General features: G+C 45.8%; 3 protein-coding genes across 6 annotated transcripts; 1 reads left to right on the plus strand and 2 right to left on the minus strand.

Annotated features, from left to right (window-relative positions):
• Nucleotides 1–636: 636 nt before the first annotated feature.
• On the minus strand, nt 637–484,337 carry HAUS2 (HAUS augmin like complex subunit 2). Of its 3 annotated transcripts, XM_069638781.1 has the most exons (8): nt 159,546–159,636; nt 135,974–136,024; nt 135,506–135,719; nt 134,101–134,193; nt 120,237–120,306; nt 58,798–58,930; nt 6,467–6,575; nt 637–2,979 (listed from the first exon to the last, which is right to left on the minus strand). In XM_069638781.1, exons 3-8 carry the CDS (start codon nt 135,506–135,508, stop codon nt 2,794–2,796), a joined length of 594 nt encoding a protein of 197 aa, XP_069494882.1. In that variant the 5' UTR covers nt 135,509–135,719; nt 135,974–136,024; nt 159,546–159,636; the 3' UTR covers nt 637–2,793. The 3 variants fall into 3 exon arrangements, with proteins under 3 accessions (XP_069494882.1, XP_069494880.1, XP_069494879.1); XM_069638779.1 differs by lacking the exons at nt 135,506–135,719; nt 135,974–136,024; nt 159,546–159,636 and adding an exon at nt 483,972–484,337; XM_069638778.1 differs by lacking the exons at nt 135,506–135,719; nt 135,974–136,024 and having other exon boundaries at nt 159,546–159,758.
• On the minus strand, nt 263,696–265,427 carry CFDP1 (craniofacial development protein 1). Its single transcript, XM_069638777.1, has one exon. The coding sequence runs from the start codon at nt 265,166–265,168 to the stop codon at nt 264,311–264,313; it is 858 nt and encodes a 285-aa protein (XP_069494878.1). The 5' UTR covers nt 265,169–265,427; the 3' UTR covers nt 263,696–264,310.
• LRRC57 (leucine rich repeat containing 57) lies at nt 265,832–479,640 on the plus strand. Of its 2 annotated transcripts, XM_069638776.1 has the most exons (6): nt 265,832–265,962; nt 331,574–331,746; nt 385,206–385,341; nt 407,699–407,967; nt 460,049–460,234; nt 473,026–479,640. In XM_069638776.1, exons 2-6 carry the CDS (start codon nt 331,663–331,665, stop codon nt 473,065–473,067), a joined length of 717 nt encoding a protein of 238 aa, XP_069494877.1. In that variant the 5' UTR covers nt 265,832–265,962; nt 331,574–331,662; the 3' UTR covers nt 473,068–479,640. The 2 variants fall into 2 exon arrangements, with proteins under 2 accessions (XP_069494877.1, XP_069494876.1); XM_069638775.1 differs by lacking the exons at nt 265,832–265,962; nt 331,574–331,746; nt 385,206–385,341; nt 460,049–460,234; nt 473,026–479,640 and adding an exon at nt 434,347–436,987 and having other exon boundaries at nt 407,866–407,967.
• Nucleotides 484,338–576,716: the final 92,379 nt, after the last annotated feature.

Here is a 576,716-nt window from a genome sequence, read left to right on the forward strand (position 1 = left end):
TCCACCAACACTTAATACAGTAGGACTGAGAATACTACGAACCAACATTCAATAGGAGACCAGCAGAATAAAATAATTAATAGAATTTAAGAGTCATTTATACACCCAACAGAGTAAGAATTATGTATGTGTGTGAGAGTGAGTGCACGAACCAAAGACGCAACATGAAGCGTGAGAGTCGTATGCAATATTATCGTTTTAAAAAAACATTGTGCTGTAATAATGTCATTGAAAAAAATAAGAGTGCTTAATTTAAGTATTGTGATCCGATTAAAATAATGACATTTAAAAATATCGCTCCTAAAAATAAAAAATTGTCGGAAATAATCCATGTGCTGGAGACGGGGAAATCAAATATTGGTTATTTTTTTGAGTCCTTAAGTGAATAGAGCAGAGGATGTCATAGCGATTAACCAAGCAGTGCAGCTGTAAACCGTGTGGTGGAAATGTGTAACTGCTTACACAAGCGAGATAGGAATTGCACCTCTTCAGCCAGAGGCAAGCCTGCTCCAGGAAGAGAGATTTACGACCACAGATGCCTGCTGCTTTACAGCCCCATTTCCAAAGGTAAGAAGGGGCCATCTTACATGAAATACAGAGTTTCAGGCTAGTGAGATAACGCGTGCAGCATCGGCCTTTACTGTGATGTCATTATTATTTTATTTTTTTTTAAATTTGAAAAGTCTACAGTTTTAACATATGTAAAAACGTTTGTTTCAATTCTACTGACATTACACCAAACTCCTCCAAAACCAATAGCTCTTCACATCAAGGAAAAGAAGAAGGCAGATCAGAAACAAAGAAAAGAATACATCAGCCAGTTTGTACACAACATGCAAGAAATCAATTCATTCTCTGTTCATTTTCACCAAAACACAGAATTGAATCTTGAAATCACGGCTCAAAACGGGCATTTCAGAAGTGCATCTAGATAGTTTGTAATTGCGCCAACGTGTTTTGCATTTGCGCCAGATGAAATCTTAAGCCACCAAGTGAACACATCATCATCTAAGGGAGCAGTTATTTAACATTGTTCACAGATTTTATGACCGTAGAAACAGAATGGAATACATGAACTCACAGAAGGGAAGAAAGCAGTTGCTCTACTATCTACTAACCCTTTCAGGGGGACACCCCCGAACCCCTGCCGTCCCCCTCTAGTCCTCCCTCACCACCACTTGGCCACAATATTCTTGTTGAAACAGAATGCAGAACGACATAATGTGCCTTAGAACAACATTATGTGCCACGATTATTACATTCCTGCATTATTTTTTGTCGGCGTTTCTGTGAACAATGTTTTGGGCAACGATATCACTGGCTACCAAGTCAAACCTGGGTATGCAGGATTTACCAAATATTTAGGAACGAGAAACGTGGAAGTAAGATTGAGAATCTATGACCTGATCTCAACAAAATAATACAAAAAACGCTCTGAACCGCCATCTTCTGTTTAAACGAACATTGACTCACAACAACCTGGGCATGCATTGCCCGCCCCCACAATTCCCTAGGAATTCCACACAGTGGACGTTAAACCTGGTATAGTGAGCAAGATGTCAAACGGAGCATGGAGCACAGCAGTCTCTTGCTAGCTGTAGCGCCTCGTCACACCTCGAACCTCTGCTCTTAAATGCAACATGGCACAGGAAGGGGAAATGCTAGTGGATCCCTCCCCTTGATGCATAACCCATCTGAGGTTGCGTCAAAAGACCAGTTCATCAGCTGTGCATGTGGAGTGAACAAACGCCTCAAACCTACGAAGGGAAGAGATATTCTCCTCGGCATTGGATGCAGGCTACCAGAAAATTGCAAAATGCATTTCCGAAAAACATTTTTGAAAAAAGAAATAACGTTTATATTTGTCGTTAAACCTTTGGCCATTTGCCAAATTGTTTAGGTCTTTGGCCTGACAAATCACACCCAGACCCAAATCCTAAAGACATAAGGTAAGTAGTATATGTAACAAACTCTTGGATACGAATGTAAACCCAAAATAATACTATATGATAAACATTTTATATAATGTTTGGTGCATCATGAACTATAGCCCAAAGAAATTATTAAAAAGATAGAAACTAAACAAGCATCTTACAATACAATGGAAAAACTTATTGTGTTAACATTAGAAAGCTATGGAAGAGTTACAGTAAAGATAATAATTCAACTCCATTTGTACAGTTTTGAGTGCATGATGCTAAAGTAGGTACGAGTGCTCATAGGCATGAAACGTACCCATCATCAGCCATAAGGGTTAGCCTTAGTTATCAGGACGTCATGGGTACTAAAATACGAACACAAATACTCTGCATGGCAAATCTAGTGCTATAGAAATAGCTTATTACAGTTCAGTGCAGCTCACTCTGCAGGGTCCAATGAAACCAATGGCCATATTAGACTAAGCAGCTGGAAAGTATTCAGATTAACTGGACACATTTTTTCAAGCCAGCCACAGCTCTGTGGTAGTTTAAGATTGCAAATTCAACCAATATGTTTAATGCATAATATACATGTATATATGTTAGCTAAAGGTCAGACAACTGGTTTAAAAAATTTAGATTTCAAAAACATTTATTTTACTGCCAAACACTCATTGCGGAATGCCAGTCCGTTGCCACAAAGGTACCCTAATCCTAGCTGACCCATCTCTCAGATTTTCATTCTGGTTGAAAACCGGGAGTCCTTCACAAGAAGGGATGCCGATAACCACAAAAAGGTTCATGTTGGACATCAAGAATACCGGCGATGCCTAAAGTCGTGGGCATGCTAGTAAAGAAGCGTAAAAGCCCTGTGTCAGTGGCTGAAGCTCTCCTGAGACAAACACGTAGAACTCATGTCCGTAGTGCTCCAAATAGACTCCAGGTTGAGTTTAAATATCCCATTCTGGATCTCACTCTGGCGAGCTCTCCACTTTATTATCTGCTCGGCCTGCTCTTCCAGCTCAGTCTCCAGTGTTTCCATTTTCACCAGAGAGTTGTCCTAGAATAAGAAGGGGGACAATGGTTAACTAGAGATCTGTTTGTCAAAGTTGGCTTTTTACAAAATGGGACGATGTACAAAACGCAACCTTTCAAGAACACCTGGAAAATTTAAGAAGCATTTGAATTTCTAAGAGTTAAAGGTAAAACAGATAGTCATAAATAATATAAGCTTAGGTTGAATAGCTTGTACTGATTGCATTTAAATACATGGGCTACGATTAGATTATCCCCCATTTGATTGAGAATAATGAGTATAAAAATATTGAAGAAATCTCTAATAGCAATCTGCATAAAAATTCAAATAAATCCTGATAGGTTTACCTGTGCACTGAAACAGCAATTCTGTTCCCTTTGCCCCTGCACAAATAAAGCAATTCTGATTTTCCTGTGCATTTAAAAAGCTATTCCGAGTATTTACGTGCCTGCTAAAGAGCCCTCCGGATCTATTTATCTGTGTGCTAAAAGCAATTCTGATCTATTTGCACATTTCAAAAAACAATCTTGATCCATTTGCCTGTGCATTTAAAAAGCGACTCTGATATATGGGCCCGTTTGTTAAGCAAAAGGAAAGGCCTGTGTACACAGGCTAATGTGCGTAAAGGAAGACATTTTCAAAGTGTAAATCTATTGTGTGGTGTACTTTAACGTTAATTTAGATTCATAAACATTGTTTTTGTATAGGATCTTGCACCTTTTAGGTGGAGGAGTAGCAACCCCAAACAAAATCTTCTTTAAGCTGGTCTCTCCAGCAGATAAACATCGTTCAAAAAGTGCAGGGATCAGCAGAGCAAGATTCCTCCTTCGCAGCCAACACAATAAAATGAAAGGATATTGCCATCCTGGCCCCTTTCCTTGGGTGTCCTGTTCAAAAGCTCATTCTGGACAAGAAGGACTTGCATTCTGCTGATGCTTAAAGATTGCCAAGTACCACACTATTACAATCATCCGATTTTTTGGGCAAAGGCTTTGAGAAAATGGCCATCTCCCAACTCCTTGGATCAGTGAGGACCATTGCCTGCTTAGTGAGCACCAATCTTGGCTAAGGCACTATAAAGATGATCACAACCATCCATCTTTGCATGAAGGACAAGCACATTTAGATGGCAGTTGTCCTGCCATCCTTTCTTGGGTGGTCTCTGGTCAATTACAGCCCAGTCTGGCCTAGACGTATGCCCTTGGGTATGGGCTTGCACATACTGGAATCCCATCACATTGCAGGCCGATTGCTCTGCTGTTTGCTGCGGGACTGCCTCCTAGGTCTTCATTGTAAATTTTAGTGTCATGCTCTGCTCGGACTGTGGGTCATTATGCCTCCTCACTTGGTCGGGGCCCGGTCATTGATAGATTTTGTGGTTTCTGGCTGGAGTGTGTTTTGCCCACGTTTCCACATACAAATATTTTTTCACGGACCCATCAAAGGTAAAGAAATGTCATACGTCTGCTTAAGAGCGAGCACCCCAAGAATGCATACGCTTCAAAAGGATAGTAATATAAAACTGAAAATCTGGTACCAGGTGCCCTGAAATACCAATCTACCTGCTTTCCATACCCACTCACAGTACACGTCCAATACACTACAACCTGTGATACATGCCTGACATAAGGGCCACAACCTTTAGAAAAATGGTAGGAAGTGGTTACAGACAAATAGGAGACATGATCTTGGAGTCCAATCATAACTGCTTTCCTGAAAGTAACGCCACTCTCCACGGCTGGTTCAGGGCCTATTAAACAGGGCGTGGAGCGCCACATCCTTGTGGCACCAGCTAGAACGGCCAGCATGACAATGCAGCAGGCAATCAATGGAGCGATGAAATCATTCACACAATTTAAGACTCACTTGTAGGTACGAGACAGACTGGCATACCTACACATTGGACATTGGGTCCTGCATTATGCGAAGGACGCAGCACACAAAAGCTTTTAACATTTGAGAAGGCTACTCGGGTCGCAAAGCACAACATCATCAAAGTTGTGGAACAGCAGACAAGATTGGGATTCCTGTCAAAATGGTAAACAATATTGTGTAAATCTATTTACGATTTTCATGGCACCAATGGTGAAAAGATTTGATTACATTTAATGTTAATATGCAAAATAAGGACGCATAGCACAAAGGGATTTCAGAGTGGTATTTGGTTATTTCCATTGCATAAAATGTTCCAACAGCAGTGACACGTTTTGGAAGCAATGGTATGGTGGACATATCCAGTACTGAAAGTCTTCTGGAAAGAAATTCTTAGTGCGTAATAATGTTAAGGGCTTCCAGCTATATGAAGATACAGAGATAATCTTGGATCTCAGATTAAAATACTATATTTAATCATCTTCAGAATGGCATCTTTTAATTAGAATATGAAAACTAGACGCGGCATGCAAACTTCTCTGCCACCATTGAAGCATTTGGCAGGCATCCATACATGGCTGGTCACCCCATTCAAAGTTTCCAAGTCGAATATTTAAGATACAGATTCCGCTCAGAAATCTCAAAACATCATTAGTACCCGGGCTGGCAGAGCCAGCGAATCCGATAGCTAGGAACGTGGGCTTGAACTGTTGGTACAAGTCCACGTTCCAAGCCGCCCCAAGGCCACCCCCACACCCCCGCCGCCATCTTCCCTCCGTCCCACTCTTTTTTCCCCCTCCCCCACCCTCTTTACTTGCCTTATTTCGACAGTGGCCGGTGCCGTATCCGCTCCTTTCCTTCACCTCGCCCAGGCCGCCATGGAAAAGGAACAGGAGCTCAGTGTGGAGCCCACCTTACCTTTCCATGGTGGCCATCTTGGAAAAGGATTTTCCTTCCTACAGCAGGACATCGCGCACATCCAGTTGTAGGAAGGAGAATTTAGTACTGCTGGCAACCGGGGGTGCTAATGGCCTTCATCCCCCATTCCAGGGGCTGTAACAGGGGTAATGGCCCAGAGCCCTAGTTATCGCCACATTCAAGCATCCAGCCAGATCTGGTATTGTCATGCTCTTCCTTCATTCCAAGGCAGGTAGAACTAATGACCATATATGACTTCATTGTTTTCATTTTACACAAAAGGTGTCTGCCACCAACCAATTACATCATAGCTAACTACTGTAAGGAGAAAACATATGGGCAGTGTGTGTTGGGACACCCTATCCAAGAGAGGGTCTCACATGGTACACATCAGCATTGCATCCCTGATGAGGCCTCAAATCAGGAGTCATCAGGGGGAAAGTGTTGGTGAACCATCAAAGGTACAGGGCCTCTAACCAGAGGTAAATAGGACTTTTCCAGACACGAATGCCAATTCAGAATAGTGCCCACACAGTACGACTAAAGCATCAACTGTTTGTACTGTGAAACAGACAAAATGTAAGATGCAACATAAATTAACAAGCCAATCATTTTAGAAGCCAGACAATTTGGTACACTGACTGATGCTGTGAATTACACACACACAAAAAAGAAAGAAATACATAAATAAATAAATAGCTATATCAGGATCTGTGCTCACCATATTTCTCATACACTCGTCTATTTTAGGAATTGTTCGGACTGTCTTCAGATACTCTTCAAGTTTCTCAACGAAGGTCATTGCCAATGTTAGTAGCTCCACAACGTCTCTGGACAAAAATAATAGACATATGCCCGTTTTTAATACAATTCACTCATTTTTAGTATACAAAATAAGAAATAAATGCAGAAATTTGTATAAACAAGACAGCAACTGTGGAGGAATTGCAGCAAATATCTGAAGAAACATTTCAATCTCGGATGCAAACTTACGCCTTTTTTCCCTGACAAAAGGGACTGGGATGGATAAAAAAAAAAGGTCGATGTGGCTGTAGCAAAAGAACACTCAAAAATACAAAAAAGCATTGGCAAATCCAGCAGGTCCTACTTTGTTCGAATGTGTGTTAGTTTTGGTTTATGGATAGGCAGAATGTTGGATGGATGCGTGTGTGTCTAGATGTATGAGATTAGGAGTGAGATTCTTTAGATGGATGCGCGATGTCAATGGCTGGATGTGTGGGCTCTGAAGAATTCCTCTGCCTGTCCTTAGTGGCGAATGGTGATGCTGGGAAGATTCACTGCAATCACACGGTGAATGAACTGGGCACATCAATAAGCAACCCAGTTGCACTAATTAGATTCAATGTCAAAAAACATGTATTATATATGTTCCCGCTGGGATCATTCAAGTAATTCAAACAATGTACAGTAAATTTTCATTTTCTCAATTTATGTGAAAAACAGATGTATTTTACATCATACACAAATTCAATTGATTCAACAAACTCTGTCAAAGATAAAAGATACAAGTTTCTCCTTCACCCGACAAATATACATTTGTATTCAACACATCTTTCTCAACGAAAAAACAAATTTGTAACAAAATTCATGAAATGAGTCCCAATATTGGAGTTGACAAATTGTTCGGTGTTAATATGACAATTGTCCCCTCTTCTCAACTACACGTTTCGGGCGATAAATGCCCTTCTTCAGGTTATAAATATTGGGTGATCGTACTTTCTATCTCTCCTGCAATTAATTATAAAGAAAAGTTCAATCAGTGTGGTAATTATAATTGCGTGGATATAAGTACTGGATGACTTAAAGGTATATAGTGGCACTAACCTTAGTGATGGGCCTGGAGTGTAGTCCAAATGTTTACATTCAGGTGGATTACGAAGTCACTGAAAAATATGTGTATATCAGTGTCAGACAAGAGTCAAAGGGCGTGTGGCTCAGGGGGAGTAAGCGCCAAAACCTAGCACTGGGTCCCCCTGTCGCCACACAGGATTCAATTTAATATAGTAAGTAACTTAAAGAATATAATCGGTTTACCTAAAATTACGTGACAGTAATCAGTCTGATTAAATCAGTAGTGAAGGCTCAATAGATTTGCGATGTACTGGGTAGTTATGCCATTCCCTTCCTGTAACATATATTATATGTATAATTCAGGGGTTGTTCATATTATTAAATTCATCAGATATAACTAGTTGAAAGAGATGCAGCCTACCTGTCTTGTAGTCAGTGTGCCCCCGTTCTACCCGGTGTGTTTTTCTGCTCGCTCACTTAAATCACATGTGAGCGAGTGTTATATGCAATTCTCTGTTAACAATAACAAAGTAAAGTATCAGGTTCATAAACACTCCAAGTGTCACTTTCAACATAAATTGTACGTATGGAGCCCTTAACGTCTATGTACTTCATTGTATTGGTCTTCCGATCGATACCCTCCTCAATGAATGCCTCCTCCGCTAGCTTTCCCCCGCCGTCTCGGTAAAGGAAACGCAGATTCCACGAGACTGCTTCCTTCTAAATGTCCTATTGTTTCAATGGCCGCTCGAATTCGGGTGCCATCTTAGAATGGCCTAAAGCGCTATTCATTCTATGAGTGCCGCTATCATATTTGGTATATTGGTACTTCTGAAGGTACTCAAATTAAAGGTAACTTTGACATGTTGTTGAAACCTTTAAGCTCAAACTTCTACATTTGAAATTGTATATGGTAAATCGATTTAACAAAGAAATATATATTAACACTGTGTGTTGGATCTCGGGTAACTTATTTCAGGAATCATACTCTTAAGCACGGTAGTTAAGCTCAGAATCTAAAGGGTGTAAGACCCACATTCTTGATGTTGATGAATTCATACAAAGGGCACAGTAATGTAAATTACATATACAATTACATCACGGGTTGTTTGAACCACATTCACCCAGTTAAAGTAAAATATTACTGTCACATCAGTTCCCACACAATTTAAAATCTCACAGAAAACAATTCAAATCCCAATCCATATTCATTCCCCGAGGATACATCAAGTTTCTCGATCCCAAAGACCTCCCTCTGTTGTAACAGTTTCATCAAATTCCCCCCTCTTCTCGGGAGTTTCACCGATTCAAGAATAACAAATTTCATTTGTGCAATGGTATGTCCTTTTGCGATTAAATGTTGTGCAACAGGTGATTTGGTAGAACAATTCCTTACATTTGATTTATGTTCCACCCATCTAACTTTGGCTTTTCTACTAGTAAGTCCCACATAGTATATGCCACAAGGGCATTTTATTCCATATATTACATTTCTTGTGTCACACGATGTGTGCAGTAGTGGAATTTATTTTGCCACTGTGCGGATGGCAGATGGAATCACCTTTCAATACATTATTGCAGCAATTACAATTATTGCACGTTAGTGTACCCCTGTATGTCTTTTTCGCTTTTGTTTTTTGTGTGAAATCAGATTTAATTAGGTGGTCTTTCAACGACCTACTCTTGCTGTAAGCGAATAATGGAGGGGTTGGGAATAATTTTTCAAGTGTTGAATCCAACACAAGCACCTCCCAATTTTTTTAATGATATTTTTAATTTTGCTACTTTGTTGTGAATAAGTGGTAACATACACCATCTCATCTTCTTTTGATTTTACTTTGGGCTTAAGAGTCACTGTTCTTGGAGTCTCCTTCACCGTCGAGTAATGCTCAGACAGAACTGGCTCACTGTATCCTCTTTTTATAAATTTACCTTTTAGCTCCATTGATTTAGTCTCAGAGTCTTCTTCCTCAGAAATGATCCGCCTATACCGTTAAAATTGACTCACGGGTATACTGGTGATAGTTTTCCTAGGATGAAAACTTGTAGCCAAAGGTAAACTGTTCCCGTCGGTTTCTTTAGCATAGATTGTTGTGGCCAATTTGTCAATTTTCCAATATATCTTAACATCCAAGTCAGTCTTGCTGATCTTATGTGTAAACTTGATTCTTGGTGCCAATGCATTCATGTAAACAAAAAATTCCTGGATTTCATCTTCAGTCCCTTGCCAAATTCCAAATAGGTCATCAATAAACCTAGTAAGGCATTTCAGCTTGTTGTTCCTTAGTGGCGAATGGTGCCATCACTAATGGTGCATAGTGCCCAAGATTCCCAGTTACATGTGCAAGAAAGCCTCTAGCTCCTGTTATTCTTGGCATTTTGGGACTTTTTTCCACTATAAACACTATACACAGAATTACAAGAAATATTTGGGTACTGGAAGGCTCCCACGCATGAAACTGGGAATCTTGAGCGCTCTGCAGGAGCCAGACCATTGTTGGGAAGGGCAGATGACCATCCCACACACCCAAGCAGTTTAGAATAAGGTAAAGGCTGTGAGATGTAAAATAAGACACCATGGGGTAGTGGGTGCTCTTAAATCCTTTACACAACCATATTATTGCATGCTTTGTAGACAGTGCACATGCAGGAACAAACACCATCTTAGATATTAGCAGCCAGATTAGAACACAAGACGCAAATGTGGCGAAGCAGCCAGAATCGTAGGTCTAGGCGGCAAACACAGGGAAAGGAATAGGTTGCATCCCAGGCACTGATGAGAAAGGCCAGACCCGCACAGATCCATAAACCCTTAATTATCCTAAAAGTTGCCGGTCTTCATGCTCTCGGAAGAATGTGCCCTGAAAGGCCACTGGGAGAGGGCCAAGCGTCTCTGTACGATACAATACCACGTGAAGGAGGGCACAGGCCTCCGGCCCCCACCAGTACCAATTCTAAGTTATAGTACCCGAATGCCCTAGTCTTAAGGCCTCAAAATTCCAAGGTACCAGCCAGCCCAAGACAACTAATCATAAACCTGTTAGACCCCTGATCGATCAAGAAAGATCAGAAAGCAGGACTTTCTTCCTTCACTTCTGGGTCACGTGATTTGTGCTGTGAGGTGCAGAGAGGGATAAAATTATAGCCCAGAAAGAGGGTGGAAGACCTTGGAGAGGTGCCGGCCTGTCTGGGATCGAGTGAAGTTTGAGAATTCGTATGACCTTGGCTTTTCCCTCTAGCCCAGGTCTGCTTGTACCACGTGCAGTGCTACATAGACAGATGTATTGTTTTGTTTGGACCTAATTGCCAATTAGCCGCTACCCCATGACAGATGACGAATGCAGCATCACCCATATTGAAGAAGATGGATAGAAGGGGCTGGGACCGATGACCTAGCATCCTCTATGGAGCAGGAGGCCTATGTATAGTGTCTCACCAACCGGCCATGTGGGTTTCTACTGTACGTACAGCAGCAGCGGGATTCTCCCACGTGCAAATGATCAGATGATGAAAGATGTCAATCAGCAAAGGCTGATGTACATCTTTCTAGTGACCGACTGCCTCTAGAAAGGCTCAGTGCACAGCTGAGCCAGAGGAGCAACCAGGGTACTGCTGATGGTGGAAAGGGTGCTTAATGATAAATCATTCATGAAAAACACTCCCATCTAAACCACACAGAGCAGGAAACGTCTACAGAGAGAGGGCTAGCGCCACATAAAGGTAGGGCAGATGGGAGTGTGGGTGCTTGGGGAGGAGTATCTTTGTAGCAGGCTGGAGAGGGACAAGAAAGGAGAGGTGGTTGCAAAGAAGCAAAGTGGGGTGGGGGTGGAGGTTTAGGTTTGTATTTGTATTTATTACTTATATCGCATGCCGAACCCTGGGGTAACTGGGCGCTTGAGAGTATAAGTTACAGTTATAAAACAGGTATACAGGTTATACAGATAAGCAACGGTAAATAGGACCCTGGTTACAGCAGGGTCGGAATATGAGGTGCACAGGTGGAAATGCAATAGTGGACCCTGGTTACAGTAGGGTCAAGGCACAGGAGGCAGCTAGCCTCTTACTTAGAAGGGCTGTTGCTTAACCAGGTTTTTATGCCAGGTTTGAAGGTGAGGAAGGAAGATTCCGGTTTGAGGGTAGTGGGGATAGCATTCCAGCGTTTGGCAGCTTGAACTGGGAAGCTTGCGCCACCTGCTGATTTTAGGCTGTATCTTGGGATCACTAGGTTTGAGGAGTGAGAAGATCTGGTGATGCGTGTGGGTTGGTAGGGGCAGAGTTTATCTGCTAGGTATTTCGGGGCAAAGTTAGTGAGGCATTTGTGCGGGATGGCTAGAGTGCGTAGGGTGATTCTGTCCCGGATGGGCAGCCAGTTGGCGTTTCGTCTATGTGTGGAGATGTGGCAGGATCTCGGTAGACCGAGTGCTGCTCTTAGTGAATTATTCTGAAGCACCTGGAGTTTAAGTTGTGTTCCGAGGTGCCGAGGAATAGTGCGTTGCAATAATCAATTTTAGAAAGAGCGAGTGCTCTGATCAGCGTTAAGCAGCTGCTTGTGGATAAGAAAGACTTGCAACTATAGATCAGGTTGTTTGTGTAAGATGTGGAGGTTGCAATACTACTTTGAGGGAAAGAGTCGAGTCAAGATAAACCCCCAAGGTTTTTATCTCTTTGGAGACGCTGATTGTGTTGTTGTCAATGACGAAAGAGGAGTATATGCTATCGAGTTTGTCCAGGCATGCCTGAGTGCCTACAATCATCAGCTCTGTCTTTCTCGTCATTGAGACAAAGGCCGTTGTCGGCCATCCAGGCTTGACTTTCAAGATAGATAGCGTTGAGCAGTTTGGAGTCGTGGTCATAGCAGCCAGTAAGGGGGGTGAGGACTTGAGTGTCGTCAGCATAATTAGTGTAAACACCCAGTTTGTCTAGGCGGTCGAAGAGGAGCTTCGTGAAGATATTATATAAAGTGGGTGACGCACAAGAGCCTTGTGCGACGCCACACAATTGATTGATTGATATTTTATTTCTATCGCGCTTGTACACAAGTGTTTCAGAGCGCAACAAGGCAAGGGAGGGGAACAGGGGAGAACAAAACAGCGATCTTACTAGGCCCAGTGACATTGAGAACGCGCAAGTGCATGGGAGAGGGGGGAGGGGGAAAGTGCATGGAAGGGGGGAGAGGTGGAAAGTGCGAAGCAGAGGAGAAACAGATAAATAACAATAAATAAATAATAAAGGCAACAAACAGTGGTAATGCAGCCAGCAATTTGCAAGTGCTAGGTTTAAGGCAGCAGACAGGGTAGGTCCGATAAGTGCAGGAAGAAAAAGGGGGGGCTGTATGGGTACAGATACAGACCTCAGTGCAAGGGGTGGCCCGGAGGCAGTGCAGGAGGGTGACAGGATGAGCAGGTACCTGGGCCCAAAAGACAGAGGGTGGCCAGGTGCACGGTGCCAAGAGAGAACAGATCAGCAGGGGACAGGGGGAGCGAAGGCAGAAGAAAAGAGGAAGGTCTTGAGGTGCTTCCGGAACCGGAGATGGTTCTCCTCAAGTTTTAGAGTGGCAGGGAGGCTGTTCCAGAGGGAGGCCCCAGTCCAGACAGATCTACCCCCATCTTGTTTCTTAGAAAAACGACTGACCCTGAGTGAGTTGGAGGTAGAGGAGCGAAGAGCTCGAGAGGGGAGGTATTTGAGAGGGATAGCTGAAGGTATTTTAGCCCCAGGCACAATATCGGAGTTGGCTCTGCGGAGGGTGAAAAGACTCTAGTGGTTCGGTCTGCTAGGAAGGATTTGATCCAATCGGATGCGTTGGAGGAGAATGCTGCAGCAGTGGACAGGTGTTTGGCAAAGATTTGGTGGTCGACGAGGTCAAAGGCCGCCGATAGGTCGAGCAATAGAAGGATTGCTAGTTTACCTTTGTCCTTTGCCTCGTCCATTTGGATCTTTAGGTCTAAGAGGGCTGTCTTGATCCCGTGTCTAGGTCTGAATCCGGACTGTCTAAGACCGAGGAGGTCTCATCTAAGTGTTTCTGGATTTGCAGATATGCCACGCGATCCAGAATTTTTAGGAGGAAAGGGACAGTAGTGATGGGCCTATAGTTGGTGGGGATGTTTGGGTCAAGATTGGCTTTCTTTAGTAGTGGCATGACCCAAGCTTCCTTGAGATTTTGGGGTGCCTGGTTGGAGGCGAATGAGGAGTTGATCACAGTGGTGATGATGGGGGCTAGGATTTTAGCTCCTTCCTTGATGATAGTGGCCGGGCAGACATCTCCTTGGCAGTGTGAGAGTTTTAGGCTTTTGATGATGTTTTCGACTTTCTTGGGTGTTACTTGCGAGAAGGAGAAGGGAGGACAGGGGGGGGCTGTTTTATCATGGTTGAGGTTAGATGATTGGTGGTCCTTGTGGAGACTTGCTTTTTTAGCTTTGATTTTGTTTTGGAGAAGGGTGATTTTGTCTGCAAGGGCTTGCTGTATTTTAGTGCACCATTCTGCATTTTTGATGCAGTCCTGGGTGGGGGGTGCCGGGGACTCAAGCTCTTTTAGGATTCTAAATAATTCCTTGGTTCTGGAGTTGGCATTTTGGATTCTAGTATCGTAGGTATGTTTTTTAGCTGACAGGATGGCAGTTTTGTATGTCGTGGATGCTAACGTGAACGTTGTTCTATTAGAGGTTGAGGATGTTTTGCGCCAGGTGGCTTCAGCGGCTTTTTGTAGTTCTGAGGCTTTTCAGTTCACGGGTAAACCATTTCTTGAGGTGGGCCTGGGGCTTAGGTTTCCTGAGTTTGAGGGGGGCAGCAATGTCGAGAGCTGACTTGAGGGTGTTGTAATAAAGATTGACCAGGTATGTTGGGTTAAGGTTATTGACTTTGGATTCGTCGAGAATATTTTTGATGAGAGGTTGGAGGCTGTCTATGGAGATGTTTCGGCAGTTTCTGGCTAGTGATGGAGGTTCTATGTTGGCTTTGGTTGGGGAGGGTCCAGGGATGGAGAACTGGATGAGGTGGTGATCGGACCATGCAACAGGTTAATTTTGGGTGATGGCGATGGAAAAGTTGAGGTCAGCAATCCAGGCCAGTGTTCTGCCTTTGGAATGGGTAGGAGTGGAGATTCTGTGCGCAAAACCAAGGTTGGAGATAGTTAGCCAATGATAGGGCATGTGGGTCATTGGGTTCATGGAAACCGAGGTTTAGGTCACCAAGGAGGATAGTTTTAGATGTGAGTTTAGTATGGGTGGAGAGGAGATCAAGGATGTCGCTCTCGAATGCGGGTGCCGGGCCGGGGAGCCGGTAGACAAGATGCATGAGTATTGTGGTGGAGGGTGTCAGTGATAGTTTCACAGACAGGAGTTCAGCAGATTGGAGGCTGGTTTGGGGTATGGCTCTGAGTGCTAGGTGGGATTTGGCGATGAAGGCCACTCCCCCGCCTTTGTTGGAAGTTCTATCGGCTCTGATGATGGTGTAGCCTTCAGGTAATGCTAGGGAGAGAGCAAGGCCTGCTGCCTGGTGAAGCCAGGTTTCAGTGACTGCTAGAAAATCCAGGCTGTTGAAGATGATGAGGTCAGAGATCTGAGACATGTGCCACAAGGGAGCGAGCATTGATGAGGGGCCCTTTGATGTTTTTGGGTGGTGGCAGGGGATTTGAGATTTTACTGGGCGCATGGGGAGGCGGATGAGTGGTGGGACTGGGTATATTCTTGGGCTTAGCTGTAACTCGCTGTTTGATAAACGGTGTACCAAGTCTTTGGTTCCGGATGTGGAGAGGGAGTGGGATAAGAGTGTTGTGGGTCGTGAGGCGTAGTGAAGTATCCATTCAGAGGGGCCGAGTGAGTCTGCATGGGCTATGGGAGGTGTAATAAAGGGATAGGGGGGTTTAGGTAAGTGTAGAGTGGATTGAATGCAGTTTGGGGATGCTGGTGTCGCTGGGTGAACTAAAGGTAAGAGAGAGGCAAGGGCCAACGTGGCTCTGTGGAAGGAGGACATGGTGGACTGCTATGGGTGGGTGGTGTAACAATAGCCTGACTTTAAGACTAGCAGGAGGACAGTGAATACAGTAGACTGGTTACAGGCTGGCAAAGGGCAATGCATACAATAGACTGATGTCAAGACTGGCGAGGACAATTAGAACAGTGGGCTGGTTTCGAGGCTAGCAGAGGGACAATGCATACAGTAGACTGGTTGCAGGCTGGCAAAGGGTAATGCATACAGTAGATTGGTTATAGAACAATTGGACAAGTGTGAGGATAATTCTGAAGAGACAGCGTTTTAGGGTTTGAGCATGCTGAAAAGGCACGGTGGAGGTATGGCCTAGTAGATGGGGGGGGGGGTGATCGGTGGGCCTAGTGCATACGGTAACCTCAATATCAGGCGTATCATATGTTATGTTATTACAATTTATAAAGCGCACGGTCGCCCAAAGGCATCATGGCGCTACAAAGGAAGCTGCTCGGTCGAGGAAAGACCAATGGAGAGGCCGGAAATTAAAACAGGTAAGTTTTCAAAGCTCTTCTAAAACCAAGGTGGTCCGCAGTGGCTTTAAGTAGCGGGTGGAGGCTGTTCCAAAGTTTGGGAGCGGCAATAGAAAACGCTCTGCCGCCAAGCCTTTCCCGATTAGCTCTAGGAACAGTAAGACGGTTAGAGGTCGCGGAGCGGAGATCCCGATCCGGTATGTATCTAACAAATTTAGACTGTAAAAATTCGGCACCCTGGCCGTGAATAGCCCGGTGGACGATGCACGAAGACTTGAAATGAATTTGCTGCTTCACCGGCAGCCAGTGAAGTTGGCGTAACACTGGCGTGATGTGAGCCCCATAGGGACAGCCAGTGGCTAACCTGGCTGCAAGGCTGCATATGTATGCAAGCGCGAGGCCAAGGTTACATGCAGAGAGCGACATATGGTATTGCATAGTAGACAGGGAGTGGCTAGGCGTATTCAGATCTTACCCACATGATCTGGTCGCTAAGGTCCTTAGGATCACATGCAATGTCCGATCCTATGGGAGGTCTGTCAGGGAGGGGGACGTGCCTCGTGCTCGACTGGTGAAGACAGGCAGAGACAGGCCCTTTTGCTCGCCCTTCTGCGTAGGGCTTCCTCTCGGCGGCTTCCGCCCATCGGTGATGGTTGGATATGGTCCTGCTCAGCCAATCCGTGGCTGTGCAGGTGGTCAGGCAGGAAGTCAGGCGTAAAACGGCATCGGCCTTGTGAAGGAGACAGCGGCCGTTGACCACATTGCACACAATATGGAATAATAGTGCAATCGGTCGGATGCAGGCTTAGGGTTGTGCGGATGTAAGAGAATTGCACAAATTACCTTTGTAGGCCGGGAATTGAATATTGAAGCTGTTGGTTCGTGGAATGGTATGCACAGCTTTCAGGTCGCTGTTGCATCAGAAAATGCTCTTCATCAGGTTACAGAGAACCCGAGTTGAGGGGGCAGGGGTGACAGGAGCTGAGTGGAGGGAGGATTGACATAGGAGTGGAGAGGGAATGGCGATTGAGGTGCAGAGTGGAGAAGCAGGAAGGGTGATGGGGGCGGACAATTGGGTGATGGGCAGACAATTGATCGAAGTCCTCAGTTAAGAGTGGAGTGCCTGGGCAGACTCCCAGTAGGGTGCTGGCGATATGCTGGATAGCCAATCTTAGGATAACAGCGAGATGCTCGAAGGTGTGGTGTTCCGGGAGGCTGCCAGGCGCTCCACTCCTAACTAAGGACCACTGCCAATTGTCTGCCTTGATAAAGACTACGGTCGAAACGCGCGTCGGCTTTTGTTTCACCTTCATCTAGCATACATTTCTGGACATGTGATCCATGTTTGTTACCACATTAAAATCTGTACTGATGACAACCAATCAGGAGTCACTTTTTTGCATTAATTCCAAAAAAGCTGACAACTCAGAATGGAAGATTACAACCAGTGGTTAACAACCAACAGCCAGGGCTACTACTAAACAAGGTTTGTCACACCATTCAGTAACTAACCCCTTGGGAACTTTGGAGTTCTGGTTCCCGGACAAACAAAGTGCCAGGTCATAGGCTATACTACAACCACCAACTAAAACTTGCCGGTTGCGCAGGGGACCGTTTTCACCTCAAACTCGAACCTTCTGAACTTGCTTAAATTATAGGTTGGACGGCACAATTTGGGAAAAACTGGTTTAAAAAGCTATACATTTTGCAACCACTTCTGTAGGCGAATATATATAAAAAAAAATCCAATATATGGATGTCAGGTCACTAACTGTATAAGAGAGCATTGTACAACAGGATCACAGTATCGCTGCCCAAATATAGGTCAGTATTGCCACTTAACAAATCTGATTGTAGTGCTGTCCATATTATAGGCCAGCACTGTTGCTATAAAACATAAAATAGCATTGCATTGTAAAATGCAGTCTGTGCCCGAGTATATGCCAGGATTGCCACTGTAAAACGCTTCCATGCTAATGCTCAGGGAATGAGTTCAAAAAGCAACACTTTCTTTTGTTCAATGAACGTCTGCAATTTGCTATTACAACTCTTGTGTATGGAAGGCCACGTGGTATAAAGGCTAGTAATCATTTCCTCTTGGCTCTCCCGCATATGGTCTACTTTTCAAAAGGTGGAAGAAAAATGACACACGTTATGTCACTTCATCCGATGTTGACGTGTGGTAATCTAGAACAACATGTAGGCACCTCCTGATTCTGTTAAGTGATACAACTCGCCAAGAGCCTGGAGACCAACTCCGTTGTGTGCTATATAAATGCCTTTAACGCTAACATCGTGTTTGTCTAAATACAAAAGTTAGTGGACGATTGCTTACGTCAGGCTACATGTAAAGCGTGCATTTGAAAGACTATGACTCGAAGCAGTGAGACAACTCATGCATGCAAGTCACAACTTGGACCCAAGCGGGTGTAAAGGATGTGAGCAATACTTCTCTAAAAGCTATAAGCAGAATGTGCATACTTGGAGGAATTGGGTCCCCCACAAATAATGCGCCACCTGTTCGCAGAAGTGAAAGCTCAGTTAACACACACACACAGCGAATATGAGAAGTAACATTAAGTTGATGGCTGTGTGTGCAGTTTCCTGCCCAGCATTCCTCGCATGGCGACAGAATAATATTTTGCCTGTCTTTTTCTAACGGTTGGTTGGCTGAAAATGCGTAAGGGGGCAATTTTAAAATATCTGGGGGTTGGAGGGCACTTACCTACAGCTGGGAATAAGTCTTTGGACCTATAACTACTATGAGAGATACCGGCAGCAGCACATCCAATAGTGTGCATGCACATACGAACACAAACCCACACACTGCTCGAACTGTCTTGCATTCATAGGACACACTGACATTGATTGCCACCCAGCGTTCCCACAGCGATGCTGGTAACCGTGCTGTGCCACTTGCTCCTGTTGGAACACCAATCCGGCCGGGGCACCAGTCAGCCAGCAAGAACACAGACCGACTGCATGGCGGGAAGGGAAGGGCCGCATTACACAAAAGGTTTACCACCTCAGTGGCACAGACATTGCGAGACCGTGTTGGAAAAGTGTGTGCGTGTGGGGAGGGTGCATGGGAGGCTCTTAAAAAAACAAAAATAACCGGGCTTGCTACAGCACCTCCTTGTAGGTCCTAGTAAGCTACATTGTCACAGAAATAAAGAAAGGAATGAAGAATTTGGTCAACCATGGGAAGCCATTATGGATTGGAAACTTTGCTGTATGCAGTTTGAAAACAAGCCGTAAGCAACAACAAGCACAGTGTAATACAACACTAAGGTGGAAATAGACTATGCCAAGCAGCCAGGGAAGACGACATGCTTTTCAAAATCATGTTTCACGAAGCTTCAAACTACTTAGACGACACTGCTGGCGCTTATAAAATTGCCGCTGCCGGAAAGGAGCTTTCGGCAGGATGCACTAGTCATGTTTCGAGCAGCGGGTGTACCTCTATATATACACACACTCACACCTGGAAAATAAATACGCCAGGGGATACTCTCTAGCCAGACTTAAAGGTGTGTGCAAGACTCTCATCCACCCCAATCAAAGAAGCCGAAGTAAGAATTCAGCAATTAAAAAAAGTTAGGAGAAAATAAAAAACAAAAATGCGAAAAAAGACAATCGTAAAAACCCATAAGTGACACATAGGGAGGCCAGGGGCCAGATTACAGAAACTCTGCACCGATGCAAGTGCAAAGTTTGCACGTTATTGGCACTTGGGCAATGTTTGCCCAATTTTTTTAAAACAATGGGACGCTTTAAAGAACCATTGCACCTCAGCAAGTGCAGTTTGCCATATAAAAATTGCCCTAGTGCAAAAAAGATGCATTTTCACTACGTTATTGCCCTGATACAAAAATGCATCAAAAATGTATCTTTTTTGCCACTAGTGCAATTTTAGCCCTTGTGCTTTTTATATGCCAAACTGCACTTGCCAAGTTACAATGATTTTTAAATGTGTCCCAGTGTTTGAAAAAATAGGGCAAACCTTGCCCTAGTGCTAATACCGTGCAACCTTTGCACTTGCACTGGTGCAAAGTTTCTATAATTTAGCCCCAGCAATCCACTCCACATAAAACACAAAAGCCCAGCCAGTGCAAAATGAAGGTGATTGTGCTTTTAAAAAGCAGTGGCGCGCACGAACACCAATATAAGCTAACAGTATTTTTAAAAAACCATATATTGATATGCACTTATGTGGCACTTTTTGAAATGTGTGTAGATTTGCTGTAGGCGCCATATCCTGCAGGGTGTCCGTGGTGCCAGGACATCGGCGACACACAGCAGCAGAACCCTGCGCTTCACGCCAGCTGTTTTTCGCATTACTAAATCCATAGTTATCGAAAATCCACCTAGCAGAACAAGCTACAACCGAGTACATGGATATAGACGTCCATCATTAGAACCTCAATATTTCAAGCCCAGGGTACGACCTGGACTGGTTTTCAGGGCATATAAGCAACACCACATAAACCTGTGGCCATAGTCTCCTGGATTCGACGCAGGGGAAATGCAACCAGCATAGACCGTAGCAATAATGATAACACGAGAACAGCAGGACACTTCAGAGTCAACTTAGTTTCCGGCTTACCACTTGTCAGCTCTATTTAACAGCTGATGTTCTTTGGCCGAAAAACACAGTAGTGTTGACTATTTTTTTATCACCAGTTCATATTCTTAACACTGTCAATTTGTGCATGGTTATGTACTGTATGATATGCATTACTTACCGTAAAAGCATTTCTGATGATTGTATCTGCTTAGATTCACATGCTGTGCATATAGTCCGACATCCAGTGGTAACTGCGGAGTATTGCATCTTGTCTTTCAAGAATCTTAAGGGGACATCGACATGGGCATGCCTGTAACACTATCCCTAATGTGACGTGTAGTGTACCCAAAATCACCCACGCATCGAGGTTCTCCGATTGTATTTTTTCTGCCGTGAGGGAGCCTTATGACTATCGTGAGTGAGTACAGAAAAGACAGAAAAAGTAAAAAGACTATGTTCCTTCCAACCGAGCGGGGAGGAAGGGTGGGCGCATGTGAATCTAAGCAGATACAATCATCAGAAATGCTTTTACAGTAAGTAATGCATGTCTTCTGATGCCTGTTCATCTGCTTACAATCACATGCTGTGCATAGACAAGCGAGCAGTACCTGGAGTTGGAGGTGGGTTGTGAGAAGGAACAGTAGTGAAAAGAGGTCTTAGTACTGCTTGTCCCACCTGAGAATCAGACCTAGAATGAGTGTCTAGGCAATAGTGTTTTGTAAAGGTGTGTACAGAACTCCAGGTTGTCAATTTGCAGATGGACTCTAGGGGAACATTTGCAATGAATGCTATGGAAGCCCCAGTGCCTTGAGTAGAGTGTGCTCTAGGCTTGAAGGGCAGTTCTCTCTTAGCAAGAGCGTAGCAGAGTGTGATGTAATTGACAATCCACTTTGAGATGGCTGACTTAGAGACAGGATCTCCTCCTCTACCAGCCGCCACTGAAACGAAAAACTAGTTCGTCTTCCTTACTCGTTGCGTTCTTTCCAGGTAAAACATGACTGCCCTGCGTACATCTCGTGTGTACAGGCTTCTTTCCGCCACGTTGGAGGGGTTCTGGAAGAAAGTTGGCAGTTCTATGGACTGGTTCACATGGAACTTGGAAATAAAACCATCTAACTGCAAAGATGACCAATGCCCAGCACAATTCATCAAGGATGCTGCTAGGGACATAGCACCTTTCGTTACCAAACTTATTAATGCTTCCTTCACATCCGGCACAATACCCAGCAATCTTAAGGAATCTTGGGTACTCCCTCTTCTTAAAAAACAAACGTTAGACCCTGCTATACCGACCAACTGCAGGCCCATCACCACGGTACCATTCTTTCCGGCCACTACACGGCACAGAAACGGCTCTTATTTATCTTAAAGCCCAAATAGACAAATTAAGAGACAATGGAAAGCTTGCATTACTCCTCCTCCTCCTCCTCCTCCTCCTGGACCTGTCGGCGGCATTCGATTTGGTGGACCACAATGTCTTATGTAGCTACCTGGTCTCAGCTGCTCACTTCTCCAGCGAGGCCATAGCATGGATACAATCCTTCCTCAGTGACCGAACCATGAGGGTCTTCTCGCTCTCTGCAGCCGCGGACCCCATCACTTGCAGAGTGCCCCAGGGCTCATGTGTTTCTCCAACCCTGTACAATATATTACCAAGCCCCTGTTTGACGAGTTGGACCCTCGGGGTATCACCTACACAAACTATGCAGATGATACCCAGATCCTCCTACCACTTACCGGGGACCACTGTACGGATTTAGCATTGGTGAATGGAATTTACAGCATTGTTCAGACATGGATAGCTTGAGAGCTTCTTATCCTGGGTTCCGCAGCTCTCCTTACTAGACTTGACACAAACTACTCATCATTCATCATTGATAGGAACCTTATCAAGGTCGCCAAGGAAGTAATTAGGTTTTTACTTGGACTCCACCCGAACATTCACTAAACAGGTAAACGCCCTAGCCTCCTCGACAGCATACACATGCAAACTAATTAGAGCTAGTAAACGCTTCCTCTCAGCCAACAGTTGCATGACCCTAGCTAGAGCCCTCATTTTATCTTGACTAGACTACTGCAATGCCCTATACATTGGAATGAACAAATACATTACCAACAAAATACAGATACTCCAAAACAATCCCCTTAGAGCTGCACTTAGTATCTCTACGAAAGAACATATTTCTGAAACAAGAAGAAAATACAAGTGGCTATCCACACTGGAGAAAATTAAACTAAAACAGCCTCCCTCATCCATAAAAGCTTAAACAAAGTACCACAATATCTAACAAAGATTTTCTAGAAAAATATCTACTGGACCCACGAGACTAGTCAACTCTAACTGCCTGCAAGTGCCTCACTTTAAACTATCCACTATTGGAGGCACAGGTTTCCCAGTTAAAGCAGCTCAACTATGGAACTCACTACCCACCACACTCAGAATGGACAAACCTTCACTAAATTCAGCCAAAATGTAATTATATAGCTCTTAGAGAATGCAGACTAATGAACTTATAGAACTCAACTTCATGTGTAAATAACTGTACATTTCTTCTGTATATTGAATGCCTATTGTGTCCCACCACTGCCTATTGCATGTACTATACACTAATAATTACTAGATAGATGTTTTTGCCATTGCTTTGTAACCGATGTATCCTGTGTACTAAGCTGTATGACTTATTGCCTGCGCCCTGATACCTTCGGGTCTGGCGCTCTGTTAAAGATAGCGTCCCTAAAGCGCTGAGTACCTGAACTTCCGGTAGTTGATCGTGGTGAGGTCGCCAGGCTGTCCGATAGATGACTGCAGAAGACCGCGGTCCCCCCAGCCGGTATCGAGGATAGCAGCGCCAGGATGGGGCGCGCCGTGACCCATAGGTGTGCCCCCTATGACAGGTAAGTGGCGATGTGGTAACACTTTGCCCCCTACCAGAAAGGCCAGGAGCCCCAGGTTTCCAGGGAAAACAGCGATAGAAATCACAGACCAGGCGGGGAGCATGCACATAACTACGGGGTTCCCAAGTAGGATCACAGGCGGGGTAGCCCCTCCAGTCCACCAAGTACTGGAGAACCCCACGCCTTATGCGTGAATCGCAAATCTCCCGTACCTCAAATTCAGGGGACCCCCGGACATCAACAGGTGCAGGACGGGGGAAAGACCGGCCAAAAGTGTCAACCACGTATGGCTTCAAAAGGGAGACATGGAAAACTGGATGCACCCGCCATGTCTGAGGCAACTGCAAACGAAATGCCACAGCAGACAGGCGCCTAGTAATCCTGAATGGGCCAAAATATCGGGGGGCCAATTTGGTGGGCAAATTACGTATGGGAAGATGTTTGGAGGACAACCAAACCAAATCCCCCACCTGGAAAGCGGGTTCCGGGGCCCTCCCCTTATCAGCCTGTCGCTTCATCTGTGCCTGTGCCTCTGCCAAGGTACTGCGAGCCAAGGAGTGTTGATCCTGGATGGAAGAGACGAGCTGATCAGCAGAGGGAACTGCGCTAGAAGGTACAGGACAAAAGGGCACCAGTCTAGGATGCAAACCAGACAAACAGAAAAATGGACTCAGGCCTGTAGCAGAATGAACCGTGTTGTTGTAGGAGACCTCAGCAAAAATCAGATGCGACTTCCGGTTAGATTGAGTGGCATTGGCAAAACAGCGAAGGTACTGTTCCAGAGTCTGGCTGGTCCTTTCAGTCTGGCCGTTGGTGTGAGGATGATAACCAGAACTGAGTGCGCGATGAATGCCGAGATGGCTACACAATTGGCGCCAAAAAGACGACAAAAACTGAGACCCTCGGTCGGATATGATCTTTTCCAGTAAGCCGTGTAGTTTATATATCTCCTGAAGAAATGCCAACGCCATCTGTGAAGCAGTGGGAATCTTAGGAAATGGAACAAAATGGGCTGCCTTGGAAAAACAGTCTACTACGACCAAGATACAGGTATATCCTTCTGATGGAGGGAGTTCCACGATGAAATCAACCGTAATGGTGCGCCATGGGTAAGGAGGAATCTCAGTGGGATGCAGCAATCCCAGGGACCTCTTCCTAGCTTCACCTGAGCACACACAGGACAGCTCTTGACATAACGGTCAACATCACCGGCCCAGCCCGGCCACCAGAACTGTCTAGATATCAGTTCTTGAGTTGCTCTCACTCCACGATGGCCACCTACTCGGGAGTCGTGAAACCCATGAAGTGTACAAGAGTCCGGAGTGCGGTCGTGGGGATATACAGTCTGTTCCGGAAGAAAAGCAGCCCATTTTCTTCAGTAACCTGAGAATGTCTCAGGAGGCCTTCCCGAGCAGGATCAGAACTTGTGTCCTGTAGAATCTTCTGAAGATGAGGCGAAAGTGTGAACAGAAAATGCCTTGGGGATATTAGTGGCTCATCCCTGTACTGACTTCTCACGTCTGTATCCAGAGATCGAGACAAGGCATCGGCCTTCAAGTTCTGAGCACTGGGGATGTACGTAATACGAAAGTCATAGTGAGAGAAAAAGAAGGCCCATCGGGCTTGACAAGAGGTTCGGCACTGAAGAGACTTCAAATACTGTAGGTTTCGGTGATCAGTACGTACTTCCACAGAATGCCGGCCCCCAAGGAGATGGTGTCTCCATACTTCAAACGCAGCTTTTATGGCCAACAATTCCTTTTCGATTACTGCGTAATTTCGTTCGCTAGGAGTGAGCTTGCGAGAAAAATATGCCACAGGGTGTTCCAAATCAGTTTCAGGTTCCTTCTGCAAGAGAACTGCACCAACAGCGAAATCGGAGGCGTCGGCCTCCACAATGTACGGCATTACATCATTAGGATGACGCAAAATGGGAGCAGTGCTAAAGGCTTGTTTCAAGATGTTAAAAGCCTTGGTGGCCTGAGAACTCCAGAGAAAGGGCGCTTTGCTGCTGGTTAATTGAGTTAAAGGAACCGTGAGTTGAGAAAAGTGGGGTATGAATTGCCGATAAAAGTTCGCAAATCCCAAGAATCGTTGAAGGGACTTCAGATCGGAGGGTTGAGTCCAGTCCTGAATGGCTTGTATCTTGGCTGGATCCATGAAGATTCCTGTGCCACTGATCACGTAACCCAGAAACTCCATTTTTTCCTGATGAAAAGAACATTTCTCAGCCTTAACGTACAGTTGGTTCTGGGACAAACGTCGAAGCACCTCTCGGACATGTTCCACATGTTGCTTCAGGTAGACAGAGAAAATGAGAATATCATCAAGGTACACCCAAACTGATATCCCGATCAAGTCGCCAAAGACGTTGTCCATGAAACGCTGAAAAACAGCCGGGGCATTACATAACCCGAATGGCATGACCCGGTACTCGTAATGCCCGAAAGGGGTCTTAAAAGCCGTCTTCCATTCGTCTCCTTCTTTAATTCGAATTAAATGATAAGCGCCCCGCAGATCCAACTTGGTGAAAACTTGGGCAGCTCGAAGGGATTCCATGATGCTCCGAATTAAAGGCAATGGATATTTATCCTTTCGTGTGATATTGTTTAACTGACGATAGTTTATACAGGGTCGTAGGGTTCCTTCTTTCTTTTTCACAAAAAACAACGGGAAACCAGCTGGTGACTTTGAGGGAGTAATGTATCCCTTCCTGATGCAGTCTGACAGGTATTCTTGAAGGACCATCTTCTCAGTAAGGGACAAGGCATATACCTTCCCATGAGGTATCATAAAACCAGGTACCAGTTCTATAGAACAGTCAAAGACTCGATGAGGAGGCAGTGGTATGTCTTCGGGTTCGGAAAACACGGTTTGAAATTCGGAGTATTCCTGTGGGACAGACAACAGGGAACAAAACCCAGGAGGACCGGTACCCCTCGTGAGGGGTATGGAGGAGATCTCCTTTCTTGACACGCCGGGTGAACAACAATCCTGGAGACAATGAGCAGAGGAGAAATCCAGAGTGCGAGCTCCCCAATCGATGGTTGGATTATGGTGAAGAAGCCAGGGCAAACCTAATACCACAGGATAGGAGGGTGACCTGATGACATCCAAGGCGATTCTCTCCCCATGTTCTCTAATCTGGATATGTAGACACATGGTTTGTTGACGAATCGGACCAGAAGATAAAGGGGTCCCATCGATCACCTCGACGGGCAGGACACTTCTCCGGGCGAACAGGGGTATTCCATGACAGACTGCAAACGTCTCATCTATGTAATTTCTATGTAACCTCTACCTCCTTGTCAAACCATGATAGCTTGATCTTCACAACCAGTAGAACAGCCGGTTGCATGGGCTGGAACGAGGTATTGTAATTGGAAAGGACTAAGTACGAGTCTGGACCTGTCGTTGCCCTTCCTACTGACGACAGGCCTTCTAGTTTTCCGACTTCCTTTGTGGGCGTAGAGGACAGGTACTCAAGAAATGCCCAGCAGCCCCACAGTATAAACAAAGTCTTAGACTTCTTCTGCGTTTTCGTTCTGCTTCAGAGAGCGGACCCCTAACGGCTCCCAACTGCATGGGTTCTGGACCTGGGTCCGAAGACCCGGAATTTCCGGCCTAAGCGTTGGGTGGTCTTGTGAACATCCGTTCAGCTCGTCGTCTCTCACCCCTCCGTTCTGCCAATCTGTGGTCTATACGCAACACCTGTTCGATTAATTGCTGTAGGGTGTCTGGCTCTGGAATATGCAGTAATTCGTCCTTATACTCCTCTCTCAAAACTCTTCGAAAAAAGGTTTTTTGAGTTATCTCAGGCCACTGGAAGTCGGTTGCCAATTGACGGAAACGACCAATGTAGGCTATTATATCCATAGAACCTTGTTTCAGATCCATCAATTGGTTCTGGGCTGTGGAGGCCAGATTTGGTGATTGAAATACCTCCAAAAACGCTTTTTCAAAAGCTACAAAGTCATTGAGTATGGGGCTATTGGCGGACACCAAGGGGGCAGCCCACGCCAGGGCATTCCCAGTCAGATTTCCCAGAATATATCCTATCTTGGCTTTGTCTGAATTGAAGTAGGAGGCTCTGAAGAGGAAATGTATTCTGCAGTGGTTGCAAAACTCTACCACAGGTCTTGAATCTCCGCCAAACTTGATGGGCGTGGTCTGGGACATAGCTCCTTCTCCCTGAGGTGCTGCCCCAGCGGATTGCGACACCATTTGTCTTAGACCAATGTTCTCTTGACGGAGTGCTGTCATTTCGGCCCGAAGAACTAGCATCTCCTCCTGGAGATCTTGAACCTCATCCATCTCGGAGTCGGAAGGGAGGCGTCTCAATCTGTTAAAGATAGCGTCCCTAGGGCGCTGAGTACCTGAACTTCCGGTAGTTGATCGTGGTGAGGTCGCCAGGCTGTCCGATAGATGACTGCAGAAGACCGCGCTCCCCCCAGCCGGTATCGAGGATAGCAGCGCCAGGATGGGGCGCGCCGTGACCCATAGGTGTGCCCCCTATGACAGGTAAGTGGCGATGTGGTAACACGCGCATAATAAATATCAAACAAATGTAGGCGCAAATCTCGGATGAGTGGGAAGAACCACCTTATCTCTGAATTGCAACGAAAGGATGTAGCACAGAAAGGGCCTGTAGTTAATCGACTCTTCTTATGGAAGTGATAGCTACTAGGAAGGCAGTCTTATAGGTAAGATCCTTTAGACTTGCCATATGCATGGGTTCAAAAGGAAAACTCATAAATCTAGTCAACACCACATTTAGGTCCCATCTAGGAGCCGGGTTAGAAATGGGAGGATGAATCCTCTTACCCCTTCCATGAAAGCCTTAATAACTGATATCTTACACCAAGACACCTTTTGTTGTGACTTAGTCTAGGCCGAGAGAGCAGCTAAGTGAACTATTAGTGAGTTGAAAACCAGGCCTGAGTCAGGTACAGTACAATGTGGGTAGGAGAGCAGTCAATGGGGTTGACGCTTTTGGATTTGCACCATATGATAAAGCGCTTCCATTTACTGCAGTAGCAATATCGGGTGTTAGATTTCTTCGCCTCCCTAAGTATGTCCATGCATCTCTGAGGAAGTCGCAGGTGTCCGAACTCTATGACCTCAGGAGCCAGGCCGCCAAGTTCAGAGTTTGCGGGCATGAGTGAAGTGTCTCCCCCTTGTCCTGCGATAACATGTTGTATGGGCAAGGTAGTTTCATTGGAGGGGAGAGGGACATCTCCATCAGATGCAAGAACCAGGGTTTGCGGGCCCACATGGGTGCCACCAATATCATGGTGACTGGTTCCTGGTGCATCTTTTGCAGAAGCTTGTTGAGTAGGGGAGTCGGAAGGTTGGGCGGATAGCGTAAACAAATTTCCCTGACCAGGTTTATCCAGAGACCGTTCCCTTGATCGGTTCTGGGGGTACCTGGAGGCGTAATCTTGGCATTGAGCCTTCTCTAGAGTTGCGAACAAGTCGATCTCTGTGAAGCCCCATTCTGCGCAAATGCTTGAGACAATGGGCCTCATTACGAGTCCGACGGGAGCTGTGCCGGAAAAAGCGGCAGGCTGATGCCGGACCGGTAATTCCATTCAACCTTCGTGATTGCCGGAATCACCAGGGAATTACAACCCCGGTGACCCGGTAATTCTGGAGGCGGAATTCTGTTAAACCCCATTCCCATGGAGTCCCCTAGGACTCCATGGGTATGGGGACCATGGAAACACCGGTTCCGTCTATGACAGAGCCGGTGATTCCATGTCCGCCTGCAGGACTTGGAATCAGCCGGTCCAGAAACAACAGTGGCAGATTTACTGCCACCGTCGTTTCCGGACCGGCTGACTTGTAATGAGGCCCAATGTCTTCGTGTAATTGCCATTCGTACTTTACAGGCAGAGGAAAATCTCTGCTGAGCACGTCCACCAGAAGATGGAGTTCCCCTGGAACATGTTGTGACAATAGGAACCTGTGTTTGAGTGCCAATTTCCAAATGTTCTGAGACATTTTGGACAGCCCTGGAGAATGAGTGCCCCCTTGCTTGTTCAGATAGTGCATGGCTATAGTGCTGTGTGAGGATCAGAAACGTCTTCCCCTGCAGTTGGGTCTGAAAGGCTTTCAGTGCTTTGAACACGGCTAACAGTTCCAACAGGTTTATGTGGTTGGCTGCTATCTCTGGCGACCAAACGCTGTGCGTCGTCTGCTGATGCAGGTGAGCCCCCAAACCCTGTGAGAGATGCGTCCATTGTGAGAGTGGCTTCTATTGCGGGGGTGGTGAAGGATTTCCCCTTAAAGAGGTTTTCCCTTCTACCACCACTGCAGAGAGAGAACGAGGGCTGGTGAGACAACCACTAGATCGTCCCATTGTCCGCTGGCCTGACACCACTGGCTGTTGAGCCACTCTTGCATGGGGCGCATACACAAATGCGTGTGAGGAACAAGTAAATGCAGGACGCCATCATTACTAACAGTCGCATGGCATTGCATACCATCACCTCGCGACTGGCTACATATTGAGGAATCTGAAACAGCATGTTTTGGACCCTCTCATTGGAGGGGAAGACAAGGCCGTCTTCTGTCTGAATTAATGCCCCTAGAAACGGCTTGACTAGACTGGGGTCTATGCTGGATTTATTCACGATGGAGAATCCTAGGCTGAATAAGAGGTGCATCGTCTTTTGAGTAGTCGACAGGCATGTTCCGTAGGAGTCCCCCGTTATGAGACAGTCGTCGAAGTAAGGATAAACCGGGATGGATAGTCTGCGCAGGTGTGCTGCTGCCACTGCAGCACCTTCATGAATACCCTTGGTGCTGAGGCAATGCCGAAGGGGAGTACCTTGAACTGATAGTGCTTGTCCTCTCATGAATCTGAGGTATTTTCTGTGTTTTGGCAACATTGAAATATGAAAGTATGCATCTTTAATGTCCAATGTTGCCCTGTAATCCCCCAGTGAGAGCAGGGGAATCAATTCCTGAAGTGTGACCATACAAAACTTTTTAGCTTTGACAAATTTGTTTGCTGGGCGCAAGTCTAGCACATGGCGCATGGTGAGATCCTTTTTGGGTACAAGGAAGTACACTGAATAAATACCCTTGTTTACCTGTAGTAGAGTGGGGACTTCTATGGTGCCCTTTTCCTGCAGGATCTCGACATCTAGCAGCAGGATGCGTAGGTGTTCCAGCGTCCGGCGTCTTGATCTTGGAGGTCTGAATTGAGGTGGTCGGCAAAACTCTATGCAGTACCCGTTGGCGACAGTCTTGAGTACCCACTGGTCTGTTATCCCCTCCCATGCTTGAAGGAATGATGTTGAACGTCCCCAGACCGGGGAGGCATGGGAGGGGGCTCGGATCTGTAGGTCATTTGTGACAAGGCCAGGCAGCCTCTGGGGGGTGACATTCCGGCCCCTTGCCTTTCCACGACCTTGTGCCCTAGGCGGATACGGGGTGGCGGAGCCGGACCCTTGTCTCGAGGACCAGTCGTTTCCTGAACTATACTGGTTGTGAGGGAAGCAAGACTGGCCACGTAAGGAACGCCAAGAACCATCACCTCTTTTCTGAAAAGGCCTCTGGGTAATCTGATCCAGGGTCTTGGGAGTGTTGTGCTCCTTCTAAGCCGTCTCAAGCGCCTCATCAACGGCTTTCCCGAACAAGTTGGTCTCCTCCACTATTAACCCTTCAAGTGCCATGGGTTTTTCCCCCCAGTGTCAAGGCCTTTTTTGGTAATTTCGGTATATCACCATTCAATGCCTTGTAACTGTTACATGAGATCTCTCGGCCAAATTCGGCCCCTTTTTTTCCAACATGTAGGCGGTCATAACGCCACCCAGGAATCTTAGGTTGCTGCAGGGGGGTGAGAGGAAATAACCAAAAAGTGGGAAAATGTGTTTTTTCAAAAAATGCCAATAAAATGATGTACAAAGAAGCCTATGTTTTTTTTCCTTGTAAGAGCTAGGAACAAATGGTGTGCTGTGCTGAATTCGACAATTTCCTGGCTTTCAAGAACAGGTTGAGTGGAAACGAATACACATTTATTTTGATGTGGTTATGAACCGTTTTGTGGGAGGTAGGCGATTTTGGCCATTTTTGCCAATTGGACAAGTATGGAGGGAAGGGAAGAAAAGGGTAGGAAAGCCAAATTGGAGGACAGAAAGGCATACATTTCTGAAAAGTAGACAAAATTCCAAGTTTAGGAAGGGGTGATTTGCGCAGGTCGGGCAACAACTAGGTAGAGTAAAATGCCATAGTTTGGTGGACATGGTTGGCTTGGTACGGCAATGGCTTCTATGAATTTTGAGAAAAACAATGCTCCGCTACATTTCCCTGACTCTTGCAGTTAGGAAAGCACACATTTTTTTGTAGTGTTTCACAAAACAAGCAATACCACAAGCCAAACACTGAGCCATGGTACACAGGAGTTTTATGCTTACGGCCTGAACAGACGCACTTAGCATGTGTAAATCAGGAAAACCAATTTGGTGAGGAACGGCAAGCATACATTTTCTGAAAGAGCACAGGCAGACCTTTTCAGGGGTAAGTGACTTGTGCAGGTTACAAAAGTGTATGGTGCCTAAGGCAGCGACTAAATATAGGGCACATTTGGGAAATGAAAGGGTTGTGTGACAAAGGGCACCAGAAAATGGGTCAAAACGTTATGAAAACCACACAAACACAACAAATGTCGTACCTTCCTGCTTTCACACAGGTGTCCCGATGAAAACGGTACCTCACATGTGTGGGTGCACCTACCTGGGTGCCAAGGGGAAAGCCTAAAAGATTCCTAACCCCAAGTCTGTTCCGACAGCGTGTTTCGGTGGGTGAGCTGGGTGAAATGTGTGGAAATCGGGGCTTTTTTATGCCTCATTTCTGGGTTTGCCGGGGTTTCTGGGTAATAAATTCTGGGCCGACTTGTGCAAGTCAGACCTCTGCGGATTCCCACGGGTGTCCTCTTTTCGGCTCGACGTGAAACTGAAGGTAATCCAGCCCCCTGGCAGTGAGAGGGGGGACCTCCCCCTCACATAGCCCAGGGGTTGGATTACTGTTTTGAGCGATCCATGCTTTGCATGGATCGCTCAAAACAGAGTGCCAAAAAGGACGAGATACTTCGTCCTTGGCACTTAAGGGGTTAATGACGCCTGGGTCTCTGGCTTAAAAACCATAATTCCTCAACCAGGCATGCCATTTCAGTAGGGTATCCTGGGCTGAAGTCCTGCCAGCTGTTTTATGCATCGTCCAAGATATTCTTGAGAATACCTGGATTGACTCGTTTGCCCTCAGCCACAATGGAAAGCAGGCGAGCCCGCCAACGGTTCAGGGACCTCTTGAAGGCCCTCTTGTAGCAGGTGCCATTGAACGTCGGCATAGCTAGCCAACAATTTGGTGTTGTTAGCTATGCGAGTGGAGAACGCTGTGGCAGTCTTGACCCTCTTCCCCAGTGTGTATAATCTTTAGCACTTCTTATCGGGTGGTGCTTCACCTGTGGAACGGGGCACCAGGGAATCTGGAGTAGCGTGACCCCTGATGTAGAGGGGGCTCAGAAAGGGAAGGGTGAAACAGTTTCTCGACTCTGGGATTCACAGCCCTGGTCTGAGCAGGTGTCAACGAGGGAGCCAGTCGTCTCTTGATATAATTCAAGCAAAGGTATAGCCTGGCTGGCCGGTGGCTTTTCCTTTAAGATGTCCTTGACAAAGTCCAAGTCTGGCACAGTTTCCAGAGTGGCAATCTGGAAATGTTTTTTTTTTTTTTAACTTCTTTTTATTGGTTTAACAACAAAGGAAAAATACATTCCCAACTCCCCCCGCTTCCCCCCCTCCCCTTGAAGGCAATTGCTTATGTCCGTGGTCCATTATCGCCATGGGCCACTCGCCAAAGTTGTTCAGTTCATAACAGAGAAACCGTTGTCTCGGCCACCCCCCCCCTCTCCCCTGGGAGTGGCCTCTCCTTGTCCGTGAACACATGTGTTGGCACCTTGGAGTTGTGTCTATATTATCCATTATTTGCTCCGGCCCCGGCCAGGCCGCCTCCTCCCCACTCACTGAGTTCCCTCTGGTCTGTATTCTGCCCCCGGGCATAGGGCATAGGACGGCCAGCCTGTCCTCCTTCCGAGTCATCAGAGTCACTCCTGTTGTTTTCCGCCCAGTCTCCGAAAAAGTCCTGCACCAGGGTGTTCCACGCCAGTATTCTGGCTCCGCTATTGCCTTCTCCCCTCTGTGTGGTTCTCGTCCAGACGGTCGTTTCCGCTATCGCCCATTTTTGTAGATCTGCCCACCAGCCCTCTGCCGAGGGTCCTTCACTCGTGTTCCATGCCATTGCTATGCGGCGCTTCGCCAGTATTGTCATCAGGTCTTTCATTTTTGCCACGTGTGCCATCTGCCTGTCCCCCCTCGGGAACAGGCCCAGTATATAAGACCTAGGTGACCAGGCCTGCATATGGATTCCTGCCGTCCTCGCCTTATTCTTCACCATATTCCAGAACTCTGTTATTTTGGGGCACGACCAGAACATGTGCACCATGTCTGCTTGTTCTTCCCGGCAGCGTGGGCAGCTGGGAGTTTGTCCTTTTCTTATCTTCATCATTCTTTTGGGAGTTAGGTATGCTCTATGGACTATGTAGATTTGCAGCTGCCTGAACCTGGCATTCCTAGAAACTTTTTTAGTGTATTGGAGGGTTCTATTCCATTCTCCTTCTTGGAAGGGCTGCTGGAGCTCCTCTTCCCACTTTGCCCGCACGTTCAGTATCTTCCTATTAGTGGTACCCAGTAGTTGCTCGTAGAGCCTGGACACGGTGTGTCCTCCTTCAGAAATGTCATACCAGGTGTCCAGCGCCCCCCCAGTATCCTCTGCCTCCGCCTCTGGCATGGTTCCCCACCTCTTCTTCATTGCTTGTACTAAGCTGTTATACAGGCTGAACTGGCCCTTGTGGACCTCTTGCTCCTCCACCAAGGACTGGAATCCGACCCACTGTCCTTCTTGCCACAGGTCCCCTATTTGGGCTACCCCCTTGTCCTCCCATTGTGCCCTGTACGTGGCCAGGCTTGTTATGCGGTTATCTACCAGACCCGCCAAGGGGATCTCTGTCTTGAGCAGGGGTCCTGCATGCCTTGCGTCTTCCAGGCTCTTTCCCATAGCGTTCGGCCCAGTTGGGCCATGTTAGGAAGAGCCCTAGCCTGGGCAGCTGGCATCCAGAGGAGTTCCCTCAGGTAGTATTGCCTGAGTGCTGTTCGGAGGAGAATTGCATCAATGGAGATGTCTTCTCCCAGCCATCTCACCACAAATTGGAGTTGTGCCGCTAGGTAGTAATACAAAAAGTCCGGGAGTTTGATGCCCCCCCCACTCGTGGCTCCTCTGTAATGTAGTCAGTGCTACCCTGTTTCTCCCCCCTCCCCACAGGAAGGTCCTCACCAGGTTGTGCAGGCGTTTAAAGAAAGCTCCCGGGATGTTGTAAGGGATATTGGTAAAGTAATATAGGAGCCGGGGCAGGACCGTCATCTTCAATAAGGCCGCTCGGCCTATCATCCTCAGCGGTAGGGTCTTCCAGAACTGCATAGCGTGCTCAATTTTGTTCAGGGCCGCCTGCGTGTTGGCTATGTGTGTGTCCGCGGTATTGTGGTGAATGTCCACCCCCAGGTATCTAAAGGTGGTCGGGGTCCATGTGAGGCCCAGGTGCGGCAGTTGATCTGGTGGCACTTTTCGCAGGCCCGCCAGGGGGAACAGTGAGGATTTCTCCCTGTTAATAGTGATTCCCGATAGTCTACCGAATGCCCCTAGTGCCTCTAGTAAATCTCGTAGGTGGGTGCGTGGGTTCTGGACGTAGAGCAGTATGTCGTCTGCGTAGATCGATATCTGGTGTGTCACCCCGTCGATCGCTATGCCCGTATCCATATAATCCGTTCTTAGGAAGACCGCGAATGGCTCCAAAGCTAGAATATATAACATTGGTGACAGCGGGCACCCTTGTTTCGTACCTCGCCCTATGCTCCATTCCCCGGAGACAAGCCTACCCGTCTTGACCCTTGCTCTCGGGTCTTTGTAGAGCAACTTTATCCATCGGAGGAACCCCTGCCCTATCCCAAAGTGGGTGAGTGCTCCCAAAAGCCAGTCCCAGCTCACCGAATCAAATGCTTTTATCGCATCTAGTGAAGCTACTGCGCACTCCCCCTCTACTTGGTTAGTCCTATCAATGACGTAATGGAGTCTCCGGAGATTCCATGTCGTGTTTCGTTCAGGTACATACCCTGTCTGGTCAGTGTGGATCAGGGTGGGTAGCACTCTCTTGAGCCGGTTAGCTAATGCCGCTGTCAGGATTTTGGAGTCCTGGTTTATCAGGGAAATTGGTCTATAGGACCCACACTCGAGGGGTGGTTTCCCTGGTTTAAGTATCGGCACTATAATGGATTCCGACATGCTATTCGGGAGCCTCCCTGTCTCATATGCCTCCTCTAATGTTTCCAGCAATCTAGGGGCTAAACTGTCTCTGTGCTTCTTATAGAATTCCCCCGGTAGCCCATCCGGCCCCGGGGTCTTCCCTGTCGGCAGTTGGGTGATTACTTCCGCCAGTTCCTCCACTGTGAGGGGGGCATCCAGCATTTGGGCCTGCTCCTCAGTGAGTTGCGGGAGCCTGATTTCCGCGAAGGCGTCCTCCAGGTCCCCCTCCTCCTCCTCTTGGACTTTTGTGTACAGCTTCTCGTAAAATTGCGAGAACACCGCGTTTATACCTTCCTGGGACCTTACCACCTCCCCTTGACTATTCTGGATTGCGTTAATTGGTTCCCGCTTGGTCTCCTGTTTGGTTAGCCAGGCCAGGAGCCTGCCGGGCTTATCCCCCTCTGCGTGCAGCCTCTGTATGTACTTCCCATAATCCAGGCGCCCTAGTCTTTCCCAAGTCACCATGCACTGTTGCCGCAGGGTGGTGAGGTCATCCTGCTCTCCTCCGATCTCCCCCGCCCGTTTCTCGGCCCTCGCAATCTGCCTTTCTAACCCGTCCAGTTGGGTTAGGGTTTCCCTCCCGAGTCCTCCTGTCTTCTCCATTGCCGCACCTCTGACCACCACCTTGAGGGCCTCCCAAATCGTCACCGTGCTGTCCACACTACCCGAGTTATGCTCAAAGTAGTCTTCTATCGTGCTTTGGATATGTTCCTGGAATTCCCCGTCCAGCAGTGCTTCTGCTCTTAGTTTCCATGTGGGCGTGGGGGCCCCCCTGTGTGTATGTGCCCATGTGACTCTCGGGGGCGTGATCAGACAGGGTTCGTGCATGTATATGTGCCCCAGTGAATTCGCCTAATGTTTCACTTCCTGTGAAAAGGTAATCAATCCGCGTGAATGTCCCATGCGGAGCACTGTAATGTGTGTATCCCCTTTCCCCCTCATGTACCTTCCTCCAGATGTCTTCCAGTTCCAGCTGATCCAGTATCTTCCGCAACCTCCGTGCTGGTGGCGCTGGTCGTCTGTGCCTTTCGTCCGACTTGTCTAGTCGGGGTTCCAGTGTGCAATTGTGGTCTCCAGCCCAGATGATCGTAGCGCTCCTGTACGGGGCCAGCCGGTGCGTGAGTGACTCAAAGAAGGCTGTTGCGTCATGATTGGGGGCATAGGTGTTCACCAGGCACACCTCCCGGTTCTCCAGCATTCCATGGACGATCAGGACCCTACCCTCAGTGTCTTTTTCCTGGTTGATGAGCTGGAATGGGGTGCTCGGGGCGATCCAGGTCATCACCCCCCTTGCGTAATTGGAGTACGGTGAGCTGTACATCTGACCTCCCCATTTTTTGGCCACTTTGGTTTGTTTTTCGACCGTCAGGTGCGTCTCTTGCAGCATTGCAACGTGGGCTCTCGTTTTATTTAACCAGGTGTAGACTCTCAGCCTCTTGACGTATGCATTTAGCCCTCTAACATTCCATGTGACGATGTTTAGGTCATCTCGGTTCTTGTGGGGCAGGTGTTAGTGGCCCTCTCTGTCCCATGGGCCGTACACTTTCCTGTCCTCTTGACGGGTCTCTTTCCGGAGGTCCTCGTCCCGCATCTTTTCCGTGGTATTTTGTGCGGTTCACACGTCCTCCATCCCCCGCGTTTCCCAGGGGTTTAGCTGTTCTTGCAGTTCTTGGATTCGTTTTTTCCCTGGTGTTTTCCTTCAGTGCGCTTCGCTGACCCCTGGCGCCGGGGTCCGCCTCACGTGTCCACCCTCCGTGCCTCTGCCGTGGTTTCTTAGTCTGCCATGTCCTTTTTCCCTCGTGCCTTCACCCCACGAACTTAACCTCCTAACAACTGTAACTAAAAACAACGTTAACAAACGCCCAGCCTCCCTCCCCCTGCTCGGGCCCCACCGTTCTCCAGGTGTCGCCTTCCTTCCCTCAGGCTTACTTGTCGCGGCGTAGTGCCTTAGAACTGGCACTATAAACATTGTCTCTGCTTGGGGTTCCTACTGTGGGTCTTGGCGGTCCAGTTCCAGAAGTCTTGTACTCCCAGTATGTTCTTGGTTTAGGCCTTGAACTCGTGAGCTGTTGGTTATCCTGCTCTTTCACTTTTTTACAGGGAGTATCCCTGTGTCTTCTCTCCCGTTTTGTCTAAGTTCGTTGCAGTGAAGTGGTGTAGCAACCTGCGGCTCGCTGAAGTGTTCCTCAGATTTTGTTTCGCCCAGTTCTGCCGGGCGCCCGGGTCTTGCGTTCCATCTTCAATCTCCTTCTCTGTCACGTCGGGGCGCCTCTCTGTTCCGTCTGTTCCCCTCTTCCGGCTGCGGGAACCCCTGTTGGTCCATCCACAGTTGGGCGTCCGCTGTGGTCTCAAAGATCTGTGTCCTTCCGTTATGTAGCACTTTGAGTTTAGCCGGGTATAGTAGCATGAACTTCACGCCCGCAGCCCTAAGGCAGTCTTTGGTCGGCCAGAACTGAGCTCTCTGCCTTTGCACTAGCACCGTGTAGTCGGGGTAGATGGTTATCCTGGCTCCATTCCGGGTTATGACTCCACCGTCTCTTGAGAACGCCAGGATTTTTTCCCTGTCTTTAAAGTTCATGATCTTCGCGATCATAGGCCTCGGTGGTGCCCCCGGGCGTGGTCTCTTGGTTAATGTTCTATGTGCCCTTTCCACAACGAAACCCTGGGACAGGGTCCCGGCACCCACCGCTTGGATCAGTAAGTTCTCAATGTAGTTCGTGGGATCTCTGCCTTCCTCCCCCTCCGGCAGCCCCACTATGCGTACATTGTTGCGTCTGGCCCTGCTTTCCGCGTCTTCGGCTCTGCGTTCTGATGCGTTCCAGTGCCTCTGACATTTGTGTTTGGGAGGCGGTCATGTCCGCTGTATTGCTCTGTACCTGTTGTTCTACCGTTGTCACTCTCTCTGCCAGGTTTCTCGTGTCCTGCCGAAGGAGCCCCACGTCTACGATTACTGCATCCAGCTTGCCTTCTATCGAGGTCTTTAGTGCTTCTATGGCCTCCAGGATGCTCCCTTCCACCTGTTTGATCTCTCTGTGCGCCACATGTGACGTTACCGTGTCCATTTCAGCTACCTCGGGCTGCTGATCCTCGTTCTTGCGGGCAAATGACTCCATGACCGTCTGCCTCCCCCTACCACGTCTTGGTTTGTCTGGCATGTTGGTTTCGGTTGCTGTATGCCAGTATGCGGGTCCTGCACATGCAGTTTCGTAGTGGTAGCCTGTCGTTGCTTGGGCCGGGGTCTGTACTATGGTCCTCCTCTCGTACGGATAGCCTCACACCGTCTTCCGTGGGGTGGTGTGCCCCTGGCTGTTTCTTCCATACGGGTGTATGTGGGAGTAGGCCCGCCCGTTGTGTGATTGGTGGCTCTTCCAGGGTCTCTGTCACGGCTGTTTGAGTGGGCTGGGCTCGGGTGTGGCCCTGCTGTCTGTCGCCGTCCGCCCCAGCGTGTGTTGGTGGAAACTGGCTCCCGCAGGGGCCCGTCACAGACGCGTCACTCTCCTCTTCAAGGGAGCGTCCACCGGTCCCCAGGTCGGGGCCGGACGCTCCGTTCACCCCCTTCGTCCTCTGGCCTCGGGGTCTGTTTTCCTTTCCCCGGCTGGGGCTCCTGGCGCCAGATTACTCAGGGGGTTTCCGCTGGAGCTCTCGGCGTCCTCACCTCCAGCCCCCCCTTGCTGTCTGTCAGGGGGGGGCGCACCTTCCAGTCCTCCGGCGCCGCTGCTGCCCGCCTGGTCCCTTTCCGTTCTGCCACGGCTTGTGCTGCGGTCTGTGGGCGTTCGGGCCTTCTCCGTCTATCTCGGTACAGCGCTGCGGCGCATATCTCGGTCTCCTTCCTTCTCCCGGGCGGCTCGATGGTCTTCACTGGGCTGGCTGTCCACCGGCGGCGCCCCCGGGTCCTGTCTTCCTTCCTCCTGCGCCCGCCTTCTTCTCGGTGGCGAGCGGCTGTTTCAGCGAGGCGCGTCCGCCATTTTGCGTGGTGGTGCCGCGTATCTCGCACTCTCCGTTTTCAGCCTTCTCAGTCCCGATTTTCCTCGGACTTTCTTCTGCTTGTTTGCTGGGCTTTTCGATGCATTCCCCAGCTTTTCCTCTATCGTTTTCCTTCTGTTTATGGCCTTTTTCCAGGATCTGTCTCCGGATCGAGTGGGAGCTCTCCAAGACTAGCTCACGCTCGCATGGCCGCCAAGCCACGCCCCGGCAATCTGGAAATGTTCTGCTGCCTTCCTTAATATAGCGTTAAACGCCATCTGATCGTCGACTGGAGAAGCCCGACGTCTGTAGTGGTTGGGGAGGGAGGTGGGGGGGAGGGGATTCCATGCATAACACGTCAGGGTCTGGTGTAGAGGTAGGTGATGCCCAAGGTAGCATGTCGACCTGCTGGTGGTCTCCCCAACCCGCTGCTGGGTCAGCGGGATCATCAGCAGAGTTCTCAAAGGGGTATTCATCCTGAACATACTGGTCTAGAGTGATCATCATCAGTGAGATCATAGACATCTTCCTCCTGAGGAGCATCAAAGGTCCTCTGAAATTTACCAACAGGAGTGAAAGGGCTCTCTTCAATCCACACATTTTTCCAGTCCATTACACCCCTCAAATTCCTCTCTGGTCCATGATGAGAAACCAGAGGAGTCCAGGGGAGGAAATGATTCTTCCTGCTCATCTTCCTCCCTAAAACGCAGAGATTTATCCCTTAATCCCGAAGAAAGTCACTGGGCTCTCAGAAAAGTCTTTGAGGCTCCGGCGGTTGTGACGCATCTTTGGGCAAGTCTTTAGGCCTTTCATTATATGTCGATGAGTCCTTTGCTATTTTTTTTGTCTTGTCGCCAAAATGATTTTAGCGATACTCGGTAATACTCAGGGTCATAGGGAGGTGCTTTGACTGGACCGACTGCTCTGCAGTAGTTTTTGGCGCAACCAGGCCCTTGTGCAGCGCCTTCTTTGGAGGTGTCTCAGCAGTCACGTGAATTTTGGTGGTAGCGCCCTTTGTTTTAGACTGCCCGGACGCATGCCGCTGCTCCCATTGCAGGGAGGGCTGCCGATCCCGAGGATAGGCAGGCACCGCCGAACTGTCCGGCGGGCCCATTGGTGTTTTGGAACGCTTTGACTGTACCGCCGAAGCCGGACCGGCGGTTGTGTGTTTAGTGTGGGAAGAATGTGCATCCATGTCACCGGGATGTACAGTTCCCACAACAGAGCTTCCGCCGCTCCGATCGGGCCCAGGGTCAGACGGGGAGCGAGAGCGCTCCGCTGTAAGGTCAATGGCTTCCGAATTGGAGCCTGGGTCGTCGCTAGCCCCTTCGTCACACTCAGCGGCGTCTGGGGAATAACTTCTTGGCTTGCGACATCCCGTAGGCTGCCCACCGCTTCACACAATGCTGCTTTAATGTCTTTGGGTGCAGGAGCTTACAAGCCGTACAGGCCGCCACGTTGTGGTCGAGGGGAAGACCCCATTACACTTAAGGCATTTGTCTCTCCACCGGAATTTTGCCTTGCAAGAAGGACAAAATCTAAATGGAGTCCTGTCCATAGCACAGGAATGAGATAGTGACGACAATACCCAGGGAACAAAGAGGGGGAAAAGGAAAGGCATTCTTAAACAGAAAATGTCCACCCTGACCCCACTCTCCCTACTGCGTAGGCCGGCCAGAAGGCCCGGCCACGTGGTCGGTAGCGCCGATTGGATCAACTGCTGTCGAAGGTCCGTAGCAGCAGGCTTCGGCAGAGGTACAGGAAACAGCCATAGAAGAAGTGACGGTAAGAACAAACGACCAACCGTTGCAAATATAACAATATTGCAATGTCTCTCGAAGTGCTCCGCATAAGGCGACCAGTAAACTGGACAGGGAAAAAAAAACAATCTGAGGGACCTCGACACGCAAGGGATTTTGGGGGTACACTACACGTCATATTAGGGATAGTGTTACAGGCACGCCCATGTCGACGTCCCCTTTCGATTCTCGAAAGACAAGATGCAATACTCTGCGGTTGCCACTGGATGTCCGACTATATACACTGCATGTGATTCTAAGCAGATTAACAAGCATCAGAAATACAGGTTATTTGTAGAATGTATTCCCTAGATGTTCTAAGGGTAGATACATGTTCACCGACTTGTAACCCCAGTCCAAATGACTGGACTGTACTCTTGTGTATTTTGTACAGATTTGTGTAAATGTGTCCTGCCGTTAAAAAACGAATTTGAAGATGACATACTCTTAGCATTAAAAGCTTTGGGGGCAAAAAGCTTCCTTTTGACCCACATAGATTCCGATTAATGTTTTCTCTTCATGTAGAGGCAGTACGATGAATGTATGTGATTTCAGTGGCCCTGATCATTATTATTATTATTATTATTACTGTTATTATTTCGTGGTGCCAGGACTACAGTACCTTCCAAGGTTGAACGGGACCTCCCGGCAATGCACGACTAGCTCCAATTTCACAAGGGGCACTTTCTACCTCGCGATAGTGTTAGCAGAGGAGGCTAGGGAAGACACCAGCACGACTACCAGACATGGATAACTAAGCCTTCTGCAATGCCCGTCATAGCCTACCATACAGCCTCTTATGCTAAGTAGCAGTATCTTCCCCCCCTCTTGCATCCTCCAGTTGTCTTCTTGGTACTATGTTTGTACCCATTTATAACAGGAGCCCAGGTCCTATAATTCCCGCCTCCAACGAAGGCTGATAGAAATACTCAAATAGTTGAAGCAAGTCGTCCTTTTGACTAGAAATAGTGCAAATGGCAATTTAACTAATGCCCCCGACCCTGCTACGTGATATTAGCGGCAACACAGGGCAATGGAAGATGCGCTTGAATTAACAAGGTCTAGACCAAATAGTTCAGTCCTCAAAAAGTGAGCTTAGTGAACATATATTGAAATTGGATTGCATGCTCATTTTGAAGCTCTTCCAATGCAACCGTCATCAGTAACATCTCTAGTATACATTTATAGAGGGTACCTTATGCATACTTCACATGCGAGCATTCAGACCTTGTTCCTGCTATATTCATAGAACATCACATTCCGTCACAGCCATTGAGTGGCTCAACTCCAAAGGATTAGCAGAGCACCGTCACTGGAGACACTAGGTCTCAGTCCTGGTGTTTCCTTACACAACCCATTACAATATGGGATTTCAGTTAAATTAGTTCAGTTGCTGCAGCCCATTGCTATTCCTTTCAAAAGGCATTTATTTGTAAAAGTAAAACCCAAACCTGGAACCCCAGTGTCATAAGTGACAAGAAGTCATTGTTCAACCCAGACCAAAAGGTGCACTATTGATGCATGCTCTCCAGTATTATCCTTCCGTCATGCCAGAGTCTGGTTGTTTTTTCCAGCTTCGGGGCCGCCCCAGTCAATGCAGAGCATTATGAGGGCGCAAAAGGGAACGACAGCTACAGTACTCAGTCCTGATATAGAGCAACTTGCAAGGCCCGTCACTATGAAGAATGGGTGGATACTCTTTGGAGTTATTTCCCATCCCTCCTATGGCATTTCAAGGATATGTGCTGGAACCCTTAGAGATCCACTGTTTGAGCCTGGCAAGGAGCACTCATCAGGGCTGAAACTATTTTTGAGAGAACCTTTAGCTCTGGGGTCTCCTTCCTCTCGCACAAACTAATCTCTTAAAGTGACCTTCCTAGAAAACACACCAGCACCCACATATCACATTTTCACAAACGCCACATGGAGGTTAAAAGACAGTACTTTAAAAAATAATGGGGTGATTCCACCATGAAATATAACCAGTCACCATCTGCCTTTCAACATATGAAACTACTTTCTTTACACATTAAATACAACCATCAGAATTCCCTTAATGAAAATACACAATTCTATAAAAGATAGCACAGTACAGTTGCCAGGTGATCTCCCTGCTAGAGCCCTTCGGTCTTCTAACTCAACTCTCTGCAGATCAGACGTTTTTTCAAGCAGAGAGTGTGGTGGTAGATCCCACTTTCCACAGGAGCCTCCCCCTAGAATGGCCTCCCTGCCCCTCCCAGGCTTGAGCTAAATCTCCTTAAGTTCCGGAAGCTTCTCAAGACCCTCTTCTTCCTACCCGCTTATCTGCTAATAGGTCTGCCTCTACTGCATTTTGACTGGCTGCCTGGTTTCCTTCCGACTCATACATGGCACCAGGCCCTCCCTGACAAGTCTACCCCAGTCTACCCTGACCCCCCCCACCCTCACCAATACAGCAATTCCCTCCCCCCTGTACTAGCTGGCGGGGCCTACACCCCTATTGAGCCCATCCAGCCCTGTCCTCAAATTAGCATGTGGCACTTCATTACCTGAATTCCCCTGGCACTTGCCCACCTGGCCTCTCCATAGCATTCTCGTAGCCCAGGGCTACCCCTTCTCCACCTGCACTTCCTTTCCCTCCTTAGCATTGGTGCGTTCCGCTCTGACCGGCACCTCCCCACCACCTCTCCCACCCCCCTGCACTTCTTACTGCACTTGCACGATCCAAATGAAGAGACCTTTTAGGACCGTTTTTTGTTTACTCATTAAGAGGACTATTCGAATTAGTTATTATAGAGGAAGGTCATTTGTATATTGGACTCTTGGGAGTAAGTAGGGTGTTTGATTTGGGATACCCATAAAGATCTTTCTTTTGGTAAGTCTGGTTACTTTGGTAAGGCTTGTTCTGTTTTTATAAGACTTTTATAAGACCCAGGGTTGGGATCAGGAAGCGTCTGCCTTCCCCATGCCAGTTGGGAGAAGACTTAAGCAGGGTTTCAGTGAGGGATCTGTAGGATTCTTCACATCATCCACTGCTTGACCTTGTGACAGATGGCGTTTGCTAGAGTCATAGTCATAGCGGCCCTCCATGGCGAGTAAGTGGTGGGTATCGTCTGCATACTTTTGAGAACTGAGCGCTAGTCTCAGTCAGCAGGTCAAAGTGGCTTGGTATAAATACTGAAAAGTGCTGGAGACGAGCAGGCCCCCTGGGAACTCTGCAACAGATGGTGACAGGATCTGAATGGAAACTGCCCCAGTGCACTGCTCTACCAGATAGAAAGGAGTAGATACATGAAATGGCTTGGCAAGAGCATCTGCCAACGCTTTGGAGAAGATGTCATGATCTAGCAGGTCAAAACGTTGCTGACCGATCCAGCAGCACCAAAAGACTGCACCCGTTATTGTCGACCATATGTAGCATATTTGTAAGTCCAGTAGGGCACTCTCGGTGCTGTAATGGGCCATGAAGCCGGACTGCCTAGGATGTTGGATAGAGTGCTGATCCAGAAAGCATTGGAAGTGCCTACTTGCGATTTTGTCCACCATCCTTGGTGATTGGTCTGAGGTTGGTGGCGTCTTCTGGACTGAGCCCAGCTTTTATGGGCAACAGTTACCTTATTGATACAGTAGGGAACACTATCGTGTTTGAATGAGGAGTTTACGAAACGTATGAGGAAAGGGACAAAGAGCGTTTTATTGTCCAGGATAAGCTTAAAAGGTAGGATGTCTGCAAGGCAGAAGGTGGAGTTCATGTTTGCAAGGGCATCCATTAGTTCTGAAGAGGTGGTGGTCTTGAAAGAGAAGTTTGGGTGTTCAACTGCCTGTTCCTGCACCACTCGGACCAACCCCAAGCTAGACAAATAGGTTGTTGAAATGTTGTGGTCAATACAGGAAATTCATTTTATTTATCCCATGCGGCTACACTTTTGTTTTTAAAGGCGCAATGTACCCGGGAGCAGTTTTTAATGGGCAAGACTATTGGTTCCTCTAGCGTTTTCCGAATTTTGAACAATTGTTTGGAAGAGTTCTTGGCTTTTGCCGTTTTATCATTTAAGAAGTTCAAAGAGTCATGAATGGCAGTTTTAGAGGTTTTTTCCAAAACCTTCCAAGCTATTTTATGGTAATCAGAATTTGATTTTAGTCAGACACATTGAGCTTGACAATTTTTATTTTTATCTTCAAGTGGGGTGTGAACTGTTACGCAAGTTAACATCTCTCACTGATCATTTTAAGTGGTGCAATTCTGTCAAACATCCAGGTCATATACAGCTTATAGGATGCTGCCAGAGCATTAGGGTAATCGTTGTCGGTGGTATCCCTCAGTAACAGGGTAATCCACTCCAAGAGGTCAGAGGAAGCAATTTATGTTTTTGAGATTCCTATTCCAGACTTTTTTTAATGGTTTAGGCTGCTTTAACTGTTGCGGAGTGTAGATTTGAGATTCAATGAAGGAATGGTCAGAACAAATGCATGGCCTGGTTTCTGCAATTCTGACGTCTAGGTTCCGACTGATTACCCAGTCAAGAGTTTAGCCCCGAATACAGGTGGGGGCCTGATTTGGCATGGCAATATCACAGTTATTTAGACTTGGTTCGAGATTGATTGTTTCCGGGTCTGAGGTCCCTCCACACCAGCGGTTTAATTCCCAGAGGACTAGCGTGGCGCGCCTAGTTCATTAAGGGGTTGCAGTATTTGGATGAGCAAGTCATTAAACTTTGGCATCTTATCTGGAGGGTGATACACCAGAAGAATATTGATACAGGAGGTGTGAGTAGTGGTGCACTTAAGGTGGAGGATCTCACACCCTGAACAGTTGATAGGGATTTCGTAAAGATGTCATTCTTCCCTGGCTAGAATAGCCACCCCACAAACCCCTTCCTCACCAGTTCGGTTCTGTGAGAACTGCATAGTTATCCGGCACCGTCAGATCAATTGTGGAGCAAAGTTTCTGTGACGCATAATAGGTAAATATTTGGTTCTAGTATATAAATTGTGTACATCAATGGCATGGGGGTTTAAGTGATCTTGCATTAAGGAGAGATGCCCGAAGAACGTTGTTGCGCTGGAAGGGATATTAGAAGTTTCTGCCCGATCGATACGGGCTATTGGCAGATTCACTCCATGATGTTCCGGAGTCTGCTGGGAGGTAGAGACCACCATGGGCTCATAGTCCAGTTGTATGGTCAGAGGGGTGGTCAAGCCAATCGGTTCTGTGATGGAGGAGGAAGGGAGAGCGGATGTTTCCCCTTTGTCCAAGGCAGAGGTAGCTAGCAAAGGAGCCGTGAGCTTTAGGATGGGTTTGCAAGGGGTACGGATATCTCTGATGTCCATTGATAGGTAGCGGAGGTCGGGTGCTGCCCTAATAGCATAGGTATTGGTGGGCATTGGGTTATTAGGTGCAGAGTTATCATCGCTGAATTCATTTAGATACTTATTAACAATAGCCTCACGCGCCGCTTCACCACTTTCTGGGATGCGAGGAGTAGGGAGCTTTGCGAGGGAACACCCATGGCTTATGTTTAAAGTGAGTATGCCAGGGTAGGTTTTGAAGGAGAGGTTGTTTCTTGGTAGTAGGATATCAGTTTCTGACCGGGGGCCTTGTGTGAGGAAGGAACAGAGGAAACAGCGAATAACTCTCCCAGCTAATCAGTAATCCCATGCCCCTTCATGCAGAGGGTGAGGGGGAAGGGAAGTGGTCAGAGTAATATGGACAAGGTTGAGGGGCACCTTCCCCTCCTCACTACACCCCGAAACCAGGTTTCAGCAGCCAAGCTCCTCCAGTAACCCAAACAAGTACAGCTGGACGCCATTAGGCGCGACGAAGTCTTGGCAATTTGCAAAAAACGAAAAAGAGCATTTTAGGAACATAAAAATCACCACAAAACCTCATATTTAAACATGTTTGTGATAATGACTGAAGCATGAAACCCTGCTGAGCAAATAACGCAAACATTTATTTTGTCACAACACTCACCCTAATAGTAAAATGTCTGAAAACCACAATCCAGGTGTACTATTTTGTACTTGCTTATGGGTAAGAAGCTTGTACTGTTCTGCGTGAGAGAAGGTGGTGTCATTTTCCTAACTCAGTACTCCAACAAAAATCCCCTGAAGCTCACCTCCAGGCAAGAGACACAGGAGAAAATCACTTGGGCTGCTTATGGGTGACAGATTTTGGAGACAGACCGTGGGCTGTGGGGGTAGTCTAGTGGGCCGGAACAGCACTACCGCAAGACATTTTGCAGAGCTCAGCTCTTCCTTGTTCCTGCCCAAATCCAATATTGCTTTAGATATTTAACAATGAGATGCCTCTGAGCTGCCTTTCAGGATCAAAGGTTGTGAAGAGAATGTGCATCTTCAAAGAGCAGTACTTTGAGAGGAGTAGAGAAGGAGGCAAACAAAACTCTTCAATAAGGGAGAAACTTTTCCATTTTTGTTTTTTTTAACTAAAAAAAGAAAAAATATATAGACGTACAAAAGATACAGAATTTGAGCCTTGCAATAGCACTGTCATTACTAGCGCCATATCAATGAACCACAAAGACTAACATCTTAACAAGGTTCCCATTCTGGAATTAGAACGGGGTCATGTAATCTTTTGGCTTGCCATGCGGTCATTGATGGAATACACTAAACGTCCCCACCCCAGTCATATAGTCTGCACTCTGTTATTCAATCACAGTGCTGTCATATAGTGGCAAGCCCTCATATACATAAGATATTATCCCTTGTAGATTGTCGATTCAGCTCTTAATTTAACTAGGAAAACAGGCTGAATATTTGTTCACTAATATCCAATCAAACAAAGACTCCTCCGTTGCAGCACATTCTAGTTGCCTTTTGTACGGACATCTGTTTGATGTTTGGTGAACCGCGGTCTACATCACAATTGAAATGTATCTCGTGGCTTGGCGTTATCCATTGTGAAAACATTGGTTGGCCGTTTATTGAACTGTATGATGTTTCAAAATGGTGGTCATGAAAATGAGTATTTTGTATTGGCAGCCTAGCCATTTTGTTATTAAACAGAAAGGTCGCACAGGACCCGTGTACATGCAACATGGTCTTGCATGGTCTTGCTAAATGGATCGTCTTGCTTCATCACAACGCTCAAAACCTCCTAGGAGTTTAGAAAAGACTTGGGGGCAAAGAACGGGGGTGGGCTAGAGAGAATTGTGGCCAAGGCATTCATGGCCACACAACATACCCAGATGGTAGGAGAACTTAAGAATCCACAGTAGCATATCAGCCACATGACAAACAAGTACCATAATACTAGTTGTTTACGAGGAAAGGCATGTGGAGCATAGCCTTCTTACTTGGCACGCAAAGTTTAGAGAATGCTGGAGAAAAGAATAGCGAAAAGAAAAGCAAGGAGAAGAACAAGAAAAGAAGAAAAGATAAAAACAAAACGGATGATGGCAGTGCTCCAGATAAGATTTTGAGGTGGGAGTATTTTACTCCCCATTTTTAAACTTTGGTAGTAAGACATGCATTACTCACCGTAATAGCTTTTCTGACGATTGCATCTGCTTAGATTCACATGCTGTGCATATGGTACGACATCCAGTGGTAACCGCTGAGTATTGCATCTTGTCTTACAAGGATCGAAAGGGGACTTCGGCATAGGCGTGTCTGTAACACTATCCCTATCGTGACCTGTAGTGTACTCAAAATCCCTCACGCATCGAGGTCCCTCCGATTATATTTATTCTGCTGTGAGGGAGCCCAATGACTATTGTGAGTACATAAAATAGAGAAAGTAGTAAGACGTCTTTGTTCCTTCCACCCGAGCCGGGAGGAAGGGTGGGCGCATGTGAATCTAAGCAGATACAATCATCAGAAATGCTATTACGGTGAGTAATGCATGTCTTCTGATGCTAATCTGCTTGCAATCACATGTTGTGCATAGACTAGCGAGCAGTACCCGGAGTAGGAGGTGGGGTGGAGGTGAAGTGCTTGAGACTTGCCTTATGCATAGGCTCAAAGGGAGACCCCATAAATCTAGTCAATACCACATTTAGGTCCCATCCGGGAGCCAGGTTAGAAATGGGGGGGGATAAATTCCTTTAACCCCTTCCATGAACTGGTACCTTCCACCATAACACCTTCTGTTGTGATGTAGTGTAAGCTGAAAGGGCAGCTATATGAACTTTCAGGGAATTGAAGACCAGATCTGAGTCTAAGTGAGTTAGGTACAACACAATCTGTGTAGGAGAGCAGTGAATTGGATTGATGCCCTTGGAGTAGCACCAGATAAAGCGTTTCCATTTACTGGAGTAGCAATATCGGGTGTTTGGTTTTCACGCCTCCCTAAGTATGTCCATGCATCTCTGAGGGAGTTGTAGGTGTCCGAACTCTATGACCTCAGGAGCCAGGCCACTAGATTCAGGGTTTGCGGGCATGGATGAAGCGTTTCTCCCTTGTCCTGAGATAACATATTGTACGGGCAAAGCATTCATTGGAGGAGATGGGGACCTCTCCATCAGATGAGGGAACCAGGGTTGGCGGGCCCACATGGGGGCAACCAATATCATGGTGACTGGTACCTGGTGCATCTTGTGCACAATCTTGTTAAGTAGGGGAGTCGAAGGGGGCATAAACAAATTTCCCTGACCATGCTATCCAGAGACCCTTTCCCTTGGAGCGGTTCTGGGGGTACCTGGAGGAAAAATCTTGGCATTGAGCGTTCTCCAGAGTTGCAAACAAGTCGATCTCTGGGAAGCCCCATAGCGCGAAAACATTGGAGACAATGTCTTTGTGTAGTCGCCATTCATACTCTATGGGCAGTAGGACGTCCCTGCTGAGCACGTCTGACCGAAGATTTGAGTTCCACTGGAACGTGTTGTGACAACAAGAAGATCTTGTGTTCGAGAGCCCATATCCAAATATTTTGGGACAACTTGGATAGCCCTGGAGAGTGTGTGCCCCCTTGTTTGTTCAGGTAGTACATGGCTGTGGTGCGGTCTGTCAAGATCAGGATTGTCTTCCCCTGTAACTGTGTCTGAAAGTCTTTCAGTGCTTTGAATACAGCTAATAGCTCTAACAGATTTATGTGGTTGGACGCTACTTGCAGGGACCACACGCTGTGCACCGTCTGCTGAAACAGGTGAGCCCCCACCAGCCCCGTGAGAAATGAGTCTGTCATCAGAGTGGCTTCTACTGCGGGGGTGGTGAAGGTTTTCCCGTTCAGGAGGTTTTCCCCCTTCACCACCACTGCAGAGAGAGAACGAGGGCTGGCGTGACAACTACCAGATCTTCCCATTGTCCGCTGGCCTGACACCACTGGCTGTTGAGCCACTCTTGCAGGGGACGCATGCTCAGACGCGCGTGAGGAACTAAGTAAATGCAGGACGCCATCATTCTTAACAGTTGCATGGCCTGGCGTACCGTCGCTTCCCGACTGGTTACAAACTGAGGGATCTGAAATAGCATGTTCTGAACCCTCTCGTTAGAGGGGAAGACGAGGCAGTCATTTGTCCGAATTAGAGCCCCCAGAAACTGTTTGACTTGACTGGGGTCTAAGCTGGATTTCCTCTAGTTGATGGAGAATCCCAGACTGAATAAGAGGTCTTCTGAGTGTTCAATAGGCATGTTCCGTAGGACTCCCCTGTTATGAGCCAGTCGTCGAGGGAAGGGTAAACCGGGACGGATAGTCTGCGCAGGTGCGCTGCTGCTACTGCCAGTACGTTTGCAAACACCCTTGGCGCCGAGGCAATGCCGAAGGGGAGTACTTTGAACTGATAGTGCTTGTCCGCTATCATGAACCTTAGGTATTTTCTGTGCGCTGGCAACATTGAAATATGAAAGTATGCATCTTTCATGTCCAGTGTTGCCATGTAACCCCCCTGTTTCAACAACGCGATCACTTCCTGTAAAGAGACCATACGAAACTTTTGAGGTTTGACAAATTTGTTTGCTGGGTGCAAGTCTAGCACAGGGCGCATGGGGAGATCCTTTTTAGGTACAAGGAAGTACACTGAATAAATACCCTTGTTTACCTGTAGAATAGGGACGACTTCTATGGCGCCCTTTCCTAGAAGGATCTCCACCTCTTGCAGTAGGATGTGCAGGTGTTCCAGAGTCAGGCGTCTTGATTTTGGCGGTCGGGTATACCCTTCCATGCAGCAAGGAAAGATGTTATACGCCCCTCAACCGGGGTGGTATGGGAGGTGACATGGATCTGCTGGTCATTTTTTACCTGAGGCTGGGGTACCTCTGGGGCGGAACCTCGGCCTATACCCTTTCAATGCCGCCGTGCACTGGGTGCATAGGTGGTGGTGGTATTAGACCCTTGTCCGAATTCCAGTTGTTCCCTGCACCATACTGGTTTTGGGGGGAGCGAGATTGCCTACGAAAGGACCGGCGAGAGCCGCTCCCTCTCTGTTGAGAAGGTTTCTGGGTAATCTGTTGAAGGGATTTGAGTATCTCATGTTCATTCTTGGCTGTTTCAAGTGCTTCGTCCACTGCCTTGCCAAACAAGTTGGTTTCCTCAACGGGTTTGTTTATTAAGGCTACCTGGGTCTCTGGCTTGAAACTGGAGTTCCTCAGCCAGGCATGCCGCTTGAGCAAAGTACCTTGTGCCAAGGTTCTTCCTGCCGTTTCAGCAGCGTATAGAGTGTTCTTAAGCACATTCTGATTCACTTGCTTGCCTTCTGATACAATGGACATAGGTTCAGGTACTTCTTGAAGGCCATCTAGCAGCAGGTTCCACTGGACGTCTGACCAATAGAGTGGTGTTATTGGCTATTCTGGTGGAGACGCAGCAGCCGTTGTGACCCTCTTCCCCAGTGCATATTGCCTTTTGGACTCTTTGTCAGGTGGTGCCTCTCATGTAGACAGGGGTACCCCAGCCAGTTTCCTAGTAGTGGTAACTACTAAAGAATCTGGAGAGGCATAGCCCTGTCAGGGCTGGCTAGAGTAGTGATCAGGAAGTGTTTGGCTGGAGTAGTAATCAGGAAGAGTTTGTACATAGAATTAACATTGTGGTTCCCCAAGTCAAGATGGAGAGAAAGAATTCTGATTGGTTTAAAGAACAATAGTATGTTTGGTTTGCCCGATTGGTGGATAGGATAATGGGTTGGATTCTTGGGAGGTGAGCAAGATTCTAAACTGCCTTTCATCCATAGTAATTCAGTGGCTGGTTGTGTATTAGTTAAGCTCCTTAAGTAAGGCCTTTCAGAGTTCAGAAAATTTACCAAAGAAGTAAGAAAATCGTTTGATGAGCTGGAGTGAACTAGAAGACATCAGGTGGGATCGTTCTTTTTAAAAGCTAAAAGATTTTCACACTGAACTTTCATCTTTCATAAGAAAACTTAAATGAGTTTTAAAGTTTACTGAGTGAAAAGACGTTTTACAGTTCTATTACAATAAGGAAACGCGTGTGAAGACTGTGCGCTCAAGTTTTAAAGTTGCTTACTGCATGAAAAGTGTTTCAAGACTGTTTTAACGCGTGCGCGAGTTCGCGTGACGTCAGTAACATTATGGAAGCGCGCGGGTATTCTGAGCGATAGAGCGCGTGTCCAAATGAATAGCGCGAGTGGTTTTTTAGCGCATGCACATTTTTAACGTGAGAGACGTTGCGTAAGAAAGCACGTGTTGGGTTGCGATAGAGCTCAAGTCCATTTTTTAACTAAGCGGGAGTTGTTTTGAACGCGTGTACAATTTTTAAGTGAGTGACGTTGCGTATAACCACGTGTGTTCGGTAGCGATAGAGCGCGAGACCATTTTACTTAGCGCGAGTTGTATTTTAGCGAGCGTACACTTGTTTTCACGCGTGCGTGTATTTGTTAATATGCGCTTGTGAATTTTATACGCGAGGACAATTTTTTACGTCTTGTGATTGTGTGTTTATCGCAAACGCGTGTCAAGAAAGAAACTATGCGTTCGTATGTGTAAAAAGAAAAGGTTCACACGCAGAAGGAGAGCAGCATTCAAGAAAGTTTATGAGTTTCTATTTGATGTAATTTTTATGCAAAACGAATTCAATTCTTCAAAGAAAGTCTGCATTTCACAAAAGCATTTAAAACTCAAACTTCATAGAGTTAAAAGAACTTAAAAAGCAAAGAAGAATATCCAAATCTGTAAGGTGCTTGCAAGGGTCATTACTTTAGGACTCTAAAGAGACTTGAATGGCTTGAGACTATATGCACCAAGCATGATAATTGTTAAGATATTCCATACAGATAATTAACCTCCAAGTCTTATACAGAGGTTTAAGAGGTAATGAAGTTAAGAGTTTATTTTAAAATAAAATAAGCCATAGCATGACTCGCGTCGTGCCTGTCGGGGTTGGGGACAAACGCTGCGGATCGAGAACTCTCTGCCGTTAGGTCAGTGGCTTCCGTAACAGAGGCCTGGTCATCACTATAAGCCTCACCCCACCCCAATCACTCTCGGCTGCTGGAGAAGATTCGGCCTGCGACATGCCATAGGCCGTCCACCACTTCAGACGGCATTCCTTAATCGTCTTGGGACTGGAGTCGACAAGCCGCACAAGTTGCCAAGTTGTGGTTGAGGGGAAGACAGTTGTTGCCCCGACGGTGCTAGACTTTTCAGATATTTGGCCCTACACGAGGGGCAAAATCTAAATGTCGTCTTGTCCATAGCGTATGACAGGTAGAGCGATGACAAAACCAGGGAGCAAAGAGGAAAGGCATACTTGTAAAGAATATGGCCACCCTGACCCCACTCTCCCTACTGCAAAGGCTGGCCAGAAGGCCTGGCCACGTGTATGGCAGCGCCGCCAGATCAACAGGCGTCGAAAGTCTGCTGCAGTCTTCGGCATTGCACATGATTCAACCGTCGAAGTGACTTAACTGGACAAAATACCAAAGTCGATGATTAGAACAATAACGCTATCTCTAGTAAAAGCTCTGCATTAAGGTGACCAGTAATCTGTGTGGAAAAAAACAATCTGAGTGACCTCGACGCGTGAGGGATTTTGGGTACACTACACGTCAAGATGGGGATAGTGTTACAGACACCCCTATGCCGACATCCCCTTTCGATCCTCGTAAGACAAGATGCAATACTCCACGGTTACCACTGGATGTCGGACCGTATGCACTAAGCAGATTAACAAGCATCAGAAACGTGATTTCAATAGAGTAAAAATGACTTTCCACCTAAAATGTACGTGACATCCAGCCAACGTGTGCAAAAACTGTACAGAAATCCTTACCATGAGGCAGCTTTCTGCACTGCGACAGAATACACCTTTCAACATTATTTCTCTATAGTCTGGCTATTTGATCTCATGTATATATTTAAATGTTGAAAACACAAAAACTTAGTCAATTACATAGTAAAGCAACTGAATTGTATTGCTCATTTCCTGGAGCTATTACTACCTAATGATATGCCAATGTTATGATACAACACTGCAGAGATGAAGGGACTCCATGCTACATTCTATAACTAATCTCATGGCCAAATGGTTAATTATATATAGCTTTCGGCAAAGCGCTGTACATATAACATTTATCACAATTATCAAAAAACTGAAGTTGGTACACCTTTATCGACCTCGAAAGGATGAAGGGCTGGTTTGAGCCTTGCCGGGATTCAAACCTGCAACCTAAAGATCATGCACAGATCGCAGGAACAAGCACTCAACCGGCTGAGCTATCTTACTGGCCAACATCCTTCAGAGGTCGGTAAACTGAGTATCGACTGAGGTATAATAATGATATGATATGATATGGCATTTGTATATGGCAATCACAGTGCCTAGATGTTGGACGAACCATGTATATGTATATAAGAGCAGAAAGGGAGTTCCTGCCTGGTTATATGTGTACTAAATTTGATGATGTATACTACACTGGGTTAGCGAGAGAAAGGTCTCTTTAAACCGATAGTCTTTGAAAGAAATAGACTCAGTGTGGTCCAATGTTACCAAAAAGATTTTTAGAAAACAGTATTTAATAGAAAGTTACTCATTAAGAAATTATTTTCATAAAATGTTTTAGACCCAAACATTATATACATGATGAACAACAAAAACCAGTACAATAAATAAGCTCATTGAGTATATCACTCAAATGGTTTTATGCAACCCTTTTCTCTGCAGTGGTTTTGGATTACAACTCCCATGATCCTTTGACACCAATAGGATATGTCATTTGTTTCTCGGCCCGACAAGACAAGGGAGGGAGAACAGAAACAATCTTACTAGGCCTTGTGTCATTCAGATCGTGCACGTACGAGAACGAGTGGTGCAAGGGGAAAGTGGGGGTGCAAGGCAGAGGGGGAGGGGGAACAGGGCAGCAATGCTCTGAGGAAGTCCATCTAGGGTAGCACGACTCTGGATAGTGCAAGGAGAACAAGGCACTGTAGGGTTACAGTTACAGCCCCTAAGTTTGTGGTAGGCCCAGAGACAGTGCAAGGGTGACTGATCAAGAAAGAGCAGCAAGGTTCTGTAGACAGTGAGTTTTGGGGCGAAGGGAGAAAGGGAAGAGTCACTTTGAGGAGGTGCATCTGCTAGTGGGACTTCTTGGCGACATCCGAGATGTGAGGAGAGAGAGTAGAGTCGAAGATGACACCAAGGTATTTTGCCTCACAGGAAGGAAGGTGAAGGAAGAGGGCCCAAGGTGGGAGGTCAGAGTGAGAAAGGGAAAGCAGGGGCCCCAGCGAGAAGGATCTCCGTCTTACTGGCATTAAGGCAGAGATCTTTGGAGGCACACCAATCCTGAATCACAGAGAGACAGTTAGGAATGAGCGAGAGAAGAGAGGAGAGCCTGAAGGAGAGCAGAGTGTCATCCGCATAACACTGAAAGTTAGAGGAGAAGGTGACACCAAGGTATTTTGCCTCACAGGAAGGCGAAGGAAGAGGGCCCAAGGCGGGCAGCCAGAGTGAGAATCAGGTAGAGATTAGGTGGGCCAAAGGGGCCAATTGACTATACTGGTTAGGACTGATGGCAATCGTGGTCCAAACTATTATGAGGGTATTTATTGAGCACAAACCTAGCTTCAGGCAGCACGTGAGCTCTTTACAGTCATAGTCCAAAGCATCTCGAGAGCCAAATATTACAGACCCCTGTCCTAACTAGGTTACCCCCCAAACATCCCAAAACCTCTGTCTTCTCTGTGTATGCATCAGGTTTGCATCTCTCTTGCTCCTGCCTGAAAAGACTTTCGGCCCTATACGGTCTTCGAACTTGCCTGTGCTCTGAACAGTCTGCCATCATCCACTTCTCCTCGCAACACTACTCCCAGAGCTTCACTCTCATTCCTCTGCATAGTATCTTCTCCCTTAATCTCTCCCATACTGACTACATTGTAAATCTTCCTACTGGAATCTTCCTCTTCATAATCTCGCTCCTATCCAACATCATCTTCAGCATGTCCAATATCTAGTTCCATTTTCCTTTCACCAATCCGTTATACTCTAATAATCTTGTTAGTCTTCTTCACCAAGCCCTTATCCCTTTCCCTCTTCTGACACCATCTACACAACACACTTTTACACTTTAACCACCTCACCCATCTCCCTCACTGGGGTATGCTCTTTCTGTATTACTGTTTCTCCTTCGTCCCCAATGATAGGTGGTATCCCAGTCCTCATTGCACGTCACACTGATGGCCCAGTCCTTAACTCAAATTCTTGTTCCCCCTACTGAACGGTCAACCGAATCAGATTAATCCTTTATTTTCATAGGTTTCCATTCCTTCAAGCTCTGGACACACTCAAGACCACATTCTGTTCTGCTACAATAATATTCTTACTGCCAAAACCAGTCTCACTTTGTTACAAAACGTTACTTCTGATCTTTACTCTTTCCCGATCCCCACTGTGTAGATCTATTGGCTCTTCCTTTTGAACGGTAAACCTCCCCACGATTCTCTTCCAATACCACTAAAGCCAGTATCTATTTTGGGGGGGTTCTTTTGATTAAGCTATACTTGCTTAGGGTCTGGCCAGACCTCCAAACTCCCTGATGGCAGCTCCCCACAGGGCCGACAAATTCTGTTTTGCTAGCTTGCTTTACATGGGTTTTTATCCCTCTGCCTTTGTAGGTTGTCAAAGCACACTGCCGGTATGTGTGCTGTACAGATTGTGTCTTCTCTTGATTCGACTGTGACCCGCGGTTGCGTGGTGTGGCAAGGGGCCAGCCTAAATGCATTTGCATGCTGGTGGCCATTTTGGAATCTCCTTTAGCTTCTAACTGTGAAGGGACCATAGGCCTGCTTGCAGGGTTTGGGTTAGGTCTCATAACTACAAAGTGCCACAGAAAGGATTTAAATTCATTGTTTGTATTCGGTTTACATCTCTTACCAAGTATTTCTATACATTCCTGCATGATCTTGGACTTTTTGCCATGGGTCAGAGGATCCGAACACATCCACAAATCTGAACTATCATTTGAGTCACGGGCATTAAGTGTGATGGTTCATGGATGGCTTTGTCGGTCCAAAGACCTAGGGAATGTGATAAACAGAATCTTGAAAAGGTGCTACATAATTGATCCCATAGAAACAGTAAAGAATCAGTAAGGAGTTGAAACCGGAAAGGTGCCCAGAAGCCGAAACCATGTCAATCCCAAGAGGTGTTAAGAAACAGAAATATATGGAAAGTACATAGCGCTGAAAGAAATCTTACAAACGAAGACAGAATCTTGACTATAGAGTGAAAAATAGCGGTTTAGAAAAAGTCTCACAATTTGAACACCTGGTTGTCAATTTAGTTATTTGATTGGGAACAATCTGCCACTGGGACACCCATTTCTTTGTATTTGGCAATTAATGTTTGATCCAGGATTCGGTCTTCTATTGTAGGTTTGTGGTTTCACATGGATGAAGTAAGTATTAAGGTTTTGGACATCATTGATGCATGCATAACCTACAAACATTGTTTTGGGAAAAAAGTCACGCCCCATCCAAGTTACTCATAATCATCATAATAAGGAGGTTTCTGCCCCTCCACCCATCCATCCATCACCGGATATATTTGGTCTATTACTGCATGTCAAAAAGCCTTACTCCGACATCCAAAAAACAAAACGTGTAGAAGCACTTGGTAGAAAACTGAATCCCCAACAGACAGCTTAATCACTTACGTGTAGGTTTGCAATTGTATTTCTCAATGAATTGTAAATTTAAATCAATGTTAAATTTACTTGTAAGATGATGAAACATCATCATAACCTACATATAGTATGGTTACCTGTGATAGGTGGCTTCAATTGGCAGACTCTCCTGGCACTGGGGCTTTGCCAGCCTTTGTCTCAGGGACCTCTTCTCCTTCAGCACTGCCTCCAGGTGGCCATTCATTGCTTGCAGAGCATCACATTTCTGCCCTGAATTTGATTGATGAAGAAATAAGACATTCCCAGTCAGCGTGCAGAACTTGGGGTTCAGTTTCAACCAACTATCTGAGCTGTGCATAGAAAACTGAAGCTATTTCCTAACTGGAACCTGCATTCAAAGAGACAGGTTTAAATACTTTAAGCAGATTCACAACATTTCTCACATAGTAAAGACAAATAGAGTGATGCTCTTTCACAACCACCTAGTGGAATACATTTTGCAAAGATCAAGCCAAGATGCAAACCATGTGGAATCGGTTCCATGCGATATGTCCGAGTATTGAAGCCTGCATGCAAAAAAGATGTGATCATTTTCTGCTGATTTTGTGAAGCCTTCAATGTTTTCTCCATCCCACCCCTAAAGGCTATTCACCACCCACACTCTCCTGCGTTGGTGGGATTTACCTTGAAATACAGGGGGGTCATAACAGTTTGACTTAGAAAGACTGCTCAGAGCGGACTTTCTAAATCAATTTTTTGTTTTCCCTAAAGTGAAAATGATTTTTTCCACTTGGAACGGTGCAATCCAGTAGATGTGGGTTGCCGCAGGGTCAATTGCATCCTTGCTTCTCTAGGTGGCAATCTCCTCTATGAGACATTCCCTTGCCACTACATCCGTTATGCATCCACAACAAATTGAAAATCAAAAACATGCCTGCAAAATTGCTAAAACAACATTAGCGGATTCGATGGAGACGGCACAGATACTTGGCAAGGATTGAAAAACAGTAAATTCCTACTCAATTCAAGTGGCATAATAAATGTGTACCAGAGGCGGCTGAAGCATTGATCCTCTTTAGAGGTCGAAGCACCTCCTCCAAACAAATGCTAAACAACCAATTTCTGCAGTATCTATCTGTATAGTGTTTGGACAGAAGATACCAAAATGGAGCATTGACCAGGACCCCAGTATAACGCAATCTAGAAATATAGTGAAAAAGATCAGATGTGCATCAAGGTGCTTACTAACAGGTACTGCTTAAACATTCGGGAGATAAGGCAATAGAAGTGGCACAGACCATGAGAAGCTTGATTATTTGGCAGACAGTCCATTCTCCTGGGACAAGAAGAAATCGGGAGATTGCAGCTATTGACTGCAACCAATGAGTAGGACTACGAGCTTCTGTCAGGGAAATGAAGAGTGGAGCAGCAGGTTTGTGACAGGGCATGTAGTTTACTAAATGCACCCAGGCATCACTATCACTTGGTGCGGCTGAACCAATTGAAGCGGTTATTGCGGCTATCGGCTATTACAATGTGCCACTTCTAAACTAGTACTCCATTATATTATCCACTCCACTAGCCTCTAAAATAGAGCAACAGTAATTATTAATGAACTGCATCAGAACCAAGGCAACTTGTGCATTGTCTGAGCTGCTTACGTCACGACAGGATAAACACAAAGTATGAAAAATATTATCAGAAGAAACAATTGGTGTCAAAACTAGGAATTCCTGTATGGATGGAAGCGCTTTCATGTTGTTTCTGGGACTTTAGAGCAAACCAGACTGGATAAGGATCCCACTGGTTCAGTGGTCTGGAGACATTCAACTGGTCCATTCACAGAACCAGTGCAACGTATTGTTATCATTCTAGTGTCGAGAAGTCAGAAGCATCCAAGGGCGGCTTACTGGGTGGATTCAAACAAATGTTGCTATGTGCAAAGAGCATCATACATTCAAAGAAAGCCAATAGGTCATTGACGCAAGAATAGGAGTTTACCAAGGTTTGCATGCATATATAAACCCTTGCCCATGCCCCTGAAGGTCTTTGTGGCTGTAAACGGAGACCTTGAAGTTGCAGTGCTATAACTTGATCACCAGTCTGCCTGTTCCAGAATACCTCTCTCAAATTGCTTGGGAGCTTCTCCTGGAATCCACAGTTTAAAATTGCAAAGATGGGCAGTGACATAAGTTCGAAAGAGAAACAAGCTTTGATGAGCATTGTTCCTTGCAGTACCATCCACATAATGACTGCATAAGGAGTGGAAGACACAAGATCATCCGAAGGGAGCACTACACTGGAGGAACTGGGCTACTTCTAAATCACTTTTAAAAACGTGTGATGTCCAAACAGGCGTGTATGCACAATAGAGAGGAAAAGCGAAAGATTATTGTTATTAAGGTGCGGATGCAGCCTTTGAAGAAAAATAAGAACTCAATTCAAGGCCTCGGGAGGATAGCTTGAGGGCAACGTGCTCGCCTTGGAAGCAAGACGAGACGGAGCAACACAGGTTTGGTCCGCGCTTAAAAACCGCTGGGTATTAAGCACGATATAAATAACATGATATCATATAACACAAGGGTAGGGAAAATGCAGATTGTGTATACTTGGCATGGAGTGGTACAAAGCCTGGTATAAAATAAGCAGTGTTACATAGCAATTTGCTATATAATTCTCAAGGCTTGCTAATTAAATTGATACTAGTGTAAATTTTAGGTTAGTGTACTTAAATCTCATAGTGCCAGCTATATTTAATTTTATAAGGGATGGTGCATCATATTGATGAGCGAACACTTTCAAATGTACATGATCACAGGGCTAAATGCATTTGATGGGAAACCAAGTTCTGGGACCGGCTAGTTGCATAACCCATGGCAACTGTTGCTCCACCCATGGGCAGATTCCAAAACTCCTTGGCATTTTATCTCATCACCCCATTTACTTTACAGCAGCTACCCAGAAAGTGAGAGGTTTGCAAACTACAATATTCCATCTAGTTTTCCCAAATTCTCTGCCTGCTAGGCCATCCACTCTGCTTAGTCTTAATTTATTTCCTATGATGTAACAAACACAAAGTTAACTAGATAGGTATGCAAAGAAGCAATCCATAATTCCATCCAGTCTGTAGCTCTACACTGTATGGCAATGCAGTAAGTCTGTAGTTAGTCTCCAGAGCTTGCTTTGCTCAATGATTATGATTGCATTCAATATTAGCACTTGAGGGAGAGAGCTGGCCAATAAGGGTGCCAGGAAAGCTGACAGAATCAGCAAGAAACTGCCCGTATTTAATGCTGGGCAGCTCCGCCTCTGTCCAACCATCAACCTCTGGGAGGCGGTGCCCCAGACTGAGTAACCACTGGAGTGTCTCAACTCGGCCAGCCTGCCCACCAGAGCTCCCCAGCTTGCCTCCCTGACCACTCACCTGTGCACCTCCTGACAAACCACCTGGTCCTGGAAATAGTTTCCAATCACAGATATATGTGCAATTTCCTTTTAAGGGAAGCATGAATTGCGCAAAGTCTGGTTGCATTAAATACAAAATAAAGTTATCAGCACCCCAGAAGGCGGCTCTACCACTTTTGTTGGCGCACAGGGATGGAATGCTGCGCTTGGGCTTTAAGGCATTTACTGGCCCTGCACTTCTGTGAAAGTGGAAAAAGTTATCAATGACAGGCAAGGGCCATCTTTTTCTACACCTGAAGTTGACAATTACCCTAACCTGCTGCAACGCCACGCTACGTACTTGGTCTTCAGCTAGAACCTCCCTTTCACATGTTTACCTTTTTGGTTCATGAAACCTCTGAACTTCTTATTACACAGCAAATGATGGGTCAAGCATACAGTATACGGGACATGCCCTGTGCAACAATGACTATCTTGATGCACAGAGCATTGCAATAAAAACTATTTTCAGTGCCATTTTTCATATCTATGTGTTATTCATGCAGGTAACCTATACATTAAACAGGCACTCATCTTACTAATGTCATACTTCAGAGGTACATACAAATGCTGTTTTGTTGCTTATTTTATTTCTTGGGGATAAATAACTTCTGGTGACATTAAAAATATTAGTACACGATTGCTAATCAAATACATTTGTGTGCTAATAAAATTTTACTTAGCAAACACTAGTAATCCATTTTTGAAAAAGAATTTTAGGCCCATGCCTTGCAAAGCCATGGGGTGAGGAAAATGACTGTTGGTATTGCGAGTGGGAAAGGAACCCTCGTTAGGGAAATGACCTGGAATGTAAATGGTTGAGGTAAGATGGGTGGTCATGGGGTTGGAAAATGGAGGAGACACCCATGATCGGCACATATTTGAGGTGAGCTATGCAAGACAGTGAGCTGTAAAACAGTTTTCATTAAATTATCTAGGTTGACTAGCAATCCTTGATATGAAAACCCTCCCATTCTTGGGAGGTTCATGTGGGATGCCTGGCATTGGATGTCAATTTCAAATAGGAAAGCAAGTGGGATCAGAGTTCTAGAAAATGATTTCTCTTTCAAGATTTCCCTATGATCTACAGAAGATCCTTTTGGCATCCAGTGACCATATCAGTAGAATGTATATCATTTTTTGAAACTATAGGTATTCTAAATTCTCCCTGATCACCATTCAGCACTTTGCTCAGACTTCAGGACTGGATTTCGATTAGTAAAGAAACCGAATCCTAGATGTGCAAAGTTTCACCGATATTTGCGGCTCCAAGGGGGTACTTTCATATCAGAGAGTAAGTGGCAAATACTTATTTAAGATAACAGCCATCAAATGATTGCCACACATAGCTGCATGCATATTGGTTTATAGTGGGCTTCATAGTTAAGTGGTCATCAATGAAGAGATCCACCAGCCATAGTGTGAACATCCCTAAAGAGGAGCTCCCCACTGCATTTTCTGTATGGAGGCGGATCAGATGGGTTTCTTCCCAACAGGGACAGAGTTTTCAAAGTAAGGAAGAGGGCTTTTAGGGCATTTGGGTAGGAAGACCAGATGGCTTTAAGGCCTCACTTTGGGACTGAAAGTCAATAAAAGAGGTAAGAGTTGGAAGAGATTCTGCGTTGGGGCAGAATGTGAATGCAGGCAAAGATCACAGCTATCTCAGACGGTTGTTTTTGGGGTTTCAACTTATTTCTGGAGGGCCTGCCAAGATCCTGAATACTTGAATTGTGCTTCAGGGTCGGAGAGACTGGTTGTTAAAGAATTCTGACCTTAATACCAGGCTATAGCTTTCCTCCTTTGGCATATATGATAGTTATGTTCAATTGAATTTTACCATTCATTGTGGCTCCGATGTATTCTAGAATGGCTTTTTGTATAGATTTTAAACACATTCAATTCTCTTTGGGATTTGTAATAGTTGTGCTATGTAATGAAACATTAAAAAAAAAGGTAGCGACAGATTGACCAGAGATTTCTAAACTTGGGGCAGGGGAGAAGACAGAACACCCAGTTTGCTTAAAACCTGTCTCAGCCTTACAGTGCCCATCGGGATTCATTTAACAGGGACATATTGCCCAGCACAATTTTGCCTTTGAACCCTTGTTGACTGCTCAGCTCTCTTGAATTATAGTGTCTGTCCACAGTTACCTGGAAATATAGGGGCTTGCTACGTTTTCTGGAACTCTAGAGATCCAACAGTAATGTCAGCTCTCGAGGGATTCTCTACTCTTTTGGTCCCCTTTTGGAGGGATTAAGCACCATGCTTGCCCTGCCACGCCACAGTTTCATAGGCCCGGACCTCCGTGTGGAGATGAAGATCATGGCACCAAAGACCAACAAAGATGCCTCACTGCTCCTGGGAGAGTCCTGTCTGCCCTGACCCAGATGGGCTTAAAGATCGCAAAATCAATTTAGATTCAAAATTCAAACCTTGCCTAATTTTGTTGTAAATTCATCTGAAAGCCTTCCTGTGCCCATACAATTTGCCTTGCATACCCAGTTAACGATGGATGTGAATTGTATATGCTGCTTTGTTGGGCCCCTTACACTCTCCAGTGTGCTTTGCCCCCTTGAACATGGCCGCCAGCTCGTTGCCTTCTCCACCATGCAACTCAAGCATAGCCAAATACCTGCCTCTGCTGAAGGCTTATTGGCCTTCTTCAACATCATGTGTCCCTGCATTGTGGAACCGGCGGGTGAAACTGGCCCCAAAAAAAGACCATACACTAAGGCCTCCCTCCACCAATCTGGCCATGACCGGGCCTGGAAGGCCACGACCTCCTCAACCCCCATCACTTCACTGGGTCTGGCTGCCTCCCCACAATCCATTGCCCCTCCATGTATCTGCGTCCCACCCTACTGTGTGGGTATCTGCGTTTGTTGTGGTTGTGGCAGAAGAAGCTGCATCTGTTGCCATTGCAGCAGTACTGTGCTGTACCCTTGTTGCTGCGCCACTTGGATCGCCTGGGCTTGCTGCATCAAAGGACAGGTACAGGCTAGGTGCCCCATGTTCTGGCATATATAACAGCCCCGAAGACCCTATGACCTGACCATCTCTATTCCCCCACAGGAAACAAAACCCCCCCATGCATGTAATTCCCTTGTGGTGGGGGTCCCCATTGTGGAGTCTTTCGCAGCTGCATGTAACCCCCTTGTTGCGCTACACTCCCTGCGGGAACCCCCCCTCCCCCAACCCCGATGTGGCACAGGTCCCACTACTGCTGAGTCTGGCACGAGCATTGCTCCTTCCATTGTGCATTTTACCAATTTCTTTTGCACCAGTTTGCTTTCTGTCTTGGCAGCAGCATTGTCTGCCGCCTGCCTCTCGCTTTCCTGTTTTTGTTTACAATAATGCACTATCGTTGCCGGTATTTCGGGCCAACCTTCATCTTCGATACCCACTATTTTATGTAATGAGGTCTGTACTTCCAACAGCAGTCCTTTTATCAATATATGATAGAACAAGGCTATGCATTAATCCAAGGACCTTTGCATCCATAGGTCCTGTACCCGTTTTATATAATCTTCTGGATCATCATCGCTTTTCATTTTATGAGCCGTTACTGACCCTATGTCGTAGCGGTCAGGATAAATATTTCTCAGAACCTCCCAGACGTGTGCTCGGTAGTTGTTAAAGGGAGCTCTGTCATGGGCATTTGTGCTTAGTTCACCCCTTTGTACCCTTCCCGGTTCCATAGTTTGTCTGCCTGTTCCATGATGCAGCAAATAAACGTTTCATGTCCCCTACTGCTAATGTCACCCATGCCGTCTTCGAGTGCCTGTATAGATTTACTGGCCCCTGCTACGAGGGAGGGCAGACTAAATATTAGATTACCTCTGCCCATTGTTTGTCATGGCATGTAGTGCACGCCCCCCTCAACCATTCTGTGGTAATGGCATTACTAGTGTCTTTGGAACTATCCCACCTACTCTGATGGTCTGAGTCGATCCTATTTTCACCTTCACTATCCAACTGTGGAGAGAGGTTGAGCAGTCCCTGTAACGTCTGTCACTGTCCTGTTGCTTTCACTCTTTCCTCCCCCTCCTTGTTTTATCTGGTGGCCATTTGACACTGTACGCATCACTCCAGTCATCCCCCATCAGTCCTTTGTCTGAGCCTACATCGTCCACATCCTCTCCTGCTTCTTTCTTCCCCACTTCCTCCTCTTCATCTAGTTTGAATTGTATTCTCCCCAATAGCCACTCTTCTTGCGCAACTCCTCCATCACTCACTCGGCCTCACTGAATAATGCATCTACCTGTTGGCACGTATTCTTTTCTATGTCTGCTAGGCATTTCCTCTCTCCCCTTGTGTGCATGTCCTCCCGTCATTTTGTCATGGTCCCCTCCCCGAGTTTCTCACTGGGGGTTGGTGTACCATACTGTGGGTCGTAATGCTGGGTATAGCTCATAGGGTCATGGGGGGAGGGGCACCAAGAGCTCAGTCTGCTCCCTCCGTCTCCTCTTCATCCTTTTTCACTTGTTCCCCTTTTGTCTCATCCTATAGCTTCCACATCCCCAATATGTTCTATCTGCTTTTCAGCTTGGAGCCCTTGTATTTTGTTAACAGATACGAGAGCATATTTTCTATTATTTTACTGTCCTTCCCCCAGGCCATGCATGGAAGCACCGACCTGCAGTCACCTGGGCCCATTGGAAATAGTTTATCACGGTACTGGGGCAATTTATGGCACATGTGGTCCAGGGGGCGGTCTAGATTAGCCATTATTCCCCTACCTCTCTTTCTTTTTAACCCATCTACCCTGTGTTCTATTCCCTCCTTTCTTCCGTTACCCACACACTCACTCCAAACCAGGCCTACCTCAGCGTTCACTCTGGTGCTCTCCACAGGCCCAACTACTCACTCAGTGTTACCATCCTTCGGCCCCCTCCACATGCTCAATGTTCCCTTAGAGTAAGTATGCACCGTGTCTCCTCTTCGCCGTCTGCAAACACCCGCCGCTCCAATGCAAAGTGAAATAAACATGAGGCACCTCCTGGTGTTGATTCTTCAACCACAAGTCCACACGACAATACTAGCTACCACACAAGTGTCCCTTTCTATACCCCCAGAACAAGAAACACTCATAACGCCAACTCTAACCCAAATGACGCAACTGTACTATCACTGGTGTTACGCGCAACTCCCGTCTGACAGGGTTTGCCACACACTGTGCACCTCTCCTGCTCTGCACTGTTATAATGTCCTAAAGACCCTTGAGTCACCTCAGCACAAGCTTACCCCTCCCACTGAGTGCGGGTGGCACTCGGGACCAGGCAGACCTTAGTGAATTGCTTCTGCAGGGCCGCCTCTGTGTTGCCCGTTGGTCAGGTCTGTGGTCGCTGAACTCGCATCCCCAGGGAGCGCAGCTTGTATAGCCTCAGCTAAACGGCAGGACTGCGGATCTTGCTGGGGCCTCCAAAAATGTACTCTGGTCCTCCAATCCCACCATAGAAACTGGTGATCAAAAAGGAGCACACACACGGCAAGAAACAATGATTTTTATTACAGCTGGGCTAGCGCAAATCAAACAGAGCAGTGGACTGGAACCGATTAAGGAGAGCCCACGTCTGCACATACAGGGAACATATGGTTTATACTTTGAACACAATAGTCAAAGAATTACAAACAGTTGTAGCTCAAACTTCACATCTTGTTGCGGTTCCAAGGAGCTCATTGGTGAGGCCACATCATATCCTCAGAGCTACCGTATGGAAGAATAAGTTGATTGGTGCTAAGAGATCAACAGTGCCCTAACTCATTGTCTCCCCGTGTGGCGACACATCAATTCTCACCCCTCTCAGTAACAGTTTGCAATTAGTAAAATAACATTTTTGCTGACCGCTGCAAGTTTAATATACTGCCATTTGTCAGCACCATTCAGGAAAGAACACGAGGTACCCTGCTTCTGGTGGCAAGGGAGACATTCACACAGTAGCTGCTAGATATCAGCCTTCGCAAACCCTGCAGTATATACTCCAAATGCTGGACACCTCACAGGTACAGAAAAACTTACTGTTTGATTGGTCCTTTCAGGAACACCACTGTGTTCAGCTTCCCATTCCCAAAACCACCTGTCAATAGGCATTCAGGGCCATGTGAATGGTTAGCTGGCTTAGGTCCACTTCCCCTCTACCCCAGAGTGCCCGCAGGATTGGCTCGCTGTCTTGCTATTATACCACCCAGTGTTGTCTTAGCTGCTTCCGTCTGCCTGTGATGCGCAGCTTGGGCTCTGTCTTCCTCCTCCCCGGCCCCCGGGGTGGTGATCATGTGTTCAGAACAGGACTCCCCAGGCAGGGCCCTCGCTGGTGGCATCCCTGCTGAATGCATTTACCTTAATGATTTTCTCCCCATCTGGTACTAATTATGGAAAGGTCTCTCGGGCCAATAATACACACAATGTATGCCTAACCCCATGCTTCCCCGCGAGGTCTTCGCTCGCGGTGCGACTGCAGTTTGTGTTCCAATGTTTCCCCCAAATCTCCTATAGGATACCCAGCCCCCCCCTTGCTTATTTTCAGGGGTGGTAGGTGCATCCCCCAATCCAGCAGTGCATCCCCAATCCTCCGGCACTGAATTAGCACCTTCAATAGACATGCATGCAATTCATATGGCATTGTCTGGTAGCCAAAATGACCTCATTCTACACAGAATCCAGCTAAGCCTTGGTGTCTTGTTCGGGACAGACATTTGACATCATCTATTCAATTCCATACAGTCCTTGATTGCACATCTTCAGTACCATTCTGTTTTCACATAGGAAAACATTCTACATCAATCAGATGGATCCCGACGGTTCCAGTCCTTTCTGAACCCGAGAGGTAGCAGGGGATCATATTCGAAAAGGCCCTGCATTGGCTTATGTTCAGTGGTAGGAAGAAATATCAGGACTTCATTTCCTACCTTTAATGACACAAGTTTGGAGTTTTGGTAATTATTGGTTTGTCGTTTGTCCTGAACTTCCAATGTACGTTTACTGACCAAGTATCTGACAGACATTCTTTCCTCAGTCCTCGGGACAAATTGAGTATTGCCCAATGTGTCATTCTCCTGCTCCTCTTATCCACAGTGTTGCTTTTTGAGGACTTCAGAGGTTTCAACTGAAAGAGCAAAAACTCCATGGATGCCCGAAGAGCCTCACAGAAAAATAAGCCCAGGGATAGGTTTTTCCATCTTGATCTAATTTCCTCAAGATATACGTAAAACTTATCAAACCGTGCCAAAAAGTCTTTGAGGAGACCAACGTTCTCATGGTCTGGATTTTTGAGAAGAGTCTAAGTGCAGTCAAGAAGTTAACACTGTAGTGAGTTCGGATTTCTTTTTGCAATCCAACTGTTGACGTATGGTATCTGAAGCTTAGCGGCAGATTGAAGATTTACCAGGATATACTGGCTTTCGCTTTTTGAAGTCTCCAATGGTCCAACGCTGTACATGGCTATTCAACTAAATGGTAAGCAGAGAATAGGAAGAGGCTGGAGCAGTGTTTTAGGTATGTTGGCACCAGACCTCTTCCGACAAATGGGACACAATAATTCTATAGGTTGCTGTATATTCCAAACCCAAAAAGCTATGGCATCGTCCTGTGTCTTGGCCAAAATCAGATGTGCAGCTGTTAGGTAGGACTATAATGGTCTATAGCTACCTGTTTAAAGGGTTGGGTTACTAAGATTTCTCAATTTGCCATCTCAGTTTACATTCTAAAAGGCTATTCATGTTTTCAATGAAGAAGGGATATTGCCATCTTTAAGGGCGCAGAAGTAGACGTGAGACGCAAAAGGTGTCACGTTCGTGGGCATACACTTATTTAACAGAAAGTAAGGAAAAACCCTGTCTGTCCCCATCACCAAGGGGTTCCCTGCCTCAAACAAAACTAAGGATGGTGTCAAAATGTATGCAAAATGCTAGAAATCAGGGTGAGAGATCTGTAGACAGCCGTCTAGTTTTTTCATAGAACTTTTTATTGGCATTTATAACATATAACTGAACAAAGAAACCATAATTCCCCCCCGCCCCCAACATGCCCCGCCCTCCCACCCCCACTGGTCTTGATACATCACTATATTTCTCTCAAGTTCTGTCCATTATAGTGTCCTTACTTTACCCTACCCTCACCACCATCCACCCATTCTGCACATAGTCTCCGAGCTACCCCCTTCTCATTGTCCCTTACCCCAGATCATGCTAATCCCAGAAGCTTCATGCTACGCGGGCACCAAGCAGCCCTGGAATCTCGTTTGAGAAATTGCAACACGAAGTCCCAGTCCAAAAGAAACAATTGATACTCTCCTCTCAATGAATATGTCACCATCTCCAGTGCCGCTAACCTTCAAATCCTTCCTACCCATTCATGCTCCGTGGGCCCCTCCCTTGCCTTCCATTTCTGTGCTATCACCAGAGCCCCCGCCATCACCAAGATCACATATAGTTTCCTCTGAGCCTTCGTCCGTATCTTGTCTAGGGTACCATCCAGCCCCAACATAAATAACCCTGTGTTCACGCCCCCAATGGTATCAGTGCCCATCATGTCTCGCACCCCTTCACGAATCTTGAGCCAGAACGGAACCACATTTGGGCAGAGCCACCACACGTGTCCCCAGGTGCCCTCTTCCCCACACCCCCTCCAACATAAGGCGGTACCAGTTCCAGGCCGATATATTTTAGCTAACCTGTGGGGGGTGAGGTGCCACCAATACATCAGCTTCACCCAGATTTCTTGAAGTTGTAAAGAATTAGTCAGCCTGGGAATCCGCGTCCATAAGGATTGCCATTGCTCCAATGAAATTGTTTGCCCAGTTTCTTTCTCCCAATTAGTCATGAACCCCTCTTACCCACCTCCTCCCCCTCCTTGAGCAGCCTATATAGATCCCCCACAAGATGTTTGTCCCCTGTGTTAGTACAAACATATTTCTCGAATTGGGTAAGCTCCCTAGTGGCCGCCCCTTTTATAACAAGGTGTTGGGCCCAGTGTCTGAGCTGCAGATATCTGATTCGCTCCTTTTCCCTCACCCCGAAAGTGTTCTTGCAGTTATAGAAGTCCCTCACCTGCCTTCCTTCGTAAACATCCTTGAGGCACCTACAACCCCCCTCTTGCCACGCATCAAATCTGGATTCAGTCCGCAGCCCAGGGGTGAACTGAGGATTAGCAAAAATGGGTGTGAGAGGCGATGGGAAGGAAGTGAACTTAGATCTACGCACCGCTTCATCCCATTGCCTACCCACCAATTCCTCAATCGCACTGCAGTACATCCTCCTGGGTCTATCCTCCCGAGGCAGCCACAGAACCCCCTCCAGCCCGTAACTCACCACCGCTCTATCCATTTCCCTCCACACCTTCCCCCTGTCATCCTTCAACCAGTCGCGTAGTATCCGCAACTGGGCTGCCCCGGTAATAATTCACCATATCTGGTTCCCCCAAACCCCCCTTATTTCTAGGCGTTTGCATCAGCCTACTCGGAAGTCTAGGCTTCCTCGACCCCCATATGTATAGGCCTGAGTGAGCTTTCTCAATTTTCTAAAGAAAGGGGCTGGTACCCTGACAGGTAATGCCATAAATAAGTACAACAATTTTGGAAGAATAGCCATCTTTACGGCATTAACCCTGCCTAACCAGGACACAGCCAGTGGACCCCAGCCCAAAAGCAGCCCCTTGATTGTCCCCAATATCGGGAGATAATTTGCCTCGTACATTTGCTCTATCGTGCCCGTGATGACCGTCCCCAAATACCTTATTTGACCCTTCGCCCAGGCAAACTCGAAACTTTCCCTTAGTTCCTTCTCCACCCCAGGGGCTATCTGTAAGCACAACACCTCAGACTTACTTTTATTGATCCGTAGCCCTGCAATTCGACCAAATTCCCCAAAAACTCTGTCAACTGTCTCCAGAGATACTTTGGGGTTCGTTGGGGTTAGCAACATATCGTCCGCAAAGGCGGCCACCCTCTCCCCAAACATCACCCCTTTGATCTCACGATTAAGTCGGATTTTACTCAAGAGCGGGTCTAAATAAATAGCAAAAAGCAGCGGCGACAGCGGGCAGCCCTGCTTCGTGCCTCTAGATACAGCCACTGGATCGGACGCCTCCCCATTAATCATCAGGCGCAGTGTGGGATTACAATAGTTTGCCTCTATCCTACCCAGAAATCTGTCCCCGAAGCCCATCTAGCGCATGGTGGCAAAGAGAAAGCTCCACTCCACTCTGTCAAACGCTTTCTCAGCGTCAAGGGCCACCACAATAGCCTCTTTCCAATATGGGCAATCCTCCTGGTGTTATCGTGCATCTGCCTCCCCTTAATAAAACCAGACTGATCTTGCTCTACTAGGGATGGAAGAAGAGGTTTGAGCCTAGACGCCAAGATTTTAGTAAAGATCTTCGTGTCCAAGTTAATTAGTGATCCTACAGGCGACCCCGTACCGCAAGCAGTCTTGTTCTCTCAACAAGCTCACTCCTTGAACTTAATCACGGCAAACACTGAATACACGTGTGCACTTCGCGTCTACGTTTCCAAGGCGACCCGTTCAGGGACCGTTGCTGTATTCCCACAGTTCATCAATACGAGGTCCAACATCCTCCTCAGCTTCTCTCGGACCAGCATTTACACCGCCTCCGGTAGTCGATATGGCTTCAGGCATATGACGCGACCTGTGGTTGTCTGTATGTGTTTGCCGAGTGTTTGGCAGTGAAGAAGGAGAAGGAGAAGCTCTGTTACCCATACTCTCTGCTGGAGTCTGTTCTGGAGTCTGTTCTTTGTTTCTACAATTGGAACCCATAAGAACCACCCACAGACGCGGAGCGTAGTGGAGCGTTTGGCGAGTGTTCGCCAATGTGTGAACAAATGGACCTTGAAACATCAGGAGAATTGCATCCAAGAACACGGAGTAAGGTACGTGCATTAGATGACCTGGCTGAAAAGCAGCCTCTTATTTCATCATTAGTCACTACATCTATTCCAGCTAATATAAAGACTGCAATAAAAAGCATTGGAAAACAATGTAAAAAACTGCCAACAAACTTATGTTCCAACAAAATCTGTAAGACGATTACAAACGAAATGTTCTCACCCATCTCGCCAAGTGACTGCTCCTCACCGCTGTCGGGTGCTTGTGTGGCGTCTGGCGGGTCGCCGGTGGGTCTTGGGGAGGCGTGTGGTTGCCGCCGTGACTCCAGCACCCTCCGCGACGAGTTGCGCGCAGTCGTTGTGGCTGTGGCTGGTGATCGGCGCGGCCAGCGAGATGGGTGGTGCGGGGGAGGCGGGACAGGGGGGGGGGTGCAGGAGCCGCCTGCGCACGCTGAGTTGATGGCGAGCGCTGGCGAGGGCAGCCTCCATGCGGCGTGCCGCGGGCGAGAGGAATCTAGTTGTGGAGCGGGTGCGGGTGTCGAGCCTCCATGTTCCGCCGCGACCTCTTGGCGGGCGGCTCGGAGGGAGCGAGCGCGCGCCGGGCTCCATGGAGGCGAGGGGCTGCGAGATTAGCTTCCTGATGTGGGCGAAGACTGCCGGGAGTCTGGGCTGGCTCCGCGTGCAGCAGGCACAGAGAGCAGAGTTAACCCCCTGTTGCCTGGAGATGCGATAAGCCAAGTCGAAGAGCATGCATCCACGGAAAGGCCGAGGCAGTCGGGCCTCTGTGGAAAGCATGACATGGCTCAACAATTGGACCCTGAGATAAATCAGGCCGTTACCCTCTCCCCACCACTCTCAAACGAACAAAAATAAAGTGCCCATAACACTAAATGAAAATACACACATCGAATTAAAAAAAAAAAACATCAGCATAAAAAAGATGAATACTGGCGTAGATGATGGTCAAGAGAAAGGTTTGGAATCCTATGGTTTACAAAACCTGAAGAAACAGACAAAAAAAAGGTGTTAATCTACATCTGAGATCGGTACTCTAAGATGGCATTTCAATGGGAAACCTGCCCTTCTGGAAACGAGCAAAACCTCAAATAGTGGCAAAACCCAATTGATTAAAAATACTCATGAAGGCTCCATCTTAAAAACTGTGCTAAAGGAAAAAGACACTCCACTTAAAGGAAACGTGACTTCTGAAATAACAGATGATGACTTATTAACAAACACAGCGGAGATCATAGACATACAGAAAGAAAATTCAACCCCAGGGAAATCTAATGCTATGATCACTAACGCAGAGGAAAGTCTATATGAAATAAGTCGGAAAGAAAGTATAGCAAAACAAAGTGGAGAGAAAGTACAAAATGAGTCTTGGGCTCCCAAACGCCCCCGAATTCACTCACCTGAGAAAAATTCTCCCCAAAATATACTGAGCGATCTCTCAAATACAGCTAGTAAAGCACCTTGGACTAGCGATATTACAACCAAAGTCACGTCTGAACCAGAAAATCACAGACAAAAGTCTTTTGAAGAGAGAGAGATAAATAAACAACGTGCTTCAGAAATAAAAGCACTACAAGATCAAATTAAAACATTTTTACCACACACAAATAAAGGCCCAAAAGAAACTGTCATCAGAGGAAAACTCTTCATCCTCATCAGAGTACAGCCCAAATGAGAGTAACAGAAAAAAAAGGAATAAACCTACAAAGATGCAAAAATGGTACCACTTATGGAACAACAAATGAGATTAGGTGGCTAAAAGAGGCACAGGAAGCAATCATAGCATCTGTATCGATAACTATGGCTCCTTTTTTAAAACTGTATGAAACTCTAAACGAAAATCAACGAGATCAATCGACAATGATTGCCCTAATGAACAGTAAACTGATCTATGTGGAATCAGTCATAGACCATATTAAAGAAAAGCGAAGCCGAGAGAAAGAAATGGATGGAGTGGTCCTAAAAACATTGATTGATTTATTGCAAGATGCTAAAACCGACAAACATTATTTTTTAGAAGGGATTCGAGAAATTATTACAACTTTAGCCCCCCAACCAAAAAGGACCGACTTAAGACTGGGCTCCATGCGACAATGTACATGCGAAGAGCAAAGAGAGGTCCATCGTGCTCCATCTGCGATTGGATCTGAACCAAAATAGCCCGATGTACATGAAGACCAAGGAGTACCCGACACTATGCCCCTGAGCGTAAGATTAACCCCGAAACCAACACAAACCGAAAATGAAATGGGCCAAAATACTACATCTGAGATTGCCGAAAAATTGTCGAAAAATACAGATAAAGTAGCAACAAGTGCTTTTCCAATATTTAATCCTAATGCAAATAAGACGTCAGAAGTAGTAAAGACAAACAACACACAAAAGAAAGGCCAAAAAAGTACATGTAAAACAAAAAATGTGATCAGCAAAGAAAAGAAGAAGATATGCGGGTCAAGGAGTTTCTTGGGAAACGTAAAAGACACAGTGGAAGAAGAGCCGCTCAGTACCGTATCCTGTAGTAAACTTGTAGAGACCCACTCCCAGCTGATCTCAGAAAAGATCCAAACGGTCTCTGTGTCTTCAGAAGACGACAGTTCACAGGATGGAAGTATACAAGAACTTCTGGATTGCTCGGTATACGACGATGGAAATGTACAAACAAATGAAACACAGGAAAGAGTGATCATGGATTTCAATATATATGCAGTCAAAGAAGTATGCATTGATCCTAGGGTGTTAGATAAAGAAGATTTTTTAACCCCAAGTGAAAAACTAAAAAAAATGCACAGCCAAATACTCTGAATCAAAAGAACTGAAGGAATGCTCTTTACAGAAAGAAGCGCAATTTCCCAACCTGAATAACGCACAACAAAACGAAATAAGAAAGGAGATATGGCCTCTGAGTGAAAAACAAGGAAACTCCAGAACTACTGGCCCAAATCATAAATGGATGAAGCAAAAACCAAAACCACCAAAAAACACGGTTGTAACACTCGAAAAAAATGGCAAGAAATTCGGATGGACTGATACTAAATAGATCAGCAGTCATGAAACTCCTACAATACATTCCACAATTGAAAACAATAAATTCAGAAGAAATACTGACAGTAAGCTTCCCTGATGAAGCGCATGTCGATCTGGTAGAAATTGTGACGAACTCCGTGATACTTATTGTGCTAGAGGCTTATGAGAACTTTAGAGTACTGGGCTTTAAGATCTCAGAACCAGTAGATTGCCAAAACACCAATGAAAAACCAGGAACCAGTGAAAAAAACAAAACTCTGCTTTTCGAGAGAAAATTCTCCGAAGACGAAGGAATACACCATACTAAATCGAAAATTAAAAATAGAAAGCCAAATCAGAGAGAGAACTATCAGTATGATCAGAGTGATTTAGGTGGAAGAAAAAACACAACAAGATTGACTACAGAACCACCAAACAGAATATCTAAGGGAAATGGAAATGAGGAACAAATTCAAAGGCACGAAAAAGAGCATTTAGACAAAATAAAAATAACCATAAGAAGAAACCAAAAAATGGGTGAACCAACGAACCCACAACAAATAACAAAAGAGGACCCGAAATATTGGAATTGGCTAGCTCGCTCTCTTGCTACTAAACCAAAACTGTAGCCACCCAAAAAAGTCCACACTGACCAATGGAAAATAGGAAGCTGGAACACCAGAGGTTTCCGCCACCTTTTTAATGATTTCATTCCATCCTTAAACGAGCTAGACATAATATGCATACAAGAATCCTGGCTAAAAATAGCCCCATTTAAGGAAGGATTCACCGTGCTATGCAATCTCGCCAAAGGAAGCTCGCTTGGAAGACCATCTGCAGGTCCTTTAACACTAATCAAAAACGGGTCAGGAATAAAAGTGATTGAATCTATGAACATTAACCCGTACATACACGCAACAGTCATACAATTTCAGCTGGAAGCTCCAAAAGTCAAGCAAACCATGTTAATATTGAATGTATACTGGAATCCCTTAAACATCGAAGGTGAATGCTTCATAGACCAAATAAGGGAATGTTTGGATGAAAAAATAGAAGCATACAAAGAACTAAATATCATCATCTGTGGTGACCTCAACGCAGATTGCTTCGAAGAAAATTAAGTAACTCAAAGTGACACAAATCAAAAAAACGATCAAAAACGTAAACGTGGGAAAGTATGTAATGAAGAAATGGAAGCAAGGAGATTGCACAGATTAATGGTAATACGAAGGGAGATATACCGCCAGCAAAGACCTGGTCAAATGGCAATGTGAGCAATTCACTTGATTACATGTTTGTGTGCGAACGATTATTAGCGAAAACTCAAAGTTTCAGGATATCACCTTCAAACTACAGCGATCATGAACCAATTATCGCAGAATTTTCACATTGGGAAACTCGAATAAAGCAAATATGGGATGTAAAAATAGAGCTGGAACATGGCCTAAATCGCTTAAGGTTGAAAAAAAGTGACTTTGATACTGTACTAGAAAATCTAGAAAAGTGGCAATCTAAAGAAAAAATGTCTGTAGAATACGACACATCATTACAGATATTTAGACAAAGCTTTGGAAAATACACAAAATCAAGAACCAAAAAATTACATGTATATGATCCAGTAGTAGTGATACAAAAGAGACTAAGAAAAGATCTACGTGCATTAAAAAATGGAAAGAACAAAAAGGTACGAAAGAAATGTTTCAAAAAAGAAAACAAAAATACAAAAACTGGCAGAAAGCCCATAAATCACAATTGTTACAACAAGATGCAGAAGTCATGCAGAAAGCAATATCCAACGCAAATAGCAGGACATTATGGGACCTGCTAAATGACAAACAATCATCAGCAGCGCTCACGAATCCAATATCAGAAAATGTTAGGATGGAGCACTTTGCAAAATTGTTCAATGAGATATAAACATCGGATATGGAAAATAACACTAAAGAAGAAAAAACATGTCCCTGGGAAATTCAGTTCGATAAGGAGGAGATAAAGTCCCTAATTCTGAGAGCAAGCTCTTCAAGAGCTTATCGAACGCAGTGTTAAAAGAAGACCCAGAAAAATGGGCAATTTTCTGCGAAAGACTTTAAGAGAATTGTGAAACAGGGTCAAATACCAAAATCATGGAAGTCGGCCATCATCGTCCCAATTTCCAAAAAAGGTAACAGGATGGACCCTAAAACTATCGGCCAATACCCTACTAGATTGTGTTGGGAAAATCTTTGCCACTCTCTTGCTAAAACAATTGAAAACGTGGATCAAGGATTCAAATACATATGACAAAAGACAATCAGGCTTTGTTGAAAATGTGGGGTGTAATTTAAATCTCCTGATTCTTGGATTGATGAAAAGAAGAGCCTATACAAACAAACAAAAACTGTATATAGCTAGCATTGATTTACGGCAAGCATTTGATAGAGTGAAAAGAAGCCGTCTTTGGGAAAAACTGGCCTCTAAAGGTTGCCCTACAGATCTCTTGAAAGCCATCAAAGAACTGTATGCCAAAACCTCAATAAGAGTTAAATTAGATCAAGGCGGTAATCTATCCAAGGATATAAAAACAAAAGGCCTTAAACAAGGATGCCCGTTAGCAGCTACTTTGTTCTGCTTTTACATCGAAGACTTGCAATACTGCCTCGGAAACAGTAGGACTTTTCCACCTAGACTAAACTGCAGACCGGTCAACCATCTGCTTTATGCATACGACCTGATAATTTTAGATCACACACAAATTGGTCTACAAAGAGCTTTAAATCAGGTTGAAAAATATATAGAAAACAATGATCTAGAAATAAATGCAGATAAAACCGAAATATTAATATTCGGTGATAAAAGATGGAAAAAGACTAAAAATGAAGAATCGAAAGTTAACGAAACCTGGATAAAATCATGTGATGAAATGATATATCTGGGAATACAAGTAAGTGGAATAAAAAATGAAGAGCCCTTGAAAAGGATGCTAAAGGTAAAAACAAAACAGCTAACAGCCCAAGCTAACATCATCAATAAAAGATATGGTACATTTTCCCTTCGACCAGTGATAACAATCTACAGGCTTAAAGTAATTCCAACGTTGATATACGGAGCAGAAACTTGTATGAATATCCCAGAGAAGTTTTGGACCACTTTAGAAGGTCTGTTTCAGAAAAACATCTTACCGATACCGAAAGCAACTCCAATGACGGTAATTCGACACGAACTGGGCTTAACATCGCTATATTTACACATCCGCTACAATAAACTGATGTTGGATAGAAAAACAATGAGTAACCTGATGCCGCCCCAATTTGAAATATTTGGTAAATCCAATAACTACGAAGAAAAAGTAGTAGACTGGAAAAGAGAAAATGAACAAACTCTGACAGAATTTGTCCTCAAAACCCAAACATTAGCAGAAAATCCAACACCTGTAAAAAGAGCGCTTTGGGCTGAGGACTGGTCGAACACTGAAATGGAAAGAGCTCGGTCAAAAACCCATACACTCTTGAAATCCAATTGTGGGGTGATGACCATCATACCAGACTATTTGAGAAAGTTTCCAAATCCCAAACAAAGAGATCGGTTATTACGCTTCAGTTTGAATACCTTGCAAAACAAAACAACAAAGGCAAGATATACTAAAGAAAAAATATGCACAAAGTGCAGATTGTGCAAAAGAAGTGAAGAATCATTAAATCACTTAGTGTTATTCTGCACAGAACTGAGAGACCCGCGAAATTTGTACCTAACTAGTAATATCACTGACTTATGTGGCCTAGATGCGGAGAAATGGTGGAGTATAATTTATGCTTGCCAATCTCCAAAAATAAATTTTGCAACGGTCAAATTTCTAGAAAACACCCTTAAAAGGCTAGACCATATCGATGAAGGAAACGCATCGTAAATCGTGAATTGAATGGTCAAAAGGACGCGTTGTGTTGTGTTGATGTTCATTTTTTTATTGTGAATCACTAATCCAATTTTATCTTTATTACTTTTCTGAAAGACAAAACTTATTTTAAGTAGCCAACTTGAATGTGAACGGTTTTTTAGATTTAGTTTAGCCTACTCTGAACTTTCTAGTTTTTTTCTACTTTTGACCGCTGCTTTGTACTTGTTCGATGTTGATTTTGTTATGACAGATCTCTTTGCGAAATGAAATGCTTTACTGACTGTGAAAGGTTTGTAATTACACTTAATAAAAAAAAAAATTAAAAAAAAAAAAAAAAAAAAAGAGAGCGATCGGCCTATATGCCCCGCACGATGTAGGGTCTTTGCCCTGTTTAGGGAGCAGCACCACCTTCGCTTCCTCCATAGATGGGGTTATTCCTTTCCCTCCTCCGAAGGTATTATATAAAGCAAGCAGTCTCGGGGCCAGTACGTCCCTAAAGGTTTTATGGAAATCTGCCGTGAACCCATCTGGCCCAGGAGCTTTGCCGAGGGGAAGGGCCGCGATAGCCTTGTGCTCCTCCTCTATAGTTAGATCCTTCTCAAGCTCCTCCCTTTCTGCCACATCGACCCCGACAAGCTGACATCCTTCCAGGTACCTCCCCTGATCCCCTTCCACTGGGCTATCGCATCTATACACTTCCCCATAGTACCTCGCAAACTCCCTTTTGATCTCATGAGTCTCCATCACCTCCCTCCCCCGCCATCTTAATTCTCAGTATTGTTCTATCCTTCTCCTCACTCCTCAGCTTTCTTGCCAGCAACCTATCCGCCCTGTTCGCCTTCACATAATACTTCTGTTTAAGGTGCAGCAGAGCCTTCTCAGCCTTAGCCGAGACTATCGTATCCAACTGGCCCTTAATCACCCTGTACCTTCGCCTGGCCTCCGCGGAGGGTCTAACAGCCAGCTGCTGCATGATCACTTTCAACTTTGCCTCTAGATCCTCCTCCATCTTCCTGCATTCCCTCTCCCTCCTCGCCTTGATCCCAATAATCGCCCCTCTAATGGTGGCTTTAAAAGCATCCCATACTATCCCGGGGTCCATGCCCTCCGTAACATTCTTCTGAAAGAAGTGAACCATTTATTGTCGTAGCTCTTCCTGGAGCACCACATCCTTAAAAATATGAGAAGGGTACTTCCACTTCCATAGCCCCCCTGCCCGAGACGGCAGTGCAAGCTCCAACACAATCGGGGCATGGTCTGAAATCGAAATCGCGCCCACCTCAATTTCCCTGAGCTTTCCGACCAGAGCACGGGACAACCATACATAGTCTATCCTAGAGGCAGTTCTATGCACATGAGAGTAGAAGGTATACCTGCTATCATTACCCCTCTTTACCCGCCACGCGTCCACCAACGCCAGGTTCTCCATTTTGGACAGTAACTCACTGGAGGGTTTAGTCTGGGCATGAAAGATTCTCGTGCTCCTGTCCCTCGCCGGATCCCAGGCTAAGTTGAAATCCCCAAGTATTATGCTACCCTTAGCCGCCTTTTCCAGTTTACCCAACATACTTTGTATAAAGTGATCCTGCCCCGTGTTAGGCGCATATAGGGTAGCCACTGACCAAACCTCCCTGCCACTTGAAGGTTCAACACGAGGAACCTGCCTAAACCATATCGGGAAGAGCCTATAACCACAACCTCCAAACCATTTCTTAGGGCTATGAGGACCCCCCCTTCTTCCCTTGACCGTTCGATTGATGGATGCGGTCAAATCCCTTCAGCCTCACCCTCATTCTGTCCTTTTCTTGTATATGCGTTTTCTGAAGACTAATAATGTCAGGCTTTTCCCTCGCCAGCATGAGATCCATCTTTTTTCTCTTAACCGGTGAATTCAGACCCCTGACATTCAGGGACAAGATTTTCAACCCTTCACCCATTACCCAAAAACACCACGACTCCCCCTCCGACAAGACCAAGACCCATGCCCTGAAACCCCCCTCCAAACCCGTAAACCCCCCCCCCTCACTGGGTGAACACTGCCAGCCTCTAGCCACCCCGACCCTCTCCCTCGGGAGCAGTGCCACTTTCCCACCCCAGCGACCCCGTTGGCAGGTCATCCCTGACCCCTATGTAATCCACCATGACCCCAAACCTCCCCAGCCATTTCAACTGCAATTAAACACCCCTCCCCGGGTACCCCAAAGACCTATCAGAACATAACCCAGAAGTCAACTTGGCGACCCCCCCCTGCCTCTCCCCGCACACCCGCAGCCTCTCCCCCAGGGGGGACCCCCGCCGGGCCCTTCCTCCTCCTCACTTTCCTCCATTGATGTGACCCTTCTCTGTCTTCCGTCCAGCTCAAACACCAAGCCAAATGGAAAAGTCCACTTGTATTTCAGGCCCCTCTTCTGCAGCTCCTGCGTTATGGGACGCATCCGCCTCCTCTTATTGAGGGTAATAGCCAAGAGGTCCTGAAACAATTGAATCGATGACCCATTGAAGCCGATGGCATCCACCCCCCTTGCAGCCCTTAACATTTTCTCTTTTTGAGCGTACTCGTGCAGCGCCACTAGGACATCACGCGGTCGGGCACCGGGTTCATCCCTTCTGGGTCCCACTCTGTGAGCCCTGTCCACTCTGACCTCCTCCGGGCTCGAGACACCAGCAAGGGGAGCAAACAACAACCTCACCGTCGATAGGAGGTCTGAATCTGAGACAGACTCCGGTAAAAACTTTACTCTAATGTTGGCCCTCCTAGACCTATTCTCAAGATCCTCGGTTTGAAGCTCAAGGTTGTGAGTAGCGTTGGCCAGACTCTCCACCCATTCCTGCACTTTATGAGAGTCGTAATCTTGAAGGGCCCTTTCATTGGTGTCCAACCTTGAGCCCAGGTTGGTTAAGTCACTGCTCACTTCCCTTATCGCCCCTGCAAGTTCCTCCTTCATTTTGTCAAGTTGTCCTTGCATGACTCGAACCATCCTATCTCCAAAGGATTGAAAGCAGTCTTCCAGGAGCTTCTTTGTGACCCTTTCCTCCCCTTGTCCGTCTTCCAGGGCCCACCCCTCCTCGCTCCTGCTACTCTTTCATTTCCGCGGACTCCGCCCCCTCCTCCTTTCTCCATACCTTCTGTAGCGTCCCCTCCGGAGATTTCTTCTCACCTTTCGCCGGGGTCCCTGGCGCCTTTTCCTCTGTTTTTAAACATCCTTTCCCGCACTGAGACCACCCGGCACCACCACCTCCCTTGACCGAACCCAACACCACTCCCACGTACAGGCCTGTTTTCCCCACTCACCTCTGGGTCCTTATACCACGTACCCCCCAGGTGGCTGGAGCACAAGCACCCCCCCGCCGTGTGCGCAGTGAGTCTGGGGTGCTTATATCCTCTTGGAGATCTGATGCAATCTTACAATGGCCTGAGGCCTCTGAAGAAGATCCAGATTGCCATACTTGCCCCAATATATAGCACAAGGGCGGGGGCCCTAGGGCCAACTTCTCTGTACACTGCTGGCACACTCCTAGTATGACAAAGAGAGCGGAGGGGTGAGGGGCCAAGGAGCAGTCACAATACTCAAAGCTCCAAATGACTGTCACTTTTCCCCCACAAAAGTCTTCCTCCCACTGCCCTCCAACGATCTTCCCCTCTCACAAATTCGTAAGGCTGCTGCTCGATTCACAGCTATAGCTCCAGGCCTTCACCTGCAGCTGCTCCGCTTTGTGCTTCCCCAGCTGCAGGCTCCCCCTCCTCCCTCCAGTAAGAATAGAGCCCTGGGACGCCCACACACCAACTCCCGGCTTCCCGCAGGCTCTGGGGCAGCCACTTCCTTCACTGCCGAGAGCCCTTCTCAGCTGGAGTCCAGGAGCCCAGCCGCGATCCAAGGGTGCCCCAGGGGGCAAGGATATGTCTGGGCCGGCCCCGGCTCACCCGCGGGCCCCCGCCTCTCCGCCCGCGTTCCTTGCCCGCCGAGAACTCTCCAGGAGCTGCGCGCCTCCCTCTCGACTGCAGGGAGCCCCTCCTTCGTCCACCGCTGGGCCCGGGAGCGCTCGCTCTCACCGCTTGTCTCTTACCACTACCAGCGGGACCCGGGGATACCCCAGGGGGCCAAAGCAAGTCCAGGCCTGCCCCAGGACCCGCACGGATCCCTGCATCCTACCAGGCTGCACACCCCGGGTCCACCGCCGCGGGCTCCTCCTCCTGCACCAGCTCCACAGGCGCCATCCACTGGCCACACCACACGGCCTGATCACTCTGCGTCCCTCTTCCCGGCGTGGTCCCAACAATTATGACCAGGACAGGCCGGGCTCCGCCGCTCCGTCCTCCAAGCCCGTCTCACAACACCGGCAGGCTCCAACACTCCAGCCACCGGCACCAGCAGGTAGGGGCACCCGGGGAGGGGAACTGCTCCAATTAACCCACTTTTTTGGCTGGGAGCTCCAGGAGCGCCTTTAGCAGAGGGTGGTCTCTCCGGCGGCCATCTTGGATCCCCAGCTGTCTAGTTTTGAAGCTATTTTATTTTGCCTCCAAAACAATTTTTCACAGATGAATATATTTAAACATGTACAAGACTTTCGATAAGCACATATTTTTTTGGACAGACATTTCTTTTACAGGGGAAATACAGGTAAGTATCGTCCTCTACTGTTGTTGAGGAACAATTTCCACAGTGATGCACGAGTATGCAGTACAGGTAAGTAGTGACATAGAATTTTTACAGGATGTGACCCAGGACTGTGGTAGGTCCGGGGGTACTAAAACACAATAGTGTACACAACACTATCTATAAACACATATACACAGGGGTTGTGCCACAAAACATCGACACAGAGGTGTTTCGGCCAAATGGGGCTGGGTGAGAGCCCGAGGTGGTGGTGGCCTTCATCAGGATAATCACTTGATAGTGGTGCTGTCCGTATGGGTAATCCAGGGCATAAAATAAGCGGTATCGCATCGCAATTTGTGATACAATACTGCTGATTTGCGTTTTATTTAATTGATCATGTCGCACTAACTGCGATATGATTTTCGTGCATGCGTCTGTTTTCCATTCATTACTCTTAAGGCCTAACTTTTGTGCGCACAGCTTGAATGCGAGGAAGAGACTCCAGGGCTGAGCTGAAACAGTGTTTCAATGCATGTGCTCAGCCCGGGCACTAACGCACGTGCTACCATCATCTGAAGCGCATGGGCAGACGTGTCCATGTGTAGAGGCCCGGCAGCTCGACTCATTCAGCTTTCCAGTCATCGTGCGGGTAAGTAAGTACAGATTAAAGCAGGTTCCGTTAGTTATTTATATGGCTACAGCACTATTTCCTACCTTATTTAATCTAAGAAGCTGCTAAGGGAGGGGGCAGAGGGTCATGGGGGGGTGAGAAAGATCCATGTCAGCGCCATGTGTGAGGCGGATTTAAAAGCTCACATGAAACATTTGTTTTATGTATTATTTTTAACTATGTTCATTTTGGTTGTGGTCTAGGAACATGAACTGCTCGCACACAAGCATGCAGCGCAATTGAAACCCCTACTTCTCAGGCAGCCGGCTCATTGATGTTGCGCGTTTACAGCTGCTCTCTATAGCTCTTCCCTTCATTATTATTGTGTTGAGTGTCTGCATATTCGTCAGTGGCTCGGCAGAGGCTGATCTGGCTACGGCTGGCAGTGGGGTCTGCGTGCCTGAGGGAATGCAGGCCTTGGGCCATTCTAACTAATACCCTCCCGCTCAGCCCCTTTAGTATAATTAAGCAGCCTTCCTGCCTAAACACCATTGGGCTTTTTCTCCAGCCCAAGACTGCCCAGCGTGTAAGGCATGGAGCAGTTTGCTCCCTGCCGACTGACTGTGTAAGGTACGTTGGTATGGTTTTACTTCTTAGACTCCAAGTCTGGGTTCTCTTCGGGCCTGGCTGTTACAGAAGGGCTCGGCATGCAGTGCCTTTGACAATGCTGGGCTGCGGGAGAAAAGAGGCAGCCTGCAAACGTTGCACATGACTATTATTTTTTGGAAACCGAATCATGTAATCCGTGGTAGCGGCTTCCAAAGGTTAAGAGAAGACATTTTATATAATCTTACTTATTTTTATCTTAATTGCCCACAGTATAATACAGGCACTTCCAATATGTTATGGCCCAAAATCAGTGCTGCTGCTTTAATCAACTTGGGCAAGATACATATTTGTGCTGTTCCTGCTGTGATATAAATTGTGCCTTGAAATTACTTTGATCGTACCCTCTGCGCAACTGCACGTTATCAGTAAAGTTGGTGAAACCATGTTCCTGGCTCTTTTCCCCAATACCTACGGCTTGCATGGTAAATACCTCTTTAACATGTCTTAAATGTGGGGAGGATCAGCCATTGGGGTGAGAGCTACTAATTGACTGGGAAATCTTGCATATAGAAAATCCCACATATCTCCACGCAGCCAACATCTGCGAATACTGCCATGAGAACATGGAGAATAATTGCTTTTATGTAGTTTTTAAAATGTGTTTCACGTCATGAATAGCAACAACTCATTTTTTAAGGCCACATAACAATGCATTCTGGTACATGCAGTCTTCAATTAAGGATGGGGAACGTAAAGTGCGTGTGTGCATATTTTCTATATAAGTTGTTAGGTTGGTTTATCGTAATTTATATCCTTTAGAGTTAAGTGCTATGAAAGTATTATTTTAGTTATTGCACGACAAACGTTAACAAATAATCCTACCTTGCTGTACAAAAGCACCTGGTAAGCAATTCTTAAAATCGCACAATGGGTTACAGCACCGGCTTCAGCTCTTAAAGAAACCAGGCGATTCTGGCCAACTCATTTTCCCTCATTGTGCATTACCATTAAAAAAAGTGTGATTGTAGGCCCCTTTGCGTTTTGGCTTATTTTACTCCCAGCCCCAACCCTTGCTTGGGAGACGGGGGACACAGCAGGCAACTACACCTTTGCCGCTTTCAAAATCATCCCTGTAGAAAAGTAACATTCATTGTTGTGTCCTGCGATTCTGATTACATTTAAAATAAGGCTTTATGCCTGTAGGTTGTGTCAAGACTGGGAGGCTGTGTGCTGGCCAGGGGGCTGGGAATATATCCCACGAAATGCAGATAGCATTATGTGCACCCTGCCTGCCAATTCTGTGATGGTCAGTAGAACTCAGGGACACTGCTAATGGGTGCTGCTACTCGTGACGCAGGAGTCAAACTCTACAGAAAATGAGTGTGGCCTGTCGGACTCCTCCTTCCTCCAAGAACCACACTGTTGTCACTGACCTTTTTGTAGCCAGCTTCATGAACAAGTTCAATAAGAGCACACGGGGCCGAGCCACTGAACCATTTGAAGGATGGCAAGACTGTGCCTGATCACCTCGCCAAGGCTGCAGTGTTACCATTTATTTCTGCTCACCCAGTGCCGCATTTTACCACATGCCAACTATTCTGATAGTTTCACCCCCTCTCTACCTACTGTGCTTTATATCCGACCCACTCCTTAGTATCTAATGCGTTCATTGCATGTTTGTTTTTCACCAGATGGAAGTGAGAGAAAATGTTTGAGTATGGAGTGAGTAACACCAGTCAGAAGCATTTTCCTTCTCGTTTCACAGTAGGTCTCAGTGAAGTAACTGCATGAGAACAACTTAAACACTGTACTTAGTGTAAATGGACAATGGCGCATAGACATAAGCCTATGTGGCATCACTGCAATGGTAGATCAAAGCACATCTGAGATGCAAAAACTGTAGCAGGGAGCTTGCTGTCTTGGGGTATTTGTGTAGCCCCCATTCTTGTAGTGGCTAGGCAGTCCCTCTTCTGAATTGGACAAGGAGGTGAATGTAGCAGAGTACCATCTTTTCACTTGCAGCATTGTTATCATTTACTCCAGTATTTGTGGGTTTGAGATATGTAATAAACATTGTGGTAAGGGAGCCTTGAATTTGATGTAATGTCTTCTTCTCACCAATAATTTAACATTCTTGTACAACCAAGTTTCATGGTCCTACAAGACGTCATACATCACTGCGTCTCCTTGTTAAATCTCAAAAATAGTTTCTATAGTAAGCCTATTTTGTAGTCCCTAAAAAGGAAAAATAGTTTTTTTCCTCAAATAGCAATGATAGATAAGTGAGTGACATAGGAATTTAAATTAAGTTTCTATGAGTGAGCTGAGCAACAAATAATCTTCGTGGTCATGTGTACTGCAACAAGAAACATTTTAAAATCGCCAGGGTCTTTTTATGATATTAAAACGATGGGAGAGAGACCGATTTGCTCAAGATCACACAAGTTATTTAAGCAGCGAAGATGGAATTTGGGCCCAGCCTACACTTTGAGCACTGGACCGCTTTCACCTGTAGTTGCTTGCACAAATGTGTGCTAAGGTTACAAGCGAGATTTAACTGCAGTACAAGGCTAGAGAGTCAAGTTAGGTGGGATGCAGACAGGCAAGTTACGTATACAGCACAGGGCTGGTAAAAAATAAAATCAGTAGTTGCAGTTAAATTGCAAAGGCAGCACAGGGCTGAATAAGTCAAAATCAGTAGTTACAGGCTGGTTAAATTACATGTACGGCGCAGGGCTGAAAACGTCAAAATCGGGGGTTGCAGACAAGTTGGAATACGATAGCAGCATGAGGCTGCCAAGTCGCATTAGGTGGGTTGTGGGTAAGTTGAATTACAAGTACAGCACATGGCTGAAAAACGTAAAGATCTGTGGTTGTAAGAAAGATTACGACAGCATGAGGCTGTCACATTAAGTGGGTTGCTATCAAGTTACGTAAGCAACACAGGATAAAAGGAAATAAGGTGGTGTGGAATGGAATTTGGATAAGGGGATGACAAGCCAGGACGGTGCGAGATGAGTGCGTGAAGCAGGGAATGATCAGCTGCATACTTAACACTAACACGTAGTAACACTCTAGTGAAGATGCGTGGTCTCTATAGCCTTAGACGGGAGTCAACACACAGAATTAGTATGGGTTTGAAGTGTAGCAAACAAAATGCACACCCTCCTGGGGCCATACTACAGTGTGACTACTGTGTTGCAGCAGGCAGATGAGGAGAGCAACGGTGCGTGTATAGAACAATGAGCTAGGGTGGTTAATGAGAGACTGTGACTTGTCACACTGCTGGAACTGAGGTAAATAGTGATGTGGGCGTAACTTTATCACAGTCAGATAACGGAAAGAGTGATGTGAATTGGATGCTGGGTATCTCCCGGGAAAGCCACTCACATGGCGAATGGGGGCTGCATCAGTGAAACCAAGAGAATAATCAGATGTAGCATCACATGCCCGGGTCTCGAAGTTAATCGACAGACTGGAATGGTGGATGGCCCTTAAAGAAGGCTAATTGTTCTAAATAACTTAGTAATAAAATAAAAAGAATTGCGCACACACACACAAACTGTTAAGTGTTTATTGAGGTCTTGATGCAATTAACTGCTCGTCCCAATGAAAATAGTGACATCAAAATTGCTAATCAAAATATTTTTAATTAGCAATTTCGACTAATCAATTTTTTAAAACTAATTTATGCCTTGTAATCGTCTGCTATGGTGCAGCAGGGACGCTGTGCTCTGAGTCCTGTTATGGGTACCGGACTCTTAGAAGCATGTCAACCTGTGACATGATGGGACTCGTACAATTCAGGTCACTGAGGCCAATCAATACAGCCTAGGGTCTCTAGGAGCGATGCCTTTCAATGGCGACTGCACTCCTCGCGGCAATGGATATCCTGATGAAGGCCACCACCACCTCAGGCTCTCACCCAGCCCCATTTGGCCAAAACACCCGTGTCGATGTTTTGTGGCATAACCCCTGTGTATATGCGTTTATAGATAGTGTTGTGTACACTATTGTGTTTAGTACCCCCGGACCTACCACAGTCCTGGGTCGCACCCTGTAAAGATTCTATGTCACTACTTACCTGTACTGCATACTCGTGCATCACTGTGGAAATTAGTCCTCAACAACAGTAGAGGACGATACTTACCTGTATTTCCCCCTGTAAAAGAAATGTCCGTCTAAAAAACTTTTGTGCTTATCGAAAGTCTTGTAAATGTTTAAATATATTCATCTGTGCAAAATTGTTTTGGAGGCTAAATAAAATAGCTTCAAAACTCGACAGCTGTCTACAGATCTCTCACCCTGATTTCTAGCATTTTGCATACAGGTACCCTCCTGGGCATATCAGGACTCCACCAGGCGCCCTTTATATATTCTTGGTGTCAGAATGTCCATCAAAAGAAAAATATAGTGTACTGTCTTATGTCCCAAAACTATTTCCGTCCCTTACACATCAAAAGAAAACTATATAACTAGTTCCACCCTGAGACCAGAAAGGTGGTTCCTTCCTTCTGGATTGTCTTAGACTGTGATTGTTGGACTGTTTCGCTCTCCCTGGTCGTCACTAGGCCTTTAAATATAGTTCCACAGAGATTAAGGAAGGGGCAGGAGGGTCCCTCCCCAAACTCTTTCTTAGGCTCTCTTTCAATATTTCCAATGATATCTGTGGTTTTGCAAGAGGATAGCTCCCTCTCCACTTGGTATTCTCTCCCAGTTAAGTGGGTCCCAGGCCCCTTTCTCGGCTTAGAGTGTCAGTCACTTGTGCGTGGTTCGCTATCCTGCCAGGCAAGTCCTCTGGGATTCCTCAAGTACGGGTATGAGGACGATCACAATTCTTGCACGCTGCTTGTTCTCAACAGCTCGTTTTACCCCAGGGATCTCCTTTCCTCCGACTCCACACCCTCACAGTCTCAACAGGGTCTTTGCTCTGCCCCCTGCTTCGTATAGCAATTCCCAATTCATCAACACAATTTGCTTTAAGGATTCTCTCAACCCCAGCGGATTGCTCCTTACACTTGCTCCGCGGGTGGCTACTCTCTTCGGCGCTCAGCTTCTCTCACCCCTGGAAGTCATGTGGGGGTTCCACAGCCCTCGGTCCCCCACAGGTACCGCAGATCCTCCTTCCGCTCTTCAGCTCGCCACCGGATACAAGTTTCTCCCACTGTGGTTCTCGTCTCAGCTGTGTGCTCCACGGGAAAGCATCTGCTGTCTTGCCAGCGCCACGGTCTCCTTTGGTACCAGTTCTCTGCACACCAGCCCCTTCCAGCTAGCAGATCCCCCAGGGAGGATCAGACCACGAGAGAAGTCCTTCCTCACTTTTTATCTTTGGTTCATGTGTAGTTGAGAGCTAATATGTTCGCTTTGGTTCCGCAAAGGGCTCTTCAATCCTTTCTTCTTCAGGTCAGTACCTACAGAGCCATAGCTTTCCAAGTTTCCCTTACTCTTTCTCGTCAGTGTGTTTTTTCTCATACTGCTAGACAGGTCTACTCTGCATGAAGTAACATAGCTGAAACACTCCCATCCCCTTTACCTTCTCTTTCTACTCAAAAGGTGTGGGGAATGTGATGGGGGTAGATTGGCAGTTATACCGCGTTCTCCCAGGATAGTCTTCCCTTTGTCCACAGAGGGGGTTCCCTCTCATAGGATCCTCCCGTCGAGTACCATCCCCAGGGGGACTATCGGGTAGCAGCCTCAGCTAAAATAGAAGTGACAACATTAAGGGATTCGTCACATCTCACACCTTCCTACTTGGTTTTCAACTTCACATGGGATGCTTACTGTTGTAACGTGCTTGTGAGCATAGGCGGATGATTGTGATGTCATGTGGAATGTTATTGTGTGGATGAGAGCATGTTGGTGATGAGAGTTCCTAGCCTAGGCAGTTAGAGAGAGCCCCTGCCTGGGTGATGGGTGCCAGTTTATGTTCTATGTGTCCTATGTAACTAACTTAAGAAGATACTAATAAAGCTCAGAGGAATTTACTATGAAGACTAAGGTGATTACTTTGCAACAATGGCGACGAGGATGTTCTTCAAGAAGCCAAAGAACCTACATAGCAAAGCGAAATCAGAAGATTGGAGTAACCAGGCTGCTGCGGGGGGTGCAGCAAGAAGAAAGAAGAACACACTGCCCCCACCAAGTAAGTCCCATCACCCAGGGCAGGCATGTATCAGGGGCAAAGTATAAAGGGGTGAGCCTAGAGGGGTACCATGGAAGCATGAGGCGTGCCCAAAAGTAACAGTGGGACCTCAAGTAGTAGACCCTAAGCTCACGCTCATGTCCCTGGGACGGAAGGGAACAAGGAAAATATAATGGACTGGAGCATTTCTGAAGTACAGCTCCACCAAAGCCACTGGGGTTGAGAAATGGTGCCTGCCATGGTTAAGTCCTTAGGGCGAAGAGAAGCTACAGTAAGCCCCATGGTAATAAAGAACTGCCAAGCCCTGCATGAGAACAGCAGCGCACAATAACTGATATAATGTCCCAGGGGGGAAGTATGTTCAGCAACAGTGTCCGGATGGCCAATTGCACACAATTCACGAAAGAGACGTTGAGTAAACAAGTTGATTACCTGGGCAAGGGCAATTGAGGGGTGTTGTGCTTGCCAAGAGGTCCATAGCGTACCATCAGAGGAGGAGCATCCATTGGAAGAACAGAGCTCCGCTGCCCTTCTTGTCAAGAGCCCAATGATGACGGAATAGAAGCTGGCAGGCGGGTTGGTGATTGCTCTGAACGCCAGCCTCAATTGCTGGATAGGAAACTCAGCACCTACAAGGTCTAAGGAAGGGACCATGCTGTGCCGTCAGCGTCAACAAAGGGGGCGTGAGAACATGGGGATCCAGTCCAAGGATCATCAGGAATAAGTGTTCTAGCATCGCGACCACGGTAAACAGTAAACAGCAACCAAGGTGCGTGTGGGCAGTGCCGCGACAGAGAAAGAAGAAAGATGGTAGCGGGGGAGGGGTCATGCCTTCCAAAGTTGTTTTACATAGTAGCATATCTCTTTAGAGGTGCACCAATGTGGTGAGTGGGTGTCTGTGGTAGAAAGGGAGATGTGTTGTGATGTACTTTATGTGTATGTAGTGTCTCATGAAGAGAGGGAGATGTGTTGTAATGTGCTTGTGAGTGTAGGCGGACGATTGTGAGGTCATGTGGAATGTTATTGTGTGGATGAGAGAATGTTGGTGATGAGTGTTCCTAGCCTAGGCAGTTAGAGAGAGCCCCTGCCTGAGTGATGGGTGCCAGTGTCTGTGCTACGTGTCCTATGTAACTAGCTTAAGAAGATGCTAATAAAGCTCAGAGGAAATTACCATGAAGACTAAGGTGGTTACTTTATATTAGTACCCGGCAAGCTCTGTACACCGGGAATACTAGGTGTGGATTGGCTCTTTTCCGAGCCATACCACACGGTATTCCTGTGTACGTTAGTACGTCCCGGGTACTCTGCTCCCGGCGAGGGGTATGGCAGCCCCATAGCCAATGAGGAGGCTCAAAACGTGCCAATCCCCGCTCCAAGACTCCCCATGGCTGGTGACAGCCTTCGTCCCCCGCCGGGGACTCGGGTACGTTTTTTTCCCTCCACGCCCCTCCCCCGCAAACTAGCCCCTCCCCGCCCTGCCGACCCCACTTACTTTCCTTTTTTCTTCTTTTCTTGGGAGCGAATGCGCTGGAAACACTTCTGTTCCCAGCACGTCAGCTCCCGATGGCCGCCATGGAAAGGGAAAACGGACTAAGTTTTAGTTTTCCCTTTCCCGGTGGCCGTTTTTGTCACTTTTTTTTTTCCTGTTTCAAAACAGCCGCATTTCAAAACAGAAAAAAATGCCATTAATACCCCGGTCTAACAGGCCGGGGTACTAATGGCTATAAGACCCTTGGCGGTGGGCCAATACCGCCCACGGTAATGCCCCCGGGGCTTCACCAAGGCCCTTGGTACCGTGTCTTATTGCCACAATAATGGCGATGAGGATAACATTCCATGTGACATCACAATCACCCACCTACACTCACAAGCACATTACAACACATCTCCCTCTCATCATGAGATTACATATACAAAGGACACATATATATAAACAATGCCACAACACTTACCTCTAGGAGCAAGACCATTGCAAAGCGCAAGACTAAACTAGCATGCAGAGAGAAAACAAACAAACCTCTTGCCATGCCTCACCCTACTGGAAAACAATCACAGTCAGGACTTCACCAACGCTCCTCAATTGCAGGAAGGAACTAGAGATCACACTCTTCAAGGTGTAGCTAGAGGTTATTTAGGACCTGCTACTCTGTGGTATATACCACTCCTCTAGTATTGAATATCAATGCTACTAAAACCCATAACCTCCCTTCCACCGACCAATAGCAACCCTCATTTCCTTGTACAGTGCTCTGTTTACTATATATACCCAAATATAAAATACAAACATACTTAAATACAAGAGGCCAACAGAAAAATAATAACACATTGAGGGTAACAAAAAGGGGGTCCGCTTGTTTAATGCATATTAAAAACCATATACTAAAAAATAAAAATAAAAAAAGTTAGAGCACAAACCTGGCAAGAAGCAACGCTATTTATTACAGCTGGGTGAGCACAAATCAAACAGAATAGCTCTGATCGGGAGGCGGACATCTGAATGGACTATGACGAGTAGTTTCATAACATGAAATGCAATAGACAGCAGTAAAGAGAAACACTTGCAAGTTGAAGAATTAGTTTTTTCTGTGCTTCCCAGGGATTTGATTGATTTGCAATTTTCTCCTCCTCAATAGTTACATTAATTAGTAAAAACATCATTAGAGCAAACATTTAATAATTTCCCGTCACCTCACCATGTGGTACCACATTTTATTCATAACCCTCCCAGAATATCTTGTTATTAATGAACCAACATTTGTGCAGATCGTCAAAACTTTAATACACTGCCATTGGTCAGCACCGCTGAGAAAGGAACACAAGACACCCTGCACCAGGAGGGGGGAGGGTGGGCATTCACACAATACCAGTTAGATAATGACCTTCGAGAACTTTGTGGTAGATACTTTGAGCAGTCATGTGACCAGCACACTGGAACAGAGCCTCCCTCCCTGCTGCCGTGTACGGCGGCTCGTTTGGCTGACCATCTTGCAGTTACATCACCCTGTTCCAGTTGTGTTAATTCCAATGACGAGTAAATTGAGTGCCCCTCCACCCACTTTGCACATTCCTGTTGTTGTGGTCATGTGTTTTAAATTGAAAGTAACCAGATCCAGCCCGACCGAGGGATTCCTTACTACGCGTATTTGTATCCCTCCCCTCCTTTAGCCAATCATAGAGCAGTACTTTGGGCCAAGTTGTCATCCACTGTATCATCACCTCCTACCATTCCTGGTGAAGTCCTTTATAAAGTAGGTCTGTGGCTCAGAGTATCGGTATTCCCCATGTGGCCACCCCCACTGTGCATCTTCTTTACTCCCAATCAGTCCCAGAGTCTGGAAATGCCCAGTATACGGGACAAACCTTCTAGATGTGTCCTTCATTATAAAACAAAACTACAACAATTGGTTTGAGAAATGGTTCCTGAATGAGCTTTGGGACCCTAGCAAACAAAAAAATGTCCACTAATAAAATGTAACCGTGGTCTTGAAAATTATTTGGACTTTCCATGCCTAATCATCGCTGACACAAATAAGATTTGTCATTTTGCTACCGTTTCACTACACGGCTCCATAGAGTGGGGCTAACTCAACCGCAGCTAATTGTAAAACCTGAAACGAAAACGCTGCCCGTTTCTTATTTATCTGTCCACTATAGGAGTCTGTACTTAAATATCGTAATATTAGAAACATTGATGGTGAACTATGCTTATTTATCAAATCAAATGATGCTTGGGCACAGAGTGCAAGGTTTAGCTTTCCTGAGAAAGCATGGAGATTACAATGAATTTCCTCACATAGGAGGCTGTATAATTCGAATGCTTGGCTATTTTTTAAAACGGATGTTCTTCTGATAAGTTATGAAAAGTATTATTTTATAACCTTAAGCTATTGTAATTTGTGATAATGGTTTTGTTAATTCTAATACTGTGGATTTTCTATTGCAGTTTTGATGTTTTAGTATGGTATTTATATGTAATGTAAACAGTGTAACCTCTATGGTTTTGGCCCAAATTAAGTCTTATGATAACGGGGGTCTTACTGCAGACTGACGGTCACATGAAAATAAATACTTGGTGGTGAAACTTATTCAATGTGATCTACTCATTGAAGCCAAAAGGGTGAGGACTCTACAACAAAACACTAGCAATACGATATAGCATAAAGATCACTAGAACTGGTGTGAGGCATACCAGGTACCAAAATGTAAAAAAACTAAATTGTGATATATGTGCCCCAATTCTGCAAAATTATCAACAAGATGTCTTTGTTATCACAAATACCACGTTTCTGTTCTATTAAAACACTGTCATTCGTCTGGAAGTATGTCTGAAACTATCGCATGGATATTTTAATAAACCATGCGATTAGTAAACCTGTAAAATGTCAGTGCGCTTTTTGACTCAGTTCTTGGCTGAAAGAAGGAATTTGTTGAATACATTGTTAGATGTACGCTTTTCCATATTAGATTTCATCAGACTTGTTAAAACAGTGAGAATAAGGGTAGCACACTGCCATGCAGAATGCTTCATTATTTTTCAGTACTTCGAGTAACGGGTCCATCGAAACATGTTTCGCATGTTTGGTTTGGATGCAACGCCGATTATATCAAATTGATTTACACACAAAGAATACAATCCGATCTAAGTGAGATGGGGTTAAAAGTGTTGCCATGTTTGATCATACATTTCAATATTTGTCGTTTAACAATGGGGTGCATCCCCTTTGCTGGAAGAGGTTACTGCCACAGTTTACAACTAGGACCGTTCCACCCCCCACGCAGACCTCAAACCCCCTCATGCCCAACTATCAAATCTTTGCAGAGAAGTCCTAATTTTGGAGCAATTCTCCGGGACCCTTATTTTTTTTTAAGTATGCCTAGACTAGGGCTCTTTCCTTTTGTGGGTTCATGCAATATATATAATCATGCTCAGCTGCTTCAGAGGTAGCACAGGTAGGTAGGGTAGCACTATGAGATCTTTACAGCATTCATCGTTGGCCCCTTTCAGGATTGGACTGCCCGAGTTGAATCCTTGGGGCAGGTTCAGTTGGTCCACTTCTCATACTTAACGTGAACACTCAACAGAAGGTGCAATAGTTTAGTCAGGATGGGTTAAACCCCTATTGGTCCTAGGGATTGATCTATAAAGCAAAAGGGTGACACTTGAGCGTTCCATGTGGGAAATGTAGGAAAGGGAGTGACTATAGTGCATCAGGGGTCTCCTTTCTCTGCAAGATATTGGTCACCATCTGGATCTCTGCTGGATTTTGGTTTCCTTGCTCCAGGATTATATATCATCTAGTACGCTTCTTGAGAATCTCAACTTCTTCCTCAGCACTTCCTAGACGATCTCAGTTTTTTAGACCGGCAATACAGAAGAGGTTGCTCAATGGCAAGTATTTTACTATACTGTAAAATGGCACTGCTGCACGTTAAACATCAAAATGCTAACAGTCAAATAGCTTCCAAGTTGCAATCAAATTGGGAGCGGGTGGACTAGGGCAGGCATGCTCACCAACAGTTTCAAGGGGGCCCACTTTGTCCAGGGGTCACATTGATCAAAGACGACTCCCAAAAACACAAGGACCCGCAAAACAAAGCATTCATTGTCAGGATAGTGCGGTTCCCAAACTCCATATCCAGACTCCACAGTAAGCAAGTCATATTGATTAGACATGAAATTATGTCAAGCACATGAGAGGAATTTGGTAGTTCTGCCAAAGGAACATCGGTTGGCACCTGTGCCAAAAAGGTAATTTAACAAAATAATTTACAAAAATAAAATAAAACCAACATACACACACACACACACACACACCATTAGCAATACAGAAAAAAGGATGCAAATGTCCATTTGTAGAGCGACTTGAGAGTTCTCCCACAAGGAATAACTGTGAAAACGAAACTTTGCCAAAGCACTTGGAGCAAGCAAAACTGTCCAAACATGATGGGATTACATTTTTTTTAAACCCAAAAAATATATGCACGGGTTAGACAACTTCAAAGACTTGCATTTTATAACAAAATAGGCCAATGCCATGCATCAGGTGGCACTAGTGTGGCATTTGAAGCTACACTTGGACTATGATGGGGACACATGTACTTGTAAAGCAGTACAATATCCTACACGTGCGCGCTAGCTAGGTTGTGTGGGTCGATAACTCAGAAGGAAAGCACTCGCCACTACCATGAGGCCAACTTAGGCTTTGAAGGTTGGATGCATGTAAAACATTAAGTAGCGTGGATGACGTTAATAGGGCACCTAGTCCTGTAATGCTGCACCTTTAAAATAAAGTATTGATAACCTACCATTCAAAAGCTAAACAATCTTGTCTGTCAATGTTATGTGAACTTTTAAAGCGCACGGTCACCAGATGTATCTTGGCTCTAAGAAGGCGAGAGGGAGGAATACTAGTAGAAGGCCAAGCAGAGTTAGAATAGCAGGGTCTTCACAGATTTTCTAAACGCTAAATGGTTAGGCATAGCCTGAATCTTGGTGGCAGGTTGTTCCACAATTGAGCCGTGGCAACAGAAAAAGCGCGACCTCCAATCCTTTCACGACAGTATGGTGGGACCACCAACAGTTTGGCTGATGAGGAGCGCAGTGAACGGGATGGGAGATAGTGTACTAATTTGGGCTGGAGATATTCTGCCCCGTCCATGAAATGCTCGGTGAACAATGCAGAGACACAAACTCAACTCTCTGGCTAACAGGGAGCCAGTGTAAAGCATGCAGTACCGGGGTGATGCAAGTCCCACTGCGGGAGCCGGTCGCAGTGCGTGCAGCCAGATTTTGCAGGCGCTGAAGCCGCTGGATTAAGCCTTTAGGCTGCGCCAGATATAGTGAGTTACAGTAGTCCAGTCGACTGAGCACCATGTCAGCAACAACTGGGGGATGGAGAGAGACTGGTAGAAGCGGTAGAACCTTCTTCAGTATCTTAAGATGGAAATGACCCACTTTGCACACAGCTGAGACTTGGTCATTCATAGACAGTGAAGCAGAAAGGGTGATACCGAGATTCTTAACCTTTGTCACTGGGACAGGTAGATGACCCAGAAAAGAAGGCCAAAAGGTGGACACCGAGAATGAAGGATCAGGGGGGGGACCCACCACCATCACCTCGGTCTTGTCCCCATTCAACTTCAGCCAATTTAAGCCCATCCACTCACCTAAAGCAGTCAGGCACTGATGGAGGCGCGACCACACCCCAGTAGGACCTAGATCGAGACTCAGAAACTGGATGTCGTCGGCATAAGAATAGCATCTGACACGGAGGGAGCGGATGAGACAAATAAGAGGCCACATGTAAATGTTGAAGAGAATGGGCGACAAGGCAGAGCGTTGAGGGACATCACAAGCAAGGTGAAAAGCACAAGAAAGATAGGGAGGAAGAGAGAGCACCCGAGCACGGTCGGCAAGGAATGACGAAAACCAAGCTAGGACCTGACCTACAATCCCAATCTGGGACAGGCGGGTCCAGCAGGGTGGGGTGGTCGACAGTATCAAAGGCTGCTGAAAGGTCTAGCAAAATCAGTGCCCTCTCCATATCCCCACCCCACCCCACCAGCGTCAACTAACCTGGTCATGTCATCCTGAACCGATACCAGTACGCTTTCCGTGCCTCGACCAGGTGTCATGCTGCCTACCTCCAAGGAGCCAGGTCCGACCCAGCGACCCCAGAGGCAGGCATCATTTCCCCCAGGGGAGTGCCAGCGGGCCCAAGCTGGGGCCCTTTGGACGCAGTCCTGGCACCTTAGGCACCAGGCTCATGTTGGGCCTCTGTCCTGGCGCCTTAGGCGCCAGGCTCATAAAGCTAGACATGTGTTCAAGTGTTTTCATGTGCACTTACCTGATGCAGACCATGCTGCCACATCCGGGCCCTCTTGAGGCCTGAATGGAACTACTTTACCTGTGGGACTACTTTCCACCCGGGTGTGGTCGGGGAAGGATACACACCTGATCGGAGGAAGGATACACACTTGGGACTTCTTCCAAAGCTATTTTAACCACACCCGATCAGCAACTCACGCTTCGCGTTGTTCTGCTCCTCGCAGCTGGACGCTCACTGTGTCAGCTCCTGCATCTGGACTTCAGCCACGCCTGTCAGCATCCTGGGTCACCTGCAAAGGGAGACAAGAGACCTTACCAGCTAAATCTGCACCACGGAGACATCACCGACGATCCTGAAAGGGAAGGCATTATTTTTAAAAGCATTTTGTTACGATCGCTGCAGCGCTGCATTTCACTCACCTTTCCTGGGTTCCTCCATCTTCAGCAGCGATCATCCGGATACACAGCCACTTCCCAGAGCCTAGAGAAAAAGACAAGAATAAGAGGTGAGAGAAGGAAGGGAATAAGACTTACCTCATTTCGGGTCTTGCCGCTTCCAGGCATTTTCCGTACCCCAGCCCCTATGGGGAAAAAAGACAAAGACATTGAATGAGCGTATGCAAAGTCAGTTCCCGAGCGCTCATCCAGAACTAACCTGCCATTTACTGGAACTGCACGTTTCACTTCGGGTCGGTGCCATATCTCCGGCATTCCGAACACCGGCCCCTAAGGGGAAAAAAGACAAACATTAGCGCTTGCTGCAAAAAGACAATGAACATTATTATTAAGCTTGGACTTTTGAACTTGCAACAGAACTTTTACAGAGCCTTACCTGAATAGTCAAGCTTACCTGAACTCCCATCAATCCTCAATCCAGTGAAGTAACTGGGTTTCAACGCGCCCCTGCATCAGAAGCAGGATGGAGAGCTCATTCTTCCTGACCCTAAGGTGAGACTTCACAGGGAATCGTGGAAGGGTATCATGGTGGGTTGGAAGAGAGTGGGAGGATTGATCATAACTCAGTCAGTAGGTAATACTCCCTTTTCACGCACAGGGGAATATTCCTGCGAGCCGGAGAAGCCAGAGTAGAGGGCCCTTCCTGTCCATCTTCAGAGTCCTGCGCTTCACCATTGAAGAAGCATCAGCACTCGAAGCCAGACCTGCACCTCCATGGGAATCAGGTGAGCGTTACAGAACGCGAAGCCTACCCACAATTTCCCACCCGGGCGCTATGGAGACTTCCGAGACTGACCAGCTGGCCCAGCTTTTGGGGGAATTAGGGGCAGAGGTGCACTCAGCCCGCCAGGAGACTAACGCTCTCAAAAGAGAACTGATCTTATCCAAGGAAAGAACAGATGACCTAGCCAAAAGGTTATTACAGGCCCAGGCAGGGCACACTCCTTTACCTAATTCCGGAGACATTTCCACATCAATGGGTTTGAGTAACCCGGTACAAATTAATCTACCAGGACACATGACTTTGGCCCCGCCTGAACGTTTTGCGGGGGATCCCAAGAAATATGCCGTCTTTATGAACCAATGTCGTTTACACTTTCTACGCAGACCCGGAGCCTTCCCTAGCGACCAGACCAAGGTAGCCTTTATACTATCTTACCTCAGTGGCAGTGCTGCCGATTGGTCTATTCCATTGGTAAATCAGGATGATTCCATTCTCCAGAATTTTCAGGGCTTCCAGGCCAGCATGGAAAGGTTGTTCGCTCGACACTCTCAAGGACAGGCCCTTGATAACGAACTGCTATCCTTACGACAAGGTAATCAGGATCTTCTGTCCTACATAGCCACCTTTAACAGACTGGTTGTGGAAACTGGATGGCCAGAAAGCAAAAGGATCACATTGTTTCATCGAGGCCTGCGCGGAGAGCTTAAGGATGTTCTAGCTCAGATAGTAAACCCACCCCAGGTCTGCGCAGACTACATTGACTTGGTGGTTCAACTTGATCACAGACTTCAAAATAGAAAAGCAGATCGGTTCAAGTATGAAAACCGAGCACCGATCAAAACCCACGCTAACTCCAAGAATACCGACGTATCTGAACCTATGCAAATCGGTGGGGTTAAAGGACCATTAACGCAGAAAGAACGAGAGAGAAGGCGGCAAATGCAACTTTGTCTGTATTGCGGGACTTCCAGACACTTTCTTCGAAATTGTCCAGTTAAACCACTTAAGAAGGTGGTTGGAGCTACTGATAACGAATTAGTGACACCTGATTCGGGAAACGACCTAGCCCGGCAAGCGTAGGGGTCCGCTTGCCGAGCTTGAAAACTAACTCTTTGACCTCGCATTTTGTCATGCCAATGGTGCTTCTGGACCCAAAACAGCCTCAGCAGTTGCATGCTATAAAAGCATACATCGACAGTGGAGCTAGTGGAAGTTACATAGACCGTGAATTGGCTTTCAGGATTAAGCTTCCTCTCCGCCCGAAAGTAACCCAAGATGTCATTACTACAGTAGATGGAACCGAAATAGCCTCAGGGCCTGTAATGCATTCCACTGCTGAAGTGACACTGGTGGGACAGGATGGACATCGGGATGCAATCGTGTTTGATGTGATCAAGGCCCCACAATTAAAGTAATTCTTGGAATTCCTTGGTTAGAAACACATAATCCCAGAATTGACTGGCGAGCAAAGAAGATAAGTTTTCCTGATTGTGAACCAACTTGTTATCTAAGAAATCCAGCTATGGGTCTAGCCTCAGCAACTTCCACCCCTTTACAGCTACCGTCAGAATACCAAGAATTCCAAGACGTTTTTCAGAAAGAACAGGCTAACACATTACCTCCCCATCGGTCTTATGATTGCCAAATCGATCTGGTACCCAATGCTCAACTACCTTGTAGTAGGATTTATGCTCTTACGGAACCTGAGAACCTGCATTTGCGTCAGTATTTAGATCAGTACCTAGCCAATGGTTTTATTCGCCCGTCCAAGTCTCCTGTCTCTTCAGCTCTGTTCTTCGTGCCGAAAAAAGAAGGCGACCTTAGAACGTGTATAGACTATCGTGCCCTAAATCAAATAACGATTAAGAATCTAACGATTAAGAATCGTTATCCTCTGCCCTTGATCCCTGAGCTTATCGACCAGGTGAAAGACGCTTGTGTGTACACCAAGTTAGATCTCCGAGGAGCTTATCACCTGGTGCGCATAAAAGAAGGCAACGAATGGAAGACTGCATTCCGCACCAAGTTTGGGCTCTTCGAATATCAGGTGATGCCCTTCGGTTTGTGCAATGCACCTGCCGCTTTTCAGTACTTTATGAATGATGTTCTTCGGGAACTTATCGATGCCTGTGTCATTGTTTACATTGACGACATCCTGGTGTACTCTTCTTCAGAATCTGATCACAGAAAACATGTTAGGGCAGTTCTTGAGAAACTGCGCCAGCACAGATTATTTGCAAAACTCGAAAAATGCGTTTTTCATACCACAGAAGTTGAGTTTCTCGGATTCATCCTGACACCTCAAGGAGTCCGAATGGACTCGCGAAAGGTGGACGCCATCCTCAAATGGCCATCTTCAAGCTCGGTGAAGGGAGTTCAGAGCATGCTCGGCTTTGCCAATTTCTATCGAAGATTCATCCCGGAATTTCCCCGAACAGTCCAACCCATCACCGCTCTCCTAAAGAAAAACAAACGCTTTGAATGGACTCTTGAGGCCGAACAAGCCTTCCAGGACATGAAAACCAAATTCACCTCTGCACCTGTATTGAAGCACCCGCACCCAGATCTCCCGTACATAGTGGAAACCGATGCATCCAGTTCGGCCATGGGAGCTGTCCTGTCGCAAAGAGACCCAAAAACTAACCAACTACACCCAGTGGCCTTTTGGTCCAGAAAATGTTCTCCTCCTGAAATCAACTACGCAATCACCGATAAAGAGTTACTGGCCATCAAATCTGCTTTCAAGGCTTGGCGTCACTACCTTCTTGGGGCAAGACACACCATCACCGTAATTACGGACCACAGAAACTTACAGTATTTAAAAATGGCCAAAGCTCAATCTTCACGACAACTCCGATGGGCTCTATTCTTTGCAGAATTTGATTTTGTAATTACCTATCGCCCTGGCTGCAAGAATGGAAAAGCGGACGCCTTATCCCGGATTGGCATGGAAGAACCTAATTCGAGCTTAGAACCTGTGCCCATCATACCTGAGCAAAGAATCTCAGGCTTAACTTCATTGCAAACTATTGAGGATATCCAAACGCAAGTAAAACAACTTCTAGACTCTTCAACCTTACTGGAATGGAGTCAAAAGGGTCCTCATTACACCGTTAAGGATGACTTACCCTACTTCCAGGAACGGTTGTTTCTGCCAAGTAAAGAATTGCAAGAACTTGTTATTGCCCATCATCATGAATCTTTAATGGAAGGACACCCTGGTATCGCTAAAACGGAGGAAAAAATCAAACGCCACTTCTGGTGGCCTTCTTGGAGAAAAGACAAAGTCTTTTGTACGGTCTTGTGGAATTTGCGCCCAAAACAAGGCTCAAAAGAAAAGGCCAGCCGGCCTACTTCAACCCTTGGATATTCCACCGGCGCCATGGCACACCCTGTCAATGGACGTTATAACAGTTCTGCCTCCTTGTGCTGGTTACAACACAATCCTTGTAATTGTGGACCTATTCTCCAAAATGGCCCACTTTATCCCTTTAAAGGGTTTGCCTTCAGCTTCCACCTTGGCCAAGGAATTCCTGGAGAATATAGGTCGCATACATGGTTTCCCTTCCATATTAGTCTCGGATCGTGGAAGTCAATTTATCTCACATTTTTGGAAGAAGTGTTGCCAACTAGCACAAATAGATGTGCGGTTATCCACCAGCCACCACCCCCAGACCGACGGATAAACCGAGAGAACCAATCAGACTCTCGAGCAATATCTTCGGTGCATGTTACACCAATCCGAGTTAAATTGGAAAGACATCCTTTGGATCGCAGAATATGCATACAACAATTCAGTGCATTCTGGAACCGGACAAACCCCCTTTTATACTTTGTATGGTCACCATCCTCGGACCTCTGACCCTGGAAATGCCCGCAGTAAATCATCTGCATTCCACAATAACCCGAGCCTTCAAAGAAGCTGCAACTCATTTACAGCAAGCCAAGAAAAAGTATAAAGAAAACGCTGATTTGCACCGAAGTAAAACTCCTCCTTACCAAGTAGGAGACCAGGTATGGCTAGCAATTAAACATTTACCCCTCAAGGGCCCCCGAACCTTCAATCCCAGATTCATAGGACCTTATCCCATCAAAGCTATAATCAACCCAGTGGCCTTTAAACTGGACCTACCGTCCAACATGCGTATTCATCCAGTTTTTCATGCATCACTTTTGAAGCCAGTACAACCAGGAACCCGATTGTCCAAGCCTCCAGATCCAGTTCAAATTGAAGGGGAATTAGAATTCGAAGTTAAAGACATTTTAGACTCCAAGGTGGTAAAGTCGAAACTCTTCTATCTTGTAGACTGGAAGGGATATGGACCACAAGAGAGATCGTGGGAGCCTAGTAACCATGTCCACGCACCTCGATTAGTACAAAGGTTTCACCAGAGATTTCCGAACAAGCCCAAACCCCTGGAGGGAAGAACCTTGGGAGGGGCCTTGAAGGGGGGGTACTGTCATGATGCCTACCTCCAAGGAGCCAGGTCCGACCCAGTGACCCCAGAGGCAGGCATCATTTCCCCCAGGGGAGTGCCAGCGGACCCAAGCTGGGGCCCTTTGGACGCAGTCCTGGCGCCTTAGGCGCCAGGCTCATATTGGACCTCTGTCCTGGTGCCTTAGGCGCCAGGCTCATAAAGCTAGACATGTGTTCAAGTGTTTTCATGTGCACTTACCTGATGCAGACCATGCTGCCACATGCAGGCCCTCTTGAGGCCTGAATGGAACTACTTTACCTGTGGGACTACTTTCCACTCGGGTGTGGTCGGGGAAGGATACATACCTGATCGGGGGAAGGATACATACCTGATCGGAGGAAGGATACTCACTTGGGACTTCTTCCAAAGCTATTTAAACCACACCCGATCAGCAACTCACGCTTCGCGTTGTTCAGCTCCTCGCAGCTGGACGCTCACCTTGTCAGCTCCTGCATCTGGACTTCAGCCACGCCTGTCAGCATCCTGGGTCACCTGCAAAGGGAGACAAGAGACCTTACCAGCTAAATCTGCACCACGGAGACATCACTGACGATCCTGAAAGGGAAGACATTTTTAAAAGCATTTCGTTACGATCGCTGCAGCGCTGCATTTCACTCACCTTTCCTGGGTTCCTCCATCTTCAGCAGCGATCATCCGGATACACAGCCACTTCCCAGAGCCTAGAGAAAAAGACAAGAATAAGAGGTGAGAGAAGGAAGGGAATAAGACTTACCTCATTTCATTTCGGGTCTTGCCGCTTCCAGGCATTTTCCGGACCCCGGCCCCTATGGGGAAAAAATACAAAGACATTGAATGAGCGTATGCAAAGTCAGTTCCCGAGCGCTCATCCAGAACTAACCTGCCATTTACTGGAACCGGAACTGCACGTTTCACTTCGGGTCGGTGCCATATCTCCGGCATTCCGAACCCCGGCCCCTAAGGGGAAAAAAGACAAACATTAGCGCTTGCTGCAAAAAGACAATGAACATTATTATTAAGCTTGAACTTTTGAACTTGCAACAGAACTTTTACAGAGCCTTACCTGAATAGTCAAGCTTACCTGAACTCCCATCAATCCTCAATCCAGTGAAGTAACTGGGTTTCAACGCGCCCCTGCATCAGAAGCAGGATGGAGAGCTCATTCTTCCTGACCCTAAGGTGAGACTTCACGGGGAATCGTGGAAGGGTATCGTGGTGGGTTGGAAGAGAGTGGGAGGCTTGATCATAACTCAGTCAGTAGGTAATACTCCCTTTTCACGCACAGGGGAATATTCCTGCGAGCCGGAGAAGCCAGAGTAGAGGGCCCTTCCTGTCCATCTTCAGAGTCCTGCGATTCACCATTGAAGAAGCATCAGCACTCGAAGCCCGACCGGCGCCTCCGTGGGAATCAGGTGAGCGTTACACCAGGCCTAAAGCCGGATTGTGCAGAATCAAGCAGGGTAGATGACTCTAGAAAAGTGGAGAGAAGAGAGGAGACCAAAGATTCCAACAATTTCATAGGAAATGAGAGGAGGGAGATAGGACGGAAATTAGAAGGAAGAGAAGGGTCAAGCGAGGGCTTCTTCAAAAGGGGATCGCTGTGGCGATTTTAAGTTCAGCCGGGATAACCCCTGTCTGACAGGCAACCTTAACCAATGAGGTGAGTTCCATAGAGATGTCAGCAATTTTTTTCATGACTACTAATGGAACTATGTCCGATGGGGAGCTAGATTTAATGCGCTGTATTGCCCGCATAACTGTTTCCTCAGAGAACAATGGAAAGGTAGACCACTCTTACTTCCGGCGAACTACCCACAACAGTGTAGTCATCAGTTGCAGTGGCAGGCACCTGAGACGATTGGATAGTAGATCGAAAAGCCTCAATCTTAGATATAAAAAATTGGGCTAGAGAGTTACAGTGGTCCTGTGTCGAGGGGAGAGCAGGAGTGGTTTTCTCAGAGGAGGATAAAGATCTAACTGCTGAGAAAAGGGCCTTGGACTGGCAGAAGGCTGACTCTACCATCTGTTTGAAGTACAATTTATTTCCTTCACGGATATCAGAAAAGTAAGCAGCGGAATAGGTTTTGTATGGAGCTTTAGCATTGAGGTCATAGCTAATGCGCCACCTGCGTTCTGTCTGCTTAAGGTTAAGCCGGGCGGCTTTAAGTAGGGGGGTCAACCAGGGTTGAGAGGGAAGTCTGCGTGGTTGATGAGCCGACTAGAGGCAAATATGTCGGCAGCTTCACTCACAGAGTGTGATAATGTGGAGAATGAGGGATGATCATATTCCTGGTATTTACTTCTAACTAGTTTAAAAGAGCCCCTGTAGGTCTGCCGAATGCCAGCCCTGTTGCCAAACTTGCAATGGGCGGGTTTTAGATAGGGCAAGGTTGTTTTTTTTAGAGTACATGTGATCAGAAAATGGTCAGACCAAAAAATCTCCTCTACAGAAGAGACAGCCACCAAGCGGGCATTAGCAAACACAAGGTCTAAAATATTACCCAGTTTGTGGGTGGGTTCTATGACCAGTTGCTGAATGTTGAGATCATTTAAGCTAGTAAAAAAAAAAAAAACAATCGCAGGGGATCTAGACGGGTTACATTTAAGATTAAAATCGCCCAACACAATCAGGTTAGTATATTTTTGCAGGTGGTCAGCTACCAGGTCAACAAACGGGTCAAGAAACCCTACATATGAGCCAGGAGGGCAATATACAAGAAGAAGGCGATAGGTAGGGTGAGAAATGTTCATACATTTAACCAACAAGGCTTCCATATATCAAGAGCATGATTAAGGGTAAGTCTGGAGAGAGTATATTCAGATTTAAAAATAACTGCCACCTCACCACCAGCATGAGATGAGGGACGGTCAAGGTTGATTATCTTATAATTATTTGGAATAGCCTGCACCAATGCAGGCCCTGAGCTGTCTCAGAGCCATGTCTCCGTGATGCAGAAAAACTCTGGAAGACAATCTAACAGGATGACATGATTTTTCGGTGGTGTGCCTAGGTAGCTCATGAATCGGGTGAACTCCATACTGGTAAACGTTGGCCCATTATCTAATTTTTTATATCTCCGGAATGCCCCATGGCGAGAATATATTGTCCAGTTCCGGGATCCCGTGCTAGCCGCCGTAGAGGAGATCATGTGCACGAGAGGGGAAACAGGAAAACTCATCCATCACAACCATCCAGGGTGCTTTGAGCAGGTCTGACATTCTGAGCGGTTCAGGTTTGTTCGGTTTGGATGTGCATTAGTGGAGGCGACACTCATTTACCGTGTTTTCCACAGTTACATCCATCCCCAGGAACCACATGGTGTTTCTTATCTGCCGCTTGGTGGCCACCATGCCTCTGTGGGCTTCAAGTTCACGACTCACTGGCGGAGGTCAGAAGGTATGACTATGCGGCTCCAGTTGTGGGCCGTTCATGCCTCACCTGCATCAGCGGTTTTAACTCCTGCTGAACTATTCCTTGTACGACACATGTTTCATCCAGTCCTATTTCCCTCCGCCTTTAGGATGCTATGAGTTTTCTCACCTTCCTCACTATATTTTCTTTCAGATGCTGTTCTCTCACTTTGTCCGTTGTGATCAGCTTCGGGGGTCCTCGCTGTGCAAGGAAATGAATATACTCCTCTGCTGTTGAGGGCTGTCTCGTAATGTCTGGGAGTGCATGACGAGACGAAGTCTGCCAGGTTGTACTCTTTACCTGGCTTGAGAACCATTGTAAAATTGAAATCTTGCACCCTCAAATTTCATCTCTCGATGATTCTAGGAGGCATATTTAATTTAGGGTTTCTGTAAATGGTGACTAGAGCTTGATGGTCCATCACGATGGCAAGTGGGTTTCCCAGCAGAAATATTTGAAAATGTTCACAGGCCATTACAGCGGCTAGACCATCCTATTCTGGCTGGGAATATCTTATTTTCAACAGACAGACTTTTGGAGGCATAGTCAACAATTATCCTCGGGGTCACTCTGCCTAGTTGATGTTGCGCGAGAATCGTACCAAAACCCACCGGGCTGGCGTCCACAGTCAGTTCTGTGCACTTGGCAGAGTCGAAATAGGCAAAGTCTGCTGATGCAATTTCTTTCTTGATCTGATGGAAAGCCTCACATTCAGGGTCACACTGGAATTCCTTCCCTTGCCTGGTGCGCTCATCAGTGGAGAACTGCTGGTGGCAAAATCCTTCAGATACCAGCTGCAGTAGCTCACCAACCCTAGGAACGACCCAATTGCCATTCTTGGATCTGGGCTCATTCCTTTTTAAGAGAACAAGTGCCCGAAGAACTTGGTGTGTCTTCTGAAATCTCAGAGTGAACACTACCTGATAAGGCAGCACATACCCAATAAGTGCTACATCATATTTCTCTTTATCAACCCCGAAAACTAAAAAATGTAATCACTGTAGTTGAAACAGTTTATGTGGCGGATTACCCTCCGAATACTCTCCTGGAAGTTCTTGGCGGCGGATGATATGCCAAAGCGGAACCTTTTAGATCTGAAGGGATCTACGTGATCTGACATCGGCTGATTTTGCCACGGCCAGAAAGTTTGCATGAGAAAGGTGCGAACTAACAAAAGTGTGCATCTTTCTCATGCGAACACACGCACATACCCACACCCCCACCCACGACACCCCCCCACCCACAACATAAACAAACCCCACTTACCTTATTCACGCTGAGTCCCTGCGGCGCGAGTTCCCTTTCGCTTCCGTGATCGGGAACCGGCGCCACAGCGTCCTTTCTTTTTCCTCTTTTTAACAGAAGGATGCAGGGGCTCCTCCCGCAACCCCTGCTCACTATACTGTAAAGTATAGTGAGCGGGGCGATGCGGGGGACACCCCCGGAGCCCCAGTTCCTTTTTTTTACAATGCTACCACCAAAGGATCGAACTTTTGGTGTTCAAACCTTTGGTGGTAGCAATTTTAGATCTTATGGTTCATGCAAACCATTAGATTTGGTAAAAAAGTACAAACCCGATCTCAAGAGACCCAATTCATCAATTGGATCTAGTGATAACATTTGTACAGAGCAAGTTTAGAATATATCTTTGCGCCATTCAACAAGCTAATCAGGTCATCTAGATGCATGCCCGGATGCTGTTCCCATCAGATTGCCTCGTACGCCGAGGTGGATCTTGTCAAAATGACCATTGCTTCGGTACAGCAACCACATGCAAGGCTGTGAGACCGCATGCTGGCTCAATGATACTCCTCGTTCAACAGGCACTGAACCTCCTTTGCTACCTGTGGCTGTAGGTGAATGGGTATTCTATTCAGCTGCTCGGTCACGCGTGGCATTGGCTCGTCAACATGACGAGTCTCCCTGGAGGTATCCGCTATCCTTGAATAACGATGGCACATCATGCCTCACAGTATATGTCACAGTGGCAATGTGCATCTCAACAGGCGTGGGGCGACCTAGTACAGTGCTTCCTGCTACTTCCCCTTGGAGGATGTGCAGGTCTGCCTTTGTAGCTGAGAACGGTAGAACATTTTCCTTGTTTTCCGACAGGCCCCTTGGGCGCCCACTGAAGGACATTTAATTCTGAGGGTGTTGGTGTCTCATTTTGTGAAATTCTGCGACGCACATAATGTGCAGAGTGGCACCCGTGTCAATTACTAATTTGCCGGGGTGAGCCCGTATTTGAATGTCAATGTCTACTTCCGGGCTGTCACTACATCATATCATATAGACGTGTTGATCCCTTTCGCAGAGGGGAAGGCGATTTGCCTGATGTGGCTCATGTGGTCTCTTCTATGGATCAGAGTTTGCGTGTGGTACTCTGGTCTGGCAGTGCTCCCACTATTTCCTTGTGTTCGGCATGGTGGCGTGCTGCAAACCCTTGCCACGATTTGTTTTCCAACAGGTGGTGCAAGTGTGTCCAAAGGTGGGGCATCTCACTCCTTCCTCATGTGGAAAGGGGAGGCTGCATCTGTAACATTTTACAGTCGACACATACTTTCACAAAGTTACAACGGCCGTGCCTTTTTCTCTTCCCCACGAGTGATGCAATATGCCTGCTCTGCTGCAGGCTTCTTGTTTATTTCATCTGGGACGCCAGCAAATCAGCTCTGGCCTCGGTCCTGGCCATTTGCAGGATGGTGGCAAGCAGGAGAGGCTCAGAGAGTCGCTCTTTCTTAAGCAGTCGACAGGCTGCCTCTGATAAATTTGTAGTTTAATGGCTTCTTAATTTGTAAACTTGGGGAATTCACAGTGAGCTACCAACTTGCGAAATCGAGTCGCGAAAGTGTCCATACACTTGCCCGCCTGACAAGCTGTGTTGAAGGTGTCTCTCTCATGGTCCACGTTATGCTGGGGACCAGAATAAGTACTCAGCGCCCCCTTGACACCCTCTCATATGCCTGTATCATCAGGTAGGAATAAGGTCTTCAACTTTATCCCCTACCAGGTTAATTAGAAGCCTCCTTGCAAATGTCTGGCGAAGACTCACTGTGTGCCTTAAAAGCAGTTTTCAAACCGGCAGATATAGTGCTCCCATCATTGTCCAAGGACTTGCTGATCTCCCATGTCAAAACGAGCTGGTCGGATTTTTCCCCCCAAGATGGCCGCTGTGGAGTTAACACGCACTCCAGGTAGCTCCCGGCCAGATGATTTCTAAGGAGTACAATATAAGCAGAAACGTACAAGGAAAGCAGCACCAGGAAGCTGAGACGAGAGACCAGAAGCCCGCACTCAATACCCATCTGAATGAGAGGTGGAAAATTCAAGGCGGAGCACAAACTAAGTGCCCGAAGAAAAGTGTGCGGCAGCCGAAGCCCAGTGCGAACAGCACACAACCTGCCACCACTAAGGATCCAGGGAGCGGACGCTCAGTGGAGGACACTCAGTGGAGGGCAGCCGTGACAGTCGACCCGTCAGTGGGCGTGCCTCCAATGCACAAGTTGTGGAAGGTGAATTAAAGAGGAGTGTGCAGCTCAGATCGCCGTGAACTGCATTCGCAGGGAGTGTGTGTAGAGGAGTATGCGACAGATGCCTGGTGTCAGGAGTGGCATTGTAGCCCTGCACAGCGAGACCCTGCACGCCAGAGGATGCAGGGAGAGGAAAAACATCGGCAGCACTTGAGGCCTGCGGCAGGCACAGCGCCAGAAAGAGCGGACCAGAAATTACACCACCCCAGACCCAGAAATTAGCTGCAGTAAGCCGCGCAGGAGTGAGAGGAGCGGCATGGCCCAGACGGGAGTAATAGGGGGCCAGCCGGAGGACTGAGGCACCTCGCCCGCGGCTATACAGGTGAGCGGAGGGCACCCCAGATAAGCCGTAATAGCCTTGCACATAGGCGGGCAAAAGATCACACTGCCCCCTGGCGCCACTGTTAGCCATAACGGGTCGACACAAAGACTGCCCCATAGCTGGACAAGTTTAAAAAGGTACCCGCCCGCCCACATAGTGGGGTTCTAAAGTGAACAGGGCCCCTTTGCACAAGTCCGAGCCCCAGCCAGAAGAAAGCAGGACCCCTGAACACGGAGTAGAAGCAGAGGGACAGGAGACATAAGACCTCCGGGGGCAGAAGAGTCAAGGTGTGAGAGATAAGCTAAGGGGGCACTACTCAGACCCTGCGAGGAATAACGTCAAAGGAGGTTCAAGGCAGCCCCCTGAAAGCCAAAGCAGACACACACATGGGCAGGTAGAGGAGCGCACGATCCCAGGCGCCACAGCCTTAGTCAACGGGGCTAGGTGGAGGCTGACATGCGGCTAGATAAAGAGTCGGAAGGCAACTACATGCCCATGAAGCGGGCCTCAGGAGGATTAGGCTGGACCCCAGAAAAGAGTGAAAGAGGTGGCAGAGGAACAGAGGGCAATACCTCCGGAAGTGGAAGAGTCAAGGCCCAACAGTTGCCAAAGGGCCCCCACAGAGACAAATCCCAGTTAGGGCAAAGCAGAGAGATCTGAAGAGCTCCCGGTGCCACTACAGGCAAATAGAGTCAAATTGTCAAAATTCAAAGGAACTGAATTTGACAAAGGGGCATCAACAGAGAAAGAGCCAATGGAGGGTGGAGAGTGGTGCAAGCCAATTCCACTAAAGGGAGGAAACGGAAGGTAACTCAGACTACACCTCAGCAACGGGAGACCTTACCTGCAGATGCCAGGCCCGAAAGGCAGACAGGGCCACGGTCTGCTGCCACCTAAGAAAAGCAATAAGAAGGGTCAACTGGAGAGACTCTGGCGGAAGTCGGAGGGTGGGCAAGAGGATCCCTGCCAGGTGCATAGTGACGAAGAAGACACACAGGGGCCTGAGAAGATGGCTTTAAATAAGGAGTACCTGCAAAAGTGCCTCTATGGGATGGAGGAGGCGGACGACGTCATTCCAGCAACAACTCAGAAACTTGAAGGAAGAACTGAAGGAATCGCAGAAGGAAATCAGGGAGGACATTCATTCATTCATTCATTCATTCATTCATTCATTCATTCATTCATTCATTCATTCATTCATTCGGCAGCAGGGTGGATGAGAGAACAGGGCCTGTCTGAAGTGGAAAAAAAGCTTTGTCAAAACTCCATACTACTAGAACAAATGGCCACTGCCACGCATAACCTTGAAATACAGGCTGAAGACCTCGAAAACTGCTCGAGATGCTCCAATATTAGGATAAAAGGCCGATCAGTCTCGGTACAGGATAGGGAGTTGAAAGTAACCATTCAGCAATGCTTTGCCAATCTACTCATGGAGTGTACCCCTGAAGGGGTCTGGATAGACCAGGTTCATAGAGTGGGTCCAAAAAAAGAGTGGCGAAGGGAAAAGACCCAGAGATGTCCCAGCCGCCCTGGCATCCTATGAAGAAAAGGAGAAAATCCTGAGGGCTGCAAGGAGGTAAAACTACATTACGGTAAACATTCCCTTCAAAAAAGGAGGGCGTTGGGCCGGATCACGAAGAAGCTGCAGGAAAAGAAAATTCCATACAGTTGGACATTCCCCTTTGGCCTACACTTTCCGTGGGACAGCAGAGAATAACATCATGCTAAGAAGGAATGGCTGTACTCGGTACAGAGGAGGGGGCCAGGGGAGAGAGAGACGGAGCTCTACGAAGACAAGATATGAGCCAATGGGAGTGGTCTACTATCCAAGGGAAAAGGAAAGAATTTAAAAGGCCCAGGAAATGAAGCAGAAACACCCCAGAGGTAGCTGGGGCCGGTGAGCGGGGGAAGAGGATTGGCAAGGACTCAGTATCCTCATGTGAACATGGTGCCGGGCACGCTTGAGCCCTACAGAGTGGTAGTTTCTTTGGATGCCGAGTCAGACCTGGAAGGGAGGTGAGGGGGGAGGAGGGGTAAGGTAGCAGAGGAAGGGGGAGGGGCCAGGGTTGAGGGGGGGGGGAATTTAGAAACCACAATCTGAGGTTTACATCTACAATAGTAGTAGCTCATATCAGGGCCGTGGAAAGGAGAGACGAGCGAGGGTAAATAATTAATGGCAGGTGCTTTGCGGATATACTCCCATAATATCCGAGGTATGAATACCCCGATCAAACGGAGGAAGGCGTTGTTGCAGCTAAAGAGACATAACGCAGATATATTCTTGTTACAGGAGACACATCAAGAAAGAAGATAAACATAAAATAAAGATTCAGAACTACACGCAAATACGCCAGGCGAATGCTAGCAATAAAACAGATGATGGTGAGATTCAAAGATGCACTGGGCGCAAAAATTGGGGATACATTAGCTGACCGGAATGTTTTTGTACAGGTTCAATTAGAAGGGAGAGTTCACCATAGCCACCTTATATGCGCCAAACGCAGGACAAGACCCCTTCTTGTACCAAGTCACGGGGAAGTTGGAGCAGTTTGCTAAGGGGGAAATCCTGCTCACGGGGGATTTTAACATGACATGGGACCCGGTCGGGGACAATAGCGAACAGAATACGCTAAGAAGCACACACCCCTCACGAGCATTACGAGACAGAATAGATGACCTGGCTCTTAAAGATCTGTGGAAGGCAAAGAAAGGATCGGAGGCAGGGTTCACCTGGATTGAACTAGCTTGGGGGACCCCCGTATTACTCGGCACATTGCAGAATATAGACTTGGGCCCGATCTCCTTGTCGGACCATGCTGCAATGGCAATACAATTAGGGAATTTGAAGCCACTCAGTGCTCTGGTCAAGGAAGCTCCCGGGGGATCTCTTGAGAGATCCAGTGGTAAGAGAGACAGTGAGGGGGAAGATCGAGGAATAACGCCACATGAGAGATCCCACTCAGGAGCGTGTGGGATGCCATTACGGTGGTATTGGGTGGGGGCGGGGGGTGGGATTATCTCACTGAAAGCCCAAAAGCACAAAGAAAGAGACAGACTCGAAAAAGATTTGGCCGAAACACCGATACAGGCTCAAAAACTCTTAGCCAGTCAGAAAACCAAGGAGAAGTATAGGAAAGTAAAAAGAAGCACAGAGGCAATTGCGGCTGTTAAACACGGCAAAGTCTGAGAACGCACGACTAGGGCTTAAACAGAGATATTATGTCGCTGCCAAAAGCTAGCCGGGCTCCTGAAATAGAAGGGCCAGAGACACGTGACCAGCATACGATTAGCAGATGGGAATATGGTGACAGAAACAGACGGGATAAAACGGGCCTTTACGGCATATTCTAGAGAATTATACTCTACCGGGAACCTGGATATAACGAGAATACAGGCCTTCCTGAAAGGAATAGATCTGAATACAATTAAAGGCAGAAAAGAAAGGAGGGGTTAAATTACAGAAGATGAAGTGGAAAGAGCGATTAAAAATATGCCGAGCAACAAAGCCCCAGGGCCAGATGGCTATAACGGAGGCTTTTATAAGATCTTCTGCAAGGAGATAAAAGGGATCCTGACTAAATTATTCAATAACTTCAGGGAGGGCGGTGGACTATCGGGTTCCATGACAGAAGCAAAAGTGGTCTTATTCGAGAAACCGAATAAAGATCCCACCTGCTGCGGGTCATATAGGCCGATTGCACTACTAAATGCAGATTTCAAAATATAAACAGGGATCCTGGCGGATAGATTAAAAGAGGTGCTCCCGGGGATTGTAGGACAAGACCAATCCGGATTTATCAAGGGGAGACAAACCTGGGATAACACGAGGAGGGTAGCCCATTTGTTGGAGAAATTGAACATCAAGCAGATACCGGCTACTCTGGTCTCGTTGGACGCTGAGAAAGCCTTCGACAGGGTAAAGTGGCTATATCCGTTTCAGACCATGGAACTAATGGGGTTCGGGGGCACATTTATGCAAATGGTACGGGCAAGCTATGATAAACCCCAGATCCGTCTGGATGTGAATAATCGCATCTCGGAGGAAATCAGGGTGGGACAAGACAGGGATGCCCCCGTACCCTCACCTATATGCCCTATACCTGGAACCGCTACTAGTTGTAATTAGACAGAACCAGTCCATTAAAAGGTGTCCCATTTGGGGGTGGGGGAATCCCATAAAACAGCAGCGTATGCAGACGATATGTTAGTGACACTAGTAGACACGGAAAATTATATTCCCGCGCTGGTGACCACACTTAAAGAGCAAGAGGGGTTGTCGGGGCTGAAAATCAATATGGGGGAAGTCTAAGATGCTGGAGGTAGGCCTTTCGAAAGGGGCGTCTGAACGGATAAGAAGCATTTCCCCATTCCGTACAGCGAGAGGTCACCTAGTATACCTGGGAATAAAATTGACAAATACAGTAGAGGCTCTCTATAGGGTATATTTCCCAGAGCTTCTTAAACAGACGCAGGCCGTCTTCGCTAAATGGTCCCCGATGAACATCTCCTGGTTAGAAGAGTAAACACGGTAAAAATGGTGACCCTCCCAAGGATTTTTTATAGGTTCCACACCCTCCCCATAGCGATCCCGAACACATTTTTTGCAGCATTAAATAAGCGATGTCTGAATTTATTTGGCAGAATAAGCAGCTGAGTGTCTCCATGGATCTGATGAAGTCCCCAAGACATAGAGGTGGCTTGGGGCTCCCAAATATATAGCAATACTACAAAGCAGCACAGCTTCGAGTGGTCAGGGAACGGTTCTCAGGCGGCAATAACAAAATATGGGCCAGTATGGACAGGGCGGTGGCCGGGATGCCCCTAGAGGGCCTATTCTGGTTGCGAGGGAATGAGAGACCACTAACGGCCAGACACAGTAGAATCCTGTGCACAACCTGTAACATTTGGGACAGGAGAATTAAGAAAGGACACCTTTCATCTATGCCATCTCCCTTCACCCCACTGTTTGATAATCCAGCATTTACCCCAGGCATGGCGAAGGGTTCGTTCAAAAGCTGGAAAGAAAAGGGGTGTGTTAAGATTAGAGATATGATGGGGGATGAGGAGGTAATGTTCTTCATGGAATGTAAGGTGGAAGTGGGAATTGAGGAAGGGGAGGGACTGGAGTATCTCCAACTGAGACATTGGCTATGTCAGAAAGGAACATACCAAGCCGCAAACAGATCACTAACACACTTTAATACATTCCTTCCCACATGGGGGAAAAGCACCTAGTTGCAGACATAAAATATTGCAGGAAAGTCCTACTCCGGCACAATGGCCAACCCAGGAGGCATGGGAGGACATATTGGGAAGGGAAATAACCACAGACCATTGGGAGGAGTTATGGAGGAATATCCCGAAGCTCACCAGGTCACTGCAACTCCGGGAGGCCTGGTATAAAATGATGGTGCAATGGAATTATACCCCAGGAAGCAGCAGATGTTCAGATCAACATCAGAAGATTGCTGGAGGGGGTGCAAATGAGTCAGGGGACTGGGCACACATCTGGTGGAATTGCCCCAAGATAAAAGGGTACTGGGAGGAGATCTTAGAATGCTTACGAAACATTGTACCGATGTCCTGCCGCTTACATTACCAGAGATAATAGGTGGGCTATTGAGACCGGAACTTCACATAATTACGAAGCCTCAGAAGACAGCATGTACGACGGCCCCAATAGCCGCGTGGATGGTGATTGCAAAAGACTGGAAACAAACTTCTCGACCGGCAATTAGCAACTGGTTCCGCAAACTTTGGGACAAAGTGGCTATGGAATGGATTACCTATAGTGCCCAGGGTGATGCAGGCAGGTTTCAGCAGGAATCGGGGGGGAAATGTTACAGTTTCTGAAAAGTGACTTTGTTCAACAATGTTGCCCTCAGAACATTCGTGTACTAGATATGTATTGCTAAGGGTGGAAAGGTTGAAGCACATAGAAGCACGGACACGGCCTTGGAAGAAGCAAAGGGACGTTTTGGTTTCTCAAGGGGGTAGGGATGGAGGGGGGAATGTTATACCCGTTTAAGAAATGCCAATAAAAATACTGTTTAAAAAAATAATAATTTTAAAATTTTAAAAAAGGAGCTGGTCGGCAAATTGCATCTGCACTGGGCACTTCCTCATCTAGGTCCATCACTTTCCGACATTTCAAGGGTACATAAATGTCAAGGGTAGAGCAGTTATCAGGATAGCTTTCACTATTGACAGGTGCCATGATGTGAAAGGGTGGGGTGGAATGGGCTAAGCATATCCCACCTTTGTTGCCAATTTCGTGTTCCCTGAAAATGCAAAATTCAATATGGCCTGGAAACACTGTGTGCGCTGCTCATCTTGAGGGGAAAAAAAAGGTGCCATAAATCAAAATACAGAGACAGGTTCAATTGCTTCTTTCTTTAAATCTTCACGCGGGTCAACTGCGGAGCGTGGTAAAAAACCCTTGACCATGCGCGAGTGCACACATAACCCATTGGTCTCCGTATGTGCGTCACGGCTCCTCGTTGCACACACTTAACTGTGTCCTTCCCAGACACGACAGTGCAGGCGCCTGATCAGCTTCATCATCCGTATCTCGCTTTGCAGGAGGGGCAGAGCTAATGTGAAGCAGGGGGCTGCAGCAAATTAGGGCCGGAAGTGGCCTGCAGGCTTTATAACTAGTATCCCGGTCAACGCTCTAGAAATGTTCCACTGGGGTGTGCATGACAGAAATAATTACAATGCGCTGGAGGAAGCATGGACTGCCCGGTCAATGGGGTAGGTTATTGCGCCAAGCGCAAGGGGGCGATCCTCAAGCCACAGTTTGCATCAAAGGCTCCTGGAATCTTGGGGATGCAGGAGCAAGGGTAGAGGAAAGGTGAGAAAGATGATGCTCGCCTCAGGGGACAATGCAGAGCTATCTGTGCTCTCCAGCACTTGGTCTGCAGTCAAATACTGGAATGCTGCATCTCACAACTTAACCCGGCTAAAGGCTTGCATAGTTCCTGTTTTATCAGATGCCTAGGACAGATGGAGCGCAAGGAACAGCAGTGCCATCACATTGCAGTATTGCGCCCATGTCTGTGATCATGTTTTACCACTAGCTGACTCCCCAGTTTCCTCTTCTTCCCAGCCATGACCCCAAAACATCCAGAACCTGCTTAAGCAGAAAAGTTGCCCCGAGTGACTGGCAACAGCTAGCGCTCCCATACTCGTTTGACTGCCATCCGCTAGGCATGGCCTCAGCTAGCCTAGATATTCTGGAACCACATAGCAGCTCCAGCACCTCAAGACTGTACGAAGAGTTGCCAGATGGGTGAGAGCATGACAAGGAGCTGCAATTAATCCATGTCCACCGCCAAAACAATTGCAGCTCTTTAGTGGGTTTCTCAACATGTACATCATTTCTTACTCAAATGGTGAAAGAGATATTGCAGCCTGATACGTATTTTTAAAAAGGGACTAACGCACATCAATTTTGATTTTTTCTAAACCGAAATAGGTCAGGGGATGGGGAAAACAGGGCGAAAGGGGATATCACATAGCAAAAAAGGTACCATTCATGTGAACCGATTTTCTGAATTATAAATTAAACCAAATGTAGGACCATTTGGAATTTAAATTGCACTTCAGCACAGATGTAGCCCTTAGCTGTGGCTGCATGGTAGATCATGCCCAGTTCCATTTGTACTACACATACAGACATTAGACATCTGTACCTCCCTGCTAAGGACTTACGGAGGTAGAAAGGATGAGCGATGTCTGCAGTCTCCTGCTCCAGTCTCAGGAGCTCGAGTTCCAAGCTTTTCTACAACACAAAGAGAAGGCAGGGTTATTACCGAAACAGTTTATGCTAAAGATGAATATTACAATAAAATGTCAGAAAACTTTATAGTTAAGGTCATGGAGATAAATATTTGCAGTCTGTCCAATTGGTTACCGTAATTGTCAACTAATCACCACGTCTGTGCGCACTCTGTTCTTTAATTCATTAAGTGATGCCATGCGATGTAAACGTGCCAGCCTCCCTAGTCATAAACACAGTCACATGGAAATCTTACATCTTTATACTAAACAGTCATACAACCACACAGGGGTCAAATCATCAATTCAATATTAGCAGTTGGGATTCCAAAAGAATGCTCATTACAAAACAGACAGACTCACTTTTCTTGACAAAAGTATTTTATATTAAATGTCAGGATGGAGCAAGGACTAACTTGCCCTATGCTAAGGTGGGATTTCCCTACCTAAAGAAACTAAGGCTAATCTATGTCAGCAAATTCAACTTAAAAGTTTGTGTCCAAAACCTATACTTGCCCTCACAACTAAAGATCAATGTGTAGGGATGTCGGCACTAAATGAAATGGTGTTTTGAATAAAGTTCTGAGCTTCTTCCAGCTCTGGTTAGTTTCAACTTCCTAAAGTTCAAATAGTTCCACAAAAAGACTTGGGTTTTCGTGTGCAACACAATTCCAGGGTATCTCGGGGTTCACTTCCCCAAGTTCAATACACTTGACTTTCAACAATACTTTAGTTTCACTACTCCTTTAGACTCTGAACAGTTCAAACATATGCTTTCTTTCACTTATATTACACAGCCTGTGTTTCTTGGCTTCTCTTGGCTCTTGCCCAAGTTGGTCTAGGTACAGTTACTGGATCACACGGTCCACCCATTGGAGGCCATGCAACCAATAGCCCTTGGCACTTTGTGATGCTCTTGGTTTTCCATGACCAACACAGGTTTTCCACCTTGCATATGTGTCATTAATAAACATATGCTGTGGTTTCTCCTCGAGTGGCTTTGCCACAACTTGTATTCACTTTATTCTGTGTTGTATATCCTCTTCCACCACCTTGGTTTCACGTTGTTCATTCAAGTTCAGCAACTTGCCTTTCACACTTGCCTTCAACTTAATTCATAAGTATTCAAATTTCACACTTTGTTTTCACTTGGTTCATAATACCTTAGCGGCTTTCACTACTTCCGCCACAGCACATTTCACATTATTTCCATATTTTCTCTTTAGTTCGGTATTCAATATGTGATATTACACAAAATACTTGGCAACTTGCTCAAGATTTAATGTTCTCTCATTCGGGTTCCAAACCTCATTCTTATAAGTTTCAATTAAATCGTTAACAGCCAATGTCCAATTCCCGCGCCTCGAGTACCCCTGGATGAGTATACCATGCACTCAGCAGGGCTTGTCTGCTCCTCCGGGCACCTTCCTTCTGTTCTCCGGCTTCGACTTTGCTCCCGGGGACGAGTCGGGAGCTCCAGCGATCAGCACGCACCACCTGTGAACCCTGCGCCAGCAACCCATGGCTCTTTAGAGTCTTCCGTGTTATCCAGCTCCAACTGGGAACGCACGGCATTGGGGACAGCAGGGGCTCCGACCTCCTCACAACCCGTTCGGGTCTCCGTGCGGCTCTCAACCCTCTGTAGTACACAGCTTCCTCTGCACCAACCCCTCTCCAGCCTGCTGCTCGCCTAACAGCTGCAGCCTTCTCTCCAGGCAGGTTCTCTCCATGCCGCTGCTGGCCTCCCCTTTTAAGCACCTCTGGCCTGTCAATGGGTTGCAAGTGAGAGTCATTTGGCTGACCACAATTGTACCAATTAAATGAACATGCCCTACACCACATAAGTCATCTTCCTTGTCCCAGTACTATAGTGGTGAAATTGACTTGAAGTTTCCATTACTCCTAGTTGCCACTTCCCAGTCTTAAAGGCATACGATTGTGGGACAGTGGGTGTGTGTGGAAGGTATGAAGACGTGCAATACCTTATGAAGGTTGGGGGTATTACTCATTCTTATACGGGAAAGGGGAATACCATGTCTCACCTGAAGACTGCCTCTCCCCACTCCCGAGGTCACTCAACCCAGGTGATCCCCCCCCCTCAAAGATCCACCCCCAGGGTCAGGATCCAAAAGCGATGGCCTTTCCCTGGCCACCCGGGAGGAAGATCCAAGGGAAGTAGATGGGAGGATGCCCTCAGGTTCCTCAGAGCTGGTGTTAACAACTGAACAAATCCAAAACAATGAAAAACGGGTCAGACTACCGGCACTATTAGTTCTAGCCCCAGCACAATGTCCACATACAGCTTCTCACGCAGACGGACCGGAGCAGCTCCAACTGAGCGGACGATTCCACGGCACCCATCGCCCGATATAACAAAATTAAGCCCTGCACGTCCTAGGTGGCGTCCTTCGCAACACAGAGAACATCGAGCACTCGAGCCAGACTTTGCTCCCGAAACCCCAGGAACGAACGGCTAGACCAACACACGGAACACTGGAATAGCAATAGTCATGGGCGAGGCACCATCTGAAGAGATAGCAATGGTCCTATGAAACTACCAATTATCATCCCCGGCGGCACACACCGTAGGGGACATAGAAATAAAAACGGACAAAGGAGATCTTACCTACGGCCCAGAAGAAGGCAGCACGTCCCAAAGAGGAAAAATTACTGGATGCAACACTTAGGTGTACAGCAGTCCACACAACACCTTACGACTGATTCCATGACGTAGACCTAAGGCTAGGTCACCTTCGTGTCCGGCATCGGACCTCTTGGAGGTCATTAGAGAGGAATTATTTAACATACCTCGTTCCTAGCAACCAAAATTAAGAACATTTGCAGTGATTTTTCTATCCACACCTTTTTTGTGACTGAATGACTTTGTTCTTTTGCTACCTACATCTGTGTTACAGAAGCACATGTACTGTAAATACATGCACTAATGATGATTCTGTACACTGTATAAACATTGAACAGTGAGCTTCTCTATGTATGGTAACATTCTAGTTTGTTAATGTAATGACAAAATTAACTTAAAAAACGACTTACCAGCCCAATTAATAAAAGCTGTGAGATTTGAACCAGTAAACTGTCAGTATATTTGCATGTTTACTACAAAGAAACCTTGTTTAGGTGGTGAATGGGCCAACTAATGAAAGCCCCCAACAGAGAAATGGTTACTAAAAATCTCCTCATAAACGGTTAATGGGAGCTTCCAAATATGTGTGGCAGAACACCCCCGATGTTTCACAATGTCCACATACGACTTGTCTGAGTTGGTACAAAGTTAACATTTGCACGGGTGCTCACACAAAGCAGTGTGTGGGCAAAGTACCAAATCCAACATCTATGCAAATTATTTCATTGTACCAAATTATTATATGCCACTGACAAACCTAGTATATTCAGTTATGAGTCACACAATTCTAGTATATTCCTAGTTTCACTGGCTATTTTTATAAGTCCTAGTTACAGTATGGCCAGCTTCACAACTACAGGAGAGTCTAGATTGACAGAGTAGTAACACGAGGGGTCCAAGTGTTCTGGTTCTAAGCAGTGTCAAAAAATTGCCCTTAAGCTCAGGCCAAGCCAGCGATCAGCATTCCTAACCCGATTTGACCACATGCTGAATATCAGACAAAGTATAGCTGCAATACTGCTTTTGACCAGTAGATGCCACCATCACTCCAGGTTTTGGATGGCATCATCCGTCGCATACATTTAGAGTTACATGTGTTTTGTGATACTTTTGAAGGTGAAATATAATAAAGGCAATACAATGTTTGATTATTTTATCAAGCCTGGAAATTAGACAGAGAAACAAATCATGGATTCCCTTACAAAGAACAGAGTGATTGGAAAAGACATGGACCCAGTTTGATTTCGTTTTTAGATTTTAATATTTTTACTGAAGTCTATTTTTTGCATTATCAAATATATTATTTTAACACACTCCTAGCCTCGCTTAGCTAGAGAAGCTAGTCCTGTAACACGACCCCACAAGACCTGGCCAACCAATATCATGCATGCCTGCTCCATACCCTGGACCGGCATGCACCAATCAAGACACCCAGAACCCACAAACCTAACATCTTGTTTCCAGATGTTCTGCTTTTCTGTTGCGTGTAGTTACCCTAGAGACCACTTAGCACAACACACCGACCAAAAGTTCTTAAAGTCAGAGGTAATAACCCACATTCAGACCACTAGTTAGAATATAAATCGGCTCTTTACAGGCCCTTTTATTTACATATAGAATACATGCACACCACACTATAAATAAATATGGTTGACAATATCTAAATACATCAATAGGAATAGAAAAAGCACATCACATGTTAGAGTAGTTAAATAAGAGAGCTTCATCTCGGCCACCACAACATTACCCAGTCCCAAGGCAGGTAAGCAGAGAGATCACACGCACCAACAGGGTCTGGAGCAGAGCGTCCTCCCTCTAAACAAGACTTCTTCACCTGGGGTTCCAATTCTGAATCTACTACCTGGACACCCTCTCTTTCTTATGGGAAACAAGTCCCCGCCCAACTTAGGTTGCCAACCGTTCCCGGCCAAAGACGGACAGCAGGCATGGGGGCGCAGAGTGGAAAAACCCAGCTCGTCTCTCGCACGCTCATTCCCAGCCCCCTTGTCATAGCACCTGCATAACTAACTCCCTTCTTGGGTCGAACAATGCACCAGCTATCCTCCATAGTGCGCTCATCTGCTTCCAAATATAAACATTGCAACCGTAGCAGAACTCAGATCTGCAAATTGAATTCACAGAAGCATAGGCATCCATTAGGGTCATGGGGGTGAATGTCCAAAATGGATGCGCACCAGTGCCATGTTTTTTTTAATTCCTTTTCGCACATGCATTACACCAGAGTATCTTACGACGAAACGAAAGGGCCCTCAAACACTTTTGTACAAAACACCTCCCCAGGTAACTGCACAGCCCTGACCACGGCTGCCGATTCCTAAAAGAAAGCAGTAGTCACCCTCAAAGCTAAAGAATTATTCTCCAACGTTGGAGAGCTTGAAACCCCTATCTTGAGACTCTCCATACAAATATTAATGCTAAAAAAGCATTGCTTGATACCAAAGCCTCCACGTGAAATTCTCGCCATCATCCCAGTGGGGGTCTAGCCATCTCCACCTACATTTGTGTTCTGCCAAGTCTAGCAAGAGCAAGTTCTAGCCACCATTCTATCACTAAAACCCTCAAAATGCAAAGTTGACTCATGCCCAGCTCACTTAAAGAAGCTCTCCGCACCCACCATCACAGAGTTTGCCAATGCCTCCTTCCAGACCTGCAATGTGCCCGCGAGTATCAAGGAAGCCTAGATCACACTACTCCAAAAGAAAAATGTTAAACATTTTTAAAAAATAAAAGAAAAAGAAAAAAATAAATCAAACTAAAGAAAATGAATCCCTGGATGCCTCCATCCCCACCAATTACTGCCCTAATACCACAATCCCCTTCTTGGTTAAAATACGACTGCCTTGCCTACGCACAAGTCCAATAGATCCTTGAGCAAAATCACCTACTCGGAAACAGCCCTGCTTGACTTACTCCATATCAATACTATCCGTGATGCAGGCAACCTAGCCATCCCCCCTCCTACCAGATCTCTCAGCTGCGTTTGAGCTAGTGGACCACGATATCCTCTGCCAACACTTCTCTCTGGAAGCTACTTCTTGGATCAAATCAATCCTCAATGGGTGCAAATCTACAGTATTCATTGGTGATGCAGCAGCCAACCCCATCTCTGCTCTACTAGGTGTCCCGCAAGGCTCCTGCCTCTCACCCACACTTTAGTAAACCTTTATTTGATCTCCTAGATTCATTGGGGATTATCTACATTGCAGATGACACCCAAATAATCATCCCCTTCACTGGCAACCACGCCCAGGACACTGCCACAATCAACATAGTGTATAGCACTATCCATAACTGGATGGTCACCCACAACCTGTGCTTAAAATGAAAAAAAACTGGAGCTCCTCATTGTTGGCTCCCTCAAACGGCTAAGAAAACCTGGATGCAGCCTTTGCTACCTTCTACGCGGCTAGACTAACTTCCTTGAGCCTGCAATTGCTCTCACCAAACAATTGCCTCACACAAGCACTTATTCTCACCAAGCTGGACTACGTTTTACTGATGGGCACCTCAACAGCCAATTTGACCAAACTACAAATGTTGCAAAACAAAGTATAATGGCCACCCTAGGCCTAAAACGATCAGACCATATGTCTGCAACCAGATGCAAATCTCAATGGCTACCTATCAAAGCTTGTGCCGATTTTAAAACTGACTATTGCCCGCTGATGCATTTACAACGAGGCACCCCTCTAGCTCAACAACTGTATTACTCAAAAATTCCCAGTGCGCTCGTTAAGATCTAGCATCTCCTTGGTCACACCCAGTTTCCGAAACAAAAGAGCCGATGGAGTCAGTTTTTGCATTACGGCCCGTTCCTCTGGAACTCTCTTCCCATCAGAAATTAACAGTCTTACACTGCCTTACACTGCCTTCAAAAAGCACATACAAACTTGGTTGTTCGATAAATTTGACTATTTGAATAACATGTTTAACACAACTAAGGACTTTATCAAATTTACCTTTTATGCCTGTCTACTGCACCAAACGCTGGGATATCCTTGGGTTTGGGCGTTACAAAAATGTTATAAATAAAATATCTTGTGCGCTCTTTCACACCAGGTACAACAATAAAACTCAGCCACATCTCCTAGCCTTCTCCTTTCAGCTGCAAAGGGCACACCTGTTTTAAAGGTTCCTTAGCTACTTTTCATTTTTGGTCTGCTCCAGTCCCTTCTGTGAGGGGTCAGAAATGTGAGGCAGACAGCTTTGTGAAGGATGCCATTTTATAAAACTCAAAAGACTTGATACGCCTCACTGTCCCTAAACTGATAAGGATTTCCCTGCCTCAAATGAACTAAAGGAAAAACACTAACAAAAGGATGCTGTCCCTCACACTTGTGCATACAACAAAACTCAAGGTAACATATGGCAATTCAGATACAACATTAACAGTTATATTCAAGATCAAGTAAGGTTCTCTATGTAACCTGGGTGAGTCTCCCTTCCCCCAATTCAATCAGGATTTCAACCGAACATTCAAAAGAATAAGGAAATCCTGTCTTGCCAAAAAGTTCCAATAAGTCTCTCAATTGGACTGGCCCAACAGTTCAAAACGTTCAGCAAGTGTTCCCCTCGCTTTACTGCTGGTGGAGGACTCCACAGAACTGTTTCACAGAAAATAAATGTACTTCACAGTTCATCAGCATCAACAGAAATACTTCCGTTAGGACAACTCTGCAATAGTTTACAAAATACTTGTATCAGCAATGACTTCACAGCTAATCACAATATGCTTTTGAGGCCTTGCCACTACTTCAACACTTTTAACCATACCACAGTACTTCAATGACTTCCGCCTGGTCCACTCACCTGCCAGGTCTAAACTACAAGGTCCATTGTCCTGGTGTACTCCTCTGCCAGGACTAGAAAAACTACTACTGATTCTACAAGTACTCCAGTGGTTTCGGTTTATCTTCATAAAACTCAAAAGGACTTCCAATTTCATCAACAAGTTGGACTACTACTTCTGGGAAAACATGAGACACATTGGTGCGGTTTGTTCCACACTTCGATTGCCACATGCAATGCAGGTTATGTGCTTCTCCTCCTGACACCTTACTCTCGTTTTCTCAGTCTTGCATTACAAGTGCTGACAATGGCTTTTTCTTACTTCTGCTCCTCTTTGGCTTTAGGTCAGTTTCCCCATTACTTCTTTCTTCCTCCGACAATTATCTTTCTGCTTTACATCAGTTTGATATACTTCTGTTTCTGCCACTCTGCTCTTTTCCCATTAGTTCGATATTCAAAAAGACCAGTTTCGAGCCAGCGGGCGGTTACGGAGTGCTCCAGGGTCACAACACACAAGTTAACTGGGTTTGCAGTGCCTGTCCGCTTGCCTCACTGACTTCGGGTTCCAGGCTTCTCCAGCGCTGGGCGGCTGGGAAAACAGCCTTGCATAGTTTTATCTGGCCCACGCTGATCGAAACTATAGCATTGGGTGCTCCGAGGGCTCTGGTCGGCGGCCACCAGAGTATGCTGCTGCGTGACCTCTGCAACTACATTCTTCAGGGGGAAAGCTTGTACCAGTAACGGCCCCGCTGCATGATCTCTGCATCTCAGGTATCTGAAGGAAGAGACCCTCTGGGAACCGGCATCCGTAATGCAAACCACAGTAGTTCCGGCATCTCTACTCTCCTTCACCTGCAACTACAATGTGGAGCTACTCCAACCACTCCTACTCTTCTTTATGGCATGCACCCGAGGGGACCTTTTATGCCTCCCAGCTTCCCTCAGGTGTGGGTCATTAACCATATTAACTTGCAACATGCAATCTAGGGCCCCTAAATCCCTCTTTGTCCCAGTACATTTTTGCATCAGGGGACTTGAAGTCCCCAATGTTCAGATCGCTCCTTTTAAAGAGGATAATTGTTCACACATTTGTTTTTATTCTTAATTATCTTTTTAAAAAGAGTCTCACAAGATTATACTGAATGGCTTTGTTCTCTAGGGGAATTAGGACTCAGAATCTAATAGGTAAATATTCCTCTGCTGAACATGGGAGCCTTCACCTCTACATTTGGGGTTAACTTTGTAAAGAAGATTCTTACTCCCAAGCAGACTTTTCAATCATCAGGATAAATAGCGTTCTTTGACAGCAAGCCATTACATATTCTTCCTCCCCTGAAGAAGAATGCTGCGTCTCTCCCAACAGAGTTCTCCCACTCCCTTGGGCACCCTCTCTTCCTAGGTGATCCTCTAGGCTAACACCACCCACAGGGTCGGGGAATCAACCAGCAGCTGCCTTCCTCTGGCCACCCGGGAGGAGACTTTAGGTAGGGATTTTTTGAGGACTCTGCAGGATTCACCGCACTTCTTACACTCCCCCCTCAAATATTGTGCGACTTGTTAAGAGTCATTCCCATCTCAACCCTGGTAGCGCACCAAGTACCAGTCTTCACAAATCTGTTTTAGTAGCACTCTGACAATTCCAGCATATTGCCGGAAGCTATTTAGCACCTGCTTCTGCCCTAGGAGAGCCATGTTAGCATAAAACCAACAGCTAGCAGGCGCTACTTTTGGCTCCACAGGCCAACTGGAGCATTACAAACATGCATATTTGACATTAACCTTGAGTGTTTTAGAATGTAAATAAAGAAGAAATAGGACATATAGAGGATACATTTAAACATAATGGATCACACATAATGGGCAAAAAGTTAAAGGGTGCAGCTCATGTGAAAGTTAGATTTGAAGTCTGCAGAGTAGTCGCTCCTGGTTCTCCAGCAGTAGCTCCTGTCATCTGGATGATGTCCGACACCCAAGAGCTAGTTTTAGCGCCTGCTCCTCGAATCTGAATTTCGAGCACAGATTCACGGTTTCTAGTCTAGGTATAATCCCAGTTTGCAACGACACCAACATATGCAGTTTTACAACTTTTGTGTAGTTATGCAAACTGAGACCGACAACCCCAATATACTCCTAGTTTGACATTAGTAAGCGCTCCATTTCACTTTTGCAGTTTTCACATCGTCAATATATGCTGCAATTCCATTCAATGCAAGTTTATTCAAAACATACACTCCCATTTTCCCCCAGCACACTCCCAGTTTGCCCAACCTCAAAGATACTCAGAGTTTGGCAGTGTCTGTACATTCCTGTCAGGAGACGCAGGTCCATTATATTGCAGCCATTAACAGGTTTCGTTTCCACTCTTGGACCTTATCTAAAGTGCTTACCTTAATGGGACACAGTCAATAGTCCACCAGGGTTGTCTCCGCAACTCCACTATGGCGTTTGTCAAGCACAGCAAGATGGTGCCGCACATTGACGCCGAGCCATCTCTAGTTGAACAACACAAATTTGCAAAGAGGTTTCTCTGGTGGTTTACCACCCATGCTCAGGGAAAAGAAAGTCTTTTGGAAGAATGCCCAACTCTTAAAACTGCTACCCTAGTACAAGCTTTGCAATCAGATCACGGTTGTCGTTTCCCAGTTTAGAAGAGCCTCACGCTTTACACTCTGCAGCAGTCCTGCTAATCCCATCAGTCACAAGAGCTGGCCAGTTGTGGCCTGATGCACCACTTGCCTCTATTGCACCTTGTGAGATGAGGTGCAGGCTCTCCTCAACATCCCCATACTGCTTAGTCTGAATTTCAAGTTCTTTGCCCCAGAGCTACACTACACTATGGCACTGCCTATTCCCAGTGCTCCATGACTTTTGGGGACTCGGTCTGGCCTTCAACCCTTGGTGCTCCTACACGCTGGAAGTAGAGGTCTGCACATCTACATCACTACACAGTACATTCCTCATTGCTGCATGTCACTTTGCCCATGTTTTTAACTTCCCTTACAGTTTCCCATGTGTTTATATTCCGATTGTCAAAGTATGAGGTACTGGATTTTTCAAACTGATACTTACTGGGATTTTCAAAGTAAGTTTACTTTGGATAACAGATAATCCACATCCAACAATTCTAACCATACCACCATTTGTAAATCTACAGCTTTATTGTCCACATATAATAAAGAAAATGAATTACATAAAATGTCTAATTATAAAGCAAGGTACCCATCACATTAGCTCTTATTTGTACCTAGATTTCGAGCAGATACTTTTGCTAAATAAGGATCCAAGGCCAATGTAGGCACCATCGGGTTACCGCAGCATAAAGAAAGCAGGTCTTCATTGGTAAAACCCCTAATTTCGAAGGCCTAAAAATATCTTTTTTGCCCAGATTGCTGGATAAGAAGGCAAATATGATTGGTAATAAAGAGTAAATGCAACCTCTAATGGGAACAAGGGACAAAAACATTCCAAGAGGTCCTTCCCAGGCCAAATTCCACCAACAGACGCAATATTCAGTAAATTAAATCTAAAAAAGGTAAAATTACGAAACTCTGGCTCCATTTAATGCACCATAATAAATAGGGCTCAATTTGCGATCGGTTGTAAAGGATAGCACGTGCTCCATTAAAAGATTTAGCAAATGGAGCATGATCACTCACTCAGTCAAAATTTGCCCGCAAAAGGTTTTTCACTTGATTCTTACCATCCTCAGGCATATTGTCAGAAGGAAGAAACCAAGGGAGAACGTTGATACTAAGAAGACCACACTTACAGCTTGGTCAACAAAGGAATCATCATTGACCAGTCAGTCACTTAATAAAGCGTTCTTAATACCTTTTCTCAAAGATGCTGAATCGTTTAAGAAGGTAGAAACTCCCATCTAAAGAAGTAGGGATATTGTAATCCAAGTTTATTTTGCACCATATTAATTGCCTGTCGACGCTAGGAGAGGTATACTATAAAATGTTTAAACTTGAACTTGTTGAGATGGGCAAATACTTAGTGGGACGCCGGATACCCCAGCCATAAAGGGCAACAGATTGTGCATTGGCACAATAGTCACGAACTAGAAGAGCCAATGGTAGGGGAAATACGTTCTTTGAGTCTAACCAAGACCACTCACTGCGGACGTAAGTGCAGAGCATACTTTGCTAGGTGCACTTAGCCCTTCAAACCACTAGTAAAGCAAATACATATGTTTTAGATCAGGGTTCGAAATTGCTGGGAGCTATTTTACTCCTAGAGCCTGGATAGCTTGACACTAACAGCTACCAGGAGCTATGGCTCCTCAAGCCCGCCGATGTCATGTAAATATACTTATCCGAGATGAACTGTACGTCTGGGAATTTGCACAACAATTGCAATACTAAACCTCCAGAAGGCATGTAAAGCATGAATGGTCATATGTTCTGGACACAGTTACATCTCATTTGGAAGTTTCATTTATTGCATAATGTAGGTTAGCGCCTCAGTCTGCAGGAGATAAAAAGTGGTCAAGGTTGCATAACAGAAAAAGAGGTGGCAGCAGAGATAAAAACAGTGCGGCAGTAAAGCGACATTCACCGATTAATGCAGTAACAGATGAAGCAGTGGAGTAATGAAGTAGCAGCAAAGACTATATGCGAGGTAGTAGCAAAAAGGAAGAACTCACAGAAAAGAAACATTAAAGAAATGAGAAAACAATTCAAAGAGAACATAAAAAAGTGAAGACATGTAAAGCAACATAGCAAGAGGCCGAGGGCTCAACAGTAGCAGTCAGCAAAAAGGTACAAGTCATCGCAATGCAGCAATAGAAAGAGGGGTTCAAGGAACGCGCACTTTTGGGTGCATGCCACAGTTGGCAAAAAAGCAAGCTCAGCCATCTTTCAGGCTCTCCAGTCATGAGGTTGAACTTGAATAGCTCCTGGGTCACGATGAGCAATTCCTGGGCATAGAAAAATCCTGGCACCCAGGAGCTACTTCCAGCTCCTTCGCTATGAATTCCCATTTCGACCCCTGCTGTGATACAAACCTTGGTTTGACCATCATTGACAGAATTCAAGCATTCCTAATTGTGGTAGGGCGGGGGTCCACAAATGTGTTTCGATGCCCCTCAAATTTGCATTTCGTGTAGGGGTCATACTACTTGCGTGAGTATTTAAGGATTTCATTAAACGACTCTGGCTACCACTTGAAGCTAGAATTCAATTTGGGAAGGACTATTGTGCAGAAAGAAGTGGTATTAATTGCAACATTCCTCTTCACGGGCTAAGAAAATCTATTTGGCTAGGTAGAGTCTGGTCAACAAAGGGTAAAATATTGACTTTGCGGTGGCCACATACCTGTAATGAAACTATTTCTGGGACTATACCATGATTCTGGAATGCTCCACCTGTTGAATTTACACCCATGCCGTTTCTTATGGTTCGCCACATTTAAAAACCTTTTAATTTCCATAGGCCCCCAGGACTTTAGTTGGTGATTGAGGAGGTGGTTGATAGAAGTGGCCAGTGGCCTACTAGGGGTTTCTGTGCAGTCATTTCCTTTTTGTGTACTTCGATATTAATAGCTCGATTGTTTTTGTGGCTGTTGTGCAACAATCCGGTTGCCTGTGGGTTAGGTTCGTACATGACATTGTGTTTGTTTGGGTGTGCTACAGTTTAAATTAAACTTTTAAAACGAAAGAAAACAAACCAATTATATACCATATAGGAGAAAATTCATCAACACTTTAAAACCAATTTTACAAAATGATAAAATAGATAGCAATACATAGAAATGTCTTGCGCATTTAGAATACAATGCCATAACAGTTGATAACATCTTAAAAAGGTGTGTGCAAGACAGATAGAGGCACGGTCAATTACTAAATGCATTATAGTTTCAAACTCTAGTGAGCAGAAATCAAACATTTCTGCCATTACAACACGACTCCTTACATCAGTAATCTCCCTCGTAAAAAAAGAAAATTAAGTTTCAATCTAAAAACAAATTTCTAAAATCATGAAATGTCCGTTTTAATAAATATGGAGGAACCATATTGAAAGCCTTTATTTCCAACCTACAATGGTTTAAAAAGAACAAAATGATGCCCTATTGTCAAACCAATCGCTCTCAACTTTTTTTTTGTTTTTAACCTTGTCAGGTTGTGTCATCAAGGTATGAACCTTTTTAAATACCACAGTATTAAATGTTCTTAATATCCTGTTGACTTGACATCCATTCTTCAAAGAACTGCAAAAGGCACACGATCAGGATGAGGAAACGAGAAATTTTGAGCTTGGATACAATTTTCTACTTATGGGTATGTGGAACCCCCTGGGTGATGGGTGGAGTACCAACAGAACATACAATAAACATAGGCCATCTTACCTGGTCTATTTCTGCCTTAATGTCGAGAAGGTGCTCCAGTTCTGTAACATTTGTGAAGCAATGAGTCTCTCTCCTAGAGAAATCGAGCGCCTTCTGCGAGAATAAGAAATCAAAAGGATAAAGTGGTGCTGGCAATATCAAAGCGAGCATCTGTACTTGTAAAAGTATTTATAGGTATATTATGTCAACAAGTGCATAACATATCAACAAGGACTCATGCAAATACGAGTAGTTTTGAAGTATTTGCAGAACTGTAGAGTTGGGGCATGGTACTCAACTCACTGATACAGGCTGTGAACCATCATGACTATGTTATGTACTCATCACTTTATTAAAGGTTATGTTTGAACTACCAAAACACTCAAAAGCAAGGCTTTTACAGTACTTAACTGCATCTAGTATTACGCCTCCCCCCCAGCCTACAACATTACGACCAGTCAGTATAATTTCATTGATATACCATAGGTTAATCAAACTATAGGCATTTCATAACTCGTGTGTACAGAAGAAAATAATTACAATAAAACAGACTTTCACAATGCTAAAGAAGGTAAACCCAATGGTTAAAAACTAATGGCGCCATCGTCAGCAAAACAAAGGTCTACTTCGTTTCTGAAACATCAGTTGTACCATTTGTGGCAAACCCCGGGAATGTGTCCTTTCTACCAAAGGGGGAGCAACCCCTTTGGGATTTTAAGACTGGAAGATAAGCCTGCGACAATTAACACCCACTAAGTGAAAAGGAATACACAGGCACAGATGTTACGACACCTCACTTAAAAGCAGAGTCCCAAATGTTGTTATATGGGCAGCCATTTGTACTAAGCAAATACCCGGTTTACAGGACCAGCTACCACAATTGAGGAACAAACTCTTTGCAGTGACACGGATACTTGTGCGGGGCTCTGGAGTATTATTTTCTAGAAAGAGGGAAAGGATAAAATAAATATTTTGAACTCTACCAACAGGACGAGGCCTGAAAGAGAGAACCAAAGACAATTGGGTCAGGAACCAATCACCACAAGCCAAGAAAGGCAGAAGTAATGATTTCCAAGGCTAAGTTTATGTTTCCTTTGTTATCAGTGGTAGGGTCAGATACCAGGGTAGATCAGTACAGACGGAGGACTGTTTAAAAATCTTGCCAAGCACCAGTTTGTTCTTTTCTTTTGAAGCTCAGGAAAAACCACCATCATAGTTGCAGGGACAGGCGAGGCAGTCTTTCATTTATTAAAACTCCTACGTTTGAGCCATGGGTCCTTCCCAGTTTCCCATGTTTGACTCGGCTCACAGTACAATAAATACCATCACTGGGCCATCCATTTCCCATTGGCACACGACTTTACAAGAACAAGAAACTACTGCAAGCCTTAGCTTCAGAAGGTCTTTATATTAGAATACCACATACCATAAAATATCCCGTACTGTCCTTTTTCTACAAGACCAGGTTCGACAAATAGATTTGCCAACAGCATAACGGACTGAGAAATTATTGGTTTCTTTACAGAAGACACAGGCCTCCTTCAGTGTGTGGGCACACAAATACAAAATGTGTTCCTGTTTGAACATCTTGTAGTTCACAGCGACAGTGTTGGGAATACATACAAGTCCAATGATGAAAGCTGGAAAGGATAAACATTATCAAGTCACGGAATTGTTTAAACCCACGGCAGTGTCTGGTTATTCAAGCCTTATATGCAGTTCTTTGTAGTGGACCAGAGAAGACCATGCACTAGCTTAAGGAAATACGCCAATATGCTTACATTCATGTGTCTATTACTGAAGAACAAAAGCGTTTTGCTCGAAGCAGAGCATGTGTTATTGTAGGAATACAGAAACAAACGCATTATGCGGTGATAATGGAGAGAGCACTTACAAGGATCACGCAGCACTGTATTTTGAAACAGTCAAAAAGGGTTTACAAAAACTGCAACAAAAAAAAAAAACAATATATATATATATAATCATTCACAAACCTATGCAGCCAAGGTGGGTTAGTATTTTAGATATCAAGTTGGATTAAGCCCGAGGACATCATTAGAAATCATATATTGAGGGGAGCGGTGCCCATTTTAAACAGGGAATATGTACAAAAGGGTTACCAAAGCTAGTATTTGCTGGATTACAAGAGTCAAGTTGATATACATTGAAGGTCAGATTCAGCTCTGCTGTGGTAGATACAAAAAGGGCTTGGAGCAAGTGTCAGGATTGCGTATTAGCTCCGATCCAGGCTGTAGCACTGAGATTAATTATTAGTTTTGGTTATTAAATAACCTTTACAAAAGGAAAAAAAGAATTCTAAGAGACGAGATACAAAATCGAAATAGCAAAGATAAGTAATACATCAAAATAATTCCTCCAAGTCACATAAAATCTAACATTTTTACATACACAAATACTCAGTTCACACCAGAATGAATAAAACAGTGCAGATTTGTAAAAAAAGAGAAAAAAAAAACCTCGGTACACAGTTAAATACAGATATCAAAACAAAGCAATAGGTCATATTTACAGACATCAATATATGATTCTCTCTACTAAAATAATGTGCACACCTCAGAGGAAACGTAGTACTGCTATTTTTATCGAAACTGATTTACTATGCATCATGTCCCACCACAATGTATCCACATAGACTCTTTCTTGATTCAACACAAAGGGCCTGATTCACAGAACGTTTTCCAATGGCACTGCACCATTATAAAACACTTCCATGAATCAGGCCTAAAGTTTTTAAAGTGGTGAATACGCTCCGTCCTAAGGTCTGGGCACTAAAATGCAGGAAAGTTTCCTTAGAGTCAACCAGCCTACAAAACCGGCAGCATGACATGGATACTTATATTCTCACCTCGTATCGACATGATCTCCCTTGTCCTCGAAATGTTAAATCTGACCCTCCTGAAATCTTGGCGTCAATTCTGGTCTGGAAATCTTATTTAATAAGATGCCAGGCAGCCCATTTTTTTGGGTAGCAAACAATCTGTGAATACAATTTGAAGGCCAGTACTGGATCCACTGTTGTGGCCCAGTCATTATATTGCAGAAACCTTTGCACCTTTAGTTGATGTAATAAAAGGGTTTCAACTGTTGAACCCAATTTCGCAAAAGGGACAGAACACATTCTTCTTTTAGCGTTAATACTAAGCCTGGCTCTGAAACACCTTGACATAGCCCCTTACCTAATAGTGCATATAGGGATTTAGTCGGACTAGTATAGTTTCCGACACAGGGACAACCATCTCCATTCCACCATACGCTCAACAGATTGCAATCCCAGTTCATATCTAATTGCTGAGAGTGGAACGGATTTTGGTAGGCAGTATAGAATAGACCGCCAGATCAGGGCTTCAAATTTGTTCATCTCATCCCTTGCTCATACTGGAAACAGTTCAAGACCGTAGCACAATTGTGGTATGATATTTGCATAGTAAAAGTGCATCAATGGCAGCATTGAAAATGTGCCATATTTTGTATCAATTTTCTCATTTGCGAGATTAGTTTTTTTTTTACTTTCTAACACTTTTTTGGTTATCAAAAATAGGAAACCCCAAATACATCATAGAAGTCCTGAGAGCAATTTTTACATGATTCAGAAACCACACAAAGCCAATTGGCAAAGAACGTTTGCTTAGCTTCATCACTCAGTTTTTTTTGGATTCACTTTCAAACCATGTATTTATTAAATACAGTTATTGAACGTTGTAGGCCCTTTGGGCTATGGTCCAATAAAATGAAAACATCCGCATAAGCTGACCAGCATACTTTGTCCCCTCGATCATCAGTGGCACAAAGGCTGCCTCATCCAGTATTGTACCAGCATCAGCCATGAATAAATTAAATAAAGCTGGTGAAAAGATGCACCCTTGACTGAGGCCATTGGACGTGCATATAGTATGGGATAGAAGACCCTCTCTGTTCAGGCGAACTTGAATTTGGGACCCCTCATGCTGAATACAAAACACCTCCCGGTATGCTCAATTTTCTTTTATTTCCTCCAGAGTGTGGATCCATCAACCAAATCGAAGGCGAGGGATAGGTCCATAGCCGCCAGATATATCGGGGGTCCTTTCTCTTTCCAAGCAATACGTTGCATAGTGCGTATTAAGAGCCCACCAGCATCAGGACCCACTTGTCGTCTAAAACCTATTTGCTGCATCGAAAGAATGTTGTTCCTAAAACTCCAGTCCTCTACAGGTTTTAGAACAATACCCGAAAAGATTCCAGAATCAGCGTCCAATAAAGCGCTAATTAAGAGGACTGCACCCATCACTTTTTTTTTATAAATGGGACCACATTTGAAATGTGCATGGAGAGTGGTACACACCTAGTCAAAATGATGTTTTTAAATAGTAAGTAAAATGACTTAGCCCACAGATCAGGATTGCCTTTAAATGATGCATTTGTTAACCGATTGGGCCCTGCAGCTCTGGAAGCACTAGCCTTATTCATTTGTTTCTCAATATCCTCAATGATGAAATTAACATCCCTGGCGCAGTACTTTAGGCCTCCCAGATCTGGAGACGTCTGATCCCCATTTTCATAAATAGAGCCAGAATGCCCCGCCCACACCTCCTCAAAAATAGTATTACTTTGAGCTGTAGATTGTGTGATCTCCATGGCATGCACTAATGTCCAAAATTGCCTGGAGCTGCCATCTTTCAAGGCAGCAGTCATTTTTTCACTATCATTTTGGTACATACTTGTTTGATGTCCCATTTGCCAATTTTTCAGCTTTTGTTTTACCTTCCTAACCGCCTCATGTTTAAATTTATGTGAATTGGATGTTTTCCGAATCAGACGGATTTCTTTGCTACACATTTCTTTCTTAACTTGTACCGCAATGTCAAATACATATTTCATGCCTTTGACTTATGGGATTCGATACCGATCTTTTCACTGATTATTTGATTAGGGACTCAATTTAAAGGACCAAAGCAAGTATGGGTGAATATAGAGAATTTTTTATCCATAGTAGAGCCACAGAAATCAGCCATGAATAAAGTATATAATACGTTCCCCTGATGCCAGACAATTCTTGATTTGTTACTGTTCACGGTGAGCAGTACCTTATAGTATTTCCTAGGCACCCAAAGGGCGACTGAACAAAGCGACTTCCAGCATCTTGTGATCACTAAACTTGGTGTTTTCTATTTTAAACTCTTTTACATGATGAATTAGGGTTTTTGACATAAATATATAGTCAATAGTTGACATCCGCTTACCGTCTGTCCATGTAGTGGGGTCCTCAACAGTATCCTGTAGCGCATTTGTGGAATATAGGCCCCAATTTGTAAACACATCTTGCCAAATGTGTCCTTGAAGTATCTTTCTTTTGCACCCGGGGGACAACAATCATAAGCCCGACTCACGGGCAGAATCATTCACTCTTTGCATTTATATCGCCCGCTATAATTATCTGAGCCCCTGGTGTATTGAGCAACCAATAATCAGACCATTTATCTTTCTTAAGATCAAAAACCCATTTCTTATGGCAATTAACAGCCGGCCTCCCTCTCAACCCCTTAGTGGCTAATTCTGTTCGTACATCAAAACCATCTAATCACTGAGGAGTGGTCAACCATGTTTCTTGAACGCATATTATGGTATATTGACTTAACATGTGGCATAGTTCCAGGGAGGCACATACATTTGAGGAGCCTCTAGAGTTCCAAAAGGTCTCCTTAATATCATGGGTCTGTCTAAAGCTGGGTTTTTAAGACTTGAAGTTGGGAGATGGAATCTCGCAAACTGAGGGCAAGCCACCTCCAATTGTGATCCAGCTCTGCTCCCTGTGCACAACCCCCACCCCCCTGCTCTACCTCCCAGTCCCGTTTTTCTAACCTTAAGGGATCAATTTGTTTCCCCATGTTGCAGATTAGAGAACCCAGAGCTAAAATGTAGGAGATTGTATCCTAATTTGTTAAATTGGTTTATCTCTGATAATAATGCATCATAGATTACACAGGAGTGTAGGACCAGGCGCACATGATTGTACCAGTCAGGATGAAAAAGTAAATAAATATATGCTGTGGTAATGAGTCTAAGACTTGGGATTTCATTCAGGAGCGCTAATACTCTCCACCTATTCAGAGAGTCAAGACCACCATATCCTAATATGTAGTGCAGTATCACACTAGGATCATCCGGAAAGCATGGTTGCCTCCATTGAAAAGTGTTCAGGAGGCTGTTAAACATGACTTGGGAGCCCTCTACTCCCTCATAGCTGGGATACTTATCGTATATGGTACTGGTTGCTCCCCCGGCCTAAAGTCATTATGAGCATTACTACGACTTTGGCTATCGGGGTCCTTTGGAGCCATTTTGATTACATCATCTTTCACGCCAGTCCCATGCTTCTCAAAGCGCTAATTTCTTAAAGCTCCTGCAGTAGTTTAGTTCCAAGGATTGATCAGACATTAAGTGATTCAAAGGAATCCCCTTTAGCCCTTTTGGCAAAAGCAATTTCCCACCAGATACATCTTCTGTTAAGGGTGGTCCTGTTTTGACCCACTGGGCCATCATGCTTGCAACTGTTGTTTTGACCATTTTTTCCATCATCATTTTGGTACACATTTGACCCTCCCTCGGCCTACTAGTCTCAAGGGTTCTCCCTGGACCGATTTCGACACTAGTTCTAGGGTCACTCATCAGCCCTGTGTCAGTATCTTCTTCAGTACCCTCCATAGCCTCCCCCTTACCTTTTTCCTGTGTAAACAGGTTGTAAATTCCTTTTTTAGCATTGTGGTTTGCAGACTCGTTCCCCAACTTAGATTTGTTTTTCTTTTTTCCCCTTTGTGTTTCATGGCGTTTATCAGGGAGTCTGTGGCATCAGTGAGAAGACTCTGTGGTAGCCTGTTAATCTGAGAACAAGCCCCCCTCCCTCCTCCAGTTGTATTTTGCCACTAGTTATATTTTTGATGCAATCCTCTGCCTCGCTTGCTGAGGAACACTCAGAATTAATGTTAACAAGAGTCTCCGCAATCTCCTCCCTTACCAAATATCTCCAAGAGTTTCTGTGGGGTTTATTCATACCTTTACGGGGTCTGCGTTTTTCATTCTGGTCTGTCCTCTAGCTTTGTTTCTTTTACGGCCCTTTTTGTAGCACTGAGATTAATGAAATATGTCAGTGTTCATTGATGTAAACAGAGAAGATGGGGAACAAGGATAAGTAAATATCCTGATCCGAGGTAAATCTTACAATGTATGAACTGATGCAGCTGGCCATGGAGAGAGATGTTACTAGACTAAAGGTTCCTCGTTCTGAATAATGGCTGACATGAAGGGGTGGGGTTAAAAAGATGGGCTATTCTAATTCGTAACCATCCAGTGAATAGGAATTTGCCAGAATGTAACTTGCCTGCTACAAGGAACAACACGATATCGACAGGACCGTATAAGGAGTTCTGTTCTGCAGTGGGTAGATAATAGTTGGAGGATTCACTGTTGCTGAGGACTTGACAAGGATAGGATGACAATGACTGTGTTAAGAAATCACTTGCAGAATGGCGATTATTGGCAGCAGGGCAATTGGCGAGACAAATTGGCACTTTTAAAATTTATTTTTGTGCTTGAAAGAAATGCAGAGCCAGCTGATTTGTGTAAGGGTGTAAGGATGTTGTGGAACGCTGGGCCAGCTTTGGCTGTGATTTTTCATCGCATAAGTGACTCCATCGCAAGCCCGAGAGTGGGGGCAGCTGGAGGTGCAACAAGGCCTCCATATAAGGTGCGTACCAGGCATTTTTACGCATGAAAATCTTGTAAATACGACAGCTTTATTATTTTCCTGTGTACATTTACGCACTTTAGAGAAGAGTGAATTGCAAAAGTCTGGTTACTTGACAGAAACCAGAAGGCTTCTTTTGTTACTTGACAGAAACCAGAAGGCTTCTTTTGATTTGTATCTACATGGATGTAATTGCAGGCCATGGATAAACGCCTCTGAAACAGAATGTTTTCTCTGAAGCCTTAAAAAAAAAAAAAAAAAAAAAAAAAAAAAAAAAAGACACTGCACACTGTGATAAAAGGAATGGTTCATTTCCATAAACACAGTGCATATTTATTTTCCTAACATTTTACGATTGTAAAATTAATAAAATGGAAAACTAAGTTGCAATTGAGAATTAATATTTTGTAACAAATTATGCTTTTTTTCCCTGTAAAAGCAAAACAGTATTGCATAATTGTATTTTTCCAAAGTTCCTGTGCTTTGTGCATAATCATGCCGAGGCAGACCATTTTTTACACTTATAATTTACACTCCAATTCTAAAAAGAGTGTGTAAAATGATGAGTATGCATGGTTTACTTTACATACATTCAACCTTGCAGTCAATGGGGTAAATTGCTATAAATGGTTAGTGGCAGCATTCTTTGTTCATTGGGGAGCGATTGTCAATGCACCAATCACAAGTGTTCTAGCCTCTCAAATCTTCAAGACTACAATTAAAACATACCAAACCTGACTCTCGAGGAAGTGCAAGCGTTGTTCAAAAACAAACAAATGAAAGTTACATTTATAATTGAAATAGAAACTCAGCAAAACCGGTCCTTGTGATCATCCAGATAGGTATTTGACTTTATGTAGCGCTTCATGCATGGTTCGTCCAACATCTAGGCACGATGATTATTATCTAAGTTAACCGTCCTCTGAAGGATGTTAGCCAATAAGATAGCTTAGCCGGTTGAGCACTTGTTGCTGCAATATGTGCATGATCTGTAGGTTGCAGGTTTGAATCCCGGGAAGGCCAACTCAGCCTTTCATCTTTTCAAGTTCGATAAAAGAGTACAGACTTCGGTTTGATGATAATTGTGATCAATATGTTCCATGTACAAGCTTTGCCAAAAGCGCTATATAAATAACCATTTGACCATGAGATTAGATATATAATTTATCATGGAGTCCTTGCCTCTCTGAACTGTTGCATCATAACATTGGCATAGTTAGTTATAGCTCCAGGAAACAAGGACTTTAATTAAACATCAAAAGACAATTCTGATAACGAACCTCAAAACACACAATAGAAATCATGCTTCCTTTACTATGTAATTGACTAGGTTTTTGTGTTTTCTGCATTTAAATATATATAGGAGAGATCAAATGGCCAGATCTTAGAGAAATAATGAAAGTTGTATTCTGTCACAGTGTAGAAAGCTGCCGCATGGTAATGATTTCCATACAGTTTTTGCACATGTCGGCTGGATGATACATAAATTGTCCTCTCTTGCAAAGGAGAAAAATCATTTTTACTCTCTTAATATCACAGTTACTCTCAAAGTTTAAAGATAGGGAGTAAAATACTCCCACCTCAAAATCTTATCTGCAGCACTGGGTGCAACATACGAGTATGCAAACTTTGTTATCAATTTCACAGGTTTCATTTTCAATCATCGGTGGACTTTACACGTTTTAGAAGTGGTTCTAAGGGCACAGCGAATGGTTAAAATAAATACATTTCAAAAAGCTGCTTGGTCCCTGTATATTTGCATTTCTATGAATGGATAGTTTTTGCCCAGAGACAGGGGCAGAATATGCCAGCTGGACAGGTGCGATAACCCAATGAATATTGAGAGATTAGAAGTAGAGATTTATTTTACTTGCTTTTAGCAACTGTAACTTATCTTGTGACAGCCTTTTGGAATTAGAACTGACCAAGACTGCCAGATACAATCAGGGATGCCTGGTAAGAGTTTTTGGGGTAGTAGATATATTCTGGTTGCAAACGAGATAGCGTAGAAATACAATTTGACTGTTAATGGTGTGTACATGTTTCAAGTGACCTATTGTATGCTAAGCAAACATGATGTGTGTGTTTTTAGCACACCATTTTAGCATACAACTCCATTACCATCTGAATGCTTGATGCCAATGTGGGCAAAGGCTGAAGTTAATGAGTATCTTGTGTATTAGGTTTTAAGAACCTTTTAGAATACGGTATACATGTGGTTCATATTTTAGGTGTCAGATGATTCTAGAGGTCTAAAATTATGGTAAATATTTTGCATTGCAGACTGCCACAGTAAAGGATAAAGTCATGGGACATTTTTCATAACATCTAAAGATTATATCTATTTATATTTATTACAGTAATACATAAATTATCCTTCCCTACAACACCTTCCTAGAGACAGATGTAAAACTCATGTCCCATGACCAAGGGTGGTGGTTTCTGAAGCAAGAGTAGTGAAGAACATTGCCATGTCAGACTGCAAGTCCGTTCAAAGGTTTATCTCTTGAAAACCATCAATTTCAATCTTATACGAGGGAGGATTATCGATGGTAAGACTGAATGGACCACAGGATTTTTCCATACGGAAATTGTGTCACAGATTTAAGGCATCAATTAACACACAAGAAGCATGCTTCACCAGTATCCCATCTCAAGAGTCATACTGGAAGGCAAGACCCAATATTTTCAAAATTAAAGGTGAAAACAATTAGGTCTAAAGCCTGGCAGCTTATTTATACGTTAAATACAATACGCCTCAATAATTGGGTGCTTGTACTTAAACCCAGGATATCTAGCCCAGACTACCATGCAGTACAAGACCAACAAGGCTATCTGATGTCTTGGAGCACTTAATCTGTATTATGTGCAAAGTTGGGTAGCAGTGCAAATATGGAATTCTCTACTACAATCAAACGGGTAGTACAAGTTGGTCTCTATAGTTACCTTCCATACAGGACAACTAAAACACCCTAGATTGATAAAGTGTTGAAGAGGCGGATACTGATGTTGCAGAATCTATAAATGGCGAGGGAAATGCACAAAGGAAGCTTTTGTTATTCCATCTGTTTGGACCATAAACCATTATTGGCAAATCTTATAAGGATCTAGAGGTAAAATGCGACTCCTATCTGCAGAGCTCCCCAACAAATATTAGTGCGTAAACTGCCTGCTATGGACAATCTTCATTAGTTCTATATTTCCAGTCTTCATGATCATGTCCCTATGCTTACAGAATGCTTCGAAAAGGTGGATAACTGTACTAACAACAACATTTCACAGCAGGCAATTATCACATCATCTGCATGTTAATCACAAACATGTTCTTTGGCTACTATCCAATTAGCTACTACACCATGTATGAACGTGCTAAATAAAACTGGAGTGACAATATAGCCCCATATCACACTGGGCCTTAACCGTGTATGGTCAGAATGGTGCATAACCGCTTTATCATTTTTATGAGATTGTCTCAGATTCCATTTCCCCTTAGGACAGCCCAAAGCTCAAATCTACATAATGTGTCGAAGTAAACCAAGCTCCACAAAGTCAGGACATTGAACCCCCTTTTTAAGGGCTTCATACATTTGGATAATGAAATGCAACCTGAAAACCTGATTTATAGTGCGTGCTCATTTGCCTGCAAGGCCCCTAGTAACAAGGTGGTTGTAGTAGTAGTCATTTGTATAGCACCTTTATCCCATTAATATGGTCTCAACACACTTGTAGATGGTCCCTATATGAGCCTATGCTACATGATATTGGCGGTACGTGACTCCATAGCCAAGGCGATTAGCAACTACTTCAGGGAGAACCCCCCCGATCTTACCTCCACAGCAACAAGATGGGAAGCCATGAAGGCCGTAATCAGAGGGGAACTGATAGCTCAAGCGGCCGCATATACTAGGAGGCGCACCATGAATAGAAGCCAACTGGAGGAGGACATGAGGGAGGCCGATACGGCCCTGAAGCGAAAATGGTCACCTAAAGCGGCTAAAATGGTCAGACTAGCACGCACAAAGCTGGAAGCGCACTACGCAGAGGACACAGCCCAGACCCTGCTTCGGACCAAGCAGAGCTACTACGCGCACGGCAACAAAGCCAATAAATATCTGGTGAGCAAACTAGCCAAAACTTGCCAGCGGAAGCACATTATCGCACTGAGGGACACGACAGGCAGAACCCTGTACGGAGAAGGAGCGAAATTGCGGGTGGCGACAGCCCATCTCACCGACACCCTGACCTCAGCCCCACGCCCGCAGACGCTCCAGGAATATATAGCTGACCCCCGGCTCCCACACATCTCAGAGGCGAATAAAATTGCCCTGGAAGCTCCGATCGCACCCGAAGAGGTAGAGGAAGTGCTCAAAAACCTGAAGCCCAGCGCCCCTGGCCCTGACGGCTTCCCGCCAAGATTTTAACAAACTCTTCCGCCCCATGCTGCTACAGCCAATGACAGAACTATTTAACTCCTTTCGGGACTCGGGCACTATTACGCCATCTATGCAAAAATCTACCACGATCCTGTTGTTGAAACCCGGCAAAGACCCAAAGGAGTGTTTGTCGTAAAGACCGGTATCGCTGCTTAATGTGGACGCTAATGCATACTCTACTTAATGTGGACGCTAATGCATACTCTAAGGTGCTGGCGAACAGGCTGGCACAAATCCTCCCAACTATCATAGACCAGGACCAAGCGGGGTTCATCCGGGGGGAGGAGCACCATGGACAATATCCGTCGAGCGCTCAACCTCATTGAGGTTGCGACCCAGGAGCAGCGGGGGCTGGCGGTCCCGACTCTGGATGCCACCAAAGCATTTGACAGGGTGGACTGGAACCTCATGCGCCTTACCATGGAGGCATTCCGGTTTGGCCCGATATTCCAGAAAATGGTACTAGCAAACTACAAGGCCCCGAGAACTTTACTCCGCCTGAACCAGAAGACCTCAACCCCGATCCGGCTCTCTTGTGGGACGAGACAGGGCTGCCCGCTCTCTCTGCTGATCTTTGCTTTGGTTATGGAACCATTCGCCCAAAGGACACGTGCCAACGAGAGCATCAACGAGGGCTAGAAATAAATGGTGAACAATTCAAAATCTCCCTCTATGCCGACGATGTGATGTTCTCCCTCACCAACTGCCAATCCGCTCTGCCCGCTACCTTGGGAGGAGCTGAATGCCTTCGAGGGAGTAGCCGGATTCCAAGTGAACTACTCCAAATCAGAGGCCCTGGGCGTCAATCTGAGTGCTCCCCTCGTGGCCAGCCGCCAAACGCTCTGTCCACTTGCATGGAGCTCCTCCTCAACAACCTACCTGGGTATTCGCTTCACAGCCGATCCAAAACAGCTATACGCTGCTAACTTCCCCCCCCCGCTTTTCAAGGAACTGGAGGAGGACTTCCAACGTTGGGACAGCCAAGAAATCTCTCTATTGGGTCGGGTCACAGCGTGCAAAATGAATCGCCTCGCTAGACTGTTGTACCTGTGCTCCGCTCTCCCGATCCCCACCCCAAACAGGCCTTGGAACGCTTACAGAAGAAACTAGGGAAATGTCATGATGCCTACCCCGGATCAAGCCCATCAGCCCCGGGAGCGTAACGCTCACCGTGCCTGCAGTCAGCATCAAGTCTTCAGCCACGCCTGTCTCGAATCCAGAGCTCCTAGCAATAGAAGAAAGAAGAAGGAAAGGTTAGAAAACAGATATTTGAATCCTTACCTGAATTCCGGATCCATCACGTCTTCGAACTTGAAAAGGACATTATTCTACACGCGTCGCATCGCCAGCTGCAGCGCCACGCCATACTCACCAGTCCTCACAGCATTTTTCGATCCGGCATAGCCTCCATCATTTTCACCGCCGAATTCCACCATCTAGGGGACAAAAGAAACATAAGGTGAGCCGAAAAAGCCAACAAATACAACCTCTCCACCATAGACTTCCCTGATTAACAACCGGAGGCCTTATTCTGTAACAAACCGCAACTTCTTACGCCGCACCTGAAAGGAGGGAGAAACCAGCAATTTAAACACATGCATCTTTTGCCGGACAGTATTGGGTAATACAGACTCTTACCTGAACACCATCAGCTGCCACAAGACAATCTTCCCTTGGACCCAGCTCCAACACAAGAAAGGAATGTACAAGAGTGAACATCGGACATATTGAACTCTTTGAACTTTATACTTACGGGTTCTCGGCTGGAACCTCGGAGTCAATATTCATCCGGAACTCTTCCAACGCCATCAAACCAGTGAAGTAACTGGTATCTACGCACCCCTGCATTCCACGCAGGATGGAGAGCTCATCATTTACAAACATAAGGAGATTACTTCTACGGGTCAAGCAGACGAGGTTAGGCGGTCCAGTCCAGTCTGTCATCTCTGCACTACGCTTCATGTTGGAGAAGGTCGCAGCTGTCCGGGTCCGATCGACACCCCTGTGGGAGCCAGGTGAGCGTAACAGGAAATTCGTATGGAGGGGACGCAGAGCCAGGATGAACAAGCCAGATGCCAGCCACAGTTGCACTCTCTGCTGCATATCCCCATGTCCCCCCGGAGCCGAGAACCCCGGATGTTATAGTCAACCAAGGCGACCCTGGAAGCATGGGCATGGGCCCGACGGAGGAGGAAGGTCCCCAGGTGCTTGAGCCCTCTATCCCCGGTCATATGGAATCCCGACTTCAGACCGGGAATGGAGGCAGCCCACTTCAACCGTTGGACTAAAGGAGGCCTCCAAACCCTCTCCCAACTCTACGCCGCTAGCACCCCACTCAGCTTTGAGGAATGCAAAGCTCGCTTTCAGCTGACAGAAGGAGAGCGGTTTACATACATCCAACTCTGCCACTGGATATCACAGCCAGCGGTTCACCGGGGAGCTGCCCGGGACCTCCACCCCCTTGAACAGGCGCCAGTGGAAAAAACAGGTCTAGGCCAGATCACCAAACTGTACTGCCTCCTCCAACAGGACATGCTGCAGACCAGACCACCTTACATGTCCAGATGGGAAGCGGACTTGGGGCATCCCGTGGAAGATCAAACATGGGTGGAGATATGGTCCAGGATCAACTCAACATCCAGATGCGTCACAAACAGGGAGTGCGCCTTGAAGCTTCTCCACTGCTGGTATTACTCCCCGGTCCGCCTGCACCACTGCAACGCTGCTGTCGACCCGGGTTGCTGGGGACGCTGCGGCGAGCAGGGATCCTTCTTCCACATGTGGTGGGGATGCCCGACAGTTCAAGCCTTCTGGAAGGAGGTCCTGCAGATCACGGAAGACATCACTCAGCGTAAACTGCCGATGGACCCAGAGGTGGTCCTCCTTGGGGTGGCGAGCCCGGACTGCTATCCGAAAACAGGCCGATCCGCCAAACTGTTGACACATCTACTGCTGGCGGCAAAGATTACAGTGGCACGGAAGTGGAAGACACAGGAGGGCCCACTGCTAGCCCTCTGGTGGATAAAGGTCTGGGAGATCCTGGTGGCGGAGAAGGTCACAGCGGCAAAGGAGGGGGCACTTCACCGTTTCACTGACTGCTTGGCCCCAGTACTGGACTACCACTCCAAATTCCCGGCGCCAACATTCCAACCCCGCCTGGTGGCGCACTATCTGGGTCCCCTAAGCCCTGATGGGTCGCCAACCCACCAGAGCGCCACAGACTAAAAGGGATGGGGGAGGAGGGATTGCGGGAGGTGGTGGAGAATTTGCGGCAGACATACTAATGGTAAAGGGACTCACAATAACCTTGTAATGCATAAATAATGCTGTAACCGTGAAAAATAAAGTTGTTAAAAAATAAAAATAAAAAATTCAGCAATAAACCCATCGAAAAGACAACTGTCAATGAATGAACATTGTACTTCTGGTGGGATGGTAGCGTGTGAGCTGGTCCATGAGGAGTTCTGGTCCAGACACAGAGGGTGCGGTGAGTGATGCACATGGCTTTAAAAAATCAACAGTCAGCTGATAAGGAGCAAGTTTGGTAAGGTTACCCATCTGAGGCAGGTGTAACATGTTCTCTGGGTGAGAGGGCAAATGGGAGTCTGGCAGTGAATATTTGAATTCTTTGGAGTTTCCTAAGCTGGTGCCAGAGCACCTAGGTAGAGGGAGTTAGACTATTCCAAGCGGGAGAGGATGATGTCAAGGATTGCTGAGACTGCGTGGGTAAGAGTGATAATGTAATATTCACCTGAGGAGGTTTAGGTGGAAGTGGAAGGTTCTGGATACGGCATTGATGTGGTGGGAGAGTGATAGGTCTGAGTCTAGTGTACATCCAAGGTATTTTACAGATGTGGATGATGCAGGAGGGTTCTCCTAGGGAGTGTGGCCAGGGGAATCGGTTGAGGAAGGTGAGAGGGTTTGCTACATTTAAGGATTTCAGTTTTGCCAGGGTTGAGGAGGAGGTGGTTGGCCATCATCCATTGGTCGATTGCAGAAAGGCAAGAGGAGAGGTCTGGGCAGGGAGAGGCTGGCGTCTTCTGGATCTTGAGGATGATCTGGGTGTCATCTGCATAGTAATAGCAGATAAAGTTACGAAAGCGGATGAGTGCCGGGAGTGGACCAAGTTAGAGATTGAAGAGGACAGGTGAAAGGAAAGCTCCCTCTGGGGGCCCTTTTGGAACAGGGGGAGGAGAACGGAGGGGGGGGGAATGATTTGCAAGTGGATGGAGAGGAAGGAGGAGATCCATTTTAGAGCAGAGTGTCTGATGCCTAAAGAGTAGAGTCTGTCCGAGAGTATGGCATGGTCAATGGCGTTCAAGGCAGCGGATAGGTCAAGGAGGATCAGTGCAGCACATCCTTCCGAATATGCTGTGCTTTTTAAATCATCCGAAATGGACACAAGTGAGTATTCAGTTCCTCAAAGGGGTCTGAAGCCAGATTGAGATGGGTCAAGAAGGTTGTTAGTTTCTGTTAAGAGGCAGAGCTGTTTGTAAACTGAGTGGCCTAAGTGTTTCACAATGAAGTTGGTGTTGCCAGTAGTTGAAGGGAAGGAAGGGGTCGAGAGAATGTTTTTTGAGAAGGGGCTTGATGAAGTTTTGAAGGTCTCTGGTAAGATATTAGAGGAGAGATAATTGACTGTGCAACGCTGCCTGTACAGATTGTAGTTAGGATGTTCTTAAGAAGCGAGGAGGGACAGGATTACCACAGGACCCCGTGGGTGGGCTTTGTGTTCGAAGTTTGAGGAGCTCTGGGTGGGAAATACAGCTAGAAGAGGAGAGGACCGGTAGAGGAGGGGTGGGGCTAGGAAGAGGGGTAGCCAAAGCTTATTTAGAGAGATGAAGGAATGGTGTCTTTCAATAGAAATGTTGTAAAAGTGGTCAGACCAGCCCTACAGAAAATGGGTCTGACACTTTTGCTTCCTAAATATTGGCAAAAAATTCAAATAGGGAGTACAAATACTCCCAACAAAAATAGGAAAGACATGTAGAATCGTGCACCCTCGCTTTCACCCTCACAGCTCCATGGCTATGTTTGGACCAGAAGCGCACGTAGTACCACAAGAAGAAACTACGTCTTTCAATCAGGCAGTTAAAATAGTAAACATGCATCTTTTAATGTGCAGAGTTGGGAAGCTGAGTTGAGAAGCAGTCTGCAGCAGTCCAGCACAGGAGTCTGTCTACTGTGCTTGCAGTGTGAGGTGGAGCCTATATTTACCCACACCTACTGTGGAGAGGCGAGCTGAGTTGAGAAGCAGTCTGCAGCAGTCCGCTGCAGACGCGGAGTCGGAGCCACATGGAGCCCGACGTGAGACCACAGAAGTCTTCTAAACCCACGTGGCTGATGGCGTCGGGAAAGAGAGAGAGGAGAAAGTCGGAGTCAGCGATGAGACGGGCAAGGATGCCCCTCGACAAGTTCGAAGAGCCGGGTCACCCAGCTAAAATGAGCATGTCCTCGGTGACTGGAGAGCCCAGCATGCCAAGAGCCAAGCCCTCACCCCCTTCAGGGTTGGTTGATGGAGACCCGAACGCTACCAGTGAGAGAGTGGCCGGTGTGCAACTGAAGTCAAACGAGAGGATCCCGGCTTTAGGAAGTTCTGCCGGGATTCTGAGCATGTCACACTCGGCCTTAGCACAAGCAGAACCAGACTCTCCAGAAGTGGCAGCGTCTCAAACACTGATTACACCGATTACTGAGGGTGCACGGGTGGAAGAACTTACCGCCACGCCCTCCCCTGCAACCCCGGTTGGTCCCACTGCTGGCTTTCCGCTGTCTACCGGTAAGGCGAGTGGCGCCTGTGCGAGCTCGGTCGGAGGACGGTGCCCGCCTGACGCCAGGCGGAAGTCCAGTGGTGGTGGAAAGCAAGGTGCGGAGAGGGAGGCGGGACACCCGAACCAGCACAAAGGTGTTTGGGAAGTTGAAGGCAGCGCCCCCGCAAGTAAAAGTCCCCCAAGGGGCCACATCTGGTGTTGGGCTTGCCTAACAATCCGCCCATCGAAACAAGGGAGGTGTCCAATGTCCAAACCGAAAAAGGACAAAATTCAGAGTCCCCGTTTGGATGCTTTACATATATAGAGCCTCTCGCGGCTACGCGAAGACAGCAACAAATTCAAGAATCTCCGAAAACGAGAAGATTAAGTGACATTGCAGCCTCAATGCAGAAAGAGTCTCCAAATAAGAAACCAGACATGATAGCAATTATGTCAATTGTACTAGCACCATTCTGCAAGTTATACGAGGCAATTAAAGAGGATGTCAAAGACAACACCGCAATTTTATCAGATATGATAAGCAAATTGGCCAATGTGGAAAGCTATATCACCGCTGTAGAAGACCGAGTTACCCCCCAGCCTTTCAATTGGGAAAGCAAAATCATAATGCTGGAAAAGAAGATCGAAATCATGGAAGCCGTAAATAAGGAACAAACTAAACAAATCAGTAGTCTGAAGTCCAAATCCGAGGTGGCGCAGCCACAGCCAAAGAAAAAGGGAAACCCTCTGCCAACACCTTACATGGAGAAAAGGGAAGTCAACTCGGGCCAAACACAAAGAAAACAGTCCAAGTGCTATTGAATCAGACAGAGGAAATAAGCCCGATAAAAGACTTGAGCCAGGCCTGCGACCCATCGGAGATGATCTTCATCCAGTCGGGGCAGCAAAAAAAAAAAAAAAAAAAAAAAGGAGAAACACGTAAAACCAACTGAACGGTGGATGGACGATGGCGCAGCCAGATCGCCAAAAACCGCAGAGGAATTCATGGAGAGTTCCGATCTAATGAATATGTCCATACACGCAGAAAAGGAGCAAACAGAAACAAACAAAGATTCAAGAGACGTAGTGAAAATCAGTAAACCAGCTAAGCAAACAAAGGATCTGGATGGAGTAAACAGGGGGGCAGAAAAAGGGGCATGCTTCCAAAGAGCCTACCGCGCCACTGCCGGCAAATCCAAAAGGATTTTGAACCCAAAATTAGACACCAGTCAACGACAGAAAATATAAAGAACAAAGCAAAAGAAAACACCATAATAGAAAGCCCACGTAAAGAGATAGAGCAAAGATCCGAAAGGGTAAAACAAAAGAGCACTAAAGAGGAGATGAGTGTTTAAGCTGGAGTGGACACTGAAGGAGGATATTTGATCCTCAATAGACCTACAGTTTTGAACATAACTAAGAAAATGAAAACATAAAAAAAAAAAAATCAGAACGGAAGACCTTAAACTAGTAGAGCCATATCACAGGGAAAAGAGGGCAAAGGCCTTTCTACATCTTAAATCAGCAGGAATTCAACACATTGACCAACAGGCCTATGATGAAATCAAATCTTTGGGCTTCCGCCTGACGGAGTTAACCAGGATAAGGGATAAAAGGCCCCCCCCTCAAAGGGAAAGGCAGGACGTCCTAAACTACTAAAACACTATAAATCTAAGATGGAAGAGCCATATCGCCAAAACCGCTGGAATTACGCCAAGGAGCGGGACGCAACCCGAAAGGACTACTGCGACCCCAAATGGGAAGGAGTCCGAAAGAGAGATAGAAGCGGGAGGGGTAAAGAAACCCACGACGCAAGTTGGTCCCGAAACACTAGGGAGAACCGGGACAGGGACCATGGATATAGATCGGACTGCCCGAGCGGAGACAAGCATTGTGAGTCGCGGAGGGCCACAGTTGAAGAGCCAAGGAGAAACGATGAAAAGAAAGGAGCCCAGCCCAACAGCAAGGGGGTAGTATCGACTGAACGTAAAACAGGCCTGTGGAAATGGTTAACGCAAAGTTGGAACAAAAACACAGGAAAATAGCAAAGACCAGGGTCACCCAGCGTCCTTGAGAAAAATTACAGCATTGACGCGGAGAGGCCAGAAAAGGAATATTTCAGCTTGGGTTCTTGGAACACAAGGGCCACGTACATTTGACAACAGTCGGAGAGGTCGATTTGGGCGTCTACGACATATTATGCCTACAAGAAACGTGGTTGGTGGACAAGCCGGCCTTTGATGGCTATACTGTGGAAATCTCATCGGCGGTGAAAGGTCTGCTAGGTAGACCATCGTTCGGTCTCCTTGTGGCTATTAAAACAGGACAGGGGCTATCGGAACCAAGAAAATGGAAAGAGGCATACGAACTGCTGGTGGTTCTGACGTCATGGAGACAGTCGAATTACAGGAAGCAAGACTCGCACCCAAAGTCCCTAGCAATAGTAAACTGCTATTGGAACCCGCAACGGATGTCCACAAAAACATTCTGTACTAACATGAGCGCCACGATCGACCAGCTGTATGAGGAATTCGAGAGGATTGAAATCATAATTTGTGGCGATTTCAACGCAAAATGTATTGATCCGGGGACCACACAGCCGGGAACCGCGCAGGGGAGGGAGATAAAAGAAGCAGCTGGAGAACGAGGAAAGGCGTGGAATGAAGTCATCAGAGTAAGGAACATATAAAACGCAGCCTCTCTCTTCCCTTCACAATCAAACCTCCCAACGTGGGAACAAAATTCCTCAAAAGCGACAGTGTCTACATTTTTATTTCAGAGGGTCTCACAAGTGACATGAGGAGCTTCGAGGTCATAGAAACTCAAAGCGACCACAATTGACTAACTTGCACATGGCATCAGACCAAGCAAAGAATCTTACGAAATAGCTATCGAAGCTAACGCCCAAAGAACACAACTCAGGATAACTGAAGTTGATATTGTGAAAATCAAACAAGCTTGGGCCCAAAAGGTGAACAACAACAAGGCGAATAATATTGAAGACAGGCCAAACTACCTACCACTGTTACTGGCTTTTCGAATGCAGGCGACAAAAAACACCAGTAAACCAGACGCTGCAAGACACGCATTTGACAAAGCATTGGTCGATAAAAGAAAAGTGGTATGAAGATGGAAAAGAATAGCCAAAAAAATGAATGCTCGGAAAGATTGGGAGAAATGGAAGCAGGAAACAAAAGGGTACAAAAATTGGCGAAAACAGCACAGAGCACGCCAATACCAAAAGGACGCAGAGGAGATGATGGGCAAATTTAAATAAAAAAAATCCAGTGAGTTCTGGGGCCTAATAAAAGCAATGACCAACACACCAAGCTCCGTGCAGAGTAATGCTGTGCCTGAAGCAAGCTGGATATGGTACCTAACCACAGAATTTAAGAGCCCGGACAGAGCTGTGTATATGGAGAATCAACGGTCCAACACACCCTGGATAGATGTATCCGATCCAGCTGATATTGAAAGGACAATCAACAAATTGAAAATATCTAGAGCCCCGGGCCCGGATGGCCTAACAAACGTGGACCTCAAACTGTGCCCGAAGGAATGGTCGGAAGTGATCAGTAAGATCTTCGAGGAGTGCGGCAGGAAAAGAAATTATCCTGAAAACTTAGCTGAACGCGGTCATAGTTCCAATTTATAAGAAAGGAGCCTGAAGTGAGCCACAAAGTTACAGACCTATCGCCCTATTGGACATAATAGGGAAGATTTTCACAACTCACTTTCTCTCACATTTCTGAATCTGGGAACAAAACGGCCCATCGAAAGACTTCCTGCAAACGGGCTTCCAAAAAAAATGGCAGCACCTTGATCAACATTCTATTTTCGAACATCTTGAAAGCCAAAGTAAAGGAAGGGGCGCCTAAGATCTTTCTGGCTTTTGTGGACCCATCAAAGGCTTTTGATAGGATAGACAGGAACAAGCTATGGTCTAAACTTCAAACTTGGAATTGCCCAGAAGAGGTGAAGGACCCAATAAAAGCTCTTCATGCCGAGGCTAAAATCAGGGTGAAATTAAACCAACAGGGCACCTTATCCGAGGAGATTGAGGTAAACCAAGGCGTTAAGCAGGGGTATCCATTGGCCCCGGCCTTATTCATAGCGTTCCTGGGAGATTACAAGCACTCAGAAAGTAAAATAAGAGCATTTCCGCCTAAAATCGGAAAAGCAGATTCCACGCCTATTGTATGCGGATGACGTGATCCTGATCGATCAAACAAAAGTGGGGCTTCAACGCAAACTATCCAATTTGGTAAATTACATCAGTGAAAACAACCTTGAGATAAATAAATCGAAAACAAAGATCTTGGTTATAGAAAAAGGCCCAAGTCAAACGAAAAAAAATCAGTCATTGTTTCTCGATGACATCAAAATAGAAACTGTCAAGAGCATCAAATACCTGGGCGTTTTGATGGATAGTTCCGGAACGAACAGCGCATGGCAAAGTCAACTGTAGGAGAAAGCTAAGCGTCTGACCACACAAACAAGAGCAGTGGACAGGAAGTACGGAACATTTTCGCTAACGCCGGCGATAACCTTTTATAAAACAAAAGGTAGTGCCATCATTAGTTGACAGAACGGAGTCTTCATTGTACATACCGCGCCAGATATGGACAAAATTGGAGGGGTACGTATGGAAAACGCTGTTAGGTCTTCCGAAATCGACAGCTATGCCGGCGATCAGGAGAGAATAGGGCCTGGTATCCTTAGCGTCAATGGTGGATCAAAGCGCGGTGAGACTATTCTGGAAAATAATCATGTCTGACACTCTACGCACCTATGACATCCTGAGAGAAGAAATCGAAGCAGGAAAATGCACAGCCTTAAACAAATGGGCTACGGCTAGAAAAGAGAAGATGATCTAACACAAATAGCCTGCTCAGAAAAAGATCTGAGGGAAAACCAAGACCGCATTAAACAAAAAAATGGAAGAGTGGGATTGGATTATTACAGTGGAAAAAGCAGCTGGAAATAAACTTCTAACCCATTTACCTCCCACTTTCAACAGTCTGAAAAAAACCACAAAATTACTGTTTAAAATTCCCAGACAGAAAAAATGAGAATCTTGTTTCTGAAAGCCAGACTAAATCTGCTACCAACACGGGAGATCATAGCTATCCGCGAACCTAAGAGTCACAAGTCGCGTCGCCTGTGTGGAAACCAAGCAGTGACAGAATCTTTGAAACATCTAGTGATGGACTGTCCGAAAACCATGGAAAATCGAAAAACTTACCTCCGACCTTTGCTCGCCAACGCTTGGATCCTGGAGTCCGATGACTGGTGGAATAGACTGCTCTCAGGCGAAAAAACGAATTGGACGGTGGCCATGGCGAAGCTAATAGACTTAGCTATGAAAAAAATCAATTTACATGTGGCCTCAGAGCAAACAGACCAAAGAATTGAACCAGGATAGGGAATTACAAAAAGACGCAAATCCCCGGGGCGTGTCTACAATATTTACCCCGACTACGAGAAGATGGGCGGGTTGCGCGTGAAGACGTTCCCTAATGAAGGAAAAGCAAGCGCGAGGAAGTTTTGATAAAACTCCGTTTTTCTTATTGAGTAAAATTCAAATTTAAAAAAATAAATAAACAAAATGTGCATGAATAACTAGTAGAAAAGAAATATTACAAAAACTTCAGTTTTTCAGTTAAAACATTTTTACTCGCTTATAAAATACTCTCATTGGGAATTGGACTTACATTTTACTCCCAACTTTAAAAAATATGGAGTAAAATACTCCTGCTTCCAAATCTTACCAGGAGCACTATTTCAGACAGTGCGTCGCAAAGTCATTGGGAGTGAGGGGAGGCAGGGTTAACAGCGAGGCATCCTGAATTCTGTGATGATCATGTGCAGTTCCCGGCTAGGGTTACAGGAGCTGGAGATTCGGTTCCCATAGAAGGTTTTGGGGAGTTCTCATTTCTGTCCGGTAGGCCCTGGTCAGTCGTGCAAGAGAGGTTTTATTATGATGGGTAGGGTTGATCCTCTAAATCCGCTCCCGGCAATACTTTAGGGGTTTAAGGAATTTGAGGTGGGGAGGGAGGGTGTACCCCTTGGGATGGGGCCAGGTCTCCAAGGAGTATGTCTCGTCTTGAGTGAGACAGACGAGGGCACTGGAACACCAATGGCCAAAAAGGTCAACGGAAAGGGGGGTCCTTCATGGAGTGAGATAGCTGGGAGTGAACTTAGGAGGAAATTGGCCAGATCAGGTTTTATAGCGACTTTCTTCCAGAGAGGGACAGGGGAGGCCAACACCGATCCAATGCAGATATGGGTCAATAATTGCAAGGGATGTTAATGTTCACATGTTGAAAGATGAGGTATCTTACAGAATCCCACAAGCTGGATATCTTTTTAAATAACACTTAACAGCATCAATTATCTTAGATACAAAAGGACCCCAAAGAGCACAATCCGATTTAGACAGATCAATGGGGAACTCCAGTTGGCTCAGAGACTTTAAGAGACTTCTTGACAGAACTAGAAGTTAACATTTCAGAGCAGACCTACCACCACCAGTATAACTTTGATTGTCCAGCTCCTTGGATACCTCCTCAAGAATAATTTGCCTCGAGATTAACACAAACAAATGTTACTGTGTAATTTTCTTACATTATTTTCAGGATTAGCTTCAGACGAGTTGCCGAAGAACCAAAATCAGTCAAATTCCAAAAACTCTTCATGCGCAGACCTCTAAATGTGCACTCACCATTAGGCACTGATTAGCAATAAAGGACTTGGATGATTATGAAATGCTGTGCACGTCTGGGGAGAACCGAGAGGGCAAGTGACTTTATGCCTGCCTAATTAATCACTCTGACAATATTATCTGTCTTTTGAATCAATGAGCTGTCGGAGTCGAGTCCTAATCATTTTCTCTTAACAAAAATGGATGTGTGGATCAGAAACTTCCATTGGCTCCACATTTCTTAATCAGCTGGATAGACTACGGAATTGACCTTCAATGTATGCATAAACTTATTTTAGCAGTTAAACATTCCTTGTCAAAGCAAAAACAACATTTTTTGTATTCTTCCTGGTGACTCAACCTGCTACAAAAACATTAAGGTATACATTTTCGTGGCAAATTGCTCACGGGAAGAAATCACCTCTGGGGTAGATACCTTATCATAACTATTAAACTGTAATACTTGTGTTGTCCTATCATTTACGTATAAAGGTACTGCGTTTGGTAGGTTGCGGGTGAAAAAAACGAAAACTTCGTCCAGAATGTGTGCTCATATATTACATGGTGTATTAAGGTTTAACTTGGCTATCCAGGCTTTGTCTCGGTGACTGGAGGCCACGCTAAGGTTTCCGATAAGGCCAGCATATAATATGAAGGAAAATATAGCAAAGTGCCCATACTGGGAGAGGGGCATACCAATTGGACTACTGGGCATGATAAATTCAGTCCACTAGCCCAAAACACGTTTGGTACGTTCCCACGGACCTATACGAAAACGTTGACAGATCTAGGCTCATCTGTCAAACGCCAACTGGCTCCGTCACCCCAGCGAAGCTCACCTGACTCAGTGCTCCTGACCCGACACACTGCGTCAGCATTAGCGCCGCTGCAGAGGGTGGCACCGCGTCCCATGGATTGGAAGACGCCATCATTATCAAAACAAACAGCGCGCCACTTGGTATCTCTTATTAGAGGAACGGACCCATGCATGAGTCCGTATCACGTGACTCCCACGTTTACTTTCCCATTACTTGTTGACAATTAGCATGCGTGAAACACAACGTTCTAACTGGACAGAGGCTGGCTACCTTCCGTTGAATGTTCCCTTCCCGTGTCAGCTACTGGCGTTTGCAGACAAAAACGGCACTCTACTGTGCAACTCTGCATTTTTTTGTCATAGTTATAAACTTTTACTTCTTATGTTCAATGTTAAGCAAAAGACCTCACTATCCCTAGCTCTAATTCTCACTTGCAGTAAGAGAAACTTTTAACATATGCTATGTGAAGACCAGCGGCTCGGATTATGCTTTCTCTTTACTTAAATCTCGAGCAGCATTGTCAAGACCAGTGGCATCGCCAGGAATCACATTTAGGATGGGCACAGAGGGGACAAAGACAAAAGTAGGGGGGACCTATGAAAAGTAATGGTGTGACGTCACAAGCACTCATGCAGAGGGGCTTTTGTGCACACCAACTTCACACACCCCACTGTACCTCCCCACCCATCAGAATGCAGGCACGAAACCATTCAGTAACAAATGGCCCATCATTAGTTCTTTAGTGGACTACATTCTGATGGGAGGGGCTGCAAGCTGCTTGATCACTGCTCCCTTTGAGACAAAAGGAGTATGTATTTCTGTGTGATCTGCAGACATTTGCCTTAGTGTCACAAATAACAACAGGAACAGAGAACACAGTCACTGCTCTCCTTAGGTAGGGGAGGCACAAGGTGGGGTACAGGATTTCAGAGAGGGGGGCACTAGCGATGCCACTGGTCAAGACCCAAAGGCTTGTATTAATCTTCTCAATCTTTACTCATTCTCGAGCAGCATAAATCAAACTAAACTACATCAACACATCCAGACTACATTTCCCATACTGTCATTTGTGTGAAAGTTTCATTCTTTTGATGCCCATGAAATAACCAGACACGTGACTCCTTCCACCAATCATCACACACCATGTCCTTTATCCTCTATAACACTCTTAAGTCCTTCCTCTTTCTTTGCTGCTCGAGCAGCCAGTTAAGTACCCAACGTTATGTTTTTTACATTGTGTTATGCAGTAGTTTATTTGTTTAAGTGATTTTAACGTAGTTATAACAGCATAATCGCAGCGCGCACACAGGGTGTTCAGAAGGTTTGGCGGAGCATATCCGTGAGTGTAGGATTAGATTAGAATGCGAGCGAACGCGACGGGACGAACGTTCCGGCGATCGCATTAAGGATAGAGGGCACTGCTGTCACGGAAGTTGGAGGAGCACGATGGTGACTCTATAAGGGTTCCGGTGCTCCTAGTCAGTTACTTCCTTTGCAGAGTGACAGTTGGCCTTCATAGTAGAATCCCAGAGAGAGGTGGAAAGAAGATAGATTCCACAAAACGAAACTGGTCAATGAAGTCTCTGTTAGGGAGATAAGCAGGTCAGGCAGACCTGGGAAAAAGCGTGTAAACGATACGCTTGTGCCATCTTGTGGCCAAATAAGGCACAACACCCTTCCAAGGAGGAAAGGACATAACGCAAATAAAAGCTGATATCTGCCCTAAGAGCATACTGAGACGGGTACAGGCCCAAGACTCCTGGAATTGCATACTGTGGCATTACTGTCCCCTATACCCAGTGCCTTAAGTGGCACTACAAATCGAGCCCGGGCTCATTGAGGGGGCGTGGCCTAATGGGGGTCTTGATGGCCGGTTTGGCCACGCCCCCTTGACAAGCCCCGGCTCAATGGGCTACTGGCACCCCTGCCAGGCAGCCTTTTGTAGAGATTAGCACCCTCTCCCCTATAGGGGAGAGGGTGCTGATCTCTGCATTTATTTTGTATAGGCTTGCCTGGCAAGGGACAGCGCTCGCCTATTCAGCCTTAATGGTGGTGCTGCCCCACGCCAGCTGGGGAGGGGCAGCGTCACCATTAAGGCTGAAAGGGTGAGGCCACTGGAAGCAGAGGCCTTTTTCCTAAAGACAAACTCCCGCAAATCCGCGGGAGCTTCAGTATTTAGAAAGCAAGGCCTCTGCTTCCAGCGGCCTCACGTTTTCTCCATAATGGTGGCGCCGGCCCAGGTGCATCTCTTGATTAAAGGGATGCCTTGCAGGTGCGGCGCCACCATTATGGCTGAAAGGCATTTTTTCTGAAGCCTGAAGCTCTCGCACACGAGCGAGAGCTTCAGGCTGTAGAAAAAATGACTTTTCGTGTAGTGGCTGGGGCTGCCAGGGGAGATTAGTGGGCCCCGGCAGGGCCCCGCCTCAAAAACGAAATTTCGGAGCCTGCCGGGACCCAGCCCCGGCAGGCCCCGGCCCACTTAAAGCCCTGCCTATACCCAGCATGTCCAGCTCAAGCGAGGAAAGCAGGGCTCAAGTGAGCTAAATAAGACTACAGCCTGGCATGGGTGAGATACTGCCGCAAGCTCTGAGTCACTCCATGGGTCACAGTTCCCAACATATGGCAGTGATGGAGAACTGGCTGAAATTTTCCAAAGGGATGGAGGAGCTGGAGGGGATAAGGGGTACAGGAAAAGATAAACGGGGAAGGAAAAAAGCCAGCAAAGCAGAGAAAGGCAAGCCCCCCCCATGGGTCACCACGAAAGAGTAAGGGCAAGAGCAAGGCTACAAGCCGGAAAAGAAAACAACAGCGATGGCGTGATGATACTTCCGATACCTCATAGGGATATCACGAAGATGATTGGGATAGTCCATCATTGGAGGAGGTGGAAGTGATATCTTCGGAAGAAGATAAAGCTCCTAAGAAAAAGAGAAAAGAGGACAAAGAGGGGAACGGAGATGAATTTGATCCGCATTCACCCGAGGTCCGCAGAATGGAAACTGCCATTGAAGATTGCAGTATATATAAAGAAGAGGTTAAGAACACCGCTGGCAAAAGAAGCCAGGAACAAATTGAGGGCCGAATGCCCAAGGCCACACCTGCCAGAAGGGATCGCAGAGACCCCCGACATCAATGACTGCATGGTCACTTTCATGGGGAGATACGCGAAAGATATAAAGAAGGGATTAGACAGATTCTGGCGATCATGTCAGGACAGAATGTTGGATGTGGTTGGACCACTTGCTAAGATTATGGAGATGGCAGAAGAAGCGAAAGATAAGAGGGACTTATCGACCCGGCCATTCTATCAGGATGGACCCAGAGGGCTATATGCCTACTAAGTAACGCCAACAGTGCAATCATGGCGGAAAGGCAAAGGTCGATCTTAGTTAAGATTGACCCCAAATTGAGTGAGTTAGCCACATCGGAGGTAGCAGCTTCTGAGAAAGGGAAGCTCTTTGGTGACACTTTTATGAAAGAGCTGACAAAATTCGTCAACTCTTATGTGGCAATAGACAAAGCTCAAGCCTCGCTGAAGAGGGTATTCAGCAGATGGATTTTCGACAACGCTGGAAGATGCAGGGGCCACTCCTCCAGCCGTTTCTAGAATAACAGGTTCCAGAGTGACAGGGAGCACTGGAAACAGGGCAAAAGAAAACCTAATCTTTTCTTCCCGTCAAGAGGAAGAGGGCGAGGGTGGAGACACCCAAGAAACCAGCAACTACATAACAAAGGTGAGAAAAATTGAGTTAAGCGCAAGAGACAACAACACAAAATCCCACAGTAGGGGGGAGAGTAGCGAGTTGTGTAGAGAAATGGAGGTTAATTGCTTCAGAGGCTTGGTTCTAGGCACCGTACAGGGTTTCCACATAGACTGGATATGTTTACCAAGACAGGAGAAATGGCCGAAGTTACTGTGGCTCAGCACAGCAGACGAGGAGTTACTAGATACAGAAATAAGAGAGTTAGCACAGAAAGATGCTATAAAACAGGTAACAAACCTAGGAGACAGCTTCATAAGCAAAATGTTTGTAGTGAGAGGCTAATAATAAACTTAAGAAAACTAAACACGTTCATAGTTTACAGACACTTCAAAATGGAGGGCATACATTTTCCGAGAGACATCTTGCAACAAGGAGATTGGCTCATGAGAATAGATCTCAAAGACGCCTATTTGACCATACCCATGGCAGCGGAGCAACAGAAGTTTCGGAGGTTCCGCTGGCAAGGGCAAGTGTGGGAATTCACCTGCCCACCATTCGGCCTAGCATTATCCCCTTGTTGCTTCACGGAGGTGATGAAACCGATCGTGACTTTCCTCAGGGAGAGAGGGATCAGACTATTTATGTGGACGACATTTGTATAATGTGCCAGGACAAGGAGCTGATCAAGGAACAGATAGAAATTACAATAAATGTGTTACAACAGCTGGGATTCCTAATAAACTGGGCGAAGTCGAATCTACAAGCAGATCAGAACATGGAATTTCTGGGATTCAGATTAGATACAGTGCAGGGAACATTAAACCTCCCGCTGAGCAAGGTGAACGACATAAAGAAGGAGATACGGAACAGGCTGTCTTCAGAGACGATATCCCTGAAGGAGTTAGCGAGAGTAGTGGGATGACTAGATTCATCAATACAAGCGATATTTCAGGGATCCCTGTATTACAGGGCCTTCAGAGACTGAAAATACAACACCTCAGGAAGGGAGTATACTACGAAGAAAGGCTACCCTTGTCTATGGAGGCCAAAGAGGAACTGCAATGCTGGTTGCAGCACATGGATGCCTGGAATGGAAGGGCAATATTTGGCTCAACCCCGGACCTGATGATAGAGTCGGATGCCAGCAGGTGGGGATGGGGAGCCAGATGCAGAGCTCTGTCGACAGGGGGCAGATGATCAGGAGAAGAATTAAATCTCCACATAAATTGCCTAGAGCTTCTAACAGGATCCTTTGTGGTGAAATGCTGGACTCAGGAGAGGGCACGATGTTGCATACTCCTCAAGATGGACAATGTGTCAGCAGTAGGTTATATAAACAGACTGGGAGGCACAAAGTCAAGAATGCTAGCAATGCTAGCAAAAGAATTCTGGCATCTCTGCCTACAGAGAGGGATTTCAGTGACGGCAGAATATCTGCCTGGCCGTCAGAACGAGATGGCAGACGGGAACTCCAGATTCCTCAGAGATGCCAGCGACTGGAAGCTGGAAGAGAGTGTGTTCCAGGCACTGATGCAGAGATGGGGTCCATGCAGGACAGACCTTTTTGCGTCGAGGTTGAACAAGCAAATTACCCAGTTTTTCAGCTGGAGACCAAATGCGGAGGTGCAATAGATGCTTTTCTACAACAGTGGGGTCCGAGCACGGAATATGCCTTCCCTCCCTTCGCGATGATTGCGAGGACGTTAACGCAGGTGAGGAGGCAGAGGGTATCCATGATACTGATTACGCCAGATTGGAGGGGGCAAGCGTGGTTCCCGGACCTCCTAGAGATGGCCTACGACAATCCAATAGCATTGGCGAGATTAGATCTCATAGTGGGAGATCCCACAGGGGAAGGTCACCCTCTAGTGAAGTCAGACTGTCTGCGCTTCATTGCATGGGCAATTTCAGGAGAGCCTGGGCTAGGCCAGGATTATCAGAAGAAGCTGAACAGATTATCGACGAGGCTTGGGCACCTGGGACCAAGAAGGCATATAGGACACCCTGGTCAGGTTGGCACAGTTGGTGTGTGGCAAGGGACATGCATCCTGTTGGAACGGATGTAGTACATGTATTGAATTATTTGGCTCAGTTGGCAGTAAGGCATATAAAATGATTAATACAGCCCGATCAGCTATTATGGCGGGACACCCTAGATTTGAAGGGTTAGCCGCGGGTGAACATCCTTTAGTTTACAAACTGTTAAAAGGGGTTAGAACAATTAGACCTCCGAAACATAAATACGATCAGGTATGGAATTAGACAAAGTCTTAAAGAGGTTCTTATCATGGCCAGACAATGATGAACTATCTAGGAAGGCTCTATCAGCCAAGTTGACTATGTTATTATGCTTACTGTCATGCAAGAGGGTCTCAGATGTAAAAGCATTAGAGATTAATAGGAAGTCATTCTCAGGGCATACCTTTTGATATAGTGAAGAGAACTAAGACGTGGGTGAGATACATTTCTTACCAGGCTTTCCCAGGTCAACCGAAACTATGCCCAGTGAGATGCATTACAGAATATGAGTCCATGACTAGGGGAAGGAGACCCCCAGGGGTAAATCAATTGCTCATAGCCATAAGGAAACCGTTTGGGGCAGTAGCAAGGGCCACACTAGCAAGATGAATTAGATGGGTGATGACATAGGCTGGAGTAGACACAGATGCATGTGTGGCTCACTCAGTGAGAGGTGCATTGGCTTCTAAGGCTTTCCTGGCATGAACCTGACTAGAGGACATCATGAAGGCAGTGGACTGGTCGAATGAATCGACATTTAAGATCTTTTATTTTAAGCCAGTGGACAAAAATTGCTACGTTGGTGGTAAGAAAGCTTTAAACAAGCATAATACGAGCCTCCGTGTCTTGACATAGAATTCAGATTTTCCACACATTTGCTACAGAAAGTCATAATTCTATTAAAGACACAGAGGCGAAGGATAATCCCACCCAATAATCGATGTTGTAAATGTGAATGTACTGCATTCTGTGATGAACATTTTTAAAAAGATGATATTGTTGTCAAAAGATAAATGGGAAGGTTTTTCATGTCGATTACCAAACCTGAGGACATTACACTGAAATATGGTTTGTGTTTCAGGTTCTACGGTGGAGAACAAACCGAATGGTTCATGAGTTCATGGTTCATTAGAAGTATAAGGAATAAGGTTGGAGTTTACAGCGTTTACCAGTTGGGACGCAAAGTTGTTTTAAAGTTGGACAGACAAAGAAAGAGGAATGACTTAAGAGTGTTATAGAGGATAAAGGACATGGTGTGTGATTATTGGTGGAAGGAGTCACGTGTCTGGTTATTTCATGGACATCAAAAGCATGAAACTTTCACGCAAAAGACATTATGGGAAATGTAGTTTGGATGTGTTTATTTTTTGATGATGTCAAGTTTTGTTTGATTTATGCTGCTCGAGTTTGAGTAAAGATTGAGAAGCATATTCCTTTGCCTCTGTGTCTTTAATAGAATTATGACTTTCTGAAATGACGGTGTGGAAAATCTGAACTACAACTCATATAAAAAATTACACATTAGAAACTACAGTTCCCAAATACTGGGCCTCATTACGGGTCTGGTGGTAACCATGCCGGTGAAACCTGATTACGGGCACAGACCCAAGATAAACTGATGCAGCGAAGCAACCCAGGCCCACATAAGCTGCAGATTCAAGACTGGTACAGGCCCAAGAACCCTGCAAAAACCCACCAGCATATTAATGCACAGCTCCAGCAAAGAATTCGAGGTACCCCAGGCCAGCACGCAGTGGACAGCATCCAGCAAGGGCCAAGCAGTACAGAGTGTACTGAGAGCGGGTTTGGGAGGACTATCCCAAGGTAGGAGCTTGGTGGAGGACCTTATTACTTTCTCCAAAGGGATGGATGCCCTGAGGAGAGAAACCCCGGAGAGACACCGAGAGGGGCAAGGGGGAAGAAAGAAAGCCTGTAAAGCCTGCAGCATCTGGACCCCACCCGGGCACACCACGCAAGAGGAGAGGTGGTGAAAAAAGAGTGAGGTCATGGGTGAGTAGAGGCAAAGGATACACAGATGATGAGTCCTATTCAGAGGACTTGGAAGAGGAGGAGTGGGATGAGACATCTGAGGAAAGCTCAGACGAGCATAATACATCCACCTCAAACCCTCCTGACAAGCGTAAGGCTGCCAAGAAAAGGAAGAGACAAAGGGAGGAGGAAGAGATGGGTGAGGTATTCAACCCAGACTCTCTCATCCATCCCAGGTCGGTGGAGTGGGAGCCCCCACCAAGATTGCCAGTTACATAAAGAAGAGAATCCGTAACACCCTGGCTAAAGAAGCCAGGAGCAAACTACGGGCAGAATGCCCCAGGCCAGGCCCCAAGTGCCGGAAGGCATGGCGTAATGCCGGAAATTGATAAAAAGATGCTATCCTTCATGGGTCACTATGGCAGGGACATCAAGAAGGGGATAGATAGATCCTGGAGATCGTGCCAGAATAAAGTCCTAGATGTCCTAGGCCCGATAATAAAAATCTGGCAGATGACAGAAGCGGCAAGACAGCCAGAACAAAAAGTAGACCTGGAAATACTAGTGGGCAGGGTGCAGAGAGCAATATGCCTGCTCAGCAATGCTAACAATGCCCTGACAACTGAACAACAGAGGTCCATCCTCGTCAGGATAGACCCCAAAATGAGCGAACTAGCTACAGCAGAATCCACATCCAACAGTAGAGGAAAGCTGTTTGGGGATGCGTTCATTAGGGAAACGTCGAAGTTTGCAAATACTTATGCTGCAATACATAAGGCACAGGCATCATTGAAGAGAGCCTTTGGCCATAAGGTTTTCGGAAGGGCTGGCAGAGGAAGGGGTCGCTCAGCCAGCCGGTTCTCCTCGTACAGGCCCAACTACAATGCCAGAAATGACTGGAGAAATCAAGAAGGCCGCCAACCCAACCCCTTCTTTCAATCGAGAGGAAGGGGTAGAGGCAGAGGCTGGAGAGGCAATAACAGAGGACAAAAGGCAAACACAGGTGAGACTGGGCACAGACTTGCACAAGCACCCGGTGGTAGCAGAGGCCCCAGTGTTAGGGGGGAGAACAGCACAGTTCTTAGAACGGCGGAGAGAGCTATCAGGAGATACATGGGTCGAACAAATAGTACAGGGTTATTAGGCAAGGAAATAGCGGAACTAGAAAAGAAAGGTGCCATTGCTCTAGTGTCCAACTCCTCAAACAGGGTTGTGAGCAATATGTTCTTGGTCAAGGGCAAAAAGAAACAGAGACTAGTGATAAACTTGAGAAGCTTGAACACATTGATAGTATACAGGCAATTCAAGATGGAAGGCATCCATCTTTTAAGGGACATGTTGCAGAGGGAAGACTGGTTAGTCAGGATAGACCTCAAAGATGCATACCTGACGATCCCAATAGCGAAGGAATATCAGAGATTCCTACAATTTTGGTGAGGAGGCCAGAAGTGGGAGTTCACATGCCTCCCATTTGGTCTAGCATCAGCACCTTGGGACTTTACGAAGTTAACGCAGACAGTAGTGGGTCACATCAGGGAACAAGGCATCATGCTGATAGTATATTCAGACAATTTTTGTCTGATGGAACAAGATAGGAGGAGACTGGTACAACAATCAGAGAATGCAATCTGACTATTACAGGAGTTGGGCTACCTAATAAATTGGGATAAATCTGTGTTAGAACCGGTACTGATAATAGAGTTCCTGGGCTTCGTAATAGACATAAAGACAGCCAAGCTCAGTCTGCCGATAGACAAAGTGAATGCGATCAAGAAAGAGATCAGCTCAATAATAGCGAAAGAAGAGTTATCACTCAGGGAGCTAGCCAGACTAGTAGGGAGACTAACAACATCCATTCAGGCGATCTTCCCGGGGCCGCTACATTACAGAGCTCTTCAACGCCTAAAGATCCAACACCTGAGAAAAGGGTTAGCATACGAACAGAGAGTACCAATCTTCTCTGAGGTGAGGAAAGAACTATGGTGGTTTTTCAGACGCATGGAGGTCTGGAATAGGAGAGCAATATTTGGCTCATCCCCGGACCTCAACATAGAATCGGATGCCAGCCTCTGGGACTGGGGGGCCCATTGTGGAGGGATGACAATGGAAGGCAGGTGGTCAGGGAAGGAACTGGAGCTCCACATCCATTGTCTGGAGCTGATGGCGGGGTCCTTTGCAGTGAGATGCTGGATCCAGTACAAGGTGAACTGTTGCGTACTACTAAAGATGGACAACATCTCAGCAGTACGTTGCATAATCAGGCTGGGCGAGACAAAGTCCACAATGCTAGCAGAGCTGGCAAAGGATTTCTGGCACATGTGCCTGGAGAACAAGATCAGCATTACAGCAGAGTATCTCCCAGGTCTTCAGAAAAAAGTGGCAGACGGAATTCGAGACACCTGAGAGATGCCAGCGATTGGCACCTGGGCAGAACAGTATTTGCGTCCTTAATGGAAATGAGAGGAACATGCAAGACAGATCTGTTTGCATCCAGGTTGAACACTCAGCTGAAGCGTTTCTTCAGCTGAAGGCCGGATCCAATAGCAGAAGAAACAGAAGCAATTCTACAAGTGCGGGGACCGGACAAGAAATACACGTTCCCCCTATTTGCAATGATTCCGAGAGCGGTAGCACAAGTCAGGAGACAGCAGGTGACAATAGTTTTAGTAACGCCAGACCGGAGGAGTCAGGTATGGTTCTCGGACCTTCTCGAACTGTCAATCGACAAACCAATGGTGTTACCCCAGTTCAGGGAACTGATTCAGAATCCAGTGGGGGAGAATCACGCACTGAACCAGGAAGAGGAATTGAGACTGATTGTGTGGGCAATTTCTGGACAGCCTGACAAAGGTCAGGACTTTCGGGAGATGCTGAAAAATTCATTGAGGAAGCGTGGGCACAGGTACCCGAAAGGCCTACAGATTGGCCTGGGCAAGGTGGAGTTGTTACGCTCACCTGGCTCCCACAGAGGCGTCGATCTGGACTGGACTGCTGCGGTCTCCACCAATGTGACATGTAGGGCCGAGATGACGGACTGGACTGGCCCACCTAGCTTCGTTTGCTTGGCCCGTAGGAATATTCGTCTGCAAGTGGAGAAAGGGAATTAACCACCCGTGGAGTTGAGCGTAAATCCCCCCACCCCGCTGTTCTCCCCACTGATCACCTTGGATGTTCCCTCTTATAGTCTCACCTGATGATTTGAAAAGATGAGCTCTCCATCCTGCATTGAGCACAGGGGCGCGTAGATAACCAGTTGCTTCACTGGCTCGAAGGAATTGGTGAGTTCCAGGACAATATTGACTCCGATATTCCCGACAAGATGCCGTAAGTATGTAGTTCGTAAGAGTTCAAATGCCTGACTTTCATTCTTGTCCGATTCCTTGCAGGTTGCAGCTTGACCCTACTGAAGAGTTCCTCGTGGCAACCGGTAATGTTCTGGTAAGGATTTGTATTATCCAACACAGTTCGATAAAATAATGTCCATATGTAACCTGTTGCTTTCTCCCTTATTCAGGCGCTGAGGGAAAGTATGAAGTCTCAGGGAATAATGCCTCCGGCGGTAAAATCAGGTAAGTCTTTTGTGGTGAGGAGGGTTTCCCTTGTTAGTCCCTTGTTTCACCTTGCTGTCCTTTTGTTTCCCCTTAGGGGCCGGGGTTCGGCTAGGATGCAGTGGAAGCTGCGCCGACCCGTGAAGGAGAATAGTACCCCCGGTGGTAAAATCAGGAAGTCTTTGGGGGGTATTCCTCTGTGTATTCCCTTGGGTCACCTTGCTGTTCTTGTCTTCTCCTTAGGTGCCGGAGTGCGGCGGTAACATGCAGGAGGATGCAGTGAAATGTGAAGATGCTGCGAAGGCCGGTGAGTTCAGCGCGGCGCTGCAGCAGGTGAGGCGACGCGCATAAAATAACTTCTTTCTTCCAGCTCGAAGGCGCGATGGATCAGGAATTCAGGTAAGGATCAAAGGTATTGCTCTTGTTCTAACCTTTTCTACTTCTTTCTCCCTTTTTCTAGGAGCTCCAAACTCGAGGCGGACGTGGCAGATGACTGGATGCAGACTTGCAGGCACGGTGAGCGTTACGCTGCTGGATGCAGAATAACGCGAAGCGTGTGCTGCTATTCGGGCGTGGTTTAAATAGCCTCCAAAGTAGTCCCAGGTAAGTATTCCTCCCCAGCCCCAGCCGAGTAAAAAAATTGTCCCTAGGTAAAATAGTCCCTTCCAAGCCTCGTTTGGCTTGGAACTCTTGCAGCATGGTCTGCACCAGGTAAGTTTGCAGCATGGTCTGCATCAGGTAAATTTTAATCTATGAGCCTGGCGCCTATGGCGCCAGGCCTGACCCTCCATATGAGCCTTGCGCCATAGGCGCCAGGACTGCACCCATATAGCACCTAGCGGGGGTTGTTGGGCTTCCTTGGGGTAACTTGATGCCTGCTTCCGCGGTTGCTGGACTTGGTCTGGGTCCCCGGGGGTAGGCATCATGACAGGAGTAGCTGGTGTGTGGAACGGCATATACGAGCAGATGTAACACAGATAGTGAATTTCGTAGCGGCTCTGAAGCTCAGGACAAAGCATACAGAATGGTAAACACATGTAGATCAGCCATATATGCCGGTCACCCTAAGATAGAGAACGTGGCGGTAGGGGAAAACCCACTTGTATGTAGAATCCTCAGAGGAGTGAGACTTCTAAGACCACTGTTACCCAAATACTCACAGACATGGGACGTGAACACAGTCCTGAGTATGTTTAATAACTGGCCAGACAATGAACACTTGACAAGAAAAGCAATATTGGCAAAGCTCAATACACTGCTCTGCCTCCTTTAATCCTTCAGGGGTCACGTTTCACATTAACAAGAGATCTAAGACGGGTATCAGAATCGTTTCCTACTCAGCTTTTCCAGACCAACCTAAATTATGTCCAGTCCGGTGCCTGAAAAAGTACGAAGAGATGACGAGTACCGTTAGGGCTGCAGGAGTAACGCAATTGTTTATCTCACTAAGGAAACCATTCAAGGACATAGCAGGTACAACCCTAGCCAGATGGGTTAGATGGTGTATGCTGCAGGCAGACATTGACATTGGAATTTATGGGGTGCATTCCATTAGAGGAGCTATGTCGTCTAAGGCATATAACGCAGGAGCTAGGTTGGAAGACATCCTAAATGCAGCAGACTGGTCTAGGGAGTCAATGTGTAAACAATTTTACTTTAGACCAATAGAGGAGACGTCTGCGTTGGTGGTAGGTAATTTTTGAACAAGCATAATCCGAGCCTCCAGAGAATACTGATTTTTATGTAAAGTCAAGATTCTATTAAAGACACAGAGGCAAAGGATTATCCCACCCGAGCAATTGTTATATGGAATTTGGCACAGAAATGTAATACATATTTGGTGGTTTATGGTCTTTTTATCGAAAAGTTTGCAACGAAAAGAAAATGCATCGAAGGTTTTCCATCAAAATGTTTACCATTGAATGCATTTTTTGTAATATATTTTTTGGGGGGTTTGTCCCCCCAAACCCATTGTTTGTTACCATTACAAACCCACCCCATACAAAATTAATCCTTAAACCCACACAAACATACATTCGATGGGAAAAATGTAGTGCAAAATGTTCGATGGAATTCTTTTTGTTGTAAACTATTTCGATGGAAATACCAGATACCATATTTGGTATATAGAATTGGTGACAGTTATAGAGAATTGGTGACAGACATGTAATGCATATGACTTAAGAGATACTAAAGTGGTGAAGTTTTGTGGTGACATAACGATTACCCACCCTATCACAGCGAGCCTCAGTTTGTTGCTTGATTACTCTACAGGAACGGAGGTGAAGAATACAGGAACATGAACGGGGAAGAGAAGGCCAAGAATTATTGAGGCATCTACTGGTTAGGGTGCAGATGTTAAAGTTGGAGACAGATAAAGAAAGAGGAAGGATAGAGGAATGTAGAGGAAGATAAGAGACATCGGCCCTCATTAGGACTCCGGCGGAAAACCATGGTGCTATTAGCACCATGGTCGATGCCGGAGTCCGCCATGGCGGAATGGGGAATTACCACCCCATTCCAAGATTGGTGGGGTGGTAATTCCCCATGCCACCATGGCCCTTCCCCATTCCCATTTTTGCCCCATAGGGCATAATGGGAATGGGAAGGCGGTAAGTACGGTACCGCAAATTGCGGTACCGTACTTGCCTCGAAAGTCCCTTTGCGGGCCCCTACTTTAACGGCGCGACTAGACCAGCCGTTAAGGTCGGGTCCCGCAAAGGGACCTCGTAGTAAGGCGTTAAGGATTTAACAGCGCCAACACCTTTTACGGCGCCGTTAACCCCTTAACACCTGGGTCCTAATGAGGCCCATAGTGCGAGGAAATTGGTTTAAAATGTCACGTTGTTTAGTGGCCACATCAAAAATGGACTACACACAAAAAGACTATGGGCCTCATTACGAGTATGGAGATAGCCATGCCATTAATAAGGGCATGGCTGCCTCCATACCGGGTTCCAGTACCGGGTTCCTCCAATGAGGAGTTACCGGGCTATTCCAACCTTGGAGGACCCGGTAAGTCCTCATTGGAAAAACCCATCCCCATTCCCATTTGAGCCCCCATAGGGCTCAAAGGGAACGGGGAGGGAGCTAATAACGGACCTGTTAATAACGGGCCCGTTATTAGCTCCCTAGTCCCCTAGCGGGGCCCGCTAAAGATGCCTGGTTTTACCAGGCGTCCTTACCGGGTCGCGCAAAGGGCACCTTGTAATAGGGCGTCCCGTAATGAAGGGTGCCGGTCCCGTACCGGCACCCCTCATTACGGGAGCGCCTGCTTCGTAATGAGGCCCTATATTTGGGAAATGTTGTTTTTAATGTGTCATTTTATATATGCATTGTAATTGTTTTCAATGCTGCTTGAGTTTTAAGTAAAGAGAGAAAGCATATTCCTTTGCCTCTGTGTCTTTAATAGAATCTTGACTTTCCATAACATCAGTATTATGATTCAGGGGTAGCAACCTTTAAGTGTAATGGGGTGGTAGTGGGACGAACCATACAGCACAAACTTTGAACCAGGTGATGCATTGGTAAGTGACCACCGGAGTGACATCACAGGCATAAGCTCATGGGTGACGCACTGGTTAGCCTTGCCAAAATAATAACTAAAATGCGATGGATGGAATGTTTTAAATAAAATATAACTACTAGCATTGCGCTGGACAACCATACATTGGATTTTGGGGGCTTTAATTGGACTGGGGCTCCGTCTCCAAACATTGCCTTCAAGCAAGGGAGTCTCCAGCATTGCAAGAGTGTGTGGCGGGGGGGCGGGGGGGGAGTCTGAGCCACGAAAAAAGTCCTGCTATCCCCCCACCCCCATGTAGGGCACGCAGTTCCATTCTGTATCATTTGCACCCGTCCAATCAACTTTTTGGGTAACATTAGTGGCAGATGACATTTTAGCACATACACATAACAAAAAAAACTGCAGGACCATTATAGATGCAGGAAACTCATTTATTAGGGCTATGCGGGGCAACGTATATGCAAACCTTCTAATTTACGGATGGATTTCACCAACAGAAGTGATGTCACAGAAAAGGGCATTGCAAGGAGCATCATCAGTCTTTGATACTGGGAGGCACCATGAAAGTAACTTTAGAATAAGTTTCTATAAGTAAGCCCAGTGACAAACAACTTTGTGCTGCAAAATACCCAAATTGCACAATTATGATATATGGAGCAACTCTATAGTTATTAGTATTTTTTATGATAGCATTATATATATATATATACATATATTTAACATTAACATTAACATTTAAGGAACTGAACACATCTTCCCAGGTTTAGTTGATATAGATATTTATTACGGTTTTGCTTTGCATTTCATGTGCTTAAATAATACTTGATTTATTTCAATGCCTTGGAAGTAAACCACATTACATGATAAACTAGCCTTTCATAATAAACTAACTATACATCATAATAGAAATATGTTGAGCAATAGGGGTATGCCTTTAGTTTTATTCTCAACATTCTGCATGCAAAGTCACCATAGCATCATGTAGATTAATGTAGTCTAACAAATCCCCCCTGGGTTTTTAAGCCATAGACATTATTTCATAAAGCATGAGGCATTTTGCATTCTTCTCACATCTGATGACCCTCATTTACATTTTTTAAGGGACAGAACTCCCTGCTAATAGTCCCCCCTCCCTCCCATCAGTGCCTAATGGCTCCGTTTGTAGTGCTCTGTTGACACAGAGCAGTGTCAGGTCCTTGGACAACCGCTCTGCTGCCCAGCGCTCCTTGCGACATTGTCCTAACAATGAGACACCTCTCCCGTTCTGCACTCCAAACAGGAGAGGTGTCCCGATGCAAAATGTCCCAGTCTGGCTATTAAAAGAGCCATAGGGGCACCTCCCCACTCTGTCCGCCATGGTCTTCAAGTCTTCAACATGGCCTCTGCCTTCCCTGACTTGGCTTTCTAGAGGAGGAAATAAATGAAAATATGATGAGTGACAATACAGTTCTTCCCCATTAGATGTCACTATCGGCCAGAATCACATATTCATTTACACACATTTGCAATTAGGTTATGTGAAGGGACAAGTAGATAGAGTTTTTTCACAAGAAGCCATCTTTATTTAAATAATAAGGGCGAGAAAAATTACTCACTTTACCTAACCTAACAGGGATTTCCCTACTTATTAAACTAAGACTAAAGGATAATACTCTAAAAAGGGTTCTATCCCTCAGACTTCTACACATAACAAAACATACAGGTATTAGCGGTTCAAACGCAACAATATAATAATTATTTGCAAATATAACTTTATAACCAAAGTTCCTTGTAACCTGGGTAAGTTCCCCCTTCCCCAGGATTAAAGCAGGATTCTTAGATAAAAATTCCAGTCAAGAAAGTTCTTTGCAATATTCAAAGTCAGTTTGAAAATGCAATATAAAGTTCTCTTCACTTCATAAGCTTTCCAATTGGCACTTGGATCAATTGTGACAAAATTGTTCTCTTCCAATATGACAGTTTTCACAATGTTCTGCTTCAACAAAACCAAAAGACTTTTATCTCTCTTTGATTATTCAATATCTATCTCTTCATACACAATCAGAATGTGTCAGGATGAGTTTTATTACAGTTCAAATCATCACATTCCACTTTCCACCACAACCTTCAAGCACAATGCAATACTTCAATGTCTTCGTCCTGGTCCACTAACCGGCCAGGACTAACAACTAAAAAGTCCCTTTCCTGGTATACTTGCCTGCCAGGATAACAGTCAGGCTTCTACTACCAGTACTCAGGGGTGAGGTTTACTTCAAACTTCATAAAGGTCTTCAGCCTTCAACAACATTGCGGTTTATAACTTCTTTCAAAAGGACATTGATGCCTTTGTTCCACTGACTTATTTGCCACATACAATGCGAGTCAACTCCCTCTCCCCCTCAATAATGATTATAAGGAGGGCTTCTTTCCTGCCACCTTTGGGTTTCTTCTGATTCACCAATTATCTGCTGATAATGTTTTTTCTCCTGTTCAAGTATTGCCCCCTCTTTACTTTGGCAATGGTGAATATAGTCTTTGGTTTTCCCACTTCTCTTAATGTAAGAGTTATTCCAAAAAGACTTTAATTCATTATTTCTGTATTGAAAGTGTCTATTTCCAGACAGCAGTCTGTCACAGAGCGCCCTAGGGTCACCTTGCATAGGCAAACTCACTGGTCTTCTTCTGCACTTCCTACCAACCCACTGCTGGTTCAGCTTCTTCTTCCTGAGTTGGGATTTAAATGCTTGACTGCTCCGGTCACACCTCCAGAGCTCACGCCTTCTGTGCTGGGAGTCTGCTTTACTCCTCAAGCACTCTGATGCTCACCAATCACCAGAGCACCACACAGAACTGGGAGAGCTCCTCTTTCCGGCAGTACAGTCAGCCCCCACACCGGTTCCTGTTGTACGATCTCTGCACCTTAAAGTCATAACTTCTATGACTCTCTCAGGACCATAACGCTCTGTAAACATAGCAGCGTCCCTAATGTCATTGTGCCTGCTGTAGGGGAGGCATGGTATCACAAGTATGACACTGACACAAAAGGTACAATTTGTAAAACCTTTATTGAAGTTTCTGGGGTTGGAAACACTCCTACTTTGCCCTATAACTAAGATGGGAGTAGTCTTGACCATCAAACGACAGACAAAACAGTCCTAGTGGTGTCTGTCAAATCAAAATAGCCTATGCTAACAAAACCTAATGCCTGTCCTATCTCTTGTACAAAAAGTGTATAAAGGAGACATCTATGTAAAGGAAAAATCAGTGTTCAGAAGAATAAATATGGCTGAATCAGCTCTCCTCCCCAAGTTAGACCACACAGAGTATGGCGGACCCTGTAGGCAGGATGACACACTCTGGCTCGGGTTTCCAACACAATAAACAGTTCCAAAATGTGGATCGAGGTCTGCCTGGCCTTCAACGTCAAAGTCTCTCTTTCCAGACTTCCAAATAATGTTTCAACAAAAGGTTCATGCAGGGCCCCCTTGTTAGGAAAGATTTCTTAATTGTGGGTAATTTTCCTTCCTTGTGGCAACCCCTAAACTTTTTGCTGTTGTTTTCACCAAGATCTAGACTTTGCCAGAGAAGTGCAGCCTTCTGCCGCACTCCTCTGGGCTTTCGCTCCATTCTTACGGGGAAACTGACATGCCCTTAAGACAGTCAGTACCGGGAAACGTTGTTTTCCATAGTTCTTTTATCATGTTGCAGCTTTCGCGCAACATGACACAAGAGGGCACTGTAAGCTAAGTTACTGCTCTCTTGGGTCTCTAGTCTTCTACGGGCCCTAGATACTCTCTTGGGATTGTTAACGAATGGTGCAGGTGAATCACGGACGGGACTGGTGGCAGCGATCGTTTCTTTGTGTTTTTGAGCTGCTTTTGGCATTTAAGTGCGTTTCTCGCGCTTAGCCCAAAATGGTGGCCTGGCTCCCAAAATGGCTAGACCACGAGGCTCGTTGTCCTGTCCGCTGACCGTCTTGCCCCCTTCACCTTCCCCAGGTCGAGCCGACCCAGGGCCTTCCTTATTTGGGCATGTACTTTCCCGCGAAACACAGATGCTTTCGCGGGCTTCTACAGGCCTTGTGTGTGCCTCCAGGATGTGGGCTGGGGTGTCTGGTCCCAATACACATCCTGGGTGCCAGAGAGTCTAGGGTGGTGTGAATGCCTGGGACCTCTGTGGTCCGTGATAGGTCCACGTATGGTATGAGTGTTTTGTGAGCAGATCTCCCATTGGGTCCCCTCCGTTTTGGCGCGAAGGGAACCGTGGATAAGAGGGGGCTGGAAACACCACTACCATGTCGATCTCCTGAGTTCTCACGAACAAAGGAATACAGGAGCCAAGTATCCTGCAACCACAAGGCTGAACCGAGGAATCGCTGGTGACCCGCTGAAGGACTGCTCCTCTGCACTGCTGTCACTTGGTGAAACCGTTTCTACCTCTGATCGAACGAGAAAGCCTGTACTGGTACTTCGACCCTTGGAATAGTGGGAACAACTATTCTCAGCATCTTCACCATCTCCTGCACGTAAGCCTTCGGAAGTGTCTCTGGGCCATCCAGTGGACTGACCAGCCTACCCAGGAGTCTTGCTCTGTAACCGCCGTCAGGTTGTGTTGTATTACGAGTCCTTGTCACTCTCACACAATTCGTACACTTGGCATTCCCAGGTCTGAAGTGAGTAGTGCACATTTGGCTGAAATACACACGGCCGCTCCGTTGCCCTGCTGTGGTAACAAACTGTGCGGTTTCACTGCGTTTGGGACGTCCTCAACTCAACTTCTGCTGCTGCGGAATCTACACGACGCCGAGACGTCCCCTGCTCGTATCTGAGCCTGCCAGCACCGAAACTGACGCGGAGAAGCCTGGGTATGCCTGCATCGGGGACCGGTGAGTAGCATCGCTAGGAACTGGTCGCCCTCAGGCAGTAGCCCATAGCTTTTCCCCGCTGTGTCCAACAGCACGCCTTTCCGTACTCGCGCTCTGCTTCTGCCCACAGTGGAGGCTGCACTTGAGTCGCGGAGCTCTGTTCATCTTCATTTGTTCACCGAACTAAACTGCCTGATTCCCTCGAAGAGACTCCCCTTTTTGCCCATTGGCACCAACCTGTGCAGGTACTTTTGAGCACAAGGCACCACTCTTCGTATGGCTTGGACTTCCTTTTAGTTAGGTGCCTCTGAAGGCGGACTGGGTCTAATTATTATTCGCACTGCCTGTTTTCCTCCCCATCTAGGTGGTCTACACATTTTGTGCGTCTAACTCGTTAGACTCGTTTGTATTTGTATATATATTGTATTGGTTTGGTATGTGTTGGTTTACTTGAGTTTTATTGTGATTTCTCGCTACGGTCAATGTTACAAAGGCCTTGTAATAAATGTGTATATATTTTTAATATAACACCTGCTTGGAGTAATTTGTAAGTGTCCTTGCTTTGTGTGCTCATTGCGGGCTTTCAGTCACCCTCACCCCTCTTGAGACCTAGTCTTGACCGCCGCGATCGCTACCCTGATTGGTCTGGCTTGTCCAGAGGTTACCCTGTTCCAAGAACCTAGGCTGGCCTTCTGAACCTCTGCCCCTCCAGGACAGAGTTCAGAAATCCGTCTTAACACCCCTCTGTCGGGCTCAGACCTCTTCAGAACAAAGTTCATGTAGGATCCCTCGGTCAGGCGCAGACCTCTTCTGAACAATGTTCAACAAGACTTGCAAGGGGGCTCCCTTCCCCAAGCTTATTACACTTTGGGTCTCCCTCAGTCAGGTTCAGACCGGTTTCGGATGTCGAAGACTTACAAATGTGCATGGCTTTCTTTACAGACCTATGCTGGAATCCTTCGACTAAAAGTTCAAGGTTCAATTTTCACTCTCTCCTTCTCTAGGAGTTAATTTTGCTTACTTCGCTTTTGCAGTTCATTCGCCTTATCGTTGCAAACAATGCACCTTTCACAGAGACTTTCGCCGGACCACACTGTTACTCAGTTTCGCTGATTTCACAGCTCTCCTTAATTCAAAGTTCATTCACAGGTCTGCCTTTCTTGGCATCTAATCTACACGTGTGCACTCTTCATTTGCAATATAATGTTGCCACTTCAAACTTTCTTTAACATACACCGGTCTCTCAAGTCGCTTGCCAACTCACCGGCTGTGTGTGTTTCTTTCCTGGTTTTCTGATTTCCAATTCACAAGTCAAGGTTTGTACCACAGGCTTGGCCTCGCCTCCCCAACTCTGCAGCTCACCTGGCAGGGTCGCTGGCGCCCTTGAAACACAATGCAGCCTTCTGATGTGGGATCTGGCCTTCTCCACATGTCTTTCACAGCCTGTCGGAGGCAACAACCTCCAGTGGGGAAAGCTTGGGTTTTTTGACCCGCTGTTCAAGTCCCTTGGTCCGATGCTCTGCTGCAGTTGGTTTGCCTTCACCCAGGAAGTGCTGCTCATACTTGGCTTCTGCCGTGATCAGAGTGTGTCTCTGGGTTCTGCCTTTTATCCGTGGGAGGAGAGCTAATTGGTAGCAGGTGTATGCACTTAAAGTCAAGTGCCTGACCTTGTCTGACCTGATTAACGGGACATGTCCAGTACGATGTATGGAAGTTTGTCTTGTTACTCTCAGTCACCCTCTTCTTTGGCCCAGTGTTTGTGTAAAAAGGGTGTGGGTGAAGTTGGGACCTCAGAGAATCCCAAAAAATAGGATTGGTTAGACCAACAAAAAAGGGGGGAATATCGCGTCTCACCATCAGCTGCCTCACCTCCACTCCGAAGACCCCCCCACACAGGGGATCCTCCCACACTGGTCCACCCCCAGGGTCTGGATCCAAAGGCGATGGTCATGCCCTGGCCATCTGAGAGAGATCCCCGGGGACTAGCGGGTGATACACCCTCTAGTTTCTCACATACCCTTCCCCTATGCGATGTAGCCACATCAGTTTCCCAGGGAAACCGGGAAAGGAAATCAACAATCCCCTGTTCTTTACCTTTTCGGTGTTCCACAGTGAAACAGTAGGGTTGCAGGTCTAGGAACCATTGCATGACTCGAGGGTTAGAGTCCTTTCGCTGGCTTATCCACACTAATGGAGAATGATCTGTGATGAGTGTGAACTTCCTTCCTAGGAGATAGTATCTTAGATCGGTGATAGTCTATTTGATGGAAAGGGCCTCTAATTCTAACACAGAGTAGTTTTTTTCATATGGGAAGAGTTTTCGACTAGTGAATAGGATAGGGTGTTCTAATCTGTCACAAACTTGTGAAAAAACTGCTCCTAGCCCTGTAAGAGAGGCATCAGTTTGTAGCACAAACTATTTTGAAAAATCTACTACTTTTAGGATCGGGTTCTGGCACAGGGTTTGTTTTAAGCTGTTGTAACACACATCGTCCTTGTCAGTCCAATGAATCTTCTGGGCTTCTGCATTCTTTAATGTTAACTTAGCTGTTCTGGCCAAGAAATTAGGGATACAATGATGGTAATAACCGATTATCCCTAAGAATGCTCTGAGGTCTTTGTTGGTTTTAGACTTGGGGGTATCTACAACGACTTTCACTTTTTCTCGTTGAGGCTGGACACTGTCATTCCCAACAAAGAAGCTGAGGTATTTCACGGCTAATTGGTCCAGCTTACATTTGGATGGATTGGCAGTTAGGCCGGCTTCTCTGATGGTTCTCATAATAGCAAAGAAATGGAAAAGATGGTCTTCCCAGTCTTACTATAAATTACTATGTTGTCAATATATGCCCCACAGAAATCAGAGTAGGGCTGTAATATCCTGTCCATAAGCCATTGGAAAGTGGCAGGGGCCCTGTGTAAGGCAAAAGGGAGGACTTTGAATTGGAATATTCCCATGGGCGTTGAGAAAGCTGTCTTTTCCTTATAAGGTCCATTTACTGGGACCTGGCACTACCCCTTGGTTAAGTCTAGGGTTGATAGGAGGGTGGCATTTCCAAGTTTATCAATAAGTTTGTCAATGCGCGTCATGGGATAGGCATCGAAGTCGGAGATGGTGTTGACCTGTCAAAGTATATGCAAAACCTCCTTGAATGATCGGGGTTTGTGACCAATACAATAGAGGAGGACCATGGGCTTGAAGAAGGTTTGATAATATTTGCCCTTAGCATTTTGTTGACTTCCTCAACCACTGTCTAGGGGCTTCCAAGAGTCTATATGGTTTCAAATGGATCACTTTTCATTTTGGAGTTCTGATATAATGATAAGTGCCTTGCACTCTCCCTGGTTTCTCACAGAATACATCGGAGAATGTCATGACTAAATCTTTTAAGTCTCCTTGTTGTTGACTAGATAGCTCTTGGGGAATTAATTCAAAATTATCTATGTCCTCTGGTACCAAACAAGACAGTATTGTGGCAGTGGCTGCGGAAGGATTTTCTTTCCACTCTTTTAAGAGTTTTACATGGTAGAGGTGGGTCGTTTGTTTCCTGTCAGGTTGGGCTATTTTATAGGTACAGGTCGCTGTTCGCTCTAATACTTCATATGGCCCATACCACTTTGAGACAAACTTATTTTCAGAGGTAGGTAAGAGGACTAATACCTTTTGTCTTATAGAAAAAGATCTTAAGTTTACCTTTTTGTTGTAGGTGGAATTTAGTTGTGCTTGGGCTTTTTCCATGTGAGTATAGACTAGATTTCGAAAAAGGTTTCATATGCTCTCACAATCGGGTAGCTGTTTGTCAGAGGAAAATAGGTGCCTCGTCTCTTTCTTCCCAGGTCTCCCAAAGCATGTCTAGGACATCTCTTGGTTGTCTACTATAAAGTAGTGTGAAAGGAGAGAATCCGGTGAACACCTGAGGGGTCTTTCATACTGCAAATAGGGCCACGGAATTATACAATCCCAGTCCTTTCCATCCTCGTCTACCAACTTTCTTAGGATCATCTTAAGCGTTTTGTTAAATCTTTCTACCAGTCCGTCCGTTCAAGGGTGGTACACTGAGGTTCTCAAGGTGACAATATGGAGCAATTCCTTGACTTCACCCATGATTTTGCTCATAAAATTGGATGACTGATCCGTTAGAATTTCCTTGGGAAAACCAACCCTGGAAAAATATGACAATAGATGTTTTAAAATCTGTTGTGTTGTGTTGTTCCGCAAGGGAAATGCCTTTGGGTATCGGGTAGCATAATCAATGATTACGAGGACATATTTGTTACCCAGTCTAGAGGTTTCCAGCGGTCCAATGATATCCATCCCAATCCAAGAGAAAGGGACTTCAATTATACACAAAGGGTTCAAAGGGGCAGGTAAGGGAATATGTATACTAGTTTTCTGACATATTTCACATTTCTGAATGAAGTTCTTTATATCAGCATGGATACCTGGCCAGTAGTACATCCCACTGATGTGCGCCTCGGTCTTAGATTGTCCTAGGTGTCCCCCTGTCAAATGAGAATGTGCAGTCTCTAGCACGATCTTCCGATGGGTTTTGGGGATTAATAACTGAGTTTTACTTAGGCCTTCCGCAGAGGTTTCCTTTCTGTACAGTAATCCTTTCCTTAGGAAGAAAAAAGGACTCACCTGCAAGAAAGCCTCTGCGAGTGCCGGATCATTTCGCTGGGCGAAGGCTGGATCGGGAAGGATGGTAGGTTCTTCTTTCCTTTTTGCCTCTGTGGCAGATGGTTCATCAGCTTCCCCAAAGCCTAAGGTACCTCTCTCAGTTTCTTCTGGTTCACTCTCTATAAAAAAGGGAAATAGAGCCCTTTCAAGAATTCCCTGTGCAGTTCTGTCCCCACAGTGTACTTCAAATTGATTTTTGCCATGGTTCTGTAGGAGAACCTTTGTGTCTCCCCAGAAGTTGGGATCTGTGCCGCCCGCTAGGGCATCGAGGCCGAACTTCCAGGCCAGATTTTTGAGCCAATCTTATATAACACCCAGGAGGGGATATTAAGACTAAGTCTGTGGAAATCATTCCTCTTTTCCCTGGAGGGATTGTAGCTTCTCCCCTGCTACAGATATCAACGCCTATGGATTCTTTTGTGATGACAGAGGCATCTGAGGCTCTATGACTAAGCTTCTGGAATTTTAGGGTTCCCCAATTTGTCTCGATTGAGTCACATCCCACTCCATATGTAAGGTAGGCATGGTATCAAACAGTACGACAGACACAAGTGATCACAGTTCAAGGGTGTTTATTGAACTTCAATAGGATTTGAAAAACACCTATCTAATCCCAAATCTAAAGAAGGGAGCAAGCTGTGACCATCAAATAATAATAACGCAGTCCATAGTCAAGTCTGTCAAACTAAAAGGGCCTATACTAATAAACCTGTTGCCAATCCTTACTTCTAAATACAAATAGTGTGGGAAACAACGTTATGCACAAGAAAAGTGTTCAAGAAATTATATATCAGGATATTCGTTTCACTAGGCATGAGGATGCAGTTTAAAACTTCCACATCTGGACCTACTGTGCAAAAGTCTTTTTGCCATTCAAAGGGCCTCATTACGAGCTGGGCGGTAAGGGATTAGCGGCACCGGTAAGGGCACCGGTGCCGGTAATCCCTTACCGCCCTACTACGATGTCCCTTAGCGGGTCCCTCCCCTAACGCCTGGTTTTACCAGCCGTTAGGGGAGGGACCCGTTAAGGGACTTCAGAGCTAATAACGGTACCGCAATTTGCGGTACCGTTATTAGCCCCTTCCCCCTTCCCATTGAACCCTGTGGGGGCTGAAATGGGAATGGGGAATGGCTTTTTCAATGGGGACTTACTGGTCCCGCAAAGGTCAGAATAGACTGGTAAGTCCCCATTGAACGGGACCGGACACGGTACCGGTATTGGAGGTAGTCATGGCGCTAATAGCGCCATGACTACCTCCAACCTCGTAATGAGGCCCAAAGTCTCTTATTTCAGAGGGTCTGATGCAACACGACAAAACATTAAATTTCCTTTCTTCTCTGGATGTTCCCTTATACAACTTCTCAGGTGATTTACTGTTCACCCTGGGTCCCCCACCGGCAGGCTCAGACCTACTTTAACACAAAGCCTTCAATTGGTCTCCCTTTTCCAGGCTCGGACCACATTCAGGTATTTTTCCTGATTTTCTCTACTACATCAAAATCAAAGACCTTTGATCGTGCGCAGGATTTTGCTCGACCCGCCGCATGACCACTTCAATTCACATTTATTCATTTGTTTTTAATTGGTCTTCCTCCGCGGGCCTCGGACCAAATTTATCTACTTTTGTTACTTCTCAGCTGGATAACTTACAGAGACCTTCGACTGAGCACCCACGTGGTGCCGGACCACTCTCTCAAAGGTATTTTCACTTTCTTTAAAGTTAAAGCAGCCGTTCAACTTCATTTGCATCTCTTATCACATGCATTTTAACAATGTTCATTCCAGCGCTCGCCATACAATGTTACTGCTTGCAACCTTGGCTTCAAAACAGACCGGTCTTGTATCAGTCTCACCAACTCACCGGCTGTGTTGATTTCACTGAAGCTGCTTTGTTCTTGGTGCCAAGGACTGTACCACGGAGGCTGGTGATTCTTCCCGCCTAGATTATTGACCAGCAGGGCCCCAGGTATCTTTGACACACAATGCAGGGTTCTTCAGCCTGATTTCCTGGTTTTACGCTTCTATTCTCTAGGTCTCTGGAAAGTCACGGTTCCTTGTCGAAAATGTTTAATGGAATTTTCCTCCTTGCAATCCCCTTCAGTTTTGCTGTCTTTCCTCTCTTGCTCAGCTGCTATCTCAAAACTGCTGTTTCCTTGTGTGCTTTGCCTCGCTCAGAGTGTGCACTTGTGCTCTGCCTTTTATCCATGTGGGGAAGTGTAATGGAAGTCAGGTGTGTGTGATGATCAGTAATTGCCTCGCCTCGCATGACCATTGTATTGGGACACGTCAAGTATTCTGCCCAGATGTTAGTCTGTTTTCTCTCATAGCAGGCTGTCCGTGTTCATGTTGTAAAGGGAGGGGGGCAGAGTTCCTAAATATCCTACCTGGTAGGATGGGGTCAAGGTGTTACAAGGAAGGGGATACCGCGTCTCACCACCCAGTGTCTCACTCCCATTCCCCAAAGACCCCTCACCCAGGTGATCCTCCCACACTGGTCCACCCCCAGGAACTGGACCAAAAGCGATGGCTATGTCCTGGCCACCTGGATGACAGATCCCCGGGGACAGGTGGGTGAGACACCTTCTGGTTTCTCACAGAAACCACAGGCAAAAGGGGCCCAATGGCTTTTCTTTCCCGTATCTGTGCCACCATGCTAGTTTGCAGACACTTGCCTCCAGCCCTGCCTGTATATACAAATGCTTGCCAGTGTTTTCTATCGATTGTAAATACCACCAAAAAAAAGAAGAAATAGAGTGGAGATGCAAAAGCCACAACACCAAGACAAGCTGCTTACATGATGTACCAACGGTCCAAGCTAGCAAAGACAACCACAGCACCACAGACACAGGAGTGCAGCTGTGCACTGTGATGAATCTAGTTAATTCGTCCCTTCTTCCCAGGCGAGAGCCACCCCCTTTGAGGGTAGGGAGGTGAGCCTGCTAGTAAGACCCTCCCTAAAGGTCAGGGAAAGTGGGACATCACTGGGAGTGACTCCCTCTGTGGGACAAGGACTCCCCTTCCTTTAAGGAACTCCCTCCAAAGAACACAATTTCTGCCTATATGGGAGTAGAAGAAACTAAAGATATGACTATTTGGCCTGCAACCAAGACTGACTGCACATTTCTATTGGCACAAGGTAATGCTGGACACCCCTTTGATGTACACGAGCGTGACTATAGAGACAAAGAATCGTGAATTGAGAAGAGAGAATCCTATGCAGAGCCGAGCCTCTAGCATAATGATGTCCCGGACGGGGGAGAGCTGCACTAGGTCACAGAGTCTGCAGTAATGTGGAGAGAAGCGAGGAAGGATTGGAGATGCCAGAAGGCCGGCACCAAGGGAGGTAACACTGCTGAACAGGAGGACCATGTGCCCTCCCTGAACCTTGACATCTGTAGACTCAGATACTGGAGACTAGACAAGGATAGAGCAGGAAACAGGCGCCTAGGCACTTTGTTTAAAGTCATCTTTATTCAGATTCAAAAGACACCACAAGCAGCAGCACTGAGCTTCTAAAATCATCTTGCTTTTATATACTTTTGAGAATGATGCATCATTTCATACAATTTCAGAATACATCTCTGATTGGTTCCTTCAACTAAGAACAACTCCTACTTGTCTGTGATTGGCTGGCTTCACTGTCACATGACTTCATCTTGGCAAGCATGGGTTGACTGAAACCAAATCTGATAAGCTCGTGTGAGATACAGCCGGGCATCATTATAAATCCTTAAATGCCTGCCAAGAACCAGCTCTTATCTATTCCTTGAGGCCTGCGAATTCACTTGGCAGCTTATGCTGTATGAGTTCATCTTATTTGTTGCCAAGTAAGTGCTGTTCTGCCTAATTGGTAGCCTTCCCATGCTCCTTATCTGATTTACTATCAATCATTGTCTACTTTTCCTGCCAAGAAATTCTAAATACACCCACCAAACGTACATATCATAGTGAACTGCTGCCAAGAATATTCCATCATCTGCATGAATAAGGGCTTTTGACACCTGCACCCAAGACGCCATTTTGTCTCTGGCATCCATTTTAGAATCTATCTGAGCCTGTTCAGCCTAGAGACTCGGCCATGCTACCAATCTACTTTTGTACATAACTCATTTTCTATCCAGTTTTCAGACTACATTTTTACATATTCATAATGTGTGTGTAATACCTAAGACACCCTTTACTTCTTGGGTCATACTGACTCCAAAAAAGATATGTTGCCCTATATGCACTCCTTGTCTTCAAAAAGCACTATAATTCTGATGTTTGCAATACTGGAACCACTGATCAGCCCACCATGCCATCCGCACCCAGCTTGAGGGGGCGAGGGGTCTAGCACCTCCTCTACACTGCCAAACAAGAAACGGAGATGGGGAAACCAGCTTCCTTGGTGGCGTGACCACGGTGCAGCCATGGTCAGTCAGGGACCTGAGAAACAGCACCGAGACCAGGCGGGTACAGAGGGAAGAATCGTCAGTTTGGGGTACAACAAAAGGGAGTCTGCCGTGACGGGCAGCATTCAAGAAGCAGATGCTTATGGGCCAAGAATGCAGAGAAGTGAAGCAAACAGTCATAACCCAGCTGGGCTGCCAACCTGCTGGAGCATTCCAAGAGATACAGGTGGTACCAAGGTTGCCAAGGGAGTAGGGAGGCAAGCAGAGCCCCATGAACAGAAAGAAAGAGGGTTTTGGGAGCCTGAGAAACCAGAGAGATATTTATAAAGTGCACCGTCACCAGTGAGGGCATCATGGTGCTAACTGTGAGAGATAAGGCAGGAGAGGAAAGGTCAAAGGAGAGGGCCTAAAATAAGACAGTCTTTATAGCATGATGAAAAGAGAGATGGTCCTGAGTATTCAGCAGGTCCAAAGGCAGGGAGTTCCAGAGTCGGGCAGCCGCTGCCGAAAAGGCATGGCCCCTGGTCCTGGAACATTGGAAATGAGGGATCTGGATACGACAGAAAGAGGCAGAGCAAAAGGTATGGGATGGGCCATAAGGACAAAACTTTGCCTGTAAATACTCAGGCACAGTGCCATAAAAAGCATGATGGACAATGCATAATGCCTTAAATTCCACATGCTTGGCCACCGCAAGCCAGTGTAAAGGTGTCAGAATAGAGGAGGCTGAAAACCGGAATGCCGCCCCAGAGGCTACTGTGGCAGCCGTGTTCTGAAGAACCTGCAGGCGGCGGAGCAGATAAAGAGGTTGAGCCAAATATAGGGAGTTACAATAATCGTGTGATCCCAACACCACTGATTGACAAACCGAACTCACTTGTGGCCCAAAAGATCAGTGTGTTTAGATGGACTCCTCTAGATTGCCAATGCTACCCATCAACTGTGGAGTCGGCAGAGTTCCATCCTCTCCCCAGTGATCTTCAATCTATACATGGGGCCGCTAGGAGCCCTCCTGGCCACACACAACATCCACATCCATCAATACACTGACAACACACAACTATACCTCAAGATCGACTTCATCAAGGACATCCGTAGGCTCAAAACCTGCCTCTCGCTGATCCAGTCTTGGATGTCCAGTGCATACTTGAAGCTCAACCCCTCCAAGACCGAATGCCTACTCCTCGCCAACAACACTGAACACCCAGGCATACAGATCTGGCTATCATGAACTCTGAGGGAATCACACCCGAGCTCACCTCCTGTGCCACGTCCCTCGGCTTCCACATCGACTAACACCTCTCCTTCAAGACACACATAGCTAAGAAATCTCAGACAGCTTGGTATCAGCCCTCTCTTCTGTGAAATGTCAAGCCCTTCCTCTCTCCTTACAGCTTTAGATCCACTGTTCAAGCACTGGTCCTATTCCACCTGGATGGGGCAATGCACTCCTCAAAGGCCTCCCGTCATCCTCCCTTGTGCCACTGAGAGGTGTCCTACACATGGCAGCTGCACGCCTCATCAAGAGTCTACGCAGATACAACCACATCACCCCGGCTCTCATCAACCTTCACTGGGTCCCACTGCACACACAAATCACCTTCAAGTCCTGCTGCATCATCTATATGGCAGTCACCCTCAAGGTACTGTAAGGAAGGCATGGTATCAATTGTAAGACAGAAACCAAATATGATGCCTCACGGAACCACTATTAAATCTCAACTATTCTGAAAACTGGACCATAGGCCACGTGGGAGGCTGAAAGTGGAGGCTCAGTGTAGGTTATTCATATATCAACCTTATTTATTATCAAAAACGTTATTAATACTTATTTTCTTTAAAATTAGACATACAAATATTTCATGAACAAAAACTACATAATTAAACAACACTTTTCATTACAATTTGCATAGAAAATAGTACATATATCAAAAGACCAGTGCATAGTTTAATGTCTAAAATAAACCCTTTGTTCAGTGCAAAAGATTAAGAGGCCGATTCATGGAATTATTGTGCGCCGAAAATTTCAGCCAAGCATGAGAAAGCGTGCGAATCGCAGTGCCAGTGCAAAAATCGCAGCGAAACCCGCGCCCAACGATTCATGGAAGTCCGTGCGCGTGGAAATCCATGGGTGTGCGCCAAAATCCTGCTTGGCGCACGCTGGGGCACACGTCTTCAAACAGCATGCGCTAAGCGCACAGCGAAAGCGCACATAGCGCAGCGCACACAACAAAAGTAGGCGTAACACGGGGTGTGACATGCAGCATGGGGAACAACATGTGAAAATGTGGGCGTCACGGGGGAAGTACAGGAGGCAAGTGCGCGGAACGCCCACACGCTCACCTAAAACACGTATTCATGGAATCAAACGGGGCTAACACGTGCGCCATAAAAGACGCGCTAATCCGGAAACACGTATGGCAGCAGGAAGCAGGCGTACGTGGACCCGCGCAGCATAAAAGTGCGCGCAAACAACAAACAAGCTCAGACGCCAGGATGAATATACCGTTCCTAGCAGCAGTGGTCGTGGGATACCGCAGGAGGAGGAGGAGGAGGATAGTCAGGCCCAGAATTTTCACACCCAGAACCAGCCTTTTTGGGATACCTGATGACCAGGTGTATGGGAGGTACAGGTTTCCACCTCACATAATACTCGACCTGGTGAGCGTGTGGGAGGATGACCTCACATCACCCACCCTGTGCTCCCAAGCACTAAGCCCCCTGGAGAAGGTCCTCAATGTACTGCACTTCTTGGCCACTGGATCATTATGACTGCACGCCCATCAGTCCGCAGGCACATATACCTGCCCAGAACACCTGCAGAAAGGCAGGCTGTCGTCCAGGATTTTTACTGGGTGGCACACTTCCCCAAAGTGCTAGGTGCCATTGACTGCACCCATGTGGCTCTACGTCCTCACAGGGCATCTGAGCACATCTATAGAAACCGCAAGCACTGGCATTCCATCAACGTCCAGGTAGTATGTGATGCCAAGGGAATCATCACCTCAGTATATGCCAACTATCCAGGGTCCACCCACGACAGTTTCATTTACAGAATGTCAACCCTAAACCGGGACCTAGAAGCTGGGCGGCATGGCGATACATGGCTGCTTGGTGAGTATAAATACCACAGCACATGCATGCATGTCAGATACTGTGTAATGTCACAAACCCACTAATGATACCCATCACCACCTCCCCAGGGGACAGTGCCTACCCTCTGAGCACCCACATGATGACGCCAATTCAGAACCCCACCACGCCACCCGAGGTAAGATACAACACAGCCCACATTGCAACCCGGGGAACAGTGGAGCGCACATTCGGAGTGCTCAAGTCACGCTTTCGCTCCCTTGACCATTCTGGCAGGCAGCTGTTATACGCTCCCCCAGTAGTGTGCAGGATCATAGTGGCAGCATGTGTCCTGCACAACGTTGCAACACGCTGGGGCCTGCCGGTGGACATGGTGGTGCCCCCGCATCCCCAACCACATGCACGCCCGCTGCGCATGGGAGGGCAAAGGGCACGGGGTGAGGCAGCCTGTATGCAGCTGGTGGCTAATTACTTCACCTAAAATCACACCCCTGTGGAATGCACACAGCCCTGGCACATACCAGCTGACAATCAATGATGATGACATAAGGGACAGTCAACTGTCACAACCATACCAGCCTGAGATTGGTCACCTGGAAGTGTTACATTGTGTGCATCCCTACCTATACAAACACCACCAATGCTGTGTCATCAAAAGACACTTCTATGCTGCTAAATTCAGGACCCCCTTGCAAAATACAACATGACAACAGCGCCATGTCACCCAACCCCTGCCCAGCTCCACCACCCAACACACCATGGTATGTCATGCTATGTGAAAGCAAACAAAGCAATCCCCAAAGCCTGACACAAGTGTCACAAAGTACACTGTCCCTAATGGAAACTGGCCACACACAATATGCTCCCAGTAATGTAGAACTAACAACACACATGACCAAATACTTACCAACAATACAATGCAGCAACACAACCTCAAACATAGGAAAAACATGACAGTACTAAGTTAAAGTAGTCGTAGTCTTACAACCTGAATATGCCACCACATCTACCCCTTCCAACTGTAGTGTTGCGGCCTTCCACATTTGTCAGTGTACTGCATAGAACATGAACTCCATCTCCAAGTAGATGGCCTTGTGAAGATATGAGGAATGAACCTGCAAATTTGGAGGGAGACATGGAAGCACAAGCACATATCAATACACCATGCAGTGTACAATACAACAACAATATCCACTAGGAATGTATACACAGTATTGACTACAGACAGCCCACACAGCTCATGGGAGTCCAACGTCAGTGTGTAATTCACTGTCACTTGGGCACACCCTTTGCAAGCCCATGGAAACGGGAAGCAGGAGGGGTGTGTGTCTCACGAACCCAAGCATCTAACCCAAACTCAGGACAAGCCTGCATGTGCCCAGCTGGAATACAGTGGATGCCCACGGGAGCCACACAAGGCAACACACTGTAAAAAGATTTAAAAAATCAAAAATCAAAAATCAGAAATGGCCATGTGGGGGTCAGGGGGGGAGGCCACCCAGGAGGTCCGAGGACATGGTGCGCACCAACAGCCACCTGTGTGGATGTTGGGGGAAAAAAAACACCTCCATGGGCTCATGGCCTGCACGGCTACGCTATTGTGGGAGAATTGCTGTTGTCTCTCTCATCACCCTCTGCTGCTGCATCAGGAGGTGGTGGTGCTGTGGGAGGCAGCCCACGCAAAGCCCTGGTATGGTCCTCCATGGCAGCAAGCATGCAGGTGTTGAAGGTCTGATTCCAGGGGATTAAAGTGCGGAGATCCCCATGCACTACCTCACGGGTTGCATGCGTTTCTGCACGCATGGCCTCCCGTGATGTCCGGATCTCCTCATGTGTTGCCTGCATCTCAGCTGAGAGCGAACGTGTGAGCCGCTCCAGCTGCTGTTCTGTCCTGAAATTAGTGGAAGCCTCAAGGTCAAGAAGAGTCTCCCTGAGGTTATGGAGTTCTTCCCTCAGGTCTTCCCTGTGGGCCTGGGACTCTATTGGGATGGATTGGTGCAGAGTCTCCAGTGCCGCCTGTCGGTCCCTGTTGGACGCCAACATGTCTTCCCTGTGTGATTGGCAAATGGAGTCTGTTGCCTGCTGTAGTTGCTCCATCTGCCTTTCCGGGGGGACAATGGAAGTGGCCACCCTCTCCATTGCTTGAGCCATCATCTCACCTGATGCTGCCTGTTGGGTTGCCATACCGTACATGGATTGTTCCCATACGGTATTCCCTGGTGGCGTACGGCCACCGCGTCGACGGGCACCACACCTGTTTGGGGCAAGGCGATCTGCGCCTTGCTGTGCCGGCACTGCCTGAGGCTGCAGGACTGCATTCACCCTCTAATCTGCTAGCCCAGGAACAGGATCAGATGTTGTGGAGTGTGACCCTGCATCCTTAACCGCCAAAGGCGGATTTACCAACACTGACATCCCCATAGAGTGTTCTACCCCTGGTGCAGGTGGGTTGGACAGAACATAATCCCTGCCAGAAACAGTTACCTGCGACGACACATAGGTCTCATCATCCGAATCAGCACCTGAATAGAGGTCTGGGGAGGTGCACCCAGAGACACCCCTGGACAGAATGGTCTGCAGCAAGATTGGGTTCTCACCCACCACCACACCACGTCCCCCACTGGTGCCCGGTTGTGCCTGAGAATCCTCCTGTGTCTGCACCATCTCCTCAGCATCAAGTGCGTCATCCCCTGCAAAAACATGAAAGACACAAAATGGAAACAGGTATTAGCACCATAGTACACAAATAGGCCTGACAAGCTACAGAGCCATGATTTACACATGTCCCACATGACTATAACCCCCCTATGCATGCACTGTCACTGAGTTTGAAGGGGAGGCAAAAGGCAGACACTGATCACACCAAGATGGAAGAGCAACACATTTGCTGCATGTTGGGTAGCACTGCCATCACACATTGGCCTGTGAGTGGCATGTCCAATACACATACATGACACATGCCATCACACAGATGGCATGTACCATAGCCATGGTACATTCCACAAGTTCATCCATATGTCAGTGAATGAGTACTGTCAGCCATCCATGTGAGATGGACATGATGAGATGAAAAATGCTACATAGTGTGACAAAATACGCATGTGCCACGCACTGCAACACATCCAGTGTACAAAAATACAGTGATTGCAGGCCGATGTACACATCAATGGTTGTGCACTTCAACATGACAGGAAACAACTATCATGTTCCACATTCAAACAGGCCCCAAAAATGTATGTGATCAGGCCAATACTCAATCAGCCTGAATGGTCAAATCATTCACCTAACAAGGTAACACATGTGGGCCAATGTGGGGTTCATCAATGACAGAAGCATGTCACATATGTGACAATAGGGCTGAGGAATGCATAGCAAAAGTGGGAGAATTGAAACAATCAGCCTGAACGAACACTGAAAAATACAAAAAAATGTTGTTGCAAGATGCCACTTCAAGGGCAACTGCCGTAATGTTGCGCTAAATTACTACTGTGGGCAGAAGGGATACTGACATACCCAAATCCAAGGCCGCTGAATGTTTTGGATGAAGCACATGGGTGACCCATACCACTCAGGCACACACACCCTCACCTGGCACTCAATCAGAACCCGTCACCCAAACAACATACACATGGATTACACACACATGCATGGGCACTCACCGGACAATGCGTCGTAATCAGGTAGTTCTCCCACACCTTGGATCTGTTCCTCTGTGACGAAGGCCCCAGCAACAGGCTCATGTTCAGTGAGTTTGTTGTCCTCTGGTGGAGACCCACCGCCAGTCACCAGAGTAGCGGCATGATTTGAGGCCAGTTTGTTCTTTGCTCTGCGTTTCAGGTCATTCCACCGCTTGTAGCAATCATCAGCTGTGCGCTTCACAAATCCAAGGGCACTTATGCGGTCCGCGATGGTCTGCCAGTGTGCCCTACGTTGACCAGGTGTGGTCTTGCACCCTGGAGTCACCAACATTTCGCGGCTATGAGCTAACACATAGGTCACAAGTGCATCAAGTTCCGGGTCATTAAAGCTAGGCTTCCTTGACGTGCCGGAGTGTGTAGCCGTGTTTGGGGTCTCAGCCTGTTGTGCCAGAGCACCCTTCTTCCTCTTTTTAGAAGGTGGAGCAGAGCCAGAATGGCTTACGCCGCTCTGATCAGTAGGGGCAGAAGCACCGGTGGACTGGGTAGTAGAAGTGTGGGAATGCACAATGACCATAGGTCTTGGTGCAGGCATTGGTTGAAAGGTGTTGTTGGCAGGGGGAACGTCAGTTTGATGGACCTGGACCGACACTGTCCTGGCTGGGAGAGTCAGAACTGGGGCGGGTGGAGCTGCAGCTGCCCCTGCAGCCTCCCCACCCTGCCTACTTGGGGCAGCAGATGACATAGCTGCCCCAGATCCACGTGGCTTGGTGACAACAACTTGCACTGCCACACATGGCCTAGACTTGCTGACCTGGAAGTCAGCCTGGGAGTCATCCTGTGCCAGGTCAGGTGCCACAATGGGCTGGTCCAACAAAGGCTGAGCTGGGATGGTCTCAGCCACGTTTCCCTCAACCATGGGGGGGGACATGGGTGTCCCTGATAGGTCCTCCACACATGGAGGTATAGGGGCACCCTGCAAATCCCGGCCACATCCCCTACCACGCCCACCTTTTGAAGGTCGGCCGCCTTTGCCTCCCTTACCACTTGGTCGCCTCCCAACCATGGCACTGATGTTGTTGTGCGTATGGGAGGAGCAGTAAACTATTGTCCTGGGCAATTGGGGGTCAAAAGGGTAGGGTACTAGATGGAATTCGTACCCTAGTGCTCTAACAAGTCTGTCTGTGACCCCTGGGGGAAGATGACGGGTCACGCAACGCACAGGCAGCCCAAAAACAAAAACTAACGTGCACACAACCCCTCGTAGACCACGTGCGTGGAAAAATGAACCCGCACTATGCTGTGGCACCCAGAAACACAAAAATAAGCGTACGCGGAATACACGCAGCCTACAATGACCTCTGAAGGGGTACGCAACGCACGGGGCAAGCACAGTTGGTAAATACGTGCGCGACTCACCGTCTGCCTGGAAAAAGAACGTGAAAAAGAAGCATGTGTGCGCGTTGGCAACACCTCTGCCAAAAGAACAATTGTACGCTGTCTGAGGAGACAGAACAAAAGGAGAAGTGAACGCTGTTTGAGGAAACAGGCCCAAAAAATGAAGAAAAATGAAAGCTGTCAGAGGTAACAGGGAGTACGAACTTGAAACGCTGTGAAGTAATCGCGTGTGAACCGACAAGAAGTACAGAATCCACCCACTCGCTCTCCACAAAAAGCACGTACAAGGAAATGGCGTCCTACACGTACCTTTTAAACCGGCCCACACGTACACGTCACTTACGCGTGTACGTGGTCCCTTTCCTCCAATTACACGCGCTGACACTCGGACGTGCAGTTTTCCACGTGTGCTCTGTCATCACGTGCTATGAGGGAAACACCCGCGAGCGTCACGTCACAGACGCGCTTACGCGCTAAGGGCCTTTGGTCCAATGAAACCGTGTACGTGTGCTGACGCGCTTACGCGCTAAGGGCCTTTCCTGGAATTACACGCAGACGTGCAAGATTTTCACGTGCTAAATCACTCCGTATCAAGCTGGCCACGCAACAACACACAGAAGACCACGCTCCTGCCCAGAAGGCTGAATTACTGCCCCCCAGAGCCCCGAGCACGCTCCCACCTGCCATCTGCTGCTGCCTGACCACATGCCCTGCTATTTGCTGCCTGCACATCAGCCAGGGGTGCAGTTGCTGTGACCACCCCTGCTGGAACCAATGACTCCCGACTGGGATACCATCGCTCCACAGCCCAGCCCCAGGACCCAGTTGCCCACCCACACCTGCCTCTGGGGTTGCCATGTCGGGCACACCACCATCTGGCAGCACTGACAACCCCCAGCCAGAGAGGCAGAGGGCCACCAGCTTCACTGCCACCGAAGTTGGTGTCCTGGTGGAGCAAGTCCTGGGGCAGTATGATGCCCTCTTCGGAAGTTTGCGCTCCGACAAGGAAGGACGGACCAGGATCTGGACGGACATCGTGACTGCCATCAACGCGGAGGGGGTGGAAGTCCGCGACTTCCAACATGTCAAGAAGCGCTGGGACGACTTCAGGTCCAGGACCCTCAACAAGGCCCGGCGCATCTTGAAGTCAGCGGATGCTAAGGGGCGCCGGGGCCACCTGTCGGAACACCAAATGAGGGTCCTGGAACGCATATGCCCAGCGCTCCACGTCCAGGTCCTTGAGAGGCAGACCTGTCTGGAGTCGAGCGGTAAGTGTACATGCATACTGATTGTAAGCTGTGCGTGTGGTGGTGTGCCAGTAGTGTGCAGGTTGCACATGTGGTTTTGTAGGGCCATGTATGGATGTGTATGTACAGGGCCATGAGGCTAAAACATGCGAGTCCTCTCATGTGTGAGACACATGGATGGTGTATGTGTGTGTAAGCATGCAGGCCAAATGCAGATGTGTGAGCACACATGTTTGAATGACTGTGTATGTAAGTTGGCATGGTTGTGGTGTCACACATGGATGTTGGTTCCAGCTGCATGTATCTGCATCGTGTACATGTGCATGTGTGTGTATTTGACAAGGGTGCAACAGTGATGCAACATGGATGCATGTGACACTGATATGTAGAAGACTGATTGCCAGATGTGACATGGATTCCGATCTCATCACTGCGACAGGTGGTGGAGGTGTACACATGCATGTAAGTGTGGTGGCGTGTGTGCATGTCTAGTGCACTCCCTGTGTTTCATGTGATGTCTGGCTCACCTTTGGCTGCTCATGCTGTTGTATGTGTATGGATGGTGCTGGCTGTTGCGATATGGCTGTGGAATTGCTCATGTGGGTGAGTTGACATGACATGTGTGTTGGGGATTGTGATGCCATGTCTGAAGTTTGACACTGCCACTCATGTGCAACTGTCATGTGTGTATCAGTCCATTGTACAGTGCCCTGATGCCTGTCTCCTATCTCTCCCTGTCTGCAGTGTCAAATGATGAAGAGGACGGAGAGGGTGCTGTGGAGCACAGCGGCAGGGATTGCACCGCCAGCCGGAGACGCAAGGCCCGGCTCCCCTCCCAGGTTGTGATCACGTCAGGGAGTGGGGAGTCCGGTGCCACGTCCCAGGCCGCAGCTGCCGAGGGTAGGTCCAAGAGGCGGAGGTCGGAGTTGGACTCCTCGGCAGCAGAAGGGGCAACTGAGACCCCACAGGGTCCGACGGAGGAAGATGGCACGGAGTCATCCAGGTTGGTGGGGGGTTTGGTGGAGGAGGAGGCCATGCAAGGGACAGAGACGAGGTCTGGAGGTGGGGATTCCACTGGTGCTAGTGGTGCAGGGCAGGGACAGGAGGCAGCACAGGCCGCCGCGGAGGTGCCTGTGTGTAATCCTGTCCCCCATCCTGTGACTGCATCATCCTGCACCAGCAGGGATGCCTACGTCCAGACCCGTTTTCAGGGAGGGGATCTGCTTACAACAACTGGCCTTCCTCTCCCTGCGGACGTGACTATCCGGGACCGGGTTGAGCCTGTCCTGGGTGGCATGGCGTTGCGTCAACGGGCCATGCGAGGTGACCTGCAGTGTTTTCGTGAGGACACTGCACGTCATCTCGAATGCCTCGTTGACTGCGTTGACCTACTGGGACGGGTCACCAGGGCCGGATTCCTCCGTTTGCTGGACCTTGTTCTGACTCCCTCCTCACCTGAACCCCCTATGCGCCAGTCATCCTCCGGTCATCTTCCCACCCATGTATCACCTGGGTACCCTGTGGAGCTGCCTCTGACCCTGCGGCCAGGCTGGTGGAGGACACATCCCTGCCACAGTCGGGAGTCGGACGTCCAGCAAGGGTGGCCACCTCAACAACTGCACCCCAGCCGGAGGAGGATGTGCAGGCAGCAGGAGCCAGGGCACAGGCACAGGCACAGCAGCAGCAGCAACAAGGTGGGAGCCCTGATGGCTCGGGGCCTTCAACTTCGGAGGGGCAGGCATCGGCCAGAGGGCAGGAGGAGCCAGGACTGGAAGTGTCTTCCGTGTGGCTGCGGTTAGGCATGCTATAGATGCGGAGCAGCGGCGGGCGGAAGAGGCGCGGCTCACCATGGTCAGGGCGGAGTTCTCCATGCGTCGGGCGTTGAGGTGGGCAGAGTGCCTCAAAGCGACTCGCAGGGAGTTGGAAAAGGCCATGAGTGCCTCCCTGCAAGACCTCGGGGCCAGGGCAGAGGCCCGCCTCCGGGACATCGACATGGAGTTCGATGATGCCCTGGCCCGGGACACCACAGACTGAGCCGCAGGACTTGCCCGCCGCCATTGTATATAGTTATATAGTGTTAGGTTTCCTTTCCTTTTCTTTTTTATTTTGGTTGCGCTTAGACAATGCACCACATTTTTGTATATAGTTTTTTATTAGGTAGTATTTTTGGTAGATTTCATTTCATCAGTTGGGCTCATGGACCCTGGATTGTTCATTTGTACATAGTTCACCATTGGACTATTGTCATTTTTTTTATTTTCACCATGGAGCAATGGATTTCACTTTCTTGTTTCCCTTGGATTTGCTTTGTTGGACTGTGACTTTGGACACCATTTCTTTTGGATTTCCTTGGATGATGATTTCTTGTTTTTTATTATTTTACGGACATGCAGCATTTCTTTAATTATTCCCATTGTTGTGTGTTTTCTTTTAATTACATTCATGTTGTGTTTAATACATTTTTTTCTTCATACTTCGATGTGTGGTATTATCTCATTGGTTTCAGGCATGTCATGATATGGGTTTTCACATTCACTTGCACCCATTGTGTGTGTGTGACGGACATGTGTTCATTTACATACTTGCCTTTGGGGTTGTATCATGTAATTGCCTTTTCTATGTGGATGGATGCAATACTTGATTGGGTCTTTGGGCTGGGGAGGCTGGCCATAAGGGCCATGATTGAGGATCGTCATGACGTGGGGGCAGGGGGACATGAGCGGGACATGAGTGGGCGCCTGCTGGCAGGTGCCCCGCACTGCTGGGGGGGTGGGGGTGCAGGCGGACATGAGTGGGAGCCTGCTGGCAGGTGCCCTGCACTGCTGGGGGGCGGGGGTGCAGGGGGACATGAGTGGGACATGAGTGGGGGCCTGCTGGCAGGTGCCCTGCACTGCTGGGGAGTGGGGGTGTAGGCAGACATGAGTGGGGGCCTGCTGGCAGGTGCCCTGCACTGCTGGGGGGTGGGGGTGCAGGGGGACATGAGTTGGTGATCAGTAGTGCAAGCTGACATGTGGCTTGGCTGGGGGGCATGCCCATGGTGGATGGGCTGCCTGCGGGACATGACCAGGGGTGCAGGGTAGTCCCCTGTGGTGTGGGCTGCCTGCAGGGGCTGTGGAGGGTGTAGCGGGAACACCTGGGGGGACCCACACTGCCAATTCACGTGTAGGACTCCCCGTGCAGCCCCAAAATACACGTACCCTGCTCATATCGCATGTGAGACTTCACGCGCACCCCAGTTATACACGTACCCCGCTCGCACAGGGACAATCGCGTGTGAAACTTCCCGCGAACCCCAGTAATACACGTACCCCACTTGCACAGGCCCTTTCGCGTGTGAAACTTCCCGCGCACCCCAGTAATACACGTACCCCACTCACACAGGGCCAATCGCGTTTGAAACTTCCCGCAAACCCCACTAATACACGTACCCCACTCGCACAGGCCCTTTCGCGTGTGAAACTTCCTGCGCACCCCAGTAATACACGTACCCCACTCGCACAGGGCCAATCGTGTGTGAAACTTCCCGCGAACCCCAGTAATACACGTACCCCACTCGCGCAGGCCCTTTCGCGTGTGAAACTTCCCGCGCACCCCAGTAATACACGTACCTCACTCGCACAGGGCCAATCGCGTGTGAAACTTCCCGCGAACCCCAGTAATACGCGTACCCCACTCGCACAGGCCCTTTCGCATGTAAAACTTCCCGCGCACCCCAGTAATACACGTACCCCACTCGCAAAGGGCCAATCGCGTGTGAAACTTCCCGCCAACCCCAGTAATACACGTTCCCCGCTTGCCGTGCTGGTACAGGGTTAGCGCAGCCCTTTGCGCTGGATTGGGGATTTTGATGGCTTTTCCCTGCGCGAGGGGCGTTCTTGGGGGCGTAACTGGTGCTGCTGCAGGGTCGCTGCGCCACTGTGCGCCATGGCTGGTTTTGGTAGCTAAAATCCATGAATACCCTGTGCGTGGAAATGGATTTTAGCGCACGCGGCTGGCGCAGAGATTCGCACGCGCACACTGTGCGCCAGCCGCGTGTGCCACTTGTGCACTAAATCTATGAATTACACTGTCAGTGTGCAAATGTTTGCAATTAATAAAACCAACACCCTGGATCTATTGTCCTATTAATTATGTCAGTAGACCACACTTGATTTTACTAACAATAAATCATAAGAAACACCATACAAGTAATGTCTAACTATGGGTGTTTTAGGAGGATACTATCAACCAGAAAGTACCTCCTTGATAACATTAACAAACAACCCTCTATTGTAGTTTCGACGCTATGCTGTCTAGAAACCCTTTCATGGATACTGACGCCCGTCTACTTCAGGACTTGTACAGAGATGGGAATGTTCTTCTCATAGGATGGCTTGAGACATTTTACTAAAAAAAAACAATACAAAACATGTATTCCTATTAAAAAATGACTCATCACTGATGCTGCACTTAATACCTTTCCAAATGGTCATTAGGTTCCTATTTATTAATTTAAGTGAGGAACACTTTACCTAGTTTCTATTCAACTCAGCCTTGGGGCGGGTCCATATTTCTTTAGTCCACTCCCCGTGTGTCGGAAGCAGTCCTAGCTTAAACTTCTGTAAGGCAAAGCAAAAAGTAAAGATCAATTTTTCCCTTTTGTTTGACTGCATATAGAGGGTGCACAATAACCCAAAGAACATAGCGGGCGGTTAACTAAACCCTCAGTGTAGCAGCATTCAACATCCAAGACATCTTGAAGAATGGAGGAGCATTGTCTAATTATTTAATTATTGGCCTTTTTAGTATTTTAAATATTCTAAATATTTTGAACATTCTACTCCGTCAGCGTGCGCTGTCCATCAGTATATATAGGATCAATGGCTTACTAATTTCAAATCAGTTTGTAACGTTTCTCCACATTCTTGTCAGAGGGTAAAAAAGATGATTGAAATCAATCAGACATATATACACGTACCTTCGCACTTGGTGCGTGATTCAATATACTCTTCTGCATTCATTTTGATGAAGTAAAAGGCGATATAATCACTGTCTCACTAAAGATAAAAAGTGTGTGTAAATGAAACTGCCTCTGATCTGTAACTTCATCTACGAGTTAGCATCCAAAAAACACCGTCTATTCCCTCTGTGTTACTTACCTTCAATTTGATTTTAGAATGGATTTCACCTGGCCCCCGTCTTCTGCGTTGGTAAACGTCCCTTCCAGGAAGTACGATATTATACCGTTCTCTCTGGAATTTTTACACAGCGTCTTCGGAATCGTAATGTAGCCTATGGTCCGGTTTTCAGAATAATTGAGGTTTGATAGTGGTTCCGTGAGGTATCACATTTGGTTTTGGTTTATAGATTTATCCCCAGATGCACACAAAGAAGGGGATTCCCACCTATGTGGTTTTGATGTTATGAGCAGCATTTTTGCTGTGTGGGTTTATGATATTTAATACGTATGGAACAAAGTGACACTTGAGCACTATTTGTGATCCAGCGGTGCTATTGGTCAGTTTGTTCAGCATGGCAGCATCCGAGACAGGTTGCCTCATTACACGTTGTGCGGTAGGGATTTAACGTTACCGGTAAGGGAATACCGGTACCGTTAAATCCCCATGCCAATTACGACCCGGCTCACCGCTATTTGCGGCACCGCTAAGTACGGTACCTCTAATAGGGGCCAGTCCGCGGGCGCGCGACCCTCGGTTCCGTAAATAACGCCATGCCGCTAATAGCACATCATCACAAGCCAGGCGGACGTGCTAATAGCGGCATGAAGAAGCCCCCAAAACCCCTTACCGGCATGGCGCAAATACCGGCTTCGCGAACCACCCGTTATCAGAACCTAGCAGTGTTCCCACCTGCCACAGGTGGACAAAATCAGCACAGGTGGAGGCAATGGAGACTGTGGCAGCACAAAAGGAGCACACCACACCCCTTCACACACCCATTCCCACACCAAGATGGTTCCAATACTAGCAACATTGCATGGGCTGGAGGACATGATTGCTGTGCAGCAGCAACAACAACAGGCAGCACAAAGGAGACGCAGGAGGAGAAGGAGGAGGATGGCAAGACAGGCGCAGCAAGCACCACCAGGCCACCTAGGCATACCACAGAGGCAGCCACCAATCCCCAATATCCGAGCCAGTCCATTAAACCTAACCCCGGAGCAGATACACACCCTGTACCGTCTGGACCGGGATACCATCACCAGCATCATGTACATGACACATGACGACATTGTCAGCCTCATAGACATCAGAAGTGCCATTCCCCCCTCTACAGAAGGTGGTGACTGTGCTCCATTTCCTGGCCACAGGCACCTACCAGAATACAGTGGGGCAGATGCATGGCATCTCACAACCAGTATCCTCACGCATGCTGAACTAGGTACTCGATGCCCTCCTGAAGCATGCACGGGAACACGTATTCCTGCCACGGACTGCCCAGGAGATTGCAAACACCAAAGTTGGCTTCTATTCACTGGCAGGCATCCCAAGTTGCATCGGGACTAGCAACTCTACCCATGTGGAATTGGTGGTCCCACATCAAAATGAAGTAGTCTACCAAAACACAAAAAAAATTCCACTCCATCAAAGTGCAAATGGCATCTGACGCTAAGAAGATAATCACACATTGTTGTGCCCGATTTCCCGGATGAACCCATGATTCCATGGCCCTCTGTAACTCAAACATGCCACGCTACATGGAGCAACAAGCCGGTGAACGTTCTTGGCTACTTGGTGAGTAGCAGGGCAAGCACATGGCAGTGTGCCGTGGTGGGGAGAGATACATACTCCTACTGGGTGTTGACTGTCGTCTGTAGGACAAATGGACCTACAGATGTAGGCCAATGTCCATCAGGGAAGGCCGCAATGTTCTTGAGGAGAACCCGCATGCAATTATGAGCTGCACAACATAGAGTACAATCCAGGTTTCCGAATATTGCACATCCATCCACATACACATTGCACATCATACCACACTACATACCACACAAATCAGCAACATGGCGTCAAGATGGTACTACAGAATCAGCACAGCACAACATCAAGACAGCAATGTGCCCTTGAATGCATGCAAAGGTAACACCCCTAGCCATAACATTGAACCACACACCTATAGCACCACTGAAGTGATGCCATACAGCATGGCAACATCCTGGCCATCGCCTCTTGCATGGCCAGGAGGGACACGATGAGCGTCAGCATCTGATGTTTCAAATGTAATGAGATACAAGGGAGAACTATTATGGATGGAGATGGGTATTGTTGCCCTGATGTATGCGGTGAGGCCCACAAAGGACGCTGTCCCCAATGAAGTACACATACACAATGATGGAGACCAAGCCTGTATTTCAAATTTTCAACAGTGTATTGTGATCATAATGTGTACAAAAAGTGCATGGCCCCAACTGTGCAAACACCCTTTCCCCCCTTCCCCCTCCCCCCACAACACTCCCAAAAACACCCTTTCCCTCCTCCCCCCACAACACACCCAAAAACACCCTTTCCCCCTCCCGCCTCCCCCACAACACTCCCAAAAACACCCTTTCCCCCCTCCCACCTCCCCCACAACACTCCCAAAAACACCCTTTCCCCACTCCCCCCACAACACTCCCAAAAACACCCTTTCCCCCTCCCCCCACAACGCCCCCATGTGAGGTTCATAGTGTGCAGGTGTCCTGCTCGACATGTGCCAGCAAGTTCTTGCTGGCCCTAATTCTCATGGGCTCCTCCGCCATTGGGTTGTTGGGATGGCGTGCACTTCATGGTGTGTAGAGAGCAGCGCCGGGGGCTTGTTTGTCGGGAACTCGCAGAGGAGGAGGTGCCCGGTTGATCCTGTGGTGTGGGGGGGTATTGTCGCTCCATGGCGTCCGCAATACGTGTGAGTGTCTGCCTAAGTTGGGCCATTTCCTCACAAATCCTGTTCGTGCAGGCCTCCTTGGCATCCCTTGTCTGGCTTGCATACGAACTAAGGTCATCCCTCAGAAGGGCTGCCTCTGCTGCATGCTGGCCAACCAGCGCAGTGATTTCAACCTGCCACTGGCTGATGGTACTAAGGTCGTGTTGACTGGATCCAGCTGTTGGGGTGTCTGCTGCGCCCTGGTCCATGCCTCTGGTATCAGGTGAGGACACCTGAGGGCTCCATCGCCCTTCCACAGTCCCGTTGCCTGATTTCACATGGCTACCTGATCGTGATAATGGCCTTGGGCTTGGCTCAATGGATCGTGGTGGGCTAGGGGTCTGGCATTGAATCTGAACTTCAATTGCCTCCTCAACGTCCGAAAGCGGGACGGTGGCTGCTGCCTCACCAGTGGAACTGGTGGCAGCAGAGTGCGGGCCCTCCGTGCTGGTTTCCAATGTCATGGGGTACACTGCCGTGGGTGGAACAATTGCAGCAGCCGTGGCCTCAGGCTGTGTAGGACTGGTGCTCTTGCTGCCTTTGCCCCTCTGCTGCTGATCCCTACTCCCGGTTCCCCTTGAGGTGGTGGCGGTGTCCCCTCTGTCATGTGTCCTGTTCTTAGCTGGTGGAGCAGGTGTCACAGTGCCCGGTTCATCAGTGTCTGTCTGTGACCCTGTAGGGGACAAAAATAGGGAATATCACCGTTTATGGTTCTACGTGCCTTATGCAGAATGTTTACGTAATGCCGCTCTATGCATTGGGGCCTCTTTATTTTGGAATCCGGTAATGGGGATGTCGGGTGGGTCATGCATGAATGAGTCTGTGTTGCACGTGTATGTGGTGATGCATGAATGTAGGTTTGTGGCTGGATCGATGGCCTGATTATGGACTCATATTTGGTCATTAAATTGTATATTTAAAGTTTTTTTTTCTCTTTCTTTTTCTATTCCTATGTGTTTATTTCCTTTATGCTGTGTTATGATACTTTGTGATTTATTGATCAGCCCTGTTCTAATTACTAAAATTAAAAAAAAGAATTAAAAAAAATATTTGGGGGGCCCATCACCCTTCACTGTGCATTGTTTGATGTATACACTCACCTCCATCTGATGAAGTGGGTGCAGCATGCTCCATGTCTCCAACACCCTTGATCGATTCCACACCAATTGTGGCGGCGCAGGTCTCCTCCCACTCCCAGAGTTTTATAGGGGAATCTGCGCCACCTCCTGTGGCCATTGCCAGCTTACGATTCACGGACAGGATGTTTCGTACACGGATCCGTAGGTCGTCCCACCGCTTTTGGCAGTCCTTGACAGTGCGGGTGGTGGTGCCCAACGCACTGACTTTGTGGGCAAGCTCTGCCCAGATGGCCTTTTTCTTGAGGAGGGTCTCCCGCCGCATGTCATTTGTAAAAACGACATTGGCATTTGCCGCAAGTGTCTGAGTAAGCATGATCAGCTCCTCGTCGCTGAATTTTTCTTTTCGCTGGCGATCAGTGCCTTTCTTGACGGCCTTGGGCATCTTTGCGCTGTCCTGGATGATTTTGTGTTGGAGTCTTGCCGAAAGAGGTCCTGGATGCAGAGGATGGCAATGGATTGTGCTTTTAAAGATGGCCGCCGTGCTCCTTCCTGTTCCTGTACGATGACGCTATTTCCGGTTACGCATTTTAACGGTCACCGCTAATGGTGACCGCTATTTGCATGCAGAGTGAGGGCGGAGGTGCTATCTGCACTTTTGTCGAAGCCGGTAAGGGACTTTTTGGGGTCTTTAGCGGCATGGCGGTAGGGTCATTACCGGCATGGCGCTATGCTCGTGTCCGCATACTCGGAATGGTATGCTATTAGCGCCCTCTTGCCAAGGCGGACACGTTAATAGCGCCATGCCGGTAAATGTTGATTTTTACCGCACAACGTGTAATGAGGCCCAGGGTCTTTTAGTGACGAACAATTGGCAGAGGCCATGAAAGTTCCACTGTTCTTTGATAATCTGCATGTGGATAATGTGATGGGTGACTACTTGAACACCACGAGCGATAACATTCTTAAAGAAAAAGACATTTCAGACTGAGATGCATAGTCACCTGCTAACTGAATATTTGATGAAGAACATTATACCCATAGGACTCTTGGTTCGAAATAAGCCAGCGCTATTTGTGAAAGACGAGGAATATAAAAGTTCCTTTTCAGGAGTAGCAACTAAATGTAGTCGCGACTTGATGCTTTGGGGAATTAATACAGCACTAAGGAAGAGTAACCAAATAGGAGAAGAAATACAAAAGGCAGAATTAGCTTTCTCTGCAGATACTACCATCTTGAATATCAAAGATAAACTGGAAACAATCGAGAAGCAGTTAAATGAATTCATTAAAAAGTACCACAAATAAAAAAGTTGACAAATTATTAAAAGATCTAAAAAAAAATCACAAAAGAAACTGCCTATCCCTATTTGAGAGCAGTCTATCAGGGTCCAACTTACTGGTGGGTACCAGATAACCAGACACAAGGACAGATGATGTGCGGTAAGAGAGTAACTTTTTCAGATACTTCTTCCAATGAGGGTGATAATCACTATTGAGGATCGAGAGGTTTTCACCATAGCTATAGGCCACGCAATAGAGGCTTCTCTAGAGGCAGGATGGGTCAACAAATCTTTCAATATCAAAGTTATTCACAGTTTGACTACCCACCTATGCCAAATTGTATACCCCAAAGACAACAGCAGGCGTATCCGCCACAGGAACGTCCTTTTCCACCACAAGAGCAAAGCATTCCACTGTTACAAAATCTCTTCGAGACATGCAGAAGAGCGTACAGACAATAGAAAGAGCATCACCTGTGTACAACATCTCAGAAAAGGTACTAACAAAAGAAGAAGTATATTTTGAAGAAAGGTTTTTCTCTTATACCCATGAGGAATCCCAACCGTATGTAAGTAGAATTAGAGCTCAAGGATTCTTTTTAGTATAGATAAAATAGTTGCACAGGAGAAAGTAGAAAATACTCAGACTCAGTTTAAACCTAAATGAGTGTTTACAGCTAGCCTGCAGATGGTTTCAAAAGAAACCGCAATATTTGAAGAAGCGGTATTAAGGGACGTTCATCAATTGTATGACGAGAAGAAAGAGATTAAAAATAGATACAATAACAGCTACACCTTCTCCAAGACAGATTGGAAAACCATTAATGCTTTAAAAAAATATCCATCGACTGTAATAAAAAAAGTGGATAAGGGAGGGGATATCGTTGTGTGGGATGCCAACAAATACGACCAAGAAAACATGAGGCAAGTCAACAACACTGAATTCTATGTAAAACTGAGAGGTGACCCAACGGAAAGCATAAACAGAGATAAGGGTTGTTGTTGGTACTGTTATTCAGAAGGGAATTGCCTTAGCATTTCGGTGCTGGACTGTCCATGTGGGTGGGACAAAGACTGATGTGCAAATGGTTATTTCCCATGTGTGAAAGGTACAGTGAGCAAAAAGCGATGGCTGCGGACTCTCCTAGTGGGAAAAAACCACAGAACAGGTTCTTGCCATGTTCTTTCTGGAGTGGGGCCTGCTACCTTTTTTGAAAAATGTTTGCAAGGAACTTGGGGTCCGTCACCCTGAGTTACCTGGGGGAACCCAGAAGTGGACCCCCTGTTCACTGTGCTCAGAGAGGCACAGCTCCACCTCACTGATGAGGCCCAGCAAGGCTGAAACACGTGTCTGGGGTTGCTGTTGGTACTCTTGTTCAGAAGAGAATTGCCATAGCATTTCGGTGCTGGACTGCCCATGTGTGCGGGACAAAGACTGATATGCAAATGTATATTTCCCTTCTGTGAAAGATACAGTGAGCTAAAGTGTGACGGCAGACTCTTCAGTGGGTACCTTCTCAAAGAACAGGTCATTTAGCCGTGTTCGTTCTCGCAGAGGGGCGCCTATGAACTATTTTTTGATTGTTTAAGGGACTTAGGTTTTATCACCCTAGGTTTCCTAGGGTCATCCAGATGTGGGTCCCTAGCTCACTGTGCGCAGAGAGGCACAGCTCCACCTCACTGATGAGGCCCAACAAGGCTCAAACACTTGTCTGGGGTTGCTGTTCGTACTCGTTCAGATGAGACTTGCCAAGACTGATATGCAAATGCCTATTTCCCTTCTGTGAAAGATACAGTAAGCTAAAGTGTGACAGCAGACTCTTGAGTGGGTACCTTCCCAAAGAACAGGTCATTCAGTTGTGTTTGTTCTCGCAGAGGGGTGCCTATGGACTATTTCTTTTTGTTTACAATAATAATAACAATGATAATAAAAGACAGGGAACAGGCCAATTTAATTCCAAGATTTGAAACCACCTGGATGCGTTTTGGCAGTGAGCCAAAGGCCGAAGGCCAGAAATATGCAGTCCATAATAAAGAACTAGATGAGGGACCCACCACTAAGACCTCTGGCTTGCTGGTCTTAAGAAGAAGCCAGTTGTCACTCATCCAGGTGTTGACGGAGAGAAGACAAGCTTGGCAATGTGCAGCCATGGACTGCTGCCTAAGGTCAAGACGCAACATTATCTTGGTGAATATAAATGTTGAAGAGGAGAGGGGAAAGTGCTGAGCCCTGTGGGACCCCACAAGAGATTGGCACTAGGGCAGAGAAAAATGCGGAAGGTGAAAGAGATTGGGAGCGACTGAAAGAAAAGAATAGAACCAGGCAAGGACCTGGCTGGCAATACCCACCGAGGCCAGCCAAAATGGAGCGATCGATGGTGTCAAAGGAAGCCGACAGAACTAACAAAATCAGCACCCCGACTCCACCCTGTTCCACCAGGCGAGCCAGGTCATCCGCTGCAGAAACCAACACTGATTCGGTACCTTGTCCGGGCCGAAACCCTGATTGAAAAGAATCAAGAAAACCAGAATCCTCAAGAAACGAACAAAGGATAGGCATCACCAAAGATTCAAGCAGCTGTCACGACCTTAACTCCAGACCATGGGACTCAGGCACCAGGGCCCCCGCCACAGTACTTTAACAAGGCCAGAAAGGCCTGCTTCGGTCCGTTGTGGATGCTTTGGACGCAATCCTGGCGCCGTTGGCATCAGACTCATTGGGTGAGCATAGATTCCAATAGACAATGGGTGGACATGACTGCCCCCGCGAGGACCATTGGGGAACTTCAACACGCAGTCTAGCATCAGGGCGCGGTCCGCCCCAAAGGCACCTGGGATACCTGCCGGGTATTTAAACCACGTCCGACCTGAGGCACGCGCTTCTCGTTATTCTGCCTTGCAGCGTGACGTTCACCGGGTCCTGCTCTGCACCATGGCCCTACACTGGCTAGAGACTTTTGGACATCTCATCCTTACCTGTTTAGCTTCAGCTCCTTCATCCATCTGGAGCCTTCTGCAAGTTTCTCCATCGTTCTCCAGCTACATCCCTGGGAACACCGGAGGCGAGAATCAAAAGCTACTCACCCAGTTCGCCTGGAAGGCCGCTGCCCTTTTCTTCCCGAACATCATCTATGGCGTCTGGTTCTGAAGTATCGCGGTTTCCAGGAACCTTCCGACCTGCAAAGAAACAACAGCACAGGTCTGTTAACTAGCAAGGACGCTTTCAGCGCTGCTTCCAGCGCATCCTTACCTTCTCGAACTCAGCCTTCTGCTTGGGCTCATCTCATCAGCCTCTGTAAGATAAGAGAAGAAGGTTGTTAGACCATTCAACTATACAGACATAATTCTCAAAACTCAGAAGAGACTTACCTGAAAAGCAGGGTCACAGCTGGTCTCGACTCCAGGCGAAACGCCAGTGAAGCAACTCGGCGGATCAGCCAACAGCGACGCACCCCTGCCCAGTACGGCAGGACAGAGAGTGCAACTTTCCTAAAAACAAGAGCCGGCTCCTGCAGAACGAACCCCAGGGAAGGTGCCACGCATTCAGAAGCATCCCGGACCAGTCTAGAGGTGCCCCCGTGGATGCAAGTTTAGCGTTACAGCAGCTTCATAAAGAAAGGAAGGGAGGGAATTGAAGGGTCCAGATTTTATTTTCAGTAACGGGATTACCATAGAATGCTTGACTGAGGAAGAAACAGAACTATTAGAAAAAGAAGAATTTACTGCAGGTAACACCCAAGGACCGATACAAGGCATGATCTTTTTCAGAACCACCAATAAGATGGGATCTGAAAGAGAGGCGGATTTAAGGCCATTAGTAACCTTGATTATATCCTTAGTGTTAAACAAGGGAAATTCCACCCAAGACCTAGAAAAGTAAAGAGGGGCACTAAGCCTGGAGGAAATCAAGGATTGAGGCCCTGAGTCAACCATTTGCTGATGGATAGTAACAATCTTGACCCAAAAGAGAGTCACACAAGCTTTGATAGGAGACAATGGCATTAGACAAAGGAGCAGATGGCAAGGATTGGACAAGCTTAAACAGTTCCCTAGGCTGGTTCACTGCTGACTCTAACCATGATGAAAAGTATAAACGTTGTCTTCAAAGACAGCTGCTTCAAAAACTACTGCGACTCTACACAAGGCCATGTGGGATACCAAGCAGTAGAAAGCCTGCCACTAGCGCTCTGCTTCCCACTGAGAAGCCGGAGGCTGGGCAATTCTGCAGAAAACCATGTCTCTGAGGGGGGCCTATGTAGGTTTTGGCTTTCTTAAAGGGGCAAGCATGTACACCATCACAGAGCAAGTGGTTGAAAGTATGGCCAAATTCACCACCTCTAATGATGGACACACAGCAATCATTTCCTCCGCAATCACTGAAGAATCAATATACTGCCAATTGTGATAGGAAGGCCGATGAAGTACCAGAGAATCAGGGCAAAGAGGAGAGTGGATTGCGTACGGAATAACTTAATGGTCCGATCCCAAAACGTGCAGGGGAGAAAATTATGTTACTAAACCATGAGGGGCAAAAAACAAATCCAGGGTATTACCCTGCTCATGAGTAGGCCCCTCGATCAACTGAGAGAGCCAGATGATGTAAGGCAGTCAACAACAGCCCCGTCTGAAGATCCAATGGCTCATTTGGGTGCAAATTGAAATCAACCAGAACAATATGCTTCGCATAGTGAAAAGCTGGAATCATAAGTGAGTGGCCGACACATTAAGCACAAGTGAATTATTCTAGAAGGAGAAATAACAATTCTCAATAGGAGTGCCTCCATCTTGAGATCATGCGTAAGCACAGAAGTCGTACACAGAATGCGGGAATGGTGGATTAAGGCCAACCCACCCCCAAGGTGGGAGGGGGCCTATGAAGCTTTTGGATACAATAGTCAGATGGCAGCGCAAGAGCCACCTGAGGACCAGATGCTGCATTAAGCCAGGTTTCTGTAACAAAAACCAAATCAGGCAATGTTCCTGAAGTAGCTCGTAAACTGTCATGGTGCGCAGGCGAGCGCCTCACCTGCAATGCAAATAGTGTTGTGCCCTGTTTCTTTACCGTCATGATTGGCGGTTGCCATGGCACTTACACCAACGCTGGGAACATGCTCGGTGTGCGTCTCCTGCCGCACGTTCACGCTGTTGGGTATCTTGTGCTGCCATGGATACACGACGTGCGGCGGTGTGTCGCACCCAACTCCAGCAGTTTACAAAGGACTGCCCTTCCATGGTGCTGGCGCTTCTTATTGAAATAGGTTCCTGGCATTTTGCTTCTGTTATTGCTATTTTTCGATCTCTGACCCTGTTTGCTGAATTGGCTTTGTTCTTGGATTACGTTTGGACACTTTGCACTTGAATGAACATTTTGCCTTGGTTTTCTTTTGGATTTTCTGACTGATTACTATTAGTCGTGTGCTTCTGGAGGAGTTAGAGACTTTGTGGATTTAAGGAAAACGTGTGCACTCGATTATGATGCTATCCTGCATTGAAGATACATTGTACACTGCTTTTCGTTGCTAGAGTGTCCACATTGCGCGCGGGGGTAGGTCCCTCTAACCCTACTAACTTCCCTTCCATTTTCTTGACTTGTTTTGTAGCTCCACTATGTCAATACTGCATTTTCCATCTCAAAAGACCTTCTCTGTAGGTACAAGGTGAGCATACAACTGTAGAGTAGATTATTAAAAATGTCCTGCTGCATTATCTACAATATTGCTATTGCTTTGTTCTACAGACTACCGTACAGAACGGCAGAGCTTTTTTGACCACCAGTTGAATTTGTGAGAAACCAGAAGGTGTCTCATCCGCTAGTCCCTGAGGATCTGTCATGCAGGTGGCCAGGATACAGCCATCGGTTTTGGATCCAGTTCCTGGGGGTGGACCAGTGCGGGAGGATCACCTGGATGAGGGGTCTTCGGGGAGTGGGAGTGGGACCCCAGATGGTGAGACGCGGTATCCCCTTCCCTGTAACACCTTTTCCCCATCCTACCAGGTAGGATACTTAGGAACTCAACCCCCCACCCCTTTCCCAACACAAACACTTTCTCACAGACAGTTCACTGTGAGAGAAAACGAACGAACACCCGAGCCTTATACCTGACATGTCCCAACACAAGGGTCAGGCAGAGTCAGGCAATTACTGATCATTACACCTGATTTCCTTCATACTTCCCCACATGGATAAAAGGCAGAGCACGAAAGCACACCCTGAGCAAGGCAAAGCACACGAGGAAGCAGCAGTTCCAAGATGGCAGTTAAATACGAGGAGAAAGATGGCAAGAGCAGAGAGGGTTGCAAGGAGGGAAGTGCCCTTGACCTTTTCAGAGAAAAAACACTACTTTCCTAGCCCCCGAGAATAAGAAACGTAGGACCTGGAATTACAGCTGAAGAAACGTGCATTGTGTGTCGAAGGTACCCGGTGCTCTCCCGCGTCGATAGCTTAGGTGGGGAGGAGCGATTGCCGCCATTGTACTGTCCTTGGTTCCTACAACAAAGCAGCGCCTGAAAGGTCATCACAGCTGGTGAGTCGGGGAGGCTGATAGCAGACTGGTCTGTGTTAGAACCAAGGTTGCAGGCAGCAACACTGTATAGAGGAATCTGAAGAGAACAGTGTGTGAAGCATATGTCATCATCAACGCAAATATAATTGAACATCCAAGGAGTGACTGAACGTTTGAAGCCAAGATAAATACTATATACAAAGTGGTCTGGCACCACGTGGGTGCTCATTCGAAGTTCTGTTAGGTATCCAACTGACAGGTGGCAAATGTAAATTGTGAATGGTGAAATCAAACTGGCTCTCCAGCGGGTCAAGCTAAACCTGTGCACATTCAAAAGTCTTTGATAGCTAATACGAACTGCAATTGGTCTGAGCCCAGCTGAGGGAGACTAATTGTGTAAGAGGAAGGATCTGAGCCCAGGTGAGGGGGATCCGCAGTGAACCGTGAGTCACCGGAGAAAGGATATTCTCTAAAATTGGAGGTGGAGATCTGAGCCCGGAAGAGGGGCATCCACAGTAACGATTGTGGTATAAAAAGGGATCTGAGCCCAGCTGAGGGGCATCCAGCGTGAAGAGTAAATCACCTGACTTGAGTATTTGTAAGAAGAAGAGAACTTTTCATTTTGTGTTGGTACATCAGGCCCTCTGGATCAAGACACTTTGATAACGTAAGAGACTTGGGCACAGAAGGCCCTGATGATGGTAATAGAACTGTCCTCATCCCGAAGAAGCCTGAGAGTGTGCTACGCTCGAGTAAACCGCCTTGTCTCATGCTGAAACCATGAGGAAGGGAAGCCAACGGCCTGAACATCTTGACCTATCGTTTTTGTGAACACTTCTTTCTTTTTCATGAACACTACTCCAAACTATTCTGTATTTTAGAGCTAAGGAAAGCAATATTTTATTTTTGTATAGGCCCTTTTATTTTGACGAGACTCCACTGGGACTGCATTATTATTATTTGATGGTTGTAGCTTGCTCCCATCTGTAGATTTAGGATTAGATAGGCATTTATCACACCCTAGTGGAAGTTCAATAAACACCCTTGAACTGTGGTCACTTGTGTCTGTCTTACTATTGATACCATGCCTTCCTTACATATTCCATAAACAACGCCAGTCTAGCGGCCAGGCCACACAGGTTAGTGCTGCTTTGGTATATGCATATGGCAAATTATTTAGGTATAACCTGTATTAAAACTATTCCCTTGCATTTACAGCCTGCCGTTTGTACTTTGTGGTATTTTTCACGCTTTCATCTGAATCATAGTCTCACCTGTATAGATCATCAGGCGAGATTTTGCTTCATAGGAAATGTTACCGTCATAGAGGAGACCTCTTAGGGAAATCAAATCTGAACAGCAAAACCGTGCAACAAGGGACGAGGCTTAGGTACTGCCTTACCTAACCGGGATCGTCAGCAACTGCCGGAGGAACGGAATAGCCACATAGCCAGCCAATCGTATTGAACAGATGAGTAGAGAGCGAGAAAATACTTGCTGTGTTTGCAAGAAATGTGTTCCAGAGAAGACAGGCCTCACAAAACCTAGGGTGACCCGTAGGTTACTGACATAAACGGACTAGGCATGTGCCCCCAGCGAACATGCATTTAACAATAGACATTTAATCTGTGTGCCAACCCCCCGGAGAGGCCGATGGCTGAGACCCCGGCATATCGGCCCAGTTAGGGGGCATAACCTTTTCCTGTGGTGTGAGCTGAAGTGAAGTTTCCCATGTACATTTTACCTGTTTGCGCGGCAGGTTCTGCGTCCATTTGGAACATGGAGGGAGGCAGATGGGCTAGACTTTGGTGCGACTTCGGTGCGCTGAAGGAGCCTCTGCTGTGCTAACGGAAGCCTCCATCCTTAAAGCAGCACATAGAATTTGCAGGAGCCAATCGGCTCGAACAGATGAGTAGAGAGCAAGAAAAGACTTGCTGTGTCTGAGAAAAATGGAAGTAAGCAGATGGTGAAGGCAGGCAGACTGGGCATGAGACCCCGGACGAGCCAGATGAGCACAGGCAACCTTGGCTGAGTGAAAATAGCCTTACAAGGAAAATAAATACATTACATTGAACTAAAACAATAAAAGTAAAAGAAAATTATAGAATGTAAGCTGAGTGCAGGAACACAGAAAAACAGCCCTGGTGGTGGCAAAGCCGGCCGCCTATAAAAGGAAATTAAATGGAAAAGAAATCAAATCTGAACAGCAAAACCGTGCAACAAGGGACGAGGCTTAGGTACTGCCTTACCTAACCGGGATCGTCAGCAACTGCCGGAGGAACGGAATAGCCACATAGCCAGCCAATCGTATTGAACAGATGAGTAGAGAGCGAGAAAATACTTGCTGTGTTTGCAAGAAATGTGTCCTGGGTTTGGAAGACCAAAGAGAGATGAGACATTTGGGAAACCCCAAAGAGAAGTGAGTCTGGAATATTCAAGCAAGGGGGTTATGATATAAAGCCAAAGAGACATTTGGCGAACCTCAAAGAGAAGAGAATTTGGATGATTCAACCAAGTGGATCCTGATTTAACCTGTGAGAAGCGAGATGGTGTCTCACCCACTAGTCCCCAACAATCTCTCTCTCTCAGGTGGCCAGGGCATGGCCGCTGCCTTTGATTCCAGACCCTGGGGGTTGACCAGTGCGGTTGGATCACCTGGGTGAGGGGTCTTCGGGGAGTGGGACACCTGATGGTGAGACGCAGTATCCCCCCCATAACACCTTTACTCCATCCTACCAGGTAGGATATCTGGGAACTGTAAACCCCACCCCCTTCCCTACCCAAACACTTCACACAGACAGCTTGCTGTGGGAGAAAACAGACTCATACTCGAGCATTGTACCTGACATGTGCACCTACTATGGTCAGGCAAAGTCAGGCAATTACCGTTAACAACTCAGACCTGACTTCCATTAAGCTTCCCTACACAGATAAAAGGTGGAGCACAAGAGCACACTCTGAGCAAGGCAAAGCACACAAAGGGGCAGTGTTTTCCCAGAAGCAGCTGAACGAAGGGAGAAATGAAGCAACCCAAGAATGGAGAGCAAGGAAGGAGATACCCTTGACCTTTCCGGGGAGAAACTGTTACTTTCCAGAAACCTTCAGATTAAAAAGCATAAGGCCAGGAAACCAAAGTTAACAATCCTGCATTGTGTGTCGGAGATACCAGGGGTCCTCCTCCATGACTGGCCGAGTCAGGGAGGCGCAGCAACCACTGTGGTACCATCCTTGGCTCCAGGATCAAAGCAGCACCAGAGAAATCAACACAGTCGGTGAGTTGGGGAGACCGATGCAAGACCGGTCTGTGTTGAAATCAAGGTTCCACGCAGCAACATTGTATGAAGAGCACAAGAGCAAAGAATATTAACGCATCTGATGTAAAACGCAAGTAAAGCTCATTTGCTGATGAATGTTTGAACTCTAATATGAATGAGAGAAGGTACAAGTCAAAGTAACACAGGGGTCTCAATCGAAGGTCTCTGTGTGATGTACTCGGCTAAGAAGTGGCAGAAACAAAAGCAATAAAGTAAAATTTATGGATGAAGTGAATCGAAGCGGTCCTGCAAAGGCTTAAGAAAAATTAATTGCACAGTCGAAAGTCTTCCAATTCTGATAACAAAAAGAAAGCAAAGAAAGTGAGATTACCATCCCTTCCTTACAGACCCCAAAGAGACATTTGTGAAACCCAAAGAGAGGGGAACCTGCAGGGTGCGAGCAAGTGGATCAAGATATAAAGCCCAAAGAAAAGGTGGGAAAAGGGTAAGGAAATCATTCCTACCTGTAAAGGACTAGAGACATTTAATTTAAAGAGAGATTTTCAGCTTTCCCTGAAGAGTTTAAATGGAGAGCAGAAAACACTTTTTATTTTGAACTGTTGGTGAAAACTATCTCCAGAGTGATATCCTCTGAACATTGGCCCAAGAAAGCCTGAGTAAGAAATCCATCACCTAGGCTCATTTTATGCTATGTGAATATAGCAGTAGGGCCAGATAGCAGATAGATTACGGACTGAGGACCGGCCTTTTTTTATTGATGACCAACAAGCACCCTTAGTTTACGTTGTAGGTAGGGAAATCCCTTATGGCCACAGGGACAGAGAGGCATTTTTCTTTTAATTTTCATTAAACACATTTAACATGTAATTCCTGAGTCTGTCTCCTCCTTCTGGTTCGCCACAACACATACCTGAGAGAGAATATGAGAGAGAGAGAGAGAGAGAGAGAGAGAGAGAGAGAGAGAGAGAGACAGGCTGCAGCCGTGCACTGCTATAGTGAGAGAACCCACACTGCGAGACCGGTAGAATTGGCCGGCACCCAGGCACCATAGAGCAACAATCGCCTAGACCAGCAGGGGCAAAGAGGGGCCAAGGTCTATTTCTCAAGCTTACTAAGACGGTCCCAGAAGCTGACCTCTAAACACAAACTGCAACATTGAAACACTGCCGTGCTTATTACACTGCGAACCCATGTGGAGAAAGTAGGCGGGGCTTAGCACCTATACACATACACATCCCGGGAGGGGGAGACAGGACAGGAGTGGCCAGGGAGAGCAGCCCAATCAGTACAGAGGGAGATTTAAGCAGAGGACAGGAAGCAGGAAGTGTGGGTTTTTCGGTGAGGCCAGCAGTGGAGGTAGAGGTGGACCAAGAGACCAGCAGGAGGAAGGATGGAGCGTTGGCATGTGGACAAGATTGGTGCAGCGGGTTAGTTATTGGTTTAGGAGTAAATGTGGTTCTGTAGAGTAAGTGTGCGTGTTTGGGTGGCAGGTAAATAGAAGCTAGTGCTCGTGTAGGGGATGTATGTGAATTGAATGGTACTGGGTGAAAAGACGATGTTTGTGTAGTGGATTGGGAGTAGACTGGTAATGGTGGGAGGACGAGAGAAGTAGTAATGGGTGGAGAAGAGTGATAGTAGTGGGAGTGGAGGAGAGTAGTGGGGAGGGGAGGTGGTAACTAAGTGGAGTGGGAGGAGTGGTAAAATCAAAAGGTGGAGGGGTGGTGGAGTGGAATGTCTAAGGGATGGAGAATTGGTGGGAGGTGTAAGCAGAAGGGAAGAGGTAATAAGTGTAGAGGAGAAGAGGTGAGTGGGTGTGACTGAAGTAGCCTGAAGACCACAGGGCAACTGCAAGGCACCATCCCCACTACCATCAGAACATTAACCTTTTGTTAGGGTAGTGAAATCTAGGAAGTACCTCTGGGAGTTTAGATTGCCTGCATTTCAGGAGCTATTGTTAGCAGAAGCCAGGAATTACACAATAGGGGTTACCATTCGGTAGCACTAACCAGTGGCCATGCCCCTCAATGAACAATAAAACCCGTAAACTGTCTAAAAGACTCAGAGTAGTTTCTGTGCCATCTGTGACAATCTTTAGTTGTCCTGAGTATGAAATCTGAAAATATATGTTCTCGTTTTCATGTAATAAAGGTGTCTTTTGTCCTGAACAGGTTAAGCACATGTAGAAAACCACAAAGAATTATGCCTCACGAAACTCATGTGATTCATTCACATTAGGGATCAGAGAGTAGTGAAGAAATGCTACCTTTTTAAAAAATATTTTGCAAGGAACTTGGGGTTGGTCACCCTGTGTTACCTGGGGAAACCCAGACGTGGACTCCCTGCTCACTGTGCTCAGAGAGGCACAGCTCCACCTCACTGACGAGGCCCAACAAGGCTGAAACACGTGTATGGGGTTGCTGTTGGTACTCTTGTTCAGAGGGAATTGCCATAGCATTTCGGTGCTGGACTGGCCATGTGGGCGGGACAAAGACCGATATGCAAATGGATATTTCCCATCTGTGAAAGGTACAGTGAGCAAAAAACAATAGCTGCAAACTCTCAAAGTGGGAAAAAAACACAGAACAGGTTGTCCTGCCATGATCTTTCTGGAGAGGAGCGCCTTCTACCTTTTTGAAGAATGTGGACTAAAAACATATTCAGTTCTTTGTCACAACTATGGCATATTTAAAGTATTAGTCCGAAGCACCTGTAGCCATGCTTAGTGATGTATGGAGAGCCATGATTAGTGATGTATGGAGCGGATTGGTTGGCACACAGAAGCGTTAAAGAACATTAGGCTGTGCTGTTGCACTGAGAGGCCTTTCAGAACAATGTTATGGCTAAAGTAACAATAGAAGGCGAAAAAGGGTTTGAGGAAGACGCTAATGCCCAAAAATGAGCCTGTGCCTCTTAAAGGGATATGGAGCATCAGGCGGTTTTGGAGTAACTGGCAGAACCAAGTGCATTGGGGTAGTCATTTGACCCACCTGAATTGAGGGGAAACAGGTCATATGATCAGAAGAGGCAGAGTTGAGAATCGAGAGGAAAAGTATTTAGAACTATGGGGGGCTTTAATTATATGTATGGATGAGTGTAGGTTGGGGTATCAGATGTGAATATACTTGTGTTAGTCAGTTGGGGGTATGTGTTAGGGGTGTGTTTGTCTTGTGATTAGTCTTTGCTGTTTTGTTCTTTGTGTCTTATTTTTAGCTAATCGGGTTTTGGGTTAATGGAAGGTTTCTAAGAGGCAGTGTTGCTTGAATTTAAAATATGGGATGAGTCAAACTTTTTATTGAAGTTATAGTAGCTCAAACCTTGAATATTGATGTATTATCCTGTTTGTTATATGTAAAATCAAAATAAAGGGATGAAAATAGTTTTGTAACACATGTACAACATCGCCTTATTGCTGTATTGTGTATACATGTTCAAGAAATGCAGGCTGGGACACTGTGGGCTCGATTCATGGAATAAATCTGCGCCAAAAACGGGGCGCATGCGTGCTAAACGCATGCAAGAGCCCGTGTTGTGATTCATGGAACACATTGCGCGTGGCTTACCTGAGACCTGCGTTTAATCTGTGTGGGTCCAACACGTCACTGCCACACCACAAACACCTTACGCGAGACACCCAGTGAAGGCGCACACCGTCTAGCGCACACACCTAAAAAGGGGGCAGAACACGTGGAATGGGGAACAACAAGCGTAAATGTGGGCGTTACATGGGAAGTACCACAGTAGAATACTTGCAACGCCCACACGCACGCTTACAACACGTATTTATGGAATTGAACAGGGCTCTCATCCGCATGGGAAAAAACACGCTAATCGGGAAACACGTCCACCAAGTGAAAACAGGCGTAAGCGTCACTGCGCATCTAAATTCATGCATAAAATCAATAAAAAGCGTGTGCGAACACAAATGCGCGCATACAGCTACGATGAATGTACCATTCCTCGCAGCAGTGATTGTGGGACACTGCAGGAGGAGGAGGAGGAGAAGGAGGATAGCCAGGCCCCGCATTCTTTTACCCAGGCCCAGCCTTTTTGGGATGCCTGATGACCAGGTCTATGCCAAGTATACGTTTCCACCTCATATCATCCTAGACCTGGTCACTGAGTGGGAGGATGACGTCACATCACCCACCCTGTGCTCCCAAGCACTGAGCCCCTTGGAAAAGATGCTCAATGTACTGCATTTTTTGGCCACTGGGTCATTTCAACAGACAACTGCCATAGTTGGGGGTGCTTCACATCCTACGCAGTCACGCTGCCTACACCAGGCGTTGGCAATCATGACTGCACGCCCCTCAGTCCGCAGGCACATATACATTCCCAGAACACCCGCAGAAATGCAGGCCGTGGTCCAGGACTTGAATGGGGGGGCACACTTCCCCAAAGTGCTTGGTGCCATCGATTGCACCCATGTGGCCCTACGTCCACCTAGGGCCACAGAGCACATCTATCACCATCACAAGCACTGGCATTCCATCAACATGCAGGTTATATGTGATGCCAAGTATCCAGGGTCCACCCATGATAGTTTCATATTCAGAATGTCACCTCTACACTGGGACCTGGAAGCTGGGAGGCATGGCAACACATGGCTCATTGGTGAGTATAAATGCCTGTGCACATACATGCATGCATGTTAGACACAGACAAATAGACAAAGCCAACTAATGACAAGGATTCCTTACCTTCCCAGGGGACAGTGCCTACCCTCTGAGCAGCTACATGATGACGCCAATACGGACCCCATCACACCACCCCAGGTAAGATATAACACAGCCCGTATTGCAACTAGGGCCATAGTGGAGCGCACATTCGGAGTGCTAAAGTCACGCTTCCGCTCCCTTGACCACTGGTCAACTACTATATATGCACCACCAGAAGTGTGCAGGATCATTGTGGCAGCATGTGTCCTGCACAACGTTGCAACACAGTGTGGTGTACCGGTGGACATGGTGGTGCCCCCGCATCCCCAACCACATGCACGCCCGCTGTGCATGGGAGGGGAAAGGGCATGTGGCGAGGCAGCCCGTACTCAGCTTGTGGTGCAATTTTTCACCTAAAATCCAACCCCTGCAGAGTGCACACAGGCCTGGTACATTCCAGGTGACAATCGATGATGACAAAGGGACAATCAACTGTCCCAACCTTACCACCCTGATAATGTGTCCTTGGAAGTGCTACATTGTGTGCATCCCTAGCTACTTAAACAAACCCAATCCCGTGTGAACAGAAGGCACACATTGAAGATGCAGTATGCCACTAACCCCATGGAAAATAGCACATCTAAATCCTGGTATGTCACCTAAACCCTCCCAAACTCCATGTCACCCGGTTGCCACACCATGCAATGGCATGAAATGTCAAAAGTGACAAATAAATGGCCAACACATAATGCTACTGTCTGTCATGCCCTGGGGTAGGTGGCGCATTTGGGACCGCTGGAAAGGGGGCCGCCATTGATGCTTCCATTACGCCTTCCCATGCGTCTCTTTTGCAGGTCTAGTTTTTTTGTCTCGCGTCCGTCACCGGTAGTATATTACCAGACACTTCCGGGAGACGGACGCGTTACAACGATCTAGGTTTCCTCCTGTGTTGTACTGCTCTGAATCATTTCTCCTTGCGTATTCTGCCAGCTTTCCTGTGTTCCTCTGCCGCTATTTGTTCTTTGAGCTTTCCCTCTTCTCTCCTCTCTCCTTTGCTCTCTGTTCTGCTCCTCCCTCTCTCCCGTTCTTCCCGCTCACCAGTGCCTGCCGCCTTTCCTCCCACTTCGGTTTACTTACAGGGTTCTGTTCGGATTGCTTCTTTCCACTTACCTCTTGCTGTTTTGTTCCGTTTGTGTTTTCCGGAGCCTTCTAACTGCTCACTGGTGTTCCTCTAGTCCTCTACAGCCTCCATCCTCTGGGTTTTGGTTGCTGTTCCAGCCTCCTGACATCTCATCTCATTCTTGGGTTTTTTTGTGCCTCTGGCTTTTTCCGCATTCTGGCGGTCACAGAGGATTGGCCACAGCCCGCCGATTCAGTGGCACTGTGGCGTCCTTCCGTGGCCGACCCTACCTCCACAAAAAAAAGCAGAAGCCCGGTCTAAAAGGAAGAAAGAAACCGGATCTGAAGTGGAAAACGAAAGATGAGGAGGAAGGGGAAGGTGGAGAGACGAGTCCTCTTTGGAGGAAGAGGATATTTCGGACCCGTGTGACACTGTCACAAAGTGCACTTTGACAAATGGAACTAGGTCAGAAAGAACATTACTACACATGTTAATACCATAGGCCACACACATAGGCATTACAATGGTTGTCAGCCAACACATTAACCTGCCATGTCACACATGAAACAAACTCAGGCACATCAAAATGAAATCGTACACAAGAACATCCATCTTCCAGCATAACATATCATAAACACAGGACCCAACAGTGATAATGTCAGACAGTGACCAATTACAATAGCACAAGTGCCACAAAGTGACAAAGCTACCACATGGACCCATTCTATCTTGAGTGTGTCTCTTCTAGCTAAAGGGGGTGTGGTAACGCATACAGCAGGAGGGGCATCAAAGATGGAGACAGTGAAGGTAATACATGAAGATGTAACTTGAAAAAATGCACATTAACCAATGTCCAAGCAAAAAAGGTATGCTAACCAAGCACTGGACAAACAATCATGAATCCCCACTAGGGATGTATACACAAGTTGGACTTCAGGCTGACCACGGAACTGATGGAAGGCCAATGCCCCTGTGTAACTTACTTTCACACACTGCCCTCCTTGCAAGCCCATGGAAAGGGGAAGCAGGAGTGGCATATGTGTCTGGACCCTAAGGCACAAACAAAGAGTGTACCAACACGAGACAAGCCTGTATGGGCCCAGCCGGAACACACATTGGATGCCTTTGGGTGCCACGCAAAGCAACACACTGTCACATGAATGTACAATAGACAAATAATAATGAAAATAAAAACGGGGGTGAGGGAGAACCCAGGAGGGAGTAGGTGCAGGGTACACCTCAACACCCAACAAAATAAAAATAACCTACACGGGTTAATGGCCTGCACTGCTAGCATAGAGTGGGAGAGCTGTCGATGTTGTCATCACCCTCTGGTGTAGCATTAGGGGGTGTGCTTGGTAAGGGAGCCTTACCATGTATAGCCCTGGTCTGCTCCTCAATGGCAGCGAGCATGCAGGCCTGAAAGGTTTGATTCTGCATCATGATGGCCGGATGTCCGCTTGCAGCACCTCACGTGATGCACAGAGTTCCACCTGCAAGATGTCATGGGATGCACCATCTCCGCTTGCAAGACCTCACAGGTTGCACAGAGTTCCACAGAGATGTTGTGCATCACCTGCTCCATCTGCTGTTCTGCCCGTCTACTGCAGGCCGACTCGAATGCAGCCAGAGTAGATCTGAGGGAGGCATTCTCTTCCCTCAGGGCAGCCCTGTGGGCCTCAGCCTCAGCAGCAATGGCTGTGCACAGAGCCCCCAGTTCAGCCTGTCGGTCCCTGTTGCTGGCCGACATGTCCAGCCTGTGCGTGCGGCATGTGGACTCCAATGCCTGCTGCTGGAGCTCCATCTGTCTTTCAGGGGGGCGCATGGAATTGGCCACCCTATCCATGCCTTGTGCCAACACTCACATGATGCCCCCTGTTGCTGTGCAATAGTATACATGGATTGCTCCCACACAGTATTTCTGGGTGGCAAACGGCCACCATGTTGCCAGATCCCACACATCCGCCGGACCTAAGGATACCTGGCCCTTGCTGCGCTGGCGCTGCCTGTGGCTGCAGAACTACATTCCTCCCTTGATCAGCTGCCCCAGGAACAGCAGCCAATACTGTGGAGCATGACCCTGCAGCCGACACCACCATAGACGGACATACCAACACTGACTAGCCCCGTGAGGGGTCTAGCCCCCCTGCAGGTGTTTGGGACAGAACAGCATCCACAGTAGAATCACTCACCTGCGACAGCAATGAGGGTTCCATGTCGGATTCAGCACCAAAGGCATAGGCGTCCTCAGAGGTGTACTCAGAGACAACCCTGGCCAGGATGATCTGTAGCACCAAAGGATTCTCATGGGCTACCACACCACATCCTCCACTGGTGCCTGGGGCTTAGAATACATTTCCTCCTATACCATCTCCTCCTCCTCCACTTCCTCCTCCACTGCATCCAGTGCCTCATCACCTGCACAAATGTAAAAAAGAGACATGACTGCACATGTTAATAATAATAGATCACACACATAGGCATTACAATGTTGTCATCAACCTGCCATGTCACACATGACACAAACTCAGGCACGCATGCAGTGTCAATGAAATGGAAGGGGAGCCTGAAAGCAGACATGGATGCGTGTCAAAGGGCAAAAGATACACAAGTACTGCATGGTGCATATCACCTGCATTACACACAGGCATGTCATTGGCATAGTCCTTCCACAAAGATGACTGATGCCCATACACAGATGGCACGTAGCATAGCCATGCCAGAACTCTCAACCAGCCTCAGATGGAAGTTGAAAACTACTGTCCATGAGCCATGTACAATGCATGTCAGACCATGTTGTAGCATACAGTTTGGTCAGTTGGCAAGTGCATTCTGTCAGTCACCTGGGACTACAGCAGGGGAGAGGAGGACAGAAAGCACAACACAATGAGGAAGCATCAGAAGTGCCTCCAGACTCAGAGAAGCTACACCTCCAGTTACATAGAGGCAGGGAGGCTGTACCAGAGGGAGGGCCCAGCTCCACACAGACCAGAACCACAAACTAATTTCCGTGAGGAGCAACTGACCCTGAGGGAGTATGAAAGGGATGATGAAAGACCATGAGAAGGAAGTAAATACTAAAGATGGAGTTGAAGGACTTGCTGGCCCAGGACCCATAGGGACTTGGTGAGAATGCACAGGGTTCAGGAATGAACACTCATAGCCACTGTGAGCCTGTGTCATCATCACAGTCCTAGGCAGATAACTTGCACCAAGCCTAAAGGACTTTCCACCCAGTCCAGGTCTGGCAGAGTTGCAGAGGGAACAGTGTAGAATCACAGAAATCCTGGTAAAGCCTGTTGCAGTAGTCCACCATAGGAATTACCAGTCATCTGGAGACAGTGAGCTGCTGGGGGATGGGGAGGAAAGGAAGAATGCCTCTGAGGAGGAGCAGCTTGCAGGGTGACTTCACAGAGACGTCAGTCATGTGACGATAGAAGGTGAGTGTTGAGTGGAATATCATCACAGGCTATCCGCGACCACAGGTTGGAGCAAGAATAGGGCCAAGAAAGGCTGCACAGAGAGTGTCATGGAAGGAGGGAGCAGGTGGGGCGATGAGGACTGGGTCTGTGTGCAGCACATGGTTTGTATGCAGTGTGCATGACAGCAAGCACGTATCAGTTCAACATCACATGGGTCATACATGGCAGTCATGTCAATGTAGCCTGAACTGGCAGGCAATCATAACACATCACCCAAGCAACATACACATGTGCTGGACACACACGCATCACCACTCACCAGACATTGCCTCATACATTGGCAGGTCTCCCACACCTTGGACCTGCTCCACTGCAATGAAATCACTAGCAATCTCCTCATGTTCAGTGAGTTCATCGTCCTCTGGTGCTGACCCACCAGTCACCTGAGTAGAGGCAAACTTGGCAGCCAGTTTGTCTTTTGCTCGGCGCTTGAGGTCATACCAGCGCTTCACGACATCACTAGCTGTGCGCCTCTCATGGCCCAATGCTCTAATACGGTCCACGAGGCACTGCCAATGGGCCATATGCGGAGCAGGCGTATGTGTGCTGCCTGCCTGCACCAGTGTGTCATGGCCGTGTTCCAACATGTAGTCCATGAGCGTGTCCAGTTCCTCCTCACAGCAATTTTTCTCGACGCGTGGGATTGCTGAGCCGTGTCTGGGGTCCCAGCCTGTACCGCTGGAGCACGCTTCTGCCTCTTGCGAGGAGGTGCAAACCCTGAGTGGCTTGTACCGCTCTGGCCTGTAGGGGCTGGAGTACAGGTGGACTGGCCTATGGAATCAGGTATCGGTAGCTGTGTGCTATTGCCAGGACCCTGCACCGCATGTGACTTGGCCAATCGGGACATGGAAATCTGCCATTGAGTCACCCTGTGCCTGGGTTGGGTCCACTAAAGTCTGTGCTGGCTGACCCTGAGCCTGGGTGGTGGTAGCCGCAGCTGCCCCTGCAGCTTCCACACCGTGGCTGCTCTGGACAGCAGATGGCACTGCTTGTCCGGGACCATGGGTGCTGGGGATGTCAGCAGCAGCTGCATCTCCCTGCCCCGGTTGGGTGGGGTGCATTGCTATCCCTGCATGGGCCTGGACACCTTGCCCACATGGACCACCTTGGCCAGCTTGACCTCCCTGGCTACGTCACCCACCTTGGCCAGCTTGACCACCCTGGCCACGTCACCCACCTTGGCCAGCTTGACCACCCTGGCCACGTCGCCCACCTTGGCCACCTCTGGCAGGTCGCCCAGCTTTGCCTGCTTACCATGTGTTGCCCTCCCAGTCATGGTACTGATAGACTAGCGCAATGGGAGGTGCAGCCAACAATTGTCCTGGGCAATGGAGACAGGGGGCAGGGTACGTGATGGAAAACACACCAATGTGCTCCAGCAAGGCTCTATGTGTCCCCTGGAGAAAAAATAACGGGTTGCGCAACGCTCATGCACCCCGAAAACAAAAATCAACGTGTATGCAACCCCTTGGTAGCCCACGTGTGATGAAAAAACATCCCGCAGTATGCTGTGGCACCCAGCAGCACAGAAAATGTATACGAGAGGAACACATAGGCTACTATGACCTCGAAAATGGGGTACGCGACACACAGGGGCAACCACAGTGGGAAAAAAGCATGCACGACTCACCGTCTGCCTCGTAGAATGAAAAAAATCACATGCGCGGATGCGCGTAGGCAACTCCCCAGCCAAAACAAGAAGTAAGCACTGCCGCAGTAAACAAGAAGTATGCACTACCACAATAGTGAACTAATCTCGTGTGAACCCACAAAAATATGAAATTCACACGTCTGTCCCCACGAAAAGCACGTACATTGCACTGTCGTCCTACGCACACCTTTATCCCATACTGAACGGCAACGCCCAACATACAGCGTGCATCGCATAACTTACGCACTTAGGGCCTTTCCTCTGATTACACGCTAATGCGCTGTTTTGCACGTGCGGAGTCACTCTGTTTGCAGCTGGCCACGCGAAAGAACACAGAAGACCCACCCTATTGCCAAGGCCACTTACCTGCCTCCAACTGCCCCGAGCTGCCTCCTAGAGCCATCTGCTGCTGCCAGCCCACTCTGTGTGCCTGCTGCCCACATGCCCTGCATATCGGTGCCTGCTCTGAAGCCATTGCCAGTGATCCTGTTGTTGTGACCATCTCTGCTGATCCTGAAGACTCTCGACTGCCATACCACCGCTCCACAGCCCAACCCCAGGACCACCATGCCCACCCACACCTGCCTCGGGGGTTGCCATGTCCGACCCAACACCATCTGACGTAAGCAAAGTTTGTGGGCGCACCAGGTATGTGTGCAGCTGGCGTGGTTGTTGCGTGATAGCTGCTTCTTAGCGGTAGGTGTGGTGCTGAGGAGATCAGTTGAATGTGTTCAGTCTGGAGGGTGGACATCCAGACTGAGTTCTGGCTGCGTTAGGCCTGAGGAGATGCCTAAGCTAGCCGGTATGTGCTGGCTAGCTGTGTTTTATTAGGATGATGGGTAGTTTGATGAGTCATGTTGGTATGAGAACATCTTTACCAAATGTGTCATAGTACTGCTGTGTTCTAGTTGAATGGTGGTGTATAGGAGACAGTAAGCGTAGTAGTGTGATATTGTGGTAATCAGTAAAGTGTATGCAACCAGGCACACTCAATGATGTTGCAAATACCTTCTAAATTCAACTCTAATACAGTGACGCTATTAGGGCATATTCAATGATGTTGGGAATACCATCTTAATTAAACTCTAATACAGTGACGCTATTAGGGCATATTTCTAAGTTCTTTTACAAAGGTAGCGGGCGCCCCTCTCTCGCAAGAACAGACATGATAACCTGTTCAGTGGTTATTAACCACTTGAGAGTTCGCAGCCACTGCTTTTACTCACTGCGCCTTTCACAGATGGGAAATATCCATTTGCATATCAGTCTTTGTCCTGCCCAGGGGCAGTCCAGCACCGAAATACAATGGCAATTCCAATCTGAACGAGAGTACCACCAGCAACCCCATACACGTGTTTCACCCTTGTTGGGGATCATCAGTGAGGTGAAGCTGATGCCTCTCTAAGCACAGTGAGAGGGAGACCACGTCTGGTTGCCCCCAGGAGACCTAGGGTTACCAATCCCAGGTTCCTTAAAAAATAGTTTTACAAAGGTAGCGGGCGCCCCTCTCTCGCAAGAACAGACATGATAACCTGTTCAGTGGTTATTAACCACTTGAGAGTTCGCAGCCACTGCTTTTACTCACTGCGCCTTTCACAGATGGGAAATATCCATTTGCATATCAGTCTTTGTCCTGCCCAGGGGCAGTCCAGCACCGAAATACAATGGCAATTCCAATCTGAACGAGAGTACCACCAGCAACCCCATACACGTGTTTCACCCTTGTTGGGGATCATCAGTGAGGTGAAGCTGATGCCTCTCTAAGCACAGTGAGAGGGAGACCACGTCTGGTTGCCCCCAGGAGACCTAGGGTTACCAATCCCAGGTTCCTTAAAAAATAGTTTTACAAAGGTAGCGGGCGCCCCTCTCTCGCAAGAACAGACATGATAACCTGTTCAGTGGTTATTAACCACTTGAGAGTTCGCAGCCACTGCTTTTACTCACTGCGCCTTTCACAGATGGGAAATATCCATTTGCATATCAGTCTTTGTCCTGCCCAGGGGCAGTCCAGCACCGAAATACAATGGCAATTCCAATCTGAACGAGAGTACCACCAGCAACCCCATACACGTGTTTCACCCTTGTTGGGGATCATCAGTGAGGTGAAGCTGATGCCTCTCTAAGCACAGTGAGAGGGAGACCACGTCTGGTTGCCCCCAGGAGACCTAGGGTTACCAATCCCAGGTTCCTTAAAAAATAGTTTTACAAAGGTAGCGGGCGCCCCTCTCTCGCAAGAACAGACATGATAACCTGTTCAGTGGTTATTAACCACTTGAGAGTTCGCAGCCACTGCTTTTACTCACTGCGCCTTTCACAGATGGGAAATATCCATTTGCATATCAGTCTTTGTCCTGCCCAGGGGCAGTCCAGCACCGAAATACAATGGCAATTCCAATCTGAACGAGAGTACCACCAGCAACCCCATACACGTGTTTCACCCTTGTTGGGGATCATCAGTGAGGTGAAGCTGATGCCTCTCTAAGCACAGTGAGAGGGAGACCACGTCTGGTTGCCCCCAGGAGACCTAGGGTTACCAATCCCAGGTTCCTTAAAAAATAGTTTTACAAAGGTAGCGGGCGCCCCTCTCTCGCAAGAACAGACATGATAACCTGTTCAGTGGTTATTAACCACTTGAGAGTTCGCAGCCACTGCTTTTACTCACTGCGCCTTTCACAGATGGGAAATTTCCATTTGCATATCAGTCTTTGTCCTGCCCAGGGGCAGTCCAGCACCGAAATACAATGGCAATTCCAATCTGAACGAGAGTACCACCAGCAACCCCATACACGTGTTTCACCCTTGTTGGGGATCATCAGTGAGGTGAAGCTGATGCCTCTCTAAGCACAGTGAGAGGGAGACCACGTCTGGTTGCCCCCAGGAGACCTAGGGTTACCAATCCCAGGTTCCTTAAAAAATAGTTTTACAAAGGTAGCGGGCGCCCCTCTCTCGCAAGAACAGACATGATAACCTGTTCAGTGGTTATTAACCACTTTAGAGTTCGCAGCCACTGCTTTTACTCACTGCGCCTTTCACAGATGGGAAATATCCATTTGCATATCAGTCTTTGTCCTGCCCAGGGGCAGTCCAGCACCGAAATACAATGGCAATTCCAATCTGAACGAGAGTACCACCAGCAACCCCATACACGTGTTTCACCCTTGTTGGGGATCATCAGTGAGGTGAAGCTGATGCCTCTCTAAGCACAGTGAGAGGGAGACCACGTCTGTTTGCCCCCAGGAGACCTAGGGTTACCAATCCCAGGTTCCTTAAAAAATAGTTTTACAAAGGTAGCGGGCGCCCCTCTCTCGCAAGAACAGACATGATAACCTGTTGGAATTGCCATTGTATTTCGGTGCTGGACTGCCCCTGGGCAGGACAAAGACTGATATGCAAATGGATATTTCCCATCTGTGAAAGGCACAGTGAGTAAAAGCAGTGGCTGCAAACTCTCAAGTGGTTAATAACCACTGAACAGGTTATCATGTCTGTTCTTGCGAGAGAGGGGCGCCCGCTACCTTGTAAAACTATTATTTAAGGAACCTGGGATTGGTAACCCTAGGTCTCCTGGGGGCAACCAGACGTGGTCTCCCTCTCACTGTGCTTAGAGAGGCATCAGCTTCACCTCACTGATGATCCCCAACAAGGGTGAAACACGTGTATGGGGTTGCTGGTGGTACTCTCGTTCAGATTGGAATTGCCATTGTATTTCGGTGCTGGACTGCCCCTGGGCAGGACAAAGACTGATATGCAAATAGATATTTCCCATCTGTGAAAGGCACAGTGAGTAAAAGCAGTGGCTGCGAACTCTCAAGTGGTTAATAACCACTGAACAGGTTATCATGTCTGTTCTTGCGAGAGAGGGGCGCCCGCTACCTTGTAAAACTATTATTTAAGGAACCTGGGATTGGTAACCCTAGGTCTCCTGGGGGCAACCAGACGTGGTCTCCCTCTCACTGTGCTTAGAGAGGCATCAGCTTCACCCCACTGATGATCCCCAACAAGGGTGAAACACGTGTATGGGGTTGCTGGTGGTACTCTCGTTCAGATTGGAATTGCCATTGTATTTCGGTGCTGGACTGCCCCTGGGCAGGACAAAGACTGATATGCAAATGGATATTTCCCATCTGTGAAAGGCACAGTGAGTAAAAGCAGTGGCTGCGAACTCTCAAGTGGTTAATAACCACTGAACAGGTTATCATGTCTGTTCTTGCGAGAGAGGGGCGCCCGCTACCTTGTAAAACTATTATTTAAGGAACCTGGGATTGGTAACCCTAGGTCTCCTGGGGGCAACCAGACGTGGTCTCCCTCTCACTGTGCTTAGAGAGGCATCAGCTTCACCTCACTGATGATCCCCAACAAGGGTGAAACACGTGTATGGGGTTGCTGGTGGTACTCTCGTTCAGATTGGAATTGCCATTGTATTTCGGTGCTGGACTGCCCCTGGGCAGGACAAAGACTGATATGCAAATGGATATTTCCCATCTGTGAAAGGCACAGTGAGTAAAAGCAGTGGCTGCGAACTCTCAAGTGTTTAATAACCACTGAACAGGTTATCATGTCTGTTCTTGTGAGAGAGGGGCGCCCGCTACCTTGTAAAACTATTATTTAAGGAACCTGGGATTGGTAACCCTAGGTCTCCTGGGGGCAACCAGACGTGGTCTCCCTCTCACTGTGCTTAGAGAGGCATCAGCTTCACCTCACTGATGATCCCCAACAAGGGTGAAACACGTGTATGGGGTTGCTGGTGGTACTCTCGTTCAGATTGGAATTGCCATTGTATTTCGGTGCTGGACTGCCCCTGGGCAGGACAAAGACTGATATGCAAATGGATATTTCCCATCTGTGAAAGGCACAGTGAGTAAAAGCAGTGGCTGCGAACTCTCAAGTGGTTAATAACCACTGAACAGGTTATCATGTCTGTTCTTGCGAGAGAGGGGCGCCCGCTACCTTGTAAAACTATTATTTAAGGAACCTGGGATTGGTAACCCTAGGTCTCCTGGGGGCAACCAGACGTGGTCTCCCTCTCACTGTGCTTAGAGAGGCATCAGCTTCACCTCACTGATGATCCCCAACAAGGGTGAAACACGTGTATGGGGTTGCTGGTGGTACTCTCGTTCAGATTGGAATTGCCATTGTATTTCGGTGCTGGACTGCCCCTGGGCAGGACAAAGACTGATATGCAAATGGATAATTCCCATCTGTGAAAGGCACAGTGAGTAAAAGCAGTGGCTGCGAACTCTCAAGTGGTTAATAACCACTGAACAGGTTATCATGTCTGTTCTTGCGAGAGAGGGGCGCCCGCTACCTTGTAAAACTATTATTTAAGGAACCTGGGATTGGTAACCCTAGGTCTCCTGGGGGCAACCAGACGTGGTCTCCCTCTCACTGTGCTTAGAGAGGCATCAGCTTCACCTCACTGATGATCCCCAACAAGGGTGAAACACGTGTATGGGGTTGCTGGTGGTACTCTCCTTCAGATTGGAATTGCCATTGTATTTCGGTGCTGGACTGCCCCTGGGCAGGACAAAGACTGATATGCAAATGGATATTTCCCATCTGTGAAAGGCACAGTGAGTAAAAGCAGTGGCTGCGAACTCTCAAGTGGTTAATAACCACTGAACAGGTTTTCATGTCTGTTCTTGCGAGAGAGGGGCGCCCGCTACCTTGTAAAACTATTATTTAAGGAACCTGGGATTGGTAACCCTAGGTCTCCTGGGGGCAACCAGACGTGGTCTCCCTCTCACTGTGCTTAGAGAGGCATCAGCTTCACCTCACTGATGATCCCCAACAAGGGTGAAACACGTGTATGGGGTTGCTGGTGGTACTCTCGTTCAGATTGGAATTGCCATTGTATTTCGGTGCTGGACTGCCCCTGGGCAGGACAAAGACTGATATGCAAATGGATATTTCCCATCTGTGAAAGGCACAGTGAGTAAAAGCAGTGGCTGCGAACTCTCAAGTGGTTAATAACCACTGAACAGGTTATCATGTCTGTTCTTGCGAGAGAGGGGCGCCCGCTACCTTGTAAAACTATTATTTAAGGAACCTGGGATTGGTAACCCTAGGTCTCCTGGGGGCAACCAGACGTGGTCTCCCTCTCACTGTGCTTAGAGAGGCATCAGCTTCACCTCACTGATGATCCCCAACAAGGGTGAAACACGTGTATGGGGTTGCTGATGGTACTCTCGTTCAGATTGGAATTGCCATTGTATTTCGGTGCTGGACTGCCCCTGGGCAGGACAAAGACTGATATGCAAATGGATATTTCCCATCTGTGAAAGGCACAGTGAGTAAAAGCAGTGGCTGCGAACTCTCAAGTGGTTAATAACCACTGAACAGGTTATCATGTCTGTTCTTGCGAGAGAGGGGCACCCGCTACCTTGTAAAACCATATTTCTAAGTTCAACTTTAACACAGTGACGCTATTGGGACACACTCAATGATGTTGGGAATACCGTCTAGATTCAACATTAGCCCAGGGATGCTATTAGGGCACGCATTCTAAGTTCAGCTTTAACACAGTGACGCTATTAGGCCACATTTTCTAAGCTCAATTTTAATCCAGTGATGCTGATGGGGCACACTTTGTAGATTCAATATTAACACAGTGACGCAATTCGGACACACTTTCTAAGTTCAACGTTATCACAGTGATGCTACTACGGCACACTCAGTGATGTTGGGAATACCCTCTAAATTCAACATTCACACAGTGACGTTATTAGGGCACACTTTCTAAGTTCAACTTTAACACAGTGATGCTAATGGGGCACACTTTCTAGATTCAACATTAACAAAGTGACGCTATTAGGCACGCTTTCTAAGTTCAACTTTAACAGAGTGATGTTATTAGGGCACACTCAATTATGTTGGGAATACCGTCTAGATTCAATATTAGCACAGTGACGCTATTAGGGCACATGCTATTTATCACAATTGTGTCTAAATGTGGTACATGCTATCTTTCGCAATTCCGTCTGACTGTGGCACAAGCTGACCTTCACAACCTCAACCAAGAGCGGGACATGCCCATGTTTGCATTCCTGTGTCTGGACTGGGGCATGCGAGAGGTGTGACACATGGGTGCTTATGTCACCATCATGGACATGCATGGTGTACATGTGCATGTGACTGAGTAGTGAGTAGTGAGTGTGTGACTGGCCAACCCCATGGATGCATGACACATGAGCATCTCAATGCGTGATTGACTCATGCAGCCCAGTTGTCCCCAAGTGCACTGTGACGGGAGGTCTACATGGCCTGATGCATGACTGTCAGGTGATGTGTGTGTATGTGATGTGCATGTACCATGATGCATGTGAGGTTCAGCCCCTCTTCTGATGTGCTTGCAGTGCCTTGTACATGGATGTGAATGTTTGTTGCACATGACATGCATGTTTGTGCATGTGTGTTGCTTGCACTGACCTTGTGTTGGGGAGGGTGATGATGGTTGTGACGTTTGACGGTGCCACTCATGTGTATTTGCTTTGTCTCAAGCAGACATTTGTTCAGTACACTGATGCTTGTGTTTGATGTCTCCCTATCCACAGCGATGACGGAGGAAGAGGGCGGAGTTGGCGCTGTGCAGCACTGCAGCAGGGATGCCTCCACCAGGCACTGATGCAAGGCCCAGTCATCTTCCCAGGTTATGGTATCATCCAGGAGCGAGGAGGCTGGTGCCGCGTCAGAGTCATCGGCCGCAGCTGCTGAGGGGAGGCCCAAGAGGGTGAAGTTGGTTGTGGGCTCTTCGGCAGTGAGAGGGACAGGTGAGACCACACAGGGGCAATCCGATGCAGAGGACAGTGGGGAGTCATCCAGGTTGGTGGTGGTGGAGGAGGAGGAGGCCACATCAGCCCAGCACATGGGCCTAGCAGGGGTGATGAGGTAGGTGCTCCTGGTGCAGTCCAGGGTCAGGGGCCCAAGGCAGTGCAGGTCACCGTCACTGCTCCTGTCCTTGGAACTGCGACTGCACCAGTTTGCACCTGCGGGCATGCCTCAGGCTGGACCCATCCACAGGTGGCGGATGTATCCACGGAAACAGATCTTCCACTACCTGCGAATGAGGCAATTTGTGACAGGATTGAACCTGTGCTGGCCGGTATCGCGTGGCATACAGGCAACATTCGTGATGATGTGCTGGCTTCTAATCGGGGGCTTGCACATCATCACGATGAGGTATATCGCCTCATCAAATGGCTACCACAGTTCATGGTCATGAATGTGCTACGTGTGCTGGCCACTGCTGGGACCCCCTCCTCCTCTTCCTCCTCTGTGAGCCAGTCATCCTCCCTGCCATCTTCCGGCCCAGATACCACCGGGACCCCCTGTGGACCTGTCCCAACCCCGGCGGCCAGTCTGGTGGAGACTACATCCGTACCACAGTCGGGAGTCGAAAGGAAGATCATTAGAGGTGGTCACCGCAGAAACAGGACCAATGGCAATGGAGGAAGTGCAGGCACCAAGCAGCAGGGCACGTGCACGACAGCCCCGGGGGTTGTCATCATCCTGGAGGCTGTCCCGGAGGTGCAGGCACCAGGCTTTTCAGCGGCAGCAGGCTCGACGTAGGAGGCGACAGGGCTCGGTGCTCACAACATCAGAGGGGCAGGTATCGGCCATCGGGCAGGAGGGTAACGTGGACCTTAACACAAGGATGTCTTCCGTGTTGGAGCAAATGGGCCAGCAGATCGGAGCAGAGCAGCAGCGGGCACGACTCACCATCGCCAAGGTGGAGAACACCCTACGTCTGACGGAGAGGTGGCCCGAGTTCCTCAAGGACACTCGCAGGGAGTTTGAGAGTAACATGATGGAGTCCCTACAGGATCTCGAGGGGAGAGCACTGGCCCGCCTCAGGGAAATAGACGCAGAGTTTGATGATGCTCTGGCCGAAACTCTTGGGGAAAATGGTGAGTCGTAGGACTTGCCTGCTGCCTTTGTAAATAGTTCTTTAGGAGTAGGTTTCATTTGGGTTTTTTTATTTTTACTTTACTCCACATCTTGTAAATAGTTCTTTCTTCTTCGACTTGTTATGGATGTTAATTTATGTTTTGGGATCATGGAGCTTTGTATATAGTTGGACAAATATATATATATATATATATATTATTTTTTTTTGTTCACCATGGAGGAATGGGTTTTTATGATTTCTGTTTGTGAAGCATCAATGGACATGGACCACTTTTTTGAGTTTTTCATTTCTTACATCACATTTCATATTTTTTTTCAATTTTATTTTCATTTGGATTACATTCATGTTGGTTTTACTGGTTGTCTTTTGGTTAGTGTGAGTTTTACAATAATACATTTTATACCTTAAAATCCAAGTGGTGTCTGCTCTCAATGCTTTGGTGCATGTTTCACTCTTCCTTGGCTCTGTTACATGTCCCTGCTGTTGAGCAATGTTGTTCATGTGTGTGCAAACATGCAAGTGTGAATTTGTGATTCCCATGCCATGGGGCATGTACTGGGGAGCAGGACCAATGGATGGGTGTTGAGGTGCACTGTGCGGGGGCAGCATGTGGTGGCATTTTAGTGCACATATGCTACATGATTGCATGTTAGGCCAATGTGTTGGGTGGGGACATGAGTCGGGGCCTGCCTGCAGGTTGCCGTCACTGGTGGGGGGACATGAGTCGGGTCCTGCCTGCAGGTTGCCGTCACTGGTGAGGGTGGGGGGACATGTGTCTGGGCCTGCCTGCAGGTTGCCATCCCTGGTGGGGGTGGGGGGGAAATGAGTCGGGCCTGCCTGTGGGGTATGGTCACAGGTGATGGGGGGTCCCTTGTGGTGTGGGCTGATGCGGGGTATGGTCACAGGTGCTAGGCGGGTCCCTTGTGGTGTGCGCTGCCTGCAGGGTTTGTTCATGGGTGGTGGTGGGGTCCCAGGTGGTGTGGGCTGCCTGCGGGGTATGGTCAAGGGTGGTGGGGAGTCCCATGTGGTGTGGGCTGCCTGCGGGGTATGGTCACGGGTGATGGGGGGGCCCTTGTGGTGTGGGCTGCCTGCAGGGTATGGTCACGGGTGGGCTGCCTGCGTGGTATGGTCACGGGTGATGGGGGGTCCCTTGTGGTGTGGGCTGCCTGCAGGGTATGGTCACGGGTGATGGGGGGGCCTTTGTGGTGTGGGCTGCCTGCAGGGTATGGTCACGGGTGGGCTACCTGCAGGGTATGATCACGTGTGGTGGGGGGTCCCATGTGGTGTGGGCTGCCTGCGCGGTATGGTCACGGGTGTTAGGGGGCTGCCTGCGGGGTGTGTTTGCGGCTGATGGCAGCACGCGCAGCCCTTTCCACGTGATTTGGCTGGTGCGAGTGGGGTAAGTGATTTCGCTGGGGTATGCGCTGACCTACCCAAGCAATTTGGCTGGTGCGAGCGGGTTACGCAATTTCGCAGGGGTACGTGCGGCCCTTTCCATGCGATTTGGCTGTAGAGACGGGGTACGTGATTTTGCTGGGGTACTTGCAGCCCTTTCCACGCAATTTGGCTGGTGTGAGCGGGGTACGCAATTTTGCTGGGGTACGCGCACCCCTTTCCACGCGATTTGGCTGGTGCGAGCGGGCAAAGCGATTTCGTGGTGGTACGCGTGGCCCTTTCCACGTGATTTGGCTGGTGTGAACGATTTTGCAGGGGTACGCAGGACCTTTCCACACGATTTGGCTGATGCGAGCTGGGGGAGTGATTTTGCGGTGGTACACGTGGCACTTTCCACGTGATTTGGCTGGGGCGAGCGATTTTGCAGGGTATGCGCGGCCCTTTCCACGCAATTTGGCTAGTGAAAGCAAGCGTCCCCAAACAGCACGATCCTCCCCGCAATGAGAGACAATGAAGGACTCTCCCAAAATGGGAATAAGGCCAAGACAGAGTGCGGGTGAGCGTAAATGGGAGTTTATCAATCAGAATTGGGCATGCAAAGAACTCTGCAAACTCCGAGAGCGCTCTGTCTGACAATAGCAAAGACAGGCGTATATATTTACAAAAAACGTCATCAAAACCTACATACTATAGGGGGCACAAGTTCATTGGGATTGGGTGGCGACGACTAACTATAGGTGCTGCTGCGGTGTGGTTGGTCTTGGCTGGAGGACGTCACTGGTCACCCTCGTGGGTTGGGCTGGGCCTGGCAGGTCGGCTTGAGTTCATCCGGGCGGTGTTGGTGTGCTGAGGCGGCCTGTGGCAGGGATGAATGCCTTTCCTGACTTGCTTGCCCTCTGCCATGCACCCCGCAGTCATTCAGTCATTTACAGTTCTATTCTCTTTAGTAAATCTTTCAATAGGTTAATGCAACACAGGAGGAATGCACCTTGTGAGGGGTCTGGAGATAATATATCGAGGCCTGGTTACTTGTGATCTGTTGACCGGGACCGTGGGTCGCGGGGCTAAGCTTCGGGGACTGGGGCGGGTGGTACAGGTCTTTCTGTCTTGTTAGAAGTGGTTATAGATGTTTCGCTGTGTGTCGTCAAAGTGTTGGATGTCCTGATCACACAGGGCCATAAGTCGGAGACAGTCCGGTGGGTTGGGGGGTTTACAAGGGGGCGCTTGAGTTTAAACTAAGGTTTACTGCTATGCTGTAAATAATGCAGGTGGCTGGCCGCGGCCTTGGGTGCTGCAGTGGGGTTACAAGTCTTTGAAGCAGCTCCAGTCAGGTCGGGGGAGGCGTGATGGCACAGAGCGGGGCTCTGTTCTCATGTCTTGGCAGTCTTCTGAGGGAGGGAGGGGGATACATCGAGACCTTGTACGCTTTCACAAAGGTATCTCCCTCGTGTGTTGCCAAATATAGGTAAAGACATCGCAAACATTTGAATACTTTCTATAATACTTATTTAAAATCACTTCAAAACATGCATTTAACCTTGGCTGGGTGTGTTTCCATTATACCCAGTCCGAGCACCATTTTTGTACATTATATTCTAGCAGCTACAGTGTTTTAGTTACATGCATATATATTTGCAGTAAATGAGGTAGTGGTTAGATCAGTGGAGTACATAGAAAACGATCCGCCCCTGTACGTGACGGTGGTAGCATACGAGGGGCTCAGACATTCACACATGATAAGTGCACTCTTGCGCATTCTTGACATGAGTTCATAGTATAGTTGCATCCGCTTTCTCGCGTACTCTAGCAGCGTTAGTTTTAGTTATGGCGCGAAACCATGTGAGGTAGGCTGCCCAGTGATACACGCAACGAACAGATCCCTGGAGCGTCCCTTTATCATTAGCATCCACCTGTAATGGTGCGGGCTCGCTATAGCTTATATCATGGGAGCATACTCTCTCATTTTAATACATTCTACAGGCGTGTATATTTTGTGGAAGAAAGAAATAATGCAAGAGGACTTGACATTCGTATATACATATATATGAAAAGACTGTCTGCCATCAGAGGACCATTTTGCTGTTCATTTCACTGTTCAGGCCTGCTGGCTGGGTCATGCTGATAGTGATGGTACACTGCGGGAGGTGAACTGTTACAATGTTAGCGTATTGCGCTAGCTCATGTCCGTCTTGTTCGTGGGAACGTGCTCGCAGCGGATCTGCCAGGGTGCTGCGGCAACAGGGATGTTCTCCAAGGGTGGGGGCCGCGCTACAGTGCGCTGAGCTCACACCATCTTTACCGGCAGAGAATGGTTTTTGGGCCTAACTAAATTTGTGTTGTGATCAATACATGTGGGCATTCGATACATGTGGGCAATGTCTCCAGTGGGTGAGCCCTCCACCACCTGGGCCCGGGTGGCATGAGGGAACGCCCAATGGGCCATAGCCCTCACCTGGGGAAGAAACGCAGGCGAGAAGGGTCTCCTGGACCAGTCCTCCCCTACACTAGTACGAGTGGGGTACGATTTTTCACGTGATTACGAATGGTGGGGGCTGAGTGCTGGGCCTTGCACCATATTGGGTATTTCACTGGCTTTTTCCTGCACATGGGGCGTTACTGGCGCTGTTTGCTGTTCATTGTGCCACGGCTACTGATGCCTCGGGAAATCCATGAATACGTGTGCCACGCAATTGCTGGTTTGCGCTGCTTCTCGGCACGCGGCGCTTGCTCTGCTTCTGTGCTGGATTCTATGAATCTGGCTCTGTGTTTGTTTTTTTGGAACTGACATTAAATAAAGTGACTGTGTCAATTATTGCTGTCAGAACCTGAGTGATGTAATGTATTTTGCACTGGCAAATGGTTACTTAAAGCCTCAAACTGTCACGCCCAGCTGAGACGACAAGGGTGCTGCGGACCGGTCCCCTCCAGAACTCGTGTGCACATCTGGAGATGTCCGAGACCTACTTATAATCTTTTGGGGGCTCGGAAGAGGGCGGCCCGTAAGGTTGGGGTCTTTTCTTGGGCTGCACCAAGCAGTGGAGTTAGGCACAGCCTGTGGGGGGGAATGGGAGTAAATCATAAACCAGTAAAACATAATAGGTAAATAAATCCATGAATAAGTCTGGGCAAATGTATAACTGTATAAAGGGGCACATTCAAACAAATAAATGAACTGAAATTGTATAAAATGCATCACGACTAGAGCCTGCTTGAGCACCTCTCAAGTCCATCACGCATTCAATCATTAACTATACCTAGTACCATGCATCATCTCATCTAGATATTGCCATCACAATGAAGCTCTACTCTAAACTGAGCTGTACGTTCCCGAGTCCTCCTCCCAAACTAGCGATAACTAATCACACATTCCTACTAAAACAACCAGAAGTCAATTGTTTTCCCCTCTGGATTTGTTTGTCATATTTTCTAATCCCTCTTTCATATCACCTCCCCCAACCCTCATCTTTCCTTTTCATGGACTAAGGTCTAGCGACATCCTATCAGGGTCACAATACGCCTCCTTTCAGACAAGTTCAGCCGCTATACGACCACTACGTTGGTGATGGGTGCAGTATACATACTGGATAACATAACGTGATATAAATGAACTGAGGCTAAAATACGCATTCCAAATCGCTTTTACAATAGCTCTGTGTAGGTAAGAGTTAATGCTGAAAAAAGAACTAGTGAAAATAAACCCAGCAGAGTGAATGCAGACTAATGATCCTATGAGGAATGAAAAAGTCCTAATGTAGGCCCATCGTGGCCCGCAGTTTGGCGGGGTTACCCTTGAGTAGGAGTTATAATAACCTCTTATTTATGCAATTTATATAGCATACAAAGCCCAAGGGCATCTAGGCACTGTTCTTGACAATAAACAAAGGTGGTGTTACAAGTTCCATGCTGACGTATAAGGTTACATAGATACGCAAGTTACAAGGTTACATTGTTACACAGGTGACTTATGATACAGTGGGCGTTTAGTTACTTAAGCTTACTAGGTTACAGAGTTTCAGGTGAAAGACAACAAATACAGTCGTTTTTTAGTTACATAGGTAATGCGGTGCTCAGGGCGTTGCTGGGGGGGCTGAGGGGGCTATAGCCCCGGGTCTTTTGGTTGTAGCCCCGGATAGAAGCTCAGGGGTTACAACCAAAAAGGCTAGCTAGCCCCCAGTCCTGAAAGTCCCAAAATTAGCGTAGCCCCGGATCTTTTCCAGACCCAGCAACACCCCTGGCTGGAGCTTAACATGCCGCGTATATAAGCAGAGTTTTCCTTAAGCAAGAATGGCAAAAGAGCAGCCTAAGGAATGTTGTTCCCCATTTACTGGCACACCAGCATTCTAAGTTTACTCATTATTGCCCTGACACTTGCAAGTACCTAGAGAAATGGAATTCCATGACGCAAGATGACAACCAAAAAACAGTGTTGTGCAGAAGGTACTTAATAAACTTCTAAATTTGAAATGGTCATTCGAATCAAAGAAAGGGAAATGATCTCTGGTGCAATGGCAGATATTTCTTGATTGGTACAGGGAACCTTCTAAAAGGCTTGGGGGGTCTTGAATTAGGGGTCTATAAGATTCAAATGAAAACCTGGAAAATAAGGTTAGAAAATTATAAACTAAACACATAAAGACCTTAATCTTTCCTGCACCACTGGTACTTGTCACCTTCCTTTATCCTGAAATAACTGAAGGGAAAATCAAGACGGGGAGGAGATGGCAGAGGAAATTGTTGATTTCTGTAGCGGTGTAAATGTTTCTAACCAGCCTGCAGTGCACACCCTCACAGCACTAGAGAGCAAGCCTAAGCCCGCCTCATCAAGCTCAGCTCCCAACAGCATCTGTGCTAGCAGCACAGCAGGAGCAGCCCCCTCCAGCACCACCCACACTGACAAAGCGAGTACTTGCACCACAATCATTGGTACCCCCATGCCCACGAAGGCACAATGTATGAAACTCGAGTCCCTCGCTTGCAAGCAACTTTAAGGTAGCAGCTGCTGGAGGTTAACACAGATGGAGCAGATCATCTAATGACATTACATGCCCCTTGGGGATCTTTGCAATTTCTCAAAACAATTTCCAAGTAGTGGGGAAAAAAACATGAAAAGTCTGTTGTACAACTACACACTGATGTACAATGCCATAATCCATCATGGGCAGAAATAAATCAATGAACACGTTTGAGAAATTCAGCAGAGGTCTGCCAGAGCCTGGCACAGCAAAGGGTTGGCATGCACACAATCCAGGAGGTGCAGGTGCGGAATTGACGTAGGCAAGGGAAAAACAGACTGTGCTAAAATGTATAATTTTAAACAGAATAAGAAGTAATCACTGTCAGAGTATTTAGACTGGTTGAAGATTGCATTTACCAAGCATTCAGGCATCAACAAACCAGCAGAAGGTTTTCTGCTTCAGGTCATAAAGGATACTTTGGTTTTGTTGTGTCACAGATGGCTCAGGAAATACTCAGTCTCAGAGACGATTCAAATGTTTTTACTGATTGGTTTCTCGGGGCCATAGGGCCATCTCTCACTGTCCCGTCTAGAAAGCACCAATCCTCTCTAGCCCAGGCGTCCCCATTACTCAGGTTAATAAATACACAGGATGGACCCCTACTGTCTTAGGTCTAGTCTAGCTGGTTGGGATTGCCTAAAGGCAATAGCCTTTCTTTTCTATTTAAACTCCCGCAGGGACATACCCCACACTAGCTGTTGGTTAGTGGCTACCAGAGAAGCAGGAATGTGACTTCAGGCACTCTGCTCGACTCAGTCTTCTTTCTTTCACATCCTGTCCTTCCTTTCCCTCTCTATGCTCTACTCTCCCCATTCTCTACTCTCCTACTCCCAACTTCCTTCCTTCTACTCCCAGAGTCTCTTCTCTGTCCCTCAGATGTCTCTCACTCTTTTTACCATCAATGTTCCCACTTTCTCTTCTGGACTCCTCCATCCTGGAACTCTTCTCATTTGGCCAGGGAAAGACAGCCGCTAACTGATCCTGACCATGGGGGTGGTATTATGCGGGAGGATCACATGGGAAGGGACTCGGTCAGGGAGAATGGGCAACCCCTCTAAAAACATTTCTGTAATTATCAGTCAATAAGGCTTATTGTAACTTTTACGATTTTGACCAAAGAAGAACATTATGGACTTCAAATCCCATAATGCTCTTAGTACTGAGAAGAGGAAGAGGGACACAGAGTTGGTATAATATGATGAGCGGTCTAGTTATAATGACCAACACCTGTGTGGGACCTTTAAACATTTAAATGCTTTTCAGGTGCGGGCAAGGAAGAAGCAGCAGGGAGAAGTCAAAGCTGAAGTTGCTGTTGTGGTGGCAGCTGGACATTGGCCAGAAAATGTGTCAGAAGTTGGGGCTCCTGATGTTTGTAGAGGGTAGGCAGCGGGAAGCGGTACTGAAGCCAGCCAGCCCCGTGAGTGGATAAAATCCTCAGTACTCACGTGGAGCGGCACGCGGAGTTGGCTCGCTGAGGTGCGAGCAGTCAACAGCAGTCCCTCCCTGCTTTCCTGCCTGCAGTCTTTCTACAGTGGTTGTGGATAAAATCCTCAGTACTCACGCGGAGCGGCAAGCGGAGTTGGCTCGCTGAGGTGCCAGCAGTCAACAGCAGTCTACTGAGGCTAGGAGGTAAGGAGGTATGGACCTAAAAACGGACCCCTTGCTCGCTAGACCTGAAGTCTGCACGGAAAATTTTGAACTTCCTCCCCACCCTCAAGTGAAAAGTCTATCTGGCAGGGCACTAAGGAGCAAATATCTCTGCTTAGATAAGCAGAAAGACACTGGCAAAATTTGTACAGCAAGACAAAACCGTGGAAATAATGTCAGTTCCGGTACTATTCCACAGAAAAAAGTAACAATTTCGCCCTCCCTGGCGTCCCCCACCCAAATGGCTACCTGTCTCCTTGAGGAAGCGAGTACCAAGTTTGTGAGCGCCCAGAACGTACTGAATGGCACTTCCCCCGGTGCTCTGGAGGGCGACCTGGGTGAAAACACAGAGGACAATTCAACGAATATTTCCTCTGCATCTCCCCATTTCGTGCCTTCCGCCCCTCATTCGTGCAGGTCCTCCCTCCCCTGCCAACTCTGATCATACCTGGGGGCGGACCTGTTTTGGACTTGCGGGTGGAGGGTTATCGTCTTGCATCGGATCCATCGCCGGAGGTCTGGAGTCCGCCTCTTCCTTCGACCCCCCTGCTGTGCTGACAGCCGGAGCCTTTCGTGGCTCCTCTTCTCCTCGCTCTCCGTCGACGGGTGCCGGACACGGAGCCCCATCGGCAGGAGTGGTGGGGTGTAACAGGCCTCCAGCCCCTATCATAGAGGACCCAAACCAGCCGAGCCGCCAAGTATCCACACAAGCGGAAATCCACGCCTCACACTCGCTGCCAGTGTCAATGGTCGGCGGTAAGGACGCAGAGCCCCTCTCTGCCGCCACCTCGTGGCCAAGTAAAGCAGTAAGAAAATTAGTTGATTCTACTTCTGTGGTCACTAGTCCTGGTGAAAATGGGTCTGTGGATGTAGCCCAGGACCGAGCGACTGCAGCTAATCCATCAAATGTTTTGGCCAGTGATGTCATTGCCCAGAAGAGAGACATTGCAATGGCCCTATTGAAAAAAAGAGCATTAACAAGGAAGATCGTAAAGGATCTGGGGGAGCCCTTGGATCACGGCACTCAACAACACAAAAGGGCTGCCTACCAGAAACCAAAAAAAGATGACTCAGTAAAATCAACCTTCCAGAATCTCCCGACATCACACACTTTTAAAGAGTTTTTTTTCAAGCAATCAAAGAGGATACCAGAAACAGATACTGAACTCTCAGACGCAGAAATGCTTGATGTTCCGTTGGAAGTTCCTTTAGATCCAACACAAAAGAAAACAACAGCGGACGGTGGCCATAATGTGACAGAGGCCCCCGGCTGTCAGGAAAACATTCCACGTTCTAGCAGCCGGGGAGACATGGACGCACAATGCAATGCGGCCAATTCTTATCGAAATGAAGCACGTACATCTGCAATAAACCTGCTTGACGAAGATGTACCAGCACATCGTTCCGAGAAAGGTGGATTGGGGAACAATTTATTAATACCATCAACTACTACTCCTCCAACTTTCGGAATGGACCAAAGAAGGACATCCTCGCCTATACTGGCACAACCGGACCTAAGGAACAAGTCCCTCCTCAAAGTGGCTCAACCGGTGCTGGCATCATTTGGTCAAAAAACAATTTTCTCTGACTTTCCACCTGGAAGACCGTCATTATATAACGATCCCCCAAAAGACAACACCGGTGAGAAATAGAAGGCCCAGCGACATGATTGGAAACTTACCTAAAGATATGCCATAAAAAAAAACGGACCTGGTAACAATCATGTCTGCCATAACAGTGGGTCTCGCACCATTTGTAAAACTGTAGGAGTCAATTGATGACTCAATGAAAGATTCATTAACCCTTGCATCGGCTTTAAATACCAAGGTAACCTTCTTGGAAGGATTCATCACTGCTCTAAATCAACAAATCGCTGAGAAAGAAAGACAATTGGATTCTAAAATTACCCAGCTTGAAACATTAATCACCACAATAAGCAACGCAAGTAGTTCTGGAGAAAACAAGCTAAATCTTCAGTCAGAACGTCTCCCTCTGTCAAATGTAAAGGACTCTCAACCTAAGGAGAAAAGGCAAACCAAACCGCAAGAAATCAGCGATCAAACTTTACGTCACGAAACGAGAAAAAAAAGCAAAGAATCTCTAAAAGTGTCAACAGTTTTCAATATTCCCAAATCAACTGTTTCAACTCATGAAAAGGCCACAACTACTCATGTGTTGCCGCAAGCTCCAGTATGTCACAATCCAGTAATCGAACAAACAATAATCGAACTTGACAATTCCCGGCCTAATGAGGCAGGATCTCTGGGAAATTTGTCTCTTTTAGATCTTACTGTTCATCCGAACAAAGAGGAAATCAACAGCTCCTGTGGCCACAACAAGCAAAACCTAGAGTCTAACTGAAACGATGTAGAAAAACCTTTGATTCTGAACACAACCAAGATCTCAGAAACAAATAGAACAAAAGGCACCACTTGTAACAGAGGGAAAAAAGTCACAGCCGACCCACGTTCAAAAGAACAAAACTTATCATCAGAACAACATGAAAACGTCCCTCAAATGACAAACAGTGGAAACTATGGCACCTGGGACTGTATAGGAAAAATGCCCCGATTGGATTCCAAGGCAATTTCCAACCGAGTCTATAAGATGCAACAAATCGCGCCTGGGAAAAACTTCCTAGTCTTGAACAGAAAGACGGTTTTTAAAATCCTAACTAAAATACCAGCATTGAAATCCTTACAAACGGCGGATTTTGCATTGGTCGAACCATATCATAGAGATGGGAAGGCTAAAACCTATCTCCACGTTAAAAACGCCGTGGATTTAGACTTTAAAGAAGATGTGATTGCGGCTTTGAACCAAATAGGTTTCTCGCTAGTAGAAATTGCTGCCTCTGAACTAGCCGCAAAGATCATTCCCCCCCTAAATAGCTCAGCGGAAAAGCATTCGGAACATCAGTTTAAAACCGAAGACCATCTTTTAGGTAGAAGAAGAGTGGCCTACAGGGAGAAACCGGAACACAGTCGTGGGAGATTTAGATCGAGACTCCACTCGTCTAATACTAATACAAACCACCGAAACGTTCAACACGAAGACACGTGGAGTTCAAATCCCAGATGGGAAAAAAAATCGCAGAAGTCCGGATCCAACTGACGAAAGCGCTGAGTGGGCTCATAATAAAAAACGAGAACCCTCGGGGCCCTGAAGATGGCTGAAAAAGGTGTTAAATCCAAACCCTCAAAATTAAGAACCAAAAGATTCAGCGACGTCTACTGTAGCTTCACAACTTAAATGTCCTCCAAAGAAAAGGAGTATTATGTGTTCTTGGAATACGAGGGGACACGAACACCTGACAAAGCCAGACGCATTTGACTTGAGCCATTTTGACATTATTTGTCTCCAAGAGACCTGGCTAATGGAAAAACCAGTGCTTGATGGATACGAAACGTACATCTCTCCAGCGGTGAAAGGCTTTTTCGGAAGACCTTCTTCAGGCCTCTTAACCGCTATTAAAATTGGATCGGGTATTTCCATTAAAAAGAAAGTGGCTGAAACATACGGTATGTTAGCTCTCTTAGCTGAGTGGTTCCATACAGAGACTTCTTCGAGGAGCAAAGTGAAATCTAACCTCGCCATCATTAACGTTTATTGGAATCCGCAGAAACAAGCAACACAGAATTTTGCGATAACATTGCGGAAACCATAGACAAATTCTCTACTGAATTGGCAACAAATCACATCATAATTTGTGGCTACTTGAACGCTAGAGTCGACCAATCTCCCGCTACCTCCTATCTCTGCCCCTCAGCTGTGAGAGGCGCGCTGTGGTCCGATTTTATGGACTCAAGAAATTTCCACAACGTTGCATCAGCTCGAGGCCAGCTCCCACGGATTCCGACTTGGGAACGAGCTGAAACTTCAGCAACGTTGGATTATATCTTTACTTCATACTCCCTTCTCCCTTTTGTTGACTTCTTCGAGGTCTACAGAACTAAACCCAGTGACCACAACCTTTTGATTATGACTCTTGAGTCAGAAAGTACTCCCAAGCAAGTCTATACATTCGAGGTGGAGGTAGCACGGAAGTCGTCACAAATTCAACTCACAGCGACCAACATCAAGGAAATCGCCAAGAAATTCGATGCACTCAGCAAAAGTACTATGGACTTAACAAACAGGCCAAGCTACATTCCCTTGTTTCTGCCACATAGGAAAGAAAAAGGAAACTGTACCCGACCTAAAGGAAAGGGTGTACATGAGTATGACATCGAACTGGTTACGAAACGAAGACAAATGCGCAAACTGAATCGCTTAGCTAGAGTCTCCAATAACCACGAGCAAAAAGACATCGCCAAAGTGGCAACCAGATCATATAGATCATGGCTGAGACATCATAAAGCAACAATGTATCAAAATGATGCAGAGCAAATGCTGAAGATCTTAACATCTAAACATCCAAGAGAATTCTGGGCTTTGATCAAAGATAAAAACGACGAGACAAACAATCAACTAACGCTGTATCAGAACAGACGTGGATAACCTTCTTCTCATCTCAATTCGCTCCTTTACCGCAAACTTCCAGTAATTACACATGTGGTATAACATCGTCGTGGGAAGACCTGGATGATCGTGATGAAATCCTGGTGACAATTCTGAAACTAAAAACCTCCAGGGCACCGGGTCCAGATGGTTTAACCAACGTAGACCTAAAACAACATCCTGAGGAATGGGCCGCCCTAATCACAAAAATCTTCAACAATGTATGATTACCAGGCAAATCCCTAAAACATGGACTGACGCGGTAATAGTACCAATTTTCAAAAAGGGTAATAGAGATAACCCGGCAAACTACCGCCCAATCGCCCTTCTCGACATCATGGGCAAGATCTTTGCCACTCTTCTACTAACTAGATTTCATAAATGGGCGAGATCTGCGCCTTGCTTGGACCAATTCCAAACGGGCTTTGTTAAGAATGCAAGCACCAGCATTAACATCTTGATTATGAATATCATAAAAGAAAATGTAAAGAATGGTGCACCAGCAGTTTACATAGCGTTCATAGACTTGACACAAGCTTTCGATAAGATCAGCTGCCAAAAGCTGTGAGCGAAATTAACAAAGTGGAACTGCCCTGCAAAAATTTTAGGCCCTGTAATCGCATTACATAAGGACACCAAACTCAGAGTTCGTTTAAACCAGCAAGGGATGTTATCGGACCAATTTCCATCAGAGCGCGGTGTGAAGCAGGGATGCCCACTTGCTCCGGCCCTATTCATTGCCTTTATGGGAGACTTCCAGTACACACAACCAGCGGTCAGAGCCTTCCCGCCCAAAGTGGGTAACACAGCAATATCTAGACTGCTATACGCTGACGACTTGATCCTCATGGATCAAACTCAAATTGGCCTCCAGCTCCAACTTAACTTGGCTAAGTACATCAATGAAAACGATCTGGAGATAAACATTGCTAAATCAAAAATATTGATGATGGGGAAAAGCCGATCAACAACCACAGATCCAGGCCACTGCTATATGAACAACACAAAAGTTGAAACCGTTTCTACTATGAAATATTTGGGAATTATGATAGATTCAAAAAGATCAGAAAGTGCGACCCACTCAGCTTTGTGGACAAAAATCAAAATTGTGACAACCCAAACTAAATTAGTAGACCGGAAATATGGTAAATTCTCCCTTCTTCTGGCTATCCAATTTTATAAACAAAGGTAGTACCATCGATAATCTATGGCATGGATGCGGCGCTGAATATTGACAACACCATATGGACAAAGCAGGAAGGTTACCTGTGGAAAGCCGTGCTAGGTCTGCCTAAATCCTCATCTATATCAGCTGTCAGGCGGGAATTGGGGTTACTATCACTGCAAGCATCAGTCGACCAAAATCAGATGAGACTTTTTTGGAAAATCAACCTTCAAGATACCCTGCCGATTTACAAGCTGGTCCAGACAGAACTCAGCCAAGGCCGCTGCAGGGTTTTAAATAACTGGGAACAAAAACTCACAAAAAAGTTATCAGACTTGGCCTGCTCACCAGAAGACCTAATCTTGAACCCCAACAGAATCAAGAACAAAATAGCACAAGAAGATTGGATCCAAACCGGTGAGAAGGCGATAGGGAATAAGCTACTCGCTCATTTACCAGCAACAACAAACTCAATCAGCCAAAGAATTACTGCATAACATTTCCTAATTAAAAAATGCAGAAAACCTTTATGAAAATAAGATTCAATCAACTGCCAACGCAGGAAATTATAGCCATCTGCACGAAAACTGAAGCACGAACTTGTAGATTCTATTCGGATTCAGAGTCGGTGGAAACCTTAAGACATTTACTTTTGACTTGTACCAGAACCGCGTTTTTGCGGGAGGCATACTTGCTGCCCGATGCACGATGTATCCCTCCGAGAGGAAAACACATTGTGGTGCCGTCTGATCACAGGAGACAGAACCAAGTGGTCAACAGCGGCAGTAAAGATTTTAGAAGCAGCACTGAGTTTAAACCAGAATTTGCAAATTAACCGAGTGTGACTAAAACGAATCTTGATGTTTCTGTTAATCCGGACACTACACGTTTTTCAAGTATCATGCTTTCTGGTTTTCCTCCTTTTCTTCTTTTTCTTTATTCCTTTATACCTATTTTTACTACCCACCTTTTATAATGTGTTCTCTACATGAAACAACGTCTTGTAAAAATCAAATTGTTCTTTGATTACAAACAAGTAAATAAAAAAAAATAAAAAAAAGTACTGTGGTTGTGGTAAATCGTTGTGGTGGAAAAGAAGTGTCAATTCCACCACTTTGCTTTGATGAACTGTTGCTTAACCTAAAGTGATTGTTGAACCATCCCGACAGAAGTATTTCCTATAAAGGCGAAGTATAATGTGCTAACAAGAGATTGGACTGTGGAGAAAAAAAAACATGTATTTTATTTCTGAATTTACGTTGGGAGAAAAAGACTTTTGGTTTACCAAGCAGGATATTGTGGAAGTGTTAACAATTGCTTTGAACTGTGAAGAAACCTTTGGAAGCGACAAAGTTACTTTATCCAGTAAAAGGGTATATTGAATGGAAAAGCTGTTGTATCCTATAATGAGTGGAACTTTGTTACTGAACCAAACTTTCTTGAAAGTGAACTTTGTTCCAGAGAATCCTGAATTGATCCAGGGGAAGGGAATCCACACTGGTCACAAGGATTAATGGTTATAACTTTTGAGTTTGAATGTATATGTTATGTTGTGGAGTTTAAAACGGCCAAACACTTCCTATATGATTTTGTTGTGCATATTAGTGTGAGGGTCAGATACTTTTCGGGCACTGTCATTTTCCTTTAGCCTTAGTTTGTTAGGTAGCGATATCCTTGTTAGGTTAGGGAAAGAAAGGCATTTGTCCCACCCCTTTTTATTTAAATAAAATGGCAACTTGTGAGAAAACGACACCTGTGTCTGTCTCGCATTTCTGACCCCTCACACTCCTTCGCACTACTACCCCCTCCTACATACTGCTACTCCCTCTTCCATACTACTCCATCCTCCACACTACTCCCTCCCTTACATTTCTACTCTCCCCTCCACACTACAACTCAACCTTCTCACAAAGCCTCTTTCACTCTCACATTCACTTGCTATTCTCCATCTTAATCACACTCGCTAGCATTTTCCACAACACTCAAATCAGTACTACTTGCCCTCACCAACCAATACCTCACCTGCTCCAAAACTCACCTCCACTATCCTTCCTCCTTCTGGTGTGCCACCCTCTCCTCTTCTGACCTCACCCGAACACACAACTTCCTGCTTCCTGGGGTTACTATTCTCCCCTTCCCCCTTCTCTAGTTGGTAATCTGGACCAATGTTCTCAACCCTGGAGGGATCAGCATTAGAGAAATCTTTAAAGAACAGGTAAGCCCCCCTTTTCTCTGCACTGGGCAGCTGTGCTGCAATACGACAGCCTCACACAGCAAAGTGTTCATATTCATATTTAGGGGATTGCAGCTCAGTTCTTGTTTGTTGTCTCTAGTGGTCTCTAGTGGTCGTGGGCGGCCGCCCCGGTCTTGCTTCTTTGTGAGCTGAGGCTGGCATGCAGTGCACAGTGTCTGTAACAGCCACGCCAGATCTCAGGCTCCTCATTTGTTTGCTCCCTCACCCTGCAGTGTTTATACGCTTCTTTGCGTAGGGTGCATGGCATATGTACCAGCACTTGTGCTAACTTTCCACTGGCTTCTGCCCCTCTGCCCCAATCAGGATTTGGTAAGCATGGGGCACTGAGGATTTGTTGTGCTGCAGGTGATCTTCTCCCATGACTTGGGTTCTTTGGCATTTCCAAAAAAACAAGAGAAAACCTGTTCAGCACTTTTAAGGGGCACGGGATGATGCACATATATAGATTGGCACGTGGGGAGGGGTCAAGAAATTGGGCCCTCCCAAATGCCACTGTCCCCTCTGGGGTAGGACTGGCTCTAGGTTCACCCCTGGTAGACCTCAGGCCTCAAGCTGAGATGGGTTCCCATCCCCTCGCTGAGAAGTTTGGAAGGATTGACATGAATACAAATAGGGTCAGCATTTCAAATGTGGCCAGAGTCATTTGCATGTGTGATAGCGTCAGGGATATTATCATGTCAAGGGGGTCCAAGGACCCCTCCAAAGAAAGGATAGGCAGACTATCAGGGTGATCCCAGAGCCAGACCTATCCCACAGTTGGTGTGGGGGAGCTGAGAGGGACCCCCCTATGCATGTAAACATGTACGTGCCTTGGTACCTCTTTCCCTGTCTCAACGCCTATCAGCCTCTCTCGATCTCTAGCTAATCTTTAAGGAGATTCCCTGGAGGCTTTGTGATTAAACCGTCCCAGTATCCTAAGGTGAGAGACTACAGGTACCAGCATGTGCCACACTTCTCGCACTAATGGAAGGACTAATGGAAGGCAGCACTGGCTCAAATCAAACAAGTACCACAATGCACCTGGGCCCAACAGCCAAGACCTCCGTCCAGAGTGGTTGAAATGGACTAACCTACCCAATAAAGGAGCCGAGTATGAGATCCAACACCTACCACATAGCACACAGGCATGCAAGAAGGCGCAGGGGAGCAGCAGCAGCATAGATTGTACCAGCTGGAAGGTGTGCAGCACTAGGGAAGACCAGGGAACACTTCCCCAAAATGTTTGTGGACAGTGACATACCGAACACAGAAGGGAAACCTAGGACAATCAATGCCAGACAGCATCACAGGCTGGAAGGAAATGTATGCTGAAAAGGAGGGGGTGGCAAAGGGCCCTTAGGACGCCTCAAGGAGGAATTCCAGCTTGGAAGAAAAAAAACAAGCTAGAGATTGGCTCAGGGAAACAGCTGTTCCAAGTGTCTATTGGAAGCTCAAGGAAGTACAGGAAAGGGAGAACTATATTAACCTATTGTCACACAGCAGCCATTGATCCACAAACAGGTCATAGCAGGGAATAGGTTTATCAAAGGGTTTTATTACTACACGTGTACAGGATTGGCCAAAAGAAACAAATAGTGTCTTAATCAAACTAAAAGTTGTCAGGATGGCTCTCCTTGGCGGAACAGTCCTGTGGGAAAACGTATCCAAAGAACATATCTCCATGTGAAAGAGTCAAGTGTTCCAACAAAATGTTCTATAAGTCCGAGGGCTGGATTCCCTCCCCCACCCCCACCCCCAGTAAATCCACTCAATACTTATGAGCTCAATGTCCTGGGTTTCAAGGGATTCCCCCACCCCGTTTCCCACCGTTTTCAGGGTCTTTACTCCTCGACTCTTAGCACCATATGTGGAACTTGAAGGTGGGTTCCATGAGTGGGGTCGGGAGAGGGGGGCCTTTGAGCTAGAGGATGACAGGAGGCTGCCCTAAAGCTGGGGCAGGTTTCTCACTAGGTTCCCAACTACCTTCCTCTCTGTCCGGGTTCTGATCCTCCAGCCTCCTGCTCCAATCCCACTCTCTGCCCTGGCTCCTCCTCTCTAGTTTCACTGCTACAAATCCTTGCACTTTGTATTTTTTGGGGTCCCCTTTTTTATTTTCGGGTCCACCCCCGTCTTAAAAATTCTCTGCTTTCTACTTTTTGCTCCAATACCACTATCCTAGGATTTTAACAACCCTCCCTTTCAATTGCTCAATTTCTCTTACTACCTCCTCCTTCACCACCTGGAAGATACATAGCATTCCCCCCTCATGTCTTCCTGTCACCTCCTTCCCAAGGTTTCTCTGCTCTTTCACTTCCATCACCCCCTCTGCTTCACCTTTCCTCTACCGCCTATTCTTTCCTTATCTATCCCTCATCCATTTTTTTCTTTTCAATAGCTGTCTATTCTCCTCCCCTTCTTCACCCCGTTTGGTCCCTCTTACACCACTTCAGAAACTCCAAATCTTTTTCAACTCTCCCCACTGTTTCACCATTTTGGGCTCCTTCCTCATAACCAGAACTGTTCTCTACTTCTCCCCGGTCTCTGCCACTTTTTGGACCTTATTTTCCCTAACCTTTTGTGTCTGCCTTTATTCAGCCTCCTAGGTCCTCCCAGAAGTCTTCTGTCTCCTTATCTCAGCCTTCTGGGGCACTCTTCCAACCCCCAGGGGCTGTGCCCCAGTGTTCTGCCGCCCTGCCCTGCCCCACCCCACCCAGGCTACATGGGCTCTGCTCCAGTAGCCTGCCTTCAGATCCATGCCATCTTCTTCTCTTCCTCTCTCCCACCAGCACCAAAGCCGCTTCCTACTACCGCTTCCTACTACCGTCCCCCACCTGCTAACTGAACACTTGATGTTTTACAAGGCTTTGGCCCCTCCTTCCAGCCTACCTCTGGTGGTATAGAGATCAAGTGCAGTGGTTTCTTATTGGGAATCATAGTTCTCAGGGCAAGGATGTATCTGGATCGCAGCTTTAAGAAACACATCCGCCATATTGGAGTTCCCAGAGCCCTCTAGTTTTTTAAGCTATATCTCGGTTCAACCCCAAACCTCCCCTCTTGGTTTAACTGGATTCTGGAGCAGCTTCAAAACCTGCAGGAGAGGAGCCAAGCACACCAGCACTGTCGTCCCTGCAATTTTCTTAAAGGGCAGGAGTAGCAACCGTTATATGACAAAGTGCCCCTTTTGCAACCCTACCCTCCACCAACTCTGTCAAACAGGTATTACGGTTCAGGCACCTGACCCTGTCAGGGGGATCCCATCAACCTGGGGCAGGAAGCGTGCAAGGAGCTTTCTGCCCAGATTCTGTCCCCGCCCCCCTTATGTGCATAAATGCAAGTGGAAAGTACCTCTTTTCATCATCCCACGCCTGCCGTACATCATGCGGGCCAGCATTCTCTTGGTTTTCTTTCAAGCCCCTCTGCTGTGTACCTCACACTATCCGACTTGCACAGAGTCACTGCAAGTACTCCGCTTACTAGAAAATGTCAGCGAGAAACTCTCCTACTACGAGAAATGGGCACCAAAACTATGAAGCACCCAGCTTACCGTGCACAGACAGCATCAGTGCTCGCCCCAGCATACCCAGAAGGGTGAGGCTGGCGATGCGGACTTCAGGTAAACATTGTGCAGACCCAGTGGATCGGCATTTGAAAAAGGGGGCCGGGCTAAATTAACATTTTATGCAGGTTTCCCTGTATGACCTGGACCCTGGGGAAACATCAGCGATTGGATCAGGTGAGCACTCCAGCCAATGGGAGGAGCAGTATAAAGGGGGAAAATGAAAGAGCTGTGTGGGATATTCAGGTGAGGCCAACCGACGATGAGGCAGACCAAGTTACCAGACAGTGGAGCGGAGCATGGAGGAGACAAGCAGAGTGTTGAAGGTGAGATATTAGTGAGAGAAAGGTTCTTGAGTGCAGGAGTGTGTATGTGGTGGGTGAGAGAGCAGGGGAGAGAGAACGAGTGAGAAAGGTGACTGGGAGAGTGAAAGGAGGATGAATGGATGAGGAGGGATGAGTGCAGTTTAGAGTGGAGGCTAGGAGTAATACGTACACATATAATCGAATAGCATCAGAGGGATAGACAAGAGTGAGGGAGAGGAAATGGAGAGTGGGGGGAGAAGGTTGAGCATAGAAGGCAGGGCAAAGAACATCAGCGTGAGGAATATGAGAGGGGGGAAGAGCGAGTGAGACCTTGGTGGCACAACGGATAATTATTTGGAAGACAATTATAATTCTTGTGCGACACCAGGCTAGGATCCACCTAAAAGAACCATATTACCTTTAGGCCCTCACCTTCAGAAAGGACACATCGGCAGATCGCCTCCAAGTCAGGATTGCCCTATAAACATTCCCTGGATGTGGGAGCTGGAGTCATTTTCAGGGACTTCTGTCGGGAGGTGAAGGTAGTCCTCTTCAAATTGAGGAAATCACACATATGACATAAAACCGGGCAGGAGGCCTATTCTCACACGCACATATCCCCCCTATCAACTGCCTCACATGCACATCTCTGCACACTATTTATATTTAACCCACCATCCCAGGAGACACAGCACAACCCCCTTGCCCTCTCTCTGTCGTCCCATAGTTCAACAACAGGCATAGCACTGCCAAATACAACCAGCAGACTTCATGCTCACATCAACCACATACACATTCTTTCCCCCATTCTTCCCCTACAGGCAAATGCCCACTCTTCATCCACCCATCATATCCACTCAAAAACAGCCCCACCGTCCAACTACAGCTCCAGACTTTGGAACGAGAAGATCGGTCTCTAATCCCGGCTTCCCTAAATTACCAAAAAATCTGTGATCATGTTGAAATCAATTCATCTCCATGTGCTTCTGTTCCCTTATCTGATATATTCTCACCCTGTAAATTCACATTTCTTCAGTGTACGTTAAAGAGCGACTGTTACCATTTTACGTTAATGAGCAACTGTTACCTCTCCATTTTCTCAAGTTTTTAATGTGGAGATAGCCTACCTTTTGACCAGACCCTTTCAAGAAGCATGTGCAGACGCACACAGAATAAGCACAGTTAACCAAACCAGTGCTAGCTAGGCTAGTCGAGCATTAGGGAGACATTCAGGAAAGTGGTGTGCCGTTGTGGTGGCAGGGAGCCCCAACGGCAAAAACGCAGGAGGCTTTCCCTGGCTTTGGAAGTTTTAGGGAGAAGAGCGGCATTTATATTTTAGGCACGTGCTGTAGATGAGGCCACAATTTTTTGTTGTTTGTATAGTTTCTCACGAAGAGGAATGGATAAGAATAACCAGTAGAATGTCACACAACATTGAGCATCAGATAAGTAATGCAAGTTCACTAATCTTGGACTACTATCCCACAGGACAAGTGTGGACAGCAGTTCGGGTATTTCAAAGTGTAGACGACATGAGAAAGGAAAGTGCAACAAACCATTTGAAGACTGGTAAGCACCAACCTGCCATAGTGAAGAGAAAGCAGTCGATTTGTTACTGAATTAGAGATAGAAACTTATGATGCCTCTTTTATGTGTATTCCCTTTTAGGGTATTTGGAATCAAACAAAGTCGTCCCATAGAGAAAACATGAGACGCTCTCCCTAGAACAGAGATCAAGACAAAGAACAAGAACATTTTCTTTTTTTATTGAATATGATATGATTATTGGATGTCATTGTTTATGACCTGAAGAAAGCGGAAAGGGTTCAATACCCGCTGAAACCGGTTGACAATATTTAGGTTCAGGGTGAGCCCCTCTTCCCAGAGAGACACATTATCTGTGAGCTTGTTAGAACTACATCATCATGTTTTAGATAAGTAAGAGAGATACATACATAGAGCAGTCCAGGAGGATTGCCTTTTAACACTTGACATGGGTAAGATCACTGACCTGCTAAAGTCGTTTTTGGTAATTGATCAGACACACAGAATGGAAGCGAGAAATTAAAATTGAAATTATCGACTTCCATTCAATGCGCACCGAATTTTAGTAGTTAGTAAAAGTAGTGAGAGAGTATAGGGTGAGCCTCTTATCTATGCCTCAACCTAGACAGGCAGCACAACAGCGCACTCTAGGGTTAGTACACTATATGTAGGGACATTTTCTTTATAGGGACATCTAGTTATATGTAGGGACTTTAGAATCAAGAATAACTGTTAGAATAAATAGTCTGTCTTTATTGTGTTACAAGATATTGGGTTGATACAGGACGAGCTAACCCTGTGACTTTAGTAGTAAGAAATTAGTTTCTCATTGTCACCAAAGGATACGAAAAAGTAGTGGACCTACATTCCTGCTGACGCTCCCCATGCTCCCCCTCCCAATACAAAACCCATGCCTCAACCTGTCTTTCCTCCCCTCCACCCCCCACCACTGTTTTTACAACTGTACTACAAAGACTAAAAGAAACAGTGAAAGGAAATGCTCAGATTACTTACCGGTAATCTTCACTACTCCTAGTCCTGCTCTTTGTCACAGAACCTACTTCATGAGGTACCCCTGCCTCGGACACAGGACCTTCTTCTATTTATTTTCTTCTGTATAACTCCTCCTCTTAACCCATAGCTTCCAGTTGAACGTATTCAAGCCAGAGCATGGGAGATCCCCGTAGGGAGGGAGAGGAGGGTCCTCAGTTCTGTGACGAGGAAAGGTGGGACTAGGAGTAATGAAGATTACCAGTAAGTAATCCGAGCATTACCTCCATGTTCACTCTTCCTCGTCCCAGTACCTACTTCATGAGGCAAACCATAGCTGCAATCGGGAGAGGTCCCAATTAGACAAAGACAAAGTGCAGCAACAAAAAGCACACCTTTATTCACTCCAAAAATCACATCCTAACAGACAAAACATCAAGCCCAAAGGAACCATCCCTGGAGTGGGAGACATTCAACCGATATTGGTTGACAAAGGGGGGTGATCAGCTCCACCCATGTGGCAGCTCTACAAATCTCCTGTAGAGAAGCCCCCCCCCCGAGCATCCGCCCAGGAAGCAGCCAAACCCCTGGTAGCGCGACCCTGAACATAGTCAGGCACAGGCAGGCCAGAAGTCACATATGCCACGGAGACAACAGTACAGATCCAATGGCTACTGGAAACCACAGAGGCCTTCCACCCCGCACTAACAGGGCCAAAAGTAACCAAGGACCATCAAACTGCCAGAAAGGGGCAGTCTGAGCCAAATACTCCAGAACCGCCCGCCGCACACTGATGGCATGCCAAGCCACCTTGTCCAAGGTCTGCAGATCCTGGAAAAACGCAGGCTGCAGATCCTGGAAAAACGCAGGCAGAACCAGATCCTGAGAATTATGAAACCGAGACACAACCTTAGGCAGAGACTTTGGATCACATTACAAAACCAGAGTTCGGTAGAACTCTCAAGGAAGCAGGGGGGGTGACACAACAGAGCCCCAACTGCCCCCAGCCTAAGGGCAGACGTGATAGCAATCCAGGAAAGCAATCTTCAGAAAAGGTGCTCAATATCAATTTCCGATAGGGGCTCAAAGGGAGGCCCCTGAAGGTACCTTAAGACTAGAGGAAGATCCCAAGGGGGAAGGCCCATATAGGATGGGAAGCAGAGACCCTGAAGAAATTTCCCCACTAAGACTTCCCCATCCAGGTGGCAATCAGAGTACCCCAAGAGGATGTTAATGGAGGCCCACTGGGAACAAAGCGTGGAGATTGCCAGGCCCTTGTCAAAACCCTCCTGGAGGAACTGGAGAATGGTGGGCAGACCGGATCGTGCGGGGGGGATCCCAGACCACCCACACCAAGCCCAAAAATGGCCCCAGTGCCTGTTATACGCCTTAGGAGTAGGCCTTCGAGCATTAAGGATAGACACGATCACAGAACCCGAAAACCCCTGGGAGACTAACCCAGACCGTGCAACAGCCAAACCGCCCATTGAATCTGTCTGAACCCGAATCCCAGACCCGCCTGCAGGGGACAAGGCCACCTTGGATTCAACTAAGGCTCCTGGAACCGAAGTTTCATCAGGGAGTGATACCAGCTCCAACGGGGCCAGAACGGAGCAATCAACAGCACAGTCACCCCGCTAACCCTGGTGCACTGAACCACCTGGAGAAGAGGAGGGAACGCATAAAGGAGACCCCAAGGCCACTCCACAGTGAGGTCATCCACCCCCCCCCCCAGCCCTTTCAGCCAACACTGGGAGCAGAGGAGAGGTACCTTTGCAGAGGCCAGAAAGGCAACGAGATCTAGAAGTGGGAGCCAGAACTTGACACAGATCTCTGCAAACACCCTGTCTGACAGAATCCGTTCTGAAGAAGAGGGGGAATCGGCGGCTGAGTAGATCCACCCAAGCATTGTCCACCCCCCTGACGTGAGAGTCCACCAGGGATAACAGGTGCGACTGCCCCCAGGAACCTATCTGAGCCGCCAGAGCAATCAAGGAGTGGCCGGAACCCCCCCCCCCCCCCACCAGGGGTTGACATATGCTAAAGCTGTGGTACACCGCTGAGCCTTCCAGAAACATCCCCTAGTATAACACGGACCACAGAATGGCACAAAACTCCCAGCAATTGGACAATACAAGGGCAGAGCCACTTAGCAGCCCCTTAACATTAGCCCAGACCTGAAGGACCCTGGTCTGCGACTCCTCACCTGCCAGCCATGATGCACTGCAAAAGACCGAGAGAGGCTCTACGCTCAACCGGAGCCTAAGCCCTGCAGGGGAAAAGAGAGCACGCCGCATCTGTAGGAGAACTGAGGCCCTGCCACTCAGCCCCATCAGGGGGATCAGCAAACGTAGATCTGCGGCACCCTGCATCGGGAACAGACAACCTGCCGGAAGCAGGAAAAACTAAGCTGGACGCTGCGGGTTAAGGGGAGGAGTTATACAGAAGAAAATAAATAGAAGAAGATCCTGTGTCGGAGGCAGGGGCCTCATGAAGTAGGTACTGGGACGAGGAAGAGTGGAGGTAATGCATCTTAAAGCACCATTACTTTCAGCCATTGTCCCTCACAGCATACAGCTTCATACAACCTCCCCTTCCTAATAACCCACCATTCACACCTCTTAAGGGACATGGATATATTTTATTTGTATCGCGCTCATACAAGTGTTTCAGGGCGCGACAAGGCAAGGGAGGGGAAACAAAAACAACAATCTTGCTAGGCCCAGTGACATTGAGAACACGCAAGTGCAGCGCAGAGGGAAGGGGGAAAAGTGCAAGGGAGAGGGGAGAAATGGAAATGCTGGGCAATGGATAAAAACTGGTAGTGCAGCCAGCGAGATGGCAAGTGCACGTTGAGGGACTGTAGGGTTACAGATACACACCCAAGTGCAGGGTTGCCAGGAGGCAGTGCGGGGTGTGTGGCTGGGTAGGCAGGGACCTGGGCCCGAAAGGCAGAGGGTAACCAGGAGCCTGGTGCCAAGCAGAGCATATCAGCAGGGGAGAGCGAAGGCAGAAGCAAAGGAGGAAGGTCTTGAGGTGCTTCCGGAACTGGAGAGGGTTCTCCTCAAGTTTCAGAGAGGCTGTTCCAGAGTTAGGCCCCAGCAGAGGAAATAGATCATTCCAAAGACTAATGCCACACCCCTCGCTTATCCATTACCTACAGGCACAGCTGCGCCTGCAGCAATTTCACATTTATGTTGCTTAAATGGAGAAGACCAACATTGATCACTGCAGGAGCATTGATTTGTGGGGGCATGGGCATTAAGGCCCACACAACAGCAAGATAACTCAATTGGCTGCGACATTAGAGCAGATCTAGCAAGGCTGAGGTTGAAATCTTCAGTAAGGGAGCAGCAAAAAACAAACATGTCCTTCACCTGCTGCCCAAGAACAGTTTTCTGGAACAAAAGCAGATTTTTACCAATAGTAGGGGAGTGTCATACCCTTTAATTACCGCCCACTTCAACCTCTGCACCAGATCCCTTCATTACATCCCACGTGATGCAAGCACCTCTACCTAGTGGAACCATCACATGTAATGCAGCAACTCTCAGATGTTTAGGCTGAGGCTGGGTGTTGGTCACTATTATTCACTGAGAGGGCTGGTGCGAGTTTGCATTTCTAGCTGTGCTCCAGTTCTGGAGTGTCTAGGTTATACCTGAATAAAGCAGGCGATCTTCACCACGTAGGCCTGCCTCATCTGTGATCTCAACATGCAGGTTCATAGATAGCTCGCACTTCCAGATCTGTTCTTTGCTTTTATGCCACTTGACTGACCACCAATATGCACTCCGACACAATAAACACACTACTCTTTCTGGGTTCGACTACTCCATCACGCTCAGCGTTTTCAGTGCACCCGATGAGTAATAGAACGATATATACGCTACAGCAGGATTTTTAAAAAAAATTAGCCAATTAATTTTATTTTGATACCACTAGAAAACAACTGACTTATTTAATGGCAGAGCAGAACAAATACGGCATAAACTCAGTATGGAGGAAAAACGTGGCGACAAAAAATATTGCCATCGTTTTTGGAAACCGTGATGGTAACAAATGGTTACATAACTGAACATGTCAATGCAGACAAACACAGATACCGCATTGTTTATTGTTTCCATAACAGCTAGTAGTACTATCCCTCAATGGCATTGCCTGGTGCTTAGGCTCACTGAAGTTACCTCAGGATACCCAACATAAAGAGTCGACAGGAGACACGGGACCACATACCCTTTCAACAGATCAAGTGTGAGCATTTAAAATCAGTGCATGTATCGAACAAGAAAACCGTTTGCAGTATGGAGCAGACTTTCAGTTCACTGGAAGAATGGTGAGAATACTGAATTCCCTGGACAGTCATGTAGATACCACATGTGTTTGCAGTGACATGTCAGGTGTTTCTTTATGATAGTAGCGTCCCTCTAGTTGCAAAGTGTTATTAGGGGGTCTGTCTGTCAGTACACAGTTACTCAGAAGGCTTAGGGCCAGTCCACATAACAAAAAAAGGTGCTACTTCTTCATGTTCTTAATCCGCACATCCCGCTCCAGTTCGAACTGTCGGTGATCCACTCGGTCCAGGAAGGCCTTCCTTTCAATGTACCCTTCTTTCCCGCGATTATGGATGGCCAGCTCATCACCAATCCCTTCCTGCTCCTTGAAGGTATCCCAGTCAAGCTTGGATTTCTCCAGGGTGCTCATTTTCTGTTTCTTGGACCCAATTTTCCCCAGGATGCTACTTACTCCTGCAGGCCTCTTTATGCCAGAGCTGGCTGGAGGAACGGCGGGGGCAGGTCGAGCGCTCCCCTCCTCCTGCTGCTTCAGATAGGTTTGAGCTTCCTTGGAGGTGGCTGCCACTTCTTTAGTCACTCGGACTTCTTCACCAGCAAAATCAAACACTTTGGTGATTGTCACTTTGGGGGCATCTGTCGGCTTGGCCGAGATGGGAGATGCTTGGGGTGGGGGTGCGGCCTTGGGAGATGCATGGCTCTGTTCCTTTTGTGTGTTGGCTGGCAAGGCTGCTTTGGGCTTCTGCCCCACATCGCTCAGGAAGCTGGCCCACAGGTCGTCAGCTTTCTTCTTCTTCACCTCTTCTACCATAACCACTTTCTCTTCGGCGAAGTCTGGAGCGGCCGCGTCGCCATCAGTTCCTGCGTCCCCCGGATCCAACCGGAGACCTCCCTTCTTTCTCTTCCTTGACACGATCCCTTTGGCGCTTTTCCTTTTGCCCGTCGTTGGCTGGGGCGTGCCTTCCTCTTCTTCGGGAGCCTCTTCGGGCACCAGATCATTTACATCGTCCTCGCTGTACTCTTCACCGGAGGGAACGTAATCCTCGTCCTCCGAGGAACTGTAATCTTCAGAGTCCGACATAGTAGTAGCAGCGCAGCACAGACGGCGTGGGCGGCCCAGCGAGGACTGGAGTCGGTCGGTCGGTTCCTGCTCTGAGAAGGCCTGGCCGGCTCTGGCAGGGTTTAAACTTTCATAGAGATAGAAAGGGGGCTTTTAGTCCCAACATACTTACTGTTATGGACAGAGGCACTCTTTTTGAAAAGTCGTTTAGAAGATAAATCAGGTCATACGAGGCAATGTTCCAAATGTCCTTTCCTTGCTGTCAAGCCTGTCATCTTATTTAAACCGGGTGGCGCGAAGTCGTTACAATTAGACAAACGTGTGGGTCATTTTAGAATAGCGAAGTATTTGTATTTGTTTTATTTATAAAGCGCAGCCAGGCCCAGGGGCATACGGGTGCGTTCCCTTGCAACTGAAGGTACTTTAGATTTCTGCCAGGGCTTGTTATTCGCGAATTTAAAACAGCATGAGAACTTCAATTGTGGTCTTTTTTTAGCAATCATCCGAAAAATATCATTATTTACAATTGCAGCTGTATAATATGTAAGCACATTACAGTGGAAGTTGCAGTTTGTTTTGAAACAGATTATGGCCAGTAATGCATCGCCCTCCCGCCCAATCGGTAAACTGGGAACATTCAAAGATGGCCGCTCTGTGTGCGCACAACTGGGCTCAGTAAGCATTTTTGTCCAGTTTCTGTGTCCATGGCACCGGGTGTTGTCTGGGACACGCCAGGCAAGCTGTCTGGTTCTTAGAAGGGAGCAGCGATTGGGCGGTTTCAACATCATTGTGGAGGTGTCCTGGAGCGGTCTCAGGTGGGTGGTATTATTTCTGTAGCCTCCTCTATTGCTAAGGGTTCTGTGACACGCTGTACCAGTTTTATGCAGGGGTTAGTAACTGTCCCAGGCACAATTGTTATGATTTGTCAGCACTTGAATACTGACAGTTCTCTGCATTTGCAGACTGTCCTGGCGTCCTATGTCCTAGGTGCTGCTGACTGCAAATCATCCGTGGAAATGTTGTCGCCCTCCTACACGTTAACCGAAAAGTTCAAATTGTGCCATACTTTTAATGTCAGTGGACCCTCTTTATAATTGTGGTAGGTCTTAAGAAATATGTAATTGCCCCAGTCTGTCAGTCAGCCCTGATTTTATAGAATAAACGCTTTGTTTTGGGGGATTTGAAGTTCATTTACTTTGTTCTATTATAAGTTTGAGTTTTACAAGCCCTGGCACACAAGTGATGTTGGCTAAAAAGCAAGGTATGGCAGCTGAAGCCGTCACACCCATGAAGCTGTACAGTCTCAGACTGAGTGCACAAATCAATTACTTTATCTCAAAAGAGGTGGTGGGTCAATGCGCCAACACGCTAAGTATTTGTCCAAAAAAAATCTGTCTTTTGTTAACTAGATAAACAGGTTATTAGAGAAATAATCATTTGTTAATCTATCTCTATCTTTTAACATGAAAAGCTTGGAATTTACAAGTCAATAAGCTAATAATTAACATATAGGCTAATAAGGAACATAAAGGGCAACACGTGTTTGAGCTTCATCAGGGATGAGTATCTGTTCATCATTACACTAGTCTATTTAAACATGTGCTCATTTTGCTAATTCTGTTGGATTGGAGAATCTTGATAAGTTCATTTATTTATATTCCAAAGTAATTAATTGATGTTTCATAGGTGAAGAAAATGTAAGTTCCTTAAAAGAGGTCTGCATAGTAAGCGGATTAGCAAGTGTAAATAACTAACCAAAGAATCGGATAAAGAATTACTGATTATAAACCCAGGACAAATCCCAGAATTGACTGGACTATCGTCTGCCGAATGGGGCATGTTGACATGTATGCAGCTGCACTCTGTTGACTTCAGCAGGAGACAAAGGGAACATAATTCACATTGGAAAAGCATAGGCTAACTACTTGATGCGGTAAACTGAATAAACCTTTGGTTGTTTAGGGGCATATCCTGGTTGTTTCAAAATAAGCAAACGAGCATTCTGTAATCCTTTTATTTCAATGTTTTTATGGATTTACATAGGTAATAGAAGCAGCATAAGCAAGATTTGCGTTTTAAATGCACGTATAATGCCAAAAGGGGATTTATTTCTATATAAAGGTTACATGTTTTACGAGTGAGAAAATGATGACGGACAAGTAAGATTGTAGACGGAGAGAGGATAGAGAAAACTGGGTTAAATAATGTGGTGGTAAGTAAGACTGGAGGAAATGCAGGTACGAAAAGGTGTGGGTACATTTACATCTTTTCCAAAAATCATCAAAACTGTTATTTTCACTTTTCCCTAAGGATGATTTTTCGTACCAATCCCATGGCCTAATTATCTGACCTTCATACACAAGTGATTCATAGCTTTCTCACAGAGAAAGTTCCACACAGCTCACGTGCTTGGGAAGCATTACACATTAATGAAAGATTGATAACTTTTGTAAAGTTAAAATATACTTTGTCTTGCCGACCTTTGCATTTTTGTTCAAGCAATTATGATGAAACTTAAGTGTTCAGACAACAAATATACCATCCTTTCGAGAGAATTTACAGGTTGCTTGTGTTAAAAAATAAATAAAAAGAAACTGCATTGTAAGAGCACAAAGACCAATTCCAACTATTTGCAGCTTTCAGTTTTCCAGATGTGAAGTGTTGCATCCCAATGGCTTCCTCCAACTACGTGCAGAGATATCTATAGAGGGAACCTTATCATGCAGCAAGTAACAAAGGACACTCAGTCTGGCAACATTAGGAGCAGTGTGGGGGAAATTACACTGGAGGAACCCAGCAATCAATAAAGCGTGTTTTTCAAATTGAGAACAGTCTGCACACTGCTAGGAAAAAGCTGCAGAGTTTACAAGCACTAACCTTCATGATGCTGGCCATTTTTCAGCTCTTCACTGTTTTTTGCCTTGTTCTTTCTATGCATACTCCTGTTCGACATACACAGACATATTCCTCATTCTATTAATCTTTCTAATCCTAACTATCCTACTTAACCCACTATCTGTCATATTCCAATTTATGTTAACTTTGTTCTCTGTAATGCCCGCTCCCTTGTTTCCAAAACTGAACTTGTTCTCATTTAATTTTGGTTTCTCTATTTCTGAAACTTGGTTAGTCACTATGACTCTGATCCTTTGTCTGCTCTCACATCTTCTCAGCCTTCTTTACTCCCCAAGACTTTCCCGCCCAAGTGGATGCATTGGTTTACTTTTTTATTCTCACTGGATTTTGGCACATCCTCTTCCTTAACTCCTTTCCTTTTTCTCATTTGAGTTTATTTTTTCTTTAATTGCTTCACCTGCTCCAATTCCTATTTTTACAGTCTTTCGGCCCCCTGGGCCCTTGGGGTCATTTTATGAATACTTATTGTCTGTAATCCCCTTATTCTTGTTTATTGCTGGCAATTATAATATTCATATTCTGACATCTGGGTCATCTTCTTGCCCTTTTGGTATTCTCTTCTTCTGCATATAATCTTTTCTTAGTTTCTCTCTTCCCCTACTCATGTCAAGGGTGGCACATTACATCTCATCTTTATCTCATCCGACATTTCTTTTCTATCCTCTGTTCATGCACATACGATCCCTTCGGCTGATCATCTTCTACTGTCTTCTTCTTTTTCTTAACCACCCTTGGTCCCTATTGTATCGTCTTTACCTTCTCTTACTTTCCCCTGGTGTGATCTTCAGAATCTAAATCCTTCTGTCCTTAGTGATTCTATTTCTTTTAACCTTTCATCCTTTGGTCACGATTCTCCAGGCAGTCTGGAATCCACGATAAATGATTTCAACTCTTATTCAGTCCCAGTCATTATATCCGCGATTCTTATTCTCCACTCTCAATAAACCTTTGACTCCTCCTACTCCTAATCCTTCACTAAACTCTAGTCATGATTCTAATGATTTTGCAAATAGTTTCTTTTCAAAGATTCACAGCATTTGTTCTTCTCTTGATCATTCAGGTCCTCCAATGTCCTTTTTTGTTCTTCTCTCATTTTCTTCTTTTACTCCTGTCCTAGACAGACGTGTTAGTCATCATTTCTTGCTCTCATCTGTGACGATTCAGGGGATTTTGTCACTTCTCCCCAGAGGAGATCTTTTCCTTGTGAGGCTAGGGAGATGATACCGCTACACAACTACCTCCGTAGGGGTAGCGAAATGTGGGACCTCATAGGGAGAGACTCCCCTCATGGGGACAAGGACTCCTGCTCCGTGATGAACTTCCTAACCCCCTTACATTTGAGACCATACAATCTTTGAGGTCTTCCGAGAATCAAGCTGAGAAGACCACTGTCTGTTATTGCAATACTCCCTCCTTTCCTTATGTAAGATTTGACTCCACCAAGGCAAGGAACAATGAAAGGAACACACAAAGTAAAATGGAGCCATCTCTTAAAAGTACTCGTAGGAAAAGATTGAAGGAGTTATGCAAACTACTCCTTTTACAGCTCCAGATCATACTGGAAAGAGGTGGGCCAGAGGAGGCGTGAAGAGTACTTCAGAGACACAAAGGAAAGACTGGAGCACTCTGTTGGGGATGACCCAGCTACAGGACATAAACAGCAAGGAAGGACTCGTGGAAAGGGGAAGCCCACATTGAAGCCTGTCATCGCCGGGAAGTTCAAACCTGGGAACGAAGAAGTCTGAAGAGCGAGCAAGTCCTCAGTCGAGAGGACTCTGTGGAAATGTCAGAAAAATACTCCAAACTCCGAGGGAGGCCCGACCGGAGCAGACACTGGAGAAGGGCCGACAATGGCATGACCTCAGGGTGGTGGACCATGTGGTCTTTCAACAACGCCAATACCAAGAGGCTAGAGACCCTGCAGAGCCGTAGCAGCACAGCTGGGAGCAAAGAGAGAGTTAAGGCGAGCAGCCGAAGGGAACGGGCCAACCCAACACCCCAGGATGAACAGGTGACGTGGCCCCATCAAATAGAAGTTAACAGGAGCTACGGTAGACCCAGTAGAGGCTTGGGAAAGGGCAAAGAGTGCATCAGGAGTAATCTCCCTTGTCACAGTAACATTGTTAAAGAGATCGCAAGTAACAAGTACATCAGGAATAATCTCCCTCATCACAGCAGCCGTAATAAAGACGCCACTAATAAAGAGTGCATCGGAGTAATCTCCCTTTTCCCAGTAACCGTGCCAAAACTACCAAGTGTGAGAAAGGCATCAAGAGTAATCTTCCTCATCAAGAGAATCGAAAGAGAGATCTCAAAAGTGCAGCGTGCCCTGGGAATAATCTCCCTTGTCACAATAACCAGAAGAGAGACTAATGAGGTAGCTTCCTTGATTTTGAAAGTCAATCTACCGATAGTGTAGTTAAGAATAGTAGAAGAAACCAAAGACGCTGCAGCAGCAACCTCCCCTCTTTCATTACTTATGGAGAAGACCAGGCAAGCCTGGGAGTCTAAAGGAAGAACTGTCGGACACATGATCAAACCAAGGAAAGTCCCTGGGAGGAACTACAAGGACTTTTAAAGGCTGTTACCAGAGACTGTCAGAAAACCGGCTCTACGGCTGATGCCAGTTGACCAGGAGAAGGCAGTCATTCTCCTGGTGCCTTCCATTTGTTAAGAACTTTTGTAGAAGACTGTTAGAAAGCAGGTCTGAGGCTGAACCTTTTGAACCAGGAGAAGGGAGTCATTCTCCTGGCGTTATTTCTGTTTGTTAAATTGTTGTTGATTAGTTGTAGAGTCAGGATAGAACAGAGTTGGACAGAGGACTGACTCTTTAGTTTAACGAGCATCCAAGTTATTATTCATTTTGGTAGGGCAAACCCGCTAGTGATCGAGAGAGTTAGGCCATTTTTCTCCTTGCTTGATAAAACTTTGATTTGAAATACCACCCCTTTGGTCCGGCTCCTTCTTCTGACATATTACACATCCTACTTCTGCTCGCTTTTCTTATCTTTTTCTTTAGTTTGCCTTTATCATCTGTTCCTTAACAACCTTCATTTAAAATAGCTACTGTTATTCCTTTGCTGAAAAAACCCTCAATGGATGTGTCAGATCTTGCTAATTTTCAGCCTATTTCATTCCTGCCATATATGTCTGAAATTCTAGAGCGCATTGTTCATGACCAACTTACTTCTTATTTGAGTTGCCATCTTCTTTTTCCATTTTATCAATCTGGTTTCTATCCGGGCCACACCACTGAAACTGCCCTTTTGTCTGTTCCTATTTTTATTCTTCATGCCAGGCAACTCGAGCTTTCTTTCATTCTAGTTTTATTAGATCTTTGTGCAGCATTTGACAAAGTGGACTATTCCGTGCTGTGCTCTACTTTGTCTTCTCTGGGCATTTCGGGTCAGACTCTTTAGTGGTTTTCTTCTTTCTTTCCTGTAATTCTTTCACATTGTCATGGGAAAAATGTCATTCTTTTGGACGTCTGTTGTTGGGCTCCTTCTTTTTACTCTTTACACCTGACCTTTGGCTTCTTTGATTTCTTCTCGTAGGTTTCAGGTGCACTTTTATGCTGCCAATACCCTTATTATAATTTTCTTCTTCTCTTAACACTATCCATTTGCACATTTCTGACCGCCTTCTGACGGTAAACGATTGGATGTCTTCTCAGATCTTATGTCTCAACCCAAAGAAAACTAAAATTCTTTCTTTCCTGCTTCTTTTTCTGTCATTTCAACTATTATTTATTTACCTCCACATGATCTTTTTCTTTCTCGTTGTGCATGTAATCTGTGATTTATTTTTGATTCTGCATTTTCTCTTTAAACTCAAATACCTATTATCTCTTAATCGTGCTTCTTCCATCTGAATAATATTAGGAACATTTGCGATCTTTTATTTTTTTCTTCGCCTAAACTTCACTTGTCTTCTTTCTCATGCAAATTATTTTTGTTCCTTATATGTTGGATTACCAGCTAATGCTCTTTTTTGCACTCTATTCTATTCTTCATTCAGCAGCCAGACTTTTGTTTACACTGCTATATTCTAATAAATCCCATTTTCTAATTCAACTTCGTTGGCTCCCTATTAGATTTAGATTTGAATTTCATTTTCTCTGTCTTGTCTTTAAATGTGTTCATTCTCTAGCTCCTGACTATTTGGCTTCCTTAATTTCCCTCTACTATTCTTCAAGGGTTCTTTGTCCTTCATCTCAGTTCCTTCTCTCGGTCCCTCGCCCTTCCTGCACCTCATCCCTCTTCTGTACCTTTCAATTAATTGCCCCGGCACCTCATCCCTCTTCTGTACCTTTCAATTAATTGCCCCTAATTTACGGAATTTCCTTCCTCTCTACATTGGATCTTGCTCTTTTAAAAATGCCCTCGAGTACATTTATTGCATTCTGCCTTTTTTAGACCATGCTTTTCTGGCTGTCTCATACTTCTTTTCTTCATTCTTCTTCGTGCATTTATTGTCAATTTTCATATATTTCTGTACTGTTTTGTCTTGTACAGTAAAAAACAATGGGGGTTCTGGGACTCCCTCTGCTGGACATTAGTCCCGGTTTACGAGAGACTTACCCAGAGTCTTTAGCTCACTATCTTTCACAGAGGAGAAATATCCAAAACATATCAGTCTTTGTCCTGCCCTAGGGCAGTCCAGCACCGAAATACTAGGCAATTCTCCTCTGAACAAGAGTACCAACAGCAAACCCAGACACGTGTTTCTTTCTGGTTTAACCTCATCAGTAGGGTGGAGCTGTGCCTCTCTAAGAATAGTGAGCAAGGAGTCCATGTCTGGATTCCTCTAGTAACTTAGGGTGAGACCCAAAGTTACTTAAATATGCAACAAACAGTGGGGGTCCTGGGAGTCCCTGTGCTGGACATTAGTCCCGGTTACGAGAGACTTACACAGAGTCTTTAGCTTACTATCTTTCACAGAGGAGAAATATCCAAAACATATCAGTCTTTGTCCTGTGCTAGGGCAGTCCAGCACCGAAATGCTAGGCAATTCTCCGAACAAGAGTACGAACAGCAACCCCAGACACGTGTTTCAGTCTGGTTGGACCTCATCAGTAGGGTGGAGTTGTGCCTCTCTTAGAATAGTGAGCAAGGGGTCCATGTCTGTTTGAGCGCTCGCTGCTGCGATCTAAGCGTGATCTGCAGGTTGCAGGTTCGAATCCCGGCAAGGCCAACTCAGCCTTCCTTCCGAGGTCGATAAATGAGTACCAATTTCGGTTGGGTGATATTGTATGTAAATATGTTCTCTGTAAAGCGCTTTGGATTAAGGAGCTATATAAATAAAACATCATTATCATTATTACGTTATATTAAAGAGAAGCTAAAAGGCAAAGCGCATGTATTTTCTGGGTGATCAGATCTATCCTAGGGTAAACGTAAGAGGGAGTGAAAAATGAGGCTTGACTTTGAGAGCTTTGTCTAGGAGGTGTCTACACAGGTTACTATCAGAAAAATGATACGAGTCACAAAAGCAATTTCTCGATTCGAGGGCTAGGCCTTAAGCATCACGCAACAGGGGAGTAGCTTTAGGATTACAGTATTGGATGACCTAAAAGTAGCCACACAAGGTGACATTAATGTGGAGGGAGCTAGTTGCATTTTGAAATAAATGTTTAGGATGACTGGTGTATGTTTCTTTATTCATGAAATGCTGTCCACGTCTCATTTGGAGTATTGTGCACAAATCTGGAAGTCACCATCAATCGTACAGGAATGAAGGCAGTCAAAAGATGGCTAATAATAATACATGGAGGTCAAGCCAACGGAAAGGCAAAGGAGTTCACTCAAAGGACATCATTCAACCATGTAGACAGGGTAAAGACCCCCCTAACTGCCCCACAGATCATCATACATAAAACAAACAATTGATTTATAACATTATATTTATTAGTTGCAAATAAAGTCTTAAAAAAGTATTAAATTGTCTAAAGCTCTAGTACAATATACAGAAATATATTATTAGCTAAAAAGGTGCATACTGTTTAAAGTGCTAGTATCAAATAATGACTGCTGTAATAGGTCACCATCCAATCAATCGCATGAAACCTAAGAGTTAATCTGGGCATGCCGTGGGTGGAGCTCCAAGCGAGTGAAGGGAATCACTCAAGTGGGGGACCCCCAGTCGCTCTGACCAGACTAAATATATAAACAATGAAATGAATATCAAAAAACACAGTCCAAATAATATTAAATCCAGAAAACCGAACAAAGAAAATTTCATTTCAGTAATCAAATCAGGAACACAAAACAAAAACTAGAGAAAGAAATATATCAAATTCCAAAATAAACAGTCAAGCACACACACTAAAATCTAACTATGGGATGCTGTGTGTCAACTACTAAGGTGTCATGGAAAAAGAAAAAACAAATAATGTGAATGACATGGCACCGTTATAAAATAGTAGTTTCGATGGAAGTAACACATCTAACAAGACATGCAGGTGATGTCCATCTTCGTCAGGACATAGCATTCCCTTGAATTTCATAGATTCTGGATTGTTCATCTGTGTTTTTCTGGACGTGCCCAGATGTAATTAAAAAACCTTTTTACCTTCTATATGTTTACACATATTTAACAGTAAACACATTTTTCACCATAATTTCAACCCTATATGGGGGCTGGTTTTGCAATCCTGTCAATAAGTTCAGGAGATAACTGTGCAGCCACACCAAAAGGAGATCTCAAGCAAATTGGATCTGAATGTCCCAATGTGTGTGTTCAAAACTTTGGGAACATAGCGTGGAAAAAGACAGCGCAAATGAGATTCAAATTCCAATATATTTGTAATCTCAGTAGGAGCAATGAATCCCATGGTCCACAGGGCTTGTAAATTCCCCAGCTGACCAAGAGCCAACCTGTCATTAACACTGCTGCAGACGTAGATTGTGCTCAAACTCCGCCAAAACCGAGAATGCCAGTCCAGAGATGGCTGCCAAAATAATGAATTTCTCAAAACAAAAGCCAGATTTGCATAAGGGTGTAAACATTCCGCATAAGTGAAAATTATAGATCTTTCCATTTTGGATTTTGAAAAATGCAGTGCAAAAGGGACATCTCTGCAAAACAGTGCTTATAGAGTCAGTTGTGAGCATCACACTGCCCCCTGTACCTCTGCTCTCACAATGGAAGTGGTCCAGACGTGTTGCATTGGACCAGGTAGCACAATGGGTAAAAAGCACAATGTGTGAAGACAGCCTCACAACCCCCTGCACATTGACCATGCTATCCTCCGACTTAGTAGTGAGATGGCAAATCCATGTATGACACTCTTGAAGAACTGCTTCTCTTTCCCTCTCTTCGAACCAAGTAATCTAGATCATCAATTGATGTACTGCCTCTCTTCCACCCCTCAGCATACACCATGACTCCTTTAGCAACCCCTTAGTGATTACTCTGCTTATTTTGTTTCTTCTACATACACTGGTGGTAAGCTTTACCTCCAAGGTTAGCATTTTCGCCAGGTGGCTCATGGACACAATGCATTTGCCATACTCTGATTGTAGATTGATGTGTGCAGGGATTGAAGTGTGCTGTTTCTCCAATTTTCCTATGTCTGGTAGTGTAGACTTAAGTTAACAGTTAAATCTGGGCACTCCTCCCAACTCTTGTTTTCCCTCCTGGTTTGGCCCTTCACTCGGACCCCACTTTTCCGTCGGACTGCTGCTGGTCCATTCTGCAATTTCTTGATGTCCATCATAGTTGTAGTTATTTCTGCCATCCTTGTTTTCTCTTTTTATATACCTAGCTTGTTCCTGCATTGCACGTCCCTGTACTCTCCACAACGCCAAGAGTCCTAAGGGTCAAGGCGCACTTTATAGATAATCAAATCAATTTTGTGAAGCAACCTAACGTTGGAATTTGACCAAATAGAAACCCATAGCAGATATTCTGAGAGTAAACTAACCACCAGTTTTTGCCAAATGGCATTATAGCGGGGTGGACCTAGGAACGCACAGTAAAGTTCCTAAACCAGTGTTTTAGCATAGGATTTATGGCTGATGACCTTCAAATTACATATATAATCTCCATAGGTCGATCTTTTTTCTGATTTGTGCATTGTACATGGAGATCGTAGAATCCACATAGTAACTGTGTTCTGTTCAAATCAAACAATGGCTGTAGTAGACTGGGCAATCAACGGCAACTTATTATTATTTTTTTTAACATTGAAGCGCCAGCTGAACGATTTGAGTAAGTTAATAGCCAGGTATCAAATATTGCCACCCAGTGAAGTCTATTATGCTCACAAAACTTTTACCTGAGACAGCGAGGCGTATGTCTGAGTTACATCACTTTTGGATTTGAATATGTAGACCTGTTACTTGAGTTCATAAATTCTGTGAATTTGGTAATATGGTCGTGCCGTGTGTGTCTTTGGAATTAACACAGCATTATCTCTGTGTAACAAAAGGGAGGATCTGGCGGCCTGCCTTAACAGTAGAACTCTGTCATCAATCCAGCATTGATTTATGCCAATATACAAGTAGAACAAAAAGGGTCCCGTCCCTCTTCCAGATAGTGGGGTTAAAATATGAATCGACTCCACAAACCGCATCTAACTGTAGTCTTTGGGTTGCTGTGCAATTTCACTAAAATACCCAACAAGACCCTTGTCATGATATGATATGGCATTTATAATGCACCTGTACACAAGCGTTTCTAATCGTGAAAAGACAAGGAGGGGGAAACATCGATCTTAGTAGGCTTTGTCATTCAGATTGCGCAAGTTCAGGGAAGGAGAAGGGGAGAAGTGCAAAGGGGGAGGGGGAGCGCAGGTTATCAAAAGTGCAAGAGAGAAAGAGGAAGCGAAGAGGATGGTCTTGAGTTGCTTCCGGAGCCGGAGATGGTTCTGCTCAAGTTTGAGAGAGGCAGGGAGGTTGTTCCAGAGGGAGGACCCAGCCGAAGAAAGAGATCTGCCTCCCAACTCTCTGCTTGGAAGAGCGACTGACTCTCAGAGTTGGAGGTGGATGAGCGAAGAGCTTGAGAAGGGAGATGTTTAGGAAGAGAGGCGATTGAGCAGGATGGCATGGTTTACTGTATCAATAGCAGAAGAAAGATCGAGGCGAATGAGGACAGAAGGAAGGTTGGAATCAAGGTTAGAGAGCAGGTCTTTGTGGGTGTTCAGGAGAGCAGTTTGTGCTTCTGGCCGCTCTGAAGCCAGACTGATGGCCATGGAGTCAACCAACAGATTCAGTGTGAAGGTTAAACTGGAAGATGGCCAGCTTTTCCAAGAGTTTTTCTAGGAAAAGAGTGATAGAGATTGGGCGATAGTTAGCCAGAGAGGAAGGATGGGCAGAGGGCTTCATTAAGAGGGGGGGGGCGCACAAGGGAGTGCTTCATGGGGGGTAGCTGGGGAAGGTTCCAGTGGCAAAAGAGTGATTGCAGAAATTGACCAAAGCTGGAGCAAGGGTGTCGATGTGGTCCTTGATGGTTCTGGAGGAACAGGGAAGAACCTGTTTTGAGGAGACTTTATAGATCAGACTTGTCTAAAAATGTTGTCGGGGGTGAACAAGGGAAAGTAAGAGAAGGGAGGAGAGGCGGCCACATGAAGACCAGGAGTGGACGAGGAGGAAGAAGAGGAAGAGAGGATGGACAGGATGTCCTGAGTTTTAGTGATGAAATGAGAAGCCAATGCCATACAGCGGGTCTGGGAGGGAACAGGAGAGCTAGAGACTGCAGCAGGATTGGCCAGCTCCTTGCAGATTTTGAAGAGTTCGTCCGAGTTGTTAGATGCCGCAGAGATGCAGGCTTCGATGTGAGCGCTCTTCTTGGCGAGGACAGAGTCTGTACTGCCTTTGAAGCAGGCGGCAGGCCAGTTTGTCAGTGGGTGCACCTGTTGCCCTCCACTTCCTCTCCACCACCCTGCACTTACGTTTTAAGGATGACGGGTCAGAGTTGTACCAAGAGTTGCACTTGGATTTGGGCTTCAAGCGGATCCTCATGACAGGGGCAAGTAGCTCAAGAGTGTCAGAGATAGAAGGATGAAGGTTGGAAAGGGCTGTGTGGTTACGGACGTTTTTCCTGCATCTAAAGGTTTGCATGAACCAAACGTTCTAAAAATGCTACCACCAAAGGTTTGAACACCAAAGGTTTGAACCTTTGGTGGTAGCATTGAAAAAAAAGACTGGGGCTTCGGGGGTGTCCCCCCGCATCGCCCCGCTCACTATACTTCATGGTATAGTGAGCGGTGGCTGGGGGGGGACACCCCCGCAGCCTTCCATTACAAAAAAAAAAAAAAGAAAAGGACCCTGCAGCGCCAGTTCCCGATCACAGAAGTGAAAGGGAACTGGCGCTGCAGGGACCAGCGTGAAGATGAAGGTAAGTGGGCTTTGTTTATGTTGGGGGTGTGGGTGTGGGTGGGGTGTGTGTAATGGGTGTGTTGTGGGTGTGAGAATGTACGTGTGTTCGCATAAGAAAGGTGCAAAAGTTTGCACCTTTCTCATGCGAACGATTTGCCCGCGGTACTTTCAGACGCGGGCAAATCACTCAGATTTGGGCTGTGTCAGGTTGTGAGTCAGCCAAATGTGCAGAAGGTTGAGAGAAAGTAGCAGCGAAAGCCTCCACTGACACAAGCTTCATGGGTCGGATGACCGAGAAGGTAGGTGGCAGTGCTGGAGTTGGCTTGGCCTGAGGGGTAGAGAGAGAGATGGGAGGAAAGGGGAAAGTGATCACTCCAGGAGAGAGAAGTGGTGAGAGGGTTGGAGAGGGGGAGGTCTGAGGAGATCATAACATCCAGGGTGTGCCCTGCAGAGTGAGTCGGGCAGAGGGAAGAATACAGAGAGAGAGAGTCGCAGAGGTTGCAAAAGAGTCCTGCAGAAGGACAAGAAGCATCCAGGGGAATGTTAAGGTCTCCGAGGAGGAGAGGTTGAGAGGTAGAGGCGAGGAGGGAGCAGGAGGGGTCTGCCCACTTGGGAAGGAGCTGCCTGGCCGGGCGGCCAGTGGCCATAGTGAGCGAAAGGCCAGGAGAGAGAGGGAGCATACAAACCAGGCATTCTAAGGAAGAGTAGTCCTTGGACTTCTCTTCTACCATCTGCCATAAGAGGTTTATATCCAAAAGGTAGACCAGGTAGACTGAAGCCATATACCTCAGCATCATTTTACTAATGAGTAAGTGCAGGTTTGGGGGTTGTCAAAAGATACCTACTCCCTCTCAACCTTTACGGTACATCTGCAGGGGCACAATGCTATTTACCAAATCCTGCTACGAGCTGCCACAGTTTTTCAATCGGCTGATGATGATGTGTCCCACATCCCATTGAGGAATCCTTCATGGTGAATCATTCATGGTGATTGATGTAAGTGTTAAAATGCCAGGACATTGAAAGGCACGAGTGGCCCAGATTTAATCTAAATTGTAATTGTATTTTTATCTATACTGAGAACACAGTTACTGCTTTGGGATCCCAAAAATCTCTGTGAATACCCTGTGCTGTGCATACCTGCAGGCTCATTTTAAGTGCAGTTGTAATCCCCCGGAGAAGGAGGGTACCCACATTGCTCTCCAGGAGATCTTTATAGACTTCTGGTCCTTTGGAAAAAAGGCACAGGAATCTGTGCTTTTTCTGGGTTCCCGACAAGGAAACATGTTACAATGGTGACAGGCATTACAATGAATCCCTGTGAATCCCGTCTTCTTTTGCAGGTGTAAATTCATGGGGATTCATGATTGTCCACCTATATGAACATCGCATAAAGGTTGAGATGCTGGCTAAATTCCTGCAAGGAAAAACGGCACAGATGGTAGAGAAAAAGTTGCAGGGATTATATCCACTTTTGTTTTTGACTATACCTGTGCCACTAAACACCTCATTTAAAATGGGTGTTGGGGTGTCACAGGAGCCATACTGTTATGTAACGTTCGTTTTGGGCGGAAAGTCGTTAACCTTTCTACCCACATTTGGTTCCTCGTAATTTTCTACCCACATTTGGTTCCTTGTAATTATACCTGTTATTGAGAAATGGCTAGCGCCATGAGGCCACTAAAATGTTCAAAGTCTTGCTATACAAGAGCACTTTACATGATATAAATGTTCATCTTTTGCAGTGTGTGGTGACCAGACAGGTTTATGTTTGACTGTGTTCTGTCACTGTCCTCTTTATACTTTTTGGTTTGTATAGCACTTGTGCCTAGGTGTCCGTATACCTTTTTAGAAAGTGGATAACAGTGGTGCAAACATTATCTAAATTTCTTGAACAGGTTGGTTTACTGACACCTTGGCAGTTGAAAGCTACATGTCTGTCAAAACTGTAGCTCCCCAACTGCTATTTGGTAAATTTGAATTCTAAAATATGTAATTTATGGTGGAAGAATTGCTGTTGCATTCCCTCCTAAAACTGTTATGATGTTTGTATTGATTTAAAAATTGAGTTTTAGAAGTTTGATTGATTCTCAAGAAAACATTTGTAAAGGTTGGTAAAAAAAACAAAAACAATAAAGATAATAATAAAACTGTTATCTAAAAACTCTACCACATTCCTTGATGTTACCCTATCCATAATACCCACATCCGGCCAACGTGAATATCTATCCGCTGAAAAATCGACTTCCTTGCCCTAAACCTTCATACGGACCGAAAATATAACCCTAATTCCATCCAGGATCCTTTAGGCACAGGAAGCGTGACACTGCGAGGGGTCAGTAATGCGAGGTGGACAACTGCTTGTAGATTTCTCAAAATATGCCATTTTATTAAAGAAATTTGTATAAAGAAATCACCTTGCTTGCCCTACTCTACAGAGGAATTCTCTATCTAGTCTAAAGGCTAAGCTAACATTCTCTAGCATGGGTAAACTGGCCCTCACACTAAACAACAAACATACAAAGGAAATGAAATAGCAACACAATATAATAAACCATATCAACACAATTTTCTTAATGGCCTTCTCCTGGGTAAGATCCCTTCCCCAGGATTCAAGTAAACTTCATAGTGTTCAGCAAGAGAAAAGAAAAGTTTTGAAGCCGTTCTTGAAAGTTCAAAGCAAAATTTCTACAAACAAAAATCCACTGGTTACAATTCTTTTGTTTCTGGATGAAAAGATCCCCCTCCAACCTCCAGAAAAGAAACAACACCAAAAGTAATCCTGGTTATGATGATAAATTGGGCCTCCTTATGAGGTCGGTGGTAGCCTGCCGGTGCAACTGGCAGGTTGCCGCTAACCTCATAATTGTAACAATACTAGATAGTTTGAAGTACTCACGGAACTTCTGACGATATAAATTTGCTTCTTTTAAAGAAAATGGTATGCCTCCCTCGAGTATCTAATGAGGTCAATGAACGGACTCACAGAGACCGGAGGGCGGCATCCACGGGAAACCCTCTGGGGGAAAAAAACCCGTCTGAGATGCCGTCACACAGAGTCCAAGGATTTTCAGTGGAGATACAGGTAAGACTTCTGATGGTGTTGTTTCTACAGTAGCAGCAATGGCAGCAATGGGGTGTAGCCGAATTCCTTCCCTTAATCCGCAGCAGCAGCAAACAGCAACAAGGAAGGGGGAAGGTAGCTTCAATATTGAACCGCAAGAAGGCAAGCAGAAAGCAGCAAGGCGAGACGGGAGCAAAACGGTACCGGATCACCGAAGGGGAAGAGCAGGAAGCGCTGCGGGAAGCGCAAGGCAAGGGATGATATAACGGAGGAGAAAAGGTAAGAAAAGAAATAATAAGCGGAGCTTAGTGTAGAAGCAAGCAAGTAGCAAGTAGCGACGCACCTACCCAAAGCTGCAGAAGGAACTAAATAGCTCCGGGTAGATGTTGGTCGCCATCTTGAAAAGAACTAGACCGCTGCGTTGGAGTTGGAAGAACAGAACAAAAGAGGCGCCATCTTGGTTTCTTCTGAGAATACGTGGGATGATGCCTCTTCCACTGCAACCATAAGGTTCTCCTAGTGGTTCTGATAGTATGCCCTCCCCACGGGGTAGTAAGTCCCGGCTTCCATGGGTGCATATGGTGGAACTTGCTTAAGAGTTTTGGATCGTGTACCGATGAAGCCGGTTCCCAGGAACGATCAGATGGAGCATAACCTTTCCAATCAATAAGGTATTGTAGAGAACCTCTGTAGTACCTAGAATCACATATCGCAGCAACTTCGTATTCCGGTCCGTCAGAGGTTAATTGCGCCGGAGGATGAGTGTTCTGCCGCCTTTGAAAAGTGTCTACAACGTCTTTCTTCAGTTGAGACACATGGAACACGTTATGCATCCGATGCCAGGTTTTGAGTAGTCGAATCTTATAGGCCACATGTCCTACTGCCTTGAGAACTAAAAAAGGCCCAAAATACCGTGGTGAGAGTTTAGTGGGGGCCAGATGTTTCAGCAAGTATTTAGAAGAAAGCCACACTTGATCACCAGGTTTAAAGTTGGATTCCTGGGAACGTTTTCTGTGCGCTTGTAGCTTGACTTTGGCCCTGGTATCTTTGAGGGGGGAAATGGCCTTCATGTGATTCTCTTGAATCTCCTTTACCAAAGAATCCACTGAAGGGATTTTTGTAGAGGAAGGAATGTTAGTAGGGAAGACAGAAGGATGGAATCCGTAGGAACAGTAGAATGATGACATTTAAATGGCTGAATGAGATACATTATTGTATGCAAATTCTGCATAGGGTAGCATACTCCTTTTGTCTTGGAAGGCGGACACAAAACAGCAGAGGTATTGCTCCAAGGATTGGTTGAGTCTCTCTGTTTGCCCATTAGATTGGGGATGGTAGCCAGATGTTAGATTCCGCTGTATACCCAAGGAGCGACATAAACATTTCCAGAAGGCTGAGATGTATTGTGGTCCTCGATCTGACAAAATACTCTGGGGTAATCCGTGCAAACGAAAAATGTTTGCAGAAAACAGGAAGCCATTTGTGCTGAAGAAGGTAGTTTTGTTAAGGGAATGAAGTGTGCCATCTTCGTCATGGAATCTATGGTCACCATTATGGTAGTGTATTGAGAAGAAGGAGGTAGGTCCGTAATGAAATCCGTGGATATTTTTTCCCAAGGCTGGGATGGCAATGACGGTTGCATTAGCTTCCCCATGGGTTGAGTATGAGGGCTTTTTGATTGGATACAAATGGCACAGGATGCTATGTAATCTTTTATATCTTTGTGCATAAGAGGCCACCAGAAATATCGATGGATTAACTCATAAGTGGTTGTCTGTCCGATGCCCTGCTGTTTTGTGGTCGTGACAAAGTTGAAGAATATGTGATCGTAGGCCTTTGGATGGTATGTACAATTTTCCAGAATGATGATAAAGCTCCTTTTCTTGTACCAGTTGATATTGCTGTATCTCTTCGGGAGTGACGTTTTTGCTGTTCTTCTTAACCTCTTGGAAGTAGGAGGAGATGTAGTAAATGAAAGGCATCTGAGGTAACATCTTTTCACTCGCAGAAAGAGATCTGTCTTCAGATAGACTATGTGACAATGCATCTGCGATCTGATTGCTAGTTCCTGGGATAAAAGTAATGACCATGTCATAGGAAGAAAAAAATGAGCCCACCTAGCCTGGCGTGAGTTCTGGCATTCAAAGTTCTGTAGAGATTTTAAGTTTCGGTGGTCTGTTCTGACTAGAATGGGGTGCCGAGCTCCTAGTAGCAAATGTCTCCATTCTGAACATGCTTTCTTCATGGCCAATAGCTCCTTCTCCAGTACGGTATAATTACATTCGGCTGGAGTGAGGGTTTTTGACATCTAGGCAACTGGGTGTTCTGTACCATTGGATGATGTCTGTTTAAGTACACCTCCTATAGCTGAAAACGAGGCGTCTGTCTCCAGTATGAAGGGTGTTTTGAAAAGATGAGTATATCGTCAAGATAGACTATTAGAGAATGTAACAAAAGATCTGAGAATATGTGGTCGACAAAGCGTTGAAATATGGACTCTAGCCCGAAGGGCATTTCTCGATACTCGTAATGTCCAAACAGCGTACGAAAGGTGGTTTTCCGTTCGTCACCAGGTTTAATTCTGATCAGATGATACGCCCCTCTAAGGTCCAATTTGGTGAATATAGTGGCCCCTCTGACAGTTTCCAAAATGTCTTGGATCAATGGAAGAGGGTAGCGGTCTTTCCAAGTGATCTTATTCAGCCCTCTATAGTCAATACATGGTCTTAATTCCTTGCTGTCCTTCTTTGGAATAAAGAACAATGAAGCTCCTGCAGGACTCTTGGATTCAGTAATAAGTCCATGCTTAAGATTGGCTTGAAGGTAGTCTTTCAATGCTTCCTTTTCTGGTTCCGAGAGGGTATACATCCGCCCAAACGGTACTTGTGCATTAGGAAAAATGCCAATAGAACAATCATCTTGACGATGAGGATGAAGTTCTTTGAATTCTTTGTCAGAAAATACGTCTTGGAAGTCATGATAACATTCTGGTAATAGATTGAGATTTGATATCACTGATGTGTTAGAAGAAGTATTTTTTTAGATGGGGAAGTGAATAACCCTATAGTTCCTTGGTGAAGGCAGTTAGTCAAACATTGTTTATACCCCAAAAAGAGAGTTCCTGCAGTCCAATTTATGAAGGGATTATGTTTAACTAGCCAGGGAAGTCCAAGGATGAGAGGATAATGAGCGGCCTTAATCGGGTCAAAGACAATCTTTTCTTGATGGGAATTGATCTTTAGAATGACTTGCCCTGAGTTCTCCTTTATAGGACCACAGTAGGGGAGTTCCATCCACTCCTTCAACAGGATTGGCCACCTCCTTGGTTCTCCTGGGAATGGAATGTTGGGTAGCCCATTCTGCATCCATAAATACTCCTGCAGCCCCACAATCAATAAGTGCCGGAATCCTGGGAAAGCTCTTGTCATGAAGTACTAGAGTTACCGGGAGTACGATCATGTTTTGAGAAGTGGGAAGACATCCAAAGGAACTACTGGCGCGATACCCGCTCATGGTCCCTTTCATGGGCGAGTATTGGCGTTTCCCGAGCGTTTTGGAGGAATCAAGGAGCACTCGGTGATCATGTGTTTGTCCGAACCGCAGTACATGCAAAGACCTAAGGTCTTGCGTCGAAGCGTTTCTTCCGAGGACAGTGGTCCTCTAGTTGCTCCCAATTGCATAGGTTCTCCATCTTCCGATCCTCGAAGGTCTTTCAGGACGAACTGGCTGAGAAGCTTTACGACTTCAAGATTTGCATTTCTCGTTATTTCTCTCCTGTACACGGTAATCCATCTGGAGTACAAGTGAAATCCTTTCTGCAAGGTTAGGGGGTCGTGGTACCCGGGGAATTTCATCCTTAAGTTCATCACACAGGTTTCTCCGAAATATGGTAATTAAGGCATCGTCGGACCATGCAGTTTCTGCTGCTAATTGTTTGAATTGCGTAATGAAGGAGAGAATCTCGGTGTTGCCTTGGCGTAGATCGAGTAACTGCTCTTGAGCCGTGACCACCAATTCTCGTCTTCCAAACATTGCTTGCACACTATTTGTGAATCCAGCAAGTGAATCCATCAACTGGTTGTTTGTGGTGACCAGGGGCGTAGCCCATGCCAGAGCATTACCAGACATGTTTGATATCATAACTAACCTTCGCTCTGTCTGTAGGAAAAAATGGAGGTTTGAGAGAAAACTGCACGGTGCAGGAGTCCAGGTATTCCTTAAGTTTCTTGGGATTACCATCGTATTTGCCCATAGGTAATGCCCCGGGGGTATTTCAGAGCGTGAGGTAACCAATTGTCGCATCAGTTTGTTTTCATTCTTTAGAGTCTACATCTCTGTATTTAAGGTTTGGACTGCCGATATCGGCTGTTGCACTTGTTGATCCATCTTCCTAGGGCGTCGCTATCTGTAACAATACTAGATAGTTTGAAGTACTCACAGAACTTCTGACAATATAAGTTTGCTTCTTTTGAAGAAAATGGTATGCCTTCCTCGAGTCTCTAATGAGGCCAATGATTGGACTCCACGGGAAACCCTCTGGGGAAAAAAACCCGTCTGTGAGATGCCGTCACGGAGTCCAAGGGTTTTCGGTGGAGATGCAGGTAAGACTTCTGATGGTGTTGTTTCCACAGTAGCAGCAATGGAGTGTAGCCAAATTCCTTCCCGTAATCCGCAGCAGCGAACAGCAACAAGGAAGGGGGAAGGTAGCTTCAATATTGAACCGCAAGAAGGCAGCGGAAAGCAGCAAGGCGAGACAGGAGCAAAACAGTACCGGAGCACCGAAGGGGAAGAGCAGGAAGCGATGCAGGAAGTGCAAGGCAAGGGATGATATAACGGAGGAGAAAAGGTAAGAAAAGAAATAATAAGCAGAGCATAGCGTAGAAGCAAGCAAGTAGCGATGCACCTACCCGAAGCTGCAGAAGGAACTAAATAGCTCCGGGTAGATGGCGGTCGCCATCTTGAAAAGAACTAGACCGCTGCGCTGGAGTTGGAAGAACAGAACAAAAGGGGCGCCATCTTGGTTTCTTCCGAGAATACGTGGGATGATGCCTCTTCCACTGCAACCATAAGGATCTCCTAGTGGTTCTGATGATAATACAATTTCCGGCACCTAGCTTCCCGACATTGCAGTCCCGGCGGACCGGGAAGCTAGGTGCCGGAAAATGAGTCCCCCATGGGTTCACGGAAGCACCAGCACCATTACTAACGGTGCCTGTGCTTCTGTGATGAGTCTGCCTACAAGGGCCGCTGCGCTCGGCAGGGTCGGACCTGTCAGGCGCAGCGGCTCAGGCAGGCAGGCAGACTGAGTGTGGTGCTCCGGAAAAACTTACCGGCACCCTTGTTTCTGGACCGCCAATCATAATGAGGCCCTTGTCTCTTCTTCAAGACATTAAGCCACAGTTCAAAAAAAGGTTAAATATTCAACAATATCAATAATGCACAATTCCCTAGGACTTCTTCACTTTCAACTTTACATTTGGTATATTTGTCAGGATGCTTTATTTGTGCTCCTGCTTCTATTTCCAACAACCACACTACTGTTGGTACTATGAGAACAGTCACCCTTGTCCCACAGTATGTTACTGCTTCAACTACTTCAATGTGACCTCTGTTGACAACTTAATATACCTCCACAGTTCAAGTATTACTACTACTGCTCAGTACTGTTTAATTATTAGGTAGGTTTTTACCAGGCACTTCAACCTCTTCAGGTAGGCAGTGCATTCTTCCTTTTAATGGCTTTCTTAAAAGGGGCAGCATCTTTGCCTCTTCAGTCTGTGCAACTACCACAAGAACAACCTGCTTCTGCTCACAAGACTCTTTCCCTTCTAGCTTCAGCAGTCTTTCGCACCACAGGTTGTATTTTACTTAAGAGTATTCTTCACAAGCATTTGGTTCCCTTTTCCCAGCTTCACTCCCACCTTCCTGCCAGTTTCCAGCCCAAGTAATTACCCAGAAACGTTTGGCCCACACTCTCAGCTTCAGGTAACAATGGTGTACTTGTTTCCTATGCCACTTGATTGTTAACAACTTTGTAACAACGTGACATCATGGGAAGCAGGTAAGTTCAATAAGGTTTATTGTCCAAGCCAGGATCAACTTCTGTAGTACAAACAAAGGGGATGGTAGGGTCCACAGGACAGGATACACAGGAGGAACAGCGGATTGCCCCACACCCAGTAATGGCCACTCTCACTCTGGTCTCCCAACCGCCACTCTCGGAACACTCGGAGCACCCACATTCCACATAAGCCAACATTACAGCACTAGTTGCATCATAGCTACCAACTACATTACTACACTTCTCCCTCCCTAGAGAACCAAAAGAAGTAGAAGGACAACGTCACATACTAGGGGAACATCACTGCAAACAAATCTAAAGGAAGACACTACATAGTGAAGTGGATGGATAACTGACCAGCATTAACCCACACTTCCCAAAGAACGAAATACTAAAGCACCTAACTTCTAATGCACAGCGGCCGTCCATGATCAGAAGCTCTGCACCAAGAAACATAAGGTACCTTCACCAGCCAACCGGACCCGTGCAAATTACCAAAACAGGTCACCCACTAAAACCCCCTAACATGAACCCACGCACTGGAACCGTCTCGGCAGAACCCTCGAGGACTAAAAATTAAACGGCGCTTCCACCAGTCCCGAGTTGCCCCTTAGAACATAAGCCTGCCATGCTTATATCTACCTTATGTCCGGAGACAAAATTCTAATCACTAACACACCTGACCAACATCGCACTAACTCCTTATGCTCTGGGCTGCCCCCCAGAGCCCCAGCGCTGCCACCGCTGAGCACTACCCCGCTCTACCAAGGGCAACAACAAATGCCCAAACCCTGCCGAGAACCCTTAACTAGATGAAATAAAACCAATGCTTCCTACCACACCTTAGCCTCTACCACTACCAATGGTCAGAACTTCACCTAACAAGCTCACCTAAACTTCACAAATTGCACCCCAGCACACCATTAACCCATCACCCAAACACACAGGTATTGAACTAATTCAACACAGTGGTAATACTTTTCTCTAACCACTATGAGCCATAACACGGAAACTCAGATCCAACAAGATCTTCCAAACTCCTGTACCAATTGTGTACCTTTCACTACGCACACACAGGAGAAACCAACACCAAAGATTCGGTGAACATAACAACCCGCCCTTGCTTTAGACAACGCCCAACAAGGGCAACCAGATTAATGTTCAATCTACAACAAGAATACGTACCCCTGCACTAAATGCACAAAACTGAACAAAGCCCTAGTAACTCCAGACTAGTTCAATCAACAACAACAGTACACGCCCTTGCACTAAATGCTGCACCACAGCCCTAGTAACTACAGACCCACCCGGCATCTGTACTAGCAAGCACCTGCAAACCACACAGCTGCACCAGATAGTCCACAGATCCCTTGCCTAGTCACTACAGACCCGCCCGGCATCTGTACTGGCAACACCCAGAAAACTACACAACTGCCAGAGTAAATGCAGACCCACCCGGCATCTGCATTCATTCATTAATCTTCACCCTACAGCAACCGTACCTATTGGTGAATACTACGGACACCCCCCGTGCCCACACTGGCCTGTTAACGACAAGGCCAAGTTAAGAATGAAGGAATACACATAATCCACTCTCCGTGCTCCCCATATCACTGCACATAGTGGCATTCTTTCGCGCACACAACACACTAGACATCACTCGATGTAAGAACAGTGAGCAAGGGGTCCACGTCTGGATTGCCCTGGTAATTTCTTCTTTGTAAAAAGAACAGTGAGCTAAAGACTTGGATGAGACTCTCCCAGGGGCCATCCACCCAAGAACAAGTCAATGGGCTGTGTTCGTGCTGGTATAGAGTTTCCCAGACCCCCACCCCTCTGTTTTGCATACCAAGTAACTTTGGGTCTCACCCTAAGTTACCAGGGAACTCCAGACGTGGACCCCTTGCTTACTGTTCTTAGAGGGGCACAGCTTCACCTCACTGATAATGCCCAACAAGGTTGGAACACGTATATGGGGTTGCTGTGGTATTCTTGTTCAGAGGAGAATTGCCTAGCATTTCGTTGCTGGACTGCCCCTGGGCAGGACAAAGACTGATATGTGGGGAAATTTCTTCTCTGTGAAAAGAACAGTGAGCTAAAGACTTGGTTGAGACTCTCCCAGGGGCCATCCACCCAAGAACAAGCCAATGGGCTGTGTTCATGCTGGTATAGAGTTTCCCAGACCCCCCTCTGTTTTGTGATATATATTAAAAAAAACGTTGTTATGGGGACGTTATGGTTAAGTTGTCCTAACAAAAACCTGTACTGTCACTAAAAAAATACTTTCCACCTCCCCTTTATGCTTCAAATTAACACCGAAAAACCCCTGAAATTCGACAGTTATGGTAAACTAAGCACCCAACCCTGCCACCACCCCTGTGCACTGCTAACACTAACACCCAGATAATGAAAGGAGTCATCTCAAATGTCATTGATGACATCAATGACATCACTTGTTTAGCCCCTTTCTTTTCCTTCCCTGCCATACATATATATGTACATTCAGTAAAAAAAAAATCACTAAAGGAATGTTCTACTTCACAGTGCAACCAAAAACCACTGCACATTCCCCCATTATGGTAAGCTAAGCAACCATAACTCGCACCATCTACGTGCATTGCTAAGACTAACACCCAGAACATCAAAGATGACATCACAAATATCATTGATGACATCACTGATGACATCACATGTGAAAATAATGTTCCTAAAAAGTCCCTACCTACAAGGGGCTCTTTCTATTATGTTGGTAGCAAGATGTCAGGGGTGATTGTGTAATATTACACATGTAATAACTACCTCAGATCTAGACTTAATACACACTTGTGCTACCACAAACAATACATATGACGACCCAATGCATGTAAGAGACACACATACAGGGGGAACTGAAGTAAGGAAGAAAGAACTAGCACCATCCAACAGTTTATCTTCCTGTATACAAATTAATTGTGTGTCTGAGTCCTGCTATTGCCCCATGCATGTGCATCATGAGGTCACACCAGACCCTAAGGAAAGTACTTTAAGAACACACGATAAGGGTAATGTTTTGCTATACAGCACCTTTTCAATTTTCATATTGTGCTGGTCAGTGAATAAAACCACCTGGCCTACATTTTTCAATGCACCAAAATAAGTGCGGCACACGTGATGTCATCAATGATATTTGTGATGTCATCTTTGATGTCCTGGGTGTTAGTCTTAGCAATGCACGTAGATGGTGCGAGTTATGGTTGCTTAGATTACCATAATGGGGGAATGTGCAGTGGTTTTTGGTTGCACTGTGAAGTATAACATTCCTTTAGTGAAATTTATTTTACTGAATGTACATATATATGTAATGCAGGGAAGGAAAAGAAAGGGGCTAAACCAGTGATGTCGTCATTGATGTCATCAATGACATTTGAGATGACATCTTTCATGGTCTGGGTGTTAGTGTTAGCAGTGCACAGAGGTGGTGGCAGGGTTGGGGGCTTAGTTTACCATAACTGTCGAATTTCAGGGGTTTTTCGGTTTTAATTTGAAGCATAAAGGGGAGGTGGAAGTTTTTTTTTTGTAGTGAATTTTACTGGTTTTTGGGAGGGCAACTTAACCATAACATCCCCTTAACAAAGTTTTTTTTGTAGTGAATTGTACAGGTTTTTGGAAGGTGGAACTTGAGCATGACATTGTGGCAATGAAGTTGTTGTGCAGAATATACACTATAATGATGTGATTTTGAGAGATATGTAGTATAAGCTACGTACTTTGCAAACATTTAACATAGAACATACAGAACCCCCTCCCTATTGATATTGGAAAGGGACGGACTGAGCGCCTGTTTGCGGACGGGGCGGACAGGATCAACATTACCCAAAGAGGCAGGAGGTAGCTGAAAATGTACTATTGTCTTACACAAAAAGTCTGCAACGTAGAAGAAGAACATAAAGATATTATAAGTAGTAATTAGTAAATATGGAAACCTGAAGATGGGAAAAGAAAACGACACATTTAATAACAATGTAGAATGAAGTGGATGGTACCATTTTAAAAAAAAATAATTAAACATTTGAAAAAAAAAAAGGATGCCTCCAGCGTAATCGCTTCACAGAAACTTGGCAGCCTGGAACGACAGGGGACGGACGCAGTAGGACGAAGGGAGATTGCAGCAAAAGAGTGAGTGCAGGTCATTTTTTTATATGGGTGTGTTTTTTTTGTATGCGTTGCAGAAATAATAATTTCTTTCTGTTTTGACTCCGAAATGGCTAGTACTTTGGAGTGGCTGGAGGAGTATTTCCAGCATGGGGAAATGTCTGAAGACAGCGACAGTAATGGTACACATTGCTCTGCATATGTAAAATAATGACCAGTATTTTATAGGCATTTAACTTATGTATTTTATTTTTCAACAGACCAGGAAAGAAAAGAAGAAAGGGCAACAAATGAGACGGAAGAAGACAGGATAGAAAGGGTAGAGCAGAAAATGGACATATTGAATGAGAATTTTAAAAGTTTATGGGAGTTTGTGGAGGACTGTGTGAGAGGAAAAGTTTGTTACCGTTGCCCCACCTGCACCTGCCCTGCTTCTCCATTCCCTAGTGACCCATCCCCAAAAGTTCAAGAGGAAACTGGACGTTTTGACGAAAATATCCATCCATTCTTCCCCTCTCTTCGTAACCAGCCTGTTTTGAATCCTAATTCCCCCATATTTGTTTCAGTGTCCGCTTCCCCCACTATTTCTTTAGAATGATGTGTGTGTGTGTGTGTGTGTGTGTTTTCAATGTTTTTTTACAGTAGTTGTAGAGAAAGAGTTTGTGTGTTTACATTTTTTTTTTTAAAAAAGACGTAAAATGTTTGCGAACAGCGCTCCTGTACAACCTATCCGCAAGGAATGGAATGTGGGTGCTGTAAAGGCAGTACACCTACCCTTAGTAATGTCAAGTAAGATGGATTTGATGTTTGACTGCATCATCTGTTGAAATTGTGCGTACATAAACAGAAAGGGGTTTCCAAAGGATATAATACCTCGCCGTACCGTTTGGAAACGAGATGATACATGTTCGTGGAACATACTAGATATCCGGAATGGGTGTAAATGAGCAAAATGGGAGTGTGTGAAGGACAGTATAGCTGTCGTATCGGGCGCAGCCAAAATGGTGCCGTCCGTAGAACAGGCACGGTGGCTGGCAAGGTCGTAGGCAAACAAAATGGGGTTGTCCTAAGGACACTGGAACTGTCCGTACAGTGAACATAGCATGCGTGCACATGCGCAGTACAAACATAAGTATAGCGAACATCGCACCTGTCCCTAACTGTCCGTCTCACTTTGATTTACTTTGAGAATCCGAATACTGCCCGTAGGACACTTGCGCTCATGCGCACGTTTGGTACTCTGCATTTGCTGCCCAGGGGACTTCCATTACTGGCGCGGATCTGTTGAGGACGTCCTCATGTGACCGCACCCACGCTCAGCGTGAGGACTAATTTGCGCGGTTGGTGTGCTTCCGCAACAGTACAAAAGAACTTGTAGACACAAAGCAAAGTATTGTAGAGTGTAAAAATTGTAATTTCACATATCCCAGACAATAGTTGTCCTCAGGACTTGCTGTGTAAAAGTTTTGTACCGCTTTGCAGGGATGAAGATGGTCACGAGGCACACCCCTCCACCCCTACAAATGGCCAACCCACAAGCACATCTTCATTGTCCTTGTAGCTATAGCAGATTGAGGTGTACTGCCTTTACTGCTGTAGTGACCAAAAGGAAACTAATCGGTAGGGCTGCTGTTGGTTCATTAGCCTCTGCACCACCCCCAAACCCGCCACCACCACCTCCTCCCCAAGGGCCTGCAGAGAGATATACGGGTGAGGATGTAGAGAGCGAGGAAGAAGAGGAGGAAGAGAATGAAGTGGAGGAACTCCGCACTAGGAGCACTCGCCGGGAGTCGTGGGTGTGGCGGTTGTTTTCCGTTTATGGGAACGTACCAAAAGCACGTGCGAACCTGGTGAGGCGTAACCAGTGCGAGGTGGTGCTGAGTCGCCGGAGATTTGGTGCGTACAGTTTTGGTACGACAACCATGAAGCGAGACATCACTTAGTTCCACAATGCAGACATTCGCAAGGTGGTGCCATGTGAAGAGCGTAGTCGATTGTGTTCCTCCACAGCATGCTCCGTGTCCGATCCTCCCACCACAAGAGACACTCCTGTGGGGGAGCGCCTTCCTTCAGCTGCCTCACAAGCCATTCGCAATGCTGTTGACCCTTACCTTTCAAAGGTGACAGTAGTGTGCACGTATTGTGACGCAGTACACTGCAGGGGGAGAGTGTTCAAAGTGCTTGTTGAGGCTGCAGTCACAGAGCACTAGAAGAAATGCTCCTTACCTAAATAGGCTCACCCTATATCTTTCTCTGTTCACTTGCCCTTTCTTATCCCCGTGACTGGTGTCCCTTCCTTACCCTCCTTTGGCCTCTTCTCCTAGTGTGCCGTGTGCTGTTAAGCAATAAACGTAAACAACAAAAATTACAGAAAGGCTCTTTTTAGAGTCGCCTTTCTCAGTATAACAATAGAATTATGAAGTGACGGTCGTAGACCCCCGCAGAGTTTTGAAAAAGTTTGTGGACAGTCATAGGGGAAAAAAAGGAGGGTGCAAGCGGAGGAAACACAATGAAGTGTACGCTGGGAGTAAGTGGCGGCTCTGAAAAGAGCCTTTCGGTGGTGTGTTGTGTGGGTCAAAAACTGTGGAGTGGTGAAAACGGATTGTCAGATAGGTTAGTGTGATTGCAAAAGAGGTTGCAATGCATTTTGTACATTGCGAAGAAAAATCTGATTACCAGCAATTGTGAGGTGGATTCCATCTCTGCGGAAAATGAAAGTGCTGCGAAAGAAAATGTTTTCATTGTGGAAAGAGGACATGCCAACATCTCTTAAAAAGGCGCACGCACAGCCTTATTCACATTGCTTCTCACTTTCTCCATTTGTGGACCAAACGCAGAAGAACTCGGCCATATTTGTCTTTGTGCAATACGGGAAAAAAGTATTTGACAATTTGGAAACATGTCCATGAGCTTCGCGAGTCCTTCCTTCATTGCAAATTGCAAAGAAATTCCAGATACATGGCCTAAACTGTTTCCTCCGCAATGAATGATCAGTATATCTGGAGAACGCTCTGTCAGTAAAGTAACACAGAGAGGTACCAAGTCCAGCCATCTCGTGCCACGCATGCCATGCCAGTGCACTTCCACATGAGGAAATCCGAGATCTGCAGCTTTCTGCATGCACCTTCAACCAATGTATCCATGAGTCTCCCTAAATCCAGATAATCTGTTTTCGAGCATGGAAAGCCATGGCTGTGTGGTCTCGTGTGAGGGAGAAGACGGTCTTACTAAAGTACGTCAGTCAGAACACACCTACTAAACTTTATGGACCAATCCCTAGCTCCGCTAATTCTCATTTACATGCGTCTCCACCCCTGAATCCCCGTTGATGTGCTGGCTGCAAACTACCACCATGTTGTCGGACATGTACAGGATCAGAGCGTGACGACGGTACATTAAAGTACTATTCCCCCTTTTCCCCTTTTAAGGTCGTCTCTGAAAAGAGCTGTTTTTTTTTTTTTTGGGCCATATACCGTACAGACCTCTGGTATTTTATGTATTTTTTGTCCTTGCTTTACTCCTGCAAACATTACAGAACCTGCTCTAAAACAAACCTTAAGTTACAAAAGAACATTGCATTTCCCAAAGAAGATGGCGCAACACCAACTCCTTCAAAGTATTCCGCATTGCTTTGAGCAATGTTATCGTTGCTGCAAAAAAGCATACCAGCTCGTACCATGAATGCACGCATGCCGCGATTGATGATACATCTCCCGATGCTTTGATCTGGACAGAAAACAGAATTGTTGTGCCATTGTACTCTAGGGAGTAAAGCAAAAAAAATGTCTTTCGTTGTTGGGAAGATGGTCATGAGTGTGTCAACCAACTGTGCCAAATCTGCCAACAAAGTACGTGAACTCGCGTATCCCAAATGGCAAGCACCGTAATGCAAAATTACCGCACGAGGAGTGGTCATTGTACGCATGTCTCTACAAACTTGCAGAATTGCCGCAGCATTCGCATGTCAGCGCTCTCCTCTCACATCGAAATGGTGTCCCACATGCCTACTCTCGGCATAGTGTTGTAAGCCTTGCACAAAAATGTCTCCAAGCACCAAAACCATGACCCTCTCCACCTCTGCCATCTTCAGTGTGCGCACCGTCCTTCGACACAAGAGTAATGTGAACATCTGTTTGGCTGATGCCTACAGTCTCCTTTCCATGCAGGATTTGCTGTAGAAACCCGTATGTGACACCCCCTACCAGCGGACAAGCGTTGCCTTCGTGCGGCACGTAACTCTTACCCAGTCCTTCCACCCTTTCTACAGCGGTACCAAAGCGAGTCCCTCATTGGACACAACTAAGTAGTCGCACAATCATCCACCAATCACATTGAACTCTGCTAATTTTAACTCCATCATCAACATTGTGCACTTCAAAATTACTGTCGATGACTCTGAATGGAAGTCGCATATCATTGCAAAGCAACTACTTCACAAGCTACTGTGCAAGTATTGCAAATTTCTACATGCAGCTCCATGCATGTGCACATGCATGAGTATAGAGTACAGGTATCTATATTTTAATCATAGAACATGTGGAACCCTTATGATTTAATTTAGACAAAATAATGCTCCTAAATGGGCATAGGGAATACATAACAACGCTCCCCCTTTTAAGTGCAAGATGTCCGATTTGTCATTCACAAACCGCACGACTGCTTACTGTCTTCCACATAACCTGTGCAACAACAAGGCATTTCCATACCCTTAAATGTTTTAGCTATTTTGAAGGACTTTCAAGTAGCATATTGCAAGTAACATGCAGACTGCACAGAGTGAAGTGAAATGTACACGTGTACTGGGTTGAAATATGAAAGTTGAATGCTCTGACGAAAGAAGCACAATTAATGTGTGCAGTATCATCACTGCTGCAAACATGCAAAGTAATTGATTTTGTTTTTTTGAATCGCAGTGAAGACTACTCTCCTGAGAATCAACAGCATCTACACTGCAGACGACATATCCGAAAAAACCTGGTCATCTTGCAAAAAAAAGTAAGTACAGTACAACCTTTATATTGTAACTACTCCTCAAAGAGGCTGCGTGGGTTATTTGTTTATTTTGGGCACCAAAGCAAGCATTGATTTCTAAACCATTCTACCTACAAATATTCATTTATTGAACAAAGAATAACGGGCAGAATGGCTGACGAATCCCTGTGTGTTTGGTACTCAAATAACATATGTAATCCTTAGAAGTTGCTGTAGCAAGTGTATGGCATTTCAGTTATTAATAATGGTTCTCGTCACAAGTATGCCACTTTGTACTCTCATCTGAAGCACATTGTAGTAGTATACAAACAGTAGCCTTACCAAATCATTGCAAGCGTTTAATGCACGTTGACACACCATAACAAAGAGCTTCCCCATCAGACTCATGCACACATGCACACTGCACACATACACTGGACAACAGACCAAAGTATACTTTTTTTTTCCAACAGACACCAAAGAATGGCTACCAAAAAGCAACTCCGTAGGAAGGAACGCAGAAGTAGAGCAAATAAAAATAAAGGTGCCCAATGTAAGCATCCACCTGTTGTAGAGTTTGTAGAGCATGTTGGAACAAAACAGCTAATGCAGTTGGTTAACAAAATAAAGGAAGTCTCAGCTACCTAAAGTGTACCACCTCCATCAAAAAGTGTACAAAACACAAAAATGATGTAAAAAAAAAACGGCTACCAGTACAGCTAACAATGTTCCTAATAATCCTGATAGTGTAAGAAGAACCCATAGTAAAAAAAAGTATTTTAGCAAAAATGTTTTGTCAGAGCGTCCTTCAAAATCTACTAACAAGAGGACCGAAATCATCCTCACCCCTTAAAACCTACCGTAGAAAGTTAATCCTACAAGCTCTCGTGGACAGTGCAATCCTTCTCAAAAGGAAGTTGTTCATATTAGTGTTAAATAGGATGAAAGCACTAACAAAACTAAGTACCAAACTACAAAAAAAACTCAGCAATAAACAAAATGTGTGGTGGTGAATGGAGTCACACAACAACCACAGAGCCATATTTTAATGAAGAAGCATACAAACAAAATCAAACAAACACAATTGCCATCCATAGCAGTGGACGAGGGTATGAGAAAATCAATACTACCATCATGGATCAAGAAACACTGCTTACAAAACTATCCCCTGAAAACTCAGAATTACCTTGCGATTCAGCAGAACCACACCATCCAGTGTACAAATGGCCGTGCTCATCAATGTGTGCCATTCCAAACAAAGCTTTCAAATCTTTACGTCAGTTCCTCAATCAATATGTAAAAGGTATTAAAGAGAAAAGTAAAATGAAAGTGCTGCAAAATATGGATATTTGTCCAGTGCGGAAAGACACAGAACTAAAAGGACATTCATTAGCTTGCATTTCTGGGCCTATTTTCAAAAGTACCTTCCATGATATCAAAAGAATATCAATACATCATTCCAATTTAAGAAATTTAGTGTATAAAATATACTATGCAAAAAGTCCAGCTTCAGAATTAGGCAATTTAAATACCACTCTTCTGCATGGTACACCCAAATACTTACAAGAAGAAATTGACCGTATTCAGAAAATATATTTTGGAAGTGAGAGCCACTTACAAAATGCAACAGTTTTTTAGAACATAGTAGTAACAATTCTGCACATAGCAACCTTTTATTACACACATACAGAAGAGAAATAGTAAAATTTAAAAGGTCATCGGCTGAAGTACCAAACCATGTGTGTGTGTGTTGCCGCAGAACGTTTTACAAAAGGAACACAAAAAATGTGGACATAGCATCCAAAATAGAAGACAATGAAGGCTCTAAATGGTTTGAATTAGCTTTGTACCTTTTAGCTGAAAACAAATATGAACTAACTGAACGCCTAATATGTTGCAGTTACTGTACTGCAAAATTAGACAACAACCACACTCCTTCACGTGCTATTACAAATTATTTGGAATTGTTTCCATTACCAAAAATCCTGCAACAGCTCAATTTGTATGAGAGCATAATAATTCAAACAGTTCATCCATTTCAAGCAATTATACGCCTTTATCCAAAAACAGCAAAATTACCTTCCTCTGAATTGGTGAAAGGCATTCGTGGCAAAGTAGTTTATTTGCCATTAGACCTAACGGAAAATGTACACACTCTAGGAGTGGAACGTTCAATAGAGCATTCTTTAATAGTCTTGGTAAATGGAGTACCAACAAAGGACAAAAAAATGTGGCAACAATTAGTGGACTTACACAATGTTAGACAAGCATTGCAATATCTAAAAGACAATAATGAGTACTACAAGGAAATAAATATTGATGATAGCTTAAGGGAAACAACTGAAATAATTCAAGAGCATTCAGAAACTGGACAATTCGAGCTTCTGGATCCAGCTACAGTATCCACTCTTTTGGACCATTACACAATTCATCCATTGCATTCCAATGAAAGCATAGATGATGCACTAGAAACTTACCAAATGTGACAAACCAAAGGGTCACCAATGAGTATTTGGGGGAAAAGAAGTATAGAAGCATGTGCTTTTCCACTGCTATTTCCTACTGGCAAAGGTGGAAGATACGATGATAGACCCACTCAGATTGGGGCATCAGAATACCGCTCATTACGAATGTATTCGCAAGATCCCAGATTTAGACCAAATGTGGAATACATATTCCACCTACTCTATGAAAGTGAATTAGCAACACTATGTTATGGAGTTGCACACATTCTTAAATCTGAAACCCACTTTCAAAATATGTCAGCTACGCAGTTAATACAAAAAGTACAGGAAAAAGATGAGGTTTTACAATCGAGTATAACAAATTTGTTTGCAAACATGCGTGGTACAAAGGAATACTGGTTCTGACGGCACAGAGACGTGCGTTGCATGATCAGAAACCTTGGATCACCGACTTTGTTTGTTACGCTAAGTTGTGCAGAATTAGCATGAGAAGATTTACATAACTTCCTACGCATAGCAAACAGCAACAAAAACAACATAGATATATTAACACCTGGAGAAAATTGCTCTCTAGATCCAGTTAATGTCTCAAGATATTTCCATCATCGTTTCATTGCCATGCTACACTTTATTTGCAACAAAACTGTTACTCCCCTTGGAGAATGCAACACTTCTTTTGGAGAAAAGAATATCAAGCGAGAGGAGCACCACATATTCACATGCTGTTATGGATCAAAGGTGCACCGAAATTTGGGCACGGCAGTGATAGCACTGTTTTGCAGTTTATCCAAAAAAATGTCCATGTGAAATCCCTTCACAACAAACACATAGTGAGATGCATGGGGCAGATTTTACAATTTCAAACACACAAATGTGGCGAATATTGGCGCCGCAAATACAAAAACAAAGGTAAATACTACACCAAATGCCGCTTTGGTTTCCCTAGACCAGTTACAGAAACAGGTGAAGTAAACTTCATGTCTTCAGTTCGACATAGTGTTAAAGGTAAGTCACCTAAAAACACGTATTACATAAACAGAAGGGAAGAATCAAAATATATCAATGATTACAATACAATCATTGCCCTCTTATGGAATGCAAACATCGATGTGCATTACATTGCAGATGCAGACAATTCAACTGCTGTTGCACGATATCTTACAGCCTACTTAACAAAAGCAGAAAAAACAGAGCTTCAAGACCTCTGGGATGACCTAGCATCAGATGAAACATTATCACAGAAATTGTACAGCCTAGGCATAAAAATGCTCTCTCATAGAGAATGTGGGGCCTATGAAGCAGCGGATCGTTTAACCGGCACTGCTTTGTATGGAAAATCAGACAACATAGTATGGCTCAGTCTTGGTCCTGCACAATCTATAAAAAGAGTGCTAAAATCATATGAGGACATAGAAACAATTGCCAGAAATGATCCCAACAGCCAAGACATTCTGAAAAAACAATTTACTGGACACATACTATCCGAACAGGAGTACCACTCTGGAAAGCATGTGTCTATACCACATAGCTCAATACGTTGCATACAAAAATAATGTAAAACCCGATGAAAGCAAACGTAGATATAAGAGTAACCAATTGTGAAGGGAGCTTGGTGAAACTTACCAAACAAAGCTTAATTAATCATGTAAAATTGTCATTAAAAACTCCTCAACAGAAAGAACTATATTACATGTCTCTGTTACAACTTTTCAAACCATGGAGAAAAGAGGAAGACATATTAGATAACTATGACTGCTATGAAGATGCTTTCAAAGCAAATGAAAGCACTATCACCAACGTGAACTTTACGTAGTAAAAAACAATGTTACACAATGAGCAGCAACAGGAAGAACTACTTCAGGCTCAACTAGAGAAGGACTCTTCCGACAGTAGTCGACCTTCTGTAACAGGAAGCCAGGAACCACTAGAACAACCACTAATGGCAAATGAGGCTGAAGTAGCTATGGCAGAAGTAGAAAACGCCATGTATCAGTATCAAGAAGATACAGAAGACTTACTGTACAACAAGCAAAACTTAACAACGATCAGCGCACCATTTTTGAAGACGTAACAAAACAAATTGTTCTTGGTGTGCAACACGAAAATAAAGAATGTACCTGCCCAAATTACAAACCTATACTGCTGTACGTCAGTGGCGAAGCTGGGTCAAGGAAAACATTCTTAATCAAAATCATCAGCAAGTTCCTTCAACAATTGACAAACAACAAACTGTCAGCTGATGTAACGGCCCCCACAGGTTTAGCTGCCTACAACATAAGCGGTGTTACTTTACACCGATTACTACTGCTTCCAGTAGAGCATCAAAATAAATTAGACTACTACAAACTTTCTGCAGAAGCTGCAATGGAATTACGTAGAGTATTAAAACAAATGAAAATGCTACTAATGGATGAAGTGAGCATGGTCTCCAACCTAATGTTGGCTTTGATTCATCTCAGATTGCAAGAAGTACTTAAAAATAACAACTAAGAACTCTTTGCAGGGAAACACATTATCGTTTTCGGAGACAATTGACACCAGTGAAAGGTGAACCAATTTTTAAAACCTTAGGCCACAAACTCTGCCGGAAAACTGTTGGTAGCATAGGTAATGTTAACCTTTGGCAACATTTCCATTACAGAGAATTAACTGAGAACATGCAGCAATCTGCAGATCTCACTTATGCCAACATCTTAAAAACTATTAGAGTTGGTGTATTATCGCAAGAAGCACAGGTTGTATTGAAAACCCGGCATATGCATGCACTTTATGGCGATAATGCATGTGCAACTGATGTTATGGAACAATTGGCGTACAAAGATGTCAATTTTATGGCCTTAATTTTTTTTTTATTTTATGGTTGATAAAATCAACCTTTCAAATATTACAAAATGTCAGTGCAATATAATCATTAAAATCCTTTTCACAGTTAAAAAGAAAGAGAAATACAAGTACGACACGTGGCAAGCAAAACTCATTCTTACAAAATCAACACCAATTCTCAGCCTCTAAGTATGGCCTTAATGCCAACTCTTGCAAGCTGTTTCAAATTCAATGAAACAATGTTAAAGAAAGAAATGCAACCAATAATAGAAATTAGCGCCACCTACAAACTGGACGTACATGGTATGACACTACCCATGTGTGAACAAGCCACAACAAGACTAAACAGTTTAGAAAATTCAATCTCCAACACAGCTGGTTTGGAAAAAAATATTGAAATTATCCTTAAATTGTAGAGTAATGCTTAAACGTAACCTTGACTTAGAGGAAGGGCTAGTTAATAGAGCACTGGGCACAGTTGTTGGCTTTCAATCATACCCATGTGATAGCAACATTCAATTAGTAAATGTTCGCTTTGATAAAGTTTCAGAAGTGAAAAGGATAGGACGCTCAATCGCTCGATTTCTTCTCTTCAAAGACATGTATGTACGTAGAGAGCAATTTTCTCTAACTCTTGCATATGCAGTTACCATTCATAAATCCCAAGGTCTTACCATAGACAAAGCATTGATACATATAGGAAACAGTGTTTAAGGAGGGCATGAGCTACGTAGCATTATCACGCTTACGTACACTTGACGGTCTATTGCTAATAAACTTTGATTCAAGTAAAGTCAAAGCTGATATTCCTTGCATTCTAGAATACAATAGATTGCGTTCACTGTACACCCCTCATCTGATACTATACCCTGTTCCAGATAAAGTGAAACGTGGTAAAAGAAAAGTAAATGAAACAGAAATGCAACAGAATTATACAGCAAAGTCCGCAAAGAAAAGAAAATCAAGTTTCATCAATTGCCGCAAACATAGAACAACCTAGTAGGGAATGTAAACCAGGGACGTCGGCAAAGAAGCAACAGAAAAACCGGAAAATGCACTCAGATACAGAACTTGCTGGGCCATTCAAATTTGCAAATGAAAGTGGAGTAAGTTGCTATGCAAATGTACCAATGAATATTCCATTTCAATTGCCACCAATTGTTAACAATATTTACCTGCACAGTACAGACCAATTGTGTTTGCAAATGTTAGTGCTGCATAGAAATGCAACAAGCAATCCTGACAACACATACAGTGTTCATGGAGTAAGGCAACATTTGGACGGCTGTGCTGGAATGGTGAGATTCACTATGAACTCACAAGAAGATCCACAAGAATTTCTAATGTACTTAGTATTGGAAAACAAAAGCATACCTGTAAATGAATCTTCCAAATTTCGTACATGTGGAAACATGCATGCACTCTCTGTAGCAAAGTGATATAGGAAGAAATCCCAATTGAGCGATTTGTGTATGTTTCCATACCAAATTGGTAGAGCATTCCATTTCAGCAACTTGTACAAAATGCAAACCATGGCAGATTATGTAGTATTTGCAATTCAGACAATCGCTCCACCTTACTGATACAATCACATAGTGCCTACATAATACTTATGCTTCTACGTTATAATGAAGATGGCACCAAAAACAACTGCAAGCTGACTGGAGTCACACACGGTCAAGTGTCACTTTGAAAGAAAACCTTTACAACAGTAGGTATAATCTACCATGCAGGAGCTACAACCAATGCTGGTCACTACACTGCATACATTAAAAAGAATTGCGGATGGTTCGAATGTAATGATAGCACCATTACTCTAAAGCAGAGATTGCCAGCTAACCTAACAAATGCGTTTTTAATGTTCTCAAAGCCAGAATTTACGAAATGATGTGTACTTCAAGATTGTCAACAAATTATGTGAAAGACTGCAAACAGTTACAATACGCCCACAGGTATCTAACTACCCAAGAGGATGGAAGAATTACACAAATAAATGATTATCACAGATCGTTGGAAACAAATGCACAGGCAGAATACGCCTGCAGGTATCTAACTGTTGTTAAAAATCGTCAAGAAGGCAACAAACAAAACATTAATGGGAAAGATGAAGGAAACAGGATATAACAACGACACAAATGAATGAGTATCACTAATCTGTAGGAACAAATGCACAGTTAGAATACACCTACAGGTATCTAACTGTTAAAAATGGGCAGGAAGGAAACAAACATAACATTGATCAGAAAGATGACGGAAACACTCCAAGGAAACAAGGAAGTAGTTACTACCATAGTAAACAAAGGTTTTTTTTAATCCGACAACAAGGATTAGAAAAGCAAACACAGAAACTGAGCGCAATGCACAGTACCCTGGTTTGTAAACTAAATATGAGGGTTAAAAAAAAAAGTTAACTGTCTATAATGCAATGTAGTACATTTTCAAAAAATGCAAACACTAACACACCTTTTTCTTTTATCACAGAAATGGAAAAAGTGATACTTCCGCCAAGTACGATAGGCACTTAAAAAATGTATGTGGATTCTGAACAAAGTAAGGAGTAACTATATTGGCAGTCATTTTCTACAAATGGGAATCTACACGTCTAATCTATGGTACTAATATGCTGCAGTGCTTGTAGGCTGGCCCTTGCATCTTCGGTGAGTAACCTACCACCTACGCCTTACGACCAAAGTACAAGTAGTATAGTCCCTATCCACAACCATCGCTGTACATCAAAACCATGGTCCTTGCAAAGTAGCTACTTATAAATTTACTTTTCGGACCATCGTCTGCAGCCATGAAGCTAAGACACTAGGGCGTCAACACAACTAGCGCATTACACCACACCCATATTGACTTGTAACTCCACTGCTTATGACTTCAGTCTTGAGTGCATGGGCTTTGGCCATGCACCCAAGAGTGCAGGGTCTCTCCACAAACACCTCAGTGATGTGTGGTAGTGGGGGGTTTTCTATAGGTGTGATATCCTTCAGTGCTTCTGGCCAGAGGCTTCACTCCTAGCTGCATGCCCATAGATCTTACATGGGATGTGTGTACAGTGGCTTGCACGTCAAGTACTTATAACTTTGTTCTTGGGTGCATGGCCTTCGGCCGTGCACCCAAGACTGGACGCACTCCCCACTACTTGCCAATGGAAACGCAATACTACGGGTGTATGCATGGGTGGCACATGCTACAGTGGTTGTCACCCATGGCGGCGTACTGATGAATTCAATAACCATAGGAAAAAGCATAGCAATTACGGCATGGTGTTAATTTCAATGTTCCCTAATACCACACCTGTCCTTACAAGTGTAACAACTCCCCTGTGCACTTCACGGGCTGAAATACTGGCCTTATTGGACCCCTCATTTTGTGTGCGTACAAGGAGGCCATAGAACATACGTCATTAAGAAGGTATAAGTGTATTATTGGGTGCATGGCCTGTGGCCATGCACCCAAGATTGTAGGGTCTCCCCACAACCACCTCAGTGATGTTTGGTAGTGGGGGTTATTCTATAGGTGTGTTATCCTTCAGTGCTTCTGGCCAGAGGCTTCACTCCTAGCTGTATGTCCGTACATCTTACTTGGGATGGGTGTGCAGTGGCTTCCACGTCTAGTACTTATCACTTTGTTCTTTCACCCAACACTGCATGCACTCCCCACAACTTGCCAATCACAATGCAGCACTACGGATGTATGCATGGGTGGCACATGCAGTGGTGGTTGTGGCCAGGGCCTACAGTCTTGGAAGTAAGGCCTTCGGCCGACGGCCATGCATCCAAGACTCTAGGCCCTGGCCACAACCACTGTAGCATTTGACACCCATGGCGGCGTACTAATGAATATAATAATAGCCATCAGAAAAAATAATGCAATCACAGCATGTCATTTTCAATGTTGCCTACCACTACGCATGTGCTTTCAACAGTTACAAGTTTCCTGTCCACTGCATGGACGGAAGTCCTATCGTTATTACACTCCACATTTACTGTACGTACAAGGTGTCCATATAAATTACATCATGAAGACCGACCCCCAGAACAAATGCACTGATTACCCATGTCTTACTGTCTGAACCTTTCCCAATGCTCTGTGACACAGCAAAAGAGTTTCATGAATGGAGCATGTGTACGCTGGTTGTTGCTTCTCTTTCGGCAGATCCAAGATGTTGGGTGCATCCAAACAATCTGACGCAGAACATGTCTCGCAGCAGCCAATGGGCAGAGACGTCGCGTGTCCGCGGTCATGACGCCAGCCCCTTAGCCAATCGGTATCTTGTTCGTGGACCGAACAGGGAAGTGTGACCGTGGAGCGGACATAGATATCACTAATTTTTCCAGACCTACTTTTTGATTATTATAAAGAAAAATACTGCACGGATTGTCACCAAATTTTTAAAAGCATGCTTTCTGGACCAAGCCCCTGTACCTGCCGCAGATTTCGTCAAAATCCGTGCAGCAGTTTGACCTGTAGCTGTGCGCAAAGTTTTCCCCCCATTCAGTCTATGGGGAAAAAGATGTTTTGAGACCCCCCCCCTATAACTTTTGCCCTCCTGCACCAAACCTCTCCAAACTTTACAAAACAATTCAGAGTGGCCCATTTACTTCTTTTTGCAAGTTTGGTGAGGATTCGTCCAGGGGGAGCGAAGTTATAAGCCACCCAAAAAGTGCTCTTCCTATGGAAACAGCAACTTAACCATAACTACACGGCGTGTGTGTGTGTGTGTGTGTGTGTGTGTGTGTGTGTATGTATGTATGTATGTATGTATATATATATAGCCGGTAAGATAGCTCAGCGGGTTGAGCGCTCGCTGCTACGACCTGAGCGTGATCTGCAGGTCGCAGGTTCGAATCCCGGCATGGCCAACTCAGCCTTTCATCCTTCCGAGCTCGATTTAATGAGTACCAATTTTGGTTAGGTGATATTGTATGTAAAATATGTGCTCTGTATAGCGCTTTGGATAAAGGCGCTATATAAATAACACCTCCTTACCATTACATACAGCACACCAGTTCTTCCTCACCAAGAGTCAATATCACTAACCAATGGCTAGAGGCAAGTGCACATTTTCCTCCCTGTGGTGGTCAACTTACAAACAAAGAACTGGAGGGTTGGCGGTTGATTGTACATCCTCATAGTTTTAGCCAATATTTCCCTGGGTTGTTATACAGTGGCAAATTAACACAAAGTCTCAGTTTCACTGTCATTTCTACAATGAGAACATGAAGGCCTGACTCCATCTGCCCATCGTGATCCTTCAAAGCCCTCTTCCTAGGACGGGTTTCACCTTGGTGACAGCTGATTTATTGGTTAAGGTAGGATACTCAACAAAACAAAGCCATGGGTGGCTTCTAGCAGCCTGGCTTTCAAACATTTCAATATGTCCTCCTCTATACTTCTGTAATCATGCGGAGGATCACATCTTAATCCAATCTAGGGTGACCTTGGAATGAAAGGGTATACCCACTTCCAAGAGCAATTGGATTGTCGCAGTGCTTGTTGACCGGTTTAGAAGGACTTTACAAGTGTGAGCTCTACACCTGCCAAACGTGATAACTAACCGGTACCCCAAATATCCACTCCATATGATGCACAGACCGCAACCCGTGCCTTGTACACTTTGAGATCTGGTTTGATAGGTCTCCATCCACAGTGAACAAAAGAAAACACTAACCGCACCTGCTTCTCTAATTAGAATCTGTGTACTCTTGGCTACTTGGCCACCAAAATTGACATTGCTAGTCAGTCATGCCCCCAAGTAGTCCAACAACTCAACTGATTATATCTCTCTGTCTTCTACTGTTAATAATAATGTTTTTTAGGTTTTATGCTAGGGATAACCGGTCAGACATTTTGGCTTTATCTAAATTAAATATTAGGCCTTTTGCATTGCATAGATAATTAAATAAGTCATACTGCCATGTGGGATGTATCAACCCACTAATCCAAGCCCTGCAACATCACTGTGCATTGCTGGCAGCAGAAACCTCGGAAATGGCAGCTGGAAAGCATGCTGCTTGCTAGAAATCACCAGAAAATGCGCAGTGAAAATCTGAAAAAAGGGGCACCTTCTACTTTTGCCTATGTCAGTGGTAACACAGGAGACCACTGACCGAACCCATCATTTGGCTGCCCACAGAGCAAAATCATTGCAAAAGAAACAGGGCTGTTTTATTTGGTGTCAAATTTGCAAAAATCATGGCTCAAAAACCACCCAAAAAGATCCAACCTTCTTGTTGGGTGGTCAACGTCATTCCACTTCAAGAATCTACATAAATATAAGGTCCACAGAAGTATGTGTTATCTGAACAAAGTCCACTTTTGAGGATTACTTGCTGGAAGAAAGCTGTCAAAAATGGGTGTAATGCCGTTACTCACCTCTATCAGAAGCCGGCGATTTTAAAACCATTTTGTGTAAAGTTGTACATTGAACCCAAACTATGCCAAAGAAAGAGAGGTGGAGACAATTAAAAACTATATTCTGAAAAGGCTTGAAGCAAGAAATGGTTTGAATTTGTGAAAAATGTGAGTTATATTATAAGATAAGACCGTTTTTAGACATTGGGTTTCAGAGTTAAAAGTTTCCCACACTGTGCTTCAAACAAATTCCACACCTCTCCCTGAATAAAGGTTACTTCCTCCTGCCCTTGGCTAAGAGATTGACATGCTGGTGTCAAAAGGAACTGGGAGTGGGACCCTGGCCTGTTGCTCTGAGTGAAAACAATGGAGCCCTTGAGCTGAATAGAAATGCTAATTCGGGTGTGACTGAAAACAAACTGCTCTGCCAGGAAGAAGGACATGTGACCTCTGAGTCAGCCCAGCTCTGGAGTTGGACCAGACTGAAATGTGGATTTAACATGGGATTAAATATATGGTTTAGAAAAATGCTTGTAACAAGTTGCACTGAACTGACAAAAATGTGAAACTTTCAGATTGTTAAAATGAAAAATTCACTCACAGTTTAAGACTAAGCTGGAATCTGTGTGATGTTCTGAGACTAAACCTCGGAATTTATTCATATTGTAGCTACTGTGTTTATGCTAGGAACGTAAAAAATTACAGAAATGTGCCCAGATGGGGTGTGCATGCATATATATAAAATTGGTGCAGAATTAATATTGAGAAACCCACCAAAAGCACGAAAAAGTCATTTCTGAACCAAAGCTCTTAGGAAGATGAGAGTTGAACAGAAATGTACCTTAGGCAATCTGTCATGAAATTTATGTAGTATTAACAAGTTGTGTATATTGTAAATATGTGTTTTATGAAAAATAAGATATACTGTGCAGGGACAAAGGGGAGGGTTTTCCCCTAAGCCATAAACATGACACAGGATGACGCACTGCTCCTTTCTCCAATCAGGGGACAGGGAATCCTCTGACCTATCGGATTCTTAGAGGGTTGAGCATAGAGAATCAGCCTCCCCACCCACTTTGGAAATACATAAATAGGGACTGCTGAGACACACACTTTCCACTTCTCAACTGATTTCTTGGCGAAGCACCCTGCAGGAAGATCCAGACATAGATCCAGAAACCAGACTCCAGAACCAAGCTCTAGAACCAAACTCTAGAACCTTGAAGCAGAGAGGCCTAACCCACAAGCTGAACCTTTTTCAGCTGGCCTTCAGAACCTTTTGTAACCTGATCCTAACCCCTAAACTTCCAAGGGGCATCTCAAAATCCAACAGCCTGGCTGAGCTGTTTTGCTGTTCTAGCTAAGAACCCTGTGCTAGAAACCAGATCCAGACCCAGAGAGCAGAGCTGTATCCAGAACCAGTACAAGAGGCCGTGCAGACCACAGTGCCTTGCTGAGAGCAGAACCCAGTGCTGAGACCTGCCCGGTGGCGAGAGAATCCCAGCCAAACCCTTAACCAGATCTTTGACAGGGCCCATTCCACTCCATTCCAAAGCCATAGGAGTGAGTATCTAGTCTAGAACTGTCCATAGTCCTCTCTTAATTTAAAGTAACCTAAACCAACCACTCTAACCTATCCATAACTGCATTATTGAATCTCCTTTGTCTATCCTAAGTTCTTCTCTCCTCCACATCCTTGATAATTGTAGCATCAATCATCTATGCGCTGATATTTTTCTGAAGATGGACAAGCGTTTTAACGGACAGAGATCAGAGCGGAGGCGCCGCTGTTCTGGTGGCTGCCCGTTGAGTGTCTTGCTTCTTCATAGCTCCTTATTATAAGCCTATTCTTGTTGGTAAATCTTTAAAGCGCATCTTTCATTTTGAAATCTTGACTCTGTTTCTGAAAAATCTACCTTCACAAAAACCTCTAACTTTTGAACCGCACGTCCTAGAACCAAAATTTAATTGTCATTTTGAAGCTAAGATCCTACGCTTTCTAACAAACGTAAGACGACATTCCCCATAGTTTTGCTGTAATCGCGTTTCATGCACGCAGAAAAGTTGCCGCGAATTGCAATTTAGCTCAATTTCACCAAATGTCAAAATAGCTGTTTCTTGTTTTCAACTGCTGAAATTCGTTTTCAATCTGATAATCATTCATAAATCATTGCTAGTGTTGACCTGAACCAATCCAAAGTAATTTCACTAATTCTGAATCCATTTGGCGAATTAAAATCATTTTTAGCATTTTCCCATTCATTGCAAATCACATTCATAAGCAATTGACCTGTTTTTAAAATCATACCTGTTCTCTCTAAGCTTGCTGGGGGAACTGGGATTGAACTGCATTGTTGATTAATATTCCTGAAACCTGTGTGCCCTCATTTCCACCTCTTCATATTGCATAATAGTGGGGGGAGTGAGAGTAGTCACAGGGGAAAGAGTGATTACAGTGGGCCTCATTATGAGTCCGGCGGTAAACGAGGCGGGAAAACTGCCTGGTTACCGCCGCACTCGTATTACCATTCCGCCTCCGTGATTCCCGGAATTACCGGGGCATTACAACCCCGGTTTTCTGGGAATCATGGAGGCGGAATGGTGTTAATCCCCATTCCCATTGAGTCCTATTGGACTCAATGGGGATCATGGAAACACCGGCAGCATCTCGTAATGCTGCCGGTGTTTCCTCGTCCGCTTGCAGGCGGGCGGTGTCAAACCCGCCAGGTCAAACCTGGCGGGAGCATCACCTCCCGCCTGCAGGAGTTGGGATCAGGCGGTCCAAAACAATGGTGGCGGCGGGTTTACCGCCACCGTTATTTCCGGACCGCCTGATTTGTAATGAGGCCCATTGTCGTTTGTGGCAATCCTATAAAGTTTTATTTTGGTGTTGCATTCTTTCCTATCTTGCATTTCCTTGAACTCATACAAAGTATTCTCTGCTACATTATTCTCCTATTCCTACTCCTAAGTGATTAAAGAGATTGTTGATATTGTAATACTACCTATTGCTGATCACTGTTCATATTCATAAGTGTGCTATTCAGATATTATTCTATTCATAAAAGTGTGATATATATATTGTTCAATTCTTCAAATAAACCTTTTAATTTGCAAAACAAACCTACTTCTTGGCTCAGTGAGGTCGGGGAGATTCAAAGAGAGGGGCGTTATAGAACGGTTCATCCAGATTTAAAGAACTTTTGACATAAAAATATATAAATAAGGGTTTCCATTGGGCATCCCCTACTAGGCATTGACTTAGTTGGAATGCTGGATTGAAGTCACTTACAGCCATTAGACACTCTTTACCTGATCAACTGACAGCAGCTATCCTACTGGAGAAATGGCAGGCAATGTGTAAAGAAATGTCACTTTAGATCATTACTTTAGTCAAATAATAGGGACTCCACAGTCCTGCCTATCTCTTTATTCATACCCTGACAAACGAATCCATTCGTAACAAAAATAGATTGTGGTAGGAGACACTGTAAAAGATTCAACCGTCCAACCCCGGAAACACATCACCTAAGTACACAATTAGTATGACTACGTATCAGTTTTAAAGTAAAACACAACAAAACCTACTATGCATATATGCTTGAATATACTACTCTCCATCGTCATCAAAGTTCAAATTAGACTGCAATAAGGAAGTCTTCAAAGAAACCTCTCCTGTCACGCTACAGGAAACCATAGTCTCAGCCCCGAGTTGGAATGGCAGATGCCCGCCGCCCATCCTTCTACGGAAACATCCGGTAAAGAGCTTAGTCAAAAATCAAAAGAGCATCTCCAGTTAGTGGCAACCAGTTAGATCTTACCTAAGTACTAAACAGCGTTAGTGAAAACAAATAATCATGAACTTGCTGGGTTCAAATAAGCACACATTCTTGATGGTGAACTGCACAATCTCTTTAGAAAAACGAAGAAGGTTTGTAATTCATACCAACAACAACAAATCTAACAGTTGATTGTCATCTACATGTGTAATGTGTATTAACCGCTTTATGCCAGGAACGTATGAACAAAGCTGCCTTTCCACTTCAAAACAAAGCCCAACAACAAATGGCCAAGGGCACTGGAGACCTGCATGCATTAGAGAGAAAGGGAAGAAGCCACGAATGCCTGAGGCAAGTTCATATTTCGGGAATGTGAAGCCACTGACAATATGGGAAACTATTGGGAATGTGATACACAAGTGACTATAACACGGAACAACATCATGCTATGCCACTGAAGCATGGTCATAAATGATACCTCTCGATACACTGAAAAAACACAGGTTTCAAAAGACAGCAGCCAGGAAAATGTAGAGAAAAACAAAAGTAAAACGCAGCACAAACCTCATGCCAATATGTACATTATTCTATCAAATTCAAAAGAACTTTTTAAATCTAATTAAAGCCTTGAACTATGAGCTAATACATTCAATATGAACAAAGAAGTTTGGCACATTTGTTCCCGTGAAGTTGATCTTGGATCACTGGTTGAAGTGAGGCCACCAAGCAAGCTGTGCACACTGTGCTGCATCAGACGGCCTACCAGGCACGGCGAATGATATCGATCAACACAAGACTAAATTCAGTTATCCGGATGGGAACCAGTCTTTTTGTTCTGGGTTGTGCAGTCCACAGGCCAGTGCTTCGCACATGATTTCAACTCTGTTTCCATCTTGTTGCTCTTGCTGTGTATATTTATAGAACCTTTTCCACTTTAGATTTTGTACACTAATACGTCTAGAACTGCCTTTAGCCTGTAAGAACATACTACTAGCATATTGCAGTATAATCCCTTTGTTGTAGGTCTAGTGGCCCTCTGCATGTTGTTCTTTGGAAGTGTAAATATTGTGGTTGACAATAATCTTTCCTCACTTTTATGAGCCCCAGCACTGAGTGTGTTGGAAATGTCACATGCTCACAATTTACTGTCCTCACACCTTTTACAAGAAAGCTTTTAAACAGCATGGGTGTGCCACACAGCTTTCCTATTGGGTCATATGCTGGGGCTTCGGGAATGGCACTGATGCCCTTGCCTTACTTGGTACTGATGAATGGATATGGAAAGCTAAGGCTTCCAACCACTTTTACCATGTTTGATCTGGATGTTTGTCTCGTTTATAGCGGTCGTATTTATATTGGCTTGGGAAGAATGTTAAACTTGCAAGATACTAGCCAGCCATAAAAATGCACTCGCCACCTCAACACTGGACACCTTTTCTTACTTGCCAAGAATCCATTATTACTAGCTAATAGCTGATGGTGAGTGCAAACTTTGAGCCCTGATTTTTGAGTATATATTTTGTAACACAAATCTTTAAATAGTTTAAAGAACTGTCATCTACATTGTAAAGTGAGTACAATTTCTGGACTTTACACCTGACAGCAAGTCAAAGCTATGGTAGGTTGCTCGCAGTACCTTAATAACCACAACTCTGAATGTTAGCGCCCCTTCCACCTCATTCTTTGGTTTTGAAAACAAATGTGATTTTTCCAAGTTAACACCTACACATTTATTGTTATCTCCTTCTGTCTGCTTCCCGCACTGTCCCTTCTTTCATCTCCATTGACTTGGAAATCCATTGAGAGAAGCAGAATGCTGAATTGCAGACATGTTGAAGACCCGTTTTTATACAACTCCGTCTCGAAAAACCCTCGCTTGTCTCAGGGGACCTAGCCAACTAAAGACCCATTATAAGCCTCTGGTCTACCTGGAAGCTTATCGCGAAAGTAATTTTGACAGATCTACTTGTCAAAATCGACCAGCTTGACCGCTTGCGCGATTACCAGTCTGGCTTCTGCCCCAAAGCACAGCACTGAGGCTGCAATCATCAAAGTAGTGGATGATGCACTCAGAACCACAGACACTGGGGAATCATGTCTCCTTGTCCTCCTTCAACTCTCTGCTGCCTTCGATACAGTTGATCACCAAATACTCCATTGCCTCCTCACCGGCAGGATGGGCTTATCTGGAACTGTCCTAAAATGGTTTGCATCTTACTTATCTGGTAGATACCAGGTAGTACAGATGGGCTCATTCAGATCCAAACGACTCCCAGTCATGTGTGTGGTCCCTGTAATGAATCCTACGGAGTCCTCTCAAAAACCCTACCTAAAGTCTCCTCCCAGATGGCCAGGGACAGGCAGAGGCTTCCTGATCCTTCAGATGGCCAGGGAAAGGCAGAGGCTTCCCGATCCTGAATCTGGGGGGCAGTGGTAGCTGGGAGGATCACCTGGGAGGAGAAGGGCCCCAGGGGAGCAGGAGGACTTTGTGGGCTTAGAAGTGGTATTTGTCTTCCTCGAGGAAGGGACTATCCTTGATGGCAGAATATGTAATGGCTTGATGTCAGAGAGCACTTTCTAAAACTGATTGTCAGAATGAATGGGGTTATAACCTATCATGTATTAGAAGTAAGAAAAGCTCTTTAAGGTTTCCAACTTTAATAGAAATGAAAGCTTCTATGAGTCCCATAGAAATAAGGAAGAGGAGTCTTTAAGTGTTACCATTTAATTATTGCAAAATTCTAACCAAATGCTTAATGGAATCCTTGTGGTACTCCTTTGGGGATTGTGTTAAGGAGAGTAATGCGCTTTGTGATGATAAATTCATGAGAGTGAATTAGATGTTGTGGACAAGTCCCATAATTCCCAAAATACTGGGATGAAGAAGAGGACTGCAGAGGCGCAAGACTGCAAGTTGCAGTCAATTAAGAAAAATGACCCACACCTGAGGGAGACTGGGAGACATAAAAAGCACCTCAGGTGCAGGTCATAGAGAAGATGGGGAAGCTGAGCAGTTGTAGAAGGTGGGGAGATTTCCTTTCAGCATGTGGCAGCAGAATCAGAACTCTGCTGTGAGCTGCAATGCCGGGACCACGAAGGCGTGTAAAGTGAATGCCGGTTTTGAGAGGGTCTCCTATGCTCGAGTTTTGAGCTGCAGAGGTAACGCAGCGGAAAGCGCACCATTTTGCAGTTTTTTTCCCACTGCCAACCCAGCACTGGGTCACTGGGAGCCAGGAGATCTCTGACATTGGCAGATGCGGTTCGCAGGAAGCCACAACGAAGAGGTTGCCACACCGTGGGGGGAAACCGCAGCAGAAGACCTGGAGGCAGTGAGGTGAAAGGACGCGCACACCGGACCAAGTGAGTTCACTGTTACATTGTGACTCCAGAGTGCTCTGTAACTGCCCGCTGGCCGAGTCCAGGAATCTAAACTTTAGCATTGTGAACTGCAACAAGTAATGGTAAAGAGAAGGAAAACATTTGAATACCAAACTATTGTGGTTCATTTGTCTGTTGTGAACCAAGCTCATTTAAAGAAACGCAGATGGCAGAATAAGAACTTGATTATCATACCAGAGGAGTGTGATTATTACATGTGGGGCATAATAAGAGCCAACAACCAAAAAGGGAAATATTAATAGAAGAGGAGAAAAATTATCATTGCCAACGCCAAAAGAGAAATCTACCAAAGCAAGTGAGAAATAAATTGAATTGCCCAAGCCAAAAGAAGGCAAATGAGAATCTGTGTTTTTTTTAAAAACTATTGCCCATATGAAACAGAGGTCTTAAAAGAAAATGGCTTAAACCCACATTGTCAAAGCCAACCGAATCCTTAAGAAGCAGTTGATTAAGGCTATAGGAAAACAACTAGTGGCAAGAAGGCTGCCCTTCTGAAGGAAGAGATTCATAGGGAGTGGAGCATAACTTGCAGAGAGTGTGGCAACCACCCAGGTGTAACACCAGTGCGGTTCTTGTTTCCCTTGAAGAGTTTCTTATAATTGATGTTGTGGAGCAAAAGACAATGCTAACCTGTTTTGAGTTTAACCTTTACCACAAAATACTTACAAGTAGTATTTTATTCTGGCCTGGCAGTGGAGTACACCCGAGCAGCGGGTTCTGTTCTAGTAGGGTTGGCAGGTGAGTGGTCCAAGTGGAAGCCATCCATGTACTGTCGTTAAAAAATCCTGAAAAGGTTGTCGAACCACTAAAGTCTTTTTGTGGATTTATTGTATTGTATTGTATTGTATTGTATTGTATTGTATTTGGTTATTTAAATAGCGCTCTTTCCCCACTTGTGTGGCCTAAATGCGCTTTTTCCTCGGTCTGAACACCCTTGGTGACCGTAGTGGATGTGGTTGGAAAGTCTAGGGAGTTTAGCTTAGGAGATGCATCTGTGCATGTTGCCATTCTAAGACTTGGGTGGCTGGCAAGGCTCGACTAAGCAGCCCAAGAGAGGTCAGACACAAGGTTGGGTGCTGTTGGGGGTTAGAGATGGATTGCTATTGTTGAGAGAGTCTGTGAGGCCAGCTATATCGGTTTCCTTTCGGGTAGTTGTCGCTGTATGCTAGTGGCAGAGGTGTTGAGGTACGTCCAGTGTTTCAGTCTGGACGGCTATGTGTTAAACTAGACCGGATGTGCTTGGCCATAGCCGTGTTTTATCGTGCCTGGGGCCTGTGTCCACACCAGTGGTGTGGGATATACGTACCGTAGGCTGCGAGATTGCTCGGCTGGGGCAATATATGTCCAGCTCAAGAATTGAGAGTCCTATACCAATGGGCCTAGCTTTCTTAATGTAGCAGGTATCCACACAAATTATACAAAGATGGAGGCTACACCTAGATTTGAGAATCCTGTACAGTGGTAGAGGGGCCTAGGTATCACAGTGCAGTAGGTTTAATCATACAGTAAACCAAGATGGAGGCTACACCTATATTTGAGAATCCTGTATAGTGTGCAAGAGGTCTAGGTCTGAAAGTGCAATAGGTCTCATATAATAAACGAAGGAGGAGGTTACACCTAGATTTGAGAATCCTCCATGGTAGGGTTGGGGCCTAGGCTTCACAGTGCCCTAGGTTTCAAACTATAGTACAGTAGGTGTCTGTAGTGTAACAGCCATTGATGGTTTGTTGTACCTAAATCTGGGAATACCTTTGTAGTGGGAGATTGGTACTGTTGCACGCTTCCCTGAACGAGTGATGCAGGTTCATAGTGGCAGTGAATTACTAAGTGATGGGTGAGTGCTACCCTGGGCTACTTGTAGCTTATACTTAAAGTTATACAGAATCATCCTGACAAATTAATATTATTGAAGCAAGTGTTGCATGAACAATATTGTCAAACAAGTGGTTTTGTTTGCTGGTGCAGAAATATCCTGACGAAGACCTTTTTGTTGAAACCAAGGAAGTGAAGAAAAATTCTGTGTTGATGGGAAGAGGTTGTTTCAATATCCTTGTCACAAGCGGAAGATAGAATCTTTGTTGAACACTTGTGAATTGTTGGTTGAATACAAAGTGGAAAATTGTGTTATGAAGTTGGAACCAAAAGAGAACTGAAGTGAACTTTGTTGCTTGAATCTGGGGAAGAGGAATTCACCCAGATCAGAAATGGTTATAGTGTGAATTTATTTGTTACATTTGTTGCAGTTAATATTAAGTTGGTGTATGTTTAAGTCTGAGGGACAGAAACCTTTCGTAAGAGTGTTTCCTTTAGTTTAGTTTATTTTAGGCAAGGAAATCCTCCACAGGGTTCGGATAGCGAGGCTTCTATCCAATCTTTTTGAGTTAAATAAAATGCCATCTTTTAAAAAATCTTCACAAAGTTGTCCGCCTCACATTTCCGACCCCTCACATCCCCCAAGGTTCTGTTCTCTCCCCAACCATCTTCAATCTATACATGGAACCCTTGGGAACTCTCCTAAATGGCCCCAACATAGCCATCCATCAGTACACGGTTGACACTTTGCTGTATATTAAGGTCAGTGGCCCCTGGACATTGCTCTCCACCGCGAATGTCTGGCTACTATCCAAACATGGTTGTCAAACGCTTACCTCCAACTAAATCCGACCAAGACCAAATTTGTACTCCTGTTCCCCTTGCCAAACAACGTGTGCAACAATGGCTGGTGCCTAGAATTATTCACCCCTCAGCTGTCAAACTCGGCTAAATCCCTGGGCTTCATTTTGGCAGTAACCTTCCCTTCCAAAAGCATGTAGACAAAAATGCACAAACCATGGAACCGAATTCCGCACGGTAGTCCAATCCCTTGTAATCTCACGTAGACAGGGGTGGGTTGCCCTCCTTACTGGGCGCCTAGCCACACACCTTGCCCCCTTAAAGCAGCCCACCATGTTGAACCCTCCTCAATACAGGTGCCCGCAAATTTGACTATCTCTCCAGCACTGCACATGCTGCACTGATTTCTCCTCCCCACCAGTCTCCTATTCAAAACTGCATATATCACCTACAAGAAGTCTCAAACGGAATACCAATGTACTTGGTGGCTAAACCCTACACCTCTGGAGGCTCTCAATCCTCACAAAGCAAAACTCTCAAAAGGCTGGAGTCTAAACTACACCATAAAGAGAAGAATTGTAAGCTGTCCTTTTCCTGGCACGGCGTGACCATCTGGAATTCTATCCCGGCAGAGGCTCAGAAGGCCCCCACCATCCTCCAGTCCCCCAAAACACTAAAAACATGGCTCTTCCAACAATACCTGTCCGGTGAATAAGATCCCTCCCTCTCTCCCTCCACCAGCAGTACTGTGCTATAATACCAAGCCCAATGCTGCCCCCCCCCCTTTGCAAAGTTCTCTGCCGCTTTTGAGCTAGTTTAGTGCTATAAGACATTTAAAATAATTTGTATACAATGGCCCCAGTTGGCAACCCAAAAACTCTTATCGGATTACAACTGGTCCAAATGTATATATTAATATGTACCAGAGTCTCTGATTGCGTCTCTGTAGCTAGGGTTATGTTTTGACTCCAGGTAGAAAAAACATTTTCATAGATACTAATAACTTCAGGGCAGTTCAACGAACTTGAATTAAAGTTCAAAATATAGGCCTATTTTTGAAAATATTTGCAAATCTGGGATACATTAGACAAGGTATTAAAGGTTGAGTTTGCACAATGCCATTAAATTCAATGCCTACTTTTTTCGGTTTTGCAAATGCATGAATTCTTTAAAAAAATATATTGTTTATAATTTGCCTTCAAACCTGTCCATATATTTCTGCAATATAGGATGAAGTATTGCCCTGACACTACAGCACATGGATCGTAGATCTGTGCCATTTCACCCTTGTATTAATCCTTTGAATGGATTTGTAAAGCTTTGTGTAGTTCTGTTCAGGGCGTTCTAATGTAAGGGGAGGGAGAAAACGTCAACATTTACAACTGCCGCTAGTGAGTGATAATGGACTCCTGGCGAGGAAGAAATGCTGAGCTGTCCGCATGTGGAGAACGGTGGTGGCGAGTGACATTTTATGCCTGGCTAGTACAGGATTCCAAATAGCTGAGAGCTATTTGGCTCCTGGTTCTAACCTAGGAGAGCCTGGTTGACTTAACAGCAACAGCAACGGCTACCAGGAGCTAACCTTGGTGCTTCTGTGTTTTGGGAACATGTATGTATGTATGTATGTATGTATGTATGTATGTATGTATGAATGAATGAATGAGTATTAGGAAACCAGTAATGAAATGTGAAGCAGGATGAGCCATATATAAAGGGCAAAAAGGTATAGTTGGCATCCAATATGGGAGTTAGATTTGTGTCACGCTATATGAACGTTTCTGGGTTCCCCTGCGGTAGCTCCTGCTTACTGGGTGATGCCAGATACGCAGTAGCAGCTTTTAGTGCCTGCTAATATAATCATTATTTCGGTCCCTGCTAGTAGCAAAACACTTATTTTTACCAGGTGGATGTATGGGTGGGGGTGGAAAGGGGAGAAAAGTTGCATTTCTATGCAACCCTTTTTTGGAAATCGCTATCCTCCATCTTGTGGTCTCCATATAGGGGCCCATGGATTTTGCACTTAAAACACCTGGGAAAAGGGACATAAAGCAGCCGTTTGGGGATGCTCCACCCAATCGCAGGGCTGTGGTGTGCGTCGGGGTGGTGCAATCTGCCACATTTTAATAAAAAAGGCAGATTTGGTGAGGTTGTCCATGAACAAGGCGTCCACAGACTCTGTATACTGAAAAAATGGGAGTTGGCAATATGGCAAACGCACAGCAGTAGGTACATTCTAATGTAAGGGAAGGCAAGTGAATGTGTTAGACATGTGATGGGAACGCTGTTGAATAAGTTACAAAAGCAAAATAGGGATTTACTGGGTTAGTAAGACAGATTTGCGCATGTCTGAGTTCAATTCCAGTTCTCCAAATGCAGAAAAATTACATGTTCTCACAAAGAAACAATGTTCCCATCCTCATTGTGTCAGTGTGGTGCTTTAGTGCCCAGATTGGTGATCTTCTCTGCGGCTCCCTCCTTCTATGGGTTCTGACGCATTGTCAATTCTGAAACAACTTAAATCCTTAAGATCACTGCTAGAAATGTACATGGATCTAAACGGCCCAACTGCATACCTTTGGGGAGACCATGTGTAGTGTAGAGGCCCTCCAACAACACCCCCTTACTGAGGGAATCCAAGATGACTATGGGTTGCCAAAATAAGTGTAATTCGGACGTCCCATTATTGGGTTTCAAGCCATCGGATTGTCAACCTAGTTGTGTAGTGTGTGGAAAGCTAGCTCAATGGCCAGCCCAGGTCTCTACAGACCTGCAGGCAATAGGGTTGAATCCTGAAGGGACTGTGTATGCATTGACATCCAACACACCATAAATAATTACTCTTGTCTCATGGTAAAAACAATTTGAGATACTTACTCAGGAAATCTGTTGTGATACTTCAAGTCAAAGGTGAGAGTCCAGTTTTAAAGACTGGTTTATGGCGATTTGATGATGTACTGCACAAGACTGTTACTGGGAAGTAAAGTATACTGTTATGGCTATTTTAGAAAGATGGATTTTAATGGTTGCCATGGTACCAACACCTGTTGTTGTTGTTGTGTAGGTTTATTAGTGTAGCTTCTGTTTCCTAAATTGCGACCAGATGTAACATTTCTTTGTAAATGACAAATGTACTACTTTGTAGGCATTGGTTGATGTTCTATGAGCACATCTCAGTTTTGTCAGATTAGTAATGGAAAATGGATTGTAGGTTGTATGTTGTGGAATCTCTCTAGTAGAAAATGTTGAAATAACATGCCATTAGTCTTCATGACAAGTCCTAGTTGTCCATATCATAGTCCTCAATCTATCAGGATGAGTCATGTCCTGAAAAACGACCAACTGTGCTAATCCAACACACCCCTCCCCATCCTGGATATAAAATACCTTCCCAATGTCAGTGACATACAAGTAGTAACTGAACAGTCGAGGACTCGCAACACACACTAGAATGAATCCTGCATTGTGGCCAGGATGAGTAGTATTCAGTGTAATGAGGATTATCAGTGAGGTGACATTTCCTCTTCACAGGCCTTTATCTATGAGGATCTAGCAAGCCCTATCCAGTCACTGATCAACGCCCCTCAACATCCAAGCTTTAATCGTGCAACAACCGCTACCCATAGGGAAGTGCAGGTTTCAAGACACAACACAGGCAATGAAGGGACTGATAGTCACAGAAGATCTGTGACTGTAAACCCAAACGATGAAATCGCAATATCACTGCCCAGGAACAAAGTGTCACTAAGAGTTAACTCAAATCCAGGTGTCAAACAAGCAAGCAAAATACTGAATATAGGTGACGCATTCAAAGAAGAAATGCCAAAATGACTAAGACTTTCCGCTCTTGTCCCCACCAACTAAAATTCATAGACTGGAAATGTGTATACCAACCCACACAAGCCTTCTGGATTTGAAAATGGAGACCAGAGTAGAAAACTATCAAGAAGACTGAAAATCTGACGAAAACCTGGGTGGGGCAAAACCAAAGTAGATTAATCAAAAACTGTATTGAGATCCTAGGTGTGCCTTGGAGACACATGTGTACAACCTCACAAATAAGCCCAGGTTGGGTAAGCATACACTGACAAATATTAAATAAGTGGTCCATATCAATGCACACATCTCACAACATGGGAAAACCAAAATGGGCTGCATCCAATACAAAGCCCAAAAGATAACCAAGGTGCCATACAAGTGTACAAAGAATATCGGGGGTCTAACTACCACATGCCTAACCGTGGATTAATGTCAAACAGGCATGTTCACACAAAGAGGGGAACTCTGTTCTACAGGACTGAACATAAATAGGAAAAAAGGTCAGCTGCAAATGTCAGAAGAAAGATGTAGTGTACCATTGACCAGAAGGAGAGCATGGTAGTTCTGTAATAGATCACCTCTAGATGGACACTCCAGTGAGAGTGATCATGCAGGATTTAGTGCCTTCCTGATCCTGCGGCGTAGGGAAAAAGAAGAATCTATCAGAACGTCTGAAGGGATATTAAAACCATGCCTCTAAAAGAGAATATAACCTCTCTGCAGGGCCCTAGAATAGTCGTACTTCATGGCCATGCTTTGATTCTAGCACCATTTGATAAACACCAACCACCATGGGTCGTCGCTCCCATTGAATACCTGGACATTTCATTTATATCAAAAAAGGTATAGAAAGGCTAGTGAGCAGCTGGAATAATCAAACTCTCAGAATTAAGAAGTGAGGTATTGTGGTAGTGCCGGGGAATTAGGTATGAACCAGCTCAAGTGTCAATTCAAACTTCTGCCCCTCAACACCGTGGCACCTGATACCTGGTGAATGTTAACCTTTTTGCCAATCCCAATTTAGGCAGCCAAATGTAACATATAATATAGTGAGAAGGAACCGAATGTTTCATAAACCATGAAGTAGTGTTAATCACTTATTTAACGTAACCTATGTTGCAAACCTGTATCTCAGAACCTGTCCCAAACACATATTGAACAAGGCATGAATAGATGAGCAAAACATTCTAGGGTCCTATAAAAGAAAGCCACTACTATGACAAGTCAAAAGAAATTTCCAAAATGAATTACTTAAAAACAAATTAATGAGCATATTGAAGAGATCTTACAAAGAAGCAACCCATACCCTTATGTTTAGAAAACAAGTAGCGACATTAAAAGGATCCAGGATTCTCCTGCAAGGGATGACCAGAGACTACCTTGTCCACCTCCCCAAGAGTGGAACCATTCCAAGGGCGCCAATATCTCTGATCACAATACAAAACAGCACCATTTTAGAAGGCAACCAAAGAAAAAGGAGCGCTTTACTCTGGATAAGTAGGAAAGACCCCAAAAGACTGTATTTAAAATCCTGAATGGGAGATTTGGTAGAATTCCGGCCTTATGAAAATTCCAAACGTCCGAAACATACTACTACATCTCCCATTCGGTGGCATTATAGTGAACAAGGGCTGCGTGGGTGCCCCTCTGCACTCTGCACCCTTGTTCACTATGTCAGTGGGGGTTGCGGGGGGGGGTGGTTGGCCCCCGCAGCCATTCGCGTAAGGTTTAAGAAAACTAAAAGGAAAGGACCCTGCAGCGTCAGTTCCCGATAACGGAAGTGAAGGGGAACCAGCGTCGGCAGGGACACTGCAAGTCGGCGGCACACAGCCGCCGCAAGATAAGTAAGGTGGGGGAGGTAATGTATTTATTTTGTGTTTTACCTTAACAAAAAAACAATATTTTCGGTCCAAACCCCGATGTTCTTGTCGGCCGGGATTTTTTCCGTTACGGTAAAACAACCCAAATTCGGATAAGTAGCATGCATGTCGCAGAGATAGTCTGTCTATTTTGTACTGTAGAGACCTTATCAGTGAAATAGTGGACACTGCTACAACATCGTCTCATAAAGCTGAACGACGATTTGCACATCCTGAAAAGTACCCCAGAGAATGCCTTCTCATTTCCCAGTAGGACTGTACATAAAGTTGGCAGCATCGGAATCATTGCAAAGCTTTCCTTGAACGGCTGAATGGAAGCTTAGCTCATTGGAAAACGGGTTGAAATCTTAAAAACTGAAATGATGTACAGAAATTCGATGCCTCTGGGAGACTAGCACAATCATGGTATAGTGAGGTGGATTGTTGCAGAACTCCTATCCGCACAAGAAGGGTTGTCACATTAGCTTAGGAACAGGAGTCGTCACAGTTTGTGAGACATAAACACCTCTGGAATATTGAACATACAATTCAGACATGACTGCAACAAGTTCTTCACTGTTCCTGCCAAATAAGGGGATTGAACTCTGTAGACTAAAATTATGAGTTTCATGTTTCCATAGTGTGGGACCTGAACCCACGACCCTGAGTTTAAGAGTCTCATGCTCTACTGACTGGGCTAGGTGGGTGCCACCAACAAGAAGTTAACTGTTTTGGAGTAATGCAGCCTTAACTGCATTATGTAGGAGTTCTGAATTTAACAAAGTCATGTGACTTTAGAGCATGTTGAGGAAGGAATCCTGCAAATCAGTACTTCACCAATGAACATAAACAAATTGCTTCTTGAGTAGACCGAAGTGTGCCTGATAAACGCTGAAAGGAGTTAAGGAAAGGAACCTCTTTCTGTTCACAGGAGTACTTTTGATTTGGGAACAAACCTTTAGACCTATGTATCAACCAGGAATAACCACCACTGTAATAGTAAGGTCATGGAAGAAGCATGTTTTGCTTTGATTCAATGGACTATTCTTCTCTGATTGAGTTAAACCACATTCTCTCTCCTGAAAATCCTAGCAGATAAGGGTGTCTCAAAGTTTTCACCTGTCTCACACTACGCAGAGAAGCCAAACTTTACCAGTATATGCGCTAGCTAATGTCCAAAACGGCACAGAGGTCAAGCAAGAAACCATGCAGAGCAGGGCGTCCAATATAGTTGGACATCCATGGAGCCAGCACAGGGACTGCTTTACAAAAGACTGGGTGGCCAGGGAGCTCCTAAAAAAAGCTGTGTAGATATTGTAAGGAAGGCATGGTATCAAAGCAAGACAGACAGAAGTGATCACAATTCAAGAGTGTTTATTAAACTGTAAAAATGGGTGAGATAAACTCCTAATCTAAACCTAAATCTAAGATGGGACCAAGCTACAACCATCAAATAATAATAATACAGTCCTATTGGAGTCTAGTGAAATACAAAAGTACCTATACCAAGAAAACCTATTGCCAATCATTACTGCAATGCTACAAAATAGTGTGGGATAATGTTCACAAGAAAAGAAAGAAGTGTTTACAAAATAAAGTCAGAGGGTAATGGCTGTGGTCTCCCTTCTCCACGTTTTTAGCATGGGACAAGGCGAGACTTTTGAGCACAGCACACTCCTACCTTCTCTGGCACAAGCAAACAGTTCCTTTTCTCTACACCAGGGCCTTCTTTGCCCAAGTCTCTTCTCATGCCAAGTCTCTTGCTTCAGAGGACCTGACGTGCCAAAACAACAAAACAACGGTTCCTTCTGGTAACCTTCACATAGGGTAATTACTCTTCACTCTTGGATCCCCCTCAGCCAGGCTCTGATCCTCCTCTCGGCGGTTATCCTCCCTCGCATTGGTTAGCCTCCCTCAATCTGGCTCAGACCAACCATTCACTGTGGACATCCCTCAGTCAGGTTGATGCTTATTGTCACATTGTTGTTCAGTTAGCTTCTTCACACTTTTCTCTTGATGTCCCTCAGTCGGGTTCACTATCGCCTTTCAATCAAGTTCCTTATTTGTAATATTCAAGTCAAAAAGGTCCTTTTAAGCAACCACCTTTTAGTTGGGCCCCTCTCATCCAGGCTCAGACCTTCCACAGCACCTGCTAATTTTACACAAAGACTTCTGAATGGCGACTACGTCTATCTGGGTCACTCTGTTATCCTATGGCAAGGTAGTGTCCATTCACAATAACTAGTTTGCATGACGTTCCCCTCTGCTGGGCGCAAACTTGTTTCCCAGTTCCCTCAGTCGGGTTCACAATTCTATTATCCTCAAAAACTTTTGCAAAGTGTCAAGGACTTTTGATTGTGCAATGGGGTTTTGCTTGACCCGTGTATGACCAGCTTGACACCTCAAGTTGGCCTTCCTTAAGGCCTCTTGGTAGTTGTAGTTTCTTTACCGTTTTTTGCTAAACACAGTCTCTTTGTTCAGGAGAGGGGGTACCAGTCAGAGACCGCCGAACAAGCACCCACGTGGCGCCGACCACTCTACCTCTGGTACCAAATTCGTTCACAAAAGACCTCAGTCTCTTAATATTCTTAATGTTGCCACTGCAACCTTAAGTCTTAACACAGTCCGGCCCACTATCAGGCTCTTGCGAATCACCGGCTGTGCTGAACTCGCTGGTGTTTCTTTTGCCACTGGAGTCAAGGACAGTACCACGATGGCAACCGCTTCTCCTCGCCCTGGCTATCGGTGTGGGAGGGTTCCATGTACAGCTGACATCCATCACACCACTCACCAGCTGCGATTCCCAGTCTTATGTTTCTTTTGTCGGAGGCTTTGCTGGTCTGGGTTGAAAAGAGCAAGGGCAACTCCTTCATTGACGTCCTTTCAAGTCGTACCAACCTTTCTCCTCCATTTGAACTGCCGTTCTGGAATAGCCACTTCCTCTTGTGCTCTGGCTTTTATCCCCATGCGGAAGGGAAAGGGCAGTCAGGTGTGTGTGTAGTTGTCGGCAATTGCCTGACTCTGCCTGACCCTTGTATTGGGACATGTCAGGTAAACGGCTCTGGTATTAGTCCGTTGTTGCTCACGGGATGAGAAAGTGTTTGTGTTGGAAAGGGGGGGAGCAGAGTTTCTGAGTATCCTACTGGACAGGATGGGGAAAAGGTGTCATAAGGAAGGGGATACCGCGTCTCACCCTTTGGTGTCCCACTTCCACTCCCCGAAGACCCCCCATCCAGGTGATCCTCCCGCACTGGCCCACCTCCAGGAACTGGATCCAATAGCGATGACCGTGGCCTGGCCACCTGGATGACAGATCCCCGTGGACTAGTAAGTGCGACACCTTCAGGTTTTTCACAATATGTAGCCCCGTTAAGGAGCATAGGAGAAGACTAGATGTGCTCCCCAAGTATGGACAGTCCAAATCTAACCTCAATAGTACTCCTCATCCTTCATAGGAAAACCTTACGCAAAGGTCTTACTATAATGGTATTGAACGCTTATCACAGAAAACTGCACTACTTACCCAAAATATATGGAAAGTGACAAGTGATTTATTTCAGGAAGCCAGAACTTTCCAGCCAGCAAAGCACTAATCAACTAGCACAGCAGTCCCTGGCGTCTGTATGCTGGTACGCCAGCCATGTAGCACGTTCCGTCTGTCTTGGTATTCTAATTCCTGATTCAAGGATCATCACCAGCCTCTCCTAGAAAAGGTGTAGTGAGTAAACTTGTACAGTCAAAGTACAGCACAACTCTGGACACAGAAGAATCCCCTTGAATCGCAAAGGGAGGGTAAGTGGGGCTCGTGAACCTGCACATCAATGTCCTATTCCCACAAACCTGAAACTGAAGCTTCTAACAACCAGAAACTGGAGCCCCTTTGGACTCTGATCAAAGCATCTTAATACGGAGGACAGCAGCTATGAACCTGCACAACAAGGTCTCTACTCCCAAATGACAAACTAATGTGCTTGATAATTATAGCCCCCAGCCTCGGACGTAGCCCAACCATGCCAATAAAGGAGGAGCGGGTATTGAACAAGCACAGACTCTAGGCTGCTAAACCCAGGTAAACGCAAATCCCGAAGGAAACCAAACAAGCATTGGCAAAGTGAAAAGGCACAACAGCTTTAAATGCCTATGAAATACTGTGAGAAACCTGACTGTATTCTCCCACCAACTCTCTCGGGATCTTCCATTCAGGTGGCCAGGGAAGGGCCATCGCTTTTGGATCCCGACCTTGAGGGTGGACAAGCGAGGGAGGATCACCTGAGTGGAGGGTTGCAGGGGATTGGGAGGAGGATACCCGAGGTGAGACATGGTATTTCCCCAGCCCTGAAAACATCTTAATCTATTCTCCTTCAGCTTTTGTGGGGTGTTTACAATCTCACCTCATCTTCCCCTCCCCATTTCCAACAAATACTGAGACGAGGAGAAGGCGACTAAGATCAGTAAATACTACCCATAGGAATAACATGGGGAAAGTAAGGGAAACATGCCCTAGAAAGAACTCTAGTTTTCCCACTAATAGTTAGGCATGGTCCGGCACTCTATAGTAACTACCTACACCTAACTCCACCTGACAGTGTGGTTCACTATAAAAGGTGTGGTCATGCACACAAGAATGAGTGAGCTGGGGATGCAGTCCGGACCTGTGGAGCGCAGGAGCGGAGAGCAGCAGGAACTGCAGGCTGGAGGAGGAAGGCGTGCAGAGACGCTAGCCCGGTGTGTGTCGGCTGTAGCGTGGCAAAGGGAGCCGGAGAAGCGCTGTGTGCATACTGCATGCCAGGTCCGGAAGAGTACTCGTTCCCTTGGGGCCAATGTTGACCCCAAAGGTGCCTGAGGGGCACGTGGTGAGACTCTGACCTCAAGCCCGCACTTCCAGGTAGAACCGCCTCTTTAAACGCAATGCTGCCCTGAGAGTTTCATGGGAAATGTGAGAGAAATTCAGGAGTGTGCGTATGGATGAGAGCGGAGCGGGAGAAAGGCACGGGCAGTAAAAGCGGCACGGAATTGCAAAGAAAGGAAAGCATTCAAGTGGAAAGTACAGCTGAAGGCCAGAGCGAAGCAGATGGCGGAAAGGCTGAGAGCGAAGCAGAAAGCCAGAGTGAAGCTAAAAGCAAAAGCATAAAGGCAGAAAGCGTGAAGCCTAAAGGCATAATATGCAAGCACAAATAAAGTGCAGAGCAAGAAAAATAGATCTGTGCGGAAAGCAAGCAAAATATTGATCAAAATAGAAAGTGAGAGAAAGTGGAAAGAAGCACCAGGGTGCGAGTGTCCCGTAAAGAAAAGGGAGAGGGGCACAAGAAGAGGCAAGGAAAGGTTCCAGGGGCACGAAAAGAAGGAAACCAAAAAGCAGGTGCAAGTGAGCACGGAAAGGGAAGAAGTAGCGGGAAGCATATGAAGAGAAACCAGGTCGGGCCTAGGAAAAGAAAAGAGGCTGGTGTTTTCTAAAGCTTCTGATTCTACCCTATAAAAGGATGGTATAGGAAAAGGCACATTCTATACCATGGAATTTGTGGTTTGAATTAAAGGGGCCTAAATCTGGGAAAAGGCGTCCTGTGAAATTAAGAAAGAACTGACATGTTAAGTTGTGTGTTTGCAAGCTGGGAGAGGCCTAAAACCTGGGGAAAGGAACCCTGAGAGGCCTACCAGGAAAGCCTCCTCATAACAGTGACTTTGTGTTTAAAGGTTGGAAGGGGCCTGAGCTTGGGGAAAGGAACCCTAAGAGGCTCAACCAAGTTAGAAACATAAACAATGAGATAAAAGGTATATCCAATGCGCAGTTCCAGAAAATACGCAATCACATCAGAATATGGAACCAAGGGTCATCTGCCTGTATGCAGGGTTTATTGGTCATGAACAGCCGACACGTGTTTCGACCAATCTGGTCGTTATCAAGGCGTGAATACAGTATTAAAATGAGCAATTGCTCTAAATGATTAGAAAGTAGTAAAGCAGGATAAATACCAACAATTGGTAAAATCTTAGAAAAAGTCAAATGGTAAGGAAATCTGAAATAGCATAGATGCTAATAGCAGTTAAAGGGTCCAATCCCCATAGTAACATTAATGTGTATACCTGAATAGTGAGGGTATACACATTAATGTTACTATGGGGATTGTAACTGCGGCTGTTTATGACCAATAAACCCTGCATACAGGCAGATGACCTTTGGTTCCATATTCTGATGTGATTGCGTATTTTCTGGAACTGTGCATTGGATATACCTTTTATCTCATTGTTTCTGTATTACGTTTCCTGGTGCTTCCTAGGGGGCGCCAGAAAAAGGTTTCGATCGCAGCTGATCCACATACTTATATTAATTAGTGGTATTCACTAGCGCACTGCTACCTTTTGACCCCCAGGTTTTTCTGCTGCAGGTTAGAAACATATTAGTTTTGTTGTACTGTTGAAAGGATTGAAGGGTGGGGAAGGGAACTCCGAGAAAGTTACAAAAGGAACTGTGTTATAATTATTGTATGGTGTTTTGAAACTTGAACGAGCTGAAGCTTGGGGTAGTGAACCCCAAGGAACTTAAAGACATTGGGCCTCGTTACAAGTATTGTGGAAAGGCAACAACGGCGCTGGTAGTGCTACTGGCGCTGTTGTTACCTCTCCGCAACATTACGAGTATGCTCGCGGGTGCCGCTCTGGAACGCCTGGTCAGACCAGGCATGCAGAGCGGCACCCGCGAGCAGTACCGGATGGCAGCAAATAACGGGGCCGTTGTTACCATCCTCCCCATTCCCATTGAGCCCTATGGGGGCTCAATGGGAATGGGGACGTACCGGGTCCGGGTCCCACGAAAGGGATTAACCGGGCCCTCCAAGTTCGCAATGACCTGGTAAGTCCCCTTTTGCAGGACCCGGACCCGGACCCGGGTTTGGGGGTATCCATGCTCTTATTAAGGGCATGGCTACCTCCAAACTCGTAATGAGTCCCATTAAAGGTAGTTGGAATAACTACAAGGGGTCTGTGGAGAAAGTCTTACGAACAGCCCTGTTGATTAAACTCATTTGTGTGACATTGACCAAGCAGTACCTGGTAAGAAGACCCCCTGAAAGCAACCTTGGTTTCCACCTTTTGTTGAACCATTATTATTTTGTTTTGAAAATGCTTCCTATCGCATTTTTGTACAGAGTGAGGGCAAGCATATGTTTAGACAGACAGACTTTTATTTTGGACTATTAGACCACGAAGGCCATTTGAAACATCAGTTAAGGGAATAACCCGTTTAGGGCTAGCCAGGCATTACACCAACCCAGGAACCTTAGTACATTTCAAACAAACCCTCTTGAGTCTGTGTCTCTCTTGATACCATGCCTGACTCACAATACCTTTACACAAGCCAAAACTGTTTGCTTTCCCAATGCGTGTTTCTAATAGGACAACAGATGTGAGAATACACATACTGCATATAAATCAAGTGGATGAAGGTGCACTTGGTTATTTTTATCAAGCCAATGGCCCATTTACAGCTGCAATTAACCCATCAACTCTCGGAAGACTGCTTTCCAAAGAACACTGGTAGGCCTTTGCAGAATGAAAATAGATGTTACTGCATTATGGAGCTAGCTGAAAGAGCTCCCTGTTTCCTTTGCGGTAAGAGACAGGTAGTGGGTGAAAACGGCCACAGGGACTAGCATGGCCAGTGGCAGTCAATAGATGGGTAAATCACCAAACAACATCGGCAGATTGTGTCTCAGTTTCAGACATGCAGATCGTGCCCTCTTTGACTTTCATTACGCTTAATACGTCTGTTGCTTCTCCACAGACAGACTGGCTATATTAAAAACCTCTCCCAGTAAAGCTGTTTAACTCTCTTAATCCTCTTGTACATCTTACAGGCTCCTCAGAACCAGAAAACGGACTGATTGCACCTCAAAGTGCCCGTGCAGCCGGGAGCCTATACTGAGACCTGCATGCTGGGTGTAAGATGGGGAACAGTGCCTTGAAAGCGCACCTGGAGACAGCCCAGAAAACCGGAGTTTTCCAGCTCACAGGGAAAGGATTGCTGGAGGTAAAGGCACAGGAAGACACCTGTTTTGTCCTGCTGTTTGGCACCCGTGGCATTGGTGTGTGTGTGTGTGTGTCTGTGTGTCTGTGTCTCTGAATTCCTTTAATTCGAGAATACTTGAAAGCCAAGGTACTGGGTTTGTTGACTTGCACACCGATAGGCGGTGGTGGCAGTGGGAAAAAAAAGGTACTAGTGGTACTCTGGCTGCATCCAAAAAAGGAGGTAGTGGGATGGTCGGACAGATGGCGGAGGGTTGTTTTGGGTGGCTGGGGGTGTATTTTAAAGTCTGCAGTAATAATGTCTCATATAGTTTACTTACAAAACACACATATTGCATAATAAAGCCACATGTCAACATGTAAATCGTTATAGCAACATGTTAAGACAAAAGAATATAATTGTTGCGGTAATTTTCAAATCCTGAATGGTAAATTATAAGTCTCAGAATGCAAGATAATTCCAACCTGGAAAATCTAGCTTCCCCCACTGTACTTTCAGTGATTTAAGACATGTAATAAAAGAAGATGTGTAATAAACAAAGCTCGATATGCAGATTCTTTGTCACACACCTCCAGCTCGTATTCATGATGTTGAAAACATTGGATTAGTAACTTAAAGCAACTTCATTTTTTTTCCTGTCAAGATATTAGACATCATGAATAAAAACAAATCTTTAAATGGGTGATTTGTGTTCCTCACTTTAACTAGCACAGATTTGCAAGGCAACTGGTGCTATGTAAGCTCTTTGAGTTGGAAATGTTCCATCATGCATATGAAAGGCTCTGCCACTGAATGTGTTTGCAACGTGAGCACCGCAGAGCCTGTGTGTGTCTGCCTAGCTGTGACTTGGGAAACTGGTATGCATGAATGTCCGGCCTCAGCCGATTCTATATTCAGCTTAGGAGAAAGATAGAGAGTCAAGTACGCGTTTCTTGAGCCTTTGAACTAAAGGTACGCTATGTGAAAAGCAAACAAACTAGTTGTACACCGTCCCAATGATTTATATTGCACTTAAATCCCTGCCTGTAGAGGAAACTGCAGTTTTGTATGGTATAGAGAGGGCAATTCACACTAAATAAATATACATTTTTGTAAACGGATCATCTCAAGTTTCAGCCCTGCACTCGAGGGGTAGAACTTTCATGCACTGGGGGGAAAAAGGAACTCTGGCGTTCTGCAGCTATAAAGGCAATCCATACTCCTAGGAATAACAACACAGATACCAGGGTTATAATTAAAATACTGTCTTTATGTAGAGTATGTTTGTGTGTGGTTATTTGTATGGACTAGTCCATCCAGTCCACCATGGGCCTGGAGGGAATGTTGAAAAGCAAAGGAAAAAAGAAAGCATACATTCGTTTTCAGAAAATGATTAGCAGAGTTTGCTAATGAAATGTTTCTTGATGAGCAAGCACACACATTTGATTAGCAATGTTGTACAAAATATTTGTAATGTCATCAGAAGTTATTTGGATCCAAAACAACAAATGAGCATTAATATAGCATTTTTGTGTATTGCTGAAGGACGATATTCGTGAAACGAATTGGGCCTCGCAAATTCTTTAAAATTCCACTTGACCTGCAGGTTAAGTAAATTAGTTTACCTACTCAACCTAAAAAAAATGCACTCGACCCATAGCAAAGGGTGACAAAAATGTAAAATCCGCTTTCTGTAAAAAGGTGCATGTGACCACAAACCCACTTTAGTTTTGGCACACTGCTGCCACCCAGAAGCCAGCTATGCACAGTGAAATGAATGGACACAAATAAAGAGATTAGATAAAAAGGCCCTGAAAACAATTTGCCCAGCTCTCTCCCACAGGTGCTAATATATAATGCAATCATAATCGTAGAGCAAAATGAGCTCTGGGGCTAACTGCAGTGTATTGTATTGCAGTAGATGTGTCGATATACAGTCTGGATGGAACTATTGATTATTCTTTTGCATAAATATCTAGTTAGCCTTGTGTAGTCATTATGTTAGAGGAAGGAATGTAAGAGGCTAAGCAGAGTAGTAGGTGTAGCAGGCAGAGAACTGGCCAAACTAGGTGGAATATTGTAGCTTGCTGCCATCTCACCTTTAGGGTAACAGATATATGCAACCAGCAGGTCAGGTCACAGAACTAGATTTGCCATTAAAAGCAGTTGGCCGTGTGATCATGAAAGGTTTATTAATCAATGTGATGCATTTTCCCCAACAACAGAAAATCTAGTTGTCACTATGAGATTTAGATACACTAACCTAAACTTTACTCTAAACCGTGGAGATAATGCAGTGTTTTACAGAAGCAATACTGTAGTTCTGCATTATACAACAACTTGAATTGTTAGGCATGGAATTGCATGACTAAAAAGTTACACATACTGGTCTTTGCCAAAGAGGATATAGTTAGCTTAATAAATGTATCATCCAGATTACTTCTGGTTTTCAATTGCTTGAAAATGAAAACAATAAATCTTCCCTAACACTTCCAAACAGGTGTTTGGCACTTAAGAGTGAAGGAGAGGATTACTATTGCACTCTCTCTCCATTAGCCCCTTTAAACTTACAGTGAACCGAGAAGAGGGTGGTGAGAGCCTTGAGAGCCAGAAAGGAATTTTTAGTGAGCGGTGTGTTTGCTAACTTTGCTACACACGTGTCAATTTAATTTACAAACTCGCACAATTACATAGCAAATTACTATGCGACACCGCTTATTTTATGCAGTGTTGTGGTTTTTTGCACGATTCATAATCATCCTAAATTACTTCTGATTAGTGAACCCCCGTATGTTCTAGGTCATCACATTAATACACTCCCCAGACATCCTATCCGTAACCTTCGTACTTGTCATAAGGCCATGTTCGGCCTGTAGGCGAGATCGCATGGGACAGTTCCTGCATCACCACCTCCCTCTGAGGACTAGTCCTGTACAACCTCCTAAGGAAAAGGAAGAAAAAAAACATGCGCTGCTGCCCTCATGCACCACTCAAAGCTTTGCCGGAAACAGCATTGCATATCGAACCTCCTTCTTCCGCAGGATGTTTTGCTGCTTGGAAAGCTTTCCTTTGTTCCTGCACCTGTGGGCTAAAGTTTGGGAAGAGATGGATTGTTGCTGACCCCCACCAGAGGTCATTTTTATCTCTGGCAGCCCAGAGCAGTACGTTCCTGTCTCGGTAGTTTAAGATTCGAGCAATGATGGCCCGCTCCAGGTGGTGGCGGGCTTGGCCTCCAGGGATCAGAGCGCACATTCTACCAGGGACATTTAGGAGACCATAGTGCCCTCCAGTACTTCCAGGAGCAGCTTTTGCACACATTTTTCGATGGGGGTGGATTCAGGCACCCCGAGGATACGTACATTATTTCGTCTTGATCTGCCCTCATGGTCATCATTCTTCACTACCACTTTCTTTACTGTTTGCTGGAGTAGTGCGACCTTTCGCTGCAGGACACCATTTTATCCTCCCTGTCACTGATCCTCTGCTCTGCCTCTATCATCCAGCTGCATAATTTGTCGATCTGAATTTCGAAGACATCAACTTTGCATGTGATTTTTGGCTCCAAGGTTGTCCCTGCTGTTCTTGCAGGCTAGTAATGTGTGATTTAGAGCTGCGACATGCAATTGAGAAGGTCCAGGTTACGGTACAGGAGGAAGCTGTGTCTGATCAGCTTTGGCAACTTAGTCCATCTTGGCCTGCTTTTTACTGTTAACCATGGTGGGGCACTGTGGTATAGTCGCGCACAATCATGTGTTTTGCCTGTTTCTCAGTGTCGCCCCCAAACACAATCGATCACTCGTAGATTTCTACTCAGGATCCTACACTGCAGGGGGACCGCCAATGGGCTAAGTGGACCTGGTTGCGCTGTAGAAGGGTCATTCGTGGTCTCCCCTGGGCGATACCTAATCTTAGTACGACCCTCCTCGCCTATCACAGCATCTACTTAATACAGGGCAGCAGCGGGAGCTGGTCTTCACTTGTTATGCCGTGCCCATGCAGACAGCGAGGGGCAACCCCGCACTGCACCAAGTCCCCAGAGCCACCCCAAGTCCAGGAGAGTTGCTGCCCCCTCGGCCAAGGCCCATATCTAGGCGCCGGACCAAGTGTCCATCAGCAACAGTCCCCAATTAGTACAGTGGGCTCCACCCAAGCACCTCACCTGGGTTACACGTCCGGGTGCCACTGAAGGCTCTCAGCAGCAGAGGCGCAGTCTTTAGCCACAGAGGTGCTTGAAGACAACAGCCCCTGCCAGGTCTAGATCGCCCGCGATAAGCTATCAAAGGTGCAGCTGCTACTTGTCTGCCACTCCTCAGTAGTGCCAAGAGGTGGTCTCCCAACAAGTCAACTTACTGAACCACTTTGTGGTGCGGGCACAGTGCCTCCTTCGTCTGAACACTGTCCCCAGCAGTGCCATGCCTTCTTCCACTCCCTCACCAACATGGGCAGTCCAAAGAACATGGTGCAGGCAATGCAGCAGGGAACAAAAGTCTGCAGGCTTGAACCAGGAGCGATTGGGGCTCATCTCTCACTGCCGCTGGTGAGCAGGCAAGGTTGCACACATAAGTGAAGGCCCGCTCAATGACGGGGTAGCTGGTCCCAGCGGACGAGTCTCCTGCCTGGCCAGCAAGGATCTCCCAATGCGCCCCCTCCTTGCGCCCCGCCCCGGGCACGAGATCCAGCAGAAGGGCGCCGTCTCGTGTCAGACCATATGGCGGGCCGCAGGCCCGATCTGCACCGCCCCTAGGCGCTTGAATGAAGAGCTTTGGTAAGGCATGGCACTCGGCAGGGCTGCCGCCGCTCCCATCACTCTCCCCACACAAGTCGCAATAAATTGGTAGGCAAATATGACCAGCAGCGTACTGTCAGGATATTTCCAGCGCAGGCAGCACCCCAGCGCCAACAGCACAGAGGCGCAGCACACCACCAACCAGTGGCCTGCCAGCACCTCACCTGGCCGAACCACGTTCCTCAGTGATGCTCTGAGCCCCGGCCTCCAAACAGCAACAGACTGTGGCCAGTCTCCCGATCGGCCACCAGCAAGTCAGGGAACATGTCGATGGCAAAATGCACAATATTTTTCCCAGGATATGCAAGCCTTCACCGGAGCACTCTCAGGCGGCGGCCATTTCACAGCTGTGCAATAGCCCCACCCAGTGTATTTTATAGCTAAGTATGATAGTGTATTCATAACTGTTAGAAATAGCAAAGTAGAAGCTGAGTAAAGGGTATAGAGGAGGTTATGACATGGGCATGAGATAGCGACAGAAAGTGGGGGCCTGCCTATCCTCTGGCCTCATGCATCAGTGGGTGATACAAGATTAGGGTAGTGTCCATTGCATCACCCCCCCCCCCCCCATGGGTCTCCCTGTGACTCACCAAAGAATAATGGGATGCTGAGCAGATCCCTTTTTAGGAAGAACTCACACCATTAGAAATTTAGACGAGACTAAGAGTTAGGGGTTAGGAATGTTATTTCATTATTAAGAAAAAGAGGGTCCCTGCTGGGATCCCTAAAAAATCCACCTTGGTGTCTATGTCCAATTGAAGTAAGAAAGAACTCAGGGCGTAGCCCAGCTCCTGTTAACAGAAATTTTATTTTACAGGTGCAGCTATCCTCCCTATCGGGCGGTCCTGGGGGGTGGCGGCGTGGTTCCATTGGTGACTGTACCTTGTCTGGGGTAAGGGAGGTGTGCACCCCTTGCCCAGACCACAGCTGGAAAGCAGGGGCTACACTGCTTTTCAGCACAAGTGGTCCAATCTTTGGAATGCTATGATGTGTGCTCGATTCCATTATTGATACTGGCGATACAACGCTAAAACTGTGCCTCTGCATAACACTATTGGTCCAACTTTTAGCACTCCAAAAGTGCTAACGTGCAAATGCTGGGTGTTTAGAGACTCGAAAGTGGCCCAGACAGGGGCGGTGTGAACAGTTTCTCGAAAGCAGTATCATTTAGGCTTCTGCTTGATGCACAGGTTTTAGATGCTAGATTAGAATAGCAGAGAGCTCTCCAGGCTTATTATGCCATGCCCATCATTGCCATTGCACTGACGTTGCTGGCTCGTAGTGCAACTGCTTTTTATGTGTAGCCTAATGTGTGATGCATGGCCTGCATTGAGTTACAGAGCCTTCCAGGGCTTTAATGAAAGGCAGAAAAATTGCCTAAATTCAATATTAAATTGGTTGCCACTAGTGCTTCTGCCGCGGTGAAGCAGCTTCAAAGATGTGGGAGGTTGGCACGTGTGTGCTCTAGAGAAGAGGCGGGACAGAAGAGCGAGGAGGAGGCAGTGGGAGGAGGGCATCATGTTATATTAGTTTTCTGCATAGCACTTCTACCCTTGTGATGCACTTCTACCCTTGTGATGCACCTTCAAAGTGCTAAAAAAGGAAGCCAATGACGATATATGGGGTGCTTGGTGTAGGAGTTATGATGGTCAGGTGTGTCTGCCTGTGAAGGGTATATGAGGATCCGTTGAAGGGTTGTACGAGGATCTGATGATGTTGGGGGGGGAGGTTTATCTGCTGAACTGCCATATTGTTAACCCCATATATAGTCTGCTTTTTATTCTGAATTACATACAGACTGCTGTGTCTGATTGGCCTTCCTTTCATTTGCATGAGATCCAAAAGTGGTGCCAATTGGGATGGATATGGTAGCCAAATGTTCTCAGAATGCTGCTGATGGGTTTCATGAAAATGTTTGAGACCCTTTAATAATGTTATGTTGCCTAGACATGTCTTGCAGGTGCTTGCTGCAGAGATCTGGGTTGCCGAAAGGCCATAGTCTGGCATTGCTTGCAAAGTAACCATCCATTGCAACATTAGGAAACCTACAGAGAAGCAGAGTTGCTATGGAAACCTATTTATCTTTCTAAGGGAGAGGCTTCTTTGGGTTTGGATGCCCTTTGTGTGAGGCTGGAGTGTACTTTCCGGTCCGGTGCAATTGGCAACAATGGTAGGCTCTCCCATTTACTCATTAAGCATTTAAATATGGTGATAAGATAGCAGATTGCTTATTTGCCTGGCTTTTACAAAAAGACATCACCTGAGCACAAAACACATGCTCCCTTCGAAAGTTTGCACATCCAACCTGGCTACATCCCCCTCTCTCATATCCCTTCTAAGAGACCGCCAGTTCTAGGAACCTTTTCCTATCCCTTCTGTGGTCAGCTGGGACAGAGCCAGCCTCAAATTAGGGAGGCTGGATGCCAGTTTTGAAAGCTGGTCGCGAGTGGTGCCATTAAACATTATGCTGTTATCCCATAGTCCGCTTTCTTTGATCTGTGAAAAACCAGAGGGTGTTTCACAACCTAGTCCCTGGGGATCTCGTACTCAGGTGGCCAGTGGAACACCATCGCTTTTGGATCCCAACCCTGCGGGTGGACAAGCCAGGGAGGATTACCTGGGTACAGGGTCCTCGGGGAGTGCGGAGAAGCACCCAATGGCGAGACATGGTATCCCCCTTTTTCACAGCCCATCTAATCACTAGTCCCATTTATTTTATGGGAAAATACAACTCCCGTAATTCCTCCCTTCTCCCCGGACAAAAGTACTGCACCAAAGAAGGTGAGGAATGAGGTTAGAAAGATTGCCTCCTCTGACTTGCATTGGTCCTGTCCCTGTAATGATGGCAGGCAGAGTCAGGCATTTAACGCCAACAGTTCACATCTACCACCTAGTAGCACTCCCTGTGAAGATAAAAGGTGGGGCACACAAGCACACCTTGACCTAGGCTGGGGACGAGAAGGAACAGCTCTTCCAAAGCTGTTGCAAACCAGGCTGTGGAAGGTAGAAGGTTAATGGGGCTGATCTGCAGTGGAACAGATCAAGAGAGAGCCAGGCAAGATTTCATGTTTTCGGGAGACCACAAGCGTTTGGAAAACAAAGCCAAGCGAACGGAGAAAAGAAACCATTAAGTTGTCCGAACGCGGCCCGCGGCCTTTCCGGGTGAATGGCGAAGTTGGGGAGGAGCAGAAGAGGCACTGGTAACAGCCTTGAGCTGCAGAAATGAGATTAAACAAATCAAATTAACATAACCAGTGAGTTATCAAGGGAAACAAAAGTCTGGTTGATGTTAAAGGGAAAGTGACTGTAAATTGTAAAGTTGAAGGTTGCGTGTGTGCCGGTAAAACGCAAATGAAGAGGACGATGGTTAAAAGGCAAAGATACAAAGTAGCAGAGTGGTCCTGCGAGAGAAAGTAAAACATTTGAAAGTCTCTGTGAAATGTTTATGGAATGTAAAAAATATTGCAAGCAGAGGGGAAAAAGGAAACCGCAGAAAGGAAAGAGGAAAGTGATATTTGTCAACTGTGAAATACGGCTAGAGGGCAAATTGTGAACTGTGAATTATGACAAGAGGGCAAAAGCAAACGAAAACTGTGGCGAAAGGCCAAGAAGGCAAGTGAGAGAGAATAGAACTAAAAGTACTAAGAGGCATTGGTGCTACCAGAGAAAATTTCAAATTAAAGGATTGTTGAAAGAGAAGTCGAAGTGGTAAGTCAGAGGTCTATGTAAATTCCTTGCAGTCTCGTCTTTGACAGTGAGAAAGATATATGAGATAAAAACATGGGGACGGGAACCCCCACGAAAGCAAGACAGGCTCGAGCCCGGCAGTGGAAAGCCTGTGCAGCACTATAAGAAATTGAGAATATATGAACTGAGTAGTAATGGCAAAGCGGGTTTAGCCTCAAGAAATTATTGAGCTATTGGAAATTGAAAGCCTAAGAGTGAACTGTTCAAATTGTACCAGTAAGCCAAAGTGTGCAAGGCTGACAGAATTGTGCCATCCACCCATCCTTTTTGTTTTGAGAAACTCTCTAGACCCGTGGGATTGAACCTGGGGAAGGGAGTTGGTGCTGAAGCCATTCTGACATTTCCTTTTAAGACACTATTTTCATTTTGTATTTCTTTAAAACATTTAAAAAATATATATATTTGTATTAATTTTCATAACAAATAACATGCAATGCACTCAAACACAGTGCATAAAAACAAAAAATTACCAACTCTTCCCCCACCCTCCTCCAGAGTCTCGCAATCCACAACATCCCTCATTTAACTCGTGTCCATTACATCTTCTTCACTTTCTGAGGAACTGTCCGTTTCAGGTTCCTCAAGTCCTGCGCCCGATAGTGACGCAACCAGATGTAGCCAAGCTGTAAGCGTCTCTGCTTCCTCTTCACCCCCTCTACCCACAGCTTCTCTCCACACCACTGTTTCTGCATCTGCCCACTTTAGGAGGTCTCGCCACCAGGTTTCAACATTTGGTCTCTTGTATTTCTTCCAGCCCATTGCTATCCTGCGCTTAGCCAGGATGTAAGCCAGATCTTTAAGTTTGCTCACATGCTTAAATTTGCGCGGTCTTGGGAATCCCCCCACCGTGCACGCCCACAGCGAGTCCACTTCCAATTTAATCCCCTTGTCAGCTAGGCGGTGCACTATCTTGTTATTTCCGTGCATGCCCAGAACATATATACCATCCCAGCATCCTCCTCCCCGCATTTCGGGCATTTCTGCGTAGTGGCATTTGTGACTCTAGCAATTGTCTTGGGGGTCATAAATGCCCTGTGGGTGATGTATAGCTGTATCTGTTGTAATCTGACATTCCTTGATAGTTTCTTGTGATATCTCTCAGCCATCGCTTATTATTTCCCCTCCTTCCTCTTCGCAGTCCTGCCTTATCTGTACTACTTCCTTCCCAACCATAGACATCATTATTTCATAAATCTGAGAGATCTCATGACATCCTTCTGTTACCGCCTGAAATTATTCTATGGCCGTATCTGGCTGCTGGGCTAGTTCTATCTCCGACCACAGCTTCTTAATCAGTGTCACCAGCCTAACATACGTGATTTACTGCCCACTGTGTAAGCCTGTGTCTTCTCTTAATATATCAAATTCCATCCTCTCTCCGTCTTGCCATACATCTCCCAAGGTTGTCACCCCCACAGGTTCCCAGTGTTCTCTGATGATCTTCCTCAATTGTCCATCTACACCTTTCAGTGTCGCTAAGGGAACCTGCAGGGAGCAAGGTAGCGGCCTCCCCATCATCCTGCAGGCTCTATGCCAGATCTTACGTCCTAGGTCTAGCAATGTAGACCTCTTCTCCTTCGGAGGGTCCGCCACCCATATCCACTTGTTCAAAAAATAAGGTGCACACTCCGCTCTCAACAATCTGTACTCCGGTGTGGTGTCCTATGGGAGTCACCTTGCCACATACTGGAGCTGGCCAGCCAGGTAGTACGCCTTGAAATTGGGCAGTCTGATCCCTGCCTGATCATATGGATTCTGCAATTTCCATAGGGCCACCCTATTCCTGGAGTTGTGCCAGATAAACCCTCTACATATGCTCTGCAACCTGGCAAAGAACCGTTTAGGTATCATGTATGGAACATTCGCGAAATTATGCAGCGGTCTGTGTAATGCTATCATCTTAAGCAGTGCTATACTGCGCTCAGTTTTCTCTACTGCCTTCTCTGTGTTGTTCTTGTGTTCATCCACAACTTTGTGATATATATCCACTCCCAGGTATATAAAGGTGTCAGTCGCCAACTCAATCTGCAGTTCTGGTAGCTCGCGTTGTGGCACCCCTACTTATCTGCCTAGGGGGAACACAATGGACTTTTGTGGGTTGATCGTTATGCCCAATAGTATTGCATATCATTTGAATACTTCCAGAATATACTGCTGGTTTTCTTCGGGGTATTTCAGATACAGCAGCATGTCGTCAGCGTATAGCGATATCAAGTGGTGTCCTCCTATTATGCTAATGCCTACTTCGCTGTAGTGGTGTCTCAAATATATTGCCAGAGGTTCCAGCGCTAAGATAAATAGCATCAGGGACCAGGGGCATCCCTGCCTGGTGCCTCTGCCCAGAGTCCATCGTTCCAAAACAATCAGGCCTGTCCGGACTCGAACCACTGGTTCGCTGTATAGTAATTCAGCCCACTTCAAATATGCTGGTCCCATCCCGCATTCCCGCAGAACCGCCATCAACCATGGCCATTTGACCGAGTCGAAGGCCTTAACCGCATCTAGTGAGACTATGGCTACTTCTTTGGAGCTCCCCTCTGTCTGATCAATAATATGAAGGAGCCTCCTAAGAACATCGGAAATGCACCTCCGGGGGACATAGCCTGTTTGGTCATGATGTACCAGGGTGTTTATCATTGGCTTCAGTCTATTTGCCATCACTGCCGTGAGGATCTTACTATCTTGATTTAACATCAACAGCGGTCTATAGGATCCGTAATCGGTGCTTGGTTTGTCTGGCTTGAGAAGCGGGATGATGATCGCTTCTCTGAGGGTCTCTGGCAGCCTGCCTTTGTCGACCACACCTCGTTCAGTATAGCCAGCATCGGTGGGAGTAGGTCGGTTTTATACGTTTTGTAAAACTCGCTGGGGAGACCATCGGCTCCCGGAGTCTTACCAGTGGGTAGGGTCTGTATGACGCTCTCTAGTTCCTCCAATGGGAGTGGCGCATCTAGCCTCTCTCTTTCTATGTCCCCAAGCTTAGGCAGATTAATCTCCTCCAGTGTATCTAGTATATCGATTTTCTCTTCCTCACTCTTGTGTGCGTATAACTCTTGGTAGTATCTGTAGAAGCATTCGTTCACCCCTTCCTGAGTGTCCTCTACTGAGCCATTGCTTCCATGTATTTCTCGAATCGCCTGTTTTGGAACCTCACTCTTACACAACCAGGCAAGCAACCTTCCTGCTTTATCGCCTTCTGCATGCTGTCTTTCTACGTAACCTCTATAATTTAGGTTACTTAACCTTTCCCAGTGGGCTCTGCATTTCTTTTGCAGTTGTCGCATGGTCTCAATCTCCTCCGGGGAACCCACTCCCTCACGCATTTTGTCCTCAGTCTCCCTTTCCGTATTTTGCAAGTCTTCCGTTATACCTCCTTGCAGTCCTTTGGACTTTGAGATCGCTACCCCTCTTACTACCACCTTAAACCCTTCCCACAGAGTGCCGGCCGACCGCACACTTCCTGTGTTGAGTTCGAAGTATTCTTTTATGGCCTCCCTCAGGTCTTCTCTAAATATAGTATCTTTCAGCGCTTCAGCTCTGAGCTTCCACGTTGGTATCCTCAGCCTAGGCGGAGAGACCTGCCACGTTACGACCAACGGCGCGTGGTCCGATAGGACCGCTGCCTTGTACTCCGCACTTTTCATGTCCACTACCAATGTATTGGCCACAAATGTGTAATCTAGCCTGGTGTGTAAATTATGCGGGGCTGAGTCATGTGAGTATTCCCTGTGCTGTGAATGGAGCCTTCTACAAATTTCGGTCATATGAAAATCTTGTACAAGTGTATCCAAGGCCTTCACCGCCGTATTTGGTCCGGTAACACTCGTATCAGATCTGTCGAGCCTGGGGTCCAGTGTGCAGTTGAAATCTCTCCCCATTATAACTGCCCTGTCTATATATGGGCTAATCTTGGCATACAGATTTCTAAAGTACATTGCAGTTTCATTATTTGTAGCATAAATATTAATAATATTCACCTCTTTGTTCCCCACTAGTTCCTTCAGCAACACCATCCTACCATCTGCCATTGCCGTCTGTTGTAACAATTTGAAAGGGACGTGAGGTGCTACCCATTTTAGGACGCTTCTAGCATACACCAAATATGTGGCTTCTACCATGGTCCCCTTCCATTTCTTTTTTATCGTTTCTAGTTTATCTTTGGTCAAGTGGGTTTCTTGTATCAATGCTATATCAATTTTCTGTCTTCTCAGGTACATCATAATCTTGTTCCGTTTGATGTAACTGTTTAACCCATTCACTATCTTCAGGTCCCCCATATCAGCCGTACGCTACTCCTCCCACTTTAGCTCACACCTTCCTCCTGCGTAGATCAAGTTGTGATTGCAGACTCTCGCTAGTAAACCCCTTTTTAACCACCCCAACTCCCTCTCCCAACCCCACCCTCCACTTCCCCAACTAATGCCCAGCTCTATCCCTAGATCTCAAGCTGCCCTGCATCTAGCCTCTTCGAGGTATCTGCGGGGGGATACCGCCCTACTAGTATCCTACTAACTAATCTATTTGGGGTGTTGACGTGTTCTCCGGTGTCGCCTGTTATAAGAGGCACCTGTGTCTCCTGCTACTCATTATTGACATAGTGCAGAGGTAATTTATACTGTTGGTCTCATTTGGCGCACTCGGGTCTAGGCGGCCCGCCCCCTACTATACTGTTGAGGAGCCGTAATAAATCCCTATACAATCATTATCGGCAAATTCTACAACGTGCATATCGAGGGGAAAAAAGTGGGATCACTTAGCCTCTTTCGATCGCTCCTCGTCCTCTGCATCAGTCGGGCAGTTCAGTGTCCATCCACTTCATTGCATCTTCTGGAGTCTCTAAGAAAAGGGTCTTGCCTTTTGTGTAAGACTTTCAATTTTGCTGGGTAAAGTAACGTGTATTTCAGCCCCGCCCTTCTCAGTCTTCTTTTCGTGGCCACATAGTTCAGGTGTTGTCTTTGCACCTGGAAGGTGTAGTCCGGGTATGCTGTGACGGACGCTGATGCTCTGCTTATTGTCCTACCTGTCCGAAAATGTTCTAGTATCTTTTCTCTCTTTTATAATTCAGGACTTTCGCAATGATCGGTCTAGGGGGTGCTCCCTGTGGTGGTTTCCTGATCAGGGCTCTGTGTGCTCTCACTACCGCAAATCCCTGGGTGAGCTTCTCTGCCCCTATCTCTTGCAGTAGCATGTTCTCTATGTAGTTTGTAGGTTCCAGGTTCTCTTCCCCTTCAAGGAGTCCTACTATCCGTATATTATTTCTTCGGACCCTCCCTTCCACATCTTCTGCACTATGTTCCAGGTTTCGCACTTGCTGTTCCAACACAGGGATGTTTCTGGTGTTGTCTGTACGGGAACTTGTGTTGGCCTTGGTTTCTTCTTCCAGCTTCCCTGTGCGCTCTGCCACCGCCTTTGTCTTGTCGTCTTGTCGTAGAAGATTGACATCTATACTAACCGCGTCAATCTTGAATTCCAGGGACGTTCTCAGCTCTGTAATGGCGGCCTCCAGCTTAGTTTACCACGACACTTTTAGTGCACCTATTGCTTCCAGAATCTGCTTATCGCCTCTAGTCGGGCTGGTGTCAACTACGGCCTCTTGTCCGCTTGTTTTGGGGGTGTCTGTGCCCTGCACTGGTCTGGCTACGATGTCCAGAAATCCCTGCTTCGGTCTAGCTTTGGTCTGCTTGGATGCCATTTCAAATTTTTGTGGGATTGAGTGTCAGAGCTACTCTGGGGTATTACCGTCTGGTGGGTATACTTGTGTGTTCCACTTCAGTGCTCCAGTGACACCTCGCCGGTGTGCCTTAAGGACTCTCAATGTACCGTTGTTCTATCCGTTGGAGTGTCTCCGTTGGGCGCACCCTGGGCAACTCCTATGTCAGCAGGTGCCAAGTGGAGCTAGCGCCGTACTTCTTATTGTGCTGCATATGAGAGTGGCACGTATAGATTTCCAGACAGGGCACCCTTTCCACACTTCAATAGCTGATCAGTCAATTGTGGCACTCTGCGCCGCTTGCCTGTCGCTGGGCGCTTTGGCGTAGCAGTGCTTGTCATCTAGATATCTTGGTATACCAGGCCGTGCTGCCCCTCACTACTGCACCTGCCCTGTGGGAGCTATGATGCCAAGTGAGCGCACCGTCCTCCGTGCTTTCAGTGTCTGAGAGGCTCCCACTGTGTTCTCAACCGAAATTAGTGGGCCAGACTCTAGTCAACTCCTTAATGCAGTTAGGGCACCAGACTCTCATAGATGTCCTGTTCACCGGTGCGCGCTGTGCATGTGAATTGTTTCCTGGCAGTTCGTGTGTGCTTAGAGTTGTGCTGGTTTCAGTCCCTTAGCCGTGTTAGCCTGAGTGCCTGGACCGCTCTGCAGTCACTGTGCAGCGTGCCCGTGGCTCTTCGTTTGGTCCCCTATGGTGCACCGGAGTGCCACAGTGGAAGAGGAGAGGTCTCTGCTTCTATGTTCGATCGCGTTGGTGCACAGCACGTTCCTGAGGCGAATACGCGGAGGCGCACCTCTGCTTGTATCAATGCTGACACTTCGTATCACCCGGACTCGGCGGGGGAAGCCTGATGAGCTACTGTTACACAGACCCGCAACGACAGTCCAGTGTAGGAATTCGGTCTACAACTTATTCTCTCTGTTCCGTCTCGCCCGTCCTGGCTCCTCCCACATGCTCCCCATCTCGGCTCTGTGGGGGCTTTCAGCACCGGTCCCCAGCTTCCGCCCTAAAGGGTGCTGTGTCAATTACTTGCGTGACTCCAGCTGCATTGCCTTAATCTTCTTGGACGCAATCCCGTGTTTAGTGCCCATTCTGATGGCAGATGCCGAGAACAAAGGGACATGCAATCTTGGGACTGCCAATCCTGCTCTGTCCCGAACTTCACCAGCTGATTTCACACGGGGACCGAATGATCAGTCAGCGCAAAGTACTTCCAGCTTTGCTCGAATTCTTGACACGCATGCCAGTATAGTTATATGGCTACAAGATCACGTTATGTTGCCTTTTCCTCAGATCGTTGTAGGATCTGCAGGAGACACTTCGGAATCACGTCTTGTTACATGGCTTCCAAGCCACGCCCCTTCTTTAAAACATTTGTTGTTCTAAGAAGGAGGGCAAGTGTAGGTTTTCTTAGTATAGGCCTTTTTATTTTGACCAGACTGACTTGGACGTGTTTTGTTATTATTGAATCGTCGAGATTACTCCCATTTTAGAGTTGGGCCAGTTAGGAATTCTTCCATCCCAGTCAAAAGTCTAAATAAAGGTTTTCGAAACTTGTATTCATTGTGTCTGTGTCTACTATTGATACAATGCCGTTCACACAGAGCCTGGAGATATAACATCTTTCTTTGGCTCTTCGATGCATCTTTCACCCCAATTCAATTAGTTTCACAAAACAATGCTAATCATTGGAAGTGTGGGCCATCTAAAATCTGAGTCCACCAGTTAAACCTTTGGCTTCATCATAAGGGGCATATTGATCTCGCCTGGGCATGCTTTAGTTTTGAGATTCTGTATGCTTGCTTCTCTTGCTACTTTAATGATGTTAAAATTGAAATACTGCACTTGCATAGGTGTGATATTTTACAGGCTCTTGCCGCTAGCACCCCTTTCCCATTGGAGCCTTGGGTGCATCATGGAGAAGTGGTGCCTTCTGCCTACAACCTCCTCAAATTGGGAGGGGACAATCCCTCCCAAGCCAGGGGCCGTCGTCTCCCTAGTTGTCTGCAAAACCTAGTGGAGGAAAGGTGCAAACCAATCCTCCCAGCAAGTGAAAGGAGCAAGGCAGAAGCAGGTTCCTGTTCAAGTGTATATTCAACAAATACATGGGCTACTGTTCATGAAATTGAAAGGTGAATAGTTGTGTTTCGGTAACATTTATTCACCATACCGATTATAATGACAAATAGTTAACCAAGTCAGAGAGCGAGGGGTGAAAAGGAGGTGCAGTTTACAGGTGTGGTTCCAGAGGAGCATGACTTTATGTTGTCTTTCCTTGGCATGTGTAGACATTGGAGAGATTTCAGGGCTGGAGAGATACCGTCCCTGGGCTTGAGCCCAAAGGATAAGTCTCTCAGTCCTGTTCTGGATTAGTTGCAGAGGGCGGAGAGTAGAGGAAGGCAGTTTGAGAAAGAGGCTGTTACAGTAGTCCAACTTAGAGAGAACCAGGGCTCTGGAGACAATGAGCTTCTGGGGGAAAGTGAGAAAGGGAAGAGTCCCTTTGAGGAGGTGCAGCAGGTAGTGGGCCTTCTTGGAAAGGTATGTGAGGTGAGGTGAGAAGAGAGGAAGAGAGTGGAGTCTAAGATGACACCAAGGATTTTTGGCACATTGGAAAGGGAAGGAAGAGGCCCCATGGAGGGCGGCCAGAATGAGAGAGGGAAAGCAGGAGCAGGCATCCCGATAAGAAGTGCATTGGACTGCCGGCTTGCTAATTGACATGACTATGTGCTGTCGGAAGCGGCTGTAACGGCCGCTACGTCCGTTGCAATGGGGCTTGACGCCTTCCTGCTTGCTGTGGTGGGTGCCTTCCTCTAATCGGCTTGTGTTGTACAGTGCTGTCTCGTCTACATCACCGGCGGTCGAAGAATCCTGCTGGTGCTGTAATTTGGAACGGTGGCTATTGCAAGGCCCTGCTACCGCCATCGAAGAAACTGGTGTGCAGACCTCCTCGTTCTTGCATTGATTTTGTCCCGGCACGGAAAACACTGATCAGCAGGTACGCTCTGTCTGGAATGGTGTACCATCTTCTGCTCTTATTTCTTTCGGTGTTTTTCTCTGTTACAGCAGCCCATTTTCAAAACTATTAATGCTAGTTCCCAGCACTCTCGCGCGACAGCAGCCTCTAAACATTCCAAGCTGCACATCGCACTCACCAGTGTTGTTAAACATCCCTAGCAGCGCCCTGCACTCGGCAATGTTGTCTAAACTAAATAACCCTTCCTCTGACTCCCAGGCTACCTCGCCCTCTCATAATGGGGACCGGCTTTCAGAAGTCCTGGCCCTAAGTAGGAGACAGCGTATTCACGCTAAGAGAACAGAGTGGCACTTGTGATAAGGTTTTTGCAACTCCAATAAAATGCTTGGAGCCGGTTCTACTACGAATGAGCTCTGGTATTAAGGGTCCACTAATAATAACACCTACAGCCCACGGGGCCGCCAGGTTTGAAAACCACACCAAAAACAGTGGGGAACTGCTAATTCCTTCTCCACTGGCAACTTCTCCTCGGGTGGATGGGTTTTTTTTAAATCGAACTATGCTCCCTCTTTATATTCTCTGGGAGGTCTTGAAAGAAACATTATCTCTGAATCCTGGAGGTGCTTGAAGGCTACTTTCATCAGAGTTGAATAGCTGTGACTCCTGTCAGGATCTTGATGCATAGCTGGCATCTCGAGACATAATTGGCAAGAAACATCAGTCTTACATTATTGGAAAAAGTCAACAAACAGTCCATGTTCCATCAGTAAGATGTCTGACCATTGACAAAGTAAACCATTCTTCTCGAACCGACTTGCCTCCAAAAGAACTAAGGGATATTTGGCTTCCTGGCTACCAATTGTAGCCAGATGTTCATGAATCCTAATTTTGAGTGGATGGATAGTACTTCCAATGTATTTAAGCCCACAAATGCAAATAATGCAATAAACAACAAATTTGGAATTACAGTTAATAAAGGACTTGATTTCATGATCACCACGTAATCCAAATGAGACTGATGATGTCTGAAATGTAAATTTACACATATACCTCCGCATTTGTGGAAACCCAGTACTCTGGCTGACTGAAGCCAAGTCGTGGATGTAGCTAGCGGACTCATAAATGAGGGACACAATTTATTTTTAAGAGATTTGCCTTTGCTGTAAGTCACACTTGCATTAGTGTCCAGCCAGTTTGCAATGTCTTTATCGAGGTGTAGCGGGTGCCAATGCTTCCTCAGAATATTATGAATTTTATAACTATCAGAATTATATCTGGTAATCAGCCTCATTTTTGGGGTGGATAGAGACTTAACCCGATTTTTCGTCACTAACAAATCTGCTCTCTTGAGTTGTCGTACTGTGGCTGATGCTTGTTCCACACTGATTTTACGGTATCCTCTATTCAAAAACCGTGTTTTAATCAAGTTTCTCTTGGCACGAATGAATTCACCTTTAGGAATGTTTGCTATAACATGTTTTTTGTGGCAGGACTCTGCATGTAAGGTTGCATTGACAGAGGTGGATTTGCGGAAGGTTTTAGTAACAAGACCATTGGAAGTAAAATTAATCGCCCGACCAACATGGCAGCACTTTTTCTTAGCTTGCAAAAACTCTTTTCCTCAGCTTACACAACCTGGTATGCATGCTTATATAGTCCTTTTACCATTTCGCGCTTTGGAACTAAAGCAGACATTCATTTACGGCCACTGAGGTAAGACGTGTTTACACGCTCCCCCGTTTCAATTACTCATGCTGAGTGCTTCAATTGATAATCACCTGGTAAAATGGTTACGCAGCACTTACTCGTGCTTTGGCATATTTATGGCTCACCAATGTGCAATTAACGGCGATTTGGAGTTAATCAGTCATTAAATGATTAGGTTACTTGCTTCATTTTAAGCATACGTTATTAATCATGTAACTTTCATTTAGATGATTTTCTTACACACCCTCCCTCCTCTTTTACTTTCCGTTTGATTCGGTTTGGTTGAATCCAGTCTTTCCGCAACTGCGAGGCATTCCGAGGTCTGCTCTTAAGTCATTTCCTTTTCTTTCAGTTAATTTGGCATTTTTTGTTCATTTGGTTGGTTTCCTCATTGAATTTGCATTTTGGGCTTTATTGCAGAATACATTCTGGCAGTGTCCGTCAATACAATCATTGAAGTCCATTAGCTGTAATCAAAGGTAACACTGATTATATAGCTTTGTGGGTACAACATGAGTCTTTAATTGTTTAGACTCTGTGGATTGTATGGGTCTTGATTGCGCTGTTACAGTCAGCCATTGATTCTAAATCTATGTATTTCTTTCTTTATTTGTTTCTTTGCAAATGTGCTTCGACTCAAGGAAACAGACATTTAAACCCAACTATTTTTGTTATAAATTGTATACCGTGTTAATTTTGGTTACACCTTGCCCTGCTCTTTTTTTACCCCTTGTGCTTTTGGTTGTTATGCCACCTTGCTCTTACATTGTTTATTATATGATTTTATTCTTGCCTGTGAAAAATTAACATAATTTGCATATTAATTGTGTATTCTGAGCCTCAGAAGAAGAGCTGTTGTCAGCTCGAAACACGTGTCAGGCTTCATTCTATGCTTCTATTAAATTTAATTGAAATCACTCAAGAATTTGTACACTTTCCTGGCGCATAGAGACTGGGACACCCTTGGTTTTTTAAAATTTCCTAGTGGATCTATACTGGCAGTATAACCACACCTCCCAGATACCTGCAGCCTTGTTGTACCATTTCCCCAAATTTTGACGTGATATACAAGCGCTATGGATCAGTGACTTTCTCTGCCAAACTTTGTTTTTGATATATACATATACACTAACAGTATGGCTCTCTTCTTATGATTATATTGTATGAACTGTGGTCATTTATTCTTAGGGGCTTTTCTAAAAAAGGCATAGTACATTACTGTGGTTTTAGACATTGTTATATATGTCTCCATGTATTTAATGCCACAGTTATGCACTAGGCACTTTAAATGTGCAGAATTTGCACGCACTTTGCACTTTATTATATAAGCAGTTTGCACGTGATTAAAGCACTATGCACCTTATTCTAAATATGGTTGTATATGTAAGATTTTGCATATTCCAGCTAATTGCTGCTTTGCATATTTGCCCATGATCAAGTGCTTACTGCAGTAGCTTTGGATGTTGGAAAATATTATACATGTTGATGTACGGGACAATGTTTGATATTCCGTATTGTGCACACACGGTTCCTGATTGTTGAAATATGCAGAATGTTTTCTATGACAGTCCGGTGATATTACAAGAAAGTGACGGTCGTAAATTGCAATCCGGCACTCATGAGAACACGCCATTAGGGCGGTCTGATCAAGTTTGCCATTTATTTAAATTGGCATGCCACTAGTGCAGAAAGATCAGTGGCTGTGTGGGTATCTCGGAGGTCTCTAACAAGTTACTCCACATTTATGTGGTTTAACAGTTGATCAACCGCACTATATGTACAGTCTACAATTATCTGCTTTTGTTACGTATGAGATCACAATGATTTTTAACATAAAGGAACGTGTGTGTGTCCAATAGGCTTGTTAGCCAGCATTTGTCGTGCTGGCTTTTTATACATCACACGATGTCTGACATTGCTGCATGTTAATGTACCAGACCCTAAATGAGACATTCTATCTTAGTCCGTGACCATAGAGCCATATGGGCTTACAAAAAGTCTCTTTTCAGTGTCTAACCTCCTAACGTGGCGGTGTGTGAACCGCGAAACGCGTCGTTTTCTTGTTGCTTTTCTTGTTCCATGGCACATTTAAAAAAAAAGGAGATTTTGCTGCCAGGAATCCATTTGTGTTTTTGTCTTGTTGCTGTGAGACCGTTATGTGAATTGTCAGCCAAAAAATATACTTTAATGAGTAAAATGTCCAGGACAGAAAAAACAACACGACAAACGACACGTTTCGCGGTAACAAACCGCTTGATCACGTTTAGGGTGAAGAACACAAAGGAAGGACTATTTATATTAACATGGTCTCTATGGTTGTAGTGTAGAGTGACACACACATCCTTTTGGTGTAGTACTCGGGTCTGCCGTCTTTGACAGGGTTCGACAGATAAGCTGATCTTAATGGCAAAACGTGCTTGTAAATCAGGCATAGCAGCAAAATAACCTGGAATCTATTTGCCGTATTTAAACCGTATGTGTTAAATTTCTTTGGAACATATTAGTTTTGATAAACTCAGTCATTAACACATCGCTTGTCTGTGAATGGTAGGCAAAAGATATTTACGAAATAAAAGTTGCTTATTGTTAGGTATCTGTTAATGTAAACAAACCAATGCAGTATTTAAAATTCAGTGTGTAGTGCACATCATCTTTGTATTCTAAGAATCAATGTGTATTGGATTTGCCTAATCAAGTATAAATACTTATCTTCACTAACTGTACAAATATGCAATATACAACAACATGTTGTTAAAGTGCAACGTGTAATTAGCAGCCTCACAGTATTATTCTCTATATAGGAATAAGATAAAGTGCTTAGTGCATAAAAATTCTATCCTTTGAGGATGCACATGAATCTTTGATTACTGCACGAGTCATACATACTTAAGATCCAAAAAATGTATTGCCTATACATAATAAAGCCTTAATTGTAAAACAGACCACAAATAATATTGCCTACCAGAAAATTATTTCAACAAAAGGTGGAGAAAAACAAAAAAGAGTTGTGCATGCGACTACTTATTTTCCTGTGTTCATTAATATTCCAACAAAAAATACTTTGCTCACCCTGACGGGAGAGAGTAATGAAAACATTTGTAAAAAAAGGAAAAAAAGAAAGGTCTAAAATACATTCCATTCTCTATACAGAGAGAAAAAGTTATTGATTTGACATATCTTCTAACCTTAATATTCGTGAGAAACATATTACCTGAAAACACTGAAAACAAACTACCAGTTACAACAAAAGGCTTTTGCATTTACATTGGCACGAGGCTGGTAATACAAAAAGTCTTAATAGCACATGTGATTGAAAGAGGAGGAACTTAGAAAGTCACGCTGGAATCTGGGATAGTCTTAAAAATTCCATTCATAAAATTACTTAAGGTGCTTCTAGGATATATTAAGTACCTAGGAAAGTATATAGTTCTTCATCTAGGTTATGGCCCTGTGGGTTCTTGGTCTCATAGTCTAAAATATATCTAGTTTCCGTTTGTCTCAGGAGTTCCCGATTGCCATCCCTTGCTGTTTTTTGAATGGTATGTATTCCAAAGTACCCAAAGCCTTCAAGTTTTCCTCCGTGCTTCTCTTGGAAATGTAGGGCAATAGGGTATGTTGGATCAACATTTTTGATTGCTCTTATATGTTGTAGATATCCTGAGTTTCAACTTGCCGATCGTACTCCCGACATACCACTTGTTGCATGGGCAAGTAAGGACATAAACAACATACTCTGTCTCACATGTAATCCTAGATTTTATGATCACATTGTTGTTTAATACTGGATGTTGGTCGTTTTTGATATTTTTGCGAACTTCCACGCCTTATATTTTGTGCATTTGTGAAAGCCTTCTGGGTTAACACTTAGCCAGCTTGGGACTGTTGATGTAGTTCTGGGACTCATGTAGCTCGATACTAGGCTGTCTTTCAAAGAGGTGGAACGTCTGTAGGTAATATTAATGTTTGCCCCCAGGGTCCGCCCCAGATGCTCATCTTGCTTGAGAACATGCCAGTGTTTATGTATTATGTGGCGAATGTGCTTTGAAGCTTTACTAAATGTCAAGATGAGTTGTGTATCAATTTCTTCCATTTCTGTTTCAATTTGAACCTTGGGCATCAGCAAAATAGAACGATCCTTCTGTTGTGCTTTGAGATACGCTCTCTCCAACACTTTTTTTGGATAACCTCTTTGTTGAAACCTTAGGGCCATAATTCTACATTCCTTGTCATAGGTTTCCAGTTGGGAACAATTCCGTCTGATGCGGATAAATTCACCATAGGGGATGCTCCACTTTAATGCTGTTGTAACGCTCACCTGAATCCCTCGGAGGCGCAGGTCTGGGCTGGGGGTTCTCGGAGTCTTCTAGGGTCACGCGCAGGCCTCGAATGCCACCCTGGAAAGGCCCTTTCCTCACGGAGATCTTGATCTGAAGGGTGAGGTGTCTGCAATTATGAGAGCAAGGGGTTAATATGGATATATAAGCCTGACTGGGTAAGCTGCCTCCCCTTCCTGGTACTCCCAAGTAGTTCGTAGGCTAAATGTGCTCACCTTACGTAGGTGAAAGCGGAGCTCTCCATCCTGCGTCAGTGCAGGGGCGCCAAAGCCAGTTACTTCACTGGTTAATTGTCCAGCCTCTTGGTTGCAGAGGATGAAGATTTGGAGCTAGGCCGTTGTTAGCAGCACGAACGGCGGTTGCTTGAATATGGAAGTCCGGAGAGCGATGGAATGGTGAAGGTATTGCAGGCAAGTAAGTAGAAAATGTCAATTCGAAGTTAAAAGCACTTCTTAATGTCTCTGTTCCTTTTTCAGGTCGCAGAAGCAGCTGGGTAGAAAAATGGATGACGAGGAATGCACCGAGGAGTGAGAAAGATGAGCGCTGCCCAAAACACGTGCGTATAGATGGAGTTTTGTATTTCTTAATAATGTCCTTTTGTTTTGCAGATGCGAGTAGCAGCGTCGGCGGAGGCGAGAAGAATGCCGCGCAGGTAAGGAAAGTTTCACGGAGGTTTACTAACCAATGTCTTTACTTCCACAGGGTGCCGGAAAAAAAGGAAAGCTGCAGCCCGTGGCTTGAGATGCACCGATGGACTGGGTAAGTGCTGCGCTGGTTTTTATCTCGTGCTAACCTGGTGTTCTTTTCCCTTTTCAGATGCTGCTGAAGACGAAGATGGTATTTCGGAAGGTAAGATGCGGATTTCTCTTCCCCAGATGCAGAAGTTGAAGATTCTCTGGAGCTGACACGGTGAGCGTCCTGCTGCTATTGCAGAATAACGCGAAGCACGTTGCTCTGATCGGGCGTGGTTTAAATAGCTTACTGGAGTGCTTAGGTGTCTCCTTCCACAGCAGCCTCGCCCAGGTAAGAAGTCCCAGCTTCCAGAATAGTTCCAGTATCCAGTCCCAGGCAGTGGTGCTGGCCACACCCAGAGGTAAAGTAGTTCCAGCCATGGATGGATGAGGATTTCATCCTGCAGGTGCGTGAGCAGCATGGTCTGCAGCAGGTAGGTCCACCCAAGCACCATTCCTTACATCATGAGCCCGGCACGTCCTGTGCCGGGACCGAGTCCCCTTATGAGCCTGGCGCCACTGGCGCCAGGACAAGGTCCATAAGGCCCCTATGGGAGCCGATGGGTGCCTGGAAATGAAGTTGTGACCCAGCTTCCGAGGCAGTTGGGCTAAACCTGACTCCTTGGAGACTGCGGTCATGACAGCACCCCCCCTCAAGGCCCCTCCCAAGCTTGTCTTTTCCGGAGGTTTTGGCTTGTTGGGAAAAGCCCGATGAAATTTTCGGACTAGACGAGGTGCATGTACATATTCTGAGGGTTCCCAAGATCTCTCCTGGGGTCCATATCCCTTCCAATCAATCAAGTAGTATAGTTTTGATTTGGAATTTTGGAGTCCAGGATGTCTCGAATTTCAAATTCGGATTCTCCGTCAACTTGGATTGGCTCAGGAGGTTTAGTCAAACGGGTTCCGGGTTGCACAGGTTTCAGGAGAGAAACATGGAAGACAGGATGTATCTTCATTCGAGTAGGTAATTCTAGTTTGACAGCCACTGGGTTAATCACGGCCGTGATCGAGTAGGGTCCTAAATATCTTGGGTTGAAGGTGCGTGGCCCTTTTAAAGATAAATGTTTAGTGGACAGCCAGACTTGATCTCCTTTTTGATATTGAGGAGCCTCTTTTCGATGTTGGTCTGCTCCTTTTTTGTATGATTCTTTAGCTCGTTGAAGATGAGCTGTGGCTTCTTTAAATGCTTGAGTTATCGCCGAATGCAGATGGTCAACAGCAGGTGTTCCGAGGGCTTGAGGTGGGTCCAGATTTGAGGTTCGAGGATGACTTCCATACAGCAGGAAAAAAGGGGCTTTTCCCGTCCCAGAATGGATTGAATTATTGTAAGCGTATTCAGCAATCCAAAGGACATCCTTCCAAGTACCCTCGGATTGATGCAACATGCAGCGCAGATATTGTTCTAAAGTTTGGTTAGTTCTCTGTCTGCCCGTCGGTTTGAGGGTGATGGCTGGTGGAAAGTCGTACATCTATTTGTGCTAAACGACAACAACTCCGCCAAAAATGGGAAATAAATTGGCTCCCTCGGTCAGAGATTAGTACTGAAGGGAAACCGTGCAACCGGACAATGTTTTCAAGAAATTCTCGGGCTAGAATGGAAGCTGTAGGTAAACCCTTCAGGGGGATAAAATGAGCCATTTTTGAAAAAAGGTCCACGATCACTAGAATTGTGTTGTATCCGGAGCAAGGGGGTAAATCCGTGATAAAATCCATCGAGAGCGTGTGCCAAGGGCCTGGTGGAATGCCTATTGGACATAGTAATCCTGCTGGCTTTTCCTTCTGACTCTTGTTTTGTGCGCAGATACCACAAGAAGCCACAAACCTTTTAACATCTTTCCTCCAAGATGGCCACCAAAAATGCCTTTTAATTTTCTCTGAGGTTTTGGCAACTCCAGGATGTCCTTCCATTAGAGAATCATGGTAGCAGGTGATGACCTGTTTTTGTAAGTCAACGCAGGGTAAGAATAGTCTTCCTTGGAAATACAATAGGTTCTGATCTATTGTAAAATCCTTTCCTTTCAATTGCCAATTTGATGAATCTTCGGGAGTTATGAGTTGATTGACCTTTGCTTTAATCTCTTCGAGGGATAGTGTGTTGATTGCTCCTAGTATCTTTTGTTCAGGAATTATTGGCACCGGCTCCGGATTAGCTGTAAGTTCGTCTACCCCTATCCGGGAAAGGGCGTCTGCTTTTCCGTTCCTGACGCCTGGTCGATATGTGATTACAAAATCGAATTCTGCGAAGAATAGAGCCCAGCGTAGTTGCCTCGAAGATTGAGCTTTAGCTGACTTCAGGTACTGGAGGTTACGGTGATCCGTGATTACAGTTACTGTGTGCCGGGCTCCCAAAAGATAATGCCGCCAGGCCTTAAAGACGGACTTAATTGCCAAGAGTTCTTTGTCCGTAATTGTGTAGTTGATCTCAGGAGCCGAAAATTTGCGAGACCAAAAGGCTACAGGGTGTAACTGGTGCGTTTCGGGGTCTCTTTGTGACAGCACCGCCCCCATTGCAAGACTGGAAGCGTCTGTCTCGACGATGTAGGGAAGTTCTGGACGGGGATGCCTTAAGACTGGAGCAGAGATAAATTTGGCTTTTAATTCGTGGAAGGCTTGTTCGGCTTCTGGAGTCCACTCGAATTTTTTATTCTTTTTCAGAAGAGCCGTGATAGGTTGGACTACCCGAGAGAATTCAGGAATGAACCTTCGGTAAAAATTAGCGAAGCCCAGCATGCTCTGTACACCTTTCACGGAAGTTGGGGAAGGCCATTTGGTGATAGCATCCACTTTTCTTGAGTCCATGTGAACTCCGTTGGGTGACAAGATGAACCCTAAAAATTCCACTTCCTTTGCGTGAAAGGTGCACTTCTCCAGTTTAGCAAACAAGCCGTGTTGGCGAAGTCTCTGTAAAACCGCTGTGACGTGTCTACGATGATCAGTTTCTGAGGCTGAGTATACCAGGATGTCGTCAATATAAACGACTACGCACACATCAATAAGTTCTCTGAGGACATCATTCATGAAAAACTGGAAGGCGGCCGGTGCGTTACATAGTCCGAAGGGCATTACTTGATACTCAAATAATCCATATTTAGTGCGAAAGGCCGTCTTCCATTCGTCGCCCTCCTTAATGCGTACCAAATGGTAAGCTCCTCTGAGGTCTAACTTTGTGTATATGCAGGCGCCTTTTACCTGGTCCAATAATTCAGGAATCAAGGGCAACGGGTATCGGTTTTTGACTGTAATCTGGTTCAGGGCGCGATAATCGATATAAGTTCTTAGGTCACCTTCCTTTTTCGGGACGAAGAACAAAGCTGAGGAAGCCGGGGATTTCGAGGGGCGGATGAATCCGTTAGCCAAGTACTGGTCCAAGTATTGCCTGAGATGGAGGTTTTCTGGTTCAATGAGGGCATATATTCTACTGCACGGAGGGGTGGACCCAGGTATTAGGTCTATCTGGCAGTCGTATGACCGATGCGGAGGCAGGGTGTTGGCTTGATCTTTCTGAAAGACGTCGCTGAACTCTTGGTACTCCAGAGGTAATCGGGGGTCCTCGGAAGTGATGGCTGCTAGCTTGATTTCGGGCTGAGGATAACAGGTTGAAGCGCATTCTGGAAACCGGATTACCTTGGCTCGCCAGTCTATCTGAGGATTGTGCTTTTCCAACCAAGGCATTCCCAGAATCGCCTGAAACTGCGGGGCCTTGATTACATCAAACACGATCTTCTCCCGATGTCCGTCTTGACATAACAACGTTACCTCCATGGTGGTATGAGAAACTGGTCTGGAAGCTATTTCAGTACCATCCACTGTAGTGATTACGTCCTTTACCATCTTGGGACGTAGGGGAAGATCCATCCTGATAGCCAAGTCTTGGTCCACATAATTACCGATTGCTCCGCTATCAATGTATACTTTGATAGCATGCATGCGATCTGGTCTATTGGGACTTATGAGGACCATAGGCATTACCAAATGCGAGGTCAAGGAACTGGTTTTAACGCTCGGCAAGCGGACCTCTACGCTTGTCGGGCGAGGTCGTTTCCCGATTCCAGTTTCTCAGCATTTTTATCAGAAACTCCTACGGTCTTCTTGACCGGTTTCACTGAGCAATCACGAAGGAAATGTCCAGAATTCCCACAGTATAGGCACAGCTGTAATTGCCTTCTTCTTTCTCGTTCTTTCTGAGTTAGTGGTCCTTTTACTACTCCTATTTGCATTGGTTCCACGGAGTCATTCCCTTTAGCGGAGCTCTGAGGTCTTGAAAGTACCCGGGTTTCAAATCTGGATCGATCGGTCTTCCTGTTCTGTAGCCGATGATCTAATTGGACTACTAGGTCGATATAATCTGAACAGTCTTGCGGCAGATTAACCACCTGTGCTAAAACGTCTTTAAGTTCTCCTCGTAGACCTCTGTAGAAGAGCATGATTCTCTTATCTTCAGGCCACCTGGTCTCAACCACCAGTCTATTAAAGGACGCTATGTAAGCCAGGAGATCCTGATTACCTTGTCTGAGTGACAGGAGTTCATTGTCCAAGGCCTGCCCCTGTGAATGTCTTGCGAACAACGTTTCCATTCTGGTCTGAAAGTCTTGAAAGTTATAGAGGAGCGGGTCATCCTGTGTCACGAGAGGAATGGACCAATCTGCAGCACTACCGCTAAAATAGGAAAGTACAAACGCTACCTTGGCTTGGTCCGTTGGGAATGCGGCGGGTCTACACAGAAAGTGCAAGCGGCATTGATTGATGAATACTGCATATCGCTTTGGATCACCGGAAAAACGTTCGGGCGGGGCCAAAGTCACATTCCCTGGCAGATTAATTTGCACCGGATTACTTGAGGTTGTAGGAGTGCCGCCCCCTCCATAGGGAGGCAGTGGCGTCTGTCCCGCTTGAGCCTGTAGCAACTGTCTGGCCAGATCATTCGTCCGTTCCTTGGCAATGATCAACTCCCTTCGTAAAGCGTTTGTTTCTTGGCGAGATGCGTGTACTTCTGCCCTTAGTTCCCCAAGCAATTGAGCCAGTTGATCTGTGTCCGAAGTTTCCATTGCGCCTGGGTGGGAAAATTGCGGTTGGCTTCGCGTTCTGTAACGCTCACCTGAATCCCTCGGAGGCGCAGGTCTGGGCTGGGGGTTCTCGGAGTCTTCTAGGGTCACGCGCAGGCCTCGAATGCCACCCTGGAAAGGCCCTTTCCTCACGGAGATCTTGATCTGAAGGGTGAGGTGTCTGCAATTATGAGAGCAAGGGGTTAATATGGATATATAAGCCTGACTGGGTAAGCTGCCTCCCCTTCCTGGTACTCCCAAGTAGTTCGTAGGCTAAATGTGCTCACCTTATGTAGGTGAAAGCGGAGCTCTCCATCCTGCGTCAGTGCAGGGGCGCCAAAGCCAGTTACTTCACTGGTTAATTGTCCAGCCTCTTGGTTGCAGAGGATGAAGATTTGGAGCTAGGCCGTTGTTAGCAGCACGAACGGCGGTTGCTTGAATATGGAAGTCCGGAGAGCGATGGAATGGCGAAGGTATTGCAGGCAAGTAAGTAGAAAATGTCAATTCGAAGTTAAAAGCACTTCTTAATGTCTCTGTTCCTTTTTCAGGTCGCAGAAGCAGCTGGGTAGAAAAATGGATGACGACGAATGCACCGAGGAGTGAGAAAGATGAGCGCTGCCCAAAACACGTGCGTATAGATGGAGTTTTGTATTTCTTAATGATGTCCTTTTGTTTTGCAGATGCGAGTAGCAGTGTCGGCGGAGGCGAGAAGAATGCCGCGCAGGTAAGGAAAGTTTCACGGAGGTTTACTAACCAATGTCTTTACTTCCACAGGGTGCCGGAAAAAATGGAAAGCTGCAGCCCGTGGCTTGAGATGCACCGATGGACTGGGTAAGTGCTGCGCTGGTTTTTATCTCGTGCTAACCTGGTGTTCTTTTCCCTTTTCAGATGCTGCTGAAGACGAAGATGGTATTTCGGAAGGTAAGATTGCGGATTTCTCTTCCCCAGATGCAGAAGTTGAAGATTCTCTGGAGCTGACACGGTGAGCGTCCTGCTGCTATTGCAGAATAACGCGAAGCACGTTGCTCTGATCGGGCGTGGTTTAAATAGCTTACTGGAGTGCTTAGGTGTCTCCTTCCACAGCAGCCTCGCCCAGGTAAGAAGTCCCAGCTTCCAGAATAGTTCCAGTATCCAGTCCCAGGGAGTGGTGCTGGCCACACCCAGAGGTAAAGTAGTTCCAGCCATGGATGGATGAGGATTTCATCCTGCAGGTGAGTGAGCAGCATGGTCTGCAGCAGGTAGGTCCACCCAAGCACCATTCCTTACATCATGAGCCCGGCACGTCCTGTGCCGGGACTGAGTCCCCTTATGAGCCTGGTGCCACTGGCGCCAGGACAAGGTCCATAAGGCCCCTATGGGAGCCGATGGGTGCCTGGAAATGAAGTTGTGACCCAGCTTCCGAGGCAGTTGGGCTAAACCTGACTCCTTGGAGACTGCGGTCATGACAGCTGTGGGGTGGTTGCTTTTGGCATTCAGTGGTATGTTGGAGCTTGTGGGTTTTCGATACAGTTCAGTCACTAGACCATCCTGTGCCACAGTTACAAGTATGTCTAAATAGACAATGGTGGTCTTGCTGTGGCACTCGGTAAACTGAAGATTATATTCATTTATGTTTAGTGACTTGACAAACTCCAACCATTCATCTATGGGTCCGTCCCAAATTACAAATAGATCGTCAATGTAACGCAGCCACAGGACCACTTTGTCCGTTTGGTGACTGTTCGAGGGGACCCACACTGCAAACTTCTCCCACCATCCCATTGTTAAATTTGCGTATGAGGGAGCAAATGTTGTACCCATGGCTGTTCCTTGCAACTGGTTATAGAAGTTATTGTCAAATAAAAAGCTATTTGTCAGGCAGAGGTTGATCATCTCTAAAATCATCTTTCCATGTTCCAGGTAATTCAATGATCTGGTTTTCAGGAAGTACTCGCAAGACTTCAGTCCATCTATATGTTTGATCGAAGTATATAGAGAGACCACATCTAATGTGGCTAGTAGGTATGTCTTTTCCCAGGGTATGCCGTCTATTTTGTTCAGGAAATCCTTCATATCTTGTAGATATGACGGCAGACTGGTGACAAATTTTATCAATGTTTCATCTACTAGTTTTGACACATTTTCAAGCAGTGCCCCACATAAAGTTACTATGGGTCTCACTGGTGGTCTTGTTTTATTTTTGTGGACTTTTGGCAAGAAGTAAATTGTGGGCATTATTGGAAACTTGGGATGCAGATATTTACACATATCTTCTTCCAATAGGCCTTCCTCCTTCCATTTCATCAATAACTCAAAAAGTTTATCGTTCATTTCTACTGTTGGGTCCTTATCCAGCCGCTTATAGCATTTTTGATCCTTTAATTGTCTGTTAGCTTCGATGATGTAATCAGACCTATTCATTATGACAATGTTGGTACCTTTTGTCAGAGGGTTTAATGATGTAATCTTCTAATGTTCTCATGCTGGATAGAATCTCCTGCTCTCGTCGAGTTAAATTATTAGAAATGTCGATCGTAGTTTTCCTAAACTTTTTAAGGTCATTTATAACCGGATCTTGAAAGGCCTCTATGTTACCACCAGGGTTGAACATGGGGTTAAAGCATGATTTAAGTTTGAGATTACTCTTACAAGGACAGTTAGTGCAAATGTTCATAAGTTCCCATTGGGGATCGCTTATGTCTTCGTTTTCTTGCCATTCGGTTTCTAGATGTACGAGATCTCGTAGTACATGTATATCTTCAATAACCAAATGAGTGTATCCCAATCGTGGTTCATCATCTTTGGTCTTGGGAGGGTTGACTGCAAAGATTTTTTTCAGGCGGATCTTACGCCTATACTTATCAAAGTCTATTCTTGTTTCTGCGTAGTTGTACGAGGCAGAGGGGCAAAAGTTTAGGGCAAGTTTAAGCACCTCTTGTTCTTCCATTGAAAAGACATGTGATGTTAAATTGACAATAGACATATCTGGTGGTTGGTTTTGTATTGCCATCAGTTTTTTGTTCCAGAGCGTGTTTGTCTGTCCGTCTTGTCCGCTGCTCCGGTGTCTGAGGTGATTGCTCCTCCTTGTTTTTTTGTACCTCGAGACTTGGTCGATTTTCCCTGTCCTCGTTCTCTTGTTTTTTTGTTTCCGCTTCTGCCATCCATCCCTAAAAGTCTCATCTGTTCTAAAAAATTTAATTTTCTTTGGGGCTGATCATTTTCACTCTCCGTGGAGTCTACATCAGAGGATGATGGTACATTAGATGCTGCATTCTCAACATTAGATGTTGTTGGGAATGTTCTCCTCAAGGTTGTCAAACCTTTTTGCAAATGTGAGCACCCTTCCTTTTTCATAATCCTCCTGATCTCGGAGAAATTTTAGTTGTTTCCGCAGCTTTATTTCTTCCTCAAATGTTTTCAGTCCCTTTTCCATGTTTGCTCGAATGGCTTTTCCTTCTTCACTTTGATTGGTCTTTTTGAGTAGTTCCTCAATCTCTAGTATTTTAGTCGATGCTTTTTGACGATCAATCTTTGCTTATTTTATAAGAATATTGAGGAATGTCACTGAGCACTGATTGCTAGATTCACCCCATTCTTCCAGCATAACGGGGTCCTGCTCTTCAAAAGTCGGTGTGGTTAATATTCGTAAGCCTCTCGGGATCCGTCCCATATCAATGTAATCCTGCAACGAATACTCTTCCCACCATTTACTAATCTCCCTTCTTTGGAGCTTTTCCAATTCTCTGAGAAGTCTCACTTCTTCATTGCACTGAGTATCTGGTGGTTTGTTGTTAGGCTTGCTTGCAGCAGCGCAGGTCTGCTTCTCACAAAATAAAAACACTGCTTGCTCCTTACGTTCGTTTTCTCTGTCCTTTTGTGTCGACTTATTGTCGTGTAGGATGATTGACAATGGTTGACTGTCTCACCAGAGAGTTAATTCTCACTTCCCTTGCAAGGTTCTCAATAAGCCAAAGTGCTTAGAACACAGTCCTTTAAACGGGAGCCCAGTTTAACTGAAGCTTATTTAGATATAAAACACAGTAAACCAGTGCAAAATAGTGTTGGACCTACCGCAATGGTCGGATGCGCCTCCACCCTCCGATGGCAAGGTGCCTCCAGCCGCAAATGTGGCAAGTCCGTCACTGAAAGCTGGAAATGTTGCTTCGCAGTACTTCCATGAGTCCTGGGCTATCCGGAGCGAAAAGTCTTCGGCTCCTTTTGAGGAAAAAAAGCGGATGCTGCGCTTTGCTGCTAATTGGAAGAGCGGGTGCTCCTTCTAACGCCGTTTTTCCCTCGGCGTGTTTGTATGTGGTAGACCCTGTACAGAAGTGCAGGGAAGGTGGAGGGTACTCCAGGAAGCAGTTTTGCATTCAGGAATCTTGGCAAAACACTGAGGCAGGAAACCATGAATTTTCAGCCAAAAATATACTTTAATGAGTAAAATGTCCAGGACAGAACACGAAAAACGACGCGTTTCGCGGTAACAAACCGCTTGATCACGTTTAGGGTGAAGAACACAAAGGAAGGACTAGTTATATTAACATGGTCTCTATGGTTGTAGTGTAGAGAGTGACACGCACATCCTTTTGGTGTAGTACTCGGGTCTGCCATCTTTGACAGGGTTTGACAGATAAGTTGATCTTAATGGCAAAACAAAACATGCTTGTAAATCAGGCATGGCAGCAAAGTAACCTGGAATCTATTTGCCATATTTAAACCGTATGTGTTAAATTTCTTTGGAACATATTAGTTTTGATAAACTCAGTCATTAACACATCGCTTGTCTGTGAATGGTAGGCAAAAGATATTTACGAAATAAAAGTCGCTTATTGTTAGGTATCTGTTAATGTAAACAAACCAATGCAGTATTTAAAATTCAGTGCGTAGTGCACATAATCTTTGTATTCTAAGAATCAATGTTTATTGGATTTCCCTAATCACGTATAAATACTTACCTTCACTAACTGTGCAAATATGCAATATACAACAAAAAGTTGTTAAAGTGCAACGTGCAATTAGCAGCCTCACAGTATTTTTCTCTATATAGGCATAAGATAAAGTGCTTAGTGCAAAAAATTCTATACTTTGAGGATACACATGAATCTTTGATTACTGCATGAGTCATAAATACTTAACATCCCAAAAATGTATTGCCTATACATATATAAAGCCTTAATTGTAAAACAGACCACAAATAATATTGCCTACCAGAAAATTATTTCAACAAAGGTGGAGAAAAACAAAAAAGAGGAGTGTGCACTTATTTTCCTTTGTTCATTAATATTCCAACAAAAAATACGTTGCTCACCCTGACGGGAGTGAGTAATAAAAAAAAATAGTCAAAAAAGGAAAAGAAAAAAAGAAAGGTCTAAAATACATTTCATTCTCTATACAGAGAAAAAATTATTGATTTATATATCAGAAAAAGCGCATAAGCTTGCTCTTGGGATTGCACTCAAAGGAGCCCCACAAAAATGCCTGGAATAAGAACCACCACAAAGAAAAAAGTGGATGAACAATTCCAGCTTATTAATATCACACGGACAAAGAAAAACACGGCACATACAACGTGTTTCATAGCCAACCAGCTACTTATTCACATACAATTAATTTAGTGCAGGAGGCGTGTGTAAAAAGGCATTCTACAAGGACTCTATGGTAGTCTGACTGCTGAGCATAGTCATTTCCTTATTTCAATAAAAGCAAGGGGTGGAATTGCACTGCTAAAAGTGTCAGTCATTTTGGGACTGGTCAATTACATTCCATTTGTTAAGCTTTTACTTTGCACAATGTGTTAGGGAGAATTCTCAGAAATGTTCTAATCTCTCTCTACCTTAGAGACCCCCAGCAACTTTGCTGGATTTGGAGGACTTGAATTTTTGACCTGGAGAGAGTGAGACCCTTTTTTCCCACTCTCTCATGTATTTTAATGTGATTTTGAACTCTTGTTTCTTTTGGGTGTGGAGTCTGACAAACTCCATAGGTGGCATCTTTTTTACATTGTGTCACACAACACCTTCAGTGCAGTGGCACTGGGAAGTCTTTCAGATTTCCCCAAGGTTTAAATACCTTCTCTTGGATAAACTACTGTTTCCAAGAGCAGTGAAGTGAAATTGACTTTACTTACACTTGTAAATTTCTAGACCCAGCACACGCTATCTTACATCAGGGTGCTGGAGGGGTTACTTAGTATCCCCTTTGTCTGGCTTCTCATGTAACATTTTTTAGGTTAACCTTTCCTCGATGAATGGCAGGTGGCAGTGGTTTACTTTTAACTACCGTGGTGTGCATTTACCGCAGGCTGCGTTCGCAGCTGCAGTAAAGCACCCAACCGTGCAATTTTTGCCAAAATGGCCCCCTGGTGGGAAGATCCTTCTTGAGATTTACTCTGCGGGCCACAGGTTTGGTCCCTTTGTTCGTTTTTTCTTTGTCAGGATTCACAAGTGAAGCCTGCCTCTGGCTCCAGGGTGTCTGGCGGTGGCAGGAAGCGAGGGAGGTGCCCGAAACTTCCTGTGCTTAGTCTCCTAGGAGACAGGAATGCACTCTTAGGCGATTGGCTGTCCGGCAAGGACAGCGACTGACAGCTCTGCATAATGAATGGGAGAAACCTGCATAAAAGGCAAGGCTTTTTGGCTTGGAAGGCAGAGTCGACCACTGGATAAAGGAATCTGAAGAAGAACTTAAAAAGGACGCCTGCTGCAACTCCTGGACCGTTGGTTTGCCTGGTGAAGCCCTGCTGCTGTGCTGAAACTCCTAATTCGTATCGACGGAGAAGCCCCTGCAAGAACAACCTCTCGCTTTTGATTTGGTGGGACCAATCAACTCCAAAGTAAGCCACCTGGACATCCTTTCGGAGCTAGTTGAAATTCCACTGCAGTTGCTGCTGGAACCGAATAAACAGGGAGAGGGACACCAGATCGTGTGCGTTGCTTTTAAGCTGCCCAAGAGCTCCAGGAAGATCCTCCTGACTCCCAGGAAGCAGGTCTGACCGAGCCTGAGCCACCTCAACAGAGTGCTGGACCCCAGATGCAAGGAAAGTCCATCTCGACAGCCAGGAACCCCAGTGTTGCTATTTGCGGTAGATGTGAGGAGCTGAAACACTGAAGTGCCACTTGTTTGAAGATTGCCGGTCGGTTGCAGTCGATGACTGTCCTATTGCAGTGCAGGAGTCCCCAGACGTCCTCCCTCTTGTCCCCAGGAACACCAGGATCTGCAGAGCTGCACAGGAACTGAAGTCATCTGCTGCCCTTTTTCTTCAACCGAAAGGTACTGTACAGTCTAAGAGAACTTACCTCCTTGTTGTGTAACTGCACTTGTTCTCTGTTGGAGAGACCTGTCGTGGTTGCTCTGTAGAGTTGCTGATAGCTTATTTACTTCACAAGTCTAAACAGTTTGTGACGCTGCTTTGAATTCTTCTTTTCTCCAAAGACTTCTAAAACATTGTGCAAGACTTTTACTTACCTGCAGGAAGTGCTTCAGCTCACCTAGACTTTTGCCCAATTGACTTTGGCCTAGCCTGGCTCCCTGAATGACTCTTCTGCCCTCTGACATAGTGTTTTATCCTCCTTTCAGGAAGGAGTTAACTAACTTTGCAATGGGGGTTACCAAACGTACTTACCTGCTTCAGAATATTTGTGTGATCTCTTGTTCTGTTCTAATAACCTTTTTCTTTGCCAAACTCTTAAGTCTGATTCTAAATTCAAACAGTGGTATATTAATGTCCACAGTGTCCTAGTTACTAAAGTCACCTGAGGGTGTAGGAAGTGTCTGTGTGTCATCCCGAAAAGGTACTTACTGATTTAGAAATATTAAGAGTGTGAATTTTGGAGTGTATTTGTGTGTTAATATTGCCCCCTTCTGAAGAAGGCTTACTGTAACTGACTTAAATAAATTAATAGTTTAATCAAGAAACCATGTGTGTACGAGTTTATTTGAATACTTGCCACTGTGAATCTCTGTGTAACTCCCCTACAGCACACATTGACCCCTCTTGAGATAAGCCTGGCTGCACAACACGCTACCAACCTGTGTAGTACAGACCTATACCAAAGGTTGGGTTCCTATTGCCAGGAGGTCAGGGTTGTTGTAGTGCACCCAAAGGGTACTGCATACAATCTTGCCTAACACAATGCTGTTAGAAATATTACCTACTTTACAAAGTAGGTAAAGGTGTGGCTCAGATTGCAGCAACGGCAATGAAATCCAATAGAAGAATATTGCAAAGTTCTTAGAATTACAATGACAAATGTATTCCCGTCTACTGCAACCCTCTCACAGATAAAGTGCACAATGCCTAATCGATGCAAAATAGCAGCAGCTAGAGAATGAGCAAGCAAAGCATCCATGATGGGAATACATTTGCAGATGTTGCGCCTACGTCTCATTTAAGGTGCATAGTGCCAAAATTTGCCATCCATAGCAGCAACACACAAATAAATACAAAGAAGAAATAAGGGATACAGTTTCATATATTGCACCCATCCCATGTTTAAAGTACATGGTGCCAAAGTATAAAATTCCTATGTACATTTTTTGTGGCAGCAGTAAAATGGATGACTTTCACATGCTGCAGGCATTTATGTATACTTCAGTAGCTGCATGTATGGATATAAAGTGCATAGTGCAAGCACAAATACATGAGCGGTCAATTAGCACTAATGATATTGAATATTTCCACGTGTAGTAGATTAATATGAATGATACAAGTTACCTACAGTCCGTTCTACTGGGCCATACAGTTAATATGTACCCCCACTGCCTCTATATCTGATTTCATATTGCAAACAATTTAAGGAGACCTAACCAATGCCTTTTCTAACCTCAACTATGCACGTCAAAAGGGGATTCTAGCCAAAAAATCCAGCACTGACTTGATCTAAAAACAAAGAAATACTGAAAAATGTTTTGGGGGAATAGAGAAAACATGCTCTTCTACTCGACAGACTAGAATATTTTTATGAAGCCAATATTATAGAATGACTTCCTTTTTAGTTCAGCAAATATATCAATGCATGGTCGCAGAAGGTTTACAATATAACCCCTGGTTGAAAAAAGACCACTGAAAGCGTATCCAGACTAAGAAGGCATGATAGAAACAATATGAACGATTTGTGTGAAACGCAAAAAAGAATATATATATAATAGAGAGAGAGAGAGAGGGAGAGAGAAAAAGCAATCAAGAAATAAGTAAATGAATTTAGTGAAGAATAAAGTGAAAAATAATGGAAAGATCGGATAACCGAGCCCGACATCCATATCATATTTCATGTACCCAAAAATGTGTAAAGTTCATCATCTAGAATGTGTCGTTTGGGTTTCTTTGTCTCAAAATCCAATATATATTTTGTCTCCCTTTAACGTAGCTCGAGCTCACGGTTCTCCCCTCTGCAACGTTTCTCTACATTATGTATAGCAAAAAGAATGAACCCCTCCAATTTCCCATTGTGTTTGTCCTGAAAATGTAGGGACATGGGATAGGAGAGATCAAGGTTCTTTATAGCTCTCATATGTTGTAGAATACATAGCTTGAGTTTGCCAATGGTACTCCCAACATACCAAAATTCACAAGGGCATGTCAAGATATATAGCACAAATTCTGTGTTGCAGGATATTCTTGCGTTCAGTTGGACCTTGTGGCCCAATATGGGATGTGTGTGCATTTATAGAATCCTGGAGGTCACACATTCAAACATGTGTCACGGCTACCAAATTTCTCTGGGGGCATATAGCTGCAAACTAAGATATTTTAAGAAGTAGATTTTTAAAACCTTATATTTACTCTTTCACTAATGGCTGAGGACAAATGATCATCTAGTTGCAGCACATGCCAGCGGCAATGTAAGATTTGGCTAATTAAATCAGAATGAGCCTTATAGGCAAGGATAAGTCTTATTTGATCGATGTCTTGAATATTGACTCGATCCTTGTTGGATAGTAGGAGAGAGTCTCTGTCCATATTGCGTGCTTTCATGTATGCTCGTTCCAAAATGGCCTTGCGGTATCTTTGATTATGAAAGTTCTGTGCTGTTTTTCTGCATTCTCTATCAAAAGATTCCAGCTTTGTGCAATTACGTTGAATCCTGACAAATTCCCCATATTGTATAGTCCATTTCAACGTCTGTGTATATATGAGATATATATATATATATATGTATCACTTGGGCATAACTAGGACAGCTGAGGTAGGTGGGAGTAGGAGGGAGGGAAGGCAGTAAGGAAGCCATTTGAAATTTAAAATTTCACGATGAAGGGTCTTTGAGGTGTCTGACTTTTCTGCCTAAGGAATGGATTAGTAGCTGCAACGGTTCAAATTGAGGAACAGAGCCATATAGTATCAGAACACACTAAGCACATTTAACAAAGCAGCCATTATGATCAATTCACCAGAGCAAACTGCACGGTAAAGACCGGGGATGATGGATGTTCTTCTAAACCTCTTACAAGGAAGTCTTCGACACATGCCATAAACAGGAGTGCTCATAAATCTGTGTCCAGTGTGCAACAAAAGCAAGCAAACAAACAAACTATGTGAGGGTGCAAAAATTCAAGTTGCAAGCTACTAGCCAGCCATAAAAAAGTTACTTGCCACCTCAATTATATGCAAACAAACAGCACACCGTTTGTTAGTCTTCAAGAATTCAATATCAAATTTTGCACCCGGAGTATGTTCAACAACCCCACACTTAACCACTAGTAGGCAGCGGTATCCCACATGGCCTGCCCACTCCCAGTATGTTGCGTCTCACTTAGAAAATGAGAAGCCACATCACAATGCAGTAGAATTGAAGAGGTTTGTGTTGCGGGTCTGCTGTTTTATACTGCTTCCTCTTGCTCTAGGCTGTGTCAAGATTTGCAAGGATCCTGTGACACAACTCGTCACACTGTATCTTGAATAACTGATGGCGGGGGAAGAATACAATAAAAGAAAAAATGATGTTATAAAAAGCAAATGAATTGGTCAGGATTGGTTCCATTTTTAAAAAGATATTCTCCAGCTTTGGTACACTTCCCGGTATGTTATCACTCTCTTGTAATTTTTCCAGTCTCTGCCTTGACCAGGCATTGAGTTTCTTCCATGTTTCATGTAACACAACATTTCTCTTGGGTTCACTGCCATCACTTGGTTCGCTTTTCCTAGGTTTGCGCACTGTTTCCAGGACTGAAATCTGTTTCCCAAATCACAGTCGTTGCCAATTACCTCTTTACATTGCAGAGTTCTCTCTTTCTTGGAATAGTTTGTTAATGTGCTTTCTCGTAGTTATGTGGTTTTTTGGATTAGTCTTGTTTTCACAAAAAGCAGTGTCCTATTTGCTTAAACTTTGCCACTTTCACTCTTACAGAGGACAGTGGTTCAATGTTTGTTCTTTTATTGCTCCTTTGGGGCTAGCCTTTTTCCTACAATGCAACATCTTATTCACGTCTTGATCTCTGTTGATGACCCCAGCTCTTCCCCGTGGGTTTCTCTTGCTTACATCTTTCCTGTGTTCCTGCATTTTGGCCCTCGCTTGTCTGGTGTTCATCGTTTGGTGCCAGAGTCTCCCTCACACCTCTGATTCACGTGTCCCCTGCCGTACAGTCATCTCCTACAAGTGTCTCCGGTTCGTGAGCTCGTCTCTTTGGTCCCCTTCGCTTACCCAAACATCTCAGGTTTGTAAGCCTTCTCTCTAGCTCAGTTGTCTCCCTCATGTTCCTGCAGTTCATGAGCTCCCTCATGAGCTTCTTTCCCCTTTGCCTCCTCGATGCCTGTATCTGTTCTCTTCTCCCTAATCTTAACTCCCCAACACATACTTCTCACTCTTGGGACTTCTATAAACATTTGTTTTCCCCCTGTGCCTGGAGTCTGTGTGGATCCACTTATCCTTGCTTGCAATTACCAGCGTGATGTCAGATATTTGCCAGCTGTTCCCTCACCAGTTATGCCTTTATGTGTTGCTACTCCGCTCTTTAGTGTTTAGCCACCATTCAGCTGCTGTGTTGTATCCCTCCTATTTTGACTCCAAACACTTTCACTGGCTCTTAGTTCTTCTATTTAGGTACTGTACCACAAGCCTCTTTTGATACAAAAGCAGACTTTCTCAGGTTGTGGTCATCGTATCTATGGTAGAGCTTTCCTTTCCCTTTTGTTATGGGGCACTTTGTCGCACTTATCACCCTAACTATCCCAATCTCCAATTTGTCATCACTAAGTGGGTTTTCTCACACTGCAGTGATATGCCATGCCATGCTGAAATTAATGTATGCTATTGAGAACCGCACTGACCTAAGACTAATTATTGACACAATGCCCAAAACATTTGCAGTATTATGAAAGAATTTCAATGCTATTCTTTTGTGAACAGCTAACTCTCAACCCTCTACCCTAATTGACTCCCACCCAACTTCAAAAGAGTACTCTTTACCTGCCTCTCTGTCTCTAGACAACATGAGTTTTCCATGTGATTTCCCCACAGGCCAGTTTCGCAGAATCTGATTCCCAGGTCTGGCTTTGGTGTTGTGGGAAACACCTTGCCATGGGCTGCTGCTACACTGCCCCCTTTTCTGATGTGAGGGACATCCCCACCCCACATCCATCCAACTCCCCAGTTACATGCAAGGGACACCCCCCCCAAGTCTCCCTCTGGTCCCCGCACCTCTGCACACTCAACACTATCCCCCTGCCTCCACTCCTCTTGGCCATCCTTTCACCCACCCCTGTCCTCACCCCCACTTCGCTCCTTGCCTGATCAGCCCGCCGCTGTCTCAGGCTCCACGCCATCATGCACGAATTCGAACATGCGCTGTTCCCAACAGGCCGCCGTTCGGAAAAGGTGTCCTGTCTAGAATAAGAGAAGGAAAGGAGAGAAAAAGTGGTTGAGAAGAGAGGACCGATAGTGGTGAAGAAAGGTGATGTGGCAGGGTGAGGAGGCTATAGAAGAGGAGTGTTGGAGAGAGACCTGTGAGCGAGAAAACAGCATAAGAAACTAAGTAATGTGGAAGTGGAGGAAGGTGAAAGTGGAAAGAGGCTTGATCACCCAACATATCATCCAGAAGGGGAAAGAGCTTGGCCGTTGACTGAATTCCTGGAAAAAGCAGCTTGGTCAGTCAGGACCCACTCGAGGAAGGATGCACGTTTTGCGGTTGAACGTTTACTGAAGAGTCTGATGCCCAACCCCCTAGCAAGATAACCCAAGGCAGCAGGGATGGTGTTTCCAGAATCCAGGAAAAACGGGGCTACACCCAGACCGAAACCAACTAAGTCAAGAAATACCTTGCAAGACTGTTTGCAAAGAAGGGCAGGGACACTTCAATCCCCACAGACTTTGAGTGACTGCTTGCTGCCAAGTGAGCAGGTTTACTGAAAGAGCTGCAAGAACTGAGGATTACGGTCCAAACACAAACTGTTTTCTGTGCACTTGTTTTTGTGAACACCCACACTGGGACCTCTAAAAACCTTATCTCGTGTATTTTTGTTATTCTAAATAAACACCTTTGACCACAGTTAATTTCCTGTTGATTCCTCTGACATGACATGGAAAAGTAAACTTGTCCCACTCTTTCAATTCATTAGCTTGTCACAATCATTTACCCCATGAAGTTGTTCCATATTTCCTGAGTCAGGGAATGGGAATGGCCAAAACATTTATTTTAGGCTGCAGTATGCTGGTCCTCATGGGCAAGGGAGGTGTGGCAGTTAAAGGGTTAATTGGCTAAGAGAATGTTAACCACAGCCAGAAGGCTTTTGTCTATAGCGTGCCCTTGCACAATTCTGGTGATCCCGTCAGGATTTAGTTTTGGTTGCAGTACCGGTTGCTATACCAGGGTCTACAAGCAGAATCCCTAGAGATAGCTTGGTGAATAAAACTGGGTCCTCAAAATTGCAAGACCCCCACGAGATGTCCCAAAAAGAGCTGGACTTGGCAGCAGCGAGGAAACACAATGCTGACCCTTTAAAACAGGTCAGTGGTAGATCCAGTCAGACTTGGACACAGGAACAACATCCGCAGAAGTCCAGTTCCGGGTGTCCCACGATGGAGGAAAACAGTTCGGTTTTCAGCAGGAAATGAGAGCTCCCAATACTGTCCCCAGTGGAGCACAAGGTGCCAGGAGCTTCAAGTAGACTACCTAGCGCAGCAGGGCTGGAAAAGACAGCTGTCCCTGCCCAATCAGAAGGACAAAGAGCCTGAAGCAGGAATCCCATGAACGGAAGAAAGGCAGAACGTTGTCTTAGCCACTTGCACAGCTTTAGCAAGGAATCACTTGCAATGTCCTCCTCTCCAGCTTCTCAGGATGTAGTTCCAGGTTGGTTCTTTTGAATGGCTTCCGATCTTGCAAGTTATCCATCCCCACAGAGCTTGCAGCTATCCTGGACATCAGCGTCCGTAAACATTCAAAGTTTTGGCGGTCACACAATTGGGGGAGGCCAGTCAAACTTCACTTTCTCACATACCCAGAGATGTTGACTTATGTGTCTGGAAGGCCCTCACACAGTCAGAACTGGATTCCATTAATGCAAAGGAACCGGTGTCGGCTTTGGCGAGCGCTCACATAGACCGAACAGGCAAAATTGCCCTTCCTGCAGTGAAACTCGCACAAAGAAGGTGTTTGGTGGAAAATCCCTTTCTTGTGCATATGGTGAGTCTCCTCTACTGATAGCTTGTCTTTTATGGTGTCAGACAATTTTTGCCCTCAGTGAGTTCCATCTAGATCTCACTAGAAATGTGATTCCTACATTTTTGTGGCCCTTTGAGGATACCTATGGACCCCAAAGGAGGAGGACACCACCAATGTGCCCCTTAGTTTCCGTGGGTCAGTGCCCTGCCCCAGAGAGTTGTACTGGTTATGTTTGGCAGCAGTGTACATTATTATAGAAGCTGCAGAAGTCATGGGCATTTTGACTCAAAGGAAGCCTGTTCTTCATGGAGGCTCCTAAAATGTAGTCTCTAGTTTTGTGAAATGAAGTAACAAGACAGTTGTGCGTTGCCCTGGAGTGTGATTGGGTGGAGACCGTGAATAATGATGCAGGGTCATCTTTCTGATGTGAGCTCCATCCAAGAACTCGCAAAGGAATGTGTGAGCTTACTGTGACCAGGATCGGTCATTCGGGTGGCCAGGACATGGCCATCACTATTGGATCCAGTTCCTGGGGGTGGAACAGTGCGGGAGGATCACATGGATGAGGGTTCTTCAGGGAGTTGAAGAGGGACACCGAAGGGTGAGCCACTGTATCCCCTTCCCTGTAACACCTTTTCCCCATCCTACCAGGTAGGATACCTAGAATCTGAACCACCTCTTTCCCGACACAAACACTTTCTCACGGTCAGTTCATCGTGAGCGACAACGGACTAACACCAGAGCTGTATACCTGACATGTCCCAACACCATGGTCAGGCAATTACTGATCATTACACACACCTGACTCCCATCACGCTTCCCCACACGGATAAAAGGTGGAGAACGAAAGCACACTCGTGAGCGTGGAAAAGCCCACTAGGAAGCAGCAGTTCCAAGAGGGCAGTTTAACACAAGAAGAAAGGCGGTGACACCTGAGAGAGTTGCAAGGAGGAAAGTTCCCTTGACCTCTAGAAACCGTTATTCTCACGAGCCTTGGAAAGTGAGAAGCTTAAGACCAGGAACTAAAGCTGAAGAATCCTACACTGTGCATCAAAGGTATCCGGGGCGCTCCTGTGTCGATAACCACGGCCGGGAGGAGCGATTGCCGTTGTGGTACTGTCCTTGACTCCTGCAAGAAGGCCACGCCAGTAAAAGCAGCACAGCCAGTGAGTCGGAAAAACTCATACAAAATCAGCTTGTGTTTGAACCAAGGCTGCAAACTCATACAAAATCAGCTTGTGTTTGAACCAAGGTTGCAAACGGCAACATTGTTTGAAGAAATCAACAAAGGGCAGTGTTTGAAGCTCATTTAATGAGGCGTGAACAAGTGGAAACTAAAGGAGTGAATGTACTTTGAAAGAGTCAAATAAAATACCTTGTACAGAGTGGTCTGGTGCCACATGGGTGCCCCTTCAAAGGTCTGTTAGGTAGCCAACTGAATGGCAACTGCATTGTAAAAAAGGAACTTTGTATCAAAGTGGTCCTGCGATAGGTCAAGCCAAACCCTGTGCTCCTTCAAAAGTCTTCGATAAGTATAAAGTGAACTGCAATTGATCCGAGCCCGGCTAAGGGAGACTAATCGAAAGTGGAAAAGGGATCTGAGCCCGGCTGAGGGGGGATCAGTGGTGAACCGTGAGTCACCGGAGAAGGAATATTTTTGGAACCTTTAAAATAAAGGGATATAAGCCTGGAAGAGGGGGATCCACCATAGTAGGAAAGGGATCGGAGCCTGACTGAGGGGCATACAGGGTGAGGCACCTGAATCACATAATTGGAAGAAGAAAATAACTTTCTGTTTTTGTTTTGTACATCAGGCCCTCTGAATCAAGAGACTTTAATGACAAAAGAGACTTTGGGCACAGAAGGCCCTGATGCTGGAATTTGAGCTGTATGCTCGTGTCGAGGAAGCCAGTTTGTGTTTGGCTCGAGTGAACCTCCTTGCCCCGTGCTGAAAACGCGGGGCACGGAGACCAACGGCCCAAGCATCCTGAATTATCATATTGTGAACACATTTCTTTTTCATGAACATTACCCCACACTATTTGTAAAGTAGCAGTAAGGATTGTCAATAGTTTTTTTTAGTATAGACCCTTTTATTTTGACAAGACTCCAATAGGACTGCATTATTATTATTTGATGGTTGTTGCTTGCTCCCATCTGTAGGTTTAGATAGCCTTTTATCACCATCTTGTTCAATAAACACCCTTGAACTGTGGTCACTTGTGCCTGTCTTACTACGATACCATGCCTTCCATACATTACCTGGAATTTATTGCAGGGTTGTCTGGTATTCCTCTGGGATCCACACCCCCTGAGTCTGCCCAGGAGAATGCTCACAGATGTTTCTGTGTTGGCCAACATCCGTTGGCTGGCAAGCAAATGTTTCAATGGTGCAGGTGTGAATGACTGGTGGTGTATCTCATACCATCCCGTTGGCATAAAAGCAGACACTCTGAACAGGAACTTCATCAACTGCTGGGATTTGATGATGAAGCCTCCAGAGAAATGATAGACCCTAAGATGCCCACAGACATTCTGCACCACCATTTCTCGTCTCTGTGAACTCTTAACAGTGAAGCTTCTGTCCCTCTCCTGACTAGAAGACACTGTGTAGAGTGCACCTTACCCTTGATCCAGCAGGGACATCTGGATCCGTTCTTCAGGAAGAGGTTTTCTGACTCTGCAACTCTCCGGACCTGCCTGTGTGCATAGCCTCTGAAACATAGCCTCTGAAACATGGCACTGCATCATGCTGATGAGCCATAGTGATTATCACCTCTGTTGGACTCTTGCTTGATGATCCATTTGTTTAGCGTGATTCGGTTACTGTTCTCCCGATGTAGTGACACCCACTGTTGTCAAACCGCAACCTGTGACCCTTCACCAGGGTCATCATTGCTGAATGTTGTTCTTAAGTCACTGTTACTTTGCCTGCACATCTTTAGTGAGTCCCTCTAACCTCAGCTGTTCTATTCTACCGTGGATCCTGCCCATCCGACTTTCAACCATGACCATCCCTGCTTCAAGGGCACCACTGTGCAGGCTCATCACTGGAACAACTACGTCTTTAATTTGTCACTGGTTTCTTTAGTAGGGGAACCCCCGAATCACCTGTGTGGGCATTGTGCCATTCTATTGTGTCTTCAGGGCTCCGGTGCTAAGCTAGCCCATCCAGAACCAAACAATGACTTTTCCTGCTGGTGATGTCTTCAGTCACACCTGCAATCTCCCATTATAAGGACAGGTGAATGAAACTCTTGAACCTGACTGTCGTTGGTGGGTCTTCTGATCTTTCTGGGGTCCTCCTTAAATTCTAACTGCTTTCACTGCCTTGTGTTAAGACAACATACTTGCCCCCTATAGTTTAACTTTGGCCCATTGTTTCCATCAGCCCAATAACATTTTTGGGGACCTGGAGATTATTGTGTCTCTAAGGCCTCTGTGCCTTACTAAAACTCCAGTGAGACTTAAGGGGAACATTCTATGGTCCTGTGAGAATATGTGCCGTATTTCAAACCATATCCTGAAAAGGGTATTTTACTGTGTGCTTGTATATTTTGTAGTTATTTTCTATACACCACTGTATTTTAAAGAATATATCTTGATAGATCAATTGTGTGGATATTATCTCATTGGTTGATAACATTATTTACTCCACCTTTATTTCAGCTCACATTGTCTGGAGGGTTGACTTACTGCACTGGCCAGTCAACCAATTAAAGAGCCAGGAACCTAAAAGATACTCTTTTTAATTCGAGTAGGTGGATGGGCCCTTAAAATAGAGCCTCAAATAAATCTCCCTATGTCAGGGCTCAAAAGAAAAGGGCCAGGCCAGGCCAGGCCATAAGTGCTAAAAAAAGATTTGGTAGCCAATTTGATCCTGTTCAGGGAGCAAGTGGTTATAAAAGCGTTAAAAAGGCTACACCAAAGTGCTGCCAAAATATAAGTACAATGCTGCCACAAGCCTATGACCTTTTCACACTTTTGGGCAAGGGAAGTCACCCAGGAACAAAACACTGCACTTTACAGTACTACTGCTCTGGTAGCCATATGAGCTACCTATGGCAGTACACCAAAATGCACTTGAAGCTTTACCCTGTCGGCCACCCATGCCTGCACGGGATGGGGACAGCCCTTGCAGATATATGTATGCTTCCAAAAATCCATTCTTCACACTCATATTTATTTTTGGCTTCAATAGGTGCTGCAAAAAATACTTATGAGCCACAATCTTTGAGTGCTAAATGTCGACTATGTCAGATCCTGAAGAATCTACATCACATTTAGCATAAGATTAGATTTGTGTAACCCATTATCAATTCTTCACATTGCCAAATCCACCTGATCAAGAAAATCTGTATGTATACAAATGACCGACGCTGTGGCATTGAAGCCAGTATTCGGCCATTGCTTTTACAGGGAATCTAAAGACCTGTGGCAAATCAAGATCTCTGTCAATATTGGTATGTTATTAAAAGGATTACATGTGAATATGTCGCCTGAAAAATTTCACCAGGGTTGCGAATTTCTTTTCCTGACCCCTAAAATGCTTTGCCCAAATATTCTGGGAGGCGTGTCATTTACAAATATAAACTCCAATCCTAAAATATTTGGGAAAGTGTTTGATTTTACTGAGGGTGCATATTTGGGGAAATGTTGCCTCCTGGCGGCATTTTCCTTGACAAGATGTTCATTGGATACCATTACATGTATATAGTGTCTAGCAGCTGAATCTTTCACTCTTTGTGACTTCTTTAGACTGTATTTTGGTATACCTAGATACACTGTGTTAAAATAATCTAAGCAGGTCTTGACGTTAGCATTCATTGACATGGTTGCAATGGGAGAAGGAAAGGGAAGAAGCAATTTCTTTTTCAGCACCCTGACCTCTCAGAAGCAGGCCTAAACAGTTTTAAGTACCTTTGCCGACAGAGAGTTGATGGTTTAAGATAATTCATTTTGGGGAGTACTTAAAGTAAGAGGCTTTCTTTGATTTCTCAGTTCAGTGTGTTGCAGGGATCATGATCTCAGTCATTTTGGCATTAAGTATTAGTCTTATGGAACCCATAGTTGTGCACACAGGTCATAATTTCACCAAACTTTCTTTTAATCATGTTGATGCTGCCATTAAGCCACAGTAATATCCAAGTATCATTGGCATACGTGAAAACATATATATAATTTCACCCAGTGGCTGGAGATGAAAATTAAAAAGTAACCTGAGGATCTGCTGTTCCCTAGGCTTATTTGGTGACAAATATACTGATTGTTCTCAATCCGATAGTACAGAGCATATCCACTTAAAAGCTACCCCCTGTATGCCAAAGCCATGGAGACGAAACAGGAGGATGGTGTGGTCAGTGGTTTCGAAAGCTGCAGAAAGGTTTAAAAGATCCAGAAGCGTAGACACCCCTGTATTTACCTCATCCTCCTGATGTTGTTGTCCACCATCAAAATGACCACAATTTTGGCATCACTTGCAGCTTTCGAAACCACTGACCACTCCATCATAATCCAAGATGTGAGCAATTTCCACAAATTCCTGGAGTGGGCCAGTACCAATTATGATGTCCGCTCCCTGTCTTCATCCATGAAGAATGTAGAGGTGAACCAGGATATTTGATGTAACTGGTTCCCTGCACCAGTGCTGTGTACTAAATGCTTGAAAGGTCATTCTGCAGACATGTCCACTCTACTGAGACTCAAGGACCGAACCCTAGCGCAGGACCCTGCTTTCTAATTTTAAAGACCCTCCCACTCCCAAGTACATCCTAACGGCTGCATGCAGACACTTTCTTTATAGGGCCATCAGAAGCACCACTGAGGAGCCCTTGCATGCTTGGAGACTAGCATACCTCAAAGCAGTTTAATCCACAAACAAGCCACTGGAAGAAGCCCTGTGTATGAAGCCTGAAGAAAGAAGGGAGCAGTTGTGGAAATCTCGATGTGGGCTTCGTGTTCTACAGCATGGGATCTCACTGAACCGGGAGGAAGAGCGAGCCCCTTCCTGACTTCAAAATGGCGGGTGGATCTTTTGAAGCCTCTGGAGCAATGCAAAATGTGCAGTTGCAAGTAATCTCAGTTAGCAAGAGTATGAAAACCTGCTCAGAGGCAAGGAAAAAAAGGTTCAAAAGCATGTTCAAGGAAGGAGAACAGAGCAAGGAGGGGGTGGCACAGCACGATAGCTGCAGAGCGAGTTTGGTGCTAGACCCCTTGAGGTACTATTTAGTCGGGTGAGGCAAGCGCCTGTATACGGATACATGACTGCACCCCATTTACAACTTACGAAAATAAGTTCCTAAAAAGGCTGCTTTGCCTCCCCAAATCTACATCTTATTCTATTCTCCACCTCTAATTGAACTAATGGGCACGATCATTCAATTTCGACCACTCATGTTCCTCCCCTGCTCGAGTACACATCAGACGTTTGTGCGAAACTATAGGTATGGAACAGTGGTGGCTTTCACCGTCCACAATTAAATGTACATATAGGGAGAACCCAATTACCCTTTTGGAAGAGCGGATATTTTCTGCCTTAGTAAACGATGCTTGTGGAAGTGGCTTGATGGCAGCATACCTTTAAACACAGGATACGTTACTGATGGAACCATATTTGGATCAAATAAGAGACGTCCTGCTAACTCATTCTCTCTTGTTTACACTTGGAGCAGGTATCTTGCCCTCAACATCATTTACCTGCACATGGTCAACAGGAGGATTAGAAATGTGCCCATTTTGCCTTCTGCTGAAGGAATCTGCACCTCGTGTTTGTTTTATTTGCACTGCATATAACGGTTCTACTATGTTTCCTGGCAGCAATTAGCTCGAGGCCCGTTTGTTCAAATTCTTTTTTGTTGTTGTTGTTGTAACACATTCATTTGATCACAAATAAATGTGGGGGGCCCGCCCACCCCACCTTTAATAAATACCTAAACCCAACCCCACACCTAAATTTGCAATAAAATGTGTTAAAAACGAACAACAAATGGGCCTCAAACAATGGGCCTGCGATGAAATGGGTATGAACGCACAGAATCATATCAGGCAATATAACCTGCAGCATTGTCTAATCATGGCATCAGAGATCTCGCTGCCGCTGAATTATTTTGTAAAAAAGTGGCATATGAGGACATTGGCTTTGCAGTAGCTGATTTAACTTTTTTAGTAGAGCTTGGTACAAAAGATCTAAACATACGAGGACATTGGCAAGTAAAAGAGGAAAATTCAAGTAGCAGTAACTAAATCACTGTAATAATTCCTGATTACCTTGACCAAGATACCAAGTATGTTCAAGCCCAAAGCAGGGATCGATCTATGGGTTATAGGTGTGCCAACCGTCAATAAAACGATAGCACTAGTAACGACCTGTGAATTACTGCTAAATTGATACCATGCTCTATGGAATGTAGAAGCATTTATATTCTTAAGCCTAAATAGCGGTTTCATGCCTGAGCCAACCTGTAAAATTGTTTGATTGCATAGCGGAACTGAGTTGCTCCTAAATATAAAGAATTAATAGATTATGTGAGAACTTGCTCATGAGACAAGATGGGACTTGGTAGCCCATATATGACAGGGACAACAAACCTATTTTAAATATCCACTTTTATGTTGTGGAGTTTGGCTGGCCGAGTCGGTACATTTGTTTGTACTTTGGAACTGAGTCACTCTTAAACACAAAGAATCGAACAAATATGTGGGAACTTACCACTTGAAAAAGATGGGACTTAGTAGCTTACTCTTGCTAGACTGTGCTAATGAATTGATTAAGGAATGCACCAGCATATGTCTATTGTTTATTAGCCTTCACCAAGCACATTGCAATTTCTATCTACCGCTTCAGTTCCAAACTCAAATGAAACTGATATGTATTGATGGTTTGTTCTATATATTTCATGTTGGAGGCGGAATTGATAATTAATATGTTGATTTTGATCTTGTTTTTAAACTCCTTAGATTTATTCTACCTGTTTTGTTAGCTGCTTTTATGGCTTTATCGACCGAAATAAAGTATATATGATGATACTGTTGAAGCAGCATAACCAGCTGGACAATATGTCCTTCAAGGCAAAGCAAACTGGGTACAATATCTTTAGGGGCACAGTGCAAGCTGAATGCTCTATCCCTGGAGGTAGAGCAAGCTGGGTGCAATATCCCTAGAGGCACAGTGCAAGCTGAATGCTCTATCCCTGGAGGTAGAGCGGGCTGAGTGCTATATCCCTAGATACACAGTGCAAGCTGAATCCTCTATCCCTGGAGGTAGAGCGGGCTGGGTGCTATATCCCTAGAGGCACAGTGCAAGCTGAATGCTCTATCCCTGGATGTTGAGCGGGCTGGGTACTATATCCCTAGAGGCACAGTGTAAGCTGAATGCTCTATCCCTGGAGGTAGAGCGGGCTGAGTGCTATATCCCTAGATGCACAGTGCAAGCTGAATCCTCTATCCCTGGAGGTAGAGCAGGCTGGGTGCTATATCCCTAGAGGCACAGTGCAAGCTGAATGTTCTATCCCTGGAGCTAGAGCGGGCTGAGTGCTATATCCCTAGATGCACAGTGCAAGCTGAATCCTCTATCCCTGGAGGTAGAGCTGGCTGGGTGCTATATCCATAGAGGCACAGTGAGAGCTGAATGCTCTATCCCTGGATGTTGAGCGGGCTGGGTGCTATATCCCTGGAGGCACAGTGTAAGCTGAATGCTATATCCCTGGAGGTAAAGCGGGCTGGGTGCTATATCCCTAGAGGCACAGTGCAAGCTGAATGCTCTATCCCTGGAGGTAGAGCGGGCTGAGTGCTATATCCCTAGATGCACAGTGCAAGCTGAATGCTCTATCCCTGGAGGTAGAGCGGGCTGAGTGCTATGTCCCTAGAGACACAGTGCAAGCTGAATCCTCTATCCCTGGAGGTAGAGCGGGCTGGGTGCTATATCCCTAGAGGCACAGTGCAAGCTGAATCCTCTATCCCTCGAGGTGGAGTGGGCTGGGTGATTATGTTCATGAAGGCACAGTGCAAGCTGCATTACGTACTGGGCTCTATATGCCTGAAGGTGCATATGAAGCTGTAGGGCATGCTGAGTTTATCTACTTGAAGTCATTTTGTGAATGCCAGAGCTGCAGAACGTACTGGGTCCAGTGCCCGTGGGGTCATAGCGAATAGGCTTCGACATCCCTGAATACAGCCCACACTGGATGCTATACCCTAGGAAGTAAAGCAAGAAGTATACTCTGTTTTTACCCTGGGACTAGGAGCACCACAAGAAGACGGCTGGGTGCTATAACTCCGAGACTGGTGGGGCAGTTAACAAGTCACTGGATCTCCCTAGCACTATTGTTTTCTCTAGTTTCTTGCACGATTTGATCATAGCATTGATCTTTGAAGTTTGCGAATGCCTGTTTTTTTCCCTTCTCTTTTTTTTAGCAAGCAATGCCACATGCCATGGATGATGTGTCTTCAAAAAGTGCTAGACTGCCGGACTTCTCTTTTGGAACGGTTTAATCGGGAGCTATAGAAACTGAAGAATTTATAAGAATTGGGATTGCCAGGGGGAATTCTGCTGTAGCTCTGGCAGAACCCATTTAATCACAAGTGGCATGGAAATGTTTTTGATAGCCTGTCCCTCAGCGATTGTACATAATATAAAATCCCATATGTTGGTAATATTGTAGTGGTAAAGTTTTCTGTAGAGATCCTCTTAAGTTTGCTGTGCGGTGATGGTGAGTTGAAATGCGCCTTACCTCACCATTATTCATATTGCTCATCCCTCCATTCTTGTTGCCCCTTGAGGGTTGTTGCACTGGCTCTGATGCTTTTAAAGTGTATGACTGAGACATTGCAAATAAACATGTTTTCTTTCATCCTGTTTAATGTGTGATTTTCCAAGTTTCCTGAAGACCTACAGAGGCTGGCGAGTAACTTGAGGACTATTGATCTGTCGGGAAACAAGATTGAGACCCTGCCACAAGTGATGGGAGCATTTTCCGTCCTGAAGAGTCTGACTCTAAACCACAACAAATTAGGTAAGTTCTGATCATGCTGTGTCCTGTTTCCACCATTTGTAACTCGTCCAAGAGGATGTGTTAGTCCTGCACCGGCCGCCGCAATCACTGTCTCCCATAAACCTCACAAAAGTATTATGGTGGGCTATGCTGAATAAAGGAACTCACGTTGGCATAATGTGAAAACAAGTGGGTGCTTTTCAGTGGCCCACAAACACTGCACTTCGATGAGATGGGCTTCCTTTTGCTTCATGGGCTAGAGAGTTGCTTTCAGACCACACCGTTTCGGGGTGAAATCTTCTACAGAATTCACAGATCGCATGGCAGCAAATTTCCCTAATTTGAACAAGGTTGCCTTTGTCAATTTTCTTAAACTGAACTAGACTTCTCATACTAGTGTGAGCACAGTCCAGATTGGAACTTCCTAAAATAAATACATCCTCTGTATATTTCTTTTGTTGTTGACAAAAAACATGCCACTTTTATTTTGTTTCTAGCTCTTAAATTTACAGTGATGCTCAGCCCATTGTGTTCTTCTCATAGAGGTACATTAATAGCATGTAATCTAGCAGTATGACTTTCCCATGTTGTGGTTTGGCCCCAAATGTTCTTTTAATTACTCGCCATCATTTATTCCTGCAAGGAAAATGATTCTGCTTAAACAGTTTGAAGATGGATCTTTACTGGTGGCTACCTATGCACAGTCTGCCACGGCTGAAAGATCCACAGGCAACTCGATACTCTTAAAGTTCTGAACAAACGTTTGTTTTAAAAATAAAAGAATGTATTTCCGATTTTATCGAAAGCCTTGTGTCAAAAAGATAAATAACATAATACAAATATGCCGAGGGCTCAGTATGGACTGCATGGTTAAGTTGAGCATTGTCGCAAATGACAACAGTGCAGTGTGCTTCAAAACAAATGGTTTTATTCAGTATCTTATTAAGGCAGGAGTACTAGGGAATACTCCATAATTAATAAGGATTTTAACAAATGAAACTGTCAGCGATGGAGTAACATAACGAGAGTTCAAACGGATTTCTTAATCTATACCTGAACTCCCAGGCTCTTTCCTTTTCTCTTCGCTCCTCCTTTTGTTTGATGGTTTCCTTTCCAATCTCCCCTTTTGTAGCAGTTCCTATTTTTCTGCCCTCCCACACTTGCACCTTCTGTTTCTTTCCTCTTCCGCCGTTACTGTTGTTCTTTCCTCCATCCGTTCATTTGCTTCTTTTCTCCAATCTAGCTTTCACTCTCCATTTCTTCCTCCCCTCTCTTCAGAACTTTCCATTTGGTACCACCTCTTCAGCTTGCCTACTTCCCCTCTAGTTCTTTACACTTATTCATCCCTCCTTTCACTTTCCTCCTCCTCACTCCGCTTCTGCACCTCGGCTGCTCATTCCCTCCCGCTCGCTTTACTTTTCTCTCTGCCACTCGTAACACCACTGCCTTCCTTCTAGAAATACCAACACTTAACGCTGAATGTTGACTGCTTTTATACCGGTGTGTTCCTGCCCAGGGGGAACCAAGAATGCCAGGCTGAGTTTAACTATATAGGTCCATCGGCTAGTGCTGGGATTGGTTCCCTAAATTTGAATGATCTTCTGCAGCAGTTTCTGCTTGGTTTGCACATCCCTGCATAAAACGCACTGACAAAACCCTCATAAGGATTTTCTGCCGTTTTGGTTTTCATATCCTCACCTGATTGACATCCCATACCTCCCAGGAGTTGTCGGCTCACTGCTACAGCCCCTCCAAACTCTCACAGTGACTTGAAGGACTCTTTTCTTTGCTGGTTCAGGGCTGAGGGATTCTGCATTCTACTGTTCCCTGGGGGGGTCCTGCTCCCTTTCTTTGGTATTGTTGATATGACGCTCTTGGTCAAGAGGGTCTGGGAGCAAACCCCCAGGGTCTTACTGATTGTTTTAACTAGCACATTTTCCATTTTTGACTGTCACAATCCAACCTGAATCTGGTGCGGGTAGTTACTTGTGGGACACAAGGTTTACAGATATAGGGACTGTATGAGATGGGACAGCAGGGGAGGTTTAGGGTGACAGTATGAAAAACGGCCAGGTAGACGTCTTGAAGAAAAGGGATCCATCCTTTGCACTAGGAAATTCTGGGTTGGGGTTTTCGCTTATGGTGAGAAGGTTACCAAAGTACTTTTCTTACTCCCTTCCCTTGAAAAATGGTACATCTCTGTAATGGTTAATCCCGGCAGCTCCTACTTGGTCAAATGGTAACTTGTATGCAACCCTGGATTACGGTTTCATATCAGGCAACATTTTGCCGACTGTGATAAGTATGAAGGTGGAGAAGTCGATATATAGTGACCACAATCCGCTCATTGTAACATTAAAAGATACTGGGACAGATCAAAGATCAAGATGGTATCATAAAATAACAGTAGAAAGAGGAGGAAACCGATTTACGTATCCGCCCGGAAGACATAGCCGCCATAGTTAATAAACTTGAAGATTTCTTCATAAGAAACACAAAAGAAGTAGAATTTGAACATACCTTAACTGCTTATAGAGAAATCAATAAAGGCTCTCTTAAAACAACATTTATTCACACTCATGTCTGTAACAAAAAGATAATCAAGCAAAAATTGATGAGAAAAGACAAGGATGTTGGAAAAGACTCATCCAGTGAATAGCAAAAAACAATTAATGAATAGACGACAGAAATACAGAAATTGGTTAAAGAGCGAAAAGGCATCTATCCCAGCTATCTCTTATACAAACAGTAGATATTTTTGGCAACTATGGAAGTTGAAAGGTGAATCAATGAACTCGTATTTAGAAAAGCCAATATCAGAGGAGAAATGGACGTCCCGTTTTGAGGCCCTATTTGGAAACTTGGGGGAGAAATTACTAACATCAGCAAATGAAGTTTAACTGCCCAATACCTGTTAATGGTCCCTTCCACCTGATAGAGAGGAAATCTTAAGCCTAATCAAGAGATTCAGTTCTTTGAGGGCGCCGGGCCCGACAGGCTTTCAAATGCACTCCTGAAAGAAGCACCAGAAAACAGGGCCTCTTTTTGTGAAATCCTCTTTGCAAGAATATATGGCAGAAAAATAATTCCACAGTCTTGGAAGACTGCAATAATAATCCCTGTCTTTAAGCAAGGGGATAGATCAGAGGCTACAAACTATAGGCCAATCGCGCTGTTAAACCTGGTAGGGAACATTTTTTCCATGGTTATTCTAAAAAGGTTGAAGGCTTGGATCAAAGAATCATCGCTTATCGACACTCATCAAACTGGTTTTGTGAGCGAGGTTGGTTGCAACTTAAATCTATTGCTTTTGGATCTGCTGAAGCAACGTGCTATCAAAAAAAAAAGAAAAAATCTACCTCGCTAGCGTCAATTTAAGACAGGCTTTTGATAGCATAGATCTTCCCCTGCTATGGAAAAAATTCAAAGATAAAGGATGTCCAGCTGATTTATTGGAACCCATCCAAGAACTGTATTCAAACACAACTCTACTAGTAAGATTGGATGGTTGTGGAAACCTCTAAAAAAATATCATAACAACAAAGGGGTTAAAGCAGTGCTGCCCGTTGGCAGCTACGCTGTTCAACTTCTTCATTCACGATGTAAAGGAGGCTCTAAGCAGCAAAGCAATGTTCCCACCAAAAATAAATGGTAGAGAAATAGGACATCTTCTCTATGCTGATGATATAATACTCTTAGAGATGACCAAAATTGGCCTGCAGAGAAAACCCCTACTATTTCAGTCCTACTAAAGATAAATGTAGAGCTCACGGTGTTTGGAGAGATGGGTAGATATAACCACAAATGAAACATCTGGTGGCTGGACAATATAAAACTTCATGCAGTTAAAGAGATGACATATCTTGGAGTGCAAATAAGTACATACAAAAGTGATAATCCATGGGTACAAAAACTTTGGCAAAATATTCGCCAGCTATAACTGCACAAGGGAGAGCGATGAATAAAGAATTGGCAAATTTTCATAGACACCAACCTTAAATTTCTATAAACAAAAAGTGAGACCTGTTTTGATTTATGGAGCGGAAGCCTGCTCGGGCATACAAAGAATGATATGGGATCGCTTGGAAGGGCACTTTTGGAAGAAAATGCTACAGCTGCCTCAAGCGATCCCCATAGATATCATACTCCATGAATTGGGTCTTAATTCTGCATCTACTGTAATTCAATGGAATAAGCTCAATGGAATAAGCTCGCATTATACAAGAAAGTCATATTAAACCCTAATCCTTTGCAATTTAAATTTCTACATAGTAGAGAAAATGGCGAAGAGGATGAATGCACCAGATCTTGGAAGATTGAATGTGATCGTATTCTAACTGACATGGGCTTGTCGAGAGAAATTCTCTGCAACAATCCCATGTTAATAAAAAAAGAACTTACTGGCACTCGACTGAGATGTTCAAACGACAAAAAGACTCATCAAAAACCCATTGTCTACACAAGATTACTAATAACACTTTAAACCAAACGAAAATATACCTGCAAAAATTCCCTAATGATAGTGATCGAAACTTATATGTATAACAGAACAACTTTAAAACAATATAAAAAAGAAGAAACTGACGAATGCAGGTTCTGTGGCAATGAGAGAGAAACTTTAAAGCAGCTCTGTCTGTTTTGCCCACGTTTGAAGGACTTGAGATCACTCCATCTGTTAAACGAGATATGCAAGAAAGTTGGGCTAGATGCAGAATCCTGGTGGGATTTGATAAATAATATGACTGACCAAAAAGTGAACTATGGCACCACCAATTTTCTAAAAGCATTGTTTCAAAATCTGGAACAAATGGTAGACATTTAAGAAAACGGAAGTAAAGACATTAACCCGCAAGCGGATTGTGGATTGAAAAAAAATCTTTTTTCTTTAAAGTATGCGTTTCTGATTATTTCTATAGGAATTGTTATGAGAGTTTTGTTTTAAATTGAAACAGGGTAGATGTTGTTTTGGATCTTCAGAATTTTAAAAGTTTGTATAAACTATACACAATTAAAAAAAAAAGTAATGGTTAACAGATGGTTCGGTCTTCTCCCGTCTTGGTGTTAGATTTTGGTGAGAGGGTGTTTCCTTTAAGGCTTGTGAACCAGGGAGATCCTCAGTTTATCTCCTTTTAGTCCAACTTAACGTAGCGGGTGGTGGCACTCTCCCCACCATGGTCACATCAGCCCAATAACTCAGTCTAAGACATGGAACTTCATCACAAGACACATGTCATCATGTTCCCCTGTGCCCGGCATTTATTTGGCAAAGAATAAAACCAGGAGCTAGGGAGGCCAGTTTCAGTCAACACGTATGCATCTTGAATGGATCTGGTTGATCACACATGCATCCAACAAACATCTTCTGCAATGCCTGGTCTTACGTAAAGTGCTTTGATTATGCTACCATTGTTTATTTTTTTTTATTTTTTATTTAACATATTTTATTGGTTTTACAACACAAAAACCACTGGTCCTAGTCGGGCCAGCACATAACAATACAACAACATTAACATTTGATGGTATATGTGCTCATACAGATTGCATACAATGCATAATGCTTCACATGTTGAGATCTCCGCCGCATTTCTTCGTGACTCCCGCTAACAAGGCCATGTGGTTCAAGGGTTCATACATTATCTTCCCAGCGTTGCCAGATCTTTTCTGCTTTTTCAGGACATCCCCTGGCTCTATATACTCTTTTTTTTCAATGGCTATGCAGATTTGTACGTCTGTGATCCACTGGTTTACCAGTGGCGTTTGTGCCGCACCCCAGAGCTGGGCTATGTTTCTTTTGATTATCGCAGTCGTGGTCATAAAACATAGTTTCACATATCTGGGCAAATCTATTTCACTGTCTGCCCCTAGTAGCATCAGTTTAGGATCTCTGGGGATTGTTTGCCGCAGGACCTTCGTGAGGATATTGCAGCACTGTTGCCAGTAGTGTCTGATATGCGGGCATTCCCACAGTATATGGAAGAAAGTTCCTGCTTCTTCACGACAGCGCAAACAATTAGGTTCCGTTATTTTGCCCCAACTATACAGGGCTACTCTCGGGTAATAGACTCTGTGGAGTATTTTAAGCTGTACCAGTCTTAGCCTAGTTGAGATGGCGGTTTCACAGGGGTGCATAAGAATTTATACCCAGTCTTCTGGCATGATCTCCCAACATCCTCCTCCCACTTTATTTTCAGCCGTGTCAATTCTGGTGTGGCATAGGAGGTTATAACATTGTACATTACTGTGGTGACCTTTGCTTGGATTCGGTCTTCAATTATGTTACGTTCCAGTGGAGTACTATCCGGCATGTTGGAAAGGGCAGGAAGATGTTGTTGTAGTTCATGTCGCAACTGTGTATAGTGATATCGTTCTGACTCCGGGAGGCTAAAGGACAAAGCCAGATCTTCATAGGATCTAATGTTGTCATTTTCAACGATGTCTCCCACTTTTCTTATATCACACCTGATCCATGTGGGCCATTCTGGCAGTTTGGTTATCTTGGGGAGGTCCCTATTGTGCCATAGGGGCTGTAGTGGTGTGACCTTGTTGTCCCATCCCATAAAAGTGTGTGATTCTCTCCAGATGCGAGGTGCCTGCGTAGCCATATCTCCGGGGCCTACTCTGGGTGTTGCAACATATAACCTCAGGGGGGGGTGATGCCCTCACATGTGGTAGCGTGGGTTCCGCATGCAGTGCGTCGTTTATCACAGACATTTGGCCAGCCCAGTAGTAGGATTGCAGCCTTGGTAGGCCAACGCCACCCTCCCATATCGATCTTTGCAGTGTCTGGAGAGCTATTCTCGGTTGTCCACCTCCCCTTAGAAGTGTTCTAAGTATGCAATCGATTTTCTGGAACGTTTTCCCCGGTATGTAGAGTGGGGCGTTTTGGAGGATGTATAGGTATCGAGGGAGTGTTAGCATTTTGAATAGTGCTGCGCGACCTAACGGGGTCAATGGTAGGGACTTCCAATGTTGCACATCCCCCTCAAACCGGTCTGTAATGGGATGTAAATTATTGGACGTGTATTCCTTAAGATTCCTTGTGATCTTGATACCCAGGTACTGAAAGTGGTCCCGGGGCATTCTATATGGGCAGGGCTCTGGGGGTTCCATGCCTAGCTGGTTTAATGCATATAATGACACCCCATCCTCCCAGTCTAGACCGCCCGGGATCCCTTTCCATGTGGGTGCGTCGCTGAGGAGCTGGGCAAGTGGTTCCATGGCCAGTACAAAGAGTAGGGCCGACGGGGAGCAGCCTTGTCGTGTCCCTGTTCCCAAGGAGAAGGAGCGAGATGTCCAACCATTTACTCTGACCTCAGCCATCGGTTCGTTGTATAGTAATTGAACCCAGGATAAGAATTGTTCCCCGAACCCCATTTTTCGCATTATCTCCCAGAGTGCCCCCCAGCGGACAGAGTCAAATGCTTTTTCAAAGTCAATTGCAAGGACTCCTAGGGGAATATTCAGGGTCTGGGCGCGTTCAATGGCTAAGTGTAGTCTTCGGATATTCATTCTCGTAGATCTGCCAGGCATAAAGCCACACTGGTCTGGGTGAATCAGATGTTATGACCCGTTGCAGGCGTGTAGCTAACAGTTTGGCCAGTATCTTCGCCTCGGTATTTATAAGGAAGATTGGTCTATATGAGCTGCACCTATCTGGGGGCTTATTTGCTTTGGCTATTACAATTATGTTGGCCTTTCTGAGGTCCGCCGGTAGTCTGCCTGTGGTTCGAGCTTGCTGGTACATTTTGAGTAGATGAGGAGCCAGTTCATTACCCCTTATCTACTTCCATGTCTCAATGGGAAAGCCATTCGGCCCGGGTGTTTTCCCGCATTGGAGTTGCATCATGGCTGTTATGATTTCATCTTCAGTAATTTCTTTCTCTAAGGTGGCAATTTGTTCAGCATTCAAGGAGGCGAGAGAGATCCGTTCCAACATAGGTCTTGGGGGTAGGCGCTGGTGCTTTTATATAAGTCCTCGTAGTACCCTGCAAACTCTTCGGCTATCTCCGCATCTGCGAGACATGGTTCCGCCCGTTGGGTCGTGATCATTCTCACTTGGCTGTGTCCTTCATCTCTCCTTTCGAGCCAGGCAAGCATCTTCCCTGCCTTGTCACCTGTTTCGTAAATTCTGGCTTTCATTGCATTATGTGCTTGTTTTGCATTGTCCAGTGCAATGTTTTGGAGTTTTTTTCTGTGCCAGGGTTAACGCCCTGTTCGTGTCAGCGCAGTCTTGGCGTAGATGCTCTGCCTCTGCTAGCTCAACATTTGTTTCCGCCTCCTTTATTGCTTCTAGATGTTATTTCCTTTGTGCTGTAGTCCAGGAGATGATTTCTCCTCGTAACACAGGATTATAGGCTTCCCATAGTGTGATAGGGCAGTCCACCGAAACCCTCATTCAGCTCAAAATATGCCGTGCTAGCTTCTTGTAGACGTTCCACCAATTCAGGGGAGCCCAGATGGTAACTGTTCAGTCTCCACGCAGGCGGGGGTTTCGGTTTACATGTTGTTATTGATATGAGTAGAGGGGAGTGGTCCGAGATTCCTCTTGGGAGGTATTCCGCTTGTGTTGCTGTGTGTATTATGGCTGCGGGTACAAAGAAGTAGTCTAGCCGTGATAACGATGCATGTACCCTGGAATGATAGGAGTATTGTCTCTCTCCGGGATGCAGGTCGCGCCACACATCCCTGACGCTGAGTGCCTCCACAAATGAGGCTAAGTTGGTTTGGCGGGTGGGGTCTCTGCTACGTAGATGTGTGCGATCCTCTGTGTTACTCATGACATCGTTAAAGTCACCCCCAAGGATTAGGACATCGGAGGCGTCGTCGGACATCAGAGGTGTTATGTCCTCAAGCAGGGTTGCCTGCAGTGCAGGCGGGGCGTAGATCGCCAGTAGGGATAGCGATTTGTTCCATAGTGTCCCTGTGGCATATGCAAATCTGCCTCCGGTATCCTGCGTTATTTTTGTGAGGGTGAGTGGCAGTCTTTTATGCACAAGTATCAGTACTCCTCTGGCTCCCATCGTGAAGCCTGCCTGTGCTGCTGTGCGGTAGCTTGAGCGGTGGAACAGTGCGTTGGAAGTGCCCGCCAAGTGAGTTTCCGTCAGGAAGGCTATGTCTGGGCCATGCCTGTTCAACAGTTGTCGCACCAGTCGCCTTTTCAGGCTGTTACCTAGGCGTTTCACATTCCAGGTAAGAAGTTTTAGAGTACACATTTTGTCGGCCTGCAGCGGTATTTCACTGGTCGTGGTCCTGGGTGCCATCACGTCTTCCTAGGGAAAATGGTATCGCCTATATTCATCTTGTGGCGGAGAATCATCAGCTGGTATTTGGTCATTTTTTAATATCTGTATGCTGTGGTATTCCGTTGAGCTTTCCCATCTTTATATCCAACGCCCCCCACCCCACACTTCGTCCCCAACTGAAGTATCTGTCGCCCTTTCATAACTTAGTAACTTAGTCGCAACTAAACTGACTAACTTGCGCTTAAACTAAAGCATAAACTTTCTATCGTAGATCAGCTCCGTACCGTTTGAGCCTCAGTTTTTGTGTATACACTGAAGCTTGGGAACCTAGTACTCTTGCTCGCTGATGTGTAGTCGCTTCCTCGTTGGGGGGGGCAGCTCTTCTTTGGCCGCCAGCCATTTTGCGTTCTTTGATACTTGCTTCCATTTGAAGCAGAGGGTCCGTTATGTTCCGGTTACAGTGGTTGTGCTATTTTCAAGTGTTGCCGTACATTGTTATTAGTTTCCTTGCGGCGGGATTGCATCCTGTTGTTGTTGGGGTCTGATATCTGATGGCCTCTCAGGATGTGGTCTGTTGCGTTCGCCCCTTGCTTTCTTTCCGGCGGTCTAGTCGCTTTCTATGTGGTTTTCCGCCCAGTTCCACGCTTCTTTTGGGTCCGTAAAATAAACTGTTGTACCATTGTGATAGATCTTTAGCTGGGCAGGGAAGATTAGGCCATATTTCGTACCCATAGCCTGCAGTCGTTTTTTGAGTGGATCGAAGGACTGGCGCGCTTTTTGCACTTCTTTAGTGAAGTCAGGGAAGAAAGCTATTCTAGATCCATTATAAGTGACAGTCCCTCTCGCCCTTGCCATCTGTAGCACAGCATCTCTGTCTCCATAATTTAGAAATCTCACGATGACCGTGTGTAGTGGTGCTCCTGGTATAATCTTACCCGTTGGAATGCGGTGCGCCCGCTCTATGGAAAATAATTTGGAGAAGGATTTTGTGTCATATATGTCCATGAGCCACTCTTCAAGAAAAAGTTCCATACTTGCTCCCTTCTCAGGAAGGCCGAGTATACGGATGTTATTATGCCTGGATCTTCCTTCACTCTCGTCCACTCTTGCTTCCAGGATTTTAATACGGTCTAGCATGCCAGACATGCCTCGATTGACTCCACGGAGGCCATCCTCTGTTTGAGAGATACGTGCTTTGGCCTCACCAGTGCGTGAGGTTAGTTTTTGGAGGTCGTGTCTCAGTAGGGATACGTCCGCACCAATGCTGTCCATCTTCTTCTCCATGGATGTTCTAGAGCTAGCGATGGCACTCATGACATCTCTGAGGGAGATGTCGTCTTCCATGTTGTCAGGGTGAATTGATGCCGGCTGTTCCGGTGAGCGAGAGGATGGTGTGGTGGCGTATTGGTCTATCCTGCTCTGTGTGGTGGTTCTCCTGGGTTTATCTTTCCCCATATTGCCTTGGCGTTGTTGTGTTACTGTGCTCTTTCGGTTCGTGGGGGCGGGGGGTCCCGTAGTGATAGTTTGTTGCGAGATCGCTGGCTCTTGAAGCCCAAGAGGGGACTGCGCTGGTCAATTGCCTTTGTTACTCTCTTCCCCCACTCCTTACCTTTGCCCCCATATCTGGGTCCTCAGAGCCGCCTTTATTGCTATGAAGGAGAATTAGCAGGCACTCTATGCAGAACAGAACGCCTGCGCCCGTACCACGGGCCTTGCCAGTTGTGCTCAGCGTTGTAGCGTGTGTGTCGATGATCATCAGGGCCTAGGGACTCCTGAGGGCGATTACGTTGTCCATGCGCTTTTGCGGGCTTCAATTGCTGGGATTGCTCTGAGTTCCGCCGGATCACAATCGAATATGAGTTCTATGCGTGTGAGATTAGCTTCCACAATACATCTGCGTCACCGACACACCAGAAAAGTAACTCAGAGTTTCGTATGGCTTGATCCGTAATCAGGGGTGCAGCGCTCCACCCGCGCGTGTGAGGGTGCAGCCCGTGGAGGAGCTTGGGTGCTCCGGAGTTTCCTGTTACCTCATGCCTTGGGTGCTCGCTGGATATATGTCATGAGTTACCACTTTAGGCAGGCATAATTGTAGTTCACCGATATTCAGCCGTATTTATTGTTGTGATGCTGACGTGTGTTTCCGCTGTCTTATCCCTCTTGTTTCTCAGTATATTCTTCTTCAGCCTGCAGCGTGGACTATTTACTGGTGTTTACTGCCCCTGTTGTGGGTTATGTCCATTTCTTTGGGGCTCTCCCAGGTGCCCGCGCGTTTCACCCCAGTGGTATGAACTTAAAGTCTGAGGGGGGTGTCCCCCCTGCCACCCATTGTTGTTAATATATCCGCTTTGCTCACGTCGTGTCTCCCGGCTCGGGGGAGTGCTTATGCGGCTGTCAGACTCTGTCTTGAATCTTCTTGCAGGAGTGATGCTGGCCCACCAGACCCCCTTGGTATGCCAGCTCAACAATCCTTAATAAATAAAATTACCAAACCGGCAAACCCAAGGGGAAAGGGGAATAGAGGATAAAATAACAAATGCAGATCTTCACTGGCTCTCAAGACACTGGCTCACTGGTTCCTGGCACACTGGTTCCCAGATATTCAGACTCAGTAGATGGTTATTCTCTGGGACTGGATAGATTTATTTTCATCAGTATGCTGTGTCTGTGAAAATCTAAACACAAGGATATATGGGTTAATTTTACTCTATACTGAATATTGTCTACTTCTATTGATAAGATTTTAAACTATTTTCTCTTTTACCTGCTGCCTATGCTTGATGGCTGATGGGCATTAATTATAGTAATATACTTTACTTAAAGTCTTCAAATGTTATTATAATACTGCAAAGTTCATAAATCTTTTGGTAGTTTCTTGACTTAAATGTTGAAAATCTGAGTTGAATTTGCTTTGACGAATTAGCTCAATTAAAGTTCATAAAGTTCATGAAATAATTAAAGTTCTTCTATAGAGTAATTTCCGGCATTCTTATTTATTTGTACTCCTTGAGGAATAAATGTACCTGTGTGTATTTTGGTTCAATTCTGTAGACTTCTCAAGTTCTGTTGTAGAAAAGATGACTATACTCACTGTGAACAAAAATACACTTGTCTGAAGATCACGATGTAACGCGCAAACAGAACGGGGTTGAAAAATTGGATGCGCGAAGCAAAAAAAAATAGAACCACGCTCGAAGAAATAACTGACTACAAGTTAATGCACTCCGCCGTAATAAATCAGCATTAAGAAAACGAAAACACCGGAAATCCAAAACTACGTCACTAGTAAACACTAATAAGCCAAACCAGGAAGAAATACAATACTATCGGGACGCACGCAACAGACGCAAGCGGGTCCTTTACTCTAACTACAAAATTTACCGTTACACTAATAAGAACGAGACGCGCGTGTAACGAGAAAAATACTACAAAAGATGTAGTATACCACGCGCGACTCAAACGAAAACAAAATCGATCTAAACAACACTAAATATCGAACTCTAATCAAAAATTAAAACTACACAATACTATAATATACGAACACAAAGTCACGAGAAAAAATAAAACACAAAATAATTCTTTCACAAATACTTGCACAGTGCAATTAATAGTTCTTTTAAAAAACCAAAATGCAGATAGTAACAGTTTCTTTGTTATAAAACTCTTAAATGAGTACAGTCAGAAAGATGAACTTTTCACTTTGAAAACTTAGCTTGCTTCATCTGTAAATATTCTTGTATTTAAATGATGGCTACTTCTTTCTGTAGTATTTCACTTTAGATCTTCTTAAAAAGGATTTCTATAATTTCTTAAAACTAAATATCTATGGAGCTATAAAATCTGCAACCTTTCTCTATGGGAACTGGAATGAAAGGCAGTTTAGAATCTTGATGAAAGTTCCAAGCTACCTCACAGCACTATTCCTCCAATCACAGTTATGGAACAGAGCCACCATTTTGGCTTGGGAAATTAGGCACGTCCTGCATAGTTTAACATTAAGGAATTTTAGGTAAATAATAAGATGTGAAATTCAGAACTAACACTCAAACATCACACAACCATTACTCTTACATATATATGTGATGATGAAATTTCTTAAATGAACATTTTCTAGTGTAATGTCTTTTTAACAATGTGGAAATATGCCATGGGATCCTGACAGTACCCCCTCCGTAATGCCCTGACCCAGGGCCAACTTTTTCAGGATGTAAATGATGAAATCTTTTTACCAATCTAGGTGCATGTACATTTTCAACTTTCTCCCACGAACGCTCTTCAGGACCATATCCCTTCCAATCAATCAAGTATTGAAGTTGACCATGAACAATTCTAGAATCTAAAATAGCTTGCACTTCAAATTCATTCTCATCTTCAGAAAACACAGGACCAGGAACATCATGCATTCTGGTATCATTCCTAAATTTTTTCAATAATTTTACATGAAAGGTTGGATGAATTTTTAATCCTGATGGTAACTTCAATTTCACAGATACTGGGGAATAAACCTTTTCTATCTCGAATGGTCCAATATATCGTGGACTAAATATACTTCTCCCCTTCAAAGGTACATTCTTTGTAGATAACCATACTTTGTCTCCGACCTGATAATTTGGTTCTTTTCGACGCTTTCTGTCAGCAAATTTTTTGTAATTAAGTTTACTCTTATTCAAAGCCTGAACAGCATGTTTTAAATTTTGTTCCATAGCAATCAACCTACTTTCAACATCTGGAACCTCAATTTCATCCAAAACCACTCCTCTCAAAAATCGTGGATGGAATCCCTGATTTAGAAAGAATGGGGACATAGAAGTTGAATCTTTAGTAGCGTTATTGTAGCAAAATTCTGCCAACCAAAGTAATTCCAACCACCCCTGACCTGCACCAAGATAGCATCGTATATACTTCTCTAACTCTTGATTCACCCTCTCGGTTTGGCCGTTACTCTCAGGATGATAACTTGTTGTTAAATTAATCTCAATTTTCAACTCTTTGCAAAAAGCTTTCCAAAATCTAGAGACAAATTGAGAACCTCTATTGGAAATTACTTGATTAGGTAAACCATGCAATTTAACAACATTTTGCAGAAAGGCCTGAGCTAAAGATGTCGCTGTAGCCGCTCCCTTGATGGGGATAAAATGACCAGCCTTAGAAAACACATCCACAACTACAAGAATAGTAGAACAACCCTTGTCAGGTGGTAAATCCACAATATAATCCATTGATACCGTATGCCACGGACGAGGTGGAACTGGGAGTGGAACTAAATATCCTGCAGCTTTCTGATGATCAGACTTAGAACGAATACAAACATCACAAGTTCTCACATAATTCTCAGAATCTTCCCTCATTTCCTTCCACCAAAATTCCCTTTGAAGAAGATCAAAAGTTTTCTTAATTCCTGGAGACCAGCCAAAGGGGAATCATGACAATTCTTTAATGCTTCAATTCTCAACTCTTCAAAAGGCAAATACAACTGCTTTCCAACATATGGTAAACCTTCTATAATGTGACGTTCAGAATCTTCTGCCGCCCAATCCAACAGTTCCTTGTCAGTAAAAGATTGTAAAATTGACTCATGAAAATTTTGAACCTTTTCAACCCCAGCAATGACAAAATTATTTTCTGCAAGCAAAGGCATAGATATACAAGGATCATTCTTCAAACTCCCAGGCAAACACCTAGACAAGGCATCTGCTTTTCCATTCTGACGCCCAGGTTTGAACAAAATTACAAAATCATATTCTGCAAAAAATAACGACCAGCGTAATTGCCTTGGTGTTAAAGTTCTTGCAGATCGAAGAAAAGTTACGTTTCTATGGTCTGTCAACACAGTGACTCGGTGTCGAGCTCCCAATAGATAGTGTCTCCATTCAACAAAAGCTGCCTTGATTGCTAACAATTCGCGATCTGAAATCGTATAGTTTCTTTCAGCTGGTGAGAATCTTTTAGAAAAGAAAGCTACCGGAGGAAGCTGCCCTGTAACACGATGACGTTGTGACAACACAGCACCCATAGCACAATCTGAAGCATCAGCTTCCAAGAAAAAAGGTTGTTCAACATCAGGATGTAATAGAATGGGTCCAGTAACAAATCTTTCAAAAAATCAAATGCTTTCTCCGCTTCTTCACTCCATTCAAATTTAACTTCTTTCTTTAACAATCTTGTTAAAGGAGAAATAATCTGTGAGAAATTTTGTATAAATCTGCGGTAAAAATTAGCAAAACCAATAAAACTTTGTAAGTCTTTTACAGAATTTGGCTGTGGCCAATCTCGTACAGCTTTCACCTTAGCTGAATCCATCTCTAGTCCTTCTGGAGACAAAACAAAACCTAAAAATTCAACTCTATCAGTGTGAAATTGACTTTTTTTCAAGTTTTGCAAACAATTGATTTTCTCTTAACTTAGTCAACACCTTTTTAACATGTTCAATGTGTTAATTTAATTTTTTAGAGAATATTAAGATGTCGTCTATATATACTACAACAAACACATCCAAATATTCTCGAAGAACTTGATTAATGAAAAATTGAAATGCAGCAGGGGCATTGCAAAGACCGAATGGCATTACCTGGTACTCAAACAATCCATATCTAGTCCTGAATGCGGTTTTCCATTCGTCACCCTCTCTCACTCTTACTAAATGATATGCTCCTCTTAGATCTAATTTGGTGAATATTTTAGCTCCTTGAATTCTGTCCAACATAACTGATATCAAAGGTAATGGATATCTATTCTTTATTGTGATCTTATTCAATGCCCTATAATCAATACATGTTCTCAAGGTCTTGTCTTTTTTGGGCACGAAAAATAATGGTGAAGCTGCTGGGGATTGTGAATGTCTAATAAACCCATTGGCTAAATTTTCATCAATATATTCCTTTAAATGTTCATTTTCTTTTTCTGTCAATGGATAAACCCTCCCACAAGGTATAGGTGCTCCATCTTCAAGGTCAATTCTACAATCAAATGAACGATGTGGGGGTAATTCCTTAGCTACTTGAGTATCAAACACATCCTTAAACTCTTGATAACAATCTGGTAAACAGCCAGACACAGCTCCTATCACATGTTCATTAATAACTCCAGCAGCTAGACAAATTCCTTGAACTTCAGAAATTCCTTCCTGATCCCATTCTTGAAATGACATAGAACATTGTTCTTTACAAATTTCTGACTTGAACTCTACTGTTCTTCTTCCCCAATCAATATATGGATTATGTAAAGTTAACCATGGCATTCCTAGGATTATTTGTAGTTGTGGTGCATCAATTAACTCGAACACAATTTCCTCACCATGTTTTTCACCAATCTTCATTCTTAACACACTTGTCATTTTTGTAATTAACCCAGATGTTAATTGTGTACCATCCACCGCTCTCACTTGTTCAGGAGTTCCCTTAATTACTACAGGCACCCCCAATCTTTCTGCTAAAGTCAAATCCATAAAATTTCCAGTTGCTCCACAATCAATCACACATGGACCTCCACATCTTAATTTACCATCCCAATATAAGGATACATTGAGAGTGATATGTGGTATAGCAGTCTGAATGGTATTTGCTACAACTTGTCCCTTTCCAGGAAATGGAGGAAGTCTTTTAGGAGCACGTGGGCATCTTCCTACAAAATGTGTTCCATCTCCACAATACGACATAATTTCTCCTTGCGTCTTCTCTCCTTTTCTTCTTTAGTTAAAGGACCTCGAATTTGATTTTCACTCAATTGTACTTATTTCCAGCATTTTGTTCTTCTTTGGGTCGTTCACTCCTATTCCAAGTTTTGTTTTCGAAAAAATGGCTCCTCTTTTCTGACCTACGCTCCAATAATCGTAGATCTAACTGAATTACTAAAGAAATTAAATCCTCACACACTGTAGGTCTCGCTACTATAGTTGCTAAGGCATCTTTTAATTCCTCTCTTAAACCTCTGTAAAAGATGGACGCTCTCTTCTCCTCTGGCCACTCACTCTCTTGCACCAATGATCTAAAGTGTGGAATACAGGCTACCAATTCTCTGCTACCTTGACGTAACTCTAATAATTCTCCATCTACACTTAAAGATGAAGTTCTTTTATCAAACATTTTACAGAATTCATCTTTAAACAGGTTCCAGTCTCTAAGTTCTCTTGCACCTCTTTTTACAAAAGGAACTGACCATGCTGATGCCTCTCCTGTAAAATAGGAAATTAAAAATGCAACCTTTGCTGTTCCTGTAGGAAATGCTTCCGGTCTACACAAATAATGTAATTCACATTGCATTAAAAATGTCTTTAACTTTCTGTGGTCTCCACTAAATCTTTCGGGTGGCGCTAATGGAGTGGATACTAAAGGTATTCCTGGTGTTAAATGGATGCCTTTCTTATCTTTTTTCTCTTCTACTTCATATGTTGGCCATTTAACATCTAACTCTGGATACAAAACTGGTGGTTCTTTTTCAATTTTTTCTTTTGTCTTAGAGGTTCCAGGAGTCTCTGACCTATGCACATAACTGTTTAATTCTTCCATTCTAACTCCTAAATTAATTGTCTCACTTTTTGCTAACTTTAATTCTTCTTTAATCTCCATTAACATTTTTCCTATGGCCCCCAAACTCAACTCTGACTCTGGATCCATCATCACTCAGGCAAGATTCAAATACGTGGGCCTTTCATTCTGTCAGACTCTGTCTTGAATCTTCTTGCAGAAGTGATGCTGGCCCACCAGACCCCCTTGGTATGCCAGCTCAACAATCCTTAATAAATAAAATTACCAAACCGGCAAACCCAAGGGGAAAGGGGAATAGAGGATAAAATAACAAATGCAGATCTTCACTGGCTCTCAAGACACTGGCTCACTGGTTCCTGGCACACTGGTTCCCAGATATTCAGACTCAGTAGATGGTTATTCTCTGGGACTGGATAGATTTATTTTCATCAGTATGCTGTGCCTGTGAAAATCTAAACACAAGGATATATGGGTTAATTTTACTCTATACTGAATATTGTCTACTTCTATTGATAAGATTTTAAACTATTTTCTCTTTTACCTGCTGCCTATGCTTGATGGCTGATAGGCATTAATTATAGTAATATACTTTTCTTAAAGTCTTCAAATGTTATTATAATACTGCAAAGTTCATAAATCTTTTGGTAGTTTCTTGACTTAAATGTTGAAAATCTGAGTTGAATTTGCTTTGACGAATTAGTTCAATTAAAGTTCATAAAGTTCATGAAATAATTAAAGTTCTTCTATAGAGTAATTTCCAGCATTCTTATTTATTTGTACTCCTTGAGGAATAAATGTACCTGTGTGTATTTTGGTTCAATTCTGTAGACTTCTCAAGTTTCTCAACAAAAATACACTTGTCTGAAGATCACGACGTAACGCGCAAACAGAACGGGGTTGAAAAATTGGAGGCGCGAAGCAAAAAAAAATAGAACCGCGCTCGAAGAAATAACTGACTACAAGTTAATGCACTCCACCGTAATAAATCAGCATTAAGAAAACGAAAACACCGGAAATTCCAGAAATTCAAAACTACGTCACAACTACGTCACTAGTAAACACTAATAAGTCAAACCAGGAAGAAATACAATACTATCGGGACGCACGCAACAGACGCAAGCGGGTCCTTTACTCTAACTAGAAAATTTACTGTTACACTAATAAGAACGAGACGCGCGTGTAACGAGAAAAATACTACAAAAGATGTAGTATACCACGCGCGACTCAAACGAAAACAAAATCGATCTAAACAACACTAAATATTGAACTCTAATCGAAAATTAAAACTGCACAATACTATAACATACGAACACGAAGTCATGAGAAAAAATAAAACGCAAAATAATTCTTTCACAAATACTTGCACAGTGCAATTAATAGTTCTTTTAAAAAACCAAAATGCAGATAGTAACAGTTTCTTTGTTATAAAACTCTTAAATGGGTACAGTCAGAAAGATGAACTTTTCACTTTGAAAACTTAGCTTGCTTCATCTGTAAATATTCTTGTATTTAAATGATGGCTTCTTCTTTCTGTAGTATTTCACTTTAGATCTTCTTAAAAAGGATTTCTGTAATTTCTTAAAACTAAATATCTATGGAGCTATAAAATCTGCAACCTTTTTCTATGGGAACTGGAATGAAAGGCAGTTTAGAATCTTGATGAAAGTTCCAAGCTACCTCACAGCACTATTCCTCCAATCACAGTTATGGAACAGAGCCACCATTTTGGCTTGGGAAATTAGGCACCTCCTGCATAGTTTAACATTAAGGAATTTTAGGTAAATAATAAGATGTGAAATTCAGAACTAACACTCAAACATCACTCAACCATTACTCTTACATATATATGTGATGATGAAATTTCTTAAATGAACATTTTCTAGTGTAATGTCTTTTTAACAATGTGGAAATATGCCATGGGATCCTGACAGCGGCCTCTCCGGATTATCCCAGGTCCTCCCTCAGTCGATGGTTCTGGGCCGCAACAGGGATCTTTGAGGCCCACCGGGTCTTTACAGCCGTGTTTTATGTGCTTGTGTGCCAGGCGGGCAGGCCGGGGCCCGCTCTCGCTATCGCCACCTCTTGTCTCCCTCCTCCCCTTCTCCTTACAGCAGTGGCTCTCCTAGCGGCCCAAGGCGGGTGCGCATGTCGGTGCTGCAGTGGGGAGGGTCGCTCGGGCGCTCGCAGCCGTGTTGTAGGACCCGGCAGCAGTCCAGGCCGGTCCTAGCACCGCGTTGGGTTCTCCAGGAGGGCTGGGGTGGTTTTGCTCGCTCTGATGGCGCCGCGGGAATGACGGTGTGTCTCCTTGTTGGTTTCCTCTGGCTACCAGGCTGTTAGGTCACCGGACTCCGTGTGCCCGCTCTTGACAGCTCAGCTCCGTCGCTGCTTTGGGGGTCTCCACTCTCGGGCGTGCGGAGAGGAGTATTTCATACAGCGACACACAGCCAGAATGGCTCGGCACTAGGGAAGGCAGATGTGTGCTGGCTCCGAGCCGTTGTCTCCTCTCCACAACTACAGGGTAGGCGCTCGATCAATTCCCTCTTCAGGCTGGGTGCGGGACAGGGTTGCCGCGCTCTCCGTCTCCTACATACTTAGGCGGCCATCTTGGATACCATCTGTGGTCTGCTGCCTGTGTGCGCCGGGAGTCGTATCTTCCGAATCCCGCACCGATTCTGGTCCGCAATGTCCCGACTCGGTGCAGCGATGTCTCGTATGTCGCTGCAGTATTTTTTCCAGGCTTATCGTATATTTTTAATGGTAGGATGAGTGCAGGATGTGGCTGGGAGCGACGAAGGATCACGTCCTCATCGTACGCCCTCTGTCCACGCCCCTATGCTAGCATTGTTGAGCATTTACTACTTAAATTATCTCTGTGCAGGCCTACCTTGTATAAATTTATGCAGCAAGCCACTTTCAAGACTTGCAATAGTTTTGCCATTTTTGAACAACTTGAAGTATCCTATAATGTTGTTTGCAAACTAATTCATTTGGGATAATCTGAAACCAGTTTCTTCATATGCACCTCATAGTTTCTCCGATGTCTCACTGAGGAGTGAACTTTGCTGACCTTATGGCCTTATCGGCCAGATATTTTGTTTGTCACATTTGAACAGGTTATTGGTCAACAGCACCCCAAACATCATACTAGTGGAAGTTGGTGCAATATTATATAAAGGGAAATGGGCAATAATTGGGTTTGTTGTCCAACCCGTATTAGGCAATCTATGTAGTGTTTGCTGTCTGCTCTGGGATCCAATCATGCTGGAGTTGTGGAGCGCTCCTGTATTCCGTTTGGTTTCCTTTTTAGACTTTCCAGTGTCAAAGCACTTAAAGGGACAGCACTAGCCAAATGTCCTAGAATATACAGTGCTAACAAGGATTACAATCTACATATTACTTGATCAAAATTGCAGCATAGACAAAAAGTCTCGATTTGATTGTGGTATTGGTACCTGGCAGCAAGATGGAACTTGAAATTATTTTGTTAACCAGTATTTCAGTCTTTTTGGTCCCTGGTCACCTTTTACATTGACCTCCCCCCAACCCAACACCCCCACCCGACCTTTGTTTTATCATGCTAAATAAAAATAAAAAAAATTCATTCTCTAAATGGATGCTTCTAAGGTGGATTCAGGAGCGGTACTCCAAGAAAATTGGGTTATGGGGCAGCACATTACAAGGTGGGGAATTTATCCAGTTGTTGAGCTAGAAGGTTTGATCGTTAAATGGGATGTCGAAACCTTAAAATACTGCATGACCAGACAATGGTTTAAACTCTTAACTGATGATGCTCCCTTTACATGGTTAGCGAAACATGAGGACACAAATGCTCGAGTCATCGGGTCGTTCTTTGTTTTTTAACCATATTTGTTTTTGATGCAAAATCGAGAAGAAAAACTTCAAGCCGATGGAGAAACCACACTTAAAGGGGTTGCATTAGAGGACTGAGTCCTCTGATGTTGTCCTATGGCCAGGAGGAGTTCTGCAGACCCAACACGGCAGCGCCTAGGTACCAAGAGATGGTACAGGGTTTGAGCCTGGCACCTGGCACACTGATCTCGGAACAAACTTGATATATGGGCTAGTACAAAAACTCAACTGGTCTAGGGAAAAGTGTGGACTAATGTGCAAAGCGGATATAACAGAATCGGCATTCGCTTCAAGTAGCAATGACCTTCGGGTTCTGCGAGCACAAAGCTGACCTCTCCAGTTTCCCCTTCTAATGTGTGAGTATATTTTGGAGTCATGATTTTATTCTTTATATTTTGGAACTTTTCTTTCTTATTTTCTCATTTTAAATTCAGGACTAGTCCCAGATTTCAAGGAAAAAAACAGAACGGGATGACCTACTAACACATGGCATGGGGAAATGTGAGCTTTCTGGCAAAGTCATTGCAGTGAATATGATTGCAGTGAAAATGGGAGCATATCTGTTTTCCTTCGAACTATGCAGTCAGTTTTTGTGCTTTAAGGCTGCTACTGGTTTTTTTTTTAACCGATGCAGAACTGCTGCCACCCCGATTGTTCTTTGAACCTGCAGTGACCTTAGTGTTCTTGTGTTTTTGAAATTGTTTGATTTTGAGAGTGTTTTTCATTTTTCGTACCCATCATTTTAATGCCTTTGTTCTTTTCATGGTTTCCTTTTCTTACCAGGTGCACTTCCTGCAGAGTTGTGCATACTTAAAAAACTAGAGACCTTGCACTTGAACAACAATCGGCTGTCCCGTTTACCTGCAGAGTTTGGGCAGCTCTCTGCCTTGAAGACACTGAGTCTCTCTGGGAATCAGTTTCGGACTGTACCAGCCCAACTCTTCAGTCTCCGACAACTCAACGTGGTGGACCTGTCCAAGAACAAAATTCAAAGTATACCCGATGAAGTGGCAGGGCTTCAAGCCATTGAGCTCAACTTGAACCAAAACCAGGTCTGCATATTTAAGACATCACTCGGGCATGAACTTTTTGTAATTGTAATAAGGATGTGGAGTGGAAAACTGTAAATGTTTTTTAATACATGTGTCCCTCTCCCTAAACAGTAAGTGAGAATAACTGCCTCGTGGCTGCTCCAGGAATGGTGCTCATACTGTTCTATAGTTTGTCAGGGCACATGCGTGTCTCCTGTTCTTCTCTAACCTCTCCCTATCATGGAATCTTGGTGTTTCAACCTTAAATATTTTGCTGACCTAGAAATAATGTTACTGCTATGTATGTCCCAACCCCTGCCCTCTGTACTCTATGGGATGCCAAACCCAACATGATTGGTACTGGAGCAGTTTGCACAGCAAAAGATATAACTTTGGAAGAAGCCTGCACAAATGTGTGCTGGCAGCCGCCCCAGGTCTTCCATGTTAACTCCACCCTCTGGACTGCCAACCCTTTTCTCCACCATGATGGGACTGGATGCAATTTGTGTACAGCAGCCCATTTTTTTCCGGCTTCTTTTAATTGTTACTTATTTCGTTATTTTGTTATTTCTTTCTGTTACTGGTGACCATGGGTCATCCTTGGCCTTTGTTCAATGCTTAATGGACAGGGAATTTCAGAGTTCACCTAGTGTACATGCCGCTTCACTGGGGTGAATCTTACGCTCTCCACATAGAGTGCCTAGCGCCAGACCATTGTTTGGTCCTATGCACGCCCCACAAAGCACTTTTTTTGGGGTGCCGCCCATGCCTTTTTGAAGGTAGGAAGAAATCTTGCAGGCCCGAACCGCAGCACAGAATGACTTTGTAGTATTGAAGAAGGTGAGTGCTGAGGCCTTTTATGGTGCTCCGTGGTTGACCAATATGCTACCTGGACAACGCATAGGTTCTAGTCTTAAGGACTAATGCCAGTGCCATGGACACCAAGTGTCCTCTGAAGCCTTGCAATGAGTGAATCCCCATATTATAACTCCAGCGCTCTGAGTTCTATAGGACAAGGCTAATATAAGCGTTTGCCCTACAGGATTTTCGGGGCCTACCATCAGGAAATCTCATGTTGCTCCTCATATTCATGTAACCAGGTTGCACGGAGTGGCTTTGAAGAAACCTAAATGCCAAAGGCGAAAGAAAGTTGTATCCCTCCTACATCAAGGCCCAGAGTCTATTAACATGTTGAAATGCCCTTCTCCCGCTTCCTTCCACCTGGCAATTGGGGAAGCAGCCACCACTGATGCCAGCTACTGATGTGATACAGATTTTTCTCTACTTCCCACTAGATGCAATTCTGCCTTATCGGTTAAAGCAGAGGTTATTTGACAAATGTAAGCACTCAATGCGCTCCTTGGCCACAAAGGAATACCTGATTACAGACATACACTCATTGTTTCCCTCCCTGGACTTTCATCTAGTATACTGACTCCTGGCCTGATTCCATCGCTTGAGGCTCCAAACACTGCAACTGGCCCCTGACAGCACCTCCTCCCAGTCTACCTGCACAAACAAAGGCCCAATTTTGCCACATTAGATCTGCCTTCTCCCCAAATAATATATGCATACTTCTGCAGCCTGAAATTGTCTTTATATTTACACGCTGTGCATGGTATTCCATTTACTAGTTGATCTGAAGTATTGCAATGTGTGGCTTTCTTGTAATAGGAGTTTTCCATGATGTGCTACTGCTAGCCACAATGCTCCTCCAATTGACATCTGCCTCAGTTTTTTGCCCCCATTGGTTTTGGTGACAGAGAAGAGGAGCAGAAAAGTAAAGAACAGCTGAATATTGGTTCTGGGGAGACAGGTTGTGCAATGTGTAATTCTTTTGGTTATTACTGTGTAGTAAATATTGGGAGGGTTGGGAGGGTTTCTGATTGGCTCAAGGTTCCAACCTCCCCAGACTAGTTGACAGATCTTGAAATCTGGACTAAGCCATCTTTGATTTGCATTTCTTCATTTCCGGTTGTAAGGCAGATTGTGTTTCTATTGTAGTGTGTGTTTCTTTTATATGTATGGAGTTGACAAACCTGGAGTTGCCAAGCCAATTTGCTGGGAAATACCTGTCTGCACCCACAGCTCACCAGAGACATCTAGGCGAGTCACGCAGAAAATGTGTATCTACTTCCGTGACTCGCTTTGCTTCCCAGGCGGAGCCCCATAGGAAATCTGTTGATACAATTGCGGCTCGTCTGAGGTATCAGTGCAAGTGACGCAAAAGTCTTGTATGTTCTTCTGTGGACCTCCTATGATGCCCATCCCGAATGCAGCAGGAAAAATGTGAATGAGGTCAGAGGGCAAGTCACACAATTATTTTGTGTATGTCTCTGCAGTCTTTTTAAGTCCCTAGAATGAGTGCTGGAGGGAATCTCCGGATAAATGGGATTCCTAACTTCCTGTTTTTTTACATTGCTGTTTGTGTTGAAACTATGCCTTTTCTCTCTTTTTTAGGAAAGTCGAATCTGGGTGTGTTTACAGTGCGCTTTCCCCCTGCCCCTGTCTTCCGTCCACACTGCTCCTGCGTTTCCCTGTGGTTGCCTGCTTGTTGCCTCCTGTGTGCCTCATTCTATTGTGAACCCTCCCCTCTGTTGCCTCCTGTGGTACTCGGCTTTGGGCTGTTCTGCTTTCCTTCCTCACCCTCCCTTCTTCCCTCCTTGCACCTCTATGGTGCTCTCAATCTCTCCCATCTTCTCAAACTGCTACTCCATCTCCTATCCTATCCCTCTCACTAGGTCTGGTAGGAAAAAGTTCAAGAGGGATATCCTGGTCTCCAACTCTAGCTTCCTATCGCTATACCCACATCAGCGCTGCTTCCTCCAGACAGACCCTAATCGACATCCTCTTTGTTGTTCCCTCTCCAGACCTATGGACCCATCATATGGTCTCTGCTCTCTCTCCTATTTCTTCCTCGCCCATTAGTGATGGCACCTGGTGGGAGGTCCTCTTGGCCTCCTTCCAAGATCTGAATGGCCCCATCTTTGTCCAGGGCCATCAGCCCAATCTCCTCCTTTTTGATGGGCGTCTCCTGCATCTTATCAAATTTCTTCCTTCCTCCACTACTCCTACTAGCACCTCTCTGGCTCATCTGCCACCTCCTTCTTCCACTGCCTCTCTGGCTACTATGCCACCTCCTGCTAACACCTCTGCCCACTCTCAGGACCCTCTAACACCTCTGCTGGGTGTACCTCAAGCCTGTACCCCTCCCCGGAAGTCTTTCAAATGTGGCAACCTGCTCCACATCACTACTCTAAACTCTTGCTCTGCTGTCAAACACTCCGACATCTGCCACCTCCTCGAAGAACTTGACCTGGATGTCCTCGCACTCACAGAGACATGGCTCACGGCCAGGTCTGTCACAAGTTCTGACACTCTCCTCCCTGATGGCTACAAGATCATTTCGCAGCCCAGAACCAACCGACCTGGTGGTCCAGTTGCTCTGATCTTTCTGGAGTGGGTCCCTTCTTCTGCCATTCCTATGCATGTTTACTCCTCCTTTGAATGCCTGATCTGCAGGCTCTCAATCTCTCCTGGCCTCTCTGACTGTGGCCATCCTCTACAGGCCACCAAGCCAGGTTGCCTTCTTCCTCTCAGAATGGGCTGACCTCTCCTCTACCTCTCAACTTCTCCCTTTTCAGAGATCTCAAGATGCACCTGGATGCTTCTAATCCCTCCTCTGGGCTCTTCCGCAACCTCTGATACACTCACTCTCTCTCCCTCCATTCTACCCTCTGGTCCGACACATTCTGCTGACACACCTTGGATGTTCTCATCTCCTCAGACATCCCCCTCTCCAACACTCTCCCACTCCTCTCTCTTGGACTGACCACCTTCTGCTTTCCTCTCACCTGAAACTCTGTCCCTCAGGCAAAGCCCACCCCAGCACTGCCACCTACCTTCTCGGTCATTTGGCCCATGAAGCGTGTGTCAGTGGATGCCTTTCCCTCTACTTTCTCTGCTCCTCCTACTCCAGCGGCTGACTCACACTCTGACAAAGCCCTCTCTAAACTGTATCTTTCTATCTCCAACACTCTGGACGTCCTTGCCCCTGTCATGAGAATCTGTCTGAAGCCTACCTCCAAGTGCAACTTCTGGTATGACTCCAACCTCGAAGCCCTGAAACGCAAGTGCAGGGTGGCTAAGTGGAAGTGGAGGGCTTCGGGCACATCCTCTGACAAACTGGCCTGCTACAAAGGCAATACAGTCTCACTGAGGGTGACTGAAAGTAAAGAGGCTAACACAAATCTCATTGGGCATGTCCCGCTAATCGGGTCAGGCAAAGTCAGGCACTTGACTTTAATAACATACATCTGATACCCATTAGCTCTCCCCACACAGATACAATGCGTAACATAAAGACACTCTGAGCAAGGTGGAACACGAGAAGGAACGATCTTCCAGGGCGAAGGCGAACCTACTGGAGCAGGGTGACCAATCGAGGGATTAGAGCGAAGGGTAGGGAAACCCTGACGACCTCTACAGGTGGTCATTGCCTACAGGAAACTGCGAAGGCAACGCAGAGAAAGCCATATCGCAGACAAGAAGAAATCTGCATTGTGTTTCAAAGGCCAGTGACCCTCCCGGGTGAATGACAGTTGGGGAGGCGAGGCCAAGCCTGTGGTATTAAGCTTGACTTGTGGATCAAAGCCGCAAAGACGAGAAAGGAACGTGCACAACCAGTGACGTAGTGAAAAACATGAAAGCCTGGTTTGTGTCAAGGAAAGATCGAAGCCGGTTGAACTTTTAAGTGGCTGATCACTGTGAAGCCAGTGATACAGAGTAGCAGAGTGGTCCGGTGAAAGGAAGTAGCCCACTCGGAAGTCTCCGCGAAATGTGAAATGTTTTGTTATAAAGCTGCAAAGTGAACAAACTCTGAAATGCGTAATGGTCAAGATTAACCCCGGCAAAAGGGGAAGTGAAAAGGTGAATGCTTGAAGAGAATGATTTTGTTTGAACTTTTCTGCTTATGGTACTGAACTACCAAGACCAAGAGACACTGGGGCAAAAAAAATAAGAGTGTGAAGTGAAGAGAAAGTCAAAGTGGTCCTGCAGAGGTCTATGGTGAAGGCCTCGGACATTCGAAAGTCGCCGACATCAGAAAAGGGTCCGAGCCAGACTGCGGGAGACCAGAAGTGTGATAAGTTAGGGGAAGGCAACCCCTAACAAATGTGAATTATGCCTGGGGAAGAGAACCCCTACAAGTGCTGTGATTGAAAGGTCCTGGGCCCGGCTGAGAGAGACCTATGTGAACTGTTAAAGCTTTGAGAGGTACCACACTCGGCTTTTCAGCCGAAGAGGCAGAAGCTATCCTTGGTCTAATTAAAGAAACGGCACATAGTTCAACGGATAAGAATCCACAAAGCAAAATTAAACAATTGGAATATTCTATCAGAAAGTTCATTAACCGTAAATTACATGCAGTGACTCTAAGCAGATACTATAAGGCACAACGCATCCCAAGAGGTCTTAGGGTACCTTTTGAGACCAACCTTGTGTAAAGAGAATAGAGAATTCGTTCAGAAATGGGAACAGATTTTGAACAAGTGTTCACTTGATCTGATATTACTCACAATTAGGGAATTGTCTAACAATATTGAACAACTTGAGAAAGAAATTGAAATTCTGTCGAAAGATATAACCGATTTGACGGATGCAGAGCCTTTTTCAGAGAGATTGACGGATATTAATGCCAAGCTTGAAAGCTATAAAGAAGATCTGGAAGCAAGAAAGATACGAAAATTTAAAAGAGATACGTACGATTATCTGAATAATGAAGTTTATACGTGGGCAGACAAGTACATGAATCAGCCACGGTCCAATAAACCGACAAGTGATAAGAGTAGCTCGGAATCTGATACAGCTGAAACCACCGAAGAGCGTGCAATGGAGGATAGTACAGCAAGTACATCATCAAGCAGTGCAAGACCTAAACAACCGGGAAACGCACCAAGGAGAGATTTTTTAGGCCAAAGAGGAAGAGGACTAGGAGAGGAAAAACGAAAAGAGCCAGGAATGAAAACGAGGCTGCAGACGAATCGAAGTTAGTAGTTAATTTATCTTCGAGAACTCTATCAATAAAAGAAGTGAGAACACTCGAGAAAGGCCTTAAATTCGTTCTGACATACAGCAGCGGTATCTTCAACACTAAAATAGAATTGTACAAATTGGCGCGGAAATTGAAGACCTTTTTTGCTGAGACAGGCAAAGGTGAAATGGAGACATTACCGGAAACAGAGTATGAGGAATTTAAATCAAAAAGTACATTTTGTCCACCAGTTAATGTTCCATTAATTGATATCTTTCACAGTATGGTGCTCAAAGATCTTAAAAAGATACAGTTTCAGCAACCAAGAAGATACAATTTAAGTAGAGGAGAACTGTCCCTTATTAAAACCCTTTTCTCGAATGAAAGAATAACCATTAGACCGGCCGATAAGGGGGGAGCACTGGTTATGCAGGATACTGAACAATATCAACAAGAATGTCTTAGACAATTAGCTGATCAGACTACATACCGAGAGCTAACGCAAGATCCAACAAAGAATATTAAAGAAGACCTGGAGAAACTATTGGATACAGCGGTTGAAAATGAATGGATTAGTCTCAAGACAAAAGATTATTTATGGACACCTTATCCCAAAATGCTGCATCTGTACACCCTGCCGAAAATACATAAGCGACTTGATAATCCGCCTGGCAGACCTATTGTAGCGGCCACTGGTGGCATGCTACAACCCCTAGGGACATACATAGACTACTTTCTACAGCCACTAATACAACCAACATCTACCTATGTAAAGGACACTTTGCACTTTTTACAGATTTTGGATCAAGTCACGCTGATACTTGAAGATATTCTTTTCACCATAGATGTGACAAGCCTCTACACGAGTATTCCACATGACCTAGGGCAAAGGTCGGTAGAAAAGTTGTTGTTACAAACCGAACCAATAAGAGTGAACAAAGAATTCCTAATGTTGTTGTTGGATTTTATCTCCACACATTCATGTTTTGAGTACAATGGAGTATATTGCAATCAGTTCTCTGGCACGGCCATGGGAGCGACAATGGCACCAGTATATGCTAACGGCTTGATGTTTGACTTCGAGACTACTTATATCATTAATAATCCACAATGGAGTAAACAACTCAAGAAGTGGGTTCGATACATAGACGACGTCTTTGGAATTTGGTCAGGGAGCAGAGATGAGTTGGATAACTTCCTAATTTTCTTAAGCAGCATTGACAGTCGTTTGCAGTTTACAATGGAAATAGGCAATCCTAATGTCCATTATCTGGATGTACAGATCATTGTCACGGATTTGAAGATCTCCACAACAGTATACACCAAGCCTACAGACAGAAATAATTTGCTTCACAGGATGAGTTTTCACCCGCCAAGCATTCTGCGAAACTTACCGTTAGGGCAAATGTTGCGCATTAAGAGAATCGTAAGTGACCCAGTGGAGTGTGATATGGAACTTAATAAGTTACATGAAAGACTTAAAGAAAGAGGGTATCCAGATGAAGATCTTCAAAAAGCAAGAGAAAAAACAGACATACGAGATCGTGCACAATTGTTGATTACCAAACGTAAGCAAGAGAGTCCAGACTTGGTATTTGTCACTAAGTACTCGATACAGAGCCGACAAATCAAGGATAGTATCCTGAAAAGATGAAGTGTGTTGCAGAATGACAACAGAACCAAAGAGTTGTTTGAGAACCCACCTGTTTTTGCCTACCAAAAGAGTAACAATCTAAGGAATTTACTAGTTGACACGCATGGGAAGCAAAAAGATAAACAGAGAATGCAAGATAAGCATCCGGGTACATACCCATGTATGAGTTGTGGCAACTGCAATAACATAATGAAAGGACCATTCATATCCCACCCTCAAACAGGAGAGCAGATGAAGTTGAAATATCATGCAACATGCCTTTCGGAGAACGTTATATATGCCATCAAGTGTCCTTGTGCCCAGTATTATGTAGGAGAAACCGCACGCAAAGTACGGGTTCGCATTAATGAACATAAATCATGTATCAGACTCAACAACAGAGCATCATCAGTAGCAAGACATTTTCATGACAGTGGACACACTGTCGCTCAACACAAGTTTGCAGTTCTGGAAGTTATACCAACCAAAGGCCAAAACAGAAACATGAATAAATTGAGAGCCCAGAAAGAGGCGGAATGGATAGAAAGGATGGGGTCGATCGCTCCAGATGGAATGAACGAGGAGCTAGATCTGAGCTGTTTTTTATGATCATTTCTATTGTGTTGTTTGGTTGAGTAACACTGAAATGTGAATATTTGGACACATGAGTATGAATACAGGAAGGGAATGATTTTTGCATTTTGATGGATTTTTGAGCTTTATTTTTATTTATTTTGTTTGGTTTTGACATTTATGTTCACAATTTATTTTTTATTATTTATTTTTCATTATGATTATTTGAATTATAGTAGTTTCATCTTTGTTAATTTTTGTCAATTTTTGACAATTTTCGTTTAACCAGGATTTGCAGTATGTGGCAAATTTGTCCATAAGCATTATATTACGTCTTTTTAACAGATTGGAAAGAATTCTGTGTTACCACAACATTAGGTTTCATTTATTACCACATTGTTCCAATATGGTTGCCTAACAAGCGTGAGGAAAGCCAGTTAATTGTTCGAGTCTAAAATGGCCGCTCTATATAAAGCAACGGTTGCCTTAGCAACAGGTTGCTGCCACAACACTTCTCTACAGACATTGCCGAGGAAGCGTGTCAACGCGCTCAGCTCCGGAAGATTGTTGCAATTCTATTTACAAGTAAGTGATTTAGAATAGGAACACAAATAATTTGGCACATAAAATGATTTAAGTTTACTCATACGCGTTCGATCTCATTGCAGAGACCGAGTTGCACGTGTTAGTCTCCTGCAGACAAGACCGTATATGAAAGTGGCAGGCATACAGTCGGACCGACCAGGTCCTGCAGAATATAGTTGGTTAACGAGAGATGTAAGTAACTAAGTGCACTTGAAGACATCGCATTTGTTTTGAGTTTGTAGTCAGAATGTATTAACTAATACGCAGCCGTTCTCGTTACAGAGACGACTGCTGATCAGATATTCTTTCCGCACGGGTGGACGTGCAGGTTTTTCTTTGAGCTTTTACTTTTTGAAGGTTAGTGATACCGTTTTGGCAGACGTATTGAGAGTTCAATGTTGTTATGGATACATTGATGTATACTGTGGACATCGCACTGATTACTTTCTTTCTTTATTATGATTTTATTTTTTCATTTTTCTGTTATTTTTCGATTTTGACATTTTCCGACCTCGACATGGTTCATGAAATTTGCATCATCTGAATGGAAATGGGGTAATGTACTATTGCTACTGTGTTTTTTCTTCTTTGACATATGCACCTGATATGTTGATATGTAAATGCTTCATTAATGCTGGTGAATTATATTTGTGTTTGATTGTTTAATGCAATGTTGATTTTTTCGCAATATGGAATTATGTTAAGACAGTTGAGACCGAGTATTTTAAGAAAAAGTGTAATCACAGGCCCTGAAGAAGGGTTTCTGAACCCGAAATGCATAGGCCGCAGATGTGATGAATTCTGCCATTAGAATTTGTTTTGATCTAAAGCAAGCAAATGAAGTTTGATTTATTAAAAATGTTTCTTTGAACAAAGGAATCAATTCAAGAATTTCTTCTACGGTTATTTTCGAACTACGCCACTGAGTAGTGGAATAAGGGTGTGCAGCCTGCACCGCTGGCCATATGGCCAAGGTCTTTTCTTTCCAAAGCTTTGAGAGGTCCCAGCCCAACGGAGGGAGACCTATATGAACTTTTTGGTTGAACTGTGAAAGAACTTTTGGAACGCTGGAATAAACGACTTTAACGTGTAAGGCAAGGCAGGCCTTGATCCACATTTAGAACTACCTTTGTTTTGAGAACCTGAGCCCCATAGTGCGTTATTCTGTCTACGGGGGCCGCCTTAATCCGTGCTGTCCAACGTGGGGAGGAGAACTGACTCAGCCACTTTGATCCTGATTTTCCTTTGCATACATATTCCCCATTACGCACATTTTGTATGAGAGATAGGGCAGGCATTAGGTTTTGTTAGTATAGGCCATTTTTATTTGACAAAGACTGACTAGGACTGTGTTTACTTTATTATTTGATGGTAGAGATTACTCCTTTCATAGCTATAGGGTAAAGTAGGAGTTTCTCCAAACCCCAAGAATCTAATAAAGGTTTTGAAACTTGTAACTCTTGCGTCAGTGTCATAATTGTGATACCATGCTTCACTTACAGAGTACACATCCAAGCCCGCATCTTTGCGGCCTCTAACAACATGGCCAAACACTTAAGAATCTGCAGGGAGCTGGCCAATCCTTCTGCAGTCTCCACCTTTCCTGTTCCCTCCCAGGCCCTCTGTACAGCTCTGGCTTATCACTTCTTTTTTTTTTTTTTTAATTATCTTTATTGGTTTTTTGTAACAAAATAACAAGACACAATAACGATCAATAGGTCATACTCAAATAAGGATCGAGTGTCTAACCACCCTTCCTTACCCCCTCTCCGAGACCACGGGCAGGCCAAGGTGGCCTTCATGTCCGCTTACGAGCCAGGGCAGCTCTGGCTTATCACTTCACCACTAAAACGCAGGACATCCTGTCCTCACTCTCATCTTCCTCTCCCTCTAACCCTTTCGGCCCCCCTCTGGCCGCCTCTCCCTCTCCTTTCTCCTCTTTCTCTCAACACCTGACAATGTTTCTAGACAAGTCCGATCTATGAAAGTGTCTTCCAAACAGGTTCTCCTCTGCTCCACCAGAACCATCAAGGACCGCATTGACACCCTTGCTCCAGCCTTGGCCGATTTCTGCAATCACTCTTTCACCACTGGAACTTGCCCCACTCCCCTCAAGCACTCCTTTGTGCACACTCTCCTTAAAAAACCTTCTGCCAATCCTACCTGTCCGGCAAACGTTTGCCAATCTCTATCACTCCTTTCCTGGGCAAACCTCTGGAAAAGCTGGCCATCTCCCAACTTACTCTCCACACTGAATCTGTTGGTTGTCTCCATGACCATCAGTCTGGCTTCAGAGCAGCCAGAGGCATGGAAACTAGAACACCCATTAAGATCTGCTCTCTAATCTTGACTGCAGCCTTCATTCTGTCCTCCTCCTCTGTGACCTTTGCTCTGCTTTTGAAACGGTCAATCAAGCCATCCTGATCAATCGACTCTGTGAGCACCTGGGCATCACAGATCAGGCCACTGAGTGGTTGACCTTCCTCCTGGATGGACCCTGCCAGGTCCAACTTGGCTCCTTTCTCTCCCCATTTGGTGTTCCCAAGGGCTCTACCATCTCTCCCTGGCTTTTCAATGTCTACTTGGCCCCTTTGGCCCATCTGATCCCCACATTCTCCTCTAACTTCCAGTGTTATGCGGATGACACTGAGCTCTCTTTCAGTCTCCCCTCAGCCTCCTCTTCTCTATCGCTCATTCCTGACTGTATCTGCGATTCAGGATTGGTATGCCTCCAACAATCACTGCCTTAATGCCAGTAAGACAGAGATCCTTCTCATTGGGACCCCTACTCCTGCTTTCCCTCTCTCACTCTGACCCTCCTTGGGCCCTCTTACTTTGCCTTCCTGTGAGGGAAAAAACCTTGGTGTCATCTTTGACTCCACTCTCTCCTTCTCTCCTCACATCACGGACCTTGCCAAGAAGGCCCATTACCAGATGCACCTCCTCAGAGGTATTCTTCCTTTTCTTACTTTCCCCAGAAGCTCACTGTCTCAGTGCCCTGGTTCTCTCTATGCTGGACTACTGCAACAGCCTCTTTCTCAAACTGCCTTCCTCTACACTCCGCCCTCTGCAACCAGTCCAGAACAGGACTGCAAGACTTACACATGGCCTCAAGCCCAGGGTCTGTATCTCTACAGCCCTGAAATCTCTCCACTGGCTTCTGGTCTCTGCAAGGATCAAGTTCAAGACCCTCTGCATCGTCCACAAGGCTTTCTGGGGCCAGAGCCACAAGACATCCAACTCTCTTCTAAAATACTTTCCTTCTCAAGCCCTTCGCAAAGAGTGGGGAGTAGATCTCACTCCTCTGCAGGTGCTTCCCTCTGGAATGGCCTCCCTGCCCCTCTCAAACTTGAGCCGGATGACATGAAGTTCCAAAAGCAGCTCAAGACCTTCCTTTTTTCCTCTGCCTCCTCTCTCTCTCCCTCCCCTGCTGACCTACCTGTCTGCTGCGCCGACTGGTTGTTTGGTACTCTTGAGTCTCACTGGGTGCCAGGCTCCTCCATGATCAGTCTCCCCTTCACTGTCTCAGGGCTTATCACGCATTTAGGGGCTGTAATTTTAACCTCTACAGTTTACTGCCACCTTTTACTTACCCAGATCCGTGCTGCCCTGGCTGCACTTACTGAGGGCAATGCTGCCCTGATTGCACCTCCCTCTCCCTGGCACCTCCCCCTCTCCCTTCCCTCTGCACTTTGTGTTGTCGCACTTTCACAATCTGAATGACACAAGGCCTAGTAAGATCGTTTGTCTTGTCCTCCTGCTGTTTTCCCTCCTTTGTCTTGTCACGCCTAGAAACACTTGTGTACAGGCGCGTTATAAATGACATATATCATATAGCATTCTTATCGATTCCCCCTTTTAGGTAAGCAGCCCTTCTTGAAGGGGAGGGCGAGTCCTACTTAATGGCTAGAGTCCATTGAGTATGACCAGGGGGTCCACCCCATAGCACCCCAGCCCATGCTCCTCTAGCTTAGGGTGCAGGCCGGACCCTTTAATCACCCCACTAAATGTCTCTACGAGTAGTTAGGGGACTTTGTCACATCACATTCACATACTAAGAAGGAAAACTGTACAGCAGTGTACAGTGTGCCCATTGCCAACTACAACACAATGTTAGCAAGATATGATGGGGACAAAAGGGATGAACTAGATCCCATCCTAAAGTAAGGTTGAGATGGGGCAAAATTGCAAGCACAAGCAATCCTTCAAGAAGGGACGATTGTTCCAAATACACTCATAAAATCAAGTATTGATGCTTTAGCAGCCAGATAGGCAGCAAATGCACTCGTGTTGAAAAGTTGCAGGATGCAGGATTCTTGCCAGAGACTCCAGCTCAAATTATCAACATTACGTACGACTAAGCAAATACATTTGGACGCAAGTTTGATGAAACTCTGGGGCTGGCCAAAATGTAAAATGAGACGAGGTTGATGGGGCCATTCCACCAAGGCCATACAGTAGAAGATAGGTTTGTATACCCTGTAGACAATACAGAATATCAAACTAAATAATTAAAGGGGTACCTGAAATGGAAAAGGACCAAGGTACTATACGACTGTACAGTAAGAACGATTGTATGTCTGAGACCTCACTAGTGGTGTCAACAAGAAACAAGCCAGCAGGATGGATACCGTCACCAGATTCTTTCTATCCACTTTGGACAAGTCATTCTCATCTGTCGGGTAATTAATAGGTTTCTTGGATCTGTGGTTATGTGCCCCCTGATACTTAGTTTTGCGGGTGTGGTGGAAGCCCTCTACACTAGCGACATGCCAATATATAGTTGTTTCAAAGATGATTTTTCTTTCAATGGATACCTTGCAGAACTGCTTAGCAAGATCAATTTATTTGTAGATGTGGGAGATCTATATGGGCAAGCTGCAACTTGGCCAAGTCGGGCGAAAACCATGGCTCAGAAAAACAGGCTCACGGTTTACAAACTTAAGAGGTGCCAAGGAATCAGCTGCAGATGACACGGCCAGAACAAGAATCTGAAAATTGCAGAGGGCACCCCCTGGCTGCAGTTGAGTAATAGCCAAGGTGATGTCTGAATGTTGAATCTTGCTGCAGTGCGTTTTGGGGGCATGCGTAGTACCAGACGACAAGAGATATGAGGGGAGTTAACCAAAAAAGGAATAACATGATCTGACCATACAACGGGCAGATAAGCAAAAGAAGTGACAAGAGATGAAGGCGGAGATGAGGCAAGCTGCCTGTATGTCAGTGGGGTCATTTAGGTGGAAGTTGAAATCGCTCAAGACCCGCCCAAGACCATCAGTACCCCAAACTGAAGTCTGAGGTTAGCCACCATTTCAGATAAAACCGAGCAGAAAAGTGAGTCGGGTCTGGGAGGACGGTAAAACAATAAAAAATGAATTGTACTAGTAGAGGACACCACAACACAGAGTAACAAAGCCTCCATTTTAGCGGTGTGCTGAAAGGGCCGTACAGACACAACAACTTGGTGTTCCCGTGTAACAAATATTTTAATTGCCAATACAACTTTTGTATTTAGTATTGGATAAGAGAGTGATTTAATTCCATAATTCATAAGTCCATGGTACCTGTATATGTGAAAAACATAAGTTTTAATAAAAAACAAGAATTTGAAAAACGAAGAAAGTGTCGGATATATTCGTTTTTTTATTTTGAGTGAAAAAGTATCATGAAATGAATTAGCAAACTTATTAATGTGTCAATGTTATCAAATTATTTAAAAAAATTAGTAAATCTGTAAACACACTTATGAAAAGAAGCAACAACAGAAAAACAGTTATTGAGAAAACACAAACAATGTGCTCTAAAACAATTTAAACACAAATGTCTGACTTTTGAGAGCATTAATTAATAAATATATAAGCACATTTGTATAGGGAAACAACAACAAAGACACAATTGTTGAAGAAGCACAATCAATGTGCTTTAGAATAAATTAGACCTAGAATATCTGGCTTTTGAAAACATAAATGGTCATGTTGGTGCCAAGGCACATCTAAACTAACTGGCTGTCCCTGGCTAGCTCATATATGATGTGTAATTTAGGCATCATAGTGTGCCAATAGATCAAAAAAGATGCAAATTTAAACTGTTTTAGAAAAAATCAATAAAGATGTCATCAAATGTCGTCCTGGTTGTTAAATGCCAGGATGAGTCTGATAGAAAGGGCAGTACAGAGCAAAATAAATTAACATGGTGGATCATAGCACTCCTAACTCCTGCATTGGGGGGGGGGGGCTATACCAGTGAAAGATCTGATAATCGGAACGCAGGGTGTGGACCAAAAAAGGAGCCAACAAGGCTTTAAGCCACGTCTCAGTAACAAATGCCAAGTCAGGAGAATGGTCCTGAAAAAGAGTGTAGAGGTCGGTAGCATCCGCGGGGAGGGAACGTGTGTTAAAAAGCAGACACTTCACCTGTGAATTGACTAAATCAGCCACATACAATATATCCTGAATATCATGACCCCAGTCCAGGGGTGTGGGGGGTACACAGTATTGGAAGGTACCATCTCAATGAGAGATGTGAGAAACCTGAAGGTGTCTCACTTACTAGTCCCTGGGGATCCGTCATCCAGGTGGTCAAGACACGGCCATCGCTATTGGATCCAGTTCCTGGGGGTGGACTAGTGAGGGCAGATCACCTGGACGAGGGGTCCTCTGGGAGTGGAAGTGAGACGCTGACGGGTGAGATGCGGTATCCTCATCCTTGTAACACCTTTTCCCCATACTACCCAGTAGGATATGCAGAAAAATCACCCCTCCCCCCTTTCCAACACAAATCCTTTGTTACAGCACGACAGACAGACTGAAACCAGGGTCGTTGTTTACCTGACATGTCCCAACCCAAGGGTCAGGCAGAGTCAGGCACCTGACCACCCTTTCCCTTCCCCATAGGGATGAAAAGTGGAGCACATAAGCACACACCGAGCAAGGCTGAATGCACGAGGAAGCAGCGATTTCAGGACGGCAGTTCAAACTGAGGAGAAACGCAGCGGGACCTGAAAGGAAGTCAAGGAGGGAGTTGCCCTGGCCATTTTCAACTCAGATCCGCAGAGCCTCTGATGAAAAATACGGAAAACCGGGAATCACAGCTGGCCGGAGGTGCAGAGCTTGACAAAGGTACATGGCACCCTCCCGCACTGATAGCCAGGGCGGGGAGACGTGGTGGCCATCAAGGTACCGTCCTTGACTCCAGCGGAACAGGAACAAAGCGAGTTCAACAGAACCGGTGAATCGGAAGCACCTGATAGTAGACCTGAGTGGTCCAGCGCCACGTGGGCGCATAGTCGAAGGTCTCTGGCTGGTACGCTTCTCCTGAACGAAGAGACTGTGTTAAATATGGGAAGTAAAGGAAACTACAAGTCACAAGAGGCCACAGAGAAGGCCGGTATAAAGTGTTAAGGTGGTCATACAAGGGTCCGGATCACGTTAAAACCTTTGTATGATCGAAAGTCCTGGCGTTTGCACCCGACTGAGGGGAACACCATACAGACTGTGATAATAGGTTAACAGAGTGGCCCAGCGAGACGTGATCGCCCTTTGGAAGTCTCTGTGAAATCCACAAAACATTTATGGAGGTCTGAGCCCGGATGAGCGATTGCTTAAAACGACCTTAAAACTCATGAAGATAGAGAAGAAGATAGAAATCAAACAAAGGTAACTGTATTACAGGGGCAAATATGAACCCAACTGAGGGATGCCTATGAGTGGCTACTGGTAACAGCGTTATCTGTGTTGAAGCCTGACTGGGGGCTAAGAGAAAGCCTGACTGGGGGCTGGAAAATGTAGGGGAGGAATGGCCACGAGGCCCTCCTCACCTACAGCTCCCTCCCCAGGTGAGGACCATGGCTCGGTGGGAGCACCCTCATGCCACCCGGGCCCAGGTGGAGGGGGGTTCACCCGCCGACGACATTGCCCACACGCACCCTGTCTTTGCATTTACCGAAACTTAAGTTAGGCCTAGACGCCATCGTGCACAGCAAACATGGTGTGAGTTCAGCACACTGTAACGAGGCCCCCACCTTTGGAGGGCCTTTCATGCATCTCTGCCGCCTCAGCAGCCCTGGCAGATCCGCTGCGAGCGCGTTCCCATGAGAAAGTCGGAGATGAGCTAAACCCGAGATGCCAACACGGCAACATTATATTAGTAACAATGTGATATTGCACCCCGTATGACCCAGACCGCAAGGCCGGGGCAACGGGGAAAAAAGCTGAAGCATCACTATCTGAAGAAGGTAGAAAATAGTTCAAGTATTGGTGTTAATGAACTACCTCTGTTTAAAATGTGAACGAACCATAAAAATGTAACGTTATATGATATCCCTCCAGGTCTGGACTAATGCTGCTATAACCACGGAGAAAGATGTTGACCAAACGTGTAACCTCTATCTGTAAAAGTGTTTTTCAATAGTATGTAGAAACTTGAACTCATATATGTTTTCTGAATCACCCAAAGCGGCGAGCATCAATCTCTGTAGGCCATAACCTAGATATCCCTCGTATAACGTCTAATGTACATACAATACGCACACAATGTAGTGAACATAATGTTAGGTAATGAAATGGTACTGGAACCGACTGTATTAAAGAAATGTGTAACGAAAATGAAATATATATATATATATATGTGTGTCTGAATAACGTTAAAATGAGGCAGAACAGTATAAAACTTCTGCATTCACTGATCAGCAACGCACGAGGAAAATACCTTTGTGAGTATATGCAAGGTCATTCCCTCTCCCACCCCACCAAGCCTGCCAGATAAAAAAGCTAAGACTTGTGCTGCGCTCCCTCACCTCCCCCAACCAAGCTGGCGTTACTTCAGAGAGTCAGAGGCCCCGGCGCCGCAACCAAGGCCACAGCCCGCCACCTGTGTTATTTACAGCACGGTAATAAACCCACGGATGAACCCACTGATCTACCAGCACCCTCTCATAAATCCCCACGAACCCCCCCCAAGAATCCTGACCCCGTGTAAGGACGACCCCCATCATTGGGACAAGACACAGAGACCCATCTATATAATAACTTCTAACGCAGCAGACAGACATGTATCACTCGGCCCAGGTCCCGGAGCCCCGTCCCGTGACCTAAAATACCGGTCAATAAGACTCAGGTAAATCTCACCCCAACCAACAACCACCAGACCTCTCACGAGGTGCATTCCTCATGTGTTGCGTTTATTTTATAAGATAAGCTACGGAACAATTTATTAGTGAACGTAAATGTCATTTTCTGAATAACTGCAGTGTGCATGGCCTAGGGCAACTAAGACAGGAAAGGTATTCATCATTGTCACAGGCTGCCCCAGCGCACCAACACCGCACGGATGACCTCAAGCCGGCCTGCCAGGCCCAACCCAACCCACGAGGCTGACCAGTGACGTCGTCTTGCCAAGACCAACCATGCTGCAGCAACACCTATAGTTAGTCGACGATACCCAATCCCAATTAACTTGTGCCCCCTATAGTGTTTAGGTGTTGATGACGTTTTCTGTATTAGAAATACGCCTGTCTTTGCTATTGTCAGACAGAGCGCTCTCGTAGGTTGCAGAGTTCTTTGCATGCCTTATCCTTGGATAAACTCCCACTTACGCTCACCCGCACTCTGTCTTGGTCTTATTCCCACTACGGGAGAGTCCCTTATTGTCTCTCATTGCGGGGAGGATCGTGCTGAATTGGGGGCGCTTCCTTTCAGTGGTGACCCCGATAGCGTGATATCTCCAAACTATTTTTCCTAACTCCTTCTTAAACGACCCCCTTGTGGCACGAGAATCTCCGGTCGAGAAGGGATACGCACGGTGAGCCGTCTCCGGGAGGCCGCCCGCCAACGGCGACCGGCACAATAAGAAGTGCGCACTCAATGAGAAAGGGTACGGGATCCCGATTGGAAAAAAATCCCCTTTGAGTGCCGCTCGCCGGAGCCAGGGGCTGACCGTTGAGTTACCGGTGACGCCGCCTGGACGGACCCAGTTTCGGAGAGTATCGGTTCAAGACGGGCACGTGAGTACCGAGTGCGAGTGATCGTCAAGGGGAAAAGAAAGGGAATTGGGAATAACAGAACGGGGACAGGTAGAGGAGAAGAATATCGGGGGTCTACTACAGACGGGTCTTGAAATTTTCTTTATTCTTTCTTTTGCATATGGCCATTAGGAGTAAGAAATAAGTGACGTGGTAGAAGTGACGGAAACCTAGCTCCGAGAGGGGGTGGAAGGCGGCGCCGCATAGTACTATCTAAATTAGTACTGGGAATATATGAAGAAGTGAGAAATAAGTTATTGGTGTCTAGCAAAAGGAGACACCGGGAATATTTTTTAGTGATTGTGCTCTCTCTCTCTCTATTTCTTTTTTTTCCATTTCCACGGGGTAGGGGGTGAAAATGAGAAGGGTATGAAGTAGTTAGAACATCTTAAAAAGTGGGGACTCAGTAGTGGCACGTACAGACGTGAACACAGTAACCTTAGTAGGGAAACAGGGACAGCTGGCTAGGGAGGAAAGGGAGGAAAAAGACAAAGAGTGTGAGTGGAAAGCATTGTGAAGGGTGCGCGCACCGTACGAGTGTTAGAGACGAACAGGTGGCCGTGAGGTGGTGCCAAAGAGTGTGGACATAACCAGTACTAGATCGATTGCCAGTGAAATCACATAAGTGTGCCTGAGAATGAGAAAGAGATGAGATATGGTGAGTGAGAAGAGATTTGTGCACTGAATTACAGTGGGTGACAATTTTGAGAGGTCCGCTCTTGTCTGTGCCATAAAGGTATACGTACGCATATTTACACCTATTTAAAAGTTACGAAGGCGAACGCGGTAGCGCTGACGATTTAGAGGATGGGGGCTGAAACTCCCTTGTCACACATTTGTAAGAGCTTGCCGGGATATGCTGAACGCATAAATAAATATCATGATCAATGGTTAACAGAATTGAAAGGGGAGGGGTTGCCCCAGATTTGGCCAGAAGGAGGGTCTTTTGACAAAAGCGTTCTCGATATGGTATGTACCTGTATTCGCCTCAAGTATAAGGGGAAAAAATGGCAGACTAGGAAGGAGATATTAGATCTCTGGAGATTGTTTGAGGAAGTACCCCCACCCAAAGCCCCAGCACCAAATATTGATTTACCCTCCACCACAGACAATCCACTAATGATCCCGCGAGAGGAAAAGGAACAGTTAAGTACAGAACAGCCTGCGGAAGTGGTTATGTTGTACCCAATATTACCTAAACCAGCCCCTGCAACAGGATATAGCGACCCGATTTATGTGCCTCCCCCTTCAACCAGCACGCCACAAAGACCAACTGCACCCCCACCATACGAAAACACTAGAGAGCACACCCAGGGAGGCACACAGAGAGTGGACATAGAGAAGTTAACGAGTGACTTAGAGTCGAGGCTTACAGTGGCACGAGATGAGCTCTCAAGAATAAAAGACATATGTGAACGCACAGCGTGCGCCCCCACACAATCTGGACGCACGTCTAGAGCGTCGAGCGAAAGTAGACAAATTGAGGAAGGATGGAAAAAGGGGGAAATACTGTTCAGAATTGAGGAAGAACCGACCAGGATAATAGAAGTAGGGACAGCAGAAGGAAGCATTGGTGATGTCTCGAGAGAGAGAGGGATCAGAGAGGATTTGTTATGTGATGTCAGAGGAGGGGGGGATGAGAGTGATAGATTGAGCATGGCAGTAGGAGGAGAAGGCGAGGAGCTAGATGGGGCATGTTCACTGGGGACTATAGAGGATGAATGGATAGGACGACTAAGAAATAGGGTGGGGAAGATGGCGTCATTAGAGTCAGCAGTGACCAAGGAAAAGGAAGCTGCAACGGCAAAAGGGAAATTACAACTACCATTACTCCACAGGGGAGGTGGGAGGCCGAACTATATACCGTGGGCTCAGATGGACAAGGCTAACTTAATGAAATTACTACCACAGCTGTCAGGAGGGGCAAGCAAGTGGATATATGCATTTGAAAAACATACCGCGGGTATACCGCTGGCAGTAGGCGATGTGAAAAGCCTACTAGTGTCCTCAGTAGGGGATCAGGCAGACAGAGTGTGGGCTAAAGCGGGTTTTCCAGCTGTAACTTTGGAGTGTGATCGCCATGATGGGGCTTCTTTTAACACCGTGCGAGCAAGGGTGTGGGACGCACTGCGGGAAACTTTCCCAGATACCCCTGATCTGCAGTCAGTAATGCAATGTACCATGAATGATGGGGAGGACGCTATGGATTACATTCTCCGGGTGCAGGAGATGTGGAGAGCGGAAACGGGTACGCCCTGGCACCAATCCACGTCTCTATTTTACTTCATCATTAAAAGAGGGCTCCCAAAGGAAGTGCAAAAGGCACTAGATAAAATAGCAGGTGTTGAGGCAAAAGGCTGGCCGGAGATCCAAAGCATAATAGTACACCATTGTAAAAGGATCAAAGAAAGAGAGAGGGAAATAGCACAGAAAAGGTTGGCGGACGAGGCGAAGTTGGTGCAATCAAAATTGGTGAAGGTCGCAGCAGCGGTAGCGGGACTCCCACTCATACGGGAGGGAGAGGAAGGAGAGGAGGGGCAAATAGCAATACAAGGAAGAATAGCAGCGAATTGGGCAGGACAAGGGCAACGACAGTGGACAGAGCAGGAGCAGAACGGAGGTCCAACGTGGCAAGAGTGGGCCCCAAGAGGAGGAAGAGGTGGGTACAGGGGGCGAAGAGGAGGACAAGGGTATGGAGGAATGGGAGGAAATGGGTGGCAGGGTCCCAGAGGTCCACAGGGGAGCTGTTGGAATTGTGGGAGATGGGGGCATTACTCAAGGGAATGTAGGAGCAGACAAAACAACGGTTTCCAAGAGATAGAACAGTACGGACACCCCCATCCAGGAAGCCCCTACGGCCTCCCCATGGGACAATACCAGCAACCAGACAATGTAGTACAAAGGAGTAACGCACAACTACACGGACATCAATACCGAACACAAACCAGCCCACAGAATAATGACAATGTGCACTACACGCCTGGTAATACTTTCGCCACAGGAGCTAATGGGGCACCAGCCCCCGCACCTTACAGTGGAGTGTCAGTAGTTTCGGGGAATATTTTCGATCAAGGGGGGGCAATGAGACACCCCGCATAGGACAGCCCACAGAGAGCACTTGCGTGTCCAGTACTGTCTACGACCCACAATGCATCAGAGGAACCATTGATAGGAGCGCAGATAGGAGACAAGCAATTCATATTCATGGTGGATTCGGGAGCGGAGAAATCATGCATTAGAGAGGGCCGGTTCCCGTTATCTAATAGAACGTTAGAGACGCAGGGGTTCTCTGGGGCTGTAATTGAAGTTCCTTACACAGAGGTATTGGATGTGACAGTGGGGGGTAAAACAGTGAAAGCACCCTTACTGTACTATGAAAACTCTCCCATCAACTTACTGGGGAGAGATCTCTTGAGCAAACTAAACATGACCATATCATTCACAGGGAGCGGCATCGTATGTTCAACGCCAGGCATATGCCCCCTCCGTATATTAGCAGTAATACACGGCCACACAACAATAAAAGAGATCAGAGGGGTACCAAGAAATGAGGAGATGTTTGTTGAAGGCATGAGAACATTGGCTCTCATAGTACCAGAACTAAAAAGGGTGGAGTGGAGAATACCAGCAGAATTCCTTTTTCGTCCCATAGCAAGCCCTGACACTGCTCTTGGGGAAGTACTATCATTGGATTTGCATGCAATACATGTATCAGCAAACAGAATATGCGTGATTGGTATTGACATGGAAGGGTGTGAGTGGCGGACAGTATTGTGTACAAATGCAAATATCCCCCTGAGAGAGCTCTCGGACGAGGAGCTATTTTCTGACACTGAGGGAGATGGTGAAGTAGTGATGGAACTGGCAATGCCCTGCGACATCGTAGTTACAGCCAGACAAACTAAAGTTGAACTAATGGCGGTAGTAGGAGCACCGCATACATTTTTTGATGAAGACATGAGTTCAGTACCCGCTAACTTATGGACTAATGGCCCCCACGATGTAGGGTTGCTACATGAAGTTCAGCCTGTGGTGATAAAAGTAAAACAAGGAGCAATACTGCCCCGGGTGAAACAATATCCACTGTCGCGAGAAGCAGAAGAAGGGATCAGAGAGACAATAGAAGCACTGCTAGCACAGGGTATAATAGTGCCCTCAAACTCCCCATGCAACACATGCATTTACCCAATCAAAAAAGCGAAGGGGGGTTCATGGAGGATGATACAAGATTTACGCCCATTGAACGATGTGGTAATGAAGGAGTTCCCTTTAGTCCCGAACCCGGCGACAATACTGTGCAACATTCCAAAAATAGCATCACACTTCACAGTAATTGACTTAAAAAATGCATTCTTTTCGATTCCCTTGGCAGAAGAGAGCAGGTACTTGACAGCATTTACATTGGGAGGAAGGAGGTTCGAACACTGCAGACTACCACAAGGATATTGCGAAAGCCCAAGCATATTTAACAGGGTACTACATGAAGATCTGGGGAATTTGTCTGTAGAAAGCACAGTGATTCAGTACGTTGATGATTTATTGGTTTGTGCACAGGCTGAGGAAGAATGCAGACAGGACTCGATAACACTCTTGACATTATTGGCAAATAAGGGGTACAAGGTGGACAAGGGGAAGTTACAATACTGTCTGACGGAGGTCCTATACTTGGGTCAGTTGATATCAAAGGATGGCAAGCGAATTATACCAGACAGGGCACAGGCGATTAGAACAATTGGGGAGCCCAAAACAGTAAAAGAGATGCAGAAATTTCTGGGTATGTGTAACTATTGCCGAGCATGGATATTGGACTATGCAGCGTACACAAGGCCCTTGCTACAGGCACTGAAAGAAGCACAACAGGAACACAAACACATAGAATGGACAGAGGTGATGAACACAGCATTTAACTCACTAAAAGAGCTGATATCAAGCGCTCCAGTACTAGCAAACCCAGATTATGGGCGCGAATTCTTCTTATTTTCACACTGCAAAGGAACATTGATGACAGCAGTACTGACACAGAAAACATCTTTAGGGCACAAACCACTCGCTTACTATAGCGGCACCCTAGACGCAGTAATGCAAGGTCATTTCGCGTGCGAGCAATCCCTAGCTGCAGCCGCGTTCGCAATTGAAAAAAGTGCCACGATAGTAATGGGCTGCCCGGTGACACTGTTCGTGGAACACTCACTTTTTGCAATATTAGAGCGAACAAAGAGCACATTGACAACACAACGCGCCACAGCATATGAGATAATACTGTCCAGCGCTAACATCCATATAGTAAGATGTAAAACAGTGAACCCAGCCACATTCATCACAGAGGCATGCACCATAGAGGACATGCAAAACCACAACTGCGCCACGTACATAGGTGACGAAAGTAAGGATCAAGTGATTTTTGAAAATGCCCTGACCGAGGGTGAGGTGTATTTTGTGGACGGGTCAGCATCAATAGACATGGAGACAGGAGAAAAGCATGTGGGTATGGCAGTGGTACGATTAGAGGAAGATGAATATGAGATACTAGTACAACACCGCCTCCCATCACACTATTCAGCGCAAGCAGCAGAACTAATAGCGCTAATAGAAGCATTGCATGCCGCCAAGGGGTGCGCAGTGACCATATATACAGACTCAGCATACATGACAACAACAGTTCACGGCGGGTTGGCCCGGTGGGGGCGGAGAGGGTTCCGACGAGCAGACGGAACGCCAGTCCAGCATGCAGAATTATTGAAAGAACTGATTGAGGCCCTGCAAGACCCCACGGCAGTGGCCATCGTAAAATGTCAAGCTCATACCACCAATACAGATTTTGTATCTGTGGGGAACGCGGCAGCAGACGCCGCTGCCAAAGCAGCTTCATATCTACAAAAAGGTGAAATAGGAGAGTACATGTTGCACCACACAGCAGGCCAAGAAGTACCCACAGGATACAACATGATGTCCACACAGGAGATAATAGAGCTGCAAGAGGGAGCTAGTGCAGAGGAAAAATTGCTGTGGACTAAGAGAGGATGCAGCAAATCACCGACTGATTTATTGTGGCGACAAGAGAGTTCAGGAAAAGTGGTAATGCCAATCACGCTGTTAGAAATAGCATTTCAACAACTACACTTTCCTGCACACAACACAAAGAAACACATAATGGCAGAGATACAAGAAGATTGGTTTACACCTTGCCTCCAGGAACATGTCACAAGGTTAGCTCTAGAATGCACGACATGTCAAATTTACAACTCAGGTATGACATTGCGTACACTAAGGGGTACGATACCAAAACCAAGTGGCCCATTCAGAGAGCTCCACATTGATTATGTAGACATGGGAGAAAGGTGTAACGGGGCTCGATACATGATTGTGGTTGTATGTCCATTTTCGAGGTGGGTGGAGGCAGGCCCTTGTGCCCGCCCTGACGCGAAGGGCGCCGCGAAGTTCCTAGTGCGGGAAGTGTTTCCGCGCTGGGGAATTTGCGACGTTATTCGCTCAGATAACGGGACGCATTTTGTTAATGAACTCTTTAAAGAAGTGACTACATTATTGGGAATAAAGCACAAATTATGTTCGATTTATCATCCTCAAAGTAATGGCGTCGTAGAAAAGATAAACGGCCTGTTAAAAAGCAGATTATCAAAACTTTGTTTTTCCCTTAAAAAGACCTGGATGTACTGCCTGCCTTTGGCCTTGTTTGAGCTACGAAACCAGCCAAGTAAGGATCACCATTTGTCCCCGCACGAGATCGTCACGGGAAGAAGAATGCACACAGCGCATTCGCCTCTCCGTGAGCGTTCTGATGCACACAGAAGCGCAGCCATATTGGGGGAGGAGTTCACAGAATACCTGCGAAAATTGACAAGGGCAGCGCGCGTAATTTCAAAGCAACTAGCCCCCCCCTCGACAAGAGAGGAGGGGAACGCGACTGAACCAAACGGTTTGCCTGAAAAACCACTACAGCTAATGCCTGGGGACCTTATATATGTTAGAAGTTTTGTGCGGAGGTGGAACGCACCACGCTTCCATGGCCCCTATGAGGTAGTGTTTTGCACGCCTACAGCAGTAAAGGTTAAGGGCCTGCGATATTGGGTGCATTTGACAGATGTACGTAAAGCTTACAGCGCTGCGGAGAGTGAGGTGCAGGATGAGGCACAGGCAACAGCGGACGATGAAGTTGTGCGGAATGAATGATTTGAATTTCGTGTGCTTCATGAGATGAACAGTGAACACAATTAGCGCGCAACAAATGTCCTGGACTAAAACATGTACACATGTATATGTAAATTTTCTTTTTACAATTTTTGAAAGTTTTGCGTGGGGTTCTTTTTTTTTTCCCTTCCTGTACAATTTAAGATGTTTTTTATTATTGTTGTTTTTAGAAATGTCATGTTTTTTTTTATTATTTATATATATATATAGTAAGTTACAAATAATATTGACTGAAAGCTACCTTGTCTGTCAACAAACCCCCTTCCTCACCCAACCCTATATTTTATCACCGAAACGTTACAATGTGGAAATGCTTACATGTTTGTATTTAATGAACTTTTGTGTCTCAAACAGGATTTATCATGGCATCGAATGGGCAGCCTGCAACTAATAGATATGTTAGATTTAGAGAAATGTTAGTGGCTAGATTAACATATTCATTTGAATGTGGTTTATCAATGTGTGCTATCGTGTTCTTCATCTCAATGTTTTGTCTGGTGTTACACTGGATTATAGCGTTCATCTCTACCGAGATGAACGAGGGGGGAGGGGGGAACAACACCACCCTTGCTCCTGGAACGAAAACAATTCCGACTGTAGGTATCAAAGAAGGTGATTTCTTGATCTGGGATGGAGCACACTTTGTGTGGGGATACTATACTACACCACCCACTGCTGTCCTCTCACAATGGAGAACCAAAAATGTAGATAATGACACAATGTCCCAACCTGGAACATACAACAACCACACGATCCCTCCCGCCCCAATTTCAAACAACGATCTCTTGTTTATTAATGAGGATGGAAAAGTGATTATGATGGCAGAACACACGCCCCTATATGAAGAATTAGAAAAGGGGGGTGGGAGGGAGGAAGGGGGGCCTGGTTCTTCACCTCCTATAACGAGAAGGTACAGAAGAAGGGAGAAAAGTAGGCGGAGAAGAGAGACTGGTGGAAAAGGGTATGATGAGTATTATGGGCTAGGGTTAGACAAAATGGAAGACCCACGACACCCTCACCAAGCAAATAAATGGTATGCAGATATGAGCACAACAGCTAAACAAACAACCAATGAGAGCTGTTATGTCTGCTCACTTATCCCCCATGCATCAGGCACACCTAAAGTATTGTTGCCACGAGAATTGCCCATTGTGGATGCCCAATGTCTCCTTCATCTCACGCTGTGTAGAATAAAGAACACTTTCCAAGCACACGATGTCTCTTTCAGAATGGTACAGAACAACAAAACGTGCTATTCGCAAGCGTCTGGAGTGATCTGCCTTAAAGAACCTTTCTTTGCAATACAAGGGACACTGTTTTTCGAAAACAAATGGAAAGACGAAGAAGTGCTGTGCAAGGCAGAAGCGCTGAAAGGTGTCCAACCGGACAAGTTGCGGTGGATGGAAAGAACGTGCTTGCCAATATGGAAAGAACACATCCCTAAACTAACATGGGTAACAGCGATGGAGAAACCCTTCAAGCTACAAAGTGAAATACAAAACGAACTATGTTTCAAGGGAGAAGGAAAAATGGCAATGGGAACGAACACGAACTGTAACAAAACTCTCACCATCCCGGATATGAAAAAAGGGACAGCAGCATTAATGGACACCTACTGGGTATGCGGAAACCAGGCGTACCTGCACCTTCCCCAATCATGGAGTGGTAGCTGCTCAATGGCCACCTTGCACTCGACACTAATGGTGATTCCAGAAAGCCATATTGACAGAAGTAACATGATGAAAGGAGGCTTGAACCAGAATGCAGCTTCTCCAACTACACAAGCGCACCTTTATGTCCTGTCCTCCGGGGGGAAGGAAGAAGAGCTCTCAAGAAACAAGCGAGCCTCGAACTACATATCACAAGCATCATCTGACTTATTGGCACAGATCCCAGACAAGTATCGCCTGTTCAGCTCCGTGGAAACATTCTTTGCTTCACTAGTGTCCAGTGTCCAAGCAAGAGCAAATGCAAAATGGCTCCAGATCACACGGTGGGAACTGATCCAGTTGGCCAATGACACTGAAGAAGGGTTCAACATAATAAAGGTGGAACTACGAGCTCTGCGACTAATGACCATGCAGAACAGGTATGTTCTAGACCTGTTGACAGCTATCGATGGAGGTGTTTGCCGAAAAATAGGAAGTGCGTGCTGCACGTTCGTACCTTCTGAAGACGCAGAAAATGGGTCCCTGTCCCACGTTATTGAAGCAGTACATAACCTGGGCGAGAAGATGAAAATGGAAGGTGGAGCTGAGGATAGCTCGTGGTTCGACAATATCTTCTCCTGGGTTCCCTCATGGCTTGGAGTGACAATGAAGTTCCTGATACCAATAGTGGTGATCATCCTTGTGATGTTCTGCCTGTGCCAGGTGGGCCTCCGATGTTGTGCTAATGCAGTCCCTAACGGTGCAATGATGATGGTGACAATGGGCAACTCCGGTGGTACAATTAAAGCAACACAAGAAGTACACGTGCAGACAGGAACAGACAACACCCCCAGGTACCAGTTAGTGCCTATGTGCCGTGACAAGTACATAGTAGATAAGCTATGGCACACCACGATTAAAGAACCACGAGACGTAGAACTGGAATGGTATGAGGAGGTCTGGGTAGATCTGGAAGAGACCGGCGACTGTATATATTTGACATGTACACCAGACGAGTATGCTAGGAGAGGTGAGAGCTTAAGGGGGGTGTGCAGAGCATGGATGCCTATAAAAGGAACCCCTGCATGGGATGGTGCAGTGTTAGAAGAACAAGAATGTAGAAGATTAGAAGAGCTAAAGAAATTCGTTACTTTAAGTAACGAAAGGGGGGAAATGTAGGGGAGGAATGGCCACGAGGCCCTCCTCACCTACAGCTCCCTCCCCAGGTGAGGACCATGGCTCGGTGGGAGCACCCTCATGCCACCCGGGCCCAGGTGGAGGGGGGTTCACCCGCCGACGACATTGCCCACACGCACCCTGTCTTTGCATTTACCGAAACTTAAGTTAGGCCTAGACGCCATCGTGCACAGCAAACATGGTGTGAGTTCAGCACACTGTAACGAGGCCCCCACCTTTGGAGGGCCTTTCATGCATCTCTGCCGCCTCAGCAGCCCTGGCAGATCCGCTGCGAGCGCGTTCCCATGAGAAAGTCGGAGATGAGCTAAACCCGAGATGCCAACACGGCAACATTATATTAGTAACAATGTGATATTGCACCCCGTATGACCCAGACCGCAAGGCCGGGGCAACGGGGAAAAAAGCTGAAGCATCACTATCTGAAGAAGGTAGAAAATAGTTCAAGTATTGGTGTTAATGAACTACCTCTGTTTAAAATGTGAACGAACCATAAAAATGTAACGTTATATGATATCCCTCCAGGTCTGGACTAATGCTGCTATAACCACGGAGAAAGATGTTGACCAAACGTGTAACCTCTATCTGTAAAAGTGTTTTTCAATAGTATGTAGAAACTTGAACTCATATATGTTTTCTGAATCACCCAAAGCGGCGAGCATCAATCTCTGTAGGCCATAACCTAGATATCCCTCGTATAACGTCTAATGTACATACAATACGCACACAATGTAGTGAACATAATGTTAGGTAATGAAATGGTACTGGAACCGACTGTATTAAAGAAATGTGTAACGAAAATGAAATATATATATATATATATGTGTGTCTGAATAACGTTAAAATGAGGCAGAACAGTATAAAACTTCTGCATTCACTGATCAGCAACGCACGAGGAAAATACCTTTGTGAGTATATGCAAGGTCATTCCCTCTCCCACCCCACCAAGCCTGCCAGATAAAAAAGCTAAGACTTGTGCTGCGCTCCCTCACCTCCCCCAACCAAGCTGGCGTTACTTCAGAGAGTCAGAGGCCCCGGCGCCGCAACCAAGGCCACAGCCCGCCACCTGTGTTATTTACAGCACGGTAATAAACCCACGGATGAACCCACTGATCTACCAGCACCCTCTCATAAATCCCCACGAACCCCCCCCAAGAATCCTGACCCCGTGTAAGGACGACCCCCATCATTGGGACAAGACACAGAGACCCATCTATATAATAACTTCTAACGCAGCAGACAGACATGTATCACTCGGCCCAGGTCCCGGAGCCCCGTCCCGTGACCTAAAATACCGGTCAATAAGACTCAGGTAAATCTCACCCCAACCAACAACCACCAGACCTCTCACGAGGTGCATTCCTCATGTGTTGCGTTTATTTTATAAGATAAGCTACGGAACAATTTATTAGTGAACGTAAATGTCATTTTCTGAATAACTGCAGTGTGCATGGCCTAGGGCAACTAAGACAGGAAAGGTATTCATCATTGTCACAGGCTGCCCCAGCGCACCAACACCGCACGGATGACCTCAAGCCGGCCTGCCAGGCCCAACCCAACCCACGAGGCTGACCAGTGACGTCGTCTTGCCAAGACCAACCATGCTGCAGCAACACCTATAGTTAGTCGACGATACCCAATCCCAATTAACTTGTGCCCCCTATAGTGTTTAGGTGTTGATGACGTTTTCTGTATTAGAAATACGCCTGTCTTTGCTATTGTCAGACAGAGCGCTCTCGTAGGTTGCAGAGTTCTTTGCATGCCTTATCCTTGGATAAACTCCCACTTACGCTCACCCGCACTCTGTCTTGGTCTTATTCCCACTACGGGAGAGTCCCTTATTGTCTCTCATTGCGGGGAGGATCGTGCTGAATTGGGGGCGCTTCCTTTCAATAACTAAGGGAAGTGAATCCCGCATTGAGAGAAGGATCACTTTTTTTTTTTTTAACTATGCTACAATGGCAGTGTGAACCAGACAGAGGGATGCCAGGAGAAAGCAAAGGGAATTGAATCCAATACTATGGAAAAGCCAAGTGTACTGCATTAGGAGGACAGACGTGAACCCGATTGAGGGATGTTCACAGTGAACAGTTGGTCTGAGCCCGACTGAGGGAGGCTAACATAAGTATAGTCCAGCTGAGAGGGATCCAGGATGACAGAGATTCACCCACATAAAGATTACCAGAAGGAAATTTGTTTTGTTATTTTGACGTTTCAGGACCTGTAATCTTATGTTGGGGAAAGCCCAGGAGTTTGCTGTGCTCAGAAGTCCCGCCTTGTCCCATGCTAAAAAACGTGTGGAAGTGAGACCCCAGCTATAACATCCTGACTTATTATTTTGTGAACACTTCTTTCTTTTCTTGTGAACATTATCCCACACTATTTTTGTGAACTTAGAGGTAAGGATTGGCAATAGTTATTTTTTTTAGTATAAGCCCTTTTATTTGACAAGACGCCACAAAGACTGCCTTATTATTATTGATGGTCGTAGCTTGCTCCCATCTTAGGTTTAGATTAGGCGTTTTTCTCATTTTCGCACCCGTTTATACAGTTTATTAAACACCCTTGAACTGTGATCACTTGTGTCTGTTGTTACTGGTGCCACCATGAGTTTCTTGCAGAGAACTGCATGAATCTAGTAGGGTAAACTGCACCATTAGTAGGTAAAGGCTGCTTTTCATGTTGGATTTGTTGGTATGTGTTAAAAGTGAAGTGTTCTTTAGAGCCAACTTTATGCAATGCCTGTTCTAGAGTTTGATGAAAATATTTAAGTGATTTGGGCTTGTTGTTCATACTTACAGTAGTACAATCCCATTTCACACAATAACTCGCAAGAGGGTATACTAAGATCAATGAGTGGAGATGAGAGCTTTTATTGTGTCGAAGTGTCTTTCTAAAGCTCTTTTATTTATTTAATTTTTTGGGTATTTATGATGTGCCTATACACAATGTGTTTTGTGGTGCAACAAGCCAAGAGGGTGGGGGAAAGGAAGGACAAAACAAGAATGATCTTACTAGGGCTTGTGGCATTCGGATCATGCAAGTGCAGTAAGAGAAGTGCATGGGAGAGGGGGGAGTTCCGATCAGGGCAGAAGGGCCTGTGAGAAAAAGCGAGTGCCAGGGGAGGACCATGGGACACGGCCAGTGAAAGCAGAGAGTGCAGGGGAAGGAAGGTCCATAAGAAAGTGCGAGGTATGAGGCTGGAAGGGCTATGAGGGTGCAGGCCCAGCTAGGCAAATGCGGGGGAGTAACCTGGAAGGGTAGGTGCAGGTAGAGGGGGAGCGGGGAGTCATGGAAGACCAAGTGCAGGGGTAGACTGGGCTAGGGGGGCCTGGTACCCTGTAAGACTCTAAAGGAACAAAGCAGCCAGTCAAGAGGCAGACGGGGACATTAGCAGGGGAGGGGTAGAGGGAGGGAAAACGAGAAAAGGAAGGTCTTGAGAAGTTTCCAGAGCTTAACACGATCAAGTCAGAGAGGGGCAGGTAGGCCATTCTAGGGGGAGGCAGCTGCAGAGGAGAGAGATCTACCTCCACTCTCTGCTTGGAAAACCATCTGATCTGCAGAGATTTAAAGCTAGATGACTGAAGCGCTCTAGCAGGGAGGTATTTAGGGAGAGAGAGTTGGGTATAGCGAGGTCCCAGGCCCCAGAAAGCCTTGTGGATGATGCAGAGGGTCTTGAACTTGATCGTCGCAGCCCTGTTCTGGATTAGTTGAAGGGGGGCGATGGGAGGAGTTAGGCAGACTGAGGAAGAGGCTGTTGCAGTAGTCCAACCTGGAGAGGACCAGAACTCTGGAGACATCGAGTTTCTGGGGGGAAGGTGGGGAAAGGGAGAATGCCTCTGAGGAAGTGCAGCCGAAATTGGGCCTTCTTGGCAAGGTCTGTGATGTGTGGAGAGACGAAGAGAGAGGAGTCGAAGATGACTCCAAGTTTTTTGCCTTACAGGAGGGTGAGGGGAAGGGGGCCCATGGAGGGCAGCCAGATTGATGGAAGGAAAGAGGGGGGAGGGGTCCCAATGAGAAGGATCTCTGTCGTACTGGCATTAAGGCAGAGATCGTTAGCAGTGCACCATGCCTGGATAACAGGCAGGCAGTGGTCGAAGTGTACGAAAAGAAGTAGTGGAACTATGTTCCCTACTGACCTGCACCGCTCCCCACAAACCCCATTGAGGCACCCCCTCCCATGCACAATACAAACCCCAAAACACATGCGCCTGATGTTGAAGGGAACATCCAGTGCAGTGCACTGAAAGTGTAAGTTTCAATGTGTTCCTACACCTTTATTTTAAAACGAAACCGTTCCAGAACGGTTTCTTTTTCAAATAAAAGCATAGGAACGGTAAAACCTATTTAAAAGAAGTATAGGAGCACCGCTCCCGCCCACTTCGACCACTGCAGACAGGCAGTCAGGAATGAGAGAGGAAGAGGAGGAGGTAGAGGAGGGGAGCTTGAATGAGAGATGCGTGTCATCCACATAACACTGGAAGTTAGGAGAGAACGTGGCGATCAGATGGGCTAGAGGTGCCATGTAGATGTTGAAAAGCCAATTCGAGAGGAGACACCGCAGGTGAAGAGTGAGATGGTGGGGAGAAAATGGCCCTGTTGAACCTGCGAAGGTCAGTCCGAGATGAAGGAGGTCAACCAGTCCAGAGCCAGGTCGGTGATGCCAAGGGTATCACAGAGCCGATTTATTAGGGTGGCATGATTGAACACTGTTGTCTCCAAGTGATTATAGTTCCTAAACATGACCAGAACAAGAATACTTTTTCTATAGCCTCCTTGATTTCCTGCAATATATTGGTCCAGAAGATCCATGCATTAACGCAAAACGATAAATAGCCTCTAAATAGTTTTGATGGATCTAGCATCAGACTTTTTTCGACTGTATTTAACGTTCTTGCTAATAGCTTTGAAAGACTTAAAGGATTACAGCCCAGTCATGTGCCACAGTATCCTGAATGAGTTTAATATTGAAATAGCAAGTAGGAGTTTGTAACTTTGAAGCAAGGCGGCTTCTGAATCTTACTCTCCATTTATACATCTTATTCACCGAGCAGTCTTGTTTTTTCAGATGCACCTTTCACCGGTTTCCTTTTGTAAAATGTTTTGCCTTACACCCAGTACTGCTTGTGCCTTAAACCTAGATCCTGCATTTAGCCAGTCCAACTCTAGCAGCTCCATGTCCAGTTCAAGGAATTTTGCTGTGTAACCTTTTAGTGTTGAGTTTCACACATCCCAGATATCGATAAGTGCAACAGGTTTCACATGTAGCATGAAGACCTCTTCAGATTAGTCGATGTAATACATTCTAGTAGACCAAAAAGCGGTCAATTTTCAACCTCTTTTACTTGTAGTGATTGACTGGTAACGTTAATGCTTGTATGACTGTTTTCTTATCACCCCCCTTCCTATTAGTTTTCTCTCTCACTCCTGTTAGTCCTGCTTAACCTGTTGGCTGATGCTACAATACGCTCGAAGGGAGCACCCTACTGTTCTTTTTATCATTAGTTTTGTTTTCTCCATTGCTTTATATTTGTGCGTTCCTAACGGTATTTAAAATATATATGTATAAATAATATTTTCAAAAATAAAAAAGTGAAACTTGATTAATTACGTGGCAAAAGATTGTGAAGTTGTAACATTTACATAAATAATTGAACTGAGATACCACCATTTTTAAGTCCAGGTCAGTATTTTAGGCTGTTATTTTCTGAAGTTTGCATGGTAAGAAGGCCGAGCAAGGACTAAGTGTTGGGTAAGATTTCCACAGAGCTGGTAAATCTTCCTTTACTGGTTCAACTCCAGAACCTTTTGCTTTTCTAGTGGGATATTTTTCATTAATACCTCAGTGAGTGGGAACCTTTTCCCACACTCGCCTGTCTTTAACTCTTTTTATGAGTGTCATTTTTAAGACTCTCCATAGTGTCTTTTTAAAGTTATCATGTCTAACAACTTATTGGCAATACGTGCCTGTTGTTGCTGGGTTGCCCTAGGGGCTCCCCATTTAACTTTCTTGTGCTAACCTTGAGTGAACTGCAGTTCTCAAGGGTAGAAAGGATCTTTGGATCCCTTTTACATTTTATTCTGTGAAACCAGCACACCCAACCTTATGTGGAGTGCTGGGGAGATACAATGTATCCCCTTTCACATTAAAACTAACAGTTCTGTTACAGTGACAAGCTTACCTTTAATGGCTGGTGGCAGTGATACCTTTTACTAATTTGGTGCACCTTTACCGCGGGCTGTAATCACAGCTGCAGTAAAGGCCCCTTAGGGTGCTCATTTTACCAAAATGGCCCCGGTCTACTTTTTCTGCCATTTTAGTGTTTGTCGTTTCTTGTTCCTTCCCCTGACATCCAGGGTGGGAAATTCCTTTGTTTGAGTTTTGTTTTTGGCGGGAGTCCCCTGGACACCCCGCCCAGGCTCCAGTCAGTCTGTAAGCATAGGAAGTGGGGGAGGAGTCCAAAACTTCCCCCTCCTTTGTCTTAGGACTTCCTTCAACTGGGCCAAATCCCAGTGGGGGGTTGGCTGTCCTGATTGGACAGCCAAACGCCCCTTTCTTATAAAATGCGGGGAGAGAATGCAGAGGTTGTGTTGCAGTTCCTGATAAATACTGGAAACCTGGACGCTGAAGTCATGTCGACCACTGGAACAGAAAACCGAAGAGGATGACGAAAGAAAAGCGGCGGGAATGATTTCCAGCGACCGGAGAGCCTGCTGTGTACCCAGAGCCTGCTGCAGCCCTTCCTTCCGATCGACCTGGGGTCTCCGAAAACGACGACCTGAACCCAGAGCCTAGTGAGACCCACTAGACTTAAGAAGACCTGCATTTTGAGCCATCCCACGGGTTGCTGCGACCTTGCGTTCTTGCAATACCCCAATACCCTGGGACCTCCAGCCACTGTGCGGTGCACAGTGTTCCGAATTCCAAATCTCGCTGAAACTTCGTGGGCATCCTGGTGTATCTCCAGAGACACGAATCGAGTCCAAAAAGTCCCCTCACAAGAGTGCTGGACCTTTTAAACAACGCAAATTCAATCGCAATTTTCTGTCGTCTTATGTGCTCCTTGAAAAGGCGCCAAACCCGCAGAACCGCATTCAGCCGCGAGAGAAATCTTGCCTAGAGCCTTCTTCATCGATCCCTGCTGCAAAGTTCCTTCTGAGGTCTTGTGTTCGGTATCCAGGACAAGGAATCCACTGACCGGGTATTTGGCTGCAGTCCCTGAAGTTCTCCTGCTGCAATCTCTTCTTCATTCCTGAGGTACTGTGTTGGCTTGAGAATATACTTACCTTAAGCCTGTGGGGATTTCTGTGTAGTCCTGGGGTGTTCTGTGATTGGGAGGTCCCTCATCCAGTGCACCCGGTCCCACTGCTAGAATCTTGCTGGGGTGTCTTCTGTGAAGCCCCTGGACCCTCTTCTAACCCTAGAAGTAAAGTACTCACCTGTTTGCCCAGTTTTCCTAAGGAACTCTGACTTTTGCTACTAAAGAACTTATTCTAACACTGCCTGTTGGTCACTAGTCCTAGTAACCCCCCTTCTGCCACTGAGAACACTCATGCTCTAAGGGAAAGACTTTGAAGGGATTGGGACTTCTGCCTAGAAAAGAAATCAAGTGTTTTACTTACTTGTAAAGAGTTGGTGGGTAACTGTAATTCTCAGAGTGAACAGTTACAAAAGTTCTTACTGATCTTGAATGCGTGATGCACTATTCTTAAAAGTATGGTTAACATCTTTTCTTCATTAGCCACTGTTTTACCAGTCTAAAAGAAAGTAGATGTGAAGGTATTTTACTCTCCTGTGATTAGGTTGTGCCTCTTTACAAAAGTAAGGTGTTGGTTTCACCAGATTATTCCTATAGGGTAATTGTATGAGTGTCCTCCAACTGTTGGTATCACCAGGTTAGTCCTGCTAGGATAACTGTATGAGTGTCCCCCATCTGGGTCTTGCTTCCCCTGACTTGCTTCTAGCATGTCCTTAATAAGTCTACATTAGGTTGTTGCCTACCTAGAATAACTATTCAGTAAAGTGTGACATTGGGGTTTACTTTCCCCTGCATTATGAAGTTAAAGTAAGTGGGTTTTACTTACCTTGTGTTAGCTGTGTGCCATCCAAAACAAGTTACCAGAGTTATTGCTTACCTCAATATGGGGTTCCCTGATTTCCAAAGCATCTGTAATTGGATATTACATCCTTAGGTTTTACTCACCTGGTATAATTGTGTGTTATGACATAAGTAGTTATGGGTTTTTACTGCACCTTGAATAAGTGTTTCACTATTCACCAAAAGTATATTGTCCAGTTGACTGTTTATGAGATTTGTTCCAAGAGTCATTGTACAACTGGAAGGGCCTACTGTCCTTGTATTACCAAAAGTAATCTAAAAGTAACCATTGGTCTTTTACTCCCAAAGAATAGGCTTGACCTATACTAAATGTGTATAACAAGGTTTTGACTTCCCTAGAACTACTGTTAGGTGTTCCAAATAAGGTCTATACTTGGGTCTGTGTACTTTCAAGTATAGTGTTGTGTTTTTATATTGTGATTTCATATAATGTGTTAGTACTTACTTAACCCCTAGATTTATCTGAGCCTACCTGTATTTAAATAAATCCTTTATTTTTACAATACATAGTGGTTCAGTGTTTCTTTGGATCATTTGTATTACAATTTTCACTTGTACTGTATCTACTGCCCTCTCTCCCTCCTAAGATAAGCCTGGCTGCTCTGTCTACGCTACCCCAAACTCAGGTGGTACAGCCTTATACTAAGAGTGGAGTCTTGTACTGCCTCAGTAGAATGGTTTTACTAAGCCCTTAGTTGGACTTCGGAAAAACTGTCCTAACACTAAGTATGCCTCACTCACAATGAAAGTAATGTTAATCTTGTGGTCATTTTACTAGTTGCAGAAACGTGGTGTTAATTTTGAGAGAACCATTATCAGAATATTCAGTGTTGATTCCACGCTGAAGGCTCCAGGGACCACGTCTAGCAGTATTGAGGATTTTGGAGGCAGACTATCAGCACAGATAACATTGTGAGCGAAGAACAAGGAAATATTCCATTAAGAAATATGATCAATATTTCTATTAGATGGAGCAAGAGGAAGAGAGTTTAATTAAGGCGGATTGGAAAATTTGAACTTATCAGAAGTATTGGAAACAAGAACAATAATTTAGTTCAAGATGGGCTCGGATCTACACCAAAGGGAATCTGGTAGTAAAACCAGGGGAAGCTGAATGCCTGGTGGGTATTTTTGCTTTTGAATAAGGTTGCTAGGTCTGGTCTGTTTACTTTTCTCTCAGTGTATGGGTTGAAGATAAGGATAGTATTTTGTTTTGATGGTAGGGAAGCTGACAGCAGTGCAGAAGATGTTGACACCTGGAAGCCATTGAACACAAGGCAACGGTAGATTGCTTGAACTTAAAGTGTCCATTTCAATTTCTTCTGCTTGAAAAGAGCAGTGCTGTGTGGTCTTGCATCATAGGAGATAGAAAGCCCCACCATTTGCAGTACAGTTGTTGCGATTGAGAAGTTGCACAAAAGAGAATAAAGAGCAACAGTTGTTCATCCGCGTTTAGATAAGTATGCTTTCTTTTGAAGAGTTTGGTTTGGTTTGGATTGGTGATGAGAACGGAGCAAGACAAATTAGTGACTCTGGTATTTCTAGAGACTGCCTTGAAATTAAGAAAGTAAAGGCTTTCTTGCATTGGCATATTTCCATCAACATTACCAGGCAAACTATACAAGTGCACTGGGCCCCAGCATGTCGACTGCTACTTAAGTGTCTCTAAATTCCATAATTTACATACCCCATTTAATACCATTGAGGCACTATTCCCTTCCTTTATTTGAAAAGCTCCCAATTCTGTTAGGGAAATGTATGTGTGGGTTGGGCGAAGGGATCAAGCAGATTGGATAGGCGGTGGGACTAAAAGAAAGGGCTGCTTCCTCTGGGTTTATTAGTAATCTGTCACAAGGATAAGTGATGGTTGGCATCAGGCAAATATGAATGGGTGGAAGAGAGAAAGAGGTGTGTGTCCCTTCTTGTTCTTTGTTACTCGAATTGGGGGCAATTTTTCAACTCTCATGCCAGTAATATGCCAGAAGGCAACACTTCATGAGATTCCGTTTCGAGGATGATTCCATATTTGGTAATATCAATTTCTACCAAGTGGCCACATACCATGTTAATGTTAAAGGTCATTTGTACCGCACTCTATCACCACCGGAGTGGTCCCCTGGCTCTCTGGCGGCTCTGAAAGAGGGAGGGAGAGGTGGGTTAGTGGGTGAAGGCTGGAAAAGTGCAAGATTGCAGTGATGTGCTGTTGGCCGCCTCAGCCCGGTGGTTCCGTCGGCTGGGCCTGGGGTGTATGCGGCCGGTAGTCGTCGTGTGCTGATGTGCGAGTCTGTGTGTTTTTGTTTTGTTGTTGCAGTGTAGTGAAGTTCGTGCGGTTTGTTGTGCTGGAGGTTTGTGGTTGTGTTTGGTTTGGAGTTTGAGAGGTGTATGCAGAGAAGGAAATTGTTAGTGGTATTGGTTAGTTGGTATCTCTACCCTGGATTGACCAGTTGGGCTCGTGTAATCCTACACGACTGGGTGCTTGCGCACCCTGTGCCTCAGAAGGTACGTGCCCGTTTTGCATTTAGCTGTCCCCTCCGTCTGCTCCCTCAATAACTTTGCATGCTCCTCACCCCCACCCACATGACCAGCGCACCTGCTAGTGTCCATACTTCAGATTGTGTGGTGATTGGTGGTATCTCGTCCGTTCCACAACCCCGTGGTACCTAGTTGTAGCTGTACGGGCGGTGGGGGATGGTAAGGATTGGCTGGGGTTGTTGACTCCGTCTCCCTGGGTCTTGCAGGTGGACCCCTGTGTCCAGCGTCAGCCCTACTGGTGCTCAGAGTAGTTCTGTCGGTTCTAGGGGCTTGTAAATGTCCTTTCCTGTTGAGTCATTTGTCTTACTGTTGTTTCGTCATTTGTCTCAAATGAACTGCAATGGAATGGTTCCACTGCCTTGTGTTCCTGCGCTCTGGCAATCCTTCCTCCCAGAAAGCTTATTCTTTCTTCTACTGACACTTTCAATTTAGAGAAAACGCACTTGGGAAAAGGAGTTTGGGTTGATCTCTATTCTTGTGCTCCCCTTTCGTCCTAGCTGATTTCAAATTGAAGTCTCACATCCACATGCCTGAGGGTGACGAGGATCACTAGCTCCTCTTTGGCAGGTCCGGCGCTGTGTGTGTTTGCCATCTGCATGAAGCATCTGAAGACTTCATGTTTGAATGCTTCCACAGCCCAAAAATTCTGATATCCAGTGAATTTGAAACTGGTGCAATTCCTTACCCTCTGCTCCCAGCACATGGGGGTACCCCCATTTGTCCCTTACGTGTCAACCTTTGTCCATGCCATTCTGTGCTTTCCAGACAGTCCCTCCTGCCTCTCTCTGACCAGTCAGCCATTTCCATTTTGCTTTACAACGTAGCCATTTCCATTTTGCTTTACAACGTACCGCCTTCCTTGGTCATCACTACCTCAAATCTTCACCAGTTTCACCTAATTGGTCAAACATGTTATTTATTTGGCTAGTCAATTTCTCAGTCTACTCCAACATACATGTCCAGAATGCTTTTTTGGGGGGGTTGGGGGGAGAGTGAAAGGACACACGTATGGGTGACTGGTGGCCCCCTCCTCTTCCAGGTTGTGGTCTCTCTTGCTCCCCTTTTGTGCATTCATTTGTAAAATACTGTTTAAAGGAATGGATAAAATATAAATGGAACAAACAGAATTTCTGTTTTTGCCAAACTCCTGTTTCCTTTTGCACTGCAATCAAACTCTACTTCCTTGTAAATGAAGGTTCTGTTCAAGTTGTACTATTGCTGCCTGGATAAGAAACCCACCTGCACTTGAACGCCACTATGCGACGTATGAGCTAGCCTTATAAAGTGAACATTTCTGCAAGATCTTCTGTTTTCTTTATTTGTATTTAACGCTGTTCCCAGCTAGTGTTAGAACAGTACAACTGCAATACCAAACTGATTATGCTTTAACTATACCTAAACAGTTTTAAATGAATGCATTACATAGATTCACAAGCAAGTGATGTGAACTCACTCATTCAGTTTGTAAGTTGGCTTGTGATCATCCGATGAAAATGTACCCTTAAATTGCAGTTCTACCTTTTGATGTTCTAAATGTAATAACCAACACATTGCGCTCCTTAGCCCCCCCGCGCCCTCTTGCATCCCATTGCTGTCCTTCATTTGCTAGTTTTTAAAAAGAACAGTTTACCAAGTTTTTGGACAATTGCATTCTTGATCCTGTCTGCCGTGTGAAGTGCAAATGTTGACTTTAAATAATGCAGGTGTAACTTTATGGATCAATATATAAAGAAGAGACAGAGCTACATGTACAGGTGCTGGTCACAAAGGAATATGACCTACAGAGGGGACCAGACACATCTAAAAAATGACCACACAATTTTTAATAATAAATCAGCAAGTTTAAAAAAACATGATTAAAATCAGCGGTCCACAATACAAAGATTACAAAACTTCACAGGAAAAACATAGGAACACGTAATAGGCAATCAATTGCTAACTAAAACAAGAAAAAACAGTATACACTTCGGGCAACCTGTTGTGTATCAGAATCCATTTGGATTAATATGCCATTTTATAACGTCTCTTATCAATCTAGAGGGCTGTCTCGACATGTTTGTTCACAAACATTCATCAGGAGAAAACAGTTTCAAAGGAAAACCTAGTTCTTATAGACTCACAGACTTGATCTGAGTCAATTTCATAGCACCTTATGGTATGCTCGTGGGGGCTCACAACTTCAAAAGTTCAGTTAAAAGTAGAAAGGTGAATCTGTCCTGCCTGTTGGACTTGGAGGCAGGTCGTGGGAGGCTAGGATTTGGGAAAAGTATCCAATATCCTTAGGTGGTGCGGCGCTACACAAGTGCTGAATCTGCCTGTCAGCGATCTAGATGGGTGTCCTGTTGTCAAAATGACGCAGCACCAAGCAATAAGCCAAAGAAACTAGAGTGAAGTGTCCACACTACTGCTTAAAGGCGTGGTCTAGTAAAAATTTTTATTGTCCCTACGGGTCGACCATGTTTTTTTTAAAGCCTAAGTGGCTCAATTTTAGAAAACTTTCCTATGGACCTTACCCGAGTTTTCGTCCATTAAACGCACGCGAAAACAGGCACCAGGGAGCTGCCATTTTGTGATAATCCTATCACTTGCCGTATCGCCCTGGCTGACCTGCTTTTGCGGCACTAAATCAATTCCCCCGCCCCTGAGGCTGACATTATCCAAACATTCATATTCCCCGCCTCTCTCCGTGACGTTACTGTGCTGCGTAGGCAAACGTGCCCAGTCGTCTTCTACGCGACTTCACACAGAACCCGGAAACCAACACAGACCATCTCACAACACAGCACGCCACAATTCGGAATATGAAACTGTACTTTAAAATCAAACAGCAACACGGTACATTTGGTAAAGTACATTTATTTGACATTAAATGTTTAGAGAATATTCAGCAATTACCATATGAAATCCAAAAGCCATTTATTTTCTTTTATCTGTATCCGCAATGGTACACAGGGTGTTGCTTTTCGTTAAAAGAAGCACTTTGGAAGCACGGTGAAGCGCAAGACTGTTCCATCAACTAGGCACTAGTCCATCGTAAAGGTTGATATGTTGCTTCTAGCCACTAGTACAGCGTAAGGGCATGTGGGCCCTTGGCGATCGTCCCATAAAATTGTCAGTGTGCTCCAGTTGTTCATACGAAGCTGCAGGTGTCTCACGAAGAAACCGTCTGCCGGTGTCTCAAACCGATGATAGTAGCAGAAGGGGAGCAAATACCTGTTATGAAAACAAAAAAATTATAATTAGTCTCGCCAGCCGATCTTCATTAATATTACTCATTTTATTTATTACAGCCGATCAGAAACTATTTGCTTGCAAGGATAGTTCAATGGAGTATGTTCGGCTCTAAAACCAATGCGAAAAGTAACGAGATAAATCGAGGCCAACACACAATGATAAACGACAGTTAGTCTACATGCGTGTGGAATGATATGATATATGAAATGGCATTTGTAACGCACCTATACACAAGTGTTTCAAGGCGCGACAAGGCAGGTGGGGAACAAGGGCAGACAGACAACGATCCTACTAGGCCAGGTGTCTTTCTGATCGCGCATGGGGAAGGGGGGAGGGGGGTAAAAGTGCTGTACATGGTTAGTCGAATACAAGATAAATAATAGGGCCAGCTGGTGGCAAGTGCAAGTTAAATGCTGGGAAAAGGGGCTGAAGGATACAGAGACAGTCCCGTAGTGCAGGTAGGAAGTGCAGGGAAAAGTGGCTGGGCCAAGGACCGAGATCGGTGAGACAAGTGGACCTGCATGCCCATGTGCCCACTACGAACACGTTTTCCTTGCTTTTCCTAGCTCTTCATTCATTCATTTATTCATGCATCCATTCATTAAATCTTCATTCCGGTATAAAAGCGTCTAAAGATTTACTCACATTATATTTGAAATTTCCATTGTGTCTCTTCGTAATGCAGTCTGTAAAACGGACCGTGTTCTTGACAACGATTTTTCGTATACTGAACTAAAATGAAACTCGGTCTAGTTTCTGAATTTTCTGCCTTATCGTCTCTTACGTTATTGCGCACCCCCTTCAAATGTATTTCTTTCGGCATGGTCCCTGTCTCAAGGTCAAAAAACAATAGACCCTTATACTTCCAGTGCGACTTGTGGGCCTCTTCTGGGCGCGAGCTGAAAATCAAAGCCGCTGTCCTTCGCATTCTTTATTTGCAACATCACGTAGTAAAGGCATCTGTGAGAACTTGAAGTTTAGAATCCCTCTATGTACTGCGCCTCAATGTGCAAATGCGAACTGGCTTCTCTCCCAATTGCCACGGCCCGCTTGGCACGTTCTAAGGCCCCCAATTTTGTCCCCGTTGTCTGCGAGCTTTGCAGCCCAAATGGAGACATTTAATTTTTGGCGGAAGGTCAGGGAAAGTATAAAGTACCACAGGAGTTGAGTTAAAAGTGAGATTTATTTGTCTGTTTGTTTTATTATTTGCAATACGCAAGCCTCCCCTCCGTTAACAGTGCGCAACAGTGCGCAGCATTTACATTTACATGAGATGAGACATGAGAAAAATATATACATACACATAAATGAGGTGAATAGAGAGAATTCAAAGATGACACCCAGCTTGTTCACTGGGTTACAGGTACACTGTACAATAACATTTATTTACAAAAAGACAATCGTATTGCAATTATTTAAACCGGGATTTGTACTTCACAACCAGCTGTGCTTCGGGTGGGCATGGCACAGTTGCAATGTTCGGTGGCAATGGATCACTGCTCTGCAAAGAAACGTCCAAAATTCCATATCTGTGCTTCTCTAACACAGCAACAATAAGGCCTTTCACAAAGTCGAACTGCATTTCATCATAGACTGGTTTGATCACCCATTGCTTACTTCGTTTTGAAAACACCTTAGTGTAGCGAGGCATCCTTACTTTACCCCTAGTCCTAGATTGTTCACGTCCGACATTGCTGTTATGGGCCAAGACCGCTAGTAGAGTGCGATGTTTCATACCCCGAAAGCTAAAATGCAAGCGCTTAGGCACATATTGTGGAACACCTCCAAATCTCCTGTGTGACAGAATTCTGTCAGTCCTCTCAAATCTCTTGATAGAGTTTTGTCGAAAACAATCTTCTCAATGGCTTTGTGTGTCAGTGAAGATGGAATCAACCACTTCTTCTTCCGTGCCTCCTCTGGGGACAAAGGGCCATGTTCACATTGGTGGAAATGTTGATTTTCTGTCCAGCGGTGAATGTTGGTACAGTGGTGCATCAGTGACCGCCATTTTTCAAGTAGTATTTCCACTGACCCTTCACAAGTTTTTGAGCTCCACCAAAGATGGTTGGTGATGGAATGGGACCACTGCAAAATACTTTCAAAACCTTTTTTTTTTCCTGCAGCCGAGATTTTCTTACTGATTGATTTATCAAGATGCCACACGTCAAATTGATGATTAATATGTGGGAACTGCTCTCTCATTGTCTTGGCAATTGAAACGTGTCTGTCCGTGGCTATGAGGTCGATGTGCATTCCCCTTGTTTGTAGATATTCCACTGATTTTATAAACCCTAGTTTCTCCATGGCCACTGAGGATGTACATTGTGTTACCTGCACGACCACCGAACTCACAATTTTCTTACTATCCATGTCCTGAAAGTGGTAGGTGCAGTGCTTGGCAGAAAATCCAGGGCTGTCGCACTGTCCATCGCCGGCTAGCCTGAAACGTTTCCCTTCGAATGTACTTGCTAGAGACAATTGTTCAATTTTCCAAGCATCACTAATGGCCAGAAACAGATAATCACGTTGGTATATGTAGTACAGCGATTTAGAAATGAAATGGAGTCCCACAAACTGAAAGAAAGCCTCTAACTTTCTAAAACTGGAGCCACTAAAAAGTGATGCAGCTGCACACAGTAGATTGCCTGCTGGCATTTTCCCCAGCATCGTTTGTGCAGACCATGAAAACCTATGATTTAATCTACAGGCGGCATTTATTTTGACGTTACTGCCTTTTATTTGACGAGTCACATTAATCAATGGCTTCCCACATACTTTCCCCGGAATGCACACATTTCGGCATACTTATAATTTCCATCAAACAACTGTCGAATACAATGTATTTGCTCTCTTTCATTAGACTGTCATCCTGCGTCAACGTTGTTTCGGCCTGTGACGTTGCAGAGATTTCAACACATTGGAAAGTAATATCGCTGATATCAAGTTCTGATGCGTATATGGATGCTGCGGCTGGTTCATTCTCTGTCATTTCGACATCTATTACTTCAACAACGATGGGAGAACACAACAATGTCGACAGGTTTTTGGGTGGCAAATTTTTGGCGGGTGTAGATTGTGTGAATTGATCTGCAACTACTTCAGAGCTATCTTCAATACATTCAATAACATCATCTTGTGGTGGTGCGGTCACACTGTAGCAATGGTCGAATGCAACTTTGCTGTATTCTCCAAACACAGTTAATTCATGTTCAGGCCATTGGACATGAGCATCGCGAGCCTGAACACGCCTCGCCTCAATTAATAGTTCCTCCATAGTGTACATGGTCTGGCAAGCAACATCTCTCATTCGCTTCACTGTCTGTGTATGTATAGTTCTGACACCAACGGGTAACTGGAGGAGAGATTGGAAAACGGATGTTCAGTTTAAACACAAGATAAAGTGTAGTCCAATTGACTGGAAAAAAACATAAAATAGTCCCCAGCACAAACATTTTTTTAAAGTTATGAACTGTTTGTAACTAACCTTTTTTTGTTTTTTTTTCTTTGCAACTTTTTTTGACTCGACTTTCAACATCTGCACGCTGTAGCTCCGATTAGTTTCCGCATGTCCTCCCTTCCTCTTGCGCTGCAACGACTATATTTTCTGTATCCGCATAGACAGCACGGAATGAGGCTCCATCGTCTCCCTGAAACATAGTACTTTCATTACTATGTATCAAAATATTGTTAGCATAAAACACACGTGAGGACGAACACACAGGTACATCTCAATAGCCAAACACGATTTAAACATTGTGTGCAACAATCAAACGACAAGTATTCGACCAGTGATGATCTATTTCGATGGAGCTGTCAGTATCCATACCTCTGGCTCTGCATGGACTGCCATGAATGGTTGTATTGGAGAGGAGGCATCCGCATCTCCCTGAAACACAGTACTTGCATTAGTATGGTTTTCAATATTGGAAACATAACACACACTTGGGGTCGACGGCACAGGTACATATAAAGAGATAACCACAAATGATGCATTGTCTAAAACAATCAAGGAAAATATAAGTATGCAGATTTCATCGATTAATTTCTCCGATTCCTTTTATTTACATCTGCATCATCTAAATGGGATGTTGTGATTGTAGTGGAAGCTCCGTCGTCTCCCTGAAACACAGCACTTGCGTTAATAGGGAAGAAAGTATAGCAAATGGAATCACGTTATATGATCACGCATGATGGAGCTGTCAGTATCCATACCTCGTACTGCTGAAAAATATCTATGGATGTTGCAAATGTAGTGCGCACTTCCGAAAGCTGTTGCGCAGATTCGTATACGCATGGTCCCGCTTCCACTTCCCCTGGAATTACTTGAAAGTCAGGCTCTGCATCAAGTGCAGGGGTTGACGCTCCATCAACTGCCTGAAACATAGTACTTGCATTAGTGAGGATTACAATAGTGAAAACATAACGCACACCTGGGGTCGACAGCACAGGTACATATCAACGGCTAACCACGAATGAAACATTGTGTAGAACAATCAAACGACAAGAATTCCAGCTCTGATGATGACGCTCGATGGAGCCGTCAGTATCCATACCTCCTGCTGGTGAAGAACATCTAGAAATGTTGTAGATGTGGCGGACGCTTCAGCATCTCCCTGAAAGACAGTACTTGCATTAGTATGGATAACACTAATTATAACTGAAAACAAACACCAGTGGACGATAACTAAGGTATATATCAATTGGAAAGCACTAACCAAACATTCGGTAAAATAATTACACGATAGAATAAAACTATTACTTGACATGCATAAAACAAGTCTGTAGCGGCTTAGCCTAGTAAGATTACCTGATACGCGCTAGAAGTGGTTGATAACTGCGACCACGTCAAGGATGTAGAATGTTCTTGCTTCAGATCCAAGAGATAGTCAAGAAGTTGTAAAGGTAAATTAATGAATGATAATGAAATGCCAATATTAAAAATAGCCATGTAAGGCGACAGAATACTTGAAAAATGCTCAATACAGCACAGTTCCCTGTTCCCATATATATACATTGCGTTTGTGGGTTATGAAATCGAAAAAGAATATATTGATAAATATCATTATTCAAAAAACTATACACTCACATCAATATCGAAATTATTACAAGGGATAGAACACCTACAATATCAATTAATCAATTCGGCTACCTACACACTACCGCAAGGCCTAAAGCTAAATCCGGACACTTGACTCACCGGTGGCGGAATGTGGACGAATAGAGTGGGAATAGCGTTTTCGAGCAATTTCCGTGTCATTCGCCGTTTATTCTTCTTTGTTACCCAAGATGTTGTGTACATGTCCAAGGAAAAGTGCCGGCTGCAGATGCGCTATCGATCACCCCTCTTGTCCTGTAAGACTTGTTGGACTCTACTTTCCAGCTCATCCAGTGGATATCCGCAATGTCTGACGCATTCTCTTATTCAACAGTTTTCGGGAATACATGCATTGTAGTGCCTTCAGATTTCGCATGGGTCTTCGAAGGGCAACCGCTAATCGAACAGGCAGGCATTGTTGATAAATCTGAAAAGTAAATATCGACATTATTATACAATCTTCAAGAATAAAGATTTGATACAAAAGTAAATGAATCATACAATGATCAATGCAAGGTTTGTTTTGGTCGCAGGAACTATACCAGTTCATTATGTGCGGCTTAGTATTTGCATAAATTGCAGAAATGTATAAATGATGTGACTAAAATCTGAACATGTGACTCGTCCCTTGGATGTTCTGTCTTGCACGAGAAGGAAACATGCTTACATTATAGACTGGACCCCCGAAGGATGCAATTCGATGACAATAGACACAGATGAAAATAAAAAGATCTTTTGATAGCATAGCAATGGAAACTCAAGTCAATAGCAATGAGACCAATGAACATAGCACTATTGTGTACTCTACTCGCAAATAGATAGAAATTTAAAAATCTGCGAAATATGACTAGGATACATGGCCTTACCTTGACCAAAAAACAGTTGGATTCAGCAAGCAGAGCAGTATGTTGCAGGAGAATAGGTTGGTGGCCACAGGTAGCACACTGATGGGTTCGCTCTAAGCGGTCACAGAAGTTCACGGATAGCACGACGACGAGCAGATTAGCGTAGATCTCAGTGGTTGCCAGGTAGCACGTTCAGGAGTTGACTTGCAAAGCACAAAGATGTTCTCATGAGACATATCAAGTGGTTTATAAAGTATTAGAAACAGGGGTGTGTTTGTGAATGAATGACGTATGTATGTCGTGGTATTAGGGGGGCGGCCTGCTTCAAGGGGAGGCCTGGCTGGAGACACGGGGTCTGAGGAGGCCATGTGATCGATGGCCACTTGGCGTGGGATACCTTTTGAAGTGTACATGTAGTTTGGCACCTTGGCCTTTCGCGCCCCTGACAGCGCGCATGCCCGGGTGCGAACCGCCTTTGATAGAGGGGGTGGGATGGATGGGCCTGGGGCGTGCAGATAAGGCACAGGAAGACTGCTGAATGGAGACACACTTATGTGGATTGCAGGGGGTGGCCTGCTTCAAGGGGAGGCCTGGCTGGAGACACAGGGTCTGAGGAGGCCATGTGACCGATGGCCCCTTGGCGTGGCATACCTTTTGAAGTGTACATGTAGTTTGGCACCTTGGCCTTTCGCGCCCGTGACAGCCCCCCATGCCAGCGCTCATCCCCGGGTGCGAACCGCCTTTGATAGTATATCGTTGCTTATCAATAACAAATGCCACATACCGGAGATTCTCGTGAGCACAGACCCACACTTCAACCGGTGTATTATAGTGGTCAAGACCCTAAGGCCTGTATAATCCAATGGTAATTGTTAGTATAGATATATGTGTGACTTTTATAGAGACATAACCTACTGAAAGACTTTGAACAAGTGTTATTTAGTGCATGCATTATCGAGAATATGTTATGTTAGCTTAGATAGATAGTGACCACCCTGCTTCACAGCGACCAGACCTTCACCCATTCGTAGCACAGATGTCTGACGTCCATCCTTGAATGGAGACGCACTTGATTCATTTAAAAAATCGAAAACAACCGTTGTTAAAATATATGTGGTGTTTTATTTTGTATCTTATTCTCATGACACAAAAATACAAGACTTTAAAGATTATACAGGTCAGGTTGCAGCACAGCGAGAGAAAATCCCCTGTACTGACCGCTGTCAGTCGGGAACGTTTTTCTTATGGCACGAACGGCACAGGCGGGTATCACTCTTCGAACGCGGTGTCCAAGCCTCCCGTGGAGCCACCATGTAAAGGAACGATAGGCCACCAGCCTGTACCACCTGTGAAAAGGAATGAAACAAACTGTTTTTAAATGGCCAAGATAAGTTTAATAAATGTTTGTTGTCAATGACAATTCTTGTAACTAATGGCATTCTGCACGGACAAATGCTATCTAGACAATGCACACTATTGAACGACTTTCATGCGTTACTATGATATGAATATATAATTTTGGATATAGTAGAAGACCATGAAATAAGAGTGGCATGACAAGCAGAGTATACTTACTCGTTAATCGGATTACGAGGACGAACAGTTGAGCGAAGTTCGTGCATAAGCACCATCATTATTCTCAACACGGCCCGTGTGAGGCAGGCTGCCCTGAAGTCTGGCAGCTCAGTGATGCATTGCGGTCGTGGCTCGCCTTCCGAAATGTAGGCCAGGCATCCCGAGTTTTCTCGGCAGCAGCAGTTCTCCTCCTCGGTTGGCATTAGCTTGCACCGATTGCCTGTGCACCAGGTAGAGAAGCCGTCCATGCGACTAGGCCCAGGCTCTTCATCTGTTGATTCGTCCTGCCAACTGCCGTCCGAATCCCCATCGTTTTCGCGTGCTTCCCTTTCCTCCTCGGTATACTCGGGCTCGTACATGTAGGGCATTATTGTAGCCATTGTGTGGTAAACAAAGTAAAATAATTTACCGAGATGGTACAGGTGCTCACACGGTCTACAAGCGGCGAAGGTAGCTGACCAGAGCACAGAAACGAGTCACAAAATACTCTAAGTAACACAGAGAGAGGAATGGAATCGAAAATCTGCTGCTGTGTGTTGTGAAACGGTCTGTTTATACTTATTGAGGAAAGAGGCATCCTGCCATTTCCATGGCGACACGTCATTAGCTGAAGCGCAGCGAATGTTGACACAAGACGTGCTTTGGCGTTGGGAAATGGGCGGTACGAGTCTGCTGATGACAGGCTCAGGGGCGGGGGAATTGATTTAGTGCCACTGAAGCAGGTCAGCCAGGGCGATGCGGCAAGTGATAGGATTATCACAAAATGGCGGCTCCCTGGTGCCTGTTTTCGCGTGCGTTTAATGGACGAAAACTCGGGTAAGGTCCATAGGAAAGTTTTCTAAAATCGAGCCACTTAGGCTTAAAAAAACATGGCCGACCCGTAGGGACAATAACATTTTTTACTAGACCATGCCTTTAAACATCCTCGCTCCCGTAATACAAGGATGCAGAGGTTAAAGTCGGCAGCTCTGAGTGCTGCGGACCCGGTCGGGAATGTGCTGAGTCACGCGAAAAAGGGCAAGTTTTTGGACAATTACATTCTTAAGCCTGTCTGCCGTGTGAAGTGCAAATGTTGACTTTAAATAATGCAGGTGTAACTTTATGGATATCATGTTACAAAAAGTGTAAATTGCTTGCAGGGCAGTATGAATATTAGCGCTTACCTGCTGATGGCTCCCCGGCATTCAATTTTAAACATTTACAAAATGGGGTGTTAAATGAAAGCGTAAACATCGGTGAAATCACCTTCTCTTATTTTACTCTCCTGTTTTGTAACAAATGTAAATGCTGCTTGCAAAAGACGCCTTGCGGACACATTTACCAATGTGTTCCTATAAAATCTGCCTGCTTTAACAGGTGCAAAATGGAGGCCAAATACGTAGGAATCAATTAATTTTGCGCGTGCATGAAAATCTCAGGCAGTTGTAAAACGAACTGTACTTTGAAGCACTGCAGAAACTTGCATTTTGCTTCGTTCCCCTCCTCTGCCTTCAAAGGGTTTGAAAATTGGACAAAGCAGTAAATAAGTTCGTAAACGTATGTCTTGCTTTTTGTCCTTGATTTGCCACTCCGTTGCTCTAGATAAAATGATCCACTATGTATTTTACTAGGGCTCCCAAGAGTTGTGTTTTCATCAAAATGTACCTTCTTTTCAAAGTTATTAGATTATAAATTGTGAAATCTGCATTAAAAAAAAACTGAGTAGCTTGAAGATGCAGTGCGATGTACAATCTTTGTTTCGTAGACAACCAACATACAAACTGCACAGTAGCAGCATGAAGGTATTTTGCATTTTGTCGCACTCTCTGGCAGATTTCCCAAATATCTGCGCAGATCTCCAACTGTCCGCGCCTCAAGGTTTTGCGCCTGGAAGAGAATTGCCTGGAGCTGAGCATGCTGCCCGATAGCATCCTGAGTGACTCCCAGATCTCTGTGCTGGCCGTGGAGGGGAATCTCTTTGAGATTAGGAACCTACGGGACCTGAATGGCTATGACAAGGTAAGCAGTGGTGTGATAATTGTACTTTGTGTACCAATGCCAGCTTTAGCGAGGCCAGGGCCCTTTCCATTCTCTATATCTAAACCTCACTAAGATCTTCTATATCAATCAGAGACCATTGCTCTGTTCTGTTTTTACTACCACATTCCTTTACTGATGTTACAGCATGATTGTGGGTAATGGCATAGATATTTTTTTTAACTCATTTACCTCTACAGAAATTAGTTTTCCCATTTTAACCTAAATGTTTTAAACTTTAGAAATGTGGGAATCTTTCAAGATTTCTTTTTCCTCACCGGATTCAAGGAGGCAGGGGCCAAAGCAACTGCAAGGGGCTATTAAACGAGTTTCCACCACTGTAGCGGACTGGTTGTCTTTTCTTGTTGAGGCAGTTTTTGTACCACCCTCGGAGGGATCTACAACCACTCACCTATATGGTGGAGGGGGGGGGGGGGGGCTAACACACCTGACAAGAAAGAGAAGTCAAACATCTCTTAAAGGTAAGTAGGATGGACAGAGCGACAAGGCTTAAGTCTCAGGTCGGGGTAGCATGCTGACACAAAAGTACAGTTAGTCCACAGACTACCCTAGAAAGTACACTATACTGACATTTTGAACATTTTATACTTAAATTACATTACACATATAGGTCTCCATCGGGTAAATTAAGTATTTAACACATAACATATAGTATTAAATAATAAACAGTATACTATAAAAACAGTACATTTCTAGGGCCCTTCTCACCCCACTGCCTAGATGTGGGTGCACTATCTCAGATAGGCACCCTAGATCAATTAACAAGGGGGAGGGGCAAGGGAACCACACAGCCTTGCAAGCTGGTCAAATCCCCCATGGCCCTGCACAATTAAGTAAAGTGTCCTAAAGATGCATCCCACCCCTGTTAAATATGGTGGGTCCTAGACCACGGGTAAGGAACCAACATTAAGTAGGCGATCAGAGGAAACTGGAACCCGACAATTTAGCTAGCAGGAAAAATAGCCTAAAATTCGCTTGGGCCTACACTGACACATCACATGAATTCAGGCCCCATAGGACATACTATAAAAATAATACAAAGGCATGCTTGTTAATTAATTTCAGTGTACACAGAGAAGGTTTTGTCGCTTTTAGACCAATACAGTGGAGATGTTTGCAGTATAACAGCCAATTAACATAACATAGCATAAAGAGTGGAAACCCTGGCAATCCTACCCCATTGCATTGTGAATGTATTTTTAAAAATGTGCATTGTAAAACCTAGGCCTTTTTCCCCCATTATAGGACTCTCAAACTTAGGTGCGTTTTTCTCCTGTTTTCTCGCCAGACCTATGGACCCTACATATGGTCTCTGTGCTCTCTCCCTTCTCCTCCTGTCCCATTAAAGGTGGCACCCGGTGGGATTCCTTCCTGGCCTCCTTCCACTCCTCTAAAGTCATCATTAATGTTTATGTAAATTGCACCGTCTTGGTCCAAGGCCCTCAGGCCAACCTTCTCCTCTTCGATAGACGCTTCCCGCGCCTCATCAATTTCCTTTCCTCTCCTGCTGTCCCCTCTCCCCCATCCACATCTTCCTCGCCTCCCCCTGCTGCCTCCTCCTTGGCTACCTTGCCCTCTCCCCCTTCCTTTTCTGCCCCCCCCTCCTCGGGCTTCTTCTACACCTCCATAGGGCGTACCTCTGATGTGTACCCCTCCCCTGAAGTCTTTCAAGGACGGCAAACTTCTGTATATTGCCACTCTTAACTCTCGCTCAGCTGTCAAACACTCCTCTGACATATGCCACCTTCTGGAGGAACATGACCTCGATGTGCACGGTCTCACCGAGACATGGTTCACGGCCAGCTCTGTCACAAGCTTCGACACACTCCTCCCTGACGGCTACAAGATCCTCTCGGCGCCCAGGTCCAACTGTTCCGGGGGTGGTGTAGCCCTGATCTTCCTTGAGTGGATTTCTACCTCCTCATTCCTACTCCTCTTTCGAATGCCTCGTCTGCAGGCTTTCTCTCTCTCCTAGCCATTCCATTACTGTAGCTACTATCTATCGGCCACCTGGTCAGACCTCCTCTTTCCTCTGAGTGGGCAGACCTTTCCTCTTCCCTCCTAGTCTCGATCACTCAACTCCTCCTTCTTTGAAACTTCAACATGCACCTGGATGCTTCCTGTCCTTCCTCTGGCCCTTCTTCTGACACCTCTTCACCTACCTCCTTCTCTGCCTTTCCCCTGTTCTCCCCTGATGAGGTTTCTAGACAAGTCCAATCGATGAAAGTCTCATCAAAGCAGGTCCATCCCTGTTCCTCCAAAACCATCAAGGACCACATTGACTCCCTGGCTCCTGCCCTGGCCGACTTCTGCAACCTCTCCTTCACCACTGGGGTCTTCCCTTCTCCCCTGAAGCACTCCCTTGTCCACCCTCTTCTTAAGAAACCCTCTGCTGACCCGTCCTGCCCGGCTAACTATCGCCCAATCTCTATCACTCCTTTCCTGGGCAAACTCTTGGAAAAGCTGTCCATCTCCCAGCTCAATCTTCACACTGAATCTGCTGGTTGTCTCCATGATCATCAGTCTGGCTTCAGAGCTGCCAGAAGCACAGAAACTGCTCTCCTGAACATCTGTGAAGACTTGATTCCAACACTCCTTGTGTCCTTATCCTACTGGATCTCTCTTCTGCCTTTGACACGGTCAACCATACCATCTTGCTCAACCGTCTCCGTGACAACCTGGGGATCACCGGTCAGGCCCTGGCGTGGCTGTCTTCTTTCCTCTCTGATTGACCCTCCCAGGTTCAACTTGGGTCCTTCCTCTCCTCTATTTTTATCTCTACCTGTCGTGTCCCCCAGGGGTCTGACCTCTCTCCCTGGCTGTTCAATCAATACCTGGCACTTCTCGCCCACCGCATTGCCGCTCTCTGCCCCAACTTCCAGTGCTATGCGGATGATACTCAGCTCATTTTTAGGCTACCCTCAGCCACCTCCTCTCCCTTTCTCATCCCTGGCTGTCTGTCCGCCATCCAGGAGTGGTGTGCCGCCAGTAATCTTTGCCTTAATGCCAGTAAGACCGAGATTCTCCTCATCAGCACACCCGCTCCCTCCTTTCCTGTCACTCTCTAGCCGGCCTCTCTTGGCCCTCTCCCTGCTCCCACCCAACTCCACACTCTCCTTCTCTCCTCACATCTCTGAGGTCTCTAAGAAATCACACTACCAGCTGCACCTCCTCAGAGGTATTCTTCCCTTCCTCTCCTTCCCCAAGGAGCTCACTGTCTCCAGAGCTCTGGTTGTTTCTAGGCTGGACTATTACAACAGCCTCTTTCTAAATCTGCCTGCTTCTACTCTCCGCCCTCTGCAACTCATCCAGAACAGGACTGTGAGACTTGTCCTTGGCCTCAAGCCCAGGGATCGTATCTTTCCAGGACTGAAATCTCTGCATTGGCTCCCAGTGGCTGCGAGTATTAAGTTCAAAACGCTCTGCATTGTCCACAAGGCCTTCTGGGCCTGGGGCCTCAATACCTGCAACTTTCTCTTCCCAAATATCTTCCTTCTCAAGCTCTTCCCTCATCCGCCTCCAACTCTCTCCGGGTCAGTCGCTTCTCCAAGCAACGGGTTGGTGGTAGATCTTTATTCGGCTGGGGCCTCGATCTGGAACAGCCTCTGTGCCTCCCTGAAACTTGAGGAGAATCATCTCCGGTTCCGGAAACACCTCAAAACCTTTCTCTTTGCTTCTGCTTTTTCTCCTCCTCTCCCCTGTTGACTTCCTGGCTGAAACTGAAACCGGACTGGTTACCTGGCCACCCTCTGATCTCGGGCCCAGGTCCCCTCCCCCTCCAGTCACACACCTTCATTGCCTTCCTGGCAACCCCCCTCTCTTGGGGACTGTTTTCTGCATCCCTACAGTCCCACTACCAGCACTTACACTGATGTCTGCACTTACACTTGCCACCTGCTGGCCGTACTTCTATTTAGAGTTTTTATTCTTTTATCCCATGTACTGCACTGTCCCCTCTCACGCGACCCTCGCACTTTCCCCTTTCCCCCTTCCCATGCACTTGTGCGATCTGAATGATACCTGGCCTAGTAGGATCGTTTTCTGTCCTCCCCCCTGTTCCTCCTCCCTTGCCTTGTCACGCCTTGAAACACGTGTGTATAGGTGCGTTATAAATGCCATATCATATCATAACCAATTTCAACTCGCAGCCCAATGCCTCCAAAAACGAGGATACAACTTAGTAACAATTACGAGTGCAATTTACTCCCAGGACAAATCGTGACACAGTTGACATAATGACTGGAGGACCTCCTAGAACGTCCCAAAGAGGAGATCTACACAGTGTTGTCCCAAACCCCTTCAGGCAGTTACAGCTTCCAGCACCAAGGCGGCAGACCCTGCCGGTACGCAGCAATAAACGGCCCAGAAAGCAGTTCCAGAATGGCAGGATTGACCCAGTGAACGAGCGTAGACAGCAGGCTAATTCAAGAAGCCCAGACTGGACCTCCAGGGAACACTAACCCCAATCGGGATATGGCCAAATCGCTATCCCAGCCAGTATTGCCAGCTTAAGGGTAAGCAAGCAGTGGGAATCGTGGGAAAACTCATTCAGCGTGTCGGCAGACCTGCTGTTTCATTCTGCTGTTTCATTCCACTACTTGGAAGAAGCAAGAGAGGGAAGCAGGCACCAGGCATAGCCTAAGTACAAAGGGGCTGGAAAAAGGGCAGCAAGCCAATCGCTAAAGGAGTGACTAGTAAGGACTGCAAGGGTGCAGAAGAAGGAGACTGTCACAAAGGTGGCATGATTCCGAAAGCAAGAGAAAACCTAACTCTCCCTGTTCCTAAGAGGGGGGTTCCCTGCCTCAACTAAGAACTAAGGTGATTGTCACAATGTCTCTCAAAGCAAAAGGGTCTATCGTCCTGTGTCAAGAAAACCTTACTTCTGTTCCTTACACCAGAAACTAAAGAATAAGACCGTACTGTTCTGGTCCCAGGAGAATGGCTCCCTGTTCCTGACGTCCAGTCTCAAATAGCCTGGGGGAATGACTCCCTTCCAGGTCACAAAGTTCCAAATAATGTCGTCTTAGTGGGCCAGGAGAATGCCTCCCTTCTCCTGGCGCTCGGTCTCAGTCTCAGATAGCCTGGGGGAATGACTCCGTTCCCCAGGCTTATTGGACCTTACTCCAGGTCAGAGTTACCGGGAGAATGACTCCCTTTGTCTTTTAGCCTCTCAGTCAACAGTCTCTTACAACCAGGGGGAATGATTCCCTTCCCCATGTCTTCTCTTCATGCGGATTCACGCCTACAAAACCCTGAGTGTTAGGAGGGTCTGTTACCCTGACTTCTCTTCTTCTTTGGTCTGGCCCGCTTGGTTCACTTCTCTGCCAAGTACTGCCATAAGGAAGATCACTCATATCACTCTCTTGCTTTGGGTCCCAGACCCTGGTTTCTCTCTCAATGGGTTTGTCCCCTGCCACTGTTGTGAGGAGATGGTTTGTAGGCTTTCTGCCCCTGCTGTGCCACCCATGCATTATGGTTTCAAAGGGGCCTAGGGACAACTGCATGCAGCCTCTTGGAAAGCCATCCCACGTCCCCTCCGGGTCTCCCGTGCCACCTGAAGGCACGCCCCGGCACGATCACACCAGAAATAATACAGCCCGTTGGGGGAAAAAAGACCAAGACACTCTTGCAAGGATAACATGTATTTATTTCTTACAAAAAGAAAATGCATCAGCAAAGAACTGCTGCCACCGAACGTTGTCAGTTTCGTAGGGACGTGGTGCACATTGTAAGCAGAAATAATGTCACTGATGATGTAATGATATAGCGTACAATTCTAACTGGACAAGCTCTATACATGAAGGGCATGATCCATATGGGATGCCAGGCCATTGGTCCATCTTCATCCGCTCATCTCCGTCCACGTGGGCGCTACTGGGCTCATCATCCGAGGTGTGTGCTTGTTCTAGGCCCAAGCTTCCTAAAATAATCTGGACGTTTCTTTTCTTAATTTTTCCCATATTTGGGCCCACCTGGTTTTTCGAGAGGCCAGGGGTTACAGAACGCATCTCCTGCCCTACTGCGCCAACCTCCACACTGGAGGACAGAACATTTCTATTTGTTTCCATTGGTTCCAGCGCCATCTTTACAATGGTTCTATTCCCAGCCAGTGCCCCCCCCTTTCTTTCTTCATTTTTGAGTCTTCAACTATACCTTTATTCATCAAAGCATTATCACACGGTCTTCCTGCAGTCCAGCTTATTCGAAGAGATGAAAAGGATCCTGGCCATCCATCCCGCTAATGCACACTACCTCCGTGGGTGTGCTCGGATATGCAGTGTTCTGCTCTTGTTCCATAGGCATCAGCCGAACGGAATTCAGAATATCGACAATCACTAGGGATAGGGAAAGGTCATCTCAAATTCCCTCCCCTGATACTGGCACATGTACTGCACCAGGATCACATTTCTTTGTTGAGGTATGTATGTGGTCAGACAAAACAACCGCCTTGTTTGGCTCCTCATTGATCACTGAGCTCTGCTCTTTACTCCCCCTTCCGGGTGTCTGCATACTGACAACGAGCAGAGGCACTTGTATTGTACTCCTTCCCTGATTTAAAATGTATCATCTATCTCGGCACGCTCATTTTTCAGGGTAGGTGAAAAGTGTTGCCGTCACGTTGACCCAGAAGTGTTTTTTTTTTTTTTCTCAGATTTTCCTTCGTTTGGTCACCCACCAAGTAGAGATAACTTATCCAAGTGCACAGTCTGCAGTATAGCCATTGATTCGCGCAATTGCACTGAAGACAAATTTGAAGCACAGTTCATGGCAATAGTTGCAGTGTCTTCATAGACTATTTCTTTGTGTACGGAGTACTGCACTGGGTTCTCTGAGAGGCAAAAGAGCTTGGACTTCCATGCTATTGGACAAACAGGCTTAACCAAATTTCTGAATCTTGCCACTTGTACTTTGGAGGTTAAAATATCCGATTCCAGGGTGCCTAGTGCCAAGGATTCCTTTATTAGCACAATTACAGCCTCAATATGCCACCTGGGGCTCAAAGCTTAGGAAGAGAATACAGCAAGGGTTTGATGTACCTTACAGTAACTGATCCCAGTAAGGTAAGCGTTGGCTCCAGCAGGAATGTCTATCTGCTGAAGCTCCCGACACCCACACCCACTTAGATTCCACTTTGCGCACCGGAACACTTTTTGATCTTCTTGTGGTCGGGTCGAGCCTGGCAACGTTGTTTATAGAAACAGCAGCGTAGAAACAGCAGCAGTAAATTCAAATATCCCAAGCTCGGTCAGGGACTCCGTTTTCTCCATGCAGCAGTAATTGATCAATCTCCTTTTGATCTGCACAACAGCATGGCAGCACACAGCAATTCAGAGGATGCCCGACACCCATTTAGCTTCCACTTCGCCACTCCGATTTTTCTACAATCCTGCCAACCGTGTCTGGCCCATTGTTTCTTTGACTGGTTTCATCTTTATCGCTCTGTGGGGCCAACTCGTCCCAGTACTTGGATTACCTAGGTTCTTGATATTATTCTTAGTCTCGCTTCTTTCGAGAACCTTAAGGTATTCTGCCTTATAACAGTATATGGATCTGCAGTCTACAAAGAGATTCCTAGAGGAAGGAGGTGTGCGATGTTCTTACAAGGACTGTACCCCAGATGGTCATCCTTCTCCCTGGTTTGGGGGGGGAGGAACTCCTCATGAGATCCTCACGTATTATACCACCCCACAGGGGAACTATCAGGTTGCAGCCTCACCTCCATGGCCTCATGGGACAGGGCTCCCCCTCGGGGAGAAAGAAGTGACAACATCCAGTGAGCCGTCGCAGGACCAATATGGAGACTGCTGTGTGGACTCACAAAGCCCCCAAGTGGTCAGAACTGCCTAAAGTAGATTTAAAAAAAAAAAACTTTGGTGCCCCAATGGCTATCAAAACGGTACATTGGGCTACCAATGCTGTAGAATGGCTTGTACCCTTGGTGAAGCCAAAGTACATCTGCCACCAATCTACTCTCTAAAACAAATGTAGGGTGATACTTCCTCTGAAGGGCAAAAATGGAGTCAGTGAGCCAGAAAAAGAAAGTGGGGGGGCAAAACATTTAGTGGCCGTAAAGAGTACCTACAATCGCCAACAATAGGAATTAAGTCTTAACATTACTGATACTTACTGCCACGATTCGGAAAACAGGGATGTAGTCATCTCAATGGTGATAATATCTATTTCCCATATGACAATGCATCATCCGAACACAAGGCCAAAATAGTTCAACACATTTTATTGTTAACACAATAGGTTGTGTTGGATATGCACCTTTCCTGGTATGTGACCGCCTAGGACTAACGCAGACAATCATCCTAGAAATCATAAAAGGAGTGCCTGGGTTTCTCTGCCCTCCTGGTACACTTTGTAACATCCAAGGCCATGGAGGCTACGCAGCTCTTTACCTACCTTTTTAAGGTACATGGGTAAAGGGAAAATTTTTCTCAAAGTGTCAGAATGACTTTATTCAAAATGGTGCAAGTGTCTTCCTCAGGGTTCACATGTCCTTATCAGGATTCTCTAATCTAAGCAGATCCTAAGCTGAATAGTGCCTAGCTCCAATCTTGGTTCAGAACTCAGACTCGGTCTCGGTGATATAGTGCCCAGCTCACTTCTCGTCAGACCAACTCGTATTTTCTGCCCCCCTTGCCTCGGGTAATATTAACCATGAACATGCTCTTACCAGCAAGTATTTCTTCTCCTCTGCTTGGAGGTTTTGGTAGGCTATGTCATTCTTGTCCATCAGCCACAGGTCACCTTCCTGGGCCAACCTGGCAGCCGTTCACAGGCTTTTGGTTCACCTTAATCTCTAGTTCCTGCCATGGTCTGAAATATTGCATTCAGTAGGCTGACGGCAAGACTTCTTGCTTTAGTTATGGCTTTTGCCAGTAGCTGAGATGTTGTCAGCAGACTTGCAGCGTTCCCCAACTAGTTCTCTGCTCCAGTCTCTTACAGGGTTGTGGCCTGGAATGATATGCTCCCCAAGCACTCGGAGGTCTTCTATATCACGCTTGGTTATTTGGATCTGGATCATTGTACATTACCTTTGATTAGCTTTTCTTTATGCCTGCTCTGTTTGTGGTCTGGGGTTGGTCAGGGCTCATCCCCATATGGTTGTTAGTATGTGTGCCATGTTCAGTCCTTTGATTTCCCACCTGCTATACATTATCTTCTTTGACAAGGTATTGGCACTAATTATCCCGATTGCTTTGATGCCAGACGTTTTAAAAATCCTGCCACCCGCTTGAGTCTGGTTGTGAGACTCTCATCTTTGTAGCTGTTCTGGTTCACTAAGATTGGGAAAAGTGTTGGCGGTGTGAAGACTGATTCTGTGTTGGACATGAGGCAGGTGACTCGCCTCTGAGAGGGCAAACCTCTGCGCTAGTGCTGTCGATTGGAGTGTGTATTCTTCCAACCTTGCTCACTCTGGTTGCCTGAATTGTGGGAGAAGTGGGGGTAGTCTAGAAGGAGCATTCCCTAAACACTTGTCCAGTGGAATCTGAATTACCCAAATACGGGACGGCATACATCTTAGGCGTGAGACATGTGTTTGTTGGTATACGCAGGATATTGGGGCTTCATAGGAGAGGCTTAATGTGCGCCAGTAAAGGAACGCCTTCCATTACTCTACTTCTCTGGGTTTATGGAAATGGTAGCTTGGCTGTTGCACCTATACTTGTGAGGTATGATCGCTTTGGGATGGTGGAAGGACTATGGAAAATTCCCCGAATAAAACTCTCTGTAGAACTTATATTTGCTTGTGAGCATCCCCAAACCCCACAGTCCCTCTCATTCCCAAAAGTCTTAACACCTCTCACAAGAGTTGTGGAATAAATTAAACTCTAAACACATGATTAAGCAAGCATAATACACTACCCAGCATCACTGAACTTGGCCAAATGGCTTATCAGCTCGCAGAAGTTTGATTCAAATTCATCCTGGAGATGTTTGGACAGTTTCCTTTCTCTTTTCAGTGGATGAGAGGAAGGCAACATGGTTTCCTGCAAGCTTTCTCTGGCTCAATCAATGGTAGTAATGGCAGAGCAGTTAAGGACAACTCTTTGGTGGGTAGCCGGTTTAAGATGATGTGTATCTTGTGATGTGTACATGATCTTCAGTAAGGGGAAGCACACGCAAGGGTGTTATGAAAAATAGTGTGTTCATTTTTAGTAGTTTAGTAATTTGTTAAGCAGGTTGCAGGTAAATAAACCTTAGGAAAAAGTCCTTGTCGAGTTTGAAGGTTATGACCCAACCAGTTTGAGGCACCAGAAGTGTCCAAAAGCATGTGGATAATCCAGATATTTGTTCTAATGGTCAGTACTTCTAGGGTACCTTCACACTTTCATCTACTCAACTGGCAGTCAGTCTCATTGGAATTAATAGGAGAGAAGGACTGGCTTCTGCTTGACTGGGCGGAGCACAATCCTGCTGCTGAGATACCCCGAGTGTTGAGTACAGGCCCACGGTTTAAGATGGGGCCTATCCCGTACATTTGCAGTTGTGGTCCTGATCTCTAGCTGTGAAACGTCTAGAACTTTCCAAGGAATGGTTACAGCACAGTCCTGAGAGGTACAGTGGTTGCAGTTTAGGTAAGATTGGATACATCAGAGTCCCAACGATACTTTAGTTCTTAGCAGCTATTTGGCTGTTGTAGTAGAGATTTTAAAGAATGAATTGGCAGAGACTTACGGGCTATAGGCTGCAACCCCATGGCAAGGCTTCAAACCTGTTGCAGGAAGCATTGGCATATGGTCTAAAAGCCAACTATACAGAATGTTTAAAAGGAGTTAATGGTTACAATAGAACACAAGCAGGAATTTCAAGGTGACAGCACTCACTTCTGTGTCTGCTCCTGTCCAGATGATTGGCTGAGAAGTAAGCAGAATAGTGCTGGAGGAAGGGCAGAAGGTCTTACCTCCCAAAGGAATGGCATTTACATTTACATTTAAAAGAAACCTTCGGGCCGCAGTGCAATGTGCTGGGCGTCAAACTGGTGTGTACTACTGATACTTCTGCCTCCTGTCGTCATAAACATGTAGGAGAGAATAGAACGTTATTCTCTGTAGAATGGGTATGCAGCCTAGCTGTGTCTGCTGGTATAAGGAATGGGAGCACTAGATCATTGGTTCTCTTTGGTAGCTGAGGAATCTGGTGCCCACAGGCGCCAAATGAGCTTCCCCTTCGGACGAGTCTTGGCATGGTGCAACAGCAGAGTTTCCTCATGGTCTGCTTTGGTTCGGTTACTCAGTTCCTAGCCAGACTGGCAGTGTGTTCTCTCCATCTCCCATGTTGTGACTTCCTCCAGGTAGGGATGCAAACACCAAGGGTCAGGAGAGAATCTGTGTGCCAGGTGAAAACTCTGCTTGCAGCCACAAGTGCACATCATTTCACATGTTTGGTTGGCATCCACCCGATCATGGATGGATGCCACATTCAAACTTTCCCAAGCATTCACTCAAAATATGGATTGTTCTCAAGAATCCAGACGCCAGTCAGGTAGCTGGCCAGATCTGTTCTTGGCTGTGCTACCCTTACCTTCCCCAAGGTAAGCACTTATTTCAGGTGAGGGGGTCGGAGGGGGGGGGATGCAACTGGGGGCAACGTGTTTGTTTTGGAAGCAAAACAATGCAGCGCACTACAGGTTTGAATCAAATCTCCGGTATTAAGCACGTTATAAAAGAACAATTCTAATTATAACAACCGTTTGTGGAGAGTTTTACCAACTTGCTTCTGCAGAAACTCTTCCCACAGTGCTTCACTGGTTAATTGACTGATGCTGCAAGGACATAGGCATCCAACTTCCTGGGCAACAGAAAAGGCTACCGCAGGACGCGGACCGCCATCAATCCTTAAATCTGTACATACCATGTGAGTCCCTAACAGAGTCATGCAGCAAAAGAAACTGGTTGCTCTCCTGCACCAGTAGTTTTGTAGCTTACATTTTCATGCAACTGCCTCTGTCCCTCTCTGAGGTTAAAATAATAAGAAGAAAAACAAAGAGAAATATTATGTAATAACACAATACAATTCCAAAAGCCTGGCATAAAAAATACAAACTGAAGATGGCACTTACTCAAAGCATTGTTGTTGTTTCCTGGCAAACGTCCTACGGGAGTCGGTCTCATTACAGACAATCCCATATTGGCAACTACTTTGTAATTTACACCGAAAAACAAGTGACAATTTCAGGCACAACTAGAAGGTGACATATAGCAAAGAATGAATCTGTGAAATATGTGAGTCAACAAAACCATTACTGTTACAGCACTTTAAACTGACAGTTAAATAAACAAATGTGTTTCCCTTCCTTTTTTACAGTCAAGAAACCTATAGGGGCAAAGCACGATTTTTCTTTTTTTCTTCTTTTATTGTGGCCACTGAGGCAGCCCTTAGATGCACATTGCTGTGAGCAGTCATGTTCACATAGCTTCTAGTATGCACCCTCGTCATCTAGTTTTGCCTTAAAGAATCGGGATAGCTGTACAATGAAGCATGCCCAAACTCGCTTTACTATCAAGCGGCAGAGGGAGTCCTTTATTGATGAGCAGCAGTGGGACTATTGATCACACACTACTCTGCCTAGTTGTTCATAAATTACTCTTCCACTAACATTGTCATTTTAATCAACAGCCACAGCTGGTTGGCGAGTCCACCGATTGCATATTTATCAAATACTGTTCTTTGAATTATCTTTAAAATGAGAGCTTTAATTTCATGTAATCGTAGTCCTTTTGTCCTTTTTGTCTTTCCAGTACATGGAGCGTTTCACAGCGACGAGAAAGAAGTTTGTGTGACTTGGCAAATCCGCTTTCATTCTGCATTCTGGTAGGCAACAAGAGTTCTAGTGTCCATGTTGGTTCTGACCAACAGGAAGAGGTGGATGCAAAGGCTTCTAATGCGTTAAACTACAAGGAAACCATTCACTAGGTGTACAGCACGAAGCAGCAGCCTTGTTGAAATGGCTCGTGGACTGGATCTCCATCTTATGAGAGAAAACGAACTCTACGGCAAGAGATCTTCCTGTACGGAAGCACCAGGTTGCAACTTCAGTCCCATTCTACAGTGTCATTTTAGAGACTGACAATGCTGTTCTAACTGTTTCAGTTGCGCCGAACCTTTCTCTGTGCTGGCAGGAAGCTGGTATTGCTTCTGCCCTGCCTTATGACTCAGATGTTCTGGTTTATATATGGTGTTTTGTCTTTCGTTTTGCAAAGTCATGGTGCATGTACAACAATTACACAGTACGCTATGATGCACACATTTCAGAGATTGCCTAATGGAGGTACCATTATTTAGGTAAATGGCAGGTTTCTTTGCACACTCACTGGATCTCTTTCATGAGGAAAAGGCAGAGAAGACTTTGGAACCCACTTGGATGCTCACATTCCTCCTCCTGACCAAGGCCTGCAGCTTTGCATAAAAGCTTTCACATGCTAGCCCCTCTATGTCCCCCTCTGTGTCCCAAGTAATAGGAAGAACAAGAGATACATTCATACAATACAATTCTGGAATCATGCGAGTTCGCTTCACCCTTTGAGCAGTCTATAATCCAATTGCACATGGTAAATCCTGCTGTCAGCTCGGTTATATTTGAGCCGTCAAAATAGAAAGTTTTTTAATTGATCGTTTTAACCGCTACACTACTTTGTTCATTTAACATGTCATCAATGTATTGTCATCATTTCATCAAATTATTTGTCTCATGTAATTTGAGACTTGTTTTCTTCATAGATGCGTTACCATTATAAAAATGGCAGCAATCCATTTATACTCTTAGAGAATAATAATTTGATGTGTCTCTTACACTTTATGACCCACACACTATCACTTGAAATGCCCATCAGCAAAGTCTGCAATATGTCGTGGTGTCACACAACCGCTCGTTGAGTGTTACCTTGTTATGAAGCATGCATTTGTAGAAAGGGAAATCCAGGCTCAAATTGCTGGATTATGTTTGTGGATCATTTGGAGGCTGTATATGTCTGCAGAGGTGCTCGCAGAGCATATAAACCAAGTCCATGAAGCAACTATACAGTGAACTGCAAGAGTAACTTTCCCAGAGTTGATGTTGCTGCCCTTCTCTGATGGGAAGCTCCCGCTGGAATGCATTTATTGGACAGCTGGTAGCAGTGGCACATGGGCTGTCTTGTGCCTGCTCTTGCTTTGGGAAGCCATGCAAATTCTGATTTGTGTTGGCATGAACTCTTCTGTTCTTGCTTTTGTCCCCCTGGTTACAAGGTATGACTTTCTTTTGGAATTAGTTTTAAGCACTTAAATTTCCCTCTGAAAAGACTGATGCTTCTTAGCACACAGGATCTGGAAAGAACAAATATTTAAATGATGTCTAGCAAAAATACAATATTAAATGGCACTAATAACTCCCCATAAAGGCTGCAATATCTGCACCATGAATTCCCCAGAAATCGCAAAACATTAAAGAGGTGGACATGATAATCCTTGTCCATCTTCACACAACATGGTATCTGCTGGTAATCCATATTGATTTGCCCAGACTTGTTCCGTCCTCCCTGACATGCTCCAGAAGAGAACTGGCCCTGAGACTTCGATCCTAACAGTCATGTGCACTAGTAGCCTCTCATGGGCCACTGCATTGAGGACAGACGCATCCTGCAAGATGAAGAATATGTGTTTCCCTTTGTATAGAAGTTACATCATTGGTTCCTGGGCATCTAAAAGGATTGATGCTATGTTTAGCAAAGTCAGAAACCTTGGTTAATTCTTGTCCGGATGATAGTGGCATGCAACCGCTTACTGTAGCTGACTCGTGACATCACTTCGGTGATTTTCCTAAATATTAGATGTTTAGGACCAATACGTTTAGTTAGGGGAATCTGAATTTAGCTCTGGCTTTTTTTGTAGGTGATGAAGAACAAGTGTTTTAAAGCAGGATAGTACTGTATCATCATCATCATCGAAGCTCATGAGCGAAGTGAGAGAAGCTGTCAAACATCCACAACTCTCATCATGGGATTAGGTGAGACCACAGTGTGTCCAGTTGGCAGACTAACTTTGCATCCCTAGATTCAAGTAAGAATGTGCTGATTGGAGGTGGTTCCCAGTGGAGGGACGAGTTGAAAGGAGAATTAAACTGACAATCTTTGATTAAGACCTGGATGAAGGATTATGCAGCGTCCCATTCAGCTCTCAGGGAAGAGTAAATCGCCCGACAGGATTGTTTAGCCAAACAGGGATTTATCTACGTCTAGAGGTCCCTTTCAGTTGTTGCTTGTAGTTCTGCTTTATAACCATATATCCATTGACCCTCGAAGACCTTGGTGGATGGTGCTGCATATAGCCTTATGGCATTGCATTGTAATTGTTCAGTTCAAAGCTCTGAGAAATATTGTTGTCTGTCATCACCACCTTGTGGAAGGAATCCTATTTTTTCTTTTTGAGGAAGGGCCTCAGACTAGTGTCTTTGTGGCGGTGGAAAACTGTATTGCCCTGAGGACAGGGTGAACTTGAACTCAGCATAATGGATCCCGGTTACCTTACACATTTAGAGCGAGAGGTGCAGACTATGATGGGCTTAAATAAAATAAAAATCACTCCACTGTGGCAGAAAAGAGCAGAATTTCTTTTCCAATATTTCCTAATTTGCAAATTAAATCCAGACCTATTTTGGAGGACAAATCAGATATTATTTCAAATGGAAGAGTCAAGCTGGGCCCTTGGTGTCAGATTTAACAAAAGGGGGGTGGTTGTACGCTTTAGAACCAAAACGTTTTATGACTTCATGCCCCAGCAGACAGAGCTACACCACATTTGAGGTTCAGTATTTCACGGTTTTAGTTGGACTCAATTTGTCTTGGGAAGTTGAAAAACAATGTCTATTGCTGGTCTCGGGGGTGGGGATGGGCATGTGAGTGTTCTCTAAATAGATAGCATCCTCCCAGACCTTCAGGATATGGTGCAGGGGTTATGGGTAAGCCAAGAGGAGTCTTGTTTGAATCCAAAGGTTACCTTTCAAGTGGATTGTTCAGGACACCATGGGTGGAACAGCTCTTTAATTTACAATAGGGTTTCTAAACCTTCAGACTACGTTTAACAAATAATGTTTAGTTTCCTTTCTAAGAAGAGAAATACATGAGACCAAATAGGCCTCAGGGAGGTTGTTGCAGAAGGGTGAGGTTTAAAATCCATTTGTAAGGAAATTTCACAAGAATGTGCAGTGACAGAGGGTCTCCTATCTAACTTGGTTAGGTTGCTAGTCCGTGCAGTCTTTGATATGTTAGTTTTAGCAACAGACCTCGCTCCATGTGGATTGGTACTACATCAGTGAGCTTTGTATGGCATAGGAACACAGAGGCTGCTCATAAATCTCTTGGAATGCAAGATGATTGATTAGAATCTACTCTTCATCTTGAGGTACAGAGTCATAACTGCAATAACAGAGAAACCGGTGAATCTTCTCTTCTCACACGCAAAAAGAAGCAGTGATGTGTACCAAGGATCCAGTGCAAAGCATCCAACTGGAAACCTGGACTCACTCAAATGAACAGAAGATACACCTGTGCGGCTCTTCACAGATCCATAATTGTGTGGCAATCAGAATTCTAACTAGTAGTCCAGAATGTGCTATGACTGCCTTCTCATTGTCTACTTGCTCCATAAAGCTTATCCCACTAATGCCAATGTGGGTTAAAGTTACACACTTTTGGCAGCTAATACCTATCCTTAGTCAGCCCCTCCAAACCTTCTAGCTTCTGAAAGACTACAAAATACTGATTTAAGTCTTTCAATGTGTTATGGGCACCTGATGACATTTTCCTCTCTGGAAATGCAACTTTATCTGGTTAGGTGGAGTTACAAATGTTGGCAAGATGTAATTTTTCCCTGTATGCCTAAATTCAATGGAAGACATGTTCAAAATACCCTAATAAGACGACATTTGTGTGTTTCACTCTTGGGCGTTGCCCGCCCCCAGCTTCTTTGTTGCCTTCACAGAGATGTGGGTGGTCTTGTCCACTGGTAGGGAGGTCTCATTGATTAGGTAAGGTCTTGGGTTTGCAAGTACTTTCATCGGGAGGCATATAGAAAACACAGTAAAACTGATTTGTGGGCGTTTTAATGGATTGCGTTGATGAAGGTTAGCTTTTGGGAATGATGGACCATTAGAAAGGCCACATATTTTCAATAATAAGTTATATGTGGTTTTGTTTGATTTACTGACTAAGCAAGACAGAAACGGGCTATGCCAAAAGCTAAGGGAATGCATCAAAAGTATAAAGATAGTCTGATGAGGAGGGACCTTGCTTGAGTTGTCAAACAATACTTCTATTATGGTTTTGGACTAGAAAATAAAGTTTGACAAAGGGCAGTCCATTGCTACAACACCATACAGGGATAGATGACGAGTAGGGCAGTAAATGCAGCTCTTTCCTCTTCGTGTGGCTTCCCATATCCACACCATCCACATTGTAATACATTTCTTTACAGAGTGGATCGATGTCACTCTCCCTTCCTAATATGCAGGCGCACACCTCCCGTGTGATGTAGCTTGTAGCTATTCCAGTGAGAATCTGCAACTGTCTTTGAAGATAGTTTTCTGAGCATAGAAGCCCCTCCCGTTATGCATGGGGTGAATCGCAGCAAATTTTCATAACCCATCTCCTGGTCAAGGATCACAATTAAGGGCAGGGAATCCCTGTGCATCCTACTATTTCACCCACCCATCTTTTTATCTAACCCACTGAGGCTTACCAATTTCACAAGTCAACTTTCCTGTGTCATCCTTGTGGTTTCCAGGGTAAGTGGGGAGCTGTGGCTACACACTCTGCCCAAGGCACCATTCTGCCCAGCGTTACATGGTACAAAAGTCAAAAAGGTGAGAAAGTAGAAGGCTTTCTCCTCTCAAGGCAAATCTACCCCAAGGCAAACCTATGTGGTTATTACATCAAAGTGTGATTGGCAGACCATCCAGGCAGATTGAATGTGTCCTTTGTACGTTATACCTGCTTTCCAGGCTCACTCAATTCATAATCTCATTAGTAGCAATCCTTCCTGCTGGAAGTAGTAATACAAATACATCCTGCGCAAGGTGGAAATCATTAGGTGGATGTGTTGATAATTTAGCTGTTATGGCTTTTTTTTTACTTTGCATCATAACTTCCACAGAATTATCAGTTAGAAATAAAATGGAAGTACTCTTACAGAACTAATATCAGAACTAGAATGACAGTCATCCATATGCATGATATTATCTGTCCAAACATTAAACTCTTGTCCATTCACCACTACAGCAGCAAGATCACGCGTTTTCGCAACTTAAGTGCATTTTACAGATATTTTCAGACTAATGCATTTCTTTTGATTTTAGATATTTTAAATCATAAAAGTGGTTGTAAACAAATGTTACATTTTTCCTAGTATTGGTCAAAAGTACACCTGCCTGATCGATTAATGAAAAACAATCTATATGAAGTAGGAGGATTCCAGAAGTGTTTCAATCTATTGTGAGGGGAAGGTCAGCTGTGAGTAGCTAAAGTAGTTGTTGGATGATTGGCATGACAGGATCAGTAAACCTATTTAATATTTATTATGTTGGTGTGGCTAGTTAACCAGCTATGATTAGGTGTCTATGGAGCGGTCTATGGAGCTATCTTGGTGTCCACAGCTCTCTTGCAGTCGCACAGGACTGTTACGGGACATTACTTCTGCACAAGGGCCCAGTGGCAATGTTGATCTGTCTGCATAGGTACATGGATTTTAGAATGATTGTACTGTGCGGATCCTGGATACAGCACGTTTTAGGTGTGTCTATATCAGTGTACAGTTAGCGCTCCTCTTCTGTTCATCGCAGCAAACATGTTTACTTTCCAAAAATGTGACATACTTACTCTGGATCTGTTTCTCTATGTTAATATTTTGTGCTCATGTGTAAGAATTTACCAATCATACCTTTTTGAAAAACCATAGCTCTCTTAAAATCTCACAGGCCCCTGGGCTGATTGTTGCACAATGGATATGTTTTTGGAAACCAGTCACTTAGAAAAACTGAAAAACCTGTAGAATATCCTCCTAAGAGAAATTGGAAAACCTGTCCGATATCCCACTATGAAAAACTGAAAGCCCTGTCTGATCTCCTCCAGTTACACCACTTTTTGTTATGCTAGTTAAGACAGTAACCTCTAAGCATTACTGTTGGGCTTGGTGAATATTTTCCTATTCACAGCATACCATAAATAACTTATTTCGCTGTCACTGCTGCCTTACTTCAAAAAGCACCCAGGATGAATTTTAAATATGCAAAATGTAATGTGTAATATATGATAATGGGAAATTAAACTGTATTCAGATTATCCAAATTTATTTTAATAAAGGATGTTTCAAAGTCTAAAATAAAATGCACATTTTCTGTCTAATTTTTTTTATGCATGGCAGGTTATTTTTAGTCTTCACAGTGGAGATGTGCTAGAACAAAGTTCTTTTAGCTGCGCAAGTGAAGTTTGTTTGTTTATTAAGTTGTAGGGTGCACCGGACCTGTAGGTAAATGAGCGCAACAAGTACAAGGATGCTTAAAGCTTGGGTTACATAGTATGACAAGTTATGTAGAGATAGAAAGTTACATGGTATGACAAGTTACAGAGAAGTAGAAGGGTAATGATAGGGTTACATAGTTCGACAAGTTACATAGAGATAGAAGGGTAGCAGGGAATAATCCGGGGGAGAATATCAGAATTATACATCAGTTATACATTACGAAGTATAAATCAGGTGAGTAAGAGATAAGCAGGTATAAGTACAGTGCATTCTTCAGGAAGCGCATATCAGGTGAGTAAGAAATTACAAGTCTGAACACAGTAGAGATCAAATATCATTGGATTACAGCCAGTTCAAGGTGTTGCGTCTAATAAAGCTGAGGAAGAATTGGTCGGCTCTGAGTGAGAGAGGTAATGCATTCCAGGACTGGGCGGCTTTCACTGGGAAACTGTTTCCTCCAGATCTTTTTAGCTTTAATCTGGGTGTATTCAGACAGAAGGCGTTCGCCGCTCTAGACTGGCGGGTGGACATTCATTTCTCTGTTAGGTAGGGGGGTGCTGTGTTGTTTAGGCACTTGAAAGTCATGGAAACTGATTTAAGCAAGATTCTGTCATTTATCTTCAGCCAGTGGTGGTCTCTTCTGATTTCTGAAACATGTTCTCTAATAGGTATGTTCAGCGCATTGTTCTGTAAGATTTGGACTTTGTCTAGGATATACTTGTTAGCACCTAGGCATAGCGCGTTACAGTAATCCAGTTTTGAAAGTACTAGTGCATTAGCAAGGATAATGCAACTGGCCTTGGATAAAAATGGCCTACAAGCCCTAATTAGCTTGGACGTGTAGGCAGATGTTGATGCCAAGGAATGTACCTGTTTACTAAGGGTTAAAGTAGAATCAAGGTAAAAATCTAACGTTTTCACTTCTTTAACTACCTTGATTGTATTTCCATCTATGTTGAAGGCAGAGTAGCTGGAACTCAGTTTTTTTAGGTTGGCAGCTGATCCAAGAATCAAGAGCTCTGTTTTGTCGTCATTCATCCAGAGGCCATGGGTTGCCATCCATGCATGAATGAGGAGGTAGATTTTATTGACAAAAAAAAGCAGTGTCCTCGCCATAATTGCCCGAAAGGGGAATGAGGATCTGGGTGTCCTCTGCATAGTTAGTGTAGGTGACACCCAGCCTGTCCCATTAGTCAAACATAGGCTTTGAAAATATATTGTACATGGTCAGCGATACACAAGATCCTTGTGGAACGCTGCAAGTAGGGTCTGCAGATGCCGTTGGAGAGAAAACTCATCATTCTGTTATTTAAGAAGGATTGAACACAGGCTATAGCATCCCTTGAAGTGGACAGCCGAGGCTAAATGTTTCCACAGAACTTCGTGGTCCACCAGATCAAAGGCGGACGACAGGACAAGGTGGAGTAGCATAGTTTTCCCTTTGTCCTTGATTTCATCAATTTGGGTTTTTAGGTCGATAAATGCCGTTTCCGTGCCATGATGTAGCCTGAAACCGGATTGATGGGAGCCTAGGAGATGGTTGGCCTCAAGGTAGTTCTGTATTTGCAAGTACGCTACTTTGTCGATTATTTTGAGAAGGAAGGGCACCATACTAATAGGGCTGTAATTAGTTCGGTGCAGAGTCTGGTTTTTTTAGCAAAGTTAGAACTCCGCACTCTTTTAAGTTACTTGGGACAGTATTGGTCACGAAGGAGGCGTTCATTTCGAGATGAATGGTTCTAGGTCTGTCGCTGCCTCTTTAATTATTTGGGCGGGGCAGTTGTCACCCTGGCAGTGGGAAGGTTTCAAAGATGAGATCCTTTTTTCAGTTTCATAGATGGAAACTTTAGAAAATCTGAATGGTGTGGGGTGCTGAGGGATTCGATGGGGATGGTTGGTTGTGACTCAGGATTGGGCAAGGTGGCTTTTTTGTTGCAATCTTGTTTTGAAGTAGTGTTATTTTGTTGGCTAGAGCATTCTGTATGCTTGTGCACTATGGTTTATCCTTGGGCACATTGTCAGTGGGTGGAATTGGGGATTCCATTTCTAGTAAAATCACAAATAGTTCCTTGGTATTGGAGCTGGCATTGGTGATTCTTTCATTATAAAGGTCTTTTTTAGTATGAATTATTTCCTTTTTGTAGTTTTTTTGCAAAGACGGTCAAATGCAGCTTGTTTTCTTCTGAAGGAGTGTGACACCATAAGGTTTCTAGTTTTCTTTTTTCTAGTCTCAGGTTTTTAAGATGTGGTGTAAACCAGTCATTGAGATGTGCACGCTGTTTGCTTCAGCGCATTTTGACAGGTGCAATAGTGTCTAAAGTTATATGCTTCGACTAGCAGGTTGGGGTCAGGGGCACTTGGGAGTGAGTTGAGCGAGGGTAGGATGAGTGGGAGTAATCTATCCGCTTAATATTATTATTTTTTTGCTCCTAGTCAGGAGGGGTGGTGCCATGACTTTGTCTTTTGACAGTTGTCTGGAAGTGGCTAGGTGAAGGAAATCAGGTGGTGGTCCGTCCACTGTTGTGGGGTAACCATAGTGATGGAAGTTTTGCAATTCTGGTCATCCACCCAGTCTAAGGTACTTCCTTTGACGTGGGTCGGTGATGGTACTCTTTGGGTTAGTCCTTGTTCTAAGAGGATGTTGGCTACTGCTTGGGCGTTTTTGTCCACAGGATCATTAAAACCTAGGTTAAAATCACCTAGTAATAATATTTGTGAGGAAACTTTGGTGTTATGGGCAGAATACTGGATATATACCCCTTAAAGGTGCCGATAGGGCCCAGAGGTCTGTATAGTAAGTAAATAGTGGAGTGCGACAATTGGAGATGGGGATTTTGGCAATGAGCATTTCGCATGATTTGATTGTAGGTGATGGCGTGAGTCTTATGGCAAGGTCAGCTTTAGCTATGAGGGCTAATCCGCATCCTTTGGCAGTAGTTCTATCTGCTCTGAGTATTTGGTCATTATTGGGTATTGCTAGCGTAAGGGCTGGGCCAGCTGCTTCGTGCACCCCTGACTCTGTGACAGCTAAGATGTCAAGGTCCTCCGTGGAGATCAGGTCTGCTATTTCGGTGGCATGTGCCACTGGCGATCTAGTGTTAATCAGAGCTCCAGAAATTGTGGTCATGTTTTTAGGATCCTGTGCTCTAGTGGAGAGAGGTTTAAGTGGAGTGGTGTTAATTATAGTCCTGTGGGGAGGGTGGGACGTTGAAGTCAGGGTTCCAAAAAGGGTCTCAATATCAGGGCTGAATGCGGATTCGAGCCCAGGGGTATGTTTGTTGTATTTATGGCTAGGTGTCAAGTATTTACTACTCCGAGAATCATAGAGGGGAGGTAGTCTAGCCCAGAGTCTATTTTTTCTGGCCGATAGAGGGCACGGTGGGCACCTAGTGTGAGTCATAGTAGAGGCTATGAACTGCATGATATTCTTATGGAGCATAGTTCTCAGTTGCTCAGTTACTCGGGTTGCTTGATTGCAGTAGATTTGTAGTCAACAGGGATTCAGGCCCAGTGCTGATAGTTAATGTAATACAAGGCAGTAGGCTGGTTGACTGGCATAGGCTAATGCTGTTCAAGCAGTAGGGTGATCATCATGCATAAGCTAATGCAATTCTGGGCAGTAGGTAAAGGATATAGCTAGCATTTACTCGTGCAATGAGTCAAAGTGACCTACAATTGTGTCGAATGAGACACGCTGTCAATTTAGAGATGCATAAAATAATGTAGCATAAATTGTACGTTGGGTCACGTTAGCTTAAATGAGGCAGACACATACACATGTTTCGATTTGGCACCCAAGAGTGTCTGGGTAAAGTAAATGTGAATGCAGTTTCCCAGAATCCGGGCCAGGCAGTTCAAAAGTGGCAAGATAATCTGGGTATCTCGGGTAAATTGGCTGGAATAGTACGACTATCTTTAGCAGTTCAGTGGATCGTGATGTTCTGGACCAAGAGAGGAGTGATACGAGAGCGGCACAGTGGTGGTATGTTGTTGCTGGGTGCTACACATGTCACTGGGCATAGGTAGGGGGTATAATAGGGTGCACTGAGTTATGCAGGGAGCACAATATATACAGAGTGCTATGGGTAGACCTATGCTACCTCCGTTACATTTACACACCATGCGTGAAGCGCAAGCACTTTTACATCTATGCATGTGGAATACATGTTTCATTTGCAAGTTGGGCGGTGCTCACCTTTGGAGAATGCGTTTGAAGTCTTGGGGTGGCACAGTGCGGCAAACAGGAGGCAAAACAGGGCCTTAACAGGGCGGCTACCGCCATATGGTTATGCTAATTGGCTGATAAGGCGAGCATATTCTAGCAACTAAGATACACAGACTCAGTTTCATGCCTCGTTGCGCCGGCCATTTTGGGAAGGGCTGAGGCTCGGCAGCAACGTGGCGGGCTGTTGCAGGAATAAATCACAGATTTTGGGCATCAAGTGGAGTAGCCAACTTGTCTCGCCCTATGTGGCTGATGCTGGGAATTGGGGGGCATAGCTGCCAATGCAATCCTCGGCGTAGTGCAATCGTGGTGCTGGCTCCTTTTCGTGGATCAAGTCGCTGCAGTTGCAGGGGAGGAGGGGAGGGCTCCTCCCCACTCCGACGCTGCTGGTGGTGAAGTGGACTGATTTCTGCATATATGCTTTAAGCAAGGAACATTTTGGGGGCGGGTCAAGAAAGTGGTATAGCTGAACCTCTTGTAGAACAGTGGCCCAGGTATATCATCCTACTTGGTTTGCAGAGGGTTTCCTTTCAGTTCATGACTCCAAGTAATAGAGCAGTCAAGGCAGCCCTCGAGAAAATAGGAGCTGCTTTCAGTAAGCGAAGTACTTTTGACTATTACACAATAATGGATGGTCCACACAATAAATTTGCAATAATATGCTATTTATAATAAAGTTGTGCCTAGGGAAGAAGTACAAAATAAGCAGGAACTGTGGCAAAGCGACCACATACTTCACCACATGGACCTGGGTATGGTATCCCCAGGTTCGCAACAGCAGCTGTCTGTAGAAAAACATATCCCATAATTCCCTTCTCGAACAAAGCATAACCTGATCTGGGTCCATGGAGAAGAATTTTGGATCCGGGAAGGTTTGTACTATGCAAAAGACCCAGTCAGGTCACCTAGGCCAGGAAGTAGTATGGAAAACATGTACCTGGGCCAGATGGCTTAAACCATGATAACAAACCGACAAAGAAATGGACTACGTCTCCCATAATCCCTTTGTTCCAACAGAGGAAAACCCAGACCGGACTTTCACAACACAGATTTGGAATCAGGAAGATAATGGGAGTGTTCCCCCTTTCCCCCCAAGAAGGCAGACTTGGGGCACCCATCCCTCACCCATTCGATATCAGAGTGACAGCAGGAAGCCCAGTCCTTGCCCATAAGGTTAATGAACACACAGATCGACCCTTGCTTTCCTCCCACACTACCGGGAACACTGGGGAGGAGAGAACTCCTCTCTCCCTCACAAATACAAGCAAGACAGAATCAGCTGCAGCCTCTGTTAAAAAGAACAGGGGGAAAGGATACCGGCACTGCACCAAATAAGGCAGAGCATTATTTTCCAAACTGTCACCCCACAGGAGTAATGTTTAATACACACCCTGAGCAATTTGACACAGAAGGTCACCAAAACGAAATTCAGAGAAGGGAAACTCTCCAGCTCGAGATAGGCCAAACCAACAGCCCCCAAACCCCAGCAATTAAAACAGACTGAAGTTAGATCCAAGATAGCAGATTTTCCGTTTAAAGAATCCCCACCCAAAACAATTGCCACCCAGGATCTCATGCTAAAAAGCATACCTGCCACGTAACATGCCCATCAGCGAGAAGCTAGTTAGTTCAAGAACTATATAAGTTCCAGCTCCCACATGAGTGGAAAGGAGTTTTCTGGTACAGAGAAGGCGAGTGTTACTGGTAAAGAGAAACAAGAAGATGGCTGGAGTAGAGAGGAAGATTGCTGGGCTGTCTGTATGACCTCAAGTGGAAGAACAGATTGTAAGACCCAGCGAGGAGAGAAAGACTGATGGGCTGTCTGTAAGATCTGGGCTGCAAGACTAGAATACAAACACCAGAGAGGAGGGGGTGATTGCTTGTCACATTGTAATACCTGGAGTGAGGTGGCAAAAACTCAAGGAGCAGAGAGGCAGATGTAAGACCTGGATAGGAGAGACTGATTATAAAAGTTGGAGACTGAATGCCCGAGATCAGAAATACAGAAAAAGAGTGAGAGTGAAGCTGAGATCTAGCCACACCCCTAGTTTAGAAAAGGGCCAAGGAAGCGGAGGTGGAGGCCGTTGATGCTGGAAAGACGGAGAATGGGACGACTAAGGCTCTGACCAAGGGAAAGGTAGATCAAGGAGACTGAGACTGTGAAGACAAACAGCCACATCACGAGTTTGGCGGTAACCCTTAAATGCTATTACCACCGCATTTAAGGGTTCGCCAAATCACAGGTTTGGCTGCATTTACCCCCAGCTCTGAGCTGGGGGTGAATGCGCCGGGAAAATTCCCATTTTCGGGTGCAATTAGCGCCCCGCTAATTGAGCCGAAAATCCCCCATTGTGGAATTACCATTACCGCCAAACCCGTGATCCGGCGTTAATAGGGTTTGGCGGTAATGCTATTAGCCCGGGCGGTATCCCGGTGGTAATACCGCCGGGATACTGCCCAACTCGTGATGAGGCCCAAAGTCTCTAGCCAATGGGAATGCAGAGCAGGAAAGGGCAGAGACCCTTACAAAAGAAAGATAGTGTGGAGGCCCTGAACAATAGTGTGGAGGCCCTGAACAGAGAGAAGGAGGAAGTATCCCAAAGGCACTGGCGTAACAGGGGACCTTTCAGCCCCCGCGGTGCAGGGTGCCCCACCAGCAAACTTTCTTTTTGAAGTCTGAGGGATTCCCCCCACCCCATGCAATGGAAGAACCTAGGCTGGAGGCCTCCATGTCATGGGGTGGGGAAGCCCTATGACTTCAAAAGAAACAGTGGGCCTCATTATGAATTTGCCGGTCCAGAAACAACGGTACCGGTAAGCTTGCCGGTACCGTTGTTTCCGGACCGGCAAACTACGAGTTCTGCAAGCGGGTGCCTTTCAGCCCCCCAGGTCTGACCTGGCGGGCGGAACGGCACCGGCGCGCAGAACTCAACAGATGCACCGGCACCATTGATGAATGGTGCCGGTGCATCCGGCCTCCCCATTCCGATTGAGTCCAATGGGACTCAAATGGGAATGGGGAGTAATATTTTCCGGTGCCCGGGAATGGGCAATTACCGGGTCTGCCGGGGCTGTAATGCACCGATAATTGCCCATTCCAGGGCACTGGAAAATTAATGATTCCGGCAGCAGCCGTGCCGTTATTTACCGGCACGGCTACCACCAGGGTCATAATGACCCCCACTATGTTTTTGAAGTCACTCTGCATTCATAAAGAAATGATTTCCATTATGGTTCAGTCCTTAAAGGAAATAATTTCTTTTTGAAATAATAGGGCTCCCCTTAACCCCATGACGGGTGCGTGTGTGAGTGTATGGTGAAAGGGTGCACACTTAAATGTACGGGTGACTGCCTGAGTGTGCCTGCATGGTGAAAGGGTGCACACTTAAATGTACGGGTGGCTGCCCGATGTGCCTGTATGGTGAAAGAGTGCACACTTAAATGTATGGGTGGCAGGGTGTGCATGTGTGTATATGGGGAATGGTGTGTGCGCTTGTGTTCAGGAGTGCAACAAAACCTACATTTCGGGGGGGCTAAGCATTCAAATGTTGGGAGAGGCACCAACTTCATGGGCGGTGGGGGAGGAGCAAACTTATTTGTGTGGGGGCATCCAATTTCTTTATGCATTTTCATTAGACTATTCCAGTGCAGCTTCAATGTTCCAAGCAGTTAACACACTTTAAGGTTTAAAGCTCCCACTTCTGGATTGCTGCGAGAATTGAGTGGTCTCCTGTTCCCTCTCTATCCTTCCAAACACTCCCCTGGCATGCAAGTACTAAACCCACATCACGATTTCAATTGGCTAAAAAATTTGGCATTTGAATGCAGGTACTAACAGTGAAATGCTTTATGTTAGTAATTGCTAGGCTCTTGTTAACAGCAAAACCCAGGTGCCGTTTAACATCTTTGTCCTATTTTGTCTGGCAGTTGCTCTGAAGGTCAGCCAGGTCGAGTCAACATAGCCCAGCAGTTTGGGGGGAGGAGTGCTGAATCCCAGTCAACTCAATGCTGTTGCACCACTACTTGTGTTTAATGCCTTGATTACTTATTGGTAATCTTCATTACTCCTAGCCCTATTTTTCCTTGTCCCACTACTTGTGTATGAGGCACTCTGCCTCATGCACAAGTACTGGCATGAGGTAGAGGTGCATGGAGGTAATGCCTCACTTAGCTACCTGTAATCTTCATTACTCCTAGTCCCACTCTTCCTCATCCCAGTACTTACCTATGAGTGAAGGAGCCTCATATGTAAGCTCTGGGACAAGGAAGAGGGACGTGGAGGTAATTCTGGGCCAAGGAGCTGATTTTAGAGGTTGGGGAAGGAGTGGGAGGGAGAGGGGATGTTTGTGGGGGGGGTGAGATTGTGTGACTAATCATAATGGTTCTCCATGTCCAGTCTAAGCAGGCATGATATGTGGAATTAGAGGCTAGAGGGGCATTTTGGTGCAGCCAGTCTAGTCATTCCTGTTTGGTATGACTTTTTCTTTTTTTTTTTTTTTTTAATAACTGGGCATTTCTGATAAAGCAGTCCTGCTAAGTGTAATTACCTAGCTAGACAGGCATTTGGGTGCTGCCAGACTAGTCATTTCTTACTGGGGCATTGTATATTTTTCTGGGCATCTGTGATAAAATGATGAGATATAAGTCATTTATAACGCGCCTGTACACAAGTGTTACTAGGCGTGACAAGACCGGGAAGGAACATAGAGGGAGGACAAGACAAACGATCTTACTAGGCCATGTGTCATTCAGATCGTGCAGATGTGAGAACGAGAAGTGCAAGGGGAAATGGGGGGGGTGCAAGGGAGAGGGGAGGGAAAAACAGGGCAGCAATTCTGATTAAGTGCAGCCAGGGCAGTGCAGCTCTGGGTAGTGCAAGGAGAACAAGGGACTGTAGGGTTACAGTTACAGCTCTTAAGTGCGTGGTAGGCCCAGAAGCAGTGCAGGGGTGAGTGATCAAGAAAGAGTCTGGACATAGTGAGACGCTGAGGGTAGCCCAGCAACCAGTCGGTACAGCAGACCGGTAGGCCAGGAGGGGAGGAATAGAGAGAAAGCAGAGGAGAAGAGGAAAGTTATGGGCTGCTTCCGGATCTTCAGGTGGTCCGGCTCAAGTTTGAGAGGGGCAGGGAGGCCTTTCCAGGGGGAATCATCTGCATAGGAGAGAGATCTACCATCCCCCACTCTCTGCCTGGGGAAGTGTCTAACCGTTGGAGAGTTGGAGGTAGCTGAGCGAAGGGCTTGAGAAGGAAGGTATTTTGGAAGAGAGCGATAGATGTAGTGTGGGCCCGGGCCCAGAAAGCTTTGTGGACAATGCAAAGGGTCTTGAACTTGATCCTTGCAGCAACCGGGAGCCAGTGGAGAGATTTCAGGGCTGGAGAGATATGATCCCTGGGCTTGAGGCCAAGGATAGGTCTTGCAGTCCTGTTCTAGATTAGTTGCAGAGGGCAGTGTTACGCTCACCTGTCTCTATGCGGAGGTGTTGGGGCACGGTTGCAGTCCTCCCTGAACTTGAATCACCCCCTTCAGGCCTCTCCCTCAGTAGAAAAGCTGTGAATGGTGGTATGTGGTGATACAGCTCCTCCGTGGAGATAAGTGTGTGGTGCGCCAATCTGTGATTGTTGTACCTCTCGAACCCTTCACCCCAAAGTCCGGTTTCTGTGAGCATACGCCAGCCCATAAAGCTCACCTGTGAATTATTGAAGATAAGCTCTCCGTCCTGCTACTTCTGTCAGGGGCGCGTCGAATGGGATCTAGTTCCTTCACTGATCCCTGATGAGGATTACTCCAGTCCAGCTGCGACTATGCTTCTCCTTATGATTGGTAAGTCTTTCTTGAGCTCTTGTGATGCTGTTAGTTCTGTTTAATGTCTTTATATGTTGCTCCTATTTATGTCTGCAGTAATGTCTCTCTTCTGTTTTCTTCCCTTATATGGAAATGTGGCCTCAATGCAGCTAGGCGAGGCGCGGCCGGATGGAAGATGAATGCTACCGCAATGTTCAACAGCAGGTAAGTGATGGTTTACAGAAAAGCGCAAAGTATGGCGAAGCGCAACCTTAAACTGATTGTTTTTTCAATGTCTAACCTTGTCTTCTGTTTTTCCTTGCAGGCGCTGCTGTCGACGATGGAGCGTGCCGTGCTGTGGTGCCAAGATGAAGATTTCGGCGTTCCGGAAAGTGTAAAGATGAATACTTGGTTCGCCAAAGAGATGTACAGGTAAGAACAACTTCCCCCAGTTGATAAGTATTCTGGCAGGAAGCAGGATGTTGTCAGGCTAAGAGTTATCCTGTGTCCGCGGAAGCTGCTGAACCCCCGACAATCCCCCTGAAGTGTAATCCTCAGAACCCGATAATTCTCGGCTCTGTTAACTACACCCCAAAGGGAAAGGGGGAAGTGGATAACATAAGAAACACCAGGCTGGCGACGTTCTGACTAGCTGATGCGGAACCTGCAGTGAATACATAAGAACATACAGAATCCTCAAATTACTTTACTACCTTTAAGTTATGAAAACTTTATATCCTTAACTAAAATGTAAAGAATCATACCTGGTTCTTCTCTTTTAAGATCTTAGAGAAGATTGGAGTAATAGCTGATAACATATTTCTACCTTTCTTGTGGCTTTGAAAGTCTTGAAAATAACAGCAACTCCTTTGATTAATGAACTCTTAAGAACCTTGACTCTTGCCTTATAAACTGTTAATGTTCCAGGTAAGAAGACTTAGATGAATCCTGTTCTTTCTTCTTAATAGAGTTCATAGTCTCTTGAAGAACTTGCAAACTTTTCCAAGTCAGTTGAAACCTTTTCGCGCACACATGCAAACATTTACCCGCGCAAAACACGCGTTGAAGAAAACGCGCGCTGAGGAACACACGCGCTAAGAAAACACGCGCTGAAAAAAGTCACGTAGCAGTCTTTTCTTACTCTTGCGTACATGCGCTTTAAACACCCGCGCTATGAACACACGCGCTATAGAAATCACGTAGCAGTCTTTTCTCGCGCACGCGTACTCGTGCTATGACTACACGTGCAATGAACACACGCGCTATAGAAATCACGTGGCAGTCTTTTCTCGCGCACGCGTACTCGCGCTATGACTACACACGCAATGAACACACGTGCTCTGAACACTCGCGCTAAAGAAAATACGTAGCAGTCTTTTCTCGCGCATGCGTACACGTGCAATGAATTCACGCGCTGTAATTTTCACGTAGCAGTCTTTTCTCGCACACTCGCGCTACGATCACACGTAACAGTCTAACATTGCACGCGCGCGTTTAAAAATTAAACGTTGGACTATAAACAGAGTAACATCAGTTCTTCTTTTGAATTTTCATTTACAATTTCCTAAAGTTTCAATGAATCTGAGCAAGATTTACATATCCAAATAAAGTCACTTAGCTTAAGAATTTTTTCTTCTTCAAAAGAACTTCCAGAAACTCTCCTGCAAACCTGAATTCTTCTCCTGAACAACCCTGCATAAGTAGCCGCTCGACTGCCAGGATTTGGAAGTTCAAATCCACTAGGCCCAAGACTTCAGCAGGAACAGCTACAGACACGTCCTCTCAGCTGGGGTTACAACGATGAAAGGCAGAGAGTGACAGTTTAGAACGTTCATTGTTGTCCTGCAGTTCTCTCTAGCCAATCAAGGCTTCTATTGTAAAACTCCATCTTGCCTTGGGCCAGAGCCAGGAATCTGTTTAGAAAGGTCAAGGCCAAACCCACACATAAATAAAGGGAAATAATTAAAGGAAACCTGATGACAGTAATTAAAGGAAACCCGATGACAGTAATTAAGGAAACCTGATGACAGTAATTAAGGAAACCTGACAGTACCCCCCTTCTAATGCCCAGTCCCTGGGCCAATCGTATGTGGATTTTTAGCATGAAACTTAGCAACTAACCTAGGAGCATGTACATCAGAGGAATCTTCCCAGGTACATTCCTCAGGTCCATATCCCTCCCAGTCAATCAAATATTGCAGCCTTCCTCTCACTTTCCTAGAATCCAAAATTTTATTAACTACAAACTCCTCTGAAGAATCCTCCATAATCACAGGAGGAGGATGAGTTCTAAACCTGGTGCCTGGACTAACGGGTTTCAAAAGACTAACATGGAAAGTACTTTCAACTGCTTGGGTAACTTTAATCGTACTGCCACTGGATTTATGATTTTTTCAACCTCAAATGGACCTACAAATCGAGGACTAAATTTATTCTTCCCCTTAATTCTTAAATGTCTGGTAGAAAGCCACACTAAGTTCCCTACCTCATACTTAGGACCAGCTTGTTCATTTCTCTGTGAAAGCACCGCCCCCGTTGCTAGATTGGAAGTGTCCGCTTCCACAAAGAAAGGTTTGGAAACATCTGGATGTATCAAAATTGGACTAGTTGTAAATTTCTTCTTTAATTCTTGAAAGGCTTTTTCAGCTTCAAGGTCCCATTAAAATTTTACTCCCTTTTTTAGCAGTCTGGTTCTAGGAGCAACTAGTCGTGAAAATCCTTCTATAAATCTTCTATAGAAATTTGCAAAGCCTAAGAAACTCTGTATATCTTTAACCTTTGTGGGGGCAGGCCAGTCCTGAACTGCTTGTATCCTCTTAGGATTCATTTCCAAACCTTTTGGTGAAACTATAAAACCCAAGAATTCCACTGAATCTGCATGAAATTGGCTTTTTTCCAACTTGGCAAACAAATGATTGTCACGTAGTTTTTGCAAAACCAGACGAACATGTCTCTGATGTTGATCCAAATCAGAAGAAAAAATCAAAATGTCGTCTATATAGACAACTACAAAAATATCCAAGAATTCTCTAAAAACTTTGTCAATAAAATATTGGAAAGCCGCTGGAGCGTTGCATAGTCCGAATGGCATCACCTGATATTCATATAGTCCGAACCTGGTCTTAAACGCTGTTTTCCATTCATCTCCTTCTTGCACACGCACTAGATGGTAAGCTCCCCTCAAATCTAATTTAGTAAAAATTGTGGCTCCCTGAATTTGATTAAGCATTTCTGAGATGAGAGGAAGAGGATACCGGTTTTTAACTGTGACCCTATTAACTGCTCGATAATCTATGCACGTTCAGAGGGTTCCATCTGATTTAGGTACCAAAAATAAAGGTGACGCTGCAGGAGACTGAGAATGATGAATAAAACCTTTGGCCAAATTCTCAGTTAAATATTCTTTTAGATTGTCATTTTCTTTCTCTGTGAGTACTCTGCTACTAGGCAAAATTGCTCCTGGCTCTAACTCAATTTTACAATCAAAGGTTCTATGAGGTGGTAATTCTCCTGCTGCTTTCTCATCAAAAACATCCCAAAAATATTGATAACATTGTGGAATTTGTCCAACAACTGCTCCAACATCATGACCTCCAACTCCAAACTCAGCCAAGAAACAAGACGCTGAATTTATCCGTTTAACTTCTCCCTCAGTAGGCCTTCCCGAGAAACAATTCTCTTTACAGAAATCAGATTGCATATCAATTGTCCTAGCATTCCAATCAATCAAAGGATTATGCAGAGTAAGCCAAGGCATCCCCAAAATCATCTTTAACAAAGGGGCATCAATCTACTCAAAAGATCTCCTCTCACTGTGACCCCCTGTTAACTTCAGAATCAAAAAACTAGTTCTGTGAGTAATTGGACCTGAAGAAAGAGAAGTCCCATCAACTGCTCTAACTTGTTCCACAACCTCCTTCTGAATAATAGGGATTCCCAATGATTTAGCAAGACCCCAATCCATGAAGTTCCCAGTGGCTCCTGAAACTACCATAACTGGACCCTTTCCCTTAAACTCTGTCTCCAAAAACAAGGATACATCCATTGTGATATGAGGAACAGCAGTCTGCACGGTGTTGGCGATCTGCTGCACCTTGTCCGTTGAAGTAGAATTTCTTTTGGTGTGAAAGGACAATTTCCTAAAAAATGTCCACTTCTTCCACAATATAAACACAGATGATTCTCTTCTCCTAGCCCTTTCTTCTTTAGTTAAAGGACCCCGGACCCTTGAAGGTGAATCATTGCTTTTCATCTTCATATCCACTTTAGGTTTATCCACTTTAACTAGAGACTTAGAATCACTCTGACTATGATGCCGTTCCGCTCTTCTTTCACTCAAGCGAAAATCTAATTGAATAACTAAATCTAGTAAAGCATCACAAGTAGAGGGCCGATCTACAATTCCTGATAAAGCATCCTTTAACTCATCTCTAAGACCTCGATAAAACAACGAGGCCTGTTTATCCTCGGGCCACCTGCTTTCTAAAACCAGAGACTTAAATTGAGTAATGTAAGCAACTAATTCTTTTATACCTTGTTTCAATTCTAAAAGCTCCCCATCCTCCTCCAAAGATATCTGCATTCTGTCAAACATTTTTCTGAAAGTTTCCAGGAAAGTAGAATCATTTCTCAAAACTTCACTCCTTTGAGTCACCAACAACCCCGCCCAAGCAGAAGCCTCCCCCGAGAGATAAGACATGAAAGTTACCTTGGAAGCATCTATAGGAAAGATCTCAGGCCTACTCATGAAATGTAACTCACATTGAGTTAAGAACACCCTAAACCTCTTAGAGTCTCCTTGATAACGTTCAGGGGGCGCCAAGGGAACCGGCATTACTAAACTTCTAACTCCTTCACTAGCATGTGAGGGCCGTAATAAATGTGATAACCGGTCACCTTCCTCCCTTACTAACACAGGTGGAGAACTTGAACCCCCAGCCATATCATCCTCTCTCCCTGCTCCCATCTGCTGAATTTGTGCCACTTTTCTATTTAAATCATCCACCTTTTGACTAAGTGAAGCATTCTCACTACGAGAAATCTTTAACTCTTCCCGTAACTCCCGGATCAAAGATCCTAAAGCCTCCATTGAGGTCTCGTCGGGGTTCATGACAGCTCAGGCGGACTAAGGTTAAAGGAAACCTGATGACAGTAATTAAGGAAACCTGACAGATGTCCAGGAAGCAGGATCTTCAAAGGTAAGTCTGGCCTCAGGCGATGGTGAGTGTTACCCTGCTTGCAAGTGCAGAATAACGCAAAGCGTCTGTCTTGATGATCGGGGCAGCTTATATAGCTGAAATCGTGGGCACGCCCATTAGGGACGGCTTACCAGTTCTGCCACTCCTAGAGAGTGAGCATGTGCAATACACTTGGGGCTGTTTAATGAATGGAATGTTCAATCTTAATGCATCCTGCTTAATGGATGGAATGTTCAAGGTTAATGCATTTGAAGTGCTATGTCCATAATAAAAGCCTTTTGGTGTTCAATGGATGTTCTTGTTTACTTTTGTTCATGAGCCTGGCGGCAAAGGCGCCAGGACAGTGTCCACCCAGGTCTCCTGTGCATGCGACCCCTGCATGCCAGTGCCCCTGACTTCAAGAACATGACAGGCAGAGAGTAGAGGAAGGCAGGTTGAGAAAGAGGCTGTTGCAGTAGTCCAGCCTAGAGAGAACCAGGGCTCTGGAGACAGTGAGCTTCTGCGGGAAAGTGAGAAAGGGAAGAGTCCCTTTGAGGAGGAGCAGCTGGTAGTGGGACTTCTTGGCGATGTCCGAGATGTGAGGAGAGAAAGAGACAGTGGAGTTAAAGATGACAACCACGTTTTTTTGCCTCGCAGAAGGCAAAGGAAGAGGGCCCAAGGTGGGCGGAGAGAGTGCGAGAGGGAAAGCAGGGGCAGGGGTCCCAATGAGAAGGAGCTCCATCCTACTGGCTTTAAGGGAGAGCTCGGTGGATGCGCACCAATCCTGAATCACGGATAGACAGTCAGGAATGAGAGAGAGTGGAGAGGAGTCTGAGGGGAGCCTGAGGGAAAGCTGAGTGTCATCTGCATAAGAGGAGAGGGTAGAGATCAGGTGGGCCAAAGGGGCCAAGAAGAGGTTGAAAAACCAGGGTGCGAGGAAGGAGCCCTGGGGAACGCCACAGGTATAGAGAGATGTGGTGGAGAGAAAGGGACCAAGTTGTACATGAAAAGGACAGTCCAAGAGGGAGTAGGTCAGCCATCAAGGGCCTGATCTGTGATGCCCAGGTTCTCATAGAGTCGATTAATCAGGATGGCGTGGTTGACCGTGTCGAAAGCATTGGAAATATCAAGGAGGATGAGGACAGAAGGAATGCTGTAATCGAGGTTAGAGAGCAGATCTTCACAGGTGTTCAGGAGAACAGTTTCCATGCATCTGGCAGCTCTGAAGCCAGACTGATGGTCATGGAGACAACCAACAGATCCAGTGTGGAGAGTAAGCTCTAAGATGGACAGTTTTTTTCCAACAGTTTGCCCAGTTTCCTTTCTCTAAGGCCGCTCCCATTCTATATGGAGTCCTGCAGGGAGCAAGCCTGTCACCTCTATTGTTTAACTTATATTTGAGAAGCCTCTGCGAACTCCTGGAACACATCGGCATATTCTTCACGAACTACGCCGATGACACGCAGCTCATTTTCGAACTAAAGGGCGATTATATCACCGACAGCGCGAAAATTACAGAGGTATATCAAGTCATAGATCATTGGATGCAACATCATTGGATGTGCCTAAACAATATTCAAACCGAATTGCTGATCTTCGCAACGCGACAGGCCAGATCAAGGTTGGGGATGGAATATAAGACCTTTACCATCAAAGACGCCATCATCCTGGTGATGCCGCAAGTTAAAACTCTCGGGATGATGGTGGAAGCTTCGGTGGGTTCTGAGGTACAGGTAAGCTACCTGCAGAAAAACAACGCCTACTATTTGCGTCTCTTGAGAGCAATAAGACCCTTCATTAATGAAGGTAACGCTCTGACAATTGCTAGAGCTATTATTTTGTCGTGTCTTGACTACGGCAATGCTTTATTGCTAGGAGCTATGAAGAGGGAAATTCAAAAGTGCCAAGTCATACAAAACGACGCAGTTCGCATAGTTAAGAATATAAAAAACAGAGAACATGTGTCAATAGGGAGAAGAGCACTCCATTGGTTAAGAGTGGAGGACTGAGTTAACTTTAAGGCCATGACAATAATCCATAGATGCTTATATGGAGAGGCCCCAAAAAAACATTTCTCCTTTTATACACCCGGAAGATGCTTAAGATCAGCCGACAGGGGCAACTTGAATATACCCGGTGATAAGTGTGCACTCAGGCAAGGTAAATCCTTCCCAGTGAAAGCAGTAAACTACTGGAACAAGTTGCCGATGGTATTGCGGCAAGAAGTGAACTACCAGAGGTTCAGGAAATTGCTTAAAACCACGCTGTTCCAATGAGTAGAGTAGACCTCTCTTCAGTATCCAATCTAACTCAAAGAAGAGAACTACGTGTATTTGATTTTCTTGGTTCCCGTGCCCTGATGCCTGCGGGATATCGGCACGTAATAAGCAGGTAGTACATTACATTACATTACAGGAAAGGGTTGATGGATATTGGGTGATAGTTTGCCAGGCAGGCAGGAAAGGCAGACGGCTTCTTGAGGAGTGGGTGCACAAGGGAGTGCTTAAGGGGAGAGGGAATCATTCCAGTGGTGAAAGAGTGATTACAGAAATCGGCCAAGGTGGGAGCGAGGGTGTCAATATGGTCCTTGATGGTTCTAGAGGAGCAGGGGAGCACCTGTTTGGACAACACTTTCATAGATCGGACTTGCCTAGAAACCTCATCAGGTATTGTCAGAGAGAAAGAGGAGAAAGGAGGAAGAGGAGTAGAGCTGGCCAATGGGGGGGCCAAGAGAGGGAGAGGGAGAGGAATAGGAGATGGGGGACTGGATCTCCTGAGTTTTAGCAGAGAAGTGAGAGAACAGAGCCATACATAGGGCCTGGGAGGGAACAGGAGAGGTAAAGACTGCAACAGGATTGACTCGTTACTTACAGATTTTAGAGTTCAGCCGTGTTGTTAGAGGCCACAGAGTCGTAGGCTTGAATGTTTGTTCTCTTCTTGATGAGTGTTATTGCTTCGACTGACATTTTGGTGCAACCAGTCTAGGTATGTCTAAATGTGGCCTGGCATGCTTTACTGTAATGTTATTACACTGGTCTACATTGTGCAGCCAGTGGGACATGTTTTCATTGTGGTATGGCATTTTTAATAGGAAAGCATTAATGTTCCTGTGCACTGTTGGTGACTTGCATGTATTGGATTGGCGTTACCCTACAAAACCATTGCACTCTGGCTTTTTAGCCAGTTTTTCTCAGGAAGTGTGCTGTATATTGCATTAAAACACATATTTATGTCTTTCTCCTAGTGAAGTGTGTGGCATACCCCTTCAACAGCACATTTGTGTGTATTGCACAAGCGTAATAAACTAGGCCGGCCCAGAGTGTGGCACGACCTGTGATTTGTTGCTGAGTTGGGTGGGGCCCTCAGCATGGCTCGCAGGGGGGCCCCCACATTTTGTGTTATGCCACTGCCCAAAGGGAGCAGTGAATGGAAGGGCAGGGATCCTGGCGTAGGAGTCAGAGAAGGGGAAGAGAAGAGCTAAGTGAAGAAAGTAAAAGGTCCCATGGGACTAACCCAGCAACAAAGAACATAGTGTCCTTGTGAAGTGTCGGGGAACACTATAACAAACACCGACCATCCGGCTGCCGTAAATAAAAAGAATACATTTGAATATCCTTGTTGCATCATTTGTTACCTGTGATAGTACACAGTAGATATTACTTTTCTTAGCATGCAATGTGTCGCATAACTCGCCATTCAAATTGATACAACTCAAGGTATTGCACAGCTACCACTCCACACCAGCTAGGCTGCGCTTGTTTTCGCAAGAGGGAACAGGTTAATGCCCTAAACACAGCAGCACAGCTGCTACACACTTCCACATGATGTGGGACTGCCCATTGCTCTTGCCCTTCTGAGAGGGAGGTATGTATGGTAATGTCAGAGATGACAGGCTCAAATATGGTACCCTCCCCATTTCAATGCTTATTCCATATTTTTTAACCCAGATTGGGTCGTTTGAGTACAGTTGCAGGCCTGTGCATTTTGCTTGCCAAGTGTTGTATTCTGCAGGAATGGATGAGCGCAAGAGTCCCCACAAAGGATCATTGGCTACGATCTATCGTCTGGGCTAATGATATGGAGGAACAATGAACCCTCATGCAGCCCATCAAATATAGCCCAAAGGGCCTGTGGGGCCTGCTCAAAACGTACCTCCCGCGCACGTCACCTCCACAAGATTCCCCTGCGGATCCACAATCCGACTGACTTCAAAGTTTGATTGCACTGTGTCTAGGCCACATATTGCTTTAATGGTCCCCTGTAGTCCCTGAATTGTGCCCCCCAGGGCCCACCGCAACCTGTTCTTTGTGTAATATGATCTTCTGGCCCTCTGTATGGCCAATCATATTGAATGTAATGGATGATGCCAAGTGTGTTAATAAAGAAATGTTTTTTTAAAATTGTACTTTTCTTAATGTGGCTAGAGCTACAGAAATATGTCTCGCAGGACTACACAATGTTCACACAAGCCACAGATGTCAAACTATACTTTCTGCGAGAAACACATTCCCCAGGAACACAATTATTCCCAAGTTCGAATGTTGATGTTAGTGGGGCACTCATGCCTCAAGAACATAATTATCCCCAATTCCCAATGTAGAGTCTATAGACCATAGGAATCAGTGTGCCAACATTAACCTACTCTGATAAGCATGAACACTGGGCCCTGAAAGCAGTCTGGACCCAAAGAAAAGCCCCAGAAGGATCAGAGGACCTTCAGGCGGCAGTCCAGTTCTAAAGTTTAAATTGCCCCTCTCTAGATGGGTATATGGCAGAGGTGACTAGTTATATCACCAGAAGGAACGGTTGAGATTCAGCTATGGGTGGGCTCCCTCACTATAGGAGCCTTACACCCACAGAAACCTGTGACACCCCACTCCCTCACACTCCTTCCCCCTGTGAACCTGGGGACTCCAACAGAAAATCCCAATGAAGAAGTAAAAACTGAGTTCTGGCGAAGAGCCTGCAGATTGGAGCCCTTGGATCAGAAGGCATGGTCATGGTTGCCCACCGGATGGGCAGGGTCTGCAACAGAGCACCATGACCCTATAGGAATTGGCTTCAGAGCCCAAATGATGTTGGAGCGACCCCATGAAAATGTGCAGGTGGGAGAACAGCAACTCAATGACCGAATACCAAAGATCTGGCAATGGTGACTCCATTCAGGGGTAACAGGATGCAGTATGATGAAAGTGCGCCATGTAACACCACTAGACGTTTCCAACCTGGAAGAACAGTACCATGGTGGCACTACAGAGATGGATCCTTGAACATTGCGTCCAGAAGAAGGAACAGTCACATCAGGACACTTCGAAGATGTGCGGCTCTGTTTCAGGGGTCAACGAGCACAGGGTGAGAGATGCAGTCCCACAAAACAATCCCTGAAGAATGGATCCAGCTGTTCCTGCCAGATCAAGGGGAACTAGCATGGTACAAGGTTCCTCTTGATTAGGAAAGAGACATAGCTTCATTGTCAGGGTTTCAAGAGTCCAAAAGATGCTGGAGCAACACCTCCGTGGTCATCCTTGTCATTCACCGCTCTGTGTACTTCAGGATCACACCCCAGCAATTGACAAGCTTCTGGTGCAGTGCATTAGCTTTTATGCCATACTGGAGGGCAACCCCAATCACCACTCGTGCACCCTTCAAAAAAGTCAGTGCTGATCACCACACACAAACCTTTGAGGACAGATTCATAGGTTGTGGATTCTAGAATAAACCTAAGGCATACAACCCATGCTATCAATCGCACACATTCCTGTGTGAGCTTCAGGCTAGAGTGTGCATATGATCGTACATGGCAAGAACCTACATTTTCCTTAGGATCTACGTGATCACTGAAAAAAATGCCAAAGCCCAAAATGCCCAATTTCTTTTTCTTTAAACCCATTTTGCTGCATAAATAGGCGGGAGAGACCCCATGCAACCCCCCTCATATTTATTATCACCCTAACACCCGTCCGTCCGCCCGCCCGCCCATCTGCCCCCAACATATATATGCAGCATTTTAAATTCAGGATTTGAGGCTTCGGTATTTTTGGCCGTGCAGTAATGGGTTGATCGCGTTTCCTTGATACTGGATTTCACATCACTAAAGACTCCATTTCAGGATCCTCCAGGAAGTAAAAGACTCCCTTTGATCTAAAATGGGTACTCCTCTTGCAGCCAATGTAATAAAGTCTACCTCCACCAACCAGAACCAGCACGACTGTCTGGGTACTTGTCCATTCCCTGCCTACTTGTGTCTTCATTCTGAGCACAAACAATCGCGAAGCACTTTTTAATTTTGTTTATTTTAAGAGTGGCTCACTGTTGCCTACTGTAAAATAACACAAGGGCATGCCCACAGTTTGTCATCCAACGGGTACAAGACTGCATCTATCCCTGCTTTCAATGCATCTGTTGGAAGCAGGAAAGATGTACTGTAACCTGGCGCTTTCTACACTGGAGCACTGCAGAGGGTATCTTTCAACCTTTGTAATGCCATTTGACTCTTTTATCCAAACAACAGTTTTAGGGTTTGTGTTTTGGTGACTGCAGTAAGGGGGGTCGCTATGGTCTCATAGTCAGGTCTATCAGTCTTGTACAGCCTATAATTTACAGGGACGAGGCAGGATGTGTCCACTGCAATCTATAGACCAACGTTGACTACTGAACCTTACCTAGCCAGGCACGTTGATGCTAAAATGGTCATTTGGGACTTTTTCATGGCCTGCAACATCCTACCAAAGTGGCCCAATTGTTCCTCCAAAGTAGCATGTAAGACTGCTCTGGCATGCACGTGGGCAACACAGAACCTGTCCAAGAAACCACTGAGGAAAGTTGACAAACCTTCGAATAGAGACTGTTGCATTTTCTTTAGACTGAAGGGCATTACCCTGAATTGGTAATGGTCTTCAGAAGTATTCAATGTTGTTTTCTCCTTGGCAGGGTGTGACTGGGAAATTTGCAAATACCTTGAGGTTTGTTCAAAGGTGCCCAGAAACTGCATCACCAGGGTTGTCTGCAAGCCCATCAGCCCTGGCAAAATGGTGAGACATGGTTGAGGACTTTATAGTCAATACATAAACTCAGTTCTGGGGTTCCTGTTTTATGTACAGTGTGTGGTAGGAGCTTGTAGAAATAGTGGACCCCTGTGCTGATCTGTTTTCTCTTGGTTGGTTGAATTTATTCCTGCAGCCTGGTATTAACGTTCCAGTGGGACAAGGCTCCTGAAGTCCAAGTGGTTATGAAAGTGGAAGGTTGGGTTTGAAACCTCAGTTGCAATGGCACTGGATATGGCAGTTGCCAAGTGGTATAGTTGTACCCTGATATGACTTTCCAATGACTGTTGTACACAGTTGGATAATTATGGTTGGTCGGATTTATTGGTGCATTGGTCAAATCACAATAGTTGCCCAATGCAGGCAGACAAACTTGTTTACAGTCGCATATTGGGTATATGACGTTTGCATGTCATGAATTGCCAACACGTGTTCCACCTAGGGTCTTTTTCAAGGCGTGTGAGGGCAAGCCCGATTGGTATGACACTGACACAATGGGTACAGTTTGTAAAACCTTTATTGAAATGGTTGGTGTTGGAGAAACTCCTATTCTGCCCTATAACTAAGATGGGAGTAGTCTCGACCATCAAATAATAACTAACGTAGTGGAGTCTGTCAAATCAAAATGGCCTATGCTAACAAAATCTAATGCCTGCCCTATCTCTTGTACAAAAAAGTAGAAATGTATGCAAAAGGAACAATCGGTGTTCAAATGAATAAATGTGGTTGAACCAGCTCTCCTCCCCACGTTAGACTTCACAGAGTAAGGCTGTTCCTGTAGGCAGGATGACACACTCTGGCTCGGCTTCCAATACAATAAACAGTTCCAGAACATGGCTCGAGGCCCGTTGGCTTTCCACATTTAAGTCTCTTTTCTCGACTTTCAAAAATAATGTTTCAACCAAAAGGTTCACAAAGGTCCCCCTCTGTTGGGATCAGACCTTTCACCACACAGATCTCATAGGTCCCCCTCTGTCGGGCTCAGACCTCTCACGATAAAGTTCAACACAATCTTGCAAGGGGGATTCCCTTCCGCAAGCTTACTTCACTCCAGGTCTCCCTCTGTCTGGCTCGGACCACTTTCGGATGTCAAAGGCTTTTGAATGTGCATTGCTTACTTTTCAGACCACTGCAGGACTCAAAATGTACAGTTCAACTTTTACTTTACCCTTCTCCAGGAGTTCAACTTCTTTATATCATTTGTGCTGTATATTTGCTTTCTCGCTTTGAACAATTTACCTTTCACAGAGACTTTCAAGTGGGCTACTTCCTTTCACCAGACCACTCCGTTACTTAGTACTGCTGAACTCGCAGTCATCTTTTACTTCAAAGTTAATTCACATGTCTACCTTTCCTCACGTCTCACAGAAGTGCAGTCTTCACTTGTGATAAAATGTTGCTATTTTAAACTTTTAACACACACCGGTCTTTCAGGTCGCTTGCCAACTCACCGTCTGTGGGCATCTTTTTTGCTTTACGATTTCCAATTCACGAGTCAAGGTTAGTACCACAGGCTTGGCCTCGCCTGCCCAACTCTGCCGTTCACCCGGGAGGGTCTCTAGCATCCTTGAAACACAATGCAGTTTTCACTTGCGGGTCTGCCGCTCTGCTCCAATAGGTTTGCATTCGTCCCGGAAGCCCTGCTTGTTCCCATGTTTCGTCTTGCTCAGAGTGTCTCTTTGGGTTCTGCCTTTTATTTGTGTGAAAGCTAATTGGTATCAGGTTTACACACTTAGAATTAAGTGTCCGACTTTGCCTGACCCAATTAGCGGGACATGGCCAGTATGATGTGTGAAAGTTAAGGTTGTTACACAGTCGCCCTCCTCCTCGGCCAAGTGTTTGTTGCAAAATGGCGGGGGGGGGTTGGGACCTTGGAGCATCCTAAAACATAGGATGGGTTGGATGAACAAAATAGGGGGGAATACTGGGTCTCAGCATCGGCTGTCTCCCCCCCCCCCCACTCCCTGAAGACCCCTCACCCAGGTGATCCTCCTGCACTGGTCCACCCCCAGGGTCTGGATCTAAAGGCAATGGCCGTTCCCTGGCCACCTCAGAGAGAGAGCAAGCCCTGGGGACTAGCAGGTGAGACACCCTTTGGTTTCTCACAGGTCTTTCTTAAATTGAAGTGTATCTACAAGGTGGTACACAACAGCCATCCTTGTAACAACACCCTTCTTCCTATGAAACAAGTTCCATCTCTACCAACCAAACAGGCTACTTCGAGACACAAACTTTAACCTCTTGGTCTTAACTAAATACGGGTGAGTAAGAACAGGACATCTGTTTACATGCACCACTGTTGCAACACTGTGGGATTCTATCCCTGCCTCCCCTTCACACAGGACCATCTGCTTTTTAGGAAAAACCTAAAAACATTCCTATTTCACTTAGATAACATATCTGATGTAACCTACCAGTAGATTCCCAATACCACAAGATCACATCTAGTAGTGATCGAGCATTCTACAAAGAAAAACAAAACAGTTACACAATGTCAAATATCACATTAAAGCAGAGGTCGCCAAATTGTTGGATCTTCGTGTGTCTGAGCCCACCAGTTGTCATTGGTCCAGTTGTTCTGGCACACAAAACAGGAAGTGGAAGGTTGGGTTTGAACCTCAGTTGCAATGACGCTGGACATGGCAGTTGCCAAGTGGTATGGTTGTACACTGGTATGACTTTCCAATGACTGTTGGACACAGTTGGATAACTAGGGTTGGTCGTATTTATTGGTGTGTTGGTCAAATCACAATAGTTGCTCAAGGCAGGCAGACAAACTAGTTTACAGTCGCATATTGGGTATATGCCTTTTGTATGTCATGAATTGACAACACGTGTTTCGACCGAATCCAAGTGATTTGACCGAATGAAAAATTACCGAGGCTGAAATATCCAAGTGCTCGAATGACCTAAAGTTCGAACACTTTGTTTTCGGACATTTCAGCCCCGATAATTTGTTAAAACACACATTCTCTCACACACCCACACACACCACACACCCATAACACCCCACACCCCCAGCATACCCACACCACCAACATAAAGAAACCCCACTTACCTTCACCTTCACGCTGGTTCCTGCAGTGCCAGTTCCCTTTCACCTATGTGATTGGGAACTGGCACTGCAGGGTCCTTTTCTTTTCTTGTTTTTTTTTTTCTTTTCACGGACGGCTGCAGGGGTGTCCCCCGCATCCCCCGCTCACTATACCATAAAGTATAGTGAGCGGGGCAATGCGGGGGGACACCCCCCGCAGCCCCCGTTTTTTTTTTCCACGGATGCCTGCAGGGGTGTCCCCCACAGCCCCCGCTCACTATACCATAAAGTATAGTGAGCGGGGCAATGCGGGGGACACCCCAGCAGCCCTTGTTTTTTTTTAATGCTACCACCAGAGGATCGAACTTTTGGTGTTCGATCCTTTGGTGGTAGCATTTTTAGAACTTTTGGTCGTTTCGACCTTTTTTTTCAGTCATTTCGACCTAAACCGTTTCGACCTAGGGTCTTTCTCAATGCGTGTAAGGGCATGCCCGGTTGGTCCTGCATGTAAGTAGCTGAATAGCCTCTAAAGCCCGGCGGGTCTTGGTGATCACGTTGCAGGCTCTCGGCGACCGTCTGTATAGCTATACATTCTCACAAGTTAAGTTTAAACTCCTAGAAACCATTATAGACAGAATCCAAAGGGAAGATTTAATAAAAAAGAAGAGCTCAACGGGAAGCCTTCTGGATAGACTGACTAGATTCTCTAATCCCAAATGGGATGAATAAAGAATGGGACCTCAATTGCTTTCTGTGAATAAGATATGATGACACAACTGATGATGAAACATAGACAGTAAGTTGTGTCTGTTAAAAAATTAATGGTTACAGATTTCTGTTTAAACTTAATTTTTTGTTTAAATATTAAATGATGACATGATTTGGGGACCAAAGACGGCTCACCACACACTACCTACAAAACTATTGGTACCTGCAATGTTAATGACTTCAGAAATGTATTTATTATTGATTTTTGTATCACTAATTTGTATTTGTCTAACATTGGTGGCTCAATATATTTTTAAATAGTTGCATCAATCATAGGGCAACCTAAAAGTGCTTTTTTTTTTAAAGTACCCATAACTATATTGTACTATCAGGAGTGTTAAAAGTGGCACAGTGAGTAATGATTCAATATCGTCCTCCATGAATGTACAGCAATGATTTCATAGCTGAATCTCGTTTAAGAGTGGACTGTTACATTTTAAAAATTAGCCTACCAACAACCCACACAGGGGACTCTAGACATTAAAAAATATACACAGCATTCCACCTGAATGAGAGTAAGTTCACTGTAATTGCTGGGGGAGTTCGGAAAGCCATCAGCAAGTAAATAGAGGAAACAGAATTAAGAATTGCTGAAATAGGGAAGAAAAATAGTGCTGAGGAAGACCACTTAGAAGAGGAAATAATACTGAGACACAAGTGCCTGACCAAATAGGACAGGCTGGGTAAATTTAACTATGCAAAATACCTAGAGAGAAGCCATGCGCTAGGCCATAAACTGGGCAAAATGTTAGCTTGGCTGTACAGAAGTAATAATAAGAAAAACCCTATATACTCCATCCAAATGGTAGATGGTAAAGTAGAAAATATGAAATCCGGTGTCAAAGCATTTCAAGAATATTACAGTAAGCTAAATAAAGACACTCAGGCAGATAGGGAAGGGGAGCTACAAGAAGCGCTGGATCTTATTACCCTGCCACACCTAGACGATCAGCAAATAGGTATGCTAGAAGAGCCCATAACTACAGAAGAGGTTCTAGCCACAATAAGATCGCTGTCCTCTGGCAAAACTCCAGGTACGAACGTGTTGCCAGGAGAACATTATAAAGAATATGCTAATCATTTGGCGCCAACACTAGTAAGAGTATAAAACGAAGCATATGAGACTGGGATTCTCCCAGACAGTATGAAAGAGGCCTTAATCGTTCCGCTCCTTAAACCAAATAAGAGTGCAACAGACTGCGGATCCTATAGACCCCTGTCTTTATTAAACCAAGACAGCAAGATTGTCGCAGCAATACTTGCGAATAGATTCAAGAAAGTGATAAAGGTCGTTCACCCTGATCAAGCAGGAGATATTCCAGGGAGGAACATCTCCTGGAACTTAAGAAGGTTACACCATGTCATAAACAGTACAGGAGGCAGGAGGGAACACTGCGCTGTGGCTTCATTAGATGCGACAAAAGCATTTGTCTCAGTGCACTGGGATTGGCTCTATGCTACAATGGTCAGAATGGAATTTGGTCTGCGCTACATGAAATGGGTGAAGCTAATATACACCAAACCAATGGCAAGGGCCAGATCGGGTACCACTTATTCAAAAAGATGGGAGCTGCAGAAAGGTACTAGACAGGGTTGCCCACTGTCCCCTATACTGTACATAATTGCGTTGGAACCTATAGCCGTGTTCCTAAGGCAGGAATATAGTGTCGCGGGAATTGACATCGATGGAGTACTGCATATTGTGTTCATGTACACAGACGATACATTATTATACCTACAAAACCCAGAAGAGAACCTGCAACATGTGTTGGAGGTACTGGATGATTTTAGCATATTAATAGGGATAGAAAGCAACAAGAATAAATCCTGCCTATTCCCGCTGGCACAGTTGGCAGCAAAGGGCGATACAGAGCTGCTGACTCTACTCCTCCCATGGAGCAGGACCTCCTTCAGGTATCTAGGGCTGAATATAGACCATGATCCCAAGCAAAAACACAAACACAACACAATAAAGGCCAGAGATGGGTTGGTTAAGTCAATGCAATTATGGGAAAGGTTGCCCCTGTCTTTGGTGGGAAGAGCGGCCCTACTAAAAATGGTCACACTACCGAGGCTAATACACTGCTTTGGGAATGTCCCATATAATATACCTAGGAAATTCTTTTTAGAACTAGATAAGGAGTGCAGGAGTTTCTTGTGGCAGGGTTTAAGGCATAGAGTTGGTCTCAACACGTTGCACGAGGAGGGCTGAGGCTCCCCAATTTTGAGCTGTATTTCCTTGCATGTCACCTACAGTACATAGTAAGCTGGATGGCTGATGACCCAACAGCAGACACAGCGCTCCTACAGCCAGCAATAAAACAGTTACACTTGAGAGACCTGATATGGGTTGCCCCGCAGGAGCCACATGAGTACCCACAGCTAGTGGAGCTAGGCATACAAATATGGCAGAGGACTTGCAAAGTAATCGGAATCAGAGACCCAACATCGCTGCAAATTCCACTGGCGGCAGTGATGTCGAACAATCTGGGACTAAGGGCTGGAGTGCGTGTACACTGGGAGACCTGTGGCATAGCTACTATATGAGACCTGAGGAGCGAAAACAAGCTGCTTGACTTTAAGGAATTACAGGCATCCACGTGCATACATGAAGGCCAGTTTATCTACATAGAGCCATATTAAACACAAGAGAAGATGGCAGTCCCCTGCAGAAGGCACGATAGAGTGCTAAGAATTAGAAACCATAATAAATACCTCAGAGGGAGGGCATGCCATATCAAGACTATAGAGCGCAACTCAAATGTAGAATTGAAGTGCAGAGCAGGATGGGAGAAAGAATTGGGGGAAGTCCTTTGAAGATAAAGAAAGGCAAAAATATAGTCACGTATCATAAGAAAGTCTCCAGGAATGGTAGGATACAGCTGCTTCAATTATACATAACACAAAGAGCATACCTAACACCAGAGGCAATTGCCAAGTTTAAAGGAGAAAGCAAACAGATATGCCCCAAATGCAAGAAACAAAACGCAGGCATGACACATATGTTTTGGGAATGTAACATACATGAATTCTGGAGGCACATTGCAAACACAGTGGCCCCAGGGGGCATAAACTTAATCCCCAGAGGCATGTATACTGTGGTTCTTCAGGAGAGTTACCAAACAGAAAGCAATGGGAAAGATCAAAGATCTAATATATACGCTGGACAAATGCAGCATAGCCATGCAATGGAAGGCGGACAAAGGCCTGAGTGTGAACAGATGGTGGGAAGATTTGAGGAAATGGTCAACAGCTGCGACAGGGTGTGGGAGAAAGCGCTAGGACAGCAAAAACAAGAACATACAGGTATACAGTAGTGGATCGCCCTCACGGTAACATTGTTAAGTCGGGACAAGGGCGAAGGTGCTGACTAGATGGTACATATACGGCCAGACTGAGTGTATATAGGATGAAAATTGAAGGCTGGAAAGACTATTTGCAGGCAATTCGGGGGTGGCGGGGGGATGCCAGGAGTTGACTGAGACTTCAAGGGGTTGGGACATGATGCATAAAGTTTTTGCACTGAAATCTAACCTGTGAAAGCTAATAAAGATATTTTTTTTAAAAAAACAAGTTTGCTCTAATCAGATTATGGCAACAGTCAACAGTACAGAGAAGACAGTTTCGACAAAAAATGTTAATTCCAAGATGGCTGCCTTCATAGCATAGGACCTCCATCATTACCTAGATAACACCATGTTTACTTCTAATAGCTAATCTCCACACGCACGCACGCACGCACGCACGCACACAGACACACGCACGCACGCACGCACGCACAGTCGGTACGTGGACAATAGTGTAGACCGAGTCAGCGACCGCAACTGTAAGCTCAATTCGATATCTAGCCATATTACTACATGTTGAGTGGCTTTGTGCATAGAGAAAACTAAGTATCTTTTTTCTTCTCCAATTTAGAATCTCCATTATTATGAATTTATGAGAAAGGACCACAGGCAGGTCAGATTCATGACATCCCAGTAGGCGTGGGGCACTAATAACGAAAGTTTATTCTCTCACAGAATGTAGGGGGACGCAGAATAACCTAACTAAAACCAATGTGTAAACCACACCCGATCACGCAGCACTATACAGTTTTTAAACACAAGATAATTTTCACATTACAATACTTGTAATGTATGAATACTTACCCTAACTCATGATCTAACAAGAATGAAAGGCTATCCCTCACAGAATATAGCGGAAGGATGTATAACCTAACCAAAACTAATGGGGAAATCACACCTGATCGTGCAGCACTATATAGTCTTGAAATACAATATCAACAATGGGAGATTACTTTCACATCACAATATTTATAATGGATGATTACTTACCCAAGCACATTATCAACAACGCAATTCAGCCTTATGATTAACGTTATACTGTATTCATTATTTTCCTTTGTTTTTCTTATGTTGTTTATATGTTGTGTACTTGTTAAACGTCTTAAGGCCTTATACACATGGTATCATGATTGAATTGTGGTAATGTACTGATGTTTTACGTATTATTGAATTTCATGAACTTCATTTTTTGACACATACTGAATTTTTGGATTGCTTATGTTGATTACATTTGTTTGACTAAAATGATCAACATACACCCTGATGAAGGACTTTTACAGTCCGAAATGCATTGGCCAATAATGCATATGCCCATAGTCAGAAATCGAAGAGATGTCTCCCTTGAGGACCATTGTGTCAAGAGAATTAAACCTATTTATTTTACTTGAACCTACTTTAAATTATTACCTTTATTTACATTAAATAACTGATGACAACCACTAAGTGGATTTAAGGGTGTGCAGCCCACACCGAAGGCTGATAAGCCTAGGTTCTCTCTTCTAATTATTTTCGTGCCTGACACGGAGGCCCTCAATATAGGGTTTGCACCCCGCTCATGTATGTGAGAAAAACTAGAATATCAGAAAACAGAATAAGTAAAGTAAAGAGAGCAAAAACTATAGCTCTGCCCACTCACCAACAATCATTGATAAAACAACTATCCCTGATGCCAAGAGGGAACAAGAACCTACCAGCAAAATGATACAGCACTTGCAGAGGCTTTCTTAAAAAGGATTCCTGTGGGAGAAGGACAAGAAAAGGGAAGCCCCTTTTTCTTCCTGAAACGAGGATTATTATATAGAAAGGAAACCTCCTGATATGGCCCAAGTAAAACTTGGTTAGTTAATGATACCCAAAACCAATCGCAAGATCGTGCTAGAGATTGCACAATCTCATTTGACAGGGGGACATTTAGGACAATCTAAAACCCAAGCTCACATCAGTAGGAAATTCTACTGGCCAGGTGTCCATGCTGAACATTAAGAACTTAATTCAGACATGTGAAATATGCCAGAAAACCAGCACACACATTCCCTTACCTGCTCCTCTAAACCTCTTACCGATAATAGAAGTCCCTATCTCCGAATATGGGATGGATATCATTGTACAATTTGAAACCTCTAGACTGGGTAGTAAATAGGTTCTCATAATTGTTGATTACGCTACCCTGTACCCAGTGGTTTTCCCCATGCAAAACTACACAACCCAGCACATTTTAAAACACCTACTACCATTCTTTTCTAGGCTTGGTTTCCGCAAGGAAATTCTAATGGATCAAGAGTCCAACTTCATGAGTAAACTTATAGGTGAAGTCAAAGAATTACTACACATTACCACCTTAAGAACCTCAGTCTGCCACCCCCAAATGGACGGATTGGTAGGGATTTAATAAGACCCGTAAAATGATTTTGTGAAAATTGGTAGATGAGGATGGGAAGGGTTGGGATCGCATGATCCCATGGACCCTATTTACAGTAAGAAAGACCCCTCGGGCATCGACTGGATTAGTCCTCTTACCTACATCTGACGACAAACTTGTCTCAAGGTGCTAGAGCAAACAGGAATCTGTACCAATGAAATAACCCAACAGGATAGAAAACAAAAGACCTACATAAATCTCCTAAAGGAGTGGAAAGAATATCATTCCATCGCCACCTCCTCTATATTGTCTTGTTTGGTACTGGGGAAGATAGGCAACTCTGAGCTTATTCCCCAAGAACTATCTAGACAGAAACAAGAATATTTGAACAACCTTATTATGGTATTCACCGATGTATTCTGCGAGAAACCAGGGAGAGTACATGGTACTTATCTTTATATCAGAGCTCCAAAGGGAAAAGTGGTCCATTTTAAAACATATAGACTCCCAGAAGCACGACAACAAATAGTTGAGGAAGTGAAAAAAATGCTCAAGGCAAACATGATCAAGCCCTCTTCAAGCCCATGCCCCCCCACCCTACTATTGAGCTGGTAACTTAACCCGCTCATTCTTGGATGTTTTTTATAGACTTGAGGCAGGTTAATGCCATCTCCGCCTTCGATGCCTATCCTATGCCACGCATCAATGAGTTAATAGATAAACTTGGAAATGCCACATTCCTATTAACCCTAGATTTAACCAAGGGATATTGGCAGGTCCAAGTAAATGGACTTCATGAGGAAAAGACTGCTCTCTTGACAACCTTGGGGCTACTCCATTTCAAATTCCTCCCTTTTTGGCCTGCATGGGGCCCCAGCCTCTTCCCAATGACTTATGGACAGTATATTACAGCTCTACTTAGATTTCTGTGGGGCCTATATTGACGACATAGTCATTTATAGTAAAACTTGGGAAGACCATCTTTTTCATCTTTCTACTATTATGAGGACTCTCAGAGAGGCCGGCTTAACTGCCAATCCATCCAAATGTAAGCTTTCTCAATCGTCAGAGAAATAACTAGGCTTCTTTGTAGGGAATGGCAGTGTCTAGCCCCAGCAAGAAAAAGTGAAAGCTATCCGAGATATCCCACACCCAAGACCAGGAGAGACCTCAGGGCATTCCTAGAATTGATTGGTTATTACTGTAGGTTTATTCCAAATTTCTCAGACAGAAAAGCCAAGTTAACAGACAAACTCAGGAATGCGGAACCCCAGAAGATTCATTGGACTGATGAGGACGATGCATGCTACAACAACCTAAAACAAAACTTGTGTCAGAATTTAATCCTAAAAGTAGTAGACTTTTCAAAATAATTTGTGTTACAAACTGATGCCTCTCTCACAGGGTTAAGAGCAATTCCATCACAAATACATGATGGGTAAGAACATCCCATCCTATTCACTAGTCGTAAACTCTTCCCACGCAAGAAGAACTACTCTGTGTTGGATTTAGAGGCCCTTGCTATCAAATGGGCAATCTTCCATCTGAGGTACTATCTTCTAGGGAGAAAGTTCAAACTTGTCATCGACCACTCATTGTTAGAATGGATAAGCCAAAGAAAGGACTCCAACCCTCAAGTCATGCGATGGTTCTTAGAACCTGCAAAACTACTGTTTCACTGTGGAACACCAAAAAGGTATAGAACAGGGGATCGCCGATTTCCTTTCCTGGTTTTCCAGTGAAACAGATGCGGCTACATCGCATAGGGGAAGGGTATGTGAGAAACCAGAGGGTGTCTCACCCACTAGTCCCCGGGGCTCTCTCCCTCAGATGGCCAGGGTACTGCTATCTCATTTGGCCCCATACACTGGGGGTGGACCAGTGCGGGAGGTTCACCTGGGTGAGGGGTCTTCGGGGAGTGGGGGTGAGTCAGCTGATGGTGAGATGTGGTATTCCCCCCTATTTTGTTTCTCCAACCCATCCTATGTTTTAGGATGCTCCGAGGTCCCATTTCCCCAGACCCCCTTTTTGCACAAACACTGGGACGAGGAGGAGGGTGACTGAGAGTAACATTAACTTTCACACATCGTACTGGCCATGTCCCACTAATCGGGTCAGGCACTTAATTCTAAGTGCAGACACCTGATACCAATTAACTCTCCTCACACAAATAAAACGCAGAACCCAAAGACACACTCTGAGCAAGACGGAACACGAAAATGAGCAGGGCTTCCGGGTGTTCCCTACTGGAGGCCATTGCCTCCGAAAGGCCATGAGAGACACACGGAGAAGGCCAGATCCCGCAAGTGAAAACTGCATTGTGTTTCAAGGACGCCATTGACCCTCATGGCTGAACGGCAGAGTTGGGGAGGTGAGGCCAATCTTGGGGTACTAACCTTGACTCGTGAATTGGAAAATCGTAAAACAAAGAAGAGATGATTTGGCGAGCGACCTAAAAGACTGGTGTGCGTTAAAAGTTTGAAATAGCAACATTTTATCACACATGAAGGCTGCACGTGTGTGAATGAGACCTGCAAATGAACTTTGAAGTAAAAGACGGCTGCAAGTTCAGCGATAATAAGTAACGGAGTGGTCCGGCGAAAAGGAAGTAGCCCACTCGAAAGTCTCAGCGAAAGGTAAATTGTTTGAAGTGAGAAAGCAAATATATAGCAAAAGTGATAAAAAGAAGATCATCTCCTAGAGAAGGGGAAAGAAAAAGTTGAACTGTACATTTTGAGTCGAAGTGGTCCTGCAGTGGTCTGAAAAATAAGCCACGCACATTCGAAAGCCTTCGACAGCCAAAAGTGGTCCAAGCCCTCCAGAGGGAGACCCGAAGTGAAGTAAGCTTGGTGAAAGGAGCCCCTCTTGCAGTTTGTGTTAAACTTTATTGTGAGAGGTCTGGGCTCAGCACAGGGGAACCTATGAGAACTGTGTGGTGAAAGGTTAGAGCCCGGCAGAGAGGAACCTTTGTGAACTTTTTGGTTGAAGCATTATTTTTGGAAGTCAAGAAAAGAGACTTCAACGTGGAAGGCCTGATGGGCCTTGATCCACGTTCTGTAACTGTTTATTGTGTTGGAAGCCGTACCAGAGTGTGCCCTGCCTACAGGAACAGTCTTACTCTGTGAGGTCTAACATGGGGAGGAGAGCTGGTTCAACCATATTTATTCATTTGAACACTGATTTTTCCTTTTGCATCCATGTCTCCTTTTTACACTTATTTGTTTTGGTGTTCTACTGGGAGGAGCAGTAGCCTGTGTAAAATTACACCTCCTATATTGTAGGCAGCTAAACATGTGAATGCTATTACAATAGATGAAAGGTTGTTGTTTGTTAAGTCTTGTAGAAATGTGCTGATTATTTTAATTAAGAATGTTTTACCAGAACCGGCTTCACCACTTAAATACAGGAGAAGAGGTTTCTAATTTTTACAGCTATAAGTGTTAGTTTCAGGTTTAAAATCATGTTCAATATGTTCAGTGACTTCCAGATAAATGGTGAGTTGTTCATCATTTAGCTGTGATTTCAGCACTGACAAGTCTTCATATTGTGGACATTCATACATGGTATTTTCTACCTCAGTCATGGCTATTTCTGCTTCATTTGAAATGGGTGGGTCTTGACTTCTGTAAAGGAAGGGTGACTGCCCTCACAAGTGTCTTTATCTAGTAGAGCTTAAATTTCTTCCTCTTGTTGGCGTTCATTGTCCAACATTTCTTAGTATTGTTTGAAATTGACATTTCTTATACTGCTTTCATTTTCTTTAAATGCAACTTTAAATGAGTCATGGTCACCTAATCATTCACCTTCTTTTCTCCAAGGTTTAAAAAGTTGCAGTACAGCCATGTAATAAAGTTCTCTATTTTGTGGAGATTTAAATGATAACTTTATATGATTAACTAGGCTGGGTTTGGTAAGTTTCACCAGGCTTTCTTCACAAGTTGAGCCTGAATATTTGCCAGTTGTCTCATCTGGTGTGACATTGTTTTTATAGGAGTAGTTTTGGGCTATGTTGTACAGGCACATGTTTTCAAAAGCAGTATTTCTGTTTGGGTATTTTGTGTCAATTAAGTTGTTTTTTTAAAATGTCCTGGCTGTTGGGATCATTTGTGGCTATTGTTACTATCTCTTGGTAGGATTTTAGTACTCTTTTTTTTTTTGGGGATGAAGGTGGACCAATGTTTTCAGATTTGCTATATAAGGCTGTACCTGTTAAATAGTCTGCAGCTTCGTAGCACCCACATTCTCTATGGGACAGCATTTGTATACTGAAACTGCAATTTTTGTGACAGTGTTTTGTCAGATGGTATGTCATCCCAGAGGTATTTTAGCTCTGTTTTCTCAGCTTTGGTGAGATAGGCTGTGACATAGTTTGCAACTGGAGTGGCAATGTCTGCAATGTTTTGTATTGTATGTCTGTATTTGCATTCTACTAGAGGGCAATGATTGCATTGTAATCATTGACGTACTTGGATGCTTTGTCCCTTTTAATGGTGTATGTGCTTTTAGGGGCATTGTCTTTTACACTGGTTGTAACAGAAGACATCAGGCTATTTACTTGTCCTTTTTTTGCAAACCTGGCTAGGGAAGCCAAAGCGACATTTGGTATAGTATTTACCTTTCGTTTTTATATCTACGTTGGCAGTATTTGCCACACTTATCTTTTTGGAAGTGTAGGATTTGTGACATAGGTCACTATGTGTGGTTTCCAAAGTGATACCAGAGGTAATGTATTTTTCAATAAACTGTAAACAGTGGCATCACTGTCATGTGCAAATTTGGGAGCATCTTTTCTCCACAAAAGCATGTGGATGTGTGGTGCTCCTCTGAATTGATATTCTTTTCTCCAAAAGTATTGCACTTAGAGGGGAAGTTTTATTGCAGATGAAGTGTAGCATGGCAATGAAACGATGGTGAAAGTACCTTGATACATTGACAGCGTCAAGAGAACAGAGTTCTCCTGGGGTTTCTATATCTATTCCCTGTTTATTTTGGTTTGCAGTGCGTAAGAAGTTGTGCAAGTCATCCCATGCGTACTGTGCATACCTTAAGGTAACAAATCATGTGGGTGGGCCTAGGTTCCTTAGCATACAACATACATCAGCATGACATTGGAACCAGTATTCTTTTATACCACGCATGTTTGCCAAGAGATTTATAATACATGACTGCAAAATGTCCTCTTTGTCTTTTATCTTTTGAAGCAGTTGGGTAGCGGACATGTTTCAAAAACTAGAGACTGTTTTTAATGTGTGCGCAACTCCATAGCATAGAATTGCTAGTTCACTTTCGAACAGGAGGTGGAAAATGTATTCTACATATTGTCTGAATCTGGGGTCTTCAAAATACATTCGTAAAGAGCGATATTCTGATGCACTAATTTGTGTGGATCTTTCATCATATTTTCCTCCTTTTCCTGTAGGAAAGAGTAGAGGGAAAGAATGTGCTTCTACACTTTTTTCCCATATGCTTATTGGGGATCCTTTGGCTTGACGCATTTGATGTATTTCTAATGCATCTTCAATGGTGACTTTGGAGTGTAGTGGGTGAATTGTATACTGGTGTAAAATGTTGGCTGCAGTAACAGGATATACCCCTTCAAATTAGCCAGTTGCTGGTGAATCTTGAATTATTTAGGTGGTTTCTCTTAAGCTTTCCTCTATGTTTATATCTTTGTAGTATTCATTGTTTTATTTCAGATGTTGTGGGGCTATGTCTAACTTGGTTTAAGTCCACTAGTTGATGCCAATTTTATTTGTGTTTAATTGGTACACCATTAACTAGTGCAATCAAAGATTGATCTATTGGCCGTTGTACTCCTAAAGTTTCTTCATTTTCTTTAATATCTAATTGCAAATATACTGCTTTGCCACAGATGCCTTTTAGTAACTCAGATGGAGGTAATTTGTCTGTTTTCAGTTGATGGCGTTTTATAGCTTGAAATGGGTGTTAAGTTGTTGGAGAGTTATTATTGATAGCATGTGATGACATTTAGTTATTGTCAAGCTCTGTATTGCATTACTATTGAAGGGGTCAGCTCTATTTTGTAGGCCATATCTACTATTTTTGTGCTCTTTTTATAAAAAGTTCTGCGACAACAGACACATACTTGCTCTGCTATTTCAGCAGATGTGTTTTAAAACGTAGCTATTTCTTTTTTTGTATGTGTTTGTTAGGAGGTTGGTGTTTGTGAGGTTTTCGCGAATGTTTTCTGAAGTTAGCGAATTTTCTACATTAACTTCAGTTCCAAAGTATTTACTTTGCATGTGCCCTATTTCTCGAATAAGTTCTTTGGCTGTTCCATGTAGGAGAATGTTATTTACATTTTGCAGTTCTAGAGCAGGACTTTTTGCATAGTATAGTCTATGTACAAGATTCTGAATAGCGGAATGGTGTGTTGCTAACATTTTGATGTGGTGGAAGGTGCTTTTGCAAGCAGTTCCTGAAAGGGAGGCTAATGAATGTCCTTGAAGTCAAGTGTGACTGTGCACTGGACAAGAGTCCATGGTTTGTAAAGCTTTCATTTTATTTTTGTCTTTTAGTTTCACATAGTGATTGAGAAATTGATTTAAAGGATTGTTGGTGTACATTACACGTTGAGCTGCATGTCCATTTGTACACTGGACTGTTTGTTTGGGTGAAAGAAACATTTGGTTGAAAGTTTGTTGGGGACGTTTTTTCTATAAGGGTTTCTTTTGCCATAATGGTGTTTTGTACCATTTCATACTCTCGGCCATTACTGTCTATGGCAATTGTTTTTTCTGTTTTTTTTATAGACTTCTTCATTGAAATATGGTTCTGTGCTGCTTTTGTGTATCCATTCACCTTCACAGAAGTTTGAAAAGGTATCTATATTGAGATTGCGCATGATTAGAAGTACTTTTTGTAATTTATTGATTCATTTAGTCAGTGGTTTAATTCTGTTTAAAATCAATATAAGCAACGTTCTCTTTAGTAGAAATGTGCTGTTAATTAGAGCTTCGAGGTTTAGTCCTCTGCTGTGGTTTTTAAGGGTGGATCGTGACTTTTCAGCTGTTTTATAGGGCTGTGAAGAACACTACGGTTAAAGTGATGCCATAACCTGGGTACAATCCTTACAATGAGAGTCTTCTCCCCCCTAGCAGCTGCCGATCCCATACAAGTCTCCTGATATGTCCCCAAGGGATCATACATGTCTCCCACTATGTACAACATCTTTACCAAACCTTTGTTTGACAAGTTGGATAGACTGAGTGTCATCTACACCAACTACGCAGATGACACTCAGATCCTCATCCCCCTTTCGGGTAACTTCTTGGAAGACTCAGCTTTGGTAAACAAGTTATATCTCCTCATTCAGGCATGGATGGCATCCCATGGCCTCTGCCTGAATGACGACAAAACGGAGATTCTGATCCTCTGCACAGAGACAGCGATCAAAAAACTTGACCCGACAACATTGACAATAATGTCATTAAAGTGATGCCCGCTGTCACGATTGATGGGAGCAAGCGGATCTTCTTCTAAGTCTGAGATATCAATGTCCACCTCCCCTTTCTCCTCACCTGTCTGTTCCGGGACGAGTTCTCGTCTGGAGGTCTTGTTCTTGGGTCTTTTCTTCTTTGTGAAGAGATACGGCCGTCCGCAGGAAGAAGCCACCCTGATTCCCTGATAAACAGGGAAGCAGCCGGCCCCCGTCCCGCAGGAACCAATATGAGAGGAAAAAAGCAGCCGCTTAAAAAAACCTCTCTACGGATGTAGCTGGTACTGATGCTGTTCGGGAAGCGATGACCAATTTCGTCCGGTATATGCAGGAAAGAGCAGGAGCAGTAGATCTGAAGGTAAGTTTCTTGATGCCGCAGAAAACCGGAGAGTCCGGATTGCGGAGATGCAGGTACTGAGCAAGGAGCAGTGCAAAGGACTGGAAAGGAAGCGCCGGCAGGAACCAGGGACACGGTCTGAGAGAAAAGGAGGAGAGGGGAGACCGAAATACGGTAAGGGAACCGTAAGGACGGGATAACGGGGAAGAGGAAGGGAGGAGGAGAAAGCAAGGAGGGAAGAAACCGCGTGAGAAACAGCAAAAAAACAACAGGTACGAAGCAAGGTACGAAGTAGCACGGCAACAAGGCAAAAGGAAACAAAGTTGCAACGCACAGAGCCCAGAGAAGGGCGTGGCTAAATACGGAAACAAGAGAAAAAGACTAGACCGTCAAACCAGGAAGTGAAAGGAAAAAACACGGGACAGTCTAATGGCGCCGCCAACGCCAAGCCTTCCATAGCTGCCAGCGACCACCAAAAGACGGCGGAATGACACCCGCAGTCAAAACCCTTGGGGTCTACTTGGACTCAGCACTCACATTTAAGAAACAAATTAACTCCCTAGCTTCCTTGACAGCATATACTTGTAAACTGATCCGAGCATGTAGACCATTCCTAACAGAGGCTAGCTGCATTACACTAGCTAATGCACTTATCATATCCAGATTGGACTACTGTAATGCCCTATATGCGGGGTCTAACATGTATCTCCTTAACAAACTCCAAACACTCCAAAATAACGCTCTGAGAGTAGCCTTAAACATTCCTAACAGAGCCCATGTCTCCACCTCCAGAAGGAATATCCACTGGCTAAAAATTAAAGACAGGATCACCCTCAAAACTCTCTCGCTCACATCCAAATGCCTCAACAATATAGCTCCCCCCTATCTAGCCAATAGAATCAACAAGAGAATTTCAAACTGCCCAACAAGAATGTCCAACGCCCATACATTGATGGTGCCTAGATACACAAAGAGCACAGCTGATGGCACTAGCTTTCCAGTCATAGCCGGCCAAACTTGGAACAAACTCCCTTTAGAATTTAGAAAGGACCACCCTTACCTAAGTCTTAGGCGGAAGGTCCTTTCATGGATACAATCGAATGACATCTAAAGTGATTACCCTCTCCTACTTGAACCAATCGCCCTGAGTGACACTCTCTGACTATGCCCACCGCTAATCTGACCTCGACCACCACTGCTAGTATCTAGGTTTCTCACTGGACCTTACCGAGACTACAAACTGTGGTTGATTGCTACTTAGCTCTCTTTTCCGCTGACATCTGGTAATAACTGTATAATTACGTTTAGACTGTAACATTGCTGAATTGTCTTACTGTCTATTTCTGTGTACCACTGCAACTAAGTTCTCAAGTATCCTTGTAATGTTTGCGCCCGGCTACCTGCAGGTTTGGTTTTGCGCTATATCAAATAAACAAACAAACAAACAAACAAATACGGTGGAAGATTTTTTTGTAAAATATGTGTTTTAGAATGCTTTACTGTGGCTACGTTAACATTGGTAGGTATAGTGTTAGGTTAATTAGTAGGTGTGCTTTTGTTTGTACATCTTTTTTTACTTTTAGTTTTTGCAAGAGGGGCCTTTATTTTAGTGGTGGCTGGTTTAGTTTTATTGAATGAGGTTATTAGCTGTTTTGTTTTGTTTTAATGTTTTCTATACATTGTTTTAGAGGTGGATGACTACATGGCTTGCTTTTATTCATATTTGCTCCATTATGTCTTTGTTTTCTACAGAGTTACTTTTTAGTAGGCATTTTGTTTTTCTGTTGGGGAAAAAAGAAGTTTGGGTTTGAAAATTGTGGAATGTATTGTGCGTGGATGTGACTGTAGAGATGAATAGAGTGCTGTGTGATTTTGTAATGGTGTTGTGTGGTTGGGAAGGTTGCAAGAGTAAGATTATGTACAGGTGTGATGGGCTTAGATTAGTGAGTAAGGGAGTGGTGCTGTGATTGTATAATTAGGGACATTAGGATGTTTTGAGGAACACAGTGGGTGTTATAATGGTTGTGCTTTGATGGGAATAGAAAGAGTGTGAATGTTGCAATATGAGTGACAGTGAAATTAACGTTGATTGGAAAAAAATAATCTAGGCTGATATTTAGTGAAAGTACATTGTTACAACTACAGACATAAATATCCTATATTAACGTATTTACTTTGTAGGATGTGAACAGTGTTCTTTTTTCGGTAGCTGTCTTCAGGAATCTTCTTTCCTGTAATTGTGAAAGAAAGTAAGTGGGTATATGTGGTAATGGTGCAGTACCTTTAGTAAGAGAAGTTGTTATTTATGAAGGTAGGAGGAGTTATTGGAAGAAAGAGTCAATCAAGCTGTGTTATGGGTGGTGTACAAAAGTATGTTAACTCGGTTTTTAGAACAATTGGAGTATGAGTATTTCTGTTTGGGAAATTAGAAAAAAAGGCAAAATGGGTGTGAGAAAAAGGTTAATGTCTAGGTTATTTTTAGAGGCTGTCAACCTGCTTCCCCCTAAGAAAGGAACAGTCGTTCTCAGAGCACCCAAGTAGTTGATCTGGTGTGGCGACGCATGGAGGTGGACCCGTAGTAGTACAGTCCAGGTTTTCCATGACTGAGTACGTCCCCCACTCAGTGCGTCTCACCTTGGCTGCCCGAACCTTCGTTACAACCCCAACAGTGGTGTTAAACCACCACACCCATGACTCTGGGCGCTGGAGGTAGACACTTCCTCTACCTCATCTTGCTCTTCCTCCTCATCTGCATCTCCATGCCTGTTCCCCTATCCAGGCCCTCCAGGTTGTTGTTGTTGTGCTGGGGAGGAGGGATGTCCATGCCAGATGCCATTAATGTAAATGTGCTTTGCAAAACAGGTGTCTCCCCTGATGCTCCCTCCTGGATAGCCAGATTGAGAATGACTAAAAGTAATGGGTGGGTTCATTCAGAAGAACTGTGCAAGTCAAAAATAGGCATTGGAAAGTTATAAAGAGTTGCCAGATCAAATAAGATTGGGTCTATGAGCTCTGGAATGGTAAATGATGACATGATGACGTCAAGCGGGAGATGCAGGGTGCATGTGTATGGATACCTGCAAATGGGTGCGCTGTCCGCGGTCTAATTAAGTGCGTCATGCCATGCACATGCCCGGACAAGGTGCGATGTACGTGGACACCCCATATTGAGAACGGACACCCCGGACAGTCATATTGTCCGGAGACTACTAATTGGTGTTTAAAAAAAAATGTATTACAGGACAATATGCAACATATTTATAGTATACAAAATACATTTATTTATGAAAGGGATAGGGTATTGGATTGGGAAACAATATTGGGAGAATTTGGAATTTCGATACAGTGATTAGGGGAGGGAGGGAAGTTTCATCAAAGCGTTTTTCATTTATACTTTGGGAATTTGATGGGGTGGTTGCTGGTGGCAAAGGGGGCAGGTACAAGGACAGTGATAATCGGGAGGGGGGGGCGATGTTGCATGGCTGGGAAATGGCCGCTGCCTGAAAGTTCTCTGACACGGGCCAAATACATCCTGCTATTTATCCTGCTCCGCCAGTGCATCCGAGTGAAAAACAGTGATCGCGGTGCAGCGATCACCAAGCGACTGTGGGGAACTTCTTGGCTACAACCCTGCCATCCAGAGATCTCCCGCTGGCCCTCCTGGTGTGAGGCCTTTTCTGCCAGTGGCAGCGGTGGGAACCCAGAACTCTTAGCCTGTTCCCTATACCGTCCCCCTTTGACCGCCCTCATAGAGGTTTGCTACCCAGGAACTCATTGCACCGGTCGATGCTGCAGAGCTGGAGGGGGATTGGGCGGGACTGCATAGCTGCTACCGGGAGGGCTCCGCCGCTCAAACGCTCTGGCACGCAGGTTCCTACTACCAGCTCTTGTGGAGCGTAAACGCAGTGCTTTACCCTGCAAGACTGAAGCCCTTCACCCAGGACAGGCGGGCTCGTGGCTGGCTTAAGCAGACTGGCTGTCCCTGACTCCTGCCTCTGCTCCACACCTGGTACCCAGCCCATGCGGCTCGGCACCCCCCTCCGAGGTAGGGGGGAGGCCCGCTGAGCGGATCATGCTGCACTGTGGGGGTTTGGGCTGGGCCTCCTCGCAAGTGCATCTCATGCGCCTTGGATACACTACATGGCTGGCGGCACTACCCGAGGGAGCACCCTGTCTTGCCACCCATCCTAGGACTCCTGCAGCTCTGAACAGCTCCCCCCTCCCTCCGACCTGATCACCCAGACACACCACCACCATGGACTTGAGGTTGGTTTTCCCACACTTTTAGCTCCTGACTCTCAGTTTAACTTCCATGCCTCTTTGAGCCCCAACCAATTTCAGCAGCCAACTCCCCCAAACTGCAGCTGCCCACCCGGTCTACACCGGGGACAAGTCGACTTTGTGTGTGCGGAGGTCCCCTCTCCTGAATCATCAGAGTTATGACCATCCACATTACACTGTCAACCCGGGCCCTGGGTAAAACCAAATTCAGCATACTGGACGGCCTGCTCGGCCATCGCACAGGACCAGGCACTGGCTCTTCACTACACCAAGGTGACCCGGCCCTCAGATCGCCCAGATCATCTTTCTCTTTCTAAACCAACGAGCCCAAATGCATCTTTGCATGTCCTGACAGCTTTGTGCTGGTGGTCTTCGGGAGGGGACACCTTTGAGGATCTTCACACCAACCAGCTGAGTCCTCCGAACCGGCCGCACAGTGGGCCAGCGCACACCACCTCATTATTAACACCACAGTGAGTTCGCTGAGGTGAGTTGGCTGGCCCATCTCCTGAACGCCCTAGAGCCCCTCGCCCAATCCCCATCCATTAAAAATCTGATTGGGTGGCTGAGACGTGTGGTAGTCTCCTGCTTCATATGCAGGGCCCGCCTCCATCCAAGAGCACAGGCCCCACTGCTACCCTTACCTTCCTGTTTGCTTCCGAAGCACTGTGATCTCCCCCATCAAACTCAACAGCGATCCGCATTCCTCTCACCCCTGCCGGAATCTGTCTTCTCCTCAGTCTGGATCCGGCCCGTGGACAGTCAGCCCTACAGTCTCTCTAGCCTAGTGTATACAGTGAGGCTTTCCGTATCACGTCTGGCACACTTGGTTGAGATCCGTGTCCCATCCCCACACCCTCAAAGACTGCTCAGCGGGGAAGAGGCTTCATCCTTCCTGGGGGTGTCAATATAGTGTATACCGCTTGTGGAAACCCAAAATACTCGCTAGTTCTCTACTGGATACCATTTAGATGTCTGACAACCAGTGGCCCTAATATGTGAAACTCCAAGAGGCAGGTGAAGATGGACCAATTTGCCAGATCAGACCAGCTGGCCCCTCCCTCTCCTGAAATGCCAGGGCCTTCCCAACTTGACGTTTGTACTCTAAATCAGACATTATTGGCTCTGAAGGGTAGCACCATTAACCTGGGGGTGAAGATAGACGCACTTACCTGTAAAGCTGATATTTCCGCAGTCCAGATCGACAAATTGTGCAATCGAATGTCAGAGGCAGAACAAAGAATTGGTGATGGGGAGGACAAGATAGTGACCCTTCAGCCAGAGGTCTCATCTCTTCAACAAAACATTAAGCAAGTGATGGCAAAGAACGACAATCTCGAAGGGGAGATCAAGGAGGAACAACATCCGGATAACAGGAATACCCGAATCAACCCCCATAGACGATATGGAGTCGTTCACGGAAAAACTGCTTTTGGAGATCCTCGATAATCCTCCGGTCACACATGTTTATGGTGGAGATGGCTCACAGGTCTCTGGCGGCCAGGACCCCGGAGAGGTCTATCATAGCCTGCATTTTTAGTTACTGCGACAGGGATATTCTACTCTGTGCCATCAGAGAGAATAAAGACTTGCGGTGGGGCTCAGCTACTGTTGGTCCCTTCCCTGACTTTAGCCCGCAAGTTCAGGACCAGAGGAAAACTTAAACAGCAAAAAATATCCTAAGGAAAAAGGAGGTCTGCTAATCGATGCTTTTTCCTGCTATGCTCAAGGTAGTCCGGGATGACAAGGTGTCCTTTTTCACATCCCCGGAAGCTGTTGGACGGTACGCAAGAGATATTCCGGACAGAAGGGGTTTCCCCTGTGGATCTCCGTAGCACCCAACCTTGTTGGATACCTCCCTCATCGTCATCCTTTAATGCACCCTAACCAGGGGTGCAAATACAACCTGTATGATTGAGAAGTAGGCTGCACCTTTGCCCTCAGGAGGCCATGGTGAAGCACCAAATGTTGTACTTGGCTTCTGTCACATGGAGCGTTCCCAGCCACCACAAGCTCCCTGTGCCTGACGGCAACCCCACTCAGTTTGTTTTGTAGTTCTGTTGTTTTCTCTCCCTGATTTTTAGGGTATGTTCAGCAGGGGGGAGGAGGGGTTAGGATCTGGGCGGCCGGTATGTTGTGGTTTTCTGGTGTGAGTGGGGGGTGTGAGGATACCAGGGGGATGTTTGTGTGCTGAACATGTTTTCACTTTCAGATCGGGGAGATAAGGTGTGCTAGTCGATGAAGCAGATTAATACAAGTGCTATTTTGATGTGGTGGGAGCCCCTCCCTCGGGTGGAGATCTACCCTTCTTGCCCGGGAGGAGAAATTGATAATAGGCAGATGGAATTAGTCAACCTTCAATATGTGCCCCCTTGATGTGCCAAAAGGGCGCCATTCAACCCTAACAGTATTAACCTGGAATATACAGGGTTTCACGACTGCAAAAAAAGCATGGCTGATCTCGAACTATGCTAAAAATCATGGGGCAAACATCCTATGTCTGCAGGAAACTCACCTTGCATTGCACGCGATGACAGGCTCCCCAACCTGGTGGTATGGGGGGGGGGACCATAGATATGGCTCACCCTACTCGACTTACTCCCAGGAGGTTGTCACATACATTCTCCAGCATTGGATCTTTCATGGATTCACATGCTGTGAATATTTCCTATCATCAGGCAAGGGAAACCTCGGTAACTTTAACGTAGCATTTTCCTATGGAAAACTTGACACTATTGTGTCCTATTAATTTTCTTTTTGGGTGCTTTAGGGCACGCCAATAGGACGTCCACTATAAATAATAGCCCCACCCCAGCGGCTTCCCTTCAGATTTCAACCGTCTCTAAACAGTTGGGATCACCTCACGTTTCTTCTGTATTTGCACGTGCTTTGTTGTGTTGGCCAGTATGTCATCTTTGACCCAGAAAAAAATCTTCTCTCCTTGTGCTACCTATGGCCTTAAGAAGATATTCGAAGGAGATGGCCATGTGGACTGTCTAGTCTCTACCATCATCACTCGGCGGATGCCTGAGATATGCCAAGGTTTTTTTTGGCAGAAGACTTTGAAGGACCATAACCGTTGGCTCATATCTTGGCTAAACGAGGGCACCTAACCGGCTTCGGAGGTGGTTTCAGCCAGTCTTCGGGGAGAGCAGAGAAGGCCTCTGAGCACTGCCGAGCAGCATCAGCTGCTACCCCCGTTAATAAGCCTTGGACGGAGTTGCCTACGTCGAAAGTGGGGAGAGGTAGCAAGTCATCTACGACCAGGTCGCATCATTTGAAAGGGGCGAGTGGTTCCTCACTTTCCAAGGTAGACCGGCCTGACAAGTCCAAGGGGTCTGGTGATAGGCTCGAGAAGTCAAAGGTGTCGGACAAAGGACAGGCGAAGCCGAAGGAGTCTTCCTCAAAGCACTCTTCATCCAGAGATCATCATAAGTCTTCGTCCAGCCGTGAGTTTTCTAAACACTGTTCCAGTTCATCTTCCAAGAAAGCCCGGGTCTCCGGTGAAGGCTAAGACTGTGGAAGCCGCTGTTCCGACGACAAGATCGTCGACGGATATTCTCTCGTCAACTGTGGCAGTGCAGTCTGCGGTTCCGTCGTCGACGGTGGTGTCGTCGATGCCATCCACGACTCTAATGGACAGTGGGCCGCTGCTGTTGTCGCCGACGCAGATGGAGTCGGAGGGCTTGTTGCTGACGGGTGGGCCGTGGCAGTCAACTTGCTTTGGGCCCATGCTTCCTGTGGACATTTTGCAACAAGATGCTGCTGCGTATTCTGTTTCCTCAAGGATGGAAGAGGAACAGGAGCCGCTTTTTGATCCGTCAGCTCTCGGTCTGCAGAGTGCAAGGCCGTCAACGTCGAGTGGGGTGGGGGCTGGGCCGCCCCTTTACCCGTTGACTAATCAGTAATCTCTGCAAGTATTGAATATGCTCCAGTCTCTGCTGGGGCAACTGCACGTGAGGCTGTCCCCGCCTCCGAGTCTGGCAGTACCGGTGGTCGGCAGTTTGCCTGGTGAGCCCCCTAGGAAGTCGCCTACGATGCGGTTGCCATTGCCATTGCCGATGGGGTTGGGCCATCCACGCAGTCATCCTGAGGAGGGGGAATTACCCAAGTCCAACCCAGAGAGTGTTCCGTGTGACACACTATCCACGGTATCTTCGTCGCCAACGAGGGACGGCGCCTGGGACACAAACCCTGAGGTAGAGCAGCCCAGTAGTCCAGGCACAATCATCTCCACCGGATGATATTGGGGCATTCCACGCCATGATGGCAAAGCGTGTCAGGAGTTTGGGCTGGCGCCTGAAGAGGAACGTAAGGATTGCTTTCTCTTCGACCATATGGGAAAGCAACAGAAGGCATTCTAACAGATGGCGCCCGGAACGCGGGGCTTCTTACGATGGTGACCATTCGCATTACAAGGACGAAGTGGACTGACAAGGACCAGTGAGTACCGGGGGCCCCTTGCACTGAGACCCTGTTTCTCGCAGTCTGCTACTCTTGATCTCGGTTTGTGCCGCTTTGCCCAGAGGTTGTCATGGTGAGAGCCACCGGACCGAAGGCAACAACTGTTTTGCTTCTTGGGAAGACCACCAGCCACAAAGGGGTTTGTTTGATTTGATGGGGGAATGAATTTTGAATCTGGTGAGTTTGTTTCAAACTGAAAGTGTTTGGATATTTTAAATATTCTGTGCAAAATATTGGCCAGGTAATAATTGTTTTTCTAAAAGTATGCCTGGTTTCATTAAGTTGTCATCTTGTTGGGCAACGCTTTGTTGCAGGAGAAGACAACCGAATGGTTTAGAACATAGTCAGAGGGCGCCATCAGAAGGGTCACCTGCCTACGACATGCATCTTAAATTTGGATTAGGAGCTATAGTTTTTAACAGTATTTGGCATAGCCAGACCAGACATGAGGCGGACCTTCAATGGCCGGAATTGGTACGTTTTGAACTTGCTAGAATACAAAATTTAGACTCTGTACTATTAAGGAAGAAAGCTAGGCCTTTGGCCTTTGACGCAGTCAGGGAGTGGCGGAAAGAAGCCACCCAACACCTCAAAAGCAGGGAGAAATGTGCACGCAGACAAATTACCGAAGCTGGAAAGGCTTTAGCGCATGACCAACAAAAACAAGAGGAAGCTATTAGGAGCATGGAGAGGGGGTTCCAATTAGAAACCCAGAAAAATATACCCTTCAAATGAATTGCATGCATCTGATGAATTAATAAATGAATTGTTGAATGAAAGGGGAACACCTCCTACCACACCTCCTCCTTATGTTCTGCCACCCTCTACACCAGCACAGCCATCACTACCACACCCCACTGACTTCATTATCCCTTGACCTAGCTTTGCTCCTTAACAAACGATCAGAGTTTCCCACTGTACAGCTACCCATGAGAGAGGTTCCTCCTAGTCTTGTGCCTAAGGTAGAGATACCTGGCGTCGACAGCGCACCTGCCACAACTATTCCTGCACACTATATATGTTCCATTCTCATGGAAGGAAATTAACACTCTTGAACAGTCCATCCGTGACATCCGGAAGAACCCCAGTGTTCTATAAGGAAATAGAGTCCGTATTACACTCGTCGGTTTTCACTTTAGGTGACATCGACTTATTATTCCCTGTGATCTTGCCGGCAGATTTATGGAAACAGGTTAGGTCCGTAGACGATGTACCTGTTATGGGCGATACCTGGGCTGCACTCGAAATAGCTGATAGGTCAAGAAAGATGGCGAGAAATCTCCACAGAACATATTGACACTACCGAATCACATTGTAACCAAACTCAAGACTTTGATGCCCGAAAAAATAATCATTTGGGATAAATTAACCGCATGCATGCAAGGAAAGACAGAGGGAGCCACAGAATATTTTAACAGGTTCGAGACAGTATTTACAGTTTTCAGTGGGCAGGATTTGAGTACGGAACCAGGAAAGAAATTATTTGTTGACAAATTTGTACATAGGCTATTGCCCGATATTCAGTCTCAAATCACGCCTCTGAAAGTGCATACAGACTAAGTCACAGTCTGAAGTTCTCCATATGGCCCAGTATTATGAGAATCGGGTGAACAATGAGAAGGAGAAGATTGAAAAGAAAAGGTTGACTTAAAATCTAGTGTGCTCTTGCAGTAAATTGCAAGGGGACCATGCAGAGGGAATACTCAACTGAGAGGACAGTTTACCCGGCAAACAGGGACTGTAAATATAAACCAATGTGCATATTGTAAGCAGGAGGGCCACTGGAGGCCACAGTGTCCGATCCTCCAGCAGAAAGAAAATGGAATGCCCAGTAGAAGGCTGAGAGCACGTAGCAATGACATGCAAGGACTGAATAGAAATCAGTTTTCCCAAAACCAGCAAAATGATAGCAATGCAGAGAACGAAGGTGGGAAACAAAATACTAGAAGCACAAACGTTTTTGACAATGCTACACACACATATTTTACTGAAGATTTTGTTTCTCGTGACATTTTATTTCGCTATGACAGCCCGAAGCGGGGTCTGCAACCTACTCCTATCCCCATAGACCAGAAAGGACCCTACGTAGAAATGAAAGTTGGGGATAGGACACACTTTTCTGGTGGACACAGGAGCTCAAAAATGCTCTATTGACCATGCAGAGGTTCCAGATATTACCTTGTCAGGGCAACAAAATGTATCAGTAGGGTTCTCTGGTACCCCAGTAGTAAGCCTGGTCTCTAAACCAGTGCCAATTTCTTTAGGGCCGTTCACTGACTCATGTCCGTTCTTATTGATAACCAATTGTGGTGGAAATCTGCTGGGTTTGAATGTATTAAAAAAATTGATTTACTGCTCTCCAGATGGAGTGTACTTGACTATTTCTCCCCAGCTGAATTCCACCTCACATTTTTTGGCTTTGCCTTTACCCAGTGAATTGCACCAGGTACCTACACATCTATGGGCAGTAAAGGATAACGATGTGGGAATATTAGATGTTTAACCTGTGTGCATTGTTTTGAAATCCGGTGTTACGTTACCTTGCATTCCGCAGTATAAAGTTTCAGCTGATGGTGAGCAAGCACGTAAAAGTACTGTCTCTGATTTAATGCATCAAGGTGTGATAGAAGACATCTCTGATAGTACATGTAATAGCTCTGTTTTGCCTGTTTACAAGAAAGATGACAATGCTTTACCCTACCATTTTGCTATTGATCTTCAAGGGATTAACAAGGTAGTGGCACCACAGTTTCCCATTGTTCCCGACATCACCACAATTCTGACTATGAATCCTCCAATGCAACGCATTTCTCAGTCATAGACTTGAAAAATGCATTTTTTAGCATCCCCATTCGCCTGGATAGCAGGTACTTGTTTGCGTTCTCCCTTGGGGGGCGGGGGGGTGATCCTTTACATTTACATGAATACCGCATGGATACACTAAGAGTCCTAGTATTTACAGTAGGGCCCTTAAGGAACAACTGGATATGCTGGAATTACCTTCCACTTGCACTCTTGTGCAATACATGGATGACTTACTTATTGCTGCAGATTCAGAAAGCACTTGCAAGGAGGGTACTATTTTGTTACTAAAGCATCTAGCCGATAATGGTCATAAAGCCTCTTTGAAGAAATGTCAGTATTGTCAACAGGAGGTCGCCTATTTAGGCTATCTCCTGCCGAAGGAGGGAAGGCGCCTTGCACCTGAAAGAATACAAGCATCTCTGATATGGTGATACCAAACACACAGAAGGAGGTCCGGGCTTTTATCGGGATGGCTTCCTATTGTAGGCAATGGATTCCAAATGTTTCACTGTTGATTAAGCCTTTGTTGATATCGACAAGGAAAAACATAGCGTTACCTCAACCTTGGGATACAGATTGTCAAAACACTTTTGATCTGCTCAAAACTATGCTATGTTTCGCACCAACATTGGGCACACCAAATCATAGAAAGGAGTTTGTGTTGTTTGTGCGTGAGAGAGATGGATGTGCTTTGGCTGTTTTGACACAGGAACATGGCGGAAGGAACATGCCATGCGGCTATGTTTCCTCCATGTTAGACCCAGTTGCGTGCGCTTTGTCGAAATGCCTCAGGGCCGTGGCTGCTGCCACTGTCTCAGTTAAACAGAGTGAAGTTATGGTTTTGGATCACTCCTTAACCATGATCGTGCCTCACTCGGTGGATGTGCTACTGAATAGAACGCAGACTCAGCATCTCACATCTGCCTGGCTCACGAGATACGAGGTAATATTATTTGCACTCCACATCAAAATTAAGAGATGCTGTTCTTTGAATCCGGCTGAACTTTTACCTCCTCTAAACGAGGACAGTACTAATGACACAGCCCAAGATTGTCTTTATGTCACTGAACAAGACACCAAAGGAAGAATTGACTTGAGTGATACACCCTTGCCATCCCCTGAGGGGGAAATATTTAGCGATGGTTCATGTTTCAAACTCCCAGACGGCACTTCTACCGCCGCTTATGCAATTACCACCTTAGACACAATTATCAAAAGCAGAAGAATTCCTCACAATTCTGCCCAGGCTGCAGAGATAATTGCTTTGACTAGAGCATGTGAGATAACAGGGGCTTGGAGTGAATATTTATACTGACAGTCAGTACGCCTTTGGAGTAGCTCACAACTTTGGGAGACCAAGGGCCGAGAGGGGATTTTTAACTTCTCTAAAATTCAACATGGTCCTTTAATAGTGCAACTATTATCAGCATTAGTTCTGCCTAAACAACTAGCCATAATGAAATGCGCAGCACACCAGAGAGTGACTGATGATATTGGGTGGGGGAACGCATTTGCAGGCAAGATAGCCAAACAAACTGACACATACACAATCAAAAATGTATGTGTTAGACTCTGCTAGGTGGGTTGCTGAGACTGGGATGATGGAAGAGGGCATTAGTAGTGTGAAAGAAATTCAGGCCGAAGCCACAGCCGAGGAGATTAAAAAATGGGCTTCTGGTTCAGCAGGGTTGGATAATGAGGGTTGTAGGGTTGATCATGAGAAACAGAGATGGATGCTGCCCAACGCTTATGTAACAGCTGTAGTTACTATGGCAGATGGATCAGCTCACAACAGTGCCAAAGGTATTTGTAAACATCTAGACCCAGTATGGAATAACAACTACATTCCCAAAATTGCAGAACGACTAGTTCAGAACTGTATGATTTGTCTACAACACAACATTGGAAATTGGACACCAGCACCTAAGGGTAGTTTTGGACCTCCTTCCATGCCATTTGAAGTGATTCATTTTGAATTCATTGAGATGGAGCCATGCCAAAATTACAAATGTGTTAGTAGTGATTTGTGCATTCAGCAAATGTGTTGAGGCTTTCTCTTTGAAGGATAATGCTGCCATGTCCACTGCAAAAGTCATGCTAAAGAAATACTTTCCTAGATTTGGGCTACCTAGAGTAATATAGTCTGATAATGGACCTCATTGTATTGTCTCTGTCATACTACAGGTATGTGAGGGACTACATATTAAGAAGCGTTTCCATTCCGAAAGTCATCCACAGAGTGCCGGGTTAATTGAACGCCATAACTGCACCCTTAAGAATAAGCTAGCAAAGGTGTGTGCACATAGCAAACTGAAATGGCCTGATGCCCTACCACTAGCACTGTTATCTATGAGAACCACTGCCCAGGCAAGAACCGGTCTTTCTCCCTATGAAATAGTGATGGGGAGACCTGCTAATGTATGGAACGCACCCAGACCTAAGAAACTGTCAGAGATTGAGTATCCACTATTGTCCGATGACTGTGAACAGTTAACTCAAAATCTGCATTTGACTCACAAACAGATTCGTGCAGCATTGCCCGATAAATATGAGGGACCTGGTCACTGCATTCGACCTGGCGACTACGTCCTCATAAAAGACTTTGAGCGGAAGTCGAGTCTTGCTGCTCGCTGGAAAGGTTGCTAATCTGGTACTATTGGCTACTCAGAGGCTGTTCGAGTGGAGTGGAAAAAGCACTGGATTCATGCAGCACACCTGAAGCAAGTGCCTTTTCCTTTGCCCTATGACAAATGGGAGAAGGAGGAGGGCAAAGATCCTGAAACCAAAAGTGTGCGTTCAGTGACAGCACCTGTCCTGGTCCAGAGACCAAGCAATCTGATCGTACAACACTTTCATCACTTTCTTGGGATACTGATCCTTTGTTCATGGATCACTCTGTGTCTGGAGTGACCAGGTACAACCTTCGACCACGGAATTAGCTAGAGGATGACATTTTGTAGTTAGGAAAGTGTGGTAAGAATACTTCACCCACAAGAAACCAACAATTGTTCCCTCTATTCCCCCTAAAGATGCAGAAACGTTTGTTTTGGAGCAAGAGGGGGGCTGGGATTTGACATTGATTTAACTAAAAGAAGACTACAAGCAAGATTGGCCATGTGGTCAGGTGCCACCCACGGATGAATGTATAGATCATGTTTCAATGAGGCTTCTTAACGGACACTGAAAGACTATGCCACTGTATGGGGAATGTATAAGTGAGGACATGGAAAATATGCCACTGAAAAATACAGATCTAAAGTTCTATGGTCCACGAGGGACAAATGCATAATTATTATAGCATCTATTATGATCATATTGCTCCACGTGTTATGGTTTTTGGAAACCAACATGCCCTTTCAGCATACTGTTACCTGTGGTTAGTTCCAATACCTGGTCTCCTCTCTATATGCACACACTCGCATACTTTTCATCCCCTTGATCTCGAACACAGGGAGGGGTATCTCAACAATACCCTCATCCGTATTATGAATGATATGCATGCTATCCAGAACGGGACAAATTGATGGGTATGTTCTCACCTCCCACGACACGGTAAGAAAGGTTTAGATTGGTACATCTATCCACTCCCATTATCAACTGCTTGTTATGCTTCTTTTAGAGCTCTATTCTTTGGTAGGTGGAATGATAGTACGACTGGTAACTTTGATGGGACAAACATCAATTAATTTGATTGACAAGTATTGCTGCCTCTAGGATGCTCTGCCTTTGCTAATAAAAGCACAACCAATGTTGCCTCTACCAAATATACAGATAAAAAATCCCAAACCTACCAATCAATGATATAATTTAGAATGTCACCAGTAGGAAATCTGGAAGCAACGCAACCATCCTACACCATTAACCATGATCCTGATACAGTACAATTCTATTTAAAGAAAGAAGGTTCTCAATATATGGGAACATATGGCAAATGGATACACAGTGTGGTTTTGATAAATGAGACAAGGTCCTTCTACATTGGAGGGCCCATTTACTTTGTCTGTGGCAAACACGCATATCCATGGTTACCCAAAGATTGGCAGGGAACATGTTACTTGGGGATACTGTAGCCAGGGGATTACATAACTTCAACTGCAGCTATATTGGAACATTGTCCTAGGAGGGAGATCGTTGATGACACACCTCTCCAGATACTAGGGGATGTAGCAAAATCCATGATTCCCTTTTAGGGACAAATAATCTCTAGAGATATTAGAAAACTGGCCACAGTATTGGAGAAAACCATCAATGAAACTACTGACATAATGTTTAAAATGACACTGGAACAAAGAGCCATTAGGTTAGTTGCTCTTCAGAATAGAATGGTCTTAGATGTCATTTTAGCTGAGCGTGGAGGAGTTTGCAAAATGGTCGGATCAGCATGTTGTACTGACTCCGCCCCTACTGTGTTTCGGGCTATCAAAAGATTGCATATATTAAGTTCAGAAATTCATGTCAATTAAGGTGATTGGGAATATGGGACATGGGCTTGGGACCCGTTTAGAACCTGAGGTTGGAAGATATTCACTGCCCTTGCCATTATCATTGGGGTGATCTTGTTTTGCTGCTGCTGTATACTGTGCCTGCCAGCTTTAGGGTCTTTACTAGGTAACTGCTGCTCTAGAGCTCTGGGTAAATTGAAACATGTACCTTATTCCTCCATTGACAAAACAAATGCCTTGATCATGCAAGATGTAGAGATTAGACAATTTCTGGCTATTGATATATGTGATAATGATAATGTATGACTTCAATGTGTTAGCTTATGCTAAAAGTAGGGTTTGTGAAAATGCATCCATTTTGTGTCATTTCTAGTTGGCCTAAACGCACACATTGAAGTATGGTCCCCAGACTGCATCTTGGTTATTTTGCTCACTTGCTAGGCTTTCAATTCACTGCCTGAATGGCTGGTAAATGTGTCTTTGCACAGAAATGCGAGGAATGCTGAGCACATTATTTTGACTTAATTTCATGCCTTGAATAGCAGGCATGAACGTAGATAATCAGTGTTTTACGAGCCTACCTGTCTTCATGGCTCCAGACTTTTCAAGGCTAATTGTGCCACTAAATATTAAGAGGTGCACAACTCATGCCATGTATATTTCTGAAAGCCTGAACTACCGAGCCAAAATGCAGAATTAACTTTTAGTAAAAGTAAAAATATAGATAATGGAGCGCGAGGAATGTTACCTTGTGCTAGGAACAGGATGAACTCCTGCGCTCTGTGAAACAGTAAATTGTCAGGAGAATAACACAGAGCAATGCACCACATGTTACCATGGCAAATGCCTGTATTACACTTGTCATAACTATGTATTTTGTTCAGTAGTCAAAGCTGGTTTGAAGTGTATTTAAGGCCGCCCATCCCCCATGTGCTTTGCTCAAATCCTCTGACTGTGAGCAGGCATAGATGAATTGGGTCCGCTTCAAGCGATACTAAACACTTGCGTTATATTTGTTTCATTACTGGTGCGTTCTTCATTGATTTGCAGTAATGCATATTTGGAACTAACAAAGGCCTCGCTCACTGGCTGGGCCTGAAAGACATCGGCCGTGGTCACCTAGTGGGTCTAAAAGAAACATTTGAGGGGAATATGTACAGTGGACACAGCCAAAGCCCATGACCAAGACTAGTGGCTTGGTAGTGTTTTGAAATGTACAGTGGGTATGGCCGAAGGCTACTGGGCTCGAGAAACATGTGGAGTGGCCACGGCTGAAGGCCGTGTCCACCTAGTGGGTTCAAAAGAAGCATATTGGGGGGGACATGTACAGTGGAAACAGCCTTCGGTAGTGTTTTAATATATACCCTGGACTAGTGCAGCAAAGACCAGGATTAATGGCCCATAAAAAACAATGGTATAACAAAACCCTTGAAATACACTGAAAAAACCTTAGTAACGGTGCAGTTAAATTGTGCAGATTTAACACAACAAAACCCTTGAAATTCAGTGGATGTCGGAAGTCATGACCAGCTTAACTGTGCACGTTCCCGTTGCAAAGCCCATGAGCACATACATATTATAAGAGAAGGGATTCACAATGACACACAAAATGCCATTATTGGGGACATCAACAGGAATGTGCCGAGTTAAGCTGGACATGACTTCCCACATCTGCTGAATTTCAAGGATTTTGTTGCATTAAATCTGTGCAATGAATATATATATATATATATATATACCAGTGGTCTCCAATCAGTAGATTGTGAGCTACTGGTAGCTCGCTTGAGGCTTCCCAGTAGCTCTTTGATCAGATCTCAAAATGAGCACTGCGTGTTTATTTTGGTGTCTGAAGTCCCTGGGACTTTCCCTCCTCCCACTCCTCTTCCTGTAAAGTAAACAGTCAAAAGCTGTGTGCACAGTGAGAAGAGGGGTTGCATCTGGGCTTGAAAGGCTTGGGCAGCGGCCCAACATGGGGCTAGCTATCAATAACAAAAGTAAATGGCAAATGTGCGTTGTGGCCATTATCACCAAGAGATGAAATGATGGCGGATTAGGAAGGGCCTGGGTGCATAAATCTGCATGCTGTGTAAAACAAAGCTGGGGCTGTGATTGTTTTAGTCTCACTGTGTTTCTTTAGATGCATTACTTTGCATGCTGGTAATTGTAGGCTTTTATTCAGAGTGGGGGAAATAAAGATACAGCTTTGCAGGCCGATTCATGGAATTAATGTGCGCCGAAAAAACGGCGCAGGCGTGCGAAAACGTGCGATTCGCAGTGAAATAGCGAAAATCGCAGTGCAAGTGCGATTATCGCACAGAAAACATCGCACATCAATTCATGGAAGTCCGTGCACGCGCAAAATGTGGGCTGTGCGCTGAAAAAGTGTGCGGCGCACGCTGGCGCACGCTGGCGCACAGGTCATCGAACGCCGTGCGATAAGGCCACAGCGAATTCGCACATAGCGCGGCGCACATATTAAAAGTAGGCGTAACACGGGGCGTCACACGCAGAATGGGGAACAACTTGTGAAAATGTGGCCGTCACGGGGGAAGTACAGGAGGTAAGTGCGCAGAACGCCCACACGCTCGCCTACAACACGTATTCATAGAATCGAATAGGGAAAAACAGCGCACGGCCAAAGACGCGCACAGGCCCATACATGTCCGCCACACGAAAGCAGGCGGTAGCGTCCCTGCGCAGGAACAAAAATGTGCGCCAAAGTCCTACACGTGCGAGAAGGCCCACACGCGATCGGGCCTGGGGGAGCGTGTGCGTGTATTTCAGAGGTGCGCGAGAAGTCTCACACGCGATCGGGCCTGGGGGAGCGTGGCGTGTATTCCAGAGGTGCGCGAGAAGTTCCACACGCGATTGGTCTGGGCGCGTGTATTTCAGAGGTGCGCGAGAAGTTCCACACGCGATTGGCCTGGGCGCGTGTATTTCAGAGGTGCGCGAGAAGTTCCACATGCGATTGGCCTGGGTGCGTGTATTTCAGAGGTGCGCGAGAAGTTCCACACGCGATTGGCCTGTGCGCGTGTATTTCAGGGGTGCGCGAGAAGTTCCACACGCGATCGGGCCTGGGGGAGCGTGTGCGTCTATTTCAGAGGTGCGCGAGAAGTCTCACACGCGATCGGGCCTGGGGGAGCGTGCGCGTGTATTCCAGAGGTGCGCGAGAAGTTCCACACGCGATTGGCCTGGGCACGTGTATTTCAGAAGTGCGCGAGAAGTTCCACACCCGATTGGCCTGGGCGCGTGTATTTCAGAGGTGCGCGAGAAGTTTCTCACACGCGATTGGCCTGGGCGCGTGTATTTCAGGGGCTCGCAGGTGTTTTCACACGCGATCGTGCCTGGGGGAGCGGGGTACATGTATTTCAGGGGCTTGCGGGTGTTTTTACAGGCGATCGGGCCTGGGGGAGCGGGTACATGTATTTCAGGTGCTCGCGGGTGGTTTTACATGCGATCGGGCCTGGGGGAGTGGGGTACGTGTATTTCAGGGGCTCACGGGTGGTTTTACACGCGATCGGGCCTGGGGGAGCAGGGTACCACTCACCGTCTGCCTTGCGTGTAGAAGAACGCATAGCCAACACCCACCCGCTGTGAAGTAATAGTGTGTGAACCCCAACGCCTGCAAGACACGCACCCCACCCCACGAAAAGCAACGCCCGTGCGCGATACGTCACAGACACGCATACGCGCTAAGGGCCTTTGGTCCATTGGAATCGCGTATGCGTGCTTACGCGCTGAGGGCCTTTCCTCGATTCACACGCTGACGTGCAGAATTTTCACGTGCCAAATCACTCCGTATCAAGCTGGCCCACGCGTAAGCACACGGAAGACCACGCTCCTGCCCAGAAGGTCGAACTACTGCCCCCCAGAGCCCCGAGCACGATCCCACCTGCCATCTGCTGCTGCCTGACTGCCTGCTGCCCACGTGCCCTGCCATTTGCTGCCTGCACATCAGCCAGGGGTGCTGTTGCTGTGACCACCCCTGCTGGAACCGAAGACTCCCGACTGGGATTCCATCGCTCCACAGCCCAGCCCCAGGACCCATTTGCCCACCCACTCCTGCCTCTGGGGTTGTCATGTCGGGCACTGCAACATATGGCACCACTGACAACCCCCGGCCAGAGAGGCAGAGGGGCACCAGCTTCAGTGCCACCGAAGTTGGTGTCCTGGTGGAGCAAGTCCTGGGGCAGTATGATGCCCTCTTCGGAAGTTCCCGCGCCGACAAGGAAGGACGGACTCGGATCTGGACTGACATCGAGACTGCCATCAACGCGGAGGGGGTGGCAGTCCGCAACTTCCAACATGTCAAGAAGCGCTGGGAGGACTTCAGGTCCAGGACCCTGAACAAGGCCCGGCGCCTCTTGAAGACAGCGGATGCCAAGGGGCGCCGGGGCCACTTGTCAGAAGTTCAGATGAGGGTCCTGGAACGCATATCCCCAGCGCTCCACGTCCAGGTCCTTGAGAGGCAGACCCGTCTGGAGTCGAGCGGTAAGTGTACATGCATCAAGATTGAAAGCTGTGCGTGTGGTGATGTTTCAGTAGTGTGCAGGTTGCACATCTGTTTGTATGGGGTCGAGTATGGGTGGGGATGGACAGGGCCGTGGGGCTAACACATGCGAGGGCTGTAATGTGTGAGACATGGATGGTGCTTGTGTGTGTAGGCTTGCATGCCAGATGCAGTTGTGTGGGCACACATGTTTGGATGAATGTGTATGTAAGTAGACATGTCCGTGATGTCACGCATGTATGTTGTTTTCAGCTGCATGTATCAGCACTGTGTACATGTGCATTTGTGTGTATTTGACAAGGGTGCAACAGTGATGCAACATGGATGCATGTGACAGCGGGATGTGGAAGCCTGATTGGCAGATGTGACATGGATGCCCATATGTACACTGCGACACTTGGCAGAGGTGTACACATGCATGCAAGTGTGGTGGTGTGTGTACATGTGTGGTGCACTTCCTGTGTTGCATGTGATGTCTGGCTCAGCTTTGCCTGCTCATGCTGTTGTATGGGTATGGATGGTGCTGGCAGTTGCGATATGGCTGTGGTATGGCTCATGTGTGCGAGTTGAAATGACATGTGTGTTGGGGATTGTGATGGCATGTCTGAGGTTTGCCAATGCCACTCATGTACAACTGTCATGTGTGTATGTGTCCATTGTACAGTGCCCTGATGCCTGTGTTTTATTTCTCCCTGTCTGCAGCGTCAACTGATGAAGAGGGCGGAGAAGGTGCTGTGGAGCACAGCGGCGGGGATCCACCGCCAGCCGGAGACGCAAGGCCCGGCTCCCCTCCCATGTTGTCATCTCGTCGGGGAGTGAGGAGTCCGGTGCCGCGTCCCAGGCCGTAGCTGCCGGGGGGAGGTCCAAGAGGCGGAGGTTGGAGTTGGACTCCTCGGCAGCAGAAGGGGCAGCTGGGATCCCACAGGGCCCAACGGGGGAAGATGGCACGGAGTCATGCAGGTTGGTGGGGGGTTTGGTGGAGGAGGAGGCCGTGCAAGCAACAGAGACGGGGTCTGGAGGTGGGGATCCCACTGGTGCTAGTGGTGCAGTGCAGGACCAGGGACAGGAGGCAGCACAGGCCGCCGCGGAGGTGCCTGTGTGCAATCCTGTCCCTGATCCTGTCCCTGCATCATCTTGCACCAGCAGGGATGCCTACGTCCAGACCCGTTTTCAGGCAGGGGATGAGCAAACGACAACTGGCCTTCCTCTGCCTGCGGACGTGGCTATCCGGGTCCGGGTTGAGCCTGTCCTGACTGGTGTGGCGTTGCGTCAACGGGCCATGCGAGGTGACCTGCAGTCTTTTCATGAGGAGACTGCACGTCATCTCGAATGGCTCGTTGACCACGTCAGCCTGCTGGGACAGGTCACCCAGGCCGGATTCCTCCGTTTGATGGGGCTTCCTACGACCCCCTCCTCAACTGAAACCCCTACGCGCCAGTCGTCCTCCGTGCCATCTTCCCACCCATCAGTCACCTGGGTGCCCTGTGGAGCTGCCTCTGACGGTGCGGCCAGGCTGGTGGAGGAGGCATCCCTGCCACAGTCGGGAGTCGGACGTCCAGTAGGGGTGGCCACATCAACGACTGCACCCCAGCTGGCGGAGGATGTGCAGGCAGCAGGAGGCAGTGCACGGGCAGAGGCACAGCAGCAGCAGCAACGTGGTGGGAGCCATGAAGGCTCGGGGCCTTCAACATCGGAGGGGCAGGCATCGGCCGGAGGGCAGGAGGACCCAAGACAGAGAGTGTCTTCCGTGTGGCAGCGGTTGGGCCACGCCATAGATGCGGAGCGGCAGCGGGCGGAAGAGGCACGGCTCACAATAGTCAGAGCGGAGAACTCCATGCGGAGGGCCCTGAGGCGGGCCGAGTACCTCGAGGCAATCCGCAGGGGGTTGGAGGTGGACACGTCGACGGCCCTGCGGACCCTCGGGGCCATGGAGGAGGACCGCCTCCGGGACATTGAGCAGGAGTTCGATGATGCCCTGGGCCGGGACATCCAAAAGTGAGCCGTCAGACTAGCCCGCTGCCCTTGTACATAGTTATGTATGTAGTGTTAGGTTTCCTTTGTTTTTTTATTTATTTTGGACCTTTTGGACATTGGCCACATTTTTGTATATAGTTTATTTTATTAGTTAGTGTTGTTAGATAGGTTTCATTTCTTTTGTTGGGATAATGGACCCTGGCTTGTTAGTCTGTACATAGTTCACTGTTGGATTTTTATTTTTCTTTCACAATTTACCCATGGAGCAATGGCTTTAAATTTTTATTTCCCATTGGATTTTCTTTTGTGAACAGTGACTTTGGACACCATTACTTTGGATTATGATTTTTGGCTTTGCTTTTTTTCACGGACATGCTTCTTTTCATTTTTGTACATTCCCATTTCTTTATTTTTGAATCTATTTATGTTTCCTTTAATACATATTTTTTTATCGAACTTCAATGTGTAGTATCATCTCATTGGTTTCATGCATATCATGATATGGGTTTTGAGTTTCACTGACACCCATTGGGTGTATGTGAGGGACATGTGTTTGTTTCGAAACTTGCAATTGGTGTTCTGTCATGTAATTGCCATTTCTGAGTGGGTGGATGCAATACTCGGGTGGGTATTTTGCATTTGGAGGCTGACCATGGGGACCAGGGATCTAGATTGTGATGACATGTTGGCTGGGGAACATGAGTTGGGGCCTGCTGGCAGGTGCCCCACAGTGCTGGGGGGTGGGGGTGGTGGGGAACATGAGTTGGACATGGGTGGGGGCCTGCTGGCAGGTGCCCCACAGTGCTGGGGGGTGGGGGTGGTGGGGGTGGTGGGGAACAGGAGTTGGACATGGGTGGGGGCCTGCTGGCAGGTGCCCCACAGTGCTGGGGGGTGGGGGTGGTGGGGAACATGAGTTGGACATGGGTGGGGGCCTGCTGGCAGGTGCCCCACAGTGCTGGGGGGTGGGGGTGGTGGGGACATGAGTGGGACATGAGTGGGGGCCTGCTGGCAGGTGTCCCGCAATGCTGGGGGGTGGGGGTGCAAGGGGACATGAGTTGGTGATCATTAGTGCAAGGAGACATGTGCCTTTGCTGGGGGGCATGCCCATGTTGGGTGGGCTGCCTGCGGGACATGACCAGGTATGCAGGGTAGTCCCCTGTGGTGTGGGCTGCCTGCAGGGGCCGTGGAGGGTGTACAGGGAACACCTGGGAGGACCCACACTGCCAAATCACATGTAGGACTCCCCGGCACCCCTGAAATACACGTACCCTGCTGAAATCGCGTGTGAAACTTCCTGCGCACCCCTGAAATACCTGCACGCAGCCCAATCGCGTGTGGACCTTCTCGCGCACCTCTGAAATACACGCGCCCAGGCCAATCGCGTGTGGAACTTCTCGCGCACCCCTGAGATACAAGCGCCCAGGCCAATCGCGTGTGGAACTTCTCGCGCTCCCCGGAAATACCCGCACGCAGCCCAATCGCGTGTGAAACTTCTCGCACACCCCTGAGATACACGCGCCCAGGCCAATCGCGTGTGAAACTTCCCGCGCACCCCTGAAATACCCGCACGTAGCCCAATCGCATGTGAAACTTCTCGCGCACCCCTGAAATACACGCGCCCAGGCCAATCGCGTGTGGAACTTCTCGCACACCTCTGAAATACACGCGCCCAGGCCAATCGCGTGTGGAACTTCTCGCGCACCCCTGAGATACACGCGCCCAGGCCAATCGCGTGTGGAACTTCTCGCGCACCCCTGAGATACACGCACACGCTCCCCCAGGCCAATCGCGTGTGAAACTTCCCGCGCACCCCTGAAATACACGCGCCCAGGCCAATCGCATGTGGAACTTCTCGCGCACCCCTGGAATACACGCGCCCAGGCCAATCGCGTGTGGAACTTCTCGCGCACCCCTGAGATACACGCGCCCAGGCCAATCGCGTGTGGATCTTCTTGCGCACCCCTGAAATACACGCACCCAGGCCAATCGCGTGTGGAACTTCTCGCACACCTCTGAAATACACGCGCCCAGGCCAATCGCGTGTGGATCTTCTTGCGCACCCCTGAAATACACGCACCCAGGCCAATCGCGTGTGGAACTTCTCGCGCACCCCTGAAATACACGCACACGCTCCCCCAGGCCCGATCGCGTGTGAATCTTCTCGCGCACGCGTGTTCCCGACACCCATAATACGCGTTCCCCGTTTTGCGTTTGCTGTTTACCAGTCCGGTAAACTGGTACAGTGTTGGCGCAGCCCTTTGCGATGGTTTTGCGATCTTGATTGCTTTTCCTTGCGCGAGGGCGTTCTTGGGGGTGTAACTGGCGCTGCTGCAGGGTCGCTGCGCCACTCTGCGCCACGTCTGCTTTTGGAGGCGAGAATCCATGAATACGCTGTGCGCGGAAATTGATTTTATCGCACGCGGCTGGCGCAGACATTCGCACGGGCACGCTGTGCGCCAGCCGCGTTCGACACTTTTGTGAGGAATTACATGAATCGGCCTGTTAATCGTTTGCTCAGCGCGCGTGTGTGCATAGAAAAATAACAAACTGCGTGAGTCCCAGCTTGCAAGAAAAAAAGGTACATCTCGCTTTGCGTGTTTATGGTAAAACTGTGAATTATTCTTTATATTTTCAGATATTGACTTCCCAGTTTTAAAGCTCTAGCACCCAAACTGTATTAAAGCTTAGTATGGAATATGGCGTGACATGGAGGAGCCCACTTCTATGGATGTCCCAAAACAGGAATTCAAGCGATAACTGCAATTTTAATTTAATTAAACATAGAAAACTACTAGCTGCACTGCATTCTGGTGCTTGTCCACTTTTATATTTATAAAACTAAGTAGGAATGTAAAGTGACATTTCTATCAAAACCAGCACTTAATGAAACATAATTTAAGATGTTTTACGAAACGATAGTTGGAATTAAGTGGGAAATGTGAGCAGTGGTTTGCATATATATTTTTCGAGATGCATAGGATTAATATACCTTTAAGCTAGTTACTAAGTAACAGAGCACAGTACAAAATAGGGTGGTGAATACAGGTGAAGAACATAGAGGCGAGACATGGGATGGGAGAACAATTAACAGGGCCGATCCCCTTTGGCTATGTGCACAAATCGGGAGATCTAGAGAGATCTATGGGGAACCTGTACACATGTTCAAATTCTGGCAAGGGATTTCCAGCCTTTCAATACTAGGCTTAAATGGTTAAATTTATGAGCACTGTATTTTCCTAAAAATTCAGCAAAACATATAATTTACAAGTAAGTATCTAATACATGAACAATTCCAATATTTCAGAGAATTCCAATATGTCAGAGTTGCATGTGCAAGCCAAGCATGGCCCATTGGCCATGCACCAGAATAACATGTTTCCTGCAGGTAGAGGCAGCGATCATGTGAGCTGTTCACTTTGCTACTGCCTCCTTCCTAAAAAAGGGATTAGGATGGCATGTCGCCATCCATTCTGAATAAATTGCCCCTTGTTACAACCATATTCTTTGCTCAAAATGTTAATTTAAAGACTAATATGTTGTCTCATGTGTGCACGCTACAAGTCACCACTATAAAACTATTTTATTCCAGTGTAAAAAGAAAATGTGCATCTTTAATCTATGATGCCCAAGTTAAACTGGGAATAAAATAGTAACATTGATAGGAATTTTGCAGTAATACACAAATTATGAAAATAAATTTCCAAGAGGAATTTGTGTTTCTAAAAAGTAGGGTAACTAAACGCTGCAATCCAAATGCTCTTACAGAGCCGTCCTTCAAAAGTTGCTAATTATTTGATGAAAAACAAATGCTCTTCTACGGATGGTGCACTTGTGAAGGGCACAGTGACTCCCATGGCTGAGTCTGTTGTAAGCAAGTTTAAAAACTGCCCTGAATGTATGTCTGCCATGACAGGTGTACACTCACTATGGCGAAAAAGGTATCTGTACTATCAGCCAGTGTGATTGCCTGTCTGTGAATCTGCCTTTTTTAGATGAACTTCCTGGAATCAAAACCTTGATCCCAGCCAACAGCATCTGGTGCTGTTGCTGTTTCAAGCTTTACACCAGATTACTGAGCACGGGTGGATAGCATGCAGGTTAAGCCTTCGCACTGACTGTCCCAATTAGATTCCTACTTCTGATATGCTTAACAATTTTTTGGAAACAGCATCTAATAAAAAATAATAAAATTAAAAAAAGGTTTTTGAAGTTATTGATATATTAATATCACAGTAAATACATACAGTATTCCTTTTTTATATGACGAGCAAATAAACTGCCCAAAAACATCTTGGTCAAAATTCTCATATTCATGGATCCACCACCCAAGTAGCTCCTGCCTATTGGCCATTATCTACAAGTAAGTAGCTCTTGCCAATGAAAAGGTTGGAGACCCCTGATATATACACACGCTACACGGTACGTAATCTCAAAGTGAGATTACACAACACTTTACAATGCAAACAGTAAATAGCAATTCAACAATAGCAAAGCAAAACCTGTACCAAGTGGGAGAAAGTGGCCAAAACCAATATAATAAAAGGCAGGCACCTAGCTTGGGCACTCCAGCTGATAAGTAGCTCCAGAGTCTCAAACAATTCAAGTCACAGGTAAGTACCTGAAAAGGGGTGAGGTTTTGGAAGTCTGAAAGTTCTCCTACACAGGTTTGGGGTAAGCCGTTATGTAAATGCAGTTTAAAAGCAGACCTTTAGGAAAAAAGAGTTTTAGCAGAAAATTAGGTGTAGATGCCCACACTAGGGGTTATCTGCGGGGAATCCTAGGCCAGAACGTCACAGGCTAGAAAAGGGTAGTGCAAGGGAGTGTATTTAATGCCCATGCAATCCTTAAGGGGGACACAGAATGTAGTGTATACACTCACACACAGAGTATAGATTTTCCAAGCAACTTTCCTTGGGGTACTCCAAATTACTGGGGCCACTTACCTCTGTAATCAGTCCGTGGGTAGAGGACCAGGAGTTGAGGGTGCAGTTCCTGAAGCCTGTGTTGGGTTGAGGTCCAGCTAGGGAGAAGTTCGGATTGCAGGTTCAGGGATTGTTTGCACAGGCTTGCATCAAGGCCAGACAACCTGGGACAGCAACCATTGTGACTTACGCAAGGAGAATAGACCTCCATGAGAGCAGCAGCGAAAAAACCCTTGCCTGGGGCCAATCGTCTCAGCTTGAGGCGGTGGCACAACACGAGCTCCAGGCAGGCCCTTGTTCAGGATGGAAAGCAACAGATATAGACAATGATATTCATGGTGTTACGGTTCAGGGCTCTGCGGTATCCCGAGGATTAAAAGGGTTAACCCGGCGGACACGGCGTAATCCATCTGTTGGACCTGGTTTTCATCTAGGAAATAGAATCCGGCGCTTTTCAGCACCATTCTATAGGCAGTGGAGGCTGCCGTGGAAACGGGCTATTTCTGCAGCTGTTACTGGCTGCAATACTAAAAGGACTACATGTCCCAGCATTCCCGCTCCATTCCTGGATACCGCCAATGGGAAACCGAAGCCTCTTTCTGAATCCTTCATTGCACGGCAAGACGAGCCGAACGCTGCTTCCTATTGAAGTTGTTCCCACTTTGTTACTGAAGTTTCGTCTTGCCTACTTCTGGTTCCGACCTTCTTTTCTCCTAACGGACTGCTTTTCGGATTTCCCTTGGCTTGACCTTACTGCTTGTGTACCAGATTCCTGCACGTTTAAACGGACTGCATCGAACTGCCTTTTGTTTTGGTTCATTCTTCTGTGTACCGGACCCCTGCACGTTTAAACGGACTGCATCAAACTCCCCTTTGTTTTGGTTCATTCTTCTGTGTACCGGACCCCTGCACGCCTAGCGGACTGCCTTGAATGATTACCGCAAGTATTTTTTACTCTTTCATTTTCTACTTTAAAGTTGCCAGACTGCACAGTATTTGCTTTTGTTACAATTACCAGTTGCACGTTACCTACTCCACGCATCCTGCCTTGTGAGAAGACTGTTACATCCCCTGCTTAAGGATTCCGTGGACACTCCTTCTACTCTGTTCCTATTTCTCGAGGAAGACGTACAATACAAGTGCACTCCGGGACGCTTTGCATCATCGTGCACCATCCCGACTCCAGTGCGTCCCTCGTTTCGTCGGGATAGTCCCTCTACTAACCTTCCCATTTTTTATTTTATCCTATTTGTTGTTGGACTTATTAGTGACTTCTTAATTAATTCCACTGGTAAGAACTTCCCTTCTCTACATTCCTTTTTTCTTTATCTCAAAGAATGCCCATCATCCTCTAGTGATCTGCTAGTTACAGGGTTGTTCTTCCTTTTAGGTATCGGGGTAGGGGTTGGCAGAAAATTATCATCACTATAGCTCAGGTATATCTATACCTTCATAAAGATCTAATTCCTCTGTACTATTGTTATACAACTAAACAGTGTTACTTTTCTTTTGCAGTTGGTGATCTTAGCGGGTGTGCTATCCGCTCTTTTAAGTGATCGGCCTCCTTGACTGTTACCTAACGGTGGGGGGGCATATCATTGAAAAGAGTTTATTCCCTCAACAGAGAGGAGACCCCGGTTTAGGTCTAACCAGGGTTCTACAATCAAATCAGGTCCGGGCCGTCTTGAGTTCCTCCGGGAGTAGACATCCGGTGGGTGACAGAATAGGAAGCCATGGAAGGGGCAGACCCCTTGGCTACGCTGACACAGCTGGTGGCCGACCTTCGGGACGACATGATTGCTGCAAATGACGCTATGCATCATCGGATGGAGGCTTTGCACGAATTGGCAAGCTCTCGTTCTGCGGGACCCGACATCTCAGGGGCTTCGGCTTCTGGGTCAGGCATTCCTTTTCCAGGTCGTGATCAAACTCAGGTGCTTATGGCCACCCAATTCCCGTTGGCACCCCCGGAACGTTTTTCTGGAGATCCGAAGCAGTATCGGACGTTCATAAATCAATGCAAACTGCACTTTTTGTGCCGCCCGACAGTGTTGCCGAATTCTACCACTAAGGCCGCATTTGTCCTGTCCCTTTTAGGGGGTACAGCGGCCGCTTGGGCGAATCCACTGTTAGAAACTAACAGCTATTTGCTGTATGATTGCGATGCTCTCATTACCGCAATGAACAGGGTATTCGACACCCGTTACAAGTCTCAGGTGACTGATTTGGAGTTTCTGAGTTTACGTCAGGGTTCCTCCTCTCTGTTCTCCTATTTAACCCGCTTCAATCAGCTTGCTGCTGAAACGGATTGGCCGGAGGAGAAAGAAATCAGCCATTTTCTATAAGGGGCTATCTGATGAACTCAAAGACACTCTGGCAACTGTCCCTGTGGTTCCTACCGCCTATGGGGAACTGTTAGATCTAGTTCTTCAGATTGATGCTCGTAGAGCAGAACGTAAAACTGAGAAAAGACATGTGCCGCCCAACCTTCCAGCTCTGGACTCTGTCCCTAGGGTTTCATCTCCAGAACCAATGCAGGTAGGAGCTATCAGAGGCCCTTTAACTCCAGCCCAACGTGAATATCGCAGATCGCACAATCTATGCATGTATTGCGGTTCAGCGGAACACGTTCTCAAGGACTGTCCTAAAAAGCCTATCAAGAAGGCGGGAAACGCTCGACCCCGGCAGTAGATGGAGTCCATCTGCCGGGCGTTTATTCTTCGGACTCCTCCATTGGCAATATTTCTTCAGCTACGCCAATTGGGCTCCCAGTTGTTTTTTCTCCTTTGCCTGACAAATCTTTTAGTGCTTTGGCTATTATCGATTCTGGGGCTACTGGCAATTACATGGACATGGACTATGCCATCAGTAACGGTGTTCCAGTCCTGACTAAGGAACGACCGGAGGCGGTCCATGCAGTCGATGGTACGTCTCTGGTTTCTGGTTTAGTCACACAAAGTACCTCCTTGATCCGTATGCAAAACAAGGAGGGTCATACAGAGACCCTATCCTTTGATTTAATCAAGGCACCCCGAATTCAGAGTGATCCTAGGTACCCCTTGGTTGCAGCTTCACAATCCGGCTATTGATTGGTCTAATAGAACCGTGCAATTTCCCTCACAATTCTGTAATGAGTCTTGTTTCGGGGACACAGTAGTTACACCGGCATCGTCCTCATGTGCCATGGTGGCTTCAATGGCTCTCATTGTAGCTTTTTCTAACCATACAGATCTACAGATCCCGGAAGAGTACTCTGCATTCAGGGATGTCTTTGATAAAAGGGCGTCTGAGCATTTGCCCCCTCACCGCCCATATGATTGCCTGATTGATCTGGTTCCTGGGGCTAAAATTCCTTCTGGCAGAGTGTACTCCCTCACGGTCCCTGAGGATGAAGATCTCAAAGAATACATAGATAAAGCATTGGCCATGGGATTCATCAGACAATCCAAGTCCCCTGCTGCCTCCCCCCTCTTCTTCGCTCCTAAAAAGGAGGGTGACCTTCGCCCCTGTATTGACTACCGGGCCCTAAACGCGGTGACAGTGAAGAACCAATACCCGCTCCCACTCATCTCTGTTCTCTTAGACCAATTGGGATCCTCTGCCATTTATTCCAAACTGGACTTGCGTGGTGCATATAACTTCGTGCGCATGAGGAAGGGGGATGAATGGAAGACCGCCTTCAAGACGCGGTATGGCCTTTTTGAGTATCTTGTCATGCCCTTTAGGCTATGTAATGCCCCGGCCACCTTTCAGGCCTTTATGAATGATATTTTTCACGACTATCTGGACCAATTTATGGTGGTCTACCTGGATGATATACTAATTTACTCGCCTACTAAGGAGGCGCACGTGGACCATGTCCGCTTAGTGTTAGAGACTCCGGGATAACCATCTCTTTGTGAAAGCAGAGAAATGTGTGTTCCATTCCACAGCTGTCGAATTTCTGGGGTATGATCTTACCGATCAAGGAATCCTGATGAGCCAGTCCAAGGTCAAAGCTATCCTGCAGTGGCCAGTTCCCAGATCCGTTAAAGCTCTCCAGTCGTTTCTAGGCTTTTCTAACTTTTATAGGCGGTTCATTCATTCTTTCTCCGCCATCTCAGCCCCTCTTACCGCCTTAACTAGCACTAAAAGTCCCTTTCAGTGGACCTCGGAAGCTCAGACGGCATTCGACACCTTGAAAGCTGCCTTTTCGTCTGCACCCGTCTTACAACATCCGGACCCGCTCCTGCCCTTCTTGGTAGAGGCAGATGCCTCCGGTTCTGCTATTGGGGCCATATTGTCCCAACGCTGCCCTGAGTCTGGTGAAGTGTACCCTGTCGCTTATTTTTCCAGGAAACTGGCCCCTTACGAAATGAACTACCCGATCACAGAACGTGAACTATTGGCTATCAAAGAAGCCTTCTCGGAGTGGCGACATCATCTGTTAGGGGCACGTCATCCTGTGACAGTGTTTTCTGATCATCGAAGTCTGCTAGCGTTCAAGTCTATGAAATGCCTTACGGCCCGACAAGCGCGCTGGCACTTTTTCTTTTCTCAGTTTGACTTTCACATTACTTATCGCCCGGCTCGTCTCAATACGTGTGCCAATGCTCTATAACGCCTGTTTACGGGGACTAAAGACACCACTACTCCCCCTAGTCTCTTGTTGCCTTGTCGAGTAGTGTGTGGTTGTACACCACGACCCATCCTACGTTCCATTATTTCAGATTGGGTCTCGGCGCATCCAGAGGAATGTGCATCTCTTCACCTGGATGTGGTACATGGCCTTCCTTACATCCAGGGGCGTCTATTTATTCCTCCGGGAGAAGCAAGGCAACGTGCACTCGCCTGGTCCCATGACTCTCTGTTGGCTGCTCATCCAGGACAACAAAAAACGCTGGACTCTCTACGTCGCTGGGCTTGGTGGCCCTCTATGTCCAGAGACGTGATGGATTATTTGATATCATGCTCAGTTTGTGCTCAATGTAAAGCTTCCTGTTCCAAGCCGGTCGGCTTGTTGCAACCCTTGCCTATCCCTCACAAGCCTTGGTACATGGTCTCCATGGATTTTATAGTGGAACTCCCACGGGTAGGAGGTATGGACACTATTTGGGTAGTGATTGACTATTTTACCAAGATGGCTATTTTTATACCTTGTGCAGGACTTCCGTCAGCTTCCAAATTGGCTGACCTCTTTTTGAGGAATGTTTTTCGTCTTTTTGGATTACCAGCGATCATTGTATCCGATCGTGGTCCCCAATTTACGGCACGCTTCTGGAAGGCCATGACGAAGGCTTTGCATATTGATGCCAGATATAGCTCGGCTTATCATCCACAAACTGATGGGCAAACCGAGAGGGTTAACGCTACACTAGAACAGAATTTACGGTGCCTCTCTCTGCATTATCAGAAGTCTTGGGTGTCACTACTGCCGCCTGCAGAGTTCGCATACAATAACTCTATTCATTCTGCTTCAGGGGTTTCCCCGTTTTTTGCCTTATATGGTCAACACCCGCGTTCATTGCCTCTGGATCCTACCCTTCCTATTGACAACCCAGCGGCGAGGGCCTGCCTTCGGGACATGGACACAATTCATCGGGATGTGCGCCTGCATCTGCTTCAAGCACAGGTCCGGGCAAAAAAGTTCGCTGATCGCCATCGCCTTCCAACCCCTGATTATCGAGTTGGTTCCAAGGTCTGGCTCGCTGCCCGTCATCTCAAGATTCCGGGCAAGTGTTTTCTTCTTCCACGTTTTGTTGGTCCATTCCCTATCACTGCCGTTATTAACCCAGTTGCTGTGCGACAGCGTCTTCCTACTACTTGGAAGATCCACCCGGTTTTTCACGTATCCCTGTTGAAGCCTTGTTCTGCTTCTGTCCGTCTTCCCGTGGGCCCGTCCCCAGTTACTTCTGTAGGGGATGATGAATTCGAAGTGGCGGACATTATGGGCTTTCGAATGCGTCGAGGTCGGCCTTTTTACCTGGTCGATTGGAAGGGGCACGGTCCCGAGGATTGCACCTGGGAGTCGTTGGATAACATTCACTCTCCTTTGCTACTGCGCCGCTTCCACGTCCGCAGCGGGTTGCCGCCACCTTTGGGGGTGGATGCTGTTACGGTTCAGGGCTCTGCGGTATCCCGAGGATTAAAAGGGTTAACCCGCCGGACACGGCGTAATCCATCTGTTGGACCTGGTTTTCATCTAGGAAATAGAATCTGGCGCTTTTCAGCACCATTCTATAGGCAGTGGAGGCTGCCGTGGAAATGGGCTATTTCTGCAGCTGTTACTGGCTGCAATACTAAAAGGACTACATGTCCCAGCATTCCCGCTCCATTCCTGGATACCGCCAATGGGAAACCGAAGCCTCTTTCTGAATCGTTCAATGCACGGCAAGACGAGCCGAACGCTGCTTCCTATTGAAGTTGTTCCCACTTTGTTACTGAAGTTTCGTCTTGCCTACTTCTGGTTCCGACCTTCTTTTCTCCTAACAGACTGTCTTTCGGATTTCCCTTGGCTTGACCTTACTGCTTGTGTACCAGATTCCTGCACGTTTAAACGGACTGCATCGAACTGCCCTTTGTTTTGGTTCATTCTTCTGTGAACCGGACCCCTGCACGTTTAAACAGACTGCATCGAACTGCCCTTTGTTTTGGTTCATTCTTCTGTGTACTGGACCCCTGCACGCCTAGCGGAGTGCCTTGAATGATTACCGCACGTATTTCTTACTCTTTCATTTTCTACTTTAAAGTTGCCAGACTGCACAGTATTTGCTTTTGTTACAATTACCAGTTGCACGTTACCTACTCCCCGCACCCTGCCTTGTGAGAAGACTGTTACATCCCCTGCTTAAGGATTCCGTGGACACTCCTTCTACTCTGTTCCTATCTCTCGAGGAAGACGTACAATACAAGTGCACTCCGGGACGCTTTGCATCATCGTGCACCATCCCGACTCCAGTGCGTCCCTCGTTTCGTCGGGATAGTCCCTCTACTAACCTTCCCATTTTTTATTTTATCCTATTCGTTGTTGGACTTATTAGTGGCTTCTTAATTAATTCCACTGGTAAGAACTTCCCTTCTCTACATTCCTTTTTTCTTTATCTCAAAGAATGCCCATCATCTTCTAGTGATCTGCTAGTTACAGGGTTGTTCTTCCTTTTAGGTATCGGGTTAGGGGTTGGCAGAAAATTATCATCACCATAGCTCAGGTATATCTATACCTTCATAAAGATCTAATTCCTCTGTACTATTGTTATACAACTAAACAGTGTTACTTTTCTTTTGCAGTTGGTGATCTTAGCGGGTGTGCTATCCGCTCTTTTAAGTGATCGGCCTCCTTGACTGTTACCTAACGGTGGGGGGGGCATATCATTGAAAAGAGTTTATTCCCTCAACAGAGAGGAGACCCCGGTTTAGGTCTAACCGGGGTTCTACAATCAAATCAGGTCCGGGCCGTCTTGAGTTCCTCCGGGAGTAGACATCCGGTGAGTGACACATGGGACACAAACTGAATGACTGCAGACTGCAAAGCTCCAACTCAGCACAGTTTTCATTGAAGCAAAGAGGCCTGATCAGTAAGTGGCTAATCCACCGGAGGGTCCCGGGACAGTTCCAAAATCCACAGATGGCAGGTAGACAGTGCAGGACACAGGACTGGTTGATCCACCTGTCCAGGCAAGTAAAGCACTGAAGATGTTCTTATCTGGTTGTAGGAAATGAAACGGAGTATCCCCAGTAGATGGCTTGTGCAATGCTGGTTTGCTCTGGCAGCAGTTCTCTGCATCTTCAGTGCAGTCTTCTAATTCTCAGAATATTGGTGCAGTGGGCAACAACTAGAATGTCTCCAGTCCCTAACCTATTACCCATAGGCCAGGCTGGGGATTGCCCCAACCATATCAAGAGTACCATGTTGTAGGATAATAAGGTCATCTGGTATTTCAGCTCTCTCGGACCCATGGGTGTGTAGCGCTTTATAAGAAATAGATATTGTATTATATATTATTACAATGGCAAGGAGCTGCAAAATTCAAGCTGGTAAGGTCTGTCCAATCATGAGCAGCCAATTACCGCACATCCTCTCAGCAGCAGACATCCCTTAGGAGAAATGTAGAGCAGGATCAGATGGTACCAATTTCGCAAAGCACTGAGCTGGAGTCTTGCCGAGCACCCTGTGAAAATGCATGCCTTTATTTGAATGTTTCTGGCTTGAGAGGGCAGGAGTATGTCCATAAAGCAAGATGGCCAAAGAACAGGTCTTAAAACACACTGGGCAACCGTCTTGAGTATGTTGTCCTCTGAATTGCATTATAGGGGTAAAAAAAAAGATGGTGTTATGGTAGTGCACTGGAAAAAGTAGTAAACCGCTGTTCGCCGTTACCAGCCGGTCCTACACTCATCACAAAGGCAAGAAAAATGTTGTCAGGAAAATGGGATACAAGGTAACACTCTACATAGGTTTGTGCACATTATAAAATAAAAATGTGTGAAAACATGAATAGAAAAACACTTTACTGACCAGTGACACCCACACAAATGTATTCAGCAGGTAGGTGAAGGTTAAAAGGCTTTATTATCCTTTGTTCATGCAGGATTCCAGGACATAGACAAAAATGACAGGGGTCCCATTGAAATTAGTTGTAGGGGACCTGCAAAAAGAAAAATGGTCATAACACACAGTAAAACAAGCATTTTTGTGTTACTGCTACAATGTGAGGGTACAAGGGATACTTCTGTGACAAACACAACTCCCAGGTTCTTCACTTGCGTGGTTAGCATGTGGCTATTGCTCAGTTCTCTCTGTCAGATGTTGATTGGCCAATCACCGTTAGGGGCCCAACCAGCAGCTTATATGGGGTTTAATTTTAATAAATTGTCACACACCCAAATATCAAACAGTAGCATTCCCTTGTGTCATGGCCACGGGCCCCAGAACACAAAAACCACACCATCTAGTGACGGGGGCAATGGGCCACTTGACTCACTTATGTCCCTTTGGGACTCATAAACACAGGGGTCCTGGCTGGACTCAGTCCTGGCGCCTTTGGCGCCAGGCTCATATAGACATGTGAGCAGGAACACAGAGCAGGAGTGCTTTTATTTTACTTCAGTGCTGGAGTGCTTTTATTTTACAAGAATTTTCCAGGTGCTGAAAGCCTTTATTCCAGAAGAACATCCCCATATGCTGACACATCGGTGTGGCTCCCTAGGCCTGGTCTTCAGGTGCTGACTCATCGGGTGTGGCAGGGCATGGCAGCAGGCAGGCTAGAGCTACTGGGCGTGGCCGGAAACAAGACTATATAAACCCACCGACCCCTCAAGCAAACGCTTTGCACCTCCGTGCAACGTGACGCTCACTGCCGCCTGGACCAGCTACTTACCTCGTGATCCTGCAACAACAGCATCCTTACCTGGAACCTGGCTCGCATCTTACGGCAACGCTCCATCTTCTTGGCAGATCCCGAATCGACGCCGCAGCACCTGCGCTCTCTGTCCCACAAAGCTGAAGTCCTGAAATGAGAAAAGAAGACAAGACAAGGTTAGAACTCCCGGAAACACCCAACCCAGGGCTGCGCCGCATTTAAAACCCAGCGCGCACCCTAAGGCACCATTAAAGGCTACTTACCAGCTGTCGGACCATCTCAGCCCCGCTCCTCCGTACCGCCGGCTCCGCAAATACAATTACAACAGTCGGAAGACAAGCGGGCAAGTGGATACAAGGGAAACACTTACCTACAAGAGAAGTGGACTAGTCGCAGCTGGCCTGGACTTCCACGACAAGGGACCAGTGAAGGAACTCGGTTCCCTTCAACAAGCACCCCTGCCAGAAGCAGCAGGACGGAGAGCTCATCATCATCATTCAGCAGGTGAGCCTCAAGCCTAGTGCAACCCCAGGGAGGCCACATCCAGGGAGAAGAGGTCTGGCAAAGGGGCCAGGGACCACAGGCTGCATACTCATACGACCCCCCCTTCTATTCACGCAGGAATCGCACAGCTCATCACTGCAGTTCCCCACACAGACTCAGAGGAGGAACAGACAAGAGGAGTTTCATCCCTGGGAGGGCTGTGACCGTGCCCCAACGCCTCTGCAGAGACCTGGTGAGCGTAACACCTTGATAATATTTGGAATTTAATTTCCAGATGTTTAAATAAACTTAAACATGAGATCGGCATCATTGATGGAAATAAGAAGGTTGATAACCATATTCCTTAAGATCCTAATTAAAGGGGTTAAATAAACATGAGTAAACATGAAATAAAATGAGGTTGTTGTGCTACCCTATGTTCGAGTTTATGTGGTTTTGAGGGGAGGGCGCATGACTACCTATTGGGATAGTTGAGATAGGAATAAGCTGATTCGGTCCAATGTTTTGTCTCTGATACCCAGATGGTAAAGTCTGTGCCATTATCAAATACCACCAAGCCTAAAAGCATCAGTGCCCCCAGCTCCTCCTGCACTAAGTTCTTAACTAGGATTCTCCATAAGGGTGGTAGGGGTAACAACAACAGATTGCATGATGTGGGCTCAATCATGCCTGTCCTGGCTCAAGTTTGTAATAGCGTTTTGCTATTGCTCAGTTTTTCCGGTGGTTTAGCTGGATGGGGTAAGTTAGAATTGTTCCAAAATTGGCCAAAACCATAGAATTATTTTTTGATTTTTACAAAGGTGCGGCCAATGCATTATTACATTTTATGGGTAGTACTATGATGAGGCAAACCTTCTAAGAGTGGGGACCTGACACAGTGCTCCTTTACTGCTACCCATTGGGGAGGCCCAGGGATCACCAAATTCCCTTTACACTAAAGCCTATAGAGGAAAGAGAAAAGCCCCCTGTATTGAGACCCATCCTTATACAGTGGAAAAAAGAGACTGGGTCACTTTTAAAATAAGAAGCAGAAGTATTTCCATCCACACAACTGGATTTGCCATTGTGTATTTACCGGCAGCTCTGCCAAGGAAAAACACTCAGTCTGTACAAATGCATTGATTCCAATCCAATTTCACCTTCAGTGAAAGAAAATTAACAAATGCCACAGGTATTCTTTGTTTTAATTTATCCCTCTGCTGAGACAAAAGAAATAAAACTGACACAATGATAAAAATGTATCCAGCATTGGGTTGTGGGAGAGAGAGAGTTGCTATTTTCACCTTCCAAACACTTAGCAAAGGAAGCACAAGTAACATTCACATCCCCAAGCTTACTATAGAAGTAATGTGCAAGGGGAAAGACCACTTGGCTTACCAAAGCATAAAGCCGGAGACCGGCAGCCACACAGGGTGACGAGAACACAGAGATCAGCATAAAATAAAAAATAGCAGATGTCCATTCTATAGTTCTAGGTCAGGCCCCCTGAACACCCACCTGACCAGAGCACATGGTCCAATTGGGGAGCAGCATCAGCCCCATCACCCAGGTGCATCCTTTTCCCTTGAAGCCAGCCTAAAGGAAGAGCAGATACCAACTAAAAGCAAGCAGTCCTTGTCACTCCCTGGAAGAACTGCCAGGACTGTTGAACCCCTCAGATAAACCCCCAAGCCAGAAGACTTGGCAGCAGATGATCTGTCCTGGGAAGAACCTGAAGGAAGGTAGATCCTTGGATGCACAATACACTAGGTTTTGAGAAGCCAGGACCAGAGAATGTCCCCTGGAATGTGTGGCAGCAAAGCACTTCAGGGAAGATGCCCTGGTGAGAGTTAGGAATGGAGAAGTGTGGAGAGTCTAGATAACTCAGTTTGTGGAGCGAGTCTGTAGAAAGGAAGGGTACCATCTGGGAAGACAAAGAAAGTGAAGCAGGGACTGGGTAACAACTTGGTGTATGAAATATGGGGTTTCACTTGGGAAGTAGAGGAAAATGTGGAACAGAGCTTTTGAGGAGCCTGAGAGAGGGAGTGGGAAGAGAGTGAGGACAGAACGGAAGAACCTACAACAGCTATGGAAAACAATATATTACTTAGGAACAGGGAGAGAAGGAAGCCAATCGGGAGGGACACTTAAGGGGTACTAGAATAGCAGACCGAGCACAAGGGTAGCCTGAGGTTTACATAAAGAGTGGAAAAGGCAGCTTGAGTAGGGGAGGGACAGCATGTGAAGTAAATGAAAAGGGTCACACTTTGGAGTACAAAACAAGGGAATCCTGTTTGAAAGAAGGAGATGGGGAAAGGCATAAGATCATACTGGAAAGAGAACGTTTTGGAGAGACAACAAAGGGAGACCGAGGGGAGTTCAAAGAAGCACCAGATTGATGTATTTATTATGCATTTGTAAGGCGCTTAAACATCAAGCAAATTGTGTTTCAAAGCACCCAGAAGGCAACAGGGAGGGAACATGGGAGAGAAAGGCAAATATAAAAATGAAAGAGAGGCGGACCTACTATGCCTTGTGAGCATTCGGAACGTGCAAGTGCAGAGGGAGAGAAGGGATGAGGAAGTGGGGGTGGGGGGGTAAGTGCTGGGTTTACCAAAGATGGAAGTGCTAGTGAGTAAGCAGCTGTTATGTGACTTGGTGAGAGTGGTCAGCTGCCAATAAATAAGTTAGTGCAGGTTTGTGGTGGCATAGGCCAGTGGGTGCCAAGGCAAGTGCTGGGAGCGGTCAGAGGCTGAAGGTGATTGGGTGTGGGAGGCCAGAATCCAGGAGGACACATAAGGGCCCTAGTCACCAAGCCCAGCAACTGTGGGGTTTAGCAGAGGAGGGAGTAAGGGAAGGAGGAGGTGAAAAGGAAGATCTTTAGGAGCTTCAGGAATTTGAGGAGATCCCGCTTAAGACGAAGAGGAAGGGGTAGGCTGTTGCATAGGAGGGAACCTGCCGAGGAAAGAGATCGGCCACCAGATAGGAAAAAGATTACCTGATAGGAAGACCAGTCAAAGGGAGAGGATTGGAGGAACTAGAAGACGGATAGCGGCCATCTGAAGAGACAGGAAAATCAAGGCAAAGAAGTGAGGCTTGTCATTGGAAGAGATCAGAACAAGTGGAACCTTGTGATAGAAGGGTAGAGCCCAACCATCAAGGAACAGGAGGGAGGGCTAGAGACCAGGGATGGGAGGTTCCTGAGGGCCACATTGGTCCAGGGGAGAACATAGTGTCACTGTCTCGAACCTTCTCCCAATACTAAGCCAGCAGACTGGAAAGAGATGTTAGGAATAATGGCAGTCCTGTGAGGCAAAATAGGAGGAAGCAGAGGGTGGTTAGGGGGCAGTGCCCCACTTCTCCATCACACTCCTCCAGGGCTAGCGAGACTCTGGGCGAAGGTAGAGGCCTGGCTTTGAAAATACAGAGTAGAGGGAAGCAGCAGTCCTATGGAGAGACACATTATTTGCTTCCTCATACCGATTTGCCTCATATTGAACCATGCATAATGGGAAAGGAAGACAGAAGAAGCAGGTGGGAAGCTTCCTCTGAACCTAGGTCTGCTGTTCATTTTCAGTTGGTGGTTTGAGCTTCCAATGAGTAATGGTTTGCCACAATATCTTTTGCTTATTTGATATACGGAAAAAACAAAAGCAGCAAGTTAATTGCATAATATCTGTGTTGGTAGAGGATTTTCTTTTGTAGTTCTGGTTTGTGGTACATCCCATTAGATTTATATATCTCTTTCTGGATACAGGGGGCAATTAATAAACATTAAAAAAAATGTTTTATCTTGCACAAGCATATGCTCATTTATGGAGTGTCTGGCAAATGGCAATTTGTCATTGTGGGAATAGTGTTGGCCCCATTTGTATTTTAATAGTCTCCTTTATCTTAACATTGTAGGGACTGCTCTTGTTTAGTCATTGTGTTATGGATTCTAATTTTAGATCTGTATCTTGTAAAGGGGTCATATTCATGCATGTTTAAATGAGTGGGATTGAAAGGTTTTTCAAGTGCTGCCTTGTAAAGTTTGGAAGTCCCATATTATGTGGAGGATTAGGTTTGATCACTTTTTGAATAAATGGAATTACATAATCGTTAGATTGCACTTGAAGTTTAGAACCCTTTACCTCTGGTGAGGCAGATTTGGAATGGTTTACACACTATCCTCAAATCTGTGAAGAATCACCTACCTTAATGCACCTACCTGAACTGAAACCTCTCTCCTTTCAGGAAATTCTTTGGAGAAAGGAACCCAGTTTGGCTGTATGTCATGGACTAGCCATCATACAAATACATGTTTTGGACCTACTCTACGTGTCTAGCCACTATTACCTGTGCATAATTGCATCACTTCCTAGTAATGTCCTCACCTGTCTCTTTTCCTTCTATCCTACCTTCTAAAGCACTTAAATGATATCTCCAATCATAAGTACTTCTACTGTGTAATGTTCTTCTCCATGTGATGGCCTGAGCTGAATGTTTCCAAAGCATATGAAAAAAAAATAATCAGACTTCCCTTTTCCATCCCTCTGCTTTGGAAGCAAAACGAACTGCGGAGTCCATTGCTGGCACTTATGTTCAGTTCATGGGCTTTATTTCGACAGAACCAGTCATTAAAGCAACAATTCATAGATACATCATATATACGTAACAGAATTCATTTATAAACCCCACGGTCATCACATCTTCACAAGAAAATATATAAACGTGTAAAACAATACCACATAAAATGCTCAAATTACCAATACCTTTCAAAATCAATTTACTCATGCTCCTTTCCCCTCTTTATGCAAACTCTCCATACCCATTTAAGGTAACTGCTGGTCGCAAAGACCACAGGAGTGTCTGCTTAATATAGGCACAGACCCATAGCTTCAGTAACTGTCCTGCAGCCGCGGTTCAGAAATAGCAGTTTCAGAAATTGTTTCCTTAAGCCCGTAGAGGCAGGGCACAGCAAAATGAGGTGTTGTATGTCTTCTTTAGGGTCCATCCATAACAAGCATGATGAAGAAACAGCACTATCCCACGTATGCAACAGGTCGCCGTGGGCAAAATCCCCAAGAGAAATTTTACATACCGAGATCTTTCAAATTTAGAGGGAATGTAATCTAAGTATTCTTCACAGCCAACCTGGTTTTTGATGGCAAGATAACAAACTAAGGTTACAGAAGCTTGGGAACTCAGCACGTTATCACGCTCAACCTTAACCAAACAAGCCCTCTTCACCACATCACAATAGGCAAAAGTTAGAGCACTAGGGTTACGCCAATATTCCTCAAGCCCCATATCCCCCAGCGGATTCTTAACACGCTTGAACCATTTCAATGAGCTGCCCCGTTGTTGGGCCAGAACATCTCGTAGTGTCTCTCTGAATACCAAGAGATTTCCATTGGTCCACAGGCGGACCCAATAAAGCAGAGGTAACAAATGGCAAATTGAAACAATCCCTTGCATGCCTGTCTCTAAGAGTACTGGGATATTTGGTGCACTAACTGGGAGCCCCAATATATTTTTCAGGAATTTATTATCCACCGCTCGTAGAGGGTGGGAATTCATCTGGCCCCACAATTCGGCGCTGTACACTGCAGCCTGCCTTGCTTGTGCTCTATATGCCGCAAGAGACACGTACAGCCCCATTGCCATGTTCACTAGTAAATCTGGCAAGGGCCCCACTATATCTCGCCAGGGTTATTTTCACCTTCTCCAGATGCAATGCCCACCCACACGACTCCATGACTCTCACCCCCAGGTAAGCATAGCTGGCTACCAGCTCAATTTTCCCCTCTGTACAGTGCCAGCCTGATACCCTCTGTCTCCTTCTAGTCATCGTATTAAAGATCATAAACTTAGTTTTACTAATGTTAAGCGATAGCCCGTTTTCCCTGCAGAAGGAGACGAAGATCTCCAGGTACTTGCGGACGCCCGAAGGTGTTAGTGATAATAGGACTGCATCGTCCACAAACAGCAGGCCCATGATCTTTTCGGCAGCCAGAGATGGGGCGTCAGTGTGGGGTCCCAAGAGCTCCCTTATGACACCATTAATGAACAGGCAGAACAGTATCAGTGCCAAAACACACCCTTGGCGGATGCCCTGCTTAATGCCTATATTACCCTAGGTACTCCCATCAGTTCCCCACCGCACCAATGCAGCGTTGTCTGAAGAAAGACTCTGGATGGCTGACAGAATTGCACCTGGACTGCCATACTTCCTAAGGACCTCCCAAAGCCATTCTCTAGGAACAGTGTGAAAAGCAGTTTGTAAATTTGCAAACACTGCGTAGACACTGGCATTCCTGAGAACTGCTTATTTGTTGCATACTAGCCGTAGGCTTTGGTCAGTTGTGCTCAGCCCTTCATGAAAGCCAGCCTGGCGTAGGTCGATGATCTTGTTACTTTCCCATTCCGCCAAATGGTATAGGAGTGCCTGTGCCAACATTTGTCCTTCAGCATCCAATAAGGAGATTGGTCTAAAGTTAGCCGGATCATCAGGTGAACTCTTCTTGTGGATTGGGACCAATTCAGCACTTTTCCAAGACCCTGGTACCATCTAGCCACTCAAGATTGAGTTGAAGAGTTTGGTTATGTAAGGGACACAGGCTGTAAGCTTGTTCCTATAAAAATCAATGGGAACCATGTTGGGCCTGGAGCCTTACCCAATTTCTGGTCTAGAATTGCCTTCCTCACCTCTTCGCTGGATAATAGCAACGGAGCAGTGCTAACTTCCTCCTCCTTTCCTACCCGAATTTCCGTATGGTTGGCCCCAATACATGGTTTTTCCTCTGCCCGGTACAAAGTACCATAGTGGTTAACCCAGGTCTGCTCGGGTATGCATCCCTGAAGAACATTGGCACCAGATTCATGGCCTACCCCCATCAATACCCAGAAACCCTTTGAGTCCCCTCTTCCTATGCCTTCCAGAAGCGACTCCCAAATGCCCCCATACCAACCACTTTTTTTTTCCTTCAGTAATCTACGATAGTCCATCCTGGCCACCCTCAACTCTGCCCCCCTTGTAGGGAAAGGAAGCCTAACCGCCACTACCACCTGGCCCTTGGACAATTTGCATTCCTTATCATACCACGGGGTAGCTGTCTCAGTGAATCTATGTACCGATTTCCATGGCTTGGAAAAGCACTGGCCTACCAGCTCCATCACTTTCTCATGCAGGCAGATTACCTATTACCGGGAGCGGCCCTTGCAAAGTCCTCCAGCAGTTGAATGATATCCTCATAAGCCGTTGGTAACACTACCTCAAGGTCCACCTTACCCACCTCACATTCCTCCTAGTTTGCCCCACAATTTCCAAGGGAACCGCCACCTCCCCCGGGGAATTCGAACTACCAACTTGAATGGCCTTGTCTCTAAGCACACGGGGTGGTAGTCACTTTCTGCCCCGTTGAGCATGGAGAACGCTTTTACAAGGCTCCAGGTTGACCAGGAGATAATGGATGTTGCTAGAAGCCAGATTATAAAAAGTGAGGGCTGCTGGGAAACGCCTGTTACATTCAGGTTGACATAAACAGAGATGGCGTTTCTTTTTTTTTTTCTTGTTCATTTTTTAAACGGTTGCACATGCAGAGATATCATATAGACAGAAGCATACATTTTATCTTAATATCACAGAACCTTTTCTTAAGGGATTCACAAACAGCCCCTAATTTTCGTTTTGCCCCCCGGACTCCCATTACACCGCTCCCCCCCCCCCCCCAGTCCACCCATCCGTGCCTCCACTCGGCCCCATCAACCCAGATCATTCAATGCTAGTTAGAGGGTGTCCTGCAAGGTCCGTCGGGCAGCCTGAGGTTTGTAGGTTTGAGACAAGAACTCCTGGTCATAATCTATAAGTGGGGCCCAAATGTCTGTGAATCAATGCAAAAGACCGGCCCTGGCTGCAGTGACCTTCTCTGCCACCAAAATGTCCCAGAGCTTGGTCCACCACAGGTTCAATATGGGGCCCTCAGTTGTTTTCCATGTGCAGGCCATCGTAATCCTTGCTGCTAGTAACAATTGGGTAAGGAGTTTGGCAGTCCTCCCCGACCTAGGACAGGATCCCGGGACCTCTTGTTGGACCCATTTCAAGGTGTATTCCCATATGCACCAAGTTTGGAAGTGTGTCAGCTGCGAGGCCACTTGGTAGTTACATAGGTTGGGGACCCCTAAACCTCCAAGGTCGAGGATTGCCCATCATGACCTTTTGGGGTACCCCTGATTTTTTACCTCTCCATATAAACCAGAGCATTTTCCTTTGTAGCCCTAGGAGGGGAGGTAGTGGGATCATAGTGGTGGGGGGGAGGCACAGGCATAAAGGAACCACGGGCGGAGGTTCATTTTACATGCTGTGATCCGCCCAATGAGAGAAATCTCTTGCGAGGACCACTGTTCGAGGTCTCTTTCCAGTACTTGAAAGAGGGGGTGGAAGTTCAGAGTGTTACATCTTTTGGGTTTGCCGGGATCCGGACCACCAGGTAAGGAATTCATTTCCGGCTCCAATGAATGGGGCACAGAGGCTTGAGGGCTTCCAGATCCCCCAGATTTAGGCCTACCCCACTGCAGCAGATTTCCCAAAGTTAATGGTAAACTTTGCAACCTTTCCAAACCTGTGGAGTTCTTGGAGGGAGGAAGTTAAGGAGGGACCGATATTTGTTATAGACAGCAACACATCATCTGCATACAGTGAAATTTTATGCTGCAAAGTGTTGGTTGGAAGCCCTTCAATATTGGGATTCTGCCGAATCCGCTGGGCGAATGGCTCCATTACCAGAGGAAATAGGAGGGGGTATAGGGGGCATCCCTGTCTGGTGCCACATGATAGGGGGATTGGGTCCGACAGGCTATGGTTAACCTGAAGCAGGGTTCTCGGGGATTGATAATTGGCCAGCACCATGTTATGGAATTTGGGGCCAAATTGGAAAGCTTCTAGCGTGAGCCGAAGGAAGGACCAGTCTACTTTGTCAAAGGCTTCAGTGGTGTCCAGGGCCAGCAGGGCCAATTGTGCGAGTCCTGGGTTGCTATATCTATTAGATTGAGGGCTCTACGAATATTGTCTCCCATTGACCCGTTTCTTAAAAAGCCTGTTTGATCTGCGTCGATACATTTAGGGAGGATAATGGCCAGGCGGGTTGCTAGAATTGTTGAGTAAATGTTAGCCTCAATGTTTAACAAAGAGTTAGGTCTGTATGAGCCATTTTCTTTAGGGTCCTTGCCCGGTTTAAGTAGGAGGATGGTTACTGATTCCTGCATGGAAGGGGTGACGGAGCCTGTGGTACTAAAGGAATTAAAGAGGGCCGTTAGCGGGGCAGCCAGTTGAGGGTGAAAAAAATGTTTAGAACCTCGTCGTGAACCCATCTGGGCCCTGGGCTCTGCGTTTTAGGGACTTAATTGTGACCTCCACCTCTTCACCTGTAATCGGGGCGTCTAGTTACTCTCTGTCTGGACCCTCGAGGAGCGGCAGGGTGGTGCCACGGAGATAGCTTTAGTGTTCCTCCTTATTCCGTGGAGATAGTGACATCGTTACGGAGAGGTGGGTTGACGCCAACTGTAGTTTGGCCTGTTCCGTGTAGTGAACTTTGCCATGCGGATCGCGAAGGCCTGTTATAGTGTTCCTTCTCCTTGTCTTGGCCAGTTTATCCACTAGGAGTTTATTTGCCTTATTATTTTTAGCATAATAGGTTTGTTTGGTTTTGGCCAGGATATGAGCCGTCTCGTCTGCATAGTGAGTTTCCAGTCTCTTCTGGGCTATTTGCAGTCTTAGGCATTAGCATTAGTCTTAGGCATCCAACCCTTCCGTTTGTGACAGGCCTCAGCTCTTTGGACCTCCTCTTCTAGTTCTATGCAGGCTTGTCGCTTTCGTTTCTGAAATATAGCTCCGTGGGCGATTATTTCACCCCTAACCACGGCCTTCATAGCATCCCAGGTGTTAGCTGCCGATGTGTCTGTCGCTGGGTTCTCTTGAAAGTAGTAGCGGATTACTCTTGCTATAGAGTCCCTAAGCAGTATGTCATTTAAAAGTGGGTCGTACAGGTTCCAGCAGTGGCAAGGAAGTGGTTTTGGGTTGTGTGCTCGGAGAGTTAAATTGACAGGAGCATGGTCCAATAGAATCCTTGTACCTATGGCTACCTCATCCACGAAAGAAAGAATCTGCGGGGAGGTCAGCAGATCTATGTGGGAGGAAGTCCAGTGAACGTGTGACTAGAAGGAAAAGTCTTTCTATCCTTGGTGTAGAATCCTCCAGGAGTCCACCACTCCCAGTGTGCGAAAGAGACGGAGGAGTCGAGTGGCAGTTTTAAAGTCCTTAGGGGCGGTGGATGTGATCTGTCCTGCAGGGGGTCTGGGACCCCATTGAAGTCCCCACCAATGATTATTTGGCCTTCGACAAAGGGAAGTAGTTTGGTACCCAGAGCTTCATTGAATGTTTCTTGCCCATTGTTAGGGGCATAGACAAACAAGAGAGTAAAATTGACCAAAGATGAAGCCTTTGATTGCTGTGTAGCATCTTTCTGGGCAGAATAGCGTTTCAATGACCTTGCACTGGAGGCCTCTGGCTAGGAGTATGGCTGTCCACCCTTTTTTGGATCTGCTGGAAGCCATATATCGGAGAGGATATCGTCAAAGGTGTATAAAGTCTGACAGTAGCAAATGCGTCTCTTGCAGAAAGACCACTGAACCTTCCATGTCTTGGAAGCGTTGCAGTATTCACTTCCGCCTGGGTGGAGCATTCAGTCCTTTCACATTCAGCGTGATAAAGTGACATTTCTGGTGTGGCGGGGGCTCCATCGTGGCGCTCACATTTCGTGGGTGGGGGGGTTGGGGCTGGGTGCTGTTCGGTGAACAATGTTCTGATTCCACCGTGCAACCAGGGTTTTAACTCAAGCTCCCAACGGGAAGCTGTAACAGCGAACTTCCAGGGTACTGACCATTTCTTGTCTGCAAATTCCCTGGCAAACATTAACCAAACAGGTCACAGTAGCCTCCAAGGGATTACAGGTGACAGCCACCTCGGAGTTGGGCATGGAACATGTGAAGCCCACAACGATTATTAGATCATCAATGGCTCCTTAACTTTCATCAGTGATTGGATTTGTAGTCGGGGACCAGCAGCTGAGCTTGCTGCCAGGGGCTGTCCCATTAACGCTCTTAAATGCTTCATCTGTTGGTACCTGAGGGCCGGTCATCTCGCCCTTTGGCCCTTCACAACTTTTGACCAGGCTGTCCATCTCAGTTTAGGTGGGAGGTCAATGGCCCTGCCATCTAGGGAGGCAGAGGAGGCATTGGCTTCGTTCTCCGGGGAAGTAGGGTGCAAGATCGTTTTTGCATCTTCCAAGTGCCCAATTTTTTGGGGGACCACTTTGTAAGAGAATCGGAGTGTGGTTGGGAAGAGCCAGCGATGCCTGATGTTTTGATCCCAAAGAAATAGCATCAGCAGCTTCAAGGCCCTCTGCTTCTGTATAGTCGCCACAGCTAGGTCCTGGAAAATCTGCAAGGGGGATCTCTGGAATGACAGTTAATCTTGTGATCATCCTATCGTCAGGATTCCTTCTTTAGTTGTATAGACGTGAACCCAGGTGATCACATCTGGGGGGGGATCCGATTCAAGTCCTCGACGCGGGCGCAATCATCGAGTGCAGTCTGGCATGTGCTGGGATTTTTTGAGCTGCGGCAGCAGCAGAGATTGGAACAAGTCACCTACGTATTCCGCTAGGTTTTGCCCTGGAAATGAGGAGGGGACTCCCCATATATGTAGGTTGTTCCGACGGGCCCTATTTTCTAGGTCCTCCTGTTTATACTCCAGGATCTCGTTCCTGTCTGTTAGGGATTGGCTCTGACATTGTACTGCCAGGTGAGTAGCTACTTGTTCCTGGGTTAGGTCCTCCATCTCCTTCATTCTCTGTTCTACCTCCAGCACGCTTTGGTTGGTCTGCTCAAACTTGGTAGTGAGCGCTGACATGCATGATTGAAATTCTGTCTTAATGTCCAGCATAAAGGCCTGGATGTCGTCTTTAGTGGCCAGTTGGCCCAGCTTTCTGGGGACGCTGGAGGTGCAGGATTAGTGGGTACTGGTTTCTTTCCCTTGTCTGGTGGAAGCAACATTGTGGAGATGTCGACGCTTTTGGGGGCCTTAAGGTATTTCGCCATTGTTGGGAACTTGAGACGTCTTGTGGGTCCACTTTAGGGGGCAGAGGAGGGGGCAATAGGACGCTTCCAGCTGTTTCACCCAGTTAGGGTGGGGGACCTGCTTCCCCACGCTGCAGCAGCTCAGGGTATTAGTGCCCTTCCGGTATCTACCTTGCCTGGGAGTGCATTTATGTTCCTGCTTCTGATGCCCTGCCCCGGTGTCTCACCTTCGTGCTGCTCTCCGTTGTAGACTCGGGGTACCTCCCCCTGATTCACCTTTTTAGCACCCAGTATTAATTCCCGCTGCAGCGCCTCTTTTAGGTGTCCTCTTAAGGCACCCCCTACCAGTGTGCTTCTGTGGTGCAGTGTGCTAAAGAGCCTTCAGGGTTATTTCCACGGCTGCATCTTTTATAGTGTCCACCATATCAGCAGTCTTCTGGCCACTCCGACTGACCCAGTCTCGTGGTGCCGCTGTTGGAGGGTTTGTCTGCTTACCCAACGAGCTGGCCACCATTCCTGCTGGAGCGGATTGGGGGCTGCCCTTCAGTGGCTCCCCTGACAATGGCGTGTGGCTTTGGGGCCTGAGCAGGGGGTATTGCAGTTCCTGGATGCGTAGATCATGTAGTTAGCAGCTCTGAGCCCATTCTTTCCTACTATCCAGTGGGGCCGTATATCGTAGGGGCTTCGGGCCACAGACCGACAGAGAATTTGCCATTTTAATGAAGCAGAGCTTCAACAGGTCGGGGAAATGCTTCCCTGGAGCAGAGAAGATGAGGGAGGGCGCCTTCACAACTTTGTTTAGCTTGCAGTGTATTGATGATGTTAGGGCCTGTGAGTCCTGTGCCGCACGCGACTGCAGTGATCTTCACCGCCTGGGTGGCAGCCACTTCCCGTATGTCTTGCTGGGTCGGGTCCTGGGGCCGACTGCCCATTTCGAATAAATGGGCTTTTGATGGGGCCCTGGGTTTGCATGCTCACCGGGGGCAGCTGGATCTGCAGCGTGTCCCAGCGGGGTGTCGGAGCATTGACATACTTGCCAACCCTACCGATTTAGGCAGTGGGATACCGCTTTTTAAGCAGTCCTACCTACCCCCTACTGCTTTATTGGCAACAAATACCGATTTTATTATTTTTTTAAAATATATTTATTTTATTTGTTTTTCTTTTTACATTTTTTTTTTTTGCCCACGCCAGCTCGGGGGAGTCTTTCAAGGGCTCCCCCGATCTGGCGTAGCGGGAGAAGGCGCGGCATGCAGGCTTTTGATGTAAAAGTTACCCGCGGCGATGGGCTAAATGCGCCCCTCCGCCGTGGGTGCCTTTGACAAAAGGCACCATTAGCCCCCCACCACGCCAGCTCCGGGGGAGTCTTTCAAGAACTTCCCCGAGCTGGCATAGCGGGAGAAGGCGCAGCATACAGGCTTTTGATGGAAAAGGCACCCACGGCAGTGGGCTAAATGCCCCCCACCACGCCAGCTCGAGGGAGTCTTTCAAGGGCTCCCCCGAGATGGCGTGGTGACAGGTCTGGCAGGCGGCTCATTGTCATTGAATGCACCCGCGGCGGCGGGCTCATTCAATGACAATGGGCTGCTGACGTGCCCTATTCCTATCATTACCTCCTCGCCTGACTATTTTTTAAACTTTAAGATTCCTACAGTTTTTTGGTCACAGAATGTTGACATGTATGCGTTGATGTTTCCCTGCTGCAAAGCGAGGGAACTCATTCTGAGCCCACGTTGCCTGCGGGGCTATGGTGGAGTTATGGGCAATGAGATACAGTGGCTTGGGGGCTCCACCACCCGCTAGGGTTGGGCGCCAGCATCCAGGCATTGGTGGGGCTATTGCTGGCCACGATCCGCAATGACGCGGTTTTAAGCATGAGTGCCTCCTCTTTCCTGCTCCGCGGGGACAGTCCGCTAGCTAGCTAGCTCGGTGCTGTTTTTCATCGCGGCTTCACAGCTGATGAGTGCTGCGTTAGCAGCTCATCTTTCCGCTGGAGGAGCACAAGACTTTCCTTTACATCTGGAGCATTTTCTATGCTCATATCTCGGCGGGGAACCTCATTAATTTCGATAGAGTTGCGGGCTTCATACATACAGAGACCGTTACAGGGGCAACCACATCGCTGGCGCTCCAGGCCACTCAGAGTTGCTGTTTCCTCTGCATGCCTATGCAGAGAGGCATAGCGGTGTGAAAGCAGCTCGCCGGCAGTCCAGCAGCAGATCAGACCCCATCCGATCCATGGGGTCCTGTGAGTGGCATTTCTTGTTTAATTGTTTTAAATTTGACTGCGCTCCGAGCGCGCGTTGTTTTCACCCTCCCCCCACCCCTGCAGCCACTCACTGGTCCACTCCTCCTCCCGCCTCCCTGCCCGCCTACCACCTCCCCCCTCCCTCTGAACCCCCGTTGGGTTGCACATCTCTTCCTGTCTAAACTGACCCTCCTGGGCAGCCCACTGCCCGGCAGCCCCCACAGCTAAGGGCCCCTCAGGCAAATGGTGGCTCCTGTGTGTGGCTGCAGGTGTCCGCAGGGGACGCCAGGCGCCTGCCCTCTCCCTTTTGACCCCCTTCTCACCCCTGCTTCCGCTCACTATCTGTAAACCTCTGCTGTACTACTTGCAAAAAATTCTGCCTGCCTTTATTACCGCATTGTGAAACCTAGGCCTTTTCTCCCTCTTTAGGATTTTCACATTTGGGTGGCGTTAAATTGCTTGTAACAATACCACCAGTATAACTGCATTGTGAAACCTAGGCCTTTTCTCCCTCTTTAGGATTTTCAAATTTGGGTGGCGTTAAATTGCTTGTAAAAGTACCACCGCTATAACTGCTTTGTGAAACCTAGGCCTTTTCGCCCTCTTTAGGATTCTCAAAATTAGGTTTGTCTTCCTTCCTGTCTTAGAATGCTCGGTGCCTTTCTTACACTCGCCCCCTAAGTGCCGTTGTCTTGTCCCACTCTCCTGCGCACCTGCCTCTCTCTGTCTTGTCTGTCTACCCCTTTGACCCCCCTCCTCTCCCTCCTACTCTATGGTGCTCTCTGTCTCCCCTATCTTTTCAAACTGTTTCTCTATTGACTATCCAGCTCTCCTCACTAAATCTGGTAGGAAAAAGTTTAAAAAGGACATCCCGGTCTCCAACCCATGCCTCCCTATCGCTGACACCTACACCAGTGCCTCCTCCAAGGAAACGCTTACCAACATCCTCTTTGTCGTTCCTTCACCAGATCTATGGACCCCTCACATGGTCTCTGTTCTCTCTCCTTTCTCCTCTTCTCCCATTAATGGTTGCACCCGTTGGGACGCCCTTCTGGCCTCCTTCCTATCCGCTAAGGTCATCAGTAATGTCTACTCTAATGGGATCGTCTTGGTCCAAGGCCCTCAGGCCAAACTTCATCTCTTAATGTCTACTCCAATGGGATCGTCTTGGTCCAAGGCCCTCAGGCCAAACTTCATCTCTTTGATAGACGCTTTCCGCACCTCATCAACTTCCTTTCTTCTCCTGCTGTCCCCTCCCCCCTTTCCTCGGCTACCTTGCCTTCCACCTCCCTCTCTGCCCCCTCTCGGGCACTCTCTACACTGCCGCAGGGCGTACCTCTGATCTGTACCCCTCCCCGGAAGTCCTTCAAGGAGGGCAACCTTCTCCACATTGCCACTCTTAACTCCCGCTCCGCTGTCAAACACTCCTCGGATATCTGCCACCTTCTTGAAGAACTTGACCTAGATGTCCTCAGTCTCACTGAGACATGGTTTACAGCCAGCTCTGTCACCAGCTTTGACACACTCCTACCTGATGTCTACAAGATCCTCTCTGCGCCCAGGCCCAACCGCTCTGGTGGCGGCGTAGCCCTTATCTTCCCCGAGTGGATTCCTGCCTCTGTCATTCCTACACAGACCTACTCCTCTTTTGAATGCCTCGTATGCAGGCTCTCTCTCACGCCTAGCCATTCCCTTACTGTGGCTACTATCTATCAGCCACTTGGTCGGATTTCTTCCTTCCTCTCTGAGTGGGTGGACCTCTCCTCCTCACTCCTGGCCTCAACCACTCAACTCCTTCTTCTTGGAGACTTCAACATCCACCTGGATGCCTCCTGTCCCCCCTCTGAACTCTTCCGCGACCTCTGCGACTCTCTCTCACTCACCATTCTCCCCTCTGGCCCGACTCATTCTGCAGGGCACACTCTCGATGTTCTGATCTCTTCAGACCTTCCCCTCTCTGACCCTCTCTCCACTCCTCTCTCCTGGAGTGGCTACTTTCTCCTATCCTCCCACCTCACCCTCCCCACCCAGCAGGCCACGCCACCTCCGTCACTGCCACCCACCTTCTCCGTCACCCGACCCATGAAGCGCGTGTCAGCTGAGGCTTTCGCCGCCACCTTCTCAACCCCTCCTCCCCCTGGCTGACTCTCACCCTGACACAGCCTCTCCATGCTCCACTCTTCTATATCTGATACTCTTGATATCCTTGCCCCTGTCATGAGAATCGGCCTGATGCCCAAAGCCAAGTTTAACTCCTGGTATGACTCAGACCTCGTCACCCTAAAACGCAAGTGTAGGGTTGCCGAGAGGAAATGGCGTGCTTCAATTTCATCCTCTGACAAACTGGCCTGCCGCCTGCTGCAAAGGCAATACCTGCTCTCCGTTCTCACCAAGAAGAGAGCTCATATCCAAGCCTGTGTCTCTGCGGCATCTAACAACTCGGCCGAACTGCAAGGAACTGGCCAATCCTGCCGCAGTCTCTACCTCTCCTGTCTCTTCCCAGGCCCTCTGCACGGCACTGGCTTCTCACTTCATTTAAAAAACTCAGGACATCCTGTCCTCACTCTCCTCCTCTCACCCCCCTTCTGCTATTCTCTGTCCTTCCTCTGGCCCTTCTGCAGCCACCCCTCCTCCCTCCTTCTCGGCCTTTCCCCTTTTCTCTCCAGACAAGATTTCTAGACAAGTCCGATCTATGAAAGTCTCATCAAAACAGGTTCACCCCTGTTCCTTCAAAACTATCAAGGATCACATTGACTCCCTGGCCCCTCCCCTGGCGGATTTCTGCAATCACTCCTTCGCCACTGGAGTCTTCCCCTGCCCCCTGAAGCACTCCCTTGTGCACCCTCTTCTTAAGAAACCCTCTGCTGACCCCTCCTGCCTGGCTAACTATCGCCCAATCTCCATCACTCCCTTCCTGGGCAAGCTCCTTAAGAAACTGGCCATCTCCCAGCTCAATCTCCACACTGAATCTGTTGGTTGTCTTCATGACCATCAGTCTGGCTTCAGAGCTGCCAGAAGCAAGGAAACTGCTCTCCTGAACATCCGCGAAGACCTGCTCACTAACCTCGACTCTAACACGCCCTGCGTTCTTATCTTGCTTGATCTCTCTTCTGCCTTTGACACTGTCAACCATGCCATCCTGCTCAACCGTCTCCGTGATAACCTGGGTATCACTGGTCAGGCTCTGGCGTGGCTGACTTCTTTCCTCTCCAACCGACCCTCCCAGGTTCAACTTGGGTCCTTCCTCTCCGACATCTTTTTCTCTACCTGTGGTGTCCCGCAGGGATCTAACCTCTCTCCCTGGCTGTTCAACGAATACCTGGCACTCCTTGGCCAACGCATCGCCGCTCTCTGTCCCAACTTTCAGTGCTATGCTCATTTTCAGGCTACCCTCGGCCTCCTCATCTCCTTCCCTCATCTGACAGTCTGTCTGCCATCCAGGAATGGTGTGCCACCAACGACCTCTGCCTTAATGCCACTAAGACTGAGATTCAACTCATCGGCACACCCACTGCCTCCTTCCCTGCAGCACTCTGGCCGGCCTCTCTTGGTCCTCCTCCCACTCCGACCTGCAAGGCTAAAAACCTCAGGGTCATCTTCGACTCTACACTCTCCTTCTCCCCTCACATCTCTGACGTCTCTAAGAAGTCACACTACCAGCTGCACCTCCTTAGAGGTATTCTTCCTTTCCTCTCCTTCCCCCAGAAGCTCACTGTCTCCAGAGTCCTGGTCCTCTCCAAGCTGGACTACTGTAACAGCCTCTATCTAAACCTACCTGCCCCCACTCTCCGCCCTCTGCAACTTATCCAGAACAGGACTGCGAGACTTGTCCTTGGCCTCAAGCCCAGGGATCGTATCTCTCCAGTACTGAAATCTTTGCACTGGCTCCCGGTGGATGCGAGGATTAAGTTCAAAACCCTCTGCATTGTACACAAGGCCTTCTGGGGTCTGGGGTCGCAATACCTTCAACTCGCTCTTCCTAAATACCTTCCTTTTCGAGCTCTTCGCTCATCTGCCCCCAACTCCCTTAGGGTCAGTCGCTTCTTCAAGCAACGAGTTTGTGGCAGATTACTCTCTTCGGCAGGGGCCTCTCTCTGGACCAGCCTTCCTGCCTCCCTGAAACTCAAGGAGAACCATTTCCGGTTCCAGAAACACCTCAAAACCTTCCGCTTTGCTTCTGCTTTCTCTCATCCCCTCCCTTGCTGAACTCCTGACTGAAATTGCACTGGTTACCTGGCCACCCTTTCTTATCTCTGGCCCAGGCCCCGTCAATTACCCACCTGCACTGCCTCACTGGCAACCCCTGCACGTGGGGACCGTTTTTCTGTATCCCTTCAGTCACCTTACCAGCACTTACGTCTGCACTTACCACTAGCTGGCTGTTTTATGTGTCTTATTTATTCCACTTCCCATGTACTGCACTTTCCCCTCTCCCCTCCCCCTGCGCACTTTCCTTTCCCCCCCTTCCCATGCACTTGCGCGATCTGAATGACACCTGACCTAGTAGGATCGTTGTCTGTCCTCCCTTTGTTTCCCCCCTTGCCTCATTGTGCCTTGAAACACTTGTGTATAGGCGCGTTATAAATGTCATATCATATCATATGCTTTCTCAGTGGGTAAACTGTATTTAAGGGTCCCAACCCTCAATGGCTGTCCTCCTCGACCATGATCTCACTCATACAGCGGGGTGGCTCAAACTGGAGATTGAGATCCCCCATGACCAAGATCTTAAGTGGCCCAAGGAAACACAATCTCCAGTCTGTTACAATACCCATGATTCCAGCTATTAAGTCCATGCCCCTTTCAGCTAGAGCCTCGTTATAGAAGTTAATCAACAGGATCTTGGAAACGTTCTGTAATTTAATATGGATCACAAGCAGCTCGATATATGCTGTTTCGATCCTTGTCAGACTTAAACAAAGCCACATTTACCCATGTCACCTAATCCCCGTTGGGACGACCCCTTGCACCCTTGTGGGCTTTGGAAAAGAAGATAGCAAATCCTTGAATATGTGGAGGTTCTGGGGCCCAAGTTGACTGTAAACAGATCACCCCACAATCCCTGACAAGGATAGACCAACCATTATCAGATAGGTATTTTGTGACCCCTGCAATATTCCAGGAAATTACCCGCACCCCAGGTGTGGTCTGTGTCAACCCGTCGCCCATTTGAGAACTCGAAGTAGCTCACAAAACAATGGAATCCTGCTTCATGGTGAGATGCTTCATGAGTTTGTCTGGTCATTCAGTTTGAAATGTAAATAATTTTAGGTAGTAGTAAGATTGTTACTACGAGGTTTCATCTGTTCTGATGTGAAAATCTCCTAAAATGACTTAGTTGCCCTAAATAAATTGTGCCACTACAACTAATAAACTATTAGCAAAAACCAGGTTAAGCGGGTGGTAAATGAGGGAATAGTCTGCTCGGCTGAAGGAGAATCCTCTACATTTTCTGGCCCTCATTTTGTCTCTTGAAATAGTGGCTAATTCATCCCTCCCCCCGTGGGTCTATTATTAGAATTACCTTATTACCCAGTGGGTACCAGGTCTTGTACGATGGGGAAACGTGTATCTGTAATCAAGGATTTAGTGGTAAATAGAAGGGCAATCTATTACTCCTGGTGGTTCATGGTCATTTCATCTAAAACATTGCATCTAGCATCTAATGCCATTCCATCAAAATGTTTCCAACTAAAAAATGTCCATCTAATCAATTTTTTTTGTCTTTTCTTTTTTATTCATTTTATTGCCCCCCTAAACCTCTGTTTTTTACCCTTTAAAATGCACCTGGACAAAAATTAACCCTTCACCCCCCAAAAACATGCA

The sequence above is a fragment of the Ambystoma mexicanum genome, chromosome 14, assembly GCF_040938575.1.
Source record: "Ambystoma mexicanum isolate Mex_15411 chromosome 14, UKY_AmexF1_1, whole genome shotgun sequence".
NCBI lineage: Eukaryota > Metazoa > Chordata > Amphibia > Caudata > Ambystomatidae > Ambystoma > Ambystoma mexicanum.

Bases quoted from the DNA above. Each gene is read 5' to 3' on its own strand.
- HAUS2 (XM_069638778.1), bottom strand. From the start codon at position 159,638: ATGATGGCGTCTTCCAATCCATGGGACGCGGTGCCACCCTCTGCAGCG. The intron at 134,194-159,545 runs GTGAGCTTCGCT...TTATTCTCGCAG, and splicing joins GGTCAGGAGCACTGAGTCAG to AAGGCGCTCGATTTCTCTAG. The intron at 6,576-58,797 runs GTAACCATACTA...ATTTTTGTCCAG, and splicing joins ATTGAAGCCACCTATCACAG to AGACGTTGTGGAGCTACTAA.
- CFDP1 (XM_069638777.1), bottom strand. From the start codon at position 265,168: ATGTCGGACTCTGAAGATTACAGTTCCTCGGAGGACGAGGATTACGTT.
- LRRC57 (XM_069638775.1), top strand. From the start codon at position 434,355: ATGGCATCGAATGGGCAGCCTGCAACTAATAGATATGTTAGATTTAGA.